The 576,716-nt window shown below is 29.5% G+C and overlaps 3 protein-coding genes across 4 annotated transcripts; 1 reads left to right on the top strand and 2 right to left on the bottom strand.

Annotated features, from left to right (window-relative positions):
• Positions 1-13,179: 13,179 nt before the first annotated feature.
• LOC129984407 (palmitoyltransferase ZDHHC5-like) lies at positions 13,180-29,396 on the bottom strand. The gene is made up of 8 exons (XM_056094286.1): positions 28,873-29,396; positions 24,475-24,596; positions 22,601-22,758; positions 18,463-18,635; positions 17,805-17,907; positions 16,673-16,764; positions 15,538-15,643; positions 13,180-14,319 (listed from the first exon to the last, which is right to left on the bottom strand). Exons 1-8 carry the CDS (start codon positions 28,962-28,964, stop codon positions 13,264-13,266), a joined length of 1,902 nt encoding a protein of 633 aa, XP_055950261.1. The 5' UTR covers positions 28,965-29,396; the 3' UTR covers positions 13,180-13,263.
• A 281-nt stretch (positions 29,397-29,677) lies between these two features.
• LOC129984824 (GPN-loop GTPase 1-like) lies at positions 29,678-39,941 on the top strand. 2 transcript variants are annotated; one of them, XM_056094785.1, is made up of 3 exons: positions 29,678-29,821; positions 34,158-34,249; positions 38,048-39,941. In XM_056094785.1, the coding sequence occupies exons 2-3, from the start codon at positions 34,198-34,200 to the stop codon at positions 39,133-39,135; spliced, it is 1,140 nt and encodes a 379-aa protein (XP_055950760.1). In that variant the 5' UTR covers positions 29,678-29,821; positions 34,158-34,197; the 3' UTR covers positions 39,136-39,941. The 2 variants fall into 2 exon arrangements, with proteins under 2 accessions (XP_055950760.1, XP_055950761.1); XM_056094786.1 differs by lacking the exon at positions 29,678-29,821 and adding an exon at positions 29,946-30,035.
• Positions 39,942-162,499: 122,558 nt separating this feature from the next.
• On the bottom strand, positions 162,500-458,000 carry LOC129984996 (uncharacterized). The gene is made up of 4 exons (XM_056094929.1): positions 457,829-458,000; positions 203,393-203,598; positions 187,496-187,631; positions 162,500-166,798 (listed from the first exon to the last, which is right to left on the bottom strand). The coding sequence occupies exons 1-4, from the start codon at positions 457,998-458,000 to the stop codon at positions 166,695-166,697; spliced, it is 618 nt and encodes a 205-aa protein (XP_055950904.1). The 3' UTR covers positions 162,500-166,694.
• Between the last annotated feature and the right edge of the window lie 118,716 nt (positions 458,001-576,716).

The raw sequence follows: 576,716 nt of genomic DNA, 5'->3' as shown, positions 1-576,716 counted from the left end.
TTGTCCTTCTGATTTTGTAGAGATTATGGCCTTTGACGGTAGATATTGTCCATCAAATAAAACCACAGCCAAAAGCCACAAGTCAGTTATTCGGCGAGCGAGGAGGCCATGCAGTTGAGAAATGACACTTAATAACTCGTGCTTCTGTGAAATGCTGTATTAACAATCTCTTTACACGACGATCAATATGAGGTGGTGCACTATCCTGCATGAAAATGTCTTGAGTGACGCTGTAGAAGAGTTGAGATTACAAAATCCCTCAGCATATCATGATACCGTTGTCCTGTGACGGAACAGGTTTGGATTCCTGAAGTTATCTCTTCAAAGAAATACAGTCCAATGATAGAGGTAGCTGTAAAACCACAACATCTTGTTCACTATTTCAGGATTCAAGGGTTGTTTCTGTATAATGTGAGGATTTTCCTCTGCCTAAATTCGACAGTTATGGGTGTGCCATAAAATCGAGCAAAATCATTGTAAGGTATAAGGTAAAAAGAGAAGCAAGAGGTCCGAGGCGTTCAGCCATATATCAGTAATTTTAATAAAAAAAATTTTTAAAAATGAAACTAGATTTTGACGATTCTCCACCTTACGGCCCTCCTTGAGCTCGAAAAGCAAATTTTTGGAAATTGTCCGTCTATCTGTCTCTGACAAAGATAATTCAAATTGAGTAAGACGGATGGAATTTGGTATACATGCTATAAAGCAAATTCGTAAATTTTTTTCAAATTTTGAGCAAAATCCTCACAGAAGAAGTCTGTCTATCCAGCTGTTCGAATATGTTAGCTTACGGTTAAGTTATAACAACAAAACGGAGAGGTCTAGATAGATAAGATTCGGTACAGATTTAACAGATTTAGCATAGATGCCTTCCGAAGTTTGAGCAAAATCTAACAAGGAATTGATCGTCCATCAATCTGTGCTTTTGGAAACATGTAAACACGATAAATGAAAAACACAATGACTTAAATGTATCATATTTTGTACGTGATTTTGCGACTTTCAGTGCAATTTATGTTAAATTTTTATTTCAGTCGGTTGTTAAGAAAGCATCCGAAATCCAAACTGAATTTTTGGATACTTTTGATCGCGTGCCAGGGATTAATTGCCAAAAAACCTGCCAAGGATCACACGATATATTCATTAAAAGTACTGAATTCACGCCAAAGATTAATAGTTCGCAACTTCTGTATGCCAGTGCCATGCAAGTTGTTCATTGGGATAACATTTTTATCAGAGAGAATGCGAGGAAGTTTTGGGGAGACCTCAATCGCTGGTTATACTTGCTCTTACTGAACTTCTTAATTCTTGCTAATTAGTAAGACAGCATAGGTAAGGATAGTTCCTGCCAAAGCAGCAATACAGTTTCTTTGAAAATAAAAAATACCACATCCCGACAATATAAAATTAGATTTTCCCACCAGTGCATTCTCGAAGCAAATTTCTTCACTTTTTCCATTCGATAACAATCTTTGTCTTGACTTTTTACGAAATTCTTCCTGCAAGATCTCTGCTTCCACAGGTAATCTCCCAGCAATCCACAGACAAGCCAGCAGGCCACCAATTGAGTTAGTTATATTAAAAACCCAATGGAGCACGACAGTGTAATGCAGTTCTGTAAAGAACCGGTGCGCAAATATGGCAATAGCAACAATACAATTAGTGAAATGAGTAACGGATATTATAAAGGATGGAACAGAGAATACTTTCTGCATCAACTGTACGACATCAGCAAGTTTTGACTGATGTTCCAAAATATCCTTTTGACGAATTGCCGTAAACTCCTCAGGAGAATATTTTTGAATCTGCGATGCAAGGCGACTTAACATTGAAGAAATATGATGGCACATCAAGCAATATAAGAATGCTATTATGTTAGTCCATGTAGGACATAAAAGATATCCCATGTAATATTGAAGAAATGTGAATATAATTGTCCAGAAATGATTGAATTTGAAACCATAAAATGAATCAAAACTATTAAATTTATTGATTTCTTCTTCTTTTTTGACTTCTATGATTGCCAGCGCAAAAGAAGAGCCGAAAATAAACATGAAGGAAAAAATCTGTCGCTTGGTCAAACGAGGATATACTTGTGCTAGTAAAATGGACAGAAATTTTTTCCTGCGTCTTACTGAATGCCAGATGAATGAACTTACGATAGCACTACAGGTAGAAAGTAACTGTATTCTGGAAACAAAACTTCCATTCAATTCCAAAGTCTGCACTGGTTTTCCCATGCTCAGTATTGTGTATACAGTGAAGTACAAGCAAACGATAATGTATCGTCTTCCTGAATTTTCCAGAAGTCCAGTCCAATAAAGAATTCTTAGAAGGAAATTTGAACTTCCAGGATATTTCAGATACCATTTAGAATTTGAAAGCGTTAAATTAGATTCATCTTTTTTATTATCGATAACCGTTATTTGGGGTTTCAAGAATTTCATGTCAAACTTTATTATAGAAACTGTATGATGAAAATTTCGACGACAAGTTCAAACAGAAACTGATTATCTTTGTTTTTCTTGTGGTTTGGTTAGTCGGTTTTAATGGTACAAGAGCCAGAGAAGGCTATACTGCACTAGACATATAGTTAATAAAAAATTGTGTAAAAAGAAAAAAAATCTTAAAACCTTCAATAAGAACAAAAGAATCATTAAAAGTCTACTTTAAAACTGTAAAACGAAGCGTTGATGATTTGTCTATCGGAATAACGAATGCCGTTTTCATTTTACCAGAATACTCCGTTTGAATGCTGGAAAATATTGATTCTCCTGTATTGTGCAATCTAATAGTGAACTTAGGCTAATATGAGAAAGATAGATAAATGATAAGATATCGATAAATAGGAGTGGTAAAACAATCGATAATGCTTTTATATTGCGAAAGAGTTCATTATATCTTAACACCATTAGGGAATATTAAAAAAAATTGATCGATTATGTGAAATGTATTGGTATATGAATTTTTTTAAAAAATTGTTAGTCATACAAGTTTATGATATTATTAGTCTCTATTCTTACTAAGCTTTATCACTTAATATATAATAGTTTCTATTATAGTATTTCCCGAATTTTAAGCTTCGGAGAGTTTTGAAAGGATTTTATTCCAATTTCAAAATTTATTTATTTATAAAAATGTTTATAAAGATGTTTACCAAGCAATGAATACATGAACTTTGATGTTTGCTTTATGCTTATTTCCTTGCTTTATCTGGTACTCCATTTTTTAAAATTTAATTTAATTATAAAAAATTTCATGTTATTTAAAAACTCTCTTACATGCATTAACCTGTGATGAAGCAATAAAAAAGATCTGTTTCTATATATCTGATCTAAAAGTTCGTAAACAACCTTTTGGAACATCCTGTATATCAACCTTATTTAAATATTGAACTAATAATTAAATTGAAACTAATAATGTACAGAAAAATATTTAGAGCTGAATTCTAACCAAATTTTTAAATTCTTTCATGAGTTACTTTTTGAGCGTTGGAACAATATTTAACCATATGCAAAAGGTGATAAACAAAGTTTAATGCGATTATAATGTGAAAGTCATATTGATGGATATTTTTTCTTCCTGAAAGTAATCATTTGTATATATTTCACAACCAAATTAAGAAATTGAAACATGAAATCTTCTGCATATTTTTTATGTATTTTATTATGAAAAAAACTGAATCTCTCGCAAGATTAAAAATCACATATTATTTCATCAAGTCTCTATTTGTTTTGACGATTAGAAAGTGAAAAATATCAAAGAAAGGCCAAAAATCAAAGCGAAAATTTTAAATTCCTCTCTTTTACATTAAGTCTTTTTAAGTATTAAATTTGATACTAAACTTTCAATTTAATAAAGGAAGGTGTTTTTTATTTTTCTCTCAAACGTTTTACTTGTGTTTATGAGCTCTATTTTAGTCATTTTATTTGGATAAGCATTTTTACTTTCTCGAGAAAATATAGAAATCGTCAAATAATCATAAAACTTAAGAGTTTTACGAATCTCCACCTTACGGCCCATCCTTAGTTCAAAAAGCAAATTTTTTGGAAATTATCCGTCTATCTGTCTCTGACAAAGATAATTCAAATTGAATAAGATGGATGAAATTTGGTATACATGATATAAAGGAAAATTTGTATATATATTTTTTTTTCAAATTTTGTGCAAAATCCTGTCAGAAGAAGTCTATCTTTCCAGCTGTTCGAATATAAGTTAGCATAACTACAAAGCGGAGAGGGTCAGATACATAAAATTCGGTACAGATTTAACATCTTTAGCAGAGATGCCTTCCAAAGTTTGAGCGAAATCAAACAAGAGGTTGAACGTCCATCAGTCTGTACTGTTAGAAACATGTAAACACGATAATTCAAAAACAGAATGACTTAAATGCATCAAATTTTGTACGCGATTTTGCGACTTTAAGTGCAGTTTATGTTAAATCTTTATTTCCATCGCTTGCGAAGGACGCATCCGAAATCGAAACTCAATTTTTGGATACTTTTGATAGCGTGCCAGGGATGCATCGCCAAAAAAAATTGCCAAGGATCACACGATAGATTCAGTAAAAGTGCTAAATTCACGCCAATAGTTCGTAACTTTTGTACGCCAGTGTCATGAAAGTTGTTCATTAGGATAACATTTTTAATAATGAATGTAAGAGAAAGTTTTGGGAAGACACTCCCACTGGTTATACTTGCTCTTACTGAACTGCCTAATTCTTGCTAATTAGTAAGACAGCATAGCTAAGGATAGTTCCTGCCAAAGCAGCAATACAGTTTCGTTGAAAATAAAAAATACCACATCCCGACAAAGTAAAATTAGATTTTCCCACCAGTGCATTCTCGAAGCAAATTTCTTCACTTTTACCACTCGATAATAATCTCTGTCTTGTTTTTTTACGAAATTCTTCCTGCAAGATCTCTGCTTCCACAGGTAATCTCCCAGCAATCCACAGACAGGCCAGCAGACCCCCAAATGAGTTTGTCATAATAAAAACCCAATGGAGCACGATAGTGTAATGCAGTTCTTTAAAGAACCTGTGCGCAATTATGGCAATAGCAACAATACAGTTAGTGAAATGAGTAACGGATATTAAAAAAGATGGAACAGAGAATACTTTCTGCATCAGCTGTACGACATCAGCAAGTCTTGACTGATGTTCCAAAATATCCTTTTGACAAATTGCCGTAAACTCCTCAGGAGAAAAATTTCGAGTCTGAGATGCGAGGCGACTTAACATTGAAGAAACGTGATGGCACATCAAGCAATATAAGAATGCTATTATGTTAGTCCATGTTGGACATAAAAGATATCCCATGTAATATTGTAGAAATGTGTATATAATTGTCCAGCAATGATTAAATTTAAAACCATAAAATGAATCAAAACTATTAACTGTCTTGATTACTTCTGCTTTTTTGACTTCTATAATTGCCATTGCAAAAGGAGAGCCGAAAATAAAGACGAAGAAAAAAATATGTCGCTTGGTCAAACGAGGATATACTTGTGCTAGTAAAATGGATAGAAATTTTTTCCTTCGTCTTACTGAATGCCAGATAAATGAACTTACGATAGCGCTACCTGTATAAAGTAGCTGTATTCTGGAAACAAAACTTCCATTCAATTCCAAAGTCTGCACTGGTTTTCCCATGCCCAGTATTGTGTATACAATGAAGTACAAGCAAACGATTATGTATCGTCTTCCTGAATTTTCCAGAAGTCCAGTCCAATAAAGAATTTTTAGAAGGAAATTTGAATTTTCAGGATATTTCATGCACCATTTAGAATTTGAAAATTTTAAATTAGATTCGTCTTTTTTATTATCGATAATCGTTATTTGGGGTTTCAAGAATTTCATGTCAGCCTTTATTATGAAGATTGTATGAAGAAAATTTCGATGACAAGTTCAACAAAAACTGATTATCTTTGTTTCTTGGATGGTTTGGTTTGTCGGTTTTAATGGTACAAGAGCCAGAGAAGGCTATTCTGCGCCAAACATACAGTTAATAAAAAATTGTGTAAAAAAAATTATCTTAAAACCTTCAATAAGAACAAACGAATCATTAAAAGTCTAATTTAAAACTGTAAAACGAAACGTTGTGCTATGACTATCAGAATAACGAATATCGTTTTCAATTTAACAGAATATTCCGTTTCAATGCTGGAAAATTCTTTTTTCACTTCTTCTGTACTATGCAATCTAATAGTGAACATAGCGTAATATGAGAAAGGTAGATAATTGATAAGATATCGATAAATAGGAATGGCAAAAAAATCGATAATGCTTTTATATTGCGAAAGAATTAATTATATCTTCACACCATTAAGGAAAATTAAAAAAATTTATCAATTATGTATAATATATTGGTGTATGGATTTTTTTTAAAAATTGTAAGTCATACAAGTTTATGATATTGTTTGTCTCTATTATTACTAAGCTATATCACTTAATAGATAATAGTTTCTATCATAGTAGCTCTCGAATTTTATGCGTCGGAGTGTTTTGAAAGGATTTAATCCCATGTTCAAAATATATTTATTTTATAAAAATGTTTAGAAAGATGTCAATCAAGCAATGAATACATGAACTTTGATATTTTCCTTATTTTTTTATTTTATCAGAAAGGTAAAGGTTTTTTTTAAACATTAAATTTATTAAAAAATATGTTTTGAAAGCTAATTTTTATTAAAAAAATAGAATAATTTTTGGAAAAAATAAAATTTATTGTTTTAATTATAAATTATTTTTTCTTCTTTTATTTATAATTCATTATTATAATCTTGAAATGGGTGTTTTCTCAAGTTCATAACCAAATTATAAAATAATTTTTTTAAAAAAATCACCGGAAAAATAGATAGAAAGGTAATTAAATTCATGGCCGTATTAAACCCTCTGGAGAACACGTCTACCACACCCCCAATCTCATTTTTTTTTCTATCTTATTTCTTACGCCAGATATTTCACATTGATTTTGATTTTCCATATAAGCAGTTTTATGTATGTTCTGAAAAACTAACAAAACATTCAATTAAAGGGTCTTTTTAAAGATTTTTGGTTTCACTATTTCGCATATAAAAAAAGTTTAGTTTCAGATTTAAAAACAATTTTAAACGAAATAATTCTGATTATGCTTTTAATGGAATCATAAAAAAAAATTAATTATAGAGGCAGACATTTTTAAAACAAATTATATTTCGAATTTAAAAGTTTCAAATGTTTGTAAATGTATAAAAACATATTTTTTCAAAACAAACAAGCAAGAGAGAGTTTAGTTATATTAGCGTCCCGTTTTAAATCAAGACTAGGGCTATTTAGAGACAGATCTCGTAATTTTGAATCACAGTCAGATGACTTGCACGACACCTGAGCTGCCCCCCCCCCCCTTTCCACAAAACACCAGTGGGACAATGCTTGGCCTGGACGGATTTAACATGCACCAGGCCCGCTTGTACGACGGTTCTTCGGGTCTCAAACCTTAAACCCTTCGGTTCCGAAGCCAAGACCTTACCGCCAGGCTACCGCGGCCCAAAACAGAGAGAGACAGACAGACAGACAGAGAGACAGAGAGAGAGAGTTCTTCAAATTTTCTGTATTGTTATGTAATTTGACAATTTATTTTACTTCTGCAATCACAAAGTAATAATAACATCCAAAAATGGGATTTGTGTTTTAGATACATTTTTCTCAACTGACTGAAACAAAGATTTGACACGACACTGCACTTGCAGTCACAAAATCCTGTACCAAATTCGATATATTTAAGCAATTGCATTTTTGAATTATCGCATTAACATACTTCTGGAAGTACAGACAGATATATGATCAAACCGAGCTGGTTTTGGCTGAAAATTTGACAGTTATCTACACTATAGATGTTAAATCTTTACACTGCATCGTATCTATCTAGCTCTTTTCCTTTTGTAGTTACTGGGTTAACTTATATTCGAACAACCGGACTGACAGACTTCCTCTGGACGGATTTTGCTCAAAATCAATAATTTCAGAAATAAAACATTTTTTCCCATCCATTTATAATACATTTTTTAAACCCATCAAATAACAGTGGTATTATCAATTCATTTCTAATAAACACATGTACAATTTGTAGAATTAGCAATATGAAAAAAATATTCAAACATTAATTCATAAGGAGGGAAAAAAAAAAAAAAAAGGATTTGACATGAACAGTGACAAATCATTTGGAAATAAATGAATACCAAAATTTTGGTCTATTACTTTATTAGTTTTTTAACATTTAGTGACACATAATGAATAAATTCATTTTGAATTTATCTCAAAAAACTCATAAACTTGTCAACTAAAAATATTTAATAGATACTTCAATAAAAAAAACAAGTATACTAAAAATTTCAATATATGTGGCAAACAAGTATCACATACTAAAAGTTTGTTTTCATTTATTTCATAGTAACAATGTAATTAAATAAAACTAACAAACAAAAAAACTGTCATTCAATAAATATTGTATTATTATTCTAAATACAATAGGGATATCTTTTTCCATTAGACAGACAGCAGCCAAAACACATACCAAGTACTGCAGCCTCATGTCATGACATTTGCAAATTTCTCATTAAGTCCATGGCATAGTATTTTTAGCGAGCACTATGGTAAAGGAAAAATTATATTTTATGCCAAAAGATAAGCTTAGTAAGAACTGCTGTCTAACTAATGGAAAAGTACAAAAATTTATTGTATTTCTAAAAATTCCATATTGAAACATAAAACTCCATTTAAAATATAGTGACTGCACAGCACTCACAATAAGAATCCTCTACAAACTAAAACAAAATGAAAGAACTCTCTAAAAAAAGAATCCATTAAAATTTGAAAACAAACTCCCCTAAAATTATAACAAAACATCACTGTAACAGGGTGCTAAAATGCATCACCCATCATGTCAAAACTATAATCTATTCGTTTTATGTAAAATGCATGTGAGATTCAAATTATTTCTTACATATATGACACATATTTTCAATTCGACTAAGAAATTAAGATTCTAATACAATAGCCAAAGATGTAATGGTGACAGCAAAATAGTTGATAACAAAGGATTTTTTTTGAGCGACTAATATAAAGCATTTGACAGCATGCAAGTAAGAAACTATCCATGGAACATATCACATGTTTTCAACACTTATGCAAGAATTTCATTTACAGATCTAAATTCTCATTAACAAACTGACTTCCAAGTAATATTTGTTTGTTATTCACAATATTAAAACTAAGCCTATGTAACAGGCAATGCCAACTTAACCTGGCAAGGTGGATAAAGTTATAAATACTTGCAGAATTATTTCCAGATTACTATTCCATAGTGTAATACCAATTTATTTAAGATTAATTAATAATTTGAGAAGAATTTATTAATAACACAAACAACTAAAATGTACTAATTTTTAATTTAAAATTAAAAATTATTTGTAATTTCTCAGTTGTTTTCCTACAGCTCTAACATACATTAAGCTATCCAATAGTGATATATTAATTAAACCTTTTTACATATTGATAAACTCAGATGTCATTTATTATAATTCAAAACCATATATTAATATCTACTACATATGCCTCATGGCATTAAACCAGAGAACAGTTGCTATTATGGTAGTCAGCATGCTAATGAGGTCAAAAAGGTGATAATTTTCAAGACAAATAACAAGAATTTCAAAACATCCACACTAAACAAAATCATTTAAAAAAAATTTAATTCCACAGGTAAATGCTAATAAAATAATAAAAAAAAATCTTATATTTAAAAACCAAAGAAATTTTCTAAAATAATAGGAATGAAAGTTCTGGAATGAATAAAATTAAATTCTTGATAACATGATAACCAAACAGTTAATAAATATAAAAACCAAATAACAGAAAAATATGTCACAGAATCCCATGTAATAAAATTCAAACAGATCTCTAGTTTCCTCATTATTTATACTAAAAGAAAAGCAGTCCAAAGTGAGAGCTCTAATCACACTCCAAACAGTTTTGAATTTTCTTTTAATGGAATGCAAATAAAATATCAAAATATAATATGAAACCTAAAACCATGTAAAAAATGCCATTGGAAATATAATTCTTGTATTTAAATGAAATGCCATTATTAATAGATATCAACATTATTAATGGAACATTTAATCAATAGATACATTCAATACCACTCTTAATGATGAAGAATAATCAATGGCAGAACTTTTATAACTCTTCAAACATATTATTATCAGAAAACCAATGAAAACTTATTATTACTATACAAAACAAATTCACAACTTTTATATAAGAAATATAAAAAAGACATAAAATGAGTATTATAATTGTAAAGGAAAATAATATGGATCAAGTTCTCAAAATGAACAAATATCAATTATTAAAAAAAAAAAAAAAAAAAAAAAACCTACACAAAATGGAGTTAGAATTTTTTCTTGGGATAGATAATATACAATAAATAACTCTTGGGAAAAAAAAAAGAAAAAAAAAAAAAAACAGGAATGACTGAAAAAAAAAAATACAACTTTCATTGTTCATATGACTAACATTAAACAAGGCATGACACAAAATGAATCCAAAAGACATTTTAACAGTTAAAGTGATCAAATCTGTTTTCCTCATGTTTAGAAACAAACACAATAATTCATATGCAAATGCATTTCTCTGTCATTGGTTAAAGATTTGACTATAGTTCAAAAATTATTACCTGTCTTCTATGAGATATCTTTTAGAGCAAGAAGTCAATAAATTAAAATAAGTGACCATTTAAAGGATTAAAGTACAAAGGAAAAAAAAAAAAATCTTACAATTGTATGTATTAAAAAGCTACTTTATATATCTGAAAAAAAATCTTGAAATAGATTGACAAAATAATCAAGAAGTGCTGAAAACTTATTAAAATAAAATAGAGTAGCATTTAAATACTAAATAGATTATCTGAATAGGTATATCAAGCTACTTTTCTGATACACACAGCTTTCAGAAAATTGAGAATATTTAATACAGCTGGAAAAATGCTACAAACTACCTATAATTAAAATGATATGACAAAAAAATTTTAGCGCTGTAATATGAATCCCATTAATTACACTTAAAGTAGTTAAACTGACAGCTGCAATTTAATTTCCTGTTGTTGTTTTTTATCTACAATTTTCAAATACTGAATTTTTTTATCTGATCATTATTCACATTTTTAAACTTTTAATTAAAATTCAAATTTTGTTGCATAATGCAGTAATAAACAAATTTCAACTTTATTATGAGACCAAATAGTAACATTCAGCAGAAATAAGGGAAAAAAATCCTAGATCTTTGCAGTCATTTGATAACAGTCACATTAATAGATAAGTATTTTATAGAAACTGGGCAAGCATGATTTTTTTTTAATATTTTGCAACAGTAAATGATTATATAAGCCAGCTGACATACTAATGGGGAAATAAAATGACATTTATGCTTAGCTGTTACTAATTAAACGAATTTTTTTGACATGGTGTTTTGTATACAGCCATTTTATTGCCAATTATATATTAAAGTATTTTGTAATGAATTTATTCAATAAAAATAAATAATAAATATATACATAGAATGCCTTAGCACGATTAATAGTAAACCAGGAAAGTATTGAAAAAAAAAAAATAATATAAATTATTATGTTGAATTAGAATCACAGTGCATTGGAAAATCTGAAATACCAAGAAGATAAAATATTAAATTTATTATAAACTTTACAGATATATATGATAACTCATTTTCAAATATGGCGATGTAAAACTTATTAAGTTAAATTTATCTATCAGTTTAAAATATATCTTTATAATAAACAAAATGACACTTTGATTGAAAACTAAGTACATTCATTTCATTTCAAAAGTTTTTAATATAAAAATAAAACAGGAATGTTGAGTATCATAAAAAAAATCACTCAATTTTGCTAAAATTAAAACTTAGATAAAAAAAAGTTGAAAAAAATTAAATCAATTTAAGCAAAAATCATTTATATATGTAATTAATATTGTATAATATTAGACTAAAAGGATTTCCCATCATATATATATATATATTACTGAACATTACATGCAAATTTTAACAAATATAAATCAGCATAGTCAGCTAAAACACGAAGCAAAATCCATCTAGAAAAATCTTTCAGTTATATATTTTTAAAATTCTTTAAAATTCAATAAAAGAGAAAAAATTAAAATCCCGGTATATAATTATATAGTTACAATATATTTTATCAGAACTTTAACATAATAGAAATGTTAACATTAGGCTTGAACTAAAAAAAAATAAATTTTTTTTTGAAGTTGAATTGAATATTGACAGTTTCTACAATTTACAGAAACTTCGGTAGAAAGGAATAGAATCATATACATGTATGATATTATAAGTAACCATAGAAAGAATCAGAAATAATTTATAATTGTTAAAAGTAAATTTGACAACAATTTCAAGATTAAAAGCTGTAAATATATATGATTAAATGGGGAAGGGAAAAAATATTCTATATGTGCTTTTCTTATTTTTATATTCTATATAAAAAAAAAAAACACATTCATGCAAAATTATTTTCAGAAATTTTCACCTACAAAGCACCTATAACACATTAAATTACATAGTCTGAAAAATCTTTGGAATAATAAAAATGCAAATATATTCATAAAAGTAATTTTCCCCCTTAACTTTGGAAACTTTTCATTAACAATTAAATTGAAGCAGGAAAAAAAAAAAAAAAAATTGATAGTCAGAAACATGTTAATATCATTTTTCATATAATAAAATATATTGATTTAAAAGTTTTAGACTTAAGTACAATTTAAGAACACTGGAAAAACTAATAAGTTTAAGAAATTGATCTTTTAAGAACGTCTCTAGAAGAGTAACGATATCTAGAATGACAATTTCAAAAAGAAAATCACCATATTCCAAGAAAAACAATTAAGATTTTGAAGAAGTATTCTAGTCATTTTTCTTTGAAAAAGGGAAATAAATACATAATTAAAGTATTTAAGATTAGTTAAAAAAAAAACACCAATTGGCAATATATTGGTGGCAATTATGATAAAGTGAACGGAAAATGGCAGTTTGTGGCATAAGACTTAATAAATCCAAGAAATTCAATAATAATATACATAGCATCTTAAATTTCTACAAGAAATAAAAAAATTGTTACAACAAAAGCAATGAAATATTTATAGTACACTAATAAAAAATAATAATAAACTCTAAATTGATATCAATATGACAGATCATACAGAAATTTCATAACTAACTTCATGGTCAGTTTTTTTAGATTTATGTTCAGGTACGACATTAGAAGTTGGGGATAACAGATTATAGTTAGAAGTCGAGTTTGACACCACTTTTGCCGGAGGTGGAGAAGTGGCAGACACTCTGGAATGCTGTAAACTACTATCATGCCAATCCAGTGTCTCAGACATCTCCATTGCCTTCACAAAGGACAAAGGTCTGTTACCTGGAGTACGTGCAAATTCACCAGAAATACTACTTTGGCAAGAATGATTAGATGAAGTCTGCTGGCAATCTACACAATTGTTGACAAACAACTGTTGAGGTGTTTGGGCAATGAGCAACTGGTGACCATCCCGATGTTCTTTACTAGGGCTATTGTGAAAACTGCTACAGCCTTTAGGGAATGCTTCGAGAACAGATACATCGGTGCACTGGCCGCTGATCATAGTCCTGTTGGCAATTTCTTGCAGCTTGTCCACAGTCTGGTTGCCCAAACAGCAGGTGTCTGATGGCACTTTTCCACTATTGGTTAAATCGGGGGAAGTGAAAGACACCCCTTTAGAATCGGCAAAACCATCCTTCTGCTTGTACAGCTGAGAATAGAAATTGGATGCTGGCCCGCAGACATCACCAGTTGATGTACCGTAATCGTATTTGACCATAGATGGATCGTGATAATGGGAGAAATACAAGACTGGATTTGAAGGCTGGCCTGAAGTGCATGCACTCATTTTTGAGGCCTCTTTAGCAAAAGCTGGGACATGAACAGATTGAGCAACTACATAATGAGGAGATGGAGCATGAAGTCTGTTGTGAGGTGGCAAGGATCTTCTTGAGCAATCAAATCTAATTGGCACAGGAGGGGTTAGAGCTCTAGAGCTTTTGTTCCTGACTGATGACTCTGGTCTCGTGTAAATTGACTCACTCAGGCTCAAATGAAGGCGACCTCTGTTCAAATTTGCAGGAGGAGCTTCTTCACAATCTTCGGATAAACTTTGCTTTGGAAACATGCAGTCAGATTTATCATTGTATTTGAAATGCACACCTGCACTCTGAAAGGAGTTTCAAAAATTTAAATTATTTATACTTCTTTTATATGAAAGTTGACAGCTTTATATATCTGGGCTCTGAGATTAACATTAATAACAATATCACACCTGAAGTACAAAGGAGAATTAAAGCTGCAATAGATGCTTTCACAGGTTAAAGAAATATTTAAAATTAAATTTAAATAAAAGAAAAACAAAGTTATTAATTTATAAATGTCTAATCAGACCTATACTCATATACTCTTCAGAAATCTAGACAATGACACAAAAAGATGAAAATGCCGTTGGTATCTTTCAGCAGCAGACACTAAGGGCTATTTTTGGAAGAATACAAGTTGATGGTGTTTGGCACAGACACTCAAATTTAGAACTTTACCATGCCTACAAGGAACCTGACATTGTGAAATGCATAAAAATCCAAAGAATTAAATGGGCTGGCGACATTAGAATGAACAGGGAGCACACAACACAGAAAATATTCCTGGCCAAGCTCATTGGAACAAGAACTAGGGTCTGACCCAATCTCAGATAGGTTGATTGCCTGAAAGGGGACTTCACTACTTTAAGAGTGATTAACTGGAAGATCATAGCAAAGAAAAGAGAAGCCTGGAAAAAAATTCTTCAGAAGGCCAGGGCCTGCCCGGGGCTGTCATGCCACTGAGGAAGGATACTTTTTTATATAAAAGATTTTTTTGAAAATCTCATATGGAATAATATAATAATGAAATTTTATTTATTGAAGACAATTCATTTTATATTCATCAATGTACAATTTATAAAAGAGGAAAAGAAGGGGGAAAAACACCCACATATTATTGAACAGTAAATGTCCTGTAATAATTCTAAAATATGAGAAACACATATATTATTCTAAACTCAGATGACTTTAAATAATACAGTGAAAAATTTAAATAACATTTTAAACTAGAATGAGTTTATTTTCCTTTAAATCTTTAAATACATGAATACAAGTTTTTTTTTTTTTAAATATCAAGTTAGTATTTTTAATGATTGCAATGTTTTTTTTCTTGCAAGTCACATAAACGAAAAAGCAATTAGTATTTTACATGTTAAATTACTTTAATCATTTTACATTTTTGTTATAACTCTAGGCTTTAAAGAACTGAATGACAAATGAATATTTTAGTACAAATGAAAAATAAATATGCAAAAAATAATTCAATAAATATGTTAATACATGAATTAAAATAAAATGAATACCTTTCCAGAGTGGGGCGAGTTATTTTCTTTTAATGATTGCTGATCATTGAAATTTCTTGAATAGTATTGATTTGCAAGGGAATAGAATGATTTGTCAGTTTTATACCTAAAAGAAGCAAATGTTAAATCATATATTTAAATTTAAAGGCAGATACTTTAATTTGCTTCTAATTAAATATAGCCACAGAAGCATATAATAACTCATAATTTTGTAAATAGCAAAACAAGCATTTGACATAAAATTCTCAACAGAAGAATGAAAGAAAAACAAATATATATTTCTTATATAAAATATATTCTAAATTTCATTGGAAAAAAAGTAAAATATATATATCTTTGCAGATATCGAAAAAAAAATGTATATGACATTTCAATTGCAGTAAAATGAGATGGCTATAAAAGCAATGAAGTCCAAAAGAGAAGAGATAAAAATTAAGATACAAACAGTTCATTTGAAATCTAGATTATTATTATTTTTTAAAGATAAAAAAGAATACCAAGTAACATATAATTAATTATTTATCATGTTAAAAATTAATTTAAATGAGTTAAGGAATTTAGATTCTTATATTTATTAGATCATAACATAATATACAGATATAAAATTGGTAAAAATAACTAATTCAATAAAGATATCTTTATACATATATGGTTTGAACTATACAGCTTTTTTAACTGTTTTGAAAGAGAGGTGAAATGTCTTGAGTTTTGTTTTAGAACAGGGCTATTGCACAAACTATACATTATCATTTTACAGTTATCACTAGAGACAGTTTTCTGTATAAAGACAATATTTCCATTCTATTTAAGATACATACTATAAGAATTTTAAATTAAAATATGCAACTTCCCACAACAGAAATAAAAATTATTCTTATCTTGTGATAAATCTGTGCAAAATATACAATAACAAAATAAGAGAAGTTTTTATTAGAAATTATTATAAAAGTGGTAAAATCATTTGTAATGAAAATAAATAAATAAAAAAAAATGCCATTGAAATTTGGCATAATAAAATGCAATGACAAGAAATAGAATTACAAATTTAAAGATTTAAAAAATGCTCAATTCTTTGAAACTCAGTTACAAAAAACTTTTAAACACTAAAAGTGAAGGAAATAATTCAAAGGATTACCTTGGTAGAGGACTATTGCACAAACTATACATTATATTTTTACAGCAACCTCTAGTATAGGGACTTTTTACATCCATAAATTTTCCAGTAACCTAAAAAGTGATATATTGAAATCAATAACTTTTAAGCTATTTTAAACAACCACAGTAAAATAACCATTTTTATTTCATAAAGAATCAATAGAGAGAAAGAAAAAAGTGAAAAAGTGCACTGCTTATAAATTATATATTTTATTTATGAATGCTATCTTAACAAAGAATAGATTGTAAGTACTTTTGAATTATAAATGTTACTGGCAATATGAATAATCGGTTATTATAAATACTAACTGACCATTATTAATAATAACTGCTTATTTTGGTCAAAGTCAGAAATATCACAAATTATTCACTTTAACCAGTTATTATTAATAATTCCCAACAAAGTTTGCTCAATGTAATTAAACGGTTATATAGGATTGGGACATGGGTGTGCCAATCCTATGTATGCCAATATGTTTTTTAAACTTGCTATTAAGTTTTTCTATGATTTTTTTCTAACTTCTTTTTCTTTATTTTATAATTAATTAGTATCATCTTTTTTTTGGGGGGGGGGGATAAGTGATTGAACAATCCCAATAAATATATATTTGTTGAGGGGGGGGGGGAGGATATTTTAAAACATTAAAATTAAAACAGGCGAATTTAATGGTGGATATAGCAGATTATAATTTTTTTTTTGGGGGGGGGGGTCATGAAAAAAATGCGAATTAAAAAAAACCCCATGAAAAACTGACATTGACCACACTTTATATGTTATTATTAATAATAATAATGTGATAAATGCTCATAAATTATTCACTTTCACTGGCTTATTTGGTTATTATTAATAAAGATCGGTTACTATTAATAATAATAATAGCTTATTCACAATGACTATAGCATAAATAAATATAATTGAAGTTAAAAATATAAAAATAAACATTGCATGCAATTTTAAATATTCATACATTTTAGAGAATGTTTTTTTTTTTCCAAAATAAAAAAAGATACTCAACATATCTTTATTTGATTTCCTAATAACAGATACTTTTTATGTAATAATAAAACATGTAATAACAAATTTCTTTTTAAATAATGGATATAAAAGTTACCTGCTCATTTGTTGTTCTTCCTTGCATAATTAACATAATGTGATATGCAGTAAGTCCAAGAATGGGAATAAAAAGAATTACTATGATTCCTATGATTATAATACTATTGTTTGATTAGGAAAAATACATAAAATTAGTTTAATTAAATTAATTATAGTTAAAATTAGTTTATAGCAAAGTATATGAATTATATGAAAAATTACAATATCAAATACTAACACCATCAAGAACAACATAAAAAAAATTAATGAAATCTACTTCAGGTTTTTATATAATGTATACACAAAAGCCTATTTGTATTTTACATTGAAAAGTAAAAAAAAAAAAAAAAAAAAAAAAACTTTATGTACAGTTTTAAGTATTTTAGCACGTTATAATACATTAGAATAGACTATCTGTTTTGCACAGAACTACTTTCATTACATGGATTAGATAATAATAAAAGAACAGGTATTTATTTATAGGTACAGTAAACTAAATATTTATCTATATATAATCAAGTTGAAAGTTTTTTTTGCATGAAATCTACAATTTAATGGAAAAAAAAAGAATATAACATGAAAAAAAAGCATTATCAATACTCAATTTTAAATAATAAATCAAACACAAAAAGTAAACATATACCAAAACGAGATTCAAAATCAATATAAAAGGATACGTCATTATTGTCTGTAATTGTTTTATTTCATCAAGGTGATCCTTCATATAAAAGACACAGAGACATAATATAGAAATCATATGAATGCTTAACCACAGGAGGAACATGAAAAAGTATCGATAATTACGGCGTCCTATGCAATTATTCACCCAAGGGCAATGATGATCAAAGGTCTAGAAAAAAAGAAGTATAAAGATCTTGTAAAACAGAAATTTAATTACTTCAATTCATAGAGTTCTTACGTGATGCTTGCATATTAAAAGTGTTTGAACTTAGGTTTTTGTGTTAAAATTTCTCAGAAGGGATAAAACCGTGACTTTAGTTTTTGCCCTGAAAGACTTGAAATCAAATTTGAAAATAATAAGAAAATAGATTCAAATTAAAAAGAAAATTCTTTAAGTTAAAGTGATCAAGTTTAATTATTTCTGTTAATGCATTTTAACAATTCAATTCTTGCATATTACCTGCATCCCAGCAACTGATCCTCAAAGATAATACATTTATTGCAAATGGAGATTAATTGTCAAAAAAAAAAAAATTGTTAGTCTATTGGCCATGCTTACCAATGACATACAGTTAAGCGTTAAGTTTGCAAATGGAATGAAGTTCAACCAAAAGATTGCTAATTGCAGATGATTAATATTTTAGTAGTTGGAACACTTTTCACATTTTAACAATCTCATTTAGGGTTGCAATTCATAGATTAAGAAGCCTTGATGCAAATAATGTCAATGTTATTCGAATAAAAAAAATATAAAGAGATTTAAATACATTATTTTAATTTCAGATAGAAAGAATTAAAATCTGTCAATAATATAAACTTAAAAAAAATCATGACTTACATTCTGATTTTATTATTTAAATACATTGGACAAGCATATAAAATTTGTGTTTATCATTAATTTCTAGATAAATATAAAAATAATAATGAATCATATGTTAATAGAAATGGCATAGATGTAAAGTGATTTTTATTTGTACACAAAATTGAAATGTGTTGCATATACTACAAATGTCTAACACTGCTGAATATTTGCATACAAAATTATTTCCATGTTGAAAACTATCAACTTGTGTGAGCAGTCATAAACTTTGCATTTCTTCACCTAGCTCACTTAAAGATTTAGAAGGATCAACACTTACTTTAGATCAATTTCGAATGTAATCAAAGTTAATATTTAAAAAAATAAATAAATAGGAGATGAAAAGATTAGGAAAAAAGTCAAATATCAAGATAACATTAATTTTGTAGTTAGCTATTGCAAATTCAAACAAATTAATACTCAATTTTAAATAATTAAGAAATCCAGTATAAAAAAAATCCAAATTTATAAAAATGATTCTCAAAAACAATATAAAAGGATACATTATCTATATTATGCATCTAAGTATTATTATTAATTATTAAATATATTCAAATTACAGATATTAAATTATATATCTATATATTAATTTCTATAATATGTTTTTATTTCCCCCCCCCCTAGACAACATAAGCTGGTGTTGGGCTTTGAGTTGAGTTTGATGTGGTTGATTAATTAAAACATAAAAGCAAAAAGAATGCATCAGCAAAAATAATTTCATCTTATCTCCAAAACTTCAGAATGCACAGCTATTAACACATTACCTAGCATAGTAAATTGCAGGTTTCTGGTACTAGAGGCCAATTTGATTTAATTAGGGTACACTATTGTGTTATTCATGTTACCTTACAAATTATGACAAGTAATGACATGGGAAATGACTGGTAATAATTCTATAAAATAACTTGCAGATGATGATGAATTCGTTAAAAATAGAGGACCATAAACCAGCAAAATATATTATTCAATGAATTAATTTTAAAGTATATATATTTTTTAAAAAGTGGGAGCTATTAACAACAGCAGTGAATATGTTCAAGTCTATGAGCCCTGACCACCCGATATCGTTCTTTTCTATACAGGCCTAATTCAGGCACTTTGGAGTGGTTAAATGAGTTTAAGGTTTGAAAGATATTGATGAGAACTCATTTTGGACCCCCTGTTGAACAGGGCAATATAGGGCAGTCAGGGCTCATAGGGTTAACAACAAAAGATGAAATTTCTTATTATATATAATCAGGTTGAAAAAAGGAATAATAACGCTTTAAAAACATGCAATGCAAAAGTAGTCAGTATTCAGGTTATCATGTACCAAAATAAATAGATGTGTATAAATTGAATATTCAGATGATGCATAAATATGGGTTAAGAAATATTTATTAACTACATCTCATTGCTCATAAAAAATATGAAAAATACTAAGTTCATTAAATTTAAAATAATCTATTATATGTACAGGCAACTTTTTAACACATGAATTAATAATTTTTTTCCTCTCTTGGATCAGAAATCTTACACACATTTAATCTAAATAATTATATTCTTTTTTAAAAATGCTTTTGCCACACAAATCATTTTCTAAGATGAGAATTCAATCAGATGATTTTAAATTTGGACCTTGAAATTATTTCATCAACTTTCAAACAGGACAAAACCATTACCTGCATTGAAATATGCATGATTCTTTGCAAATTTTGTGTTTTTCATTATATTAAAACAAATAAAAGGCATTTTCTCCTTCCCTAAATAATTACAGTTTGTCACCTGAAGGTGACCATCACTGTTTCTGTTCTCCACAAAAATTCTAAAAGCATTAGCTGAACATTTCCAACTATTTAAATAATATTAAGAGAAATGGGGAAAAAATTAAGTGCCAAACTATAATTTTATTAAATGAAATGAAAGCTTATTTTACAGATTTCTTAAAGAAAAAATAATTATATGCTAATCTAACAAATACCTAATGTATGCTAACCTAAAATACTATAATTTTTTCATAGATTTATTATTAGTGTATGAAAAACCCAATTTGCATGAAATTACCATTTGTTTTTCAATGCAATTAACCCTTCAACTGCAAACTGCTTTAAGTTGCAGTTTCATCTGAGCAGCAACTGCAGGGGACTGAATATCTTTTCACATAATATGGATCTTGTCGAGGGGCAAATCAACATATTACAAGTACAAAATATAATCGCTATTACTTTGTCCACACCAAAATGGATTTGAACATTTTTTATTTTCAATATATATTGTTTAGTCAGCAATGGTAAGATTTTAAAATGCAATAATTTGATAATTAAATAATATGCATTTGGGTGTTGAAAATTGGAAAATTGAACAAATAACAAATAAGTAACGTAGATATTCTATGTATAAACAAAAACTTTCCTTTAAGAACAAAGAACAATAAGAAAAATCAGTAATTCCACTATGTACCATAAATCTCAAAAACAAGTATCAACACATAATTGAATGTCACATCTTGTATACTCATGAGGCATATTTCTGCTTTTATGTTTTTTGCAGACAATACATTTTCTTCCTCTGAAGTTGCCTGCTGCATTGATAACTTTTGAAGGGAAATATTTATTCATCAGAAGAAATGATAAGTTTAAACAAATCAAATATCCAAAATGATCAAACAAAAGAAATTTCATTTTTTTCCTCATTGCTAATCAATGAGGTATGAAGTTTCCGTGACATGATAATATAATAGAAATAATTTCTAAACAAACACAAGAGACAGCAGTATACAGATAAAGCTTTTATCCATAGCAATCGAAGGATTAAATAAAACTTTTTAAAAAACTTTATTTTATCCTCTTTCCACTATCTTTACACACCATATTTAAGAGAACACATTAAAAAAAAAAATTAAGGAAAAAGTGTGAAAAAATTAAATCAAATGTGTTTTAAAACACACTTTAACACATTTTTAAAAACACACTTTAATAGCTTATTAAATAGTGAATATTTCTTTTTATTTTAATTATATACCACTATTTAAGTTTTTATAATCATTTAATATAAATATAACCAAAATCACATTTTTACCAATTTGCTACTAAATAACATCTTTTCAACTGAAAGAAAACAGAATAAAATTAATTAACTGATTGAAAATTTCTGAAAATAATAAAAAAGTGCACAAAATTTCAGAACTCCAGCATATCATGTAGAAAGAGGAAAAATTTAACATAAAATTCCATTGTTATAATTATAAAACAAATTAAGCTCAATAAAATTAGGAAAAATTTATTAAAGTAACTTACTTCAATACAGTTATCACAAACTCCACAGTGAACGCAGCGAGGAGGACGGTAAAACTGACAAGTGACACACCATTTCAGACGCACTTTTACTCCATGAATTTCAATGTCTTGATAAGTTGGGGACCCCACCCTATCTCCTTTGGATTCATCTGGCGTGGCTATCAAAATTACCAAGTAATGAACACAACTTGTTGGAAAAAAACTATTAATATCTTAAAAATCAAAATGGTTTTAAAAAATCAGATATAATATAATCAATATGTATAAGGAAATAAATAAATAAGATAATAATACATATAAAGGAATTTTCTTTTTGTCAAAAATAATGAATGACTTCTAAAAGTGCTTCAGTTTTTAATTTTATTTTTAATTTTATCAAAATTTCCTTTTTCTAATAATTAAGATATAAGATGTAGCTCTTATTCATAATTAGTATATTATTATTTAAGTAGAATTGGAGAAAAATCAGTAAACTATCAATGTTCTTTGGTACTTAGAATATATAATCCATTTGTAAAGAGGTCGTTTACTGAATTAAAAATTAATAAGCAATTCTGCATTTTAATCCACTACTAGCAATAACTACTAAGTCATTTTAAACCCTTATATCCAGCATATCAAATAAGTTTGTGTTATAGCAAAATAAACTTTAGAATATTTTATGAATGTTTAGTTATTGATTTTAAAGATACAGTACAGATAATTTTAATTTTTTAATGCATCAGGTAACATATTTCAATATCAGTTTTATATTAGGATATACATACTATAATCTCTAGCAAATGATAATCCATACTAGCTTACATTAATAGTTAATCATAGTTTTGATAAATGATAGACATGATTTTCACTGCGTATTTGATGGTACAATTTATAAGAAAAGATGAAATTTAGCAAAGAAATTAAAAATCAGTTTCAAAATTATTGTATGATTTATAGATGTATTACGTATTAAGAAATAGAAAACAGCAAATATGAATTCATAGAATTTTAATAGGCTGATAATTATTTAAGATTTTGGTTTGGATCATATTCATTTCAATAGATATATTTTGCACATATAATAAATATTGCAAGAAAAAATTACTTTGCTATAATTAAACTGATTCAATATGAAAAAAATATTTCAGCATTAAACAAATATGATATGCACAAGGAAAAAAAATACTTTTTACTATAACATGAATATTTTTCACTTTGTATACATAATTTTGTTTATAATCTCTTTTTATATCTTTGAGCTTGAATGTTGCAACTTTTATGTTATTTCAATAATTATCTGAAAAAATTAGTGATATAGCAAGTAATTTATTTATGTTATTATAAAAGTTATAAAAATATAATCCTTTCAACAACTTTTATTTAATAACACAAACCATAAAATTATAGTTCTACATGCCAAATGTAAAGTAGCAAATTTGTAGTGAAAAATATTCAAATTATACTGCCATCAGGAGTGCAAAGTTTCAAATTTATAATTCATATTATGTGAATCATAATTCTCAGTAACAATCATATACTACTTAAACTAAAGTACATTTACATTTCTTAGTTAAAAATCTATCTTTTCTTTAAATTCCATTTTTAATGAAACTTTTTTACACTTAAAGACTTAATTATTTTCTCTCCCCTCCCCTCTTAAAATTAACTCTTTTCAGTAAATTATTAGGCATAGTGATTAAAATAAACTATCAAGGTTATGTTCTTCTTTCAACAACAAATCTATACAAATTAATATGTCTGTCTATGCTTGTTTAAAAAGTCAAGGTTAATAATGCCCAATGCAATTCTGACAAAAATGGTTATTGTAAGAAATTCATATATAAAAAAAAATCAAGAATAAATAACTTTATTAAAATACTAATAAAGCATACCTTTTGGAATTACTCCAGGATTTACAAATGTTGCCAAAGCAAAGTTCATAATTACAAAAAATGTAATAATACTTTGATATATTGGAATACCAATTGTATACACAGACATCAAATAGCGACAGCTAAAAAAAATCATTTAATATTAATACAAAATTTTAGTGAAAAGAAAAATTAAAATATGGATTAAAAGTTTATCTATGATTTTACAGATATAAATTATCCTATTAAATATGAATATTTAACATTATTAACAATGCATCTATGATTTATTATTAATATAATAGTAAATCATAGAATAATAGTAAACACCTCATTACATTTATAAAATAATAAAATTATTCAAAAATTTCATTCATAAAATAATAAAATCATTCAAAATTAAAGGTTTTATTCACATACTTAGAATTTGTGCATAAGCTCAACAGCTTATTAAGCTTTTAACCAAGTTCAAAGAGAATGAGAAAATATTGACTTTATAATTTTCTTCAATTTTCAACCAGTGTGAATTTCAAAATAATTACTTTTAACATTATAAGAGTAATTAAGAAATAATTTCCAATTTTTTTTATTTAGTTAAAGTAATTTAATGGAATATTTTTAAAGGAATTCTTAAAATTATAAAAATGCATTGTTCACATATAAAAATAATTATAGTTCATTTATTCAGCAATAATATTCTAAAAGTTTTCTAAACGATATATATATACAGTTTGTATTTTCTAACTTATCACAAACAATAACAGAATACTGAGTTTAAACAGACATATATATTGTAACTATAAATAAAACAAACAAGTAAGAAATCTTACAATTGTTAAAAATAAACTTTTTCGCAATAAATAATAATAATAATAATAAAAAAAGAGGCTTGTTCTCCAAAATTTGTTTATTCTTTGAATAAAAAACACTGCTATATACAGCTTTTTTCTTCTTTTTTTTAAATATGTGCAGTATAACCATTTACTTAGTCAAAAACACTAGAGTAAGAAGAAGAAGAAGAAAAAGAAGAAGAAAAAAAAAAAAAAAAAAAAAAGACAGTGAAGGCATAATTCAATCTTTTTTTATCACCCATTATTTATTTTTCAAAAATCTATTCTTTAAAGTTTCCACTGCAATAATTTATAGCATGTAGAAATAATTCAAAAAAGAATAGATGAATAAATTTCCCCTCATTTATGTTTCTGTCCATTGAGAAAACAATTTTCAAAGATTAAGTTAACCATCATAATATACCAGGATTACATAATGTTTCATTTTTCTTAATTTTATTTATTTATTTCATTTTACAATAGCTGGGGCAAATAAAAGAAGAGATTTCATTTATTCAACTTATTTTTTAAATGACATTTATACTCAGTTAGCAATATTTTTTTAATAAAGCAAAAATGTTCCTCATTAATTGTAATTTAGATGAAGAAACCTAATACAATTCAAAGTACAATTCATATTTCAAGGAAAAAATTCTTTTTGATAAAAAAAAAAAAATACTTATCATTATGGGGTGGGGAACCCTGAATGCAAAATATTAAAATAATTGATTAAATTTTCTAGGACATAGAATGAATTTTATGAACACAGAATTTTAATTATATTTTTTCATGTATTTCTTTTCAAAAAACATTTAACTTATTAAAAAAAATCAATGCATCCTTTCCCCTCATAAATTCCTAGAGAATTTCATTAAGCTGTATAAATTGCATGATCATAGAACAAGGGATATAAAACTTGATCTAGGATCAGACTCCCATTTGGATCCTAAATCCTATTTTGATGGCTATCATATTCTGTGACTTCCTATTTATGGGGGGGGGGAGGATATTGAGCCTCTAAATGTACAAGAATAAAAAAACAGAAATATTAATAAACTGTAAGATTTTTGAATAATTTAATTAAAAACATTTAATGGAGTGCCAAATTAAATAAAAATTTCTTTTATTTATTTGAAGCATGCATTCAGAATCAATGCATTTGCAATGCCATTTGAGTTCCCATACTTTAAGAAAACATGTCTTAGATTACTTTTATTGTTATTTTAATAGTTGCATGGAACTCTTTTCTCTAATTATAAATTATATAATATATATGTAATTAATCCTTTTTACGTGCAATCACTTTAATTATCAATGTCAGAGCCTGATCAAAAATCTAGATAAATTTTGTGAGTCTCTTAAAAATACTAAGTCAAAGACTTTCTTTATCAAATGAATTCTTTATTTCGAATATTTCCTTTTTTCAAAGCTATTAAACTCCCAATTCCTTATTTTGACACTATCTTTCCAAGATTAAAATAAATAATGACAATATACAAAACTTCCTGAGCAAAACTTTCAAGATGGTTATGGCTTGGAATAATTTTAACAATAATCTGAATATATTAATGAAATAATTTATCCAAACAATACAATTTTTACAAAATCAATAGTGATATTAGTAATTCATAAAATATTACACACTTTGGTTAGTGAGGGTTATAAATTTAAGGTTATTGAAGCTTCAAATTAATTTTACTTTTTGAAGTATTTTTCCATGTTATAAAAAAATATTAAAAATAAAGGAATTTATTTACCTTTATCAAATTACCATTTTGCAATGTTTAAATTAAATAATTTTACAATCATTTTTAAGGGATTAAATTTTTCATATACCATATATATTTATAAATTATAATATGAAATTGCACATTCTCAAAATATTATAAACCGAATTTTCATAATTTAGTAATTATTCATTTTAGACAAATTGATAGAAATACAGAAATCTTGCAAATTGACCTTATCATATCATCCTTAAAGTATTTTGTAATTAGACATCTTGATGATGCATAGCAGAAATACAGATATTTTGTTATCTTTCATTTAAATACACAATGATTTTCCCAAATTACTTTTGATACATGCATGTAAAATATAGGTAGCTAAGATAACACAATTTATCTTTAAAAATACTTTTAAGAATCAGAGAAAACTATCTTGTTATTCTATCATTTAAAAATTTAGTATAATTGCACATATTAGTGACAAGTTCATACAAATTCAAGAATTTTACTATCATTCATATAAAAATACAATTAATTCTTTCAATATGCATATGTAAAATAAACGAAGTGTAGACTGCAATATTTATCAGCAGAAATACTTTTTTTTTTTCCTTTAAGATCAAGAGAAAATCCAATTATTAATTCTTCAAAGATAAGGAAAACATAGAGAGCACCCCGATTTAAATTTTATTCACATTTCTATTAAAAGTTTATTTTTTCTCTGCATGAAAAATATTTCCTAGAAAAGCATGACTCATTGGTTTTGGCTTATTAAAGATGAAACAAAAAAAGAAGTAATTCCAAAAAAAAGCAAAGAATTTTTAACCGCTTAACTGTTTTGCCCATATGCTATACGTGCATCATTTTATCGAATTTTGATGGTTGTAAGCAAAAAATAAATCATTCATAACGATTATAATTCAGTATTAAAATTACTTCAAATACATAGATAAGTCAAGTATTCAATGGATTTGCATTTGAATCAAAATAAGAAAATATTCCCAAAATAGAAGGTATCATCTTATTAGATAGAAAATAAAACACTTAGGTGGTTAATGAATAATTAACAGAAGGATTTAATCATATATATATATATATTTAATGAGAAAAGCAGCAAACTAATACTTAGAAATAATTTTACCAAGGAAAGGTACACATTTTAGGAAAATATGCATTGCGAAAGTATACCAAGCTGTAAATTTGTAAATGGAAACTATGTGAGGATATTTGTTTCGGGAACAATTGGTAGATAATAAACCATCACCAAATTATCTTCTTTCCAAATTAATTACTAAGTTTCTTTTATTCTTAATTGCTTCATTGAGAGCATAAAAAATATAGTTTACACTATTCAATCCTCTTTTTTGAGATTCATATTTCTTAAGTAGAACAGTTCAACATTGAATTCAAATTACTAGATTAAAAATATTCAAATATGTTAATATTTAAAAAATAAATACAAGCTGATTTTATCATTATTGTTTACTATATTGACAGATGCATACATCTATAATAAAGAAGATAATATATTTCTTTTAAAAAAACTGGTTATTTCTGATGTAGTTTTTTAAAGTCATTATATAATATCATAAACAAAATTTTCCTCCATATTTTGTATAATTAAAATTTTTATAAAACAGAAGATTTAAATGTTCATTTTTTTATTAAATTGTCACCTTGTTAATATATATAACTTTATTAACACACAATTTTATTCCAAAGAAACGCAAAATATAAACTTTATTTATATACAAAGCATGCATGTCAAAGTTAATGCAATAAGAGAAAGTTCCAGAGAATAGGGTTTCATACGCAATTGACGGAAATTTAATAAATCATATCCAGTATATGTAATTACTTACGGAAATGCGAAAAAAATCCCAGTTGCAGCTAATAAAACAATCCAAGCAAATGATGCAGGGATTATTCTTGTCACAGGATTGCACTTGCCCATAGTTGAAATTCCTAAGTTTTCTATGCAAATTTTTTTTATTCGTTGCCAGTCATTTTGATATTATTTTATGTGCGCATGAACTGCACGAGTACGTATAAACAAAAATCAAAACGATACATTGAGTAAATTTTAGGCTTACTATCGAATTATTTATCCCTATAATCGGCATCTATAAGAGGAGTGAGAAAAAACATAATGTCGGAAATAATTAATTAGAATTTGATTTCTAATTTCACGTATTGTAAAGCTATATATTTTTCTGTTGTTCTTAACTGAAATGAACATAAACATCTTGATAAATCCCACCAATTACATTCCTACAGTTTCTCTTCAATAACACAAATATATTTTTCCAGCATCAAATAGTAAAACTCATATTATGCATCAAGCAAGAACATTAACACGTTAAAAAAAACAACAGGCTAGACAACTTTTGACATTTTAGCACATCTTCATAACAACAATTGCACCCAACACAGTTACAGGTAAATATGATATACAGAAAAATATATATATAGCAGGGTTTTTTTAATTTAAATCTTCGATTGTAAATTCATCATGTTCAAATAAATGATTCCACAACAGTTTTAATTTATACTTAATTGTTTATAATAATAAATTATAATTCATTTGTGCTGATTTTTAAGACAGAAAATAATAAATTTATAGTATACTTGGAAAACTATTTTGGCAACTTGGGTATAAAAACAAAATGTGGTGTGTTGCAATTTTGATTTGTTGTGTAATTTGCGGCATTCATTGAATTAATTGTTAATATTTTGACAATTAATATTTTAAAGGTGTTTTTTTTGTCAAGTGTTCTTCTTTAGTTTAGATCATATCATATTTAAAATCAGGTAATGAAACTGGAATTTAAATTCTAAAATATTTATTTTTAAATTTGTGTCTCTTTAAATATGAACGACATTTCAGATTGGAATGATCTGGCTAAGACTTGTGAAATATTATTTTTTCTTCGTAACATAGCAACTAAAATTCATTTTTTTGGCAAATTTCATCTGCCACTGGGTTTCCATATGTCAACCCGTATTTCTGATGCTCTTATTACTGGTAGTAGTATGAACTAATTATGTTTTTTGTTTTATTTAAATACCTTCTATGATTAGACCATTCAATTGATTTTTTCTCTGCATTAAAGCTCGGGGAATCTTACTCGTTAATATTATTAAAATCCGTCAAACTTTTAGATTGTGTTTCTATAATATATAAGAAATGTAATTATTAAATCCTTTTAAATATCAGAGGCCTTCCTGATTCTAATGCAATAACTTGATTTTTATTAAAAGTATAATGTACTTGTTATTTTCTGACTAATAATAGCTTGGTGAATTGTTAGAAATGATCAGTGCTTGGAAACTTCCTTTTTCTCCCCATTATGAAGCATCATGTAAGCTAATTGCATGTTAATGTTGCAGAATGGATTGTCTGTATGTGAATTAAATGTATCTTTCTTCTTCTAGAATATCATGATGAAGTTTATTTGAATTTGATAAAAAAATCCATAATGCTATGCAATTAATAATGTAACACTTCTACTTTATTATTAAAATGTTAAACTTTTAATTAAATTCTAGTTACAAGGACTAGAGATGATTAGGATAAAAATGTATCATTGAACTGGTGTAGATCCCACACCAAATAGATTTCATCACTTGGAATACATGAACAGTGTTATATTTTTATTTCTTATTTTTTGCAGAGCTAAAAAATAAAAAAAATGTTTATAGATTAATTTCAAAATATGAATTTTTCTTGCAGGTATAATTTTTATGAATTATAGAAGGATAATTGTAATATTTTGCTAAGAACAATTGGTCAGATTCCTGTTTCATTATGTTCACATTGTTATGATAATTTTTTAAAAATGCCAAAAATCTGCATAAATATAATTTGTACAGAAGAATCTTGTACCATCAGAATTCAAACGAATAAAGAAAAAAACTTAAATTTTTTACATAGTTATTCAAATAAAAAATTTATTTAAGATAAATTGTTAGTATTTGCTTCATAATATATATTGTCTAAGATTATAAAATATTAAAATCCATCATCGTGCATCCTACATAATGTTTAAAATTTTTTAAAATAGTCATTAAAATAAAAACAATTCTAATTGACATGCTGAGATCATTTTGTAATTCCTTCCAAAAATTTTATTTGCAATACCTAATTGACCCTTATGAAGAAGTAAATTTTATTAGCAATAATGTAAGCAATTGATTAGGTTTGTAACTATTATCTTATTATTTAACTTGAATGTATTTTATGGAACATTACATTCTTTATCTCTTAAATTTGTTTACAATTAAACTATTTCATTTTATTACTTGTCTGAATTCGAAATATACAAAGAGAAGATAATGTAATTATCAAAACATTCAAAGTTGAAATGATATTTTATTTTATTAATTATATGGTATGTGCTAATAGTGGCGTTACACTGAAATAAGCTCATTTATTGATAAATTCAAATTTAGAATTTGAAGATAACAAAACATTCCTTCTCTAAAAGACATAAAGAATGTGCTGATATGATAGACATGAAGATAAGGAAGAGGAAGTAAAAAGAAAAATGAGGAAGAACACAAGTAATATAGGTGTCATCACATGTAATACAAAACTATAAATTTTGAATTAAATAATATGGAAATAAAATTGAATTGAATGAATAATTTTGAATTAAATAATATGGAAATAAAATTCTGACAAAGAAAATACATACATTAAAATATAAACTAAGCAAAAAGTAACACAAAACAAACAAACAAAAAAAAAATCCAGTTCAATTTTAAGTTTGGAAAAATAAGTCTGTTGGACACTCACACCCATAAGCCAGCAGTCTCTAGATTTATTGAATTGAAGATAACAAAACATTCCTTCTCTAAAAGACATAAAGAATGTGCTGATATGATAGACATGAAGATAAGGAAGAGGAAGTAAAAAGAAAAATGAGGAAGAACACAAGTAATATAGGTGTCATCACATGTAATACAAAACTATAAATTTTGAATTAAATAATATGGAAATAAAATTATGACAAAGAAAATACATACATTAAAATATAAACTAAGCAAAAAGTAACACAAAACAAACAAACAAAAAAAAATCCAGTTCAATTTTAAGTTTGGTAAGTCTGTTGGACACTCACACCCATAAGCCAGCAGTCTCTAGATTTGTTTATCAGTTCTTTTTTACTGATAAAGGAAGACATTTTTATTGCTTCCGATATGTTCTAGATGTGCATGATGAACTTGAAAATATGATGAATCTCCATATTTCAGATATAAATGCTTGAATCAAAAAATTACATTTTTGGAATGACGTTTTCTGTGAACATGATGATTAAAAAAGAAAAATTGCCATGAGCCAGATTGATGAAATTTGGTGTATATTCTCAATATGGAATTTGTAGATTTCTTTGAAATTTTCTGTGTCTTTTGCTTGCATATCAGCCAGATAATTAAGAAACTCTTTGATTTAAATAAAGAAAATTTGTTATGTGTTCTTGTGACTAAAATTATGACTCTGTCAAGTTTTAGTTTCAGTTAGTTCTAAAAAAAGGCATACAGAATGTATGCTTGGTTTCTTGTACTTTTATTTGAATCACAAAATAGTGATTATTAGCCAAAAAATGCATGCTAAGTTCAATAAAAATGCTAGAATTGCATCAAAGATTTTTGTTAGTAACTATTTCTTTAGAATTCATGTAATTAATAAACAAATATAGGTTACTTTTATTTTACTACTAGCCGCCTTTGCGACCAGCCGGTTCGCCAATCTTAATGTTCGTTAAAATTTTAATAATTAAATATTTTATGCAATTCCTACTTTAATAACTTCATCATCAAAATATTTTAAAACTTCAAATTTTGATAGTCATATAATTTACTCATAATATTATAAAGCCCTTCAGTCATAGCGTAATATGTATCTCTCTAAGTTTCTGTTAGCTCCCGTAGAATTTATGCTTTAAATTAAAGTGGAAAGGATGAATCTGCAATTAATATAATAATATTTTTTACTGAAATAAAGCATTTTTTTATAATATGATTACTGAAAACAGAGTCACTGAGCATTTAAACTTCATAGGCACTAAAGAATATATATCTTAATTTATGTAATATCTCAAGAATTTGTTAACAAAATTTTCTCAAATTCATCATGAGCAGATCAATTAATTAACAATGTTTAATTTTAAATGCATCAAACACTAAGAAAATAAAATGAATTGTTTTAAATAATCGGTTGAAAACAGGTTTAAAAAAACTACTTAAAAAATGATATACTTAAAATTATAAGCATGTACAAAAAATATATAACTAACATAAATAAAATTTAATTACAAAAGCATAAAACTAACCTAAAAATAATTTAAATCAAGAATCATCCTTTGATAATATTGTCAACAATCAGAACACAATGCGTTTGCGTGAATTTTCAACGCCAGTTACAGCAACGCAAATACGTGAGTTTTTCTACGCCAGTTGGGGTAACGCTATGCAGATTAGAAATTTTTAATTTCCTTTATTCTGTTTTATTTTAATTCAAAAGTACCTCAGAATTAACCGGAAAGACCGATTAATTAACAATGTTTAGTTTTAAATGCATCAAACATTAAGAAAATAAACAGAATCGTTTGAAATAATCAGCCGAAAAATCTTAAGCCTAGCCTTATTGGCGTGGGAAAAAAAAAACTGAAGCCTTACTGATTTGGCGGTGGGAGAAATGAAGATTTTTTTGGCGGGAAAGTTAGTTTTTAATTAATAAATTTGCAATAAAATAATATTGTGGCTATAAATTAAGATGTAAGCTATTCTATCCAAATAAATGTACAAATGAAGTTGATATTTATCTTAGTCTGGAAACTGCTTGATTAACATTATTTTCACTTTTTTTTTATCATTTTACCATTGAAATAAAGATTATTATATTATCTTTTTGGTTTTCAGCAAAAGGGAATAATTTATAAATTAATTACGAATTAAAAAATTGGGAATTTACTGTCATAAATTTTTTTACCTTTGAATATAAACAATATAATATAAAAATTATTAAATGTTATTTTTCAAATATTGCATTTAAAAATCATTCTAATAATATTAAATGAAATTGCTGATATATTTCAATATTCAGCATTGCAGATTTATTAATATCTTTTAAAAATTATTTTAGTGTGAGTGCTGAGAAAGATTCCATAAGTGACACTTTTAATATGGATGCCTCAACTTCCTTCTCGGCAGATTCTGGAGCAAGTTCTTCAACAAGTAATTTTTTGATTTCATAATTTCTTTTTTTTATATTTAAAAAATTTGAATTCAAACTATTTTCATCATAAAAAAATGTATAGATTTTTGAGTTATAAATTTGAGCTGGCAGTAGCCAAGTTCTAATGTTCTTAATTCTATGCTTCTTAAACTGAACTTTAGAAGTTCAAATCAGTGTGTCAGAGAATATGTGCTGTTCTAGACCTGGTTGATTTTAAATCCACTGTCACAGGTTGATATTGGGATGGCATTGAAATTTGGAATATGAAGTCAATCTTAATAAACTAAACTGAAATATTGTTTAAAAACATTGTTTATTTAATTGAAAAATGTGATTTTGTTGATTTTCAAAGCTTCTTATCTTATTCAAATATGTGAGAAAAGTTAAGTCAAAGTATTTCTTATCTTATTCAAATATGTGAGAAAAGTTAAGTCAATAAAAGTTTAAAAATAATAATTAATACTTATACATTATTTTTAATAGTATTTATTACAATTTATTTAAACAAGTATTTATTTAGTGTATATTTTAATATGAATTATCAGTTATCGTGATATATTTCATGGTTTCTGATGAAAAATAATTTTTCAATTATTGTTAGAAGATTAAGTAAATAATATGTGATTAAAAAGCATGTGAAATGTAGCACTGGACTAATGTAGTGATGATGGGAATACTGTTTTACGATATGTACAAAGATACTTGTTAGTATGTAGACACCTATTTTCGTACAATATTAGGAACATACTAAGAAATTTCAAAGAATTGTTTGAATAAAATTTAAAATTTTTATTGTAAAAATGTGTAAATTATGAAATATAAACATGTTAACTTAAAAAATGCAAATAGGCCAAATAAAATAAATTTCTGTATAAAAAATAAAGTTTTCAATTTTCGATTTACTCCATATTAATTAAATGAGATGCAAAATTTAAATGAAAAACTAGAAAAAAATATTGATATATATACTGTCAAGAAATTGTTTATGGAAGATTTATTGCCAAATATAATGATTTGATTTTTTTAAATACAAAAATTTGAATTTTCAGCTATATTCATTTCTAATGGATGATTTCTTTAATTTTCAGCAATTTTCTTGAGATATCATTACTTTGGTAGTACTAGGATATGAAGTACTTTACCTCATATTTGTTATACTTACCTATATTTGTGATACTTACCTATATTTGTGATACTTACCTATATTTGTGATACTTATGTGATAATTTTATGCTTTCATTTAACTTATAAATATCTTTGTATTCAAACTTATTCAAAATGGATATAAAATATTGTCTAAATTTCAGAATACTATTCTTAGGATTTAAAAAAAATATTCTAAAATTTAGTTATTGTGATTAAGTTTTTCAGTAGATTTTTTAAAGAAATACTTTCAATTTCAGTAGTCTTTTTCCAATGCCATCTTAAGAAATTTGAATCCCATAGGCTGGAGTAATATGAAATTTCAGCTCCAACTATGAATTTGAATGCCAGTTATCCAATGAAAACGTCTCCCTCATAAAATAATTGTGGGATCTTATACTGAAATGAAATTTCTTGAGTATTGCAGAGATAGAGAAATTTGCCTCTGATTGCCTATGCCTTGCTTGCAACTAACTCCTTTCCAGCTTCATCCAATTTTTGCATGTAAAAAAAAAATCAAACAAAAAAAAAACTTGTTAATATGATAATTTCCATAATTGTTGAATTCTTTATTTTGTTTTGATTTGGTTGAAATAAAAATTCTGTAGAATGCTTTTCTTACACTTGCCAGAAAAGCTGTTTTCTTGTGAAAGAAACTTTGTTAATAAGATGAATCTGATTGAGTCTCTCCTTTTCATTTTGTCTGAACATGATTTAATAGAAATCTTAAAGAATTTTTGCTGGAAATTTGGATTTTGTATTGCATGTTTCTAATAGCAAAATAATTACACTATTCTTTTTATTATATATATTAATCATCATATATATATCATATATATTAATTAAAATATCATGCAAAGAAAATGCTAAATCTTGCTTGTTTTAATTTTATGTGCTAAAGGGATTATATTGTCTTTAGTATAATACTTCCCAGTCTGCTAAATTCTTTTAAAAAATATGGAAATTAATATTTATTTGAACCCCTTCATTTCATGAAAGTTAGAGCTGACAATTCATAGTTTTATTTGTTATAGATCAAGTTTCTTTAACTGAAATATTATCTCAAGTAGAGCTATTAAAAAAAAAAAAAAAAAAAAAAATTGGGATTCATAAATAATTCAGAAAATCTTGAATTAAAATAATACTAATAAATTTTAATAACTGCTTTTAACTGAAATTCTTTAAATTATAATTAATTAAAACTATATGTAAAAGGATATACATAAGAAAAATATTTTCACGAATAAGATATAATTTAAGAAAATAATTTGATTTATTTTAAAAGATGATATAAGGATAAGTTCAAAAAGAAACTCCCACAATCTTGCTTCAAAGATAAAAATTAAAAAATACCAAAGAACTAATGTGCAAACAGCTTCGGGAATTTTCTGAAACTGATCATTTTCACATAATGTTTTCAAGAAATGTTTCTATTATTTTATCTGTTTGACTAGTTTTCTACAAATTTATTTTGATGTGCATTTAATCATTTTCATAATAAAAAGTAAGCATAGAATTTTTTTAAAAAATGTTGCAGTATATAAGTAATCCTCCTGTAAATTAAGTTAAAATGCTGCATAAAATAGGAAAGAAAGGCTGAAAATAATTTTATTTTTTGTAGGGTTTGGTATGATACTTTTAGATGTTTGAATTTATATATGTAGTTATATTTTTCAGTAGTTATGTGGATAAGTTTCATCTTAAAAAGTCAAAGTTAGCTGAAGTAGATTGTACGAGTAAAACTAAATAGACTGTTACATTCAGATGCATTTAATGGAATAAAAAGAAAATATCTGAGCAGAATTATTTTTTAATTTTAAATAAATATAAAACTGTTTTTAAAACACAGATATTTCTACTAACATCCCTTCCCATTTATGACATAGAAATGCACCAAGGAAACCCTGTTGTTGGTTTATTGCATTCCAAAGCAGAAGGTGATGATGATCATCAGTCACCATTATACATCATGTACGATGTATCAGTCATCATCAAAACTTAATTTTAATTTTGTAATATCATATTATCAGCATAATTGATAGATAGAATCAGTATGGGAAATTTGTTGAGTTTATTGGTTACCATTTTTTTCTGTTAAATGTAGGTTTAATGGAAAAATAATAGTTGAAAGCATTTCATCTTCTAGATCTTTATTTATTAACCTTTTTCTTATGGAAGATAAAGTTGCTTGACTATCAGGTTTTTTACCTTTGTTTATGGGCTGCTACAACTGCTATACCAGAGTGGCATTAGAATTTATAATTTTAAATAAATTTGTTTTTCCTCTTACCCCTCCTCTTTTTCCTTATTTAATTTGTTTCTCCTCTAATCCCTCCTATTCCCACCATTTAATTTGTTTCTTCTCAAATCCCTTCTCTTTGCCTCCATTTAATTTATTTCTTCTCTAATCTTCTGTCGATCATTTTACCATTTTTCCTTTATTTGGATGGTGGATAGATTAATTGCTAGTAAGGAAAAGCAAGAATAGAAACTGCATAGTCAGTCATGCAGAACTACAAACCTTATCTTCTAATTACTTAAAGAAAAGGAGAAAGTGTCTTCCTATTTCCTACTTAAAATCTCTGTATTGTCAGAAAATCTTTCTTAATTCCATTATTTGAAGTTTAATTGTTGTCATAATTTTCTATTTCTAGGCTGTGATATTCCTAGCTGTCATGTTAGTGAAATGGACACTGCAGTTGCTGATGTTGCTGGGTCCTTAGCAGATGTAAAACTTTCTCAAAAACCGGTCTGCTTGATTGTTTTAGGAATGGCAGGATCTGGTAAAACAACTTTTGTTCAAAGGATAACTTCTTATTTGCATGCACAAAAAACTCCTCCATATGTGATAAACCTGGATCCAGCATGCCACAATGTTCCTTTTCCTGCAAATATCGACATCCGTGATACAGTTAAATATAAGGACGTTATGCAGCAATACGTACTTGGACCTAATGGTGGAATTATGACCTCATTGAATCTGTTTGCTACTCGTTTTGACCAAGTCTTAAAATTTGTTGATAAGAACAGTTCTAAGTGTAAATATGTTATCCTGGATACACCTGGACAGATTGAAGTATTTACTTGGTCAGCTTCTGGTATGATAATTACTGAAGCATTGTCATCGTCATATCCAACTGTTGTAGTGTATGTAATGGACATTGTAAGGAGTGCCAAACCTGTTACTTTCATGTCAAATATGTTATATGCTTGTAGTATTTTATATAAGACCAAACTCCCCTTCATTGTAGTCTTAAACAAAACAGATGTCCTAGACTGCAGCTTTGCCATTGAATGGATGAGGGACTTTGAAGTTTTCCAGGAGGCTTTAGAAGCAGACACTTCCTATGTTTCTAACTTAACCCGATCAATGAGCCTGGTTTTAGATGAGTTTTATAACAACCTTCGAGCTGTTGGCGTTTCATCTCTTGTTGGTTTGGGAATTGATGAGTTTTTCAAAAATGTAGATGATGCAGCAAAGGAATATGAGACTGTTTACAAGCCAGAGTATGAAAAAATGGTGCAGAAGAAGCAAGAAATGGAAAAGGCCAAGCAGCAGAAAGAAGTAGAGCGTTTGAGAAAGGACATGGGGAAAGGTTCTGAAGTTGAACTTAATGACGAATCCATGAATTTGACTGATGTGCATAGTGAGCCTAGTTATGTACAGCATGGTATAGAAGATGAAGATACATCTGATGAAGATTGGACCACTGGAAAATTAAATTACTATAGTGAAGATTGAGGATTCAGTGTATGTGTTGTGATTTGTAAAAATTCTTTCTCTATGTGTTGTTTCCAATCCTCTATGTGCGGTGTCCAATTTTGCATGTGCTGTGTCCAATGCATCATATGCTGTATCCAATAATCCATATGCTGTGTATATTTTGGTATATCTCTTATCCTCCTGGTATGATAAGAGATTTATCAAGATATTTTTATATATTTACATTAATAATTGGAAATAACAGCCAATAATATAAACATTTGTACTATTTTCAAATGTATAAAAAGGATTTAAAAAATCTTAAGATTTGATTTGATGTATAGGTCACATTATGATCATGAAGGATTTAACCAGATCATTTATGATGATCTGGATATAGTGGTTACAAACTACATTGGATGTGTTGTGATTTGTTAAAATCTCCATATGTTTAGTATATCTTGGTATATTGCTTATCATGGTATATTAAGATATATATTGACGTATTTTTATATACTTGTTTGCCCTGATCATTTGCAATCATAACCAGGTATAAAAATATTTATACAATTTTTAAATGCATTAAAAATTACTCAAGAATATTATAATTTTATTTAATGTTTTAATTTAAATTTATGGAAATTAAAAATTAAAAGTACAATTTAAAATTAAATTACAATGTAATTACACTTTAAAATTAAAATACTTTTCAACATTTGAATATTAAATTGTTAATTGTATTTTTGTATTGCATATATCAACCTTTTTCATGATTTAATGTATATATATTAAAGCTGTAAGATTGTGTAAATCTTGCATAATAGAATAAAAGTTTGAAAAACTTATGTTATGCATTAAATGTTTTTTCCTCTCCACTTTTCTGTTACTTGACCACTTACACCACTTTTTGTTACTAGACCCCAGCACTTTTTTTATCTTTAGCATGGATGGCTGACATGATTTTATTAGCAGTTTTTCGCCAACTAAATTGTGCCAAACTATGCCAAGCACAATCCTGATACCCAAGTGTTATTTGCAGTATTAGGTATAGGATGGCAGGACTCCCTCCTCCTTACTTGTGGTAACTATTTTTGGAAAATTTCTTCAAGTATATTCAGTGTCAAGATTATATTTACAATAAACTAAAAGAAGAAGATCATAAAAAATTCTTTATACTTTTACAAATTGGAATGGAAGTAAAGTTTTCTAAAAACAACACCAGCCTCTTGTTTTAAAAAGATTTAAACACATTAGCTGAAATGGAATATTAAAATCTATTGTTTAAATTTGCAATTTTCACAGTTTTATTTTTCTTCTATTTTAATTTCTTTCGAGAATATTAACACTTATCAATACACATTCAGTTATATTATTATTAACAAATAAAAAGAACTCAATTTATTTCAAGTTATGTACCATTTGCATACTATTTTATTATTTGAACAATTTTTTTGCTATTAATGATATGTATAGCATTTTTTGAAACAGTTTTTTCTTCCGATAAAAAAATAAAATCAGTTTGATTCTCTCAATTTATTCTTTAATGATATAGATGTGAAAATTATATTTGCTTTTGATCGATCATAGTTTCTTTAATCACATTAATGTATTAAACTTAATGTGCGGGCTAGGACGTCTCATTGCAAGCCATCTAATTGCATGTCACAATGCATTGAATTCCCAAATTGGTGCGGAAACTCATATACTCATCATGTGTATATAAGTTTCCTAATTTATGTGACGATACAATTTCATGATAAACGTAACCAAGCACATTAATTAATGTCACACATTTAAATAATCTAATGTCATATCATTTAATATTTATACGTATTATCTGTTGATATATTGTCCATTCGTGTCATCTAACTCAACTACGCAAAGAAAAAAAATGTAGTTTTTAAAGTTGTACTGAATACTATCAGTTGAGTATGAATGTATTAATTCATGCCATTATGTAATCTCATGATAAATATAACTAAACATGCCATCTAATGTCATTTGTCTAAATAATCTAATACTATGCTATGTAATATCCTACTTCTATTTGTTAATTAACTGTGAAAGAGCCAAACTCCATCAAATGTAGCACCAAAACCAAATTGACATTTCAATTCTATGACTTGACAGAAGAAAACAAGCATCCATTTAGTCTGTTTATATTAAAAGATGTTAACATTTTTGATGTTAAAGATGAAAAAAAGTAAATATGTTAAAGTTATCGCCAACGAATCGTCAACCCTTCATCGTTAATCAGTAAGCACCTATCCTACACATTGTCTTTTGGTTTACTGTGTTAGGTGACAAATTCCACGCATGCTATCTAAATGCACGTCTCAATGCAGGAAATGTAATGAAATCCGAAATTGGTACTCATCAAGTGATCGTGGAAATGTTATTCATGTGATGGCGCAATCGCATAACAAAACGTAACTGGGAATGCTGACTTATGTCTATCTGTACGTTGTCTTTCGGTACGTTGAAATCCATGCGATATGATAAACGCCCCTATTTATATTATTTATTTAACTGTGCATCACTATATAAGAAATGTAATGGATTTTGAAACTGATAATGAATAATCGTAGCGTGAACAATGAATGGGCTATTTCATTCAATTGCACCATTTCATGATAAAAGCAATTGAACATGTCATTTAATGTCACATTTTAAATAATTTTAGTGACATGCTTTCTAATATCTTCACGCTGCCTCATTATATTGAAGTCCTTACAAAGTGGTAAATGGCTGCATGCCATCTAAATGAAAAACATATTGTTAAGATCCCGAAACCAGAAGTGTATATTTCATGTGTACATGAATGTTTTGATTCATATGGCAGCACAATCTCGATAAAGGAACTGACAATGCCATCCAGTGTCTAACTGTATGTTGTCTTTTAGTATTTTAAAATCCGTGTCACGAGGTAAACATCCCCGCTCATGTGTTCGAATTTCGCATCACAATGCAGAAAATGTTGTGATTAAATTAAAATTCTTCTGGTTTTGAACGACAATATCAAAAATTTTATTTTCAAACTTTTTAACTTTCTCCCGTAAGTAATATAGATAAAGCACAGTAATCGTCAAAAAATTCGAATGCGAGAATTTGATGAATTTCCACATTTTGGACCACCTTAAGTTCGAAAAATACATTTTTAGAAAACGTCAATTTGTCTGTTTGTGACAAAGATAACTCTAAAACACATTGAGCTAGACAGTTGAAATTTAGTATATGTTCTGTTGTTGTTTCTTATGGCACTTGCCATGGACAAGCTCGCTGTTACAAAGACAGCGATTTTAAGCCGGTGGGGGAGCGTCTCTTGTTTTTATAGTAACGCCAACTAGGGCCAAGAGTACAACTTTGCTACTCACGCATCACTCATTCGCTTGCACAACCCCTTTTTACAGGAGGGCACATTCACACATCTCACAGATAGAACAGAGGAAGAACAGCCATGCCCGAACCGGGACTCGAACCCAGAACGCCCATATCACGGGGAAGACGCGTTACCCCTATGCTAGGATGCCGGCAAAATTATTATAGATACATATGTGTTTCTTTTTTATAAATTTTAAAAACCTTAGTTGAATTTGTAATTAGACCAATTAGCTTAGCTAATTTCAACGTGTTCTTCCATTTTAGTTTCCAGTTATAAATTGATAGAACGTTGTACCCAATTCAATTGATAATAGAAAACAACAATATTCTAATGATGATGTGTCCGCGTTACCACGGAAAGGGGGGTGCAGTAGCTTCTGAGGGTAAAGACCCCTGAGCACCCGAAGGCAGAAATCTGACTTCTAGCTCATATGAAGATGAAACTCACACATTCGCTTGCACAACCCCTTTTTATAGGGAGGCACATTCACACAACTACAGATAGAACACAGATGAAGAACAACCATGCCCAAACCGGGACTGGAACCCAGGACGGCCAGATCACTGGGAAGACGCGCTACCCCTATGCCAGGACGCTGGGAGTATATGTTCTTCACAACAAATTTGCAGATTTCTATCGAATTTGGAGTAAAATCTGTTCAGAGGATGTCCATCTGTCCAGCTGTTCGAATGTAACTTTACACGATAACTACATAACGGAGAGAGCTAAATAGATAAGATTGGGTACACAGATTCAACAGCTACAATGAAGACACCTATCAAATTTTGAGTCAAATGCAAGAAAGGATTGATTATCTGTCGATCTGTACTTTCAAAAACATGTAAACGCGATCATTAAAAAACGTAAGGATTTAAATAAATGAAATTTGTTATGGGATTTTGTGACTACAGGTACAGTTTGGTGTCCAATCATTGTTCCAAATTTGTTGTGGGATTTTGTGACTACAAGCACAGTTTGGTTCATTGTTCGAAATTTGTTATGGGATTTTGTGACTACAAGTACAGTTTGGTGTCCAATCTTTATTCCAAATTTGTTATGGGATTTTGTGACTACAAGTACAGTTTGGTGTCCAATCTTTGTTCCAAATTTGTTATGGGATTCTGTGACTTCAAGCGCTGTTTGATGTCCAATCTTTGTTTCAAATTTGTTATGGGATTTTGTGTCTACAAGTACAGTTTGGTGTCCAATCTTAAATTGAATACAAATACAGTTTGGTGTCCAATCTTAAATTGACTACAAATACAGTTTGGTGCCCAATCTTAGATTGACTACAAGTACAGTTTGGTGTCCAATCTTTGCTAGAAATTTGTTGTAAACGCAATATGTAAAACATGTAAACGCGATAATTCAAAAACGCAGTGACTTTAATATATCAGAGTAGGTATGGAATTTTGAGCTACAAGCACTGTTTTGTGTCAATTTTGTGTTTCAATCGGTTAAGAAAAATGCTTCTAAAACACAAATTCGGCTATTGTTTTTGGCTGTTATTAACGCTTGCTAGGAATGAATCGCCAAATAACTGGCCAAGGATGACACGAGCAAAAATGTTGAATTTATTCCAAAATCCATTAATATTTCGTAACTATAGTATACTGATGTCATAAAAGACATTCTCTACCATGACATGTTTATTAAAGAGTATGCGAGAAGAGACCACTCCCGCTTTTTTTTCTAGTCTTGATATTATCGAAATCGACTTTGACTAACTATACTGATATGTAGGTTCGAATCCCAGATTGATCTGATTTTGCATATCATTGAAGAAGATAACACACTCCGATCATCGCACATAGAAATAGCGAAGTAAACGATTCTTTTTTTGAGTTGCAGAGGTACATGCCAGTGGGAGAATCCTGATCTCGTCTCGTCTCGTCTCATCTGTGAGTTGATTTTTACTTTTTTCTTTATGTTGTTGTTGTTTCTTATGGCACTTGCCATGGACAAGCCCGCTGTTACGAAGACAGCGATTTGAGCTGGAGGGGGAGCGTCTCTTGTTTTTTTTAGTAGTTCCAACTAGGGCCAAGAGTACGACTTTGCTACTCACGCATCACTCATTCGCTTGCACAACCCCTTTTTACAGGAGGACACATTCACACATCTCGCAGATAAAACAACGGAAGAACAACCATGCCCAAATCGAGACTCGAACCCAGGACGCCCAGATCACGGGGTAGACGCGCTACCCCTATGCCAGGACGCCGGCTCTTTTCTTTATGGTTATGAATAGTTAATCTTTTATGTTAACTCTTTCTAGCGACGTGGGAAGTATGCTTCCCACCAAATTTATCAATCTTTGTATGAAATTATGTAGGTTGGCATTTCTGACAAACTTTTTTAGAAAGACAGAAACTTAGATGCTTCAGTTCTTTATCTCACACAAAATAATGTGTCTTGATTTGTTGCTAAATTATTAATTAACCAAATTAATTAATGAATCAAATTAAATTTATCTAATAAGCTAAATGAATCCCCTTTCTTATTCTAATTTCAAGCCTAAAAATATTTTAACTTAATATGACTAGAAAAAAAAAAGGGTTAAAATAACTTCCTTAAGTTTATTTTAAAAGCGTCTGAATCATCATTCGTATGAATCTTTTTCTTTAAAGAAAAATAAAATTCGTCATTTTAGTTTGATTTTTCAGAAGAGAACGTATTTCGAAATTATATCTTAACATTCATCAAGTAAGCATAAATGCATTAAATCAAATGACAATGCAATCTCATAAAAAGCGTTAAACTGAACATTTCATATAATTGATCAAAATGTATTCGCAATACTTACATTTTGAAATCTATTGTAAGATGGGCAATGGATATCGAAATAAAACTAGCGCAACCGTATTAACACAAGATATTGTACGATATCTACGCTATATAGTTCGGTGTCTGCCAATATCGTGAAAATATCTTAACATTGTTGTTGGATATTTTCTACTAATAGGGAACTCGCTTGACTTGTGTCATGTGATTATAAATCAGTTTTCTGGATCTCATTAAATAGTAGTTAATTATATGAATTTACTAAAAGACGAAATTGTTCTTTGGTGGGCTTTCGTATAACCTTGCTCAATATGGTCTGTTTTGTGCTTGGAGTTAATGAATTCTTATCGATTCATTTGATTGAAATTTGGTACAAATCTGTACTTTGATATCAAAATTGCATTACAACTTTAATTTAGCTAACCTGTGCTTTTTAAATCATCTTGATCTACACGGATCAGAAATATATAAACAATTTTCCTGTTACAAATTTAATGCAAAATTAAATATAAAAGTACAATTTTTGAGAGAAGGTCATATTCTAAAATCCATGCATCTGGCGTGCTCTGCTTTTGAACTGCCGCGCTCTTGTTGACATGGATTGACAGACCAGACAGTCAAAGGATTTGGCCCAATTTCTCGAAGGATTTTGTCCAGAATTCTCAACAGATCTACAATGTAAACAATAAAATCGCAAGGAAATATGATATGTCATTATTGCGTTTTTATTTTCTCGTATATGAAGTATATCGAAAGTATAATAATCATAAAAAAATTCAAATTCGACATAGTCACGAATCTCCACGTTTTAGATTTCTCCAAGTTCGAAACGCACATTTTTGGAAAATGTCCCCCTGTACGTAATAAAGATAACTGAAAAACACTTTGTGCTAGACGGATGAAATTTGGTATACAGATCTGAAACCAGATTTGTAATTTTCTATCAAATTTTAAGCAAAATTCTATCAGATAAAGCCTGTTTGTCCGGCTGTTCGAATAAAAGTTGGCACGATAATTACAAAACTAAGGTAGATAAATAGATCAAATTCTATATAGATTTAATTCCTTCGCCAGCAAAGTCTTAAGCGAAATCTAATAAGGGGTGAACCTCTGTTGGTTTCAAAAAAAAGTATACGGAAAAGTATATTGAAAAACACAATTGACTGAAGTATATCGATATTTATCATCGAATTATCTGACTATTACTATAGTTTTGTGTGAAAATTTTGCTTCAGTAGGTTTAGTTTAGTTATATTAACGTCCCGTTTGAAGCAACACAAGGGCTATTTTGGGTCGGACCTCGTAATTTTGAAACGCTGTCAGATGACGAGGATGACACCTGAGCTGGCACCCCCCTCTCCACACCACACCACACCAGTGGGAGGACGTTTGGTCATGACGGATTTAACGTGCAACAGACCCCCTTACACGACGGTTCTTCGGTGGAATAGGGTCTCGAACCTGAAACCCTCCGGTTCCGAAGCCGAGACCTTACCACCAGGCCACCGCGGCCCTCAGTAGGTTGAGAAGAACGGGCCAGAAAATCAAATTCTATTTTTGGATACGTTCTACCCATGAAAGTGATTAATCGCCAAAATTCTCGCCAAGGATCAAACGATGGATTCAGTAAAAATGCTAAATTTATGTCAAAGGTTAATATTTCGTAACTATTGTACGCCAGAGTCATATAACGCCTTTTCTAGTATGGTAATTTATTCGAAAGTATACGAGAAAGTTTCGAGGAAACCATTCCCGCTGGTTTAATTATTGTATTCGCAATCACATAGGAAGACAGACAAATATAATTTTGAATAATCGCTGAATAGTGAATATACTAATGAATTTTACTGTGGAGAAATATAATTATTTACTGTGGAGAAATAAATATAATAATGAATTTTACTGTGGAGATGATTAAAAAGTGGGATGAATCAAAATCTAGAGATGCAATGTTTTTAATGATTAGTATTTTTCTTCGTGTATTTTGTCACTAAAGAATATATCACATTATCAAGCCGTTATGTATTTTGTCGAGATCAGTTATTAAAACGTCTTCTTAACATAAAACAGAAATCATCAACATGAATTCATCATTCATCTGGGGAAATAATGAATTCATCAAGAGAAAAAAATTATAAATAAAATGTAATTTTTTAAAAAAATTTACCAAATTGTTTAAAAATACCTAGAAGTAGAAAATAATTTTTTTAATGAAAAAAATCTTGATGTCGAAACTATATGATAAAGGAATAAAGTCACAATGAATATAATGAGAAAGAAAAATGCTAACTATTTACAAAAAATTAAAGATATTGTATTTTTGATTAAAATTCCAATTCACTAACATTTTTGTCAGCACCTATTTTGTGGTCTTCATTCCTTTATCTATATTTTTTTTAAGACAATATTTTATACTGTTTGGTATTCTAAAAAATCGGTATTACATTTTGTTTCCTCTTACTATTAATTCTTTTTTTTTTTTTAAATTTTATTTCCCCCTTAAGCATTTTTTTCTCTTTTGCAAATAGAATCTGTAAGAAGGTAAATATTTACTTAACAAAATACTCAATAGAGGGCAGCACAATAAATCACTTAACTGAGGAGCGAGATAATACCAGTCTGTTTCTGACCGTAAAAATATTTAAACTTTTATCTAATCTTTAAATATTTGTCTTATAAGAAAAGCCTTAAGTAATCTAAGTTATTTAAATAAATACCATAACGTGGGATGAAATTTAACACTTTTTTTTTCTGCTGATTCTGATGATAGAATTCGGACAGGGTAGAACATTTTCATTTCAAAATTAATAAATCTGATCTACTTTATTTATTTTCTGTCGCAGAAACATGCTGTTTCTGACAGATAAAGTGGAAAAAAGGGAGGATATTTTATCCATTTCAAAGTGCAACAAAAATACAAATTCTCAGTCTCTTAAAATTTGAAATTATGATATATTTCCATTTACTGTCAAGACAAAACCAACGAAATCTTTCACGGCAATGTGGATCACTAAATTATGGACATTATTAATACAATGATAAGTATGAAAATATAAGAAAAATATATAATAGTAATCTTATGGGTTTTAGTTGTTGGATTGATCATCCAAAATAAGCCACTATTGTAGCTGCCACATATCAAAGATGAGGTGAGAGGGAAAGGGAGGAAAAGGGATATCAATGTTTCGTGTTTAAATAAAATATATATATATATATATAATTAATCTAAAAGAGAAAATTTAAATGGAAAAGTTATAAATATTGAAGTCTATTTAAGTAATCTTCAAATGTCAAATAGCCCTTAAATAAAGAAAAAAATAGAATCTGTAATAGAATTTGAAAATTTTTATCTCCCAATTTCAACGAAATTTTTATAATTCTAACTTCATAGGAATTACAGAGAAAGAAATACCAAATAGAAAATTTTAGATAGATATCTGAAATTTATTGCAATTAAATTCAATTTCGTAAAAAAAAAAAAAAAAGTCTTTTTAGAACATGTTAATTAGTTTTTTTTTCTAACAGTTTGAGTTCATAAAAAGAAACAAAACTTATTCTGAAAGTATTCTTATTCTTTAGCATTAAAATGATCGATTTTCAAGAAAAAAAAAAGTAATGAAAAATCTAAAGATAAAAAAAAATTTCTCAATTTGTGACGACTGATTCTCGAAAAACATTTAAATAGTATTAATTAATATTCGCAAACATAACATTCATCAGAAAATGAATTCAGATTTAGTAAATCAGACAAAGCACTAACTTCAAATTTAATCTGACTATATGTCATTGTATCTTTGTGCATATACTTATGAATCTACATATCATATATACATCACAAAATTTTGTAAATATTTCATTTTGTCGGAAATATGAATAATAATGCATTTACAAAAGTTAGAACTTACTAAAATATGCAAAATCAAAAGAAATTCGACCCTCTCGTCTGATACATCATAGTTGATAATGTCATCATGTTAAAAAGTTTTATTTATTTTATCGTTTGCATTTTTATATTACTATTTCGCTGTCATTTCTAATGCAGTCTTAGAAAGTCCTAAAACTAAATCAAAATATGTGATATGTCCATTAAACTTGAGATAAAACTATGCAGCTGTGTTTCAAAAATGAAATATTTTCGAAATGCAAATTTATTGAATTAAAAGGCTACATTGTCCACTATCAAAAAGATAACTACTACTTAGAATTTGAATAGCGAAGGAATGGTAAAAATATGTTTCGTCAGCCAGTGCATAGTAAATTCTGAATAATTTTTTTAAATTAAAGAATAAAAATAGTTTGGAAATAAGACTGATATCACTGAAACGCTGGGTTTTGAATATTTAAGTGGCCTAAAACTCGTTTTTGTGCTATATTATGTTCCTATGTTATTGAGGGAAAAACATTAAAATTTCGGTTAGTCAAAAATCGGTTAAAAAATTAGAAAAGCCATTTTTTTTCACGAGTATTTATACTAAAGAAGTAACTATGTGCCAAATATTGTATTTCTAAAAGTACTTTTAGCCCCCTCCCCCCACAATATATATATGATGCTTCAAGCTGGTTGTAAGTGACAGAAAATATGATCACTTAAAAACATCAACTTGTTATAAAATTTTTTGTCGTTTTATTTAACGGATATCTATTCTGAACTCATTCGAAACCATTAATCGAAAGATGTTCTTTATAATTATCTCTATCATTAAGTAATTCAATTGTTTGTTCATTTATTTCACTGTTAATTAGATTCGAAAATCAAATTGTTGACTATGTGACAATCTGATGGCTTCTTTATAATTCTGTCTATCATTAAGTTGGCCTATTGTTTGGTGGCCGCTTATTCACTATTTGTTAGACACCAAAATCAAATTGCTAAACATGTGACAACTAATGCTCACACAGTTAGTTCTATTGGAGACTTTTTGACGGCTGAGGTATTCAGTGTAGTTAACTTTTCGTAAATATTTTGAACATTCCTTTAACGAGCTAGAATATCATTCGTGACTTTTCCTATAATTATAGTGAGTGTGTTGCAATTTTCTAATGAACTCCCCGGATTTAAATATAATGTTTTTAATCTACACAAACGCAGCTACACTACAAAATTTACGAAAAAAAACCCTCATAGACAGGTAAGTTAAAGTAAACAGTATGAGGGAGGGATTCCACGGTTTGCGACCGAAAGCATTCGGTGTTAGCGCAAGGGTTGCGCATAGAAAAAAAGTCGACCTCAGGATGCAGGTCTCCCGTTCAACTGCTTGTCTGTAAAGGCCACAAGGGGGGGGGCTCTCTCTGCTCAAGGGAAAAAAGAGGTGCTACATAATTACTTTATTATAACTAAAAGGTAAAGAATTGTTTTGCAATGGAAGACAATCAAATGGTTAGAACAAAATCAGATTGAAAAGAAAATTTGCAGTATAAGTAGCTGTATTATGTAGATAAAACTAGCATACATTACTAGACAATATCATGATTTCTTTTTTCTTTTTTAGAGCTTGAAACATTCCATACAAAGTGGTTTGTTACCAACAAACCACTGACCGACAAACTCAGTGAGTTAATAAACTTCAAGAAGAACAAAAATTGTTATAGAGCATGAGCTGCAAACCATATTTAGAAGTTGAAAATCATGAAAAATTCATGCAGACTGGGTCCAGAAAGCATTGCCGGCACACTAAACGTGAGAATTCCCTCTACCAGTGTGTGTGAAACTCACAAAAGAGATTTAATACTAAAGTATGGGTTGGAATCTTTTATAATTATTTTTTGGAGCCGTATTTTATACCTGAATGCTTGAAAAGTTCAACGTACCTTGCTTTTTTCCCCTTCATGTCCAACAGAAAATGTTGCAGATCATACTGACAGTTGTGCAGTGAGGTTTGTGGTCCATACATGATGTCCCTGCTTATTTTCCTCTCAAGGAGTGTAATCACCAGTAAGGATCGGCCATGGTTCTCTCACTCCACAGGGTGATATTCTGCCAAATTTTGCATTCCGGATTCCAAGGTCGCCCCCAGAGAGCATTGATCGGAGGGAAAAGAGAGGGACGGGTTGTAAAAGAAGTTAGGAGAGAGACAGGAGAGGACGTCATGCCCAGTTGTCTTCTGTTTGTTGATGGTTAAGAAAATATTTCTTCAATTACCAAAGCTGTACATTTCACAACAATTAACCCATGTACATAATGTAAATTTATGTAATTAAAACTATAGCCTAGAATATGGCGCTTGGCTTTTATTTATGCCGCCAGGCAGTTGGCCACATCTACATGAAATGACAAATTAACAGAACGGTCAACCTGGGCCTTCGAAAAACGCGGGAACTCGTCATAGCTGGTAGGGAAAAACCTTACTTCACCTCCATGTTGCCCAAGAAAATAGACTGAACCGACGGGATTGATTACTCACTCTACGTTTGCTGGATTTCAAACCGGCATTTTCCTGTGTAGCAACTTAGAGGTCACTTTACTCGTTTAGGCTAAGCCTATGGACGCAGAGGAAGATCTCAGATTATGGATTGTCATTGCTGCGGCAGACATCCAAAGCACCTGGTATCTTCCAGCGCATTTGAAAAGCTTTTCTATGTCGTTGTAGACTGTGTCATGACGTCAGCAACCGCTCCTTCCAACAAATTTTGTAATAAGGAATCAAATGACTATTTATAGTGCAATAATAGCTATAAATAGTAGTTATTATTGTACTTTTATTTCAACTTACGTCGAAATTTGCATGCATTTTTTGCGATTTCCAAGAACTTAGCATAGTTTGTGACATCCCCCCCCCATGTTCCATTGTAATATTTGTTCTTCTCGATGTCTACTAATAGCCTTCTAAGTTTATCGATTTGTTAACAGAATAAGCTGTATCTTGAATAATATTAAGTTTAAAGAGAAAATTGGAAGTATTCTAGATAAAAAGGACTTTCGTTTTATTTTCTCGTGTACGAAGTATAGAGAAGATTTTGTAATCTTCAAAAATTCGAACTCTAGTATTTTGACGATTTTACCCGCTTCAAACCATTCTGAGTGTGAAAAACAGATTTTTTGTAAAATGTCCATCTGCCTGTCTGTGACAAAGATAGCTCAAAAACGCTTTGATCTAGACAGATGAAATTTGATATTCGGTCTTTACACCAAATCTGCAGATTTCTATCAAATTTTGAGTAAAATCTGTTTAGAGGATGTCCAGCTGTTCGAATGTAAGTTTACACGATAACTACATAACGGAGAGAGCTAAATAGATAAGATTCGGTACACAAATTTAACATCTATAATGAAGACACCTATCAAATTTTGAGTCAAATGCAACAAAGGATTGATTATCTGTCGGTTTGTACTTTCAAAAACATGTAAACGCGATCATTCAAAAACGTAAGGATTTAAATAAATGAAATTTGTTATGGGATTTTGTGTCTACAAGTACAGTTTGGTGTCCAATCATTGTTCCAAATTTGTTATGGGATTTTGTGACTACAAGTACAGTTTGGTTCATTGTTCGAAATTTGTTATGGGATTTTGTGTCTACAAGTACAGTTTGGTGTCCAATCTTAGATTGACTACAAGTACAGTTTGGTGTCCAATTTTTGTTCCAAATTTGTTATGGGATTTTTTGGCTACAAGTACAGTTTGGTGTCCAATGTTTGTTCCAAATTTGTTATGGGATTTTGTGACTACAAGTACATTTTGGCGTCCAATCATTGTTCCAAATTTGTTATGGGATTTTGTGACTACAGGTACAGTTTGATGTCCAATCTTTGTTCCATTCGGTTGAGAAAAACTTGTCTAAAGCACAAATTCGATTTTTGGATGGTATTAACCGAATGTCAGGAATTAATCACCAAATAATTTGTCAAGAGTGACACGACAGATTCAGGAAAAGAATATTATATTCAAGCCAAGTTATTTTAAGCCAGTTTTACGTAAGGCGTACACTGGCCCGACAAATTTATCAGAGAATATACGAGAAAGTTACGGGGCAACTACTTCAGCTGGTGTCTTTCACTGTTACCTGATATCAGTGATTTCTATTTATGTAAGATAACTGAAAATTTACCGTATCAATTTAAAGATAAGCACAATTAGTATTTAATTACACTCATTTTATATGCAGCTATAAAACTAATTGTTAACGAAAAACTTTGTTAAATGGAAGTTCCGTTTACTGTTTTAGATCTGTTATCATTTCCAAAAAATTCAAAACGAAGGTTAGTTATCATAATGATTCAATGCTCAGTTTATTTCGTGTGACTTCATTTGGAACTTATAAAGGCCCGAGACCACACCTACATGGTGAAATCCCTATATTATTTAAAAGAATTGTTTTGCAAAATGCGCGTTGTTTCTGTTTTTAATGCAAAAAAGGGCGTTTACGGCGCTGGCTGTACTGTAAGAGGGGACGAGCACAAAACAAAATGAGGGAAACAATGGAAATTATTTAATCTTTTAACTAATTTTGGCAGCATGGGGAAAAGGTAAAATGGGCAATTTTTGAAATATTTGTACAAGAATTTCAAACTACTTGCAAGTTGGCGACATGCTTTAAATTAAGTGATGAAATTTTTGAAATTATATAACGGATTTTATAGATATTAAAAAAATTTGAGATGAGGGGTGAGGATCAAGTCAGAAAAGTAAATAAAAAAATTTGTATGTTTGGACGCGTTATAATTACCATTGAAATTAAAATGTTCGGTGTTAACATGACATCACTTACCATGGGATAAAAATACAAATACATTTTAATTTAACGCACACTTAATTTTTACAGTAACGATATATTTTTAGCACCGACTTGGGAAGTTATTCATTCGTTTTCAAATGAAAAAAACCTTAGTTATTTAAATATTTTAGCTTTAGTTATGCCATGAGAATGTTTATTTGAGAAAATGAAAGTTTTTCTATGTATCAAAAATCCTTCATATTGCCTTTCCTCATATTCTACAGACACCTTTTTACTCTCATTATTTTGTATTTAAACATGACCCACCCCAACTGAAGGTCGTTTTTTTCCACCCTCGTAATATGATAATGTTTTTAATATTACGAATTTGTATTATTACTTCCTTTCGCTGTAAGTAGCATAGTAAGAAAGATAGTTTTACAGGTATAAAAATGGCTGCTGAACGGATATGAAGTCAGTGACCCCTGGCTATGGTGCAAAATAGAAAGTTCTTAAAACTGCTGAGTTTTGGCGATATATCGATAAAATATGATATCCTACTAAAATTTTTTTTTTTGCCCAGTTGCTGTATAAAATACCGAGAGACCGAGCAGAGTCAGCCGAGTTTAGTTTAAGCAAGTAGTTCAGCGAATTTTCTCTTTGGAGTTCTATCTTAGAAACATTTTTTGAAATTTTGATTAACTAAAATTAAATCACATTTTTTGTTTTTCCACAAAATATTATTGCGCAAAATTAATTTTTACACTATTTTCAAATTTAAAAAATTATATTTTATGATACCAATTTATTTTCCATGCAATTTTATTTTCTAATTCTGATAATTTTAATAAAAAATAGTTTTTAAAAATAATTTTTAACAAGAGATTTCATTGCCGGATTGAAATTTACACTGCTTTCATAGTTTTAACAAATATTCAATTGTGCAATATACTGCCATTGTTTAAAACTTTGCAAAAACGATATTATTTTTTATTTGTCCATTTTATATAAGGAATAGGAAAGGGAAATTGCATCACATCAGAAGACGTGGTGAATTATTTAAAATTAATTACCAAGATACCCAAGTTTTTCAATGGCAATATTCCATGGTTAATCGACAATAGGAAACAAGGGATATTCATGAACGCAGTAAACAGAACAGGTGTAAGGCTATTAAAGTAAAGCGGTTTTGATGTCTGTCAGAATTAGATGTCTAAAAATACTTTGCTTTGGGAGACATGAATACCAAATTCTGCACTAGATATTTAATTGAAATTAAAAACAATCAAAATTCCCAGCGAACTAACTGGTCGTCAAAAGTAACTAGCTATTATCCACTAATACCAGATTTTACATTTTTTCTAGAAGAATCTGAAAGGTGACAAAATTAAATTTTTAGTTAAAAAAACTCATTCCTTAGATTAATCATTTTAAAACAACTTTCTTAATATTATTAAAAATACACTAGATTCATAAGATTAGAAATGTTGCATAGTTTCCAGAAATGATTGTGAAGCAATAAAGCGTATTAATTTGTCAGATCTATATACAACGTATCGATTTCATGTTCCGAAACTTTACATCGATACGAACAACTTTCAAGCAAGAAAAATGATATTTAATTGAATTTTAAATAGATAAATATTTCTATATATTTATATCTATAACTTATTATGTATTATTTCTATTATATAACTTATTATGTATTATTTCTATTATATAACTTATTATGTATTATTTCTATCATATAACTTATGTATTATGATATTCAATATAGCTTATTCAGGCATTTATTATGAAATAATTTCGTAAAATGTTATTGTATATCTGCTTTTCCCTTTAATTAAATTGTCCAAACGTTCTTTACCCTTGTATTCTATAATGTCACGCATTTCACTTTTATTAATACTTACTCATTATTATATTAGCTGCTTTTGGCGACATCTGTTTCGCCAGGAGTACTGATGTATTTATATTTTCTTTTATGCATAACTTGCTTTGATATTCATGTCTCTGGCAACAAAGAATTTTTAAGTATCAGATTCGGTACTTATTTATTTTACTGTTCCAAACGATAAATCGACCCCCCCCCCCAAAAAAAAAGTAATCGTGAACGAAAGGCAAAGTCGAAAACGGTCACCAACGAAAATCGCCAACCGTCTTCTGATTTTATGTATGATGGAGTTTGGCGATCTTGCTTTGATCTGAAAATCACCAAATAAATCCAGTAATGCAAGTATCTTGGTAAAAGTTTGGCATCTCTTGCATAATGGAGCTGGACGATCTTGCATGATCTGAAAAATCGCTAAGTAAATGGAGAGTCATAAATATAAACAGAACAAATATCTGACAGTAAACAGAACAATATCTCAAATTATGGTAAATTTTATATGCTTGTTATTTTAGCAGGCTTATACTCGCTCTATTTATTTTGTAAAAGAACTATTTTAATGGAGTTAGGCCTCATGGTATCAAATTGCTTCAGAAATGCAGTTCCTAGATTGATCTGTTTTTTGACATTTGCGGCATTGCAACCTCAATTTCTAATTTATTAAGTAAATTACACAATATTAAACTCAATCTTCCTTTCTATGATTTTAACCGTCAAAGCAGATTACACACACACACACACACACACACACACACACACACACACACACACACACACACACACACTTTTATTATCAATATGGATAATAGGCAATATTTTGTTTCACTATTCATTCGAGGAAACGTTATAAACATTCTAATCGAAATAAATTAAACTTGACGAAAATATCCATTTAATCATTAGCATGTGCACCAAACGATTTAACGAATAATGATTGTGTTGCCAAAAACAAGGGCCAATTTCAGTAAAAAGTGGTATAAGTGCCATGAAATTGGTGATTTACTTGAAAATGCTCATTATTCGACTAAGATTTTCGTACCTGGAGAATTCAGTCATTGTTTGTTTAAAAACACTTTTTAAAAATGTAAAATAAAGATTTTACTACTTTTATACCTCTAGAGATTTATCCGGTTTTTCAGTTTTTTTCAAAGGGTCTTAAGTTCTTTAGCAGTAATCCTCGATATTAAAAGAAAAAAAAAGTTACTAGACAAAAATGGATGAAAATGAAAGTGATATTATTATTTTTTTTTTTTTTTGCATTCCGAAATGATATTGAAAATACTTCTTTTGTGAAAGGTTAAAATCTGTTTTTAAGTTGCCCAGTATATATTGTGAAGCGTGAATGTAACTCTAGGGACTCTGAAAATACTTGTTATGAAAAATTATTAACGAATAAGATCTGGAAATTTAAAAAAAAACATTCATTGCTTTTGTTGAAATAAATTAATAGCAGAACAAAATGAGATTAGTTATTGCTACATTGCCATTGAAAGTGAAGCAAGTTGGCCTTTTTTTGGCGGGAAAATATTGTGTAGATAAGGTAATGGAGCAATTTTTAAATACAATAGATATTTTTTAAAATATTGTAGATATTTTACTTAAAAAACATTTTACACACAAAATACAAGCATCTAAGATTAATTTATCACGGTCAGTTTTATATCCGCGTAAGCTTCATTTTACGTATATGTTACGGCCAAAGCTCGAAATAGGCCAGTTCACGTTTTGGCCAAGGTTGCTGCAAACTTACCGGACAATGTCCGATCTTTTCTTGATTTCGGGCTTTGGTCGGCCAATTCGCGAAGTGACTTGGGACGATCGACCAAAGTAGGAAGAAAGAAATCAAAAGCAGATTGTTTTACACACTGTTAAAAAGGAATTATTTAAAAAAAGGAGTACTTCTGTGTAATATTTTTTTAAAAGTACAATTGTTTCAGAAACGAGTTCAAATATAAGTGATACTTCTGAGTTAAAAATAAGCTTGTAAAATGTAAAAATATGATCTCGTGTTATTCTGTTCTCATATTAAAGCCACAACAGAAATTATTGAGTGAACGTATATGCTGCAACAACGTGATAGAGTGAAGAAGATTGGATTTGCGCCCATCAAAATGACGTATTATATTGTGAGCAAATGAGTTGCGTATCGTGTATGAATACAAATGTAAACTGAGTACTCAATTTGTCAACTACCTTTACGGGTGATCCTTAGTCTTTTTCTGTTCCATAGACCTAATGTTAAAGATCCCAGATCATATTATCTCCCGAAATATCGCTTCAAAAAATATGAAATTTGCTGCCTACCGGGCAATCTACCATTATCATATCGGGCTTACCAAGGATTCCCAGCCAATCTAAAATTATCACACCGGTCAATCTACCATTATCATATCGGGCTTACCAAGGATTCCCAGTCAATCTACCATTATCATATCGGGCTTACACTTCAATCTACCATTATCACACCGGTCATTCACACCGGTCAATCTACCACTATTATATCGGGCTTACCAAGGATTCCCAGCCACTTCGCGAAATGGCGATTTATATCCCAGCCAAATTTATATCCCAGCCAATCTACCATTATCACACCGGTCAAGTTCACGCACCGGCTAGACCGGCAAATAGAAAAGATGATATGACCGGCTAGATAATATGACCGGCAAATTTATATCCCAGCCAATCTACCATTATCACACCAGTCAAGTTCACGCACCGGCTAGACCGGCAAATAGAAAAGATGATATGACCGGATAGATAATATGACCGGCAAATTTATATCCCAGCCAATCTACCATTATCACACTGGTCAATCTACCATTATCATATCGGGCTTACCAAGGATTCCCAGTCAATCTACAATTATCATATCGGGCTTACACTTCAATCTACCATTATCACACCGATCAATCTGCCACTATCATATCGGGCTTACCAAGGATTCCCAGCCACTTCGCGAAATGGCCATTTATATCCCAGCCAATCTACCATTATCACACCGGTCAAGTTCACGCACCGGCTAGACCGGCAAATAGATGATATGACCGACTAGATAATATGACCGGCAAATTTATATCCCAGCCAATCTACCATTATCACACCGGTCAATCTACCATTATCATATCGGGCTTACCAAGGATTCCCAGCCACTTCGCGAAATGGCCAGCCGAAGTAGAATATAAAGTATTAATTGCAAGTACTTCGGACTTTGGCCAAACCGTGAATTGACCAGCCAATTCGCGAACTGGAAGAACTTCGGGCTTTGGCCGTAACATATATACCGGGTTTACACTCGGTCAGGAATGGTCTGCCCAGAGTCCAGAATTGAATTCTATAGAAAACCTCTGTGGCAAATGGGATCGCCTGATTAAGAGGTGCAGCAACCGCCCCAAATCGGCGAAAGAAATTAAATGTCTTCTCCAAGTCAAGTAAAAGAAAATACCCTTGTCTATCATCCAAACACTTGTGGAAAGCATCCCCGGAAGATTAATGCTGTAACTGCCTCAGCTGGAAGCTCTACCTCACTCTGAATCTGAATAAATTATCTCTTTTATAAAAGATTTCAATTACTTATTGGTAGATAGTGTAATATAGACATATATACAATCGTCAGCCGGCGTCCTTGCATAGGGGTAGCGCATCTTCCCCGTGATCTGGGCGTCCCGGGTTCGAATCCCGGTTCGGGCATGGTTGTTCTTCATCTGTGTTCTATCTGTGAGGTGTGTGAATGTGCTCCCCTGTAAAAAGGGGTTATGCAAACGAATGTGTTCTTCTTCATCTCTCATGAGAGTTTCATCTTCATATGAGATAGAAGTCAGATTTCTGCCCTCGGGTGCTTAGGGGTTTTTACCCTCAGAAGCAACTGCACTCCCTTTCCGTGGTAACGCGGACACGGCATCATCATCATCATACAAATGTCATTGAAGTAAAGTATGAAAAGAAGGCCATGACAAGGTTTCTATTTAAAGACCATGTATTTTATAGAAATACAAATTTTATTTAATAAAAATGATAAAAAAGTACATTCAAAAGCTTTTCGGAAAATGTAAAGGAAAATGAAAACTATATAAAACAAAGTTTATGCTTTTCTTATTAAAAAAAGCAAAATGAAATATAAACTTACTCCCTGTATCAAGAAAAAAAAATTATTTTGAATTTCACTTAATTTTATTCCGTGATTGTCTCTTTGGCGATTCGCTGGTTCACCAGGGATACTGGTTATATTTAATTTTAGTTAAATCTCTTTGGGATATAATTTCCACGGGGTATTCACAGATTTTAAAACTATGTCAATCGCAATTCTTTATACGTTTTGTTCATTCAGTACATAGATCTTTCTTATGGAGATCCATCCATGACATCATAGCGTTATTAAAACAGCGTGCATCATAGCGTGCAGTTTATTTTTCTAAATCTTGCGATATTGTAACTCAGTTTTTTTTTATCTGTCTTATAAACTACTCAAATTTAAACGGAATTTTTCTTAGTTTTCAAAAATGAAATGAAATAAAATCACATGATAAGATAATTTAGTGAACATTTTTATGAAAACGGTTTGAATTTTAGGATAAAAATGTAATATTTTTTTGAAGAATAGACAAAAAATATTTTCAAAAAATTACCAAAATACAGAAAAAATTCGTCAATTATAAAATTAGTGCCACTAAAAGGACAGTTTTTAAATTTTCTAACAGTGTAGATTTTTTTGTACAGTAATATTTTTCGAACTTATTGCAGAAATATGCCAAAATTCAGACTCGTTTTCATTTATTTAAAGTTCTAATTAAAATATGATGGAAAAAAATCGCTCTGGAATGTCCATTTCCATCTTCCAAGGTACATATGTATCAAATTTGGTAACCAAAGGTCATAACCAGAAGGTCAAATAGCATGAATTAATTTCTAATAAAGCAATGAAATTGGTTTTTGAGTTTCGCTGCAACAGTGATTATGTGATTATGTTATTAAAAATGATGCAAAAAAAAAAAACTTTCAAAGAATTGAAAAATTTAGAAACAAATTCACGACAAATAATTTGTTGCCATTAAAAATAATGTTTTAAATTTTAAGAAGATATAAAAAATTTTTGTGTTTTAATATTAGGGAAATAATTGCAAAAAATGACAAAATATAACTTCATTTTTAATTAAGTTAAATCTTAATTAAAATTTGAAAGAAATAGGTGTACATTCGCAACTTCTAAAGCATTTTTGTAACAATTTCAGTAGATTTTAAAAGCAAAAGGTTAAGTTAAAAGCCCCCCCCCCCCACTTTTATTGTTAGTAGAGACTTGAAGCAATGAAAACGATGTATTTCTACATTTTCGATTTTGTCATTTGGTATTTTATAAATGATACTTAAGAAAGTGTAAAATAATAATCATTTCACATTTTACGTAATAATGCCTGAATATTTTAAAGAATACCGCATTTGAAACCTTGCCGGAAACATATATAATATATAAAATTACTGTATAAACATATCTAATTATAAAATTATTATATAAAAATATCATAAACTTCCTAATCAGATATTTGATACAATCAGATTTTTCTTCCTTAAAAGTACAAACAATTATAAAAAAAGCACATCGCAAAATAAATAAATAAAATAAAATAAAACAAAAAAAACTTAAAAAAAACATTTTTTTATCGTTTGTTCATTAAAACAAAGAACCAAATAAAATATAGAACCATACAATATCTCATTCGTAATTGAACCGAACTTTATTATTTTTTCACCCTGCTTATAGCATTTTCTTTATGCAACTATCGTCCTCCACTGCAGTAATGATGCGTTTGAAGGCGAAGACAAAAGTCTTTTTCACTTGGATACCATTTTGTGTTCGATCCCCCTATTAAAGGGGTGGAAAAAACGTTTTATCGAAATTTGTGAGCCGAAGCATTGCAGGGAGATGGGGCTGTTACCCTAATGAACCGATGATTATTTAACAAATTTGGGACTTAATAACCACATCGGCCACAACACGCGATGATCCCACGGGAACATTTTTCCCCCACACACCTGCGCGAATTCTACACGCTGCGGTGTCGGCGGTTCACAGTCAATGGCCACTGAAAGGTGGCTGTCTAGTTTTACATGCTTAGGGGAAAAGAGTAGATTACCCGCTGCTTTGTGTGGGGTAACAAAAAGCTATTTTTTAAATAATTGATGGCAAAAATAGGTCATTATGGAAATGATTTTCTTTTTGAGTTTAGAAATAAAAACAGGAAATTGTTGACACGTGGTGGCTCTTTTTTATATTATAATATGCTTTATTTAAATCTAATCACCTTTGGTGACTAGTTGGCTATCCAGGATAAATGGTTGCTAAAATTTCAGTTAAATATTTTAATTAACTATATCTTAATGGACCCCTCAGCAAAATATTTTTAAGTTTCGAATTTCAATACACATATGAGTCATACTATTTCAAAAGCTTCGTCGGTTTTATATTATTATCATTTCTAATATGTTTGTAAATTCTGAACATATTTATTTTTGTTTTTTCTTCTGTAAATATTCTGGTATTTAATAACATTTCCGTAAGAGTCCCATTAAACTGTTCAGTGATCAGAATGGTTATGGATACGGGGGTATGAAACGGTGTTCTGTTCACTGTGTTATGCATTTCATTAATTTTCAGTCTTACACATCTAATAATATCATGGGAAAGAGCAGAAGTATTAAAAATCAGTGCACCTCAAAATTTTTTTGTCAGTTACTTGATTCTGAAGTTAAACTTAAAATCAAGTACTATAAATATTCAAGGATTTTATGCTGAAATCGTTTCAGCATGGGAAAAATAAGATTAAGCTTCATACCAATAATTATACCAATAAACCAAACTGGAAAGTTAATAACAAAAATGAAAACGATTTGAGTTTCACTTTAATAATGAAATACATTGTTGTTAATTATAATTAATATACTTTTAAAATTAATTGAAAATTGAAGTAAAATTGTATAACAAAGAATTGGTATCAGTGAAAAGATAATTTCTTGCATTTAAAGATAATTATTTTTGTGTTTTTTAAGTTTTTTTTTGTTTTCATTTTTGTAATGTAATATTTTTGCAAATTATGATAAAAAAACACCAAACAATCATTTAATTTTTAATAAAATTTTCAATAAAGATTTAAAAAAAACCCAGCTCCGAGATGCATTTTTTTCCCTTTTCTTTGAAATATTAAACTTTTGGTATATCCAGGCATTTTAAGGAATTCTGGATTTCAAACGTTGCAAGTAACATAAACAAATGGCTGAAAATATTTTACATACATAAGATTATATGTAATATTATATTATATTGATATTATGACATTATGTAATATTTTTTGTTTTTTTAAAATCGAAAAAATATTTGGAAATCAATCGACATTCTTAGAGTCAGAAAATATGCATATTTAATGGGAAGTTTTAATTAATATATCATTTACAATTAAAAATAATATTCGAAATAGTATATTTTATATATTATATTCATACGTTTGTCTTAAATCGATTTCTTTAAATTTTATGTTCCACGTTCTTTTTTAAAGAATTAATACCTTTGTTGTTGTCATTATTTAACCTTCATTGTTTTTACAACAATATAGCACAGCTGCTTATGTTCCAAAATAGTACATTTATAACAATAAATTACAATAATACTGCTCAAAACCCTGTGTTGTAAGACAATAGATTTTCAACAGTATAATGTAATAATGATAATTAATACTAAAACATTGTCAAAAAATCATTATTAGTTGAGATTTGCGAAAGTGCGTTTGATATTTACTTTGCGAATTTTGCGATTTATTTGAAAACTTTATTGAAAGCCATAAGACATGGCGAGGGATGTGTTTTTTGTGTCGGTGGGTGTCTTTCACCTGAGTTACACTGCTGTGAAAGTTTATAAAGCTTTCAATGGAGATTTGCCCTCTGTTTCTTCGATCACTGGATATGTGAGAAATATTTTTCAAACTGAGGGGTCTGATATGCATCAAAAGGATGACCTTCGTCTTGACATTACGTCTTCCATGATTTCTAGTGACAACGAAAATGATTTTGATGAAAAATTGATCGTTGGGAGCTTCACGATTTTATTCGGGCTGATTACAGTCATCGACCTCTTTTTCCTGAAGGATCTCACACGACTGAATTGAGAATCAAAGAAAAATCATTGAAATATAATTGATATCATTCGAACCCAAAGTTATCTTGAATATTTATAGTAATTCCCCAGCAACTGAGTAAATATGCTTAAGGATTTTCACTGTTCTATTTCAAACTAGTTCCACCAAGACAATAAGCACATTTACAACAACCATCTATATTTATTCTTTTGAAGAGACCAGACATGCAACTGTTGACTAAACCTGATTCTGATCCACAACGAACGGATAACTACCATCTTGACATTACGGCTTCCATGATTTCTAGTGACAACGAAAATAATTTTGATGAAAAATTGATCATTGGAAGTTTCACGATTTTATTCGGGCTGATTACAGTCCTCGACCTCTTTTTTCTAAAGAACCTCACACTTCTGCATTGAGAATCATAGAAGAGCTATTAAAATATCATCGAGAGCAACCGAACTAAAAGTCATCTTGAATGTTTAAAGTAATTCCTCAGCAACTGTGTAAACATACGCTTAAAGATTTTAACTGTGCTATTTCAAACTAGACATGTCAAGACGATAAATACATTAATAAATACATTTACAGCAAACCAACTATTCTTTGAAGGGAAAAAGTACTACATAATTGAAATTTGGTTTTGAAAAATAAAAACTCTGACAAAGCAAACCTGGTTTATCTATAACTGATTAATCATATCCCAATACATTTGGAATCAGTTTCAAACCACTCTACCGAAAAACTGATCTCTAAATCGAAACTGTCAAACATCATATCATTGAACTCAGATGATCTGCAATAATATCAGATATATATTTAAAAATACACTCAAGCTGATTGCAGAGAAAAACTCTTATCATTGATAATGAACATGTATATCTATCGTCTAAAATGATTCTTAGATAACACAAATACTGAATTATAGAATGAAAGGAATGAAAAAATATACTAAATGGATATATTTGCAGCAAAAAAAGAACTCAATAACGTTCCTAAATCGATCATTGCAAGCTTCACATAGCTCTTCTAATCTATTTCGGTCTTTAGACTCTGCTTTCTAAAAGGATAATATCCAGAAGTCTACAATATCCAAATCGAAAAAACCCCTCGAGAACAGAGAAAAAAGGCGTGGAATGTTTGCTGTTTTGCTTGACAACTTATTACAGATTTAATCCAAAAATACCAAATTGGCCCATCGGGAAACTGAAGACAAATTACTTTTTGAAAGATTATAGCTGTGATGCTACAAAAAGCTACAATTTGAATAATGTTTAAAGGAATTAACTTGTCATTGTTTGAATAAAGCATTTGAATGATTATTGATATGTTTATACCTATCTAAATATTTTTAAAGATTTTGAAAGTTATTTTTTAATATTCATTTTTATAAGCAGTTTATAATAAAATTGATTTTTCTAAAACTGCAAAGCAAAACTAATTTTGAAACTATTTTCAGTATAGAATTATATTTGGAATTGTATGATTTACAAAATGAAATGATATTACGTACAATAAGTTATTTCTAATAAATCATAAGCCATCAAAAACATAACTTGTAAAAAAAACCAAGTCTCGCAACTCAGTTCTTCTATTGTAAAAAGTTGTGAGATCCATGTAATACCAAGTCGGTCTATTTATTCAGTCCCTACTTAAGGGTCCTTCTGTCTTAAGTTATTACGCAATTAGTTAACCTAACAACATCTTATAGTGACCATATCAATATTAAAAATCTTTTATGGTTTAAATAAATAGATTGACTTGGCCATCGCATGAAAACACAATGTATCTTTACATTAAATTAGATTACATTAACATATTATATTAAATTAGATTGTTTAGTGTCATTGCCAAGTCAATCTATTTATTTAAACCATAAAAGATTTTTTATATTGATATGGTCACCATAAGATGTTGTTAGGTTAGCTAATTACGTAATAACTTAAGACAGAAGGACCCTTAAGTAGGGACTGAATAAATAGACCGACTTGGTATTACATGGATCTCACAACTTTTTACAATAGAAGAACTGAGTTGCGAGACTTGGTTTTTTTTACAAGTTATGTTTTTGATGGCATCTCATTTCTTTTTGTAGATAGTCCTTTTCTTATTTTTGTATGTAGTCTTCCTCTTTTTCTTTTCCGGTACTACTTCTTGAGATTCAGCCACAGTTTTTCTCAAAGCCCAGTCTCTGTCTCTATGGGTTTTTCTCGTAAGCTTTGATGTTACAATTTTTGACAAGTCTGGACGGTAAATGCTTCTTAGTCTGTTGTATTCACAAATTGAGGATTCTTGCGTTTAATACTTGCAAAGTCGACATTTATTAGATGTAAGCCGTCCAGACTTGTAACTCTCGGAAGTGCCACGTAAGCTTGACCGGATGTGAACGCTGCAGAACCAATATCCATCAGTGCATTATTTAGACTCAGGCCGTGACTTTTGTGTATAGTTATAGCATAGGCTATAGATATGGGAAACGGTTCGCGATGAACATAAGCTCTATTAATAATTTCAAATTTAGTTTTGACCGGACTAAGCTCGTAAACATGTTCTTTATTAAATGCAATGTATATTTTCTTAATTGTTTTTTGTATTTTCCTGATCAACCTTTACTCTTTGCACTATACCGATAGAATCATTCACTAAACCAAGACTCACGTCAATATTTCGCCTTAACATGACTTTGCTCCTATTTTTATAATTATGTTCTCTTCCAGGCTTGCAGTCATAGAAGCATTGTCTTCATATTTTTTTATGCATTCACGAGCTCTTTTTGTTAGGTATCTGCGGAAATTTATGCTATCTACAGCTGTAAGTTTTATTTTGGGATGTAGAAGAGATTTAAGCATTGCAGTATTTAATTGTTGACACGTTTTTTGTAGGTAATAAGCAAACGGTATCATCAGGAAGTTTCGAGAGGTGTTCAATTATTTCAATTAATCTGTTTTCATTTGAATTGGATTTGAGAGTTATTAATCTAGTCGAGAGTAAGTCGCGGTCTTTTTGTGTAGTCACACCTAATCTTATTCTATTTAGCATTTCAACAGAGTCAAAATCATTGAGCTGTCGCATGTTAATTGTAAGTTCATCGTATACGAACAGTTCAGTCCACAGATTCGGTACACTGAGGGAACCTAATAACTTGTTAGTTTCAGCAGTTGAGAGTTTTTCAAAAGGTGACTTTTCTCTTACCGGCGGAGGCTGTAAGAGATCTCTGAAAACTACAAGATGTTTTTTTCCAAACTACCCATTCTGATCGTCTCTTGTGTCGAATATTTCAGATAAGCGTAAGTAAATATATGTTAAACATTGGATATCCTCGACACTTCGTCTATTATAAACAACACTACTTCTTTCAAATCTAATCTCAGAAGGAGCACTTCATCAGAAAGTTGTTTGTACTTCGGTATTTGCTTGTGTTCTACAGGCAGTTGTAATAGTCTATGTATAGTCAATCTATTCTATGTATAGTCAGCTATTCCTGTTGAAGTAATAACTGCCACTTTTTTTGTTTAAATAAGTCTTAACCCAAATTTTCAGAGTTTTTATTAAAAAGCTCTTTCCAGTGCCACCAGTTCCACTCAGTAAACAGCGTAAAACGTCAGCGTTATTATCGGTTGTGTCCATTTTATTTGTGATCATATCGAAGACTCTTTTTTGATCGACATTAAGTTTTGCGATCATACTTTGAAGATCAGTTTGCTTTCTTCTACCAGATTGATTTTCTGAAAGTCACCCATTGCGATTGCAGCTTCCACAGCTTCAAATTGAATTATTTCAAATTAGATATTGTTAGAAACCTGTAATTTTGAGATTTAATTAATTTTTCCCAGGGAGAATAGTGTAATCATGTGAAAGACCGTTTTACTGTAATCTGTATTGGATGCTGCCGGATGCCGAGCCAGTGATACGAGAGCTTGGTGACAAACTTGGCGACCATTTGGCGACTTGGCGACGAATTTGCCGACAAAATGGATAATGCTCGAAACTTCGAAAAATTTATCGATCCGTCCATTATTACATGGATATTTTAGTTTTTCCTTGATTTATACACTAAACACTAATTGTATTCTAAATTTGAAGCTTCTATGTCTGCTAGAAGTGCCTTAGAGTTTTGATGATCTATCAGTCAGTCAGTCAGTCAGTCAGTCAATCAATCAGTCAGTCAGTGACAAAATTCACAAACTTTGACTAGTTATAATTCTTAAACTACTGGTTCAAATTTAATGAAATTTGAAATATACCGTGTTTATGTAATGTCTGCGTGGTTACTGAAAATTCAGCCTTCTAGTTTTATCCACAACGAAGTTATAGGGGGTTGAAAATGGCCTGAACTGCTTGGAGAAAAGGATAGTACGGCCGTGCCGCTTGTTTTTACTCGACTTGGCGGGTTTACATCCCCTACCTTGTAACAATTTTTCAATCAAATCCTAGTTTTTAATTCTGTCAAAGAAAATAGTAATTCCATGTTATTTAAAAATTATTAATGTCTAAAAACCCATTCGTTAATAGAAACAGTTCAATCTAAAATTTAAATAATGATATCTGAGAGCTTAGACTTCCTTTTTTAATTTGTAATTTTCGCGAAGGATTTTTAAAATGGATCTTTGATCTGAATGGCTTGACTACTGTTTCTTAAAAGGGATTCACATTTTGGATAAGAACTCTGTAAGAACTAAACCACAATTATTGCAGAAGTTTGCATTGAAAAACTATAATTAAAAATCATAATATGACCGCAATCAGAAAGATTATTTTAGTTTTCAATAAAACATATATGTTGAGCAAAATGCGTTTATAATTTTTAAGACTATTTCTTAGTTTAGAATGTTTGTAACTAAATAATAAACACACTCAGTATATAGATCCAAAAGTTATTTTAGCGGAGCACTGCATTCTGTATGTTATACATTATGTTACATTTTGTTAGTACGGTTATTCCATCATCAATTAACAGACAATACTCCATTTAAAAATATTATCATTTTAAAATTAATGAAAGTTGTTATTTATAAGGAAAAGACCCTTATCAATGAATTTGCTTTGAAAGGAAACATCGTCTTTAACTTTGAAAGGAAATATCTACTTACAAAGCAAATACCCCCCCCCCCAAAAAAAAAAAAGATTTTTTTTAGCAGTTTAAGAATATTTTTAAAAGAACAAAAATAATATTGGAATGGTTTCACAAAAGCTATCCATAATCTGTGTTTAATAATCAAAAAGCTCACTCAAGTAATTGTTAAAACACAAATTTCTATAATTCACCCGAAAAGAATTACTTTTTTATATTTTAAATTTTTTTTAATAACTACTGCGATAATAATTTTTTAAAAGCATTCTTTATTCTGTTCTATAACAAATCAGTTAATCATTAAAAACTTCTCCAAGAATCAGAATTCTTTTGAAATTCTTTCTAATCCAGTAAGATTGTTTAGCAGACTATATGGTATAGAAGTATGTCTTAAATTCTTAAAACAAATAAAATTTAAAGAAAATACTTGAAGGAAGAGAATTCTTGGTAATTTAAGATAAATTCTTTTAATAATCACATTAAAATAAATGTCAGAATTTTCTAGAAATCCAGTTTCCTATAACTAAAATCCAGAATTTCTACTTTGATAAATGACACAAATTAAATTGCTTTAGAGGTCAATTATAAAGAGTAAAAATGCAAACGATTATGAAATATGCATTTGATAATTAATATTGCTTTATCGTCCTTTTATTTTTTTTGTGGAAGAAATGAAAACATTTTTTTATACGATGATATAATTCAATATTTCAGCGGACATTTTTATTATTCTGATTGGTATTTTTTATAAACAATAAATAGCTAGTTTTATAATTTGCGGGGGAAAATTTTTTAAAGCGTTTTTATAGATATGAAAAAATTTTTAAAATATACCCCAGCATTATTTGTCAAAGTACGGCAGAATAAACATAAAAAAAAAAGTTTTTTCTCTCTTTCGTTTAGGCAAAAAAAAAAAAAAAAAAAAAAAAAAAAAAAATCAGTGAAAAAAAAAGTTGGGAGGGGAAAAGCAATTAACTAATGTAAATACTAGATAACTTTAATTCCTTATAAAAATCTGTGGGAGCTAACTTATAATAAATATTTTGGCAAACAACGGAAATATAACATAGTATATATTTTTTCAAACATGTTAGTAATAATAGGAAAAGTATTGTGAAGACAGATCGAATAATCATGGTTTGAAAGTTTATTTATTTATCATAAAATATGCCCCTTGAAAATTATTACCAAAACAAATTTGTGCTATTTTTAGAAAGTCTTGGAACAACTTTTTGAATGGAATGGATGGAAATAGTATAAATTCAATCACGATAATAAAATCTGTTGTTAAAAATTAAGCAAAAAACTGTTTTTAATAAAATTTACAAATTTAGAAAATATCAGAGCAATTAAATTGGAACATTAGAAAGACAATTTATTTTAGATTTTAAAAGGATGTTAAAATCAGTTTTCAACAATAATGTTATGGGAATTTTTGGAATTTTTGCGGAAATACAGAAAATTATATCTATGTCAAATTTAGTAATTCTAGTCAAACAGTGTGCAACATACACACACACACACACACACACACACACACACACACACACACACACACACACACACACACACACACTTTTTCTCTCTAACACACACACTTTTTCTCTCTAACACACACACACACACTTTTTCTCTCTCACACACACACACACTTTTTCTCTCTCACACACACACACTCTCTCTCTCTCTCTCTCTGACACACAACCACACATTCTCTCAGAAAAAGAAAGAAAGAAAGAGAGAGAAAGAGAAAGAGAGAGAGAGAGAGAAAGACACCCACACACAAGTACACCGTTAAAAAATCGATTTTATTTCAGCTTTAATAATCTTTTACTATTTTTATTTTCGGAAAGTTTAAATTTATTTTCTTTTTTAATGTTTTAATGATGTATAGTTTTATATTCCAGGCACCAAATAATAAAATTTTCCCGTAAAGTAATGGATTTTTTTTCATTATTTTCCGAATTACTTTCAACTGACATTCTTTGAATTCGAAAATCAGGGTTTCGGATTTTGTTGTCCATTTTCTTCCTCTGTCATGAATAGTTCTTTCTGAATTTGTGAGCTGCTATTGGCTATAACTAACAACGCGTTAAAATTGAGACATCATCTTGTCCTAATAATATATTTCGACTTCCACTTTGAATCTAAAGATAAAGAGAAGGAAATCCTTACTTTTCCCCCCTTTAACTTCAGTGTCCTTTAGTGTTTTGATGTATGTGTTGTAAATAATTATTTTCATTACTAAACTTCAATATTCATTGCGTTATCCTATACATTCATTATATTTTGTTTCAAATCCGAAAATTATTCTTTTTCTTTGAAAATGAGTTCTACTGTCTCTTAGAATACTTTTATGGTTCTTAGAATAATAAAACATATCCTTTCAAACTTTTTTCGAATTTTTAAATGATTTCTCCGTTTATGAAGCTTGATATTATGGAAGTCTATTTGTTTTTAATATTTCATATTTCCTTAAATTAGGATTCCACTGCAGATTTATATAAAAGATGTATAAAAAATTGGATTTTATAGAATTTTATGACAGAAAAAAAAAAGAACTTTGCGTGAGTGGTTTTCCTATCGTTGTTTTATTTATACAAGTGTTTCTGCTTATTTATAAACAGTTCAGACGATTGGTTATAATATTTTTTTAAAAATAAATTCTCTCATATTTCTGCAATAAAGATGATTTTTTTGTTTAAAATCGGAATTTAGAAAGTACTTTGGGCTTTTCCCAAGGATTGATAATTTCTAAAGCATTTACAAATTTCATTTCAAGAACACTTACAATTTTTTTTATTTATCGATCTAGTTTACTGAAAAAAGAACTATTCGACTCATTTAACTTGAACTTAGATGCGACTATGCTATTTTGATGTCAATATACGTATACTAAAATTCATTCATCTAGCTCATAGAGCTGCTGTACACAGAAAATTTATAACTTTCTCGGTGAATTTCATTCAAAATCTGATATGATCTATGATTGTAGTAGAAAAATAAAGTACTGTTTACGGAAAATCCACCAGGTTTGCAGTACGGTGAAAAATCCAACAGGCTCGACATCAGATAATGCTGCCTTCATTCCACAAGAAAATACGCAAAACAGGTTTTAAATACAGCCGAAGTTCTTAATAGAGATATTGACATATTTAATGTATTTTTGAGACCCTTAATTTTGGTACCAAAGTTGTAAAATTCATCTCCCAAGTCATTAAGAATTGATGTCACTGATCTAACATCCAATCAACATTCGTTAAAATATCCGTAAAAGTTTTTTTCTTATTATAAGATGAATTGCGCCCGGAAACAATACTACAGATTCGTAATAGTACCAAAGTTCATTTATTTTTCTATTGAATATTAGATATTTGATGCTGACAGGTTTGAAAGATTTCATGCTGAGAAGTTTGTTCAAGATGTAATGGAAATCCATTATTTTTATTTATACTATATATATTTCACTTTCTTAGTTCTGGTGGCCTAAAACCTGAAAATTGATAGAGACTTCAAAACTGATATTTTAATGAATATTTTATCATTTCAATCAGTCTATTAACATCCAAATTGGGATAATAGTCGTAGTTAATTTTTTACCTAGCAGATGTACTGGTAGTTGCTAAGACTAAACTATTCCTATTCCTATATTTTTAATGTAAGAATTATTTTTCATTAAATATTATAATATATACACTCCTTTTATTGTCTTAAACGTTTTTCAATTAAAATGAGAACAACAATTGTACCAGACAATTTTTAAAAACCGTTGTTTATTATTTTTCTCCGCATATTATTAAAATTTGTTATATAAGTACTTCAAATTTTTCTCACAAGTAATGAAGTATAAGAAAAGTCTTATTAACTGTTGTGAAACAATAAATTAAATAATAAAACACAATGAACTTTTATTAACGAAAAAATATGCAAATAAACTGAAACAATAATTTTTCCTAAGAAAAAATGGAAATCGTCTGCTTTGAAACGTTTCTTTTTGCGTTCTTCCAGAATTCTATTGATGTATTTTGGCAACAATTTCTTGTATGTATTTTTATTCTTCATAATAATTATTTTTGAAAATTATTCATAAAATTAATTTATAAAAATTCAAAATTGAGAGAAATAAATTTAATTGAAGAAAGTTTTATGACACTGAAAAATTTATTTTTAAAAAATCTTCAATGTGATATAAAAAGAATTTTTTTTGTGGGATAACATTTTGAAAGAGACTGCTGAAAACACCATAAATCTTAAATTAATTCTTGAAATAAAGTTAATATTTAATTAACTAACATTTTAATTAACACTTGGGCTTTCAAAACCTGACTGTGATCTTTCTCTTCTTTCAAACTGCTTCAAGACTGGATGTGTGTGTGTAGATTTTTTCTAAATGTATTGTGTAATGTGTAGATTTGTATAAGAACACAGAGCTTTTTAAAATCAAACTAAACTTTCTTTTCTCTTTCCTTTAAATTCTTTTAAAACCAATAAAAAGCTTTGTAAAAAAAGTAAGAAATGTAACTATAAATTAAAAGCATAGTAGTTCAAGGTCTCACAATTGCATAGTAATGGAATATTCATAAATTTTCTTACATCAAAAATCTTTAGACTTCGATTCAATTACTTATTATATTTTTCAAAATCATAAAAATTGAAGGAAATATTGCAAAAAATAAGATTAGTACTATAGAAAAGACAAAATTTTGAATTCAAAGAGGGAATTAAATGTTTTTTGAGGAATTAATTGCTCGAAATTGTTGAGTAAAAACTACAAAATTTTTATTAATTTCTGTTTAATTGCACATTTAGTTAACTTTTATCCTTTTATTCTTTCTCTTGATTTAAATAATGAATGTACAACATTTATTTAAATTTGGGCTTCGTCGGTATATATGGGATATATATGCATTCATTCATACATACCATCTTCATTTATTTTAAGATTGAGATTCAAAATTAGTTTAATAATTAATGGAAATTATGCAAAGAAATTTTATTTGCGATCAGATTTCATTTAGAAATTATGTTTTCATTGATATTTTTATTAATGATTCCGAAATTAATTTTTGCTGGCAGATAAATCTTTTAAGTAGATTTTAACAAATGAAATCTACTTAAGTTGTTTGATGAATCTAATTTATCGAACAGTCTTTTAATTATGCGAGTGCTTTTTGTTACATTATAAGCGGTATGATCATAAAATTATTCCCCCTTTTTTTGGAAGCATTTATACCTAAAACTAACAAGTAAATTGAAACCAAACTTTATCAATATATTATGGAAGATAAGGGAGGAGAATTTATCACAAAGTTTTACAAGCAATACTCACTGACAAGAAACATTTTGCAGCTGTTGGAACTGAAAACACATCTGTAACTATACTGAAAGTACAGAAAATGGATAATGTAAAATTTCATTAGTATTTAGGTGGAAAAATTCATATATAAAATAAAAAGACATCCTTATTAGCATAAAATGATGAAAAACATTTTCATAATATTTTGCAGAATTCAAAATACCGAACAACATTTTTGAAATATTGTAGAATATCTTATGCTAACCAAAAGCCCAAACCTATACATATGTTATACCCAAACCAATACCTATCTTATGCCCCAAAATTAAAGCAAGATTTGAATTTGCCAGCATTCGTGCAGTAAAGTGTTGGCAATCCTATTAGAAAAACCATTTAACAGCTGATATTTTAGAGATAGTATAACTGGAGCTTTACACGATAGAGCAAAGTGTTGTCCTTGTTGAACAATATTTCAAATGAAAGTTTGTCAACCACAATTCGAAAATTTGAAAATTGGTCCCCTAGATCGTGTGATTTAACACCATTGGATTTCCTTTTATGAGGTTATTTGAAGTCAAAGGCTTATGCTAATAAGCCCCCAAACAAATGTGTATTGAAGTACTAGATTCAACGCTGCATCAACGAAATTCAGCCACATTTATACAAAATGGTCAAGGAAAATTTCGACAAAAAAATGCGTATGTGCTAGCAAAGCAGTGGATGCCATTTGACTTATGTGTTATTCCATACATAATCCTATCCTGTGTACTTTACGATTCAATAAAAAGATAGTAATTTAAAGTAAAAAAAAACTGTGCTTTTTAAATATATATAGGAATTTAATGAAAAATACTGTTTTTATTTAATTCAGATTTTACGTTAACAAGTTGCTTTAGCGTGTAACGCAACATTTTTACTTACCCTAAACTATTAGCCATCAAATGGTTCTTTTAATATGCTTGCCAACACTTTACTTCATGAAGAGTGGAAATTCAAATCTTGCGTTAATTTTGGGACACCCTTTAGAAATACAATATATAACTGACAGAAAATAATCTTTTATTAAACGATATAAGAATCTACTGGTCTATTGTGTGAGAATATGCTTTTCTATTAGCTAATTTTTCAATACAAAATTATTCCGGCGATTGATGGTATTGTTTTTGCGGAATTCATTTTTCCACATTTTCCTCAATCCACATTTAAATTTATATTCACCTCATTTATTAATTTAGCATCATATGCTTCCATACAGAGGAAATTATTTTATATCTATCATAAACAAATTCCGAGAAATTACTCGAAAAAAATTGAAATTTTCTGGAATTTGTCAACTTTTTTATTTAATTCAGCACAAACTTTCAGATTCACTTCCATCTTATTCCCTGCACATTATTTTGAAGTAAAAAAATATTGCACCAGAAATAACTGTTCCACATTGTCCAGGCTGTCTATATACAAAGCAGTCAACATAATAGATCAATGAACCTTCATGTTAGACAACAGCGATCAGCACTGGTGAGGTATAATTACAGCTTTTCAACTTCTAACGATTTCCACCAACTGTGCTAAGTATCTGTTAAATGAGAAATTCCCACGTGTTGCCACTTCCGGTAAGTTGAATAAGTCACATTACCGCCCATTTTAGGTTTCTTTTTTTTTTGGCCTTCGTAAAATGAATGTCATTCAGTAGAAAGCAGAAGAATATCGATAACAATAGGGATTTATTGATTAGAATTTAGGCATGATAGATGCGGAATTTTTTTTGTGGTCGTTCTAATCCAACACCAAATCACTGTAGGTGCGAAATAGAATTTTAAGCCCGCCATCTTCCTTCATAGCAGAATTAAATTTAATTGTATGGGGCTCAAGTTCACTTTAGTTTCGCGTCGTGGAACAGATATATTATCAGTCGTATGATGTGGGAATATGGATGTTATGAGGTACAGGTTTAAGCCTTCGCATTTGAGAACCAGTAAAAATTCCGAACGTCAGAAACAGTTCGTCTCTATATAGCTTAATGGAATATTAAATATAACAAATCCATTGTTCATCAATCAATAAAAGGTTTTGAATCCTAGCAAGATTAAGAATCTGGGGTCAAAAGCATCTCAGTTTCAAGGCATCATTGCACTGCCATTGTTGTCATTATCTATCATATTTTGTTATTGCTGACTGAAATTGTTAATCGTCTGCTTTTAAACTTTTTCTGGTTTTCTGGCAGAATTTGTTATTGTATTCTGGCAATTTCGTTTTCGCTTATATATTCGTATCTAAAGGTCAACTGAATGTTGAAAAAGTGGTTGTGTTTATGAGTATACAAGTTTTAATATCGAACCCGATACAAATATGAAAATTGAGAAACGCATTTTTGCTCATTGGTCAAGAAATGAATGTGGCCACTTACGTCACAAGTGATTATTCTACCAAAGAATTTTAAAAATATACTAAATATAGTTCTTATTTCTACAATATTTAATTTGAGTTTAACAGTTAACTTAGCTAATCAAAAGCGTAAAAAGTTATTTATATGTCTAGTTGACATAGACGTATGAATAAACGAGAATACTTTTGGGGCATTTTTGGTGACTTGGCGACCCAATTTGGCAAAGCTTGTTCTTCTTGTTCTTGACATACGGACAGATTTTCAAAAAATTAGACCCCCTCACTCGCTAGATTATAAATAGTGGACTATTTCTCTGGAATAAAGTTTCAAAGTAGACTGAACTACTGAATGTGGCAAAGCATAATAAGCTCTGTGATATCTGCGATTTGCGTGAAATCCTAATTATATAAAAATATCTATTTTGGTTCGGGTTTGAATTATATAAGTATACTTTTGAGATATCAATTTGTGACTTTTTATTGTAAATTAAGTTATATTAATTCAACAAAATTACGTCATTATCTGAGTCCCCTTTCACGAGAGAAAGACAGTACGCACTATAAGAGCACAGACAAAGACTCAGTTACCAAAACACATTAACACATTCCGTAAGATATCAAAAAAGTTTAAAAGCAGAGGAATCACTGACAATTAATAATCGCGTTCAGGGATATGCAGTACCCCCTTCCCCCTCGCCCGATGGACATTCCAGATAAAAATCAAAAATGGATAAAAGAAACCACTTTGTTGATGATTGTGCACAACGGAGTTTTTGTTGATATTATCTCCATAATTCTAAAGAGTCGAAATATCTTAGCAGTGTAATATGAAGTGCCAAAATCATTCATACTTTATTTACTAGCAGAACTTATAAAACTTGTTAATTTTCTGATAATACTATGATAATGAAAACTTTTTGAGACCCATTGGAATCTATTATGTATTTATGTAATTTTTTTTTATATATTTCGTTTTTCAATTAATGGATGGCAACAAAAGCTTACTTATCCTTGGAAACTTGCTAGAGGCAAGTACATAAAATAGTATAAGGCCAAGATCGATGTCTAGAAAATAGAAAATCTTCCATATGTTTGCATATATAAAATACTTATATATTTTGCATATCAGTAATTAAAATTTTTTTTCCCTATTTTATATTTTTTAAATATAATGCACAGAATTATTTGATAAAATTCTAGCTTAACTTTTTGTATCTCAAATTACCATTCAAGTTTCATTTGTTATCATAAATTAATGCTTTCGTAAAGTGCTGGCGGGACTTCGACGCATTTTATATTGAAGATTGTGCTGTAGGGTGTTTTCTTGCACCCGAAATTAAATATTTAGAAAAAATTAAATTAAAATTAATAAAATGAAATAAAAGTAATTAAAAACTTAAAAAATTAATTATACAAATTAAAAACACTTTTAAGAAATTTATTAATTTATTCAAAATAAAATTGCTGTTTATCTATGCGCAAACTTTTAATATATTTTTATTTGTATATATTTTGACTTGTATTGTTTGTAAAGATACAATTTTGTTAATTGATTTTTTATAAATATCTTGAGGAGTTAAATTATTGGCATTTCGTTTCCTTATGTGTTTTTAATGACATTATATTATTTTATTATTTCTATATTATTTTTTTATTTTATCATTACATTAATTTAACTCCAAGTCATCCTTTAATTAATTAATTAAATTTAATTTTGACAATGATTTATCCTGACGTAGAAGTGAATTTCTGAAAGATTTGTTTAAGATTTTTTTTTGTATTTCAAAAAATTAATCTTATATTAAAGACTAATATTAAGCAACAATTCATACAAATTTTTTTTTCTTTATATACTAATTAAATGTGCGTTTCAAAATTATGCTTATCAAATTAATTAAATTAGAAAAAAAAATCCCGATTTCATTGTATTTCGAAGAATTGTTATCCACAAAGATTTAACAACTGTAAACAAACGAGATTGATAAAATTTCTATAGCTCAATTGAACGATTTCCATGAATTCGGAGAAAATCTTCATCCTGGATTTCTAAGAAGCATATGAATTTTCATAAACAAACAAGATAATTTACTTGGACATTTTTAGTCAAAAAAGATTCTTTCATAGTTTTTTTTTGTAAATGTGTAAACATTAGAATGGGAAATCTAAAGTACAGGCTTATTTTCTTAAGAAAATACAAAGAAAACAAACTTTCAATTCGCAATATTATCCTTGAAATTAAAAAAAAAATTATTATTCAGAGTTTAGCTTTTCTTAAATTCTTAGAAAAATATGAAAAATTTTTGCTACCAAACGATTTTTTCATTTGAAAGGATTTGGCATTTCTTCATTTCTTTGAAACCGTCACAATTATCATAAAATAATCAATAAATTCTGATTTTTAAAATGATCTTTTTTATTGACATCTGTTGAAAAAAATTGTTTCTTCTCTTCCAAAATGTATTGTCTTTCCAATTTATTTTTCCAGCCATTACGATTTGTACAAGTTTCTATGTTCTGTTTGTCGTATATTTTGTTATTTTTTTCCTTTTTGATTTAGCTGTTAGAATGAGATAGAACTGATAGAATGGTTTTAAACAAATAACAACAACAACAGAAACTTTAGAAAAAGGAAAGAAATATTATATAAAAACACAATTAGCCTTTGATATAGATATAATCAAAGCTTATAATTTACAAATATAATAAATTTTATTGGAATGTAGAAAAAACTTTGATCCTTATATTGATACTTGAATGTTTTGAATCTTCAAAGATTAAAAAATCTTAGATAGAGAATCACCTCAAAACGTTGTAAAAATGCAATTAATTATTTTCTGATAAGAAAAAAGGATGCTGTAATAAGTTTTCTTATATTCTCTTTAGTTAGATATAAATTACATATTTCTAAGCATTGTTAAGAAAAAAAAAAAAGAAAGAAAGAAAGAACACGATTAGAAAATCTGTATGGCATGTATGTGTTAAACATTGGAAAAAATGCTTCAAAAATGAAAAGCAAGGCTCAGATAGTCAAATTGACTCTAGTATATATACTTTTATAAAAAAAATCGTCCAATAAGTGTCAGTGGATGATATTTAACTAGCAGAGTAACAGATAACTATATTCTATTTTAAGAATATTCCAGATATCACAGATTACAAGTTACAAAATCACATAAAAGATATTCACTAAGAATGAAATTTGTGGAAACTAATAACTCAAGGCGATATCAAATCACTGATTAGAAAGCAGTAATAGCACTCAGCGTCTATAGCTAGAAAATCCAATCTAGCAATACAACTCTAGAGAGAGATCTCTTCCTTATGTTGGCATATTTTATATAATCTTTCATTAGAGAGTGACGTCATATGGAATTCTTCTGAAGAATCTCTAGATCACGGTTCCTAATAGAGATATCATATTTATTACATTTTCCAGAAACTTAATTTTTTTTTTCGCAAAATAAGTCATCAAGTCGCCAAGTGTACGACAAGATTATCGTCAAGTTCGGGAGGAACAATGAATCATTTAATCAGCATCCATTAAAAATTCTTTTAAATCTTTTTTTACAACTATAAGTCTAACATTGCAGGAAAGCGACTTTACAGATTCGTGATACTATAAATAACTCAATAATCGTAGTAAAATAATTTAATCACAACTGTGATGCGAATTCATTATTAATTATATTTGTTTATCATTGCATTAATATCAAAATAGGAATTGTAATTATAGGATACTTGAGCAGTTTTGAATTTGATGAGTTAAATCCATAAATATCTTTAACTAGTATGTCCCTTTAAACAGTTTAAAATTGCAACCAATAGACAAATTCAATTATCAAAAATTTCAATTTATTAAATTCAGTTCAATCTTTATGTTAAATGTGAATTAAAGAGATTCAACTGAAATAAAAATATTAAAGAAATTTTGTTCCCATATAAAACATAACTTTTGAGATAAGCTAAGGTACTGTATTATTGTAAAAAAAGAAAATCAATTTATACCATTATAGATTTAACGTTTATAATTAAAGATGCCATCTTATCGAATGACTTTAAACTGAAGTTATAATTCTTTCATTCGCAATCATGATTCAGTTTATATTACAGAACCACGCAAAGCTATTAAAAAAGCTCATATTTCGAATAAAGATTCAGCACTAAAACCCAAACTTCATTGAATAATGAACTTATACTTTATACTTAATAAGTAAAATTATAATTGGTTTTTGTTGGAAAACGTATGGGTTCTACTTAATTTAATTACAAATTACATTACGCCTTATTTCTGTTTTATTGCAAAACTCGAATTCCTGAATTTCCTCTATTCCCAGTAGATGGCGCAGCGATCATTTTAATTAGATCCAGTCCAACTACTTCGCTATAGATAGGACGAGTGCTGTACTTGGGGACCTTTTAATTCGAAGTTATTCGAATGCGTACGGGCTTCGCTGGCAACACCATGTATATCATTTTCATGACAGAAAACTGCAAATTATTAAATATTTAGTACTCATTAGGGGCATTTTATGGAAATCGGCTTGGCACGCGATAAGTTAACACGCTACCAGTCAGCGCACAAACAACAAATGGAACTGATGGTACTTCCGATTGCTGCGAAGATTAATTTGTGTGAAACAAAAATATTTTCGGCAGGAATTATTTTTACTGTATTTTTGATATCGTAATATCTTAAAAGTAGAAACATTTAGTAAAAAAAGGAATTCAAGATTAATGATTATGGGGAAAAATATTAATGAATGAATGGTAAATACTATGAAGTCACGGTCATGAGATAAACTTGAGATAAAAATAAAACTTTTTCATATGGAAAGAGAAAGAATTATGACCATAAAAAATCGATCTCCAATTGCTGTGGAGATTTAAATATGAAACAGAAATATTTTCTGCAGAAAACTATTTCAATTGTATTTTTGGTTTTGCAATATCTTAAAAGTAGAATTATTTAATCTAAAAGGAATTCGCGATTAAGAAGATGGGAAGTATATTAGTAAATGGGGGAGGTGGTCTAATACTGTGACGTTACAGTTATGAGGTAAGCATACATGGTATCATGGATATAAATAAAACCTTTTTCATTTGAAACGAGAAAGAATAATAGTAATAAAAAATCGATCTCCGATTTCTACTGATTAATTTTTGCGAATCAGAAATATTCTCTACGGAGATAGTATTTCAATTGCACTTTTGCTGCTTACTGATACTCAAATTTCTCCAAATATTTTAACATTTTGAATTTTGATATTACACCACATTGGCATATTGTCATGTATTCAGTAAGTTTCGTATAATTTGGGTGAAAATTCTGTATGCGGAAATGCAAATTATATGCTGGAAAATGTGGTATTTTTTTTAAAGATAACCATTATAATTTCCTGATTGGATATGTTACTCTTTATGAATGTATAAGCTACCACTGTACACAAAAAATAAAATAAGCATGGATGAAAATTAAAAGTAATGATAATATTTTTATTTTTTCGTATGCGAAGTATACAAAGGGTTGAAAAATTCGAACCCGATATTTTGAAGAATCTCCTCTTTCAGACCTCCCTGTCGGAAAAACAAAATTTTGGAATTATGTCTGATTGTCCCTCTGACCAAAACCCCGAAATGAGGAGGAGATGCTTCCGGCATGGTGGTTGGATCTAGCCACCCTGGAGGGTACAAAAATAGGTGGGGGATCTGACTCCTCCCATCGATGACGGGACGTACTTCCTACGGGAAGGATTGTACCGCAGTCGGTGATGGCCCTTAGGACTCAACCACAGTTCCCACCAATGTTGTTGTTGCGGCGGTCCGGTTAATCAGTATTCTTTATCCGTGTGCCTTTGGGCTGGTCGGAGAGTCAGTAATATGACTTACCCTTTGGCGCGAATTTATCATTTTACTAAATCTATCGTGGCATCCTTGGCGTTCATGTGGAATAAAACATTGTAATCCATTATAAAGCTTGACGACTTTTCCAACAACCCCCGGGGGGCACCTCGAAATGAGGATGAGATGCTTCCAGCATGGTGGTTGGATCTCGCCACCCTGGAGGGTACAAAAATAGTTAGGGGATCTGACTCCTCCCATCGATGACGGGACGTACTTCCTTTGGGGAGGGTTGTACCGTGGCCGGTGGTGGCCTTTAGGACTCAACCACAGTTCCCGACAGTGTTGCTATTGCGGTGATCCGTTCATTCAGTTTTTTTTGGTTTAAATACATGTGCCTTCGTGGCGGGTCGGAGAGTCAGATGGCTGACTGGGGCTGATCTGACCACATCTATCTATGAACCATCTGACCACATGTCTATCTATAAGCACTTTAAACTCTAAAGTGCTTTGAGTTAGGTGAATGAAATTTAATTTCTACATTTTAATCAAATTTCGAGTTATCTATCGAATTATCTCCAATTACACCAGCCTGCAAAAAAAAAAAAAAAGAAAAAATTTTTTGTTTGTAAAATTTTAATTGATTTATATGAGCAATGATGATGTCATTCCAAAATGCAAACTAAATTTTATGTAACACGTAAGGATTTTTTACAAATGACGACGAAAGACTTAACAAAATGCAATATAATGCATACAGTTGCAACTAGAGATTGCAATACCGGACCAAAATTTCAATACCGGTATTCGGCATTTTTTAAATCTTAATACCGGGATACCGGTTTTAATACCGGTATTAGAAATTTTAGAAAAAGAAAGTAAACACAGGCGTTTCTTTTTTCTATTTGCCAGTTTTGTTAGAGAGTATAAATATCACAAAAAATAATTTGTAACTTATAAATTATAACAGTATATAATCACAAAAAAGTAAAGAAACATCTTATTTATTTAAATCACAAAAAAAAGTGTAAATATCACTATTCAGTCTGTGGTACTATTACAAATTTTTGAAATGTGATCTAAAAAAACAATGCATCAATTGTAGTGTCATTAAGCATGAAAAGTAATTTTGTGTAAAAATGACCAGCTGTCGAAAACGCTCTTTCGGCATCTACGCTAAATGGTGGTACTGTTAGCAATGCGTGATATACTTTTTCCAAGTCTTTACCTCTAAATCCCTCATCTTCAAATAAATCGATAGCTCGTCAGATGGTTTTGGATATAGTTGATTTCTGAATTGTATTTTGGTTCGTTGAATTTTTTTTTATTTATAGCTAATTCTATTTTTTGTTCAAGAGACAATTCTTTTTCACTATCGACAGTAGTGACATCATAATCTTCGGTAATTGAACCAAATTTTGAATGTGGATAGGTTTGAGGGAAATTTTTTTAAAGAAACTTTTCTCTAACTTAATCAGATTTGAATTGGTTATTTTCTTTTCTTCTTTTCATTTTCATTTTTAAAATCATTAGAATTATGTAAATACCATAAGACATCTTCTATTTCTTCTGTTCGATTTTTCAATGTAATATATAATTCTTCAGATACTGATGTGTGCTGTGCTTTCAGTGACTGCAACATGAAATTTATTGTTGCATTAGCTGTTAATAAATTAGAATCTCTCCGACATAATGCCTCAGTAATCAGTTTTATTGGAAGTAGAGCTGATATAGTTCTGGATATTTAGTCGAATTCACTATCTGAAAAATTAATTTACAGGTTTAAGTCGATTATTGCTTTTTGGATTGGATTTCTCAGTTTCAAAAATCGTTCCATCATTAGGAGTAAACTGTTCCAACGTGTTTTAGAATCTATTATTAACGTATATTCTGTTTTATTTTCAGTTAGTATATATTTTAGTAATAAATCCTTTTTATAGGGGAACGTTTAAATATTTTAATAATTTTTCGAACTTTATAAATTATAGGAAGCAATTCTTGAGAGGTTAATATTTCACCCTTATTAGCAATATCTTTTTCCACACTTACATTGTCATTATCTTCATTGTCAATATCGCTCTTACTCTTACTCTTTTCAAAGTTGGAATCCGAAGTTTCTATATCCACAATATTTTGATTCTTTTGTTCTTTATATTTTTGGTATAATATATCTATTACTCCTAATTGAATTCCATGTGCATAGCACAATTGCTGATTTGCACCAATCAACTTTCCAACTTTTTTCATAACTGTTGCTCCATCAGTCGTTATGGATGCAATATCTTCCTTTAGGGAAATCCATGTTTCGCTAATTTAGATTTAAGCAATTAATTAAGCCATTAATGAGCTAATTAATTTCGTCCGTTAGGGAGACATAAAAACAAAAACGTATACTATTTTGCTATGTTGGCGATCCCTGAACATATAGTGGAGACACTTTTAAAAATTTCTAGTAAATACCGAAAAACCGGTATTTAAACTTGTGAATACCGGTATTACAAAATTGTACAAATGGCTCAAAATACCGGCATTCGGTATCCCGGTATACCGGTATTGCAATCCCTAGTTGCAACTGTAGTTACTATTAACTAAACACAATAATGCTGTTCATTTACAATATTATGATAACCTTTGTGTTTTTCTTGAAGTCAAGAAGCTTCTTTTTCGTTTTTTTCGTTTATGGTCCACATCACTGCCTCTTTTTAAAGACCAACAGTAATCGGCCATCATGTTAACATCCCACCGTCCTTGATATCTTCGTTCCATATCCTTTATATCCTGGTGGAATCTTTCACTTTGCTGGTCACTCATTTTTCCTAATTTGTCTGGGAAGTATTCCAAATGTGAGTGAAGGAAGTGAATTTTAATGCTCATATTGCACCCCAAAAGATGATAAGTACGTAATAACTCAGTTACAAGTTCTTTGTAATTTTCTTTTCTCTCATTTCCCAAAAAACCTTCTACGAAATCTTTAAATGCAACCCAAGCCTGCTTCTCTCTATTTGCCATACATTGTTCAAAATTGGAATCTTTAACTAATTTCTTTATTTGTGTTCCATCAAATACACCTTCTTTAATTTTAGCGCTAGACAATTTTGGGAACTTCGATATAAGATACTCAAAACATTTTCCACCTTTATCCAAAGCTCTCACAAACTTCTTTATGAGTCCCAATTTTATGTGAAATGGGGACAATAAAATATTTTGTGGATCTATTAAATATTCATTTAAAATATTCTTCTTACCAAGAATCCATTCTTGTCTCTTCGGCCATATCTTTTTTATCCAATAACTTTCTCTGTCCCTGCTATCCCATTCACAAATAAAGCACGGAAATTTAGTAAATCCACTTTGTTGCCCGAGAAGCAGACCTATAACCTTTAAGTCACCACATATTGCCCACTTGTGTTCAGTGTATTTTATTTTAGTGAGAAGCATCTCCATACTTTCATATGTTTCTTTCATGAAAACGGAATGTGCAACTGGAACTGATGCAAGTTTATATTCGTTATGCAATAAAACTGCTTTTAAACTCCTCTTTGAGGAATCTATAAATAGCCGCCAATCATTCGGATTATAAGGAATATTATCTTCTAATTCATATAACAAACCAGGTATGTCAGCACAATAAACCAAGAAGTTATCAGATTTGAAAAATGATAAAAATTGCTTTTCTCGATTCCTGTACCAACTAAACGACGTATGTGTCGTTAATAAATTTTTCTCTTTTAACCGAGAGCCTAATAATTCTGCATTTTCTTTAGTTAAACCTAAATCACGAATTAAGTCATTTAATTCGGCTTTATTAAATTTTTCAGGTACTTCATTTTTTACGGTGAAATCCAACTGCCATCTATGTTTTGAATTTTAAAATAAAAGGTTTTTTAAAAAAAATATAATTATAAGTATTTATTCAATATAAATGTATTATTTAATTTCAATGAAGTAAGAGGTTTTTAGAATTTATTTAAACAAATAAACATACATACTTTATTAATTTATAATAAAGTATGATAAAGTATAATAAAGTTATATTTTTAAATCTGACATATCTACACTATAGATGTTAAATCTGACATATCTACACTATAGATGTTAAATCTGACATATCTACACTATAGATGTTAAATCTGACATATCTACACTATAGATGTTAAATCTGACATATCTACACTATATCTACACTATAGATGTTAAATCTGACATATCTACACTATATCTACACTATAGATGTTAAATCTGACATATCTACACTATATCTACACTATAGATGTTAAATCTGACATATTTACACTATAGATGTTAAATCTACACACTAAATCTTATCTATCTAGCTCTCTTCGTTTTGTAATAATTGTGTTCACTTACATTTGAAAAGCCAGACAGATGGACTTCTTCTGCCCAGATTTTACACAAAATTTGATAGAAATCTCCACATTATAGTGTAAAGACCGTAAACCAAATTTCAATCGTCTAGCTCAAAGCGGATTTGAGTTTTCTTTGTCACAGACAGACAGACGGACATTTTCCAAAACTGGGGGAGAGGGGTCTATTTATATTCTGTCTATTTTCTCTATATTGCGTATATGAGTAAGTAAAAAGGAGTCCAAAAGACATACTCGATTTCCGTATTCCTGGGATTAATCTTAAAAAAATCGCCAAAGATCGCAAGATAGATTCAATAAAAATTCTACATACACGCCAAAAATCTATTTCTGGCAACTATTGCTCGCCAACACCATGCAATTTTCGACAATTTTGGAAAGGATTTGTGCGGGTGAGTGAGAGAACGCCTTTATTAGAGAATATGTGAGTTTTGAAACCACCCCATTGGTTTTTAAATGCGATGAGCAAAATAATTTTCTTTTTCATCATTTTCTGATTAGTTTCCAGGAGGCTCATGTAAAAGAAATTTTATTGAAAAAGCATGTTTTGTACATGATTGAAATTCAAGCAAAATTCATCTAGTCTTTTGAAAGATATTTAATAATAATTGGAAATCGAATTTAAATAAAATGTTGAAATCGTTTTTTCTAATTCGTTAATTTCTTTGTATCTGTGAATTTAGATTTGGACCTATTATTTGCTTATTTTTAATGGGAGAAAACGTATAACTAAAAATTAATTGACCTTCTCAAACATATGTTATAAATATCGAGAAATTGGAATCATTCAAAGATATAAATAAGGCAGAAAATGTGAAGATATGAATTTGGAAGAGTACTATTTGCTTCTATTAAGAAGAAAAATCTTTCGCTGTGTTGTGCTGAAGTCGCAATCGAATTCACGGAAACTTCAAGTTTTCTCTTAAAAATAATTAACTTGAAGGAAAATCAACAATATTTTTAATTTTAAAGAGGCCGACATCTATGAATAGACACAGGTTTTGTATTCCCTTTATTTTTAATTAAATTAATTAAATAATTAAAAATTCTGATTAAATAAGACTCGAATTTTTAATATTTATCTTCAGGAACAAACATTAACACAGCAAACATTTGTATTCAGAAATGATAAATATTTTACATATGGCATGTTTCAATTTACATATTCAAACGAATGTAAATATTGAATTTAAAGAAACATATATTGATTATCCACCTTTCAAAATTAGTTTGTGTGCCAGGAATATTGGCTTTCCTTGTTGTTAAACTTTTAGAATGGAATGCATTTATTTAAAATTTCATTCTTATTGTTTGGTAATACTAGAATATATGAATTTAATAGAATTAAATTTATGCAGAAAGTCAATGATATTTCGCCAAACCATATCGAAATAAACATTTTATTATTGTTACGATTTTGTAATATTTCTTCCCTGCTCAGTTAGATTTATGGTAAGGAAGAGACTTTTATAAATAGTTCTGACGGATGCTGAATGGAAATATACACCTACCTTGGCTTCGAATTTGGCGATAAAAACGTATGTTCCAGAAACTACTGGAATTTCGGTGTATCGCGATTTCAAACTAAGATACGATGCCTTTCTAGAACACTTTTCTCCTATAAAGGGAACTATAAAAATCTGAGGGATCGAGATAATGTCCATTAAATGAAGTTGAGAATGAGTGTAAATGAATTGCCTGTTTGGATTGTTGTATTTCAGGGAGTTCTTTTTGTGCGCTTCTATTTGCAGCGATTTTTTAAAAACAATTTGCTGCTTGTATGTTGTCGATTTTTGCAAATGCTGCTCCATATTCGTCTCCATTTGTATTTAGTTCCCTATGATCCGAGTTTTGTGTAGGACAAAATGCCGTTATGCGTTACCGAGCTTGGCGAGATTTTCAAATTCAAGTTCGTAGGTTTCATTATAAGAAGAAGGAGAAGTTAATCGTTGAGTTAAATCTAATTTTGTACGTTTAACCATAAGCGGGAATTCTAATATTCAGTATTGATGCAGCAAACTATATACATGTCTTGAATGACATATTAGAGAATGTTTTGTATGACATTGGCATATAATAATTACAAAATATTAACTTTGGCATGGATTAGCATTTTGATAGAATCTAAAGTATCATCTTTGTTTTTTTTTTTAGCGTTTAATCCCTGACATGCTGTTAATAATATCAGAAAATCAAATTTGTCTTTAAACATGGTTTTCTCAATCGATTGAAACAAAAATTCAACACAATACTGCAATTGTAGTCACAAAATCCCATATCTAATTTGATATAATTAAGTCATTGAATTTTAGAATTATCGCGTTAACATTGCTTCTAAATTTACAGACCGACATGCGATCAACTCTTTGTTAGTTTTGTTTGAAACTTTGACAGATGTCTACACTATAGATGTTAAATCTGTGTACCGAATCTTATCTATCTAGCTCTCTTCGTTTTGTAGTTATCATTTTAACTTATATTCGAGCAGACGGATTTCCTCAGAATAGATTATATTCAAAATTTGACAGAAATCTGCAAATTTGGTATAAAGATCGTATGCCAAATTTCAAGCAATTCAAATTTTCTAGCCCAAAGCATTTTTGACTTAACTTTGTCACAGATGGGCTTTTTCCAAAAATGTGTTTTTCGAAGTCTGACAAGTCTTAAACTACTCGATTTCGCATTTTTTTTTTTTTTTACATTTATACATTCTCTATATTACGCATAAGAGAAAATAAAGAAAAAGAAAATCAACTGCGCGTTTGTGAGCTGAAACTTACCATAGAAGCATTTGAGCAGTTTATGTAATATAATATGTGTTTCAGCGCAGCAATAATAGACTACAATCGGACAATAAAACAAGAAACCGATTGATCAAACAAAAAGGGATTTGCTTGGAATGGTATATTAGGAATGAATTCTTTAATATAGGCAAAATCATTTTATTATTTCTTACTTTTGAAGTGAAATCTCTACTAAATTTCAATATTTCTTAAATAATTAAAAATAACAAAAAACTCGTAATTAAATATTTTACGAATGGCATTAAATTATAGGGTAATAATTGTTATTAGAAAAAAAATGCTTAAATTGTAGTTACCTCGAAGTTGGGAAAGGAGTCAAATTCTGAATGTTTTGCATTTATTAATATATTAGTATTTTAGTTTCCTTTAAATTTAATGCAAAATCAATTGGGAATGTTTTCTGTTTACATATTTTTATAAAATTTTACTGTTGTTTCCAGTTAAATTTAATCTTTCATCAATAACAGACAATTTTAGCAATGTTTTAGCATCTCTCTCTGTTTTTATTATGTTTTTGTCGAATTCAGTCTTTACAGAATGTCAATTAAAAATGTAATTACTAAAGAAATATAGATTGCAGAGCAAAATGTAGAAAAAAATACATAAAAGATTAAACTTCATTCAACTTACATAGCCGAATTTCAAAGTTCAAAAGCCTAAAAAGAACTGTCCATTTAAAAGAAAAAGAATGATTTTAAAGCTAATCGGTGATAATGCAACACAATGCAATAAATTTTTTAAAAAAATTAAATATAATTTCATCCAATAATCTCGAATTAAAAGAAATGTTAAGAGTATTATGATATGTTGATTGAATCAATTAAAGATTAAAATACGAAGCCATAAATCAAATTTAACCATTCAAATTTAATTAAATCAAATTTAACAATTCAAAGGAAAGAAACTCAAAGAAACTTAAAAAAGCAGTGTCTAAAGAATTAATTATTAAAAAAAATGTTACAATAAGAAAATTATATTGGGCACTTAAAGAACATGGCATTATAATAGACTTTGGAAAATGTATTTATTATACAGATATTTTTTATTAATTTTGTATTTTGAAAAGTTAATAGTATTATATTATATATTTTAAAAATGTGTATGCAGCACACACACACACACACACACACACACACACACACACACACACACACACACACACACACACACACACACACACACACACACACACACACACACACACACACACACACACACACACACACACACACACACACACACACACACACACACACACACACACACACACACAACACGCGCGCACTCACACATATGCTCACACACTTAATATATAAAGATGAATGAATGCTGAGAAATATTTATAATATTTATTTGATGAAGTACATAGAATTATTGTTATTTAACTCTTTAATTTTACTATTATTATAAAACAATGCTCCGCGCTCTGCCATTAATTTCGTTATAAATCACATAGTATACACATTTTAAATTTATTTTGTTAAAATTATAAAGGAAATCCTATAGATAACACAAAAATTAAGCTAAATTAGCAGCATCATACGTTAAAATTGCTACAAAAAAGTCAAAACAAATACTTTTATGAAATAGGAAAAAAAAAAAAATCGTTTTCATTTATACAAATGTAAAATTAAAAAATATTTTTCGGGAACAATGTTAATAATTTTTAAGGAAGAAATATGAATTAGTGAAAGGAGCCTGTCATTGTTCGGTTTACTTCATCTTAAAAGATCATTTCCTTACAATCGGCCCCATTTCTTAATTAATTTAGGAACATTTTTCATTCTAACGCTAAGCAGATAAAAATACCTTTTCAAAGTAATGGCCTCTAAGATAAGTGCAGTAAATGACACTTTTAGCGGTGGATATAACGCTTTTCTTGACAAAATATTCATTTATTTACTTATCGATCAATTTATTTTTAGAATACATTAGATGCATAAAGTAAAGAAAGACAGGTAATTAATTGTGAAAATTTGCATTATCTTCTTGCCTATTGCTTTTATGCAATTTGCCGCTTTAAGCGAAGCTGCACGTGTACTAAGAAGTAAATTCAAATAATGAAAGTTATTAGAAGGACAGATAGCTTTGAAACTGTTGAAACATTATAATTTAATCATGTTTTTGATTTGAATATGTTAAAAATAACTTTCTTGCTTTAATGAAAAAAATAGCATTTCGTTTCCAACCTTTAGTCCAGCATCAGACATCGTGACGTAATGATACAGAAACATGATTATTTTGGCTTGATATGTAAATGTTTGCGTGTTTATTCTAGTTGCTCTGGTGACTAGCTGATTTCTCTGGAAATATTTATGTATTTAATTTCATTTAAATATATATTTATGACCATGGTTTCACCAAATTAATAGATATTAAAGCGATGTTATTTGAATTTTCTTACATATGTTCTATTCACTAATTGCATGTATCTTAATGGAGATTAATTCCATGATATCACGTCGTTATTAAAAATGTAAATGTATGGTTCATCTATCTTATACAATTCCAGGTATTGTAATTTCACTTTTTATCTGTCTCAAAAGCTACACAGATCCTAAACAGGTTTTTTCTTTCTTAATTTTCAGCAATAAAAGAAAAGTAGGCGATTTAATATTTGATGAAACAATGAAAACGGTTTGAATTCCGGACAACAGTGCAAGTTCTATTCCTGTAACTAAGCAAAAAGTTATTTTTTTAAAAAAATGCCAAATTTGAGGGAAAATTTGTACGAATATTAAATCGGCATCATTAAAAAGACAATTTTTTAAATGTTGAAACAGTGTAATTTTTTGTGCAATAATAGTTTTGAAAATTAACGCATTAAAACGCAAAAAATGAGTTTCTTTTTATATTAATTAAAATTAAAAATCGCTCCTAAGTGTACATTTCCACCCACCAAATATATAAGTACAAAGTTCGTCAGTTTTAGGCTGAACAGTCTGGCGTAAAGAGTGCCCCATCTTCCTACACACAGAAACACAGGCATTCATCTTTTATAATGACAAAGATCATTGTAAAACGCCAGAGTATATATCTAGTTAAAACAATGAAAAGTATTTCTGTAAAATATACTTTTCAAAATTTAATAAAATTGTTGAATATTCTGCAGTAGTGCATATGTAACTATACAACTATTTTTTTAAAATTTTAGACCGTTTTTACATTAAACGGTTTTGCATTAAACTATTCAATAAAGTTATAGAGGAAAAACGTCAAAATTTCGTTTAATATTTAATTAGAAATCTAATCGGCAAACATTTCCTTATTTAACACCTACTACCCAAGATGTAATTATTTGCTAAATTTGGAAGCTCTAGGTCTAGTTTGCCCTGTAAATCCTTGAGAAGAATTTTTTTTTTCATCATCATGTCTCGATCACTACATAATTCACAATTTAAACATTTTATGATGATAATGCAGCAGAATTGCATGTTTTAAATGATAAAAACATATGCAGTTTTTAAAACAATTTTATTTTCGTCAACAGAAGCGATTTTTTTATACTAATAATGCTCAAACTGAAACAAATCTATGTATAATTATAGAAAATAGTAGTGAAAAAACTTTTATATCAGTAGTATTAAAATAATTCCAAGAAAATCACCAATCTCCCCAGCTTTCAGAAAATAGCAGACGTCAGCAACTATATTCCTGCATTTTTTGTTCGTTCAAGCAGTGCTAATAAAAAACTAGTATTATATTAGAAGCCTTAAATTGCCTCTAATTTGTTACAATATCTAACAAAAAATATAAAGGCAACCAAACGATTAAAAACGCTTTCATTAAAAGTTTAAACTTCCATTAAAAGTTTATTTTCGCATTAAATGAACAAATAAGCACGAACAAGTGCATAAGAATTCTGGGAAAATATTAAAAGCTCTAAGAAAAAGAATAAAAAAGAAAGTCAAATAAGAATCCTGGAAGTACATTGAAATCATAACGAACAACAATATAAATAGGCAAATAAGAATTTGGGAGATCGAACAAAGTTATTTTTAAATCACTATTAGCGTTGCAGATTATTTTTATTTTTCAATCTCATTTGATAACGGTATTAATATAAAAAGTAATGCAACTTACAGAATAGTAAAATCAAAATTTTATTCTTAATAAAAAGCATTAAGAAATAAACAGTCTGAAGATTTATATTTTATTTATTGACAAGTTAATGATATTAGATATATTACGCTAAGTCGTACAAAAATTATCTGCAGATTTTTAGTTTAACATTGTCGAAACATAAACCAATCAATATTTTATCTTTTCTAATTTAAAATGGCCGCAAATAAACGCATTGAATTAGATTTTTTTATATAACGAACTTTCATCATTATCGTCTGCAGCTACAACTTCAAAAATAAAAAGATAGAAATAATTTCTTTTTCAGCTGAAATATCGTTATTTAATAATTTGAAAATATTCTACAAAGCTATTGATTTTTCATAACGGAGTGCTACATTACTATGAATTATCAGCCCAAATAAATTATTGATCGAATCTTAGTTTCTAAGAAAAGAAATAAAGAAAGAATATGACTTATTATCTCCAGTAATATTTCCAAATAGATGGTCAAATTAGAGCATTTGGCTTTTGATTTAAGACTCAATTGGAGTTCGGATCATTGTTTTCAGAGTCCAATAGATAATTCGACACTTCTTTTTCATGCTGAACTGAGCACAGGAAGTTTGTTGTTATTTCTTCGCTATTTTCAAAAGTATGTTGGTAATAAAATATAATTGGACTGTAAGAAGAAGAGACGGGTAAGTATATCACAAAATTAAAGCAATTTCAAAAGTTTTTTGACTCTAGCTACGGTGTTTATTATTAGTTTCTTAAAATGGCGGACAGAGTTAAAAAGAGAACAGTCACATACAATCAGTTTTTCTGCTCTCTAATTAAATAAGCAAGCAAGAATTAAATAAAAATTTCGATTATTAAATAAGAGTTAACTATGAAATTAAAAAGACTATAAGTATTAAATTAAATAAAAATTATGATGATCAATTTAGAAATATTAAAAATAAAATAAAACACCTTCCATTTGAAAAAAACTGTTTCAATTAGTAATATTAGTCTATTTTTAAATTTACAATGAGAGATTTGAATTTGTAGAAATTATGGCATTGGGCATTTTCTCAATATATTGATTTAAGGTTCTGAGATGGAGAATTAGCAGAGCATGTGTAGGGGAAAATAGATTATTTAAACAAGATTATAAATATTAAAATGTTAAAAATTTCTAAATATTAATTGTAATTAGTAGTATAACATTTAAAATCCGCCGGCGTCCTAGCATAGGGGTAGCGCGTCTTCCCCGTGATTTTGGCGTACTGGGTTCGAGTCCCGGTTCGGGCATGGTTGTTCTTCGTCTGTTCTATCTGTGAGATATGTGAATGTGCCCCCCCCCTGTAAAAAGGAGTTGTGCAAGCGAATGTGATGCGAGAGTAGCTAAGACGTACTCTTGGCCCTAGTTGGCGCTACTAAAACAAGAGACGCTCCCTTGGCTAAAAATCGCTGAATCGCTAAAACAACATTTAATATCCTCTCTACTATTAATAAAAAAACACGTGTTTGTATATAAATCCTCTACAGGACAGATTGCACTTGGGGTTTAAAAACAAGTAGGAGAAGCACTGTCGATTTTGGAGCTGCTTTTTAGAATTTTAATTAGTAAAAAAAAAAATTAAGAGAAAGTTTGACGTTTTCTGAAAACATAGTAGCAGAAAATATAATTTTAAAATTACATTTTCTTATGCCAATGCATAAGAAAGCATTAAGATAAGATGCATTATAATCAAATGCTATCTTAAAATTAAAAAGTATTTTTTTCAACCACACTAATTTAGGTAATACACAATTTTTTCACTAATAATTATTTTTTAAAAAACTTCTTTTTTGTCTTCTACAATTTTTTAATAAAATGTAATATATTTAATATTGATACTTCTTTAATATTTTCTCTTATTTTAGTAATTTTTCTTTTATTGTTGATAACTAAATTATGAAGGTATGACATAATTTATCATACAGAATGAGCTTTTTTAAAGCCAGGATTTAATAAAATTTTTGAATATTTATTGTTGCTTTGTGATAATTATGGTTTAGCTTTCCTCTTAGTAACTAGAAATGATGAGCAGATTTTTATGATTTGTTAATATCTACAGATTAATTGCCTTCTTTTTTTAATATGATTGGATGCTTCAAAATATATTATCACTCTTTAAGCTTGAAATTTTGCTTTCTTATTTATTTCAAAGGATACATTTTTTTATTTATATACCTTTTGCTTTCTATTCTTATTTTGTATATTTTTACTTTTTACTTTCTTGCATACGTAGTATAGAGTAAGTATAGTCATCCTGAAAAAATTCGAACTCGAGATTTTGACGCATCTCCAAGTTTTAACCACCCTGAGTTCGAAAAAAACACTTTTAGAAAATGTCCGTCTGTCCCTCTCTCTGTCTGTCTGTGGAAAAGATTCAAAAACACTGAGTTAGATGTATGAAATTTAGCATACGGCCTTTACACTAATTTGGAGATTTACATCAAATTTTGAGTAAAATCTGATCAGTGGAAGTCCATCTGTCTGTGTGTTTGAATATAAGTTAACACGATAATTACTAAACGAAGAGAGCTAGATAGACAAAATTCGGTACACGGATTTAACATCTATAATATAGACATCGGTCAAATTTTGAGCCAAATACAACTGCCGGTTGACTGTCAGTTGGTCTGTGCTTTCTGAACCAAGTAAGTGCGAAATATTCAAAAATGCAGTGTCTGAAATATATCAAATTTGTTTTGCTATTTTCTGTCTACAAGTGTATATCTGTGTCACATATTTATTTTAGTCGACTGGAAATAATACGTCTAAAACAGAAATTTGATTTTCAGATACTGTTAATCGTATTCCAGGGATAAATCTCCAAAAAACTCGCCAAGTATGACACATTAGATTCAGTAAAAATGTTAAATTCACGACAAAGGTTAATATTTCGTAGCTATTATGCCAATGCCATGTAAGGCGTTCTCTGGTATTACAAGCTTAATAGAAACTGCGAGAAAGTTTGGGGGATATTACTCTCGGTGGTTGGACCAATAAAAAAGTTTTTTTAAGCTATTACAAAAATTCTGAAACATATTCGGCATCACACAAAAAAGTTCAGTTGTTGAATGATTTCATTTATTATACTAATTTAGGGTTCTACATTCTCTACTCGCTTCAGTCCTACATTCCCAAGAATCACCAAGTGATTATTATGTGAGTGATTAAGTGATTTCAACACATTTCGTTAACTCAATATATTGTTAGGCATTTCTGCTAATAATAAAAAAATGTAATTTAATTCATTGCTAAAATTAAATTTAAATTATTTAAGTTTTGAGCGTTGATAAAATAAATTATTCATGAATTTTTAAGTATAAAATCACCAATTTTTAAAATTAAAATTTTTTTTGGAGGCAGGGAAATAAACATATAATATAAAATAGCAATATTTTTTCTTTGTAAATTTTATAAATGAAAAATTAAAATTTGGTCGGATGTTCGATTTGGGATTGTTATGTTTCAAAAAAATAAAATAAAAGGAAGTAAAGGAATATATGATGTTTGTACAAAAGCGCTTTTTGAACCTCCTCTTTAACCAATCCGAGTTCTTTAAATCATAGATTGTACATATTCGAAAAGTAAATTTTCAGCTTATATTAATCAATGTTCGCTGAGTTTAAGGATTCGTAACTGCATATATATATATATATATATATATATATATATATATAAAGTAATAAAATAAACAATTTATTAAAATTAAGTGTAAATTCGAAACGTCCATACACAACCCCAGTTAGATGTGCTCTAATAAATTTATTGTTTATATTTACTGCAGAATGCAAGTATAAAAAATAAACTTGCAGCAGTTGGCTTCTCTTTTGGATAATAGATGGCGATGGCGATGCCTGATTAAGGTACGCATCATATAGTGCATTGCGATTCTAAGTAAGGAGATGAGATGCTGTTCTGTTAAGGTGTGCGCACGTTAATGTCTTGTGTTTCGTATTTTGTGTTTGTTTGTGTGAAGTGTGATCATTAAAGAAATGCTCCAGAAAACATGAATCGTCTTGCTTCCACTGCACGGATCATAATGATCTTCATTCCATCACAAATTACAATAAAAACAATTTAGAATTTATAGAACAAACATGTAATTAAATTAAAAATCTTATATTAGGATTAGAATTATGTAACCGTAGAAAATATAAACCAAAAATAATTTTAAATAAAAAAAAACACATTGAAAGTGATTTCTTCAAAATTTTTATCAAATCCTGTCGACTAAATGCCATATCTTTCCTCCCTTTCACCCTGCATAAAAACTGTGAACAAAGATCAAGGCAGTGAACGTCACGAGTAATCAAATTTGTATTCAATTTCACATTTAAGCGTTTTTTTAAAATTTTGTTGTAATATAGTGAAGAAAAAGCGAGTATGCATATTGGAAGCCTTTTTCCGAATAAGTGACACAAAAATGCAATTTTTTTAACAAGATCATATGGTATATTTAACTTATTTAAGGCAGTTTCATTTTTTAACTATCACGTTTGTATGAATGAAAATAAGCAGAATAAAAAGAATAATGAGCATAAATAGAAATAATAACAGAATAATGAGAATAATAAACAGAATAATGAGAATAATAAACAGAATAATGAGAATAAACAGAAATAATAACAGAATAATGAGAATAATAAACAGAATAATGAGAATAAACAGAAATAATAACAGAATAATGAGAATAATAAACAGAATAATGAGATAACACAGAAATAATAATATAATAATGAGAATAATAAACAGAATAATGAGAATAAACAGAAATAATAACAGAATAATGAGAATAATAAACAGATTAATGAGAATAATAAATAATGAGAATAAACAGAAATCCATTAAAAATATGGATGATGGATTTTGTTCAAAATTTGAGACATATCTACATTAAAGGTGTTTGAACTGCATTCTAAATTTTATTTATCTAGATTTTTATCTTTGTAATCCTTGCATTCATTTATTCTAGACCAAAAGGGATACTCTTTGTGAATTGAATGGATTACATCTATAAATTTGTTTTAAAGGCTACATAACAGATATCATCTGTCTATTTGGAAGTACTTTTGAATACCACACGAAATATTGTTCACAGACGAATCGATGTGATTCCAAAAAATGCGTTATTCGAACTTAAGGAGATCCGAAACGTGAAGATTCTTCAAGACAAAGACAACGAATTTTTTGACAATTACAATACATCTCTCAGTACATTTCATATCCGAGAAAATAAAGTAGTAACATAAAAATAATTTAATTATAATTAATTCATTTTATATCCGAAATTGTAAAACCATCCGTACAGTTCACGTTTTAAATAATGCTGTAAAATAATGAACAGAAATGTATCAAACAGGAAACGGCAATAAATAAAATTTACATATTTTTAGAATATATAAAAAATATTCAAAACAATTAAAAATAAAAATAAAAAATTATATGAAACAACAAACTAATACTACGGGAGTGCTCTTCCGAAACCTTTCTCATATAATCTCTGATAAATTTGGCATGCTAGAGAACGTCTTACATGGCACTGGCGAACAATAGTTAAGAAATATTTAATTTTGGCGTCAAATTAACATTTTTACAGAATCTATCGTGCCATCCTTGGCGAGTTATTTCGTGATGAATTCCTGGCATGCGTCAGTAATATCCAAAAATCAAATTTGTGTTTTAAACACCTTTTTTTTAAATGAGTGAAGTAAATATTGACTTAAAACTATCTTTGTGGTCAAAAAAATTCCATATCAAAATTGATACATTTAAGTCATTTCGTGTTTGAACTATCGCATTTACATGTTTCTGAAAGTACAGATTGACTGACGATCAACTTCCAGTTGAATTTTGCTCAAAATTTGGAGGTGTCTAAACTAGAGATATTAAATCTGTGAACCTAATTTTATCTATCTTACTCTCTTCGTTTTATAATTATGGTATTAACATATATTCGAACAGCCGGACAGACGGATTTCCTCTGAAAGGACTTTGGTCCAAATTTGATAGAAATCTGCAAATTTGGTGCAAAGACCGTATATCAAATTTCACAGTCTAGCTGAAATCGTTTTTGACTTATTTTTGTCACTGTCAGACTGACGGACATTTTCCAAAACGTGTTTTCGAACTCAGGGAGAGGTAAAACGAGAGGATTCGTCAAAATCTCAAGTTTGAATTTTTTGACGATTACTTTACTTTCACTATACTAAGCACATATAAAAGCAAAAATTAAAAATTATATAAAACAGAAAATTAAAAAAACTTTTTATCTATTTTATTAGTTATAATTATATAATGGAATCCCAATTTGCATCGGTAGGCTTACTTACATCATGTGAGATTGCAGATATCATTACAATCCTAAATAACATCTGACACCAATAGACTTTCGAAAGCTTCGAAACACAATCTTTATCCAACAAATTACATTAAAATATTTATTTTTTATTGTTCTTTTTAAACAGAAAGAACTACCCGGGAGGTTAGCAATTATAATACCCTTGCTTTGTTAGCTTCTGAAAAGTAGTAAGTGGTTGAGCAATTATACAAAATGTATGGACACAGTTGGAGCAACAATATCATTTTACTGGCTTCGAATTCACCTTTGAATATACTTAAACTAATTGCATGTAGTTCTTCTAAAACAGAACTTAATTTCATTTTGTTGCAGAATAGATCATTTGAAAAGTAATGATTTTCGTAACAGAATCAAATAATTTGCAAAGTAAGGATTTTAGGAAAGTAATGATTTCGAAAAGAATTAGAACTTTTTAAATTTTGTTTCCAATAGACAGATTTATTTCAAAAATGCAGTTTTGGTATTGATACTAACCAATTTCCTCAGAAGCAGCTTGACTTAAAATGGGGAAAATTTTGAATTTTTTTCATTGAAGAATCAAATTACATTTATTATTTATATTTTAATTATGCCTCGACACTTTTATTGGTAATATAATAATTCAAAGGCAATAACCAAATTATTTTTTTAAAAAAATTAATAAATTTTATTGAAGATAACATTATTTTATCAGGAGAAGATGAGTGACCATATATCATTTTCATCAATAAATTTTACGCAATCGATTATGTAAAAATGACATTACAAAAATAAATATTACATCATACCCATCATACCGTTTGCACTTGCTTAGATTAAATGGAACAGTTTTTATGAGCAATTATTTTAGCATGCTACAGAGTAGAATTTTTTTTAAAAAATTTAAATTAGTTTGACGTATAAGAAGCATGTAAAATAAATAACTATTTTAGTTAATGATTAGCTAATAGTTCAGATTTAAACTGAGATGGTCCGATGTCTGTCAGATATTCAAACTGCATCCGATTCTCAGCTCAGTTCTAAAAGTTTTAAAATGGCGTGTTTTAATTTGGAATACACAAAACATGACATTTTTTATATAATCCGTAAAAAAAGTGAGTAAAGAAACCAATTAAAGAAATTCCATCTTTACAAACAAGAAATATACTAAGTTAAATGCTTGTATTTATAAATCAGTTTTAAGTAGAAATGCTTTTAAATCAGTATAAAATTTTATTAACGTTATATATTTCACAAAACATAAGCAACTGGAATCAACCCTTAGAATTTATCATACATAATGGAATCATAAAAGAAATCAAGTGAATATTTTGAACCGTTTTCTCTTAACCAATTATGAACCCGTCCCCCGGGATAAATAACCAAAAAAATACAAATCGTCGGCAACTATTTTGTCTACATCTTGATATTTTGCATATAATGGAGCTTGACTATCTTGGCGTAATTTGAAAAACGCCAAGCGAACATGGGATGCAACCATCTTGGCATGTTTTGAATCATGGTGAAATCTTACCATCTTAAATATTATGGAGCTTGGCGATCTTTATATAATCTGAAAAGCCCTAAGTCCGCCCAAGGACCTTAAAAACAAACAAGTATCGAATTGTGTTCAAAATTTGAATTAGGTTTACATATCTAATTTAAAAACCACATACTAAATTTTAGTTATCAAGGTCTTTGAATTTATGGATAATAGGTTCCAAATACTTGTGAATACATAGACCGATAGATAATCAGCTAATGAAATTGCCCGGAATCTAATATAAATTTATAATTCTGGTAATGACATCATACTCCAAGTTCCGTCGGCCAGTTCAGTGTATTTTTGGGTTTTTATGTTTTATTACACAAGACAGAATAGGTGGATAGATTACCAGAAAAAGGATTTCATAGAAAAATTTCTTATAAATCCTTAATTTCAATGTGATGAATTGAGACTCAAAAAGGTCTGAAACATAGGATTACGGCACTTTTTCTTCCCATACTTCCTATATGAGTAGATTAAATCTATCATAATATCTTAATATATATAAATTACGTGTCACGTTGTTTGTCCGCGATGGACTCCTAAACTACTTAACCGATTTTAATCAAATTTGCACACCATGTGCAGTTTGATCTAACTTAAAAGATAGGATAGCCCTTTTTTTGAATTTTTAATTAGAATTTTAAATATTAATTAAAAACTTTTCCGCCAAAAAATCTTTTCATTTTCCCCACCTCCAAATGAGTACGGCTTCAGTTTTTTTTCCCAACAGTCATGAGGCTAGGCTTAAGATTTTTCGGCTGATTATTTGAAACGATTCTATTTATTTTCTTAATCTTTGATGCATTTAAAATTAAACATTGTTAATTAATCGATCTTTCAGATTCATTCTGAAGTACTTTTGAATTAAAATAAAACAGAATAAAGGAAATTAAAAATTTCTAATCTGCATAGCGTTACCCCAACTGGCGTAGAAAAACTCACGCTTTTGCGTTACCGTAACTGGCGTTGAAAATTCACGCATGCGCATTGCGTTCTGATTGTTGACATGACAACCATTATCAATGGATGATTTAAATTATTTTTAGGTTAGTTGCATATTTTTGTAATTAAATTGTATTTATGTTAGTTATATATTTTTTGTATACGCTTATAGTTTTAAGTACATCGTTTTTTAAAGTTTTTTTAACCTGTTTTCAACCGATTATTTTAAACGATTCGTTTTATTTTCTTAGTGTTTGATGCATTTAAAATTAAACATTGTTAATTAATTGTCCTGGTCATGATGAATCGGAGAATATTTTGTTGACAAATTCTTGAAATATTACATAAATTAGGAAAGATGTTCTTTAGTACCCATAAAGTTTAAACGCTCAGTGACTGTTTTCAGTAATCATATAACAAAAAAAAAAATACTTTGTTTCAGTAAAAAATATTATTATATTAATTGCAGATTAATCCTTTCCACTTTAATTTATAGTATAAATTCTACGGAGCAGAAAATTAGAGAGATACATATTACGTTATGACTGAAGGCGTTTATAATATTATGAGTGAATTATATGACTATCAAAATTTGAAGTTTTAAAATATTTTGATGAAGAAGCTATTAAAGTAGGAATTGCATAAAATATTTAATTATTAAAATTTTAACGAACATTAAGATTGGCGAACCGGCTGGTCGCCAAAGGCGGCTAGTAAGTTATATTTTCTTTAGTTTCTAGAAAATAAAGCATTGCAAAAGGTGTTAGATTATACGGGGATAAAACTGTTGTAATATTATCATTGGATGTTCTTGAATCGAAATTTAACTTTAATTAAATTTGTACATTAGTTACAAATTTTAAACTCACTTTTTACTTTCTCATATTCATAATACAGAGAAAGTATTCTAATCGTCAAAGGAATTCGAGCTCGAGAGTTAGATGAATCTCCACGTTTTGGACCTCTCTGACCTCTCAAAAAAACACATTAAAAAATGTCTGTCTGTCTCTTCGTCTGCGGTAGGTTTCTCCCATGTGCTGAATGAATAAGACTTCACAGTTGATCGACCCGGGAGAGTGTCCCTATTTTATATGTCTCTCTGTCTGCGGCAAAGATAATTCAGAAACGGCTTGAGCTAGACTGTTGAAATTTGGTACACGGTCATTACACTAAATTTGAAATTTATATCAAATTTTGAGTAAAATCGGTTCAGAGGCAGTCCGTCTGCTTGGCTGTTCAAATATAAGTTAACTCGATGATTATAAAACGAAGAGAGCTAGATAAATGAGATTCGCTACACAGATTTAACATCTATAGTGTAGACACCATCAAATTTTGAACCAAATTCAATGAGGAGTTGACCGTCTGTCCATCTGTACTTTCAGAAACATAGAAACATGCAATTACAATAATTCAAAAATGCTGTGGCGGATTGGAATCAGCGAGGATAGAACCTGGTACCTTGTGGTTCGCACTCCAGTAACATGACCACGATACAAAAGCAATTGCTCGGGTAGCGTACCTGTTAACTGGCTTATAAGCTATTCACCACAATGCAATGACTTAAATATATCAAATTTGATATAGGAGTTTTTAACTACACATGCGTTTTTGTGTGGAATTTTTTTTAACCTGTCTAAAACACTAATTCGATTTTTGGATACTATCAAGGCAGCCAGGAATTAATTACGAAATAACCTACCAAGGATGACACAATAGATTCAGTAAAAATGTTTAATTCAGAACAAGAGTTAATATTTCGTCACTATTGTGCGTCAGTATCATGTAATACATTCTCTGAAATGGCAAGTTTATTAGAGTGTATACTAAAAAGTTTTGAGGGGACCACCCCAGCTGATTTTGTGAAATCACCTTACACCTGTTTATACAAGAAAGAAAAAAAAATCTCGAAAACTATTAAATGGTTCTTAGACCAATGCCTACTTGTAAGGGATTACAATAGAATCCGAACCCTAAATGAATTAAATGCTTCATTATGGCATTTCCCACATTCAAAGTGTGAGTGATGGCTGGAAAAGCTTCTCCCTGATCACGCATTCAATGTGGGTTACCCTTTTCTTTCATCATGTCGCCGCCGACGGCTTAATAAGATGGAGCACATCCGTCACATGACGGGGAATGGGACACGTGCTTTATTGCACTCATATAAATATGAAAGAACGCGCCGAGAAGCAGCCGATGCATCATTCATGCGGATGTTTCTATAGAATCGCTCTTTCGATTCACTTGCAGTGCAAACGATTTTTTTTCAGTCCCCATTATGACAGTTTTAGCTTCCGTCCACAGGGAAAATTAGATGCTTAATGTAAGTTGATACGATGAGGGGAAAAAAATGACAGTTTCGTTTCTAAGTTCCGATGATGGTGTGTTTATTTTCATTCGAAATGAATCACATGTTTATATATCTTAAATTTAAGCTATTTGATTTTTATAATAATGAAAATGAATTATATTAATTGAATAAAAACAAGAAGTATATAATTTAAAGAAAGAAGATTTGGTTGAATTTAACGTTTTTATATAAATTATTTTGTGATGTTGAAGATATTTTTGATAATTTGATTGTTAATATTTTCGTCGGTTTCTGTTGTGGAAAAATGCATCTGAAACTTAATTTCGATTTTCGGATACTACCGCACACCAGGGATTATTCTCCAAGAAACTATACAAGGATCACACGATAGATTCAGTAAAAATGTTTAGCCGGCGTCCTGGCATAGGGGTAGCGCGTCTTCCCCGTGATCTGGACGTCCTGGGTTCGAGTCCCGGTTCGGGCATGGTTGTTCTTCATCTGTTCTATCTGTGAGATGTGTGAATGTGCCCCCCTGTAAAAAGGGATTGTGCAAGCGAATGTGATGCGTGAGTAGCTAAGACGTACTCTTGGCCCTAGTTGGCGCTACTAAAACAAGAGACGCTCCCTTGGCTTAAAATCACTGACTTTGTCAGTGAGCTTGTCTATGGCAAGTGCCATTTTAAACAACAACAAAATGTTTAATAAATTTATCATGCCAGGTAACGCCTTTCATGGCACTGGCGTACAATAGTTACGAGACATTAACTTTTGGCATGAATTGGAGAGTATGCGAGAAAGTTTTGAGAAGACCATTCCAGCTGGTTGATATTTGGTTATGGTCAGTTTGTTGAGACATTTGATCACCAATGAATTTGAGGTGAACCAATTCATTAAGTAGATCATCTAACGTGACCTCTAATATTTTCATATTTATTGACAATTTAATTAGAATATCGGCATTCGAACAATGCAGGAGAACATCAGCATTACAAATATAGTGGCCTTGAATCAGTGGATTTAGTTAGCGAAATGGAGATGGCATGGCTTAAGAACGGTTGAAAAGACGGCAACATATTTAGTAAAATAGGGGAGAATTGCGAAGTGCTTACATGATTAAACAGCTGGACTCCCTCAAGTAAGATCTCAACATTGTTGTTGTTTCTTATAGCACTTGCCATGGACAAGCCCGCTGTTATCGTAGACAGCGATTTAAGCCGGTGGGGAGCATCTCTTTTTTTTTAACAGCGTCAACTAGAGCCAAGAGTACGACTTTGCCACTCACGCATTACTCATTTGCTTGCACAACCCCTTTTTACAGGAGGGCACATTCACATATCTCACAGATAGAGCAACGGAAAAACAACCATGCCCAAACCGGGACTCGAAACCAGGACGCCCAGATCATTGGGAAGACGCGCTACCCCTATGCCAACACGCCGTCAGATCTCACCATTAAATGAGATAGTTCCAACCCAACAATTTCCACTCTCACTATGTACAGAAGACTCCAAAATAGATAAACAACTTGGGACATCTTGTATTTTTGATTATAACCAGATGTATGAACTTCAAGTCAGACTCGATTACCTTTGTTCAGTTTTCCAAGCTGGACTGTTTACGATTCGCCAAACCTTAATTTGGAAACAACATAAGTCGACTTCTCCTTACATTTTTTCGCAGGAAATATGTAATGTATTGTAGGTTCATCAGAAATTCCACCACCGGAATAATATGTTCGTAGAAGTTCGGAATCTGACCGAAGGATCTGTTTAAGTAGTTGGGTCAAGGCCCATATTGGTGTTATGAGGAATGAAGTTTCTGATAGGAAGGCTAAATTTCATTCAATTCTGAAATAAACATCTACCTGAGATAAACTATCCCATAAAGATCCAACAAAACATGGCTTTGAAAACTCCTGCAAGAACAATGATCACTTAGACGGAATTTGGTGAAAAAAGTCGCTTTCCTTATCAGTTGTTCCTCCAATTGAAGAATATTGTGTGTGTCTAACAAATATTTCTTAAAAAATTAATTTCATCCACTACCTAAAATCATTTTTTTCTACGCAACTGTAATTGCCAAAGAGAGTATGATATTATTTAACTGTCTTCACATCATGAAACACATTCGTCCACATATCAGAGTAACACAATTAATCATCAAAATAAAGTATTACTTATGAAACACGAAAGCTTTTCGACTTTGCTTTCCATAAAGAATGCGACATTTTTCAAATGCATTATGGACAATATAGCAATCTGGGGGCAAGGCAGTGCCCCCGCCAAGTCGAGCAAAAACAAGCGGCACTGCCGTACTATCCTTTTCTCGAAGCAGTTCAGGCCATTTTCGACCCCCTATAACTTCGTTGTGGATAAAACTAGAAGCCTGAATTTTCAGTAACCCAGCAGGCATTATATAAACAAGGTATATTTCAAATTTCATTAAATTTGAACCAGTAGTTTAAGAATTATAACTAGTCAAAGTTTGTGAATTTTGTCACTGACTGACTGACTGACTGATTGATTGACTGACTGACTGACTGACTGATTGATTGACTGACTGACTGACTGACAGATCATCAAAACTCTAAGGCACTTCTAGCAGACATAGAAGCTTCAAATTTAGAATACAATTAGTGTTTAGTGTATAAATCAAGGAAAAACTAAAATATCCATGTAATAATGGACGGATCGATAAATTTTTCGAAGTTTCGAGCATTATCCATTTTGTCGGCAAATTCGTCGCCAAGTCGCCAAATGGTCGCCAAGTTTGTCACCAAGCTCTCGTATCACTGGCTCGGCATCCGGCAGCAACCAATACAGATTACTGTAAAACGGTCTTTAATATGATGACACTATTCTCGCTGGGAAAAATTAATTAAATCTCAAAATTACAGGTTTCTAACAATATCTAATTTGAAATAATTCAATTTGAAGCTGTGGAAGCTGTAAACGCAAAGGGTGACTTTCAGCAAATCAATCTGGTAGAAGAAAGCAAACTGATCTTCAAAGTATGATCGCAAAACTTAATGTAGATCAAAAAAGAGTCTTCGATATGATCACAAATAAAATGGACACAACCGATAATAACGCTGACGTTTTACGCTGTTTTGTGAGTGGAACTGGTGGCACTGGAAAGAGCTTTTTAATAAAAACTCTGAAAATTTGGGTTAAGACTTATTTAAACAAAAAAAGTGGCAGTTAGTACTCCAACAGGAATAGCTGACTATACATAGAATAGATTGACTATACATAGACTATTGCAACTGCCTGTAGAACAAAAGCAAATACCGAAGTACAAACAACTTTCTGATGAAGTGCTCCTTCTGAGATCAGATTTGAAAGAAGTAGTGTTATTTATAATAGACGAAGTGTCGATGATATCCAATGTTTAACATATATTTACTTACGCTTATCTGAAATATTCGACACAAGAGACGATCAGAATGGATGCTTTTTTCCAAACTACCTTGTAGTTTTCGGAGATCTCTTACAGCGTCCGCCGGTAAGAGAAAAGTCACCTTTTGAAAAACTCTCAACTGCTGAAACTAACAAGTTATTAGGTTCCCTCAGTGTACCGAATCTGTGGACTGAACTGTTCATATACGATGAACTTACAATTAACATGCGACAGCTCAATGATTTTGACTCTGTTGAAATGCTAAATAGAATAAGATTAGGTGTGCCTACACAAAAAGAACGCGACCTACTCTCGACTAGATTAATAACTCTCAAATCCAATTCAAATGAAAACAGATGAATTGAAATAATTGAACACCTCTCGAAACTTCCTGATGATACCGTTTGCTTATTACCTACAAAAAACATGTGTCAACAATTAAATACTGCAATGCTTAAATCTCTTCTACATCCCAAAATAAAACTTACAGCTGTAGATAGTATAAATTTCCGCAGATACCTAACAAAAAGAGCTCGTGAATGCATAAAAAAATATGAAGACGATGCTTCTATGACTGCAGGCCTGGAAGAGAACATAATTATAAAAATAGGAGCAAAAGTCATGTGAAGGCGAAATATTGACGTGAGTCTTGGTTTAGTTAATGATTCTATCGGTATAGTGCAGAGAGTAAAGGTTGATCAGGAAAATACAAAAAATAATTAAGAAAATATACATTGCATTTAATAAAGAACATGTTTACGAGCTTAGTCCGGTCAAAACTAAATTTGAAATTATTAATAGAGCTTATATTCATCGCGAACCGTTTCCCATATGTATAGCCTATGCTATAACTACACACAAAAATCACGGTCTGAGTCTAAATAATGCACTGATGGATATTGGTTCTGCAGCGTTCACATCCAGTCAAGCTTACGTGGCACTTCCGAGAGTTACAAGTCTGGACGGCTTACATCTAATAAATATCGACTTTGCAAGTATTAAAGGGCAAGAATCCTCAATTTGTGAATACAACAGACTAAGAAGCATTTACCATCCAGACTTGTCAAAAAAACATCAAAGCTTACGAGAAAAACCCATAGAGACAGAGACTGGGCTTTGAGAAAAACTGTGGCTGAATCTCAAGAAGTAGAACCGGAAAAAAAAAGGGGAAGACTACATACAAAAATAAGAAAAGGACTATCTACAAAAAGAAATGAGATGCCATCAAAAACATAACTTGTAAAAAAAACCAAGTCTCGCAACTCAGTTCTTCTATCGTAAAAAGTTGTGAGATCCATGTAATACCAAGTCGGTCCATTTATTCAGTCCCTACTTAATGGTTCCTTCTGTCTTAAGTTATTACGCAATTAGCTAACCTAACAACATCTTATGGTGACCATATCAATATAAAAAATCTTTTATGGTTTAAATAAATAGATTGACTTGGCAATGACACTAAACAATCTAATTTTATATAATATGTTAATGTAATCTAATTTAATGTAAAGATGCATTGTGTTTTCATGCGATGGCCAAGTCAATCTATTTATTTAAACCATAAAAGATTTTTAATATTGATATGGTCACTATAAGATGTTGTTAGGTTAGCTAATTACGTAATAACTTAAGATAGAAGGACCCTTAAGTAGGGACTGAATAAATGGACCGACTTGGTATTACATGGATCTCACAACTTTTTACGATAGAAGAACTGAGTTGCGAGACTTGGTTTTTTTTACAAGTTATGTTTTTGATGGCATTTTCTCTTAAGAAATGAAGATATAAATTTTTTTTTCTATTAATTGGCTGAAAGTAAAGATTAACATTTTTTTTCGGTGGGTGAGGGTTATTGGAAAGAAATCTACCTGCAAAAGGAAAGATCTTTTGTTCAGTTCTTCCAGAAATTTATCGAATGCTGAAATATCAAGAAAATATTTTATGCATTGGAATATATATCTAATTTGTTTTTAATTGAACTTTTAATTCGAGCGCTATTTTTCAGACAAAAAGTTTTTAAAGTTCATTTCATATATTACTAAACATAATTTCAATTAGCGAGAGTAAATTTAATGAATAATTTTATAACCAAAAATTATTAAACGTATAACTGTTAAGCTCTTAGAAAAGCCTTAATATTTAATAACAAAATAAAATAACTTTAATTAACAAATTTATTCGCCTTATTATAAACCACGTTCAAATTAGAATATCACTATTAATGTATGGACTAAAATGATTACATTTTTTAACTTTAACAAATTTATTCGCCTTATTATAAATCACGTTCATATTAGAATATCACTATTAATGTATGGACTAAAATGATTACATTTTTTAACTTTAATTAACAAATTTATTCGCCTTATTATAAATCACGTTCGTATTAGAATATCACTATTAATGTATGGACTAAAATGATTACATTTTTTAACTTTAATTAACAAATTTATTCGCCTTATTATAAATCACGTTCATATTAGAATATCACTATTAATCTATGGACTAAAATAATTACATTTTTTTACTACATAAAAATTAAATCTCAATTAATACAGAAAAAATGTCTAAAAGTAAACTTCGTACAATTTTCTAGTAAATATTCTTCAATTTTTTGGAATAACCAATTTATTGTTACTACAAGAAATTTCAAACCAATTATCTGATGCAAACTAATTCACCGTTGTTTTAATGATATATTTCTCATGATTTCTTCGTTTCATTCCAATTTCTTGTGACACAAAGTATGCAGCAAAATAGAAAAGTATTATTTTGTATAAGATGAGCTTTCATTCAGTTTCTCAATTGTAGTATGATGCCATGAAATGACGAATACTAAAGAAATACAAACTAATATATCAAAATTTACAAAATATTTAATTGATTTTCAATTAAACAATAACTTTTCATTTCTGTTGTTTCCTACATTTTCTCTCTACCTAATTCCTCAAAGTTCTGTGTTCACTTTAATATATACAACATAAGAGAGAATAATTATTATTCTCCACGTATAAAGCAAAATGGAAAAGATATTATCTTATTTTTTGTACATTTTCAATCAGAAGAACTAATTTTAACTACCCATAGAAATATTAATTACAAATTAAATTCATTAACATATTAACACCCCTTTTTTGCCTCTACACCAAATCCATTGGCTTATTATTAGTAAATTGTTAAACAGCTAATAATTACCGTATTTCAATTGTTACTGCACAAAAGTATTTAAACAGTCACTTCAACTATTGTTGTCGAAAAAGAATCATTGTTTAAATGCTCAACAAATTTATAGTATACAAACAATGTTATAGAAGAAATAATCAACATATGCATTGTTGATTTCTGCTAAAATTCATTTATTTTCTTGCAACCGATAGTTGTGTATCTTTATATTTCTGAGCTATGCTTAGTGCTGTTTTTGAACTTTTCGATGAGGCTACGGCCTTCTTTGGAATCATCGCCCTGATGGCGATTTGGGAAGTTATGAAACATTTCCTATTTCCCTTACTACCAACTTTTTTGGACATAGATTCTGATCCGGATTTGGGTCTGAATGCGGAAATGACATCTCCATCGCTTGTACCGGGAGTTGCTGTAGTGCACTCCTACGCTGTTTATAGATTTTGCCAGGCATTGGAGATACCGGCTGAACTGGCTCCAATCAAAGTCCAGAAAGCTGCACCGCCGATTGTAAAATCAAATATGATATATGCAATGTGCTGTGCATTGGATCTGCCTGCACAGTTGGCTCCCATTGGAACACCAGTAGTCGAGTCATACGCGGTCTACCAGTTTTGCCTGGCACTGGACTTGCCTGTAGAATACCAGCAGTTCCAGGATGCAGTTTAATTTCAAAACTGCTTTCAAGCACACTATTGACTGCCTTCTTAATCCAGATGCAGTCAAAAAGAATGTCTTCTTTACCAGATTATACTTCGGATTGCCTTCAACATCTAGATGCAGTTAAAAAGAATGACTCTATTACCAGATGCTACTTTTTACTGCCTTCAACATCCAGATGCAGTCAGAAAAGAATACCTGTATTACCACATGGTACATTTGATTACATTCCACATCCAGACGCAGTTATAAATGAATACCTGTGTTACTAAATGCTACTTTTGACTCCCTTCAACATCTAGAAGCAGTTAGAAAAGAAAATCTGTATTACCAGATGCTACTTTTGACTGCTTTTGGCATCCAGACGCAGACAGAATAGAATACCTGTATTACCATATGTTACTTTGATTTTTTTCGACATCCAGACGCAGTTAGAAAAGAATACCTGTATTATAAGATGCTACTTTTGACTGCCTTCGACATCCAAACGGAGTTAGAAAAGAATACCTGCATTACCAGATGCTACTTTTGACTGCTTTCAACATCCAGGAGCAGTTAGAAAATATTACCTGTATTACCAGATGCTGCTTTTGACTGCCTTTGAGATCCTGACGCAGTTAGAAACGAATACCTGTATTATCAGATGCTACTTAAAATTGCCTTTGTTTTCTACAGGCTATTTGAAATGTTGTTGTCAGTAACCAGAAGGATTTTCAAAGACTATCGTCAACATCTAGAAGCTCTTTTAAAATCTGTCGTCAGCTTGCTTCTAAATGGTTTTATGAAAAAAAAAAAAAAAATTGATGCAGCGACGAAGGGAGGGTTGGCGGGAGGGGAACGAGAGTAGCACACCTCCACGTGGTGTTCCCTGGGCAACGTCGCATTTCTTTTGAATTTCTGCGACGGCTAAGATGCTACTCAAGCGTGAAATATAAATAAAGAATTTTTATTTATCTGGAAAATAGCTTACTTATCTTTTACTTATTTTTCATGTCTTCAAAATATATACATTTTCAAGTCATAAAATTTCGCTATTTGAATTAAAAAAACTAAGCGCACAGTGCATGAATTCATAGATTCAACTGCTGCAGAATTTTAAAGTGCATATAATAACTACTGATTACTTTCATCGCGATTGCTATGAAGATATGTGACTTGCCTCAGTAGAGAGCAGGTGGAAGTTTCTGAATTTCAATCCTTAATATTTAAATCTTGAAGATCTTAAAATCATAATATAGAAAACTGTATATGATTTTTATAAACCATTCAGATGAAACAAATATATATCTTTCTTACCGATACGTAACGAATGCCTGTTTATATGATAAAACTTATTATATAGAAAAACTTAAGATTTTATTACATGTTTTAATAAATATAATTTTTTATATTTTAATAAGACTTAATTTAAACTCATAATTCCTACGTAAAAACCTTTGCGTTACTGGTAAAAAATGAAACCAAATAATGACTTCAAAACATTTATTTGTATAAATTTCTGTCATAAAAACTAATTATATATATATATATATATATATATATATATATATATATATATATATACTTCAATTTCTTTCCCTAAGGTAGGCATATTCTGTACAAGATCTATGATAAAACTGACGTCCATTTATATCGCGATACAAGTATAAAAGAGCCAGAAATGTTCTCTCTTCAGTAACAAAGAGATTTTGATAGGGATTTGTTTGGTACGTTTAGATTTAGAGTATGAAATCTTAGGTATCTTAAAAAGATGCTGCAAGCATTAGGGGTTTTAATATTTTTACTAGGGGCGTGTGAAAATGGTGATGTTAGCTGTTTACTAGAACACGTGAAGAATTAATTAAATAAAAAGAGGGAACTGTTGCAAGAAATAAGAGAACGTTTTAGAATGAAAATATTTAGTAAATTAAGTTAAAAATTAAGAAATAAAATTAGGATTTAAATAAGATATATTTTAATAAATAATTCATTACGTATAAAATTTTGCATTCAAAAATTATATACAAACATTTTTTTTATAAGAAGTTATAAAAATTAAATCAGAAAAAAAAAACTGTTTCACCAGTTTTCATTAGAAAAGAAACTCTAAATGCTGGAGGCCAAAGAAGGGATATAAACTTAACGTCATTTACGATTCTCACTTTCCGTTGCAGATATTCTTTTACTTATTTTTCAGAATTCTAATCCTACTTTAGACTAGTGTCATGACTATATCCCTAAACGAAAAGTGTAGTGCATACATTTCTAAATATTTCTGCACGTCCGGATTATAGTACATTAGATTTAATTAAAAAATTTTACTTATTCCATATGACTTGTATGTTGGATATGTAGAGATTCGATTGTAAAAGAATATTTAGTAATCTATTTCTGCGATTTGAGCAAAGTGTACTAGAACTTTTGCTACATACATCTTTTTTTAGTGAATTAAAAAAAATATTATAATTTTATCTCTAAAATTCCTGTCCTGATTCACAGCTCTAAAATTTCCAGAAAAATGTTGCACTAAACAATAACAGACTGAAAATATCATATGCCATCAAAAACATAACGTGTAAAAAAAACCAAGTCTCGCAACTCAGTTCTTCTATCGTAAAAAGTTGTGAGATTCATGTAATACCAAGTCGGTCAATTTATTTAGTCTCTACTTAAGGTTCTTTCTGTCTTAAGTTATTACGTAATTAGCTAACCTAACAACATCTTATGGTGACCATATCAATATTAAAAATCTTTTATAGTTTAAATAAATAGATTGACTTGGCCATCGCATGAAAACACAATGCATCTTTACATTAAATTAGATTACATTAACATATTATATAAAATTAGATTGTTTAGTGCGATTGCCAAGTTAATCTATTTATTTAAACCATAAAAGATTTTTAATATTGATATGGTCACCATAAGATGTTGTTAGGTTAGCTAATTGCGTAATAACTTAAGACAGAAGGACCCTTAAATAGGGACTGAATAAATGGACCGACTTGGTATTACATGGATCTCACAACTTTTTACTGTAGAAGAACTGAGTTGCGAGACTTGGTTTTTTTTACACGTTATGTTTTTGATGGCATCTCTTTTACAGCCTGTTGTTTATCTGATTCTGAACAGTGCCATTAGCTAAGACACTTTGTGAACGGTCTACATCTCTGTGTTTTTTCTTAAATAGTGTATGCATTGTGTTATATTTCCTATATACTGTTTTCCTTCTTTCCTTTTTCACTTGCATATTTACTTGACTTTTTTCTATTTTTTTTCCATTTTTTTCTTATATTATTTTATTTTTTACGATTTTAATAATTAATAATTTGTTATTTTATAGTTCATTGTTTATTTTTAAAATTTATTTCTGCTTTTGATTTTCTTTTTCTCTATTAATCTGCATGGTCACATAAATTTGTGCTTCAATTATCCCCATTATATCCTAAAATGCAACAAGTTTGGACAGTTAATAATATATTGTTGGAGAAGTTCACTTTAAATAGGCAAAGCGAATCTATTTAGCTCCTTTGAATGTCAGAGTCCGTTGCTGATGTCATATAGCAGATTTTGATTATTTAAATTCGTTGGTTGGGTTATTTGGGATTTTTTTTCAGTTCCACTTTTTTATTGTCTGCAGGCCCCTTCGTACTCAATACGTATTATATATGCGAACTTTTTCTTCATTTTCAGTAAGACTAGTTTTATACAGCCATCAAGATTCAAAAATTTAGTTAATTATTAATGAGCTTTTTACCGGTGTTACACAACTAGATGTACACACTTTATTCTCATCAATAGTAGTAATTGTCTCATCAAAAATAGTTAATTCCTTAAAATAGTAACTTTTAAACTAGTAATGAACGTCCATTTTGAACAAAGTTCATGAAACTGAAATTAAAAAGATATTTGTTACAAAAACATTCAGAGTAATTTTGCATAAATAGTCATTCACAATTTTACAACACTTAATGCTGTTAAACCCATGTATCATTTTATCAACATAAATAAAAGAAATAAGTAAAATAATACAAGAAATAGATAATGAATCATTTCTCAATTAATGAACCAAAGTACCCTTGAGACATTTTTTTTAAATAATCGTATATGATATCGATCATGAAAAGGATGCAAAAATTAAAGTTTTTTTCATTTAAAAACTCATTAATTAATAATAAGAATTAATATTACCACTTTTTAAAATCAGATTTTTATTCAAAAAGAAAAAGTATTTTTTTTTTCTTCGCTAAAAGATTTACCAATCACAAAGCTCAATGAAACTAGCTTTGAAATATCTTTTGCAAATACCAAGGTAGTTTTTAAAGAAATTACCCTCCTATAAATAATAATTTTCTGCGTAGAAAAATTTAGAGCCGTACGTTCTATATCTCTATAGTGTTTATATTCTATAAAGCCCTACCTTTCAATAGAATAAAGAATCTGTAACATAAAATCTTTTATTCTGGTATCTTTTTCGATCTTAATGAAAAGTATTCAAACAAAACTATAGGGGCCTTTTTTTATAAACTGCTTTTAATACAGAAAAAAAAGTGACTTACTTTTTTATTTGGAAAAAAGGCAGTTCCCTTTGAAGAAAAACATAGATTAATTTTTTTTTCTAAACCTCCTATTTTTCTTTCATACGGCTAAATGAAAAAAAGGCGGAAAAAAAATCTGTGAATGGCAGATGCGAGTTAAAAAAAGAATGTATTACGGTTTCTAAGATTTTTTTTTTGAGTTTTAATCTTAACCTAAGTTTCGTTTGGTATTTAGTTTATAAAATTTAACATAGTATACAACTGAAAAGAATATTAAATACAACGATTATGTAAATCCACATTTTTCAGTATTCTATTTAACCGCCTTTACTACTTATAACATTTCAGATATAATTAAATTTTTTAAAAATAAACAATATCCAAAAAATTTCGAAAGGATTAACTGAATTTAAAATTAAATAATAATTTTCAAGAAAAAGAATAATTTTTTAGAATATAAAAGCAGCGTAGTAAATTTAATGCGGTAATTTAACGTAGAATGTATTTTTAAATGCAAACGATTTTATTACAATTTATTCTTTCTTTTTTATTGAATGCGTAGGAAGAACATATCCTAATAACATTATTTGATTTTAAAATCCAGTTTTCGTTCTTGAAAGTAATTGAAATTTATCTTTAAAAATTCTTTTTTATTAAAATTATATAATTAAAATAAAAATTACAATATTCATATTTCTGTTTTTCATGATTTCATAAATCTTACTATTTTAAATTAAAAAAAAATCCTGTTCCTATTATTCCGGCTATTTTAATATAAAAATTCTGACCAGTGAAGTGAGATTATATGTGAATTAATTCATACTATATAATACATGTCAATTTTCAATAAAAAATCAGAATAATTTCCTGGAATAATGAATTTTCTATAGGAGATTGTATTTTCAAATGAAACTTAAGAGCTTCTGTAGTACTGTTCTTTCAGATTCATAGAACTGGTTAGAGTGCAAAGAATATTTCACTGAATTTGATTCCTTCAGATCAAAGATCTATATGAAATTTACATTTCACAATTTTTTTCAAAAGTACATGACTGAAACAAAATAAAATGTTATTATTTACGTTATTTAAATCCTTTCGAAAAAAAATGACAAACTGAATTTTATAATGAATCAGAGCGATTTTTATTGAATAATTCTTTGAGATAATACAAAAATTATAAAAAAAATTTTTTGTAGAGCATATAAAACTTAAATGCGAACCAATTTTGTTTTCTGTAATCATGATTTTTTAAAAACATAAATTATTTCAATAAAAAAGTTTTTGTGTTACTTGAAGTTTGATAACCTGAATTTAAAATTCAAATTTTGCGGGAGCTGTGGATTATAGATACATAATATAATAAATAGAATGGCGTAAAGCTTCTATAATATTAGCATGAGTTATATGAATATCCCAATTTGAAGTTCAAAAATATTTTGCTAAAGAAACTAGCAAGATATCAAGTTATATGAAACATTTAATTGAAAATTTTAGAGAGCATTAATCGAGATGAACCAAATGGTCGCCAAAGAGGGCCAATAATAAAGATGAATGTTTGTGTATGTGTTTGCGAGTATATGTATGTTGCTCTCTACAAGTGAGACCTTTTGACTACAATTTCCAAATTGGGCACATACGTACATACATTAGAGAGGCCCGTTGGGTCGATTTTTTTGATATTTCAATCAGAATTTTAATAAATTAAAAATTAAACTGAATGTTGGCATCACTCTTTCGCAATAACTTCCGATAATAGAATTGCATAAAAATAAATTTCAAATTGTTTCAAAATTCAAAAAATTAACTTTTTAATAATAGCAATTTAATGATTAATTTTAAGCAATTTTTTTAAAAAGAAATATTTTTTGCCTAGTTTCCTACACTAAATTGCAATTGATGCCCTGAAATTCAAATCGTTTTCATTTTTTTGATTCAAATATGATTCGCATGATTTTTTTTCATTGTTGAAACCTAGAGAAAAAGGATTGTACTTAATATTTGCGTAGCTTACGAGGTGTCTAAAAAAGTAAATATTTAAGACCCCGAGATTTAGATGATAGATGCATCAGACACTTATGCGCCTAATATCTATTAGAAAGGTTCATATTCATAACGAACAGAACATATCTAAGACAATTACAATAACCTGTCTTCAATGTCAGACAATTTTTTGGAATTATGGACGAGAAGTTATATCTAAATGATTTTTTTAATTAAATATAACCAAGATTCCTGAGGAACTAACTGGTCGACTGAGGAGATTGGTAAGAAATGAATGAATACATCTCTTTTTAGTTTATATATATATCTATCAAAAAAGGAAATATATATTATATATTGGAAGAAATAAGTAAATAGCTCATAAATCTGATTATTGATTTAAAATGATGGGTTCATTATTTGTCTGTCAATAAGAACATATCTTATAAATAGTTGATTTTACAACATGATTGACTTTTATTTTCTGCTATGTCTACATGTCATGTTTAGAAGATAAACTAGAACTATTTTATGATGGGTCTGGAATGTTCTATTTAGTTCAGTTTAGTTATATTAACATCCCGTTTTAAAACACCAGGGCTATTTTGGGATGGATCTCGCAGTCAGATGACGCTGGAATGTTCGAACGTGATTAGATGATGGACATCCATAGCTTGAAATCATCAGAAGTTACATCATTAAAGACACCATTTTTTAAGATCAGATTTAAAATAGACTAATAGACCAAATTAATAGATGATACATTTCTTATTTGTGTAGCGACCTCAGACTGACCTTTTTCAATCATTTTTTAGTTTGTTTAAAAGACTTTCCTTATACACAACTGATTTTACAATATTGTTAACTTTTTTTTATTTCTTTCTATGTCTACATGTCATGCTTGGAAGCTAAAATAGAGCTATTTTATGAAGAATCTCGAAATTTAGAAGCGTTGTAAGACGATAAACATTCACAGCTTGAAATCCGTCCGAAATTAACATCATCAAGATACTATTTTTAAAAATCAAATTTAAAACAGACTAATAGACCAAACTAATAGATGATACATTTCTTCTTTGTGTGGCGACCTCAGACTGACCTTTTTCACTCATTTTTTTAGTTTGTTTAAAAGACTTTTCTTATACACAACTGATTTTACAATATTGTTTATTTTTTTTTATATATATTTCTTTCTATGTCTACAGGTCATGTTTCGAAGCTAAACTAGAGATATTTTATGAATAATCTCAAAATTTAGAAGCGTTGTAAGACGATAAAAATTCACAGCTTGAAATTCTTCCGAAATTAACATCATCAAGATACTATTTTTAAAAATCAAATTTAAAATAGACTAATAGACTAAATTAACAGATGACATCATTAAAGACTGACTTTTCCTTCTTTTACGTGGCGACCTTAGACTAACCTTTTTCACTCATTTTTTTATTTGTTTTTGTTTTGTTGTTCTTATAGATAACTAATTTTACAACATTAGTGACTTTTTCATTTCCTGCTATGTCTACATGTCATGTTTGGAAGCTAAATTAGGGCTATTTTATGATGGATCTCGAAATTTAAAAGAGTACAAGATGATAAAACTTCATAGCTTGAAATCCGTCCGAAATTAACATCATCAAGATCTATTTTTAAAAATCAAATTTAAAACAGACTAATAGACCAAACTAATAGATGATACATTTCTTCTTTGTGTGGCGACCTCAGACTGACCTTTTTCACTCATTTTTTTAGTTTGTTTAAAAGACTTTTCTTATACACAACTGATTTTACAATATTGTTTATTTTTTTTTTATATATATTTCTTTCTATGTCTACAGGTCATGTTTCGAAGCTAAACTAGAGCTATTTTATGAAGAATCTCAAAATTTAGAAGCGTTGTAAGACGATAAACATTCACAGCTTGAAATCTGTCCGAAATTAACATCATCAAGATACTATTTTTAAAAATCAAATTTAAAACAGACTAATAGACCAAACTAATAGATGATACATTTCTTCTTTGTGTGGCGGCCTCAGACTGACCTTTTTCACTCATTTTTTTAGTTTGTTTAAAAGACTTTTTTTATACACAACTGATTTTACAATATTGTTTATTTTTTATATATATATATTTCTTTCTATGTCTACAGGTCATGTTTCGAAGCTAAACTAGAGCTATTTTATGAAGAATCTCAAAATTTAGAAGCGTTGTAAGACGATAAACATTCACAGCTTGAAATCCGTCCGAAATTAACATCATCAAGATACTATTTTTAAAAATCAAATTTAAAACAGACTAATAGACCAAACTAATAGATGATACATTTCTTCTTTGTATGGCGACCTCAGACTGACCTTTTTCACTCATTTTTTTAGTTTGTTTAAAAGACTTTTCTTATACACAACTGATTTTACAATATTGTTTATTTTTTTTATATATATATTTCTTTCTATGTCTACAGGTCATGTTTCGAAGCTAAACTAGAGCTATTTTATGAAGAATCTCAAAATTTAGAAGCGTTGTAAGACGATAAACATTCACAGCTTGAAATCCGTCCGAAATTAACATCATCAAGATACTATTTTTAAAAATCAAATTTAAAACAGACTAATAGACCAAACTAATAGATGATACATTTCTTCTTTGTATGGCGACCTCAGACTGACCTTTTTCACTCATTTTTTTAGTTTGTTTAAAAGACTTTTCTTATACACAACTGATTTTACAATATTGTTTTTTTTATATATATATTTCTTTCTATGTCTACAGGTCATGTTTCGAAGCTAAACTAGAGCTATTTTATGAAGAATCTCAAAATTTAGAACCGTTGTAAGATGATAAACTTTCACAGCTTGAAATTCTTCCGAAATTAACATCATCAAGATACTATTTTTAAAAATCAAATTTAAAATAGACTAATAGACTAAATTAACAGATGACATCATTAAAGACTGACTTTTCCTTCTTTTACGTGGCGACCTTAGACTAACCTTTTTCACTCATTTTTTTATTTGTTTTTGTTTTGTTGTTCTTATAGATAACTAATTTTACAACATTAGTGACTTTTTCATTTCCTGCTATGTCTACATGTCATGTTTGGAAGCTAAATTAGGGATATTTTATGATGGATCTCGAAATTTAAAAGAGTACAAGATGATAAAACTTCATAGCTTGAAATCCGTCCGAAGTTAACACTATCAAGACACCATTGTTAAAAATCAAATTTAAAATAGACAAATAGACTAAATTAATAGACGACATCACTAAAAGTTGGCTTTTCATTCTTCGTGTTGGAACCTCAGACTGACCTTTTTCACTTTGGAAACGGCCCCTGCGGACCTCCCGCAATATTCATCAGCCGATGGATCCTTCAACAATTAGCCCTTCTTGCAATAATTATAATCCGTGAATTGTTTGCCTACCGTGCCTCTATTAAGATCACTGTGGGTTTCCTCTCCGGCCCTCTTGCACACACGTTCGGGGATATTCCAGGTTCAAGGGTTTCGCAGACGTCCACCCCCTCCCACCCACCCTACTTTCATTTGCGCGCCGGAGATAATATCCTGTTAAGAATTCCCTGTTGATCACTTTGCGCGCCTCCACGGCGATAGAGGGCCGGATTGTTCCTGAAGGCCAATGGTCGCACTTTGTAGTGCCCACGGAATGGCCTTTACAAGTGCCTTTGCGCAGCATTCCAGGCTCCATTTTTTAACGATGTAATTAAAAGGTTTAGTTTGGCTTGTGGAATGGTAATAGAAGCAAGATAAATTTGCAGTAACAAAAAATTCAATGCAGTGTGGTAAATTTTTGCTTAATATTAGCAAGAAACAAGAATTTCATTTCATTATGGGTAGGTAATATGACAAATATAATAAATGAGAACTTTTTTTACCAAATTTACTAATTAATTAATGATTTATAAAATTTTAAAGATGATTTTTTTCTGTATAATAAAATTCTATTTCGGATCATTTTCATTGTAACCAGAAAATTAAGAGAACGATATTTTACGAAGGGAAAAATAGCTTTTAATAGCGATTAAAATGATTAGAACAATTTGCTTTTTCAAATAATAAAATTCTTTTTGGGTTTTTTCCCCATAATGTTTGATAAATGAAATGAAATTTTTTTTATATAAAATTGTTTTATATAGTTTAAATGAAAACATTGTTGCAGTAGATACATGAAAATTTTTTAACCAAGTGATAGGGCATCATGCACTTACTTTTAATTATGCATAAAGAATTATAGAACAACATTTTCTTGAAATTTTACTATTATAAAAACGCAATGATATTGATAAAAGAAATTTTTGTAAGAGACAATATAATTTAAAATTGAAGTAAAATAACTAGAGTTGAACCTCTCAGGATTTTTTTTTGAAAAAAAAATGTCTTTGCAATTTTGAAAAAAAAAAAAAAAAAAATTGAAGAAAGATTTTTCTCTAAGAAATTCTGTTTTGTTTTCCTGCGAAAAATAACTTACTGTTGAAGCATCATAAAAAAGTTATTTATTTTATTTTTACCTTCTCGTATGCGTAGTATAGAGAAAGTATAGTAATCGACAAGAAATTTGAACTCGAGATTTTCGAATCTCCCCGTTTTAGACCTCACTGAGTTGGAAAAACACATTTTTGAGAAATGTCTGCCCATCCGGACAAAGATAACTCAAAAATGCTTGAAATATGCGGCCTTTACATCAAATTTGTAGATTTCTATCAAATTTTGAGCAAAATCCGTTCAGAGGAAGTCTGTCTGTCTGTCTGTTCGAATATATGTTAACAAGATAGCTACGAAACGAAGACGTCACTTTTAACGTCTATAGTGTAGACCCATATCAAATTTTGTGACAAATATAACATGACCGTCTGTCGGTCTGTACTTTCAGAAATATTTAAACGCGATAACTCAAAAAAGCAATGAGTTAAATATATTAAATTTGGCATGGGAATTTGTGTCTATAATTCTCATACCGACTACAATTCCTATACGAAGGCGTTACACCAACTTTGTAACAAATTTTTATTTCAATAGATTGGGAAAAACGAATCTAAAAATCAGATTTGTTTTTCAAATGCTATTAAACGCAAGCCAGGGTTTAATTGCCAAGGATGCCACGATAGATTTAATAAAATGGTAAATTCGCGCCAAAGGGTAAGTCATATTACTGACTCTCCGACCCGCCCGAAGGCAGACGGATAAAGAATACGGAATGACCAGACCGCCGCAATAACAACATTGGTGGGAACTGTGGTTGAGTCTTAAGGGCCATCACCGGTCGCGGTACAACTCTTCCCGAAGGAAGTACGTCCCATCATCGATGGGAGGAACCAGATCCCTCGCCTATTTATGTACTCACCAGGGTGGCGAGATCCAACCATCATACCGGAAAGGTCTCATTCTCCATTCGAGGTGCCCCCATCCGGGAGTTGTGCCAAGGGGTAATACAACTATTCTACGCCAATGCTATACATGCGTTCTCTGGTATAATATCTTTATTAGAGGGTATGAGAGAAAGTTCTGGAGAGAACACTAGTTTCAAGATGGTGGGTGTCGTGTTTGCACCAAAATGCAAGAATTTCGATGATACATACATCTAGAAGAGGAGGATTATTGTAATCACTTTTAACAATATTCTTGTACATCGTTTTATCAATCATCTAGTTATTTTGGCTCTAACTTTCCAGTATGATCCATTTTGTGGCCAAATTCGCCAAATTCATCACCAAGCCGCCAAATGATTGACAAGTTTGTAGCCAAGCTTTGAGGTCTTTGACGCGGCACTCGCTCAGCATGCACAGGACAGATCGTACAACGGTCTTTCTTACGATGACACTATTCGTACTGGGAAGCAAAACTACAGGTTTGTAACAATATTGATGCCTCTATCTATTGAACTGATGCATTATTTGGAATAAAGATGCATATCCACTCGTTCGCAGCAATTAGAATTCTGATCAATGCATTTAAAGAAGGGCTCAGAAATTTTTGGATGGAGATTGACAGTAAAGGGGTGAAAGACGCTGATATTTCAATCTTGGTAGAGATAAATACTAATTGTCGTTGCAGTTTATTTTTCGTTAAAGAGATAGATATATCATTAAGTGATCTTGTTGATAAAGCAGTGTTCTTACGAATAAGTCGAAGATAAGCAGAGTTCGTTCTGAATAATAGAACAAGCATCAACATTCAGTATTTGTATTCGAAAAGAATGTCGGCGTCCTGGCCTAGGAGTAGCGCATCTTCCCCGTGATCTGGGCGTCCAGGGTTCGAATTCCGGTTCGGGCATAGCTGTTCTTCATCTGTGCTCTATCTGTGAGGTGTGTTAATGTGCCCTATAAAAAGGGGTTGTGCAAGCGAATGTGTGAGTGTCATCTTCATATGAGCTAGAAGTCAGACTTCTACCCTCGGGTACTCAGATGTCTTTACCCTCAGAAGCTACTGCACCCCCTCTCCGTGGCAAGGCGGACACGACATCGTCATTATTCGAGTAGAATGAAAACGATAGTACCTTAAATGTGGATTTTTGAAATGCATACGTAAGATAGATTGTAAAGGCCATACTAATAAGTATTTCAATTACGCTCAAAGTCTTATGAAGAGAATTTTTACTTAATAATCCAAAATATTCATTGTTGTTTCTTATATAATGCTGCCATTCATTGTGTTGTTGCTTCTTATGGCACTTGCCACAGACAAGCCCGCTGTTACGAAGACAGCGATTTTAAGCCTGATGGGGAGCGTCTCTTGTTTTTATAGTAGCGCCAACTAGAGCCAAGAGTACGATTTGGCTACTCACACATCATTCATTCGCTTGCACAACCCCTTTTTGCAGGAGGGTACATTCACACATCTCACAGATAGAACAAAGGAAGAACAACCATGCCCAAACCGGGACTCGAACCCAGGACGCCCAGATAACGGGGAAGACTTGCCACCCCTATGCCAGGACGCCGGCATTCTACTCGAATACAACCATTCATTGTAAATGAGCCAAAAGAAATTACAGACACCTAGGACTCGAAAGAAGTAAGATATTGGGATTTACAACATCAATGGCTGTTATCCCACATTTCCAGATGTAGAGAGCAAAAACGTTTTTTCAATAAACACAACTACAGACATCGATCAAGAGGACTGGAAACGGTTCTTTAATATCTAAAGATGCAATATGGATTTGCATATCCCACAGAGTGATATAATTTGTTTTTTCAATATTGACCAATTTGAATTTTACTATCTTGTTTAAAGTGTATTGTTTCGGATTCTCAATCTCTACAGTACGAAACAAAAACTGTGTTCTATTTCTCATTAAAAAAATGCAGATATGTGATCGAATCTCTACCACTCGAAGATCATTTTGTGATACTAGGAAGAATTCTAATCACTATGCTTCGAAGGCGTCTTCACAATCAAGGTTAAGATCGGTAACTTAATGCGTCATTGAGGTAAGATAGGAATGACAGTTTGTATTTATTAAGAACCATTTGTATTAAGCCACTAACTGTCTGCAATTGTTGCTTCACTTTTTATGGTATTCGTCAATTTTGATTATTGTTAACTCGTCGAAAGCTAAGAACAACGATTCTGGAGCATACGCCGGAGAACACACCTTCATTCCTTGTTACCTCGCTGCCATTGTTTTTTTATTGTCCAGATATAAGCATATCGGGAAGCAGTGTCAATGATGTTTTGGATGATGGCAAGCTTATGCTTAGAGGACGGAGCTGTATGCCAATCTTTCGCATATGTCCATAGAATTCGGAGTGAAATCGACATTTGTTTGGTGCAGAAGAAATGAATCTTTATCAATAGATTTATATATATTTCTCTCTCACTGGAGCCAATTGGTTTGTGTGATTTTTCTGTGCTCAACTTTATCGAAGAAACTCTTTCGAAGTAATTTTTTATTTTGTGAATTTAATTATAAAAGAAAGAAAACTATTAAAAGGAAAAAAATAAAAGCCAATGAGTGTCAATACTGTGCTAGTGCGTGCCAGTTAAGACCATACTGTAGTACTTTAGTGAAATTGTCGTAAGCAATTTGATCGGACGCCTGCTATCCTGATAATGTGATTTGATGTTGATGGTACTTACTATTTCATACAGTATTTTTATCAGTTTAAACATTACCTTACAGCGGAAGTGGAGAAATGGTGCGAGTTGAAAACTCTTTGGTGGTCTATAAAAAGTAAAGATTAATTTGATTCTGGTGAATTTACTTTGTTTACAAAGAAAAATGTCCTGACTATTTGTTGAAATTTCAAAAGCCTTAATTTTGAATGAAATTTCTTATGGGATAATCAGATTCATTTATCGAGCTAGTGTAAAAGAACTTACGCCGAACTATCGCCAAAATATCGGAATCAACTCTCTCATTGCTACGTAAGTACTTTACTTTTTTTATACTATTATCAGTATCATTCGAATAGTTCAGGGTTGATGTACTTTTAAGTAATATTACTTTACTCTACAAAATGTTTATTAATTACTCTCAAGAGTACATTAAATATGACCAGTATGGTAATTTAACAAACTAGAAGAGCAATTTATACCAACATTATTGTTTATTTTATTAATGTTTGCATTTTTTAATTATGTATCTTCTGCTTTGGAAAATTGTCATTATTTGCTTCCTTGGCGATATGAAGGGGAACATTTTGGGATTTTTATAAGGTTAAATGATATCCTGCTGTATTTGATTATTACTTTGATGAAGATATTTAGCTCAGTTTAGTCAAAAACGGCATTGACACCAATAATACCTGAAATCTTGATGGAAAAGCTTTTTATATTAAATTCTGTAATGAAGCTTATTTTTAGATTTACTCTTAAATTATTTATTTTTCAGCTGAAATTTTATCTTGTTCATTAATGTCAAATTTTGAAGCTATAAATTGATTTAGAAAATGTTCGATGATTTCAAAGTATGATGAAATATAGTTTAGAGAGAGGAACACCACGTCCACTTAAGCGCTTATATGCGAAATCGCAGTAACATGTGTTTAATCCGTATACACAGTTTATGACATGACATTGCAATTAAATAACGGCCGATTTAGCTATCTTGGGGCTCTAGACAATATGATATTCCTCTTTTAATAAAATTCTCTATATAGTTACATATTTCAGCTCCTTTCTAACATGTTAATGATTTATTTTATAATTTTTTTTTTTCTTTTATTAACTCTTTGAAAATGTATTTGTTTTTGTCTATTATGACTCCAATCTGCATTTTTATACACTATATTATTGTATAAGTTCGATGTTTATAAATATTGTTACAAAAATTTCTTTACAACAAAATACCGCTAATCAATCGCAACACATTTAATCGCTAGTTCAGCAGTTTGCTTGCTGTCTAATCCTCCAGTTCTGTTACTTGTCGACGACTCCGACTCCTCTCACACACAACTTCTGATGATCAATACAACTTCCTCTTCACAGTAGCTTCAGATGGCCCGTCTTTTATAGTTCCGGGAGGCGGGGTTAGAATTTTCAGACCAATCAGGGCGTACCTGGGTGTATCTCGGTTATTACTGGATGGCTCGTGAAACTTCTCGAACTTTCCGGTATTATCCATTTAGTCGCCAAACTCGCCAAATTCATCGCCAAGTCGCCAAATGGTCGCCAAGCTCAGTACGCACAGTACAGATCTTACAAAGGTTTTAACGGTTTTTCCAGGATGACACTATTCGTGCCGGATAGCAAAATTACAGATTTGTAACAATATTCTATTGACAAAGTGAATATCAAGTATATTAGAATCTGACCAATTATACTATATAAAATATTAATATTCTTGTAATTTATAATCAATCAATTTTATATATTTTTTACTTATTTATTTGGAAAAATGGAACATCGACCTATTCGTGACCCTCTCTCATTTTAGGGGCCCCAGGCAGTTGCCTAGTCAGCCTAGTTGGAAATCCGCCTCGTGTAACTAAAATCTGTAACTCTTCGATTATGGATTCAAAACTCAGCTCCATTCTACAACTTTGCAGATTACGAAAGGGACTGCGATAACAGAAGACATTTTCTTTTGGTCTCTAGCTACCTCAGTTTCTTCATGTTAACATTTTAACTGCGTAATTTTTAAAAATCACTTTTTTAGATGTGATGTTTGCAAATAAGTTCAAATATTTTTCAAAGAAAGTGAACTGATACTATATGTTGCAAGATAATGATATAATAAAAATCTGTAATCATAAAAATAAAGATTCTAAACTGCGAAAAACGCGGGATGCAAAAGAAAATGGACTGATTGCCAACCCGCGGAAATAGTTGTATATGCCACTGGAGGGTTACACCTTTCATAAGACATTACGTTTTCATTGAGAATGTTAACCATTAATTTATCATTTATGCATTCTAAAGTAAGATCTTTTTGATGCATCCAATTGAAATATTTTTAAATATACCATTTAACAATACATTCTGACAATTCTTGCCATCTCAAGAAATTGTCGCCTTTGATTTAATATTGAAAAGACGAACATAATCATAGCATCTACTTTGTGATTTTTATGTTATCAAACTCAGCGTACATAGAATTTATTGTTGTGACTGGCTCTCTATATTCATAATTCAAGCAACAGAAACTTACCAATTAAATATTTTTCTTAAATTTATCGTAACAAAGTACAAATTCAAATTTTCTTGAAATATCGTCTAAAAAGAGGAGCATAATTTTTACTCATCTTTAACATTACGCTGGTTGATTTGCTAATTACAACACAAAAAGATTAGACTAATCAATAAATGGCTTGAATTTCATTAAAATTTGCGAATTTCATCAGAATTAAAAGAAATATTACATAATGAGTTCGGGTCTCCTTTCAATGCTTTAACGATAAGAAATCTGACGCAGTTATCATCGGGAAAAAATAGCCATTTCAAACTCGTTAAAGCAAACTTATTATGACGCAAAAATAAGTATTTGTGGTAAAAGAATACTCAAATACAATGCACCACGCAAGATCTCCAACAGTTTAGATCGTCCCGAGAGTTGTTCCAAAAGACTTTTCAATCAAAAAAGAATCACTCCCATCAGACATTTCCCAATGGAATTTTATTATCAATAACAAACACTTTTTCTTCTCTTGCAGGAGGGTGGGTGGGTGGCAGCAGCCACTTTCTCGCTCGAACCATCCCTGCTCCCGAGAGGAAACCTGTTTTATTTGTTTACCGAGGAAGGATCACTTCTTCCTGCAGTGCGTTAATTTCAACGAAATCTGTTTCCTTCTTCACGGAGGAGCCGATTCTTTTCATTTCACGGCTCAAAACGTATTAATTATTCATTCCCCTCGATGGCTAATCCGATTCGAAGAGAAAAGGATTAGCCATCGGAGCGTCTCGGAAGCGGGGAGGTTGCTAATCCTGCTGCATTTCTGGGAAGAAATTTAAAAAGATGCGGGGCAAAAAAGAGCTCCAGGCTGTCGTTTCTCAGCCTGCCCCTGCTGTCCACAGGTTTTACCCATTTTGATCTTATCCCTGGGTTTGAGATTTGCCGTAATTATCAATGACACTGGTTCCTCTCTTTATATATGTGCGCGCGCCATATTTTATTTGCTATGCCTATGAATATTTATGTCTACAAGTTATTTTTAAAAATATGTGAAAATATTCAATTTTCTGCGAAAGCTGGCTTTTTTACGCCATGACTCGTTTGGAAACCCAGTAATTATTAATTTGCGGATTGAGTTGGCTTCGAACTACCTTAGATTGGAGATTCTTATTTTCACTTTCTAGTATTCGTAATATAGAGAAAGTAAGAACCGTCAAAAGAATTCGAAGTTTTGACGAATCTCCACGGTTTAGACTTCACTGAGTTCGAAAACACATTTTTGTAAAATGTTTATCTGTGACACAGAACACAAAAATGCTCTGAGCTAAATGATTAAAATTTGGTAAACGGTCTTCACACTAAAATTGTAGAATTCTATCAAATTTCGAGTAAAATCTCAGAGAAAGTCCGGCTGTTCGATTATAAGTTAACATAACTACAAATCGAAGAGAACTAAATAGATAAAATTCGTTACACAAAATCTAATTTCTATAAAGTTACATACCAGTCAAATTTTTAAGTCATGTCCAATTACAAGTTAATTGTCTGTCTGTCTGTAGTTTCAGAAACATGTAAAGGCGATCATTCAAAAACACAATGACTTAAACATATCAAATTTGATATTGGGTTTTGGACTGCAAGTGCAGTTTTGTGTCAAATTTTTATTTCATTCGGTTGAAAAAAAAATGTCAAAAGCACAAATTCGATTGTCGGATACTATTAACAGCATGCCTAGAATTCATCGTCAAAAAATCGCCAAGAATAGCATGATAGATTCTGTAAAAAAGCTAAATTCACGCCAAAAATTAATATTTCGTAACTATTTTACGCCACTGTCAAGTAAGGCATTGTCTGGCATGACTTCATTAGACTCTATGAGAAAAAGAGGAGACCATTATCGCTGGTTCCGCAATGTAATTTAGGGTCGCGGTGACCTGGTGGTAAGGCCTCGGCTTCGAAACTGGCAGGTTTCAGGTTCGAGACCCGACTCCACCGAAGAAATTCTTCGTGAAATGTAAGCGGTCATGTGCACGTTAAACGTCCGGGCCAAACGTACTCCCGCTGTTGTGGCGTGGAGAGGGGGGAGGGTGCCAGCTCAGGTGTCTTCCTCATCTGACCGCGGTTTAAAATTACGAGGTCCGTCCTAAAATAGCCCTAGTGTTGCTTTAAAACGGAATGTTAATATAACTTAACTAAACAAACTGCAATGTCATTTGATGAATATCCTTTTTCTGTTTGTAGGCAGGCAATGGTCCTGAAAAGATATACAAGAAAATTTCTTAAATAATATATAACTAGCAATTATTAATAGTATAAATAAAACAGTGCAAACTTTGTATTTTTTATATATTTCCAAAATTTTGTGCAGTATTTCATACTTAAATAATTTCCTAGAATTGAATTATCATGTTTTATTCAGATAATTAAAAAATATTTAACTTCCTGAAAATTAAGTCTGATAAAAATAAATGTGTATATGAAAATTAATGAATAATAAACTTTAATATATATTGATACTATTGATAATAGTACTGATACATAATATTGCTTTTAGAAATCCTAATTTGCTCTGAAAAAATCATCCTGAATTTTGAATTCTATAAAATTTAAATTTCATTGCTATAAATACATCCCGTCTTTATTGATCGGATTTAATATTTTCTTCATGCTAGAAATCGAATTGGACCTGGATAGATATGATACAAAATATCACAATAATGCACATTATTTGTAAATGTCAATCCTGTTGAAGAAGATGTCAAAGTTTTATTGAAAACTTGACTGCGTCTTGGCTTAATGAACAATTTATGTACATAGATAGATTTTTAGAAATTGATTACAAATTTTTCGCATTCAAACAAATCTATCAAAGAAAAAACAAGATTGGGTTCTTTCAATGGAAGATTGAAAATTATAATTATGTCGTAATTTGAATTTTTAAATGAGATTTTGAATGATAAATTGAATTCAATTTCTTTTAACATTATTTAAAATCCAACTTATCGAGCTTTTATCACAGGACAATTACATACGTCATTGACATTTCTAGCATTAAAAGCCCGAACGATAAATTGATTTCCAACATTTACATATTTTGCGACTTTATTGTGACAATGAAACTTTTTTTAAAAATTAAGCTTTTCTTTCATATTTTGCAACAAGTATAGAAACTCAAAGGTGAATTTAAGAGTTTATTATGCTAACGGTAAGATAGATAATTAAAGAATTTCTTTATCTTTTACTATAAATGAATTTATAAAGAATAAAGTAACGGTTTTTCTATTCAATTTTTTTTTCGTTCAATAAATAGAATAATCTGAATCGGAAATGACAATATTTCTAATATCAAACAAAATAACTAGTTTTTTATTCGGCTTCCATATTCTACCAGACGATAAAAATTTAAAAAGGAAAAATATTTTTATTCATATAAAATTGTTTCTACTAGAATTAATCTAAGAAAATTATTCTTTGTGTTATGAAATTTAAATTCTGCATTTTTATTCGAAATTAATTTCCCTTTTCAGAATTTTAATGAAACAAGGTTGAAAAATATCGTTTGTATCAAAACATAATTATGTAAGTTCTTGAAAAACCGCGTGATTTATATTGCCAAATGAAATATCACTTTAGGAATATAATAATGTATAAAAAAAGAAAATATTTTAATCTGTTATCAGTAGTATATTTCTATAAATATAATTAAAATAATTGTTTCGATCACTTATAACAAGCAAAAAAAAAAAAGAGTAAATTAATATATTTGAAAATTTTATAGATATGAATATTTACCAATGATAAATAATAAATTGCAAATTCCTTTGGATAATTATACTTAATCATAAGTGAAATTTTTCCAACCGTTTAGTTTTCATTTAACAAGAAATCAACGATTCCAAAACATTCCCACGTGGATGTATAGCGGAAATTTGGTGAATGAAGTGGCGGCTCAAGTGTTTTCCTTGATATCTAGTTACTGTTGAAAATTGTGATTCTAAAATCGTCTTCGTTTAGTTTCAAAAAGTTTGTTGTTAATTTCACTGCTTATATGTAAAACTTTTATCGAACTTGATTTGTTCCATGTTTGTAAAAATTACTTTTTCTAAATATTTTTTGCATTTTTTTTTAATATCCCTAGAATTTTAAAATTTTGTACAATTTTATCATTTTCATAGCAATATATACTATTTTAATATTTTAAAAACTTTTTATCAGTTAATATCGCCTCTCTTATTTCCATACAAACGAAACTAATTTTAAATTTTAGAAAAAAAGTTATTTAAAAGCTTTATAATATTTATAATCATAGATTATAAATTGAAGATTAAAAAAATATTGAAAAACTTTTTTATAATTAATAAAAATACTAATTAATGAAAATAGGTTTTTAAAAGTTTTATTTATTAATTTCCAAAACGGAATTTTAATTTAAATCAATCAGATACTATTTGATATTCATGTGCAAGAAAATTGGAAAAACTTGATAAATTTCTTTGTCATTTTACAAAAACATTTTATCAAATGGAAAAAAAGTTAGTAATTTTTTTTCTTGTTCTCTATTAAATAATAAAATAAGTTTTATTTATAAATTTTGTGTATAAATTTATCATATTATCATTTTCATAGCAATATATACTATTTTATTATAGCAATATATACTATATTAGTAAAGAAATTTATGAAGATAAATGATTTTTGAATTTACGAACCTTGCTCTAAATTTTGCACATTACTAGAAAATTCTTATTTTATGCTTTATATCCAATTCCTGAAATAGGATTCTTAACCCTTTCTCGGAGAACAGTACTTATAGGCGCTCAGGCAGAGTTTCTTTCTCCGAACGAACAGCGCCTTTTCATTGCGACATATTTTACCCTGAAGTAGTTTATAGATAATTATATTATATTATTGTTTGATTGGAATGCCGGCCAGCCGCCTCAGGGAAATGACCAGCAAAATCAAATTTGCACACCACGTTCGGAACGACCCGCGTATCGTGTTGTTCGCGTGGTAAAACTTCCACCGTCACGCCAGCGGTCTAGAGCGCAATTCATTTGTGAGTGGTCCGCCGCGAAAAGGTTAAATACGTAATGTGCCGTGTAAAGTAACTTAGAATTGTTACTATAATATTTTAGTATATACATTCGCAAAAAAGTAAATAAATCTTATGTAAAAAAAGGCATAATTTGTAATATGACGTAAATGGAATAATTTCAATAGTATATAAATTATTACTATACTATCAAATAGAAAATGTTCTTTTAAGTAAATGCTCCTAACTACAAAATTGGAATTTGCGCTTAGTTGGAATGTAATCCAGATTGAAAGAGTTTAATCCTATAATCATCTATAATAATATTAAACATTTTCAAGTATTTTTTAGGAAATCATAATAAACATACATTTTGGTTACAGAAATTTCACCTGTTTGTGTGTCTTAATTTTTTTAAAGCGACGCTATAAATATTTTCCAGAAATTTTTGAATAGATTACATTTGAATAGTTTATGTTGTTCAAATCGCAGAAATATACTATTTACACTTCCTTTAAATAGCTCGAAAAGGATTACTTATTTTTCCTTATTTAGTAGTGAATTTAGTCAGCATATTTGTGATAACAAAGCTCAGAGTGGTATAATACTATTTTTAAAGTGATGAGAAAAGAAATTAATCTTTTTTTCTTAGCACCATATAGGAGAGAAATCGTTATGAATTAATATTTTGACACAAGAATTTCTATTGGAGTCTGTGATGTCATAGTGATAAGATTTGACGTTTGTTACCGTACAATTCAAGACACAAAAGCATTTCTATCAGAATCTTGCTGCATAATGTATGCTTGACGAATATTAAATCTGTCGTCGAAAGTCAAACTTCAATGGTATAGCTAAGAAATGCAGGAACTGGTACAAATATCCTCCTCCTTGTCTATGACTCAAAGTTCTGAGGTCCATACCCCAATAGTTCTTGTTACAATATTAACAGTTCGAAATTGAACTTGAAGATGTAAGGAATCGTAAGCAACTCGTAACGTAATGGAGCAGAGACCTTGTCCATAACCTGTGGGATCCATCATATTGGATAGTCATTCAAGAAAATTCCTTAATTATAAACTATCTAGTATATTAAGGAAATATCTATAATTATTTAGATATAAATAATTATAAATTATAATGGCAGCTATTGGTTTCGTTTAGTTTACTTTGGATATAATTAGAATCACATTAACATAGTGTTCTGCTTAGAAATGAGGACAGCTCTAAGTTTCTTTATCTCTAATAATAATAAAGGTGAATGTGTGTGCGTACGTTTGGCACTCCACGCCAGGCCGTTTAAACTACAGCTACCAAATTTGACTCGTCTACCTAGGAAGATGGGAATGGGCCTTTTGGAACGAGTTTTTCAAAATTTGTAAAATTGAGTTCTTAATGATAACGATTTTATAATCGTACAAATTTCCCACTAAATTTTGGTAAAAAAAAATTGACCTAAATTTTGACAGTGGATTATGTTGCTGCTCTGAAATTCAAAGCGATTTCATTGTTTCGTCAAATATTTTTTTACGTGATTTTTTTTCCCTCTGTTGAAAGCTAAAGGAGGATTTTGCTTAATCTGTGCATTCTACAAAATTTATAAAAAACCCATTCTTATAAAACCACAAAATTTAGAAGATGAACAGTTTATTTTCATTTTTATTAGTGCTGTGATGTCATAGGACTGGTTTGCAAAATAAAATTTTATATACACAATAAATAGAGCTTATGTAAGAAAATTAAAATAAGGCGACATTAATTTGACAATTTGACGAAATCGGAGACATCTACAAAGTTTAATTGAAATTAAATATAAAATATTCACAACAAATCGTCTAGTCTTCAAAATCATCTGGAATGGTAATATAAGTAAGTCAAACAAAATCTGACTCCTGAAAAGAATTACTCCGAGAGTAATTCTTTTTTAGCTTTCTGAGATTTATTGTTCTTTGTTTCATTTAGAAGCCGAAATGATATGTTTTACCTCACTGAATTAAGGAAAATTCTAGTTTTCTGCCATACAAGTCGATATAATTGAATTATATTTTATTTTATTAACTTTAAATATAGTATAGATAAATTATCATGGCCGGTAATAACATGTAAATCGGCTAGTAAAATTTGGATGTGACCGAGATAAGATGGCTAAAGACGAATTTTGTTTGATAGTTCAGCATGTTCTCTAGAAGATATTTCGATTTCCTCTATATCGAACATTATAAAATTAGATACAGGTGCCTAACATGCCACTTGATGTTGATACACTAATCTTTCTCATACAAGCTTGTGCCTTATTTGTGCACATAATTTTAGAATCATTAATTTTTAAATCTGTAGTAAAGCGAAAGCAACAATTAATTTAAAAGAAAAATCACCTGTATATTTTAAATGTTTCAGATGTTCCTTTTTATAATTTATATACATAAAAATATCAATAAATGTCCAAGAAATAATTGTCTAATTAGGATATTAAATAAATTCAAAAATAATAAGAAAGTTAATTGCTGCTAACGATTACATTTGAACTTTTTGCATTAAATATCCTATAATTGCAACAGCATATCATATACATCATTCCAAGAGAATGCAGTATATTTATAGAATCGTTATCAGTTCATTATTATAAGAAAAAAAAATACTGGAACAACGCCTACACTGTCTGGAAGGTAAAAGTTAAATAAGTGGCTCTTTAAATATATCCTACACACTACTTCGTTGAAAATTCTCGTGACATATAAAGTGAAATCGGACTTTCGAGTCGAACTCTGCCTTGACATGTGAGCTGTCTGCATTAGATTGGTCGTAACTGGGAAACCTATTAAAGACAGCGCTAGTTTATGAGACAAGGTCTGCATCGATGAAGAGACATCAGTCATTAAACTATCGTATTCATCCATACATCGCCTTGGGGACACAAGAACTAGGAAGAGTCTTCGCCAAGAGTTATTCTTCAAAGTCTCGCATTTTACGGATCATTAGCGGAACCTTAAATGGGTTGCCTGCCTCCGTGCTTAGTTGGAAAGAACAAATTTGGCGATAGCAGACGCATTATTTTCCGCCAAAGTGAAAATTTATCGTTTCTTCTTCCAACAAGAAGCTTTAAGTAGTTTATTAATAGTTCGAATTATAATGGCGACCATGGGAAAAAATGGTTCTGTGGTTACTTCTACGTTCATTAGACGAAGCATGAAAGATAATCTTATTTTTGGGCTTATAAATTTAATGGTTTAGTGAGAAAAAAAAGTGTAATTATCTTAGATATTGGAGAAGGTGAAGGGAGAGAAGAGGTTTTTGAGATCGTTTTGTGTTTTAAGTGTTATTTTTTATTTGTATGGCAGAACGCACTAATGATTAAATAAGATATTTTATCATTGTAATATTTTGCTGAATTCTTTCTTTTATAGAGCCAATGAGTATATAAAAAGAGTTGTTTTAGTCGTACAATATATTTGAACTTCTGATATTGAGAATGTTAGATAAAATTTTGTTTAAGCACTTTAAGAGAAACTTAATTTCGAAAATGAGTGAACTAAAAAGGAATCGTAAGAATTTAATCGGCATTTTAAAACAGCGACCCATTTCTGAATATTGAATAAAAATCTTATTATTTTCTGTGTTATCTTATAAAAGTTCAAAGATCCATTTCCATATAAGATGGAATTTTTAAAATGGCAGTTATTTAACTGAAATAAACTTTAATTAGAATAAAAAAGATACATTATAAAGGTATCTTGGAAGTAAGATATATTTAATTAAAATTGTAAAAAAGGTTCATTTTTTATGTTGCTTTATTACATATAAAAATTTTCTATGTTAACGCTTCGTCGTCCTTAACGCGTCTAGTGTGTTAAAGTGAAATTTCTGTAGGACAGTAATATAATAGGAAAGTAATATGATTTTCTATGGAGGATAATTTAAGTTATAAAATGATTTGAAGAATTTTCATCATAAATTATAAATAATTTTGTAAAAATCTAATCTATTTAAAAGCTTTTAAAATTTCAGATAGTATTTGGAAGCAAAGAAAAGCACTCGGATTTTTTTTGCAAAATTCAGTTTCGAATCCGTGCACTTTCTAAGACGAATAAAACTCTGTCAAATCTCTCAATTCTAAGTCAATGTGCATAAGACCAGCCTTTATCAAATTATAGTCGGTAAGAGAAATAAAAAATATTCTTGCATACAAGGTGATCAAAATTAAAACACCCCTACTCTCTCTAAATGCGAACTATTAAATGCAGAGACTCCAAAATTGGTGAACATATTATTAAAAACATGGGGCGACGGATTACGTGGAAAAAAATTACCGGAAACACTGATGGATGGCGGTGTAAAACAAATTAGGTTGAAAAGACTCAAAATACACATTTGTTACACATTTTATTTGAACATTCAGACATAAGGATCTTATTGATGTTTACCAGCTTGTTCAACTGCGGATTCTAATTGGTCTATTGAGATGCGTCTCGCCTGCAGAGTGATACTGTTTATCAAATTTGGCAAAGTTACCAAACGTCCTCGATAAACAAGATTTATTTTAAGTATCCCCAAAGCCAAAAATCAGAGATTAAGAAGTGTAGAACGAGATGGTTAGGTTGCCGGCAACGCACGACTAATTACTCTATCATTAGTAAAATATTGCCGAAGAAACTGCTGTACACAAGAGTCCAATGTGAGGAGTTGCTTCATCCTGCAGAAAGGTAATTGAATCAAGACACTGACGCTGTTGCATTTGGGGTACAGCAAAAATTTCAAGCATGTTTTGGTACCTACTGGTCCTTTCCAAAATTTTCAAGTCGACGGAACTCGCGAAGTGCAGCTGCAGCATTTCCTTTGTTTTCATAAAACAACTTCACAAGCAAAGCGTGAAGCCATCGCTGATAAGAATGACATTTTCCCAACTTATCCCTTTTATTCCAAGAACAGTAGGAGCCGTGGTGGCCTGGTGGTAAGGTCTCGGCTGGTGAGCTGTAGGATTTCAGGTTCGAGACTCCATTCCACCGAAGAACCGACGTGTAAGGAGGTCTGTTGCACGATAAATCCGTCAGGGCCAAACGTCCTCCAGTCGGTGTGGTGTGGAGAGGGGGGGTGCCAGCTCTGGTGTCTGGCCTCGCCATCTGACCGAGGTTCAAAATTACGAGGTCCGTCCCAAAATAGCCCTAGTGTTGCTTTAAACGGGACATTAATATAGCTAACTAACTAACTAATCCAAGAACAGTAGCAACCAAACAAGGATTTATGCAAAATTTTTGTGCAAAGTTTGTGCAAAGTTTTATGCAAAGTTTCAGTTTCTTCACTTTTTTGTCGTTTTTTTTCATTTCAGCAATAGAAACTAGAAAGAAAAAAATTCCATACCGCATATGTTTTTTGTGTGATTATTTTTAGCATGTTTTATCTTGTACAGCGATATCTGTCGGTGTTTCTAGAACTAATTTTTTTCCGCCCAAGCCGTCTCCCCATGTCTTGAATTATATTTTCATCAATTTTGGTGCCTTTACACTGAGTAATTCGCTGTATAGAGCGCTCAGAGTAGTAGTATTTTAATTTTGATCACCTTGTATATAGTCGGGACTACCTTTGACTCCCGGTACATCAACATGAATCTTTTTAATACTGTGTATTAAGTCCTGATCTAATAAAATAAAATCAGACTATGCATAACATTACTAACTATTATTTTTTTTTAATTTCCAAATATCACGTCGTCTTGTGTACTTTTTCTCCCATCTTTTCTTCCCGCTGAAAACAAAGTAATCTCTTAATTTGTTACAGGTTTTGGGGGGATTTTCAGGAAATGCAACCTCGAAGCTGAAGTAATCTCTGGTATAATACTTCCTCCGCCTCCTTTCCATCGTGGACTTAACACACCTTCTAATTACGGAGACGTTAAAAAAAATCGCTGTCTGTTCGCAAAACAAGTAATCGAGGACACAATAAAAATAGAGAGCCCAGTTGTACTTATATATTGTAATTTAATTAACTATTTTCAGAAAGATAAGACTGGAAGTGACTGTAATTATTTAGTTCCGGGATGTTCCGTATGAAGAAATCGAAAAGAAGGCAGGTATGCGTGTGAAATAAAAACACAGCTGTCGAAAGGGGACCATGAAATGGAAGAGAAAAACTAATTGTTTGCTTGGTATTTATTTTTAAAAAGGAATTACATTAAGACAGAATGGCATTCTTAAAGTGAACTGACCGTATGAATGCAAAAATAGTATATTTCTGCATTCATATGCAATATACTTTGTTGTAATAGGAGATAAATATATTCAACTTGCAATAACTAGAATGAGATTATAAGAGATATTTAAGTCCATTTCAAAAATATATACATGTCATAAATTCGAGTTATTATCACGGTGAAAATTGATTTCTTTTAAGTTAATTAAAAAAATAAACTTCTACTTTGATTCAAAGATAAAATGTCCTCAATTTTGGAATCAAGCGAACTTTTATTTTTCCTCGAACCATTTAGATGTCAAATTAATGCAACATTAACTATCTGATATTTCAATCGCATTCAATAAAAATGTTAATTAAATAAAATACCCAAGATTTTCCCCTTAAGATAATATAAAAGCTGTTAATACTCTTTCCACATGCTTTTTTCCATTTCTTCGTATACTAGTTATAGGAAAAGTATTGTAATTGTCAAAAAATTTGAACTTGATATTTTGATTCTCTCCTTTTCAGACTTCTCTGAGTTCGGGAAACATATTTTTCGCCTTATGTCTGTCTGTGAGCATAACTAAAAAACCCTGTTAGCTTGAGGAATGAAATTTTCCATTTAGATCTTAAGACCAAATTTGTCATTTTTTATCAAATTTTGAACTAAATCCATTTAAAGGAAACATGGCTGTTCGAGTATGTGAATTCGATAATTGCAAAACTTAAATGGATAGATAAAATAAAATTTGGTACACAGGTTCAGCATTTAAAATGTACATTTATATCAATTTTGGACCAAATCTGTATAAGGGTTCATCGTTTCTCGTCTGTACTTTCTGATGCACCTAAATGTAATAACTTATAAAAGCAACGACTTAAACAAATGAAATTCGTAATGTGATCTTGTGATAGTATCTATAGTTCCGCTTCAAATTTTGGTTTCAGCCAGTCGGAAAAGGGGTCAAAATTACATATTTAAATGTTGTTGTTACTTATGGCACTTGCCACAGACAAGCCCGCTGTTCGAAGACAGTCGATTTAAACCTAAGGGGGAGCGCCTCTTGTTTTTTATCGTAAAGCCAACTAGGGCCAAGAGTACGACTTGACTACACACACGTCACAACCCTTTTTATGGGGCGGACTTCATTCTCACATTTCATTCACTCATCCACAGATCGTAATTCAGACCTGAATCAGAGAACGCTCATCCCTGATCTAGTACCCCCAGTGGTATTACTCTCGACATGGAGGACTTTGAGACCACGACAGATTTATACGCGCGTCAGTCACCACACATACGGAGAGTCTTCGGCCGACGGGGTTCGAACTCGCAACCGAAGACATATTCAATAAAAAGAGAGATTCAATAAAAAGATTTGAGCCAAACTTTTATTGTTCACTACTGCCATGCAAGGCATTAGATGTCTTACCCACTTCCCTCGGTTTTATATGGGATGAAGTTATAAGACCTGGAGATCACTACCACTTGTTTTGTTTTGCGATCCATGCCTTAAAAGCACAGAATTATTCTACCAACTCTAAAAGGATATATAGATATTTCTAATAAGAGTTTTAGATTTCGATTATTGCAATTCCTGAATGCTCTGGATTTTATACTAATACAGCACGCATCAAAATATACCACACTGAATTAGAAAGATAGTATTTTACTTTGTTGACAACTAAAAATTTATATTTTCTGAATGAAACTAGCATATGATCTATTAACATAATTGATTGCATATGCTAATAGATGAATGCCCTTGCCATGAAATATGCCCATAAAGTTTCTGCAGATTATGAAATATGATTGAAGCATGTATGCGGATTATGTATGAATTTGTTGTGGAATAACAATTGATTGGCATTTCAACATCTGGTTATTTCACAACTGTAACCGATTGACAAATTTTAGATTAAATCTGTCAGTGAGTCCAAATTCTGTTCGAATGTGTGCAGGTGATCCCAATAACTCGAAAAAGCTAAAAACTGAGTTAAAAAAAATTCAGTGTGAGGATTAGGTTAGTTGTAGAATGATTGAATCAAGGTTTTTTTTATAGTATTCTGACATCAAAGTTCCAGACATCGTCTAGTGACTTGGTTCGCCATTTAGGAATAGGGCTGTAGCTGCCATTTTTAAATTACCTTTCTACTTTACCACATATGAAGTTTTAGAGGAGGAAATGTAATCCATAAATTCGAAATCGAAAATTGGATGAATCTCCGTGTTTCAGACCTCTCAGAGTGCGAAAAATACATTTTTGTTTATACATTCTATTCATAGGATACATTCTGTTCATACAATACATTTTGTTTGTGAATATAGTAATTCATAAATGCTTTGAGCTAGACGGATGAAATTTGGAATATGGAATAACTATCAAATTTGTAGATGTCTATTTAGTTTGGAATGAAATCCATTTATAGGAAATTTGTCTTTTTAGTTATTTGAGTACAAATGAATTCGTTAGGAACAAAGCATTAAGCGATAGATACAATTAAATACACAGGTTTGGCATGTAAAATATAGATGTCAAATTTTGAACCAGATAGTAAAAACTATTGACTATCTACTTTCGCATGCTTGTATTAATTCATAACGCAATGATTTAATCAATGAAATTCGGTATGTTGTTTAGTGACAACTGCAGTTTTGTGCTTCATTATGGCATCAATCTATTGGCAGACTGTCCAAATTATGTATTCTCACGGAAGAAACGGTAAAAATAATAGAATTAAGTCAAAGATGCCATGTAAGATATTCGTGGCCTTACCCACAATTTTAAATTTTATAAAGAAAAGAGATAAGACCGTTATTGGAAAATATGCGACAAAGTTTTAGAAAATCACTCTTGCTGATAAAAATTTGAATCCCTTGAAGCATCCACTACAACCCACATGTGGGTCTCTTCCAAAATCTAATTGGTGGAAAATAAACTCACAAATGAGTTAGCTGTAGCTGAATCCGCTGATAATACGTTGAGTCATTAATATTATATCTCAATCATAGCTCCTAATTTTTTCTATTGAAGTAAATCATTATCATAATGATGAGGTTTAGTTCCTCTTTTGAGCTGAAGAACATTAGGATCCACGCCACTGATTCTCCAAGGTTTATAGGAGACAGATTTCTGCTAATGTAATCTTACACGGCACAGAAAATCGCACGGTATATCTATCTTTGAAGTCCGGAGAAAGATAGAATTATAGTAGCCGTACGCTTTTTTGTTGTTGTTTATTTTGACATGAACATCCCTAACGGTGTCAAGTCATATATCACATTTGTATGCAAGTTTTGCACATCAACTTTCAATCTGGCTAAAGTTGTTCATATTGCATTTCTTTCCATTCTTAGGGGCTGAGGTGTCCTGGCTGTAAGGTCTTGTCTTTCGAACCCGAGGGTTTCAAGTTCGAGACCCGATTCCATCGAAAAACCGTCGTTTGAGAGGGTTTGGGGCACGTTAAATCCATCGGGGCAAAATGTTGTGGCTTGGAAATGTAGAAAGGGAGTACCAGCTCAGGTGTCGTCCTCGTCATCTGACGGTGGTTCAAAATTGTGAGGTCCGTCCCAAATTAGTCCTAGTGTTGCTTTAAAATGGGACGTTAATATGTCTAAATTAAACTAAACTTCACTTCATTCTTGTGGGATAAGGATAATTATAAATAACGTATAATACCAAAAAAACTTTCAAGTAATTTTTAAGAATTGTAACAAACCTAAATTATTTTTCAGATTTATAAGCATTAAAAGCAATCGTTATATTCACGTATGTATAACAATGCATCTTATTACTTTTCCGAGTACAAAAGTTTAACTGTGGGCGTCATCTAATATTTAACTGCATATTATTTAATACCATAATTTTTCATCTTTTTCATTTAAAATATATAGTAACTCGTATATTAAAATAATATGGTACATTTTATTTGTATTATATGAGTACATTTGCAGGATATTGAAACGAGGTAAAAAGGAAATAAAGAAATGCATTTCATTGAGAATACATTTTAACATACTGGATATATTATTTAATATTTTACGAAACTTTATAAACTTTTATAAAAAAAATTAACATTTCTCAACAGAAAAGTTATAAAATTAAACAAAGAAAAAAAATATTACGACATAATCAAAGAATGCAAATTTCCAGTAATCCCGGGTTTTCATTAAAAATTTTCAAATATTTGCAGAAGAAAGTAAAATAGTTTTAATTCCATTACAGCGATGACAAATATTTTTGTAAATTATGCATAAAAAATATTTTTTAAAAAATCGACAAAATTCAGAAGAAATTGTTCATTAACTTTATGAGTATCTTCAGAAAGATAATTTTTTTAATGCCAAGATGATATAAATATTTTTTGTTCAATGTTTCGAGAAGTTATCAACAAGAACGCAACATTTTTTTTATTGAGGTCTTATTTGAAATTTCGAAACATTTAAAATGCATGTCCCAATTCTTAAAATTCCGTTTTTATTCAAAAGAATTCGTTTTTATTTTTAGTGGAGATTTAATTGCACTATTTTATTGTATACTATTTTATACAAATTTATTTAATTTATAAAGCATCCGTTTACGAATGCTTGGGGCAATATCATATCATATTATGAATCTGTAATTTAGATTGCTTGCAATGTAAGTCTTAGTATAAGATAGAGAGATCTACACGAATTTTTAATAGATATTGAATTGATACCTAGTCCCCTATTTGTTGGCGACAAAGATGAAGATTCTGGAAAATGCAAGACACATGACCGCATCTCTGTAAGGAACAGAATATTGGAGATTCTTTTGGATAATTTTATCTGATGTCATACTATTTTTGGTAGAATATGAAAGCGAGGTGCTCAAAAGAGAAAGGAATTCTAACTTTGGGGAGTTGATCATACAGCGAGTTCTCTAGTTTTCACTGAGAACTATTGCTGTTTACTATTTAGTGAAGATTTTCTACTTGCTTGTGTTGTGATTTTAAGAGTCTTTTTTGTATACATCTTCGTTGCTTTTTTTTTTCATGCACCCCAATATTTCTGGAATATTCGTGAAATTAGCGCCATTTCTCATTATTTAGCTGGTTGGATTTTATTGAAATTATATATAATATGGTCAAATGCATATATCAAAGACTTATGATAAGGAGGAAATTTGGAATCGTATGTTGTTGTATATGATGTTGGTGTACGAGACATCATCTGAGACAATTATTTGGCATTTTCTATAACTAGAATGTATTGTATATTTGGAGAAATAAAGGTTTTTTTCTTTTATGAAGATTTCGACAGCGAAGCCTGACTGAAGTGAATGCCCATGTTTTAAGCAAGCATACGTATACAAATTTGCTGGTTAATACCGGGAACAGAAGACAGATCCATATTTTCTAATTTATATTTCTCAGTCGTATCAGTCCTTATCTCAGTATGAATTAGAATTATCCGATGTGAAACTCAAAAGGAACTTGTGGACCTTTTGTAATTTTTATGGTCACTGAGTTTACTTGGCGATTTTCAGATTACACCAAGGTTGCCAAGTTCCATTATACAGAAGATGACGAGATTTTGTTAAGTTGGTTGACAATGTTAATAATTTTTTTTTTTGTGGATTTATTTCTAGGAGAAATCAAATAAACAAGTATCTCATTGTATGCATGTCTGCAATGTTGAAGCAAATCGGTTGCATTTATAAAAAGAATTTTGAAACATATTTAATAGCAATGGTGACTCGATGTACCAAGATGTCTGAATTTTATAATTTATTGTAAAAGTTTTATATTTAATTCTTTGTATTATTTTTTGGATTTTGCCCGTAAATCAGTTTTAATAATTGTAGAAAAAAAGATAACTGCATCTTTTGAAGACAATTGTTCTAAAGAAATGAGCTTCATTCCTCTAATTTAATTCATTGAATTTTGAGAAATTTTGCTAAATATATCTTGCTAAAAAAAGTTTAAGAATTAATCTGAGATTCTAATTTTGTTATCTTTTTCAAATTTTGAAATTATTAAAATTGTATTTAATTAAAGAAAGGAAAAAAAACCTTTATTAGTTGGTTTTCAACTAATTCTTTTCTCTATGAACTCAATGAGGTTCGCTGAGCTCAAATCAGAGCCAAATTGAAAAGGAATTTTTATAAAATTCGAAGAAAATTTTTTAATTCCATTGTTTCATATTCGTTTTTTAGCGCGTTCTCTTTTCCTATGACTTTTTTCGATTTTAATAACCTGTAGTTTAACAGCGATATTATGGTCAGGAAAAAATAAATATGGAAAATTAACGATTTTTTTATTTCGTTTTTTATGGTTTTTTGTTTAATATTTCTGTAACTTTTTTGCTGATATTCAATATGCCATTTAAAAGTTATACGGGTTCCGCTAGTTAATATAATGTTTAAGAAGTAACAAATTATTGATGAAATAAGAAGGAAATTTTACTGTATGGAATGTGTCTTCATGGGAGCAAGGTGAAAATGACATTTTGAAATAACTTTTAGGATGGTTACAGTTAGTTCTTGAAACTTCAATAGTTACTCTATCCTGACTTATCAAACAAAGAATAAGAATATGAAAGAGACTTTTGAGAAATCCTGATTTAAAAGCAACACTCTTCCATACAATAAAGCAAAAATCATTCTTTTTGTTTTTCATTTGAAATTCGATTCTGTACTTTGTAGATTATCTGTTGATAAGAAATGTGTATGAATTAATTTGGCACGGTTGAAAAGTAGCGAGTTATAAGACAAAAAAATATTCGATATTATTTTTTTTTTTAACTTTTTATTTCACTTTTGTGAAGATGAAATTTTGTAATGGAGTTTTCACTTACTTTAATTTCACTAGAGTAAAAAAAAAATTGTGCATTTCTATTTTTGTTAATTAATATATTCAGAAATTGATTTTTATTTAATTGTTTAGCTGAGTAAAATTTTGTTTCCATGCGAGTGGCGCCATCTGAAAGTGAACTTGGAAAATTAGCTATTCTGTGGTTCAATACTACTTATAACAATGAATAACGAATTAAATTGAAAAATACTATTAATTAAAAATAAATTATCCTTTATAAGACTATTATTTAAGTGTTCTTTTAAAAAAATTAGGTAAAAGAACTATTTTTTAAAAAAATTGTGAATTGAAATGTATAATTAGCTATGAGAAAAGACACAGTAATATTCCGTTGAAGTATTTTTTCAAAATTCAGAAAACATTTTTTTTTATCATACTTTTTATTGACTGAATGCCAATTAAAACTCATAATTAATTCTACAATTTTTTTTAACAGAAATTGGAAAGAATAAGGCCTCCTTTTTGCAAAGAATTTAATGTAGTTTTGGAATTAGACTTTATCATACACTTATTTAGGTATAGACTTTTAGCACATTTTTCCTGAAGCTTAAGCATTTGTTTTAAGAATTTTATTCTTTTTTTTCTTCAATCAGGAAAGCTTAGTTGACAAATATAATTTCTAGAAAACAATAATTAATTAATTAAATTATCTTAAAACCCTTTTTATCCATTATTTCCAAAGTTACATTAAACGATTATACAAATTCTTTTAAACGTCAAATCCATTTTTACATAATCTGTTTATTTGTTTAATCTTATTAACTATATTAAGAACGTTCGATGAGCGTTAATGCTTAAAAATTTGTTTCTTGTCCACCAAAACGTACAAAAGCGAAGAAAATAACGAACCCTTTTGAGAGACAAATTTTGCTTGGTGCTGATTCTTAGAAATGTTCATAAAATGTTAATTTAGAATTCTTGCAAAAGGATCTTGGTTTTGAAATAAAAAAAAAATGATACATCTTTTCTTGGAAGAATTTATGAAGCTTTAAATGTCTCTTGCTTTTATCCAATAGACGCAAAGTAAAAACATATAAAGCAACAAAAAAAAAGGAAAAGTCGTCTGAAATAGTTTTGGAAAAGGAATTAGAGAATCTCAACCATTAAGAAAAGATGAATTAAAAATAGAAAACGGCGATTATTTAATTAGCAATGCGAAAAAATGTAGAGATTGCAATTATAGAAACATTTTAAATATTCATTAAATTTTAAGTTTCATTAAAAGTTTTTATACTTTATTATATTAAATTTTAACTTAAATTCTAACTAAGAATATGATTTTAATAAATTAAAATTTTAAATGTTTTATCACATACAAAGATGTATAGAAATATGAAATGGAACAAAAATCCATAATACTTTTGAAAATGCATTAAAATATAAATTAAACGACGTCTGAAGAGTAGAATTGCATTAAAATTTTGCCCATGCTAAATTTTTTTTTTGCGCAAATTAAAAAAAAAAAAAAGGGTTTGGGGCTGGTGCGGTACCATTCAATAGTGCGATACCTGATAAACAGCATAAAAACTAACATCTTAAAAGCAGTTTCTGAAATTTATTTTGTTGCAAGGCGTTAATAAACATTTTTCTTATAAATTTACTTGTATATTGTCTTTTGTAGAAAGAATCGAATTCAAATTGTTCTTCACTTCAAATCACTTGTTCATCAATATTGATTGCGTAAGAATTTGATGTCAGCACACGATTCCCGTTTAATTCAGAAATCTCGAAAACTGCATATGTATAAATATATGGTGGCTTTATATTTTTTACTGCTTTTGTGATACAGCGCCATCTATGATCGAAACGGTTTAATCATCGCGAAGGAGCATTTCTTATATTTAGAACAATTTTAAGGCAAGTTGCACGCTTCTTTGCCAATTGATTGATTTTATATTTAGTTGCCCTCTCCAATGCCAATTGATTGATTTTATATTTAGTTGCACTCTTCTATGCCAATTGATTGATTTGATATTTAATTGCACACTTCTATGCCAATTGATTGATTTGATATTTAGTTTCACTCTTCTATGCCAATTGATTGATTTTATATTTAGTTCACTCTTCTATGCCAATTGATTGATTTGATATTTAATTGCACACTTCTATGCCAATTGATTGATTTGATATTTAGTTTCACTCTTCTATGCCAATTGATTGATTTTATATTTAGTTTCACTCTTCTATGCCAATTGATTGATTTTATATTTAGTTTCACTCTTCTATGCCAATTGATTGATTTGATATTTAGTTTCACTCTTCTATGCCAATTGATTGATTTTATATTTAGTTCACTCTTCTATGCCAATTGATTGATTTTATATTTAATTTTAAAATGTGTTAAGGTCTTTTGGAACACCTATATTTTTAAAATCTTGCGGTTGGGGGGGGGGGTGCCTCTAAATTAGAAGGTTCCGCTGTACAACAATAACTAAATCATTTATTTACAAAAATAAAAATATAAATTAAAACATAACAATTAATGTTAGAGAAAGAGAAATTAAAGTTGTCGTGCGTTTTTACTGGCTTATGTTATGGTACGAGACTGAGAAGCCGTTTTCCTCATTGTTCTTCACAATTTATACTTCTCCCAGGCGTTCAATGATGTTGCCAACAGAAGGTCCAAAAAAGATCAAAATCATTGATGGAAGCTGACACAATGGTTCAGGATCAACAGGTTCAAAACGCGTATTCAGTATCAAGAACCACTACAATATTCTCCCATCAGTCTCAAAATATTATGGAGCAAAATACAGTCGGAGGAAATCTGTCTGTCCGGCTTTTCAAATATAAAATAACGCTCTAATTACAAAACGAAGACAGAAAGACGGATAATATTCAGTACACAGAATTTAACATCTATAGTGCAGGCACCTAACAAAGTTTGAGCAAAATCCATTATCGGGTCGACTGTCTTTCGGTCTATACTCTCAGAAACATATAAACGCGATAATTCAAAAATGCAGTGACTTAAATATATAAAATTTTGTATGTTATTTTATGATTACGAGTTCAGTTTCGTGTTTCAACCGATTGCGAAAAACGTGTCTAAAGAAAATATTCGATTTTCGGATACTGTGAACCACATGCCAGAATTTAATCGCCAAAAAACTCGCCAAGGATGACACCATAGATTCAATGAAAATTATAAACTCGCAACAAATGTAAATAGTTCCTAACTATTGTAAGCCAATGCCATGTAAGGCATTCTCTGGCATGAGAAGTTTACTAAAGAGTATGCGAGAAAGTTTTGGGGAGAGACCACTCCCGCTGGTTTTGTTAAAATTTAACGAACCTTATGTAGGATCCCCTGTCGATTTGTGGCAAAATGTAATGGGCACTGTGTAGGATGTCTTTTATTATAAGTAAATGAACATTCTTTTTATTATAAGTAAATGAACATTTTTTTTACTATAAGTAAATGAACATTCTTTTTACTATAAGTAAATGATGAACATTCTTTTTACTATAAGTAAATGATGAACATTCTTTTTACTATAAGTAAATGATGAACATTCTTTTTACTATAAGTAAATGATGAACATTCTTTTTACTATAAGTAAATGATGAACATTCTTTTTACTATAAGTAAATGATGAACATTCTTTTTACTATAAGTAAATGATGAACATTCTTTTTACTATAAGTAAATGATGAACATTCTTTTTACTATAAGTAAATGATGAACATTCTTTTTACTATAAGTAAATGATGAACATTCTTTTTACTATAAGTAAATGATGAACATTCTTTTTACTATAAGTAAATGATGAACATTCTTTTTACTATAAGTAAATGATGAACATTCTTTTTACTATAAGTAAATGATGAACATTCTTTTTACTATAAGTAAATGATGAACATTCTTTTTACTATAAGTAAATGATGAACATTCTTTTTACTATAAGTAAATGATGAACATTCTTTTTACTATAAGTAAATGATGAACATTCTTTTTACTATAAGTAAATGATGAACATTCTTTTTACTATAAGTAAATGATGAACATTCTTTTTACTATAAGTAAATGATGAACATTCTTTTTACTATAAGTAAATGATGAACATTCTTTTTACTATAAGTAAATGATGAACATTCTTTTTACTATAAGTAAATGATGAACATTCTTTTTACTATAAGTAAATGATGAACATTCTTTTTACTATAAGTAAATGATGAACATTCTTTTTACTATAAGTAAATGATGAACATTCTTTTTACTATAAGTAAATGATGAACATTCTTTTTACTATAAGTAAATGATGAACATTCTTTTTACTATAAGTAAATGATGAACATTCTTTTTACTATAAGTAAATGATGAACATTCTTTTTACTATAAGTAAATGATGAACATTCTTTTTACTATAAGTAAATGATGAACATTCTTTTTACTATAAGTAAATGATGAACATTCTTTTTACTATAAGTAAATGATGAACATTCTTTTTACTATAAGTAAATGATGAACATTCTTTTTACTATAAGTAAATGATGAACATTCTTTTTACTATAAGTAAATGATGAACATTCTTTTTACTATAAGTAAATGATGAACATTCTTTTTACTATAAGTAAATGATGAACATTCTTTTTACTATAAGTAAATGATGAACATTCTTTTTACTATAAGTAAATGATGAACATTCTTTTTACTATAAGTAAATGATGAACATTCTTTTTACTATAAGTAAATGATGAACATTCTTTTTACTATAAGTAAATGATGAACATTCTTTTTACTATAAGTAAATGATGAACATTCTTTTTACTATAAGTAAATGATGAACATTCTTTTTACTATAAGTAAATGATGAACATTCTTTATATTATAATAGCAGAAACGTAATGTTTATCGCAATTCATGTTTAAATTTATAACATGTCTTAACTAATTCGAAACTCCTTTTTTTTTTTTTGACACCTCTGAAGACACGTACTATTTATCCGTTTATCTTCTCTCGAGTTGTTTCAAGAATATTGGTTATAGAATCGATTTTTTTTCCTTTGGAATTCTATGGAAATTTTAGAATTTTTTATTGATTTGTTGAACCATGTACACTATCGGATTTGTCACTTTTTTCGAAAGTGAAGTTCTTTTTTACTTTATTTTACTTATAAAGAAGAATTTTCTATTTTCTGAATTATATAAATGCATAAGTGTTTTTATTTTAACAGTATGTAACAATGTTTAACAGTACTTTTAATGAGGTAATCAAAGATGAAATGTAATACGATGTAGGAATTCTCAGATTCGCATGCTAAATAAAAGGATTGGTAGATGGGATTAAACACTTCCAGTCGCGAAATTTATACAAATCATTAAAAGATCCCTTCCCCCAAAACTGTTGACCAATAAAGAAAGTGGTAACTCGAAGTACTATTAAATAGGGAGATATATCACTGATAAAAACAATAGTAATTTAAATTACTCTGTCATACCATTCAATGGTTGAGGTTGTTTATGATGTGTTCTTAAGTGGGTTGTTCATCTGATGTTTCATGAGAGATCAATCGTGTTCCTTTTCTCAGATCAATCGGATATCACCATTGAGACATTGTACTTCTTTAATAACATTGTCAAGAATAAGTAAAGAACTAAGTTCCTTACACCGTTAGTTTACACAAACAATTAGGTTTATTAGGACGAAGCAAATCGCAATAGCATGAGACTGAGAATGACCCCTCACTAATGGGACTCAGTTTTTATACACATATAGAATGTTGGAGAACAATTTAATTTGAATAGTAAGAAAATCGGCTAGGATTTCCTCAGTGCATTCAATAATAACTGTTCTCAATTATCTACCCAATGTCGTAATTATGTTTTTCTATTTTATAAATTATTCATTCTTTATGAGCACCTATATATCTTTTAAATATTTGTTTTTGAAGCATTCATCTATTAAGTTGAAATTTAGAGTGCATTTTTCAAACTTTTCTCGGTTTTTCCTAAAATTTTTATGGCTTATAAGAGAGTATAACCTAAATAAAAGGAGGGGGGGGGGTCAAAAAGTGTACAATTTAAGTTATTCATTGAAGTTTTGGAAGTCTCAATACCAGTCTTTCAATATTAAGCAGATATGAAAAATACAGATGTAAAAGAAAGTTTTGGATAATATTGATTTAATAAAGAAACATGGTGGTGTTTTTGTATCAACTTAAATGCAGCGAATGTTTTTGTTATGCAACGATGGAACGTGAATTATTTTTGATTGTATATAAAGTGTACTTAAAAATTCTGTTGTAAGATAAAAGAAAATTAAAAAAAAAAAAAAAATTGGAAACCAAGTTGTAACTTTAGTTGGTGATAAATCGCCAAATGTTACAACCTTCTGCATTATTTTTTAATATTTTCTAATAACTCTAAAAGCGAAAAATAAATGCCTCAAAAGCGATAAATTGCCAATTTGTTGCCTACGCATTTTGAGGCTTCAAAAACCTCAAACCAAAACAACATCATGTTCTCACATGTTAATATTTTTTCGCTAACCAAGTTCTCCATTGGCGCAAATTAATCAGGCAGCATTTCACGATCAATTTAATTATAGACTGGATGAAATTTATTGACTTAGTCTAATATATGCAAGTCGGCTTAATTATTTATTGTAGAGGGGAAACATGATCAAATTTCTAAACTGTCTTATGTTTAGAGGGAAAATTCTCTGAAGAGAGAAGGGAAATGGTTTAAATGTCAAGCAACGTGAAGCAACCTTTTCAGATTCAATAAATTTATACTTAAATGGTGGTATGTAATATTGTTCATGTATTAATTATAGGGTCCACATTATTTGATTCTATATAACTATTGTATAAATTTCTATAAGGAGAAAAGTGTTCTAAAAGGTTCAATATCAGAGTTAATATCCGAAAGCTGGAAATCGTTAATAGATTCTTTTTGTTAGCCGATGTAAGGAACATTTTACTCATCTAAGAGCGGAAGTTATAAGAGTGGAAACAAATGCAACTGACAATAAATTCTTTGCAATGAGCCACAAGTTAAGGTTAAAAACAATCAATGTCAAAAGTAGAAAATTATTCTTAAGTCCCTAATTTGAAAACATTTGTAATTATAGAAATGTGTTCACTGTGTTTTACTATGATGAAGCTATAATTTGCCTAATTTGATTTATATTTCCTTCTTCAATTATAAAGCAGTTACGACTAAAAGAAAATTTGACTTGGCATTTTCATCCATTTTAAGCTGGATATTCCATCTACGAATTTGGTAAGTTTTTAATTTTCTCTAAAAGACATTATAATAGAAAATCCGTCTATGTGGTGAAAGTTCAACAAACGGATAACGACGTTTTATTGTACGTGGAAACACGCAACATAGATTGCGAAATATAGTCGAATAGTATACACGATCAAGAACTATAATAAACATCAGCAAAAAAGCTGCAAATCTTTGTTAAATAACCGCAACAGTACACAGTACAAGAAGATCAGAGAGAATTCTCTAGAAATCTGCCTCCGAAGAAAGACTCATCTCCGCTACTTTTTCTTGACAAGATTGATTCCTATCGTGTCTGCGCTATTGGTTTATAGCTCCTATAGCAGGTTATTGAATGTTCTAGAGTAAATGCTAGAACTCGAGTTCTTATTGCCAAGATGATCAAAAATTCGAAATCTTTCATTTTCGTCGTCTATTGCTCGCCAAGACCGGAGGATCGTTGGTCTGACATCCATTCTGCATCATTTATAACTCTCTGTATAATCCTTTTACTTATCTTGAAGCTAACAGTGATTATAATATCTTTCGACAGTTCAAATCTATTGAAAATTGTCTAATCACCATATTAAAAGATGTAATAAGCAAAGTGTCTTTTTAAAAAATTCAATTTCTGGGGTTCTAACAAGAAATCAGTGTAATTTCCATACATTTTTCATGAACTACTCTGCAGGATGAAGTATAAGCAGCAAAGCAATTTCACTTCATTGAATTACTGGATAGGCGTTAATTATACAATCACGGGACCATTAGATAACCAATGTAATGACCGGCATGATTGGTGAAATTGCTTCGTCTCAATTTCTTTCTTTTTTCTTTTTTTTTTGTGTCACCTGAATACTTTAGTTCTGGACGATCTTGAACTCAATATTGCAGGTTTTATTGTTTGCAATTTTGCAGCCATTGCGATTGTTCAATATTTCAAAACATTTAGGATTCAAGTGATTTAGTAAGTCAGTTATATATATTTATATCACTTCTAATAAAAAGGAGAATGTATGATGTTTCTGCGAGTTAGTTTTCTTCATGGAATGTCGTTTGACATAGGACTACCGAATTCGGTAGTCATGCTATGGAGGGTGGCAGTGTCCACCTTTTTTATCATGTGAGAACATGATATTGTTTATGGTTAGGGAGTTTTGTAGCTCGAAATCGCGTAGGCAATGAATAAAACATAAATGGCAATTTACATCATCATCTTTTAATCGCATATATTTTTTATCTGCTTTTACCAGAATTGCATTATTATGTATGCTTCTTTGAAAGCAGATGCGTTTATAAAAGGGTGGCCTGCTTTTACCAGTATTGCTTTATTATTATTACGTATGCTTCTTTGAAAGTAGATGCGTTTTTAAAATGTTGACCTGCTTTTACCAGTAATGTTTTATTGTTATGTATGCTTCTTTGACAGCAGATGCGTTTTTAAAAGGTTGACGAACTATGACATCATAGCTATTATTTCATCTCAAAATTGGTCGAGCTACAAAACTTTGTTTGCCAGATAGAAAAATTAAAAATGAAAGTTAAAAAAATATTATATATATATAATGAAATTAAGACAAATAATGACTTAAAAATTATAATGTTCTCACATGATAACCTAAAATATGCAATCGTAGATTTCTTAAAAATTTTATAATTTTTTAAAAAATTTTTTTGTTAATTAAAAGTGAAGCTGATTTTTGTGTTTTTTCAAATACTCCCGATAATACTGCGGGAAAAAAAAACCCTGATTTAATGATTTTTATTTAAATACACGGTAATTCTTCCTGATTTTTGAACTTCTTTTAAGTATTCTTTTGAATTATTTTCAGCAATACATTTCATTGACATAATGAAATTCAAATCGTTTTTATTATATCATCAATATTTAATTACCGATTTCTTCTGTCGTTGAAATCCTGCTAATTGTCTGGAATTTACAGAAGGAATCCTCCTGGATATCTTCCTTTTTTCTTCTGCAATTTTTTCTTCAATTCTCTTCTGCATTTTATTGGAAGAAGTTTTAAAAGCGAGGCCCGGGACAGCCTGGTTGTTAGGGCATTGCATTCGCATGCCTTAGGCTGTGAGTTCGAACCCCGCCGGCTGAAGACTCTCCGCTTATATGGTGGCTGGCGCACGTATAAATCTATCGTGGTGACAAAGTCCTCCATATCGAGAGTAATACCATTGGGGTACTAATTCAGAGGTGATCGTTCTCTGTTTCAGGTCTAAATTACGATCAGTGGATGAGTGAATGAAATGTATGAATGAAGACCGTTCCATAAAAGGGATTGTGACGCTTTAGTAGCTAAGTCGTACTCTTGACCCTAGTTGGCACTACTGTAAAAACAAGAGACGCTCACTCGGTTTAAATCGCTGACAGTTATCTGTCAGCGGACTTGTAAAATGCCGCAAGTCACAACACAACAACAAGTTTTAAAAGCATTATATAAACATATTTAGAAGTTTAAATACACAATTAAAGACGTTTTATTCTTAATGGCTTTCCAAACCATATTTGTTAAAAAATTGTGAAGAGTTGGAAATAAAGTTTCGTTTGAAGTCTCGACAAACAGTTGAATAAGAGCTGGTTTAGAACAATGACTTAATTAGAAGAGTTAGAATGGGCTAATATTGGAAGTAAGATCAAATTTATATAGAGGTATACTTAAAATGGGACTACATATTGTATTTAAAAGTAATTGATGCATTTGAGTCGTAGAATTTGTACCAATTCTATATTTTAATTATGGTGAACCTTTCAAATTAATGAGAATCGATTCACTTCAAAGAATTCTTGCTAAAAAACGAGTTCTAGATTATAATTGGAATGAAATTTTGTGTGTAAATGAGAATTATTTTAATTTATAGAATTCTTGCTGAATCCTAAGATTTGTGGAACACTTGTTACTTCATTCGGTAACTCAGTCCCCATATTTAATGCGGGTGGAGTAGGCGATATTAGGCACATAATTATTAATTGCTGCTTTGTCATATTTGGTTTTAAAAATTACCATATTCACGCTACTTTTTTCTACCTACTGATGTTTTTTAAGACTGATACAGGAATTGTTTACATATCTTTGTCTCCACAAACAAGGCTGGTTATTAAATGCAGTTGCCGAATATTCCTTAACATTTACAATGCGCAATGTTTAAGCGAATAGCATTACATTAACAATTTTCACGCTACTTTTTTTGGTTTTCCACACATGTCCCTTAAGACTGATGATATAGGAATTGTTTATATCTCATTGTTTCCACCATTGACTAAAGTAAGGCTGGTTGTTAAATACGCAAAGAAGGCAATTGCCGAATATTCCGCAATTTTACTATGCGCAATGTTTATGCGACGGGTAGTATATTAAAAATTACCATATACACGCTATTTTGTTTTACCCACTGATGTCCTTTAAGACTGATACAGGAATTGTTTACATATCTTTGTCTCCACAAACAAGGCTGATTATTAAATACGCAAAGAAGACAATTGCCGAATGTTCCTCAACTTTGTATATTCCTTGAAGTTTGGCTGTTTTTTAAAAAAATATTTTAATTGTAATTTAATAGTGCTTTGATTTATATAAATGGTGAATTCAAATTGATCCAAATAAAAATTAAGTGTAATTTAAATTATGGAATATTGTCTTCTGTTTTTTTTTTTTCTAGTTTTCGAATTCGGCTTGTATATTAATGTGGTCAAATATTCTTTTTAGTTGAATGGCCAACTTCTATGTAGACAATTTTGTAAATGTGTGTCATTGAATATTTTAAATGTATTAAAAATTATATCCTTTTTATTTTGTCATTCAGTTTAAAATTACTTTTAAATTAAAACTTAGATTTTTTTTGTTCGCAAAATACTGAAATAAATTTATTTAAAAGATTACAAATAATAATTTTTTTTTATTTCGACTTATCAAAATATTTACTTAAATATATTTAAATAGCAATTAAATTAAAAATCCAATTCTTTTAAAGTTACGGATAGAAAGTTTTATGCTTGACGTCAATCACTATAATAGTCTATAAAAATATTAACCCGACTCTGACTAGAAGCGAAAATATGTAATAGTCTTGGAAATTCTACTCCCATCTCATTCCATGTAGAGCCAAATTGGCGACTACTATCCAACCCCAAATTGGCGACCTCCGCCACCGACGATAAACCTCGCCAAACGGAAGTGGAAAGTAATCGCGGCTTCTCCAGAGTATTGTATGACCGGTAATTTGCACTTCCTCTTCACCCTTCCTGCCCGATAACAGACAGCAGCGCTTCTTCTCTTAAAATGGCTACACACAAAATGGATAGGGGGGGCGGGGGAAGGAAATCAATAGCCTCCATCCCCCCTTCCCCTTTATTTTTATATTTTTATTTCTCAGCCCGGTGTAAAATGGAATGAACCGTCGTTTCATTCTTTTTTTTTTTTTACTTTTTTGTTTTTAATAAAGGGGGCGTTTCTGACGGCTCCCGAAATCGATCACTTTTTATTTTGCGTTTTTCCTTCCACCCCTGTCCTCCCCCTCCAAAACTCTACTTCTTTTCCTTTTTTTTCCGTGTTTCTTTTCCTTTTGGTTTTGTTTCATCATTATCGCCTTTCCCTTTCTCGCTCCTGAGAGGGCTATCGTTCCCGAAATCCATCTTCGCGCGAAGATCCCGGAGAAAAACGGGACTTCGTTTCCGCGAGTCTAAGCTTAAGAGGGAGGAGTGCCTTCCTCGCTCAACTCCTTCGTCGACCCCCCTTCTCTTCCTTGTTCTTCTGCAAGATTCTAAGGGTTTGCTGAGATTTCCATTTTCTTCCGTTACACCTAGCTCTCCGGCGATCAGCTTGTACAGCAAAGAGACTTTTAAAAAATTCCTGCGGAAAATAAAAAGGACGTGTGGGAAAAAATGAAGCAATAAAGAAAAACGCCGGTGTTTGTTGAAGGCAAAGAAAAAATAAGACTTTGGTTTTTGAAAATGGGCAAGGAAAAATGTTTAAGAATAATGATCTTGTTCTTGACTGCGTGATACAATTTGAAATTTTAAAGTCCGGATAAAGTCCAGAACTTGGAAGAGACATTTCTTAAAGCTAGTCCCGAATATAATGGTATTTTCTATAAATATCATTACTTCAAATTTACATGAAAATAATCTCATATTTCTCATTTTATTTTTTACACTGTACAAATAGGCAAATGTAAACAAAGAAAGATACTTAAAGATGAAAAAAATTACTTTTGAAATGTGATAATTTATAAAAGAAATATTGCCACAACTACGTTTAAAAGTCAATTTATTGCAAAACTATGAATTTTTTTATTTAATATTCTTAATGTTTAAACAAGTTTCTTTATAAAACTGTTAGAATTTTATTTCTAAGTCTATTTTTTGAGAAATTTGATTTTTTATATTTTAATTTACATACATTTTAAGGTTGTTTTACACCTTAAGATGCTATTTTCTGAAATATAGAATATGATAGAATTTTCTTACGGAAAACTTCATAATTAAAATCTAATGCATATTTTTTTATCCAAATTTGGTATAGTAATTTCTCAATATGTCCAACAGTTCTTAAACTAGGGAATACGTTATCTATTCATTTAGAAATATTTTATAATTGTTTTAGATCTTCACAGTGAAAAAAAATGAAAATTCCAAGTTATTTATCTGTCGAATGCTAATATTTAAAGAATAGAAAGGAATACAGCTTCGTTTTTAGTTCAGGAACTAAATAATATATTTAAACTATCAGCAAAAATAAAAGAAAATCAATTGATATTTGATTTTTTTTAATTCTAAAATAATCAGTGTTAGATTTTCTAAAGAATTAAGGACAATTGAAAGAAAAGTAGTACGAGAATCAAATTGGTATCGTTGAAAAAGCTGAAATTTTCAGTTTACATTCTTTTGAAATTTGGAATAAAATTCGTAATATTGGTTCATTTCTGACAATCTGAAGTCGGTGCTTCCGTACGAACATCTTCAGTTTACTAACAGAACTGTTAATAAATTGAACATAGTTAAATCTCTGTTTTAAAACAAAGAAAACACTGGTAAAATATGCGTATCAAATAAAACAAATTTTTACGAAGAAAATTTTTATTCAATAAATTATTGTGAAATAGAGGTTATTATTTATCGTGGAATTCATCTCTCTGAATTGTACAAAACATTTGTGCAACGCGTTTTTATTAATAGCATTATCTTCTTAAATGGCACTGACGTTTTTCGGTTTGAAAAATCTTCATGAGACTAAAAGTATTCTGAAGGACTTTTAACGTGGTAGTGAAAAAAAAGTGTTTAATGCCCCCCCCCCCCAAAAAAAATTCTATGTTTAACCTGAAAAAAAAATAAACATAATGAAACCAGTGTTAAGGATGAATAAACATAAATATCAACAAACTCGTAAAACGGCAGAAATTTTCCAAACAACCCAACACCTTATGGTATATTCTTTTAATAATCTAATGTATCTATTAACTCCAAATATTGAATTCCTTTATCAGTTGAACCAAACTCTAGATTGATATTTGCTTTCTTGGCAAATATGTATGCCTGAAGAGTATAAATTTTCAATTTTTTTTGTTGCTACTAATACTTAAACTAATTTGTTTTGTTTTTAGATATCGAAAGACTTTTTTTTTTGAATTTCATCTTTGTATGTCATTCTAAAATGGGAAGTATTTGAGACAGAAAGGAAAAAACAATGAATCGTTTAAATTATGCCTTGTTTTGCGAGAAGGATTTAAGTCATCAGTTAATACGTCTGTTGTTTACTGATTACTGCAACTTGAATCTAAATTGTTTGAGGCTGGAATCAATTCGTGATCATGTAAGCCTGTATATAAAAAAGACAGGAAATTAAAAAAAAAAAAAAGAAATATTTCATTACAGCATAAATCAATGTACAATTAAAATCAAATGTTGTTCATTTCAGGTGACTTAATCGAGTAAGTTATGTTTCTTTTCACGTTTTCTTGTTGATTCTATCTTTTATGATACCTCGGCAATTTTCGCATGTTTTTACCTTAAGGTATTCGACTAGGTTATAAACATGAATTTGGATGAAAATTCGCATTTTTGTTTTGCTGTTCAAAAAATATGTACGTTTTTTTCCCCAGTGATATCTTTGTTTTGCCTCTCTGTCAAATGGAAGCCAAGTTATAGCAAATTTATTGACATGAAAGTGATGCTTATTTATAGCATTTAAAATCGTATTTCCTGAAAAACTCATAACAAGACGAGTTTTTTCATATCTCTACTATACGAGTATCGTCATATCTCAAAAAATAATCAAGATATGTTAATGAAATTTATAATTACTGCTCGTCAAGTTATGCAGAATGTAATGAACTATGGATTTGATGTTGAATGCTCTAGAATTGGGTTTATAAATGTTTAATGTAAATATATTTTGGAAAAAAAAATCCAAAATGTCATAGATAATTTTATATATTGCACACAAATTTTATTCTTGAATCTAATTCTTATGATTCAACTCTAAAATAAGTTACAAAAGAAATTTGTTTTATTTTTTTCCCCCTCTAGAACAATCCTAGTTTTTATAAATAAATGCTAAAATTTACATCAAAATAGGCCTTTTCTTTAAAAGCTAAATATATATTTAAGTAATTTCACTTTTATTCATCATATTATTTTTATAATAAAAAAAAAGTCATATAACAATTAAAATTTTTTTTTCAAAAAATTCCCTATAAATCTAATCGAATAAATTAATAACCTAATTTTTTTTTCTCAAATTTACAAGATGGCCAATTCACCTACAAGATTTACTCTGTTCGTAATCTAGCCTTTTTGAGTCTCCTCCCGCTGGTGTGGTGTGGTGTGAAGAGGGGGGTGCCAGCTCAGATGTCGTCCTCGTCATCTGACCGCGGTTCAGAATTACGAGGTCCGTCCCAAAATAGCCCTAGTGTTGCTTCAAACGGGACGTTAATATTACTAAACTAAACTAAACTAAACTAAACTAAACTAAACTAAGCCTTTTTGAGTCAATGAAAAAAAAAAAAACAAATCGTTCAACAAAAACGTAATTTTTATTTTCTTTGCAAAATGCGGTCTGATATTTTATACAGTCTTTATCTCTATTCACACAACAACAGAAATTTACAGATATAAGATTATATACAATAAAGCTAACATTTCGAAAGACTTGCTTCTGCACGTTTGAGAATACCGAGAGAGTTGCAGCGTGCTTTTCATTTTTTTATGAATTCATAGACATAGTAATTCAGAAGATATTGGATTTTTTCTTAAATGAAAATTTCAAAAGATCAAATCCTTGTTTTCAGTTGTCATTACTGTCAGATCGATTAAAATATTTCAGTGAAGATAATCAAATACCAACTCTGTATATATATATGTATATCACTAATGTTTTTAAACACTTAAAGAACTTTAAAAAAACATTTTAAAACATAGAAATAACATACACCAATTCGGAGTTTCGAAGATTATATGTAAATCCTTAAAAAAAAATGTATATTTAATTCCTTAGATTATATTCATTTCATAAGTTATTAAAAGTGCCCTTCCCTATAAATTTAATAAATAATTATTTAAAGTAATTATTTTTATTATTTATGCCTTATTTTGTTCATAAATTGTTTGGGAAGTATTGTAGATATTCAAGATTGTGGCTTCTGTTTTCCAATTATAATTACTTGTATTGTCTGTAGTAAAGAAACTTAACATTTGGTGTTCTATCGATACAAATGCATATAATTTCTTAAATTATTTTTATTTTAATCTTGAAGTCCACTTATCTACCAAAAGCTACTAAAATTACATTTAAAAAATGTAATAATGCTTTTTTTTTAAGTGCGATTTTTTACAAGAACGCGCAAAATAATAACTTCACAGAAAGTGGAATAATTATGTAAATTGGAATTGCTGTTACATATTTGTAACTTACTTCTTTCACATAATTAATAATAATTTTTACAACTAATAATAATTTTCACTACTATTAATAATTTTTGCTACTAATGATTTTTATAATTAATAATAATTTTTGATAATGATAGTTTTTTAATTAATAATAAATTTTAAAATAATAATTTTTACTTTTTAAATAAACCTGTGCTATTTATCAACAAACAAAAAAATTATGTACAATACATCATTTATTCCAATTGTATACTATTAGTATATGTTCATATTCTTTTGCCTTCTTCATATTCGAACATAAATTTTTATTTTTTAATTTGAGTTATTTGACACAAGCTAAAAGGCAGAGTAGCATATTTATTGCAAATTCGTAGCAAAACAATCTGCTTTACGACATTAAAATATTTATGATCTGCAAGAAATGCAGCCCCCCCCTTCCTATTTTCTTAGTTAACATAAAAGAATTTTAAAATGTACATATAATTTGATAAAATGATATAATTTTTTAAAATCCTCATTTTAAATTAAATAATACAACATGAATTTATCACTATTTTAAAATCTATTTATTAAATTTTATTTAAAATTTTTTCATGCAGAGCAAAACTTTAATTACCTCATAAATAAATGGCAACGAAGTAATGCGAGATGATATAATTAAAATAAATTTACAGTACTAAATGTCGAAAAAACCCTGTTTTAGCTGTGTCTGTTTTACAGGAAAGGATTAAATTATTTTACAGCATACAAAAATTGCTTGTAATTTTATACTGTTTGAGAGTTTCTAATGACATTTTTGATAGAATTCGTGAGGCAATTCATTTTTTAATTATAGCAAAGAATTAAAATGAAAAGTGAAAAATCTTTAAGACATATTTTCTTTATGTTGATTCAGTCACTTTATTTTAAAAATTAATTATTCGGACTGAAATAATTTAATAATGTAATTTTTCTAAAGAACTGAAAGAGGTTTGGCATTTGTAAAATTTGGAAATTATTATTTTTGGGGCCTGGTTTCTATTAAGTATTCTCGAGGAAAGGGATACATTTGAAATTGAAATAATTTGAATCATTAATAAAAGTTCTTTGATGTCTTTTTAAAGCAAATAAAAAATATTTTTTATTTCTATCTGTAAGAAGGGAAAACTTCAAGTATTTTATTTCCATGAAAAAATTTTTTAATTTGAAATTCGTGAATATTTATTGTAAATATTTTTAATAATTATTTTAAAATTTAACTTGTAATTAAATTATTTGGAGATGAATGCAACAAAGAGTACCATAATGCCAAAAATAAAGTATATGAACATGGATTTACTATTACTTATCACTTTACAATGAACAAAGTTTGAGTAAACTCATTGTTTAACAAAAATAGAACAACATTTGATAAAATACTCGCGGCATCATAAAAACTCAAATTAAGGTGTATTTCAAGTTAAAACATTTTTTAAAAAATTATTAATAAAAATTATCCTATTTTCTTAGAGCTCAGTAGAACATTGTATTTAAGAGTTACAATTTCCTCCGTATTTAACTTATTTGCTGTATTACGAGACACGACCAGTTCATACCAGGAGTATCTTTTTAGGTGATGTGAGAACAGGCCCTGTCTGATAGCTTAATTCAAAATTTATCGATATATTTTTCTGTAATAATGAAACAGTTCTCTGAATATTGAATGTTTGTATACATTGTATTTGTCGCCATATCATAATCCAAACAAGCTTAAGTGAAAATAATAGTGTATTTTGAAAGGAAATATTTTAAAAAGATTAGAAAAGTTACAATTTATGAATTTCAGCTCTAACTAAATAAATCGATGCATGAGTTTAACCTCCGAAATATTTTCTGATGCGTCAGGTCATAATATCACGATTGCCATAAATTGAATAGTACCTTTAAATATTCATCAGGATGTTTAAAAGTAAAATGTTCATTTAATAAAATATAATACAATACTATTAGGTTTACTTTTATTATTTAAAGAAAAAACAATAAAAAATTAACATTACGATATTCCAGATTTAATTGCGAATTACATTGCTAGTGAAATATAGTTCTAGATTTGAGTTTTATCATACGAAATTCAATAAAAATTTCTACCGAACATAAAAAAAGAATATTCTGTTTAATTATTTTAAAAAATATTATTTGGGTTTTATAGATTTTTTTTTGTTTCTTAATATTGGTATGATGTAAAAATACATCAAAATAAAGAAAAAATATTAAATTAAAAAGAAAACCCTAAAATTTTTATTTTTTTATTTCGAAAAATTGTTATGGTAGAACGTTTATTATTATTTGCTTATGATTTGACCAACCTAATACAGAAAAAGTATTTAAGCAATGCTCAATATATTAATTTTTTACTATTTTCTATGATTTTATCAAATGTATACCTAATATATAAATACCTAAATAAATGTATACCTAATATATAAAAACATATAATACTAGATTGTGTTTTCCTGTTTGAATGCTGTAAATTACATCTTTTTTTATTTGTAAGAAAAGTATAATTTTCTGAATTACATTTGTCTCATATTGTTTTCATTAATTTTAAAAAGTTTAAGCGCATGATTATATTTAAATTTCTTTTTTTTTTTAAATTCAAAGTTTCCAGATGTAACATTTATGGCATTTAACTTCATTTAAGATTGTAAACAAAGTGGCCAAATCTTCCATCTATACTTTCCGATCTGGATTTTAAATGACTGATGTTTTGTTACTGAATTCGGTATTCTTAAACACAGCACTGGCCCACTCGAAAATAAATGTCCAAGGTCTTAAAAATGCTTTAGCATTTTGAGCATTCTACCCATACATGAATAAATATGTGTCACGTCTACCTCTGTACTAATTTCAACTAAGCCATCGCGAGTGAAATGTTACACAACAACAAAGAACAAATTAAATGGTAAGAAAAGTGATAAAGCACAAGAACTTATCAATATATGTCGTTATTCAACAGTTTGGATAATAATCCCAAATGAAAATGCTTCCTTTTTAAAAGTGTTTCACGATAGTTTTGCTGTTATAATTCGTCGGCTTCTTGTTGAAACTGCAACGTTCCATTGTCCACCTCAGATGAGAAAATCCATCGCTGTCTACAAAGCACCCTTAAGAATAATTTCCTAGCCCCCACATCCTTCCCGAAAAGAGGCCCCAGAGACTGCTGGGGCCCTCTTGGAAGAAAGGGCGAGTTGTTGTTTTTCCAACGTCCTTTGCTGGTCCGAAGCCAAAACCTGTTCTCAGGCTTCAGAAAAGCGACTATTGCGTTCTCAGGCACAATGGATAATTAATATTACATGGCAACTTGGTTATTGGCAAAAGACGAGGATGAAGACCATCGTCCACAGAATCTGCCTGCGAGACCACGGACAGAGGAGATGAGCAGCGTTCTCGGGCGTCTCTTCTGGTCTGTCTGCAAAAGAAGGATCAAAAGATGAGTGGGTGTGTTCACTGAATAAGGGGAAAAAAATCAAATTCCATCTATTTTCAAAGAAATAATATTTTCAAGTTTAAATAATATTGATATCAAGTGGAGAATCAAGATTATTTTGTGATTAGGAATGGGTAGTCATTTAATAATGAGAAGGTATGTTCTCAAGTCTTAAAGCAAAAGATTGCAATATAAGGTAACAAATGAGAACTAAATTTTTCAGAATGGTTTGGAGCAGAATAAGGCTTTTTTTTTTGTGCACAGCCGACCACCCCTCAACCACTGAAAGAAACAGTATCGATAGGATTTGTTGTGGCCGACTGCTCTTTTTATCATAACCCTTCCGTAACACCTGCCAATTCGCGGAACTCGCAACTCTTTTGATGCGTTGGCCCCCAGCCACAAAGTGGTCACTTACGCACAGTACTAATGATTCCAGAGAATCTTAAAACACTGAAATACATATTGAAATTTGACAGTTTTTCTCTAAAAATTGAATGCTTAAAAGTGTATGCCTTTCTTCTGTTGTGGGACGCACATTTGGAGGAATACAAAGAATTTTGAGAAGGTTTTCTCAAAATGTTGAATGCTTCTCGTAAAAAAGGATGATAGGCGTACAGGAAGATGAGGAGGAAGGTCAGGGATTGACCACCTGTGGCCTAGGGCCAACCATCTCGAAGAGAATGCCAGTTCGGAGAATCGGTCCAGTAATATGGTTGGATTATATTAAAGACTGTAGTCTGTCACAACAAATCCTGTCGATACTGTCTCGTTCAGTGATGGCGGGGTAGTTCGGTCGCAAACAAGAAGCCATAAAGTGGTCAATCTCTACCTTCCTCTTCATCTTCCAGTACGCCTATCATCCTGTTAAGCGAGAAGTAGGTCAACATTTTAAGAAAAACTCTTTAATATTCCTCCAAATTCTCGTTCCGAAACAAAAGAAAGGAAAAATTATAAAACCTTTAAATAATTGGTAAAAAACTGTCAATTTTTAACATCATGTCTCTTTATGTTTTAAGATTTTCGAGCGCCATCAGTATTGAACTTAAGTCATTATTTTCAATTTTTTAATTCTTTCATTCCGATATTTCTATGCATTCTATTAAATAATCAGGATTAAACATTGTAAAATTCACCTTAACCCTTCGTCATTTTAAAACAAGGCATTTTTTATTGATTTTTTTTATTTAATACCAATATAGGCAGTTTCTTGGTAACAAATATTATGTAAAAGCTGAAGTGATGAGTTTGGTTATGGCCATCTCTTAAAATACTAGATTTAGTATCTCGTATATAAAAAAATTAACTTACAAGTAATTTTAAACAAAGTGGTAAAAAAAAATTAGAACCTTCTAGAACATTGAAAACAGGTAACCGAATGAACAGAAACCGAATGAATTGAACCACAGTGATCTGCATTGAATCAGAAAGCATGAAAAATGATAAGAATAAGGATTTATTAATTCTAATAATATAATAATTTTATGAATTATATATTAATGAGAGAATAATGTCAATAATAACATTCTGACACAGAGAATAATGTTCTAACATAATTTAAACAATGTTAGATTTGAGATTGAATATGTTCAAATACGTGACTCTTATTAATCAAATGAAAACAAAAAAAATCATTTATTTCAAAATACTTCGAGGTTTTTCATTTATTAATATACTCGCATCAGCAATGAAATAAAATCCTGAGGCATTGGATTCTTTTCTAAACAGACATGACATGACCCTAGACATGATATTGGTGATTGCTAAATACCTTGCATTATGTATTTATTTTGAAAAAAAAATAGGGATAAATTTTTTTTTTCTATCGAAGAGAACTCAAATTGAGCTGACATCCAAATTTGATTTAGCATGATTGTAAACGTTAAGTATAAACAAACATTCAGTCCCACCTAATTAAAAGCATTCAGATTAAATTTGAATGACCCGACCGCTGCGAATGCATTGACGGAAATTAAAGTTGAGTCCTAAGGTCCATTACCGGCCACGATACAACCCTTTTCGTTAGCAGCACGTCCCGTCTTTGGTAGGGATTAATCGACCCCTCATCATTTCTGCATCCACCAAGGTGGCGAGAACATATCACCATACCGTAAGCTTCTCATTCTCATTTCTGAGATGCACTCCAGTGAGGGATGGCTACGTGTAAATCTTATGCTATTCGACTTCAAACAGCCGCATGCTGATTTCCACTTTCTAAGTTACTTCGTAAATAATTATTTTGAAATTTTCTAAAAAGAGAAAGCTGTGTCACAGTTTTGTTTGTCAAATAATCCAAATACTAGTTTGCGGTCAAGCCATCTTTAAGACAGAATGCTACTAACTACTAATAAATACACCAGTGTCTCAGATCTATTTGCAAAGGACAATAACTCAGATGAAAACATACGGTTATTAAAATATAAATTTAAAAAATTGAAATCTGCTATCGCAATTTTTTTATTATGTGAGAACATTATTTTTTACGTCATTATTTGTCTTGATTAAGTCGTCAATCAGTTTAAACTGGTTTGAAACAATTCTGTGGCTATCAGTTTACGCATGCGCCGATATTTAGAAAATGTATTTTTTTCATCCCAAAATCGTTTGAGCTCCAAAACTAACTTAAAAGTAATTCCAACTTTAATCGAGACCAGATATTTTTGTTAAACTCTGGTTGAAACAGGTTTGGAATGATCACGTGACTATTGTATTGCGCAATCGTCCACCCCCTCCCCGAAAAAAAACCCCATCGCTTTCCTAAAAGTAAAGCAGCGTTTTTTTTTCTAGCTCAAAATCATTCGAGCTCCAAAACTTTTTATTGCCAGCTAGAAAAAAAAAATGTATACTACTTTCGATATCTCTCCTCACTGTTTCGCGTTCATTCCCATTTTCTTTTCTGAGCTTCTTCGAGCGATAACTTCTTATGACCCTACTGTTTATTGGCCAGACAGGAGAATCCGGTATATTACGGACATTCGCGCCAAGTTGTAACTTTTTGTTGGCCATGCGTCGCCAAATGTGACAACCTACTTTATCATTTCCTAATAACTCTAGAATCGAAAAATGGATGCCTCAAAAGCCATAAATGTCCAATTTTCTGCCCGTGCATTTTGAGGCTTGAAGAACCCCATCCAAAATCAAAACAGTTTCATGTTCTCGCATGATAATTATAAAACAAAACAAAAACAAAAAAATACGATAGCCGATAGAATTAATCTAGATATCAAAGCTTCGCAAATATTTACTTAAAATCTTATAAGCAGTTTTGCCGTTTTTTTTATAATCTATCCAATAATAATGATATAGAGTTTGTGACCGGAGTTATTTATTAAGACAACGAGTTACAAAATACTCCTAATGGCAAAACAGTGTCTCAGGTCTCTCTGAAAGTAACTCTAATGTAAGGCGGAAGAAGGGAAATGTAACAGCCAATATGATAATGATGGCAGTCAAAACTCCCAAAACAGCCATTTATTTAGCAAAAAGCGATATCTCGAGTGTCTCTGAAAATGATCAATAACACCAAGATGAAAGTCGCCTTTGCTTCTAAGGCAAATAAGCAGACAATAAAAATCCATTCATAAAGTCAGAAGCAATGTTTTAGATTCTCATAGAAAGGCATCAAATCAACGCACAATTATTTAGTAAGCCTTGTAGTAAGAAGCAATTTATAAGAGCAAAATGGAATCAATCTCAAGATTTTTTTTCTTTTTTATGCAGATATACCTAAGAGGAATAAATGAAAATTGATTAAAAATATGATAGGTGATATTTGTCTAAGGTTCAAAAAATAGATACGATATTTGCCGACGGTTCTGCATTACTTTTTAAGTTTTCGTATGCGAAATGTTCAAAGAGAAAATATTTTACTATAAAAAAAAATTCAGACTCGAGATTTTGATTAATTTCCATATTTCAAACCTTCTTTATGTTCATAAAAACAAATACATTTATAGAATTATATCTTAAGTCTGCCTGTGAATTCAATTACTTAAAAACGCTTTAAATTAATGAAATTTGAATTTTGATATGTGTTCTTTATGTCGAATTTGTAAATTTGTTCATTAATTAGGAAATTTGTATGTGAATTCGATGCTGTAATGTAACGAAGTTTGTCTGTGAAAGAAAATGAATAACTACAAATCGTAAAATCTATAAATAGAAAATTAAGTGCATACATTAAGCATATTCATTAAGTATTAAGTGCATACATTAAGCATATTCATTAAGTATTAAGTGCATACATTAAGCATATTCATTAAGTATTAAGTGCATGCATTAAGCATATTCATTAAGTATTAAGTGCATGCATTAAGCATATTCATTAAGTATTAAGTGCATGCATTAAGCTTATTCATTAAGTATTAAGTGCATACATTAAGCATATTCATTAAGTATTAAGTGCATACATTAAGCATATTCATTAAATATTAGGTGCATACATTAAGCATATTCATTAAGTATTAAGTGCATGCATTAAGCATATTCATTAAGTATTAAGTGCATATATAAAGCATATACATTAAGCTTTAAGTATATGTATAAGATTCATATGAAATATTTTCTCAAATCTGTCTCCGGAGTTACCATCTATTTGTCTATAAATTCACATGGATATAAATGCATAAGTAAATGCATCGATTTAGATAAATGAAATTTGGTATATAATCGTGTAATGAAATTATAGTTCTGTATAAAATATTGATTTCCATCTGTTAATAAAAGGGAGGTAAAATATGCATATTGGATTTCACTCTCTTTTTGTACAAAACACTCATGTGTGGGACTCTGAAAATAAAAACTGAGTACTTGTACCAATCACTACTTTGGAACAGTTCCACGATTCTTATATGGGGGAGGGAATAATGTTGATAGTTGAGAGCATTCAAGTAGATTTCATAGCGATTCCTCTAACTGGCTGTTAAGGTTAAACTAAAATTTATCTAAAAAATGAAACCAACGAGAAATTGACATAAAACCATCGGAAAATGTCTTAAGAAGTTCTTTGCTAATAAGGGCATTATTCTCCTATTCTTGCACAAAACTGTAGGCCATGGACAAAGCTGTGAACGCCACTAGTGCTCAGTTTATGTTTCAAGCAGGAGAGTTGTGTGCTTAGTAATGTAGGAAATAAAAGCAATACTTGTGCATCAACTGCATTCTATTGATGAATAATATAATAGAACTGATCAATATGGTGAATTTAGGCTTCTACTGAATCTAGTGTTTCGTTTTTGGCGATGAATCACTGACATGGTGTTAAAACACGAGTACCAAAATATCAAATATATATTTCGTATTTTTTTTCAGACCGATTATACTAAAATCTGATATATAACTACAATTTTATGCAAAAGTTCGCATTTCAAATTCAATTATTTAAATCATTACATCTTTGAGTAATCACGCTTATGACACTATGTGAACAGGGCCGCGGTGGGCTGGTGGTAAGGTTTTGGCTCGTGAGCCGTTAGGTTTCAGGTTCGAGACCCGATTCCACCGAAGAACCGTCGTGTAAGGGGGTCTGTTGCACGCTAAATACGTCAGGACAAACGTCCTCCCGCTGGTGTGGTGTGGAGAAGCGGGTGCCAGCTCAGGTGTCGTCCTCGTCATATGACCGCGGTTCAAAATTACGAGGCCCGTCCCAAAATAGCCGAAGTGTTGCTTTAAACGGGATGTTAATATAACTAAACCTAAACCTTAAAGGTCGATGCTCTGTAAAAGGTTTGACTTATTTGATTCAAAATTAAATAAGAGCTTGCACTTTAGATTTAAAAATTGTATACTGAATTTCATTTATCCAAATGTTCCGTTTTCGAGTAATCACGTTCAAATGCATATGAAAGTATAGATAGACAAACGATCAAAATGTAATAAAAATTTACATTTAAATCGTAAATCTATGAACCAAATGTTATTCAACTTGCTCTTCTCATTTTGTAATCATCATGTTAACTTATATTCGGGCAAATTAATTAAAATCTACTAATCTGATGTCAAAACCACATACCAAATTTTACTCGTCTGTCTCAAGGTATTTTTAAACTGCCGATTTAAAAACAGATAAAAATATATTTCTAAATATATGTTTTTCCTATTTAGGGAAATCCAAAACGCTTAGAATCATCGAAATCAGGGGTTCAAATATTTTGATGACTTCTCATTGTATAATATACAGTTTATATACTTTGCATACTTTACACTAAAATATTAATGTGGTGTGGAGAGGGGGAGGGGGTGCCAGCTCAGGTGTCGTCCTCGTCATCTGACCGCGGTTCAAAATTACGAAGTCCGTCCCTAAATAGCCCTAGTGTTGCTTTACAAAGGGGAGGTTAATATAACTAAACTAAACAAGACACTATGTGAACATACAGGTCTATAGCGATCAAACTTTCGACAGATTTAGTTCAAAAATTGATGATAATCTACGCTTTAGATGCCATTAGTCAAAATTCATTTAGCTAACTTGTTCCTTTTTTGAATTATCTTTTATACATACGTAAAAGTATATCACGTGATGGATTTGGCTCTAAATTTGATGAGGATTTACATTATCGATACTAAACCTGTGTGCTTTACTTCATATATCTAGTTCTTTATATTTCTTAGTTATCATGTTCATGTGACTAAGGGCTTCGTTCATGTGTTCGGACTTCTTTTTAATAGATTTTGTTCAATATTTGACAGCAATGAACAAATTTGGTGTGAAGACAATATGCCAAAATTCATTCACTCAGCTCACAGCAGTTTTGAGATACATTCACATATTGACAGACATAAATCCAAAAATGAGTTTTCGGACTCAAGGGGGTCTGGGAAATGGAGATAACCAAAATATAGTGATCCAAATTTTTAGCGATTACAAAATGCGCGGTGACCTAGTTGTAAGTCTCGGCTTCGGAGTCGGAGGTTTCCAAGTTTAAGACCCGATTTTACTAAAAATACGTCGTGTATGCAGCCCTGATACACGTCAAATCTGACTTTGTGAACTAAATGTTCTGCCGTTGGTGTGATACGGAAGTTTCGAGAAGGGGATACCAGCTCAGGTGTCGTCCTTATCATCTGACCTGGGGTTCAAAAATATAAAGTCCGTTTGAAAGCTTGGAAGGTTTCGAATTACTCCCAAATGGGGTCGTTAATATAGCTGAACTAACGATTACTTTCTCTTCATGTATTTCATATACGAGATAGTAAAAATACGATAGCGGTATTAATTATGAGTTTGTCAATAGTTCTGTACTTGTCAAGAATAAAGTAAGAACACATTAAAACCTTTATTACATAGGATATAAAGTATTTACTTGTTACACCAGAGCACCGTTTTCGGATATTCTGAAAAAGATGAATGAATGCAAGATCATTAAATAACAGCAGAATAACAATGTAATGTTTATCTATCAAAATTATTGTATCGTTTATTTATCAAGATAATATACTAACTTTTATTTAAATAAGCCCTAATACAGATGTGATCTTTACGTATTTAACCAAGTGAAGCATCATACTATTGCAAATTCGCCCTGTGGCATATCGTTTAACTTATATATTTGTCTTGTAATCGGAATCGAAAACAATGTTTGATTTTATTCGGTTTCGACATTTATGTCTTTCGAAACCATAAAAAAAAGAACACGTGTATAAAGATTTTTGTTTACTAATGACGATTCAAGGTGGTGCTCGTTTTAATGTTTTCAATGTTTGGCGAGTAAATGGTGAATTTGGCATCACTAAAGTATTGGAGTCGCTTTGGTAATGGTGGGATTTTATTTATAATTTCGTTAATATTGATAAAAGCAGATATTGATTTGTACATGAGGTCGATTACTCGCAGAACTATTTGTTTAAAAATAAATAAATATTTTTGGTGACAACGAAGTGTTTCAGGTTTATCTGCAAACATTTGTAATTTAAATTGATGAATTTTTCGATTGACGCAGATAGTGAATATTTAAAATATTTTCGAGTGGACATTTTCCTAATCGATATGATGCATGCTTGTTCATAATTATTGACAGAATAAGCAGCAATGGTGAATTTATTTTTGTGTATATGTACCTATACAAATTTCCAATGTATTTGTAATGATAATTTTATGGTTTTAATTTCTGAAGCAATATTATTAGCATTATTCACTCAAGTATTTTATGAAATGAAAGAAAACGCAAGTAAAACAATTATAATCAATTGCAAATTAAATGAAAAATGTATAGTTAAGCAAGTACTTAATACGAAATAATATAGTAAAATTTAGATGAAATTTTAAATTTAAGTAATATTAAAAATTTTATCAACAGAAAGAATATTATTATTGCTCAAAAATTATTTTTCACTATTTTAAAACTAAGAATGACAGTATATCAATGATACCAATTTTATTTTTGTACAATTTTTCTTTTTTTTAATGCATTTAAATAGATATATATTTCTGTGAGGGGTGTGAATGTGCCCCCCTGTAAAAAGGGGTTGTGCAAGCGAATGTGTGTGAGTTTCATGTGCTAGAAGTCAGACTTCTGCCCTCGGGTGCTCAGGGTTCTTTACCCTCAGAAGCTACTGCAACCCCTTTCCGTGGCAACGTGGACATGACATAATCATCATCAAATATATATATGCAATTATAATATATGTGCTGCATGGTTTATGTCCGCGATTAAGATAATATACCAAAATAGATGACGCCTTCTTTACTATTTCTTAATTATAGAATACAAGAGAAAATTCTAATTAGATATTGTTTGTGAGCAAATTAGATAATAGATGTGTGTCATAGGCGAATCACGCGTTTACCAATATGTTTAATATATTTTTCAACAATACTTTTAGTCCATTCACTGCCATATCACTCTCACTCGCGTGACTTCAAAAGTCCGCCGTCAATGTAGAATTTGACGCGAGTAGAACACAGGCGCCTCAATCTCAGGAGACACCCGAGCACAAGTCGAATGTGATTGGTTTGTCAGATCAGTGAATTGAAAACCGCCAAATTCGTTTCCCGCCAATTTTACAGTAACCAATTTTTATCTGCGAAGCGGTAAGCATTGTTTCGTATTGCAAGGATAAGGAATAAGCATAGAATTCAAATGTGCGTTACGCGGCGTTGAAATTTATAAATAAACACAGTTATTTTAAACGCATTTTATAAAAAAACAATTCATAATATTTTCTTTGCAAATATAGAAATAAGAGCTTCTCCCTGTGAAGTTATTGCCTTAAGTTCCGAACACATATGTTAAAATGGATCCAGTGAGAGTTTTGTAGATCTGTGCATTTCATTTCTATTGAAAGACAACATTTATAAACCTATATAATAACAGTTCATAATATTTTCTTTCCAAATATAGAAATGAAAGCACACTTAGAAACATGTAGCAGAACCTGATTTCTTATATATCAGCTTTATTATAAAACAGATGTGAGTGTAAAATTTTAATCAACTGAATTACAAAACAAAATACTACGGTAATACTAAGGTATCTATTCCCAAATTAATTTCGCCAAAGTACGCATCTAATTGCCAAAAGGAAAGATAAATAGCCAACAGAAGATTTTACATGACGTATAGTTTGAAGTCATGTGATCTGACAAACCAATCACATTCGACTTGTGCTCGGGTGTCTCCTGAGATTGAGGCGCCTGTGAGTAGAACAAACCTATGTATAGTTTTATCTCCTTGTTTTAACACGGTGTTCAGCATTTGAATCACCCGTGATTCATACGTACTATCATAATGGATATTTTCTTCTCTACTACAATTAAGAGAGCGCAAACAAGTAAGCGTTTTATTAAATAGTGGTCCTTATCACAGGCATCAATCATGGGAGCAAAAGTGTTAATTGTTTCTAAACTGCTTTCATGCAGATGTGCATATTAATGATTTAAAAAAATATTTCTGTGTTCGTGCGGGCATCTTGTCATTGTTGTTTACACAAAAATAAATTTTAAATAAAATAAAGATAGAAAAATGAAGTCCAAAATATTATCATGCTTCAATGTCTCGGCATCGGGGAGGTTTGAATCTCGGTTCTTTTTCCTTCTCCATTTGTACTTCATATCTGAGGTGAATAGCATATAAGCCAGTTAACAGCTCTGCTACCCGTGGAATTGTTTTGGTATCATGGTTATGTTACTGGACTGCAAACCACAAGGTCCCAGGTTCTATCCTCGCTCATCTCATACCGTTAAATTGGTGATCTGGGATGATGAATCTACAACCTTCGTACAGCTGTTGTGGCGCCATCTACCCGCAACCAAAGTCGTCAGATTCACTTGACGCAGCAACACAAAAAGGCCGCAGCAACCCAAAGCTGTCAGATTCACTTGGCGCATCAGCAACCACAAACGCTCGCCATAACGCTTGGCGCTACTCAACTGGGTACAAGCCCATTAGAATCAACAGCCATATCGTTCGTCTCACCTCCGACTCACTGGAGGGAGAGTCTGTGGTGAATAGCATATAAGCCAGTTAATAGCTCTGCTACCCGAACAATTGTTTTGGTATCATGGTTATGTTACTGGACTGCAAACCACAAGGTCCCAGGTTCTATCCTCGCTCATCACATACCGCTAAATATCTTTTCATTGTGTTACTTTTTAAATTATTAATTAAATTGCCCAAACATGCAACACAATTTTCTTTATATGAAGCTTAAACGCTTCTTACAATATGGTACAAGCCAGCTTGTGAATATACATCGATTATATTTTACAGTTTAAACATAATAAACCATCATTTCTCAAACTCGAAGTTTTTATCTTGGAATATAAATTCCAAATATTAGCTAAAATGTAATTATAGTGTTCTTAACATACGAAGAGAAATAAGACTTTTCATGGTCATCTGAATTTCAGAAGCAAAACAAATAAATAAAAATGTATAATATTTAAATACATATTCCCTATAATATTAAAAAAATTTTAATTCTTAATTCTACCGTATCTTAAATTTCTCTAATGACCTTTTCAAAAATACATATTATTTGGAATTAAAAACCAGTTCTTAATTTATTCTACGGCAAGTTACCAAAATTAAGCAATTGGATTATTAAGAACTTAATGCGAAATTCAAAGAAAAACCGGAAAGGAGGCCGGCGAAATCATCACTGTTTTACCACGCGAAGGCATTTTCTTGAGGGAAGATTTTCCTCCATCATCCCAAAGATCTGCCGGCAATCACCACTAAAGCAAGCCATTCAAAAAATGGCCCCATTATGCAAAATGATGCAGAGAAACATAGCCGGGGCTTTGTTTGCGCACCGCATCTTTGCAGCGAGAATAAACTATCTGCCGTATTGACTAACACAAGTCAATGCGGAAGATTCTCCTGCACAGTAATTTGCAACCACTTTCCAATTCCGCGCATTTTTTAAACTTTCGCTTTTATTAAATATAAGTGAAATAATTTTGTAATCTTCAAAAAATTCATTTTCAGAATTGTGTAAAATTGGTATGCTTGTTTTAGTTTCATTTATTTATGTAATCTTGAAACTACATGAGAGTTATTGTCTGCCAAAGGATTCTAAAATACTCCAGGCTTTGGCGCATGCGTTAGGATAGGTTTAATTCGTCAAAATAGGTGTGAGAGGGAAGATGAAATGTTTACATTTAACAATAAAGTAAACTCGGATTGCTCGCGGAAATACAATAAATAAATGTTTAATTAAGATAAAATAATATGGTCAGAAGCGACATGACGCTCTCATACACGTGAGGAAAAAAATTGAACGAAAAAGTATTTAACAGGGCGGCAATCAGTCAAAGAATGAGGAAGAATTTCAGGAAGGCGCTCATCCTTCCGGGTCTCATCCGTTCGTGAGTTAGAATCGTCAAAAAGTGGTAGCCTTAACATACTGAAACAAACAGTATTTTCGGAAGTGGCACGTAATTCTGTGCCATGTCATTTGACAAGAGCAACACTTTAAATGGCATTCCAACGTAAAACTTCCATTCCATAGTACAGCGGACAGACCAAATTGCCCAAACCATGAGCATAGCGGATCTTCCGGGAATAGGGTCAATTTCGTGAAATTGAGACCGTCCGGTCATTAAGTTGAGACCACTTATCCTCCACGTTACTTTCACAACACTAATTTTTACTTGCTCATATATGATTTGTATAGAAAATATGGTAACCATCAAAAAATTCAAACTCGAGATTTTGACGAATCTCCACTTTCAGATCTCCCTGAGTTGCAAAAAACATATTTTTCACATTTTGTCCGTCTGTCCTTGGACACAATACCTCAAAAAATACTTTGGGTGGGAAGAATGAAATTTGGAATATGAACGTAAGAACAAATTTGTAGATTTTTTATCAAATGCTATCTGACTGTTCGAATACAATTGAACTTGGAAACTACAATATGTAAGAACAAAGTGGATAAAATTTAGTTTACAGGTTTATTATTTAAAACATCGATTCGTATCAAATTAGTCAAAATGTTGAACATCTACATATCCATGCACTTTGACATACATTTAAACTCAATACCTCTTAAACGCAGTAACTTATATCAATGAAATTCTATGTTATCTTGTGAATACAACTGTAGCTCCTATCAAATTTTGGTTTCAATTGGTTGAGAAAAAATGCATCTGATACGATATACTCAATAAAATTGCTGGATTCACTTCAAAGATATGTATTTCGTAACTACTGTTCGTCCATGCCGTGCAAGACTTTCGCGGCCACAATTTTAAGAGGAAGGAAAACGGATAAGATCTCTTCTTGGAGAAAGTTTCGGGGAGATACCTCCCGAAAGTTTGAATTATACAGGATTTTATGTTGCAAAACCATTATACCAAAACATACATTTCAGATTTAAAGCATGTTTCCTTTGTGGATTATTTTCATTTCATCAGTAGTTGAAAGAAACTTTTTTAAGAAAACGCTACAAAAATATTTCATATTACAATAGTATTCAGTTAACAGTTATAATTCAGTTATGGTTATTAGTTAACTCCAGTTACGAACATGAATTAATGTCGGTGCGTAATTGTTCATTTTAAATCGTTTCAAACTACAATGGATATCCTTTGGAATGTCTACTTTACAATCAGCTTAGCGAAGAGATGTTATGAGTCATAGATAGCGCGTTTCCAACACTTTTAATCGTACCTGAATCACTGGATTATCTTGAACTTACTAAATTATACCTCTGAACGTTGTGAATGGCTCCATTTAATTCAAATTTATCTCATTCGTCTTATGGTATGTCTACCAGGTTGATCATTATAAAAACGTCTTCTGACTTTCCCCCTTTTTCAGCTCTTTAAAGAATGCTGTCTCTCTTGCAAACTCAGTTTAGCTAATGAAACCTTTTTTATCAACCATTAAATTTCTATAAAAATTAAATTCAATTTTTTTACCAACTAATAAAATGAATTGGTCTCTTTTTGCTGTGCCTTGTAAATAGATATTTCTTCTACATGAAGACATTCAGTAGATTCGATGCAGAATAACTCGCTTTGGGCTCGGAACTACAAAAATGGTAGAATTCGAAGCGATGAAAAGTTATTTGATATCTTAATAATATTTGCTTCATCGATTATCAGTCTTAACAATTCTTAATATTATAAATAAGACAAAATATTTTGAAATTTTCCAATATGATGTTTTTTTTTTTTCTTTCTTGATAGATGATACTAAACTCTGTAGGTGTATTGTCATCACAATCGATGAACTATAAAACCATTGATTTCGTATAAATCCTTATAAATGACACAATTACTTTGATATTATTTATGAAAAAACTACAAAATTCGTTGAAATGAGGGACAATCGGTACCACGTCTATTTTTAAGACATACATCAATCGGAATGTGAACTATGGTTGGATGATGAGGTGAGACTTAACTGATATTCCTTTCTTCAAACTTTCATACCACCCAAGTTAGAAGACCTTCGTCCTCTAAATATTTAAGTTACATGAAACAATTTTACAGATCGGTTTCTCTTTGGAGTTTCTTCTGGACCATGTAAATCTCTGAATCCAAACCCAAGTATTTGCTATTAGGTCATAAGGGAATTTATAATATTTCGTATTTTAATCTGATTTCCCCAATATGCTAATCATAATGAAGATGAAATTAGGTATTTTTATACATATGATAAATTCTTTTCTTTTATCAATATTATTTTAAAACACCATGAATGAGGAATTTTAAAAGAAAATTAATAAGAATGTTTCTAGAATGATCAGCTATATCCATGAGATAAGGACTCATGATAAATACAAAATGTTACTATTGGGCAAGCTATCTAGCTATTTTTGAAGACTTTCTTCCGGACACTTGTAATTACCTAAGTTAGAATTCTGACTTATCTCACATAGATTGCTAGAATCTCGTTTGGAAACCTTGATGATTCTAATGCAATTTGATCTAACAAATGTAATGAAATAATGAATCAAGAATTCGTGATATCATGAGTCGATATAGTTTGTAATGAACAAATTGACGACATCGTAACAATCAGTCTTGATAAAATTTATGATAAATTTTATACTAAATCAGTGACTCATGATAAAGATAAATATGTCACCACCTGTTGAGTCATTTTCGAATAACTTCTAATTTAGCTCCAATATATAATGGCAAAATGTTTTTCTAGAAGATTATTTGGCGAAACAAGCTCATAATTGGAGTTTAATCGGGAGTAAAACCAGAAAACATCTAGCCATGAAAATAGTGGTCTATTAGTTAAAAAAATTAAATAATTATTTTCAAATTTAATTTACGTCATTCTGTAAGCTCCCTAGTTTTTGAATATTACTCGTCCAAAGCATAGCAGAAGTTAGAATTATCTTCTACAATTAAGTTACTTAATTCATATGTCTTCTTCTATACAATAATTAATAAAATAGGCCACTTGTGGATTGGATATGTTTAGCACAGGGGACAATAAAAACGAACTTTACACAAATGTGTAGCTCTTTTATTTATGTTATATATAAAAGACAGAAAAATAATCTCTTCCACTGACAAAGATATTGTTGAAAACTTTTGTCCTCTTGAGTTTACAAATGGACCAAGCTATTAAAAAAATATTGCTTCATTATACTAATAGATATGGATTAACGTGTCTGCGCCATCATCTATCTTCGATTCAAAAGCCCCTTTTTATTTAACTGAGTCAAACTCCGACTTAATTGTATGGGTATCAAATAGAGCACTTCTTGCAGACTCTCGCAAACCAGCTATTAGGTGTTGAAACACAGAAGAATATGGCCGCATCAAATTATCTTCTTGCCTAATAAAGGTTTCCAGAAGCAAAAATCCGATGCCTTAGAACAACACCCGTTAATACTCCGTCGCGATTTTAACATATTTAATTTTCAGGGTGAGGGGGTGGATGGGAATCAAGGGAAGGTGGGTGGAATCTCAATGTGAGAACCGCCGGAATTTTCGTCGACGTCCTGAGATGAAAAGGTGACGCTGTTTATCACGCTTTTCTGGGAAAAATTTAATTAGCCAATAATTGAAGACCCTTCGTATCCGATATCCAAGCAATTACGGGCGACGTCGGATAATGAGGGGCCCAGAAAGAAAATGAACCTCCCCAGCTAATCGACCGACCTACCCACCCAAAAGGCAGGAGGCAAATTCGGATGCCAAAATCTATATTAGACGCGCATTCCGTCGAGGTTGAAAAAAAAACATCCATCCATTTTTTCGCTTTTGTTTAGGTGAGGGTGATGAAGTGTATGAAGTGGATGTTTAACAACCATTGCTTACTACAACATTGCCTATTATGATGAGGTGAGTTGAGGGCTTGCATCATGACGGCCCACCCCTTCTCCCTTCTAACCACTCGATTTACTCATTCCAGGTTTTTTTTTTTGTTTGTTTGATTATTAATCTGGCTTCTTTTTTGTTTTAAGGGAAGGAAGGGAGTTTAATTTGGGATCGCTTGCGCTTTCTGTTGGGGTTGTTCATGTCCTTTTTTTTTCTCTCTCTTTTTGAATGAGAAAGTGCTAAAATAGTTGTTTATTGATTGGTGTATTAAATGCTATTATGTTTCGTATGTTTGAGCTTCGAGGGTGGTGATGAAATTCGAGAATGGATGAAGTGGAAGGCCGGATTGACTGGTGATTCAGTGTGACGCATACATTGAAAGGTTGAAAAATTCAGAATTGCATGCTATTATATTTCGTATTAATTGCTATTATGTTTTAGTGTATTAAATGTTATTATGTTTCGTATGTCTGACTTCGAGGGTTGAAACATTGAAATGTTGTAAAGTTCAGAATTTTTCGGTGACATAAAATCGGGGAATGAAAATTCGATAAGAATAGAGTGCCAATTTAATATTTTGTGAACAAACTGGATAATTAAACAACATATTTAACATATGAACTTCTAGAGAATATGCTTAACCCTTATCGTGGCAAGATTGCTTTTTTGAAGAAAAGCAAAAAAAAAAAAAAAAAAAAAAAAATGTATATAGGTAGCTTTTTTACGCTATAAAAAACATCAAAAAATAAATAAAAAAATCTAGAATGTCATGTGTTTAATAAAGCTAAGTTAAAAATTATTTTATAGTGGTATTATATTTTTATAAAGTTGTATGTATGGTATACTATACAAAATGAACATAAGGGTTAATATGATTGTATAAGTGATTGTTACAGTAAAAATTGAAATTTAATTCAGAATAAAATGATTTAAATTTCTAGTTTAATAGAATTTGAAAATTTTGAGTGGGGTTTCTATAAAATAGTTTCATTTTCTAACCCTTTCGCATTTAATGACATGCCTGACTGTGATGTCAGAACTGAACTAGCTTCCGATTGCCAAACTTTTGATATTTAAATTTGTAATTAAGTCAAATGATCAATTGATATCAATCAATTAAATTTTAAAAGTCCTTGGGTATGCATAAATATATATTTGTTTCTATTGAATTCTTGGATAAATTGAAATAATAAGATGTAAATACATTATAAATAGTATATATAGGGAATCTATTTAGTTTAAATAAATACATTGGTAAAGGTTATTAGAAGACCCAACAATTTTGGACTATTTGGATATTTTGATCTTTAATCGCTAATCTGTTTTTGAAATATATAAGATGAGCCAATAGAATTTTCCTTAGCATGCATTTTTCTGTAATTAACATTGCTAGCAAAAATTTTCGTCATGTGGATAAATCAGATTGTAGAAACAGACGTGATATATCAAATAAAGGTGACAAAAATCTTGTATGGTAAACTTTTTTCCCGATTGGAAAGTAAGAAATTAGTTTGAACGTTGTTGCAATGAAAAAAAATAATCTAATTGATCTTTACTCTTTTAAGTTCAACATTTTTCTTTGACTTATTGTTAAGTCTCGATGATATAATCTCAATTTTAAAAAATGCTAACAAATTGGAACTTTTAGTTCAAAACAATATAACAAAAAAGAATGTTTTAAAATCGTTCATAATCTTTTAATTTTTTATTATAAAGTGAATCTATTACTGAAATTCCTAATTTTTACTTATGAAGCTTTTTTTAAAGGTAAGAGCATATTTGGCAGCTAACATCAGTTCTTTAATTTACTGCTCTGTTAAGCATCGAATATCTTCGCTCGGCAGGGTTTTATTTATTTATTTTGTTTATTTATTTTTTGTAAAATCGCTATTTTTGGAGAAATTATTTAGATATGAAACTCATACTGATTACATATGAATTTTTTCAATCTCGCCTACGTGTGAACTATCATTTAAAGAAAAACGTGAATACGCTTAGTTTAACATGTTATTTGAAACCTTATCTGCACATTAACTGAAACCTTATCTGCATATTAACTGAAACCTTATCTATCAATTTTCATTTCATAATTTATTTATTTTTACTTATATTTTTGAACTTGTACTCAGTTTTACCATGATGAAATCGGATCTGAGACGGCGCTTTATGACATTGTTGGCACGAAAGCAAATAGAAAAACGCTCTAATAGTTAGTTACACTAAATGTTTTTTTTAGAAAAGTCACATTTTTTCTGAAAAGATACCTATATAGATAAACTTATAAAGCAAGACCTTATCTAAGAAGAAAATTTGATTCAAATCGTTAGAGTCGTTTCCGAGATACACAAAATAAATTTATATATCATACACAAGAACTACTCGTTATAAAATTTGACTTATTGAAATCGCAACTATTTGAAATGGGATCCCACGATATATTTCCCTTGGAATCCGGCCATGTCTATCTTCCACTTGATTTATTTTGGTTTGTTTTCTCTTGAACTACAGAGACTAATTATATGTTGATTTTGGCGGTTTTCTAAAAGAAGTTAAATATAAATCGTTTATTTGAATTCGTTCATTTAATTTCCTATAACTTTTGCAAATACTTCGATAAAATGTTTATTTAGTTAAAAGAGCAACAGACTTCTGAGCCAGTAGATTAATTATTGAGGCGTACTTTTTAACAATTTCTAATTTGTAATAATCTTGTTATATTTTGGTATCTTTATTCAATATTTTGCGAGCTGCTTTCAATGTTTGTTCAAGGAAAATTTATCAATAACCAAAGGCAAGATCATTTATATGAAAGCGTTATAAAAGGACATTTATTTCGCAATGAGATTCTTTGTTTAAATTTTAGAATTTCCGTGTTAGTATTTATTTTGACCCTACATATAAAATTCTGTAAACACATTTTTTATGTTTTGGAATCATGATTTAAGTATATCAATTCTTATTCGTTACAGTGCATTACAATTGTTTACTATTTTTATTAACAGAAAAATATTTTTATTTCTATCTCTAGTAAGCAAATCACCCGATGCCATACTTTGTAAGTTATATTGAAGCTATTTCCTTATCAGATTACTAAAATATTTCTTCAAGTTCTCTTCTGTTAACACGATTTGATATTGATAACAAAAATAATATCTTATCCATTTATATCACAGCAAAAATTGCATCATTATGAAAAGAAAAGAACCTTTTGAGATTATAAAAAAAAATCTAAAGAGCGAAATTAAGACAACATATTTTAAACAATTTCATTTGAATAGTTAAAGCAATGTATTTGACTCCGCAAGTATTTGAATGAATTGTTTTAATTATTGAGTAATATTCAGGATTATAACTTATAACTCCGTGCTCTATTTTCTAAAAGTCAAAACTGTTTTAGAACTAGCGGGGGTGCTCTCCAAAACGTTTTTGCATGCTCTTTAATAAATATGTCATGCCAGAGAACGTCTTAAATTGCAATAGTTACAAAAAATTAACTTTTGGCGTGCAGGTAGCATTTTTATTCAATCTAATTTGTCATCCTTGGCGAGTTATTTGGCGATTAATATCTGTCATGTTTTAATAGTATCCGAAAATTGAATTCGTGTTTTAGACACGTTTTTCTAAATCGATTGAAACAAAAATTGAACACAAAACTGCACTTATAGTCACAAATTCTCATATTAAATTTGGTATATTTAAGTCATTGGGTTTTTGAATTGTGTTTACTTATTAGTGAAAATACAGACCGACAGACAGTCAACCCGTCTTCGGATTTGGCTCAAAATTTGTCAGGTGTATAAACTAGAAATGTTAAAAACGTGTACCAAATTTTGCTTATTTCTCTTCATGTTGTGTTAACTTGTGTTCGAACAGACGGACTTCCTTTGAACAAAATTTACTCAACATTTGACAGAAATCTGCAAATTTAATATAAAGACCGTGCACCAAATTTCAACTGTATAGTTTAAATCATTAAGTTATCTTTGTCATAGACAGACAGACAGACGTACATTTGCTTAATGTGTTATCTAACTCAGGGAAGTGTAAAACGTAGAGATTTGTAAAAATTTCGTGTTCGGACTTTTTGACGTTTGCTTTACTTTCTCTATACTGCGAACCCCAGGGGGGCGCCTCGAAATGAGGATGAGATGCTTCCAGTATGGTGCTTGGATCTCGCCACCCTGGTGGGTACATAAATAGGTGGGGGATCTGGCCCCTCCCATCGATGACGATGTACTTCCTTCGGGAAGGGTTGTACTGTGGCCGGTGATGGCCCTTAAGACTCAACCACAGTTCCCGCCAACGTTGCAGTTGCGGCGGTCCGAACATTCAGTATTCTTTATCCATGTGTCTTGGGACGAGTCGGAGAAACAGTGATATGACTTTCTCTATACTACGTATACGGGAAAGTAAAAAGCAATATTCTTCATAGAGCTCAAAGATTATTTCAAAAATGAGGATATTTTTCGGATGAAATAGTTAACCAAGAGCTCTAAATCAAAACATGACTGGTACATTCCTGGAAGGTAATTACAATTATCTGTTTCTCTCCGAAAATCACCTCGGAACTACCGCGCTTTTTCTAGAGAAGACAGCAACTGCTTTCTATGCAACATTATATTGAGAAATAAAAGTTATGCGAAAGGAAAGAAGACTCTTCTGTACAATTTGGAATTCCTGACTTAACACCAAACAAGGAATTTTTTAAATATACAAATTGATATAGCAAAGATTACTATCAGCCAGTTTTATTATTTTAGAATACTTCTACTAAACTTTCTCTTTATGTTTATACAGCTGAAATTTCCTGCAAATTTTATCTTTCTTTTTGTTCCAATTATTTTTGATATTCGTCTAATCGGCTCTAATATAAAGGGTAAAATGTGTTCTTAATTGCAATAAATACGCAGAGAAATTAGCAAAAAAACTCTAGAAAAAGTGGGCACATACCTTCGACGGCCATGAATTTCTCGGAGAATATGGATTGGAAGGAGGGGGCGTCGGCGGACACTTCACAGCGGTACATACCTTCGGCCGACCTGCTCGTGTTCTTCAAGAACACCGTGCCGTTGGAAGAACGACTCATCTGGAATAATAACACAAACTCCATCATAGATCAAGTAAAACATCCGAGTAACATTTTTTAAAATTTTCATAATTAAAATGTTTGATCATTCACACATTTGGTTTTACCAGAGTTTTGAATATATAACTGGTTAAGACAATATACGGTGTATATTTACTCGTTGATGAAGATAGGTTGGATTTTATACCGAAGTTTGATAAATTAAAAGAGAAACCGTTGCTGCCGATAAGTTCTACATCCTTTTTTGTTTGATCGTTAATATAAATTAAATAATTAAAATATAGTTAATAATTAAAATATAGTTGGATTTAACCCTTAACTGGGGAGGTGCGGTCTGTGAGACCGCATTTCATTTACACTCAAATTGAATTTTCTAACGAATATATTACTATGAAAAACTGCCAATATATTTTGAAAGATATTTTTCTTGTTCTATAGATATGTTTTAGAAATTTTTCAAAATATATTATCATTGAAAAAAGTAAATGCGTTGGAACATACATTTTCTTCTCAAATGACATGTTACAATAAATAATATCCTTGAAAAAACATATTAATTTTTACTTTTTAAATCATATTTATTTTTACAGTATATGAAGGTGTATAGAAGGGAATATAATGTAAAATTCAACAATTATATGAAAAATTTAAAAAATTGACAATGGATAAAATTGGCTCTTTTTTTTTATCTGCTTGTGTGACTTTCATAGCACGGTTTTCTAGGGCATTTTAAACATACAGGTAAAGAGCTAGTACAAAAATCAACCTATAAATTCTGTATATATATCTCTTGGTATATTAATATATTTTATACATTTTTCAAAATACATTATCACTAGAAAATTTATTATGTTTGAACATACATATCAGAATCAGCTGAATGCGAAATTTCATCGCAAAACTCTTCTGTACAATTATCCTTATCACTAGAATCACTTTATGCTTCATTTAAAAGTGTCTGGAGCACTGCTTCATAATAGGATCTGTAAATTGGATGTTATTTCGAGGTGCGGTCATAGAGACCGCACTAAAAGAAATAACAGAATTATTTTAAAAAGTATCCGTTGCAATCGGTTGAAAAAGTGCACGTGTATTGAAGGTCACAAAACCGGAAGCTACAGAGTCAATCCATTCAATTGAGCTAAAAATAGAATAGGGGTGACCGAAAATCCATCGCTAGCGGTCTCACAGACCGCACGTCCCCAGTTAAGGGTTAATGATAAATGGCAGTAACAAAAAGTTTTAAAAGATAAAAGCATGTCAGTTTAAATGATAGCAAATTTTGTCAGTTAACAAATTGTGTATAAAATGAGTATTCTTAGCTTATTTTAAGACAATTTGTGTCTGTGTGCATATGGGTGTATGCATGCGTTTATCGGCAATCTATAGGACAGACCATTTGATATAAAGCTATCCTATTAGGCAAACAAAATAATAAGCTATTGAATACTAAGTGATTGTTTCGAAATTTTAATTATTTTAAAATAATGCGATAATTTGACTCTTTTGCTCCATAACTTTCGAAAATTTTCGTTTTAATATTCAAAAATATTTTTTAAGATAAGTAAAAAATATATTAAAACTATATTTTTCACTTTTTGAAAAATATATTCAAAATATATTTTAAGTGATAATAATTTTTTGTTGAGATTTCACTATTTTTAAAACAATTTTCTTTGTAATAGTTTCAGCAAAAAATTTTATTATTACAATGAAAACAATCTATTCTCATTATTTCATGAAAATATTTAATCGCCTTCTTTTCTTTCATCATATAAATCTAAAAAAATATCTATGAATTAACTCAGTTTTCTGTTTATCCTTTAGATAGTTGACATAGGAAATAAAAAAAATAGTTACAATATACCGAGACGACAATAAGACGTTAAACATAAAAATCGTGTTTTATTGGCACTATGACAGCATTAACTTGACTCGATAAAGGAAGGACATTTACGCAATCATATATCTTTAAAAAATTTTGCTTAGGGGTTCAAAAGCAATTTAATTAAAATTAAACAAAATCAATGTCTGAGATGAAGTTGGATACTAATCGCCAACTGGTATTAAAAAAATGATAAAAACAATTGTTTTAGAAAATGAATAATTTTTGATTAGGGATGCTCATACATTCATTCAAAAGCTTTCGAAGACGCATCTATAAAGTTCAAGCGATAAAAATCGCCACACACACACGCACGCACGCACACACACACACACGCACTGCATTGATTTGTTAATTTGTATTTAATTTGAAATAGATTAAATACATAAATGTTCATCATTCCCGTAAAGCCAATTTGACTAGAATTGTTTTGCCTTGTATCTGTTCCGTTTATAGTTAATATGAATGGAATGAAATTCATAAAACATAGTATCAATGAAAGTATAAATGTACTATTAATTTATGTTCTGTCTTCCGTAATAATATCCTTAATATGACTTTCATTATGCTGTAAATTATCTAGTTAATAATCAAAAGTTTTTTTCAAGGCCTTCCGATGTTGAAGGAAATTACGTGATTAAATAGTTGATGAAATAAGAAATACAGCTTGATGTTCATTTCAACAGTTGAAAGTACTGTTAAAAATTATCCAAAGAATATTTGTAATTTTTTTTTAAATTAAATAAATGAGCTTCAAATAAATTCGTATTGTTAAAAAGCCAAAACTTAAAAAGAAAAATTTTAAATGATGTAAAAGACACTTTCCTGCTTCAATATATTTAGGACTTTTAGTCGTAAAACGTCGACATTTTTTTTTTATCAAAATTAAATCTCTAATACTGGGTGGGCAAAATGTCATTAAAAACTTGTAAAATTAAGCAAAATATTAAACGGTGTGCAGATTTAGCATTGGTAAATCACGGGATTTAAGAAGAAATTAGAAAGAAAAAAAATTAATTCAAAAAGCAGCCAATAGGTGGCGCTGGTATGAAGGACTTAGTTGGAAATAAGCAAATGAGACAGGCAGTTATAAATACTTACTCTGTTTATCCAGAATAATTTCTCCGTTGCTTGCTATGTAAGTAAACAAGGATGCTATGTGGAAAACATAAAGCTTTGCTGTTGAATCTGTTTTACTTGAACCAGGAATCAGCGACTGTTGCATTGCGTAAATTCTGTCTTCAGAAAATGTGAAGAATGGGAAAGAACTTTTAACAGTTGCAGGCTTCATAAAGCCTGTTAAGCGATTTGAGGAAACTGGATCGCTGGAAGATCGTGTAAGGTCCGGACGACCAAGTGTAATGCAGACACGTTCGGAGGCGTTGCAGCCGAAATGGAAACATTAGCTTCCGAAACCGCGGCAGGGCTAGCAGTGCACGATAAGCTGGCAGACGCTTGGGATTACCACCATCCTCGATACACAATATTCTACATGGAGTTCTTAATCAGTATCCATACAAATTACAGTCTTGCATGAACTTTTAGCATCGGATACTGTAGAAAGACAAGAATTTATGAAGTGGGTTCTCTCCAAAATTGACCCCCCCTGGGTCTTTAATATCGCGTGGACAGATAAACCTCATGTTTCGCTCCATGGCAACATTAGTACACATAACTTTCGCAACTGGGCGATGTCAAATCCATGAGTGTATGCTGAGAAACCACTGCATTCCTTCAAAGTCGGAGTGTGGTGTGGGTTCACTGGTTCCTTTATCATAGGACACTTCTTCTTTAAAACACAGTGTCCGGTAAATATATGGAAACCGGTGACAGTAAATGCTCAGCGTTATTTAACGCTTCTGAGCGAAAACGTTGTTCCATGTTTGCGTGAAAAAGATGCGCTTTCTGCTGTTACGTTTATGCAAGATGGAGCAACAAGTTAAGCTGCTATTCCAGTCAAGGAATTCCTGATACAGAAGTTCGGGGAAGAGAGAATCACTAGTACACGTTGCAAGTTTTCATGGCCTTCTCGGTCACCAGATATGACACCAGCAGACGTTTGGCTATGGAAAAGTTTAAAATACCAGGTGTATTGATCACGTCCATCCAATCAGTCGGAATTGAAAGATTCAATCCGCCATTGGAGATGCCATGTATACAGCCGGACATGCAGCACTCTGAAGTTGCTGGATTTGTGACACGTCTGCAATGGGTAATCACGTATGGTGGTGGACATGTTGAACACATATTGCAATAATAAAGGATTTGATAACGCTATTTGCGTGTCTATTCTTTCACATAGTAAGAAACGCCACCTATCGGCTGTTTTTTGAATCAATTCTTTTTTCTAACCTAAAAAAAAGTCCGGTGACTTATCGATGTTAAATCTGCAAACAGTTTTTTTTTTATTTTGCTTAATTTTACGGGTTTTGTGAATTTTTAAAATTTTTACGGACTTTTTGCCCACCCGGTACATATTTTTGTTCTTATTCTTGCCCTCAAGAAAGTCGTTTTAAGCATCAAATTGTGACAGACTTTAGAATGACATTATTTTTATAACCTTATACTTTTTCTCTTTATTAGAAAGTTCATGTTCACAAAGTCAAATGGTATCACAATGTCATTAAAATGCAATAGTTTGATCGTCAATTTCTAATTGTATTTCATCCTTAAAAGTATAATTTTGATATATAAACTTGGAAATTTCATAAATATTTCTTTCGAACATTTTGGCAATGGCAGAAAATCGCACCATTAAATAATATATTAAAAAATGTTAAAAAAAATGCTTTAATTTTATTACAATAATGAAAATATTGTTGAAACTTCTAAAAATATCTTTGTTAAAAATGTAAAACAATAACAATTTTCAAAATTCATGAACAAAATTCACGATAATTAAATTGATATCATTAAAAAAAGATCATTTGAACTTTAAAATGATGCGAAAATAATTTTTTGTAACACTATTTTCTGAAATTATCGCGGAAATATTGCAAAATATCCTTTAATTTTTAATTAAAATTCTGATTGATTTTTTAAAAAAAAGTTACTCCAAGATATACAGTTTTATCTCTTAAAATATATGTATGACAATTTAATAGTCTAGATAGAACAGTTTAAATACGATAGCGCCAACAATTATAAAAACAATACTTTTATTATGTGTGGAGATTCTTCTTAATTATTATGTATAAAATATTGTGGATAAAAAAATTAATAAAAGATGACTCATCATTTCGATTAAAGTTGTATCAAGAAAAAAAAAAGTAATTTTATTAGTAAAATAGAAGTCGCAAAGAGAAATTATTTTATTGCAATAAAAAAGCAAGAAAAATTTAATTAATGGTTTTCTTAAGTAAAGAAATGATTAAAAATTAATTTCACATCGATTTGTTAATTTTTAAAAATATAGAGATTTTTTTAAAAAAATATTTATTTTCGACTGTAATCACCTTCAACATCAGATAGGAAATTATGATTCTACAAACTACAGTTTTACAATCAAAGGATATATTTTTTTTCAAAGCTGCGTATTTGTAATAGAAACATCTTTTTTAAAATTGGCACAAAATTCCATCTTCTGTTATAATATTAATGTTAACATATTTTAATAAACACATAAACAATTCTAATAGGTTGTTTTCTGTATTCCAAGAAATGTGTTGTTTGCTATTACGAAATAGGAATTAAAGAACAGAAAGTCGTCTTTTTTTGTGTAAATTTTAAATAATGTGATTTGAAGGTGAAGGAAAAAACACTTTCAATTTTTCAGAAAGGGAGTAAAAAAAAGGCAAATCTAGTATTCACCGAGAATAATTATATTAATAATTGAATTTCTGTAGCAAACTTCGAAATGTGAATAGAATTAAAAAAAAAAAGTCAACAGTAGTAATTATGAAGAAACAAAATATTCATCGGGGAAATTCTACGCTATGAACGAATCTAAAAGCAAATTAATATTTATTTTAGTTTAAATTATCGGAAGTAACTTTCATTTTTTAAGTTTCGAATTTTTAAATAAAGTATTAAATTTCACATTGGTTAAATATTTTCCAACATTCGATCCAAAGTAAATATTAGGCATTCTAATTCTTTAAATAATTAATAGCTTTAAAATAATATTTTTATTAGTATATTAAAAGTAGAAACCAATTTCTTAATCGAAAACCTAGATGTCAAAACAAATGTATTTGTAAAGAATCAGGCGCTGACAACAAATTAGGGTTTTAACCACATTTATAATTATTTTAACTCTTCATGAATATTTAAGAAACTTTTTTTTCTCACAATATTGATTGATGTTTAATTCTTTTATAACATTGTTTGTTGTAGTTATTTTTTTTTTGTTTTGATTTACATATTTTTGACGAAAAAACTTTCTACTTTTCAGAATTACAATAATTTCACAATTTTATTGTTTTAGCTATATATTTTAGCTATTTTTAAAATTTTAGTATTAGATATATTCCAAAATTCCTCATCAGAAATATTATAAAATTTTTTTATACATTTTTTTTATATAGATAATTTGACATGGAGTCCAAATTTGATTATCTCAATCAAAATAATCCAATTTCTTTACCATATAACAAAAGGATGTTCCAAAATTGGAGCAAGTTTTGAATTTGATACCATTCGTGTAACAAAGTGTTGGCAACCTATTAATAAACCATTTGACAGTTGATAGCTTAGGGTCAGTAAAAAGGGAGCGTCATACGATAGAACAATGTATTAAATAAAATAAAATGTATAATTAAATAAAAAGCACAGTTTTTAAAAATTCTTTTATTTTTATTGAATAGTAAAAAAATCATGACTAGGGTTATGTGTGAAATAACACAAGGCAAATGGCCACCGCGGTTTTGCTGTCACATGCGCATTCTTTTGTTGAAATTTCCATGACATTTTGCATAAACGTGGCTGGATTTCGTTCATGCAGTGTTCAATTTCTTTCAATGCATGCGTGCTTTTGGGCTTGTTGGTTTAGATCCTTGACCTCAAATAACCCATAAAATGAAATCCAGTGGTGTTAAATCACATGATCTAGGGAACCAATTCTCAAAGTTTAGAACGGAGGCTAAAAGATTTCCATTATTTTTGAAATATTGTTAAACACGGAAAACACGTTGTTCTATCAAGCAATGTTCCATTTTTGCTAACCCTAAACTATCAGGTGTCAAATAAATGGTTTTATTAATAAGGTTGACAACACTTTACTGCACGAATGGTGGCAAATTCAAATCTTGTGTTAATTTTTGGAAATCCTTTATTTCATATGGCAACATAATTTTCTTAGAACTGAATTCTTAAGTGTTCGATTTTATGTATGTTCTAAAATATTATTTTGCATTTAGAATGCATCAATTTTCAAAACCTCAAAGCTCTAGAACATTAGGGAGCGTTTGAGAAATCGATAGTAATAATATTTACAAACATGGATGATGTCAAGCTAAACAAAAAGGGGGATAGAAATATTAGAAGTAAATTAGCATATTAATTATTGCATAAGTTATAAGGAAAACTTTATGCCATTTCATAGTAATGTAAAAATAAACTAATTCCATAGTAATAACTTACAAAAGAGGAAAAAAAACCCTGACCGGACATATTAATTAAATTGGTTGGTGTTGTGAATTGGCAAACCCTGAAAGCGTTAAAAAAATGAGTTGTGATTAATATTACAGCAAACGATGAAATGTTCCTCTGTGAGGATCAATCACGTGGTCGCGCAAGATTAGCAAAGCATTGGTGAATGATGAAGCTATTTTTTCAATCAATATTCATCCACTAAATGTAATTAGTAGCTTCCTTTGCAACTAACTGTAAATAAAACATAGGATCCAAAATGGTTAAATCTAATGTTGTGTAAAAGAAATATACGGTTGTTTGTAGAAAATGAGTTATGGAGGGATAAAAAAAAGGAACGAACCAAATCTGTATTTTTTTTTAAATAAATGAACTTTTTTTTCAATAATAAGAGCTAGTTTATATATTTGGTTATAGTTTATATTATAAATGAATAATCTTGTAAAAAGAAGCCATATCTTAAGATGTAAGTACACACTTGAAGATTTTTTTTTCTAATTTTAACTTTAAAAATCCAGTTTTTTCACAGTAGGTTATTAATATATGTTTAAACTCATTTCAGTGAGAAAAAACCATTTTACACTAATTATTAATAAATTAAATAATATTTAATGAGTTAATTAGCCTATTTTTGGAAACATGATATCTTAAATTCTAATTTGTACAGACACACAATTCTAGTTGGAAATGATGCCTAATATTAGTCTTCCTGTTGTCTGCCTCAATCAAGTTATAAAAATATATAGTTTTTTTTAACAATTTTTTTCATCAGCGATGAATAGAAAAAAAAAGATTTTTTCTGTCATTTTAATTTTTAAACAGCTATTAAAAATTTATTTTTATAAATATAACTTTGATTGAGGCACAAAACATCCACTATTTCATACAGATTATTTTGATATATAAATAACTGTATTTGGTTCATTTCTTGTTGAGTTATGATTGTTTGAATGAAGCAACATAGTGGAAAATATCATTCTTCATAAAATGAGTTTTAAAAACACCGTAACTAGAGCTTTAAATGAAAGCACCTCAAGAAAAATAATTATAACTCGAAAAATATTTCGAATATTGACAACATCTTGGTATCGTTTGAAAGCTAAAGGATCAGAGAACATTATTAAGCAATAAAAAAATATTCGATATTTTGAACGATTTTCGAAGTCTCAAGTGTGTACATACACCTTAAAAATTTGATCGACTCATTTTCTTAAATCGAGATCTCATTTAACTGATAACATTTTCAATATTGCATTTTTTATTTACAGCCGATATAAGAAATTATAAAACTTTCATTTTTATAAATTAAATTTATTTGTTTAAAAGAATCTTCTGTGGCAACTATGTTTTCTTGATACAGAAAACACGATTGAATTTGTATTTTGGATCTGTTCTCGTCCAGGAATTGGATCCAAAATATGGTAAATATCTACAATTTTGGATTCAATAACAAATGGTGATCAAGTATCAACATAGGTGCAAATTTCATGTAACTAGATAGTTGTATTTTGAGCAATAATCATCACATACAAATGAGTAGACAAAAAAGACAGTCGATATAGCTGTTGAATGAATAACTCCAAAATTGGTATAAGACCTAAATTCTTTGATTTTACACCAGTGTTTACGTTTGATTGTGTATTTTAATTCCCCCAGATAGCTTACGCCGATTTTTAAATATTATTTTATTAGATATGAGATTCCCAATCAAACACATGACATTGTCCAGCATTCAAATATATTGGAGAAATCGTAAATCTTGTGCTAATAGAGCAATTTACACATGGACTGATAGACAGACTGTCAGCCCTGCAATGGATTAGGTAGAAAATGTGTTATTAATCGATTATTTTGATGGTAAAACTATATACCAAATTTCATCTATTTATATAGTTGTTTTTACGGTTTTATTCTAAACCGACTGCGGGTATTGAATACGCTAAATTCGTTGGGGCTATATATCCTTCCTTCCTTCCTTCTGGTATCGTGCGGAAGCATGGAGAAGGAGGCGCCAGCTCAGATATCGTCCTCATCATCTGACAGAAGTTCAAAATTACGAAGTCCATCCCAAAACTGCCCTAGAGTTGCTTTAAAAACCGGAAACGTTAGTAAAACTAAATTTAAACTTGTGACGATTCGAAATGTATTTCAAGGAGTAAATCAGTAACGTGTATATAAGATGGAATTCTTCTTAAAAAGATTATTAAAAATTCCCTTTTTAAATTAGTATTTTAACAACAAAATTTTAAAAGCTTACTGTCTTTTCATCGTCAATAGAAAAAGATTACAAACATAATATTAAACGACGAAATGGAAAGATGCATTAAAAGACGAATTGATTACTTTAAACTTTTTATTAATTAATCTTAAATAAAAATATAATCTATTTGAAAGCTTCAGGTTACTGTGAAAATATTCTTTTAAAATACATAATTCCCTCTAACTCTTGAGAAAAGGTAAAATTTCCATGCAAAAACTGTAATAATTAATGTACCTTCGAGCGATAAAACAAACTCCAAGTGAAACTTTTTTTTCCCGAATCATTTAAGTTTAAAAGAAGAGTTTGAAAAAACAAATGTCTAGCAGTTTTTAGTCTTTATTAAAATGAATTAAATGAAAAACATTTTTCATTCTATAAATGCAAATGCCAATATTATATAAAGATGAACATTTATTTCTTTATACATTTTTAATTCATAGTAATCTTGCAACTTTTTAAGATGCTATTAAAGTGCTATATTAAAAATGCTATTATTTATTTGATATATTTTGAAATATTTCATTACTGCCAGCTGAAGTTCTTTCAAGTTGTATTGTAATTAGAAGAAAATTTTAAATATTTTTCATTAAAGAAAGTAACATGTAAGTAATAATGTTATGGAATGGAATTGCTTATTTGTATTTTTTATAACCATTTTTTGATTTTGATGATAATTATATTTTAAATTTAAATAGATGACTGTTCTAAAATTATAATTAATTACATATTAGCTATTAAAAATTGTAAATATATATAACAATAATAATAATATACAAAGATAATGTTTCGTATTTATGTGTATAATATTTTCCAATATATTTGACAATTGTTAACGGTGTGTTAATTTATGTTTACATGCATTTCGCCAATTTTGACTAGGAAAATATTACATATTTGGAAGGAGAAAGACGAGGTGACGTCACATTACAGCGTGAGATACTGAGCATTTAAGTTGTTTTGATTTGAATTTCATAGCTCAAAAACAGTCAAGTTGATTGATCGTGATGAACAATAAATTGAATTTATATCAAGTAACAAGTTCATATACGATATTGTTACGAATCTGTTATATTGCTTCCCAGCACAGTTAGTTCAATCGTAGAAAAGACATTTTTACGTATCAGTGACATGAGGGCTTGAAAACAAACTTGGCGACATTTGCCGAAAGAATAGATGATACTGGAATATTCAGGAATTTTGGCGATAGAACCAATAGGAGGCGAATTATATTGATTATTAGAGAACCTTCTGTGCCCTGCTCCAGAAACTATAAATGGCCGGCAGGCCGAACTGGAGTCAAGCATATAGAGAGTTTGTGTTGAATAAGAGACGAATTAATTAGAACAGTCCAGTGAAGTACAAGCGTTGAGTGATGGTCAAGCAATAATGGATTGAAATTGTCGAATCTTGGCGTTTAGTATAAAGTAACAACAAGTCTTGTGTTGAGTAGTCAGTCGCATAGGAATGAGTCGGCATCTGAGTACAGCTAATGAGAGGAGACATAATAGCAGGCATTTGGGGAGATCTTAGTGAAAAGTCTTTCTTCTTGCTGAGTTCTGTCTGGCCAGTTTGTGTGCTGTTGTGGTTGTGTACTACCGAATACTACTTGTAGGCTGCTGTTTGTTCTAAGTGTACTGCTGTGTATGTTCTAAGTGTACTGCTGTGTATGTTCTAAGTGTACTGCTGTGTATGTTCTAAGTGTACTGCTGTGTATTGCTTGTGTACTTATTGTCGGTATATTCATGTCTTCGTATTAATAAACGTCGTCATTTCTTATTCAGGCTTGTTGACTGTGTTACCACACATTTACCACAACGAACCATTCGATTTTAGCAGAATCTTGCGAACTGTGGAGAATTTATTTTTGTTATTCGAAAGTATCTAGTCATTTGATTCAGACATTATTGAAAGAGAGTTAGCCTAACACACCACATACCAATTTTTTTTTTTAATACGAGTTCATTTGTTATCGTACTGGGAGAGAATCGTTTGCTCTTGAATTACGGAATATTTGGTTTGGTTTAGTAGGTTAATATCCTTTTTTGGGATCAAAACTAAGTTTTCATTTTGTTTAAAAACGTTTTGTAATTAAAAAGTGTTGTTTATTTTTCTTTTAATAAAACTCTAGAATCGAAAAGACCCATTGATACAGCCTTGGATATGAAACTGAATTCGGTATTTAGGCATAATCTATATTAGTTAATATAGGATGATTGGAATTCCAATTATCCCAACAATTGACTGAAAATCTCAATAAATCAATCCGAATGTTCCGTATCAATTAGTTAAAAACCATAATTTACCTAATTAAAAAAAATTGTAAATAATCGATCTGTGATTTTCACATTATCTCTTTACATCACCTTGGAAGTATAATATATGCAGTTGCTTTTTTAACAAAATCAATTTCAAAAATCTTTACTATTTGAATTTGATAATGTCATTATTTTATGATTTAGCGAATAAAACAACTAATTAACAATGCTTAGTCTTGAATTAAAAATGGCGTATATTATTATAACTGGTTGTCTTTTGGCAATTAATTGTTTGCGATTTTATGAAATCAAATACTGGCTACATTAGATTTTATTTAAATCAATAAAATATGACTTCGGGTGCATGATAGTTTGAATAAAGTGTAGTCTTTTGATATCATAGCATTGTGAAAAACGTAAAGGCACTTCTAAATGTCGCGGTTTTGAAACTTCCTTTTTTTTATTCATTTTGTAAACTAAACAGAATCCTTCTTATTTACCTTTCAACAATGGAAAACAGTCACATGGTTGATGAAAGTTTTTATCAATTAAATATTTGGTGAAATGAAAACGGTTTGAGCAACAGGGCAATAATATAATTTATTGTTAGAAACTAAGCAAAAAGTAAATTACCAAAATTTAGAAAAATTTTGCTCGAATTTGTAACTTAATACAATTAAAATGACGATTTTTTTCTATTTTTTTAAACGCTGCAAAAATTATTTATGAGCAAAAGTAGTTTGGAAAATTATCTCGAATAAACGCCAAATTTCATCTTAATTTTTAATGAATTAAAATTTTAAAAATAAATCGCATAAAATGGATATTTCTATATCCCAAGATATATGTTAAATTTAGCATCTGTAGATGAAACGGTCTGACATGTGGAAAGCAAACACGCACATTTATCTTTATTATAATAGATATTAATGCAGATGGTATCTAATTAAATGCAATCAACTACCATTATCTAATTGAAAACAAAGTTTTAAATATTAATTTGGCGGAATTTTAACCATGCTAGTTTTTTATTTAGGGTTTCGCCTATTGGAATTCTGTCTTTCTGGGATTACTATAGTTTTTTAATCAATTGAGCCGTTTAAATGTTCAATCAGTTGTTGATGAAGTTTGCGAATTTCTGATTCGATCAAAATCATTTAATTGATAAACTGTGTAAGTCAAAAGAATGTTTCGCTTTTCTCGGACGTAAATGACAGGAGAACAGTTTTGCTGCTCATCAGGTTCACTTCAGTTCAGAATGGAATTATGGCTTAATGACATAGTTTAACTTTATTTTATTCATGATTAAAATGTTGTTATGAATATAAATCCTGCATACAAAATTCCATACAATCGATGGGTCTGCTGTATTTTGTGTATGCTGACACAGCCAACAGACCTCAGTAATAAACAACGACGTTTATTAATACGAAGGTACGAATGCATAAATGACTAAACGCAGACAAGACGTACATAAAAAATAAACAGCAGCACTTCCAGCAAACAACAGAACGCAAACAGCACAACAATTATAAGCAACTCGAAGCGCTCAAGGAGAGAGACAGAGAAGAGAAGATTCTCGAAAATTCATTCGCATAAATCGCATCCTAATTGGACCTATCGTCAAAGTTCCTGAAGATAATAAAATCTTCCGTTTTTTTCGCCAATATCGCCAAATTCGTCGTCAAGGTTGGAGGTCATTGATCCGTCATCGGTACAGCAACCGAGATAACTATCTGTCAAACTGCTTTCCTTGCGATGGAACTGTTTGTGCAGGAAAGCAACATTACAAACTCGTTGCAATATTTTTAACTTTGAATTTGATTTGCTGAAACAGAAAGAAAATAACATTCTTTTAAAGTTGCGAGATTACGACTGATCTCTTAATAATAAAAATATGATCTCATGAAAAATATCGTTCTATTCGTCGATCTTACATTACGAACATGAGAATGTTTGATATTAAATGTCACATTTAATACTGATTAGGTCTAGAAGCAAGCTCGATTTTCTGAGGAATCGAATTTGTGACCCTCTATTATCCACCCTGGTTAAAAGAGTCAGCTTAATTTGTGAATAAAGTGAAAGGCTTCACAGGAAAAACAATAAGGAATGGAAGGAAAATATTATAAATTTAAAAAAATCTTTGAATATCTCTGGATAACGATTAAGGTATCTTTGTTTGCATCAAAGGGATATTAAATAAAATTGTAAATTATGTTAGTTCATTAAAAATTTTACATAAATATCAGAAATTGGCTTAAAATTTTTTTAAAACTAAATCGTTTGATTACAATTTGAAAATTTTTAATGTTTTTTATGTGAGAAAAAATATTCGAAATTTAACTATAAATATATGAAATAAAATCAATGATAAATGAAAATCAATAAACCAATTAAGGATGTTAAACAAAATAGTAAATTATATTAGCTCATTAAAAGTTTTATATAAGTCACAGAAATATGCATTTGAATTACTTTGATAAATCATTTAATAACAATTTCAAAATTATTGTTTTTTTTTTTTAATTTGAGGAAAAATATTCTAAGTTTGACTACAAATATTATATTTCTTATAGTTAAATTCATTAAAATGTTCAAACCTTTATGCGTAAATACTTCTGCAAAATTCATCTTTAAATAGACACATTTATACAGGTTTAAGAAAAGGAAGTTAAAAATAATTTATTAATGAATTGAGAAAATCAGAAAATTTGGTTTTTGACAAAATTGAAACTGAGAATTTAAATGAATATAATTAAGTCTTAAATATGGTAAATATGTTATTTTTCTCTATAAACGTGTTGCTCTCGAGTAACTTGCATTATAAATGGTGTTTTTTAAATTTTTAAGAAATGAATCGTACGGGATTAAAAAATATAGAATTGACTAAATTTATTTAATTTTTAGCATAAAAATATTTTTAATAGGAAATTTACATGCTATAACATATAACAACAAAATCTAAAAATAAAAATTAAGCAGTTTTTTTTATATTGCTCTTCACCTTATTTTCTTATATTTAATTATTTATAAATAATCAATTAATAGTTAATGGAATTGAAATAAAGCAAAATCGCGTGATTATAACTGTAAATTCAAAACGCACTTGGTTCTTAGCAGTTTTTTTAAAATTAATTTTTCATTCGAAATACTTTACGAATTCTTCAGAGCTTTATTTCTTATCACAAACTTAGCATAGCTTTTATGCTCGTGTTAGACACCTTATTTTATGTCAGAGGAATTAACATCAAGTGTTATTCAATTATTATCAGAAGATTACATTTTACGTTAAATGACCTATTAAGCATTTAAATGAAAAAAATTCCTACTTCAGAAACTTCAAAAGTTAACACAGATCATATATTAGAATTCTTTCTTTAAAGAATTTATAAGTCACTGCTTTTTTAGCAAAGTTACAAGAGTTTATTGCATTTAATCACTAAAAAATCGTAGCCGTACATGGTCAATGTTGATTTTCGATCTTAGCAAGGAAATGGATTAAGTAGCAACGCTGTGTTAACACCAAAAGTGGTTCAAACATGTCATAAAATTCACCATCCAGAAAGAACCATTCACATCATTCAGATTACAATTACCATTTGTGCCCATAGAAAATAATTCACTGTAACACTAAATAACACTTGCCACACAGCATTACAGTAAGTAACTATTTCTGCTACGTTTCAAGTGATGGCTACATTTATTGTAAGCAATAAAGAAATTTCAATGTGATTTCAAGGTAGATGGAATGCAGCAACTCATTACTCACGTCTACCTCGACGTCTCTAATCTCGAAGAACTGATTGGCTGGCTTGTCTTTTGGAAGAAATCGGAAAAATTCAATGTCGTCTTTGTACCACTTCACCGAGTATAAGTCCTCTTGCTCGGGATCGAAGATGCACACCAGTCGAACCACCTGACCGGCCTCGATGCTCTCCGGGACTTGCAGTGCTTTGATCTGAAGGGCCGAAACACCTGCAATGAAAACCAACAATTCATTAGTTAAACAATTCAAACAACAAAATGGAAACGGGCTAAAAACGAATACCATGGGATTTTTACAATGTGTTAGCATCTTAGTCATTCTCAAATTTTTGTGACCTAAATTTTCAAAGATCGGAAAGTGGTTTGTATATTTTAAGGATAGATCAAGATCACAGAAACAAATAATCTTTCTAACAGAAGATATAGTCAGAAGCGCGAAAACGGAAGGGGGGGGGGGTCATCAGATAAAAGGTACAAAACAGATGTAAAAATGATAATTTACAAAAGTACAGCCAATTCAGTAGTATGAAAAATGTTGTTACAAATTAGATACAGCATATGAGAACGGAAAGTGGACAGAGACAGATTCATGCATATAGTTTTAGAGTACTTGAAAGAAGTGCACAAGGGATTTGTCGTCTGCAGTAATATGCTGCCATGGAAATTAAGTGAAGATATGACGAAAATTTTAACACATTCGATAATGAAAAAGATGTGCCTTCATGCTTGTTTGTAGAATAAAACCGGTAGCAAAACGGAATCAATGAGTAAAAACAGCACTTGCATGATGTTAACGACACACAAGCAACAAATAGTTTTTAAAGAATACAAAAGAGTATGAAGCGTTGAGAGAGAGAACTTGCCAAAGAGGAATTACTTGGGCAAATTCGTTCAATTGCTCATCGTTTCTTTTTTATACGCCTCCGTTTATATATATATATATTTCGTAATAGAGTATGAATGGTTCTAGAAGGAATCTGTATCTTGGCTTCTAATAGAAATGTTGACAAAACTCATTTTCTTTTGAGAAATTTTGTTTTTGTTTTCAAATTCATCGCCAATTTTGTCACCATCTATTAAAATATCTGCAAATCTTTTCCCGCTACTTACAGACTAATTACATTGTGAAACAATATTACAGATTGGCAGTCATGTAGCTTTGTAGTCGGGCTATTGTAAATTTGTATTTAGTAAATCCATGTTATAAATTTTATTTAAATCGTTTATTTTATTTGATAATAAAGAATGTATTTTGGCACCACTCGCCTTTGCTTTTCTGGGCCGTGGTGGCTTGATGGTAAGATTTCGGCCTCGGGATCGGAAGATTCGAGGTTCATCCCGATTCTACTGACGCCTTATAAGCGGGTCTTGTGCAAGCTACATGTGTTGAAGCCAAGCATCCACCCGTCGATGTGGTACAGAATTTCGGATAAGAGTTGTTAACCTATGTGTCGTTCTCGACATCTGACCGCAGTTCAAAATTACGAGGTCAATCTCAAAATGTACCTAATGTTGCTTTAAAACGGGACGTTAGTATAACAAAGACAGCCTTTGCCTTTTGGATTGCAAAAATACTTTTTTTTATATACCATTCTAGTACTCTTAAAGGTTTTGCACGTCTGCAACGCATATTATTATCAAAGCTACATTTGATGTCATTATATATAAAGTTTTATCAGGAAGCAAGTTGATAGTTGCTTTGAAAAACAGTAAATTTTTTTTCGGGTGAAAGATACATTTTTTTTTCAAGAAAGGACTTAGTTTCACTCACTTTTTAAAATTATTTCCAAAATTTTTCATGATATCTAAAAAGAATGCATAATTATGAAATTTCATGCATAACAGTACTTTTGAAAGTTATGCATTTATAAATAGTTCTTTTAGAAGTTTTATTTTTTAAGTCTTTCGAAATATTTTTGCAGCGAAAATTGCATTGCAGAAAAAAGGCATACACTTTTCTCAATTACGTTCGGGAATATAGCAACTCAACAAAAGTTAAAATTTTTATTTAATTAGAAAAAGCTATATCAATAGAAAATCAAATATTGAGTGCTTCCAGATGAAATATATTTCTCAAAAATTTGCAAACTATATCTTCTGTATTTCGAATGAAATAATCCCAATTTTTTACGATCATAGCAGTTATTGTCATTTATAATTTGTTAAATGGTTTTGGTCATGAAATATGTGTAGCTAACCACCTGTTTTATCTAGAATATTGATTTTAAACAATTTCAATTACTTCCCTTAGGCATAACTTGCAGATTTCCTTAACAAAAAATACGAAACATCAAATTTTGACACATGTTAATGTTTTCTTTTTTTATTAGTCTTGTGTCTGTTCCATTTATTATGTAAACGAATTTTTCTAATGGAGTCGCGCCCCATAACGCCATTGTGACAAAAGTAATTATTCATATAATCTAATTGCTCATTGTTTTCTAGATACTAAAATTTCAATTTTTCCCCTATGTAATTATGCAGATCACATAATCTTTCTCAACAATTGAAAAAAAACCCATGCGATTGCGTATTTTTTAACAATTCTATAAATTATGGATAGGAATTGTTTTCAGTTTTTCATCAAATATTCAATCACATGATTTTTTTCAATTGTTGAGATAGAAATTTCCGTTTTTTTTAAACAATTCTATAAATTATGGATTGGATTTGTTTTCAGTTTTTCATCAAATATTCAATCACATAATTTTTTTTAATTGTTGAGAAAGAAATTTGCGTATTTTTTAACAATTCTATAAATTATGGATAGGAATTGTTTTCATATTTTCTTCAAATATTCAATTTTTTTAAATTATTAAAATACAAAAAAAAAAATACTAGAAAGATATCTTGCTAGTACTGAAAAGATAATTTGAATTTTTAAAATGTGTAAAAATCGGTATGTAACAATATTTTAAAATTTTACTGTGAAAAATTCAAATACTTTTAAATTTTTGAAAATTAAAATTTCTAAAAACGGCCTTGTTTCAAAAGTATATATTTATGCAAAGTTTAGTATTTCTGGATTAAAATTGTTTGAACTGCATAATCTCCACAAATCAACATATATATATGCCTTTAATGGTAATAGTTATTTCACTTTATTAGTCGTAGAAATAAAAGCTTAAATTATACTATTGTTTTTACAACATTTTGTGGATATAATAAATTCAATAAATAAGCAATTTGGCATTGCCAAATAAGGTATTAAAAAGAAAAAAACTCCTCGCGGAGATTATTTATTAGATATAAAAGTAGTAAAGAGCAATTTAATATTGGCGTTTCAATGTATTTCAAAAAAAAAAAAATCCTTTATTTCCTTTGTTATGGTAAAAGATTTTTTGGTGAAAAAATGAATAAAAATTTATTTTCCTAAATTTTATTTCCATTTGTTAATATTTCCAAATATAGATTTTAAATACGAATTTTTATTTTATTTTTCTGTACTCATTTTTAGTATCAAATTTCGTAAATGATGATTTTACAAACGATTATTTTCTCATATGAGAATATATTTCTTTTAAAAGTGCAATTTTTCAAAAATGAATATTTTTTTTAAAAAAATTCTATAAAGATCCATTTTTATTAAAAAAATGTGAAGCCTATTACAATAAATAAGAATAAATTAAAATATCATGGAACAATGATAATCGAACATGGGTATATGATGTAACAATGAAAGCAATTTCAATTTCACTATAGCAATGTAATCATTCAATCTGTTGTTGAAAAATATATAAACACATATTTTTTAAACACGAATTTTGTAGGAAAAAAACAATAAAAAATTAATGCAATATAAAAGATGACTTTTAAAATTTTAAAACGTTTCAGAAAACATTATTTTTACAATGGAATATTTATGAAAAAATACGAGCATTTCATAAGATTTTTATGTCACTAAAATGCTAATTAAATGACAAGAAGATAATTGGAAGTACAATTTTTTCCACTTCAAAGCGTATCTTTGCGATATTTAGAAACTTGGTTAAAATGGTCAAACCAGTAAAGTGCTAAAACTTTTTCACCTTTGTTATTTATAGAGATTATACAGATATAATAATTTAATTTATGCATGGCATATTTTAAATTAATGTTATTTCCGTTAGTTTAACACACTTTCACCTTTGTTATTTATAGAGACTATACAGATATAATAACTTAATTTATGATTGGCATATTTTATATTAATGTTATTTCCGTTAGTTTAACACACTTTCACCTTTGTTATTTATAGAGACTATACAAATATAATAACTTAATTTATAAATGGCATATTTTAAATTAATGTTATTTCCGTTAGTTTAACACACTTTCACCTTTGTTATTTATAGAGACTATACAGATATAATAACTTAATTTATGAATGGCATATTTTAAATTAATGTTATTTCCGTTAGTTTAACACACTTTCACCTTTGTTATTTATAGAGACTATACAGATATAATAACTTAATTTATGCATGGCATATTTTAAATTAATGTTATTTCCGTTAGTTTAACACACTTTCACCTTTGTTATTTATAGAGACTATACAGATATAATAACTTAATTTATGAATGGCATATTTTAAATTAATGTTATTTCCGTTAGTTTAACACACTTTCACCTTTGTTATTTATAGAGACTATACAGATATAATAACTTAATTTATGCATGGCATATTTTAAATTAATGTTATTTCCGTTTGTTTAACACACTTTCACCTTTGTTATTTATTTATATTATATAGAGATAACATCTTTATTTATGCATGCTGTATTCTAAATAAATGTTATTTTCATTTATTTTAATTTCTAATCTTTGTTCAGTTTTTTTAATCTATTTTTTGTTATTTATGTTATTAAAAATTAACTCTTATAGCCAACCCCACAGCTTTTATACCCTTGGCTTTATTTTGGATAAGTAGATCCATCTACAATTAAAAGAATTATTAAATAAAGGCCACAATTTGTTTTATTTGTTCATTATTTATTCCCAAATTACTTTTTTACTGCATGCAGAGAACAAATTTTTAAATTTCATTTTACTTGAATTATATAAGCATGAAAATTTCCACCGATTTATTTTCCATTGAAAAATTTTGAAAATTATGTTATACTTATCTTCGCTTGTTCGATAGAACGCCGATGATTTACGTATTTACCTCTTCTTATTGCTAATATGCTAGTTAAACAACGTAGCATTTTTAATCGTATTATCCTAAAAGCACTTATGTATATCATAAATGAATCAGTTATAAAGCAGCATAATCTGATTTATCGTATCAGCAGTAATTCAGTTTACCCATTTTGAATGAAGATGAGATACAAATGGACACAGATTCTTAAATCTAATTATATATTTATTTCTTTTAATCCAATAAATATTCTATTCTTAAAATCGGTGGGGAACGTTGAAATATCAGGAGGCATATAAATGTCCTTGACAGTAATTCTGGATGGAAGGTAATGGCATCATGAGGACAAAATGTTATTGCATTAATTTTACTTTTCAAATGCATCGAAGAAGGAGCGAAACATTATCTTTTGCCTCAAGCGTCATTTATTTTTGTTGCTCCAAATTCGACTTACTCTTTCGTGTTTTTCATTCTGAAGAATTTGACTCGAGAATTTCCAGGGGGTGGATGGCAACACTGTATTGGTGTAGATCAGGGGTGATGACATCACGCCGCAGTTCGTTGACCAGACGGAGATTTTTTTGGGTGGGAGTCAGCGTGGCGTTGTGCGATGTGATGCTGTGTTGTGTTAGGTGGTGTTGAAAGTAAAAGGCCTTGATGCCTTGTGATGGTGTTCTACCTTGTGGATAAAGATACTGGTCGTGGGAATGGATTTACAAATATTGTAATGTATGAATTTCCTGTGGTTTATATGTCGTGAATGTTTTTTATGTTATGTGTTTTATGTTGTGTGTATTGTCCGACTGTGATGTTATAAATAAACAAATTTAAAAGACAAATTTAGCCTATTTATTCGGTTGTATTTTCATGACATCACATCATACTGATTTTGAGTTTTCTAATCAAAAATGTTAAGTAATTGCAAAATGTGAATTTGAATGGTCTTGCTGCGTCATTTTTACTTTCTTATATATTTTAGTATATAGACAAAATATAGTAATCATTGAAAAAAAAATTGAATTCGAAATTTCGACGAATCTCGAGACTTCCCCGGATTCGAGAAATTCATCTTTGGAAAATGTCCGTCAGTCTGTCTATGACAAACATAACTCAAAAATTCTTCGAGCTAGACAGATGAAATTAGGTATACGGCCTAATTTGCAGATTTATCTCAAACTTTGAGTAAAATCTGTTCTGAGGAAGTCCCTCTATCTGCTTGTTCGAATATAAATAAACACGATAACTACGAAATGAAGAGAGCTAGAGAGATAAGATTTGGTACACAGATTTAGCATCTATAATGGAGATACCAGTCGAATTTTGTGTCAAATCCGACGACAGGTTAACAGTTTGTCGGTCTGTAATTTTAGTAATAAGTAAACTCGATCATTCAAAAACACACGGTAATTAAAAAACGCAAACGAATGGGATTTTATGACTGCAATTGCAGTTTTTTTTTTCAAATTTTTATTTCAATCGGTTGAGATAAACATATCTAAAACTCAGATTCGATTTTTGGATTTCTGGTAGAAGGATTTTTGATTATTAGTAGTAGGATTCGATTTCGTACTACTAACGCATTCCAGGGATTAATCGCCAAATAAATCGTCAAGGGTGACACGATAGATCCAGTAAAAATGCTAAATTAATACATTAATATTTCCTAACTATTGTACGTCATTTCCAGGAAAGCGTTTTCTAGGATAATTCTTTTATTAGAGAGCGTGCGAGGAAGTTTTGGGAGACAATTCCAGCTGGTTTGACATTACGTCTGTCTGTATGTCAATCTGTCTCTGAACACGATAACTCAAAAAGGCTTTTAAATAAATGGCTGACAGTCAAAATTTGTTGATTTCTATCAAATTTTGAATGAATTCCGTTCCCAGAATTTCTGTCTGTCTGGCTGCTCGAGTACAAGTGAACTCGATAGCCATAATATTTCAAGAACAAGTTATAGTTAAAGTCGCAAGTAAATAAACTTTGGTACACAGGTTAAACATCTAAAGTATAGATATTTATCAAATTTTGGACCAATCTGTCAAATGGTTGACCATCTGTCGTCTGTACTATTGCCTGTACGTAAACAATGCAATTCATAAACACATATGAGACGACAGATATGATTGAATTCAATGAAATTCGATATGTTATCTTGTGATTACAACTTCAACGTTGTGTCATTGATCCGGAAAAAAAAGATTAAATTACATATTCTTGCGATAGAATTGGTAAAATTTCAAGACAAAGATCTATATTTCGTAAGTATCGTTCACCAGTATTTTGCAAGGTACTCGCGGTGTTACCAAAAGTCCTGAGTTTTAAGCGGATGAAGAAGTTGAGATCTTTATTAGAAAGTACGCGAGAAAATTTCTGGGAAATCATTACATTGGTTTAAAAAAGATTTTTTTATATTAAAATTGTTTTTAAATTTTCTTTTTATGCATTATTCGCAATAATGATATAAATGAAATTCAAGCCGTTTTCGTAATTTAATCAAATATTTAATTTTGTGATTTTCTTCCTTCATTAAAAGTTAAAGATAAAATATATTTTGTTTATTATTAATTTGCATGAGAAATAAAAGAATAAATTATATTGTTTTTTATGTACTTAATTTATATAAAAAAGGAATAAAGCAATAAATAAGGAAAGAATATAAGAAAAAAAAAACTGTAGTATCATAAAAGATAAAGTGGAATTAAAGACTAGATTACTTAGACCATCACTTTAGCACTATAATATCATAGACTTAACTGCATTAAGCACTTGTTTCATTCATTTACTAAATGAATGAAACAAGTGTCATGATATTAAAATAACGTAGCTTTAATTATGTATCCATAAAAATTTGACGATTAACATTTCTTTGTTGTTATAATCGGAAACATCAAGTTATTTTGCAAGTGATTCAATTTAATTAAGCAAAACAAAAATTCCGGGTAAGTCAACTAGTTGCCAAAAATAGATAGTAATGAATTCACATGGCAATATAATTAATAATAACGTAACGTACTGTACGTTTAATAAAAACGTAACGTACGTATACGTTTAATAAAAACGTAAACGTACTGAACACAAACATTCACTTGAAAAACACTTCGAAGCCCTATTAAATTGGAACCATTACAGGACCTAATTTAATGATCAGGTACTTTTTAAAGATGTCATCTCCCCTAGACCCCAAAACATGTTGCCATGTATTAAAAATAAATCTTTAAGAAAATATATTTACATTTGAGGAAAAGATAAACAGAGATGGTAATTTCATAAACTCAATAACATTAGATTTCATTTCATATTAAAAACCAATCGCTTATTATGGTTTAAAAACTTAATTAAGCATAATCATTTAATTCCAGTTTTCAAAAAAAGGTACTTAAAATTACAATTTTCATATTGCCAGTTCCTATTTTAGTATTTCGGTTCCATTATTATTTAGGAAAGCATATTTACTTTCTCTCTTTGTTTCGAACCCAAATAAAATTATTATTATTATTATTATTATTTGTAAGAAATGAAATGGCTAAAAACTTAAAACTTTTCCTTCCTGACTCGAGAATTGAGTTAAAATATTAGCTTCAGCTTCAAGATTCTAATTGGTTATTCAATATACTTATTGCCAAAAGAAATTATTTTTAATTTAATGGTAAATGAACGAAACAAAACAGTGACTTCCTTTTCGTCTTTAATTAAAAAATTTTCCTCCCTCCCCCCAACTTTTTTTTTGTTCCTCCTATAATTCTTGATATGAAAAAGGATCCGAAACAGATAACAGAAAAACAACGTGACAAGGAAAGGATTATTTGGAGCAATGCTTAATAATTACTCTTTTATCGACCGCCATTTTTTTCTTTTTCCTTCTTTTCCAAACAGAGCTGACGGAAAGGCAACAAATATTTTTTTTTCCCTATTCTTTTAATCTCAGTTTTGTTTTCTAAATTTAATTAGGCGTTCATATTGTTTTATCTAGGAAGGAAAAAATTATTAAATAGATATTTTTTTTCTTTCTTTCTTTCGCTTTCTTTCTCGTTTTTCTTCAACGATTCGTATTTAAAGCCTTCGTTTATTTATATGCTAATCTTGAGAAAAATGGCTTTTTAGTGGGATTATTTCTTTAAAAGTAAATGGGCTCCAAATGAACGCTGTAATTCCCTTTTCCAGGGGATGGAAGTTGAATTAAAAAATCGAATTAAAAAAAATGGAAGGAAGGGGAACGGAAGGGAAGTGAAGGTTTAAGGTCAATGGGGAGCTTTCAGATCGTTTGCTGGAATTATCTGTGAAACAGTTAAAAATTTAATTATGTGAATATGATAAGGAATGCCAAATATGAATGGAGTGAGACATTGCATAACCCCCCCCCCTTTTTTGGCACGATTGATTAATCTATTAGATGAATGACATGTTATAAAGGAGGGAATTTTTTTCAGTAAAAATTAATGGAGACATTCATTTCTTTTTGTTTTAAATTTGTGAATATTTCAATTATTCCAAGAAAATTATATTTTTCATGCATTTATGTACTTTATATATATATATATATATATATATATATATATATATATATATATATATATATATATATATATATATATATATATATATATAATATTATATTATATAAATGAATTCACCCTTTGTCAGACGATATTTGGGTTCAAACCCTGTAATTGTCAAGATCAATCGTCTGTAAGGCCCACAGAGTAAAATGTTCAAAGAATAGCAGTGAAAAATGCATGTGACTGGTGCTTGTAAAATGTTGCAGGTCAAGAAGACTTCTTAAAAACACAGGCTTTTATTTCTTGCGACAAACAAACATTTAATACATTATAAAAATATCACATATTACACCGACACAGACTACAAACACAAGTGAAAAAAAAAAAAAAAGAATCTGAATCTAAGTCTAAATATGCGCGCACGAGTGCTTCCGCTCTTATATAGAGTGAAAAAACATTTGCATAAAACCGTCAAATAACATCTTGCATAAATAATTGGAAGCGCCATTTTGTTTCATGTGATAAATCGTTGCGAACGGGGTAATTCAACTCACAGTGTTCGCAATCCGATTACTGACATCGAATCATCAACAGTTTGTGTACACGCATTCGGATGGAAAACCCAATATGAAACGAGCATCCTATTTTCGCTAAAGCCCTTTTTCATTCATTTTTAGTAAAATTCGACATATTTGTTCTCATTAGAAGAGAAAAATAACCAGAAATTTCAAGTCGAAAAGATAATAAAAAAATTCATTAAAAATTCGATTAAGTCAAAAACACGAATCTGGAGAAAAATTCGCATTTTTTTGAAATTTCAACACACAGACACGTTTCTGTTTCCACTGATATATTTATTTTGTTTCCATATCAATTAGAAGCCAAATCATAGCAAACTATTGACATATAAATTATTCTTATTTATAAGCGTCTGAAAACTTTAAATCACTTTCTGAAGAACGAGTTGTTTTATAATTCAACAATACGAATATCGTCATATCTCAAAAAATAATTTAAAAAACCTGAAGAAATTTACAATTAGTGCTTGTTAAGTTATGCAGAATGTAATGAACTATGGCTTTGACTTTGAAGACTCTAGACGAGGATTTATGAGTGTTTAATGTAAATATTGTTGAAAAATATTAAAAAAATTTCATACCTAATTTCAATATATTACGCAGAAAAGTTTTTTTTAAATTTAATTCTGAGATAATTGTTAGTTACACTTTAAAATATGTTACACATTTAAAGTTACAAAGAAAAATGCAAAACTATAACAATTTTTTTTCCTCTAGAACTATCTTAGATTTTGTAAATGAATGCTAAAATTTACAACTTTATGCTTTTTCTAAAAAAGCTACATAATATATAAAATGTCAGATATATAAAATATTTAAAATGTAAGCATATAGTTTTTGAAGCAGAAAGCAGTTTCGAAGACAGTGAAGAGACTTTCAATTTTTTTAACTTCATTTTATTTACGTCTTGGGAGACATGATTTTTTGCACAAGCAGAAGCGATGAGCACAATACAGAACGACACAACACGAAATGAGGAAAAGCTGATGAAAATTTTATCCCTGCGAATATATACTGTGAGATTTCAATAAGGATTTCTAACACGTGTCAATCACAAGTAAGGGAATCATAGGGATCTTTTAAAATAATGTGCTTAGCTGAATAGTATTTTATCCCTTCATTCGGAGTATGGAAACCTCTTACTAAAGCATTTTCACAGAGCTTTTGTTGGATTAATTAACTAAAAAAAAAGTGGAATGGGAAATGGGATCAGGAAATAAGAGAATATTTTAGAATGAAGTTATATTATGGGCTAATTCAAAAAAAAAAAAAAACTTTGAAAATTAATTAAGTTTAAATTAGATTTTAAAATATCAAATAATTTCACTTCTATTCATCATTTTATTCTTATAATAATAAAAAAAACATAATATAATCATTAAAATATTTGTTTTTTAAAATCTCTTCCGAACCTAGTCGGATTATCTAAGTAAAGCTTTGTCGATATATTGCAAACATATTTTACAAAAGACTTTTACATCAATTTAATATTAAAAAGTAGTTTGTTAGTGACATGAAATACATTTATTTTTCACGCAGTTCTTGTCTTATATCAAATTTTTGAAAATTATTATTATATACAATTTTTCACAAAATTTCTAATATTCTGAGAAACTCGAAATTATTTGTTAATGAAATAACTCAATCGCAAAGTTTTGCCGGTGTCACATTTTTAATTAAAAATTTCTGTCTTCAGATATTAAATCAATGTAGAATTTTCACACATATTTCTTAATCTGCAGAAGCTTTACTTTTCAAAACATTGTTCTTAAATAATTATTTGAATTTTTTTTTTGTTATTTGTATTAAATGATTAAGTTTCACGTCTGATTTTCGAATATTTAATAAACCCAGTTGGTCTTTCTTAAAATTGTATTCAATAAATTCGACTTAAGAAAGAAAAAAGTTCCATTTTATTTGATAATTTCTCTAAGTTTTTATTCTTTAATTTTCTTCAAAAAGCTTTAAAGTCATAAATTTTACTATTTATTTTTGAATTTGAATACCCAATACAGAGATTGAGTGTATTTTTTACATACATGTATATGTATTTTAGACACTTTTTTTTTCTTTTTACAAGTACAAATTTACAGTAATATTCTTTTTATACTTTCCTAAGATACAAAAAGGATATTACTTTAGGAAAACATGTTTGTTTGCTTTTAACTAATGTTTTAAAATGTTGCGGATTTTTTAATTTTGAAAAACAATTGTTAGGATTAACTTCAAAAATGCAAAATGAAAAGACTGAATTTTAGTTTAACTATGACTAAACATGCCATCAATTTTATATAATTTGATACATATTGATTTTGATTAAGTCTATGATCAAATCATCCTTACGATAAATAAAATTAAAAACATATCTAATAATCAAACTGTTGCTATGCTTTTATATTCAATTTTTGAAAACCCACAGTTGATTTTTTTTCCCCACGGCTTTTGCATTAAAACTCAAATCTTTGGAGCAGCAAGAGGAATCTAAGTTCAAAGTGAAGAACGAGTGTAATATTTTTAGAGTAGAAGGGAAGTGAACAGGAATCACAAAATTTAAAATTTCCTTTCTTAAGGAACATCTAAGGAGACAGCAAGCTAGGTCGCATCCATGGAATTTAACTAATATTAATAGAGGAGCACTGAATTAAAGAAAATCTCTACCAGACTATGCAAGCATGAATTTAGATCATGTTTGGTAGAATGCGCGTCGATCGCACACCAGTTCTGATAGTTATCGTCTGCGCTTGTTATTGCATATATAAAAGTTGAATTCAACTTTTTAATTAATTTATTATGAAATCTCTCAACCACGAAGCTTTAAAAATTCCAATTGGCAGTTTGCATATTGCATTAACAAACCTTGGGGATATTTTACAAATTTCTCGTAAATTTCATTTTCTAATAAATTTATGCTTTACATAAATATTTTTATATTAATAATTTGGAAGCCGAGAAGGCCAATATTGTGGATGAAAAAATTAATCTAAATAGAAACCTGATGTATAATATTGAGCAGAAATGCAGTGGAAAGTTATTTGATTGATACCAAGTTTTTATTGTTTCATTTTTTTCCAAGAATTCAAAAATGAATTCAGTTAATAGCTACTTGGATATCTTGATTCGTCCTATTTGAATTATCTTTCCATATTTAATCATAAGAGTGTTGTGGAAAAACAAAAATTTGACATTTTCATTTCCCCCCACCCCATTTTCGAGAATCATTTCAAGCCATTTTTAAATGCCCCTCAGCCGAGAATTTCTTCTTCTCCCCAAAAAATTTCTCGCCCGTTCAAATCCAACCAATCAATAAAGTTCAATAGGGTACTAAATATTTGAATTGGGTCGCGGTAGCCTGATAAGGTCTCGATTTCGGAGCTGGAAAAGAGATTCGAGACTCGACTCCACCGAAGAACCGGTAGGTAAGCGAATCTGGTGCATTTTAAATCCTTCATGGTCAGAAGTCCTCCCGCTGGTATGTTGCGGAAGTTTGAAGAGGGAGGGGGGCAGCTCAGGTGTTGACCTCTTCATCTGAATGTGGTTCACAATTACGTGGTCAGTGCCGAATTAGCCATAGTGTTGCTTTAAAATGGGACGTTAATATATAACTGAACTAAAATGACTACTTGAATTATCTTGTTTAAAAAGAAATATAGTCAAGGCATTATATAACTTCTCTTCTAGGCATCCATTGTGCAAAAGTTGTAGTTGCCAGCTTATATTTGTATTTCTTGAAACAATATCGATGAAATTTTGCAGTTACTTTCCCAAAGTTCTGTCATGAGAACTATTATAAAAAGTAGTAATTTTTATAAAGAACCTATCTCATATTTTGATAACATGAGAAATGGATTTACATATTTTTTTTAATGTCTTTATTTATAATTTTCCAATAAATGCTAAACCGGAAACAATAATAAATCCATATAAAAGATGTTTAGATGTTTTAAGACCTATTCATTTCATGTCACATTTTTTCAATTGTTTCCAAAGATAAATGTTTTTTATTCAGAATTCTGCTTGGAGTACCAGATTCAGCTATTTGTCGAAAAACAAAAACATTTTTCTTTGCTTTTAAAGGCTGTAAATCATTATTTATTTATAGTTTAATTTTATTCTATTCCATAATAAATATCTTACCTTCGAAATATACGAGTCAGCTCGAGTCTTTTTCGGATTGATTTTCAGAATTCATTTTTCAAAAGAAATCAGATTTTTATATGAATCTTTTCTGTTATTGCATTATTATTCAACCAATAAATATTCCACTGTTTTGAATATCATAACAGAAATACACTTCTTGGAAAAAAAAAACTTAGTATTCTGTCCAACGTTCATTTACAAACTCTATTTTGTAATTTAAAGAAAATTTCGCAATATCAGATAATGCTCTATAGTCTGAGTAAACATTTACTAAAAAGAAAAACAAATAAGTGTTTACATAGTACATTTTGGAAATTTAATGGAATAACAGCTTTTCTATAATATTACATATAAATGCTAATTCATTCTATTTCACAATAATAATAATAATAATATTAATTTCATTTTTTTCTAAGTATATAAAGATTAAAAATTTCTCGGGCTTATGCAAATAATTAAAAAGAAATAGCTTGAGTGAAAGGTATATAAATCATCTCACAAATTTAATATATGTATAGACATAGTTTAGGTTAATTTTACTTTTCGAAAAATGTAGTATAAACAAGATTAAGTTATTATTAAATACAACCCCACTGATAGTCTAGAAATTTTCAGATCATATATTCAAAGAGATTTTTTGTTTTACTAATTTGTCTTTCTTCACAAATTGTTCTCGAATACGTTTTTAAATCGTTTTTTAGGATTCGTAACTTATAAATTAAACACTTAAAACTTCGAAAATCGTTAAAAATATCGAATATTTTTTTATTGCTTAATAGTGTTCTCTGATCCTATTAGCTTTCAGACGATACCAAGATGTTGTCAATATTAGAAATATTTCTCGAGTTATAATTATTTTTCTTGAGGTGCTTTCATTAAAAACTCTAGTTACGGTGTTTTTAAAACTCATTTTATGAAGAATGATATTTTCCCATTATGTTGCTTCATTCAAACAATCATAACTCAACAAGAAATGAACCAAATACAGTTATTTATATATCAAAATAATCTGTATGAAATAGCGGATGTTTTGTGTCTCAATCAAAGTTATATTTATAGAAATAAATTTTTAAAATGTATTTAAAAGTTAAAATGACAGAAAAATCTCGCTTTTTTTATTCATCGTTGATGAAAAAAATGTTTAAAAAAAACTATATATTTTTATAACTTGACTCAGGTAGACCACATGAAGATTAATATTAGACATAGTTTCCAACTAGAATTGTGTGTCTGTACAAATTAGAATTTAAGATATCATGTTTCCAAAAATAGGCTAATTAACTCATTAAATATTATTTAATTTATTAATAATTAGTGTAATATGGTTTTTTCTCACTGAAATGAGTTTGAACATATATTAATGACCTACTGTGAAAAAACTGGATTTTTAAAGTTAAAATTTAAAAAAAAAATCTTCTAGTGTGGACGTACACCTTAAACATATTTTAACCCTTAATAAAATATCTTTAATAATAGTAATATTTACGTCTCATTTTGAATCAATTCGAGCATTATATCGGAACAAAACCTTGTAGTTTTGAGCAGTATTTCAATGACGTAGACAACACCTGAGCAGGCATCTCCTCTAAAGAATGAGAACGTTTGAACCTTAACGTCATTCTTAAAGTGAACCAGGCCTGTATTCATAACGGAACTAAAACAGAATCGAATTTTAAACTAAAACACTGCTGTCTAGCTTGATCACCAGATGGTGTGTTTGTTAAAACTTTAATTCGAAATCATCAGGATAGCCGTAAATGATTTCTCGTGGAGTTTATATAAACAAGATATGAATTTAACTAAACTAATAAATAATTAAATTATAATTATAGAAAACGTTTTATGGGAACTGGTACGTTTTTACAAAAAAATTCCGAGCAGCAAAATCCAAAATCTTTGAAACCTGATCTGCAAATAAAAGATTATTTTCAAAGTAAATTCTATATCTATTATAAACATTATTATAAGTATATAGAAAAATTGAAAAAAATTTCTTAAAAAGATGGTACGAACATGACTGTTATTTAATGGAAAATTTAAAATAGGTTGCGATTCAATAATCTTCATGTCCACAATTACAGGTTGGTCCGGTCATTAAAAGGTATGAAATCACTCCAAAATTGTTCGTAACATGTGAATATAGAATCAATAATTATAGTGAACTTAGTTTCATTTAAAATTAAGAAAAAATGTAGAATATTATGTAACATGAATACTGAAAATTTCATTAAAAATAGGGTTTTAAAGTCATATTTATGGCCAAAAACAAATAAAAATATATATTCAACAGATGCATAAGGCATAAAAATATTATAAAATTTAATGCAAATCCATTAAAAAGAAATTTGTGTGTTATTATGCATATAAAACGTAATTTTTAATTACTTTAAAACTAATTTAGTTAATTACATTTTTAGAATTCAATTTACAAAACTTTCAGCGTTTCAAATCTATGTATATTATACCCTTAGCAATAGATGTTTTATCCTTTGTTTTATAAAACTAAAATTGAAAATTTGATTTTTTTGATTGATGCAAAATATTCAAACATTTTGAGGATACAAAACATACAAACATTTTGTTGGGCCGGAATAGCCTGACTGGTAGAGTGTTGGATTCGTATCTCTTGGATTGTGAGCTCGAACCCCGCCGGCCGTAGACTTCGTGTGTGTGATGGCTGGCACACGTATAAATCTGTCGTGACCACAAAGTCCTCCAAGTCGAGACAATATCACAGGAAGTATTGGTTCAAAGGTGATCGTTCTCTGATTTAGGTCTAAATTACGATCTGTGGATGAGTGAATGAAATGCATGAATGAAATCCGGCCCGTAAAAAGGATTGCGACGCATGAGTACCTAAGACTTACTGTTGGCCCTATATGGCGCTACTGAAAAACAAGAGACGCTCCCTCGACTTAAAATCGCTGACTTGATATGACAAGTGCCATTAGAAACAACAACAAACAGTTTGTGGATACAAAACGTTTAAAGAGTTTGTGGATACAAAACGTTCAAAGAGTTTGTGGATACAAAACGTTCAAAGAGTTTGTGGATACAAAACGTTCAAAGAGTTTGTGGATACAAAACATACAAATTTGGAAAGAGTATTATTATGAATATGTTATTTCTTCTCACATATTTCAATTTAGGATGATGTTTTCCCCTTAAACCATTCTTTCTAGGAGGAATAATTAAAAACTCCTCTCAAAACACATTCTAATAAGAAACATTGGAATAAAAACATTTAATGTATAATTTCCTCAAGGATTTCGTGTTCCAAAATTACTACTCATTACACCTCTCTTTAATATACATAATCCCTTACCTACCTCAAATTCGCGAGTCATAAAAGCTTAAATTCAAAAATTTAACTTTCGTTCTTTTAAAAGCTGAGCCATGAAATATTTCTTGATAAACACAATTTGAACTCGAGCAAAACTTCTCATTAATTTATGGAAATTAATGTTGTTATAACTTTCCAAAGAAGGAAAGTTAAACCTTTGGACAAACATAGTTAACTTTTGCCGAGAAAAACTCCCCCCCCCTTCCATTAAAACGCGAGATAGAGGGAGGGGGTGCACCGTGTCTGCGGGAATTTTCACATGATATATTGAAAAAGGAGTTATGAAAGGTAAACAATTGGATTAATCAAGTGATTTTCAAAGGGCTGTTCCTTTTAGTTAACGTAAAATTAGCATGAGAGGTTCCGCAACAAAAAATGAAACAAATTTTTCGCTTCGGGAAATTCGGAATCGATTAGGGAGTGAGTAGTTTCTATTTTTCGGGGAATGGAAATAAGTAGATTGACTCAGAGTCATTAGGGTTGGATGGGTTATATTTCATTGGTTTTGATAATTCAATAGGAATCGCTAATTCATCTATCGAAATCAATTGTATTTAGTTATCGTGTTTGTAAGGTTTTGGTTTACGAATTATTGCAATCGAAGAGTATCTTCTGTAAACGTAAGAACCTACCAAATGTGGAATTCGCGACAACATATCAACATTTCAAACAGATAAATCCGTTTCTAGAATTTTATCTAGCTGTATGTATTCACAATAACTGAAGAATAGAAATTGTTAAATGACCGCTAATTATTTTGTGGTGTTTTTTTTTTCACACAAGAATTATATAAGGGTTGACCAAATGAAAAGTGGACAAGTTGAGTGAAAAGAATACCTTTATTGGAAATTATAAGAAATTGCCATGGGCTTTTTAACACAGGCCCCATCGTTTGGTAGCAAGTCTATGCATTTCGGTAGAAAGATGGTCGATTCTTGAGGAAGTCCTGCTAGGTTCTTTCACTTCGCAGTATGATCTCTTAAATGGCCCAAAGATGTGGAAATCACAGGGTGACAAATTCGGACTAACCAAATTAGCGCCTCACTAAGACGAACAACTTTTGTATTTACTGTTTTTCGATAATTGCAATACATTAGAAGATAGAGACTGAAATATGTAAAGGAATCTACTTTTGTCCTCCAGTTTGCCGAGTGGAATTTTGAATTTTGATGAAATCTGTCAACGAAAATTTTTCACGTTATTTGTTCAAGAGTGTGAGGACGTAATGCAAAATGGATTCGATTGTTATTGGAGGGAATCAAGTTGTAAATTTGACTTATGGTTTGTGATTGGAATTCTAAGTCTTTTGTTGAAATTCGGCAACTTACAGATTGCTTGCTTGATTTTCTATTTTTATTGAACGCTGTCATGCCACTGACCTCTATGTATCTATTCCGGCTTCTCGGCTAAAATAGGTGAAGTGAATGGAGAGAGATAATTAATACTAGGGAGTGTATGTTTTGGTAGGAACTTAGAAGCAATTTCAAGATATCAGTTTTGAATTTTAGTTATACACATAAAAAGAATCATCATTTACTCGATATAATATAATATAATTAACTCCTATCGTCATATACATTATAATCGTGCGAATACACGTAACGAAGTGTATTAATTGCATTTGAAGTGATAAGGTTAAATATCAAGAATCTAGGATGAGATGTGATTGTTCTGTATCAATTGCTGAACCAAAATGGTTTAAGTAATAAGTTAAAATATATTGAACTGTTATGGGGACGTGGAAAAACACCATAGTTTCCATAGAATTTTAATCTTTTTTTATTTTGCACGCACGCATGTAGGAATGTACACTCTCTCACAAACACACACACACACACAGTTTCTCTCTCAAACACATATTCTCTCTCTCTCTCTCTCTCTCTCTCTCTCTCACACACACACACACACATTCTCTATCACACACACATTCTCTCTCTCTCACACACACATTCTCTCTCTCCCTCACATAAACACGTTCTCTCTCTCCCTCACATAAACACGTTCTCTCTCTCCCTCACATAAACACATTCTCTCTCTCCCTCACATAAACACATTCTCTCTCTCACACAGATTCTCTCTCTCACACACATTCTCTCTCTCACATACACACATTTTCTCTCTCACACACATTTTCTCTCTCTCTCTCTCACACACACACACACACACACACACATTTTCTCTCTCTCTCTCTCACACACACACACTTTCTCTCTTTCACACACACGCTCTCACTCACTCACGCACTCACTCACACACACACACACACACACACACACACACACACACACACACACACACACACACACACACACACACACACACACACACACATTCTATCTCTCTCTCATACGCGCACTCTTTCTCTCTCTCTCTCACACACACACACACACTTCAAAGATATCAAATAATTAACGCTTCAAATTTAAATAGAATTTCTCAATCTCTATGGAAAGAAACAGTGTTATCAAAAGGTGAATCCGTTTTTTCATTTTGAAATGACGCGTCAGTTCAAATACCATTTAGTTCACTGCATTAGAATTCTTTTCTTCGTCAGCAACAGAAATTTTATTTTGCTTTCTAAAAGGAAATGATTTTTTTTCTTTTCTTTAGAATTGCAGTTTCCGGAATTCATTTACTTTAAAAAAAGTCCTTTTAAAGTCATTTTATAAAAAAAGTCCTTAACATTTTTTATAAATGCTAAAAATTTTGTGTTCTTGTCCCAATTTAATAAACTATGAATATGTAAGCATGTCAGCCACTTTTCTAGGCAAGGTAGAAGAAAAAACACTTTAGAGCTATTCGACTAGTATGGCTTGGTGGTGAGGTATCGGCTTCGAAACAGACGGTTTCAGGCTCGATACCCGATTCCACCGAAGAACCGTTGTGTAAACAGATCTGGTGTACGTTAAATCCGTCGGGGATAAATGTCCTCCCGCTGGCATGGTGTAGAAGTTTGGAGAGGAGGTTCCAGCTCAGGTGTCGTCTTCGTCATCTGACCGCGATTTAAAATTACGTGGTCCGCCCCAAAATAGCCTTAGTGTTGACGTTAAAACGTGACGTTAACATAACTAAACTAAACAAACAAATTATCTTTATCTGTACTAATAATGGAGGAAAATGTAAGTGTTCTGCGCATTTCTGGAAAGACACTTCGATCCAGATTTGCCAAATTTGGGATAGAAATAGTTTTGAGGGTCGGAATGTGTATCGCGGAATGATTTTCGAAATTTCAGTTAATTAAAATTAATTAAACATTTTGTATATGAAAAAATTATGTTAAATTTATGTCAGATATACTTTTGAGGGTGGGAATGTGCATTTCGGAGTGGTTTTTGAAATTTTAATTAATTAGAATTATTTAAACATTTTGTAAACTAGAAATTATACCAAATGTGTCAGATATACTTTTGAGGGTGGGAATGTGCATTTCGGAGTGGTTTTTGAAATTTTAATTAATTAGAATTATTTAAACATTTTGTAAACTAGAAATTATACCAAATGTGTCAGATATACTTTTGAGGGTGGGAATGTGCATTTCGGAGTGGTTTTTGAAATTTTAATTAATTAGAATTATTTAAACATTTTGTAAACTAGAAATTATACCAAATGTGTCAGATATACTTTTGAGGGTGGGAATGTGCATTTCGGAGTGGTTTTTGAAATTTTAATTAATTAGAATTTTTTAAACATTTTGTAAACTAGAAATTATACCAAATGTGTCAGATACACTTTTGAGGGTGGGAATGTGCATTTCGAAGTGGTTTTTGAAATTTTAATTAATTAGAATTTTTTAAACATTTTGTAAACTAGAAATTATACCAAATGTGTCAGATACACTTTTGAGGGTGGGAATGTGCATTTCGGAGTGGTTTTTGAAATTTTAATTAATTAGAATTATTTAAACATTTTGTAAACTAGAAATTATACCAAATGTGTCAGATACACTTTTGAGGGTGCAAATTTGCATCTCGAAGTGTTTTTCGAAATTTTAATTCATTAGAATTAATTGAACGTTTTGTATATGAGAAATTATACCAAATTTGGGAGAGAGATACTTTTGAGAGTGGGGAATGTGCATCTCGGAGTGATTTTCGAAATTTTAATTAATTAAAATTGACTGAACGTTTTGTATACGAGAAATTATACCAAATTTGGTACAGATATACTTTTGAGGATGGGGAATGTCCATCTCGGAGTGATTTTTGAAATTTTAATTAATTAAAATTGATTGAACGTTTTCTATATGAGAAATTATACAAAATTTGGGGGAGATACTTTTGAGGGTGGGATTGTGTATCTCTGAGTGATTTTCAAAATTAATTAAAATTAATTGAATATTTTGTGTATGAGAAATGACACCAATTGAGGGTGGGATTGTCATTTTGGTGTGATTTTCGAAATAAATTAAAATTAATAGAACATTTTGTATACGAGAAATTATACCAAATTTGGGACAGATATACTTTTGAGGATGGGGAATGTCCATCTCGGAGTGATTTTCGAAATTTTAATTAATTAAAATTGATTGAACGTTTTCTATATGAGAAATTATACCAAATTTGGGGGAGATACTTTTGAGGATGGAGAATGTACATCTCGGAGTGATTTTTGAAATCTTTATTAAAATTAATTGAACATTTTTTTTGCGAAAAACGAAAAAAAAAAAAAAAAAAAAAAAAAAAACATAATCCAGTCAATCAGTTAATAATGCGTTGATGTTCTTAGTATTGCTCACCATTTTTGTAGACTATAATTTCTCCGAAGTCGTATGTATCATGAACTCGGTAATCTGGATTAAATTTTTATAAATATCAATTTGTATCAACTTGTGGTGTTTGTTCCTTTTTTGTATACATACAAGGAACAAACACAAGGTCATCCCCACTTCAAATATTTTGAAAATGAAAATGTCTCTTCAAATCGCTGTGAAAAGGCACGTAAAATAAATCCTTCCCATTCTGTCAAACAGAGAGGCGATCTCCCCCGAGATCGGCAACAGTGTCTTCAATCTATTTATCCCTTTAATATTCGAGCTTGTAATCTCCACGGCGAGCAATAATTCCGCTGACGAATAATTAGTCTGATCACTTTGAGGCGTATTGACTCAGATCCCGATCCGGAACAGTAACCTCATTTCAATTTGAGTTAATGAACTCGCACTCTTAATGAAATCTGAGACGACATATGCACTGTCAAAGTCGATGTCCCTCTGTGTTGCCAGTTTCTCCGTCGGAATTGCGACTCGTTTAATTTTGTATCTTCTGAGGAATTGGTGGCATGGGTCTGCTGGAAAATCATTTTTGACTTCCGGTATGGGGTGGTTAAAAGAGATGATATTTCTTCAATTTTTAATTTCTTGAAGTATAAGTAGTGATAGTGAAAATATAGAAATCGTCGAAAAATTCGAACTCGAGATTTCGACGAATTTTCTCGTTTTAGACCTCCCTGAATTCGAAAAATACAATAAAACTCAAATGATTTCAGCTAGACGGATGAAATTTGGTATAAGATTTTTACTCCAGATATGTAGTTTTCTATCAAATTTTGAGCAAATTCGGCTCAGAGGGTGTATTCGGCTATTCATATATCAGTTGACACAACAACTACTAAACGAGAAGAGCTTGATAGATAAAATTTGATGATATACAGAATTAATATCTATAGTCTAGACACCTCTCAAATTTTGAGCCAAATCCAACCAGCGATTGACTGTCTATCGGTCTGAATAAATGTGTAAATGCGATAATTCAAAGATACTATTAACCGCATACCGCAGATTAATCTCCAAATAACTCGCGAAAGATGGCACGATTGATTCAGTGAAAACTCTATATTCACGCCAAAGGTTTATGTTTCGTAACCGTCGTACGTCAATGCCTTCAAGGCGTTCTCCTGCATTGCATCTTTATTAGAAAGTATGAGAGAAAGTTTTAGGGAGAAACTGCTGATTAAAAACTCTTACTCATGCAAAAGAGAGTTAATATAGATTAATAATAAGGGCTCTGATTGATGCAGGAAGTAGCAGAATTTTTGAAATTTGGAGTTAAGTTGAAGTTGATAAAGATTTTCAAGATAAAAATCCCTTTTACGTGGGTAAGGCTAGATTTTCAGCTGTCATTTATCAACAAAAATAGGAAAATAACTTACAGAATATCAAAATCAGAATTTATGAAAAGAAAAAAAAGCAATTTAAGTCTAATTTAAATAATAATTAAAAATAGCTGAAATCTGCTATGCAAGTTTCAGGTTATATTGCATTTTCCGAAAAGATTGAATTACACATATGGTCTATCTATAATCTTAGTTTTATTCAGCATTTTAGAGTTAGCAACAATAACATTATTACAAAATTTTATCAAACGATCAAATGTGACTATCTATCAGTTCTTAATTGCGTCTAATATATATATATATATATATATATATATATATATATATATATGCAAATTGCAGCTAATAATGTGGTAAATGTGCGCGCTAAATAAGTGTTCATAAAGTTCCGGCTATTCATCGAATCAAAATACGGGGTGGCGATTGCCACATACAAATTCACAAAAAATTATGATTTGATAATATTTTTATTTTGTAATATAAATTTTTGTGTTAGAGCGTAGGATTTTTTAAAACTGTCACTTGAAATGTATTGATAAATCGGACCATTCGAAATATTTTGAAAAAAAAAAAGATTGAATTTCATACCACAATTTTTTTGCAGATAGATTTAAAATAGTGTAGTAAAAGCTAAAAGTAGATAGTTGTTATTCGGAATCTAAATGTGACATTTTGAATTTGGATTCTTTTTCTGATATGTAATGTTTCCTAAGGCTCCAATTCCTGTTGTCGATAATTTTCAATGGCAGATGGTCATTATATCTGGCCAATTTTATGTGACATCGCAAATCCCATTTCTAAAGTAGCATCATGTTCACATGATAATGAAAAATCTATTACGAAAAAAATTTCTAGACAAACATTTTTATCTAATAAGCTTCATTTATTAAATGCATTCTCCTTGTGTATGTTTATTACATTCTGCACAAATGTTATATTATTGAAGTGATGGATTTTCAATTCAATAATTGTGCAGTTTTGCAGATTTATATCTGTAGGAAAGAGGTAATTGGGAAATGCTACGGAAATGTATTCTGTCGTGTGGACTTGCCATTGACATTATAGATTTGTATGAAATTTTGAATACACTTCAAGTAAATATAAATACTTAGAATATTTGAAATCGAAGTAATCCAAGTAATATGAAAAAGAAACTAAGATACACTTACACTTTTAGGAATTTGTGCGATATTTTTAAATTCTCAAATCTCTACTGATAGTGAAGGAACATGTGCGTATGTGCCCATATATGAGTCTGCATATGTTTTGGCCTTCTAAAAACCAGACCGTTTAACTTAGCAACCTAATTTGGTGTAGAAATGCTTACCACAAATAGATTTTTCTTTGGAATTTTGTATAATTAAAAATTATGCAAAATTTTGGCTTTTTCCATATAACTCCTAAAAATATTATTACCCGAAACTCGATTTCTACTTCATTTTAAAATGTAAAAAAAAATATTCTTCTCAATGATGCCGTTTTAATTCGTTTTACTTGAATTTTGATATATTTTTCAGCCATTTTTCTCATTATTGGAATGAAATGCGAACTATTTTCATTATTTAATTAATAGTGTAATTTCCCCCCGTTGTTGAAAGCTAAGGAAGAAAAGTTGTATTAATTATACGCACGGAAAATAAAATTGTGTTGCTGCTAAAGACAATGTTCAAATTGCGATAAATTACTGAAACTTTTCATTTCTATTGGCATTAGAATTATAATAGTTCATGCGCACGATAAACATAACATGTGTAAAGTTGTTAAAAAATCAAGGCTTTAACATCTGTCATGATGACTTAAAATTACTTTGCTGACAGAATCACGAGCATTAAATAATACATATTTGATTGGTATTAAACGTAACCAATTTTTCTGACCAACCAACTAGTACTCAAAGGCGGATAGTAGTGAATAACTAACTATTTAGTCATCACCAATAAGTTATAGGAGGAATAGAAGAGGAACAACAAAGACTGTTCGAAAGAATTTCTAAAAACAAGATTCCGAAAGATATTAGCAAACAAAATATGCGGAGAATGTTTTCAAATACACTGACAGACATAAAAATTCGTGAATATCTTGATGAGCAAAAGTATTCAGTTCATTAAGACAAATATTTAATATCCAACTGCTATTATTGATAAGTGAGTTTCTATGGATAAGGGACGTATTATTATTTGTTTAAATCTGAAGATAAATTACTGTTTGCTCGATAAAAAAATTCATTTTGTCTGGTATAGGTAGAAATGCAAAAAGTCAATTCCTGTTGTCAGTAACGGGTTTATTTCATTTCGGTTTATTTCGCATTATGCTATTCTTATAGCAACAGAAATCGATTAATGCGAAATGAATTCGAATAAATATATCAACATTTATTCTTATTACAATAAAAAGGAGACAAAATAAAAATCAACTAATGTATATATATATATATATATATATATATATATATATATATATATATATATATATATATATATTTTGAAATCGCTACATGTATCTTATTTTTCTCAATGAAATATTATCTCTTACTTGTGGTATTAGTCGAAATAAATCAGGTAATGGGCTACAAAATATTGACTGACTTCTCAAGTGTATCCTTTAGAAAGGAACGAACCTACCTATCTGTAACTACATATAAGTAATAACATAATATATCAGATAATTTTTAAGACTGCATACGTAAAATAAAAAAAAAGAAACAAGAAACTGCTATTAGTTTTTTAAGACAAAATAAACCGTTTTGGCTTCTATACTCGATACTTCGATCTATTGTTTATTTGAAGGATTCGGCTCAGCTTCGGGGCCGGAAAGTTCAAGTACAACACCCGATTCCACCGAAGAACCATTGTGTATGCAGGTCTGGTAGACGTTAAATCCATCGCCATCAAACGCCATCCAGCTGGTGTGGTGCGGAAGTGAGAAGAGGGGGTACCAGCCTAAGTGTTGTCCTTGAAATCTGACCGCGGTTCTGAATTACGAGGTCGATTCTAAAATAGCAATAACGTTTCTTTAAAAACGAGACGCTAATATAACTGAACTGAACAGAGCTATAAATTATTTGAATACTTGCTCTGATTAACTTATTGAAATTATTCTCAAAGGAAGCTTCGGCGCTGTTTATATGGTCAAAATATCGTCAAAATAATATTTTTTAAACTTCATATTTTCCATTAGAAAATACTGCTCTTTATTTACAAATAGTTTGGGAATAAAAAAAAAGGTTGCAGGGTGCTAACTCAGGCGAACACGGAGGCAGGCTCAACACACAAACCTTATTTTTTTGCCAGAAAGTTAGTAACAATAAATGACGTGTGACTAAGCCACTTATATAACAAATCTGAACTGTTTCCATCTTGATATTCTGGATGAATGTTGCGCCTCTTGCTACTAAACTCTTCTCAGGATTTGAAAAGTACTCGCTAGTAATTGCAAATGCAGTGGGAACAAGTTATTCGTAGATAATACCATTACTGTCAAATACTATTATAAAATCGTAGCAGTTATAAGCAAAGTTATAAAACCGTGAACCAAATTTCAACTGACTATCTGAAATTATTTATGAGCTATATTTATCATAGACAGACGGACATTTTCCGATAATGTGCTTCTAGAGTTCAGAAAGGTCTAAAACGTCAGGATTTCGAATTCGAATTTTTTGAAGATTGTTATACATTCTCTATACTTCGCATACGAGAAAGTAGAAATGGAAATCTTAAAACTGAACAATATTCTATTTCTTAACATTTTTCTAACATAACCCTCCATTAATTATTGAAAATAGTTTCAAATCTACGTTCTTAAAAAAAAGTAGTTTTAATATTCTTTTTTCATGTTTTGTACGGAAACTGTTTTATAAAAAAAAGTTTGTAGAAAAGAATTCTTTTTTGTATATAATAAAATAATTAGAGATTATTTTTAAATATTTTCGCTTGAGACGTCAGAAAATTCCTCAACAGCACTAAGATATCATAACAATGTTTTACAATATCCTGCAGAACGTAGTGATGTTTTGACTATACAGGGTGGTAATAATTAAAGTTCCACTTTGGAATGGTCATAAAAAGAAAACTATTGGACCAAATATTATCAAATTATCGTGCTTTAACTAATAGTTTAAAGGAGGACATGGGAATTTCTTTTCCGCCAATAATAATAATAATAAATAAATAAATAAAATTCACCACCAGGGGAGAAATGGCGTTGTATGCAATATGGTTCCACAAAATAGGACATGAAGTCATCGTTTTGAAATGTGTTTAATCATTTCTGAGACGTGTTTGTAAAGCATGTTCAATGTGAGTGATCTCAAAAAGCACTGTTTATGGTGATAATCTAAGCAATTTGGCGGAACTAAAAGATGCGACAAGTGCTTAACATTCTTCCTAATTGCTAAGACTACTGTTGAGAAAGCAAGAAGTTAATGCGATTTAACTTGCTTTCGGAAAATGGTGGACGCCACATTGAACATTCTTTGTAACATGCTTTAGAAAATATTAAATATATTTTAAACCAATGTCTTCCTTCATGTCATATTTTGCTTAACAATATTGCATACAACGCCCTTTCTCCCCTGGTGGTTTGGTTTTTTTATGGCGGAAAAGAAATTTTCAAAACCTGCTTTAAACTATTATCAAATTTGATAACATTTGGTCCAATAGTTTTCCTTTTATGACCATTTGAAAGTCGAACTTAAATTATAACAATACTGTACAGGGTGTCCCAAAAATGTATACACATTTTAGCAGCTGATAAGATATTTCTTCTTTCTTTACATACTGAACCCATTGAACCGAGTGATGACAGACAGACTTCAATTTGAAGAAAGGAAATTTATTCTAAAATGCTACTGGAAGTATGAAAATGCAGAAGAAGTGCAAAGACAATTGAAGAGGGAGTTGAACAAAGAACCACCTACACGAGTTACCATCACTCGAATTAGAGATAAGTTTGATGCTGATGGAACTGTTCAGGACATCCATAAACCTGCAACAGTTGTTCAATTGAGGGCAACCATTGAACATGAATGTACGAATATCCCAAGGGAATTGTTCCATCATGTGTGCTATTCCATCGCTTCGCGTTGTCAGCAGTGTCTGGAGCAGAATGGACATCAGTTTGAGAACATGCGATAACAAGACAATAGAATGATATTTGTAGAATCTTTTACATGTTGAAAATTATTCGAATTATAATAAACCCCAAATTTACAATTATTTAAAGTGTGTATACATTTGTTTGGGACACCCTGTATTTTGACATTTTTTAATCATCTGAACAATATTATATTCAACAATGGATATAAGGCAGCAAAAAACTAGAAAGGGTCTATTCTTTTAAAGAGAACGAGGACAAAAATAGAAATAAACAAATGAAAATGACTGAAAAAAATATCCTCTTTCCAAAAACTTCTACAATATACCTTACTTTTCCACGAACACTTCATCATCTGAAAAGCATTGTCATTTAAAAACAAAAAAATGCCAAAGAAAATTCTTTATACTTTTTTTCTCCCAAAAATACTGTTCTTTCGTTTATTTATTGTTTCCATAATGTAAATATCAGCTCGCCTCTTTAAATTGATGACTCGGCTCTTTTATTTTTGAGAAGAAAAAGGATTTCTTTGTTAAAGCATAAAATATCTTTGGTTATCTATTAGGATATGAAAATTTCAACTTAGGGTCACGTTTTTAATTATCAAGACATGTTGAAACACTTCCAATTTACTATCGTAGATAATTTTCATTGTTTTAAGTTTCCTTCGTCGGATAAATATTTTTTTTTTGAAATTTCAAATACCTTTTAAAAAAGCACTTTTTTATATAGAAAATATGTTCTTCCGCATACAATTATTTAAAAAAAAATATAAAAAATTTCAATCAGTTTTTAAAAAATTTCAAATGTTTTTTAAACATTATTCTGGTATTAATAGTAACAATACTTTTTCTACTTAGAAGCATTTTCATTAAATTAGAAATGTGAAGAGCTATTAAAATAATTGCATCGATTATCCGCATAAAGACGTGTATCTTGGGTAAGGCCATAACTATACAGAATGGAATTGGTGTACAATTATTACGAAATATTGACATTTGACGTAAATGTAGAATTTATTTGACGATTGAATGGAGATTAATCTACGACATTTAGCAATCCAAAAAAACAAATTTGTGTTTTAGACACGATTTTTCCAACCGGTTAGAACCAAAATCTTACTCAAAAATGCTATTGTAGTCACAAAATTAGGTACCAAATTTCATTTATTAAATCATTACGTTACTATACGTTTATTTACGTTTATAAGTTTATATACGTTTATTACGTTACTATACGTTTATTTACGTTTATAAGTTTATATACGTTTATTACGTTACTATACGTTTATTTACGTTTATAAGTTTATATACGTTTATTACGTTACTATACGTTATATTACGTTACTATATTGATCGTGTATACATGCTTGTGAAAGTATAGACTAACCGATGTCCAACTCCCTGAAGAATGTGGTGCTAAATTTCAGAGGTATTCAGACTTTTGATTGTTAATCTGTATACCAAATTTTATCTATCTAGCTCTCTTCCTTTTGCATCTTGTTAATTTATATTTGGACAGGCAGACAGTAGACAGAATTTATCTGAATAGATTTCTCTCAATGTTTGACAGAAAACTACAAATTTCCTATAAAGACAGCACAGCAAAATTCATTTGTCTAGCTTAAATCGTTTTTGAGTTATTTTTATCACAGACAAACATAACGCCAAGATTATGCCTTATTCAAACTCATGGGGGTATGAGACGAGAAAATTCATCAAAATGTCAATTTCAATATATTTTTTTTAAATTCCATTTTTTTTAATAAAAAATTTACGATTAGAATATTTTTTTTTGTATTTGATATACGAGAATTAATTACAGTTAAAATGCATTATGAAAGTGATTAAAATTTCAATTCACTCGGAATATTTCTGTATACACTCTTCATGCGTTTTCGACTTTTGTTTTACCTTCAAATTTTTAAAAAATTTTCTAGCTTATCGTACTTTGTTGACAGATGATTTAATTTTTAAAATTTCATTTTATTAATATTTCTTTGCCATTTACAACTATTATAAAAAGTGAAATAATCTTTTTACTTATCGAGTTTCATTTGTAATGAAAAGAAATTCCACTCGTTTAAAATAAATCTTAATACAGTGACGTCAAATTCATGAATAACAACTTTTTTCAGATAAGAAAACGTAACATCATTTTTGCATTTTCCGTAATAAAAAAACCATTATCATAAAATCTCTGGGGAAAAAACATTGTTAAGTTTAGTTCTACATCAATATCTATTTAAGGTACTGAATTCCGAAGAACACAAAATAATATTTAACGACTCTTCAATTTTGCATTTTTCACCAGAAAGCGAGTTGAGCAAGATAAATACTGCGCGATGCGATTCATTTTGTACAATGTTTGTTAGCTGTATGAAAGTTTCTTAAAATTTTAGTTTCTTGGGAAATTCTTAAACAGTTAGGTATTTGTAACTCATTTAGTTACAATCTCGTGGGTTTACAATCCGTAAGTTTTAAAATATAGTAATTTTTTTTTTTTTTTAAAAAAAGCAGTACTTGTTAGTTCTTATCTTTATTATATTTTAATACTCAATTTTATTTGACGAAACTTTTTTCGAATTGCATTTTAACATTTGAATTGGAATATGGCTGTATTTTAATGAAAAGAGTTTAACTGAAAAATCTGAATTAAATATTTATTTGAATTTCAAAAATTTCCTCCATTTTCCCCATTTTCTATATAAATTAATTGAAATTCTTTAAAAAAATGCACAAAATATAAATAGTATAAAAAAAATTATACTTTTTCTTTCATTTGTTTTATATGATTTGTGTTTTAGATTAATGAAATAGTAAATTTGAAACTCATCGTACAATTTTACTCATCATATTATACAATCATTGTTATTAATTTATTAATAACATTTATTAATTAATTGATTGATTTAGATCGATTCACTGAAATTTAAATTATGAAAACTATTTGAAATAATTTGTCATCGAAAATATACAAATGTAGAAATTTGAAAGGTTTTTTTAGTAAAAGTAAATGAAAAATTAATTGAAAAATTCCGTATTTACAAAAAATAAATAACTTAATTCATTGAAAATTAATAAAAAATATTTTGATACATGCTTGCTTGTCCCTGTATATATATACTTTAACGCATTAACACACAATCGTCCCGAACTATATGGATAAAATTTGGAAATGCATTTATTTCGCTGCAATTTATCTAGATTCAATTCAAAAATTTATTAAATTTGTGGCAAAGCGAAAAAGATATACTTCAACTGATATCATTGAGCTGAAATGCTTTTCTTTAAACTTTAACTCAGAGTAAAAAATTTCCTTTTCCATTAAAGTGATTAAAAGAGAAGCAGACGATATTTTTCTTTTCTGGACATTCGACTTGATATAGAAAAATATATTTTATTGCATGTGACATTGTGATGAGAATGAAATATACGATATTAACAGTTTCAGATAACGAAGAGAATTTTATATACAATTATAATTTATTGTTAATCTTTTATGACAATCTGAAAACAAAATTTGGCAAAGGGTTATATAAACGAGTCGAATTGCATTTTAACATGGAAGAAATACATGACTTTTATTAGTTTAAATTTTTGAGCTTGTGATCTAGAAAAACTCACTATTTTTGAATTCGGGTATTGAACTGAAAGGAGGAATATTGGTTATTTTTCAATTTTAAATAAAATTTTAATCTTAAGTGAAGAAAAATTTTGAATTGAATATTTATAGGAATCAAAAAGATATATGCAATGAACAAATCTGAAGTTAAAATAGATGAATTAGATCAGAAGAAAATGTAAAAAAAAAAAATGTTTAGATTTAAAAAATATTTTTTTTTTAAAATTTTTTTATAATTTTAATTAAGTATGTATTATATAGAAGAAAATGTTTGGTAAAAGATTTTGTCCGGTAACTGCAATATTTCTTTAAAAATTCGATATTTAATTGAAAGGCTATAAATCAGAGGAAAATATTAAAAATGATAATTAAAGTTATTAAGTAAATATATTTAATGGGCCATCAAATCTTAAGATAATTTAATAAATCAGGATTAGATTTTAAAAATCGTAAAACTGAAAAATGGTTTTATATATATATATATATATATATATATATATATATATATATATATATATATATATATATATATATATATATATTTGAGAAAAATTTCTGTGACTCTAGTTAGATAAACATTACACAGATATAAATAACTCATGAAAATTTCAGATAAATAGCTGCAAAAGTTTTTGAAAAATTAAATTTTGTCGGAAAAACAGGTTCGTCGAAAAAGCCTTAAGTACTTTTCTATCGGGGAAAATACGAGGTTCAGAAAAAAATACCGATTCTAAAAATGTTATTTTGCAGTTTTTGATGGCTTATAATGACTCGATTTTTTTTAAAAAAAGGGTGCGAAAATAAAATTTAAAGTTAACATTTTATTTTATTTTTTAAAAAATTGAATGCTTCTCTTGATTGTTGGTATGCTGTCAAGACAAAGCAAAATTATTTTTCATTTTCATCATTTTTTTTTTTTTTTTTGGAAAATCGATCTTTGTAATACCCTCCAAATTCATACATTGATATTTATATAGGATTTGAGTTTTGCACTCGAATTCTAGTAAAATACTCAGCCTCTTTTAATGATTGTTTTTTTTTTCGACAAAGTCCCATTTTTCAAAAATATATTGCAGTTATCGATCTGAAATTTTCTACATGTGTTTCTGTTGGTGTAAAGCTTTTTTAGTTGGACTTATAAAAATTTTTGCTAGAATTGAAAAAAGAAATTTTTAATTTTACGCTTTTTAAAATTTACTCCTAATTTATGTAAATTATCATTTCATGGCTCTTAGAATATTTAATATCTTTTATTTTACTCTGATTAATTAATGTGCAAAAACTATGTTATAGTTTTTTTCAGCTATTATCCCTTTATCCGGTTTAAAATCCTGTAGAAGAATAGCAGCCAGTTTAACACGCCAATCAGTATAGCCGGGACAACCCAATAACTTAAAACCTTTGAAGAAAACCATGTCAATTATTAAATGGATGCAAATTTTGGTAAAAATCTACAATTTGGGTAGCAAGAAAAAATATCAAATTAATTTCATTTCAAAATACATTTTATGTTTATTTTAAGGAATTGCTTTCAAATGATTACAGGCAGACAAACAGACAATTTATTTTATAGTAGTTGCAGTAACAGTTTATTTGACATTAATCACCTGTTTTTATGTCAGAATCATATATTCTAATTCATCTGCCTAGCTCACTATAATTATAAGTTTTCAAATTCACATAAGTAGAAATAAAAACGGACTGACAAACAGTCAATCAGCTAATGATTTTGTTTTAAAATTCCACATATATCTATCTGTGCATCAACTTTTTATTTCCGTGATTCAGCAGGATTTTCTTCCATTTCTTCTTCCATTAAAGAAATATCATGTTTATTATCTGCACTGTTTTCATGTGGAATCAATGTGAAAATGCAAAGTCACGCCGCGTAGTTAGAAAAATATTAATGAAGGCACTAATTCTAATCTTCCTGATGGATTCGAGTTGCATGACTCGAGTAGAAAAAATTGGTGCCTACTCAGATATTGACTTGTCCACATGATCAGTGTTTATAGGTATCGGTTCCTTCTCAAAATGGTTATCACGCTGTCCCACAACGGGATGTTAAAAATAAGCTTTTTTTATTAATTTTTCAGCAATCAATGAAAGATTAATTAATATAATTTTTACTTTCTCGCTTATTTTCTCATCATTAATTCATATATCTTTATCTGTGTGGGAAACGCATCTTTGGAATCTGGTCGGCCTGTAAGCAAAATAACCCCAAAACGCTTTGAGCTGTATCGATGAAATTTGGATTGCGGTATTTATAATAAATTTAAAGATTTCTATCAAATTTTCAATCCACCCATTCAAAGGTAATTTCTCTATTTGGCTGTCCAATTACAAATTAAAACAATAACTGCATAACTCAAAAAAGCTACATAAATAATATTGGCACGTAAGTTTAATATATAAAATGAAGATTCTTCTCAGTATTATAATCAAATCCATTAAAGGGTTGGCTGTTTCTCAGTCTGTAATTTCATATGCATTATAATAATTCTAAAGGTAAATGAAACGTGGAATACATTTTTAATTTGTGGTGAAGCTTATAAGCCAGATAACAACTTCCGGACATGAGTGTACACTTTTGTCTAGTGGTCTTGTAGACAGTCGGCTACAATCCCAACGTTTCGAGTTCGAACATACCCAATACAACTTCTTCAAACTCTTAAAGTATAGATTCGTATCAGCCAAATCGAAGGGGTAACCATCTATCGACTTATATTCAACGGAAATGGGATTGTTTAAAAACGCAATTACTTAATATAAATGAAATTTTGTATATGTTCTTGTGATTGCAGTTGTAATTCATAATTGATAATGTCATTACATGCGTATCATTCGATGTAAAACTTTGGTTTTAATCCTTCATAAATGAAGCATCGAAAATTCGTATTCATTTCTTAATAATTTCTTTATTTTACTATGAAACATTCAATTCTCATATGCGGGGCTTAAGAAAATAAAAATTTGTGCCCTTATAGTGTTTACTGCTTTTCCTTAAGTTCACAATTTTATTCTGAGTGAGCGGGGGAGCATGAAAGGAAATTTCGCAGAAACCACTCCTACAGGGTAGTTTGAAAAAAATTAAATATCTCAGTTAATATAAATAAATACTAGTTATAATATGGTGAGTTTAGTCAAGTTGATTCTATAAATTCTCCACCCACATAAAAATGGTGGAACTTGAGCAAATTCTTGAACGCCATTTTTCTCTACCTGAGCACATGAGCCTTTTATTCTTTGTTGTATTGTGTAGAAAACCAAATATGCATTTTAGACATGTTTTTTTACAAATTTAAACCTTAATTATACAGGAACCGACAGTTTCAGTTATAAGATTGCCTACTAAATTTCATTTATCTAAATTATCATGCTTTTAAGAAATTATTTTTATACGCATCCGAATTTGCAGACCAACACACAGTCATGCTATAGATTGCTTTATCAGATTTTATTCACCTATTTTTTAAAGTTTTTAAGTTATAGTGTTCAGCTGATAGAAAAAGTTCATCTGAATGGATTTCGTTTAGATTTAATAGAAATAAATAAATTAAATCTTAAAGAATATATACGAGATTCCACCCATCTATCTTAAAGCGTTTTATAAGTTATCTATTATGTTTAAAGACACTCAAAAGGAGATTCAGTGACAAAAATGTTCTTTTCGGACTCGCAGAGATCTAAAAACGTTAAAATTTGACAAAATCTGGTGGTGGAATTCTTTGATAATTGCAGTATTTTCTCTTTGTATATTTTAGAAAGAGAAAATAAGAATCAAACATTAAGCTAAATTTAGAAATCATGATTGGTAATTTTATTTATACTTATTAATAAATACCTGGGAGGTTGAGCTTCGTCAAAAAGTTTTTTTGTTTTTTTAAGGTCATGTTTTTTTGCAGAACATATTTAGATACAAATTACATACTGATTTCATATGAACATTTTTCAACCTTTTGAACTGGTCATTTAAATAAAAAAAATCATGAATACACTTAGTTTAACATTGTATTCGAATTGGTTAACACAATCATTGCATTATTATTATTTGACGTACGCCGAACGTATACGTATTCAGATAATGTCATACAGCGCCATCTCACAAAGTTTTATGGTATCAGTATGTTATCAAGTATCCTATGGTAACAATGCAAGTACCACAAAAATTTACCAGATGACGCTTTCTGACACTGTCAGCATGAGAGCAGAGAGAGAAAAAGGCTCTAATAGTTAACTATAAAAAAATGTTTTTTTTGTATGTAAAATCCCTTATTTTCAGTAAAACCAACAATATAGATAAACTTAAAAAACAAAAATTTTAAATATAAATACATAAGTAAAAAAAAAAAAATAAGCATAAAGCGCGATTCGAACCAAGGACTCGCAACACACATGTCATTCATGCTGTTTTTCTACCATACTGCACTGCCTACACTTCGAAGGTGAAATTGACTATATCTTTTCTAATAATTGCACAAAAAATGTGTGTATAAAATCACGTATTTTCAGAAAACACACCAATATAGATAAATATAAAAAGCAAAACCTTATCTAAATATAAAATATGATCCAAATCGTTAGTCGTTTTTCAGATACAAGAAATAAATTTGTATAATAAAGTTATAAAATAAATTTATACAAGAATTGCTCTTTTAAATTTATAAGATATTAATAATAACATAATTTAACAATTAAACCAGCAGTGCTGAACATCGTCACGATAAAAAAACAATATTTTCAAAAACACGACTTCACTATAAATATCAAAAATTACATCACTCAATAAAATATCTTCCCTCAAAAAAAGCATACAAAATGATCCAACTTTTCTTTCTTGCTTTTTAATCTCTCCATGATCAGGGAAGTATGAGAAGTCTATTGAAAACAATTCCTTCCTCGTGTCCAAATAGAAATAACACATTGTCCATCATACGCCTGACTAGATCCCGAAATCAAAAAGATTGTGACATATGGCAGGAAGAAGTGCCCGGATGACCCGATACGGGGACTATCTATCTGTGAGCACGGGGCTCTGCACTCTTGGAGAAAGTTCAGATGCACGCTTGAAAAGTTGGACTGTAAAATTTAGGTTGAGGATGCTGGCATCGAGTGTGCTTTAAAATGCTTTCAAATTCATGGTCTGCTTAATGAAAGTAGAATGGGCGAAAGCTTTCTAGTTTTATTAATGATTATGCATGTGTTCTTAATTTATTTAAAATTATATGTCTGAAGTAAAAAAAAGGAAAGGTTTAGATGATTAGTTAAAACAATTTGAAATTAAATATTGTATTATAAATAGAATTCATAATATTAATTACATATTGAATGAAAAAATTGTTATTTGTTATATTTAATTACATAAAATAGTTTAAATCTATACTGTGCATTTACTGTCCAATATAACTTGCTCGCTTTTGATAAAATTATTATGTTTCTTCAATCTTTAAATACTTTTGGAACTTTCACCTGATTCAATTTATTTCGAATTATTTTGGAACTATTAAATTGACACTTTTGAAAAAAAATGTAAAATTAGTTAAGTCAGATTGTCATTTAATATAAATTATTTAACATATAATTATGATGTTATTATTAAATGATGTTAAGAACTCCATTCTGAAGATTTAAAGTCGCAAATATTTGAGTGAATCATAGGTTCAATATCTTCAATTATACGATTCCATAATTGTCAAACACTGCTATAAAAAAGCTACTGTACTAACTATAAATATTTAGTTGTGTTGATATTATCACCTCAAATTTCAAAAGAGATCCCATGCAAGAAAGGGAAAATATTTAAATTTCAATTATGCTATTTAAATATCTTGAACCAAAGGAAAATCAGGCAGCATTTTTATAAGGTCTACCATTTCAAATTCAGGAGGTAATTATTTAATCTGCAATATTATGACTTTGAAATATCGTTCTTTGAATGGATACCAGGATTATGATCTTATTTCTATCAGGAACCTTGACCTGTAGATTTCTTTTCTGCGAAACTTCACATGACATCACGTCCTGTCTGGAGACTATATAAGGTAAAGTGCTCACACGAGGAACCGATTTTTCTTTGGAATTGTGCTTACATCACACGTTCTTTAACTGAGCGTTATTGCTGCTACTTTATTAGCGATATGCTGTTTTCTTGTATTGATTTCTACAAATGTTTGTTCTCTGAGTTAAGAATGGATCTGTTTTCATTGTATTTTCTAAAATAATCGTGTCATAAAACATCGTTCGTAAATTATCCAACGTATGGAATTTCTTTAATGATTTAATTATGCGTGATAATTTCCGTAACATTATGAATCATATGGAATCGCATGAAACAGTAGTTCAAACATCTTTAGCAAAAGTTTGCTAATAAATTGATCAACCCAAAAAAAGAGTAAAACCGGAATATGGCTGCACTTTTTATGAACTATACCTTCAAGATGCAGCTTATAAATGAGATACGAAATCAATTTAATAATTAAAAATTATTTGTGTTGACTTTCGTTTATCATAAGATACTCTAACACTTTTAAAAGGGGACAAGAATTTTTTTATACCGAGAATGAACGGACTTAGAATTTCTGGGAAACAGGATTTCCATTAAAAATTTGAGAACTAGCCAAACTAACAACAATATTGTTGTTGGTTCCAGACAGAATATAAATGCAACCCATCGAATTAATTATATCGTCAATTTTATGTAACTAGCGGGGAGGGTCTCTGTAAAAATTTCTCGCATATTCCCTAAGAAAAGGGTTATCCAGTCTTCCACTGTACTTAAAAATTTTGGATCTTGGTGAAACTAATGAACTTCAAAAGTTCTTAGATTTTTATTTTCTGAGTTTAGTATATTGAGTTTAAAGCTTCGTGGTACAGGGGGAAAGAACTGAGTGCACATATTTTGCAACCGATTTTAAACCAAACTTTGATATAAAAGTGTTTTTATTAGTAATAATATTATATACCAAACTTCATTTTACCTAATTCATTGCGTTTTCCTTTTCTACAATAGCAAATATCCTGATTTTTCATTTAGTTTCTTTTTTTAGATATGGATCCTTTGTTTTCCATGCATTACAGTTCTGTATTTATTGCAATTATTATTATTTTATTATTATGGTGGTATGTAGATTATTATGATCCGTGCAGGAAGCAACAGGACGAATGTTTTTAGGAACATTTCTTTTAATAATCACATTCACACACTAAACAAACACAAACACAAAGACAAGACATTCACGTGCGCGGCTTCACAGTTCAGCATCACATCTCATTCTAATTACAATCGGATTGCACTATGGGATGACATATGGGATGGCCTAATCAGGCATCGCCATCTAGTATCCAAAAGAGAAGATAAGAGTAATGCAACTGCTACATTATTTATTTATTGTTTTTTTTTATTGTAGTTCTGAAATGTTATAAAATTTATTTCTAATGGCAGTATATATATAGTATTTTATATAATTAATATTTTCAGAACTTGATTACTAAATAATAGATTTAATTTAATTAAATTTTTGATTTGACATGAGAAAAATTACGGAAGCCTAACTCGCTGAAATTGATTTAAAAAAAATATGTCAAAACAAAATGTCATAAGAAAAAAAAAATCTGTGCATCCAATAAAAAAAGCGTGAATATAACTAAAATTCTAATTTACATAAAGTATTCATATAAAGTATATTGTTTCTGCGGCTTCCATACTTTTCATTAAAGAATTAAATATTATAATTCACTGATAAAACATATTTCTAAAATGTTATATTTATTATTAAATAAAAATATTTTTTAATATTATCTTGTTTTTTATAGTACGTATATATATACTTTTTTTACGTATTTTATATACTTTTAACTGTATTATTAATTTTAAACGAACTTCAATTAATAACTTAATTAGTACTATTAATTTTACAAACATTACTTAATTATTTTAACTACTATAATCTAACCTATTTGATATATCAAAAATTATCTTCCATTTACATGATATGACATTACAACACTGTACAGTCTGGACATTGAATTATGATGAGTCAAGAAGTTAGTTTATGAATACCGGGGCGCTATTCATGAGAATTAAGGGCACAAAAGCAGCCCCTGCAAAACTCTTTAACACAGGAGCATTGATTATTCCAAAGGAAATCGTTGTTTTTAGCTTACGAGAATCCATTGGCAGGTTGCCCGGATCTCCCGTTTTTTGAATAGCCCCGGCAAAAACGAGCAACTTTCCATTGTAAATAGTTTTCATTGTATGAGTATCTTCAAGGGATCATTCTATTGTAGAGCTGTGGATATCTTTTTCACTCTCGGTATCTTTTCGCTTTCTGTATCCGTAAAGGATTTCACTTAGTGGTTGATAATTTTCGCTAATCCGTTTAATGTTGATGGATTATTTTTAATGTTAAAATATATTTTTTGATTTGAAAATGTATTTGAGAAAAAGTGTTTAATTTGTTCCATAATAGAAGGAATAGCAACTTTTCATTGTATGAGTATCTTCAGGAATCCTTCTATTGTAGAGTTTTGGTTTTCAATCTCGGTATCTTTTCGCTTTTCTTAGCTGTGAAGGATTTCACTTAGTATATGATAATTTTTGCTTGTTTAATGCTAATGGATTATTTCTAATGCCAAAAAATATTTTTGGTTTAAAAATATATTTGAGAATGAAATATTTAATTTACTTTTGATTGTTCATAAAACAACTTGCAAAATTTGATCGATTTTGATATATCGTTATTGCTGCATTCAAATTTTGATTAAACATTTTAATGATACAGGATGCGTGTTTACAGGATGTTTATCGCGTCTACAGTTGATACAGGATGTTTATAGCGTCTACAGTTGGTACAGGATGTTTATTACGTCTACAGTTGATACGGGATGTTTATTACGTCTACAGTTGATACGGGATGTTTATTACGTCTACAGTTGATACGGGATGTTTATTACATCTACAGTTGATACAGGATGTCTATTACGTCTGCAGTTAATACAGAATGTTTATTACGTCTATAGTTGATAAAGAATGCATATTACATCTGCTATCGGATTGTTGTATCTATTATTTGGTTGTTTAAGTTGTGTGGGAACATGAAAAACTCAAAAACACTTTGCGCTAGAAGCATGAAATTTGGTATGTGGTTTTAGTATCAAAAATGTAGATGTCTGTCAAATTTCAAGAAAATCTAGTCAAAACAACTTTGTCCTTCTGTGTGTACAATTGAACGCGATGAATAAAAATAAAGATAGAAAAGTAAAATTTGGCGTACAGTTTAAAAGTTAATTTTTAAATTGTAACTCTATATTAAAATTTGAATATAATATATCAAATGGTTGACAATCTGCTATTTGGTGTATTCACATTGTAATAATTTACTTACTAATGTACTTTTAGCTCACTGCAACATTTTAAGCTTTTGGACTTCCATAACTTTAATTTTTTATTGAAATTTAGGAACAATTAGGAAATTGTAATAAAGTAAAATTATATAATTTTCTTTTTATATCTTTATCTCTTAAGCGTTGTGCTTTTTGATATTACTAGCTCTAAATTCAAGGGATATAATCCATCTAACAACCTCTCCCGTCGGCAGAGAACCTCTGAAAAAGATAAATGAAATTTGTTATTATTTTGGACATTCAATATTCCAGATACTTTATTATTTTTGAATCAAAAGATCGATAAAATGAATTCTGTTTATTTATTAATTTGTTTAAGAATGCAACTGCTTAAAAGGCCAGTTAAAAAGAATTTTAGTTGGAGGTCCACAGTTAGAGATCCGCATTGAATATGTACAAATTGAATGTTCTCCTGTAGTACGTAATTTGTTGTTTAATCACTAATAGCAGAAACCGTATGAGAAATTATAACAATGTGTTGAATGTTTGAAAAAAACTGAGTAGCTTTTAAAATAAATAGTTAATTTTTTTTATCTTGTAAATTTTAAGCATCTACATTGCTTCTATTTTAGCTTATTTCATATAAAATGATTAAAAAAAACCCTTTAGTATGTAAAAATAATAGAAACGGTAAAATCGAAAAACAGGCAAAAACAATAAAAGCGTAGTACATAATTTGTTGTTTAATCACTAAAAGCAGAAACCGTATGAGAAAATTATAACAATGTGTTGAATGCTTAAAAAAAACTGAGTAGCTTTTAAAATAAATCGTTATTTTTTTATCGTTATTATGATTAAAAGCCTCCTTTAGTATGTAAAAGTAATAGAAACGGTAAAATCGAAAAACAGGCAAAAATAATAAAAGCGAGAAAAAATTGACCCATAGTTTCTACAATCAGCAGTTCAGTTGAAGATATGCATTTAATAAGGACATATTGGTTATTCCAGTGCTTCAGTTAGAGGTCCGTAATTAAAAATTTTCGTTGAATAGGTAGAAAATAGGAATTCCATCATTTTAAAGTGAAATCTATAATTAGAGATTTGTCTTTAACATGCACGGCATGTGAAATTAATTCTTTTTGTATATCAGTACACAATTAGCGATCTACATTGAATAGATAAAAAAAATGTGTCATCCATTCCCTTAGTGTGAGATTTATAATTGGATTAATTGCATTTAAAATATACAAAATACAATGACAATTCTTTTCGTACGATATCTATAATTAGTGATCTGCATTGAATAGATATAAAATGATGTTCTGATGTTCCATTCTCTTACTTCTTTTAGTACGATGTCCATAATTAGAGATCTGCATTGAACAACCACAAAATGATGTTCCACTCTCTTAATCCTTTTCGTACGATGTCCATAATTAAATATCTGTGTTGTATAGGCCCAAAATGATGTTCCATTCTCTTAATTCTTTTCGTGCGATGTCCATAATTAGCGATCTGCATTGAACAGCCACAAAATGATGTTCCATTCTCTTAATTCTTTTCGTATGATGTCCATAATTAGCGATCTGCATTGAACACCCACAAAATGATGTTCCATTCTCTTATTTCTTTTCGTACGATGTCCATAATTAAATATATGTGTTGAATAGGCCCAAAATGATGTTCCATCTTCTTACTTCTTTTAGTACGATGTCCATAATTAGAAATTTACATTGTTTAATAAGCATAAAATGATGTTCCCTTCTCTTAATTTTTTTAGTGCGATGCACATAATTTGAAATCTGCATTGAACTAGTAAAAACTGTTTCATTTTCGTGTGATGCTGGTAATTAGAGATCTGCATTGAACTGGCATAAAATGATGTTCCATTCTCTTATTTATTTTAGTACGATGTCCATAATTAGAAATTTACATTGAATAAGCATAAAATGATGTTCCGTCTCTTAATTTTTTTAGTATTATGCTCATAATTAGAAAGCAGCATTTAACTGGTAAAAAATGCTTCATTCTCTTAATTATTTTCGTGTGATGCTCGTAATTAGAGATCTGCATTGAGCTGGCATAAAATGATGTTTCATTCTCTTAAGTCTTTTCGTACGATGCCCATAATTAGAGATCTGCATTGAACAGCCACAAAATGATGTTCTGTTCTCTTAATTCTTTTCGTACGATGTCCATAATTAGAGAACAGTATTGAATTGGCATAAAATGATGTTCCATTATCTTAATTCTTTTCGTATGATGTCCATAATTAAAGATCTATGTTGAATAAGCCCAAAATGATATTCCATTCTTTTAAAATATGTCAAAGTTAGCGTTAAACACGCCACATTATGGAAATGAGTAAAAAATCTAGGATGAACTTTTTCATTGGTCTGCGCCATATCATGCCTTTGTATATATTGTATCCATATTTAAGAACTGTGTTCCAAAAGAACAACCTGAACTCAATGATTTATTCTTCAAGAGAAAAAGAATCACGTTTGATAAGATACCTTCTATTCATCTCTGTCGAGAACTAGATAAATCTGAAAATTGACGCCATTTTTTTTTTCTTTGAAATTCGCTCTTCAGGATTTCGTATCACGTCGCAGGATTCTATAGAAGATGTGATTAATGGAGTGTCTAGTCTATGTCTAGCAATGGAAGAATGTATGAGGGATAAATACGATTACGACAGACAATATTAAATATTCTGGAATAGAAATAAAATTAAGTGATGTTCAGTTTAAACAAACAAAAGACTTCAAAAGATACATTTGAAAAAGTAATGATAAAAAATTGCTTGAAATCGAAATCTTAGTACAAGAAGAGACATTCTTTAGTATTTATTTATTAAATTAAATTAAATCGAATCGAAAATAAAGACGATTCTAAGAATGGGATAAAATGAATGTATAATTTAAGAAAGTGTTGTAGAAATAGAAAGAAATATGTTGCAAAATTCGAAATAATAATTCTTTTTCTAATTCAAGTATCTATTCAAATTTCGTTTAAAAAAGAAACGTAAATTAAATTTGTCAAAAAATTTACGGTTGTTTTGAATATATTCATCAAAATAACATAAAATTAAATAATGAGAAAGTATTGTAAAAAAGAGAATACTTGTAATTCAAATGGTTTAGCACAGAGATATATTCTCTTTATTATATGCCAAGTGTTTTGAAAAGGTTGTTGAAGGAATCTAAAAAATATTCCTGAAGGGAAACCGTAAAGGAAAAATAAATAATTTTTCTCTTGGATGAAGTTAGTAAATTGCATACAGGCTTTAAAATAAAGCAATTAACAGGTACATGACCTTGAGCTTAATTAGAAGCTCCATTTTCCGAAATAATACAAGGGCTATTTTGGGAGATAACTCATCATTTTTAAAAGTGATCATTTGGCATTAGATTCGCCATTTCCTTTGCTCAAACATTTCAGTTGACAAGAGAAAGATAATTTCTACGTACTTCTAGGTCTATGAAAGATAAATCTTCCATGGAATCGCGCATTGAAACCACAATCCTTCAAAACTTCATAAATCAGCTAATTTTAATTTTAGAGGCAAATGATATTTTTTGCTTTTAAATAGTAATATATTAACCCTTAACTATGGAGGTGCAATTTTAGGACTTAACTGGGGAGGTGCGGTCCACGAGACCGCATTTCATTTACACTCAAATTAAATTTTTAATGAATGCATTAGTATGAAAATCTGCAAATATATTTTGCAGATATTTTCCTTGATATATAGATATGTTTTAGAAATTTTTCAAAATATATTATCATTGAAAAAAGTAAATGCGTTGGAACATACATTTTCTCCTCAAATTACATGTTACAATAAATAATATTCTTGAAAAAGTATATTACTTTTTTACTTTTTAAATCATATTTATTTTTACAGTATATGAAGGTACATAGAAAACAATATAATGTAAAAATCGGCAATTATATGAAAAATAAAAAAATTGACAATAGGTAAAATTGGACCTTTTTTATCGGCTTGTGTGACTTTCATAGCGCGGTTTTCTAGGGAATTTTAAACATATAAGTTAAGAACTAGTATAAAAATGAACCTATAAATTCTGTATATATATCTCTTGGTATATTAATATATTTTATAAATTTTTCAAAATACATTATCACTAGAAAAATTAATTATGTTTGAACATACATATCAAAATCAGTTGAATGCGAACTTTCATCGAAAAACTCTTCTGTACAATTATTCTTATCACTAAAACCACTTTCTGCTTCATTTAAAAGTGTCTGGAGCACTGCTTCATAATAGGATCAGTAAACTGGATGATATTTCGGGGCCCAAGAATTAGCGCCATCTGCTAAGCCTTGTTTATCACTGGGACACTAACAGGGAGATGCGGTCTTAGAGACCGCACTCGAAGAAATAACTGAATTATTTTTAAAAGCATCTGCTGAAATCGGTTGAGAAAGTGCACGTGTATTGAAGGTCACAAAACATGAAGCTACAGGGTCAATCCATTCAATTGACCTAAAAATAGAAAAGGGGTGACAGGAAATCCATCGCTAGCGGTCTCACAGACCGCAAGTCCCCAGTTAAGGGTTAACACTATTTTATTGAATATGAACAAAAGTATTAAGGAACGCATAAAAATTTCACCTTTATAAATTTTTCAGCAGTGCATTTATTTGATTTAAACAACATAAAAATTATTCTTTACTCTTTAAAAACAATTTTTTTTAAACAAGAGATAGGTATATTTCTAAAGATTTACAAATGAGCACTTTCTATGTCCTATATTATGTGGCATTATATTAATAATTTCACATTTTTCCAGATAATCCTAAAATTTTTTTTTGTATTCAGTTATTAGTTAGATATTATAAACGAAGCACTAATATTACTTACAATTTTCCTATAATTATACTTTATATCTTCTATATAATATGTAAGATTTAAATTAATGAAAATGTTCAAAGGTTGTAGGGCTTAGATATGTTCTCGGTTTAATATTGGCTTGAGGAGTCAACTTGTAATTTCAACACAGATCCTTCATATGCTTCACGGATATACTAACTAAAATCCCTGTACTTTTCAAACAGTTGTAATTAAAGATTATTTTTGAAATGGAGTGTTTTGATATTTTTTAGATTTTTAAATGAAAACAATATATATATGTAATGATATTTTAAATTCTTAATTTAATCTAAATTAATATCCAAAGCTTTATTTTAATTTAGCCCATAGTAATTTCATTCTCTTATTTCCTGATCCAATTCCACTTTCTGTGTTTAATTAATTCAAGAGAAACTTTGTAAAAATGCTTACATTTGCACTTTCACACGCACCTCGTGACGGGATAGAAAAATGTCCAGTAAGCACATTCTTTTTAAAAGATCCCTGTGTTTCCCTTACTTGTGATTGACATGCGTCGGAAATCCCTAACAGAATTTTAATAATATATTAGTACTATGAAATTTTTTTTCCGTATTAATATCTCAGGTTATATAAGACCAGGGATAAAATGTTCAAGAGCTTTTTCCTCATTTCTTTCTGTGTCGTTCTGTGTTGTGTGTGTTGCTCGTCGCTCCTGCTTGTAAATAATGCGTGCTTCTCCAACATGAAATAAAACGACGTCACGAAATCGAAAGTCTCTTCACTGTCTTCGAAACTGCATTCTGCTTCACATAAAATAATGCTTACATTTATATAATATAATATAGGAATCTGCATTTCCGTTTCCTTGCTATGTCAGCCTTATAGTAAGAGGGCTTAAAGAAGTAAAGAGATAGTTTCTTTTGTACTTAATGAACACTAATTCATTAAGTAATGAATACTAATTCATAAATATTATTTTTTATACCAACTCTGAAATAGGATATACATACTTTATTATACTATACTAAATATATTAACAGTATTATTTTAGTCATATTGGAAATTGGGCTGATAGGACTAGGCATCATTTTATGAATAATATCATATTAACCAAAAGAAACTACTGTTCTAAATTACACTTGCACAATAAATACACTTCATTTTAATTAGTTAGCAAAGAGGAGAAACTAATTGGAGAAATCGGTCAAACAGTAGGAATTAGAACAATATTAAGGTTATGTTTTATTATAACTCTTAACACTATCGGGCAGAGGGAGGAAGACAGTTGATGACATATCTAAATGCTGTAATGTCCTGATTTAAACTGATCAAATAACGAAGCAGAATTTCCAGACAATTCTTTATTTTACAGCCCTATATATACAAAGAACAACTAATATTGGTTAAATAAATAGATAATTACACCTGTAGTAGGAGATACAACAGTCAAAATCGGAGATTTTTCTTGAAACTCAATTCTTTATCTCGTCAACACGACCATTCCAGGGGTAGTTTCTCAGACTAAGAACTCGTGGGCGTAGTCCAACAGTTCCTGCAATTCGTTTCATCTCTCCTCTCTAAAAAAATCTCCGCTCTTTATTTCGGCGACAGTCTCCGCCTCTTAATTTATATTGGTTATTTGAGCTCTCCTTCGCCCAATCGGGGTTCAGCCATATGCTCTCTCAGCGGCGCCAGTGGGTCGTGGGAAGTTCCTTTCACAAAGAGAAACATCTAGCAACCAGATGTTCGGGCACCCCTTTCTCTTTGAAGGTACTGTCAATACCTCTGGGACGAGGAATTCCATATGTGGTCTTTCAATGTAGTCGCTAATGAACAGATGCGAGACCACCCAGGTGAAAAGATCCATGGCTATCTCGAGGAGTTTAGTAAGTAACAGCGACGACACAATGAATCAGTACAACACAATGTCTTATCAGTACTGGGAAATGGGGAATGCTACAATGCTATGAATTTTCAAAATAGATAAAAAAATCTGTTCAGTAATTGGTGTAGAAAGATTCTAGAGTGGTCATTGGGAAATAAACAATGAGACAAATACGATTTTGAGATTCGAAAACACAAGCTGATGGGATGAGGCAGTTATTCATAATGTTTCTAATAATAATTTTTAATAAAAATTAATAATTGTCGAAATCGGGGAAATGTTGGAGCTGAGAATCTCTTCTATTGTTTTTTCACCACAGAAAATCGATAGTGAAATGATATTTTTGAGATATCTCACAAACACGGAGGGTTGAGCCATTATTGACGACAGATCAATCTTGACTTTTATATGAAAAAAATTCGGTGAAACAAGACTATTGCTTGGAGTTTATCCTTCCTTTCGTGAACTAATTTAGGCATATTAAATACATGCATTTAATAAACATTCATGTATAATTAAATCATGATTTTTTAAATTTAAGAATACAGTGTTTTATTATTTACTTTTACTAATTTCAAGAAATTGAATTTGTTTTTTAGTTGATTTTTGAATTTTTATCATCTAAATTTTTGAATATCTGAATGGACCCGATGCCAGTATAATTGGAGTTTCAGTTTCTGTAGTTCTGTCTGTTTCATAGGTCTGTCATGACCTTCGTATGGAATAAAATTTGGTGAAACGAGGTTATTGTATGGTTTTTGAAAACTGATTTCTTGTTTCCGTGAACTATTTTAGATGTATTAATACATGCATTTAAGGAATATTCATAAACCATTAAATTCTTGATTCCATTTTTATATTAAGAATGCAGCATTTACTTTTAATAATTTCAAGAAAGTTTTTTTTAATTTGATTTCTGATTGCCTCAATGCCCTTGTAATTGGAGCAGCAAGTTTCTGTAGTTTTAACTTGATAAAACTGTTTATAATTCAGTGATTCCCATTTATTTAGAATTTAATGATAACCCATACGTTGAAGTTGTTTTTCATTTGTCCAAAGAAAAAAAATTATTGACGAAAACGAAATTTTTAGGAATGAGGTCTTTAAAGTATTGATGAGGTAATCTGTTCTTATGTACAATAATCTTGAATCCAATATATTTTTTAAAAAACAAGTCAGCATTGTTGCCTACTTTCGAAATCAAATTAACCAGCAGACGGGGAAAAACACAACTTCAAATGGGAATTATATTGCAACTTCCAATAGAGTGTTCCGAGAATAGTAAATATAGAGTAGGTGCTCGGTGTCTGAAATAATCCTTTCAGAAATATTCGATACTCTAAGTGCTCATTAAGATATTATAGATTCATCATCGAGTTAGGATGGAATTCGATTAATTTGTTCCGGAGGGAAAATTGAAAATGGATAACTTCTTAATATTTTTATCTATAACAAATATAATTTATATGGTTGGTATTTATGGTTTCTTTAGTCAGATTTTCCTAGTCTGCAATCTTTTACTACACACTTTCGTTTCATTTCGATTTCAGATCGCAACTGTTCATTTTGGTACTTAGCTGCTTTGATATTTCATTTTGTTCATTCATCTCTTTGAAGCGGCTCCAGTAGAAGACAACTCCACAAATGTAAGTAAAAATCATTGTTTTTTTTATTAGATGTGCAAAAGATTTATTAGAACATTCATTCCCGCTGGTGTGATGTAGTAATTTGAAGAGGGAAATGCCAGATCTCAGGTCATCCTCAACATCTGAACGCGGTTCAGAATTAAGAGGTTCGTTCCAAAATAACCCTATTGTTGCCTTAAAGCTAATATAACTAAACTGAACATGCGTTTATTGAGCAAATTTGATAAAGGTCCAATTTAATAAATAAATTTATTATTTATAAAATTATTTATTTATTATATTATAAATAAATTCATTAAGTTTGATAAATAAATTTGATAACGGAGAAAATTTGATAATTTGATAGAGATTTAATAATGTTCACGGTTCGATCTGTCTGTTAAACAATTTCCCTTCAGTACTTAGAAGTTTAAAGTTTATAATATTTTGAAAAAGCGTCGTCAAAAACATGTTTTACGTTGAAATGTTACCAATCCTTGTGTAGTGAGTGATGTAGTATGGAAGAGAGATTTACAGATATATTAGTGGATGTCAGATTCTTCCGACCCCTGTTGGTAACGAACTTGGGGTAAAAATGAAAGTTTTGTAAAATACAAGAACGTATCCCTAGAAGAATTTCTTAAATTCAGTTTCTTACAGATTTAAAATTATAGGAAAAATCATTGGTTATATTTTGTCAATTTTTATTTTATAAGAAAACCCATGACATGAAGCCTTTAGTGATGGTCATTTACTCTCTTCAGCCTTCCGTTTTACTCCTTCAACCTAATCAGGAATTAAAAAAAAAAATCTGCTTCTTGATGTATTTATTCTCTATGTGAAAAAACGGCGACTAAGTTTGTCAGCCATAACCATTGTATAGATTCTGAAAATTTTATTCCCCATTTAAATTCTTGATTTCTAGATACGTCAGAAATTATTATTTGTTTTCCGTCAATTTTTGTTTTGAAGGAAACTTCAAAAACACTATTTCATGGCTTATTCTCATTAAAGAAAATCAAGGCAGAGTCTATCAATTCTAATGTCATTTTTTTCATTTGAAAGTTGTAGCGTTTAGATACATCAACAATGGTTCTTTTCACCTTTTATTTTCTAGAGATGCAACAAAATAAATCCTTGATACAGCACAAACTTTTAACAACTGGATAGATATTGACAATTTATTTGGTTACTTTGTGTGTATAGTGAACAAATCAGTAATGCTCTTATATGTATCATGTATTTGTAATTTAAAAGATTACTTTCGTTTGGTGCGATAAGGTTTAGTTTCATAAAGATAATTGAATTAATAAAGTAATGTAATTAATATAATATTCGAACAGCTGGCAGCTGAATATGGCTAGTTAACAGTTATTTTATTTTAAAAAGTTTTTCCAATAATTCTTCTTATACTTTCAAATTAATGATTTGTTTGTGTTGTGGAAAGTAGGTACATTTAATATTGTCATTGAAAGATTTACTTTATTCACTTTATAGAACTCTTTATATTAGCAAATTCGTGGCCAAAAGAAGAAAATTTTTGAAATTTTAACTTCACTTTATTTTACCACGCCAGTCATATCATGCACAGAAGAAAAAGGATAAGAGATGCGTCAATCTACATTTCGATGCAAGAGCGAAGTAAGACAGAAAAGTTTCCCTTCAGTAATTTTACTATGAGATTATTATAGGGATTTTTTAAGACGTTAGACTTAAGAAAGGGAATATTAGGTATCTTTAAAAGAATGCTGTAAGAATGGGCATTTTTATCCCCTAACTCTGAGCGTGAGAAAATGCATAAGTCATCCGTTTTCTAAAAAGCGTGTTAAAAATGAGTAAAAAAAAAAAAAAAAATAGGAATTAGATCAAGAAATAAGAGAAAATTTTAAAATGAAGTTAATATGGATTAAATTAAATTAAAAATTAAGAAGTTAATTAAGTTTTAAATTATATTTTAAAATATCATTACGTATTTGATACAATATTGTGATACAAAAATAATGGTATTTTGCCATAAAATTTTAAAAGAAATGTAATTTTGATGAAGACCTAATTCAATTTATTTTAGACTTGGAACTTATATTTAAATTTATCCTTAATAGAATTATATCCAAATGTTATTTTTAGTAAGTCAAAATCATGACTACAGGAGATGGAGACATTTTTTAATTATATTTTAAAATATCTTTACATATTTTATGTAATATTGTGATACAAAAATAATTGTATTTTTCAATACAATTTTGAAGAAAATGCAATCTTGACAAAAATTATTATTTTATTTTAAATTTAAAACTTTTTTAAAAAATAAATTTAAATATAATTTCCTAAAGTTATTTTTAGTTAATCCTAACCATGACTATAAGAGAGAATTGTGATAAAGCTTTTGCTGGTAAGAAATTCGAATTAAAATGCGGGTGAGAGAAAAAAAAATGACGACCTTTTAACTGCTCAGAAGTCGGATTCCAGATTTCTAAAATGAAACTTGAATTAAAATTAAAGAATTGCTTGCACAGCAGTTTAGAACAGTTGTGTCTGTCGAAGAATTCTAAAATCATTTATTCCGGCTCTTAGATATCAAGATTCGTGGAAAAATGGCATAACTCTGAAGTTAAAGTGATTTCTGAAGTTGAATTTTAGTAGATTGAAAGCAATTTTAGAACAGATGTAAATTTGAATTTATTATATAAATTTGTACAGAATCGTTTCCCATAAGAAACAACCACATAAATATCTTTCGTAATATTATATTTGTGTCATTAATTTCACTATTTGGATTATATAATCTTTGAAACAATGCATTATGTTTCAGTTATAAAACGATAATACAATAAAAGTTTAGAATTCATAAATATATTGAGGAAGTATACAGTCAAGCGATTGTTTCAGCTATTATATCATAATAAAAAAATATTGGAAAATGTTTTTGAAAATGCTTATAAAAACAATGAAATCGCAGTTTTCAAAAATTCAGAAGCATTTCTCTGTTATAATGTAGTTTTGGAGAAAAGTTTAGTTATTGAACTAGAAACAATTTCGTAACATCTTGGCTTGACTTGCAATTTCTTTGGGTAAAATTTAATACCAAAATTTAGAATTTAGTAACTTGAGTATTATATGAAATAAATAACCCTGAAATTCAAACGTTTGTCGTAAAAGAAAATTTGAAGAAACTTGCCGAAGAAGTCCGAACTTGCGATTGAAAACATTTTGGTGTTATTATTTTTGTTGCTCGATTGCATTAGACTCAGACATGACGATTTCTACCTTCCACAATTTACAGAAAAAATACCAACATAAAATCTTTATCATGCTTTAAATCGTTATCGTTTTCAAACTTCTAGATGTTTAATTAGCAACTAACTGAAAAATTTAATATTTATTTTGCTCTGTCGCACAAGAGCCATTGAAATTTCAGATTGATGATTCAAAATTATTTTGTTGCACGCTATTATATAAAGAAGAAACATTTTACAAAGCTTTATTTTTTTTTAAATCTTAAAAATTAAAGGGAGAATTTATCAGTATCAGAATTATGATTGTCTGACGATCTGAGGTATTTAGATAGCACAGAGAAATTAAATTTTTAAATTTTAAAATGATTGTCAATCGATAATAATTTTAAAATTTTTGTATTTAAAAGTAACGTATAAAAGTGTTTTTAGTGCTATAATATTTTACAAAAGTTTTGAGGAAAAGCATTAAACTTGAATTCCTTTTTAATTTATTTATTGTTTACTAAAATTATTGTCAATAGCGAGATAATTTTTGAATTTAAAAATGACATATAAAAATGCTTTTAGTGCTATACAGTTTTCCAAAAGTTTTGTGGAAGAGCATTAAACTTGAATTAATTTTAAATTTATTTATTGATTACTAAAATTATTGTCGATGTAAGTTAATTTTTGAATTTGAAAGTGACATATAAAAGATGCTTTTAGTGCTATAATATTTTCCAAAAGTTTTGTGGCTAAGCATTAAACTTGAATTCATTTTAAATTTATTTATTGATTACTAAAATTATTGTCAATGGCAAAATAATTTTTGAATTTAAAAGTGACATATAAAAAAATGCTTTTAGTACTATAAAATTTTCCAAAAGCTTTTCCAAAGCTTCATTTTTAATTTATTTATTGTTTACTAAAATTACTGTCAATGGCAAGTTAATTTTTGAATTTAAAAGTGATATATAAAAATTCTTTTAGTGCTAAAATATTTTACAATAGTTTTGAGAAAAAGCATTAAATTTAAATTCATTTTAAATTTATTTGTTGATTACTAAAATTATTGTCAAGGCAAATTAATTTTTGAATTTCAAAATTACATATAAAATTGCTTTTAGTGCTATAATGTTTTACAAAAATTTTGAAGAAAAGCATTAATTTTAAATTCATTTTTAGTTTATTTATTGATTACTAAAATTATTGTCAATGACAATTTAATTTTTGAATTTGAAAGTGATATATAAAATTGCTTTTGTTCGATAATCTTGGATTTATTGAGAAAAGACATTAAAATTTCGATTCACTTTAAATTTATTTAAATATAAAAAAACACAGAGGGTGGGCTCTTTCATGTCACTACCTACTACCAAGAAGTGGCTATGTGCAAAATTTTGTAACTCTTAAATTCAATGGTCTACTTTATAGTGCGCTTTGAATGGTTTTGGTTTAATATTTGATACGTATCCAACACTTAGATGCTAAAACTGTGCATCCATTTATATAATTCTTTACATTTCTTAATTATTATATTCATTTACACCTGGACAAACATGCAAACTTAATCTGAATGGATTTCGTTCAAATTTGATAGAAATGTATCAATTTGGTGTAAAAATTATATACAAATTTCATCTATCTAGCTGAAAGCCTTTTTGAGTCATTGTTTTCACAGACAGAACGACATAACTCCAAAAATGTGATTTCTGGTGGAGGAAGTCGAATGCCAGAAAACCAAATTTTTGACCACTGCAATACTCTTTTTGTACACTTCCTACAAGTAAGAAAGTAAAAATATACTTTTTTTAAAATAATCATTAACAATTATTATAATTTTTTTAATCTCTTCTTACAAGTCAAAGCTTTATAATTTTGTTCATGAGGTGTATGCTTTAATGTTCGTTTCAGTATCTTGAAACGATTACTTTTCGACGATTCTATCTCACCAAGGGGTGAAATGCGAAGAATGCTAAATTAAATTTATTACTAAATGTAAGCATCTCCTTCTTTCAAATTTCCTATCACCCCTATTTTGTGGAATTAAACTCAACCTAACGCATGCGTAAAAGCACGGAGGGTTTTAAAATCTGTTGGCAACAATAAAACCATATTAAGAAGGAAAAAAAATCCAGATATAAAAATTCCATATACATTTTAAAAGAGGTGTTTGCAAGGTATGTTAAAATCATGTAGCCGGTACCATATAAACACTTCTAAAATAAACAAAATATAAAATTAAAATTTGGGAAAAGTATATTTGGATTTATTGTTCATTGCTAAATGATTATATCAAGCAGGAAAGGTAAACTTATATTGAAGGAGTCACACTTTCGCTTTTCTGACTAACTTTTTCTAGATGCCATTACAACAGACCTCGAAAACTACTAAGTGTACGGCACATGTGAGTATTGTCAGATATTTCAAAAAAATACCTTAGCAAGAAAAAAAAATCGGTTTTTATTATGAATAATTGTTTTGGCTAGCCGGTTAATCTGAGCAGAATAATCGTAATTTACAATATTTTTATTTGTCTTTCAAAGAGACAAGTGATGGGGGGGGAGAGGGGAAAATACTTTCACCCTTGTAATAACCTTCTTTACTGCTTCAGCAACGTTTGAAATCAAAAGTTAAGGACAGTAATTAATGTTCCTCTAATTTAAGCCACTGTACTAACGAATTTGAAAATATAATGATTCGAAGATATATATATTTAATATAATGCAAAATAAATGTAATTAATAATCTGCAATATATATATAAACATAGAATGACGTGCTCAATATATGCCTCGAAATAGAAAATTTTTGATATAATTTGAGAAAATTAATTAATAAATACTTAATATTAAATCAATATGTTTATTAGCAAACATTAAAAAAAATCTTTACTTTATATAAAACTAAAGGTTTTTCCCCTCCATACTTTGAAGAAATTATGCACATGCTTTTCAAAAAAAAAAAAAAAAAAAAGTTTATTGTAAACTTTTCAAAGTTTAAAAGTTATTTATAAGTAGAATTAATTATAAGCGAAAAAAACTGACCATTTCAACAAAAATTGCCTTACATTATAGTACAGCTAAAAACAATATCTGTTAAATGATATTAGTTTCATTTCCAAACAATTTCTTTGATTTCAATGAATTGCTTAGTTGGATACACGATCTGTTGAAATGTTGTAACTGTTTTATAAAAATTTAATGTAATTTTATTGCTCCACCAAGCTGTTCAATCACATAAGTTACGGAAAACTTCCGGGGTTCTCTTCCGATTTGTTGGTCGATGAAATAAACACAGTCTTCTAATAACGAACAACGACAACTTTTATTAAACACGAAGACACTAATACAAAGAAGACAAATATACAGCCGAGACGAACACAGGCAACCCACAGCAGCATATTACCACAAACAGTAACTCAAAAGTAGTAATAGGTAGTTTAGTTATAACAACCACGGCACACAAAGCGGCCAGATAGAATTCAGCAGGAGAGAGAATCTTCGTAGTTTCACTCTATGGTCTCTCCAAACGGCTGTAATTCTCCTTTATCTCCTCACTTTAGCCGTATCTAACTGCCGACTCACTACTAAACGACTGGCTACTCCACATACGACTCGATGCTGCTTCCGCAATAAACACCAGGACTCGGCACACATCTCAATTCAGCTCCACACAACGCTTGCTCTTTGCGGGACTGATCCAACTACTCGCCGTTGACATCTTCCACGATTACAACTCGTTTCACGATTCAATACGAGACTGCCGGCCTTTCATATTTCCTGGAAGTGGGCAGAGAAGGTTCTAAACCAATCAGGCGTATCTTGGTTCCTATTGGCTCAATCGGTAAAATTCTAGAAGTTTCCAGTATTATCTGTTTTGACGCCAAAGTCGCCAAATTTAACCCAAATCACCAAATGATCGCCAAGTTTGTCACCACGCTCTGAGATTACCGATTCGGTATTTGATCAGCATCACACAGAACTGATCGTAAAACGGTCTTTCCGGTGATTGAACTAACCATGCAGAGAAGCAACATTACAGATTTGTAACACATACTTTTGGAACGTTTACATTAATTTTAAATCTGAATTTAATTTCCATTTTTTTTTGTTGTTGTTAAATAGATGTTTAATTTACAAGTCTACTCATTTGTAATCGAATGCCTGCATTAATTTCAGTCTTAATAAATAACAAAGATAAGTTGCCATTCTTTAGTCAGAAATACAGTGCAAATACGGATGAAATTACAAGCGATTGTTTGCTTAATAATGTTGTAAGCCGATCGTGCATAATGTTGGTCTTTAATATCACGTAGTTCCATACGATTATCTAGGGCGAGCCCATTCCATAAAAAAAGTTACTTTTCAAATTTCTGGCTGTATATCTACATATGTTCTTATTATATTTATACAAGAATACACCAATTATAACAACCTTTCCGGTTTAATTTGATCCGCCCTGATACAAACTATCAAATGTTTGTAGCGCCGGCGTAATTGTTAGACGATATGCATATTCATATTCATTATTTGAATGTGGCGTCAGATGACTTAGCTTCTTTTTTGCTGTTATTGTTTGTAAATTTAACTTGTATATTTATGATTAAGGGGACGGCGGACATTATTAGTCATTTTGGCATATTATTCACTTAGAGTTATAAAATTTTGTATGCATACATTTTAAATGATAAATACGTCAAATTTCTATTAAAAAAGCTTTTTAAAATGAATTATTATTCTTAAAAGTTTTAAAGATATATAATTTTTTTTAAAATTTTAAAAGATTCAGACAATTTAATTTTTATTTTTTTGTTATTTTTTCCTTATTGCCCAATATTAATTTATTTAGAATAAAATTATGTATGTTTTTGTAAAAGACCTGGGACATTTCAAATATGTTTAAATCTATTTTCAATATCATTTTAAGAAAAATAATTTAAGTGAGCTTTTTCTTTCTAGGTCTTTGAAATATTCATTTTATTGAGCAATATATCTTATAACACTATCTTAGTTTGATATAAACTTATGTTTTAATGAGGAAATGACAAAAATAAAATTTCATGTTTCTGTGCATTTTTGCTTATTTCAAAATCCACTGTGCGCTTTAAGTCAGTGGAAAGATACGATACTTGCTAAATGATCTGATAACTTTTTCCTATAATAATTTTACATCTTTATCAGATATTTAGGGACAACAGTCATGAAAATGTCGGGAGTTTTTGCTTTAGTGGAAGATTAAGCAAACATTATTAGCATTTATTTTCAACGAGAGTTCTTGACGAATTGTAAGTTATACTAGATATAATGAGACATGAATTGCCTGATTAATATTGACTCAGAGATAAATTTGTTACTTATACCATTATGGAAATGAAATAATTTTTATCCTTCACTTTAACCCTTTTAAGGGCCATTTTTTTCAGTCATATTATGTTTAAATATTTTTAGGCTTGTAATTAGAATAAGAAAAGGGATTCATTTAGCTTATTAGATAAATTTAATTTGATTAATTAATTTGGTTAATTAATAATTAAGTAACACATCAAGACACATCATTTTGTCTGAAATAAAGAACTGAAGCATCTAAGTTTCTGACTTATTTAAAAAAAACGTGTCAGAACTTATGCCAACGTCCATAATTTCATACAAAGATAGATAATTTTGAAGGGAAGTATACTTCCCACGGCCCTAGAAAGGGTTAACATATTTAAGTCACATATTGGATAAGGTTAAAAAATATTTGTGTGAAGATCATGATTATGATTTCATCATTCTAATTTATAACATTTATGAGAGAGTGTTTACATAAGCACGGATAGATAATCTATCTATTTACAGTGATGATATTGATAGTAAATAATTGATCGTAATACTGATCTATAAAGAGTAGCGTAAATATTCCATGCTAAATTTTATCTCTATACTTCACAGAGTTCTTGAGTCATTATGTTCTGATATCGACGTGTACATAAAAAGAAATAGGTCAAAGATGCCTGTTAAATGTAATGAATTCTAAAATGTCTTATTTTATTAAAAGTTCGATTTGCAATTTTTGAAGATAATCATCATTTAATGTGCTTTGTAAAAAATAAATGAAAGCCATATTTTGAACAGAAATTTATTTTAAACTAGTCGCCTTTGGCGACCAGCCGGTTCGCCAATCTTAATGTTCGTTAAAATTTTAATAATTAAATATTTTATGCAATTTCTACTTTAATAGCTTCTTCATCAAAATATTTTAAATCTTCAAATTTTGATAGTCATATAATTCACTCATAATATTATAAACGCCTTCAATCATAACGTAATATGTATCTCTCTCATTTTCTGTTAGCTCCCGTAGAATTAATACTTTAAATTAAAGTGGAATCTGCAATTAATATAATAATATTTTTTACTGAAACAAAGTATTTTTTTGTAATATGATTACTGAAAACAGTCACTGAGCATTTAAACTTTATGGGCACTAAAGAATATCTTTCCTAATTATGTAATATATAACTAACATAAATACAATTTAATTACAAAAATATGCATCTAACCTAAAAATAATTTAAATCATCCGTTGATAATGGTTGTCATGTCAACAATCAGAACACAATTCGCATGCGTGAATTTTCAACGCCAGTTACGGTAACGCAGATGCGTGAGTTTTTCTACGCCAGTTGGGGTAAAGCTATGCAGATTAGAAATTTTTAATTTCTTTTATTCTGCTTTATTTTAATTCAAAAGTACTTCAGAATGAATCTGAAAGATCGATTAATTAACAATGTTTAATGTCAAACATTAAGAAAATAAATGGAATCGTTTGAAATAATCAGCCGAAAATTCTTAAGCCTAGCCTCATTACTGTTGGGGAAAAAAACTGAAGCCGTACTCATTTGGCGGTGGGGAAAATGAAAAGAATTTTTGGCGGGAAAGTTAGTTTTTAATTAATAATTAAAATTCTAATTAAAAATTCAAAAAAAGGGACCCCAGGTGCACATTCCCGACCTCCAAGGTATACATGTACCAAATTGGGTAGCTCTAGATCAAACGGTCTGGTCTGTAGAGCGCCAACACACACACACACATTGAGCTTTATATATTAGTATAGATATAGATTATTGTTTGCTTTGAAATTATTGTCGGAGGATATGTATTTCGTTTTTCTATCTAAATAAATTGATTAGTCCATTTAAAGTTTAATTTTTAAAAAAAAAACTCGGTTAACTAACACGGCATTTCTTGTAGCATAAAATAATTTTTTTGAAAAATAAATGTTATTCGAGAAGTGACACAAATTAAAATAAAGTTAGAAAAAATTAAATTTTATACAAAAATTAAATGGTATTGAATCAACACATTTATTATTTTTTTTCAAAATAAAATTTTGGGTGAACGATTGAAAATAAAAAATCGATTCAAATAACTGAAAATATGATTAAGAAAACGGCAGTAGAATTTAGATTAATGCAAATAACGCTATTAGAATTTAAATTGTTTAAAAATATTTTTTTTTCCTGTAAATCAACGTTAATTGACAAGACATGCAATACGTTAAGCTAATAAAAGCCCATCGAGAAAAGATGTTTATAGCCTTTTTCTACTGAGAATCTGAGCACCGTATCTTTAAAATCATTTGCAAAAAGATTAGTTAAAAGACAATAAAAAAGTATTTTGACAACTCAAATTTTAATTTTAACAAATGTGTTAAAATCTAATAATTGCTTCTAATGATTTATAAAGTTAACGAAGTTAAGCTATCATATGTGTAGGACTTATAAATATTTATATATTTTTTAAAAGCTCTTAAAAATTCAATAATTAATTTACGTCTGACATTCAAAATAAAATTCATAAAAATGAATCACTTATTCTATTTTGTACCTCGAGTTTCTTCTATAAAGATCATCAGAAAAGGATCTACGAAAAATAGGTACGAAAAAAATACCTAAAACAGTACAAAATAACCTTTCCTACATGGAATTTTAAAATTTGGGATTCAAAAGGCACCGAATCACTATTTACCCTTTCGGGACTGGATGTCTCTATTCTAGACGTTCGCCGAGGACGGAGCGTGCGCGAAAGGAATTATCCCACAGGAAGAAGATCGCTAAGTCTAACCCTGAAAAAAAAAATTACAAAAAAAAAAAAAAAAAAAAACTACGTCCTAACATCGTAGTTTTTGGTACCTATTTAGATTAGTTCAGATATAAGTTAAAATTATCATTTAGCAATCCTTTACTTTTAATTTACATTAAATTATATTTAAAAAAACTCATTAACGTTGTGAAATAATTTTAAGAAGCTCTGTTCAATTTATTCTAAAATTTTAATGGACAAAATACATTAATAAACTTTAAAATAAATATAAAAAATTAAAATATAATACAAGTAGAATTCAGACAAGCAATGAGCTCAGATTCTGATGAATCACTCAAAATCTTGATTTCTAATTTTTTAGATTATGAATCATCACTCTCATCTGTGAAACTAAATTGCCTTATTCAAAATGCTACTTTTTCCTCTTCTGCTAAATAACATTTTCTTACTAAAACAAATCGAATTCAGATCATTCCGAAATAAGAAAGGAAGTTCGCGTAACTTACCTGAATGATGCCTTGAATGAAACAGAACTGATGGTAAAACTCAATCAGATCTTGCATAGTAGCAAAATAAAATAAATAATAATAATAAATAGAATTCGGAGTGAGACCAAAAACGCGAGAATGTTTATATGATCGTGGAAAGAACCCAGCTCTGTTTATTTATATTACGGTTACATCCTCCCATCAACAGCTGAAGAATAAAATACCGAAGTCAGGCAGAATATGAGCTAACTGAAGGTCAGGAAATTAAAGCTATGTTCGTTTCGAAAGTAATGGACACAGGGAGCCATCTAATGTCCTATAAAAATCGTTCCAGCGTAAAATGCACATATGCATCACCCGTCTCCTGAGCTCAACTTCCAGCGATGCACGGGTGGTATTCCCGGCTGTGGGAGACGTCCACTGGTGATGCATATAAGACATGCCCGTCACGAAAGGGTTTATACTTTTATACCGGAATTTCAGTACTTTAAATGCGATATATTCGTCAATCGTAACAAACACAGTATCTATTATATAAGGTGCGGTAGCAAACAATGCTTTGTATAACTTGATTAAAAATGAATAATTAACAAAATATGACAAATAATAATAAGAGTAGACTTTTACTAATACATACATTTAATTGGTTTCAAAGTGTACGCCTTTTGCAATAATGCAGAGGCGCAAACGTTTACTGAAATTTTCAGAAATGGGCCGTAAGTCATCTACCTTTAATCTATCCCATTCCGGATGAAACAATTGCTTTAGAGAGTTCAGACTTTTGTGGGGTTTAGTGCAAGCCTTAGACACCAAAATGGATCATACACTGTACAGTGGAAATGAGATTTGGGGAGTAGGGGTGCTTTTCTCCAGATGATATCATTTCCGGAAAATGCGCCTCGTACCACTCGTGCCTTTTTGGCCTTGTGAACTGGTGCGGAATCTTGTTGGAAAGTCCAATTTATATTGCCAAAGTGCTTTTTGGACCACGGAAGTACAACAGCTTCTAGAATATCCCTCTGGTAGACTTTTTTGATTTATTTTAATGCCTTCATCCACAAAAACCAGAGTTGTTTTGCCGCTTGCGCAAATACCGCACGAGACCGTGAGCGACTAGATATTGGCGATATTCAACAATTGCCGAGGTACAAACCAGAACCTATTGTTCTGGGAGTTACGGACTTTTTAGACGGTAAAGAGTTTCTCATTAGTGAAAAGAGCTGACTTGCTGCCCGTCTCAAAAGTTTTAGGCATCTTTAGAGCCGCGCGATTTTGTTTCCTTCATTGACGAGCTGAACTTTTTGGATTCAGATTTCATTGAACACGCTTTTTAATGGCCTTAAGGTTTGTGAAAATGCTCACCATACATTTTTGTCCACTTCCTAGACGTCGACCATCATTACCAAGCTATTTTAAGCTGCAGATTGCATCAGACACTGTTTGCCGAGGTACATAAAGCAAATGAACGATTTCACACTGTCGTTTTCCTTGCATAAACCACTCTAAACATCTAAACTCATTGTAAAAAAGTCGGAAAAAATACGAAAACTAAGATATATATTATTAAATATTTTATAAATGAAGTGGCAGACAAAAAGAAATGAATATAAATTAAAAATAAATTTGTTACCCTCTATGATGTAATAACTTAGTCCGAGGTTTTTTGCCGCACCGTGTAAAGAGAAATAAGTTTTTTTTTTTCGTTATTTGATATTCACAAAATTAATTAAAACTTATCATTAATTACATTATTTTAAATTATATAGACATTACCTGTTTCTAAAATAATATTGATTCATATCCAACAACCAAGAAACTGTGCTTTAATATAAACCATTTGGTCCACTGTGGGGATTATAAAAACATCGCGGAAATTCGAACGGAAGAAGATATGATGGCCGAACATAAAACACCCCGAGACTCATACACACATAAGACACTTTTCGAACACGGGCAATTTTGACCGCGCGAAAATCGCATTCTTATTCATGACGCGCCCTCCCTCGTAAACAGGGGTCGAGCAGAAACAAAAAGCCATACAGAAAAAAAAAAAGGAAACAAGAAAAAGCAGAGAAGGAGGGGAGGGGGGAGAGAAAGAAAGGAACTGCTAGAAAAGAGGTCGGATCGCGAACGTCGTAATAACGTTAAAGGTTCGTTTAATCTACCGGAAAACGGCTGTCGCCGACTATAATGACTTCTGTCAGTTCGGTGTAAAAGGAATAAAAAAAAAAGTAAAAGGGTGTGGAAGGTGGGGGGATGAAAGTGAGAGAAAACGAAGACATCGAATAAAGTGGCGCGAAAAGAAGGGGGGAAACTAGGGAGGAAGGAAGGGGGAAGCTTTTCAATAAGAACAGTGACGAAAAGAGCAGCTGGCAAGGCAGCGCGCAACAGAGGTGTCAAGCGGAATTCGGAAGGGACCGTGTACTATCGTCTGATGTAAACTCTTCAGATGGATTGCATGTTTTCAAGCTTGAATGAAAGCTGTTTGATTACGTGGGGGTAAGGCCTAGCTTTCTCCACCCCCCCCTTTTTTTTTCTTTTTCTTTCGTTTGCTGCTATTGTTTTCTAAACAACTGCTAGGAATGCTGACAGGGAATTGTACAAGCGAAAGAGGAAATTTGAAAATTGAAACGGGCGATTAAATAAAAGTCTTCGCCGAAACCAAAATGGAACCTTTAATTTGAAAAGAAATATATTAATGTTAGCATAGTTTTTTTCCCCCTTCTCCATATACCGTTCTAACTAATTATTAAACACAGTCTTTAATAAAATGGTGATTACTATTTCATAATTTAATTATGCATATGAAATTATGTTTATTTAACTATTAATCGTATGGATTTGTTTTAACACCAAATTAGTTGACACATCCTGTTAAGGATATTTATTGTTATTTTAGTTTATAATAAAGAGTTAATTCATTACCCGCTATTGCTCGGGATTAACCCTCCCTTGCTTGAATTTTTTTTCTTTTGGGGGAAAATAAATCAGGGTGATATAATTCATGCTATAGATTAAAGGAAAGACGTTCTTTAAAAAATCCTAGTATAAATATATAATATAAAATAATTAATAAACAGTATGATGGAAATATCCATCAACATGCATATTTATATGTTAAGCTCAGTACAAAATCTTCAATGTCCCACTCTTCTAAATTTCTTCACTCATTATCGCTTTTATTAGAAAAAAAAAACCCCTCAGATTAGTTATAAAAAAAATTCAAGAAATCACTCGTTTCTACCAACCACAACAAATAGCTCAATAATGACTATATATTATAGTTCAAACCCGCTATAATTATTGTGACATTTGATTTTTATTTATTTATTTGGCAGCTTCGTTCCTTATTACGCAATAGGCAAGGAAAAAAAAGTTGCCAGCAACAACCAATTTACAGTACACATGTTTTGAGTACTTTTAAGAATGATTAAATCATTTAACCATCACCACTGATCATCATTTAAAGAGTAGTAAAAATACATATTAAAATTTAAAATTTTTTTAAAAAAAAGTGGCAGAATTGTTCAATTTGGACAAAGGGATAAAATTTTGATCAATTCTAATTTTCTCTATTTAAGTGATTTTCGAACTTTTACAAGCTGATAGTATCTTTTCTTTTGTCTTTTAAAACAAATAATTTTAATTTTAAAAAAATTTAAAAAAAGGTGGTAGAATTGTTCAAAGTGGGCAAAAGGATAAAATTGTGATCAGTTTTAATTAACTCCATATTTAAATGATTTTATCACTTTAAAAAGATGACAGTATCCTTTCTGTTATTTTTTTAAAATAAGTGTGCAAAATTTGATTTAATTCGGCCTAATTATCTATGAGATACTGAACATACATGCATATATATATATATACATATCCACAATGACTTTTATTTTTTCATGTTTTAATTTTCATGATTTAATTAGTCGAATTTGGTGATCAAATTTTTCGACTGGAAAACCGACTTTCTTGCCTGTTAAACCACTAGCAAATTCTATTTAAAAGTTATTAGTTCTTAGTAGAAAGATTTTGTGAATCGTGTCGATAAATGAAGAAGTTTACGGTATCGACTCAATATCGTAGACTCTAGCGTTTACATATCCTCAATACTCATTTGTGCAACGTTTACATATCTTCAATACTCATTTGTGCAAAGCTTATATATCTTCAATACTCATTGTCATTGGTGCAATTTTTACATATCCTCAATATTCATTGTCATTAGTGCAACTTTTATATATTCTAAATACTCATTGTCATTGGTGCAGCATTTACATATCCTCAATATTCATTGTCATTAGTGCAACTTTTATATATTCTAAATACTCATTGTCATTGGTGCAACTTTTATATATCCTCAATATTCATTGTCATTAGTGCAACTTTTATATATTCTAAATACTCATTGCCATTGGTGCAACTTTTACATATCCTCAATATTCATTGTCATTAGTGCAACTTTTATATATTCTAAATACTCATTGATATTGGTGCAACTTTTACATATCCTCAATATTCATTGTCATTAGTGCAACTTTTATATATTCTAAATACTCATTGACATTGGTGCAACTTTTACATATCCTCAATATTCATTGTCATTAGTGCAACTTTTATATATTCTAAATACTCATTGTCATTGGTGCAACTTTTACATATCCTCAATATTCATTGTCATTAGTGCAACTTGTATATATTCTAAATACTCATTGTCATTGGTGCAACTTTTACATATCCTCAATATTCATTGTCATTAGTGCAACTTTTATATATTCTAAATACTCATTGACATTAGTGCAGCATTTCCGCATCCTCTGGAGAGGTTTTGCTTCTGGACATTGCACGGCCACTAGCACACTGAAAAAAAAGTGGTGAAAAGTGTTGTTAAAATATCCACCTTATAATAATGATCTTTTCATCATGTGATTTGGGCAAGTCTATTCCCCTGAAAATGGAACTGAAAGATCGTTCCATGATCATCATTCGAAACTGTTCCAATATCAGTGAAGGTTCCGCGGTGGCTTGGTGGTAAGGTCTCGGCATCGGAACTGGAGGTCTTCGTGTTCGATACCCGATACCACCGAAGAACCGTCGTGTAAGCCGGTCTAGAGCGCGTTAAATTCGTCGAGACCAAACGTGTTCCCGCTGGTGGAGTGTGGAAGTTTGGAGAGGGGTTGCCTGCTCAGGTGTCGTCCTCGTCATCTAATCGCGGTTCAAAATTACGAGGCTCATCCCAAAATAGCAATGGTGTTGCTTTAAAATGGGACATTAATATAGCTAAACTAAACTAAACCACACCAAACTCAGTAAAGCAACTATTGTGCAAAAGGTATCCATCGCCTTGTGAACCAGTGGTATAAGTACACGTGTAATTTCGGTGTAAATTAATTATTTTTAAAAGAATTTAATTATTATTGTAAATTAATTAACTTATTTTCAAAATTAATTTTAAATAATTATTCTAAAATGATTAAGTGAATGTTTGTGTAATAGTTAAGTATTTTTTAAATATCTATACCATTACATTCTGTGGCTTCTGTACCGTTTTTATTTGATCCGTCCTTTGTAGCACTGTGTGGTGAAATTTCAACAAATGAGATTACACCATGAAATATTTATTCACTTGGACGATATTCCGGTTGGTTAAGGTCTTTTTAAAGGGGTTAAATTAAATTTTAAATATTCAGAACAAGCCATACATTCTTTTTTCGGCGTTAATCAAATCCATAATCATTTTTATTGTAATTTGTTCTTTAAATTTTTAAATTAATAATTAATATATTAAATTTTTAATTATTATGTTTCATTAGTGAATATACGCTATGAATAATACGCTTTATTTAATGGAAAAGCATATTATTTTCGAAGTCATAGGCAATCGAGGAACAGAAAATTATACGACTTTGTCACCGTTGATAGAAATACCAAATTTTACAATGCATATTTTTGAATATTTCACCCCGTCCAAATAGGCATGTATAAAATGTGCATTTTAGAAAGATAATGATATATATTAGCATATTTTTGAAATTTTAACATTTTTTTCATATTATATTCATATTTTTATATTTTATTGCAAACAAGTTAATTTAAAAAAAAAATTCTATCATCAAAATATTTTTCTGTTGATGTCAGAAAAACCAACATTCTTTACTTTCATTTTAATATAAATTTTAAAAAAATGTGGCTTTATATAATTTATTTTCAACTTCTTTTAAATAACTAGGCCGAATTTAAACAATTTTTGTACAATTATTATTTAAACCAAGATAATAAATACCGTCAACTTTTCAAAGCGGAAAAATTAAATAAAATATTATGTTAATTAGAAATTTAAAAAACATTGAATTTTTTTTTTCACTGGAACTTCGGATAAAAATACTCCAGAAAAATATTTGTGTAACTCGATAAAATTAAAATTTAAATGTTTTCAACTATGCGAATTTCATTTCCATGGAATGTTTCCATCGGTTATTATAATTCATTTAAAAAATTAACGCAGACGATTTTAAAATAGAGAAAGTGTTCTTTCATAAGGCAACGATAAGGCATTGAACTATTCTATTAATATTTGTTTTTATTTTTCTTTATTTTATGCATATATTTTGATACCATTTTTTTAAATTTATTTTTTACTTTCTCTTATACGTAGTATAGAGAAAGTATAATAATCGTCAAAAAATTCGAACTCAAGAATTTGACGAGTATCCACGTTTTAGATCTCCCTGAGTCGAAAAAATGGAAAATGTTCGTCTGTGACAATGATAACTCTAAAACGCTTTGAGCTAGACGGTTGAAATTTGGTATACAGTCTTTACACCAAATTAGCAGTTATACATCAAATTTTGAATAACATCTGTTTAGAGAAAGTCTGTCCGGCTGCTCGAATATAAGCTAACACAATACCTACAAAACGAAGAAAGCTAGATATATAAAATTCGGTGCACAGATTTAATATCTATAGTGTAAACATTTACCAAATTTTCAGCTAAAATCAACAAAGAGTTGACTGTTTGTCAGTCTGTGCTTTTAGAAACATGTAAACGCCCTAATTCAAACACGGAATGATTTAAATAGATCAAATTTGGCATGGGGTTTTGTGACTATAATTACAGTTTTTTGTCTAATCTATATTTCAATCGATTGAGAAAAACACAACTAAAGCACAAGTTCGGGTTTCGGATAATATTACCCACACGACGGGAATTAATAGCCCAAAAACTCTCCAAGGATGGTATGATAGATTCAATAGCAATTAACGCAAATATTAATATTTTTTATATTAATACCCCAATGTATGCAAGGCGTTCTCTGGCATGGCAAGCTTATTAGAGAGTAGGCGGGAAAGTTTTGGGCCGACGACTCACACTGATTTAAATCAGTTTTAAAGAAACGATTTAACGGTGCTTAAAGGCAAGCGTAAGTCACTCAGATGAAGGCAAGAAGAGTAACAGACCGAGAACAATGGCTTGAAGCTGTAAGAAACTAAACAAAATTTGCTTTTACTTTCACAGTAACTTCAGAAGAAATTATCCCCAAAAATATATTTTTATACTATTTAAAAATTCAAAATATTACCTTTATAATTATACTAATTTCGTTTCTCACTAATATTTTATTTAATTAATATAAATATATTACAAACGATATTGAAGTAAGGAATTTTATAGGTACTTCTGCGAGATATTGTTAAGACTTTTAAAAAACTTTACTACAATATTTAAAGTTTTAATTTTATTTTAATATATATTTTCATACAATGTTCTCATTAGATTTAAAGTAATGATTCAATAATGCCTAAAAGAAAGTGTAAATTCGAACCTCAAAACCAAAAAAGGCGCGGAAAATAGATTTCATAAGCAAATGAAATATTTTTTTAATTATTAAACAACAATACATACTATGATATGTTGCCAGAACACATTAGAAAAATTCTAAAAGAAAACTTTAAAAGCATACGATTAATGATTTATCAGAAATAACTATATCTGGTTTAACTTTATGTTTTTATTAATGAAAACTTAACTGTTTATTTAATTGCCTCAAAATGGTATTTTTAAATCTCTCTTAAACTTCAGTATCTGAGAAAAATATTTCGAGTAGAAATATAACAAAAATAAAGTTAGAAAAAAAGAGCTATTTATAGTTTTTATAAATAGTTTGGTTCATTTAATATTTTTATTTAAAGCATTTCAGTCGATAAAAAGATTTTGAATGGAATAATATTTTATGCAAAAGTATTTTTTATGTTCAAAATATCATTCATGAAAGGATTTCTTTAGAATATACATTTTCTTTCATACATTTTTTTTTTGTTCGGTTTGTATTCATATATGATTCATATTTATTTTTAATTATTTTTGTAGTTATATTTCAGTTTTATAAATTTTATTAAATTATTTATATAATTGGAAGATGTGGATATTATTTTTTTTTACTAAGCAGTACACCTCTAGAGTTCAAGGAGCTATTGGAATTTAAAAAAAAATTCAGTGTCTAATTTCGGTTTTGTGGCTCTCAGAAACCTTCTCATATAGTCACTGATAATGATGGCATCCATTTCTCCCAGCATAAAAATTGAGGATCTTAAACAATGTCACGAACGAAATAAATGCTCAGAATTTTATTTTCATAGTCTTAAACATGAGAGTTGAGTGCTTTTTAGCATATTGAAGAGGGACGATAATGCATTTTGGATTCCTTTTGTGAATTGATTTAGGACAAAATTTCTCAGAATGACTACTTCAGTAAGAAGATGACATATCAAATTTCATCTGCCTATGTCGCTACGCTTTTTAATTGTCACATCAGATTGTATTCAAAAGTATAAACTATCAGATCGTCAACTCTTTGAAAGTTCCAAATTTTCTTTAGGACGAATTTTTTTTGACATTGCATTACTTTACGAATGCATATTTCGCATGCTAAAATAAAAAGCACATTGACAAAACTTGTAAATGTATTTTTTAAAGTTAAGGAATAAAATTTAACCATCCAAGTTATTTTTATCTAATTTCTATTGACCCAATAAGAGACATAACACTTTTTAATGAACATTTTTTGTTTAAACTACCTCCTAAAATGTCTGTTTTTTATTAGATCCGTGTCATACACTCCAAAGTTACGACGGGGGAAAAAAAAAGAAGAAATTTTAAGTATCAGCTAATTGAAGCATTATAAAAGCTCTTCGATTGAATGACTATTAATTTCCTGGCTTGAAACACTACTAGTTCCATTTTTCTTTTGGAAAAATTCTCTCTGAGTATTAGATTTCAGCGTGTGTCAAAATCATTTTTATTTTCACTTCTAATCCTCAGATTTAATAGCTCATGCAGCGTCTCAGTAATGACAATATAATCCTTGTATTATTAATAGTTCGAAATCACTCGTATCATAAAACTTTTAAACATTTTTCCGGCGGGCTTTTTCCGATCGAACTTGTTACGGTTAACAGTTACCGTCGTCTTCAATCTTCGTTCGGGCCTCATCGATGACAGGCGAATAACTCAGCTTTGATTTCTTTTTTTTTCTTTTCGCATTCTTTTTAATTTAATTCCAAAAAAAAAATAATGCATATTATTGATTTTTATTGTGACAAGTTTAAAGAATAAGTTTGAGTGATATTCTTCAGACAGTTGTTACAAGTTAAATTTAAATTTTTAAATTTCATTTATTTATTGTTTAATTACTTTTTGTGGTCAATTAATTGCCCAGGAATAATGGAAATGTTGAGGGAATTATTTATAAATGACACTTGAGAGAGATATATATTTCAATTAAATTTCTTAACAATAATTTGTTCAAGATTCCAGAACAAAACACGACTTCATGTCTAAAATGTTATTTCAATAGTCTTACACTCGTTCTGTTTATTGTGCACATGAACTCCACATATGACGCTAAGTCTATAGTATCATTAAACAATTATGGAAATTTTTTTGGTATTAATGTCTTTTAACTACAATCCAATTACTCCTTGATATTAATTTTCATTTCTTAGGATCTTTCTTACTTTCTGATGTTATTTTATAATGTTATTATATAATAAATTATCCTATTTAAATAAAGTCCCATGACATCATAATGCAATTAGAAACCATCTGTCATTATCATCAGTGTCATTACCATAGTTTCAAGTCCATCTATTTTCTTAATTTTTGTTTCATATAGAAATGGTATGGAAAATAGATAAACTATTCTTCTTTAACTTTCAATACTGGTTGAAGACCCGATGACCTAATAATGGACGAAACATTAGAAACGATCTGAATTCCACTTAAAAAATTTTTTTACATAAATTTTATTAATATTTTTAACAAATTGTTACAATTCCGGAAAAAGTAGGAACGCAAATAAATCAATATACTTATAAAAGTTTTTAAAAAAATTTCTAACAGGATAAAGATTTGAGCACTAATATTTTAGAAAATTGTTAGGGAAAAAAACCCACAAAATCTAAGCTTAATTTTGAACTAATTTGAACTTAAAATTAAAATCTCCAAGTGTGCTTTGCACTCTCTAATGCTCATCTGTGACAAAATTGATGGCTATAGATCAACCAGCTTTCAACCAGATCGATTTGTTGATCGTCAACATATTAACACACACATTTTTTTTTCGGCTAAGAGATTTATTATGAAGAGTTGCAAATTTAACATATGATCCAACTTAATACCATTACGAAAATAGCATCCAAAGAATTAAATGATGAAGATGTCGTATCCACGTTACAACGGAAAGAGATGTGCATTAGCTTCTGAAGGTAAAGACACCTGAGAACCCGAGGGAAGACGTCTGATTTCTAGCTCATATGAAGATGACACTCACACACTCGTTTGCACAACCCCTTTTTACAGGGGGGGGGGCGCTCTTTCAAACACTTCACAGATAGAACACAAGATAAAGAACAACCATGTCCTAACCAGGACTCAAACCCGGGAGGCCTAGATCACGGAGAAGATGCGTTACCCCTAGGCCAGGACGTTGGCAAAGAATGAAATGAAACCTAAGAAGGAGACGATAATGATGTAAGCAAACGAAACCTAAGAAGGAGACGTTAATGATGTAAACAAACGGAACCTAAGAAGGAGACGTTAATGATGTAAATAAAAACCAAAATCAATTATAGGACACGAAAGAAGTGAGTCAGGCCATTCTTATTCAAATTTAATAGAATGTGTAGAGAAACATCGGTGTGAATAACCCCGAAACCAATTTCTTTCTCAAGAGCAGGATTCATAGATGACGAAACAGAAAGAGAAAACCAGGGGTAGTTGTTGTGACTTATGGCACTTTACAAGTCCGCTGACAGTTAGTTATCTGTCAGGTATTTAAGCCGAGTGAGCGTCTCTCTCTCTCTCTCTCTCTTTTTTCAGTAGCGCCAACAAGGGCCAATAGTACTACTTAGCTACTTCATGCGTCACATTCGCTTGCACAACCCCTTTTTACAGTGGTACCCCTTTTCAAATAACATCGCCACACTAATGTGAGAACATTTGGGCCTCGATGGATTTAATAAACATCAAATAAATTTGCACGACAGTTCTTCAGTTGAAATCAGATTTCAAACCTAATAAGTTTCATAAGCGGTATAGAGTCTGAGATATTACCACCGAACATCGCGTAGTTTCTTAGTAGACCAATTCCCAACAATGACACTTCCTGATAGAATATCACTTTTCTTGCTTTGTTCAAGACTTTATGCAGTACACTTTGCAATACCCTGACGTTTAAAGTACTGAAAATGAATATGAATAATACTTAAATAGTGTTTTTTTATAGGATGCCCTGCTATAGGATGGATACTCTTTAAATTTTTCTGATAACTATTATGAAGTATAATAAATGTTTAAGTAAAGATTTTGCAACAATTAATTAAAAAATTTATTTTTTATTAAATATATATTTCCATCGAGCATGCCCAATGCAGTACAAGTAAACATTACAGTAGACTGTAAACATTATATCAGATCTCTTCAATAAATTGAATCTAAAATAACCAAAATGTAGGAAGAAGAGATATTTTAATAAAATAAATTTTACTTTATTGATATTGAAATGTTTCTTCTCCATTGTAATTGTTTTTGAAGAATCATATTACTTAAAAATTGATTCAAACTTGAGTAATTGTTTTTAACGATTAACGGAGATTGACATTTGCTGACGGAAAATGCTGCCTACTATGTTGTAAGCACATACTGAAGTTGCAACGGCGTTAAACTTTATTGAGTTGTATTCTTTAAAAATTATTGATAACTTAGAGAAAAAAAAATTAGCTTCCTGTAATTTTTAAAAATCATTTTGTTATTTTTGAAAAAGTACATATTATATATTTAAAGACTGCCTTCATATAATATATATATATATATATATAAAGAAGTATTTTTTTTGTCTTAGAGTGTCTTGTTTAATTGAAATTGCAGACGAAAGAAAATTTTATGTATAACATATTCTGTTCCATTGATTGCTAATATTCAATATAATTTTTTTCTCACATGCAATGCTTACACCATATAGCAATAAATGACTTCAAATGTAATATTTTTAAAAATTTGATATTTCCATAAGTCTTTCTTGTAAATATTTCAAGTTTTGCTCTTAAATTCTACAATATAAACAAATTTTAATGAATGTTTCGGAACCTTTAACTAGTTAATTTTTCATTGGTAAAAACAGAAAAATAATTACATATCAAGTAATATAAACATCGTACAAGTCAATTTGGGGTCAAAATGATTCCACGCATGTACTTGTGTTCAGAAATAGTGTGTATGTGCTGAAGGGGTGATTATTGATTTATTAAACCATATAATTAAATTTAAAAACTAGTTTTTTAATTTAAAACAATTAAAACAATAATTTTTAATTATTAAAACTAATTTGACTAATTTAAAAACTAATTTTTCACTATTAATAAAATTAAATATAATTAATAGTGAAATATTAGGAAATATTATCTAAAATCTAATTTTTGATTATTAAAACTACTTTGACTCATTTAAAAATTAATTTTTTACTATTAATAATATTTTAACAAATCTAAAATTTAAATTTGGATTATTAAAACTAATTTGATTAATTCAAAAGCTAATTTTTAATTGTTTGAACAAATGCAATTATTACAATAACCATTTGAAACCTGGGATATTTTAATGACAAAACATTGTTATATAAGTCAGATTTATTTTTTCCACCAAAATTTAAGCCTTTTATATATATTATTACCTAACAATGTTAATAGTGAAATTTTTCTTTGCTTGTGCCATTAAGTATTTATGATCATTTATGACATGCGAATTAATTCTTTTTTATATAAATGAATGATTTAGAGGCTTGATATTATTTTTTTTTAAATTTACTAGATAGATTTTCATAGATTTCTAGAAGATCATAATTTTCCTGCTTTTAGGTTTTAGGTAAAAACATCTGTAATAAATAATTTCATTTAGTTCTGTCTGTAGCTTAGATAAGATCTTTATAAGTAGGTAAACGACGAACAATTATTATAAGATAAATATATGCTTAATCAAACTGATAAGCAATATACATTAATTTTAATATATTTAGAAAGCCATTCTCTCCTTGTGTATCTTAACACATAATTTAAGGGTTTACACTTTCAATTCATAAGCTGCAAATTTTTTTAATATGATTATTTTCCTTCTTCTCATGAATCGAAATTTAGTTAAAACAACAGTAATGCAATTATTTTTGCATGATTTCTTTGTTGTATTTTCCTACTCTTCTATTTTTTCAGGATTCGGAGTGGTATTTCTCGTCGATTTTACTCCACAAAGAGGAGATACGCAGCAAGATGAACACATTTCTGGAATTCTTTCTTTCATCGGCCATAAGATTGATTTTCATCCCGTAAGTTGCATTTTATTTCATTTCTCTCTCTCTCTCTCTTTTTTTTTTGAAATAATTCCTAGTGTATGTGGGAAATCACAAAGGGTTTCCGAATCCGAAAATACTGTAGCAATTTATTCTTTCAGAATAGGAAAAACGAAATAAATAACTAAATTAACTTCGTAATGTTGACCAGCTTAAAGGGTAGTATGTAAAATGTTAATCATGTAAATTAAAAAAGTTTTATATATTTTTATTTTGACTTCATTACAATTTCTGTCCTAACACCTATCTAGCATTATGATGAAGGCTGACTATATGTTGGATTCAGATGAAGGCTGACTATATGTTGATTATAAGTTTTAGAATAGAGAGAAAAAGATGTTTTATTTTCATATTTATGTTGACTACCATGTTATGATTTTTTTTATATGAATGCCCTCGGAGAAAGACAAAGCAGTTGCCAACAACAAAAGAGAACATCTCTGTAACTTTGTTATTTGTTAATCTTTATATCTTCACAAATTTTGTATCGATAGGAATAACTCGAGGAGACAGGTGGTTCATTTAGATAAACAAATTGATTAACCGAGTTTATTAACATGGTCAGTTAATTAGCATAGTATTTAATAGAGTCAACAGATGGCAACACTGATTCCCTTTTTTTTTACTTGGATTTATTTGTTAACCCATTAATACCATTTCATAAAAGGAAATAAAAAGTATTTTCTTTTTATATGCGTGGTAGGTTTGCTAAGTTCTTTACTTTTTTCTATCAGCCTCTACATACTTGCACAAAAATTTATTTGGATTCATGGCAAGGCCAACAAGACTTGAATTAAAAAAAATGGCTATATATGATGCAGTTGTATAATTGTGAACACACTGATTGAAAAACGAGTACTTGCAACGGGTAACCGCATAACAATGATTAATCGTTAAAGGTCATTTGTAGCTAGATTTAGTAGGATACAATTTGTAGCTAACAATGTAGTGGGGTCTTTTGTAGCTAGTATTGAGGCTCAATCAACAGTGGTAGGCAGGTAATACATAAGGTTGTACAAAATACTAGTGTACACTTGTACAAGTACAAAATATAAGTTTATGCAGATAAATGCACTTGTAAGCAGAAGTCAACGTCAAGGTTCAAATCTTATGCGCTCTGTTTCAAATTTTCTTTTAATATACTCAGATATTCCACATGATCTAACATGGAATCTATAAAAGTCAATCGACCTACTCCACTTGTTCCATGCACCCCGAAATCATTACGCCACCTTTACCTTGTTTATCTGTAGGTACAAGATTCTGCTTCTTAAAAGCCTTACCTTGTTTTTTTCTCCACACCAGTTTACGCCCTATGACGCCAAAGATACAAATCTTGCTTTCATCAGAGAATATTACTTTTTCCCAAAATTCAGAAGGTTTATTTAGATACTCATTGGCAAAATGTAAACGCTTTTGCTTATTGACGAATGAAATGTGTGGCTTTCTACGATCTACATGGCCATAATAGTCAGCCTTTTTCAATACTTTCTGTATAGTGTCTTCATGAAAAGATTTTTTAAATCTTTCTTTAATATCAATTACTATTTGAGATGCAGTAATCTTTGGATTTAAACGTACTGATTTCAGGATGTATCTTCTTTCTTGTAAAGTCAGCTTAGATGGGCGGCCACTATGTGATTTTGAGATAATAGATTATGATTACTTGTAATTACTGATCACTGTTTAGATAAAAAAAAAATGAGTTCTTCCAATTATCTTGCCGATTGCTCGAAAAGTTTTACCTTCATTCCTTAGTCTTAAGATGGTTTTTCTTTCGTTTGGAGTAATCTCTTTTCCCTTAAAATCACTTTTAAGTCAAACACAGTGCTTACTATCATTCGAAAATCTTCAAAATGCAGTTTTAAATTTACTTAACAAAACTAAATACTTGTTTTTAAGTATCATATCAACAAAACGTGTTTTTTTAATTCTATTTGTTGTATTGCCACTAGAGTTATAACGAATAAATAGTAAAAAATAAATGCTGATATTTCATTTTTATGGAGGCTAAAAAAAATGAAAATTAGTTTGGAAATATCCTTTTAATTTATACCTGTACGCAAAACGTTTTCTGATAATTTTTTGTGTAATTTTAAATTATTATTATTAGATAAAAAAAATGTGTTATATTTTTGAAATTGTTATTGATATTTAATGAATTGTTCAAGAAATATTTTAAATAAAAATTAAATTAATATTGTCACTATATTGTACCTTTATTCTCACTAGAATGTTTACTACGCAGACATTTTCTGGCAAGTGTATATATCATTTTCGAACCAATCGGAATATTGTGTATCTGGTTGTACGAATTTCAAAATGTTGTCTATTTGTAATTAGGTAAAACAATTGTATGTAAACTCGGATAGCTCTAAACCACAAAAAGATAAAGATTTTAATATAAAAACTTTGCACTAAAATCGTAAATAAGTAGAAATTTTGGAACAAATTGGATAATACTGAGAGAATCTTTTCGAAAAGTCTTGCTTATTTATTTATATTTTACCATAATTATTATAAAACAAATCATGTCATATTATGACAATGCCGAGGGGAAAGGGTACTGACGATACTATGACTATATATATATTTGAAACAAGAATAATTCAGGATTCTTAATGAATCACATACGAGTTTTTACATTTTTAATTTCAAAAATGCTTCAATGCTTGCATATTTAATCAATTTTTTATTAAACATTATTATTTACCCTAAAACTAATAACTATTAAATTATATTAATATATCGATCACTATTTACAAATATTTAAATAAAAAAAGTGACAATAAATATCACAATAAATAAAAGTATATGTATTATTTTTATAAAAAAATCGTTTTCAGTTCTAGTTGTTGGTAAGAATCGCCAATTTGCATTTTTAATATTTTTGGTAAGAAATAAAATTATTCAGCGAAAGTTTCCTACTTTTAAAATTAACTTTTCATTAGTTTCATTCTGGGTTCTATTTTTTTTTAATTTTTTACATACTTTTCCTCCAGGCATAATTTTCTGAAATCTTCATATTTCAACACAATTAAAATTCTAAAAGAAATAGATTTTTTTTGTTATGGCAATAATAATATCAGAAGTTTCCGCCAAAATTTATTTTGCAAAATTCAACTTATTATAAAATAATTTTTCTACAACATGTCATTTTCAAAGAAGTTATTTAAGAATTTTTATACATTTGATGTCGAAATACAATTTTGGAGCAATTATGCGCATACATATTAACTGGAATTGCAGTTGCACCAAAGGAACTTTGCATATTTACATAAAGGACATATTTAGAGGAACTGTATTTCGTAGCAGACTATGTCTGGATAGCTTTTATGACCGAAATAGTTTTCTAAATATAATATTAATATATTTATGTTGTTGAACATTATCTACATCGTTTCCATAATGAAAATTGGAAGTATGGAATAAACTTGAAAAATCAATAATTCGTAAATAAAAGGTGATAGGAAAATGCTGTTTGTATAAAAAGAATGGAAAGAAAGCATATGCATGAAATGGAAATTTATTAATTGTTAAGTTCATAATTTAAAAAGTCAGATGATTATGATTTTGCATTTTATGCCTGTCATAGTGCAGTGCCATAAATGGTTATAACGTCAAAAAGTCACAAAATAAATAAAAAAATTTCTAATAATAACAACAAGTTATTTAAGGGTCAATATTGAAATAAGGCCTATAAATATTCTTCGTAGAGAAAATAAAAAATATTTTCACTTTTGAAACCACATTTTACTGAATGAATGGTTTATAGTTTAAATCTTCAGATGATTTTGCAGTAATTGGAATGATAATTTGTCAATTAAATAAGAAAGATAAAATAGTGATACCAATAATGGCTTATAAATATTCAATGCGTCATACATCATTCAGCTGATCAGATATTAGAAATACTCACTCACCAAACATTTCTGCTGCTCATTTTCTGCCATCAGAAAAGAAGCAATAGAAATGAGCAATTAGAAAGGTGGTTGAACGCGGCTGACCTTGAAAACTCTTCAGTTCCTTGTTTGCATCGATGTTTTTGTTTTGAAACACTGAACTGCTAAGCTATCATTTCTCTAGGCAGCAAATTGTTTCATCAACTTTTAAAACTTCTAGCGATTTATATTATAATTTAAATCATCAGATGGTTTTTTAATTAGTGGAATAATAATTTACCAATTAAACATGTAAGATAAAATATTGATGCCAATAATGGTTTATAAATGTTTTATACGTGATATGTCATTTAGCTGCTCAGTAATTAGAAATGCTCACATTTTAAACATTTCTGCTGCTCATTTTCTGCCTTCAGAAAAGAAGCAACAGAAATGAGCAATCAGAAACGTTGTTTAACTATACTGAACTGAACTCCTCCTCCTACTTTTTTTTTTCTTACAACTATAGATCTAATTTGGAGACGACGCACTTAACTGCTCAACCCAGTGTATTTCTCTGGGTAAATAATTGCGCCATCAACTCTAAAATTTCTGATGTTTAAATTACAGTTTAAATCATCAGATAGTATTTCATATAATTCAGAATTTAGAATCATACCTGACGTACAGCTCAGGATGTAGACAGTAAATTCTGATTGTGTGAAAAATAATCCGTTACATTTAAAAAGTTTTTTTTATGCAAATGTCCATTTTACGGATTATTAGCTTTTGAATTTGCGTTGACTTTTGAAGCGCACTATATTTAAAAAATATGAAATTTTCGTAACCTTCAAATATCTATTAGAAGTAATTCAAACATCTGTAATTTAAATTGAAGAAAATATTTTCATTTCTTATTAACAATAAAATTATATATCATCGTTAATAACCAGTGCGCTTCGACATTTATTAACTTTCTAAGTATTTTGATAGCGATTTCATTTGGAGATTTATTGACAATCATCAAGATTGTAAAAGTTCACACATCGCTTTTTTCTATAGATTTTACACTATTCTTTCTCATTTTTGAGCAAGAAAACGATGTTTAATTTAGATATTAACATCTGTAAAATATTTTTATAGATTGAATTTCTTTTCATTTTGAATTAACTTTGTTGTTTAACACTTATATTTTTCAATTTTCTGTTTCGATATTTTGAAAGACATATTTCGACTTCAACATTTTCCAACTAAAAATATATATCAATATGAAAGATATTTAAAAATGGTTTGCCTTATCTGATGTTTTTGCAGCCAAACATCCCTTTATTCTTTCATTCTTTATCTTCTTTCTTTTATTCTTTATTCTTTTTATTTATAATAAACTAATTATGATAATAAAACCTCATATTTAAATATTTTATTTTACATCTCAAAGAAAATATTTATCATATATTAAACTGATGTAATAATATATAATGTCAAATTAAATAATTATTATGTATAAAAAAATTCTTGTAATAACATATATATTGTCAAGATGATATTTATGATACATTTAAAATAGCATAAATAAAATTTATTTAATACATATACATAAATATCTTGAAGATTAAAGCAAAATAAATTTGCAATAAAACATTTAAACATTTATTTGAAAAAAAAAAGCGGTTATAGGTTCAGATTGCTATCTAATGATAAATGCAATTGTATAACGATAATCGCTATAATATAACAAAAGTAATTAACTGTAGAGCTGTTCATGGACACAAACTTTCCTGTTGTAAGTATAAATTAATATTCGGTAAACAGGAAAGATTTTCAAAAACAAAATAAATAAGTAAATAAATAGTTGTAAATCTTGAAGAGGGCGAATTATGCAATCAAAGTAATGATGAAAAATATATATTGATTTCGTATAACAAAAATGTTATATACGTTACCAGTGCAGTTATCAAGGCAGTATTTCCGTTTATATTTATAGAGCTATTTGGACAATTACCGCTTTTTTTTCAAATCAATTTTAGCGTTTTGCTGCATATTTGTTTAGCTACTAAATTAAACAAATATTTGGAATCAACTAAATTTGAACTAAGTTCACCTAATATTACCGCTGTAACAGAAAACTCTGTTTTAAATTACAGTCAAGTTTTAACTTTGAAACCATTTCATGTCTTGCCAAATTTAGAAAAAAAAAGTTTTCTAATTACAGGCTGATGAAAGTAAGTTAAAGAAATTAAATGAAATGTTGAAAACAGGCTGTGTCGATATTTTTTTTTTCATAATCTAAAAAGTTCATAATAAACTTCAAAGTTGTTTAGAATTTATGATGTTCAATTAAAAAGGAAGAAAAACATGAGGAAATTTAATTAGAGAAATAAAAAAGAAGCAAATTAGATCGCTGTACATGAAAAAGAAGATGGTTATTTAATAAAATAAAATAAAAAAAAGATAAGCTTCTTTCGTGGCATCAATTTAATTCTGTTTTATAAATCAATATTTGCTTCTTCTTAATAATTTGAGATGAAATTTAATCCCTTATTAATAAATATCTTTAAAAACGGAAGGAAAAAAAGAAATACATTAAGACACAAAATCTTTTAGCGCAGCTCAATAGATTATAATAATTTAATTTTCTTTCTTTTTCTATGAATACTTCTTTCGAAAGGTCGAGCTTTTCCAAGGGAAAAAAATCGTAATTTTGTTTTCGAAATAGAACACATCTATCTATCTATCTTTTGTTAAATTTTTAATTTTTTTCTTCAGTTTTTTAATGATGAAAAGTATTTTATATATTGTGTTAAGTTATAGAAAAAAAATATTTTTCCTGAAAATGAAATTGCTTACAAAAATTTATTTTTCAAATTTCCTTTAAAATTTTTATCTGTTTCTTTTCAGTATTTTGCTGATTAAAATAAGTACATCTTTATTGTTTTAAGCCAACCAGGATTTTCCATATCTCATTGATTTTTTTTTAAATATTGGATATGTGACGATTTTATTTGAACAAACTCAGAAATAATACCTACTACGATAACTCTCAACAACTGACCAACAATTGCATCAACTAGCACCTTGGTTGTGATATAATGCATTTTTATGAAATTCCAATATTCACTACCGCTTTAGGCAAACTAAAATTTTCCACAAATTGTTGATTTTATATTTGAATCTGTAATGATTTTAACTTAAACGAATTTAATAATATTTCATTCTATAATGACTGATTAACTAATACAATAATTTTGTTTGAAGACAACAATTGACTTTAAATCTTGTATAAAATTTTTCTTTACTGTACACTTAAACGATAACATTATCATTTGTAACATTAGTAAAAGTTACTTCAACTTATTATCTGACAGTAAAATGCGAATATTTTTAGTATTATTCTGTTAATTTTCGAAATGTGGATTAATAGTCCAGCTATAACACATTTGTTTGTCTTTATTTTCGTTCTTGTGTAATAATAGCACGTTACAGCTGAAAGATAAATAAATAACACATGGTAATGTCACGCTTTCTGTCTTCTACCACCTGCTCAACCATCCGGGCATTCTCTTCACTCAGTCGCGAAATTCAGAAGAAATGATTCGCTCGTGTAAAACACGTGATGAACAATGGCAGATGAAAGTCTCATACATTCCCTTTCCCATAAAAAATTTTTAACTTTGGGTAAGATCAAGAATACCTTGCGTGATTATGGCGAATAACAGTTAAAAATTATTGATCATTGGCGTGAATCATTGGCACCTTTCTTCCAATTAATTGAAGCCAAAATTTTTGACACGGAACTACAATTGCAATCATAAGATAACAAATGGAATTTCCTTGATTTAAGTCATAAACAGTTAAAAATTATTGATAACAGAATAAGAATAACAGTTAAAAATTATTGATCATTGCGTGAATCATTGGCGCGAATCATTGGCACCTTTCTTCCAATTAATTGAAGCCAAAATTTTTGACGCGGAACTACAATTGCAATCATAAGATAAGAAACGGAATTTCATTGATTTAAGTCATTTCGTTTATGAGTTATTAAGTTTACATGCTTGTGAAAGTACAGACAGACAGAGTCAACTGTGTGATAGAATCAGATCGAAATTTGATTAAGAAACTACAGTTCGGATGTTGAATCTTTTAATCAAATTTTATTTGTCGATCTTTTTGCAGCTATAGAGTTTAGATGTATTTCAAAAACTAAGATAAACAGATTTCATTTGAATGGAATTCCTTTAAAATTGAATCGAATTCTACAAATTCGGTCTAAAAGTACATGTACCAAATTTTATCAATCTATCCCAAAGCGCAATGGGCCGCTGTGGTCTGGTGGTGAGGTCTAGGCTTTGGAAACGGAAGGTTTCGGGTTCGTGACCTGATTCCACCAAAGACCTGCCGTGTAAGCAGATCTGGTGCACTTTAAATCGGGGATAAATGGCCTTCCGCTTGTGTGGTGTGGAATTTTGGAGAGGGATTTGCCAACTCGGGTGTCGTCCTCGACATCTGATCTCGCTTCAAAACAATGAAGTCTGCCCCAAAATAGCCTTAATGTTGCTTTAAAATGGGATTTTAATAATAATTAAACTAAACTAAACATAGCGCATTTAAGAATCGAATTTTTACAAACAGATAAGCATAGTTTCAAAAAGGGTATTTCAGTTACTAGGAGGTCTGAAACGTAAAGATTCGTCAAAATCTCTAGGCCGAATATTTTGCCTGTTTCAATACTTCGTCTACATTTCATACCCGAGAAATTAATAATAAAAATAATAATATTAACATTCATATGAAGCAGCCTAACCACTCTTAATTTCGAAAATCCGCAACTACAATCTATTCGCTTTTATTGAATTGTCCGGAAATGAATCCTTTTCCCTTAACAGGGGTGTTTGTGGGACCCCAAAAAATCCCCTGAAACTTTTACGGACTTACTACCGACATTTTGGAGTTTCGAGAAGGGGGGGGGGGAGAAATGAAAAATTACAATTATGAAGTATTGAATGACCTAATTATAAAAGTTCAATGAATTACTTTTTTTGCAAAATTAAGACCTTTGAACCCAGGTCACGTGATCGCACATCTGGTCGAACGAAGTCTCTCCCTTTTTTTTCTGCCGCGCCTACTTGCCGAAAAGAATCCAGAAGAGAATGTCCGAGAACCGGGGGAATGAGTCATAACTCGCAATAAGGAAAGAACAAAAAAGAAGTTTTTTCCCCCTTTACACGCATTATCACTGCCTTTGGAGAAAGAAAGGAAAAGTTTTCACCACACACACTGACCTTGCGTTTTCTGCTTTCAAAGCAAACAAAATTACCCAGATCAAAATAAATAATTCATTATTATTCCTACTTCCTTTTGAACGACGATCCCCGGAATTTCCGGGTATCGAAGTTCAAAATCCCCGGAATTCCGGGGTTTCCCCGGAGCACAAACACCCCTGCCTTAATCAAATTTTGATTGGTTTAAAAGATTAAAAAATGATCGAAAAGACAAATTACTATTTAAATCATGTTCAACAAATTTGACAAGTCTTTTGGCATTAAACGTGTTGTGTACATTTAATGTATAACTGAAGATCAAATAATCATTCGACAATATAACAACAGTTCACTTGAACAGATAAGGCAAAACATGAGCTGATTTGTGGAATGCTAAGCTAGAACTTCTTTATCAGAACAACATTGCATGCTACAATTCAGCCTATTTAATACAATTTTTGCGATAAATTTAATATTCTCGGGAATTAATACAGGTTATAATTTAATGTTTTTTTAGCAAGGAATCTTTGGCTAAATCCACTCCTGCACATTAGAGGGTTCAGGCAATTTATTACAAGACACTATTGGCAATTTATTTTTGAATTTCAGCGAATTTATAGTTTAATGACTTAATAACGTATTTTGGCTCAATTTTTTGTTTCAACAATTTTTTTTAAAGATATATCTGTTTATTTCATTTCTTTAAATATGGACGTAAGGGCAAAAAAATTTAAATATCAAAATTCTGGAGATATTAAGTGAGTGAGGTGCCAGCTCAGGTGTCGTCCTCGTCATCTGACAGCGGTTCAAATGTACGAGGCCCCTCCCAAGCGCCCTAGTGTTGCTTTAAAACGGGACGTTAATATAACTAAACTAAACATCTTGAAATATTAATCATAATTCTTAGTAATGATTTTTTGATTTTAAATAAAAAATATTTAATCCATGGAAGAAATTATAATAAAATAATAAAATTCAAATATAATATTAAAAATCTTTTAACAGAACCTGCCGAGTGAAATATAAAAAAAAACTCTATTAAATAAATAATTAATATTTCTTACAATAATATATACAATATAATTTCTTAAGCTAATAGAGAAATGTAGAACAATTGCTATTAGATAATGTTTAATGCTTCTCGGGTCTGCAATTATACAAAATTTATGAAGGATATTTGCATCCTTTTCTTATAAGAAGAAATACAATAAGATTCTGTTTCCTCTAAAAAAACTCTACAAAAGAAAAATAGGATTTTTTATTATCTTTTTATGCTTTAAATTCTGGCGACAGAAACACGCCTTTTTACTTTAAGATAATTCTAACAATTCTCAAGATATATTTATCTCCTATTGTATATAATTCAATATTGTCACTTTTCATCTCGTATTTTATTTTAGAAAATTTAATGCTTCAATTCAATTTTGGAGCGAGAATCTTTTGATTCCTTACTTTATTGACTATTATCCGCCTTTGGCGACCAGATGGTTCAATAAAAATATTGATTTCGTTTGAATTCTATTAAATCTCTAATGAAATAATTAATAATTGATTAATTTAACAAAATACTTTTTAAAAGCAACAGATTTTAATAAACATTTGATACGAGTTGTCTTAGTAACCTTTCTTCTGCTTTTATCACTTTGGTGGAAAAGGTTTCCGATTTCCTCGTCGGAAACCTTTAGCCTCCAAACGTAGCCTCCAATGATGTCAGATGGACTTTAACATTCCTTTGAAGCCTTTCATTCATTTTGAAGCCTCGGCCTTTTAACCCGTTCTTGGACCCAGGCAAGAGATGAAAATCACTCGTCTCTAAGCCACGTTCTCGATAAAAGAGTGAAAGATAATCTGTAGAAATAGCAGATGTTGTTCCACGAGTCGATGGCACGATTCGGAATAAAAAAAAAAAGGAGGATATTGGAAACCCAGTAGATAAAGTAAGCAATCAACGCATCGAAGTTCCGATTTTGGAGGGTGACTGTTTAGATTTATTTCATAATCTTTCCTTAAAAATGAAAAAAAAACACCCAGACTAATGAAAAGCTTCAAAGAACATTAAGATTCATCTCGATATAATTGATGCAACATTTTTCGAAGCCGGAATCAAAAATCTTGATCTATTAATACAACAAATGCCTGAATTTTCGAAGTGATTATTATGAAAAAGTAACAATTTCTGGTCCTAACTTTTGGTTCCGAATTTATTTTGTTCTGTACTTTTCTATGTTCTCATCGGCTCTTAATAAGCGGCCTTTGAGTTAATGTTAATAATTTGAGGCCCCTTAATAAACACTGCATGGAAGTACTAAATTTCTTATTCTTTTTATATATTACAAATTATATAAAGAACATTTGATATCGTCACAAAAATTATGATTCGGTATCAAATATTTTTTTTTAACTGGGGAACCGAAATTTGCCCAAAATGTATGCACGGTTTCCTTCTCTATATTATGAAGCCCAAAGCGCTGACGTGTAAAACTAATAAATAAATTAATTTAAAAAAACATTTAAAAAAATTGAATATTCGCTGCATTCAGGGTATTGACTAAGGTTCGCACACATTTTTTTATATGGGTAGAAAGAGGATAACAACTTTATCAGAGAATATGCAGGAAAGTTTCCGGCCTTGGTAGCCTGGTGGTAAGGTCTCGGCTTCGGAACCGGAGGGTTTCGAATTCGAGGCCAGCTTGTACCGAAGAACCGTCATGTAAGTAGGTCTGGTGCACGTTAAATCCATCGGGGCCAAACGTCTACCCGCTGGTGTGATGTGGAAGTTAGAGAAGGGGTGCCAGCTCAGGTGTTTCCCTCATCATTTGACCGCGGCTTAAAAGTACGAGGTCCGTCTCAAAATAACCACAGTATTGCTTTGAAACGGGACGTTAATACAACTAAACTAAACTAAGCGGTAAAGTTTGAAGGAGACTCCTCCCTCTAGTTCAAAATGACAGAATCTTTACTACCGAAGAAATTTATGAGAGATTTCATTACATTTCCTCTTACTGAATCTTTTTATCCGTATTTAAGCAAGAATAACATTTTAAAATATAGTTTCATGAAGGATTCGATTTAAAATAATTTGCTAAGAGCCAGTTTAAAGAAAAGAAGAACATTCTTAATTCTGCCTAAAAATGAAAAGAAAAAAAGTAATAATAATAACTAAATTTAGTTTAAAAATAATTTTTTGCGCAATTATGAAAAAAAAAGTTTACGAAACTCAAATATAATAATCTGTTTAAGTGGTAAGAGAGCATTAAAAAGCCTCAAGTACAATATCTGATGATGATTAGGTGTGTACCAAAAGGGGCGTTACACCGGTAAAAAGCTCATAATTAAAAATAAAATAAAATTTAAATAGCTATCAAAGGACTAGCTATTCAAAAAAAAAAAATCTATTATATGCATGTGTACTGGATGCAAACGAAACTAAAGGCAACCAAAGAAAATAAAAATAAACCAGAACAAAAAATAAAGGGGGTAGGCATAAAAAGAAAAAGCGAAGGTCTAAACGGCTCAAGCGGAAGAGCCTACGTAATATTCCACAGTAACAGTATCATTGAAACACAATTAGTAAATAATAATATTTACCAAAAATAGGCAGTTTAACTTTGAAAAGAGAAAAATAACAGTAAAATAAAAATAATTAAAGCCAAAAGGAAGAAAAAATATACAAATAAATGAAAAATATGTAAATAAATAAAAAAAAAATAAACAGGAAAAATAAAAAAATATATATATATACATTGGCTCAGGGTAAGGTAGAGTCCATGATCAGGAACAAAAAGCTAGATAAAGAGTTCTTTTTGCACTTTTTTTCTCTTATACTCACAAAATACTATCCACTTTTAACAGTACTTGACTTTCGCTGTGTGTATACTTTGAAGGGTTCAGGCAATTTAAAATTTGCAATTGTTAAAAAAAGCATTAAAACTTGAAGTATTATGAGGAATGCAAAATTGATTTGCTACAAAGTATAACGAATAAAAAGCCCCCCCCCCCTTTTTTTTTTCTCTCTCTCTCTCTATCTGTAGTAAAATAACATATGGCTCCTAATGTCCTTTTTTCCTTTGTAATAAAATAACATATGGCTCCAAATGTCCTTTCTTCTTTGTAATAAAATAACATATGGCTCCGTAAGACCTTTTTTCTCTTTGTAGTAAAATAACACATTGCTCTTAATGTCCTGTATTCCTTTGTAATAAAATAATATATGGCTCCAAATGTCCTTTTTTCTTTGTAATAAAATAACATATGACTCCAAATGTCCTTACTTCTTTGTAGTAAAATAACATACGGCTCCGAAATACCTTCTTTTTTCCTTTGTAATAAAATAACATATGGCTCCAAATGTCCTTTCTTCTTTGTAATAAAATAACATATGGCTCCGTAAGACCTTTTTTCTCTTTGTAGTAAAATAACACATTGCTCCTAATGTCCTGTATTCCTTTGTAATAAAATAATATATGGCTCCAAATGTCCTTTTTTCTTTGTAATAAAATAACATATGACTCCAAATGTCCTTACTTCTTTGTAGTAAAATAACATACGGCTCCGAAATACCTTCTTTTTTTCTTTGTAGTAAAATAACATATGACTCCAAATGTCTTTTTTCCTATATAATAAAATAACATCAGAAGCCAAAAATAAGAAAGCTTAGTCTAGAAAGGATGCAAATTAGGATAGATTATTATTCCATTTGGAAAATCCTTCTTTCATTGCGATAAAGGAAATCCAAAATAGTTTGAGCTTCTCAAGTCAATTTTTTATTTGATGGAATTTGGGAAATATTTTGTTTAAGATATCTGTATATGCTTAAAAGACAATTTTTGGTGAAAATTAACATTTTTTTTATTGTTTTATTTTAAAACCCATTTATTTCAGTCACCAAATCTGTGTTTGTTTTAATTCTATGATAAATAGAAACAGAGATATGTGATGTTTTATGAACCACTATTGCTGAAAACGAAACCAGAAGTAGTTGAATGTTTTTCAACATTTTATCAAATACATGCCTGCCTGAATTATAATTTATTTTATAATATGTTCTATCAGCAAGCTAAGCGTATTAGAATACGTTTTGAGTAATTTTTATGCCGAAAGAATTGGTAATTACATGTTTTGAACATTGTTTATGTTTAAAAAACATTTTCAGTACAAGACAAATGAAAAGTTTAAATAAATGTTTTGAAAAAACTTGGATTTCATAAAGAGTTTTATACGTAAAACAAGATATCTTAAAAACTTATTAATATATTAATTTAAAATTTGGCATATATGTTACCTTTAGTGTGCCAAAGCAATGAACTAGGGATATAACTTTGTTTTACTTTTGTAGTTTTACGTTTAAAACTAGTAATTGTGTCTAATGTAATTTTCAATACAGAAATACTCGATTAGCTATAATTATTTTGTAAATGCCCATATTTCTTAGATTCTAGTTTATTCCCTTCACTTTATCTATAAGTATGTTGTGTACAAAAATAATCTTAATATGTGCAATAGAAATTTTTGTAGTGTTTTGCTTTTTGTTGCAAATTTCCTTATTTTTTTTTAACCAAATTGGCACACTTTACAGAATCTCAATTGGCACAGAATTTCCTGATCAATCTTTTTCAATATTTGCCATCACATTGATCCAGAAAATGAACTAAAATAACTGTTTAGAGGGAGTTTTCAAAAATTTGTCTCCGTAAGTAGATATAGCTTAAGTACAATATGGTTTTTCTAATAGCCATATTAAGTACAATATGATTTTGTAATAGCCATATTAAGTACAATATGGTTTTTCTAATAGCCGTATTAAGTACAATATGGTTTTTCTAATAGCCATATTAAGTACAATATGGTTTTTCTAATAGCCGTATTAAGTACAATATTGTTTTTCTAATAGCCGTATTAAGTACAATATGGTTTTTCTAATAGCCATATTAAATACAATATGGTTTTTCTAATATCCATATTAAGTACAACATGATTTTCTAATATCCATATTAAGTACAATATGGTTGTTCTAATAGCCATATTAAGTACAATATGGTTTTTTAAATAGCCATATTAAGTACAATATGGTTTTTCTAATAGCCATATTAAGTACAATATGGTTTTTCTAATAGCCATATTAAGTACAATATGGTTTTTCTAATAGCCACATTAAGTACAATATGATTTTTTAATAGCCACATTAAGTACAATATGGTTTTTTAATAGCCATATTAAGTACAATATGGTTTTTTTAATAGCCATATTTACAATATGGCTTTTCTTCAAATTCAATAATGATCTTTCTTTCATTTTATCGTGTTTGTTAAACATATATGAATTTTGTACACATAACAATAAACACCTAGTTTTCTAAACCAAGCATGATCTATATGAAGGAAGAAAACTCATAAAACTCATTAAATGTTTTTCCAACACTTTTTTCGTATTTTTTTTCTCAGAAATCGTTGAGCCTATTCACTTTAGCGAAGCAGATCTTTCCGTGATAAAACAGCTGCAGTAACAAAACACCCCGAGACAAGCAACGAATCATCAATAACAGTTCGAGTTACCAAAACCATTGTCTGGATTAGAAGAAATTGATCACTAATCCTACTTCTTGGCAAACGTTCAGTTTTTAAGAACATCATTTTTCTCAGTTGTAACGTTTATCATAAATCAGTTATTTCAAATTCACCTTCTCCTTGTAATAACGGGGTTTTGTTTTTGTGTTACTTTTTTTTGACGTATTTATGTAAAGACTATTTATATAGTAGATGCCGTATATCAAATACTTAATAAACACATTTAAATTTATTTATTGTGAAGTTTTTTGTTCAAATCACGGAGATTTAATTAAGGTATGTGACTTCGTTTGGGGTGAATTGTCTTAAAAAACACTTTAAAATATTTCTATTTTTGAATAAAAAAGATTGAAAAAATATGTATAAAACCAAAATGTACTAGTTTAAGGGCATTTTTTTTTAAAATAGAATAAAAGGGCTTTTGATTAGAAAGAAGTATTAACCGTCCAACTGCTTACCCGCGATTTCCACGGGTTGCCAATCAATCCATTTTCTATTGCATCTCTCATTTTTCGCAGTTTAGTGTGTTTATTCTTACAATTATGTATTTTTATTATATCATATTATTATTGTGTATCATATAGTATCAGTTCACTTTGTTTGAAATATATAGTTGTTGTGTTGTTACTTATTGCACTTGTCATAGACAAGCCAGCTGATAATGTCAACGATTTTAAGCCGAGTTTGTGCAGTAGCTTCTGAGGGTGAAGGGCCCTGAGCACCCGAGGGTAGAAAGCTGACTTCTAATTCATATGAAGATAACACTCACACACTCGCTTGCACAACCCCTTTTTACCGGGGGGGGGAGGTTCTTTCACACACCTCACAGATAGAAAACAGGGTAAATGACAAACAGGACTCGAACCCAGGATGCCCAGATCACGGGGAAGACGTGCCACCCCTAAGCCAAAACACCGGCTGAAAAATATTTGAACTTATTTGGAAATATTGCATCTAAATAGTGATTTTAAAAAATTACGCAGTCAGAGGGTTAATAAAAAATCTTTTGTTTTAAAGTTTTATCAAATGATTTGCTTAAAATTCTGTAGATAGATTAAGACATATTTACATAATTCTAGAATTAGAAAATAAACCATGTTTTTATACGTTCATTAAATTCGATTTGGGGTTCGATTGATAGTATAATATTTTCAATTTTTCTTTTGGTGTTGTGAAGGATTAAACCAACTTTAAAATATTTCTTAATGAATGGATTACTTATTCTATAGTTTAGGAACTGCAGAACATATTGAGAAATTATTATAACTATATTTGAACCAAATTATATGCATTACATTTTAATTTATGAGGTTTTTCGTAAGAAAATTTTACCCAAGTGAATTTGGGAAAATAGTATTAAAACGTAAAGAAATGCAAATATAAAAATCAATGTAACTTCTAAAAAGATGGATTTTGCAGAGAAGCGACATTACCAAATAAAGGCTTTCATCAGTAATATTAGAATTTGTGTTAAAAAATTATTTGATGTTCGAAATAAAATGCTCGAAAATGCATTTATGACAGTTTTTGTTTCTGTTAGCCACAGATATTTTTTAAATAAAATTTATACAAAAGAAAGCAAAAAAAAAAATCTCATTAAAGTGGATTTGGTTGTTTTTCTATTTCACAACTCAAATATAATTTTAATACATTCTTAGATTTTCACATGAAAAATAGCAATCAGTTTTGAAGCACACAGGTAATAAAATTAAATATTATAACTTAATTCCAGGATCTTTGAAACAATATTGAAATGAACAAATAGAATTTTTTAATTGCGTCTGATTTTTAAAAATAAGAACTAATGTTAGAAAAAAATAAGAGAATAATAATATGATGATGGAAAAAAAAGGATTTAATATAACTTAAGAATTTAGCAAGAGATTTAGACACTAGATAAAAGAAAAAGATTTTTTTTCCCGGCAAATATTATAAATTATTCGTCATTAAAGCATTTATTTTTTTGGTGAACATGAATTCAAAATATTTTTTAATTAGATATCATCTATTAAAAATATTTTTTCACTAAAATAATTATATGAAATATAAAAGAAAAAATGTTTTTTAAAAATACTTTTTTTATGTACCCACTAGTACATTTTTTTAATTAAATTAATTTATACTTTTATATCTTAAAATCTGTTATTTTTTTAAACTAACTTCAATGTATCGCTTATAGCATGGTAGCAAAATTTAGTTCAGTTGAAGAAACGGAATGTATGCAACTAATGTATTGTCATCGAGTATGCACAGGTTGACAAAATTTCAAAAATTTTGTTCACCAAGAAGCGAAAAAAAATTATAAAATTATATCTTTAGAAACGTGAAAGAATGAAAGTTAGAAAAGATGATTATCGAACTGATAACTATAGTCAATGCTGATGAAAGAAAGTTAATAATATTGATAAAAGCAAATTTGAGGAAATAACGGAACAATAATATTCTGTTCAATTATAATGATATTAATAATTTAAAACAACCAACCAATTTAAATTGAATAAAAAGGCCTTTAAATTCAACAAAACTGATAATATCTTTTATAATCCTAAAGCATTCGATATTTACTCTCTTGACACCTTACATGTTGTTTGTTTAATTGAAAATATTAGGAAAATAACCATCCAGATTTCTCATATGTTTACAAAATACGGCACAATTTGTGTTTAGCTACGTAGAATTGCATGCACTGTAAATCTTGGAAAAAATTCAATATTTAACATTTTGGAACAAAGATCGAATTCAATAGAGTTTTTCCACTAACTAGTTGGTATTTTAAGTCATATTAGTTACGTGTACATGAACAAATGTATACTTTTAGATATATTTGATCCAAAGTATGAATACAATCTACGGTTCTCGTTATAAAATCAAAATCCAAACTTTATCCAGTTCATCTCATATAAAGTTAGACTAGATTCATACAGATGAATTGATAGCATTAACAATATCATCTAAAATTTAATACTGTGGTGGTATGTAGATTATTATGATCCATGCAGGAAGCCACAGGACAAATGTTTTTAGGAACTTTTCTTTTAATAATCACATTCACACACTAAACAAGCACAAACACAAAGACAAGACATTCAAGCGCGCGGCTTCACAGTTCAGCATCACATCTCATTCTCATTACAATTGCAATGCACTATGGGATGACATATGGGATGGCCTAATCAGGCATCGCCATCTAGTATCCAAAAGAGAAGATAAGAGTAATGCAACTGCTACAATACTTATTATTTTCTTGTAAAAATTGGATATTAAAATCAATTATGCAGATGAGTGTATTTTTGAATCATCTTATTAGCTAGCTGGCAGATGGAATTCTTATTTTTTCGTATATGAAGTATAGAAAGATTATTGTTCAACTGACAAAACTTTCGAAATTTTGTTGATTACTGACGCTTTAGACTTCCATGAGTCTGAGCAAATCAACAAAACACACCGGAATCATTCACAAAAAATGACTTGCAGAAATCAATAACACATTTCCAGACAGTAACCCTCAGTGTTAAGGAATTAAAGTCTGTTTGGTTTCTGTCTGTCTTGTTAAAAGTCTTATTTCTGTCTCTGATATCAACATTCCGAAGACAGAAACAACACTCATGTGTGCGCCTTCACTTTTATAGTCACCGTGACAATTTATGGAATTTTCTAAAAAGGATCTCGGTCCTTAATAAAGAAATGACTAAAATGTTTGTGTTTTATAGAATTTTTATTTATGTCACGAAAGTTGGAAAATTTTTAAGGATTTTCAAGTTTGTTGCCAAGGTTATTTGCCATTGATCTAACGTCCATTTAGCCTCCATTAAATATATCTGCAATGCTCTCTTTCTTATTATAGAGTTCTAACCGTGCTGAGGAACAATATTACAGATTTAATAATGTTGTTGGATTATATATAATTATATATGTAGTAAATAATTATATATGAGCCGGCGTCCTTGCATAGGGGTAGCGCGTCTTCCTCGTGATTTGGGCGTCCTGGGTTCGAATTCCGGTTCGGGCATGGTTGTTCTTCATCTGTGTTCTATCTGTGAGGCGTGTGAATGTGCAAGCGAATGTGTATGAGTGTCATGAGCTAGAAGTCAGACTTCTGCCCTCGGGTGCTCAGGGGTCTTTACCCTCAGAAACTACTGCACCCCCTTTCCGTGGTAACGCGGACACGACATCATCATCATCATCAATTGTATATGAAGTAAAACATTTATAATTTAAGTCATATTTTAAAATATTTTTCAAAGAGCGCAATGTTTATATTGAATGAAAATTTCCCCCATTCCATTATTTTACTAAAATTTAAACGAAATAAAGTTTTTACGCATTATTCGTGTATTTTCCCATATTACATACTACTTTCAAATTGTATCATTTTCAGTAGCTTTACTGGTATGAATCAATTTGTCATCTATAAGCTGTAAATAAATGCTGTGACTTAATAAATACTCATAATGTACAGATAAGTTTGTATTGAATACTTCAGTATTTTTAATACATCATTTATAAGATCATATCTGCTTATTATAAGTTTACGAAAGAAAAATATTGAATAATTATGAGGGTAAACATCATTAAATACTAAACTAATCAATTCTTTATAATTTATAAATAAAAGGATTATGAGTAATATAAAAAAAATGTTTGTTCATAAAAAAAATCATTATTTGAAAATCCTAACTTAATTTTTTCCAGTAGGTAAACGCCAATGGAATTAAAATATTTACTCTAAAAAAGAGTTAATTCAGGAATAAATTAGCTAATTAACCCTTAATTAGTTCATTATGATGTGCTTTTTATTTTGGCTCCAATTTGAGTTTAAAAAAATTGCTTTGCTGTAAACGATTCGTAATGTTATTCCTACCATTTTAGGTTTCTATTAAAAGCAAATAGTTTTTTTTGGCGTTATTTAATCTGGGATATAAATTAAATGATCTCCTTCAAATGTTTGCTTTTAATAGCCCTAAGACAGAGCATTTGTTTTTCTTCTTTTCATAGATAGTTGAAACAGCAAGGTTTTTTCTTTTATTTTGAAGATCTTATGAGGAGGCAAAATGAAGACAAATTCGCTCAGCTGCACTTTCCGGTTATTCGTAGAAAATTAAAGTAAAAATAAAAAAATAAAAAAATTGAAATCTGCTATCGCAAATTTCATGTTATCATGTCAGAACATTCTTAATATTTTCAAGTTATTGTTTGTCTTAATTAATATGTCATTAACCAGTTTAAACCAGTTTGAAACAATCACGTGACTATCAGATTGCGCATGCGTTGCTATTTAGAAAAAACAATTTTTTCCCCATCTCAAAATCGTTCGAACACCAAAACTACCTCGAGGCCAGAATTTTTTTAGCGTGAAAATCCGGTTTAAACTGGTTTCGAATGATTACATAAATGATAACAACTTTTAAAAAAAGGGTTTTATTTCTTCCCCATTTTAAAATAGTTTGAGTTCAAAACATTTTTTGCCAGCTAGAAAAATTGAATATTAAAAACAATTATATATATGTAACTTTCGATACCTCTCCTCGCTTTTTCGCGTTTATTCCCAGTTTTTTCTTTGTGCTTTTTCAGACGATAACTTCTTACGACTCAGCTTTTTATTGGCCAGACAAGAGAATCGGGTACATCACGGATATATTTTGTATCGAATATCAAGTTATACAAAGGCAGATATATACCAAGTTGTAACTTTTTGTTGGCGATAACTCCTTTGGCAACAACTTTTTTTTTTTTATCATTTTCTAATTATTTTGAAAGAGAAAAATTGATGACTCAAAAGCGATAAATCGCCAAATTTTTTGCCCGTGCATTTTGAGGCTTCACAAATCTCAAACCAAAACAACATTATATTCTCGCATGATAATAATAATGCAAAAAAATTATAAATAAAAAATATTTTAAACTATCTTTAAACTTGAAATGTTGCTTGAAGGAATACACTATTCATAGAGGGTTTCTTAATTGAATTCTAGACGTCCTCGACGACAAGTTGTTCGCCTGCTTTATTAATAACATTAACTTAGCAATGACACCATATTTCATAAACTTCATTTTATTCCATCAAATGAAAGAACTATTTTAATTTATACTCACACAACAAGGAGAACATTCTGATTTGTTAGAACTGTCGGCAAAGGGGAGAATTTGATCCAGTTCTAGAGAATGGGGATAGAGTCAAGAACAGCGGAGGTGGTGGGGTGCAAAAAAGCATTTATGACGCACTTAAATGTCCTGTACATTCGAATGAATGATAATTTGCTCAACCGATATTACAGTTTTATCTGGGAGTCTCTGTCATGATATTTATCTTTGAGGAAGTACAGTAAAATCATGTTTCTTTTTAAGATTTCTTTTAAAAATGGGGAATGGTGGAAGAAAAATAATATCTAAATAAATCATTTATGATTAATTTAGATATCGTAAGTATTAATCCAAAATAAGAAGTGTTGGAATTGGGCCCAGTGATTAGTGCTGGAGGATTAACTCTTTTATTTATTTATTTTAAACGCACTGATTTTTAACGTTTTAATCTTTGATTGGATCTTGAACTCGTTTTCCTAAATTTTACGAATCTTAAAATCAATTTTTTTCATGAATTCATCGCCAGGTGACGCCACTGGTTAAAGAATCAAAATTTAATTAAATAAATCGATTAATTACTAATTAAGTTCTGAAGATATTTTAGTAGTAGAATGTCATTAAGAAAAAATAAACATACGAAATTCAAAACTCGGGCTAGTCATGAATGAGGTTAAAAATCCGAAACAAAACACCATCTCCGCAAACATGAGCATAGAAGCAGAAAATTGTACGAAAAACGAGTTAAATAAATGGATCCAGCAAATTAATTTTCTATCTGTATTATGCAGCATTTTGATTTTGATTATTATTTCTATTTTGATTAGTATTTATTTCTTTTAGCGAAAAAGAAACACTGACTACCGTAAATCTTAATACATCTTTTTGTTTATCTTGTGTATAATAAATATTAGTAAATAAATAAACTGATAAAAACATATTTATCGAAAGTCGAAATAGATATGTTTCCACGTTTTGCATTGCGATATATTTTATCATTCGCTTTGATCCTCTGTGAAAGAAAGTCTTTTTTCATTTTTTGTTTTGATAACCTTTCTTCTTTAATTCATTTTAAAACCAACTCTTGTACGTAAGTAAGAAAATTTAACGAGATTTGGCGCTAGATGATTTTCATTAACAAAGGCAGATTATAATTTGATAGCGCCTTCCCTAATTGGTTTTTTTTCTTTGTCTTTTGGCAATTGTTTGTCAAAAGACAAAACAAGCGTTTGCAAGCGTTTTTAGTTTTGCAAGTTTGCAAAGCGTTTTTAGTTTTAAACTGAAAAGTCACAACAAGGGTGTGCAGGTGAATATATTTTGTGGAGTTTCGAAGTAAATTTCCACTTTTCATTCTTTTGAGAATTTGAAATTTATTCTAGAAATTATTATGAATTAAACTGATTAAAATTGAGTTTTGTTGCAACAAATATTTATTAACACCCCCATAAATAGTATGAGAGCTTGTTGTGAGGCTTGCACAGCAGTCCAAGGTGGTCACACCCCATATTAGGCTGACTTTTCCCGAGATGATTATTTTATATCTGATTCGTGATTAACTTTTTTTGATATACATTGTTTCTTAATTCACAATTAAAATCTTTTCCATATTGTTATGCTGCTATTCTTTCTGCCATTGTAATAGCGCCAAATTTCTTGGTATCACAGAAAATGGTTAATCAGTTTTCCCAGATTTTATGTTTTTGACCTTAAATTTGAAAATGAATGTATAATATGATGTATTCTTGTGTGCGATATTTTATTCCTAAAGGGTTTAATATTTAGGGTATGTAGGCAAAGTTGTTATACAAACTTCATCCGATTATAACAAGAATTTATACATACACATTTGCTTTGTACTACAGCTTAGATGTTCGTATGTGATCCAAATAAAGTGTGTGAGATTATTAGTCTGGAATAGTGGAGCTCGTAGTCAATATAATTACCCCCTCCCCCCCCCAAAACCACAACAAAGGCCTTTATTTTGGACATAACTTTTCGCTTTGATTGTTGTCACAATTGATACCATTTTGGATTACTGACTTTTAAATGAAATCAATGATATAATAATTTTTTGATGATATAATCATTTTTGATATAATAGCACGTGATTATATGTCTCATTTGTCAAATGTAAATTTTCGATAAGAACAATAAAAACATTCGAGAAATGGGAGAAAATTAAAATCTGTGAAGTTTCACTAGTTTATCCTTAATAAAACTTTGTCAGTATTTTAGCTAGAAATATAGTCTGGATATTCAGTAAGCGTACACAGAGTGCGAAATATTAGATCCAGGTCGGTAAAATTCAATCGTTTTACTGCTGCTTTCAAGTTCTTTAAAAAAAATTTCAAATTCGCACTTATTGTTTCATCTTAAAGTGTTTCAGACATATCAGAATTCGCGATTTTATTAAATATGAATTTTTCTTGCATATAAGACAGAATTTATTTTTCAAATTAATTTTCACCCACACTCTAACGTACTGGAGTTTTAAGATTCTACACAGTTGTATGTTCCCTAATCGATACAATATTTTAATATTTTCAGGGCCTAACTGACATTTAATCAGTAAATTTTCAAACCATATGTTTGGAATCAATTGGTAATAAATTAAAATATATATATATATGAATTTAAAGAAAAAAAATTTAATTCCCCGATTTTAAAGTCCATATTAATGAGTTTAAAAAAGTACTTTTAATATTCCATTATCTTTATGGAAATGACTTCTAAAATAAAGTAATTTAAAAAGTAGAACATAATGTAATCTATTATAAAAAAAATCTGTTTTTTATTGGTTTGTTAGAAATAAATAATACTTAATCTAGAATTTTAGCTAATATAATAATAAGTTTGGAGAAAATATAAATCAGATAAATTTATAGAAGGCTTAAAACAGTGCTATAAATAAAGAAAAGCTCAATGAATGTAATAAAAGAATTAAATGCTCATTAAGAAGAAAATATTATAAATGGAAAAAAGATTCTACTTTAACAGCTCTTTACTCTTTTCAATTTCTTCCGACGTTGACATTTCTCAAAAAAGTCTATTTTCTTTTTAATTCATTAGTAAAATTTATAATAAAAATAATCTTATTTTTAGTATCATAACATTTTATAATTTAGTTAATGCAAATTTAAAGAGAAGGATTTGAATAATCTTTTACTTATATTAGTTTTAGAATAAGTATTTTATCTAAACATATCAAAACTAATTAACTTCTTCATTCATTCTGGCACGGAATGCTTTAATTTTTTTCTTTTAACAATTTTTTTTTGTTTGGTTGAAAAGCAAAACAATTTCCAAACTTTCTCCAAGCGACTAATTTAATTTTAAATTCAAAGCATTTTTAGGTATTAGAATTTTATACCATAAAGTTTATTTAAATATTTGCACAATTTTTTTATTTTTAATTGATTTGCTCATTATGAAAGACTATGTTTCTATTTATAATCATCCTTAAGTTAGAAATTTAATTTATAACGACATTCTAATTAAAAATAAGATTTCAGTTTTAAAATTAAATGCAAGAAAATTTTCAGTTTTTGTTTTATAAGCCATTAGTAGCCTTTCCATTTCTTTCTAATCGCTTTTTACTACAAGTTGTTGCGCTGTGTTTACTTTCAGTACTGGCTATATATTATTTATATATCTGCTGTATTTCGTTTCAATTAAATCGTTTCGATATAACTTCATGCCCCTGATTTCAACAAATTGTCAGACACTAAAACCGTGATTCTTTAATCGCCATACATATGTTCTGTTTATTGTATCTTAGTAGATCAACGTTTCTAACGAAGACCAGTTCCGTGACATCATAGTGTTATTAAAAATTATAAATGCACTGTTCCTCCATTTTCTAATTTCTATGGTATTGTAACATGATTTTCATGTGAAATGCACAAATATTAAATAAAAAACTTTTCTTTAACTTTTAACAATGGAAACATATTGCGTCATTAAATATTTGCGAAAAAATGAAACCGGTTCGATTTCAGAACAACAATGTAATCTGTTGTTGGAAATTAAGCAAAAAAGTGACTTTAAAAATTGCCGAAGTTTAGTAAACATTTGCCCAATTTTAAAAATCAGTATCATAAAAAAAAGCAAATTTGAATTTTGAAATGGTATAGAATTGATTTTTACGCAGTAATATTTTTGAAAATTATCACGGGAAAATACTAAAATTGAACATGATATTTAAATAATTAAATTTCTGCTTAAAATTTAAAAGATCATTTTGAAGGGGGCACATTCTCACTCCCCTGAGTTATATATGTGCCAAATTTCGTAGCTGTAGATTAAATGCGTGTGGAGCGCCAACGCACAAACACACAGGCTCTAGGACTATTTTTGGTACTGACCTCGTAATTTTGAACCGTGATCGTATGACAAACCTCCCTAACACAATACAAAATTCTTGATTAAATCTATTATTAGAAATATATATTCGCTAATATTTAAATTAATTAAGAATTTAGATAACCGAGGTTTTGACACTATTAAACGTAGAAATAGAATAGCATTACAGAGGTTTTGTTCTCGAATCATATTCCAGTAGCGTATTTCTAAACTTACAGAAACAGTGATAATTTACTATAAAAAAGTGCTTTTAATGATGTCGGTAATTAGTTTTTTCATTGCTAAAGCTAATAAATGCATTTCTAGAAAATTGCAAGATCTAAATTTTACTCACTTTATATTTACTGTAAAATGTAAAAGTTACTCTTTGTATTAAGCATTTGTAACAAAATTTTGCGCAGTTCATATTAAAAACAAAAAAAAAAGGGGGTTCCGTTTAAGTTGATAAAAATTGAATGAATTTTATAGCTTTGAACTTCATTATTTTGAGCCCTTTTAAAAATCCCTTAATAATTTCTAGGGCCATCAGAAATACAGCCTGAGTAAAAACTTTAAGGCCAGTAAAAATTTTTGAGAAAATGGTAACATATAAACTGAGGAATTAAAATACCATTTGATTGATAATTATTGAGCTTAAATAAAAGTAAAAAACGTAGAAAAATTAATTTGCAAATATTTTATTATTAGAAAATATTACAGAACACACAAATGAATATTTGAGCCTGAGTAAAAACTTTAAGACCAACACAGAAAATAACATATAAGAAAAAAATTACAAATTCTTAGAAGGTTGTGTAGGAGCCATTTCTTCGAATTACTTCAAATATTCTTGTTTTCATGGACGAAACGAGTTTTTGACAAAGGGTGGGGTCGGTTTTATACCATTCATCTTCGATAGTAGATTTCAGCTCTGTTGTTGATGTAAAGTGTCTCCCACTTGCATAAACTCTTCTTGCTAAGTCACCCCAAAGGTTCTCGATTGGGTTGAGGTCAGGTGATCTAGCTGGCCATTTCACAGTTTCAACATTGTTGACTTGGAACCAATTTTTTGTGCTGTTACTCGAATGGATCGATGCATTGTCTTGCTGATATTTCCAATTTTCTCCAGCAAGACATTCAGCATTTGGCAAAAGATGATTTGTTAGGACATTTTGGTATCCTTGTGAATTCATTCTACCTGAAACGAATGCAATTGAGCCCACACCATTGTAAGCAAAACAGCCCCAAGTCATGACAGACCCTCCACCTAATTGGCACTTGGAGAATATTTCTTTTTCATTTCTTATATCATGCCAGTATAAATTCCACCCATCTGGTCCATCCAAATTCCATTTTTTTTCGTCAGAAAAAATAATTTCTATCCATTGGTTGTCCCAGGTCATGACTTTCTGGTCAAAGTTCAAACGCTCTATTTTGTGTCTCTGCAGTAACTGAGGCTTAGTCAATTTTGCTGTATAAGTGAACCTTCCAGACCTTCTAATTGTGTTGTAAATCGTTTTTTGACAAACTTTTAAACCTGTCGTCAGAATCAGTTTCCTGGTTGAGTACTTTCCAGTAGATGCAAGTTGGCAAACTCTTCTTTCATCACGCGAGGACAAAGCTTTAGGTCTTCCCCCCAGTATTCTTTTTACCATAATTGTCTTTCAATTTTAAAAAATTGTTTACTACAGTCTTTGATCTTTATCGCAATAGCACGACTACTCATTCCTGTTGAAGACAAAGCTTCGATATGTCCTCTTTCACGATCAGTTAACTTCTTACCCTTCGCCATCTTCACAAAGATCACCAATACTTCGAAGAAACGTATGACAAATATGAAAATTGCAGCGTTGTCACAAGCTAGTAGTTGCAATGGTAATTAGACGATTATATTATATTTATTTTTAAAAAATGACTGGTGGCCTTAAAGTTTTTACTCAGGCAGAAATACTAACTTTTTAAATAACCACATGTTTCTCATAATTATGTATTTACAAATTATGTTTATGGCATTTATTTCTTATCAATGAATTTAATAATTAATATTATTTGAATCCCTTTTATTTCATTTTACATTTTCTCAAAATTTTTTACTGGCCTTAAAGTTTTTACTCAGGCTGTATACTTCCCACCAAATTCATCAATTTTTGTATGGAAGTATGTAAATTGACAAAAGTTCTGATAAATTTTTCAATCAGATAGAAATTTAGAAGCTTTAGTTTCTTATCTCACACAAAATGATTTGTCTTGATTTGTTACTTAATTATTAATTAACACAATTAATTAATTTATAAAATTGAATTTACCTAATAAGCTAAATGAATTACTTTTCTGAAACTAGTTTTAATCCTAAAAATATTTTAATATACCATGACAAGAAAAAAAAGGCCTTTTAATGGGTTAAAAGGCGCTTTGTTGAAGCTATACCAATCAATGAATCTCTTTTTCTTAACGTGGCACTTGATTGGACTAAAAGAATAAGCTACACGAAAATTTCAAATGAAAGTGTTTCATCTTTTCATTTCTGTTTATAATTTTTGTTCCACTGATTCAGATTCTATATTTTCTTTTTATTTCATAGTTTTTAGATTTAAAATAAAGAACAAGGTCCTTTCCACTCTATATCAAATATCTCTTACACCATCTTCGATAAGAAAAGACTACCGCATAAATATATATTTTATTTCGATTAAACTGTTTCGCAACGGAATTCATTCAAAACTTTTTTCCATTGCCACTAAAATGCTTCTTTACAAACAATGTGAAGTTTCCAAATTTTTTCAAGATATTTAGATTTTTGAAAAATTTGAATTTGGATTGTTTCTTAAACCTGGAAGGTAATTTATCATAATTTAAAATTAATTTTTATCAAATAATTACAAATAAACGGCATTTTAGTTAATATTTTTCAGTTAAAAATTATCGCACAGGAGATTCATTAATTACGTCGAATTTAAATTTTTGAAATAAAACTTTTCATCCTTAAAAAAGAAGTACATTCACTCATAAGAACTTTTAAACTACAGTTGACAACTTTCACTTTTGAACATTGAGCTGAAGATTTATGTTAGTTCTGTTTTAACCCATCCATTGTCAACTACAAGATGTCTCGTAGTAAAAATGTGTACCGAAACTTCAGGCTTCGAGATATATCGTAGTGTATGTTGCAAGATTGACCTTGGCATCCGAACAAGTGGCTCTAAATTTCCACGACAGTGAAGGGGTTAAAATTTTTAATACGCAAGTAGAATGAAAAAGACATAACTTTCATTCAAGATAAATCCTATAATTAATTACAATTCCATAAAAAAAACTTCGTGGTAGTAAAATTTCGAGATTTATTTTGTTTAAATTTTCAGTTAATGCCTCCGAACATTTATTCAGTTCGTATCTATTTCAGAAAACAAAATCAGAAATTAGTTTATTAAATAAAGTCACTGATGTAAACAATATAAATAACTTTTAATAGTTTGAAAGATAAAATTTAGAACAAATTAAGAGACATTTTTAGTCATTTGTTTAATCGTATCTTAACTATTTTTAACTAGAGGCAGTGCTATATCTTCGATTTTCTCTCATACATCCACAATATGGCTCATTCTATTTGTATGGAGATCTTATAACAGAAGAGATGAAACGGTACATCCCCCCCCCCCCCCAAGGAGATCGCATGGGGAAAAGAACACGGCGCATTTCGCTTCCTCCGAAGCAGGGTGGTGAAATATGTACATTTCGTTCCAGAAAGGTCGTATGTTTAAAAGATTATGACAAATTTTGTTCCCAGGGATGTTGTACAGCAAAACACACAGGTGGTATAATATAGTACACATGAAATATTTTGATGTCATGGAGTACAGTGAAAGATATATGGAACATTTTGCTTTTAGGAACATCATACAGTTAAAAGTATTGATAATTACTCATAATGCATTATGGAAAAATATTTCTTCTACAGATTGACAGATTTGAGCCAAAATCTGACACAGAATTTTTAATGCCAATACGCATATTTAAATTCTTTCCTGTTACTTATTGTATTTTCGTGTTTTCAGGATTTCATGTACACGCTTGAAAAGACTGTTAAACGTTCATTTGGACGGTATGCTCCAAGGTGTTTAAGAGATAAAATTCCGAGGCTAAATCCATATGCTAAATTTCATATGTTTAGCTCTTGTGTATTTAAATTTCAGTTGCCTCTTGTTAGCGAATGAACACGTACACAAATTTATCTTTGATGCATTTCGTTCTAAATTTGATGCATTTTGCAGTGACGCATAATACTTGAGCCAATTTTTCAGTCTATTAATCTGTCATAATATTGGATAATTCTGGTTACAGACAGACATCATATATAAAACTCCTCCTTTTAGATTATTAGTTTTGAGTTCGATAAAGGATGGTTACATTACAGTGGGCTTTAGTACATCTCTAACATGAGTTCGTCTAATTCAAAAAAAAAAAATGTTCCTAAATCTTATACAGAACGATACAAAGTTTTGTTTTAAGCGTAAGAAAATTAACTCTGCACTCGTAAAAGTAATTTGATGCATGGTTATTTATCTAAAGCAAGAACTTGCTTATCATTCCGAAAAATAATGTATGTATACAATTGTTTTTAGTTGAATTTTCCTTAACCCTTTAAAGGGCCATTTTTTTCTAGTCATACTATCTTAAAATATTTTTAGGCTTGAAATTAGAATAAGAAAAGGGATTCATTTAGCTTATTAGATAAATTTAATTTGATTAATTTATTAATTTGGTTAATTAATAATTAAGTAACAAATCAAGACAAATCATTTTGTGTGAGATAAAGAACTGAAGCATCTAAGTTTCTGACTTACTAAAAAAAATTGTCACAACTTATGCCAACCTACATAATTTCATACAAAGATTGATATCACTTTGTAGGCATTTTTAACAGTCAAAATTGAAAAATAACTAAATAAAATGTCAAAAGGATGCACCATCTGAGTGCAAAGGGTTAACATTTACACATAGCATTTGTATTTGTATTGTTTGAGAATGCAAATCAATATATTTATTCCTTTATACTTCAACAGGGAATATGACCGTTTAAACTAACGCGACTTTCTGTCTATTGGACATTTTCGTATGCTTGGATAATCTGACTCTTTCATTTCGAGTCATCTTGTAATACCCTTTGCATTCCTCGAATTCATCCCATTGAGGGTGGTATATTGGAAGGGAAGCAAACTCTCGAAGGTTATGACTGTCCGCAAGTATGAGTGCTGCTTCTTTAACTTCCGCATATAATAACACAGGGTGGCTTCTTTTGTACTTCGCAACACAATTAATAATTCTGAATTTACATTTTCGATGCTTTTCTTTACGCAGATCATATTCAAAATTTGCCACAGATTTATAAATTTAGAGATTGATTATCAAATTTCATGTGAAAATCGCTACATTTTTGAGTTACCTCTTTCCCATATTCGTAAATATACAAAAAAAAAACATACTGTCATCTCGTTTAACTCATTTGGTCCGAAATTTAATTTTTTGAGCATTTCTATTATCGGGTTCATATGCATTCAAAGAGACATAATATCATATAATGCATGCTGGCGTCCTGGCATAGGGGTAGCGCGTCTTCCCTGTGATCTGGGCGTCCCGGTTTGGGCATGGTTGTTCTTCCATTGTTCTATCTGTGAGATGTGTGAATGAGCCCTCCTGTAAAAAGGGGTTGTGCAAGCGAATGAGTGACGCGTGAGTAGCAAAGTCGTACTCTTGGCTCTAGTTGGCGTTACTATAAAAACAAGAGACGCTCCCCCTCCGGCTTAAAATCGCTGTCTTCGTAACAGTGGGCTTGTCCATGGCAAGTGTCACAAGAAACAACAACCATATAATGCATTATGTCCAAATTCTAATAAAAATTTATAAAGTTGATTTTAAGACTGTGTATTAAATTATAAAAAACAATTTCAAAATATGTTTTTAAGACTAAGAAAGGTCTGAAACATGGAGATTCACCGAAATCTCTGAACCTAATTTTTTGCTACAGTCCTTCGTTCTATACTGCATAACTTATACTTTGTATAGGAGATAATTTAAAAACTTAGGTTCATGAAAAATAATAACTCATAAATACATTTAAAAATATAAATTTTTATTTATTATAATTATATTCAGATAATAATCTTAATATAAATACAACATCTCCTAAACGATGAGGAATTTCAAACAAGAACCACTAATGCAAGAGGAAAATTACAAAAAGCATTTGAAAAATGCAAATGCCAATTAAATATTCAGTTAAATAGAAATAAATTGAAATTTAGCTATCTTTCAACATTCAGTTATGAGCAAACTTTCGTATCAAAAATAGTTTAATACCGTCTTAAAATTCAAATATTTATTTTTTCTGAGGCCAAATTCCTTTCTCCAACATTTACTAATCCTTATAAAATTTAACATACAAAATGTTGAAATTTGCTAATAATAAAACTTTTAACCACTATGTTTCAAAATTTCTGTTTTAAATTTTTGAAAATTTTTATATGTAAATGGTTTTTATGTAAAGTAATGGTTTAAGTAGTTATTTAGCGGTGCCAAATAATAACATAAATAAAAGACTGATAAATCCTTTAATTTCAAATCATTAAAAGTAATTAAGGCCCAAAGGCAGTCAATAAATTAGTGCAATATGGGGGTTGTGCGTATTATATTAATTTTAACAAAATTAGTTTTTAAAATAAAACTTTTAAACTCGAGTTTATTTTAATTCCACACAACACTGGGTATATCAACTAATTTTATATAGAATTAAAAAAATAATAACTAAAATATTTGTTAGCAAATATATTGGGTATATAAACTAATTTTATGTAGAATTAAAAAAATAATAACTAAAATATTTGTTAGCGAATATATTGTAACTAACATTTTACCAACAATGTAAGCTATTTCAGTTGAAAGACATGTTTCAATTTAAAGACATTTCTCCGATATTGCATAACCTGTACAAAGAAATTTTCTAAAAGGCTGAATGTATCCCCCACATTGTACGGTTCTTTTCTAAATTTCATAGACGAAAAAATGTAACCAACAAAAACGTTTCTCTAAAAAATCTAGCTGCTTTGAAAACAGTATCATATTACATTGTTTATCCATTAAGAAACCCATTTTTTCGAATAATTATTTTCGTCTATTAAAAAAGACTTCATTAACAAAATTCTTCTGAAATATTGTTCACAATATCAGAATACCATCTGCATTCTTTTCTCAGGACACCTGACCCACTCAATTTCTAAAAAAATGCTAAAATATAAAACATCCAAGTAAAAAGTGTCAGTGTTCGAAAACAAAACATAAAATCCCCTTTCGGAAACTGAGGCGGCACGTTATTCAGAAAGTTGAACCCACTTCCCCATGCTTCTTTAAAACGACCATCGATTACCGATGGTAATCGCGAGGTAATCAGACTACTTGTTAAGCGGTCCAAGACGGGAAGTTACCTGTCCATTAGCCAGATTAAGGCATCTCGATGTGTTCTAATAAGAGTTAAGTACTCTCTTCAAATCGGATTAAGTATTTCAATTACCAACGCATTCTCTTTTTGCCTTCATTTGGACAGAGTGATCCTTGCCGTGGGGAAAAGGGGAAAAGGGGTAAAGTGCTTCTTGTCCTTGCTCGAGGATTGAATAGTAAGGAATTGTCCTGGAAGAGCCTCTTGGCGTGAGATGACCAACAATGATAATGTGTATGTAAGTGTAGCTAAATATAAAAATTTTTTTCGTACGTGGGATATTGCTGATAGGAAAATTTTTTTACCATGAGTTGTCATTGTCTTTTAATATCTGAATTGAAGATGAATAAATGAATGGGATAAATTCACACAGAAGTTCATGTAAAGCTATATATTTTTGTTTTCTCATATGCGAAATATACAAAAAGAAAGTATTGTAATCACTAAAGCGTCATTTGCGAGATTTGAACAAATCTAAACGATTTAGACCTCCATGAGTTCTATATCGGGAATTATCTCTATTTATAAACATAATAACTGAAGAAAATATTTAGATAGAGAGTTTAGATTTGATCTATTGTCTCAAAACTAAAATTTGTGGACAAAAACTAAGGCAATACTGATTATTTCTATGCATGATATTACAAAAATACGGATAAATGATAAATGAAATTGGTATAGATTTGGTATAGGTATACATTTGAATTATAGACGTGTATTATTAAAAGGAAGCACTTCTATCCCCCGAAGGCATGCATACATTTGTAATTATCAAAATATTGTTTCCCTATAGGTGGGAATTATAGTTGAGTCTTGGCGGTTATCTCCAGTTACGGCACAAACCCTACATTAGAAGATACGTCCCATTATCTGAGTTATTGGCTGGGGTAGGTAGTAGATTGCCAATCCCATCCAATGTCCGTACATACATGTGGAAGCGAGAACTAACCACCATATCGGGAGCTTTACATCCTCAAATCTGAGGACAGAATTGCAGGTGTTCTAACCCGAGGTGTTCAATTTTGACTCAAATCTACAAAGAAGACACCATTTGTTGGTTTATATACGCGCTTGCTTGTGAACACTAAAACGCACCGACTTAGATAAATAAAATTTAGCGCGCTGTCTTGCGGCTAAAGTGTACATCTGCGTCAAATTTTAGATCCGCCTAGAAAAAAGAAAAGTGTCCGAAATGCATATTGAGGCTTTTTTTTTGTATTATGAATGTATCATAATATATCATACTGTATTATATGAGGAATTCAGAGGATGGGGGCATTAATCATTCTTGCTGTCTTTCGCGACTTTCGAGATTTGTTGCCGCCGTTCTACGCTGCACCTAAATTTCTATTCGGAAAAGGAAGGAGAGGAAACCATAAAAGAAGATACTCGAGTATCTAGGTATACAAGAAAGTTGAGGGCAAAACGCCCACCTTTCATTTTAATACAAATCTCCAAGTTATTAGAAACACAGATACTTATGACAATTGTGATATAATCCAGCTATTATACCAGCTCTTCAGAACAAAGTTTTTTTTTTTGCTAATAAAAAATTAGATGTTTAAAAAAATCAATTTACTACAAGTTTAATTTTTTCATTCTTTCCATTTAATTAATCATTGCAAATAATTTATTGATTTTTTTATTTGTATAGAATTAATTTGGCATAATCTAAGATTATCAAATACAGTTAGAATGCGATAATATTAGTTGCAAATTAAAAGCAGGTAACACCTCGCAGCTTCATTGTATCGCTAGCTACGCATTTTAACTATGGTATTCACTAGGACAAAAAAGACGGACTGACAGTCTACTTTTGGTTGCTTTAATTTAAAATAAGAAATTGATTTAACATTTTGAAGATAAACATTAAAATTCATCCATTTAGTATATTATATATTTTAGTTATCGCGATACAGTACGTTATAAAGATGTCGGCGTATATGATAAAATTTCAGAATTCGAATTTACAATCTTGTTTTTAAACTGCAAGCAGCATGCAGATTCACATGTTTATTTTAACCATAACTAAAATTTCCTAATTTTAAATCGTTCCGTTCTTGAGTTAATATTCCTATCTATAGAGAAAACATAACTATTCAATGAATTCAAAACAAAAGCAATAAAAACCTGACCAGATGAAAAAAAAGTTAGAGAAATAAATTAAGCCGTACATAATTGATATTATAAGAACGAAAATATCTTAATTGTCACTGGAGAAGACAAAAGAAATAAATGACATTTATAACGCGTCTAAATTTTAAAGCATTCACGTTGAGCAACAGAGTTGTAGAAATTGTGCAATATCTAATTTAATTATTTTGGCGCTCTCATAAAGGTGAATTAAAAATGAAAAGGGAAAAATCACCCGCATAGCTTTAATCGGTACAATGTATGCTTTGATTAGAAAAAAAAATTAATTTTTTATTTTACTGCATGATTATAATAAAATTAAAAAATGTAAAACTTTTTTTAAAAATTATGAGAGCATTAAACAAAAGAATTTTTTTTTTAAATTTCAGTTATTTTATGTTATTTTTCGTTTATGAAACTTATTACTATTTAGATGTCATCCCTAGTAATGTAACAAAATTTATTTGATGATTAACCGATACTTATATCATGAAAATATTTTTTAAAGATTGATTTAGGATACATAAATATACGAAATTCTAATCTTTTAGTACATTTAAAAATAAGTGAAAAATCATTAAAAAAATTCCGCCTTTTTACATACATGAAAAAAAATCAAGTTAAATAAAAATGTTTGGAACGATCTTATGATCGAATTACTGTGGTTTTTTATTTCACCTCTTTTTACCTTTTTTATCCTTACGCAACATTTTGAAACAACTGACTGAATATAAAATTTATTCTATGTTGAAAATACACTTCTTCAAATGGGGAGAATTGGGATTTTACTTTAATGCGTGTTATAAGATACTTATATGAAATCTTTAAATTGTAAAGAAACTATCGTTCGGAAATGTTTCCACACAGATAACAGCTATTGTTAGAACTACATTTTGAAGTCCATTTTTGAAGAATTCTTTCCGATTCCAGCAATTCTAACAAATGTTAAAGAAAAATGGATCGATTTTGCCTGTTGATAGAATGTTGAATAGGTTTATTCACATACTGAAGCATTGATAGAATAAGCACAATAAAAGGAAGGATAATAAATATCTCTCTTAATATTTTCAGTTTTGCCTTTATCAAATCATTTGTTACGTATTTCAACTAATATATGAGGTACATTATAAAATTTGTCTGAATATACAGGGTGTTCATGAATTATTGTCGGAGTTTCCATACCTCATAACTTTCGAATAAAAAATATTACGCAAAAACCGATTACGTATTCGTAAATTACAACTCAAAGAATTATGTATTCGTAAATTACAACTCAAAGAATTATGTATTCGTAAATTACAACTCAAAGAATTATGAATACGTAAATTACAACTCAAAGAATTATGTATTCGTAAATTACAACTCAAAGAATTATGTATTCGTAAATTACAACTCAAAGAATTATGTATTCGTAAATTACAACTCAAAGAATTATGAATACGTAAATTACAACTCAAAGAATTATGTATTCGTAAATTACAACTCAAAGAATTATGTATTCGGAAAATACAACTCAAAGAATCGCCTTCAGCTGAATACCTACAAAGTGCAAATTGTGCAAGCTTTACACTTTAATATCATTAATAAAATGCTTTGAGTTGTAATTTACGAATACGTAATCGGTTTTTGCGTAATATTTTTTATTCGAAAGTTATGAGGTACGGAAACCCCGACAATAATTAATGAACATCCTGTAAATTAGCCGTTTTCTGTGACCAGCAGTACTCTGTCCATGTTAATAATATTAATTTAGTCATGTTAAGGAAGTTTGATTAACGGCTTCGTTATGAAAAAAAAAGAAAAAGAAAAGAAGGTAATATTTTAAATTTCAACAACGTATTTTAATTAAGATATGAGGTACATTATAAAATTTATCTGAAAGTAAATTAGGCGTGTTCTTTGACCAGTTGTATTCTGTCCATATTATTATTATTATTGATTTAGTCATGTTAATCAAGTTTGATTAAGTAACGTCGTATGACACAAAAAAGAAAGTGATATTTGAAAACAGATTCGTACAATATACATACAATATACTGAATGCTATGCATAGAAATAACTATACATGTAAAGTGGTGATGTCAGTTGGCGAAATCAGATTGGTTGTTGAAGCTGGAGTTTGTGCCCAAGTCTTATTTTGGAATATATACCAGAAAGAGAGGGAAAGTGGCTAGCGGACCATTGATGACATAAATCTCATGAGATAGTAAAATGTAATCTCATAAGTTTTATCATAAAAAAATGAAATGAAAAAAATATTAAATATTTCATATATGTGGAGCTGAAATTTTTTATTGTAAATACTTACATATCCAGAATCAAAAAAGTCTAAAATGAACAGATTCATCAAATTTATGAATTTGAATTTTTTGGCGATAGTAAAATTTTCCGATAGCAGAATTCTTCGTACAGTAGAATGAAAAAAAAAATTACACCGCATTTAGATAGATATACTTAGATTATTAATACATCAATTACCTCCCACATATTTATTTAAAAACTAGCCGCCTTTGGCGACCAGCCGGTTCGCCAATCTTAATGTTCGTTAAAATTTTAATAATTAAATATTTTATGCAATTTCTACTTTAATAGCTTCTTCATCAAAATATTTTAAAACTTCAAATTTTGATTATCATATAATTCATTCATAATATTATAAAGGCCTTCAGTCATAACGTAATATGTATCTCTCTAATTTTCTGTTAGCACCCGTAGAATTTATGCTTTAAATTAAAGTGGAAAGAATGAATCTTCAATTAATATAATAATATTTTTTACTGAAACAAAGCATTTTTTTTTATAATCTGATTACTGAAAATAGAGTCACTCAGCGTTTAAACTTTATGGGCACTAAAGAATATCTTTTTTAATTTATGTAATATCTCAAGAGTTGGTCAACAAAATTTTCTTAGATTCATTATGAGCAGATCGATTTATTAACAATGTTTAAATTTAAATGCATCAAACACTAAGAAAATAAAACGAATCGTTTAAAATAAACGGTTGAAAACAGGTTTTAAAAAAACTACTTAAAAACGATGTACTTAAAACTATAAGCATATACAAAAAATATATAACTAACATAAATACAATTTACTTACAAAAGCATGCAACTAACCCAAAAACAATTTAAATCATGTATTGATAACGGTTGTCATGGCAACAATCAGAACACAATGCGCATGCGTGAATTTTCTTCGCCGGTTACGTAACGCAAATACGTGATTTTTTCTACGCCAGTTGGGGTAACGCTATGCGGATTAGAAATTTTTAATTTCCTTTATTCTGTTTTATTTTAATTCAAAAGTACTTCAGAATGAATCTGAAAGATCGATTCATTAACAAAGTTTCATTTTATATGCATCAAACATTAAGAAAATAAACAGAATCGATTGAAATAATCCGCCGAAAAATTTTAACCCTAGCCTCATTACTGTTGGGAGAAAAAAAAACTGAAGTCTTTCTCGTTTGGCGGTGGTTGAAAATGAAAGATTTTTTTGGCGAAAAAGTTGGCGGTGGGGAAAATGGAAGATTTTTTTGGCGGGAAAGTTAGTTTTTAATTAATAATTAAAATTCTAATTAAAAATTCGAAAAAAGTAACCCCAGGTGCACATTTCCAACCTCCAAGGTATACATGTACCACATTTGGTAGCTGTATGTCAAACGGTCTGGCCTGTAGAGCGCCAACACACACACACACACACACACACACATTGAGTTTTATTATAAGTATAGAGTATAGATAAGGCAAAGTCTATTCCAAGGATTAAAATTTTAACTAAGTTAAATACATATAAATGGGGATTATTAAGTAACTTTTATAAGTTTAGAAGCATCAACAAACTAAAATAAATATTTTAATATTATTTTACAACTTTGTTATTCCCCTGAAAGTAAAAGTTTTAAAAATGATCTATGTTTATGATATCAAATTAAAATCTAACTTACAAAAATGTTGTGTTAGATAGGAATATTTCATTTATCGAAAAAAATCTTCTGAAAAAAAATTATTGATGTTTTTGAAATAGGTGATAAATGTTTGCATAAAATATCGCTTGTTCACGAATTGTTTAAAATTCCTTCTTTAATAAATCAATTTATTCCTGTGGGATTCAAGTTTTATGCGATAAAGTCGTAAACAATGATGGTGCCTTATCTTTTTGCCAGAATTCAAGCGAAATTTTTACTCTTTTCATTTTTTATTCAAAAAGAAAAGGAATGGGATAATAATTTGTTATATATATCGACTAGGAATTCTACTAAAAATTTAACTATATTTTACGATGAATTATGATAAAACAAATGAGCAAAATGTTTAGATTGATAAAGTGAATTTGAATTTAATTTCATAAAATGAAGTAGACAGAAACAAAATTTCCAAAATAGCTTTGACGTGTATACAAAAGAAAATAGAAAATTTGAAGCTGTAATTTGTAAAGTAAATTAGCGTAATTTAATCTAAGAGTGAAATATTTGTTAAGCTATAAAGGTATTAGAGATATTTCCCCCTCACTTTCCTGGACGATTATTTTTGATTTTGTGCTTTGTTATTTTGTTTATTTCAAACTTTATTAGGTACTAATAAACTGTGGAATGATATTTTTATGTAATTGCGACAAAAGTATCGTTTACAGTTAAGCTTTTAAGTTGATTGTAAATTAATTCTCTTATGATTAATACAATTCTAGGCGTTTTATTTCTAGAACTTTGAAGTTGAATGGAAGTTGTAATATTTCAGTGTTCTTATGCGCTTTAACTTGAGATGTGATTAATGGCCTGTTAAATCAATAAAGTGTTGCAGATATCCCTTCGGTGAGCGAAAAAAATTCTAACCAGTTTGGTAACGGCTAAAGATGTTTTATTTCTCGAAAAATACGTGTGACGGGTAGCAAACAAACACAGAAAGAACACAAACACTCGAAGACACTGAAAACACAAACAGGTATCAGATCTCTATTAGAAAAAAAGAAACAATACTATAAACTAGAAAGCTCTCTATGCAATCAACCTTCGAAAGCAATTATTCACTTATCGTTTGAACGATTTTCCTTTTATATCCTTCTGAAAATATATAGAATTTTCTAGAAGGATTTCATATCTTGGTCCCGAATAGATATCACTATAATTTTTGAGTATATCACTATAATTTCATTTTTGTAAACAAAGTACAAAAAAAATTCTGCTATTCGCTAAAGGACGCTAAGTTAGAAGCCGAGACTGGGAATATTGGTCTAGAATCCATTCAGAATATCTACAAATCTCATTTCTCAACATTCATACTAATATTGCAGAAAAGCAATATTACAAATTTGCTACAATAAGAATACCATGCGATTTCAAGAAAATCTTTGCTTAACTCTTCTATGAACACGATAAAGAAAGTTACTGATATTTGATTTGAAATAACAATGTATATTTTATTGAGATGAAAATTGCAGCTGGATTCATAGAAAGTCATTTAGCTCAAAGGGAAAGAATAGGGCAAGCAATTGAATTATTTATTTCCCCATATTTCTCTTGCTATTGATTACAGATAGAGAATTCAATTGAACTGTCTTTACCTCATCACGGCAAAAATTCTTTGTACTGAATGTGTCTCGACAGCTTTAATTCCTTAGAAACGAGTTTTGAAAAGCGATTTTGAAACTTCTAACTTCGACTGATTTTTAACCTGAGTTTGAGCACGTTATCTTGTTCGAAAATTTTTTAAAGTTGCATTTTCGTTCACCCCTTTTACATCTTCATAACTGTGACAATTATGGAATTAAGGATGGGAAAGTGAAAGAGGATGGTATAATTTTCTTTTCCTTATATTTTTTTTGAGGGAAGAAAAATATCTACCTTATCTTCCACCATACCAATAAGAATTCTTTTTATTTGTTTTAAAGTAAAATGTTTTCTCTGATGGCATTTATATTTTGATGCAATTAATTCTTTTTATTCTTTTCAAACAATGAAAAACTTTAAATAGGAATTCTGAAACTATATGACTCACTTTTTTGATTATAGGATTATTCGTTATTTCGAGGTAGATACAAAATGAAATACCTTATATATCCACAAAAAATAGGGCTTATTAGTTAGATATTATCTAAATCTAATAATGAATTTTTTTCAAGAAGATATTATAATAATATTATAGTTTAATGTCAATTCATTTAATATTAATATTATCTGTTTAACTTCAATAGTTTATTTTTCAACTGGAGAAGGAAAGGAAGAAAAATATTTCATTAGGAATACATTTACTTCTTTTCAACTCTTCTAACTTCCTAGAATTCAGTTTTATAACCCCTCAATTAAATTATTTAGTAATTGCAGAATAAACTAAAAAAAGTAAATATAATGAATATATCATCTTACCAGCTCGAAATAAATATTTCTAAAATCACACACGAACAAAACAATCATCATAAAAAAGAAGAAGACCTTGTAAAGACGTTTAGAAAACGAACGACCATTTCTAAGTAAACTGGTTGGACTCAATTTTTTCAATCGTTTCTAAGAGTAATTAATTAAAACCGCTGCTTATTTTTAATAGACGCATGTTCTTAGATTTTAAAAAGTAATTGGTTAGTAAAACTTCGAAATTCAGCTCAGCGTAACAGTATTCCTGGGAAATCGAAAAAAAGATGAAAACGATATGCTTCTCCTAGAATTGGATGTTACTTTGCAAACACTCGGGTGGCTTTTCAAATAAGATTTTAATCTTTATAAATTAAAATAACTGAATTATTAAATATTCAGTATAAAAGGGAAAAGTATTAAATATAAAAGGTAATAAATTATTGAAACAGCAAAATCACACGACAGACAACAAATAGTTGTAGCGCAACAATTAACTAAAGTTGTCTTATGCACCATTTTTTTAAAAATTTCTTCCATACTTGAAGAAACAAGTATGGAAGTTGTCTTATGCACCATTTACAATGTGAAAATATTGTCATCGGGAGAACATTATCTCTTAATATTATGACGAATCTGTTCGTATGGAAGTACATGAGCCTGTAAAATTCATATTCAATATAGTTTCAATTGATGAAAATTATAGCCAAAAAACAAAAATAGAAAAATGAATCAGGTGTATAGCTTCAAAACAGAAATTCTAGATCTCTAAAATTTTTTGATAAAATCTGATAATGAGTTAATTATTTATCAACCTGTTTTTTGTGCGTATATTGACTGCGTGCGATTATTCAAATGTGGAAAGAGAATTATAAATGAAATTTGGTATGAATTCTAAAATTTCTTTTTCTATTTCTTTCTATTTCTTTTCATTTACTTCATAGTAGACTATTTATATCCCCGTTTGTAGAATGTTGTAGTTGTCTTGAGATTTGTATATATGAAACTGAAATTTTACTCTTTAAGAAACAAGGGCATATATATTATAACAGGCCATAAAAAATTGCTGTATTTACAAATAATCGGCAAGGATGTGTGTGCGCATCTGGTTTACAGGTCAGACCATTTGGCCTGGATATACAAAATTTGACACAAAAAAACATTAATGTATGATAAGTACTGAGGAAAGAATTTTTTGGAATTTTATTTCAATACAAATTTAGTGAGATGGTGGCGGTTCACGCAGTAATCTAAAAAAAATATTATTACACAAAAACAATATTTATGTCCTTTTAAAATTCAAAACATCGTATTTTTAGTGATTCGAATTTAGTTCAGCATATTTTCCCTGTATTTCGATATATTATTTAAACAATATTCTGTTGGATAGTGTTCCAAGTGTTATACATTGAAATATAGAAAGTATATTTTCTATATTTCAATGAAATTTGAATCTTTTTTAACTGTTTCATCCATCTTTTTAATTATTTAATCGTATGTTTTTTCCCAGTGTTTAAATCTGAGTAAAATGATTTTTTAATGTCTAGTTTACAAGCGAAATAAGAGAGTGAACTTCCAATGTCGTGAAAAATAACAGACAATTAGATGAGAGATTACACTGTGAGTTTCCTTTTTATTAGCATTATGGTATGAGGAGACTCGACTCCATTTTGATGGCTCATTTATGTTTTAAACTGAATAAGACTATTATTTCTAAGGCCGTGGGAAGTATGCTTTTCACGAAATTTATCAATCTTTGTATGAAATTATGTAGGTTGGCATAGGTTCTGACAATTTTTTTTTAGAAATACAGAAATTTAGATGCTTCAGTTCTTTATCTCAGACAAAATGATGTGTCTTGATTTGTTACTTAATTATTAATTAACCAAATTAATTAATCAAATCAAATTAAATTTATCTAATAAACTAAATGAATCCCTTTTCTTATTCTAATTTCAAGCCTAAAAATATTTTAACATAATATGACTAGAAAAAATGACCCTTTAAAGGGTTAAAGAGACTCTGAGGTCAATTAGTACTTGATTCTTAAAGATAATTTTGTCGAAGACAGTAAAAATATCAAATTGAGATTAAACACCATTAACAAACCCTGAATCAAATAATAATCGTTAATTTCAGTTTAGTAATGAAGTATATAAATATAAATCAATTACAAATATAAAAACTATGCGGAAAATACGGAAAAAAGTTGAAAATCAAAAATATATAAAAATAAAAGGGAAAAGTTTTAAATTGCTGAATTTGTGATTCAATTTTTTTTAAAAAAATCAATGGCCGAAGGCTTTCCTCTATAATAGATTGTTCTTAAAAGTACATGAAGTTCATTAACACATGAGTCGAATTTCGATTCTTCACAATCTATTTATGAAAATATTTTTTAACCATATATATGTTTAAAATAATAAAGTAATTTAATAATCTGATATTTATAATAATTGAAATAAACTTCCAAATAATTAGTCTCACATCCGCAACTAGGACTTCAATTTCGCCAAATCATATTTTAATCGTAATCGGATTTTCAATAAATCGCATTCGTAATTAATTTGAAAGCTCATGAGTTCCAGGTATGTCATCAATGATCTTCTTCATCTATTTTAGAGGGAATCAGACAATAAAACTTTACATCCCTCAGTCTCAATAATTCGACGAATTTTGCCACTTTTCGGGAATTTGCTAATAAAACATAAAAGTTTATTCCCATTGAAGGTTTACTGTGCAAGCATATTTCAATATAGTTCTTTCATTTGATTAGATAAGTTGAAGTTTTTTAAAATTTGTTTACATAATTTATCTATTAACCCGTTAGCCATCATGTCCCTGATACGGCATGAAATCATTGGATCTCTAACAAATAAATCACTCTAAGTACTATAATTTGACACACAGTTATGAATAATCCTTAAACTCTTCAAGTGCTGTATGGCTTCTTAAGTGAATCAGCAGAATAGAATATGTCAGGAAAGAAAAGTGTTATCTAATTATACAATAGCAAATGCAAGACAGTTAAGGGGTTAATATGGTGGGTGAATATTTGATTAGGGAAGATGGCTAGTTGAAATATATTCTGTAAAGAAGCAGCCTGAAAATGCCAAGAAACTCTATACTAAACTATGAAATTTAATACAAAGCTAACCATATTACTTAAATAAAAAAGAAAAAAGTCGCAAGAAGTATATTTGGCTTATTATAAGTCAGTGTACCGAATCTAATTCTTCAAGAAACAAATTGATTACCTTTTAGTATTTGAAAAAAACTAAGTTAAAATACTATGAGTACCAAATAAATGCTGAAAATTTAAATCTAAAACAAGAAAAAAAGAATCAGTTGTTAACTTCCTTTAACCGCAAATAGACCCACTCTAAACAGCATAAACATAAATCTACTTCTTTTATTTTGTTCCATTTCCCTCAGTCCTCGTAACCGTTTCCGTATCTTGACGCTAATCGGAAAAAATCCAGATATATTATAAATATCAATGAACGGAGGGGCGGAGACGTCGGTGCGCCCCAGTTCCGCTCCAGAAAGAAATGGACTTCATCCTGTAGGAGACCGTGAGGGATGGGGCGCTTCCTCCGGGGCTGCGTAAGCAAAAACTCCCGCCCGTAACCTGGGTTATACAACTTCTGTTTCAAACATTTTAAATCTGATTCCAGCAATAACTGTTGAAGGTCTGCAGTTTTTGGGGTATTTTGCTCCAAATAAAGCCGAAAGAGTGAGTTTACATCTTTGGGAGGGGGGAATGTATACAAGATTTGTCATTTTGCGTGTTGTTTTGTTGCCTTAGTTTTTTTGTTCTTGGAATCTTTTTTATGTTTTGTTCTGAAGTTTGTTTTCTTGGAATAAATTCTTTTTTTTTCTTTGAGAGATCAATTCTGAGAATAAAAGCACATTCATGTTATGTTGAGAATTTTCAACTTTTGGAGCATGCTTTAACCGTTTTAAGAGGACATTGGACCTTGAAATACGAAAAAATGGAGAAAAACATGAAATTTCCTTTTTATCGTTTTCTCACCAAAATATATGATTATATTTAACTAAAATAGTGTTGTAAGATATATTGTTCATTATATTTGCCATATTCCCATATTTCGTGTTAAAAACGCATTTTAAGGACTTTCCTCAAAATGATATGGTAATTGAATATCCTTGAGATATTTCAGGTGTATTAATGTTTAAAGAAATTAAATAGAATTGATAATAAAGATTTCGGTGAACATTAAAAGAAAATAGAATATGAATTTTATATTTCGAGTTTCTTTAACAGTTAAAAGACCATTTTAGTTCCATTAAACCATTTTAAAAACATAAAAATCTTATGAAAATTCAGTAAATGGGTATAAAAAAATTAGCATTTAATTGGAATTACAAAATACTACACAGTTTTGTTCTAAATAAATTTATATTGAAAAATAAGATAAAAATAATTTTAAAAAACATCAAGTCGCCTGGAATGTTTTGAAATTCTGAAAAATTATATTTCGTTTTAAAAAGAAATTTGAAGTATATTAATACATATTTATAAAAAATTTCATACTCTAAGTGGATAAATAATTCGCAAAAATGCCTTCTTTTTAATCCGTAATCCCTTCTTTTTAAATCGTAAAAAGCTTCACTTTGAATTGTTTTCAGTTGTTTTAAACTGACAGATATTAGAAGGAAGAGACAGTTAAATTAATTATCGAGCCTAATTAGGCGAAGATAATTAAAACATGCATTTTAACATTAGAAATTATGTTTATTGCAGAAAAACAATGCAGCGCTTATTACCTTTGGCAACCAGCTGGTTATGTTTAATTCCAATTGAATTTCCTATACACTCTTTATTGCTTACGATTCTCGCAATAATTCTTTTCTTCAAATTGCATTAGTAATCGAAGTCTCGATATTTTATTAGTCATATAGCCCTTCCTGTTTGTTATGCACGTAGACTTTTCTAATGACACCTAGACCAATGACAACGTATTGCTATTAAAAATAAAATTATCCAAGTATTTTATCTTTCAATAAGATATTGATTTTAATAATACTGTAACTTCTATCTTATTCCTCATGTAAACTGAGTAGATAATAAAATTTAGCATTTAAAATTTTAAAACTTATTAAAAATAAAACAAATTTCACTGCAACAATTCAAATAACTGCCCGTAATTACACTTAAATTCTTTAAAAATTGTTAGAATTCGGAAAAGCGACAAGATAACTAAATTAATAGCATTAAACAGTGTTTTAAAATTATAATATAGTATAAAAAATTTTTTTTGGTCAATAATATCTTTAAAAATTCATCGCGATTATACTTCAAAGTATTATTTAATTTTAAACTTAAAACTGCATATCATTTGGTCATTAACTAAATAACATTAAAATGCCAATTAAAGTTTCAAGAAAAAAGCAGAGCTCTGTGTGCATATTCTCATCCTTCAAATTACATTTGTGCCAAATTTAATAATCTTACTTCTAAAGTTTGGCATGCAGAACATCAAGAAACGTGCATACATAGACACATTCTTCTTTAATAATATTAAAGATTGCGATAAAACATTAAAATGAGTTAAGATAAATATAAAATTTTAACTTCCTTTTCTTAAATGCACATGAAACAAAATACATTAAGAAAAATAAATTTATATTTTATATTTTTCATAATGACTGCAAAATAATTTTATGGTCTCTTTTCTTTGGTTAGATTAGTATTATAATCCTTTCGTTAGGTTAAATATTCCAACTGAAATTGCTCTAGGTTGTTTGAATATTGATTTAGTAATATAGTCAGAAAACAAAGAAGACCGGCTTCTTGTTCTTGAGTCATCTGCTGATAATTAATATTGGTTTATTGATTAAAATGTTTTGAAACTTAAATCAGGGAAAACACTTCAGATTACCCTTATTTGATTGAACAGCTTTGTAATTTAGAATCGAATCACATGAAGCTGTTTTCGCCAAGCATTACATAAATATTTTTATAGCTTGTTATAAATTTAATTTTTATTTTGCAACTTGAAGAATGAAAATTTAATTTTAAATGGCGAATAAAACTCAAACTTTTCAGAATCAAATTAAATTTTATGAATTTTGATAATTGAGATAAATAGATTTGATAAAAATTTACACATTTTTTTTGATAAATTTATAACCAAATACACTTTTTACAATGTATTTAATAAAATTTATAATATGTGTGATAGTATTTCTGTAATAACATTAATCTGTATTTTATTAAAATATTAATTTTAATAAATAATTAAATAATTTTAATAATTTTGTTTATAAGAAATATCTGAATTCTTTGACATATAACTATACAGTAAAAATATTTCTAACATCTGTTTTGAAATCCAATTCATACATTAACCTTCTTTAAAGACCGGTCTGATTCATAGAAATTTATAGTTGAGCTTGTTTTGTGTTAAATCTCAAATGCAAAATTTGATGTTCATAATTTTTTCTACAAAATAATTAGATTATGAAATTTTAATATCCTGGCACCGCTTTTATTTTTTATAAGTATGAACTTTTTAATGGTGTTCAGCCCCATGATACTCAATCTCTTTCAAATTGCTTGTTGTCTTTCGAATAATGCAACTTCACTTTCAGATTCTTCATGTAAACTGTAAAAGAAACTAAAGAAATCTTCCTTCTTCAAATACAATTAATGGAATAAAATCAATGAAATATTTTAACAAACAAAATGCCTAGAATCTCATTGAAACAATGAAATGTAATTCACTAAATTATGCAAAAAGTGCTTTTACACAAATTGTCAATATTAAGGGAATTTTACATAATTTAATTAGCATCGTTAAGAAGTCATTAAGTTCTAAAAGGATGTAAAAATGAATTACTAATAAATAATTCTAAGAAATATTAAAAATTCTTTAGAATTTCTAATTAATATTCAGTTAATAAATATTTCCATTAAAATTTACAAAAAAAATCTAATAGAGTGCTTATTTCTACCATTTAATGTAATTTCTCCAAATTTGTTAGCTCTCGATAAAAAAAAATTGCTCTTAACACTAAGAAATGCTCTCTCATGCATATATACACAAAAACTCTTAATTCTTTTTTTGTGTACAAAATATAGAGAAAGTATTGTAATTGTGAAAAAAAAAATCAAATTCTAGATTTTGGCAAATTTTTCCGTTCAGATCTTCCTGAGTTTGAAGAACGTATTTTTGACATCATACCTGCCTTTGAGTAAACAAGTTAATGCAAAAACACGTTAAGATAGATGGATGCAATTTGGCGTACAGTCTTTCCACCTAGTCTGTAGATTTTATCAAATTAGAGAGAAATTCATCAGAAAAAAATCTGGCTGTATTCCGAATTGTCTGATCGAATCTATCTGTCCGAATACCATTTTATACGATAACTACAAAATGAGAAGATCTAGATCGAGAAAAAAAATTGGTGCACAGATTTAATATCTAAAGAGTAGATATATCAAATTTGAGAGGAGATACTTCAAGAAGTTTACCGCCCGCCGATATATACTTTCATAAGGCATGCAAAAGCGAAAGAATCGCAATGGTTTAAATATGTGTAATCTTATATATGTGATCATAATTTTAATTTCAATCGTTCATAGAAAGGTGTCTAAAACATAAATATGACTTTGGGGTACTATTAACCGCATGCTAGTTGCCAAGGATGAAACGATAAATTTATTTAAACTGCTAAATTCAAGCCAAAGATCAATATTGCGTAACTTTATGTTGTTGTTTCTTATGACACTTGCTTTGGACAAGCCCGCTGTTACTAAGACAGCGATTTTAAGCCGGTGGGGGAGCGTCTCTTGTTTTTATAGTAGTGCCATCTAGGGCCAAGAGAACGACTTATCTACACACATGTCACAACCCATTTTAAGGGGCGGACTTCATTCACTCATCCACAGATCGTAATTTAGACCTGAATCAGAGAACGATCACCCCTGATCCAGTACCCCCAGTGGTATTACTCTCGACATGGAGGACTTTGTGACCGGTCGGGGGTTCGAACTCGCAACCTAAGGGACGCGAATCCAACGCTCTACCAACCAGGCTATCCCGGCCTTGCGTAACTTTATACCAAATATGGTATAATACATGGTCTTTATACCAAATGTTTCATCAAATATTGAGAGAATTCTGTTCAGAGGAGGTCTGTCTGTCCGGCTATTCGAATATAATTTAATACGATAATTAAGAAACGAAAAAAGCAAAATCGATAAAATTCGATACACAGATTTCTTAACTGTTGTGTAGACGCCTATATAATGCCGAAACACATTCAACAAGGGTTTGACCGTCTACCGGTCTTTACTTTCAGAAACATATAAATATGATAGCACAAAAACGCAATGACTTAAATATATCAAATTTGGTATGGGAGTTTTGTAACTACAAGTGCAGCTTTTTGACTCATTTTTGTTTCAATCCGTTGGAAAACACGCATCTAAAGTGGACATTCAATTCTTAGATACTATTAACCACATGTTAAGGATTAATCGCCAAGGTTTAAACGATAAATTCAGTAAAAATGCAAAATTAAACCGAAGGATCAATGTTACGTAACTTTTGCTCACAATTGCAAGACGTTCGTGTCCCATCCGTGGTTCAGAATTTGATGAGGTGGGAAAAAACATTTGAATGCGAGAAAGTTTTGGGGTGACTATTCCCGTAGGTTAGTAGACATAGACATTAGTAGACATAGATAAAATCAAAATAGCTTTCATCAGTATAATTAGCAACCACTCCTGAAAATAATAATGAAAAATTAACATAATTATATCGTTACGAAGATGCAGAGAATAACAGGTCACAAAGTAACACTATATCAAGTTTATTAGCTTTAAGCAGCTTGTGACATGCAGCGGAAGAATTCACCCCGTTGCTTGTGGAACTCAGAATTTATACCTTCACAGAATAATCTACAATTATAAAAAAATTTATAGAAAGTTCTAGAAGCTTCTAGAACATTAACAAATCAATAACAAGAAATTTAAATTAAAGTTAAACCTTTAATATAATTCGACTTGGCTGGGATTCGAATCCCCGACCTTGAGGTTTGCAAGCGCGCATTTTATCTCTGAACCACACTGACTATGTGCAGATCTTTCTTTTGCGACAATATTATTAATATTAAAAATTATTCTGTAAAATATGAACTAAAAGTTTTTAAAAAATTGAAAGGAACTATTATTTAAACCACAAACTAAATACCTTAACCCTTTAAAGAGCCATTTTTTTCTATTCATATTATGTTAAAATATTTTTAGGCTTGAAATTAGAATAAGAAAAGGGATTCATTTAGCTTATTAGATACATTTAATTTGATTAATTAATTAATTTGGTTAATTAACAATTAAGTAACAAATCAAGACACATCATTTTGTCTGAGAGAAAGAACTGAAGCATCTAAGTTTCTGTCTTTCTAAAAAAATTTGTCAGAACTTATGAAAACTTACATAATTTCATACAAAAATTGATACTTCCCACGGCCCTAGAAAGGGTTAATACAATGGTTCTAAAATCAGTCTAAATATAAATGATTTAATACATTATTTGTTTCTTTAACATGTTCATTCTTTAACATGGTTTTCTCTAAAAGTGATAACTTGAAAACCTTCTGGATGTATGCATTTCACATTAATTCTCAAAGTTTACAATAAAATTCAACGGGAAACATATCTAATAAGAAAAATTTGAAAAGTGAATTCGTAAAATAAAGATTATTATATGTGAGAAATTCCATCTTAAAATTTTCCGACAAATTCATGGAGTTAAAACTAACGCACATCACATGTTAAAAATACAGATTCAACAACAGCAAAAGCTGTGCATTAATCTTAGGAAAGCATGTTTTTATTTTCAAACTTTATTTAAATGCCTTCATTGATTTCTTAGAAAAACATAAACTCTACGTCGAAATATTTAGTCAAAGTGTTAAATCTAATAAGTTACTTATGTTCCTAGGAATCGAATCTAATAAAATCTGTTTGAATTTTATCGAATTAAAGTGAACAAGTCAATGTGATTTCTTTTTCGTCAGCCTCTCCTCCTTCGTAGCTTAAGAGATTCAGTAGAAAAATTATTTTGCTAGGAGTTGACTTATATAGGTTGCAAATATAATTACCGCACAGCTTGGGCCAGACTGCTTTGTTTGATCAAAATTTTGAAAATCTGTCTTTGTTATTCTAACTTGGATGAAAAGTAAAGCTGGAAAAACATAACATTCACTCTTCATTTTTTTTTTTTATTATTCGACTGGCTTTTGCATAATTCGGAAAGTCACTTCTTCAAAATCTGATTTTGCAAAAAAGAAAGATGGCGCGTAAAATAAATATATGCAGCACTAAGGCTTTGTTTTTGCAGATTTAAAAAGTGATTTTTGTCTCAGGAATATTCTGAAACAATGATATATTTTTAGCTGGATAACGGATGAAATATATATTTAACAATGGAAATGCTGATCAGTCCTAATTGTAGTAAATAAAAAAATAAATAAAGCTAACTAAACTAAATAAAAAATAAATAAATTCATTTTGGCATATCTAGAAAAAAATTTTTAAATAATTCTTGCCTCAAAATAAATTTTATTTGTATAATATATTTAAAAATATTGCTACGATATCTTCCAGATAGTTTACAATATTCAGAATTTGGACAAAATCGTTGAGATATCATACAATACCTTGTTCCAACAAAGATGAACATCTCAGGAATGTTTTCCGTTCTCTAAGGTATACGTACACACTAGAAGATTTTTTTAAAAATTTTAACTTGAAAAATCCAATTTTTTTACAGTAGGTCATTAATATATGTTAAAACTCATTTCAGTGAGAAAAAAACTATATTACACTAATTATTAATTAATTAAATTATATTTAATGAGTTAGTTAGCATATTTTTTGGAACATGATATCTTAAATTCTAATTTGTACAGACACACAATTCTAGTTGAAAATGATGCCTAATATTAGTCTTCATGTTGTCTGCCTCAATCAAGTTATAAAAATATATAGTTTTTTTTTTTATTTTTACAATTTTTTCATCAACGATGAATAGAAAAAGCGAGATTTTTTCTGTAATTTTAACTTTTAAATAGCTATTAAAAATTTATTTCTGTAAATATAACTTTGATTGAGGCACAAAGCATCCGCTATTTCATGCAGATTATTTTGATATATAAATAAGTGTATTTGGTTCATTTCTTGTTGAGTTATGATTGTTTGAATGAAGCAACATAGTGGAAAAATATCATTCTTCATAAAATGAGTTTAAAAAAAAACCGTAACTAGAGTTTTTAATCAAAGTACCTCAAGGAAAATAATTATAACTCGAGAAGTATTTCGAATATTGACAAAATCTTGGTATCGTTTGAAAGCTAAAGGATCAGAGAACAATACTAAGCAATAAAAAATATTCAATATTTTGAACGATTTTCGACGTTTCAATTGAGTACATACACCTTTTAAATATATTACCAGTTTTTGCAGGACTAAAAAAATCATAAACACTTTAAGTTACAGGCATCATCCATTAGGACTGCAGAATTGCAGCACTTCTTGAAATTATTTCAAAACCTTCTTTTATCGTTTAAAAACGTCATTATCTTTCTTTATTTACGATTTTCAAGAGTTTTCACATTCTTTTACCTGCTTTGCATTTATTCGCTTTTTTCACTTTCGTAAACGATAAAATTATTGTAATCGACAAAAAGTTTCGAACTCTAGATTTTGACGAATCCCTATGTTTCAGACATCTCTGAATCCGAAAAACACATTTTTGTTTCATGTCTGTTTGTCTCAGAGCACGATAATTTAACAGCTACATAACTGAAATTTGGTTTATGAAATTAAAACCAAATTTATAGATATATATTAAATTTAGCATCTGAAATATAGATACGTATGAAATTTTGAACCAAATTCATCTAACAATTGATCATTTGTCTGTCTCTATTTTCGCACGCATATAAAACATAACACAATGCCTTAAATTTATGAAATTCAGTATATTACCTTGTGATTATATCTACAGTTTGTGTAAAACTTTGATATCAATTGACCTTCTTAAAGACATCCACAAATCACATTCTCGCTATAGAATCAGTAAAAATACTAAATTCAGGACAAATATCTATATTTCAAATTTTGAGCAGGTTTAAACTTCACGGCATGCATTTTGAATTTAGTATTGTATTGTACTGAAAATATTATGTTCGAATATCTTCCTGCCTACAGAGCTTACAGTTTGATGTTCACAGCGCGAAACAAAATTTCATTCCCCCCATTTTTGTATTTTTCTTTTAGTCATCTTTCGTATTTTCCCGTTTCTCATTTTTTATTCATTTATTTTACTTGAAGATAGCAAAAACAACATATTTTGATGAATTTATCCCACAAAATATAGATCAAATTTTTTTGTATAAAGATATATTACGAATATTTGTTTATCTAACTCATTGTTCTCGGGTATAATGGAGCAAAGAGATCGATTATCTATGAAAATATCAATACAGTCAATTCGGGGGCAAATGTAAAACAAATTTTCATACACATCTATAATTCTAGAATTAAAATTTCAGGCCGAATATCATCCACTTAACTGAGTGTTTTAGATTTATTAATTCATAAACAGACTGATGTCATTCGAAAAATAAATTTTGTAAAAGTCTGAAATACGAAAATTCAGAAAAAAAATCTTTAGATCGAAATTTATGATGATCACTGAATATCAAACAGAACTAATAACAACAAAGCAGAAAATGTTTGAGCAATATTTGATTTTCCAAAATACTAAAATATGCACTATTCCACGTCCATATGCAGTATTAATTAGTGTTTTATTCAAATACGATATATGTAATATTTAGTGCAGAAATAAAATCATAGTTGCTGTTGTTAATTATCATCATGATTAGCAATTAGTAACGAATGGAAAAATTAACCTAAAATAAATATACACACTGTAATATTTCAACTTCGAATAATTTTATATACGGTGATTGAAAATTAATTGTGTTGTTCTAATTTTATGCATTTTCTCTCAGTTTTAAAATTTTGATTAGAAGAAAAAAATACGTCATTTCTCTATTCAAATACAATTAAGATTTAATTTTTTTAAGCCTTTCACAAGCATATCACATCAAATAATAAATAAAATCCACACGAGGATTAATTATAAAATATATTTAAGAAAAGAAAATTACAAGTTGAGAGTTATCTTGAATTCAACGCTTTATTTAAAGATCATTAATTTAAAGGAAAATTAATCCACTACTTTAAATGAAAATTTATTTCTCATATGTAATTAAAATATTTAATTAGGTAGATTTTTAACTTTCAAAAAATGAGCTAAAATAAATTACTTTAAAATTAAAAGTATTAATTATTTGAAGGTAATCATTAGATTTCAAGTACTTCTTATTTAGGCTTAGAAATACGATAAGATATATTTCAAAATGGCGAATCCTCATTCAGTTCAAAAATATTCATACGATTTTTTAATGCAAATAAATAACCAAATATAATTTTCTAATCGTCGGGTGAAAATTTTGCAAATCGTTTGCAGACGAAGATGGGAAAATATTATGGTAACAAAACAAAACGAAATCAGAATTTCACTGAATTTGCTTAAATCGTTTTTCATGATAATGCGATTGTTATCGAAAATAAACCCTTTTTTTCCAAAGATAAGAACAAATTTAATAAAGCTGAAATTGTTAATCTTTTTTTTTATTTTTAAGATAAAAAGCAACAACAACAAAGAGAGACGATTCTGCTGGCAATGAAAATCTAAAACAACTATTTTGTTGTTAGATACTAGGCGCATAGAAAAATATTTGTTAGTTAATTTTAAAACACTTTTTTGCAGAACATTTCATAGATTTCTTTCTATAAATATTTTTTTGCCACTTATAGGATTATTGTTTTTAATAAACATACATAACATAATAAATTATTGTTTCATACCTTGAAAAAAACGAAACAATCTACTTTTTTTTAAACCGATAAAAAGATTGAGATAAAACGGTATGTGTTATTTGTAAGTTTTTTTCGAAACTTTGTTCAACAAATCTAATTGTTTACTATATGTTTTCGATTAAAACAGAATTTCTAAATTGTTTCTATTTCCAATTTAATCATTAGAAAGTTTCCGATTAGGTAATTTGGCGAAATTAAGTCAACTTTATTTTAACCAATAGATAAGACAAACGTTTTTATCATATTTGATATTTTTTTTCGTTAACAGAAATGTATTTTTATCATTTTTGATTAGAAAAATAACTGAATTTTATTATTTTCATTTATATGTATTTAAAGAAGAAATGTAATAATTGTTTTAAAAAAATCGAAATCGAGAATTTGACGAATTTCCTTATTGCATTCCTCCTTGACTCCGAAAAACCCATATCAGGATTTATACTTATTTGTCCGCACATACGTCTGTCTATCTGTATGTATGGATATGTACGTGTTAACTCGTGAATGCTTTGAGATAGAAGATGAAATTTGATAAATCTCATGATCCAAATCTGTGCAATATGGCGAGAACACAAACTCAGATAGACAAGAAATTGGATGTCTTTTGATGTCAAAGAACTCTTAAAAATTTCTGTCATTAAGGTGTACGTACACACTTGAAGTTTTTTTTAAAAATTTTAACTTTAAAAGTCCAGTTTTTTCACAGTAGGTTATTAATATATGTTTAAACTCATTTCAGTGAGAAAAGACCATATTACACTAATTATTAATTAATTAAATAATATTTAATGAGCTAATTAGCCTATTTTTTGAAACATGATATCTTAAATTCTAATTTGTACAGACACACAATTCTAGTTGGAAATGATGCCTAATATTAGTCTTCATGTTGTCTGCCTCAAACAAGTTATAAAAATGTATAGTTTTTTTTAAACAATTTTTTCATCAATGATGATTAGAAAAAGCGAGATTTTTCTGTAATTTTAACTTTTAAACAGCTATTAAAAATTTATTTCTATAAATATAACTTTGATTGAGGCACAAAACATCCGCTATTTCACATAGATTATTTCGATATATAAATAACTGTACTTGGTTCATTTCTTGTTGAGTTATGATTGTTTGAATGAAGACACATAGTGGAAAAATATCATTCGTCATAAAATGAGTTTTAAAAACACCGTAACTAGAGTTTTTAATGAAAGCACCTCAAGAAAAATAATTATAACTCGAGAAATATTTCGAATATTGACAAAATCGTAGTATCGTTTGAAAGCTAAAGGTTCAGAGAACATTATTAAGCAATAAAAAAAAATTCGATATTTTGAACGATTTTCGAAGATTCAAGTGTGTACATACACCTTAAATCTTCTATTAGGGACATTTTGCCAAAGCTCTTGTCTTTAATTCTCTCCTAATGCAAAATTTGACGTAAATGATTGAAAATAAATAAAGTGTAAAAAAGTATATTATATTGAATCAGATAAAGCGATCTCTGATAAAAGTGGATTTATGTTTTAGATGCGTTTTCTTCCAAACTCACTGAAAATAAAGTTTGACATAGAACTGCAATTGCATGCACAATATCATAAATCATTACTTTTTTGAGTTATCGTGTGTAAATACTTCTAAAAGAACAAGCGGACAGACATCAAACATCTTGATAGATTAGGTTCAAAATTTGATAGATTTCTACAGTATAAATATGAAATCTGAATACCAAATATTAACCATCTAGTTCTCTGAAGTGTGCATTTATCGTATTAACTTGCATTCAAACAGCCGGACTGAGAGGCTTCCTTTGAAAGGATTTTGCTCAAGGTTTAATGAAAATTTTCAAATTAGTTGTAAAGACCACATAACAAATTCATCCATCCAGGTCAAATTTTTTAAAGTTATATTTGTCACAGACAGACGGGAATTCTTCAAACTCAGGTGGAGGGGGGTTAAAAATTGGAAATCGTCAATATCACGAGTTCGAATTTTTTGGCGATTAGAGTAATTCTTCTATGCTTCTTATACGAGAAAGTAAATAACTTTAAAATGATCCAAATAAGGCAATCAGTCCCTTTACGATAAATTCTAAGGCCAAATCAGCCCACTGAATTTACTTACAATTTCATGTCTAGTGACACTAACGAAGTGCCATTTGTGAACCGGTTGTTATTTGCCGATGACATTAAGACTTTCAACGCTACCCACGTCTTTCAGATACATAGAATTGCAGATTTCTGTGGGCTAAGATTTGTCTCTTATGCCAGTTTAAAAAATAAATGAAAAAAGTAAAAGTATTCTTCAAATATGTATTAGAAATTTCAACCTATCTAAGCTGGCATAAGAGACAAATTTTAGTCCTCAGAAACCTGTAATTGGAAGACGAGATATCTCGTCGATATCGTTGAAAGTGTTAATGTCGTGGTGTCATTGGTAAGCCATTATCAGATGTAACGAATTCTGTAGACATCAAATGAAGAAAAACATAAATTTGATGCGCATATCTTGCAAAGCTACATTTGGGGGACAATTTTGTTAAAACGAAGTTATTTTAAAAAGGTTTAATAAAAACCAGGGGTGGGTAGTCAAATTAAGACTTTGTCGCACACTCTCTAATTGAGATGTTATTCCAGACAATGCCTTGCATGGCACTGGTGTACAATAATTACGAAATACTAACTTTTGGCATGAATTTAGCATTTTTACTAAACTATCGTGTGATCTTTGGCTAGATTTTTTGGCGATTAATTCCTGGAATGCGCTTATTAGTACACGAAAATTGAATTTGTGTTTGAGACACGTTTTACTCAACCGATTGAAACAAAAATTTGACACAGAACTACATTTGTGGCCACAAATTCTCATACCAAATTTGATATTTAAGTCATTGCCATTAAGTTTACCAGTCAGTCAGTCATTAAGTTTACATGTTTTTGAAAGTACAGACTGACTGATGATCAACCCATTGTTGGAATTAGCACAAAATTTGACAGATATCTTCACTATAGATGTTTAACTTATATACCAAATTTGATCTCTCTAGCTCTCTTCGTTTTGTAGTTGTCGTGTTAACTTTAATTCGAACATCCAGGCAGACAGACAGACTTCCACTGAACTGGTTTAGCACAAAATTTGATAGAAATTTGCAAATTTGGTGTAAAAACCCTATATCAAATTTCATCGTTCTAGATCAAGTCGTTTTTGAATTTTTTGTCACAGACAGATAGACAGACGGACATTTCTTTTTCAAAAATGAGCTTTTCCAATTCGGGAAGGTCTAAAACGTGGAGATTCGTCTATATCTAGGAAATCGAATTCTTTGATTTCTATACTTTTTCCATACTTCGTTTACGAATTCTCAAAATCGAATTCTTTGATGATCTCTATACTTTCTCTATACTTCGTTTACGAATTCTCAAAATCGAATTCTTTGATGATCTCTATATTTTTTCTATACTTCGTTTACGAATTCTCAAAATCGAATTCTTTGATGATTTCTATACTTTTTCTATACTTCGTTTACGAATTCTCAAAATCGAATTCTTTGATGATTTCTATACTTTTTCTATACTTCGTTTACGAATTCTCAAAATCGAATTCTTTGATGATCTCTATACTTTCTCTATACTTCGTTTACGAGAAAGTAAAAAATAGTATGATTGAATTAGTTTAGTTTAGTTATATTAAAGTCCCCTTTTAAAGCAACACTAGGTCTATTTTGGGACGGACCACGTAATTTTGAACCTCGGTCAGATGACGAGGACAACACTGAGCTAACACCCCCCTCTCCACACCACGCCACACCAGTGGGAGGACGTTTAACGTTCCCCAGACCCGCTTACATGACGGTTCTTCGGTGGAATCGGGTCTCGAACCTGAAACCCTCCGGTTCCGAAACCGAGACCTTACCACCAGGCCACGGCCCATGATTGAACTAGAATATATTTTAGCATTTTTTCAATAATTTAGATAAATCAAAGTTATTGACAAGTATCTTTTTTACCATATTGTAATGAATTTGTTCCGGATATTTGTACATTTTAATGAATAACTCTGTGAAAAGTTCTGGCGACACGGAACAAAATTTTTATGAACCATGTGGAGATGAAAAATATTAATTCCTTAATGCTTTAAACTATTTTATAATCTTCTCCGTCAAGTGACCAACTGATATTTTAGAATCAACCTTCCATGTCAAAGAGACTAACAATAAACAAACATTCAGAATTCATTAATTTGGAACACCGACTAGCTTCATCTGTCACTATTAACGTCACGATTCTGAACTTCGGGTTTTTTTTTTTCTCGTGAATGTTCTCGCATGAGAGCCCCCATAAAATACCTGCAGAAAAACACCCTTCGACTGCTTTGTTTCCTTTTTTTTACCATCATCCGAACGTATGATATTTTTGCGAAAAGCGCACTTCTTGTGTATTTGTCTCTGAAATATAGTTGAAAAGACTATTGATGGCACGGCGACTGAGTTCAAGATACTTTAGGAGATACATCTGTGGAAAAGTTTGCGATCTCCCCAGGGAGGGGACCAGGACCCTAGACATTATAAATGGTCTCCCATTTTTCATAACAGGACCGAGATCGATTTCTGAGCTGTTTATTCAAGACTTCTCTCGCTCTATAACATGACCTAGTCTAGGGGATGCCTTTTCTGCGTAAGGCCAAGAAAAGATTTTTTTCCCGAGAAGTTTGGCCTCCACGTTTCGCATTGCTCAGAATTTTATTCGATAAGGTGATGAAATTCAAATAGCTGCGTCTTTGAGCGGTGGGATAGGATTGAAATATGGCGGAGTTCGAGGGATTTTTCAAAAACTTCATTTACAATAGAGTTTTTCTTGAACTGGTTATAAGGTGAATGTTTCCAGGAAAATGAGCTTTTTGTTAGGGTGCCCCTTAAGTTTATTTCCTATTTCTAATATGAAATGAATACAGAATATTTAATACTTAAGATATTATTTATTTTGTTATATAAGAACCCTTTTGCTCTATTACCTTCTTCCTTCTCTCAAGAAGCTTCATTATGCCTTCTTTCCAAAACTGTTGTGTTTTGGACAAGAAATAAACCTAAATGTACGCTTTTATTTCGCTGATGGATTTAATGCACTTATGGTGAAGAGAAATTTTTAAGGACATAAAGAAGTAATAATCAGATGGGTCAAGATCTGGTAAGTATGCAGAATGCGATAAAACATCCCAATCAAATTGTAACAGCTTCTCTCTTACGACCAATGCAATATGTGATCTCACGTCGTCATGATGAAAAACAACGCCTCGTCGGTTAATTAATTCTGGCATTTTTCTTACTATGACAGCTTTCAAATGATCCAATATTACGTAGCATTTATTGTTTCACCCTGAGGAAGGAGCTCACAGAAAAGTACACATTTCCAATCTCATCAAATGGACAAAAAAATTTTTTGGGGGGTGTAGCCCCGGCTTTACGACAGTTGAAGGCATATTGTCTTTACACCATCCCCGGACTGGATACAAATCTCGTCGACAGTATTCTTTGCACTGTCACCTTTTTTTTTTTTTGAAACAATGAAGCATAACATGCTGTAATTGTCGCCTTTCGCTACCCATGTTTAATACTGTGGATGAAAGTCTTAAAAGAGACTGAGGCACAAATGAAACGTACTGTAAAAGAATTCCGGTACGACTGAAACCGATGACATAGACGGCTAATAGATAAGCCTGCATGTTTGCACAAGCAGAGCCAGATAAAGGCCCTTCATAGCACGATGAGAAAGAAACTTTTGGGACACCCTAATATACTTCGATACACATAACCATAAACTCTTTATACTATGAATTTAGTACTAGATTTGTAGATTCAATCATCTATAAAAGTTTCTAAATTCATGCTTCTAATTATTAAATTTATATCTTTTGGAAATAAATGCTATTTATTTATCGCTAAAATTAATTTTATCTAATACTAGCCGCCTTTGGCGACCAGCCGGTTCGCTAATCTTAATGCTCGTTAAAATTTTAATAATTAAATATTTTATGTAATTCCTACTTTAATAGCTTCTTCATCAAATATTTTAAAGCTTCAAATTTTGATAGTCATGTAATTCACTCGTAATAATATAAAGTCCTTCAGCCATAACATAATATGTATCTCACTAATTTTCTGTTAGTTCCGGTAGAATTTATGCTTAAAATTAAAATGGAAATGACTAAACTGCAATTAATATAATAATATTTTTTACTGAAACAAAGCATTTTTTTTAATAATATGATTACTGATAATAGAGTCACTGAGCGTTTAAACTTTCTGGGCACTAAAGAATATATTTCTTAAGTTATGTAATATCTCAAGAATTTGTCAACAAAATTTTCTCAGATTCATCATGAACAGATCGATAATGTTAATTTTAAATGCATCAAACTTTAAGAAAATAAAATGAATCGTTTAAAATAATCGGTCGAAAACAGGTTTAAAAAACTACTTAAAAAACGATGTACTTAAAACTATAAGCATATACAAAAAAATATATAACTAACATAAATACTATTTAATTACAAAAGCATGCAACTAACCTAAAAATAATTTAAATAATTGAAAACAGGTTAAAAAGATCTACTTAAAAAAAGATGTACTTAAAACTATAAGCATATACAAAAAATATATAACTAACATAAATACAATTTACTTACAAAAGCATGCAACTAACCTAAAAATAATTTAAATCATCCTTTCATAACGGTTGTCATGGCAACAATCAGAATTCGCATGCGTGAATTTTCTTCGCCAGCTCCGGTAACGCAAATGCGTGAATTTTTCTACGCCAGTTGGGGTAACGCTATGCAGATTATACATTTTTAATTTCCTTTATTCTGTGTTATTTTAATTCAAAAGTACTTCAGAATGAATCTGAAACATGGATTAATAAACAATGTTTAATTTTAAATGCATAAAACATTAAGAAAATAAACAGAATCGTTTGAAATAATCCGCCAAAAAATGTTAACCCTAGCCTCATTACTGTTGGGAGAAAAAAAAATTGAAGCCTTACTCATTTGGCGGTGGGGAAAATGGAAGATTTTTTTGGCGGGAAAGTTAGTTTTTAATTAATAATTAAAATTCGAATTAAAATTTCAAAAAAAGGGACCCCAGGTGCACATTCCCGACCTCTAAGGTATACATGTACCAAATTTGATAGCTGTATGTCAAATGACCTGGCCTGTAGAGCGCCAACACACACACACACACACACACACACACACACACACACACACACATTGAGCTTTATTATAAGTATAGATGATATATACTATATATCATAAGATGGAATCTTATGGTTAAATTTTCATTTCCTTTATAAGAATTCTGAAATTTTGTATATCAATGATGTCAACATTATTATTGTTTATAATTATTTTGGTGTTTCAGAAAATTGATTATCAGTCAGACGATAGGTTTTATTAAATTTTAGATATTATCATAAGTGCCATTAATAGTGAATTTAAATAAAAGATTTTATAACATTTATTCTAATAAAAAAAACTTTCTTCTCTATATTGTGGTGAAAGCGCATAAGCCAGTTAACAACTACACTGCACGAGCAATTGCTTTTGTATCATGGTCATGTTATTGGACTGCAAACCACAAGGTCCCAGGTTCTATCTTCACTCAATCTAATTAGCCACAATATTTAAAAAAAATTGAAGAAAATCACGTAGTCGTATATTTGACGAATTAATGAAAATAGCTAGAATTTCATTATGATAATAAACAAATTGTGTGGAAAATTCTGAAAAACTATTGAGAAAAATGAAATATATATATATATATATAGAAATCAGCTGGAGTGATTTTCTCAAAATGTTTTCGTGTACACTCTATTGAAAGTATTATACCAGAGAGGGCCTTGCATGGTATTAGTGTACAATAATAAAAAATATTAACTTATGGCTTGAATTTAGCATTTTTACTGAATCTATCGTGTTATCCTTGACGAGTTATTTTACTATAAAGATCTGGCATGCGGTTTATAGCATCCGAAAGTCGAAATTGTATTTCAGATGCGTGTTTCCCAATCGATTAAAACAAAAATTTGTTAAAAGGCTACAATTGCAATCACAACACCAAATTTAATATATTTGGCTCCTTGCATTTTTGATTTATCACGCTTAGATGCTTCTGAAATTTCAGAATGACGACGAAAAACCCTGCAATAGATTTGGATTAAAATTTGAGAGATATCTACACTATAGATGTTAAATGTGTGTGCTGAATTTTATCAATCTAGCTCTATTCGTTTTGTTGTAATGTTAATTTATATTCAAACAACTGCACAGACAGATTTCCTCTGATCAGATTTCACTCAAAATGTTATAGAAATCTGCAAATTTGGTATAAAGGTATTGTTACGAAATTTCCGGGGTTCGTTTGGATAGTGGAAGTTATATGGTGTGAAGAACGCTCAATCACCAAGCGGTAGTAGAAAATAAAACAACGACGTTTATTTACACGAAGACACACAGGACAACACAAAGACGATTATCTTCAGCCGATACGTGCAGCAACAACAGCATACACAGCAGCATATAACAAGACTCTACTGCAGACAGTAGCGCACAGCTTAGTTCAGCACTAGCTTCACTCCTTCGCTGCTCCGCTTAGCTCTGGAAGGCAAGTTCTTTACCGTCGATTCCGACTACTCTGCCCTAGCAGCTGCGGCCGCCTCCTTTTATAGGTCTCGGGAGGCGGGGCTAGAGGCCTCTCAACTAATCAGAAACGTTCGAGGCGTATCTCGGTTCCTACTGGAGGGAACGGAAAAATTCCCTATGTTTCGGCTATAATCTATTTTGGCGCCAAAGTCTCCGAATTTGTCGCCAAGCTCTGGAACCTCCGATGCGACACCGGACTCCGTCCAGTATAGATGACTGTAAAACATTCTTTCCGATGGTGAAACCAACTATGCTGGGAAGCAGGATTACAGATTCGTAACAGTATTTTATATAAATTTCAACCATCTTTCTCAAATGGTTTTTGAACTATCTTTACATATAGACAGACAGTAATTTTCCAAAAATGTGTTTTTCGAACTCAACGAAGTCTAAAACGTGGAGATTCATTAACATCTCGAGTCCAAATTTTTTGACTATTACTATACTTTCTTTATACTATGTATAAGAGTGAAAATATATGACATCTAAATTTAAATTATGAAAAAGACAATTCCTTAAAATCTTAAATGTTTTTAAAATGCTTATAATTTAGTACAGTAATATTTTCATTAGCTATTGAGAAAAAACTATTAAACTTTGTTAAAATGTTTGAGTATTTAATATCTGAAAATTCACTGAAGTGTTTATAACTGTTTTAAATTCGGTAATACAAAGTCCAAAAGATTGCCCTACAAAGAGCAAATATATTCTTCTTTGTAATTATACTCTGTTTCACCCTAACTTGACAGTAGTGTATATTCTAAGCATGCCGAATCCCAGTCGCTGTGAGGGGAACTGGGTTACTTTAAACTATAAAGTTACTAGAAATGCAGATCGCTGGCGGAACTTTATCTCGCAAATTTTTCGCCAAATAGTAAATATTTATTAACTTTATTATATCATCATTTTAAATCAGATAATTAATTTTTTCCTTATTTTCATTATTTTGTTCAATATTATTGATACATTATTTTAATAAATCATTAAAGTTATTTCATTTCGTTTCATCGTTTCTCAAAAGAAAACCCTAAATCTTTCAATATTCTGTAAAGCGTAGTTCGGTTAATGTTTTTAGAAAAGATATCTGTATCATCGTTCACATCTTTTAAAACTTTATCTAATGTTGGGATCTGATTTCTACGAATAAATGCATGGATTTTTCGTCAGATACAGGATAATGTAAAATCATCAAATTTTAATGTAAAATAATCATTTTTACATCATCATATTTACTTTTTCATAAGATGACCTGAATGTTTACCTACTGAGCCAGGTTGCTTCTTTCCAGGGGTACTTAAAGGACTGGATGCCTTTACTTCTGTTTTCATGTTGCACTTTTTGTTGATTTCACTCATCTTAAAGATGTGCAAAGCTAACTACTAATGTGATTAATAGTATCAAGAATATCAGCTGGTAAAAAAGCGAGAATAAGAAAGTACGAAAGATGATAATGGTTGGGAACTAAATGAAGCTGAGTTGGCGGAGACGTAAAAGAAAAGCGCGCCAAATATTTGACCTTGAAGACCGGTTCCAGCGAAAGTGGAATTCATTATGTCAATCGTTTCGTTTTATTCGTTCGCTTTACTTACAAAATATTTAACAGATAAACACTTCTAACTTGAGAATAATTTTAAATACATACTGATAAAAAAAGGATTTCTGTAATTTATGATATTATTTGATAAATTTCTGAGCATTTTAACTATTTTAAAGGCGGAATTGATGGGAAACTCTTTTCCAACGCGGAGCGTCACATTTTCTGCCTTTTACAATACTGCCAAGTTAGGGTGAAACAGAGTATAGTAGAATATCAATTAAGTCGGTTAAAATTAAATGCATAAAACAAAAATGCAAAAAATATTTTTAAAATCTTAAATAAAGAATTTAAAAACTGCGGGGATGGTTCTGTGTACCTTATATTTCCTTATACTAAAATAATATGTGCATTCTCTTCACAGTCTAATTCTCAAAACGAATTTCAGAGAAGCGCCAACTCTCTTTAATGACGTGACATGATAACGAGACATAATTAAAATGATTGCGATTCTTAGTATCTCCTTTTGTGATTGATAATTCAATGAAGAAAACAGAGTATGGATTTTGGATACCTTCATTTCGATAAATTGTTTCAATATTAAGGCACGTCAGCAATTTTTATTGTAAGACCCCATACCAAATTTCCTTTATCTGATTCATTATGATTTTCAATTACAGCATTCTCCTACGAGGTTATACATAAGTCGAATAAATAGTCAATCTACGGACGGATATGGTCCAAGTTTCGACGCAGATTGACTTAATTAAAAAAATTATTTTTCTGACTCATTTCATTTTTGAGTTATCGTGTTTATGTACAGGAAGCATTGACAGACAAACAAGCTGCATACAGATTCGGGCCGAAATTTTAGAGATATTTGCTCTTAAGATATAAAACTCACTAAATTGCATACATTTTTATATTAGTGTTTTTGAGTTCTTGTGTTCTCAGATATAATCAAATGTCTGTCGTTGAAGTTGAGAACTTTATCAAATCTTTGGGCAAATTCTTATAGGAAGACTACCTATCATAATAATTCTCATGACACTTTATCAAAATTTCTGCAAATCCTCACCGATCATGGTCCCTAGAACCCAAAACCACCCCTAGTTCAAATGTTTATTTATACAATATGAGTATAACGCTTTGCTCATGTTATTTTGCGAACAAGATAACTGCAGTGATTCCGTTCGGATTTCAACCGGCTTGGAATATGTTGTTACCGTTCGTTTCACTATTCTGAGACGACCACTTTTCAAACGATTCTATCTCATTAAGGGGAAAAACGCGGGAGGACGAGCGCATTTCCAGAATTCTTAGTTATTTTTTTTTTTTACCTTGATTTTCGCCTTATTAGATTCTTTTTTTTTGTTCAATATCATGTCGTTTCTGACCGTATTATTTTAATTCAGTCTGCGAGTAACCCGAGTTTATTTTATCATTAAATGTAAATATCCCCTCCTTTCATCTTTCCTCTCACCCCTATTTTGACGAATTAAACCCATTCTAACGCATGTATAGACGCATGCGGAGGGGTTTTAGAATCCGTTGTCAAACAATAGAAATGTAGAAATCTCTAAGGAGTTCGTAAAGGGGTCATCTAGCTCAAAAAGGGTGGAAGTGGTGGTGGAAAGTAACATTTTAATTTCGCTGTAACTTCCCTAATATTAAAAATTGAAAAATAAATCAAATCAGCGGCTCATTAAGACGAACAACTTTTGCATTTAAAGTTTTTCAATAACTGCAATATCTTAGAAGTTAGAGGCTAAAAAGTGATTTTCAAGTCCTAAAATTGCCTGAAATTAGATTCCTGAAATATTAATTTAGATAAACTATTTTCTTTCCAGCTTGCTGAGAGGAATTTTTTTTATTATTCATTTTGCAATATCTCTTGAAAATAGAGGACGATAGCAAGAATAGATGACCATGAATAGTATATATAAGAGATCAAAAATTTTCACATGTAATAAAAAATGGACTTAATTGGTGCAGTGATTTGAATAGATAGCTATACAATATGCAGACGACAGCGTGCAATTTGGTGAGGGAGGGGAGGGGGTCGAATCTAGGGTTTCTGCAAATAGAAGTTACAGTGAAATAATGTTATTAATATTTCTTCTTCAGAAATGGAAGTTGGTGGAGAGTGATTAGCAATTGATTATATATCTATAGGTTATGAGCTTTCCATACAAAACAAAAATTGGCAAAATAGGGTCAATGGCTGAAAAAGAGGATAGGCTCTTTTGATTTACGTTTTATTTTAAATATATAAATGAAAATAATTGTAGATTGCGATTTTAAAGTATACGTACACACTAGAAGATTTTTTTTTCATATTTTAACTCTAAAAATCCATTTTTTTCACAGTTAGTCGCGAATATATGTTTAAACTTATTTCAGTGAGAAAAAACCATATTACACTAGTTATTAATTAATATTTAATGAGCTAATTAGCCTATTTTTTGAAACATGATATCTTAAATTCTAATTTGTACAGACACACAATTCTAGTTGGAAATGATGCCTAATATTAGTCTTCATATTGTCTGCCTCAATCAAGTTATAAAAATATATAGTTTTTTTTAACAATTTTTTTCATCAACGATAAATAGAAAAAGCGAGATTTTTCTGTCATTTTAACTTTTAAATAGCTCTTAAAAATTTATTTCTATGAATATAACTTTGATTGAGGCACAAAACATCCGCTATTACATACAGATTATTTTAATATATAAATACCTGTATTTGGTTCATTTCTTGTTGAGTTATGATTGTTTGAATGAAGCAACATAGTGGAAAAATATCATTCTTCATAAAATGAGTTTTAAAAACACCGTAACTAGAGCTTTTAATGAAAGCACCTCAAGAAAAATAATTATAACTCGAAAAATATTTCGAATATTGACAACATCTTGGTATCGTTTGAAAGCTAAAGGATCAGAGAACATTATTAAGCAATAAAAAATATTCGATATATTGAACGATTTTCGAAGTTCCAAGTTTGTACATACACTTTAATTTTATATATATCAAACTATATTTTTCTGCTAAGAAATCCATAATTAGAAATAGCCCTTAAGTTGAAGTTGCCAAGTGAAAGACTATCCTTATACAAAAATGAGAAATAAAATAAAGAAAAGTATAAAAAAGGGTTCCTTTTTTAATTCTTACTTTATCAAATTCAACTTCAGTTTTACACATTTAGAAATCCTATGTATTGAAATTTTTGGAACAACCGGGACTCTTATTTTCCGGTAATTCGAAAGCACAATAATATAAACAGAAAAACAACAAAAATGTCTTCAAAAATTTACAAACTCAAAATGTATCTAAACAAATTTGGAGCTTCAAAAGGTTTCGAAAATCTTGTTAAGAGAACAATATCCGAAGCAGACAGAGAAACAAACAGTTGATAAATTTAGTATTCTAATGTCACAGGTAAAACATCAGACGTAAAAGAATTCTACTTGTTACCAAATGTGTTGCTTTCGCTAAAAATGTCTTCCATTCAATACATCTTGACTCCTTGAATTTTTGATATCTTTGATATTGAAAGAAAGTGGGTTAAGAATTTTTCTTCTTTCTCTTAAAGCATTCTTTGCCGGAAATTCGAATTATTAAAGGAAATGCAGATATAAGCACACAAAAAAATGTTCCAGGAAAAAAAAGAACAGAAAAGAATGAATGAAGAAAAATAAAATATTGAAGAATGTCGTTTCTTTCTGTTTTATTTGTCTAACAAACTGCAAAAAAAAAAAAGATTTTTGATTCAAAAACTTCGTCATTATTCTTCTTAAGGAGAAGAAAAAGAAAGGAATTTGATATTTTCTGGAATTTTTATTCTTACTTTTTTTTGGAATAATTGTAGATGTCTGTATTGGCAGCAATACAAATATTACCGCAAAATCTAAATCTTTATTATTGTTCTATTTTGCACTAAATTTAAATTTAAGAGATATTTTCAGTATGTTATACAAATATGGAATAAACTATCTTACAAGTTTAAGATAACAACTTATACTTAATATTCCAGTCCACTTTAAAAATTATCAAATGGAAATATTCTTGTTTGTTCTATTCACCAAATCTTCTAATCTTCTCTTCAATAATTCTTGTAATCAAAGCAATATTTTTATTTAATTTCAATTTCGATAAATTATTCAGGAGGCAATCGTTGCAAATCGTGAAAATTCTTGTATTGTTTTTTTCTCAGTAGCAAGGCGATAATTAGAGAGATTTCCAAAATTTAAGAATTCAGATAGGAAATACGATATTTATAAAACATTAAGTTTGCATAGACCATTAAGAGTTTCAATGTGATAATATATTTAATTGGGATTTTAGAAGTGGTACCTAGAAGTCATGATAAAAAATAGATCATTTATAATTTGGAATAAGCCATACGACATTAAAGAGTTGTGATAATGAGATATGACATTTAAAAATTTTTTCTGTTAGTAAAAGGATTTTACACAACATTTTCAACACAACTGGAAATTTGTAAGACAAACTGCATGCCAGGGACATCGTTTAACCCTTTCTAGGACCGTGGGAAGTATGCTTCCCACCAAATTTATCAATCTTTGTATGAAATTATGTAGGTTGGCATAAGTTCTGAGAAATTTTTTTAGAAAGACAGAAACTTAGATGCTTTAGTTCTTTATTTTACACAAAATGATGTGTCTTGATTTGATACTTAATTATTAATTAATTAATCAAATTAAATTTATATAATAAGCTAAATGAATCCCTTTTCTTATTCTAATTTCAAGCCTAAAAATATCTTAACATAATATGAATAGAAAAAAATGGCCCTTTAAAGGGTTAAAAGAAAAACTGGTATACTAATCTACTAATTGCAATACAATATTTATTCATTAACGTTTAGCAATTTGCTTTTTATCAATTAATAGCTAATACAGCACACTTAAATTACCAGAAAAATATACCTTAGTGTAATAATGAAAAAAATCTAAATAAGGAGCAATGAAAAGAGCATAGTAAAACATGACTTTTGACACAAATTATTTGTCCTCGTCTTCCCTTTATCGAGATATAAAGTCTTAAAGTCTGGCAACATCTTTAAAAAAAGGCGCCAATTTTGGCAACTTTTGGCGATATAAATGGAAGGTTTTGGAAACAATGATCAGAATATCGACATCTGATTGAGATAAAAAATCTTAAGGTTTTCTAATTTATTTATTTACTTTAGGCAATATAAAATAAACGGAAAAAAATATGTTTCTAATTTAGAAATCTTAATAATTAGAATAATATAAAATACAAATCCTATACATAGTAATATAAAAATGAAAGAAGCTTACGAAAAAATTTTACTTCTTACAAATATGATACTGAACAAAAAAAATGATTAGAGAATAGAAAATTGTAGCACCAAGAACATTTCCAAACTCTGATCTAATCAATACGTTTTGAGCTGTGTGAGTCTTGCATAAGTTGAGAAGAAAAGAAACTATCAATAGAAATGATATATAAGGTTACCAAACATCCATTAAACTTAATAAAGAATTAAACTAAATTATAAAATAAAGTAATATTTTGCAATTTTGTTATGAAAGAAAAACGTTTTTCAAATTATCAGGAAATGCAAATACAACAATGAAGATTAAAATAAAGGACTGAGAATAAGCAAAACGGAATTTCATTTCAGTTTTTAGATTCCATGAATTAAGTTAATGACTTCTTTCATTAGGTATATGCTAGAAATGGATGTTATTAAAACAAATTAATGGGAATATCTTAGTAATTAGAAAATTGGAACCTTTTTTTGCAAGAAAATTAAACTGTTAATTTACGAATTAAAATTTTCTATGAAGATTTCGGACATGGATGAATGCTTCGTTGAAGATAAATTGTTAGAATTTCAGCTGTTACATTGTTATAAAATCATTGATTAATTATTTAATTTGAAATCAAACATCATTTTCCAATGTCTTTGAATCAAAACTGGTTTGCATATAACCACAATGAGTTCTCATTATTTTACTTTATAATTATTATTTGATTCGCTCGCCTTATTTTGCATACAAATGATGTTTCTAAAAATAATTATAAACTTTAAAAGATTATTAGATATACAGAAAAGAATCATTTTTAGATGGAATTACAGAAGATGGCATCTACTAGGGATCTTCATGTGTTAACCCTTTCTAGGGCCATGGAAAGTATGCTTCCCATTAAATTTATCAATCTTTGTATGAAATTATGTAATTTGGCATAAGTTCTGATAAAATGTTTTTAGAAAAAAAGAAACTCAGATGCTTCAGTTCTTTATCTCACATAAAATAATGTGTCTTGATTTGTTACTTAACTTTTAATTAACCAAATTAATTAATTATCAAATTAAATTTATCTAATAAGCAAAATGAATTCCTTTTCTTATTCTAATTTCAAGCCTAAAAATATTTTAACATAATATTACTAGGAAGAAATGGCCCTTTAAAGGGTTAAATAAAATAAAAAAAAACATACCCTAGTTGAAGTGTGCAAAACATTTATAAATAGATACAATTTTGCCATAATTCAATTACACAGTTTCGTAAAAGCAATTTAAGAAATTTGCATAGTTTTGATTGGCTAGTCTTTTCAACCATTTTTTAAGTGTTCCGACTTTTTGTTGTTGATACTACATCTTGAAACTACATCAATACAAACACTGTGTATTTCTATGCAACATACAGTTAAACATTAGATTACCTGAACAATTTTTATCTGTGATATTATTTCATATGAATTCACTCCATTTAAATACTTTATTTATATATTTTATTGAATATTTACTACCTAGAGACCAAAATAATTTAACACATGGTCATGCGAAAATATAAAATTACAAACTGTTATTTTCATTTAATCTGAAATAATACATTTCTTTTCTAATCATTTTGCCCCTCTAATGCAACTTGAAACTAATCCAAATACAATGAACGATCGCATCTCTCCCGCATTAACTAATGCGCATATGCTACATCATGTAATCCTCCTACTCGGATCTCCATACCAAATTGTTGGACAATCCTAATGCTCAATGATTGAGTTTCTAATTAAAGAAAGACCTCTTCTCGCAAAATTTACTCGCACCAAACACCTGATCGAATCCTGGGATCGTATGATTTTTAATAAATCGAAGAAACTCCTACTCCCTTTGGAACGCCAACTCTCCCTGACAAGCGTTTTCCTAAAGAATGTAAAACGCCACAACTTATGTCAGAAATTTCAATTCTTAGAATAGCCACCCTCTTCCGATAAATTCTACCGATCACGGGATGGAAGTTAGATAATCCATTTTTGCCGTCGGTATGGCAAATATAGGAAAAGGACCGGAAAATCATTTTATGAAATAGGAAGAAGACCCGGGTGCTTGCTATAGCCCGGGATGGCTTCTCATTTGCATAAAGTACGCCGTTGCCTCCTCATAATCTCTTTAATACGCGCGAACCGCTTATTTGATTTGCAGTCGCACCTGAGACCCGGCGCCATTTTTAAACAAAATTTTATCGTCTGCTGGTTTCGAACATCCGCTAAAATGCTGTGACTATCAATGAGCTTTTATATTGATTCGATTTTGATGATCAAATTCACGCGAGGAATAACATGGGTGTTTACTGCTTTTTTTTATTTATTTTTTGGGCAGCTGTAAAATTCTTTAAATGTTAATGCGATCGTGTTTTTACATTTTATAACATCGTGTTTCTTGATGCATTAGTTTTTAGGAAGTTGTACATGATCTTTTTTTGGAGAAAAGTTTGTTTTACTGAAATAAAAATCGGCAATGAAACCATGAACTGGGAACTGAAATGTAATGAAGTCAAATACGTTTATTACATCTGATGTGTTTGCAACGTCTTTATTTTCCATAGAAGAAATAATTCTATAATATAAAATTTTCAACAGAGTTTTAAATTTATGTAATATGAATTGTCTTAAAACTTTGTAAGCTTCTTCTTGCATCTATTTGACCAGAAAGATTGATTCAGGAGTCTGGAAAAACTTTTAAACCAGTAAAGATGCTCCTTGATCAAAACAAAATTATTATTGACAGAAAATCAAAATTTAATATTCAATTAGAAACTACTGGATGGTTCTGAAATAGGTAGAACTTTATACAATTTAAGAAAGCTTTTAGTCGAGAACAGTTATTAATGCAATTAATTCGCTTTTTGGTGCAGAGCTGGAGCGTTAATGAATGTCTCAACTTGCTTCATAGCTTTTAACCCTTTTTAGGGCCATGGGAAGTATGCTTCCCACCAAATTTATCAATCTTTGTATGAAATTATGTAGATTGGCATCAGTTCTGACATATTTTTTCAGTAATTCAGAAACTTAGATGCTTCAACTCTTTATCTCAGACAAAATGATGTGTCTTGATTAGTTACTTAATTATTAATTAACCGAATTAATTAATTAATTTAATTAAATTTATTATTAATTTTATAATAAAAAAAATCGTTTAAGAGAAAGATATCCAATGGAAATTTTCTTGTTCTTGCTCTGCTATTAAAAACACAATTCAGAAATGATTCTCTTTAAAATGTTTTTTTTTTTCAAAAATTCGGCGTTTCATTTATGTCTGAATAAACTCGAATCCTTGATAATTAAAATGACCCCTTCCCATTTAACTTCAAAAGTCAAATTTTTACATTTGAACTTTTCTTTTATACTTTTTGAAGATACTTTTTTCCCTACTTTCAGATTCTTTTGGTAACTCTTTCAGGTATTTTTTTCACAGGTTCTATGTTTCTTTAAATTAAAAAAAATAGCAAATAAACAAACGTGACAAAAAAAAATTAATGACAGATTGAGGAGCTCAGAACAACTACTAAAGTGACATTTCTTATGCAGGCATCTCTACATCAGACGGCTAGTGGTGCCACTAATATTCCTCGGATAATAGGCCACATTAAATTCAATGCCTTATCGTGTTTTAGGATGACTCATAGTTGACTACGCATTTGCCGACTCTGATCAGCTAGTTACTACTGGCGGCATCTCCTTATTTGGTTGAAACATGGTCTCAGTACCATTAGATCCAATATCCTGCATAGGGATTCGACGATGTTATTTAACCATGTACTGTAAAACCAGTCGCATCGTCCTAGGAGAAGACATGATGGTAGTAACAAGTTGTACAGATTCAATATGTAGTAACCCACTCAGAAGTTTTACCAATCAGACTGAAAAATCATTGATTTTCATACCATGAAGCTAGATTTCTGTTAATTATGTCTCATATGTTTCATAGCATTCAGTTCAGTTATATTAATGTCCCGTTTTAAAGAAATACTAGGCTATTTGAGGAGCGACCTCATAATTTTGAACCACCGTTAGATGACGAGGACGACCCCTAAACCGGCATCCTTCTACATAACTTTTGCACCACGCTAGTGGGAGGAGGACTCCGATGCATTTAACGTACACTATAGCCGCTTACATGACGGGCTTTCGATGGTATTGAGTCTCGAACCTAAAACCCCCGGCTCCGAAACGAGACCTTACCGCCAGGCCACCGTGGCCTCATGTTTGATGGCAGAGATGGTAGCATTATTTTTATGTGCCTTTGCTATTAATAAATGGTTTCGTAACATCTCAGGCCTACGCACTTAATGAGAAATTTCTGTGACTTTCGGATTCATCATTGAAGAAGATCGATTAATAGACCCATACCTTTTATATATATCATTATTATTAAAAAAAAAGCATAGTTCATTTTGAAAAGTGTTCTTTCCTTGTTATCGATGTTCTTAACATATGGCAATGATGCTTTGGCTTAAAAACCTTCATCATTTCAATAAGTCTCAAAAATTTCTGTCTCTCACAGAAGCAGGTATCTAACTAAAGAACAAGCACGAATAGTGTAATGATGTAAAAAGAAAATAATAATAAGTAGCAATCGAAAGGGCATAGTGAAACCTTTTTGACACATAAATCCTTGTTTCCCTATTATCGTAATATAAGGTCTTGAAATTAGGCGGCATTTTAATAAAAGTTGCAAAATTTGGCGACAAGAAAGGGAAGGTCCTGAAAACAATCGTCAGAATGTCGATATCTTAAATATTAACGTAGTTACAACGACTATTCTAGAATATTCCATGCTTGTCTGTGTAGAAAAGTCGCCAATTCTACATAAAACAAGTTTTTATCGCTTTCATTATAATTTATGCCATGCACAGTTCAATTTACATCAAAACACACTGTATTTAAAAATTTAAGCCAAAATAGAAATAAAAACATTATAAATATTGTGTGTTTTAGGAAATAAAGGCGCATCGGAAATGCTATTTAGCTGCGAGGTTTCAGATTAACACTATAACTACCAAGATCTTCATTTTGACGTTTTTCAAATTTTCTGCTTAAAGATTTTGATGCAATTTATGCACTGTTCTAGAACTTTATGGGACTTTTAATGAAATATAAGAATAATTACATATTCACATTCGATTTCAACTCAGCCATTTTAATTTTCATAAACACTATCACCTATATCTATTTATACTAAGACCCTTCAAAATGACGGCTTTAGCAATTTCAAAGTTTATAACATTTTACGGATTATCTATACAATGATGGACATCAATATGTATTTACATTCCTTTATACGTCGCTTTCAGACATTTGATGGAAAAATTGCAATTGCACTCTTCATATGAAATTGATTGATCCAAAGTGTTCGGTAGCCGTTATAATGGGATCTATATTATTCCGATTATGATTCAGTTAAGAAATAAAAGCTCTAACTGGATATCTTATAAATGCAAATACAAACTGTTTTTTTTTTTCATTAATAATTAATGAATTATTATAATAAATGTTGTTTTTTGTTAAATTATATTCTTTTATTTATATAAACTAGACCAAAAGTTAAAATGAAAGCAATGTTGATCAAAAACCTGTCAGTTTGCCTAGTTTTAACACACCCGTCATATATTTAACATCGGTACCTCTAGTGTTAATGACAACCATTTGTTAACACCGTTTCAGTTTTCACATCTGACGAAAGTGTGCGAGTGTAGATTCCCAGCATTCTTTGGTCACAATTAGGTATCATTTTCTTTCTTAGTGTCAGCCTTAATGCCTTTGTATTGTGAAGTAAATATGTTGGAAGAAATTCCAGCGTGATTACGAAATAGAGTCCAGCGTATATGACATACAATAAATATTGGTCTTAAAAAAAGACTCACAGAAGTTACGTATATTAATCCTCAAATATGCAAAGTTTACGGTAGCAATAGATAAGTGACAGTACAATGATAAAATGGTCAACATTTTTGAAGGTCCGAAAATACGTTTTCGAAGAATTGGGCTTTGGTCGACCATCTGTAATCTCTAGTGATTCAGCGCAAGCACCAATTTCAAGCAAAGATTCACAGTTTTCAAGCTGTCGTCAGAATTCCCATTAATTTAAGCATAATTTTTTTAAAATTGTGTTTGGGAACTTAAAGAATGAAGACGAGTTTTTAGACTGCTCATTGAAGAACATAAAAATTAAAATAAAACAGTAAGCACTTTTACAATTTTGTGCCGTAACAACGGCTTAACTCATACCATTAAGGAAGATGAGACATAGGTGTCTCGACTCTGGAGTCAAATCAAATTAATAGAATGGCAGCATCAAACTTCCATTCAAAGTTAAAACAATTCAAAAGCGCAAAATAATGGAAATTATGCTTTGAAATAGTAAAGGTGAATTTTTCATCTCATTTTCTGCCACAGAATACAACATTTAATTCAGTTTCCTCCTGGTAGATCGTAAGAAAACTTCGGAGAGTTATCTAAAGCAAACGACTTGGAATGCCGGTATCCTGGCATAGGTGTAGCTCGGCATCCCCGTGATTTGGGTGTCCCGGGTTCGAGTTCCGCTTCGGCCATGGTTGTTCTTCTTCTGTGTTCTATCTGTGAGGTGTGTGAATGTGCACCCTGTAAAAAGGTGTTGTGCAAGTGAATGTGACGCATGAAGTAGCTAAGTCGTACTCTGGTCCTAGTTGGCGCTACTGAAAAAAACAAGAGACGCTCATTCGGCTTAAATCGATGACAGATAACTGTCAGCGGGCTTATAAAAGTGCCATAAGTAACAACACAACAAAGACGACTTGGAATAATGTCATGAATTGTTGAATTGCTTCCTTCCGATAGAATACTACATGTTTCATCTCATATTCAAAATTATGTATCATGTAATTTTGTTATCGCCTTTATTACACGCTAAATGGACAAGAGAGTCAGATGTATCAGATTCAATATGTGAAAAGTATTTATAGTTATAAGGTATAACAACATGCTAAATATCATTCATATGTATATATGGTATCGTTGGCACGAGCGGACAAATAGAAAGAGTCTTTTAAAGAAACCAAAATAGAATTAGAAATAAATATTAAGTTTACAGTCAAAATTCAAAAAGAAAGATAAAAAGAATCCGGCCCGAAGACTTTTTCAAGGGTCACCCTCAGGCAAGGATTCAAACCAAGAATTTTTTCTGTGAAGGGTCTGACTCTCGTCCAACAAACTGACCCCTCGTGACCCGAAAATCCTAGAAAATTGAGGTTTTGGAGACAAAATTAGTATCACAAGAATAAAATAATTATACCAAAACAAGTAAAATCAATCCATATAAAAACATAGCAAATCAAACCACAAAATACCATGAAAATGGAACCAAAATCATTTAAACAAGAAAGATTATTATATAGATTCCGGAAATTTTATATAGATAATTTTCATATTGTTTATTTCTGGATTGATAGTTGCTCTTTTAAAGAAACATACTTTGTCCAAAATTTGATGAAATCTATGATTTTGTTGAAAAATTCATATGCCATTTTCCATGCGGAAAACAAAGAGATCTAGAAGGAATAGATCCGTCTGAATTTGAATAAGAATTCATTCGTCTTAAAATGTTTTATGGGGATTAAGAAAGTAAAATTATATTTATAATATTGGTGAGATGAGTTTATTACAATCAATAATTTATTGCTTTGAAAACCAAAGAAGACATGGTTTTAAACTGCTTCATGATTAATTTATATTCCACTAGAGATCCAATCAGAATTATTTGTTTTTCTTCAAAGAAATGAAACTGTTCCTTTAAATTCTATGCTTTAAATCCATGCTGTTGTACAAAATAAGGTAATCTCAATCTGTTTGTCAACAACAAAATATTAACATTTTAAAACTAAACGCTAAACATTCGTAATTCGAAAAGAATCCATTTTAATTAATTACCTGATTAAGTAAAATAAAACTCCCTAGAAATTCTAATTAGTAATGCATTAGATAGATTAAGTCATTTACAATCGCAGAAAGTTAAAAGAAATTAATTGTAATGCAGTGAGGAATTAATAAACTTGATTATCTCTTTGTGTCATCGTGATAAAATATTACGAAAACTGGGAGATGAGAGTTATGGCATTAAATGAATTGTTGTTTTATTCAAATTATGGTAAAGGAAATAAAAATTTAATTCCATCATAGGAAACAGATGAGCTATATAAATATGCAACTAAATATAGTTTCATATATATATATGCATTTTCAATACATATAATAATGTAACAGGTTTGAGATGAATACAACATTCCAACATAAAATGCATTTTAAGTAATCAACTCTGTTTACATACGTTTAGACAAGAGTATTTATTTCAAGATATGTAACCGACTCTCATGCTTTTTCATGCAATTTATTAACATATTATTGCACATTTCTTATTGCGCTGTTTAAATATCGTTGCATAATTAAGTTTAAATTACTAAAAAAAGATTAATAATGCGAATTAATTTGAAAAATATATGACAAGATGGTCATATAATATTTTTTGCCATGCATATATCATAATTTGTATGGAAAAGCGGTATAATTATTGTTATGATTTTGTTTTTATCACGCATCAAATGTGCACTATAGCCGGCGTTCTTGCATAGGGGTAGCGCGTCTGGACAGTGTCTGCATCTCCATAGAGTCTGGAGCCATCGGACATGATCCTCATGCCCCTCAGGTGTCCTATTTTGAGTCTTGCAATTGTGGTTGTAATATACCGTGATTGATGATATAGACATATAAAATAAATGAATGAGTGATGACATTTGATCAGAACTACGTACCTAATAGACTTTAATTTTAACTTAATAGAACAACCTGACACCACCTTTAAGTGTAAATAGCGTCATGGGCAGGTAGTAAGCCACAATGCAACAGAACTATATTGAAATCGCCAAAAAATTCGAACTCTCTACATATCAGACCTCTCTAAAATTCAAAAATATATTTTTTTTAAATATCTATCAGTCTGCGGCAAAGATGGATTAATGTTCTGAGTTGGACAGATGAAATTTAGTATAGGCCTTTACACCATATTTGCAGATTTCTGCCAAATTGGGTGAAAAATTCGCTCCGAGGAAGTCAGTTTGTTCGAATATAAGTTAATACGATTTTTGAAAAACGAAGAGAGAGAGAGAGAGAGAGAGATAAAACTCGATGTTCAGATTTACATCTATAGGGCAGACATCTGTCAAATTTTGAGCCAAAACCAACAAGGGGTTGACAGTTTGCCGGTCTGCACTTTTAGAAACGCGTAAACACGATAGTTAAAAAATGCAATGACTTGAACATATCAAGTATGTTATGGTAATTTTATGATTTCAAATGTAGTTTCTTGGCAAAATTTTGTTTCAATCGGTCAGAGAAAATGTGTCTAAAACCCAAATTCGATTTTCATATATTTTTAACAGCAAGTCAGGGACTAATCGCCAAAGTATTGGCAAAGGATCACAAGATAGATTCACTGAAAAATGTTGATTCACTCCAAAGGTTAATATTTCGTAATTATTGTACGCCAATGCTATGCAAGGCTTTTTTCGGAATATCACCTTTTTAGTAATTATGTGAGAAAGTTTCAGGAAGACCACTCTAGAAGGTTATTTTTGTACACTTTCCCCAAGCTACTGTTTGTGGTACTTGAATTTCCATGTTAAACTCTTTAGTGATCTGATATAAGTGTATAATCTTTTTATGGTCAAATATTTTGGAATGTCGAAACTTGGAAAAAAAAATTCTTTAAAAATCTAGAATTATTGATAGATATGCCTATTAGTTTTGTAAGAAATGAAATTCCAATGACTTTAAGGTCAATATTTATTCTCTCTCCTATCTGAAAAAAAAATTCTACTGATAAAATTTTTTACCATTCGTACTCAGGTTTATACAAATACAGAATGTTTAGATTTTTAAAAAAAAAATTAAGAATGATATCATATGTTTGTCAACACAAATAGGCTTTTGAAATGACAAAAAAAATATGCTCGAAATATACTCTACATATTACGAAAATTCTATTAAAAGAAACGTAGCGTAAATTCCAGAGAAAAGCAAACAACCTCGTAAGCTTGCTTTTGTAACAGAAAGATTTGAAATAATATCGATTCCTGTGTAGATCGAAAAGAAAATTAGAGATTACATTTCAGTTTGAGATATACCGTTGAAGCACAAATACTTTCACAATAGGGAGAAAAATCCGACTTGAAAAGGTGATATTTTTTGAAGGGAAATTTTGACAAAAAAAATGAGAACGTAAACAAAATAGGAAAAACAAATCGATGAAAGGTGAAGTATTACTACATAGCATTATGCAGCGAAAAATATCACAGTACTCATGAGCAACTTTTTCATCATCACAAAAGAAATTCCAAACATAATAAGAAACAAATCAAATTCTGTTAAGATGCAAAAGATGCAAAAATAATGATTCAGAGAGAATGTAACATAGATATATTTTAAAATAACACAAAATTTATATTGGAAGGCGAAGATGGAAGGCCCTTTAGTTCTCGGAGAAATAAGGGAAAAAAATATAATGCTCTCCTCAGCCATTTTCAACCCTTATTTCGTAATGGTTTTAGTATTGTAGGAATGAAAGAATAGGTACAGAAGAAAATGCAAATGAAGATAGTTTTTTACCCTTGCGTCTCAAAGTGATGTTAAAAATAAACAGCAAGGTTAGTTATCATTTATCATTATCATTTGTCAATCACTAGCTAGTAAAGCATTGCAATTATCAATAAATTTCTTATTAATGTCAAGCTCAATGATGAAAAAAAGATATAATTTAAATTATTTTTCTACTTGGATCGTAATCTGTAATGGCAAATGAAAAGAAGCTTTCCTGCTTCCTCCGGCAAGCGGAAATTTTCATGAAACTAATTTCAATGAAAATTAGAGCTTGAAAATCGCTTTTTAGTCCCTAACTTTAAGATATTGCAGTTATCGAAAAATGGTAAGTTATAATCAAAGAGTCACAGATGCATTTAAAAATATAAGCATTTTTTCAAAAACTGTTGCAACTAGTCCGACTTTTCCCCTATATCAATTTTGAAGAACAGCGACTATGATTGTGTATATATATCCTCTAATATAACTGTGTCGAACTAAACCAAATTAATAAACAATTAATTTAATTAAACCAAATTAATTTAATTTTAATTAAACCAAATTAATTTAATTTTAATTAAACCAAATTAAAACATAGAAGAAGAATACTGTCATCTTTCCACAGTTCAAAAGTTAATTAAATATTCAATTAATTAGAAACGAACCAAAACTTCCTTTTTCTTTCTTGTAACTTTAAAAGAAATTATTCCAAGAGAACTACATTTTTACTTTATCAATGATAGCAATTTTATTTCTACACACTATTTCTTTCAAATATTATTAATTTCATTTTTATTGAAAATTCGCTTAAAAATAAAATTGTTAGCTGTAAGATTTATTTATTACTGTACATTCATGTGATGACACGGGTTTCAGCGTTCCAATCTCATGTACTTTTCTATTTAAATTTATTCATTTTATTGCTCAATTAATGATGCTTATTTTAATTCTCGGTGTTTATTGTTTGGTACAATACATTATTTTAAGAAGTCTCTCTCTCTCTCTCTCTCTCTCTCTCTCTCTCTCTCCATCACGAACGTTAATCTATGTCTGCATATTTTTTAAAAACTGCCATTTAAGGAAATGATCCACGAATAACCTCAATTATGTTAAATACCTTCCAATAACTTAAAGCTTTCACACCTATAATATTATGATTTCGTGGTCGCAAACATAAAGGTTTCAAAAGCAAAATTCATTTTGAAATCACTGATGTTGTAAAATATTTTAAAACTTTGAGAAACAATATTGTAGATTTGTAAATCTACGATATTATAAAACTTTCTTAATAATGTGTGAATTAATGATTCTCCAATACCGTTTGTAAGTTATATTTACTCTTATAATACAAACGTATTTTAGAATCATTAATTCACGCATTATTAAGAAAGTTATATAATATCGAAAGTTAACATCTCACATTAAAATAACACATTGAACAATGTAATATTTGAAAATAAACAATTTTGTTATCTTAGGAAGCAATTCTCTATATCTTTTCTGAATTATAAAATTCATCTTATCAAGCTGAGAGGCAAAGGTAATTTCCTTTTAATTTAAGTAAATGTATCATGAATCCAGGCAATATTAGGGCTTGAAAATCACTTTTTATCCCCTTAACTTCTAAAATATTAAAGTTATCGAAAAACTTTAAATACAGAAGTTGTCCGTCTAAATGAGTCGCTGCTTTTTCTAGCTTCATTTATTTTCCGTTTTCACTTCTAAGGACGTTATAGCGAAAAGAAAATTCTAACATCCCTCCCACTACTGCCTACCCTTTGAACTAGATGACGCATTCATGAACTGATCCTAGGTTTCTACATTTCTAACAATATATTCGAAGCCTGTTAAAATCCATAAGAAACTACAGTCATAAAATAACATGGGTAAAACCTATACCAAGTCCCATAAATAAGATAGATACATAGAAATATCAGATTTCAAACTTGGTAAACCTCTGATTTTAAAATCGAAGCCTTATCACCAGATTATCCTATTCCAGGTTACCTTACTATCTCAGACTACATGAAAGCTCTGCATATGCCTTCCGTGGAATTGAGTATAAAACCCAGGATAAACGTTTCAAAACTCTGCTTAAAGATAACCCTCACCTCCATTCTTTTACACTTGACTGTCTTCTTTCAAGCCTCATTCAAGACGGTGCATTATTTTGACATCTTATTTTTTATTTTGTTAATGTTAATTATTAAGAAAATCTAAAAAATAGTAAAATGCTGCACATTAATTTTTTCAACTCAATTTAAAACAATTATACGTATTTATCTTTTGGTGTAATAAACAAGTCCATGCATTAAGGGAATAATCGGTATGCATCAAATTTCTTTTGCGAGTGCAAAGAGTTAATACTTCAGGAAAAGGCTTGAAAGAAAAGTAATGTTACGAATCTGTAATATTGCTTCCTAGCATAATTAACTTCATCGTGGGAAAAATAGTTTTATGGACAGCTCTACTGGATGCTGATCGGACGGGGTTCAATGACCCTCGAGCTTGGCAATCATTTACCTACTTGGCAACACTTAGGCAACAAAACGGATGATACTGGCATCTTCAGGAAATTTAGCGATAAGACCAATAGAAGGCAAATTATGTTTATTATTCGAGAACCTTCTGGGCTCCGTTCAGGATACTACAAAAGCTCCGAATGCCCACGCCGAAGTCTGTAGTATATTTAGCCAGCGATGAATTAGTAGTATCAGTCCAGCGAAACGCAAGCGTTGAGAAGGAGCTCAAGCGATTAGTGGATTGAGAATCGAGCTGTGCGCCTGGTCTTGGAGGCAAGTATTGAAGCAGCATCGAGCCGTGTGTTAAGTAGCCAGTCGGTAGGCAGTTGAGTACAACAAATGCGAGGAGACAGTGGAGAATAGCAGACGTTTGGAGAGACCCTAGTGAATAGTTTTGTGGATTCTTTCTTCCTGATGAGTTCATTCTGTCTGGCCGCTTTGTGTGCTATTGTGGTTGTTTACTACCGATTACTACTTGTGGGCTGTTGGTTTGTTATACACACTGTTGTGTATTGCTTGTGTATGTCTCAGATGTGCTTCGTCGTCTGTATATTCGTGCCTACGTGTTAATAAACGTTGTAATTTGTTATTGAGGTCTGTTGACTGTCACCATACACCCACTAAAGAGAACCCTTTTCAATTTACGGAATTTTTCTTAACAGTATAAAATTGTCACTCACATGAACATTCCTTTCACATATATGATATATGAACACATACATGTGAGAATGAATGTTCATTGACAACATTTATATTCACATGAACATTCCTTATCAAAGATTCGAAACCTATAGATTTTTTTAAAACCAAGAACGTCTATAAAAACACCCCGATAATTATTTTTATTTGTATTCAATTATAACTACAACTGATATCGATGTCAATATGAATAATTTTGTTTTTCTTTTTGACTTTTATATTCGCACATCTATCCCACCTACATAACCACCAAATGTATATATGTATAGTATCTTTTTTTTTTACATCGGAAACAAGGAAGTCTCCAATGTGGTTGGAAAAACTCGGCTTTTTCTACATCGTCTTTTTATTTTTGTTGTCTCGGAGAGCTTTTTTCCGCTCTTTTTTTTCATCCCCACGTGAAATCAATAGGAGGTTGGTCACGATTTAACATTTTATCCGGTAAAAACGATTTAGCGTGTTATCTCTTTCTACCAACCACTTCTTCCCTTTTCAAGAAAATGTTTTTTCTCAGTCTGTTTACTCAAAGAAAATCGGTTAAAGCACCCCCTTTTTTTCAACTTCTCGTTTTCCAGGAGGAAATGTTCCTACAGAGTTTTCTTGCCAACACTGAATAACATTGGGGGGAGACGAAAGGCTGCTTTTCAACTCATTTTGTGCCACTTTTTTTTTTTTTTTTTTTTTTACTTTTTTTTTCCTATTGGATTTGCCGATTGTGATATCTTTCCATGCGTACAGATAGACGGATAAGTATGTCGCGCTTGTTGAGGTAGAAAATTCTTGGTACTGTAATATGCAAATTGTTAGATTTGGCGAAGCCTTGAAATTTCCGCTTTAAAAAGCTATTTAACTATTTGCAGGGCTTATTTGAAAGAAATATTTCGAAGTAAAATGTAAAATAACTATTGACATGCCAATTTGAACATAAAGGTAGATTTTATTTTATTACAAAACTTTAATCCATGATTTCTGAATGTTCACTCTTATTCAGGTGACAATTTCTATTTGGAATAATGTTATTCAAGGGCAATATTTAAAGGCAATGAAATACTTAAGTTATTTCAAATGATTTTTATCGCTTAAGTTTTCAGTAAATAGTCGGTTTTGACAATCAACCTATTTGGAAGGATTTTTTGGCTATCAATTAAATATCTTCAATTAAAATACTTCAATTAAATATCTTCAATTAAAATACTTCAATTAAATATCTTCAATTAAAATACTTCAATTAAATATCTTCAATTAAAATACTTCAGTTAAATCTCTGATCAGTAGCTGGTTGTTCATGATATAATCAATAAAGCATTTTTAAGAATAAAATTGTGACAAAAATTAAACTCTTGTTGTTTACCTCTGTTTATTGCGTACATGAACTATTTTAATGGAATCGAGTCCCATGATGTAAGAGTCCTTTTAAATGTCTTGGTAATCTATTTCAAACTGCACATTGTTTTCTGAGGTAATATAACACAACTGTTCCGATTCTTCATGTAATTTTAGATCATAATAAACATAGTTTCATAAGTTTTCATTAAGTCTTTCTTATTTACATTAACCCTCTCATTACTAAGATCATTTGATTTTAGACATCTCAAATTGCTAGAACATTTAAGTTTCTCTTTCAAAGATGAGAACCCCTCCCTTCCCTTAAAAACCGCAATGTTAGTTCATGTTCTTAAGGAACTGATATTCAAAAGTAGAACCCGTTAAGATGTCTATTAAATAGATGTATGTTGGAACATCCTTTGAGTCCTCAGAAAATTTCTCTGTTCCTTCAAACTCATATGACGAGCGCCTCTAACGAACAAAGCATGCACCTCAAGTAATCAGCTTACCAAAATTCAGCTAAATCTTCAAATAAAACATTTCCACTCTCTAAGGTTATATGTGTACACATACACACACACTTTTATTATTAGTAGAGATTGAGCAACAAAGAAAATATAATAAATCAGCTTATATAAGGAAATCTGTTTTTGTCTTATAAAAAGATATATCCAAATAGAAAATATTAGGAAACTCATTATAGCAAGATAATTTTAAAACTCGAAATTTAAGTTTCGAATATTTATGCATCATTCATGTTACGGCTATTGGAATTTATATCTTTTATAACGTATAAAATATAAAACTAAAATAGCACAAGACTTCCTAAAATCCATCTTTTTCATGAGTTATATAGCTTTCTTTAGTTCAGTTCTAAAGATGAGTGAGAAATATCGAACTGATGTTAATCAATAAAAGAAAATGTAAATGGTTAAGAGAAGGCGGAGCCATTTTTTAATAAATTAACTTGCTTAAATTAGTACTAATAATATTCATATAACCATGAAAAGTTTTTCCAAAGTTTCTAAAAGAACGAATTGCATTTTAAGCTTTTTATATCAAACAATTTTTAAGCAAAGTCCTGAAACGATATTATGCACATGAGATCACTTTGCCAGTAATGATCATGAGACATATTTTATTCTTTCAAAAGTCCGTCTAGCCATTCATAGTTTTTTTTCTGGACGGATGGATGGTACATATGTGAATTGAAATTTATCCTAACTATTTTGAATTGATTAGATATTATAAACAAAAAAAATATAATAAAAACTAAAAGCAGTACTAATTTTTGTATTAGATTGAATTCTTTTAAAATTTTCAACCTTTATAAGAATTAAGTGATCAAATGTTCACTGACATCTTGAAAGAAGCAAACATTTTCAAAATATCTCTGAAACGATATAAAATTCATTATAAGAAATGTTGCATAATAATTTTGGGTGCGTCTGATAATCTTATTCTTTAAAAAAAAAAGAACTATAACTAAACAATCTCATTCATTTTTGTATATGTTTTGAGGCCAAATAAAGAAAATCAAAGGAAATAGAGTTGTAATATAATTAAATAAAATGAAATTCACAAAGAAAAATTCTGTAACATACATTTTATTTAATTAAATGAAGTTTGGTCATTGCATCTCAATGCATATTATTTAATATGAAACAGTCCATTTTTATTAATTCTTTTGTATATTTTACAAAAGGAAGATTTAGTTTTAATACTACATTCGATTCTTATTTTTCAGAACAGTTTAAAAAATTCTAAAATCCAAAAATAATTATTTTTACAAATTCAACTAAAAATTGAAGTAATTCGAGAAATTTTTTAAAGAGCTCAAATCAAATTTATTTAAATATTGAAACATGTGAGAAAATACTCGTATCTATATTTATCTTCTCGTTAAAAATGGTCTTGAAATATTTCATTTAACAAAATGATGACATTGAATAAGTGAGAGGATTTATTTCGAATAAATTTATCCAACCTGCAGATTACCAATGTAAACACTGTTGCCAAAAATATTTACTCATATATTCCATTTCAACATAAAAACGACTATAAAATGATTTGGTTTGAAATATGACGACCTGAAAAATATTTTTCAGAATATTTCCTGGAATACAAAATTCCACACGCAATATAATCAATGTACCGTCTTTGAAATTTTATATTTTAAGTAAATTGTTGTGAAAAACAGGAAAATACCTGAGTATACAATTTGAATAATATACAAATTGGTTATGTTATTGTAATGAAACGTCTAATGACACCTTTTCGATTTTTCTTCTATTTAGACAACCCAAAACCTTTTTTTTCCCGTCCTCCTCTGCTTCTCTTAAAGGTAAAGCAAAAATGGGCACAGTAGGGGAAAAGATGACAAACTCTCAAAGGTCATGTCAGTCCGCAAGCGTAAATTCTGCGTGTAGTAATTGATTCGTTTTGTACTTCATGATATAAAAAAAAAGTTGTGAATTGATTCTGGGCGTTTTTTTTCACCGACTGGATTCAAAATTTAACATATTGCTACAAGTATTGATACTAAATTTTATGTATCTAAATCTTTGGATTTTGGTTTTGTCAAGTTTATATTCACTTTAAACAGAACAATAAATAGATAATATTTATAAGAGACTATTTCCAATGACGCAGCTTGAAAATATTTAGCCAGAGAATTTCAAGCTTTTTTTTTTATGTTTTTATACACTGAAATCAATTCTTGTGATTTCACAGTCACATGTCAAAAGTAACCACGCAGGTAATCTAAATGACATCAAACGTTTACTGTTTTTTTCCTCCTTATTCAAGATAATTCCAACATTAATTCTAAAATTAAACCATTTGAAATCTGTTTGATACGCGTTGCGTCAGCGTGAGTACACGACAGCTTTGGAAATTAATACCATGGTTTAATCGAACTTACTTTACAATTTATGATAATACTCCGTTTATAAGCACCATAAAAATAAATGAGGATGTTTTTGTGATTCTGAACCCCGGTATAATGGCGAGGACAATATATGAGCCAACAACCCCTCTCGAAGTCATCACACCATACATTGTGAAAAAGTTTGGTCCTCAACATATTTAATATGCTCTAGGTAGAGCGCGCAGAGTATCTTCATCTTTGGTAGAATTAGGATTTGGATTCGTTGACTTCCAACCACCAATACAAAAACGAAGTAACAATGGGCTGTTAAATTTAAAGTAAAATAATTGAAATGCAAAACCGATAGTAACTCATATTATAATTACTAACAAAATGCTTTCTCTCATAAACCAAATGAAAGCGTTCTAATAAATATATATTTTTCACAAACCATTAATATATATAATTGCCCACCGCCATCTGTACCACTGGAAGAAAAATATCCTCCACCTATTTGGTCTAAGTGATTATTGATAAAGAAAATTTAAATTTTTGGTTTGAACCCACAGCATATTTTAAAGTGTAAATTGACTAATTGATCTATGTTAAAATAGAGTAAAGCATGAGAAAAAAACCACTTATGGGATAGTCACCTTCTCATTCTATTTACATTTTTATGCAGAATTTCAGCAACAGTCAATAAGCTGGGGTCTGCAATTATTGCTGATTCATTATATTTTCAAGTATGGGCCATTTAAACAGTTATTTCTATTTTCCTTCGGCGTTTTTTTATTTCGTACTTCACACTTCTTTTTTTAATCTATCAGGAGATCATTATTTGATTCAATTCAATTTAAGTAATTAGTTTCGGTTTGATTGTTCATGAAAATTATCTATGGAGAAGATGCAACTGCAAGAAAACAAAGTTCAATAAGAGAGAGAATTGTACGACGAAAATCGAGACAAAGAAAGATAATATTTTATCTGATCTGATTTATTACTAATATGATAATACCAAGTTTAGCTCAGCATACCAATTAATCATATTAGAGGAAAGATCCTAAATTTTAAACAAATTTAATATACATCAGGTAAAGTGAGAATAGCATAATCTGGTTTCGAATCTGCTCTTTTCCAATCAGCAAGTCAAAATTATGCTGATAGACTACTAAGGCTTCCTAATCTTATAACTTTAAACGAGCAATTCTGATATATAAATATATTTCGTGTGTCTTGAACTGCTCTAATGATTTGGATTAAATTTTCTATTTAGATAAGGTTTTGCTTTTGAAGTTAATATATATATATATATATATATATATATATATATATAACCAATCTAAAGTAAGAAAAAGTTTGAAAACGAAACTAAAATGAAAACGAAACAAAACAGTTTCGAAATCGCAACTAAAATTTATTACCTATTTAAACTAAAACCAAAAAGGAACTTCATAGTATTTAGAGAGCGCAATTGCAGCTACTTCTAAAACACAGATGAATTGATACAAAAGTATTAGAATCAAGTTAATAGGAAAAACAAAAACCAAATAAAAATTAAACCAAAAAAATTATTAAAAAATATTAAAAAAGAATCCGGCCTGAAGACTTTTTCAAGGGTCACCCTCAGGCAGGGATTCAAATAAAGGGATTTTTTCTGTGAGGACATACAGACATTAAGTCTAATAATGATTCCTCGTGACCCGAAAATCCCCCGAAATTATGCTCAAGAGATATACCATTTTAACAGAAAGGAAATACAAAATAACAAATTAGAAAAAAACCACAAAGTAAAAATACAATAAAAACAATAACAATAAAAACAAAAACAGCATTAAAATTAAAATTAAAATTAAAAACGAAAAGGCCAAGACATACCATCCAACAGTGAACGAAACTTTAAACAATCGATTGTGATTTCCTGTTTTTGAAAGTTAACGGTAAATTATGTAAACAGAGGTAGGCACCCAGCGCCATCTATTGAGTGAACCAATATGCAAGTAAATTTCTATTTTTATTTAAGCCAAAAGATTAATCCCAAACCATACCTTGTTTAATTAAAAAATTGACATTACAGTAATTTCTAGGAAAATCATTTTTAATTAAATTTTTAAGGAGGATATTTGATGCTTCAATATAAGAATTTTTATTATTGCAAACCCTTTTGATCCTATTAACTTGTGAGAAAATAAGATTTTTGAAAATTTTAGAGTTTAGATTGGAATGGTAGTTACATAGTTTTGTTATTTTAAAGTTGAAATCATCCCTTTTATCGTATATACCAACTATTGTTTTATCATTAGCAATTTCGATTTTTAAATCTAGAAAGGTAGCCTCAAGTTGATTTATATTTGTATCTTTTAGAATTAAATCTTTATTATATTTGGATAGCAATTATATAATTGCTATGGGAGAAATCAGATCACCCACCTATTAGTGTACCCTCCAGAGTGGCGAGATCCAACCACCATGCCGGAAGCATCTCATCCTCATTTCGAGGTGCCCCCCCCGGGGGGGTTCACACCTGAATGTAAGCATAACAATATAAGTAATGATAGATAAACTGTAAAATGAATACTGTAATATAACTGATTCTTTATCAAATAACGATAAACTAAGTGCATTCATAATTTTTGAATTTAAATGACCAGTTGATATCTAGGACAGATTGAAAAATATTCATATATAATTAATATGCCATTCGCATCTAAATATTTTCTTCGAAAAAACACGATTTTACAAATAATACTGATAATAATTAGTAAAAAGTAAAATGCCGAGCGAAGCTTGGTATTTCAGATATTGCCAAGGTAATGTAATGAACATGCCGATGGATTGCACTTCATTATGTTGTTGCAAACAAAGTATCTTATTCTTATGGATAAAATATTTAAAAAAAGATTATTATAAGTAGCTAGTTTTACAAGCCTCTTATGTCCATCAACTTGTTCATTGGGAATGCTGATAGAGTTTAATTTATATTAAATTATTTATGCCTAGTTTAGTATATTCATGTTTATTGCAACGATTAGAATGGAAATTTAAAATGTGTACTTGCAATATCTATAAACTGAGTAATTACCTTGGTTTAACTTCAATTTGTTGTTGTTGTTGTTGTTTCTTATGGTACTTGCCACGGACAAGTCCACTGTTCAAAGACAGCCGATTTAAGCCGAAGGGGGAGAGCCTCTTGTTTTTATGGTAGAGCCAACTAGGGTCAAGAGTACGACTCGACTACTCACACATCACTCATTCGCTTGCACAACCCCTTTTTACAGGAGGGCGCATTCACACATCTCACAGATAGAACAGGAAGGTCAACCATGCTCAAACCGAGATTCGAACTCGGGACGCCCAGATCCCGGGGAAGATGCGCTACCCCTATGCATCACGACGCCGGCTACTTCAATTTGTAACTATTAGAATATTATTTTGGAACTGTTCTCATTTTACGCCATGGTAGGATTTTAAACAGAAGTATGAATCAGCACCTAGTTCTCCTGTCACTCGAAGACTGGTATGTGTCAGCACTTGAATCTCCAGACATCCGAAATTCACCGATTAATATCGAGAACAAGGTTTAAAATATACAAAAAATTAAAGATATTTAATTTATTTTGATAAGGATAGGATTTTCTGTCTTAAAAAATTATTTATTATGAATGTATTTTTTAAAGTAGATTAGACAGGGAATAAAATTTAAAACAATCCCTCAATTGAAAAAGATCACCTGCTTTAACCTTTCCAAGAAAAGACTACTTCAAAACAAGCATTTCCAGATACCTTTCCGATTACACTCATAAAAACCTATTTAGAATGCATTTTCACTAACTCAATCCACCCCTTTCGCGAATTCTTGCGAAAACTCTTACACCTCCAGGAACAAAAGGGCAGAGGAGATCGGGCAGAGGACAAAAGGTAAGTCCCAGGCAAATCCCGATCTTCATACCTCATTTCCTCCCTGATGCTTTTTCTTTGTCTGTATCCGTGACTGGGAAATGTTAAAAATCGAGACCCGAGCACACTTGCTTTTTTTTATTTTTTTGCGCAGGGCGAGAAGTTCCTTTAAATTAGAGTTGATGGACGGCAAACAGGGGCAAAAAACTTCAAAAAGTTCTCCCTGACGTTGAATCATGGAGCGATTTAGCGTTCCCCTTACCTCCCCAGATGCTGATCGATTCCTCTTATCTTTAACTTGCAGCTCGTTATGAAACTAGGTAAATAAAGAGGGGGTGGTGGATTATTCGCCAAGAGAAATGAGTTCTACGTGGGGGCTTAAGGATCTGATTTGCTGGGTGGCAGACGGGAACTTTTCGCCTGTGGGACAAAAATTGGGAACTTTTCAATGAATGCCGCTGTGAAATATGGAGCATCTTTTGTTAATAAAACAAGGAAAACTGTTTTAAGGAGTTTTGGATAAGTTATTTTTCCTCGAATTCGGAAACAAACGCTTTTTAATAAAATGCATCAGTGTTTTTTTTTATCGTTTGGACCATGGTTTAATAAATGAACGCTTGTTTTTCTCAATCAACAAAGCAAAAAGGCAGTGTATCTTATGATGACAGTTTTACAACTTAGATAACTTGGTTTTGGAAAAACAAAAACCAGATCGAAAAATAGAGTGACCTATGATGCTTTTCAGTCTTTATTGATGAGTATTATTACTACTGTATCGTTTCATTATTTGATGAAAATAATTTTATGTTATTTAACAAATACGAAGATTATGGAAATTTCTTCGAAGAATTTTTTTTTTGAAAGAAAATTTCCTTTCTTTGTTATTTGAGCACAAATGGTAATTCTATTGGCACATGAAATCATACTTTTTTATAACCCAAACATACGAAATGATTCAGAAATCAACTGAGATACCTAAATTCTTCTTAATTATTCGAAAATACAGAAAGATTCAAAAATTGATTATGGTATACACTAAATAATCGCATTTCTCTATCTGTGTATACAGGGTGATTCTGAAATAAATTTACCACATGAACTATCCTTTCTTTCTTATTTGAATATACAGAGTGATTTGAAATTAATAATCAACATTAAAATTAAATAATTTACAGTTGGATGCAAGAAGAAAAGTACCATTTTCAGAAAATGGGAAGGAAATGGAGGTAGGTATTTTTTTAATGTGTGAAATCAGATTTTGCTGTTATCAAAGTTTTCAATTAAACGCATAAGATGATTTCTACAATTAGTAACGCAGTTCATTAAAATAATATAATAAAGGTCAGATTGCTTTATGCAAATGTTCAATAGCATAATTGTTTTATCAAATGTCATATTTGAAATTTGCGATGTATATTGTTCATAAAATACTTAGTTGTTCTAGTTGCTACAACATATCTATAAAATGTTATGTTATACATAGTTTTGAAATAGCGGTGATATGTTGTAATGAGTTATAAGAATTCAGTTACCAAATGAGGACTCAGATTTACTGAAGTGGGAAAGCAAAACTTTTACTTATAATGTTCTGCCATGGCGATAAGTACGGTGGAAAATAGGGTTCCCCACCTAAAAGGGAAATTTTGAATGGAGATCACAAATTGAACATTCACAAATCGCTACGCAAGTCAATATTTTAGCCACATAATAAATACACTGCTGTACCAAAGGAAAATCACCAAGACGTTTTAATCAAATTTACAGATATTAGATTTAGTTTCACAGAAGAAAATGCTTATCGCATAGTTCATGTCATTGCATACTGGCACAGTTTTTAATTTTCGAAATCACAAAACATTAAGTTTTTCATTTACAGTGAATTATGTGATAACACATTTTACAGAATTGATCAAAAATATATTAAATGAAGTAATAGTATATTTAAAAATTAATTTCTCATATACTATAGCTGAGAATCTTCCCTCCTTTTTCCTCCCTATGAAATAATAACCAGTATAGAGATTGGTCATAATGCATCGGTTTTTTTTTTAGTTTAGTTTAGTTATATTAACATCCCGTTTGAAGCAACACTTGGGCTATTTTGGGAAGGACTTCGTAATTTTGAACAGCGGTCAGATGATGAGGACGACCCCCCCCCCCTCTCCACACCACACCAGCATGAGGACGTTTGGTCAGGACGGATTTAACGTGCAACAGACCCCCTTACACGACGGTTCTTCGGTGGAATCGGGTCTCGAACCTGAAACCCTCTGGTTCCGAACCCGAGACCTTACCACCAGGCCATCGCGACCTCATCATGCATCGGTATAAAGATTGGAACAATCATATTCATCCCCACATCTCGTAGAATATATACCCAGTCAATGGAGTGAAAGTAACTAGGCCCCAGATGAAGGCTACGCCTTTGTAAGAACCTCACAACCACGTTCTCGGAGTGCCCCAAAATAGAAAAATTCTAATACAAAGAGTGGTCTAGAATTTGACTAACAAATTTGTAGGAATAATAGTACAAAACAACCCATTTGGAATAGAATATAAAGTTACAAGCACTAAGGGATGACCACTACATTAGGCTTATTGCTAGTGTATTAAAAAAAAAGGAATTCACAAAATCAAACCTCACAATGTACAATTCAATTTTAATGGAATACAAATTTCAAATAGCACTATAACACATTAACATAATTACCATCATACAAAACGTGTGATCACTTTTAACAGCAATTTCAATTAACACTTATTATTAAGTCCCTCCAAAACTTTGACATTGATATGACTCCATCTTGTTATCGTATCATGTTTTACCTTATCTTATTTAATTGTATACAAGATTTAGTTGCGAGTTTTTATCATCAAACTCATTCTGTCAATTTTATCGGGAGTATAAATTTGTTTTGCTTAATTCACTGCCAATAAAACTATTGTCTTCGCCATCTTTTGCATTTATTATCCCACCTTCATTTGCAAAAGTTGGTTATCTTAGCACATGAGCTCACTTCTAGAATGTGTTACGAGACATCAGGTCAAATAGCATTTTATTTCAAAGGGGGTATCTCAGATATGGAGAATATAAGCCTCCGGTATTGTAGATGGTTCCCGTTTTTTGATGTATACAAAAAGAATTGGGGTGATATTCACTTCCATGAAGTAATGTATATCCTACGGGGTGAGATGTATTATGGCAAATGACAGACCTTAAAAATTCGATTTCTATCTCCTAAATACGTGCTATCTGATAATAAGAGAGTAAGGGATATATTTTACGTCTTATATGGTTATTTTACCTTAACCGGAGGTCACCACAAATACATGCAGGGGAGGTTATTGGATAAACAGCTTGTTTTCTCCATGGATAAAATAATGCTGTGGGATAAAGTTAATTCCACTTCAATGACAGTACACACCTTGTTCGGGAAAGGTTGCAGCCTGTCTGGTGAAGCGAATTAAAATTCAATCTCAATTTTTCGCTTTAATGTTGTTACAGTTGGGCAGGCAGGATAATTGTTTCCTGGTTATTCTTATGTTACTATGAAAACCAAATTTCGAGAATGTCAGCATTCTCAGATGGATATCGACAACATCATTCGGTGAATGTCAAAAAACTACAGAGTCATTGGGTCTTAATAATGCTAAATATTGGTCTTCCACCGGAACAATTATCATCATTTATATAATAGTTCATTATCCAAATACTATAATTTCAAGCTACTACTACTTCGACTCGTAGACATAGCGATATTTTCCACCAGAACCTGCTCTCGAAATGAAAAATACGAAAGGATATAAAACTAATTTCTCCATTAAGTACCCCAACTCTTTCGACTAATCGTTTAAATGGAGTTGTCATTCATTTTCATTTGCATCCGGAATCAAGAGACTCCGGAAATCGAAACAACTGGAGAAGTAAAATTAATTGTGTAAAACACGCTAACAAACCACGAACGGACGAATTACCCTTGATAAATGGGGGAGCTGAAACGAGATTAGGGGAAAGTGTTGCTCTTTCGCGGATTCAAATGCCGTTGCATCGAAAATTTCGAGGGGGCCAGGATTATGCTGCGTTTCAAATGTAATTATTTGTAACAAAAGGCGAGTGGCAGCGGGAATAAAATATTTTAATAATTAGGAGAATATTTGTGAAGTTAATAATTTATTTTCGTAATTCTATGATATTTCAGTAAATTAGCCTTTAATTTTAAAGTATGCGGCTAGGTTGAAAACATGAATTTGGATGAAATTTCGTGTTTTTCCTTTTTAGCAGACACAAAAAAATAGTCACGTTTCTGTTTCCAGTGTTATCATTATTTAGTATCTGTGTCAATTAGAAACAAAGTTATAGTTAATTGTTGGCATGCAAACGATTCTTATTTCTAAGCATTTAAAAACTTTAAATGCATTTTCTGAAGAACGAATTTTTTCATAATAACAACATATCCCCCCCCCAAAAAAAAAAAAATTCAAAATATATTCTTGGAATTTATAATTACTGCTCAATATGTTATGCAGAATGTAATGAACGATGGATTTGATGTTGATTGCTCAAGAAGTGAATTTAATTGTTTAATGTAAATATTGTTGAAAAAAAATCAAATATTTCATATGTTAAACACAAAAGTTTTATTTTTGAATGTAATTCTTATATAATTGTTAGTTACACTCCACGATATGTTACACATATAATGCTACAAAGAAAGATGAAAACCTGTAACGTTCTTTGTTTCTCTAGAACAATCCTAGTTTTTGTAAATAAATGCTAAATTTTACATCAAAATATGTTGTTTCTTCAACTTTCGAGAATTTAAATATATATTTATATAATTTCACTTTTATTCATCATTTTTTCCTTATATTAATAAAAAAAACCCATCATATAAACGTTCAAAATTCCCCTTCGAACCTAGTCGGATACTTAAATAATATTGTGACCAATACAGCGACATTATATTTTTGTGATAAACGTCACATCTTTTTTTTGCTTTATTTTATACCAAGTATAGAAAGAAAACTACTGAAATAGGTGAAGTATTCGACTGAAAGATCTTGAACTTGCATGAAGTCGAAAAAGCATGTTTCGTTTTATGTCTGTTTCTGAACAAAACAGTTCAGAAACGCAGCAAGATAGATAGATGAAAATTCGTACACGGGTTATGAACTCAAATACAGCATATCTATCAAAGTATGGAATTAACGATAAGGTTTTATCAACTGATTTGTATTAAAGAAAGAATTAAAATTTACAAAATTGGTCCATTTGTTTATATATGTTATAAATGTAATTGGATACATAATTGAAATTTCTTATTTTATCTTAATAATTAGATATATAAGAGAGTTTACACCCAATCAAAATGAAAAATCCCAAAATCTAAACTCATTTTTTTTTATTGCATGACGAATCTCATTCTGTTCAACCTTTTGATTTTTACTTTCTCGCATAAAAGATATCTATACTTATAATAAAGCTCAATGTGTGTGTGTGTGTGTGTGTGTGTTGGCTCTCTACAGGCCAGACCGTTTGACATACAGCTACCAAATTTGGTACATGTATACCTTGGAGGTTGGGAATGTGCACCTGGGGTTTCTTTTTTCGAATTTTCAATTAGAATTTTAATTATTAATTAAAAACTAACTTTCCCGCGAAAAAAATCTTCCATTTTCCCCACCGCCAACTTTTCCGCCAAAAAAATCTTCCATTATCACCAGCGCCAAACGAGAAAGGCTTCCGTTTTTTTTTTCTCCCAACAGTAATGAGGCTAGGGTTAAAATTTTTCGGCGGATTATTTCAATCGGTTCTGTTTATTTTCTTAATGTTTTATGCATTTAAAATTGAACATTGTTAATGAATCAATCTTTCAGATTCATTCTGAAGTACTTTTGAATTAAAATAAAACAGAATAAAGGAAATTAAAAATTTCTAATCCGCATAGCGTTACCCCAACTGGCGTAGAAAAAATCACGTATTTGCGTTACGTAACCGGCGAAGAAAATTCACGCATGCGCATTCTGTTCTGATGGTTGCCATGACAACGTTATCAATGGATGATTTAAATTATTTTTGGGTTAGTTGCATGCTTTTGTAAGTAAATTGTATTTATGTTAGTTATGTTAGTTATATTTTAAACGATTCGTTTTATTTTCTTAGTGTTTGATGCATTTAAATTTAAACATTGTTAACGAATCGATCTGTTCATGAGGAATCTAAGAAAATTTTGTTGACCAACTCTTGAGATATTACATAAATTAAAAAAGATATTCTTTAGTGCCCATAAAGTTTAAACGCTGAGTGACTCTATTTTCAGTAATCAGATTATAAAAAAATTCTTTGTTTCAGTAAAAAATATTATTATATTAATTGAAGATAAATTCTTTCCACTTTAATTTAAAGCATAAATTCGACGGGTGCTAACAGAAAATGAGAGAGATACATATTACGTTATGACTGAAGGCCTTTATAATATTATGAATGAATTATATGATAATCAAAATTTGAAGTTTTAAAATATTTTGATGAAGAAGCTATTAAAGTAGAAATTGCATAAAATATTTAATTATTAAAATTTTAACGAACATTAAGATTGGCGAACCGGCTGGTCGCCAAAGGCGGCTAGTATATATATAAATTGAAATCGAAGAAAAAAAAGAACTTGAGATTTTGTTGTTTCAGATCTCTCCGAGTCCGAAAAACATAATTTTTAAACCATGTCTACCTGTTGTCTTTGAACACGATAACTTATACTTTATGTAATAAGCACGTTCTGGCGATTAATTGTCAAAAAAAAAAAAAAAACGCATGCTAATAAATTAATGAGAATAAAATTGTGAATTTTTATACAATTGTATACAACAATAATTTTAATTTTAGAATTTAATTACTTATATTAATTAAATTTATTAATTAAATTCTAAATTAATAATTTTTATTTAGAATTTTTAGAACAATAATTTTAACACTTCTTCTCGCTGTGTGTTGCTTGTCCCGAAATCCAATACATAATATTTAATGTTTTTATGTGACGACATATGATAAATTCCATTGATTTAATGCTATTTCATGGGTCATATAGAGTTTATTCATCTGCCATTTTCGGATTAATGAATATGCATAAAGAATAACATAAGGATAAATATATGTTTGATATTGGGAAAAAATATTCTAGAAAGAATTCATTTAGATTTTATTTAAATATATTAATTAGAAATTACTTAAATATTCTTAAAAAAACAATAAATGATATTTCATTCAAGTTTTTAAATAGATTCGATAAATATCACTTTGAGAGAAATAAGGAAAATACTGATCTCTAAAACCATCCTTAAATTCATGATGACTTTTCCTTAAACATTTGGTCTTAATTTATTAAAAATAACTTAAAAGCTTTCCCTTACTTGTTTCACGTCAATTATTAAATAAAAAAAGCAATTTTCAATATATAATCCGTTATATTTATTCAAAGAAATGCATCTGGAAATAGTTGCGCTAATTATCATTCTTTTTTCTCATATACTTTAGAGTCATCAAACATTTATAAAAATATAATTTGTTGAAAGTATTTATATTATTAATTACGGTATTTAAAGTTTAAAAATTCCATTTCTTTGAATTATAGAATCAATATTCATTAAAATATAACAAATATCAAATTTTATTTTAAAAATATAAAAATATTAACTTGCTTGAAAATAACAGTAATGTAATTAGTAAATATAAAAACGAAAGATAATGTGTCATTTTTCGAATATTTTTACAACCGAAGCAGTTTATCCTAGTTCTTTTTTATACAATTTTGATTTTATTTTCCATTTGCAAGGATTAATTTAAAGTTTTATACTCTTTTAAAACTACCAATTTACTTTCAAATCAATAAAAACTCTAAAAACTGCTAGATGTAATTTTCTTTGTTATATTTCTAAAATCACGTTATATAAAATTACTTAAAAATTATTTAATTAATTAATGCTTTTAATACCATATATTTGAAAATTTAAAAAAATTTAATATTAGCAGAATAGTTTTGTTTCAAGTTGCTGCAGATTTTAATATACATTCTCTCGCTTTAGCATTATAAATGTATTCAGTCATACTATAAATGATGCAAATATCGTAAATTCATTTAAATAGTAGAGAAAATTCATATAATTAAATCTTACATACTATTAAAATGAAATTTAAGATTATTGAATAACGGAGAATTAAACAATAAAATTCTCAAAGTAATAATTTAGCTTACTTTATGTTGAAGATTGGTTTTAATTTTGAGCACATTCACAATTATTTTTTAATCACTTTTAATTTATTTATGCTGCATAAATTAGTGACAAATTGTCTTCATTTTTGAATGCATAAATAAATGGAAAGAATTGGTTAGAATAAATAAATATATTATCTTTCTTCATTTGAAGGACACACACAAAAAAGTGCAAACGATTTATTGAAACAAAATTAATTTAAGAACAGTTTTAATAAAATTCATGTCCATTAAATATTTAGGAATGTAATTTCGAAATAGTTTTATAAAGTACGATGCAATAGTTAGACACAATTTTTAGATCTCCTTTCATCATCTATACTTATAATAAAGCTCAATGTGTGTGTGTGTGTGTGTTGGCGCTCTACAGGCCAGACCGTTTGACATACAGCTACCAAATTTGGTACATGTATACCTTGGAGGTTGGGAATGTGCACCTGGGGTTTCTTTTTTCGAATTTTTAATTAGAATTTTAATTATTAATTAAAAACTAACTTTCCCGCCAAAAAAATCTTCCATTTTCCCCACCGCCAACTTTTCCACCAAAAAAATCTTCCATTATATCCAGCGCCAAACGAGAAAGGCTTCAGTTTTTTTTTTTTTCTCCCAACAGTAATGAGGCTAGGGTTAAAATTTTTCGGCGGATTATTTCAATCGGTTCTGTTTATTTTCTTAATGTTTGATGCATTTAAAATTGAACATTGTTAATGAATCAATCTTTCAGATTCATTCTGAAGTACTTTTGAATTAAAATAAAACAGAATAAAGGAAATTAAAAATTTCTAATCCGCATAGCGTTACCCCAACTGGCGTAGAAAAAATCACGTATTTGCGTTACGTAACCGGCGAAGAAAATTCACGCATGCGCATTCTGTTCTGATGGTTGCCATGACAACGTTATCAATGGATGATTTAAATTATTTTTGGGTTAGTTGCATGCTTTTGTAAGTAAATTGTATTTATGTTAGTTATATATTTTTTGCATATGCTTATAGTTTTAAGTACATCGTTTTTTAAGTAGTTTTTTTTAAAACCTGTTTTCAACCGTTTATTTTAAACGATTCGTTTTATTTTCTTAGTGTTTGATGCATTTAAATTTAAACATTGTTAATGAATCGATCTGCTCATAATGAATGTAAGAAAATTTTGTTGACCAACTCTTGAGATATTACATAAATTAAAAAAGATATTCTTTAGTGCCCATAAAGTTTAAACGCTGAGTGACTCTATTTTCAGTAATCAGATTATAAAAAAAGGCTTTGTTTCAGTAAAAAATATTATTATATTAATTGAAGATAAATTCTTTCCACTTTAATTTAAAGCATAAATTCTACGGGTGCTAACAGAAAATGAGAGAGATACATATTATGTTATGACTGAAGGCCTTTGTAATATTATGAATGAATTATATGATAATGAAAATGTGAAGTTTTAAAATATTTTGATGAAGAAGCTATTAAAGTAGAAATTGCATAAAATATTTAATTATTAAAATTTTAACGAACATTAAGATTGGCGAACCGGCTGGTCGCCAAAGGCGGCTAGTAATCTATATATCTATACTTATAATAAAGCTCAATGTGTGTGTGTGTGTGTGTGTGTTGGCGATCTACAGGCCAGGTCATTTGACATACAGCTATCAAATTTGGTACATGTATACCTTAGAGGCCGGGAATGTGCACCTGGGGTCTCTTTTTTTGAAATTTTAATTAGAATTTTAATTATTAATTAAAAACTAACTTTCCCGCCAAAAAAATCTTCCATTTTAGCCACCGCCAACTTTTCCGAAAAAAAAATCTTCCATTTTCTCCACCGCCAAATGAGTAAGACTTTTCTCCCAACAGTAATGAGGCTAGGGTAAACATTTTTCGGTGGATTATTTCAAACGATTCTGTTTATTTTCTTAATGTTTTATGCATTTAAAATTAAACATTGTTAATTAATCCATGTTTCAGATTCATTCTGAAGTACTTTTGAATTAAAATAACACAGAATAAAGGAAATTAAAAATGTATAATCTGCATAGCGTTACCCCAACTGGAGTAGAAAAATTCACGCAGTTGCGTTACCGTAAAAGACGAAGAAAATTCACGCATGCGCGTTGTGTTCTGATTGTTGTCATGACAACCATTATCAACGGACGATTTAAATTACTTTTAGGCGAGTTGTGTGCTTTTGTAATTAAATTGTATTTATGTTAGTTATATATTTTTTTGTATATGCTTATAGTTTTAAGTACATCGTTTTTTAAGTAGTTTTTTTAAACCTGTTTTCGACCGATTATTTTAAACGATTCGTTTTATTTTCTTATTGTTTGATGCATTTAAAATTAAACATTGTTAACGAATCGATCTGTTCATGAGGAATCTGAGAAAATTTTGTTGACAAATTCTTGAGATATTACATAAATTAAGAAAGATATTCTTTAGTGCCCATAAAGTTTAAACGCTGAGTGACTCTATTTTCATTAATCAGATTATAAAAAAATTCTTTGTTTCAGTAAAAAATATTATTATATTAATTGCAGATTCATTCTTTCCACTTTAATTCAAAGCATAAATTCTACGCGTGCTAACAGAAAATTAGAGAGATACATATTACGTTATGACTGAAGGCCTTTATAATATTATGAGTGAATTATATGACTATCAAAATTTGAAGTTTTAAAATATTTTGATGAAGAAGCTATTAAAGTAGGAATTGCATAAAATATTTAAATATAAAAATTTTAACGAACATTAAGATTGGCGAACCGGCTGGTCGACAAATTCTTGAGATATTACATAAATTAAGAAAGATATTTTTTAGTTCCCATAAGGTTTAAATGCTTAGAGACTCTGTTTTCGTTAATCATGTTATTAAAAAAAATTAACATTTATTGACGAACACGAACACACTGATATTCACCGTTACTCTGATTAGATGTTATAAAATCTGAATAGATAAACATAAACGTGTAAACAGCTGTGCGCCGGTTTCTATTTCAAAACAGCTGGAAAGGGAAAAGAAGTTTCTAAGACAGAACATCTGCTTTACACAATTTTATAGAATAACTTTTCCACTTTTTCGTTTCATTTTTAAAAAAAAAATTAATTATTTAATAAGAACACCTGCTTTACTCAATTTTTTAGAATAGTTTTTTCCCCCTCTTCGCTTGCTTTAAAAAAACATCTATACTTATATATAAAGTTCAATGTGTGTGTGTGTGTTGGCGCTCCACAGAAAAGACCATTTGACCTACAGCTACCAAATTTGGTACATGTATACCTTAGAGGTCGGGAATGTGCACCTGGGGTCCCTTTTTTTGAATTTTTAATTAGAATTTTAATTATTAATTAAAAGCTAACTTTCTCGACAAAAAAATATTTATTTTCCCTACCACCAAATGAGTAACAGTTCAGTTTTTTTTCCCAACAGTAATGAGGCTAGGCTTAAGATTTTTCGGCTGATTATTTCAAAGGATTCTGTTTATTTTCGTAATCTTTGATGCATTTAAAATTAAACATTGTTAATTAATCGATCTTTCAAATTAATTCTGAAATACTTTTGAATTAAAATAAAACAGAATAAAGGAAATAAAAATTTCTAATCTGCATAGCGTTACCCCAACTGGCTTAGAAAAATTCACGCATTTGCGTTACCGTAACTGAGTTAGAAAATTCCCGCATGCGCATTGTGTTCTGACTGTTGACATGACAACCATTATCAACGGATGATTTAAATTACTTTTAGGTGAGTTGTGTGCTTTTGTAATTAAATTGTATTTATGTTAGTTATATATTTTTTTGTATATGCTTATAGTTTTAAGTACATCGTTTTTTAAGTAGTTTTTTTAAACCTGTTTTCGACCGATTATTTTAAACGATTCGTTTTATTTTCTTATTGTTTGATGCATTTAAAATTAAACATTGTTAACGAATCGATCTGTTCATGAGGAATCTGAGAAAATTTTGTTGACAAATTCTTGAGATATTACATAAATTAAGAAAGATATTCTTTAGTGCCCATAAAGTTTAAACGCTGAGTGACTCTATTTTCATTAATCAGATTATAAAAAAATTCTTTGTTTCAGTAAAAAATATTATTATATTAATTGCAGATTCATTCTTTCCACTTTAATTCAAAGCATAAATTCTACGCGTGCTAACAGAAAATTAGAGAGATACATATTACGTTATGACTGAAGGCCTTTATAATATTATGAGTGAATTATATGACTATCAAAATTTGAAGTTTTAAAATATTTTGATGAAGAAGCTATTAAAGTAGGAATTGCATAAAATATTTAAATATAAAAATTTTAACGAACATTAAGATTGGCGAACCGGCTGGTCGACAAATTCTTGAGATATTACATAAATTAAGAAAGATATTTTTTAGTTCCCATAAGGTTTAAATGCTTAGAGACTCTGTTTTCGTTAATCATGTTATTAAAAAAAATTAACATTTATTGACGAACACGAACACACTGATATTCACCGTTACTCTGATTAGATGTTATAAAATCTGAATAGATAAACATAAACGTGTAAACAGCTGTGCGCCGGTTTCTATTTCAAAACAGCTGGAAAGGGAAAAGAAGTTTCTAAGACAGAACATCTGCTTTACACAATTTTATAGAATAACTTTTCCACTTTTTCGTTTCATTTTTAAAAAAAAAATTAATTATTTAATAAGAACACCTGCTTTACTCAATTTTTTAGAATAGTTTTTTCCCCCTCTTCGCTTGCTTTAAAAAAACATCTATACTTATATATAAAGTTCAATGTGTGTGTGTGTGTTGGCGCTCCACAGAAAAGACCATTTGACCTACAGCTACCAAATTTGGTACATGTATACCTTAGAGGTCGGGAATGTGCACCTGGGGTCCCTTTTTTTGAATTTTTAATTAGAATTTTAATTATTAATTAAAAGCTAACTTTCTCGACAAAAAAATATTTATTTTCCCTACCACCAAATGAGTAACAGTTCAGTTTTTTTTCCCAACAGTAATGAGGCTAGGCTTAAGATTTTTCGGCTGATTATTTCAAAGGATTCTGTTTATTTTCGTAATCTTTGATGCATTTAAAATTAAACATTGTTAATTAATCGATCTTTCAAATTAATTCTGAAATACTTTTGAATTAAAATAAAACAGAATAAAGGAAATAAAAATTTCTAATCTGCATAGCGTTACCCCAACTGGCTTAGAAAAATTCACGCATTTGCGTTACCGTAACTGAGTTAGAAAATTCCCGCATGCGCATTGTGTTCTGACTGTTGACATGACAACCATTATCAACGGATGATTTAAATTACTTTTAGGCGAGTTGTGTGCTTTTGTAATTAAATTGTATTTATGTTAGTTATATATTTTTTTGTATATGCTTATAGTTTTAAGTACATCGTTTTTTAAGTAGTTTTTTTAAACCTGTTTTCGACCGATTATTTTAAACGATTCGTTTTATTTTCTTATTGTTTGATGCATTTAAAATTAAACATTGTTAACGAATCGATCTGTTCATGAGGAATCTGAGAAAATTTTGTTGACAAATTCTTGAGATATTACATAAATTAAGAAAGATATTCTTTAGTGCCCATAAAGTTTAAACGCTGAGTGACTCTATTTTCATTAATCAGATTATAAAAAAATTCTTTGTTTCAGTAAAAAATATTATTATTTTAATTGCAGATTAATTCTTTCCACTTTAATTCAAAGCATAAATTCTATGGGAGCCAACAGAAAATGAGAGAGATACATATTACGTGATGACTGAATTCGTTTATAATATTATGAGTCAATTATATGTCTATCAAAATTTGAAGTTTTAAAATATTTTGATGAAGAAGCTATTAAAGTAGGAATTGCATAAAATATTTAATTATGAAAATTTTAACGAACAGTAAGATTGGCGAACCGGCTGGTCGCCAAAGGCGGCTAGTACTTATAATAAAGCTCAATGTGTGTGTGTGTGTGTGTGTGTGTGTTGGCGCTCTACAGGCAAGACCGTTTGACATACAGCTACCAAATTTGGTACATGTATACCTTGGAGGTTGGGAATGTGCACCTGGGGTTTCTTTTTTCGAATTTTTAATTAAAATTTTAATTATTAATTAAAAACTAACTTTCCCGCCAAAAAAATCTTCCATTTTCTCCATTGCCAACTTTTCCGCCAAAAAAATCTTCCATTATCCCCAGCGCCAAACGAGAAAGGCTTCAGTTTTTTTTTCTCCCAACAGTAATAAGGCTAGGGTTAAAATTTTTCGGCGGATTATTTCAATCGGTTCTGTTTATTTTCTTAATGTTTGATGCATTTAAAATTAAACATTGTTAATGAATCAATCTTTCAGATTCATTCTGAAGTACTTTTGAATTAAAATAAAACAGAATAAAGGAAATTAAAAATTTCTAATCCGCATAGCGTTACCCCAACTGGCGTAGAAAAAATCACGTAATTGCGTTACGTAACCGGCGAAGAAAATTCACGCATGCGCATTCTGTTCTGATTGTTGCCATGACAACGTTATCAATGGATGATTTAAATTATTTTTGGGTTAGTTGCATGCTTTTGTAAGTAAATTGTATTTATGTTACTTATATATTTTTTGTATATGCTTATAGTTTTAAGTACATCGTTTTTTAAGTAGTTTATTTAAAACCTGTTTTCAACCGTTTATTTTAAACGATTCGTTTTATTTTCTTAGTGTTTGATGCATTTAAATTTAAACATTGTTAATTAATCGATCTGCTCATAATGAATCTAAGAAAATTTTGTTGACCAACTCTTGAGATATTACATAAATTAAAAAAGATATTCTTTAGTGCCTATAAAGTTTAAACGCTGAGTGACTCTATTTTCAGTAATCAGATTATAAAAAAATGCTTTGTTTCAGTAAAAAATATTATTATATTAATTGAAGATAAATTCTTTCCACTTTAATTTAAAGCATAAATTCTACGGGTGCTAACAGAAAATGTGAGAGATACATATTACGTTATGACTGAAGGCCTTTATAATATTATGAATGAATTATATGATAATCAAAATTTGAAGTTTTAAAATATTTTGATGAAGAAGCTATTCAAGTAGAAATTGCATAAAATATTTAATTATTAAAATTTTAACGAACATTAAGATTGGCGAACCGGCTGGTCGCCAAAGGCGGCTAGTATATAATAAATATCTCACTACGGTACAATTTTTATCCAAAATTAAATTCCGGCAGCGATGTTCACAGAATTTCGATTGCAAATGACACCTGCTTCGGCCCTTTCCTCTTCAAAATTTTATACTATACCAGTAGTTTACATGTCTACACCATCCACTATTCTATTTGATGTCCACCAGTTATACATAGAGTTTCGGAAGATGGAACAGGGTTTCAAATCACCACTCAGATCAAGAAGTGAAGCCACCAAGTCATTTGGAAACAGACCACCGTATTCTAAATCGTGATTATGGTACAACAGGTGATTTAGCATCCTACTGTCCAGCTTTTATAGTGATCCGATGAAATTTCGCGGGCCGTGGTGGCCTGGCGGTAAGATCTCGGCTTCAGAACCGGAAGGTTTCAGATTCGTGACCCGATTCCATCGAAGAGCCGTCGTGTAAGCGGGTCTGGTGCACGTTAAATCCGTCCGGGCCAAAAGTCCTCCCTCTGGTGTGGCGTGGCTAGGAGAGGGGGTTGCCAGCTCAGGTGTTGTCCACATCATCTGACCGCGGTTCAAAATGACGAGGTCCGTCCCAAAATAGCCTTATTGTTGCTTTAAAACGGGACATTGATATAACTAAACTAAACCGATGAAATTTCGCGTAAAATTTTAGATTTAAATACGCTGGGACATTCTGCCAACATAATTTGGGATATTTTGAAGTTAACATTTTAGCCATTGGTGGATTTCCGACTAATCAGTTGCTTAGGGCAGCAACCAAATTTTTAAAAAAATGCTATTAGATTAGTTGCTAAGTAAATAAATTTACATACAGTACAAATTTATTATAAAATTATATAGAATTTTATAAAGTATTATAAAATATATATAAATATTTTATAAAGAAAATGTTATAAAGTATGAAATAATAGAATAATATCAATACTTCATCGATCATCGTTAGTTTGATTCTTATTTATTTCACAATATTCTCAAAGTTATTACAATATTTAAAAGCACCAAACGTCTTTTTAATTAGTGATAAATAAAAAATGGATGTTGCTTAGATCGGTAAATCTATAAAAACATATCATTTTTCATAAAGCTGTAACATTTTAAAAGGTTGACCTAAATAAAATTATTATGCTACGATAATTATTAGGTATTATGCAATTCATAATTAAGATAATTATTAGGTATTATGCAATTCATAATTAAGATAATTATTAGCTATTATGCAAGATCTAAATTAAATATGTGTTGAAATGTGAATCTAAATTGATAAACGTTTTAGACGAGAAGCTTCATATTGCGTACTGTCTTGGGTTTTAAAATCTTTAAATTTAACGTGCGATTTTAACACATAACGTTTTTTTCCATTTGGAAATCTAAAAGAGCAAATTAAATATCAATGAAGATTATAACTGCTATTATTGCTAAATTATTTGTCATTCATGAGAACTTACAATTTAAAATTTGTTTAAATAGCATGTTTCCTATTTTTGAATTCAGTTTTTGAGGCCTTGTGGCATTCCTCCTGAAATAATATACATAAAATAATTCTAACAAATAATGTGCTAGATAATATTGAAGAGATTTATATTTACAATTAGAATAAGACATTTTATTTTTTCCGTATGTACTTATTTCAACTGATAAAGAGTCAAGTACTGATGAAGATTAAATATCACGTACAATTAATAAAAAATTGTCTATATTATCTAAATATTAAACATCTAAAAAAATTCTTCAAAAGTTCAATGGACTTTTCCTTTCACATTAAATTAAATAATATTAAACTAATTGAGCAATAATACAGCCGAAAAGAACAGAAATATTTAATATATTCCATATAGAAAAATAGTATTACTTTTTAATTAGAATAATTTATTTCTAAATTGAATATTATTTAATAAGAAATAATAAAAACCGGCATTCTAAAATCTCTTTAATGAAAGTTTGAATTTTTATTTAACATGTAATTCGAAAATAAGTTTTTAGAATAAACAGTTTCCCTTATCAGACAATTAACACACATTAAAGAATTACTTTGCCTTATTAAAAATCTTAAAACTACGTCCAAAGCTTAGTTTAGCTATTTAAACTGAGTCTGTTAAATTTATAACAGTACTTTCCTCTGCTTTGTGCTTTAACACTACAAGCAGGAAAACATAAAAGAGATATAAAAATTATTTGCCTACGGCCACGATTTTATCTACATTTTTGCTCCTTTCATGATTTTCCAGTCACAAACCGAGGCTGTAAAAGCGTTTTAGCATGCTACGAAGTCTTTTTATACGTTTCTTCACTTCCATTTTCTTAGAAATGTGATGTTACAGAGAATATACTTAGCGATGCTCGGATGTTTTGAAATTAACCAAAGGATGGAGAGGCTGGAAGTATCAAAGACGTTTCCGTTTTCGATGAAAAATATTTAGAATAATCTTTGCCTTCCGAGATGATTTCATCTACTGTGTAAAAATTCCGCAAACTACAGCAATAGAATAGTAGAAATTAGAGCCCAGCAAGAAAAAAAATCATTTACCATATAACCTAATTTTTAAAAATTACTCTCGGTAAGCCGGAAGGCAAAGGTAAATTCCTTTACATCTAAGTTATTGATAATATACATTGTTGATGTTAGTTATAATTAGGGCTTGAAAATTATGTTTCAGCCCCTAACTTCTAAGATATTGCAGGTATCGAACAATTTTTAATACAAAAGTTCTTTGTCTTAATGAGGCGTTAATTCGGTTAATTGGATTTATTTTTCTATCTTCTGTATTAAGGAAGTTAATGAAAATTTTAACCCCCCTCCCCCCATCACCACCATCTCCAACTACTTTGAGGCAGATGGGTTATTTATGAACTCGTCCATATTTTGACATTTCTAACAACGTATTACAAGTTATTTAAAATCCAAAAAAACTACTCTAGCTATCCTGTTCAAAAAATAACATTGATAAAGCGTTATATGTATGTACATAAACTTTTTGGCCGGGATAGCCTGGTTGGTAGAGAGGCGGATTCGCGTCCCTTAGGTTGCGAGTTCGAACCCCGCCGGCCGAAGATTCCCCGAGTGCTTGGTGGCTGACGCGCGTTAAATCTGTCGTAGTCACAAAGTCCTCCATGTCGAGAGTAATACCACTGGGGGTACTGGATCAGGGGTGATCGTTCTCTGATTCAGGTCTAAATTACGATATGTGTTTGAGTGAATGAAAAGCGTGAATGAAGTAAAAAGGGTTGTGACGTGTGTGTAGCTAAGTAGTTTTCTTGGCCCTAGATGGCGCTACTATAGAAACAAGAGGCGCTCCCCCCCAGGCCTAAATCCGCTGTCTTCGAACAGCGGGCTTGTCTATGGCAAGTGCCATAAGAAACAACAACAACATAAACTTTTGGGCGAAGGGTAGTTTTGGATTCTAGAGACCGTGATCGGTGAAGAACTGAAGAAATTTTCCCGAAATATTGTCATGAGAACCATTTCAATAGGTAGTCTTCCTATAGGAATCTACCAAAAAATGAAACCGAATTCCAGAAAAGCAAATAATATTTTGATTAACTGAATTGATTTCCGTTTCCATCTACTGTATATTGTTTCTACAAAGTCCGGCAATAGGAAAGCCGAGATTAATGTTTACAGTTACAGAAAAAATATCCACCGTTGAAATTAGGACGAATATATTTCTAAAAATATAACAGCAGACACAAATTTGCTGAATAACCAAAGAAATGTTCAGAATTTTTTCAAACGTGTCATGCTTTATTGCATTCGTTGCCTCCACTCTCTATTGCGATTTGGAACCAATATTTAGACATATCACCCCCTTTCTTTTAACTCAATTGCAGTAGAGAAAGACTCATCTGAAAAGAAAGTATGCGAATCATAAATATATAATTTGGTAGTCAACACATTAATCTTTTATAAAAGTAATATAACTTTCAGAATTCCTATTATTGGTTTTAAATTGGAATGCACTTTTTAAAATGAATTTCTGACAACAAATGTTAATGTTATCATTTTTACATGGGAAATTTCGTTAATGAAAAGCCAAAAACTATAATATAAACAGGGTATTTTCTAGAATTTCTCACTATCTTTTTAAAAAATATCGGCTGCTTCTGACACATTTGGTTTAAACATATGATTTACACTCATCTAAATATATTACCCGCTTTTTTCACAAAAAGTAATTGAAATCAATACAATACTTGAATCATGGTAGCGAGTATATTAAAGGTTTCTTCAAAATGGTTTCATCACAAACATATTTTCCATTCTTTTAACACCTTGGCTGTATTGATATCATTTGGCTGATCCTTGTAATGATTTTCCCATAATAGTAATACTGGAGAAGTTGACATCGAATTAGATACACTTGTGAATCACAGGCATGATTCATGATAATAAAGTGTTATAAGTTTCAAACACAAACATGTTTCTCAGACTCTTTTTAACACATTGGCTGCACTGACATCATTTACTGACATTTGTGATGGTTTTCCCATTATAGTAATACTCGAGAAGTCGACATCTAATTTCAAATACTTGTGAATCACAGGCATGAATCATGATAAAGTGCTGCAAATTTCCAACCCAAACACGTTTCTCAGCCTCATTTTAACACATTGGCTGCACTGACATCATTTACTTGACATTTGTGATGATTTTCCCATTATAGTAATACTCGAGAAATCGACATCTGATTTCATATACTTGTGAATCACAGGCATGAATCATGATAAAGTGCTGCAAATTTCCAACCCAAACACGTTTCTCAGCCTCATTTTAACACATTGGCTGCACTGGCATCATTTACTTGACATTTGTGATGATTTTCCCATTATAGTAATACTCCGAGAAGTCGACATCTAATTTCATATACTTGTGAATCACAGGCATGAATCATGATAAAGTGCTCTAAATTTCAAACATAAACTTGTTTCTCATCGTCTTTTTAACACATTAGATGCACTAAAACGAATTTAATGCAAGCTTGTAATTTACATCTACTAATTAAATAAATGCTTCTTTTTCCAACATAGTAATAAAATAAAGTCATTTAATTAAATACAAGTTATAAATTATGGGCCCGAGTCATGACAGCAACCATGTCATGACTCGGTTAAAAGTTTCTTTTGAGATTTTTACATAAACATCTTTTACATACAAAAAAATTCTGCATCTATCTTTCATCCAATACAATCCTACAGCCGCCAAATTAGATACGAATGCTCTCAAAACCACTCCATTAAGAAAAAAAAAGGAAGCCTCCCCCCGCATCTAAATTTCTTTTCATTTCCAATTGCGGGGATCCATTATCATAACATTCGGCAGCCACTTGGGCCGACTTCCAATAAAAGGTAGGCAGGAACGTGTTAATCGGCCCTTTGGATCACATGCCGCTTTTATAACCCTTACAATCCGCTATCGGTTTGTCGAGCTCTCTTCGACTTTTTGTTCGAGGAGAGCAAACGATAAATGATCCGGCCCCGTCGCCCCTCGCGGCCCCACCCCCTTTTCAAACATAATAAGAAAATGATTAATCTCCACAGATTACACTTTTCGCTTCGAATCGGGGGTGTGATTAGTGTGCAGCGCGACCCGGGGCATTCGAAACTAATGTTGCAGTTTATACATCGGATTCGATCGTTTTAACTGCCCGATGATGACGGCGACGTTCGATAGATTTGCCTCAAATGATTTTAATTCGGAGAAAAGGAAAGAAATCAGTTTTTCTTTTCTCTTTTTCTCTTCACCTTTTTCCTCATAATCTTTCTTACTCTTTTAAACGGAGAATCAAAATGATCGGGGAAGGTAAAGGATTTTTAAATGATTAATTGTTTGATGTGTGGATTGCAAAAATAATGAAGATTTGATGATTTAGAGGGATTGTTATGCAGAATCAAACCATCGTAACTTTATTTTCTTTTGCAGTATTTTGTTTGTTCTTTCACTTTTGAGAATATGCGAGATGACAGAAGATTTTTATTTTCTCGTGTAAGTATTACTATCACCACAGAATACCATCTCGAGATTTTAACGGATATCCATGTTTCACAAACCCTTAAGTTGGAATGGTATATTTTTGCGGTAATCAGCGCAAACGATAACACAAAAACACTTTGAAGAAGACGAGTGAAATTTGGTATGCAGCCTTTGCACCAAATTTGTAGTTGTTTTTTTAAATCAAATTTTGAAAATAATTCATTTGCAATAAATATATATCTATCTGAATAAAGGTGAAGACCGTAACTACATAATGAAACAACACAAGGGGTCTCTCCAAAGCTTTCTTGCATACTTTCTAATAAAAGTGTTATCCCAGAGAAAGCCTTACTTGCATTGGCGTACAATAATTACAAAATATTGACCTTTGGCGTGAATTTAGCTTTTTTACTGAATCTCTCGTGCCATTCTTGGCGATTAATCCCTGGCATGCGATTAATAGTATTTGAAAATCGAATTTGTACCTTAGATATGTTTTTCTTAATCAAATAAAACAAAATTTTGTCAGAAAAATACACTTGTAGTTACAAAAATCCCATACCAAATTTGATGTATTTAAGTCATTGCATTTTTCGTTTACATGATTCTGAAAACACAGACTGACAGATGATCAACTCCTTATCGAATCTGGCTCAAACTTTGATAAGTGCCTATACTATAGACGTTAAATCTGTGCACTGAATTTTATCAACATAAGTCTTTTTGCTTTTTTTTGTTGTTGTATTAAATTATAATCCTCTGAACGGAATTTCCTCAAAACTTTACAGAAAATCTACAAATTTTCTATAAAAACCGTGTACCAAATCTTATCCACTTAGTGCAAAGCGTGTTTAAGTTATCTTCGATTTAGACGGATAGACAGGCATTTTTCCAAATTGCCTTTTTTGAACAAAGGGAGGTCTAAACCATGGGGATTTGTCCATTGACGATAAAAGTAGGTCTTTTTCTATACTACGTATACATGAAAGTAAAAATATCAGAAAACAAAATTTGGCTCACTGTTTTAGTATCTGAAGCGAAGACTTGTGTCATATTTTGAGCCCCATTCTCCCACGCTTCGATCTGCACATTTGCATATATATAAACGAGTTAACTGAAAACAACAACAATTTAGTAAATCTAGAATAATTTTTGAAGCAAACATTTGAAACACAATTGCACTTTTAGTCACAAGGCCTCATACCAAATTTGATATAATTAAGTCATTGCATTTCTGATTTATCGCTTTTACGTATTTCTGAAAGCAAAGACCAACAAATGGCCACTAGTGTTATAACATTTTTTGGCGGGAGAATTAAGAAAAAAATTGTTGAATATGTAGTGAATAGCTTAGAATCCAGCTAACAGCTACGTTACCCGAGCAATTGCTTTTGTATCGTGGTCATGTTACTGGGCTGCGAACCACAAGGTCCCAGGTTCTATCCTCGCTCATACCAATTCGCTACAAATATACTGATAAAATTGTTGTGTATCGATTAATGTCTAAGTTTGTGGGACAGAATTGTCCTAAAACAGATTATTCTTTAAACATTACTCGCTTAAACTTCATTTGAATTGAGCAGTCAAAAATAAGAGATGTAAAATTTCTGATGAAAAATTTGCTAACTCAAATTTATACTCCTAAATCTTCTGTATGACTTTTATTGCAAGCATCCTGGATTGTTGATCTAAAGGAAAATGCGAGCAAACAGTCAAAAGAACACAGAAAAAAAAGTTGCCGAACAACAACAAAGACAAATAAATAAAATAAACATCAACAAAAAGAGCTACTTGAGCAAAAATAAACCACTTAAAGCATAAAAAGGACCGGAAATAAAAAGTATCAACTTCCAGTTCCTTGCCTTTCTTCAAAGGAACCAGCCCTAGTTATTTAATTAAAAGAGGTGTTCAGGATTTAATTAAGTATATTTCAGAACTGTACTCGCACATAATAATCCACAAAACGGAGGATAAAAATACGGTGGAAAAAATTACATCTAATAAAAGTTTTTCTTCAAGGACAAAAAAAAAAAATGTTTTTGTATGAATACCTTCTAGACCGAATCTTACGTGTAAATGTTATTAAATTTGTTCAGAGCTAAACCTGCATTTTATTCGGAAGACGAGGAACCGAAACATGCATTTAAATTAATAAATGTCATTTAATTTCAACTTTTATTTTTCTTCAAGTAAAAAAATGATATGAAAGAAGTGGAAGGTTGTTTTCAACGAGACGCAAATAACTGACCTTTAATTTAAGGTTCTCTGCATTTTTTATAGATTTTTCATTTAGTTTTGCAATGTAATTTCATTTCTTAACTAGTTGTAGTTTTTGACGAAGTACGGGGTTTCAGTTCTTGAATGAATGGCCGCGGTAGCTTTGCAGACAAATCTCGGCTGTGGTTTATTCGCGACTGGCAAATGGGCCATTCGAAATAGAAGGAATTCATGGATTCTAGCGATAGGATCCTGCCTTGTAGAATCTGACCGCAATGGAACCTCTTTCATTTATTTGTTCTGGTTAACAGTGTATGTTAAAGTATGACCAGAACGAAAATGGCAAAGATTTGCTTCTAGATAGTGAAAAAAAGTCTCCCGGTAAGTTTGAAGGCAAAGATAGATTCCTTTATTAACCCTTTAAAAGGCCATTTTTTTCCAAGTCATATTATGTTAAAATATTTTTAGGCTTGAAATTAGAATAAGAAAAGGGATTCATTTAACTTATTAGATAAATTTAATTTGATTAATTAATTAATTTGGTTAATTAACAAATCAAGACACATCATTTTGTCTCAGATAAAGAAATGAAGCATCTAAGTTTCTGATTTACTAAAAAAATTTGTCAGAACTTATGCCAACTTACATAATTTCATGCAAAGATTGATAAATTTGGTGCGAAGCATACTCCCCACGGCCCTAGAAAGGCTTAACTTATTCTCCTAAGGTAAGGTAATTAAAGGCATATTCCTTTATTATTTCCTTAAAGGTAGTTATTACCTGGCATCATAAATTGTTGATGTTAGAAAGAATCAAAATTGGGGCTTGAAAATCACTTTTCAGCCCCTAACTTCTAAGACATTTCAGTTATCAAATATCTTTAAATGCAAAAGTTGTTCGTCTTAATGAGACACTAGTTTGGGTTCATTTTTCTATCTTCAATATTACGGAAGTTAAAGCAAAATTAAAAATTTCACCACCACTTCCACTCCTTTTGAGCTAGATGGGACATCTACGAATTCGTCCGAGATTTTTACATTTCTAATAACATATACGAAGCCAGTTAAATTCCAAATTACTCTAGTTTTCATATTCAGAAGATAACACGAGCAAAACGTTATATATATATATAATACGTATAAATTTATGAACGATGTTTGGATTTGGGTTCTAGGGACCATAATCGGTGAAGAACTGATGAAAATTTTTCCGAAGTCTTGTCATAAGAATCATTGTAATATGTATCTTCCTATAAAAATCCACCTATAAAAATACTGCAGGAAAACCACGTCATTTGGAACAGTATTAAACTTTTAATACATATTCGAGGATATATTAGATCAATCAATTATTGGAGAAAAACTGTTTATTGGACTTTTTTTTTTAATTTGAAATAACAGACCTAAAATCGAGTCTCCTAGTGGCTCAATTCTACCATACAAAATCTGAAATCCGCCCACCTCAGAGTCATTCCCCTATCTTTATTTAATCCCGTTGACAATATAAAGTATAATAGAGCCCCAATGGCCCTTGCCACCAACATCAAAAGTCATACACTCAAGAAAGAAGGAAAAAAACAACAATACCACAGTTTCTTCATCTTCATATGCATCCATAAATATCTTTTTAATAGAGATTTTTCATATTAACCACTTAACTGTCTCGACCTCTTCGGGAAACGCGTATCTAAATTGTGTCTCAAAACTTGAGCGATGACGAGTATACTGGTCAAACACAGAGTGTGTGAGATATGAAATTATCTTGTGATGAAATGACTTATTTTTTAATTTCAATAATCACATTTATTTATTTACTTAAATTAGCATATATTTTTTGCATATGAACAAAGATAAATATGAAAAATTAATTTATTCTTTTAATTTGTTGTTAAAGAATGGTATTTTACAAAGCATGATACAACGCATAATAATCTTTTATTAGATCTTTTGATTTCGTCTTGGCCTCATAATATTTTAAACATCTTGAAATTATGAATATATATACTAAAATTGTAATTCCAACAGCAAATTGTCACTACTTATTACTCCTGACGAATAAACTCGTCATAACGCAAAATATTGTACCTTTTCCATGACGTATATCCTCGTCAAAGATAGTTAAATGGTTAGCCAAATTATTTTCTATTAGATTTTTTTAATTGCCTCTTCAACTGCAATGTTATGATAACAAGTGCAACAATCACAGAATTCATGTTCCATTCATAATATTATCCTGCATAATATCATTCCAGATAATTTTTCTATCCTATTTAAAAGTAGAAAACATTTTCATATTATTATTTTTCGTATTTTTGTAAATTCTGTATATAATTATTTGTTTTATCTTTTGTAAGTATTCTGGTATTTAATAAAATTCCCATAACATGTCCATCAAACCGTTCGGTGACCAGAATGGTTACGGATATGAGGGTATGAGATGGCATTCTGTTCTGTGAATAGTAACGGTTCCATTTTATCACGTTTTAATATGTTTGTAAATATTGTATTACTTATTTCTGTTTTATCTTTTTTAAATATTCTGGTTTTTAATAATAATCCCGTGACATGCACATGAAACCGTTCAATGACCAGAAATAATAAGGTTGCGTATACCGGAGTATGAGATAATGCATCCCTTTGAAATCGGATTATCACAGGGATTCGATTAATTCAAATCTGGCTCTCGTGGCCACTCACCTTTCTCAGTTTAGCTCCGTAAACAATGCACGTTATAGTAGGAATATGATGTCGTTGTGGTAAGGACTCGCTTCATCAACTTTGTTTATTAAGTGCCATTAATAGTGTATATTACAGTAGGACCATCATAGATAGTGGTAAGGGTTTGCTACCAGGATCTCGGGGATCGATCCTGACATACAAAATTTTCCTCAACCCCTCAAAGTCACCCTCACCTCTTTCTTTATTTATTCCTACTGACAGTATATGTTATAGAAGGGTCGTAATGGCCTTGTGGTAAGTTGCCGCGTCTTGTTGAAAGGATTGCGGGTCCTAGAGACACCATATAAAATTTTTCTGTCATGGTTCAGTCGTTCTTCCATTTAAGTGGTTGAATTGTAGATAGTGGAGGCAAGCTCGAATGCTGTCCTCGTCATCTGATTTCGATTAAAATGATAAGATCCGTTACAAAACTGTTACCTAAAAGCTTTAAAATGAGACTTTAATATAATTAATCGAAACTGGCTTTGAAATGGCAGTAACTGAATAAACAGATATAAATTTAGGAATTGTATCACATTTCATCGGCAAAACCGACTAGCCCTGATTTGGCTGGAAAATCTAGAATTAAAAGAATGACGTGCTAGAAAATCTCCGTCTTTGTCAACTGACAACTGGAATTTTTAATTTTTAATTTAATTAATTAAAAAAATCAAAAATGAAACTACATTTCTATTCATGGTCCAGAGAAAAAGCTAAAATCATGCGGATACCAATTCTTTAAATCGATTGTTGTTTTAATTACAGTCATAATATTTTCAAATTTAAAGGTTTAAAAAAGTGCGATATTCAGCATAGTTTATTTTCGCATCATATTGATTTCAATACCTCACCCTTTTACGATTTTTGCTTTGTCCTCTTAATTACTAATGTTTCATTTTCCTCACATGAGTGATGTTTTCTTTTTCACTCGGATATAAAATGTCGAATCCATAAAATTTTTTAATCAAATATTTTATGCGTATTTGCATTCTAAAAATCAAATAGCAAGCAATAAATGTGGATAGTCATTATAAAAAGGCACTACCCATGTTTATAAAATAATAGTAAGCTCTATTTCAATGTATTAAATCTATTATTTTATAGAAAACTAATACCAATACTGAAATAGCACTTCAGGAAGTGTTAATAAACATATGGTAATTACTTTTCACATCATAATAGCAATTAGTTAAAGAGTCATTTTAATTAAGATGTAGAACATTTTCGACTAAGTCCAGTAATCAATATTACAAATTTGTTAATCAATGCTTCAAAGATTGCCGGACATTTAGTAGAGTCTTTTAGTCAGAAATGCAATTTATCTAATGATTGGTCACATCTGCCATTATAGAATACTGAAATATTCTATCGTTTTTGTTTTAATACTCTATTGATCCAGATCTTTCTAATATATATTTGAATTAATATAAAAGATGAATTAGAATCTTTCTAATCTATAAAAGAGAGATCTTAATTCAGATTTTTTCTTTCTTTCTGCACTTGATTTGAAAAGAATTCTTTTTCTTTTTTTTTCCTTTCTTTATACCACCTGAAATACTACATATCATTGCTCTGGATGGAAATATTTTTATACATATTTTTTTAGAAAAGAAAATAACTTGAAATAAGATTTAATTATTAAAATAAAATGGAAAACGAATTTCTTTTATCGTCTACAACTGTATTTTTAATTGCATCTATAATATTATTTGCACCAAACGATTTTTTTCATCATTTACAACCAACTGTATTTTTATTTGCAACTAGAATATTAAGTGCACCAAACGATTTTAAAATTTTATCCTTCTACGAAAAATAAAACTGTACCAAACGATTTTTAAAAAATTCTAAAATATACCTTTTTATAAGTTATTGGAAAATCTTGAAGATATGAAATCGGATAACAAAAATAGTGTGTAACCCGACATAAAATAGAAGAAACTATTTAAAATATTTTCATTCAAAAGAAGTGGCAACAATAGATATAAAATAATTTTTAAAGCATGAAAAGGGTTTTCAATTAATAAAAAATGAATAATTGAACAGATTAAAATTAAAATACTTTAAGATCACATTTCCTTTGTTTTTCAGAAATTAACGTATCGACAAGGTATTATATTATGCATTAATAAATTCTAAAGTAATCCTTTTAGGGTTTTTTTAAAACAAAATTTGCCTTTTGTTATAATTTTAAATTTTATCTTCCTTTTTTTAAATGATTTATACCATTGTAACTTTTTTTAAATCTATTTGTGAATTGTTTGGAATTATTCTATTCAGATCTTCTTTGTTTCATAGCAATTGTGAAAATTTTTTCAGAAAAATATATCCCCTAATTTAAATTTCTATGCAATTTATAAGTTTAAAATTTTTATTTAGATTACAGAAATATCTTAAAATCTTTTTACGATGTTTTTTAAATATTAGAATTACTAACTGATAAGTTGCAAAATTATTAATAAATAATTTGAGTATAATTGTGAGGAAATACTTTATTTTACAAAAATAAACAAATGAAACTCAATTTCAATTACATTCAAATTCTATTATCAATTAAAAAATATAACATAAAAGCAGAAAAGGTAAATTAAAATGTGTTATATTAAGTTCACTCCCAAAACATTTAACTGCAAAAAAAAACTTTTTTATTTACTATAAACAATGTTTTTATTTATTATTAACAACTTATTCAACAAATGAATAACATGATTATGCCTTTGTTGAAAAAGTTGAAAATTTATCAAATTATAATGCATCTTATTATCTCCAACACATTTTTATCCTTTTTCTGTAGTTCTTTTTATAAAAGATACTATAAATCACCTATGCGAAAGTTCTAAATATTTGTGTAATTATTATCGAATTTTTTAATATTAATATTAAATTCGTTATAAAGTGGTTTATTTACTATATATTTTGTCATTTGTGGAATAAATTCAAGCTTATCCATAGCTATTAACCTATTATAAGGCTTTAAAATTTATGTTTCCAATGTTTGTTAAATTAATCTTTATAGCAGTTTATAAATTCTCAAAGAGGCATGCCAATGTTTAAGCTTACTTTCTCTATCTTAATTTGGCTTAATTTAATCGACAATTGTATATTAAACGGAAGAATATTTGTATCATACATTTTAGTGGAAGAATGTGAGACCAAAAAGAATGATCTACTAAGTTGAATTACTTTAAAATTTTAATTAGCAATATACGAAAAAATTTAAATAAATTTTCAATCGCTAGAGGATATTGAAATATTAAATGCAAAAGCGATTCCGCTAATTTTTAATAGATGCCGTTTGTAGTACTATTTGTCAAGAAAGCAAATTTGGAAAGTTTTTAGCATAGGAAGTGCATCAGATTTGTACCAAATAAACAATATTTGTTGGGATATATGTTACATTATTTCATTGTAAAAAATATGCAGGAAAAAAAACATATTTCTTGTTGTTGGGCAACTATATTGAAAATGCCCGATCGAATACAATTTCCAGTGAGTAGTTTGACTATTTAAAAATGACTTCAATGACAAAAAGCCTATATTATTTTGGAAAGATACCAAAAAATACAAGACGTAGATTTGGAAGTAGTACTTGATAATATCATAAACTGTAAATGGCATAAGAAAAAGTTGATCAGTTTGAACGATCAACTGTTTTTAAAGATAAACGTATAGAATAAATCTAAAAACATAACAAGGCTGTTTTCAAACCCGGCAAGATTTACCCATATATTGGTAGACACATGAAAGAAACTTTATAATCACTTCGCTGAGATCTGTTGATACACCCATTGTATTCACCAGATTTTGCTACTTCAGATTATAATTTGATTCACTCCATACAAAGTGGCAGTTTTGGAGAAAGGTTAAATTTCCTTTGCAAAGATGAAAAATTGGCTTAATAATCGAAATGAAACTAAGCAACGATACTTTTTTCAATGGTGAATTCATTTGTTGATGAAAATGGGGACAAGTGTTGTAGTTCCCGAGAGGAAAGTTTTTGAATAAATCTATCTTTAATTTTTATAACATTCGAATGTCTTATATACACAATATTTGTATTTATTATTTACTATTTTGTTATTTTGATGCATGCGGTTATTTAAAGGGGGGAAAAACAATGTTATTTTTTTTAATTATAGAAAAAATTATTTAAATTATATTGGCATAAACCACCTTCCATGACTAGTTATTGAGCCATTATGTTATATGTAAAAGTTCAGTATTATCAACCGTTTTCTATAAAATACATAATATTTCAACCAATGAGAGGCCAATTTTAATTTTGGTTTGCCCAATCAGCAAATAATATACTGATTGGTCAGTTATGCTTATAAACTAGTAAATTTGTCGAATTCTACAATATGGATCAAAGGAAAGAGAAGAAGGTAAAAACTGGTATTGATGATTTATCTAGTTTTCAATAAAATAATATATTGGCAAAATCTGTACAGCGGTTGTGGTTTAAGTTTCTATAGATGTTCTGTATGCAAACAATTATGCAAGGAAATATTGCCTTTGAGTTTCTGTCATAACCGGAAAGTGATTGAGCCAGGTATATATTGATGACATGAGTATGATAGATTGCATGAATTCTTATATCAACCCAAAACTTAAGAAATCGAATTAGAGATTTTTTAGTTATCCTTATTTTTTACATTCTCCCACACGCAGTATAGAGTTTTTATATTTTCGTACACGCAGTATAGAGAGTTTTTACATTCTGGAACACGCAGTATATTATATATGTAATGATATTTCAATATCTAATTTAATCAAAATTAATTTCCTAAATTTTTGCCCAATTCGACCCATGTTGAGGTCATTCTAAAGTGTTCTTTTGTTTCCTGATCCCATTCCACTTTTTCTGTTTAATTAATTCAACTGAAGCTTTGTAAAAATAATGCGCCATCAGTTCCCCATGCCGAGTGAAAATGATCCCTCCGTTGCCCTTTTCAAGGTCAACACGTGTATTGAATCGCCACGTGGAGGAAATCTCATGTTATATAAGACCAGGTATAAAATGTTAAGTGGGACTTCATTTTTTCTGTTTTCGCTCTGTGTCGTTCTATGGTGGGTGTGTGTATTTGTCGCTCCTGCTTGTACATAATATGTGCCTCACATGGATAAAATAAAACGACGTCAAAAAATCGAAAGTCTCTTCAATGACTTCGAACCTGCCTTCTGTTGTTAAAAATTATATGCTTACACAAACAAATATTATATATATCGTCAAAAAACTCGAAACTTTTATGAATCTCCAGGTGTTAAACCTTTCTAAGTTTGAAAAACGCAGTTTTGGAAAATGTCAGTCTGTCTGTCTGCGACAAAGATTACTCAAAAACGCTTTGAGCAGCTATACGGTTGAAATTTGATAAACAATCTTTACACAAAATGCACAGATATTTTATGAACCTTGAGCAAAATCAGCTCAGAGGAACTTTGTCTGTCCGGCTGTTTGAATATAAATTAATACGATAAAAACAGATCGAAGATATATATATAGATAAGATTAGGTACACAGGTTTAAATTTTGCAGTGCAGAAACTGTAAAATTTTGAACTAAACCTAATAATGGACTGATTGTCTGTCTATCTATACGTTGAGAAAAAAGTAAATGGGATGATTCAAAAATGCAATGACTTATATATATATATATAATATGATATGTGGTTTTGTAACTACAAGTATCGGTTTTGTGTCAAATCTTTGTATCAATCGGTTGGGGGAAACGCTTCTAACACACATATTCTATTTACGCAAACTGTAACCCGCATGCAAAGGAAAATCGCCAAGAATGGCATGATTGATTCAGTGATAATGCCAATTCAAGCCAAAATCCAAACTAAATTCACGCCAAAAGCTAATAATTCGTAACTATTCTATGCATATGCCATGGGAGGGGATGAAAAGGGGGAGTTCCTTCGAAAATTTGAGAGAAAGTTTAGGAGAGACCACTCTCACTGATTTAGATATAGAGATAGTTAAAAAATAATTTTTGAATATTTTAACATTGTTTGAAAATAGCTACAGTGTGATTATCTATAGAAACTGTAAAAATTTTGATTAATTTTCAATTAATAAAAAATAATTAAAATTTAGAAAAAAAAGCCACATTTCTAACGAGCATATACCGCGCAGAAAATAATTACATATGAAATCTGATAAATATAACCAATTGCTGTAGAGCATTTAGAACGATTTTTGTATCATATATACGAATGACATATAAAGAGAATTATGCACAATTTTCAGCTTTTTATTATTATTATTATTAATAATAATAAGTCAATCCTTGTGCACCACAAAGTACAGCACAAGTCTTACAGAAATAAGTAGAAACAATTAGATAAAAATATGTACAGATAAAAATAAGGATAAAAACAACAGGAAAAAATAAACAACAAAACTAATTAAAAATTGAAGCAGCAAAGGCAATAAATTTACAGAATGAGAAAAAAGCCATTTTGTGGTCGACCAAAACATGAAGCGGAGGTGGAAACTTAATATTACAGGCATCGAGATCCACAATAAAATCCCTTCTCCCTTCAGTAAGTTTGGAGCAATCAAAAAGCAAGAGTTCGACATTTTGAACTCCACCCACGCTGCAAGAGCACAGATCAGTGTTCGATAATCCAAATTTAGTCGTCAGACTAGAAGCGCCCTTAAATAATTTTAAAGCAGCAGAAAGCAACAGCAAGAATGTTATTAGAAAAATGAAATTTTCCGCTTTATAATTTTTTAATAAGATTATAGAGCGATTTGTTTTTTTACCTTCTCAAGCAATCTTTTAATATTTTTGAAGTATATGAAAGTATATAAAAAGGAAATATCTCAATTCTCAAAATAATCTGAACTGGTGATTTAAACGAATCATCGTATTTCATATCTCCTGGAGTCCGAAAAAACAAAAATTTTGGAATCATATTTATCTGCCTACTTGTGAAAAAGATAATTTAAAATCTCGGAACTGTATAAATGGACCAAAACTAAACTTGTAATACCAAACCAAATTTGTAATAAAACGTTAACCATTTGTGTCATTGACGGTCTTATCCTTTTATAGAACAGGAAGAAATGAAAATTTTGTCAGAGAATATGCGAGTATGCTTTGGAGAAGTCGCATCTAATTATTTGTAGTGTGTTTTGTATAATATAAAGTAAAATAATCTTAGAATTGGAGCGGAGCATTTAACAAATTCAACAATCTTAATCATAAATTTAGGGCACATAAGATTTAATATAATTATTATTAATAATGTATGAGACAATATACATTATTAATAATAATTATATTAAATCTTACATTATTAATAATAATTATATTAAATCTTAAATTTAGGTGTTGACTGAAAAAGATGCAAATTTTTCAGATTATTTTATATAGAGTATAATGGATCCTAATATGTATGATATTTTTTAGCTCTTTTTTAAAGGGAATACTATATAATTACTTCGAAATTTATGTCTTAAAGCATCGTCCTTGATAATAACAGGAAATAATATGCGCGATTAATGCCTTCATTCAGTCAGTTTTAAAATATAATCCACAAAGAGCTGAGAAATTTCATATTCGGCTTAAAAAGTTTGGGAATTCTTTCTTCTGACCAAAGATATGCGTTGGAATACACGATCACAAGAAATATTTTCGAAAATATGTTCGAAGATATTATCCGGTAAAAAAAAAAGTAAGTTGCATGTCAGAACCGAATGAAAAATGGAGATTTTTCTTCAAAATATTCTGTTTCTTTTATCTATTTTTAGTGAAAATATTTATAAAAAAAGAAGAAGAACTCGCATCTTCTATTGTAAAGAAATGCGTTTTCGTGTACCAAATCTGGTACAGTTACACTTAGGAATTTGTTAGTGGAGTTACACTGAACGGTATTTGATTCAAAAAGTTTTCAATTTTCGTATTTCGGTGGAAGTCAACCATCTCGAACGTGCTGTCTTCTAAGCACCAGGGTATTTGGTATTCCTTAACAGTTTTTGCAGATTCAAAATCAAAAATGTCGGAGAATGTTTGGAAGGAAAAATGCGCCCAGAAGCATCCGAAAAATCTGCAAATCGCCAAAATCTGAAAAATAGTTTTGATATATGTGATTATGAATGATATTTTCTTAAAACGTACTGGAATGTTCGGTACTTTATCTACATGAGAAATCGTTCTCTACACTATATTGCATACTGGTGGGAAATTTCACAAAATATAAAATAAATATTGAGATATTTTATAATCTTTTGAATAATTTTTTTTAATTTCTTGTAAGCAAAACGTATTAATGGAAAGTATTGAATTTATGAAATAATCCAAACACGGTATTTCGACGAATTAGACCTCTTTAAGACGAAAAAATATATTCTTGGTTTTTATTTTTCACTCCGTCTGCTTTTAAACATGGTAATTAAAAATGGCTTTGACCCAGATTAAAGTATGACGTCATTATACTAAAATGTTTTAAATTTTCAGCAAAATACACGCAAAGGAAGACTGTTTGTTTGAATTAAAGGAAACATAACAATTTGAACATATAAAGAGCAAGACCTATAAAATTTTGTACGCAGTTTTAACATATAAAATATAGATTTGTATCAAATTTCGAAAGTGACCCATCTTGTGAGTGACTGTCTGTCGGTCTGTGCTGTTTCATGCATGTAAGCGCAAAAAAAAAAAAACCGCAACGACTTTGGTAAATGAAATTGGGACAAATACTTTTCAGTAAAATCAGTTTTTTTCCCCTCAAATTTTATTTCAGTTGGTCTGAAAAAGGTATCTAAAAAGCATAATTTGTTTTTTCCTCATTATTTTAAGAAACCAAAATACTCGTGAACGGAACTTTTAAAATAAAATTCATTCAGTTCTAAATTCTATATTTTTAGAGGAACTGAAAAGTGGTAATATCTCTATCGGGAAGTTTGGTAAAAAAGTTTATCTTTTTACTTCTTTTCATGCTGGTGTATCCAAAATATTCCAAAACTGACATAAGTATCTAATATCGTTATTTTAATAAATCCCTAGGGTTTTTTCTCGTTTCTTCAGTCTCAAAAGTGTATATTTTCTTAAAAGAATATCTTACAGTCTTAAAAAGAATATCCTTTTCTTATAAAAAATCCTACAGTCTAGTTGGAAGAAATCGGAACACGGTATTTCCACCAATTTTTTAACCAGTTTATCAAATCTATCAATTTGTGATGTAATTTGTCCTCTGCATGTGAAGACGATGAATCAAACAGTTAATGAGCTATATAGTGAGTTGATGAATTTATCAACCAAAGTGTAGATGAAACAAGGAATAATGTGAAAAGGAACAGAGCGATACAATTACAGCAAACCGTTTACTTGTTGATTTTCTGTCTATTGTTGATCTATTATATAAACGATAACTTACAAATACACAAAGCCTGAAAAATAAAATGGCACATTGCTTTACCTTGAGAAATCGATTTCTTAATTGATAGATAATCGATCTGTGTATATATACGGATATGGCAGAAACTTAACCGACACATTTCTAGCCACTACCATATAAGTCAAAACGGATCATTTTTGGAATAGAACATGGGATTAAAAAAGTTAAGCAATACAAAAATTCATTTCCAGTGAATTAAGAAAGGAATATACTAGATAAAATATGTGATTCAGGTTTCATGAAATACAAATCCACAATACCACAAGAAATTACAAGAATAAAAACATATTAAGCTTGAATTGTTTCATACGGGAAGTTTATTGAACATACATTTTATGCTTCTCCGAAGACTGATTTTGTATTTTTCACAAATCTATCATTCGATGTAAAAATTTTATTGGCGATAGGCTGCTTTATTGTTCTTTTATGAATTTGTAAATAGCATTTAACCAGTTTTTACTGTTTAATTTTACTTCATTCGTTTGCCAAAAATCCTTTCAGAATAATCATATTTAAGATTTTTAGTTTTAATTTTATTTATATTTACATTCGTTTTAAAATACGAGACCTATTTAGTGAACAAACCATGATCAGAAGACGAAGATTATATTCCAAGCGACACCTCCTCCTTCAAAATTCTGTACTTTTCAAATGGAAGGTCATTTGGCCCCGACGGATTTAAAGTGCACTAGATCAGCTTGCATTAAAGTTATTTTGATGAATCCGATTTCGAACTTGGGCTCACGAACCCCAAGTTCGAGATCATAAGTTCGAAACCATAGGCTTTCAGGATTTTACTTTGAATTTATGACCCTATATCCTTCTATAAAAGTAATTTGTCTTGATGTGTACAAACATACCTTGAAATTTTTCATTCTTTATTCAGCTTTGGAACAATTAAAAAAAGTTAAGAGATCAAAGACGTAAGATCGAATTCTCATTATTATTAATTTGTAGATGCTAAGCAAAAGACAATCGTATAAACTAAGTGCATGAGAAAGACGAAAGGAGAACAATCCGACGCAACCAAGAAACATCAACTAACTATAAATTGAATTACATTTCATTATCGCAAATCATTAATCTCATTAAAGAAAAAGTATAACGCAAATTAATTCTTCGTAATGAGAAAATCGCCCCTAAAGGCTATAGCGGAACAATCTTTGAACGTAATAATTAGGAGTCCATGCATTCTAACAGAAACGTTGAAGATTTCCTACTTGTAACATGAAATTACAAATTGTTAGTTTACCTTTAGTTTCTCTAAAAATAACGCCCACCTAAAAGCTACGAGATAATCTCCATAAAGAAAAGGAAATCGAATCGTGCATTCCCTTAATTTAAAATTCAGTGTTTCTCGACTCCTCAAGTTTCCTTTGTTTTTTTCCCAGAAACTACAGCTCAATCAGCGATAGAAGTACATTAAATAGATGAGATGAATTTTCACCAGACTTTAACTTGTAGTCGTATATTTATATAATTTAATATTGTACAATAAGATTTACCCATATTTACTTTTTTCTAACATGGTATTGTTTAGAGTTTTGATAATCTATACGAATGATCCAAAAATCACCCAGGGACATTATTAAAAATGAATTTTTAAAAATTGTAATAAAAATTAGACTCAAAGCTACCAAATTTGGTGCACAGCTAATTCTTGTGAAAAAAGGTGCTCATTAAAGAAGAAATTTTTTTAAATTATAATAAAAATAAAATCCAGAGCTACTAAATTTGGTACATAGCTAATTCTTGTGAAAAAGGTGCTCATTAAAGAAGAAATTTTTTTAAATTATAATAAAAATAAAATCCAGAGCTACTAAATTTGGTACATAGCTAATTCTTGTGAAAAAGATGCTCATTAAAGAAGAAATTTTTTTAAATTATAATAAAAATAAAATCCAGAGCTACCAAATTTGGTACATAGCTAATTCTTGTGAAAAAGGTGCTCATTAAAGAAGAAATTTTTTTAAATTATAATAAAAATAAAATCCAGAGCTACTAAATTTGGTACATAGCTAATTCTTGTGAAAAAGGTGCTCATTAAAGAAGAAATTTTTTTAAATTATAATAAAAATAAAATCCAGAGCTACTAAATTTGGTACATAGCTAATTCTTGAGCAAAAGGTGCTCATAAAAGAATTTTTTTTTAAAATTATAATAAAAATTAGACCTAGAGCAACCAGATCATGTAAAAATTATAATAAAAATAATTAATTAATTAAAAAAATATAAGATAAAGCTACAAAAACTATAATAAAAATTAATTCAAATATTTTCTGATAATAACTTCAATTCATATAATTGCATGAAAAATAATTTTTCAATATTTTGGTATTCAAAAAATTTTCGGCGCTTTGTATACTTTATCTCTCTTAGTAACTGAGCTTATATGGACCCGCGACGGAATTTACCTATTGATGCTGACTTTGATATCTGGGGTGGACGACAAATACTTCTTTTTTCAATTCAAGATTTTATACTCATAGAATAATATTATTATACTTTCTAAAATATTGAAAACGTCTGTAACCATCATCTGTTTTCAAAACACTCGATTTCGGTTTATACGATTATAAACATTTTGATAAATGTACATACCACAGCGGTAATTTTTTTTAGAATAATTTAATAAGAAAGAAAGAAAAAGTACTTTTTTATAAACAAAGAATTGAACTGCGCACATTTATTTAATTAATCTGAGAAAGAAAGCTCTCATAATAATCTTCCCACGGTAAACATTTTCCCCCCGTAACGATTCATAATGGAGGGAAAAGAAACCGAAAAAAAAGTAGAATAGCAAATTTTTTAAAAGCTTTCTTGTATGAGTTTCAAGCAAAATTTTTAACTGTTTCCGCAGTCATACTTTAAAACAGACCGAAAAAACCCTAGAATGCATGCTTTTTTTATATTTTTACGAAAAAAAATATATGTATTTAGAATTGTATATAATTTAGGAAAATTATTACAAAGCATTTAGTTTACTTTTCTGATGAAATATTAATTAAACAATTAAAATGTGCTAATTGGATATATTATGAATTAAACAAAATCCAAGTGACATAAATCACATTATAGCAATCCTGAAATAAAAATAAAAATTCCTTTTCACCAATCTATTTTTTACAACGGAAATAAAATATTTTGATATCATTTTTAATTGTAGAATTATTCCTACAACAGCCATATTGGTATTTTTCTAAGCTTCCAGTTTATATTTAATTCTAGTTCCACTTTTGCCTTAAATCAGTGTTTTCTTTTAATGTTTACCAAAAAAACCTTTAGAAAAGGATTTCTAAACACTTATCCGTTGCCCTTTGAAACAGTAATGTGAAACTTATAAATGGAAATAAAAATGTGTAGCCAAATCACTATACAAGGCATTGTAGAGTTAATTTCCAATTTTGTGAAATTCTAATAAAATAACTGTACCAAGTATTCGGAAATATTCCATCATTTATTCTCGAAAGAAATTTGGAAGAATTTAGAAGGAAATAGATTTAACACTAATGTACACGTTTTAATCATTTATTTACTAAGAATATAGTAAGGCATAGAGTTAAGCATAGAGTTAAATACATTTTTTATATGGATAAATAATTAAGAACAAATTTGAACAAATAAACAAAAAGAAATCTACGATCACAAATTTAAAATTATCGTGTGAGAATATTATTATTTTTAAGTCCTTATTTGTCTTAATTAATTTAAGTTATTAACCAGTTTAAACCGGTTTGAAACAATCACAAGACTTCTCTATCGGTCTTTCTCTTTCTTTCTCTCTCTCTCTCTCTCTCTCTCTCTCTCTCTCTCTTTCTATATATATATATATATATATATATATATATAATTTTTTTGAACTTTCATTTTCCATTTTTGTAGATTTCTAGAAGGTTTAAAAACCTCAAACCAAAAGAACATCATGTTCTCACATGATAATAAAGAGATGGACAAATTTTGAATTATTCTTATGTTGCGTTATTTAGGATTAGAAGTTGAAATCTTTTTTTAATGTTTATTTTAAATTCAATAATAGAAAAGGGGTATGTGCAGAAATTGATGAAGCAATGAAATTGAATTGAATTTTTTTTTCACGCTAATGCAAAAACGTGATTAAGTAATTAAAAATATATATATTAAAAAATTTGCTGTAAAAATTTGTTGCATAAATAAATTGGTTCCTTCAAAAAGTTTATTTTAAAATGGGATAAAATTTTGCATGGAAATGTTTTGAAAAATACCTCGGTATACCAAAATCTTAATTTTTAACTATTCGAAATTTTTACTAATGTTTTAAGAAAATTGTTTTACATACTTTCCACACTTTGATTGTCTTTTTAATTAGTTTCAAAATTTTTATAAAAGGTTTTAAGCACTGTGAAAAAAATTGCATTACATTTCAAAATGTAAAATTTTCTGTATGAATAATGCTGTTTTTATTCAAATATTCACAAGTTCAAATATTATGTTATTTTAAATCAAATTTATTTTAAGTTCCAATTTTGGCAAAAAAAAGGAGAATCATTTGAAAATGAATCTGACAATTTTATAATCCAGCATAAAACGATTGTCTGTCTGAAATAGAAGTTAACCAACAATTATTTTTATGCTGTAAATAAAATTTATTTGGAAATATACAGAAATGAGACAAATAACGTAAAATTTCAACAAAAAAAAATGTAAAAATATAAAACCAACATCCAGAAACATCATAAGAAATTTCTTTATAACTAGAGAACTAAGAAATAATAAATAACTGAAAAATGTCTTTATATTTATGAAAAAAGGTGACTATATGCGCCTATGAGAACTCTTTCTTCAAAACAATTCTGATATAGATAAATAATTTTAAACAGAAATCCTCAGTGAAAAATTGAAGTTCTCACAACAGGAGTTCCACAGACTCGAGGGTAAACAAACCGTCGTTTGATCTTCCAATGGTGATTTATAACAACCAAAGATAAAATGTAATTTCTTTCTTGACAGCTCTCTTCAAACAAAAATCGAGCCCTCAAAATTTCTTTTTTTTTTTTTTTCGCACATACAAATCTAAAGCCCCGAGCAGTTCTTATAGGGAAGGCGGGAAACTTCAATTTCAGCAGTAAGGTTCTTTAACAATTTTCTTATGCGTTCCTTAGACGTTTCTTTTGGTGTAGAGAAATTCGTACAAATGCCCATCACTTATCCACTCACGATTCTTATGGAGAAAATTCCTATTCTCTTATCATCTGGTAGATATCAATCCAAATGTAATGGATAAAATGTGGAACATAATTTTTTGGAGACTTTTTCCACTTTGTAGAATTATTTTTAGATTTTTTATTATATTTATTATTTTTTTATTATATAGATATTTAGATTTTTTTTCGATAATGATATAATGTATAATTTTGTTTTACTTATTATTTCAACCAGGGGGTGGTTTTTCCCCTAACCTGAGTCCATTTATCTTTTATAGAAAATCCGTCTAATAACAAATTCCAGATTTAAATTTTTTTAAATGAAAATTAAAGCAAATTATACCCAAATATAATCTAATATCTAAAGCAATCAATAACATCTATCAGTAAATATCTAAATTAAAATTCAAGTTACATTTAAATAAAAACAATAAAGAGCATATTTTAAAGTTTATTACGAGTAAATTCTATAGTTCAGCAAAATCGTTAACGCATCAAGATCTAATGTCAATAACAGTTTGCTAAAAACATTGTATTGTCGCCAATATTTGGTTGTAATCAAATATTGGCGAAGACTGATGCCCTTCTTACTTAGATCCAGCGCCAATGGTCCAAGGTTTTATAGCAATATATCTTTACTATTTATATGTTGCTACCCTACGCCAATATATGGCCACAAAGTAGAGTTTGGCACTAATTGTCGCCAGTAATTTATTTTGGCAACAAATGAATGCTGGAATTTAATTGACTTTCTTCCATAAAAATACTTTTCCAATACTTAAAACTTGAAATGAATATTTCCTGTATTTAGGAAGGTATCTGAAAAGTTAAATATTATCTGCTGTATTTTTCTAAACAGGAAATAAACATCTTATAAGCAATGCAAATTAGCGGTAATAAAGTTAAACATCGAATATTAATTTTGCGCATAGATCAATTTGTTGCAAATAAAATTACAAATATATTTGCTTTGTTTATTTCATTAGGGTGGGTGAGAATGTTAAAAAAATCGAATTTTGGTGAAAATATATTTATTCAATAATCTTAATTGCTTTTTTTGAAATTGTTTGAATTTTATTTTTGCGTACATTCTTTGAAAAGTGTCATTCATTTTACTTTTTCATAACTTGCAGTTGGATGTTATCTTTATAGATTTAAATTTTAACATTTTGTCATCTAAATTTTACTAAAGTTTTCTTGAGAATAACTTCAAATCAAAATTAAATTTCTAATAATAATTTCTCAATATAGTACATTTCCTTTTCATTTCAAAAAAAGATTTTACAGTTGTTTTAATGCCTCTTAATGTGAAAAAAAAAGAACCTGAGAATTTTACATTATTTATCATTCGAACCCGAATGCTTGAATATTGGAAGGAATTATGACCTACTTCTTAATACAGGGATTAAGTCATTTATTTTTGAAAATCATATCTGCAAGACTTCGGGAAAAGATCATTTTATAAACTTTTGATCAAAAAGAGTTTTTCAAAGCTGTTTTAAAGTATTTTTCAACGCTTTAATTTTTTAAATTAATGCTTTTTACTTAATTTTAGCTAAAATGAAAATCTATTTTTTCCAATTTTTAAAAGAAGGAACGATTATGTAATGATTACAAAGATTACTCAAACATAACTATAATCAACAATTCAAAAACAAATATAACTCAACATAACCAAAAACTCAAAAACAGATATCTCAATACAATTACTCAAATATAATCATTATTAAAGCCTTTTCATCTTTTAACAGGTGTATTTTTGGTTCTTACGCGTTTTTAAATCTATTTGATGTAAAAATTCAAAAATATAAATATTTTAAACGATTTTTCAAAACTTTCAATTTTGAACATAATTGTATATCATAATACAGCGATTATAATAAAATTCTTGGCGCTAATTCATGATTTGTAATCATTCTGCTCTGTTATCGTATGAAAGGCAAAACATAATTTTATGCACCTGTATTCCGAAAAACAAAAACAAAATTAACATATCAGGCAAAACAGATCTTGAAAATAATCAAGACTACTCAACTATAATCTTAGAACAGATTCGTCGAATACTTCTGATTAAATCCTACCTTTACCACAGATAAGGTTGCTTTCATTCCCAATAAAACAATTACCTCATTATATTCTTACCTGAAATCTATCCTTAGAAGATTCTAGATCAGAGGCCCTCGTCTAGATGGCCTTTCATTAATTCACAACGGAGACAAGCTCCACCATCTTTGAGCGCCACCCGGAGTGGCACTTCACGGCTTTTACAATTTCGCAGGAGAAAATAATATGCAAAAGAGAATCAAAACGCTCGAGCAGCTCAGAAGCTTGCGGCAAAACCACCCCCAGGGAATCCTCAACCTAACGAAGTTATTTCGTAGCGAAAAGATTTCGAATCTTTGTCGACTTCCTTGGGGACGTCTTCCCAAACACATCTCCTGGTACGTTAAGAGGTTTCGAATGTAGCCAATTTTCAGCCGAGTCTTAGCGAAAGCAGGCGATATCTTATCATATATCCATGGATTTTGAAGATAAGATCTCGCAGAGCTTATTAATGCAAAATCTTTCTTAAAAGGAAGAGGAATTGGAGTTGATTTCTGTTAAAGATCTGGATTTCGCGTCGACAAAAGGCAGAGAACCGGTTTGGGTGTTGAGAGAGTGAGTGTTATCTAGTAAAGTGAATTTTCAGGTGATATTTAAGGAGCTAAAGTTAATAATTACTAAGCAGTGTGGTTAATAATCGATACAGAGAATGATTTACCCAAAGAGAATGAAATTCTAAATGAAAAGTTCTAAATCTTCTACAAATGAAAAACAATTTTCAACTTTTCATTTAAATTTTTAAAAAAAATCACATTATCATCACAAATTTCAATATTAAAAGAAAAAAAATAACTGAAGAAATCTTATCCTTTTGAGTCAGTACTTTTGAACGTTCTTTAGCGATTTTTATCAAATTTCTAATTCCAAACTTTCAACAAATGGAAACCGACCTTCAACTTTTCATTTAAAATTTCATTCTCTTTGGGTAAACCATTCTCTGTATCGATTATTAACGACATTGCTTTAAAATCGTAAACTTTATCTCTTTAAATAAATGAAAAATTGTAGACTGGTTTTCATTTGCAGAAAATTCGAAATTTCATAAAAGTCATTATATGATAGTTAAAAGTACTGACTCGAAAACAGATTTTTTTCAGACATTTTTCTTTTTCTTTTAATATTCAAATTTTTGATGTTAAAGAGAATTTTTGAAATATTAAATGAAAAGTTCTGAATCTTCTACAAATGAAAACAAATCTACAACTTTTCATTTATTTATTACTAAAGGAGCTGAAGTATCGATTATTAACCCTTTAAAGGGCCATATTTTTCTAGTCATTGTACATTAAAATACTTTTTAGGATTGAGATTAACTTAAGAAAACTGTTTCCTTTAGCTTATTAGATACATTTAATTTGATTTATTAATTAATTTGGTTAATTAATAACTAAGCAACAAATCGATACATGCCATTTTTATAAGATAAAGAGCTGAAGTAGTTTATTTCCTGTGTGACTGAAAAATTCGTGAGAACTTATGCCAACACTTTCATACAAAGATTGATGAATTTGGTTTGTAGCGTACTTCACAAGGGCCTTGAAAGGGTTAAGCCATGTGGTTAATAATCATACAGAGAATGGTTTATCCAAAGTGAATGACATTTTAAATGAAAAGTTATAGACTGGTTTTCATTTGTATTTAGAAAATTCGAAATTCGAAATTTAATAAAAGTCATTAAATGATAATTAAAGGTACTGACTCAAAAACAGAAGATTTCTTCAGACTTTTTTCTTTCTTTTATTATTGAAATTTTTAAAGATAATGCGACTTTTTGAGATGTTAAATGAGAAGTTCTAAATTTTCTGCAAAAGGAAACGAATCTTAAAATTTTTCATTTAAAATTTTAAAAATTCGCTTTATTATCACAAATTGCAACAAAAAAAGAAGAAAAAAATACCGAAGGAATCTCCTATTTTTGAGTCAGTACTTTCAAGTATCATTTAATGACATTATTCAAATTTCTAAATACAAATCTTCAACTTTTCATTTCATTTCCTTTGGGTAAATCATTCTTTGTATCGAATATTAACCACATTGCTTAAACCTTTCTAGGGCCATGGGAAGTATGCTTCATACTTAATTGACCAATCTTTGTATGAAATTATATTAATTGGCGTAAGTTTTTTTAATTAGGCAGAAACTTAGCTGCTTCAGCTCTTAATGTCACAAAAATAGAGTGTCTTGATTTATTACTTAATTATTAATTAACCAAATTAATTAAAAAATCAAATTAAATTTATCTAATAAACTAAACGAATCAATTTTCTTAAAGGCAATCTCAATTCCAAAAATATTTTAATATACCATGACTAGAAAAATGACCTTTAATGGGTTAATAATCGACAACTTTAGCTCCTTAAATAATAAATAAATGAAAAGTTGAAGGTGGGATTTCATTTATAGAAAATTCGGGGTTAGAAATTTAATAAAGATTATTAAATGATACTTAAGAATATTGACCAAAAATAGGAGATTTCTTCACAATTTTTTTTTTCTTTTAACCCTTTCTAGGGCTATGGGAAGTATACTTCCCACCAAATTTATCAATCTTTGTATGAAATTATGTAGGTTGGCATAAGTTCTGGCAAATTCTTTTAGAAAGATAGAAACTTAGATGATTTAGTTCTTTATCTCACACAAAATGATGCGCCTTGGTTTGTTATTTAATTATTAATTAAACAAATTAATTAATTAATCAAATTAAATTTAAGCTAAATGAAACCCTTTTCTTATTCTAATTTCAAGCCTAAAAATATTTTAACACAATATGACTAGAAAAAAATGGCCCTTTAAAGGGTTAATGTGCGATTAGCAATTATAATATGAATTTTTGAATTATTAGCCACCTTGTCAACTTGTTGATTCACCGGCATTAAGAGTTGTTGAAAATTTCAATGAAATATTTAATGTAATTTAGTCTAAATGGCTTCTTCAGCAATTTTTTTAAAATTTTCATTGATATATAATGCATATTAGTTGCTTAACAGAGTTCTATTCACTTTTCTATACAGTTCCCTAATTTTCTGTCTATTTCTTTATACATCCTATTATATTATATCAAAGAGCAGCAGAGTTTAAACTGTCCACACTTTAATGATTTTAACCAATGCTAGATTCTGAAATGACACTTCAATTATAAATGCAACAAAATTTCAAAATTTCAAAAATCGCTTTATATCGAAACAAACTAAATGTCAAAATAAACCGAATTTTAATATTTTCAATCGTCAGAAATGAAACACAGTCAGAATTATATAATAACAGTAGCAAGCAAAGAAAAGTGAATTTCACTTCAGTAATGACATGCATAATTGTAAAATTCGTTTAAAGTAAATCAGTTTAAAATAATAAAAAAATGCACTGCAATGAAATTAGCACAATTGGGAAAGATAATTTTGATAAATTAAAAAAAAAAAAACATTGTGGGTTATTTTTAGAATTTATCTCAAAAAAAAAAAAAGAATTCAGAAAATAATTATTCTGAATAATAATAAAAAGATAAATGCTGATCGTTTCAAACATAATTATTGCATCTTATCGTCTGCCAACTTATGGATGTGCTGAGTTTGGAAGTTCTATTTGGAATGGTTTGAATTGTAGATCGCCAGTGTACACTTTCACTTTTATTATTAGTACAGTTTTTCAGAATGAAAATGTTTATAAAAGGTATCGATTCTTGCCATTATAATGAATAACATCAAAATATGCAACTATATAGTAATATCTAAGGCGCAAAAGTGAATGTATCAGTAGATATTTAGCTTGAATATTATAAATTATTTATTGTATTTGCATACTGTCAGTTGAAATTTTAATGCAAAAGATTTATATATCAAGTAGACTGACTGCCTTGAAAAAAATTGCCACTTATTATTTCGCAAGCCATTTAAATTTTTAAAAAAAATTGAAATTGCCAGTATTTCCATATTTGAAAAATTATGCGTTTCTTAAAAGTGTTTTTAAATTACTATAAATAATATGTTATTTTCTAGGCGTTTTTGGAAAAAAGTGCATCAAAAATTCTACTTAAAATGAATGATAACATTTGAATATATTATAAATAAAAGCAAGTATTTATAAAATTTCAGTTTGTAGAATCCATTTCTTTGACGAATGCATTGAAATTTTTTTCATAAATTTCATCACAATTAAAATTAATTCTGTGATCTGCTATAATAGAAGTACTTCTGTATAGGTACATAAAGGATTGAAATTCTATGCTTAATATATATGTTTTTTTAACTTTGATTGACGTATAGACAATAGACATAGGTATATAGATTGACAACACTGTTTTTTATAGTTCCATTTACTTACGTTTTAATACTATTTTACATATTTAGATGTTATTTTCTCAAATTCTAAAGTTTGAATAGAATTTTCTTGCAAAAAACAGAATAAATTAAAATCTAATGCATATTTTTAGTTCAAATTTCGTATAATAATTTCTCAATATGTTCTTCAGTTCCTGAACTAGAGGATAAGAAATCTATTCATTTAGAAATATTTTATAGTTGTTTTAGTGCTTCAGAATGTGAAAAAAGTGAAAATTTCGTGTTATTTATCAGTTGAACAATATTTAAAGAATTTATAGAAATACAGTTTTTTTTTAATTCAGGACCTAAATAATACATTTCTTAAGCTGTCTGCAAAATTTTAAATAAATCATTTGATAAATCTCTAAACTAGGGAATTTTTGTTTTATACCTCTTTTTGGTTTAAAAAAAACGCAATATTTTTTTCAATTTTCAAAAACTTTTCCACTTAATTTTTTCTTCAAAATGTTTTTTAATATTCTTCAAGCAAAAATTTAAAAATAAAACTATTTTCGAACATTTTTCAAAAAATACATCCAGAACCGTAGTTGCATACCATTTAAATAATTTAATATTTAATATATGTTATTTTGTATCGTTGCGGTGTATGATATTAATTAAAAAATTTTCCAACTTCGACAACTATGTCTTTTATGGCGGCGTTATTTTTTACATTAAACCCTTCGGAAAGTTATAATTGATATGATGGCGGATATTAAACCCTTAAAAGTATCATCAGCAAATCTGCTACCATGTATTTTCAAATGACTGAAAAAAATATTCAAATCTATCAAAATCATTTCTATAATCTATCTTAAAAAAGAGAATAATCGTTAAATACTGTAATAATTGAAATTGTACTCTAAATTCACTTTCTCACCTAATGAAAATGAACTTTGTCTCGTTTCCGTAATCTCTGATCTGAAGGATCTCAAAAACAAGACCTCAAACCAGATTATATTCGCCAAATATAAATACCTGATAACAGTAAATATTTTGAGTGTAGTGTGGAGAGAAAATTAAGAGATAGTGTTGTAGACTTACGTGTTTTATTTATCACTAACAGTCCCCGCACAATGTTGCCCGTGGCATAACATCCAAGAGGAAAAATTAGCTTTAAACTTAAGTCTAGCCTCCACCCGATATGACATGAGCATGTCACACAACATCAAAAGATATTTCGAAATCATCAAAAATAACTACTAAACAATTTTTTATAGCACATATTCAGGAATATTTAGACTGTTAAAAAGGTAAAAATATGATATATTCATAGACAAAACAGTTACAATTCACTAAAAATATACAATATTTAAACTGTTGATTTTTGTAAGTGTTGTCTTTGCGTTGTTTCTTTTGTGTTTTATCATGCTTATTTTAGTACGTTCATGTGGAATAAAACATCGTAATCCATTATAAAGCTTGATGACTTTTCCAGCACATACGTAACCCCCGGGGGCACTTCGAAATGAGGATGGGATGCTTCCGGTATGGTGGTTGGATCTAGCCCTCCTGGAGAGTACACAAGTAGGTGGGGCATCTGTCTCCTCCCATCAATGACGGGACCTACTTCCTACGGGGAGGGTTGTACCGTGGCCGGTGAGGGCCCTTAAGACTCAACCACAGTTTCCGCCAGTGTTCCTGTTGGGGTGGTCCGGTGATTCAGTATTTATTATCCGTGGACGGGCCGGAGAGTCAGTGATATGATATGATTTTTCCCCATATACGATCCCCCCGGAAGGCACCTCGAAATGAGGATGAAAAGCTTCCGGCATAGTGATTGGTTCTCGCCAGCCTGGAGGGAACATGAAAAAGTGAGGGTCTTGCTCCTCCCATTGATGACGAGATGTACTTCCTTAGGGAAGGGTTGTACCGTGGCCAGTGATGGATGGCCCTTAGGACTGAACCGCAGTTCCTGCCAGTTTTTCTGTTTCGGAGGTTCGGTCATTCAGCATTTATTATCCGTGTATGTTCGGGCAGGTAGGAGAGTCAGTGATATGACTTTCTATCATATACGTGCTGGATAGATTTTCCGTAATAATGTAACAAATAGAACAAATTGAAAAAGCCTGTAACATATTGAAACAAGGTATCAAAAATCAATTTAATCTGAATAACTTATCCATTTATAACAACAGAAATATAAGAACAGAGAGATAAATTCTTTATCATTTACAGATACATTGTTTTTATATTTTATGTAAATTTTATAGACAAAAGTTTTTAACACATACGATTAATTATCTTTTTTATCACTTAGTAAATTAAATTTAAACGTTAATTTATTTATGCACATGAAATTACTGGAAATTAATTAGAGAACGATTTTGTTTTATTTACAGTAAAATCTTTAGCTGATAATCTTTAGCTGTAAATCTAACATTACTTGTTTAAATAAAGAAAAAAATACGTCCATGTATTATGCAAATCTTAAATGTTAAAGATTCTACTCGTTTTTATGAATTAAATAGTTAATTCTAAATTCTCTTAAACTTTATTTGAGATTACAGGCGGTAAATTTACGATTTAATTTAGAAAAAAATGTTAATGAAATTCGAAATCAAAAGATTTGATTTTTAAGTTATGTTTCCATCTTATGTTTTTAAACTGATAAATTATTATGAAGAATCATAATTTTTATCATTTCGTAAAAGGATTTATTTAACTGTAACCGTTAAGATTGTCAAAGTAGTATAATTTAGTTTAATCTGCTTTCATCAATATTAACTCTTTTATCTTAAAAATCCTTAAACTTTTGTTTATCTCGCTTGAATTTTTTTCGAATTTTAATTCATTGAATTTAAAATCGTCTGCTTCTGTAATAATTTTAGAATGAGTATATTTGCGTCTCTTTTCAAATTAAATCCTTAAAAACAACGAATACTTTCCTTTAGTTCGTCATCTTTGTTATAAAAACGTAATCTTGAGAAAAGAGTTCAGCTTATTAAAGATAAATTCTGTTTAAAGTTAAACCCTCTTAATTTGCAAATAAATGAACATTTTGATTACGGCTTAAATATTTCCAGTATTTGCAGTTATAAAATATGAAATTATTTTGATAATTAAGATAAAAATACCAGTTCTACATTTATAAAAGCAAATCAATTCAATTACTAGTATTAATTATTAATAATGTTCCTACTAATTAAATTTAGAAGAAATTTTTGTTTTAACTAAGGGTTAAAATTGCAAAAGAAATAATGAAACCCATAACCAGTTTATTTTTGTTTCTATTCTAAAATTTGTATGTAGAGATATATAAAAGACTTAACTTAAAAAGATTTCATTAAAATTTGGAATGCAATTTATTTGAATTATAATTATTTTTTATTATTAATAACTAATGCTTACAGATATTTTGTTTTTGAAATTTATTTTTTGAAATTGTTTTTGTTTTTTGAAATTTATTTAAATTTATTTAAAATTTGAAATTTTAGTCATATTTATATTTTTCTAGTAAGGATGACGAAAAATATTGTTCCCTCTAAAGAAAAAAAATTCCGCCTATGAAAAATAATGAAATGTCTAAACTATCTTTCCATCTTAAAGAATGCAATATATATATATATATATATATATATATATATATATATATATATATATATATATATATATATATATATATATATATATATATATATTTCTGTTACAGCAGAATTTATAATGATTATTCAAATCCATGGAAGTAAGCAACTGGAAATTTCTAGCATACTATCAAAGTATAAGTTAACTTCCCTCATCCTGCAGGAAAGAATTGACCTTCAGCAAGTCCTTTGAATGTCAGCCATGAATATTCAAATTTTTATTTTAAGAGTTCCTAACATGAGCGTTTAGTGCTTAGTTGCATAAAATGTCCAGTAATATTATAACAATATTTTACGGAATTCAAAATATCAAGCAACAACCTGTAGATATCGTGCAACCACTTGTTGAAATAGGAACGGCAAAGGAACCTAAATAGGCGTTTTGGACGTTGCTCTCTGACCAAAAGAAACCAAAATTTGGCACAGATCTGCAGTTTCAATGACAAGATTATACGCCAAATTTTACTCGATTCGTCCCATTTTTGTTATCACTTTTACATAATGCAGACAAATAATCCTGTGGCAAATTTCATTCAAAATTTGATATGTATCTGTACTTTAGATGCTATCTTTGTACTATATTTTATCCATTTAATTTTTCACGTTTTGTAGTTGTCATGTTGTACTCGGACAGTCAGTTCAGCAGGTTTAATGTGAATTTATTTTCATACAAATTTGATAGAAATCTAGGTATATTGCATACTAAATTTCATCCATTTGGCCCAAAGTGTTCGCTGTCAGGTAAACATAATTCGAAAAATCAAATTATGAGTGAATTTTATCACGAATTCGAATTTTTCGAACTTATGGGATTATGTACGTAGAAAAGAAAGATAGAAAGTAGAAAAAAAGTAATAGATACATTTACTATTATAGTGCCTTATCGTGTTGAATACTTTTCAGCGAAAATCTTCCTTTTAATTTTATAGAAATAAAAAACAATAGTGTTGAGAACTTCAAAGAATTTATTTGAAACGTCAGAAAAGGACTTGTGGTTTTCGCTCAAAGCTGGATGCAGAATACATGAGGTCGTCTTGTGTGAGCTGCGATTCGATCCTCCTATCTAATTAGTTGATCTATTCATCTAATTAAATAAAGGGTGTGAATCACAAGTTGAGTCAGATGATATCAGCTGTAGTCAATGAGTTTGTGGTTACGAATTTACAAGATTTTATATAAATAGTTCAGTGTTATATTAATTCGCTTTGCATTGAAGTATATGAAGTAACTGCGCAATGTACATTACCAATTTACTTATTCTAAGATTGTAATGTCAGACCGTTTTTATTCCAGTAAAATGAGTAATTGAGTTGTAAAGTTGTGACTTTATCAACGTGCATTATATGAGTCTTAATTGACTTGAATACAAATGAGATTGTAAATGGATATTGTATTTTATAAATTTATGTTAATAGATTTGAGTATTCATGGGATTATATTATTATTATTTTATTATTAAGTATTTAACACCAAACGTACCGGCATTTCACCTACTCATTAAAACGGTTATTCGACCACTTGCGATAGGTTTAGTGTTAAGAAAGACTTTATAATATTAATTATAATGTAAATGGGCATTTATTGGATTATCTTAAATATCGTAACTGAAAAAAGAATACAACTTCCCCAAAAAGATGTTTCAATTTTATCGTTTAAGAAAAAGCAGCGATTTTATTAACGTGCATTATATGTGTTAATTGTCTCGAATACCGACGAAATTATAAGTGGATAATATATTTTATAAATTTATGCTAATGAAATTAAATATTTATTGGATTATCTTATTACTTTTATTAGTATGAATTTAACACTACGCGTGCCTGGATTTCACCGAGAAATTGGGGCCACCATTCGGAAATGATCATTTAAGAGCTCGCGGTAGGTTTAGTATTAAGAAAAACGTTATAAATGTATATTAATGCAATTTAACTTTTATTGGATTATCTTAAATATCGTAACCGAAAAATGAATATCGAATTTCCTAAAAGGACGTTTTAATTTTATCATTTATGAAAGAGCACTGATTTCATTAATGGATATTATATGAACATTAATTACCTTGAATACTGATGGAAATCTAAGTGGATATTGCATTTTATAAATTTATGCTAATGCTTTTGAATAGTTATTGGATTATCTTATTAATTTTATTATTATATTGCCACATTGAAAAGAGGTAATGGATTCTCCGTGGCCGAACGGTCATAGCACTGATCTCATAATCAAGAGGTTCGAATCCCGCTAGAGACAATGCGATTCACAGTCTGCGTAAATATGTAATTCCTTGATTTTATGTTTTCCTTTATTTCATGTTCCAGAAGATTCTGGACATTTCTTTAGTTTACCAGACAAGTGTTCTGGACTTTTCTTATTGTCTCCAGAAAAAGATTCTGGAACTTTCCCTGTTAGAATAAAAGCAGAAGATCTGTCAGTCACCGTGTTCTCAGTTCAGAGTTGAATTAATAAATTGGTTTAGCTTTACTTCTTGTGTGTGTCATTGAGTTCCACACTAAAGAACCTACGTGATAATATATTTAATACTACAGCTGCTGGCAATTCACTTACACATTAGACCTACCTTTAGAAAACGATCATTTTACAGCTCATGGTAGGTTTAGAGGTAGAAAAAGATTTTATAAATTTATGGTAATACAATTGAACATTATTGGATTCTCTTAAATATCATACCAGAAAAACGATTACAACTTCCTAAAAAGACGTTTCAATTTTATCGTTTACGAAAAAGGTGCACTATATAAGCTTTAATTGTCTTGAATATTAATGAAATTCTAAGGCCATATTGTATTTTATAAATTTATGCCAATGCAATTGAATATTTATTGAATAATTTTATTATTTTTATTAGTATTAACACTAATAAGTATTAACACTTTCTTATTATTTTTATTGTATTTAACATTAAACGTACCGGCATTTCAGCTACTCATTGGAATTATTAATAGAAAACGTCATTTGACCGCTCGTGGTAGTTTTAATGTTAAGAAAGACTTTATAAATGTATTCTAATGCAATTTAACTTTTATTGGATTATCTTAAATATCGTAACAGAAAAATGAATACAATTTTCTAAAAAGACGTTTTAATTTCATCGTTTTCTTTTAAGCAAAATGTATCGATCAGCCTTTTTTTTTAAAAAAAAAAATATCCAAGTTTATTCTCTTCACAAGACTGCATATCAAAGCATCTTCCTGCCGAAGGTAATTTTTGCGTATCGGACAGGAAAAAAACAACATGAAAACGATCGAAATAAATAAATAAAGTGAAACGAAACGATGACTGATGACGAAAGAGCTTTAAAAAAATCGGGTTTCCGTCATCACCACAGCGACAATCGAAGTTAAGTGAAATGAAGACAAAAGATATTGGGCGCGAATCGAAATGTCATATACGATCCAAGTGGCAGGAAGCGATGCTAACAATTTATTACGATCAATTTGACAAACCGTTTACGTTTCTTTAAATCTTTTCCTACCCCCCTGCTCTCATCCCCTATGTTCTATACGCAGAACACACCCCCTCACCTTCTCTATAATCTCCAGCAAATTGTATTGCGCATTTTAGAAAATTCTAATGCTTCCTTCTTTCAGATTTTTGGAGATAAGAATTCTCAAGACAATATTTTTTTTCCACTTCCACTGAGGTCTGTATGAAATGTTAACATTATTGATCCTGGCAAATGGGAAAAAGGCTCGGGAAAAGTTTACGGATTTAGTTTTGGTCTCATTCAGGCAATTCTTTGCCCTTTTTTTGTTTTGCTTGGCTTTCGTTTTGAAAGAAAGAGAAGACGTTTATTAGGTTTTATATTTAGTTTAAATATTTATACTTTCTCAGGAGTCTGAGTGGAACGGTTTTATGTGTTGACTCAAGATAGTGGTCATAAATGGGAGTATTACTATCTAAACTTTAATGCTCAGTGCACCCCCTTTTTTTATCATGCGGGTTATGTCGCATGAAAGTATATTAAACAATAAAGATCTTTTAGATTATTTAATGATTTATATGTGGTATAAAACATGTTGCATTTATTTTTCAAAAAAAAAAGAAGTTGGAATTGAAGTATAATACTGCTACCTACACAAATAGAAATAAACAATAATTAAGATGAAATTGAATGGAGTCGGAAACTGCGAACATTTGGACATTCAAACAATTGATTTTTCCGTTTTAGTTTGATTAAAATAAGGGACATATGACTCTTTACAAAAATATATAATTTGTATGCATTTGAAAAGTAAAAAGAATTTTTAACAATAAATCTAACAGAAGCTCCTCTGATAGAAATATAGTGCATTTTGCCCTTTTCTCGAAATAAGCTTTCTTTAAATTTCAGTACGCATAAAACGCACTACTCGATTTTTCAACAAATCATCAGACATTTGTAGACCTTTAATCAAATCAATGTCTTATGTAACACATCAACCGGACAATTTCAATGCAATTTAAATCTAACAGTTTAAATTTCCTATAGAAATTGTGTTATAATAAATTCAGTTTGGTTCTCCTATTTCTGAGTAAAATGCTATTATATGCTATTTATATTCATTCTTTTCGAAATATTGATGCTTAAATGTGTTTCAACTTCTGAATTGCCTTACAGTTGAAAAGACGATAAATCTATATTATAATTAATCAAAAATATTTAATTAATATTCATTCAAAAAATTCTATATATTAAATATAACTTTCGTATTGTATCTCAAAACTCAGATAATCAATCAATGTCGGCCACATTCATAATTTGATCTTGATTTTTATACAAATGTAATATAATGAAATAGTAAAATGTGAGTAACGTAACCTCAAATTAAGCACTCTTCAATTTTAACTCTATCAATATGGAAAAATTACTAGGAATTACTTTCTTCTTGCGTTAAGTGTGATTGACTGAATACCCGAGGTGTGAACTTTGTTCATTAGAGACGTGTCACCCTTCTAAGTTTGGAGGATAGGGATAGTCTAGCACACATGTGCTTAATAGCTATCGGCTGTGCTGGCTCACTTTTGTTTATCAAGCTATAAAGAACATGGGCTGTTATTGCGGGTTTTAAAAAGAGCAGACAATTTTTTTTAGTTTTAGAAGAGAAATTCGGACATTCCAATATTCTGATGCACCTGAACTGAAATGATCTTAGGAATGAGAGGGTTAATTTTTAAGCAATATTCAGTTATGGGTTTTTGTGTAAATATAGCTAATTAACAGCTCATATACATTCATTAAAGTACACAATATATAGAAATTCCCAATGAGTTTTAATGCAGTTAAAATTATCTTTTTATGAAAGGCATGTTTTTATCGTAACGAGGGTGCCTTCAAGAGCTACTAATTGTTCGAATATTCATGTTTGCATTTAAATAAATATTCACGTTACTCTTTAGCAAATCCCCCACTATACCATGAAAGAATAATTCGATTCATACCATTCTATACCATGGAAGAAGAATAATTCAATTCATACCACTCTATACAATGGAAGAATAATTGAATTCATACCACTCTATACAATGGAAGAATAATTCGATTCATACCACTCTATACAATGGAAGAATAATTCGATTCATACCACTCTATACAATGGAAGAATAATTCGATTCATACCACTCTATACAATGGAAGAATAATTCGATTCATACCACTCTATACAATGGAAGAATAATTCGATTCATACCACTCTATACAATGGAAGAATAATTCGATTCATACCACTCTATACAATGGAAGAATAATTAGATTCATACCACTCTATACAATGGAAGAATAATTCGATTCATACCACTCTATACAATGGAAGAATAATTCGATTCATACCACTCTATACAATGGAAGAATAATTCGATTCATACCACTCTATACAATGGAAGAATAATTCGATTCATACCACTCTATACAATGGAAGAATAATTCGATTCATACCACTCTATACAATGGAAGAATAATTCGATTCATACCACTCTATACAATGGAAGAATAATTCGATTCATACCACTCTATACAATGGAAGAAGAATTCGATTCATACCACTCTATACAATGGAAGAATAATTCAATCCATACCACTCTATACAATGGAAGAAAAATTCGATTCATACCACTCTATTCAATGGAAAAATACTTTGATTCATACCACTCTATACCATGGAAAAATAATTCGTTTCATGTTCCATGCATACAATGGCCAACGAATTAAGCATGATTTACTGGATAATAATTACAACAGCTGGATAATAATTACAATTGAAAAGATGAAGTTTTGTAGGTGGCAGCATTTGTAATTTATCATCTCGCCTATATCTAATTTTTATTCTTGTTGTTGCCATTAATCAATATAAAATTATCATATTTATGAATCAGATAGCTTTAAATTGAGCTATTGAATTATTCCAGACTAGCCGCCTTTGGCGACCAGCCGGTTCGCCAATCTTAATGTTTGTTTAAATTTTAATAATTAAATAGGTTGAACCGGAGTTTAACCCCCTTCTTCGCCAAGTTGCGATAACGTTCCAAAGCTGGCAATCTTTATTATGCACTATAATTGAACATCTGCTCCTTTGCTTTTGAACATTTCGCAAGGTTGTTGTTGACGATTTTTAAAAATTGCTCCAAGCAGGAGGTTAAACTCCGGTCGTACCATTAAATATTTTACGCAATTCCAACTTTAATAGATTCTTTGGCAAAATATTTTAAAACTTCAAATTTCGATAGTCATATAATTCACTCATAATATTATAAGGGCCTTCAGTCATAACGTAATATGTATCTCTCTAATTTTCTGTTACCCCTCGTAGAAATTATGCTTTAAATTAAAGTGTAAATGATTAATCTGCAATTAATATAATAATATTTTTTACTGAAAAAAAGCATTTTTTTAATACTATGATTACTGATAATAGAATCACTGAGCGTTTACACTTTATGGGCACTAAATAATATCTTTCTTAATTTATGTAATATCTCAAGAATTTGTCAACAAAAATTTCTCAGATTCATCATGAACAGATCAATTCATTAACAATGTTTAATTTTAAATGCATCAAACACTAAAAAAATAAAATGAATCGTTTAAAATAATCGGTCGAAAACAGGTTTAAAAAAATACTTAAAAAACGATGTACTTAAAACTATAAGCATATACAAAAAAATATATTACTAACTTAAATACAATTTAATTACAAAAGCATACAACTAACCTAAAAATAATTTAAATCATTGCAAACAGGTTAAAAAAAACTACTTAAAAAACGATGTACTTAAAACTATAAGCATATACAAAAAATATATAACTAACATAAATACAATTTACTTAAAAAAGCATGCAACTAACCTAAAAATAATTTAAATCATCCTTTGGTTGCCATGTCAACAGTCAGAAAACAATGCGCATGCGTGAATTTTCTTCGCCAGTTACGTTAACGCAAGTGCGTGAATTTTTCTACGCCAGTTGGGGTAACGCTATGCAGATTATACATTTTTAATTTCCTTTATTCTGTGTTATTTTAATTCAAAAGTACTTCAGAATGAATGTGAAACATGGATTAATTAACAATGTTTAATTTTAAATGCATAAAACATTAAGAAAATAAACAGAATCGTTTGAAATAATCCGCCGAAAAATGTTAACCCTAGCCTCAATTCTGTTGGGAGAAAAAAATAACTGAAAATCGGCGGTGGGGAAAATGGAAGATTTTTTTGGCGGAAAAGTTGGCGGTGGGCAAAATGGAAGATTTTTTTGGCGGGAAAGTAAGTTTTTAACTAATAATTAAAATTCTAATTAAAATTTCAAAAAAAGGGACCCCAGGTGCACATTCCCGACCTCTAAGGTATACATGTACCAAATTTGATAGCTGTATGTCAAATGACCTGACCTTTAGAGCGCAAACACACACACACACACACACACACACATTGAGCTTTATTATAAGTATAGATTAAGAAATGAATTCATATCGAATTTCTCTTGGAGGCATAAGCTGATGGTTTCCATAGACTTTAGCGTGCGTGAAACAACCAGTACCATAGACCAATATTACAAGCTATTGAATATCTCACGTTCTGAGAAGCCAGAGTTAACAAGCAGTGGTCATAAAGTTGCCTAAAGATAACGCAAGACGACATGTTATACGTCTGACAGTTCAGAAGATTGGTCTGGGCAGTGGTGCCATAAATTGTATACTATACTGACCAAGTGTCATCAGAGCTCAATGTTTTGGGATGATTGTAGGTTTAAATGCGTGAGGAACTCTACTAGGTGACAGCGAGCTCAATGCACGCATAGAAAGATGGATAATGATTAATTCACGCAGTTTTAGCTCTAGTATGTTGGGAACAAAGATGGACTCATTGCAATGAAGGAAATGGATGGAATATTGAGTGACATTTCCAAACAATTCTATGCTTCTAACTTCTAAAATTTTTATTTACCTTGTATCTATTTCAGGAACTATATTGAATTGTTCGTTACTTTCAGTTCTTCCCTTTTAACGATTTTGTATTAAAGCTATTCTGGATCGAACTTTACCAATTTGCCGTGCGTTGGGGAAGACGAAACATTAATCAGTACCTGTTTTTTAAAATTTCATATTGTATAGAATCTGGTGAGAGTTAAAACAGATTTAATCTTTATCATACTCATATATACATTGTGAAATTCAGAAAAATAAGAGTAAAAAATCAATACTGTCATATTTTGAATGTGAAATTAGGATTTTATCATCCGATTACCATAAGAAACAATATTTGTAAAATTTACTCCTCAGAAAATTTTATGATATTTAATCGGACTAATTTTTCAAATGTTTTCAGTTTTTTTATTTAGATAATCTAAATGTAGAACAGTTTCCCAAAATAAAGATTTACTTTGAAATCCATAAATTGAAATAATTATCTTCCCTACATTGATATAATTATAAATATCATAGAAACATATCCATTTATTAGAATAACAAAAATTTGATAAATTTTAAAATTTTCTAGTTTTAAAAAACAAAAAAATATATACTTATTTATCATGCCGTTATTTGAAATGTTCCTTATTTCATGCAAATCTGAATTTATTTATATTATTTACAGAAAGACTATTTAAATTTTAGTTAAAGACAAACATCGAATAAAAAAAAACCCCACGAATTATTCGAACCGAATGAAGAAAAATAACCGTGAAGAAGCAGAATCTTATTTAAAAGTGCTTAGTTTTATAACCAAAGTTGACACACAAAAAAATGAATGCATTATTCAAAATTAAATAATTTGAGACGCTCACTTTTTTTTCTTCCTTTTTCTTTTTTCTATTACATAAAAGAAAAATATGAAATTTCATCAGACAGCGTAAGATTGAATTCTTGAACATTTATTTTTTGAATAATTGTGCTGTATATCTGATAAAAGTTTTGGAATTTAACTTCGAATTAAACATCCCAGTAGCATAATTTATGTTAAATGGAAATAATATAGGAATGAATATAAATTTTCTCCAAAAGATTGTAATTATCCGATATAAATGAAATTATAATACGAGAGTAAGCGCTAGAAAACGATTTAAATGTAAGAGAAAGTTTATCTGGTATTAAAAATATTTCACAGATCTAAGTTTAATTAATAATTGAATAAATAACGGCATTAGTGAGTTCTTAGTAAAATTGTGATTATTAGTGAGTTTGTATTTCTTCTTTTTATTAATAATTTATTCAAATGATATAATTAAAAAAACGGCGAGATTTACATTTCCTTTGGAACAGTTTTAAACTTTTAATACATATTCCATGGTGTATTAAACCCTTCAGTGCATCGTGTAATCATCTTGCTGCGTGTTTTTATATCCTTTTATAAACTTCACATGACTATTTCAAAAGCCACCAATAAATATTTGAAAATCCTTTTTTTTAACTTTTTGATAAACATTTGCAAAAAGCTCTAATATAGGACAAAAACTGAACTAGTATTAGACTTAAACGGTAAACTTAGAAAAATACTAAGATGGCTGTTATATGTATAATTCTACCATTAAAAATGGCATCAAAATATTTTATTTCCATTGTAAAAAATTTAATGTAAAAAGGGAGTGTTATTTTTATTGCAGAATTGTTATAATGTAATTTATGTCAAATAGATATTGTTTAATTCATAATGCAACCAACTGGCCCATTTTAATTGTTTTGTTAAAATTTTACCAGAAAAAAATAAACTTATTTTTTAAATAATGTTCTTAAATTATATGTAGATATTTAAAACATGACTTTTTTTTGTAAAAAAAATAAAAAATCATGCATTTTGTGGTTAAATGAATCAAGTATAAAAGAAAAAACTAACTATGCGACTATGTAACTTGTAAACAGAGCAGAACGCATTCCATTAAACAATCTCTTGGTTAATCTTTTACATCATGTCATCAGAAGGGAGACAAAAAATTAAATAACATAAGATGAATATAAAAATAATATATTCTATATTGTTTGATTCATTAAAAGCATTGCTGAAAAAAGCACGAAATCCAATTTACAGTTCTCCAATTTTAAATAAATGATTGATATTTGATGAAGATGGGTTTCGAACTATGAAACCTCAAGGTAAGAAGTCGACAAGAAAAAAGCTCAATATTCAATCAAACTTCAGAGAAAGGCTATTTTCCCTTTTGCCACAGTGGCAACGAATTTATGAATGTTTTTTTAACCAAATTATCCCAAAATCCCGAAAAATTCCCAATGATTTCTAAAATATTAATTACCGTTATAGAGCGTACCACGGGGGTGCCACCTAGTAATTGAGGATTAGAAGAATTCGACCTGGTGGTTGGTTCTCGCCAATCTAGTGGGTACACAAAAAGGTAGGGGTCTGGCTCCTCTCATCGACGAAGGGGCGTACTTCCCAAGGGAAAGGTTGTACCTTGGCCGGTGACGGCCCTTAGAACTCAACCACATTTCCAGCCAGTGTTGCTGTTGCGACGCTCCAGTCATTCAGATTTTTCCGTGCCTTACGGTGGGTCGGAGTAGCTAATTTAAGGTTACCATAATAGAGCAGAATTTTATAACAGAATCTGTTATAAAAGTTAATTATTAAAAAATTCCGATTCACTGTCCTGAACAGCAATTACAGATCTCACTTATTTTCAAGTTCTCACGAAATTTTTTCGAAGGAAACACGAAAAAAAAAACCTGGTTTTGGGTGATTGGCGATTCTAAATATTCCAGCCAAAATGGTTACAGAGCAGATAGTAATACAATGAAAACGACAGAAGGGAAAAGGAAAAGTATATTTGAGATTGGAATTTAATTTCATGTGCCCATCCAAAAGTTATGGAGTGTATTGAAACCATTGATGTGCAGCGGAAGAATTTTTCAGAATTTTTTATAAATTTTCTCTCTTTCTAATTGCTTATTTCCAACACCATAATTATCCTTTCCATTCAAGATTTTCTTATATGGGAAATTTCTACTCCAATTGTTGAATGATAGCTAATTTCCAGACCATTAAATTCAGGAATGTTGTTTCTATTGAGAAAAATGTTCTGAAGGACGTAAATAATTATATTTTATGTTGTTTCAGTCAATAAAAGAACGCTGAAGACATCATGAAATCTAATTTTTTTACATTTCCTCTCGCCTACTTATATAAAATATAATATTTATGACATTCTAACATTTTGAACAAGAAATATTCTACTTCATTTTGCCAACAAACTATTCCAAAAATATTTCATCTGCTTATTTAGTTCCAGTACATGATTTGGTGCATTTATTAGCTTTTATGATTTTTTTTCGTTAGTATAATTGTTCTTTAAATCAATAAAAGAATGCTGAAGACATCATGAAATCTAATTTTTTTACATTTCCTCTCGCCTACTTATGTAAAATATAATATTTATGACATTCTAACATTTTGAACAAGAAATATTCTACTTCATTTTGCCAACAAACTGTTCCAAAAATATTTCATCTGCTTATTCAGTTCCAGTACATGATTTGGTGCATTTATTATCTTTTATGATTTTTTTTCGTTAGTATAACAGTTCTTTAAATCAATAAAAGAATACTGAAGACATCATGAAATCTAATTTTTTTTTACATTTCCTCTCGCCTACTTATATAAAATATAATATTTATGACATTCTAACATTTTTAACAAGAAATATTCTACATTTTGCCAACAAACTATTCCAAAAATATTTCATCTGCTTATTTGGTTCCAGTACATGATTTGGTGCATTTATTAGCTTTTATGATTTTTTTTCGTTAGGATAATTGTTCTTTATTACACATAAATGAGATACAACTTCAAATTTTATCATTTTTAGAACGTTCCATGTATTGCATCAGATAATTATTTTTGTTTATGGATGGCAAAAAACTTAAGATAATTAATTCTATTTTTGCCTTCTATCATTCCAAACTTATATTTTTTTCGCAATATATTTTCCTGAATACATTCCATATTTATATTTGATTAGGTTTGATATTTTTTTCTTTTGTTTTTGGCATTTAGTTAGCTAATGTGAATTATCTCTCACCTCAAGCTATATTATGAATGTTTTCTTTCTGCTAAGAACATCATAAAATACTTTTGTAATAAGTTAAATTTCACTTTCTACAAATTTGGTCTTTTCAAGTATTCTTTTCAAGTATTCTTTTATTCAATTCATTGAACTTGCATATTCATATTAGAAGTTTCCAGTAATACAATATAAAGTATCGTTTCAAAATGATATTGGTCAAATAAGTTTCTCTTAAATCATTAAAGACATTTTATTTTAATTATAAGCTTTTAATTTGTGAAATAATAAATAATTATTCTAAATAAATGTTTAGATGATAGTCTATAAAAAATCATTTATGAGATTTCGTGTATAGTCTGTATATACTTCGGTATGCATGTGAACTTGTTGCAAATATTTTAAATTTAAAACTTAATAAACTATGTTAATAGAATGTGGCGTACGATATTCGCATGTAAATTGTAAATCTGCATCAGGTTCTGGAAAGATGTGGTCAGATTAAAAACTGTTGATCGGTCTGTTTCTTGACTGCAAGAATTTAAATGATTTCTTATTGATTAATTTTATCGATTTGAAGATTAAAATGATAAAAACGATTTTTTATTGGAAACTGAGGCTATACACAAGATTTACAGAGTGAATTAATTTTACTTTTTACAAGATTTATAGGAATATACATAGAAAACTTAATTATAATTGTTTTTCAAAATGCATATTGGATTATAATTCACAAGGAAATGTTTGTAAATTTTAATTTCATTTCTTTAACCAACTTTTAATGTTCTATTTTCGAATGATGAGTGTCTAATATTATTAATAGGAATCAAAATGATTTTTGAATGATTTGACAGATGTTTAAATGCAAGAAACCGAAATCTTCCATGAAAAATATTTGTTATAAAAATCTGAGAGATTGTTGTTGTTTAAACTTACATATACATCTTTATTTAATCCATTTCTTACAATTTATTATTTCGATGATGTAATTAAACGATGAAAAAATATTTGCGCTAAATGGATGCCAATGCTTTTCAAAAAATGCGAAATGAAAAAAGCATTTAAAAAAAAAATCGATGTGAAAAATGTTTGTAATAAAGTTTTTCCGTAATAAATAATCATTTTAAATAAAATTATTGTTTTTAAAGTAATACCTAAAAGGTAGATAATCAACTACCTTCAATCTAATGCTAAAAAAATGATTTCAGTGAAAATCTAAAGACATGTGATCATAAGTATCAAGTCCACATTTAATGGGGTGTTTAATACTTTGAAGTGATATAAAGTGATATTTTTATTCATCTATAAGATTTTTTTAAATTTAACATTCCGTTTGCACAGATACAATCCAATTATTAATTATTTTATCTATTTTTACTTTTTCGTATACCTAGTATAGAGAAAGCACAGTAATCATCAAAAAGTTTAAAATCGAGATTTTGATGAATGTCAACTTTTATTCGAAAAACAAATTTATGGAAAATGTGTCTGTCTCTCTGTCTGAGACAAAGGCAACTAAAAGAAAGACGGATTAAATTTGATATACAGTTTTTGCATAAAATTTGTAGATTTCTGTCAAGTTTTGAACAAAGTCCGTTAGGAAGAAGTCTGTCTGTCCAGCTGTTCGAATATAAGTTGATGTGATAACGACAAAACAAAAAGAACAAGATAAATAAAATTTATTATACAGATTTATCACAGATATATGTCATATTTTCAACAAGAGATTGACAATATGTCGGTCTGTACTTTCAGAAGCAAGTAAACGTGGTAAAACAAAACCGGAATGATAGAAAATTATGAAATTTGGTACGTGATTTTGTGGCTGCATTTGTAGCTCTGTGTCAATTTTTGTTTCAATCGGTTTGGGAAACGTCTAAAATGCACATTCTAGTATCGGATACAATTAACCTCATATCAGGGATTAATCGCCAAAAAATTCGCCAAGGAGGAAACGATAGATTTAATGAAAATGCTCAATTCACGCCAAAGGCTAGCATTTCATATTTATTATACGCCAAATCCATGCAAGGTGTTTTCTAAGATAATACTTTTAACATATAGAGTAATTGAGAAAGTTTTGGGGGACTTCTTCCACTGATTTAAACATCGACCGTTTAGAATAATTTTACTTACGTTCATCATAAAATAATCAATTTTATACAAGATTTACGTCTTTAATTTTAAATATTTCATCCGTAAGCATTTTATTTCAAACCTGAAACAGATTGTTACATATAAAAGGGTCGTTTAAATTTTCCTCTTTATCATCTTAAGCAAACCGAAAAAGCAAATTCATTGAAGAACACACTGGAATAAAAATGGATAATACTAGGCAATGCTATGTGGCGTAAGCGTAACAAAATTCAACTCGGGTCCCTGACCCTTATTTGTTCAACTCTTTAGGTTAGAAATGAAATCGATTCCTCAGACAGACAAAAATACAAATTTCAACTTGTATTCAGTAAAATAGAGACAGATTGTTTAAGCTCTTATGGAATTTTGATATAATTTCAGTAAAGTAATATTGAATAAATTTGTTTTTTAGCACATAATATATATTATTTTATGTCATTAAAAGTTGCATTTAAAGTATTGCGTATAGAGTTACTTTAAAATTCTAAGTTAACGATAAGAGTATGTTTTAACTCTGTTTAAATATCTCAAAAAATAAACTTGAATTACAAAACAGAAATATACATTGTTTTGGATTTATTTACTTCTATTCGAAAAAAAGGTATTAAAAGTGAAAAAAAAAACCCTTCATAAAAGATTTTTTTTTTTTTTTTTGAATTTTAGCAAATTTTTTATCCATTATCTTTGAATGTTATAAGTTGAAAATATAACAAGTTAGAGGAATAAAATATAGAATGAAATTTCAACATTAAAATTATAGAAGCGTGCCAGATTTTTGATAAAATACATTCCTGGATATTCTGTCCTATGTATGTGATCATGGCATCGTAACAACAGAATGAACTATATGGATAAAATTAGGCCTATGACTATTTTCTAGAATTATAGATGTTTATCAAATTATCATTCTAATTCGTTGATTTTTTGTCGGGTTTTTTTTTTATTATTTTTATCAATACTGAAAAGCTTCAAACACCCATACAACGAAACTAAATGGGAACCGAGGCGCATAGATATCACTGCGAAATTTCCTCATTCTCTTTCTTGAACGTGTGATTGACTGACTACCCGAGATGCGTGTTTTGTTCGTTGGAGACGCTCGCTCGGATAGATTTTCTGTGAACGCTTAAAGGATATCCGATTATTTCTTAATAGCCCCATCTAAGCAAGATCGTCTTTCATCTATATTATGTATCCTGCTGTATCGGATTGAGATAAGGTTGCGTGTTCAAATCAAGTCCGGGTCACCAATGTATCTGATTGAGATGCGGGAGGATAGAACCTGGGACCTTAAGGTTCGTAGCCTAGTAACATGACCCCAATACAAAAGCAATTGCTCGTGTAGCGTAGCTGTTAATTGGCTTATAAGCATTCACTACATTGTCATTGGGATTTTTGTTTGATAGGGTTGGGAATATTTTTTTCAACTTTGAAAGTGAAACTAGGGCATTGCATCATTCTGAGGTGAAAGATCTTAAGAATGAGTGTAGGTTAATGTGTAGTGAATGTGATGGACTCAAAAACACTTTAAAAAAGAAAAATGAAATTTGATATGTTGTCTTCATTTAAGAAACGATATATCAAATTTCATTTTTCAAACATTATTTATATAAAATTCGAAAATATAGTATAGACTGTTTCAAACTTTACATCCATTCGGCGGGATCGAAAGGGTCCAAAACATACAGTCGTTTTTGTTTATTATACTACGATGCGAAAGTCAAAACACACCTTACTGGGAGAATATAGTAGAAAATCCAAAAGAGAAATCTGTTATGGTTTTTATTTGATAGAGATCAGGACAGAAGATTGTCTATTCAAAAACTATTATAGAAAGATACTGTATCAGTTTTATTGTATGCAATTTACGGTCTCTTGTATCAATTATTTATAAGCAAATGATATTAATATGCTCCTGAACATATGATGACTCAGCAGTATACACATATATTCAGCTGCGTCTGCTTTTCCAGCACTTGCCTATATTAAGCTCATCAATTTAGTAAATGCACCTAGTTAAAGGTTGTTAAGACATCGACATTAATTTATGTAATGTTAAGGTGTCCAAGTTAATATTGGCACAAGAGAATTTAGGCCTGGTAATGTGCTTTAGCTTTGTATAAAGTAAATTTTGGAACGATTTTCTATAAGAAATTAAAATATATCGAACTAAAAATGAAAGTCTGTCATACATTTTAAAAGAAAAAAATACTAAGAAAATATTAAGTCTTTATATATGTTGTGAATATTTATAGTTTGAATATATTAAAATCTCGTATTAAAGGTACAGCAATGAGAAAAGAGTCCAACAAACTTTCGAGTACACCTTTTAATGAAGCTATTTTGACCCTTCCCAATCTTGCAAAAAATTATGAATTTTCGGCAAAGGCATGAAGACCGTAAGTGCTCAGATTTTTATTTCTAGAGTTCTGAAGATGTGTGTTTTTTAGTAAATGAAAGAAAACCAGTGTTATTGATTACTGATTGCAAACTATTTGCGAAAAATCGTTATTAAAGTGACAACTAACGTGTGACTTTTAGTGAATTTTTTTAATGATTACGAAGATTTTTTTTTGAGATGCGGTTAATACATAAGTACCAGAAATCCGAATTCTTATTTTTACTGTCGATTTTAAATCAAATTCGGTATAAAACAACAAATGAAGTCACAAAATCACTTACAAGCAACTTCACTCATTTAAATTATTGTAGTTTTTAGTAATGTTTGCACGTATGCAATAGTTCAAAAATATACAATTGGTATGCTGATTCTGTATTCTAAATTTTATTCATCTAGATCTTTATATTTTGTAGTTATTGGGGTTCCCCTTACATGAATAGCCAGCCCAACAGCTCTCTTGTGAATGGATTTCTTTCTCAAGACATCTATCTATCATTTGATTGAAATATGCAAACTTGTAGTAAAGATCATGAATCAAAATGTACTAAATTTCATTCGTTTAGCTCAATACCGTTTTCGTATTCACTTAAATATATATATTATATATATATATATATATATATATATATACAGAATGTTTTTTTCGGACTCAGGTAGATATCGTACTCAATGGAGAGTTATGAAATTCTTGATTAAAGTGTACAATTAAAGTGTACTCTCTAAAAGTGTACAATACTTTCTTTATGTATATTTCATATATTTGGAAATAACTAGGCCATATAAAAACGAAACTATTTTGCTATTTGGCCACTTATTTTATCAAATGTCGAAGACGGCACTTAGACTGGCATCATCTTTACAAAATTTTCTTATCATAGCAATTCAACATTTTATTCTCAAAAACAAATTTAATGTGATTAAGTCCATACACATGGCGTACAGATTTACTCTTTAAAATAATGAACAGATTTCAGTAGGGAATTAAATCAGCAATTTTTATTTGAAATTCTTAACGTTCATAGTCCTTTCAATAAAGTAGTTAAAGACTCAGATTGGGATTGACATTCAAATTGTGGCATTTCACTAGTATTAAGCCTGTTTTGTTTATTGCGTACATTACATTTCCAATGGACTCAAATTTTTGTTATAATCTCATAGAAAAATAATCTTCTAGTTACTTGTTGTCGATTCAACATTGTACTTCTTTATTTATCGTACAAACTGCTCAGATGATGCACATAATCAATTTCCCTCTTAACCAATCAATAATAGAAGAAAATAAAAAGATAAAATATTTGATAAAAAATTAAAAAGATTAGAATTTCACTGTAGCAATTAAAAACATTGCTCAAAATCATTCAAAAAATTGCATGGAAAATAAATTGATAACATTAAGATAGCATTTTTTATTTTATTTTATAACTAGCCGCCTTTGGCGACCAGCCGGTTCGCCAATCTTAATCCTCGTTAAAATTTTAATAATTAAATATTTTATGTAATTACTACTTTAATAGCTTCTTCATTAAAATATTTTAAATCTTCAAATTTCAATTCACTCATAATATTATAAAGGCCTTCAGTCATAACGTAATCTGTATCTCTCTCATTTTCTGTTAGCTCCCGTAGAATTTATGCTTTAAATTAAAGTGGAAAGAATTAATCTGCAATTAATATAATAATATTTTTTATTGAAACAAAGAATTTTTTTATAATATGATTACTGAAAACAGAATCACTGAACATTTAAACCTTATGGGCACTAAAGAATATCTGTTCTTAATTTATGTAATATCTCAAGAATTTGTCAACAAAATTTTTTCAGATTCATCATGAGCAGATCTATTAATTAACAAAGTTTAATTTTAAATGCATCAAACACTCAGAAAATAAACAGAATCGTTTAAAATAATCGGCCGAAAACAGATAAAAAATTACTTAAAAAACGATGAACTTAAACTAACATAAATACAATTTAATTACAAAAGCATACAGCTAACCAAAAAATAATTTAAATCTAGGCCGCTTCCGTTGAAAATAGATGTAAACAATCAGAACACAATGCGCATGCGTGAATTTTCAACACCAGTTATGGTAACGCAAATGAGCGAATTTTTTTCCGCCAGTTGGGGTAACGCTATGCAGAGTAGAAATTTTTAATTTCCTTTATTCTGTTTTATATTAATTCAAAAGTACTTCAGAATGAATCTGAAAGATCGATTAATTAACAATGTTTAATTTTAAATGCATCAAACATTAAGAAAATAAACAGAATCGTTTGGAATAATCGGCCGAAAAATGTTAAACCTAAGCCTCATTAGCGTGGGGAAAAAATGCTGAACCCTTACTCATTTGGCGGTGGTGAAATGACGATTTTTTTGGCGGGAAAGTTAGAATTTTAATTAATTAGAAACTAATTAAAATTTCAAAAAAGGGACCCCAGGTGCACATTCCCGACCTCCAAGGTATACACGTACCAAATTTGGTAGCTATAGGTCAAATGGTCTTCTCTGTAGAGCACCAACACACACACACACTGAGCTGTATATAAGTATAGATGGTGTAAATATAATGTTTGTGAAATAATAGATTCTTAATTTATCCAGGGGAAAATGCTCATTAATGGGAAATGTAATTATCTCATTAATAATTTCTAATCAAAATTTGAAATAAACGCATATTTCCTATTTTATAAAGTATATTGGTAATAATTTTGGGAGCACTGGTTCAAACAACATGGTTTGTAGGGTGTCAACAAATAAGTTTTCATAGACATGTATTTTCATTGTTAATGGAGATAAAGTATAAGGCAGTATAGGCAGTATAATGAATTTATATTATAATTCATGAGAAATGGGACACTTTGGCATTTACTTTGTATGACATATATTTGTACGTTGACTAATGCTATGTTTTTAAAGTAGATAATCCTTTATCTTGCATTCAGTGGATTCCAAAAAAAAATTGAAAAGAGTGTTGTCATTTATTAATATAACAAACTGATATTGTTATAGCAGTGTCATTGCATTATTTGTACAAAAAAGTTAAAAATAAAAGAAAACAATCCGACAGCACAAATTCAAATGTTTCTTTTATACATTTCTATAATACAGTTTTAAAAATTTTGAGCAAAATATTCAACCGTTTTTAAAATATTCAGAACAAATTTCAAAAATTCCAAAATGAATTTATATCGACTTACTTATCGTTTGCTTATATTTTTCATTTTCAATTTTATTTCACAAAATTCTGAGAACATATACAATTTGTTATGACACTTTTCAAAGGTTACTCTCAAATACATTTTTATAGAAAGGAATCCAACTGTTAACTTTGTTATCATAGAAAAGCGAGCTCATAATATATTTTATCAAAAATTGATATATTGAAATAAAAAGATTTGAATATACCGGTAAAGAAATTTTATTTATTATTCAAATAAAATCAGAAATATTGTAGTTTTTCTTTCGGTTATTTATTAGAGCAGCTTCCGAAAATTTCCCCAAACCAAGTTCTTGTTGTTTATTTTCGAAACCACCTTCCTTTTCGAAATAGTCTCCTTGGGAATATTTCCACGTATTCGGAAACAAAATCCACAAAAACCTCCTTCTTCGAAATGCCGTCGATTACTAAACGCGATTTCCGTTCGCTTTCAATGGTTACGGTTGCCGTTTCTGGGAAATGAAAAAGACGAAAACGTCTTTATTTCACTTTATGTGGTGGCAATTTCGTCATAGAGAAGAACACTAGAGCAGCAACGATAAGCACTATTAGATTATACTATTCATTAATAAATAATATAAATAGAAGAATTAATTGCTGAAGTATTTAAAAAACATTTTACATAAAAAATAATCCGAAAAGAAAGGGAAAAAAAGGCTGAAAAAATCGTTGCCAAGCGATTTTTTTCTAGAAAAACAAACGAAGATAATTTTTGCTGGAATTGTTTATCGAAGAAACGTATATATTTTTACAATCGGATGAATTCTAATTCGAATTAATTTAGCATAAATATTATCTACTAAATTTCAATATTGAATTTCGAGTGAATAGGATAAAATAACGTAGTACTAAAAATAACTAAATATTTTAACTTCTTATTATCTCATTCTATATTAGTAGATCTTTTTTCTGGAGCGTCACTGAAATACTTAATATTTACACATAATAAGGAGACGATAAATTGTGAATAAATAAAGTTATTCCATTATTTATATTTAAATCAGAGAAAGTGAATACGTTTGGGATGAAGTTTTCGTAAAGACGTTTGAAAATAGTTATATTTTTGAATATTTGCATAAAAAAAGATTGAAAAAACGTCTATTAGACCGAAATATACCAGTTAAGTGGTAAAAGTTTTAAAAAATGGGAAGAAAATGCATTTTTTAGCTAAAAAGACATGTTTAGTTTAGATGTTTATCAAATGATGTGTTTAAAATTTGGACCAATTGCTTAAGTAATATATTATCTGAACTAAAAATTAGACTGTATTATTATCCATTCTTTAAAATACTGAGGTCCGACTGATAAATAACATGAAATTGTCAACCTCTTTTATATTGCTACTGAACTGTCAACTACTTTTCATATTCACTAAAACCCCTTTAAAATAAATCTAAAGGAATAGATTATTTATTCTCTAGTTCCAGAATTGGAAAACATACAGATAAATCATTATGCAAAATTTGAATAAAAAATATGCATTAGATTTTTATTTATAAGGTTTTTCGCAAAAAAAAAAAAAAATTCAGTCAAAAATTAGAATTTGAGAAAATAACCTTCTAAACATGTAAAATAGCATTAAAACGTATGCAAATACATATATAAAAATGTCAATATCACTTAGAAACAAAATTCTAAAGATTTTATTTTTAAAAAAAAAAACCTGCTCAAACATTAAGAATATTTAATTTTAAAAATTTCATAATTTCCCAAAAAAATCGTCTTTTTAACATAGTCACCTACTTTAAAACATATCATGGAAAAAGTAAAGAATGCTACAAATACAATTTAATATGAATGAAAAAAATAACGATGATAAAGTTGGATGCATTGATTCAAACAATTTTATAATGAGGAAATCGCTTTAGGCGTCTCCCCCCCCCATAATAAACTCGATCTTTTTGAAAGGTAATTAATGCGTATGCAATGTAAGAATTTTTTTAGATATTATTTGTAATACTTTTGTAGATTTGTTTTATAAAATTTGCTTAAAATACATTCAGAAGCTATTCAGGTCATTATAAAACTCAATTTTACAACGTCTCAGCACATAAAACTTAATTGTTGATTTATTTCAAATTGCAGGCGATTTTTAAATTAAAAAATACATTTTAATATCATTCATTTTGAAGCTTTCAATATTCAGGAGAATTTCGACTAAAAAAATAATATGCCTCTCATCACAGAAAAAAAAGGTATATAAAAAAAGTATTAATTTCCTTCGCAGTAACAAAACGCATTCTCCAGTTTGCGAATATGAAAAGTACTTTTGTTAATAAAGTACTTCTTTCACTTTCAAAAAAAATGCCAGATCATTATAAACAAATGTAAAAATTAATTTTAAACATTCTACCGTTAAATTTTTTAACATTCCGGCATGTGTAATTATTTTAGCCAGAGAGTTAAACGATTTTTTAATTTTTTTTTCATAAATAGGTCTTTTTATAGATAAATAAATGTTTTTATAAGAAATTCTTTATATAAAATGTATAGAATGCAAGAAAACCATTTTTAAGTTAAATTTTGATTAAAATTAATTAAAAGTTAGTGAACTCATAATTACAACTTCAGTATTTAAAACCTATAACAAAACAAAAATATTTTTATTGACTAATAAAAATGTTTAACTGAATTAAAATACCAAAAATTGAAATTTTGCAGGAAGGTATCATTATTTAATGTAAATTAGATAGCGTTATCTCCATTTCAAGTTTCCAAAACTATGTTTACAAAATAAATGAAAACAATTTAACATGGTGATTATAAAGTCTGTTTTAAGTACAACAGTTCAAGTTGTGCTGGAGTTGATAGTAAATAAGTTTATATAAAAGAAACTAGTTACCTTTGACGACCAGTTCATTCACCCCAATTATTGGTTTTCCTCCTACTTAAACTATTAATATAAAATGCTTTTAATAAAACTTCAACTTTCTAATTTATAAGATTGTTAATTGAATGGAATCAATTTTGTATAAATTGAAAAAGTGTATTTAATATGAAATAAAAGCGATTGGTATTGAAAATAGTCAACTTCTATCAAAAATGGCAATTACTTATATCAATATATTAAACAATTAAACATATAAAAGCAAGCGATTAAATATCTTCATTATGCAGTGAAATTAACTTGCGATTCATCATGGCTATATAAACATTGGTTATTTTACTTTATTATGAATTAAAATTAATAATTTAATTAAAAAAGTTATTATTAATAAAAATAAATTTGTTATTAAAATTAAAAATTATTGAAAAATTACTATCAAAAAATTAAAATTGAGTTAAATTAAAAAAATTTAATTAGAGAAACAACCGTATGGAAGTGTATCAAATATTAAAGTATCTATATATTTTGATATGGCAATATAGTTTTTATAGTTAATATACAAAGTATTTTTATACGGAAGTAGTATCAAAAAGACGGATTTTAGTTTTTAAGATACAGTAAAAATAATTTTTGTAAATAATATTTTTGATGGATATAGCTGAAAAACATCAAACATTTGCTTAATTTTTTATTAACTTATTTTAATTTTTTTTTTTTTTTTTGAAATTTTAAAAATTAGTATTGTTTCTCCTCACAAACCAAATTTCATTATGATTGGAGGAAAAAAAGTTCTGGATTTATATAAAAGAGTACAAAGACAAATAAATATTCGTCTTTTTATATGTGAGTGCCAAAAAATTAATAGGTAAATTTTTTATAACCGCTCTAAATATTAAAAAAGTCCGTAATTAATCATAATAACCGTTCTATTAAATCAAGTTTGTTATAAAAATAACTGACTAATCACATTCATCTTAGTAAAGGTATCAAGGGATATGTTTTCTCTTCTGGAACCTTTAATTTACTTATGAACAGGAAAATTACAAAAAGGTATAATATGTTTCACAAGATGATTTCTAATTTTTGATAAAAAAATTATTTCGACCAAACGATAACTTTAAAAGAGTGTAATGGAAGTAGGTAGATAATATAAGGGGCTTGTTTGGTCCAAATCCCTCAGTTGAAAATGCTTACAATCCATTTAGCTCAAATTGGATCTCATATATCCATAAGATATTACAAGATCCATAAGATATTATTTCGTCAACAATTTCGCATAGAATGCTATTATCCGTTAAGTGAGTTTTTAAACTTTTTTTGCGAAAAATATAATCCTATGTTCACTTGTTAATTATTAATATGTTTAATAACGTTTTGTCCAATAGTTTTTCCCTTTCAAGGACATTTCAAAGTGAAACTTTAATTTGAAAGATATTGTATAACTGTTTGATATCTCACAAAACCACTTTTATTGATATCACTCTTACGCCTTGCTGAAAAAAAAATTATTCTATCAAAACTAACTTTTTTCCCTTGAAGATATAAATAGATATTTAGAAATAAAAAAAAAAGTTTCGCTGTTCTTTCAAGAGATGAGATGACCAGACAATGCTTGTTATGTTGAAAGCAAAGAATATGACAGTGTTTATTTTTCCATTGTTAGAAAGAGTGTTACTGAGCTGAATATTTTATAAACACCACTGTTTGACAATACGTTCCGTTGATAAATTTATGATTTCGATATAAATAATAAAGATGACGTAATAACCTAACCCTCCTTCAGATATTTCTAAAAAGCAAGAAGAGCAAAGGGGGGGTGATAGAAATTTAAACGATAACAGAATGATTCACAGAAATGATAAATATAATCAAATGCCAGCAGGAAATAATATCCCAAAACTTTTCAAGCATAGTGTACTTCATAATTTACAAGGGAATCTTTGATAACAATACTTGTTGATGGTGTAAAATACCTTTCTTCAAAAACAAATCATTTAATTATTTCATTGTGCACTAAGTAACACTTATAATCTGTAACTGTTTAGGCAGATAAAAATATGAATATGAATTGAATAATTTTATTTTCAGCTGTTAAGCGTATAAATATAAGAAAATACTGCAAGGTGGTTAGTCTGCCTTTTAAAAGTTTTGATTTTTTTTAGCACAATGTGCATTGTTGGAAAAGCTATTTCAAACCTAAAATGGATTTTTCAGAAATTTTTCAGCGGGATAAAACATTTTTGCATCAAATAAAAATTTGAGTTGATAAAAATGGAAGTATTTTATACGTCATTTGTGAAAGTATAAAATATTACAATGATAAAGATTAATACTTTATTAAAGAAAAGCAAAGTATTAAGATATATTGCATTCAATATATAACTGCCAGAAAGTGTATTAAATTATGTGAATTTTCTTCAATCAAATTTCCTATGTTTAAAACAAATCCATAGAAGATTATATTCAGTTGGAATTAAAAATGGAGCGCCAGTTAAAATATAAACAACCAAATACAAGTTGAACATATACGGACTTGTTTAGAAAATTATAAATATTTTTGAACGTGCCGCATATGGACAAATAGATTTATTAGTTAAATATATTCACCAATGGTAGATAAAATATATCAAATGGTATATAGATATTCATGGCAGGGTTAGGCACCGTTTTTATTTATATATATTTGCTAGTATTGCATCTTGATCAATTACAATATTGGCAAAATAAATCATGACGTTTTATTTTGCTAAAATTACAGTGAAACGAGATTGGCGACAAAAATTGGCTGTTTAAAATTTCGCCAAGAAAAGCGCCTTTTTTATACTAAGCATACAAATAAAAAGTAATATAATCGTCCATAATTCGACCGTTACATTCAAGCGAATCACTTCGTTTCTGACCTATCTAAATTTAAACAGAGTTTTCGGAATTCTGTCTGTAGATTTCTCTATAAATTCAATAATTCGAGGATGCAATTTTAAATGTAATTTTAACTCTTTATTTATTGAATTATCTTATCAATTGTTCAATTTTATTTTTGAATCATTATTTAAGTTTTGGAGCAGAATAAACGCGGAAAAGGAATAAAAACTTTTTTTAAATTAATAATAATTTAATGTAATTAAGTTAAAGATTTCTAATTTTTTTAGCTCTTTTTTTACTGCTTACTAACGGAACTACGCTCTTCTTTCTTTTGAATACAATCAGAAAAAACAGACATATAACGAAGATATTAGAATGATTTAAAGTATATTTAAGAATTATAAATGATTTGTATTTTTGATTTTTATCTTTGATTTGTAATTTTAACTCATAACTGGACAGAAGTAGCAAAATGACTCCGCGTTGTTCATTTGTTCTGATTATCACGTGGTATTTTGTCCTTGAATACAATCATCTCCTCAGTAATTTCAAGTTGTCCTTTTAAAAGTATGTCGGCAAAAATCTAAGTATGAACACGAGCGTATAACCGAATTATTCTTTTTCAAAGTTTTTTCTTGTTATTTATGGAGTCATTGACTCCACGTCTTTGAAACTGCTTTTAATTTGAATGATGCATAAAGAATAAAAAGAAATATTCGTAAAATAATATCTTAAAATATTGGATCCTTCCTTTTTGTTTGTTAAATTAGTTCAGAGTTATTAACATTAGTGTAATTCTATAATATCAAAACGAAGTAAATACTCATTAAAAGATTGTTTAGGTTTTTCTTATAACAACTTTCCAACATTTAATATTATAACATTCAGCATTTTTAATAATAATATTTTTAATATTTTTAGTAACTACATGATTTCCACAATGGATTGTGCTTCCAAAATAAATACCGATGCTGTTTACAAAAGATAGAAAAATAACAATGGTGCCATGTCTCTGGCCGCGTGAGGAAATTCATGTCTCCAGTTACGGGTAAAGTGTAATCAGATATAAAAGATTAATATCAAACTTGTGGATTTCCTTAAAAATTTCGACGAATTCCATCGAAGAGAAATCTGTATGTCCATATGTATGTGAACACAAAAAATCAGAAGTCCAAAGAATTATACGAATTAAACTTGGTGTACAGATTTACTATCAAAATTATGTTCGTATATTAAATTTTGGATAAATCTATGAAAGAAAAGAGGGGGTGGAACATATCTGTGTATTCAAGTATATGTGAACGCAATGAATCAGAAATGTTACATCGTAGATATATAAAATTTTATTCGCAATGTTGTAGCTAAAATTGTAGATCTATTCCAAGTTTTCAATCCAACTGGAAGAACGAAAAGCATCCAGAATAGATACAAAGTCTTCTTATTTACGTTATGAAGTATAAAAAGTTTTAGTTTTCAGATCAGCAATTCTTCTCGCCTGATTGATTTGAACGTGAGAGTTATATAGACTAGACACTGTAATAAATAGTGTATATTCAGTGTATAGTGTTGAAAATTTATGGCATTTTGAAATAGAGCAGCAATAATAAAATGTATCGTTTTTTCGTAAAATCTTTCCTGTTGTCATAGCCATAAATGCCATAGACAGCATGGTTTCGCCACTCTGGTGCATCTTTTTATCTTTTTTAAATATCTGATATCTTTAAATAGTTTCTTAAATAGCTGACAAATATGGATATAAATATCATGCAGTTTATGAATTCTTTTCAATGATTATTAAATATGACAATATTTTTTGTGTATCAGTTACAAAAAATGACATACAAAAAATCCAAACTAATTGCATTCTGATTTCAAATACTACAATCAAAGAAATATTGAAAATATATTCACATTAATGCTTTAGCTGCCATGAATTATTTATATTATGAAGTATAAAATGTTTTCAGACCATCGACCAACGAAATTCAATGATCAATAAACATAGCAATATTTTTGTATGAGTTACTATAAATGACAAACAGATGATTGCTTTCTAACATCAAATACTGTAAACAAATAAATATTGTAAATATGTTCACATTAACATGCTCGCTGGCATGATTTATGCCTGTGATTTGTTTCAACTATATAATAAGATGATTACTTATTTACTATATCTTAATGGTAGTAAAGAAGAAGATATTTAATTAGATGGTAGTTGTGCATCACAGGCGATTCACATAGTGAATAATGTGTTGAAACAAAGAAATATCATAGGCGTGTTCTACTTGCATCAAATTTCACCCTGAACGAGAATTTTTTGTTAATATGGGTGATACGGCAGTCAATGCGTTAATATAGTGGTTTTTTTTTCTCTTTTGTGTATTTAATTTCTACAAAACAAAGAAAAAAAATTATTAAAGAACTATGTAAAGGGAGGGGGTTAGGTTCAACATGGGAAAGATACGAAGGGGTGGGTTTGATTATCAGTGTATAAATACATATTTGGTATAGAATCCTTCTTTTTAGCAAAGAACCATCTATAAATTCGACGCTCTGTATGAATTTTAGTTTCAAATGCAACTTGTCACAGGAATAATAAAAGAAGGTATTCATTTATATCAAGAAATATTCCTGAAACTGAAATTTGCTTTAAATTTTTAGATTCAAATGAAAACTCCATATTTCTTTTCGCAGGTATTATTTTGAGTAAAAAACTGTTGAGAATTCAAGGCAAAATACAATGAGACATTTCTCTTGCAGATTTAATCACACAAATGCTTTACCGTACAGCACCTGATGAAGAAAGAATTTCATTCCAACATTCCGTAATGAGGGAATGTTTTGTTAGAAATTGTAATACTAAATATTTGTCATTTCCAGAGTCTGTTCTTAATGTTTGTTTTTACTATAGAATATTTGGTGCAGCTATTCTATGCATGCACAAATGAATAAAATTTCAATTATTTAACGAGTTAGATTAGATGGATGTAAAAAAAAACCTATTGCTTTTTGTGATTTCGTGAAATTAAGTCAATCACTTCTGTGAAAGAAGAATTTAAAACTTGTTAAAGATGCTAGCTTCCCCATGTCATAATAATCAAGCATTAGACAACAAATGTTGGGTCTAATTTCATGTAGTTATAACCATTGGCAAGAATCGGAATAGTAATGACATTTTTTTCGGTAAATAAATAGAGAATACACTGAAATTCGCAAAGTTAATTGTTCTAATTACAAATCTAACTAAGAATTTATAATCTAGAATTAGAAATATGTATCTAAGTTTATGAACAATTAATTTTTATAATCAGGGCAAGATTTTATGCTCTGTATGTCAAAATTTATTAGTGGAAAATGGGTACAGAAATATTCGCATTACGTTATTAACAAAAATTATGAATTTTGTTTTGAAATTGCGTTTATTATATAATTACTTTTAAACTTCAGGTTGTGGCAACAGAAAAATTCTTTTTAATAAGTAATGCAGCATTGTAACTAGTTTTATTATATGCAGTTTTCTATGTGTTCCATGAGCAATAAATATCAATTATTGCACAAGAAGCAATATTTTATTGATGTTTGAATACTGAGAAAAATAATTTTTGCATCATAAGAGAATATTTAACAAAAGAATAAATAACAATAATAAAATAATATTAGCAACAGAATATTAATTACATTTAATATCTTCTATTACAAGATTCGAATCGTTCAAGAGTAATAAACATTTTTAGATTTATAATTGTTTACTCCAGCAAGTAACTTTTGTAAAATCACGTGATTGAAGTCTAATATTTGAAGAATTGTTTATGTTGATTTTATTTGCTATAGAAAAATTCCTCTCTTAAAAAATATGAAAAACTTCACATTTAATATTAGAATACATAACTGAAAAATGTTTATGAGGAAACAATGTAGCTACAAAATAAAATTTTAATTAAAAAAATGTTGAGCAAAACTAATTTGGCGTACAAATTAAAGACGCTACATATCTAATAATTTTTATAAATTTGCATGCCATTTTAGAATACTATTTTGTCACAATTAGTTAAATATTAAAGAACTCAGAATTAAATGTAATGCCTCATCTAAATTTTTATTAGATCAAAAGATGCGATTAAAATATTAAATAGATTTAATCTATGATTAAATGAACGAGTTCGTTTTACTTGATAAGATTATGCAAAATTTATACAAAAATATTTCACTGAATATTGCAAATTAATTCTAAATATGTTTCTTGAATTAAACCACGTAACTGGTTTTTCTTAAATACACAGGTTAACATCACACTTTCAAATTGAGTAGTGTTAACGTTTATGAATGCTAATTCTAAAAAAATAGTTTTATAAAATATTTTGCAGAATTACTTGATCTAATGAAAAGTGAAATGTGTTGCATTATTTCTTAAATAAATAAATTTCTCAAAATAACGAATATTAACGAATGTATTTAAATTTTGCTTTTTCCAATAAATTAAAGGAATTCCTCTCTAAATTGAAAATACTATTCACTTTTCAAAGAAGCAATGAATATGCAAATAATTCAACCCATTAACACGCATTATCTTACTAAGCATCCATTAAGTTATAACGCATTTTAATTAAATCAGGAAAAGGCTTGTAATTTTTGGAGTATTAGTGGTTTATTGTTCCCAAAATATCAGGATAGCAACTATTATGTTTGATGATAAAATAAATTTAATATATCACATTAAATATGAATTATAAAAAAAAATTAAAATCTTACAATTAATTTAAAGAATTAAAAAGGTTCGAAGTTTTATTTCCTAATGAATAAATCATTGCTTTTAACAATAAATAAAAACTAAATATCATAGGGTCTATATAAGTAAGTATGTTGCATATCATCCTATAAACGATTGGACCGGTTTGCGCTTTACACTTATTCTTTTAAAATAAGAGAAAGAATACCTTTAATTTTTCATAAATTGATTAAATATACAGTTAACTCAAAATTAAGCTTTGCCGTGTTTTTACAATAATTTTGGAGATAATTATAAAAAATTATTTTAACACTATCTGAAAATTCACAGTATTACCTCTTCTATGATGCTAAATTCCATTCTGTTCTTCTATGATATTAAATTCCATTTTCTTCAAAATTCATTAATACTTTAAAAAATAGTGCAGACGATTTTGAAATAGAGTAACAATTTGACTCTGATCTGTTTAACCATCTTTTTTTGTAATTTTTTTGTTTCATATCGTTTGGAATCTTTTTTTTTTATTATTTGTTCAAAGTAGTTATATATCGATGCCTAAAAGAACTAAAAGACACACTTGATACACTCTTCATATTCAAGCGATGATAAGTAATTAAATTGATTTATTAAAGTGATATTGTATAATAAAAGGATTATGCGTTTTATATTAATTGATACAAAATTAGTTTTACATTAAAAATAATATACATGAAAATATTTAAATTCCAAACGATGTCAAGCATATCAACAAGTATCTATAAATATATTAACAGATTGCTGATTATACGTTCGAAGCCTTAAAATTATTTACCTGCTACTGTTATTATAAGAAGAATGAATTTTATTAACAACATGCACAATTTTTGTTACGATATTTAATCTATCTCACAGCTAGCTACACGAGTAAAATATTGTCTTGTTTAAGATCATTAAGATAATGACTGATTCGACAAATAAAAGAATGAACTACTATTGCTAGTACTTAATTACAAGAAGATTTTAAAATCAATACAGACGATAAAATAGTTGCGACAACTTTAAACTGCTAAATAAAGCGTCTATGTTTCCTTTAATATCTAATATTCTTACAACATTAGCATAATAACGGACCTTAGAAGAAATTAATGTATAAAATATCTAACAAGAAACAGACGATGAAAATTATCTTATATATTATGAACCACCCCACTTATATCTTTCAAAAAATAAATATTTAAAGTTTTACTTGTATACAGAAAACTGGCGATAAAATATATTTCTGAATATAATAAAATCCATTTTTTCTAGAAAGATAAAAAATATTGATTTAACAGTCATTATAATTAAATTCAAAGTGTGACAGTTTGTATTTATCATATCTGGCATTACTTTTAATTTATTTGTTTATACAATAGAATCTTGGGAAAACTTTTTATAACCAAAATCAAATGTAAACAGTAGCGGAAATCTCAAAGATTATCTGTCATTTTAAGAGAGAAAATATTATTGTCCAATAAAGATTAACATCTTGTGAAAAAAAGGAACCATATTCTTTCTGAATAGAGGAAATATATTTTAGATTCTTAAAAATTTCATGTATTAAAACAGCAATACAATTCAAATCCGATTTCACAATCCAACAAAAAGCGGGGAAAAATAAAACGTTAAATTAAACGCCAATATCGCCAATAAAAATAAAACGCCAATTATCGTATGTTAAAATTCACAGTTTATTGGCACTAAAATGATTTATTCAAAGAAAAAAATAAATACCCATAAAAAAGATTTCGATATCGGGTAACAAATTAGAAAATTGCAGCAAGCTAGACAACTGAAATGATTCTAAATAAAAATCATGTTTTAATTAATGAAAGAAAACTCTAAAGGCAATTTCATTTTCAGACAGTAAATTATTACATAAAGCGTTCAGTGGTTTTAAATACGACAAATATTTGTGAAAAGGAGTTACCGTAAAAATAATGCAAATTTGATGAATTGTCGTATAAATAATATATTTTTAGGAAATAATGAATATCCTGACAGTTATGTATGAATATTAAAATATTAGGAGAAATTATGATTTATTTTAACTAATTGAAATTAAAAACACAATAAAGAATGGCTATTATTTAAAGATAAATAGATGATGCTGATTAAAGTAAATAACAACGTTTATCAAAATAATTGACTTCATGTATTGAAAAATGAAGATATATCTTTAAAAAACCAAAATAGTATCAGAAAGTCATGAAAGTAAACAATAAATATTTTAAGCTAAGAACCTGAAAAAATTCCACGGAAGCTTCATTTATAAATATGACTATATGAGATACTCAAAACTAATTCAAATGTAAATGCTGTATAGAAAGTCAATTGTATATAGGTATGAAATGAAAGAATGTAGCCACATCTTTAAAACAAATAAATATGACTATGTGCGATACTCAAAACTAATTGAAAAGTAAATGCTACATAGAAAGTCAATTGTATATAGGTGTGAAATGAAAGAATGTAGCCACGTCTTTAAATCAAAGAAAATAAGATGAAATATCTAGTAAAAATATATTTGCCACGTGATAGACTTCATAATCATAAGACAACTTCAAATACCGATATTAAGACAGAAAGCAAACGGAAGTTGTATTAATCAAAATGCAAAATAAATTTATAAAGATTTCTGACAGCAATGGAAAAAAAATAATGTAATTCTAAGACAGCTGTCTTTGATAGGGACGAAATTTATAGCTTCACGAAAGCTTCACATAATAAAACACAAAATAAAGCTATAGGTTTCTTAAAGGTATATGACGGGAGGGATATCGGAACCAAAATAATGTGTAATACAAACAAATTATTTGCCTAATCATAAGTTTATAAATTTAAGAATTTTAAATGTCGATATTTAGACATAAAGAAAGAAACTGAAGTTGAATTAATCAAAGGGTAAAATAACTTTAGATCGGTTTTTGGCAGCAATCAAAACATGATGTAATTCTATGACAGCTGTATTTGATGAACACAAAATTTAAATTCTCACGAAAGCTTTACATAATAAAATAAAAACGCCAAACAAAGCTGTTGCTGTCTTAATTAAATAACTGTCGAGGTAAAACTGCGTAGAAGGGGGCGAGGGGATCGAAACCAAAATAATGCGAGTATCGTGGGATATTTAACGGAAACACTTCACAAAATACTTTACGATACACATTAAAAAAATTCAGCAACTGCAAACAAAACAAAGTTATGGCGTCTTAACCTATCTAAACAGTAAATAGATCTCTAACATCATATGGGATTCAAGAAATTATATAAAGATATTCATTGTTATAATACCGAAGAAAAAAACATAAATCGTTTGCAAATTACTAAGCTAAGTAATAAGAACGAAAGGAAGGGAGGGAAGAAACATGCAAGGTTAACAGGTGTTCCTACCGTGCCAGAGGCATCCCAGGGCGGCCAGGAGCAACAGACACATGGGTGCTGGCAGAGGAGACATGCGACCTCCCGCTCGCCGGACCTGCTGAAACTGTTCCGCCCGGTGTTGGCAGACGACGGGGCGGTGCCTATCGCTTGCGCGCAACCTCAGCTCTCGCGGAGTGACCATTCACAAGTGAAGCCGAGACGGAAGATATCGTTTGGCAGGGGCGCTTCTTTTTCTCCGTTACTTTGTTCGGTAAATAGTGTTTGGGTGTGAAAAGGAAGGGAGTGGATTCTTTTATGATTCGGGGCTAGTGGAGTGAGTCTACAGACACGATACGTAACTTTTTCTCTTTTCTTGTTTGGTAGGTTTGGATCGTTTGGTGGATTAGTTTACTATGGGTCAGACGATTCATGAGATGTAGTTGGCAAGGGGAGACAGATAAGTGTTGGAAGAAGTGGCGATGGGGTGGTGGAAGTTTACATGCTTTGTTGGTGAATTCTTGATAGTTTCTTTCTTTCTTAGATTATCAGATGTCTGGGATTAACTGGGACAGTCCCACATTTCGGATATCTCGATTTTTTTCTTATTAGTATATTGGTTTTGTTAATAATATATTTACTAGTTTAATGTGTTGTAAAATTCTATTTTTGCCGAACCTTGTTTCGAAATTTTTATTATATACTTATTATAAGTAATTTGAATTAAAATAAGTCAGCTTGAAAAGAATATAGAAAAACTTGCAGCAAAATGTATTCTTTATGTCTTTTGATTTTTAAAACAAATTATAATTAATATTATAATTTGATAATGTGTTAACAATAATATATAGTTGATATCGGTTTATCACATTTCTACACTTTTAAACACTTAAGCATTCAGTAAAAGTATGAAACATTATAAAATTACCATGAAATGCATAAATATCTCAAGTTTTCTATGGACTCCCATTAGAATTAAAACTATAAATTTTTTTTTCTAAAAAGGAGGTAAGCATAATTTGATAAAATAAAAAGAACGAACCAAGTCAATGGTAAAAGTTACAGTAATTAGACCTTGAAAGTGCGATATATATTAAAAACCCTCGTGACTCAGAAGTCTTAAGAAATTTTTTTAAAACATGCGAAAATTCTCTATTATTTTACATTTTTACAAAAAGAATATACTTAGTAAAATTCCATAGTTGGAAAACATTATAAAACACCCGATTTAAAATGATCGAGTGATTTTGAAGATTAATTTAGAAATTCTCATGCGATTCTAAAAGTGTTTCGTAAAGCGAGTGTGAAAATTTCAAATTTTGGATATTATTATTTTGGAGCATTTAGTAATATACTAAAACCCCAGGTTGTTATATAATAGATTTGATATTGCAAATATGATTTCATCACATTTAATTTCTTGTATTTGATATTTTTTTCTATACAAAATTTCGTTGCATATATGCGTTTTAAACTTCTCTTATGGAAATAAAACATTACTGCTATTTAAAAAATATAGTTCTCATTAATTTTTAATATTTTAATTAATGATTGTCTTTTATATCTGGATTTGATTTCAACTCTTCAATGAAACAACAAATCTAAAATGTTTATAAACAACGGATGTATTTACATAAGACTATCCTAATGAAATACACACTTTGCCATATATGGCTTACGAAACACTTTCGCTTTCTAACTGAAATGAATAAACAATTAATTAAAAAAAACGAAATAATGCTAACACAAAAGGTAAGAAATTATTATCATTTGAAAAATTTCTAAAAAGTTTTAAAAATATTGATTCATCAAAAAATCAACTTGTATCAAAATACTGTAACGTTTCTCTGATGTTATTAATTCCATTCAGATTTGATGTCTAGACTTTTGAAGCTGAGAACCTTGAATTTCAAAGTTTTATCTTTGTAATATATATTTAAGATATATGATTAAGCATACAATAATAACATTCTAAAATTGGTGAATTGTAATCTAATAATAAACACGCATATTTCTGTAAATTGAATGCTGCTTTATATGTTATATTTCGAAAATGTTACATCTAGTAAATTGTATCTAATTATTTACTTAACCTTATAAACCGAGTAAAGAAAAAAGGGATTATTTTAGCTGATTTGAGAAATAGCGATTGCGAAATGAACTTATTACTGGGTGCAGATGTAATCGGGAGATTGTTTATGAATGAATCTGTTCAAATAGACTCCGGTTTGCTTATAATTAATACGCGGTTAGGAAATGTTGTAACAAGGAGAAAGAAATTATGTAAAAGATGTAATGTAAACTACAATATGACCTTAAGACCTTTCTTTGTATGTTAAAAATGCGTCGATAAGCGAATCATGAGATCTTGAAACTATTGGAATTAATGACCCGATTGAGAAAATAGATAAAAGTAAAGAGCAGTTGAAAGCCTTAGATTATTTTCAAAACAATATCAAAAATTTATCGGATGGCAGATACGAAGTTCGTTTATCCTTTAGAGAAAACGCGAGTGAATTGCTTTCGAATAATGAGCTGACCTTGAAGAGGCATAAACGAATGTGTGAACGCACTAAACAAATGGATATTCTCGATGATTACCACGCGGTATTTAATGAGTGGGAAGATTTAAAAATGATAGAAAAAGTTGGAAGTAAAACAAAAACTTATTTTTTGTCGCATCGACCAATAGTTAAAAATGATAGTATTACTACAAAACTTAAAATAGTTCTTGACGCGTCCGCTCGAGAAAGCGGGAAAAGTTTGAACCAATCATTGTATACATGTCCAAATTTAATTGAACAAATACCGGATATTATAGGTTTAGTTTGGTTTTGTTTGGTTTGGTTTAGTTATATTAACGTCCCGTTTTGAAGCAACACTGGGGCTATTTTGGGACGGAACTCGTAATTTTGAACCACGGTCAGATGACGAGGACGACACCTAAGCTGGCACCCCCCTCTCCACACCGCACCCCACCAGCGGGAGGACGTTTGGTCATGACGGATTTAACGTGCAACAGGCCCCCGTACACGACGGTTCTTCGGTGGAATCGGGTCTCGAACCTGAAACCCTCCGGTTCCGAGGCCAAGACCTTACCACCAGGCCACCGCGGCCCATTATAGGTTTATAAATTACCCTATTGAAATTTCTGCAGACATTGAAAAGGTTTTCCATCAATTAGGGATTGCTCACGAGCACTTAGATTTTTTTAGATTCTTTTTATCCTAAAGAAGACGAAGAAATTATTTACCGACATTGCAGTGTAGTTTTTGATGTATCATCAAGTTTTCAATATTTATTTCTATTGAATACCGGCCATTTCTATTAATACTTTGGTGACTGCTGGCTAACTGTGAAAATTGTTTGAGTATAATTTCAATTATTTCTTTAAAATGTTGCTTAATATTCAAGATTCCGCGAACAAAACATTTTCAAATATTCATTTGGATTATTAATTCAAATGCAATTAAAGTGTCTTTTAATAGCCTTACGCGTATTCTATTTACTCTGTACATGAACCTTTCTAATAGAGTCAACCTCCATGACATCATTGTATAATTGGTATAACCATAGCATCAGGGTAAACTGTTTTCTAATTGCAGGTTGTTTTTCGTGGTAGTGAAAACTAACTTAGATCACCATGAAAATCACACACATGATTAACAATTCTTCTTCAGCATTAAAAAGGGAATTTTTTATATTTGTTGATTTATATAAGTAATTTTATATTTTTTGAAACAAAGAAAGCAATTTGAATTTCCTTCCACAATGAATAAAACATTGTTGAAAATATTCAAATATATATATTTTTTTAATTTTCACATCTAGAGATAAAATTGTGAGAATACAGCTGAATTAATTTCATAAAGACACATTTTTAATGTTGAAATGACTGTCAAATTCAATAATTTTTTTGGAAAAATATATCTCCATGAAATAAAAGAAAAAAGCCTAAATTTCACTCAGTTTTTAATTAATTAAAATTTCAAAAAAAATCACATCACTAAAATGCACATTTTCAGACTCCAAAGTATATTTGTGCCATATTTGATAGATCAAAAACAAACAGTAATTTATACAGTTCCAAAACACATCAAAAATTGGTTAAGTTGTTAAATGTAACGATCTTTTGCTACATATTTCATTTATTTGAATTTATGAAAAACAGAAAAAAAATGCCAATAATTCTTATAAACTTACAATTTTTTTAAAACTCTCAAATTAGGAAAGGAAATGCATGGCCTGAAAGCAGAATTCAAAATTGATAGATATTCAGAAAGTTATTAACAGAGAAAAACGGATTTCTATACTTTCTGATAAGTAAAATTTGAGAATAATTTTTCAAAGAATATTTAAAACTTAACATTAGTAAAATTAAATTTAAACGATAAATTATCATAAAATTGATTTACATTTGAAATTATTACAAATCCTATTAATACGAAAAAAATATATTGTTTTAGATAACTGTTTCAAACAGAGTTGGATCTAATACTAAATAGGAATAAATATGTTTTTAAAACATTTGTGAAATAAAAATGTTTTGTTATTTAAAAACAAGAAAACATTACAAAGAATTTTTACTGAGTCAAATTCCAAAACATTGCTATCGTCACTCAATTCGATATCGATATTTTGATGAATTCCATGTTTCAGACTCCTCTCCATCTCCGAGTCTTAAAACCACATTTTTAGAATTATGTCTGTCAGGGAACAAAATAATTCAGAAAAGATTAAACTAGGCAGATTAACGTTGATATATAGCTTTCAACTTAATTTGTAGATTTTAAACAAATTTTGAACGAAATCTATTTATAAGAAGTTTATCTGGCTGTTGGAATGCAAGTAAACACGATATCGAGAAATCGAGAACGTTTAACGATTTAGTTAAACCTTCGCGAACACAGTTTCAGCATCTAAAGTGTAAAGTCAAATACATTAACCCTTTAAAGGGCCATTTTTTTTCTAATTATATTATGTTAAAATATTTTTAGGCTTGAAATTAGAATTAGAAAAGGGATTCATTTAGCTTATTAGATAAATTTAATTTGATTCATTAATTAATTTGGTTAATTAATAATTAAGTAACAAATCAAGGCATCATTTTGTGTGAGATAAAGAACTGAAGCATCTAAGTTTCTGACTTACTAAAAAAATGTGTCAGAACTTAGGCCAACCTACATAATTTCATATAAAGATTGATAAATTTGCTGGGAATCATACTTCCCACGGCCCTAGAAGGGGTTAATGTGTTGACTGTTTATGTATTTGTACATTCTCATACACGTGAAAGTAATCATACAAAATCACAGCAAATTAGATGCATGCATTTTGATATCTGACCCTTTTACTAAAATTATAACTTTATGCAAAGTTTTGTTTTTAGTCCACCAAAAAAAGCGTCCAAATTATATACTCAGTTTTGTCCTATATATTATGAAGCAGAAAATGCTCATGTGTGGGTATTTGAAAATAAAAATCTGAACAACTGTAACGATCATGACTTTGATCAAAATCCACAATTTTTATGCATCTGAAAAACCAATAACACCTTCATTTGGGTGTATGCTAGAAAAATTAAGGGACATTCTTCCTACTGGTTATGTATTTTGTGTGTGTGTGCGTGTGCGTGTGTGCGTGCGTGTGCGTGCATAGAAATAATATAAATTAGAATATTATGAAGAAGAATCAATTTTAAAAAGCAATTTGATTTATTCTAAAATATAAATTAAAAGGAAGCAAATACTACAAAGATAAAATAATAAAATATTCATAGATTATTACACACTCATTTAAGTTCATATCTCTCGCAAAAAAATGTTGGAATTTGCTATTAAAGGATTATTTTGAAATTATACTGAATATAATAGATTACAACATTTTAAATAAATCATTAATGATTCAAAGAATACTTATTAAATAAAGAAGCAAATAAACATTTATCTAGGCTCATCGAATTCCGCTATTTCAATGTAAAGGAAGGGAGGAAGTGAAAAAAAAATTATCTCTCTAAACATGTCAACATCTGATATCAAGCACGAATTGTTTCTTAAAAATATATGAAGAAATTGAAACCTCAAATAATAGCATTTTCTGTTGTCCAAAAAAAAAAATGATTTTCCTCAAATCCAGTTTCTTTTTAATATATAGCTCATAAAAAATTTAGATATGTTTTTGTGTTTAAATTCACCGACATAATTGCTATTCCGCACAGAATTTTCTAACTGCTTTCGTTTTTTATGGAGTAAACTTTTATATTGTGTTATGACTTACAAGATTGTATTCCGAAGAAGTTATAGGAGCAATTTATTTGATAAAATGAAAAATATCATTATTTTCTTTACTTCCGGAGAATATGAAAGGAAAAAATAGTGAGTTTCATTTCCTTTTAATCAATTGTGGAGCTGCTGACAGTCAAATCATCAATCATAGCGAAAGGTCCAAAAAATAGCAGTTGTGATTGATAAAGTTATCGACAGTTTCAACAAGAAAGACAACTACTCAAGACAGATATTTAAATGTAAAATAATGTCATGGAGTATATTTAATGTACATTAAAGTCATTATTGAACAGAAGTATGTCTGTTATATGATTTTGAATATGTTACTCAAGGTGTCAAATTCTGGAAAAAACTAAATATAAATCTAAATTTCATATTTGAACATTGAAATTTATCTCGGATAATTAATGGAAAAAAGAATAAGGGAAACGGCAAATTCACCATGATTTTATTTGGAGGCTTAATTTAATCTTATATATTTTTTATTGTTTAGTTAATTACTAACCGCCTTTGGTGACTAGTTGCTCATCAACAGCATTAATAATATTAATTTAGTCATGCTTATAAAATTTGATGGCTTACTTGATTTTATACCAACGAAAGAAATATTTTTAACTATATATATATCATAAGCAGACCATTCTGGTTAGTCAGCACTATCTGCAAATTGGCGAAATCGGTCTATTTATTAAAGTTGTAGCCATTTCCAAAGTTTTATTTTGTTATTTCTCTGTAAACCTTTCGATGCATGGAGGACTGGTAACCATTGATGAGGTATATAAAGCTTTCATAAGAAATAAAATCTTTTTAAATCGGTACATTGGTTATCGTAAAGAACTTTTTATCGGTTTTTCTTTCTATAAATTTTATTCAGTGAAGTAAAATTTTTGAACCTCCCTCAAAAAAGGAGGATATAACACTTTTTGAAAGCGGAGGGGGTGGGGTGGGGTGGGGTAACCATTGATTACGTAATAGGGAGCATGAACTTTCCAATAAAATAAAAAATGGAGGAAGAAAACCAGTTGTTGCGTCCGAGGAATCAACTATTTCATTTTCTTACTTATTTCAAATACATAGTCATTAAAATAATGTTTAGAATTTACTTTAGAGTTATTTTGATACACGTCATGTAACTTTGAAACATGGTTAAGGATACATTAGACGATGCGATTGTAAAAAAAAATCGAACAAAAAATGCGTGTGTGTGTGTTATTTTTATCTTTTAAGAATAATTATATAGCAAATAATCTTTTCCAAAAATAGTTTTTTTGGTAACTCTATATATTTACTGAATATTAGAGTTTTTTTTATATAAGATTGGCATTTCCATTTGCTTACATTTAGACAGCTGCATTATGGCACAGTTTCTTTTTCCTCCAAGTGTAGGAGTTTTAAAACACAACATGCACATGAAATTTTTAGTTAGAACCCTGAAACATTTCTTTTGTATAAACATATAATGATATAATTTTGCATGAATGGATGATTTACGAACCTTGGAATTTTTTATTGAGGACCTCAAGCAATATTGCTACAATGATTTAAAAATTTTAAAATGTCAAATAATTCAAGTGTGAATAAAAATTGTATTTTTAATAAATTTAAACCTGCAAAATATTGTTTAGAATTAAATTATCTATCTGGAAAAATAGATTTATGTTCTATTTTAATAAGCATTGAAGAATTTGAATTTTTATAACTTTTTTTTCCATTTTTTTTTATAAAGCGTTAACGAATTTCGAAGCAATTTTTTATAGCATTAGACTAAAATGATTAAATATACATGAAATTTTCGAAACAATACCTCAGAAAATAAGGAATTTTGGTTTCAACTTACATTGTACCTTTAATGGATAATAACAACATCCAACAAGCAAATATCTACCGATATATATAAACTACGATTACTGAAGAGGATACTATCTTGAGAGATTTTACTTCTCTTATTAAGAAAATATCTAAAACTGCTATTTAAACGCATCGATATGTCTAAATGCATATGAAATTAAACTAGTCATTGTTTAAAATAAGCTCATATAATTCAACGCTATAGATGTAAGAGATAAAGTCATTGTCCCGGAAATCACAAATACTAACTCCAAGTTGCGAAAATGGAGAAAACACGACTGAATAGATAACATGCAAGTTTAGGTTTCGGTGAAATTAACCTCCCTGCCAAATCTGCTGGTCGAAATCTGTGCCCTTGCCACCAACCACCAGCTAACAGTGTCTCAGATCTCGACCTGACGATTTGTGTGGTGGTTTGATCTGGTAAATACATCGCGATAATTATTCAGTAATATTTCATAGAAATCTAAAATCATTATAAAAATTTTATTGCTTGTTTATAATTGGTAAGTCAAAGAAAAAAGATATTATTTTGGTTAAAAGCCAAAATTATTTATTACAAGAAGCTTTTGGTAACCAGCACCTTAGTCGAGATCTGCGCCTGCATAACTAGCCATTTTTTATGCCATGTAAGAATTTGCATTAAGGCTATTAATTGATAAGATTTGGAAAATAATAAAACATGTATATTACAACTGATTTTTAATGAGAATTAAGCATTTCATTGTTATTGGAAAAACTATTTTATTATTCACTTAAAATTATTAAATTTGCGTTTAAATCGTTGAGTTCGACTTTAATTTCACAAGATTCATTAATTACGCTGTTGTTAACATCTTTAAGGATATTGTATTCTATTTAACTAATTGAAAGATTGGATAACCGTTTGTGCCCGATAGTTAACTCTAATTTTTATTTTTCTACTTGCTAAAAACTTCTTTTGCCCAAAGTAATAGAAACAGAAAAAATTGGAAAATTCGTCGCGCTACATTGATATATGTGCAAGACCTAAACCAAAAATCAGGTAGAGCCTGTGGAATATTAAGCAACGGTATCGTATCTATTCATTTTTTTAAGAGCCATTATTTCAAACTGACACTTTCAATTTCATATGTGAACTCGTACTTTTAAAAATCCTTAATATATTTAATATCGAAATCTTTTGCCGATATTTTTTTTTTAAATCAGCAACACTCAAATATTGTAAAAAACAAATCGATAGAGGAAACAAAATCATAACCAGCATTATCAAAAAATGAAAATTATACTGAACATTGAAATTCTGTAATTTAATTCAGCAGATATCAAGTTAGTTACCTCATCTGAATTTTCATCTGTTTCCTTTATTTTATTCCGTCTCTTTTACTCATTAAAACTCTTTTCTAATTCTGTGTTTAATTGAAATTTGTGCTCACCTGCATCTTGAAGCTTTTATAATTTACTATGTAATACAGCAATTTTGCTCTACAGTCCATTGACAAATCTTTATTTATTCTATTTATGTATATTAATTAATATCTATGTTTTAATACTTTATTTGTTCTATCTATGCATATTAATTAATATCTATGTTTTAATGCTTTATTTGTTCTATCTATGCATATTAATTAATATCTATGTTTTAATGCTTTATTTGTTCTATCTATGCATACTAATTAATATCGATGTTTTAATGCTTTATTTGTTCTATCTATGCATATTAATTAATATCTATGTTTTAATGCTTTATTTGTTCTATCTATGCATACTAATTAATATCTATGTTTTAATGCTTTATTTGTTCTATATATGCATACTAATTAATATCTATGTTTTAATGTTTTATTTGTTCTATATATGCATATAATTAATATCTATGTTTTAATACTTTGTTTTATCAATGCAAAATAGATTTTATTCCATATAAAAATCAAATTTTAAAATTTGCAAAATTAAATTATTTACTTTCTATGCAGTTTATGGATTTGAAAAATTGTAGCAGTTCTGTTATTGCTTCAAATAATTGCAAATACAGCGGCTAAATTGTTTGTCTTCGATCACCATTTTACATTAGAAAAATCATGATATTAGGGTGTGTTTTTTTATACGGAAAATTAATAATTTGAGGAACATCGGAAAGTTCGGAGAAAACAATGAAATAGTTTGAATTTCTCAAAAAAAAACTTTCTTTGTCATCTTTAATATTTAGATAAATGGCAAGTAAATATAAATGAAGTAATAGAATAATAGAAGAAGTTTTTCCTCATATAAATATTTTTCTTAAAACAAATTGTATGAAAGTGCAATTTTATTTCTACATTTTCTTTTAACCAACGAAGCTGTTTAAAATAAAATTTACTGAATCGAATGTCCGTACATTTACTGTTCTAAGAGATTCTTTTCTCTTTATGGTCTCCCATGCTTTTTATTTTATTCAAAAGAAATCCGCTTAGAATTGTAATCACGTGTCAATGCAGAGCTACTGCACTTGAATGAATCCTATTTTCTTTCTTTTAAGGAAAAAAACTTATTCCTATAGATAGAAATGGGGATTGACCTATTTCGAGAAAGATCCGATCTATTTTCAAATCTCCCAATAATGCTATTTTTATTTTCTTTCAATTAATGATAGTATGAGCAATATGCAATGAGAAAAATTATTCAAAATGTTTTTTTTCCACTAAGAAAAATATTTGTGCTGTTTCAAAATGAAAATATATCAATTCTAGAATATTAACTAATTGACTTCTAGAATATATCAACAATTGACTTAATACTAGAATATTGACTTATGACTACCTTTTGTTCTTTCATTTTATCAAATTATAAGCAGTGCAAGAACTAAGATAGTGTACGAATGATTGACATATAATTAATATGATTAAAACTAATGACAAATTGTACATTCATGTGATGACACGGGTTTCAGCGTTTTCGGAATCGAATTTTATCATTCTTGAGACGATTTTTCTGTTTATACAATAATTATAGAATATATTTACAATCTCATGTACTTTTCTATTTAAATTTATTCATTTTATTGCTCAATTAATGATGCTTATTTTAATTCTCGGTGTTTATTGTTTGGTACAATACATTATTTTAAGAAGTCTATCTCTCTCTCTCAAATATTATATACTGGCTAAAAAGTTTAATCAATACAATAACATCATAGGCTAATTTCACAACCATGCAGACCAGATTGGCGCCTAGAGGCACAAGCAATGCGATAAAAAAATATTAATTCATTTGCTAAATAAACAAATTTGTAAAAAATAGAATTTCTTTGAATTATAAAATAGTATGAAAATATTAATATTTAATCAAATATCATTAGTTAAATTCCTTTATTATCACGTTAACATAGTTATTATAGTATTTATAAGTAGCGGGTACCTAATTAAATAATAATCTGCACAAACGTGCTTACTGCGAGTTATAATAAATTAACAAAAATGCTAAAATTAAAATTTAACGATAAATAAATGACTAATATGATGTGATGGCACATATTCAAAAAAGAAAAAAAAAAGTGTATGTCTAGAAAGTATAAAGGTAAACCCTAATTAGATTATTAAATAACATTTATTCCATGAAGGGTTTTAGTTAAAGTACCCTTTATTTCCGGGATTAATTCTAAGACGCCTCTCAACTGATGATCAAGAGAATTGACTTTTCCCCCTTACTCTAGAGTAAGATTCTTGGCAAAATAAAAGGGATGGACCACCTGGTGAGGGTATCGAGCGTGAATGACCATGGCAGATCTCCGAAGGTCAAGGCAGAAGAAAGAGGGCATATATGGGATTGAGAGAGGTTAAAAGTTATTTTTTAATAGTTAAAACTATTTTTAATAAACTAGCTTGCTGTCCCCTTTTTGTCTAGGAATCCAAGGCAGCTGTTTAGTCACTATAGTTGAAAATCCGCTTTTGAAAGGGAACAGATCCCACTGGTGTCCGTATTAGAAAGAAACCTGGAGATGAAACATTAATCCATGGTAAAATCTTTTTAAATATGAATGGGTGACAAAATAATATGCTCATGATATTACTTAGGACTGCAAAACCATTGACAGCAACTTATGGAAAAATCTTAAGGTTCAAACGTTGGTTAGCTTCTCTTATTCACTGCTACGTTAATATATCACAGTAACTTCCGAGCTAGTATTGGTGTTAAAGTAATTCTTAAAATATGAATTTACCAGGAGATTGTCAATTTTTTATTTGATAAAATTCTTTTGACGTTTCGGTATCAGACCGATCGAGTCATATTATTCAGAAACTGATTTGCAAATTTAATTTCACCAATAACTCATATCAAATATCAGAAAATCTCAAATAATCTTTGATATACGATATAAGCATACAATATAGACAGAGATGTTTCTTGGTACCGCAGAAATAAATTCTTCGAACCTATTTATATAAGACCAGCATCATCATCACTTTATAAGCCTCCTGGCTGATATGTACGTTAACACAGAATGTCCCAAAAAATCATCTGCAAAATTTGTCACCTGTCAGGCAGGGGGGCACAAATGGAAAGAGTGACTGTTGGTTATTAGGGATTTCAATATTGATTATTTATTTTTTATTTGGAATTTAAGTAAAAGATACACAGTTTAAAATGCATAACATAGATTGAATGGAATGTGAAATTTCAATTGCAAAATACAAAACACCTTTTGCATAGATAAAAATAGGTAAAGCGTGTATGGCTTTGAACGTTAATATCTTTGAGAACTACTATAAGCATTTAAAAGGGTTTTTTTTCTTCTAATACTGTGCCTTACTTGATTTTGCGTCTATGGTGCTGCATATGATTTGTAACCTTATTACTAATGGAGTCGTGCTGCTGCGCTACTAAGAATTATTTTTTAAAGCAAACTGTGTGATACGCGCAATTTGGATATACCTTATTTTCACATAATTTATTGGCTAAGAAATCCTAGTATAAGATCTTCCCAGTGTATGATTTCATGTTCTTTTGTAAAAGTGATTTATTCTGAACCGACATCAACATTTAAAATTTCAAACGAATTTATTTTTGAAGCAAATAGCATATTTTATTTTCCGTTACTGCGTAGTGAAAGAGAAAGCTTCCGTTAGTTAATTGCAATAAAATGTAATTTGATTTGGTTAATATTCGAAAAATATTTGATTTATTCTGCAAATAACTTGCTAGGATGTTGAAGGCGTGGATAGAAATATAAACAACAATATTAATTAAGAACTCTTTGCACTAGGATGTCTCCTCTCAGGCACCATTCAAGACTGAGCATCATTTTGATATTTTATTTATTTATTTAAATTTTGATTGTTAAAAATATCTACAGAGTGGTAAGAAGATGTAGACTCAATTTTTATGAGGAAATTCAATTTAAAACAATCATATATATTTATTTTCCTATGCAATAAAGAAGTTTTTGTACTGGGTGAATAAATATGCATCGAATTACTTTTCCGAGAGCAAAAGTCAGTGCTGAAAATATAACTGTACTAAAGAAAAATTATTTATTTGAGGACCTTTGATTTACTGGAATTTGTAAATGATTTGTCTGCTGTATGTATATATATATAATATAATATAAAAGTATCTGTAACATCCATACCATTTATAAAAATACATTCAATCATCTCTTCTATAAAATATTTTTCGAATCCAAATTTACGAGTAAGTGAAAACATTATAGTAAATATTCAATTACGAGAAAGTTTGTTAAATATGCTGAATTCAGACGATCATTTTGAACGAAACTTTTTTAATAAAGAAGGCTAACTGAATTATTTAGGTTAGAAATATTTGGAATGATTTATCACATCACATAAATTATCAGCAGAATGTAGATGCAAAATTCTTTCTAATAATTCGAATAACAATAAAAGTACTTACCTGATTGATGATTATGATTTCTTCCAACAGCTGCCATATATAATTGTCATGTCCACTTCTACACAAAGGAAATTAAAATCCAATTAAAATATTCACAATAATTCGCACACAACAGAAAATTTGAACGGTTTTGTAAACAATCACAAAAATTACAATTAGATTATGCATAAAATTCTGTTTTACACTTTGATAAACATGGGTCGCAATAAGACGCCACGTGACTTAATCTCGTCACCAGCCGACGATCTAATTTCAAGCACACGCTCATGCGCAGAGTGAGGAAAATAGATTGGCAAGTTGTCGAATCCATATTATGAGTGGTTCTTGTTTCAAAGGTTTTATATGTAATTCTTAATCATACAATAACAGTTATTCATTAGTTTTCATCAATAAATATATCACATTTAAAGTACATGAAATTTTGAAATATGAGATAATAAGGTAGGATAACATCCTACGCTATCCTACCATTTTAGTTAGCTTTGCTAAAACCCGTTCTTTTGTTTCTAATTAAACGTTCCTTCCTTTTACTGTAGACATCGACTACTTAAGGTACTCATTCTCGGATTTTTTTCGTCTGGGTGAATTAATGTTTCATTCAGTCCTTGAGCTGAAAATTCCTTTTCTTCCATCAACAGGCTTTTTATTTTAAGTCCAAATTTTAATTCTTTTTGATGATTTTTAGTATGTATCGAGGATTACATTAAGAATTATTTGCAATTTCATGAAATATGTTGCTCTCTTCAGATTTTAGAGTTTTCTGAATATGTTTCAATTATAGAGTTCATTTTGGGAATTAAAAAAAAAGATTTTTTTGTGGATATTAAATGAAGGCCCATTATTACATCTATTTTATTGAACCATTCATTTAGTCTCTTGACATACCAATTTACTTAACTTCCTAATTAGATGACACATCCTATTTGGGACATTTTTTGTCATTTTAAGTTTTATAATGACAAAATATAATGAGTATTTGAGATATTGAAGCGTTTCTAAGTTATTACTGCATTTTTTAATTCTTTCATACTTGTACTTAATTTCGTATTCAAAACTAAATTTCCAGTAATTTGATGCGCGTTTAAGATCATATGGATGGATGCCCACAATTCAACAATGGTGTAAAAAAAAATAACATTTTTATTTAAAAAACATTAAGAAAAACTTTTTGTTTTCCAGTTAATCGTATATATATATATATATTGTTACGAATCTGTGATGCTGCTTCCCAGCATAGTTGGTTCCATCATCAGAAAGACTGTTTTACAGTCATCTGTATTGGACAGAGTCCGAGTGTCGCGTCGGAGGTCCCAGAGCTTAGCGACAAACTTGGAGACGAATTTGGCGACTTTGGCGAAAAAATAGATTATCCCCGAAATATCGAGAATTTTCCCGATCCGTCCATTAGGAGCCGAGATACGCCTCGAAAGTTCCTGATTGGTTGAGAGGCTTCTAGTCCCGCCTCCTGAGACCTATAAAAGGAGGCAGTCTGCAGTTGCCGTTGTGTCAGTAAACGTGTTGTGTGTTTGTCTACTAAAAGGACTGATCATTGTGTTGTGTTATCTTCATACCATACACAACCCCTAAATGCACACAAGTAAACGAACCCGACGGATATATATATATATAGACAGAGTATATAAATCTCGTGAACACGGAAAAAAAATACAGTTGGCTCATGCATCACATGATTAATCCGCTGGCACGAGCACGCAGCTCTTAAAATGCGACGTCATTTTGACGAAAGCAGGATCAGCACAATCATCATAGTATGTCAAAAATTTAAAGAAAAATACAAGCAGCCAAATAGAAATTTTTATAAAATGCATGCACAATCTGGTGACTCGGAAATTACGAATTTGATCATAAAAATCTAGCTAATTTAAATTGCTAACATTTTTTTTTACTAGCTTGACATATTTTAAGGACTTATTTTATATTGCAACAAGTATAAAATTAAATGAATATTTTATGTGATATTTTTGAATGCTTAGTGAAGAACAGAAGTGATGCGATTTTTTGAGAGCCATTGTTGTATCTGCTATCACTGATCAATCTACCTAATGCTTGTTGTATCTGATATCACTGATCAATGTCCGTTCTTCTAGTGCGGCACGAAAATTATCAAGGTGGCAGGTAATCTTAGATATCGTCTTCGTTATCTGATTATATTATTATCGAAATTTTCAAGGTCAATTGCGAAATAAATTTCTTTTTTTTTTCAAAACGGCCCATTATAACTGGTTTATACAAATAACTAAACAATTGCATTAATTCATTTCAAAATTAATAGATTTTTCTATTCTGTCTGCAGGCCATGATACTATAAAGTTAACCCATAAATGTATTCTGTTGCCAATTGTCTACATTCAGTTCCACTTAATTTTATTCAAAATTCTGAGTGTGTCTGTTTCCGAATGCACGTTGATAATTATAGCCAATAAATCATACGTGAAAAAAAAGTTAACATTAGTTTTAGAGGATAAGTTATATTAATTTTTTTATATTTGAATGTGTTGGGACATGAAGTTCAGTGTATTACTTGAAGGGATAGCTTCTATTGTCGAGTTCCCTATAAAGGAATGATCTATCTAATAATTGTTAAAAAATTACTTCTCATCTGTTGTTAGGTAAGCTATCAATGTTTGATGTTCTATTTGAAAATTATACTAGATACAAGCTAGATTTTTGGGAAATACGGTCAGTTGCCAAAAGTCTATATACGGTTTTTCTAAAAATAAATATGCCGTATTATTTATTACCTGGATTTTTTTTGAGTAACATATGACTATTTTCCTATAATAAAGGATTTGCTTTAATTCAAAACAAATAATCATGCATTTAAGGGTTAAAGTTTTGGTTTCAGAAATTGCTAATTGCTGGTTTCAAATGTATGTTAATGTGTCGATTAAAACAGCTTTGGTAGCTTAAACATACACAGATTGAAATGATGTGTAGATTTCAATAGCTGAATGCCATCTGGATGAAGAATCATATAGTGTTAAATAATACACTCTAAAATAGATTTTCTGTAGCTTCGAAACAAGGCGCAAATATGTTAACTCTTAAAGAAGAACCACTTAATGAGATTTAACTTAAACTACTTTAATGGAGTTGATGAGAGAATAAAAGCCACACTCAATTCAATATCTTGAAGCAGAAGAGGCCTGCTTGAGTTAATTTTTCGAACCAGACTTCCCAAGACTTATAAATGTCGCATAATAAACCCTCAGCTAGACTCGCCTTAACGTGTGAAAAACTTCTGTTGTTTTCTTTTAAGGGAAATATTTTACGTTCTTTTCCAAGCTATATAAAAATGAGAACAATGCGGGTGCTGGTTAAATGAATTTTATTGAAGTCAGTGGTAGCACTAGGCAGGTTCTAGGGCTGTTCGCAGAGTGTCTCAGGACTAATTGGCAGTCGTCCAGAAAAACTTAATGATATTCACGGAAACATTTTAGTATCCGATCCCAGAGGTCGTGGGGTTGCAAAATGGCATCTGAGCTTGCATAGAATCGATAATTAAATAGAAGTTAAGTTATTAATCATTAATTTAGTTACATGGACGAAGTTAAAAGCTCATTGAAGGTGAGAGCTACGATGAGTTGTTTTAAGTCGTGTCGACACTTCAGGAATTGGCATGTTAATATGCTCTACGCGTGCTTCGGGAAGTTTATAGTAAAATGTCATTAACAGGAAAGTGTGGCGTTCTTTAATAAAGCAGAGTGCTTCATGACAACGCAACTAGAGAAATATGATATTCTTTTTATTCTTTTATTAAAGAAATATTAGTTATAATAAAGAACTTGTAAAGCAAAGAACGAGTTAAAAAAATCTATAATCATATTTCATTATTTTTGCTTTTTCAGTCAGGAATTGAGGGGTTTGCTATAAAAAGGAGGTATTTCCAAATATTCATACCTGCAGAAAGTCTAAAAAGCGTTTGAAAATTCTAAATTCCAAATTTTGTGAAGATTTTCCTTTTGATAAATCTTAATTGTTCCTACATGTTATGACAGCACTTTCACTCAAAAATATATTCACTAGATGATTTGGCACATGTTGGAATATTGGAGCTACCTCTATCTTGAAACCAAATTAGATAATCTGTCTACCTCTGTGAAAAATATTTCGCAATGAAAATGCAATTTACTATGATAATATTTTAATTAAATTAAATTAACAAAATGGAAACAAAATTTACATACATCTTGGCTTTAAAAACAAACAAAAATTATATTCCCAGTAATCATCACACTCCCTCTCTATAACGTCGGGCTCATCTACTGCGTCGTCGGGTTGTAGTCCCTCGTAGAACCACATACATTTTGTGGGATGAATTTGCGAGTTATTTCCATTGCTTCTTTATATTTTGCACTCTTAAGTGGTAGAATCTGCAGATGAAAGTGGTGGTAGCTCCAGGAGCTACCTTTATATTGCAACAAATTAATGAGACGGATAGCTCCATTTCTTGAGTAACGCTTGAACTAATGATTGGAAATACATCTTCCTGGCCACAAATTAACAAGTTTTTATTTAATAACATGATAGTACATGTAACTAACTCCAAATTCTCCTAAGTTGGATCTACATCCGTTTTGCAGCAAATCCGTCAATTGTTGTTCTTTTCAATGCGTTATTTATTAAGTTTTTCCCCTTTAAATACATTTTAGATATAACTGTAATTATAATGAACAAAGAACAAGAAATATAAATTGTGATGGTTATAAGTTACGTGCCGAAATAATAAAAGAAGCAGTGCCCAGAATGGGAACTGCATTTTTTCAGGAATGGTTTATTTAACCAATATAATTAGTAGGTTGTTAATATTTTCTTTTTTACCTTTTTCATGTAACTCTTCTCCTTTTGTAGTTATCTAAATCCTTTCGCCATCCTCTCCTGTCCGCGAAAATTCACTCCAGCGGTCCTCTGTTTTTCGCCGCATGTAGTGTTGTTTTCTCTGTATAGAAAAGTATGTATATCTGTATACTAATTATAATATATTAGCATATATTATCAGCATATATACTCTGTATACTATTATATATTTGTACAGAAGATATTTCTGTACAGATTAGTTTCCTCTGTACAGATAAGAACAAACAAAAATAAAAACTCAAACAAGTAAATATTTACAAAGCGTCTTAAATGTTTAAAAGTTTTAAAATATAAAAGAACGCTTGAAGCATGTTACGGCTGCCCTGCAGAAGTTTCATTTGAAAGCGCTAAAACGCGTTACGGACGATGAAGAGGTTAATCATTTTTAATTTAATTTTTCAAATGTAATTAAATTTTTTACAAAATTTAGCGTAATGGTGAATAACTCTATGTTGAACAACATAATGACTTTGATTACTGAACTATTTTTTAAATTGTATATAGATTTTGTACATTGTATCTTTTGACATTTTTTAATGACATTGGCGTAGCGATTCAACTTTGTTTAATTGCAAACCCAGATCAATCGCTCAGATGGTGGGAAAAAATATAAAGCTTTTTGGAGAAAATGAAGCATATACTCAACGCTAGCAACAGTTTAAGGCTATGAGAAATAACCAAATTTAATCTTTGCCTATTTTTTATAGATATTTTGGAAAAAAATTTTCCCAAAAAATATTTTTATACCTTCTTAAAATTAAAATTTTACTTTTTTTAATGGAATCAATTTCATTTCTGTGCAATCTTTTAATCGATATTTATTAAGATTCTAAAAAAAATTGCGTTCACGATTCTGAGATAAAGAAAGCCATAGGTACTAATATCAAAGTAATGTTAAGACTTTGACCTATCCTACCACTATTTTTTGTCCAAATTTCTCTTTTATGGTAATATATATTTGCTAACTCTGAACGATTAGTAAAAGAAGACCTAAGTGTAATACTCAAATTCAAAGAAAGACTTAGAAAGTACATCTTTAGTGAATAATTAGAATATATATATATATATTCATAAACAAAAATACATAAAGAGCTGTTGCCAGAGCACATAAGTAAAAGTTTAAGAGAAAACTTTTGCAGAGAAGCAGAGACGAAACTGAGAAGAGTTTATTTTCAATTAATTTTATTAATAAAAAATTTATGTTTTTAATCGTCTCTCAAAAAGTTTTCAACTTTTTTTACTTCAGCATTTATAAACAAAATTATCTTCACTAATCTCACAAATATTTTAAACTTATTCAGAAAATCGGATATCGAAGGGTTTAATATCTTTTGCTTCAAATGATATTCTATTTTTAATTAAAACAACTCTTGTACTAATACTGTTAAGAATTGTAATACTAGTACTAGCATAACTGTTACAGTAAAAGGACTGTTATACTAGTGCTATAAATAGACAGGATTAGAAATGCAGAATGACAGGATTGCAGACTTTAAAGTACTATAATATTTTTTTTAGAAAAATAGAATTTGCTTTCAACAAATTACACATGAAAGGGTTTTAATTCCTGACAACGCCGGACGTATCATCAAATAAAAAATATATATGCAATTATAAAAGACAATCATTTTAGCTAAATTCTGAAATACTGCTATTATATCGTTTTCAAAAACGCTTTTTTTACATTATCCCAACATCCCATAATAGATTTAACAATGCGATATCGATTAAAATTTATTTCCGTACAAGAAGCTACGCTCTATCCAGCATTCCATCCAACAATTAAATTATGAGAAGAAAGACGCTTCCGTGGGAGGAATTCCAAAATGTACTTGCTTGTAAAAGTGTAGAGAGAAAAGTACACGCTCTTCAGTCTCATTTGTATGCAAAGTCTTTCTCTACACAAATAAATAAGAAAATAAATAGAATTTACATTTGTCTCTACTCACTGCAGGGATGTATGTGAAATATTTATCTGTTTGTTAAGAATTCAGCGTGCATCAAGTACGTTTTCATACAGTAATTCGAATGGTATTAATTTTGCAACATGCAAACTTGTATTAATGACAATAAAAATGTAGAAATACAAAATTTCTGAAAATATATTTTTATATGATACGATAGATGTAAAAAATTGTATTCGGTACAGAAAATAGTTGCTACCATAAAACGGTACTTTGGAAGAATTATATACACCGGATTGATAAAATTTTGACATTTTAGATATTTCCAAAACCAACAATCCATTTTTAAAATTATGTTTATATGTGTATTGCCTGTAATTCCATATGATACTAGAAGATATGAGTGATACGTATGTTATAGATATATAGGGTAATTTCAAATGTACAATGGGCTTATTAAGCATGAATTAGTACATGTTCTTGTGAATTTTCTTTCTGATTACGATAATTCCAAATGTACAACGGGTTTATTAAGCACGAATTGGCACATATTCTTGTGAATTTTCTCTTTGTATACGATAATTCCAAATGTACAACGGGTTTATTAAGCACGAATTGGCACATATTCTTGTGAATTTTCTTTTTGTATACGATAATTCCAAATGTACAACGGGTTTATTAAGCACGAATTGGCACATATTCTTGTGAATTTTCTTTTTGTATACGATAATTCCAAATGTACAACGGGTTTATTAAGCACGAATTGGCACATATTCTTGTGAATTTTCTTTTTGTATACGATAATTCTAAATGTACAACGGGTTTATTAAGCACGAATTGGCACATATTCTTGTGAATTTTCTTTTTGTATACGATAATTCCAAATGTACAACGGGTTTATTAAGCACGAATTGGCACATATTCTTGTGAATTTTCTTTCTGTAAACGATAATTTCAAATGTACAACGTGTTTATTAAGTATGAATTTGTACATATTCTTGTTAATTTTTTTTCTGTATACGATAATTCCAAATGTACGGGTTTATTAAGGAGGAATTAGCACACATTCTTGTGCATTGATGCTCTTTATATAAAATTTTAAAAACAATTACATTATTACAGAAAATTCAAACTCTCTCGGATAAATGTATGGTAAAAATAAACTAACATGCTCAATAACTTATAATGATACTTTATTCAACACGAAGACATGAATTCACAGCCTCCAAAGACAGAAAAAACGTACATAATAGACAATAAATAACATCACGCAAACAACAAATCAGTAATAAACAACAATATCATTTTAAAGTGTGAAATTGCTCAACTCAGGTAGAACTTGCTCAACTACTCACTTGAGCTCATCTCAACTGCCTACAACTTTGTCTCTTGGCTTTTAATAGTTTCCTTCACTAAGCAGATGCGCTTCTAATTATCTATCGCCAAATTCAAGAAGTTTTAAGAAAATTCGTTTTTATCACCAAAGTCACCAAACTATCGCCAAGTCCTGAGATCATTGACCCAACGTCATTTCAGAGTTCTATAGATCTCTTATTTTATTTGAAAAGTATTCCCGCGCAACAGCATGTGATTCCTCGTAGTATCTCTACGAGCACAAAATATCCAATAAAGCTGTTACGATATACGTTATGAATGCTTAGATACTTATTTTCTTACACGAAAGTTGTGTAAGAACCGTAGAAAAGAAAACCGGTACTCGTGCATTTATTATCTGTCATTGGCGAGCAATAGTTATGAAAAATCGTACTTTGGTAAGTATTGCTGACAGGCTAATCGGGCAGAAGTGCCATAAATCAGAATATGTACTTTGAAAGCCTTTCTTTCAGTCTTATTAATATCAAAATTTGCACTTTAATTTGCTCCAGCGTTTCTTATTGTTACGGAATTGTTACTTACGTTTCGGGTTCTTTTAAGATTTGAAAGTCGATGCTGAAATAAACCATCCTTTAGTAGAAAACGTCGACGTTTATTAACACAAAGGACACGAACACACAGACAACAAATATGTACAGACGAGACGAACACACAGCAGCACACTACAACAGCAGGAAGAAATCGACCACAGCACACTAAGCGACCAGACAGAATCAGGCAGGAGAGGGGATCCTCGGAGCGTCTCTCTACGGTCTCTCCGAACGGTTGAACTTCTCCACTGTCTCCTCACTTTAACTATATCCAACTGCCGACTCACTACCACACGACTGACTACTCCACACATAATTTGATGCTGCTTCCACAATAGGCAATAGGACTCGGCACACAGCTCAGATCAGCAATAGCTTGGGCTCCACACAACGCTGGCACTCCGCCGTTGCTTCGCTGTCCTCTTTAAGATTCATTACTTGTCTACGACACCGATTACAATTACGATCTGGTTCTCTGCAGCTTGAGAATGCAGGCCTTTTATTGCTCTTGGGAGACGGACCGAGAATCTTCTAGGCCAATCAGGCGTATCTCGATTCCCAATGGACAGATCGTTAAAATTCTCGAAGTATCCAACATTATCTATTTTGTCATCAAAGTCGTCGCCAAACTTGTCACCAAGTGCTGGAGTTACTGTCTCGGTACCCGAGCAGCATCCACTACAGATGATTGTAAATCGGTCTTTCCCTTGATAGAACTAACCTTGCTTGCAGGCAACATTACAAATTTGTAACAATATTGTAAAGTTATTATTTCGCTTGTGTTCGAATATCCAGGCACGTCTATTAATTGGATTTTGTTTACAAATTGAGAAAACAGAAACAAATTGAAAATCATCCACTACAGATGATTGTAAATCGGTCTTTCCCTTGATAGAACTAACCTTGCTTGCAGGCAACATTACAAATTTGTAACAATATTGTAAAGTTATTATGTTCGCTTCTGTTCGAATATCCAGACACGTCTATTAATTGTATTTTGTTTACAAATTGAGAAAAATTTACAAATGTGGTGTGAAGACCATATAAAAATTTCATTAATATAACTCAAAATGCTCTATAGTTTTCATTAACACAGAAAGACACTATTCCAAAAATTCGTTTTCCGGATTATGGGTAGTTTGAAATATGTAGATTCGTCAAAATTATGAGTTGAAATTTCTAACTGTCACTGTATTTTCTCTTTATATATTTCGAAAGTAATAATGGATACAATAATCAAAGTAATAATCAACAATCATTGTACGGATTTAAAAATATTGACAGATAGATAATGAAAAAAAAAATGAAAATGATGGATTAAAAAAAAGGTGAGACAAAGAGAAATAAGAAAATAATAGAACTAACATTATGTAACAGATGAAAGGTCACTGCTGTTTATTATTTACGAATATTAATATTAATTACGAATTTTAAATGCTGTAAGTGTACGATAGTTACTAGCAGCTGCCATCAACACTTCACTAACAATTTAGATAAATATTTAGACTGAAAGAATTGAAAAGATTGAAGATAAAATACCATCAATTTTATCAGATGTTTTATTCTCCTTAATGCTGTTCTTTTACTTTTTTGTGTTATTATTTTTCCAATATATGCCAATTATATGCCGTTTGGGTTTTTTTTTAACTTTTTCTCATACCAGGTACACTAAGAGGAAATGTTGAAATCGCCAAAATCTTCACCTCCAAATTTTTCTGAATCTTCATATTTTAGATCTCAACAAGTCAAAAAAATCCTTTTTGGAAGTTGTATATGCTTTCTAATATCCATTTACAGGCTGTCTACAGTGATATTGTATATTTATATATTTAATTAAGTACGTGGTTTTAAAATCACCTAATCTCCCTCTCTCTCTCTCTCTCTATATATATATATATGTGTGTGTGTGTGTGTGTGTGTGTGTGTGTGTGTGTGTAATGATATTTTAAACTCTTAATTTCAATTTAATTAATTTCTAAGATTTTATCTTAATTTAACCCATAGTAACTTTATTCTAAAATATTCTCTTATTTCTTGAGCCAATTCCACTGTCTCTACTTAATTCAAGAGAAACTATGTAAAATTGCTGAATCGGCTAAAAGTCTAACTTTCCCACACTCCGCGTGAAGGGACAAAATACTGCTGACGAGACACATTCTTTTTTAAAAGATTCCCGTGTTTCCCCTACCTCTTCGACGCGTGTAACGAAAATCCCTATCGAAATCTCATTATATATTAGCACTACGAAGAAATATTTTCCCTATCAAAATCTTATATAAGACCAGGGATAAAATGTCCAAGAGCTTTTTCCTCATTCTTTTCTGTGTGCTCATCGCTTGTACATATACCTGCTTCTTTAAAATGAAATAAAATAACGTCACGAAATCAAAAGTCTCTTCACTATCTTCAAAGTGCATTCTGCTTCAACTAAAATAATGCATATATATATATATATATATATATATATATATATATATATATGCAACATTATTGTTGTGAAGCAGAATGGACAAGACGTCCGCCACAGCGCAGTACAAAAGCCAAAGTGGGGAAGAAGGACCGAAATAAATTATCCCTCGTCTTATATAACCTTAGATTTTGATAGGGAAAATTTTTCTCCACAGTGCTAATATATTAATAAGATTCTGATAGTGATTTCTGACGCATGTCAATCACATGTAAGGGAAACACAGGGATCTTTTAAGAAAGAATGTGCTTACTGGACATTTTTTACCCCTTCACGCCGAGCGTGTGAAAGTATCGGCGTTTAGCTGATTAAGCAATTTTATGAAGCTTCTCTTGAATTAATTAAGTAGAGAAAGTGGAATTGGATCACGAAATAAGAGAATATTTTAGAATGAAGTTACTATGGGCTAAATGAAGATAAAATCTTGGAAATTAATTAAGTTGAAATTAAAGTTTAAAATATCATTACATATATGTATTTAAAGATGAAGAAATTTTAGTATTTTATCTTCTCATGAGAACTGTAGATTTATATCTAGTTTTAAAGAAATAGAATATTATTTTATTTATCTGTCTGTGATAAGAGTATGAAAACTCAAAAGCACAACAACTAAAATCAATGAAATTTAGAATTTGCTTATAACATTATTTTTTTTTCTTTAGACGATTTATAGATGCTAAACTTACGCCTTGATAGAATCAAAATTTATTAAGCTCTCTAAAATATGTTATGCATACTTAATGATATTAAAAATATAAATTTGGTTAAATCTTTGGATCTAATCACTCAACGGTATTCTTTCATAAAATATATTTGGTCCATATTAACATACTATGTAACATACTATTTACGTAAGAATAGAAGATAAATATCTCTCTGGTTTTCTTTGTTATGCTCTAAATAGAGATGTTTTTATTCTATCCATGAAAATATTTTATCAAAAATTGAACAAACCTAATAAAAACTGCATAAAATGAAAACTTTCATTTTATTCCAATGGAAAAGATAAATGTATTTGGTTATTCAGACTCGTCAATCAAATTTCCAGAACAATATACTTTGTCTGACAAAAATGTACCATTTCATAATACATACTTCAAAAGCATAAAAACACATATTTCGCCAATTTTTTCACGCATCTTTAATTTTTCTGAAGGTGAAAGATATATTTCTAAAAATAGAAAAATAATTATGAAAACACCGATAATTTGTCACTTCCTTTAATATCTAACACTAATTTCACATTTCACGAAGTAATTAAGTTTAACACTCACCTTAATAATTCGACGCCAAACTAGAATTTCAAACGCCGGAAATAGCGCCAATTAGCCAAGAAAAAAGAAACATCTAAGCTAATGATACTTGCGTAAGAAAATAATCGGTAAACAATCCTAACCTGCAACACGTGATTGATTTCGAGCCTTGCCATTGGCTGAAGCCTTATTTTGTTTCTTATCCTGTTATTTTGTATTAAATTAGAGATTAATTGCCCCATTCCTGCCACTCTCGTGTTATTATCACTTTCACCGAATGGCAAAAGATTCGCTCTCTAAACGGAAGGGAAGAGTTAGTTATAAATGATGAGTTAATTACCTACTTAAACAGCCCTCATTAGACGACGAAAGCTGATATAATTCATTTCCTTAACAAAATAATTTACGTCTTTGTAAGTTATTCTAAATCCATTATGTGTTTATGCAGATAAAACGTACACACTCTGAAAAATCGTTATTGTTATAAAAGAGGAAAATTAACGTGAGTTGCTAGGCATGTAGTTGACAAATATGGTGTTATAAGAGGTGTTTGCTTGTATGTGTATTTCTGCGGTGTGAAGAAAGATCTTTAGCAATTAAAGCCATGAAATTTGGCATACATTTAGCTTTAATGATATATCATTGTTTGTCATAAACGTTTTTTACACTTAGGAGATTACTTTTATTCTTAGGAGATATTTGATAATATACTAATTAAGTGAATTAATAAATTCTTAATTGAACACTTCATTAATTCTTAACTAAATATTTAGTATGTATATTCTGGAATAGTACGTAGTGAAAGAGCTATTGTGTTTAATTTCCGCTCTTAATAAATTGATACACTTCAAAATCGTTTTTTTTTTCCATCAAATATTGAAGACAAATTCCATTCCTAAGTTTAAATAAGTATATTATCATGTGGCGTTTTTGCAACATTCTATCTAGTTTTCTAATAGAGGGTCAAAATAGATCTCAGGATGTGCTGCAAATACATTGTTCTTTATTAGGAAGTTTTAGCTGATATCACGAATGGCTATCTGTGAAGTTATTTTGAAGGTATTAAATTTCTTTTTTTGTTGTTGTTGTTGCAATTAATATTTTTTTATCTCTTGCCTAGAGCCTCTAGCTTTTATTACTTTAAATTATGTTTATTGTCTTTGATGCCTTTGGTTTGGAACCAGCATATTTTCCAAACGTGAGTTTGTTAAAATAATATTTGTAGGTCTATGCATTTATGCTTTGAAAAAGTTTATATATCCTATTGACCAAGAAAAACGAAAGTATTAACTCTTAACTGGGGACATGCGGTCTGTGAGAACTCTAGCAATGGATTTTTGGTCACCCCTATTCTATTTTTAGCTCAATTGAATGGATTGACTCTGTAGCTTCCTGTTTTGTGACCTTCAATACGCATGCACTTTTCCAACTGATTTCAACGGATGCTTTTTAAAATAATTCAATTATTTCTTCGAGCGTGGTCTCTATGACCGCACCTCCCTGTTAGTGCCCCAGTGATAAACAAGGCTTAGCAAACACTGCTAAAACTTGGACCCCGAAATATCATCCAATTTACTGATCCTATTATGAAGCAGTGCTCCAGACATTTTTAAATGAAGCAGAAAGTGATTTTAGTGATAAGGATAATTTTACAGAAGAGTTTTTCGATGAAAGTTCACATTCAACTGATTCTCATGTGTATGTTCAAACATAATTAATTTGTCTAGTGATAATGTATTTTGAAAAAATTATAAAATATATTATTATACCAAGAGATATATATACAGAATTTATAGGTTGATTTTTATACTAGTTGTTGAATTTTACATTATATTGTCTTCTATATACCTTCATATACTATAAAAATAAATATGATTTAAAATGTAAAAAGTAATATGCTTTTTCAAGAATATTATTTATTGTAACATGTCATTTGAGAAGAAAATGTATGTACCAACGCATTTACTCTTTTCAATGATAATATATTTTGAAAAATTTCTAAAACATATCTATATATCAAGAAAAATATCTTCAAAATATATTGGCAGTTTTTAATACTAATACATTCATTAGAAAATTTAATTTCAGTGTAAATGAAATGCGGTCTCGTAGACCGCACCTCCCCAGTTAAGTCTTAAAATTTTTTCTCCCCAGCTAAGGGTTAAGTAATAAGTGCATATAAACATCATATAGAACACAATAAAAAACATTTTAGGCAAAATAATGTGATTACTAACCCTCCCCCCCTCCCGGTCTTGCTTCAATCCGGAATCTTTCCTCAACAGGAAAGGGTGAAAGACTGAATTTTTTTTTGGTAAATTAAACATGAATATGACGTAAATAGATATTGATTATAAAAATGTATTGTTTAAGGTAGGTATAAAAAAATAAGCAATTATATTTCCTAATATAACCAGCGAGATCTTACGTTGCAGACCTTGAAAATTGCATGTTAGACAAAATACAAAACATAATCTAACAAATAACGGAATAGTGGCACTGGCTTCAGTGTATTAACTGTTAATGTCTAGCAATATTTGTTAAGTAAAGAAGTTTGAGTAGTATGAATATAAATTTACACATCCTTTATTTTCCCCCTTTTGTCAACTTATCTAGGTTTTATCCAGATTTAAAGAAAAATATTGCTTTTGCTAAGCGGTGATGATTCCTTTTTTCTAAAGATACATGAAAAAGGAAGAAAAATAAATAACCCTCCGCCATTTCATCCACTCATTTTATAAGCGTTATAGTTGAGGTAAAGATAAGAAGGGATGAATGAGGGTGTAAATTGCGAGATCTTACTAACGAAGCATCGTATGAGTGGTCTGAAAAGTAATCGAAATTAATATTAACTTTTTAATCCCTAATTCTAACGGATTTCAGATATGGAAAAACTTTTAGTATAAAGATTTTGTTATAATGAAGAGATAATTAACTTGATTCGAATTATCATTTTTTATCTATACTTATAATAAAGCTCAATGTGTGTGTGTGTGTGTGTGTGTGTGTTGGCGCTCTACAGTCCAGGTCATTTGACATACAGCTATCAAATTTGGTACATGTATACCTTAGAGGTCGGGAATGTGCACCTGGGGTCCCTTTTTTTGAAATTTTAGTTAGTTTTTAATTAATAATTAAAAACTAACTTTCCCGCCAAAAAAAAATCTTCCATTTTCCCCACTGCCAACTTTTCCGCCAAAAAAAAATCTTCCATTTTCCCCACCGCCAAATGAGTAAGGCTTCAGTTTCTTTTTTCTCCCAACAGTAATGAGGCTAGGGTTAATATTTGTCGGCGGATTATTTTATGCATTTAAAATTAAACATTGTTAATTAATCCATGTTTCAGATTCATTCTGAAGTACTTTTGAATTAAAATAACACAGAATAAAGGAAATTAAATTGTATAATCTGCATAGCATTACCCCAACTGGCGTAGAAAAATTCACGCATTTGCGTTACCTAACTGGCGAAGAAAATTCACGCATGCGCATTGTTCTGATTGTTGTCATGACAACCACTTTCAACGGATGATTTAAATTATTTTTAGGTTAGTTGCATACTTTTGTAAGTAAATTGTATTTATGTTAGTTATATATTTTTTGTATATGCTTATAGTTTTAAGTACATCGTTTTTTAAGTAGTTTTTTTTAACCTGTTTTCAATGATTTAAATTATTTTTAGGTTAGTTGCATGCTTTTGTAATTAAATTCTATTTATGTTAGTTATATATATTTTTTGTATATGCTTATAGTTTTAAGTACATCGTTTTTTAAGTAGTTTTTTAAACCTGTTTTAGACCGATTATTTTAAACGATTCATTTTATTTTCTTAGTGTTTAATGCATTTAAAATGAAACATTGTTCATTAATCGATCTGTTCATGATGAATCTGAGAAAATGTTGTCGACAAATTCTTGAGATATTACATAAATTAAGAAAAATATTCTTTAGTGCCCATAAAGTTTAAACGCTCAGTAACTCTATTATCAGTAATCATATTATTAAAAAAATGCTTTGTTTCAGTAAAAAATATTATTATATTAATTGCAGATTAATCCTTTACACTTTAATTTAAAGCATAAATTCTACGAGAGGTAACAGAAAATGAGAGAGATACATATCACGTTATGACTGAAGGCCTTTATAATATTATGAGTGAATTATATGACTATCAAAATTTGAAGTTTTAAAATATTTTGCTGAAGAATCTATTAAAGTTGGAATTGCATAAAATATTTAATTATTAAAATTTTAACGAACATTAAGATTGGTGAACCGGCTGGTCGCCAAAGGCGGCTAGTTAGTAATAAAGGAAATATGGCGAATTGAAAGGTTTAACCCCTCTCTCATCATTTCTACTTTTTTTATATGTCTAAATTATCAAATCTGTATAGATTTATGCGCTTTTTATATTATATCGTTTGCCGGTTTAATTCAATAATAATTATTCCAATATTTGGATCTTTCTATCATCAGTTGCCTTAAGCATACGAGGAACCAATCGAGTAGATTCTTATGCAATAGAAAGACTTTTATCCATTATTATTAACAGAGCATACACCATCATATGAATACTGGAACATACTTACCCAGCGGAAGTGGACTTTGCAAAACTTTCTTTCATACTCTCTAACAAAGATGTTACCCCACAGAGCGACTTACAAAGCACTGGCGTACAATAGTTACGATATATTAATCTTTGGCGTGAATTTAGCATCTTTACTGAATCTATCGTGTCATCCTTGGCGAGTTATTTGGCAAATAATCCCTGGCATGCAGTTAATTGTTACCGAAAATATAATTTGGCGAGTTCGCAAATTGTTCAGACTAAGTCTATGACAAAGGATACCGACGTGCTCTGATTGGTTTAAGCCTTGGCATCTTTTTGGCAATGTTTTGCACTCCTAATAGTGTAGTTTTCGCTTATTTGGCTCAAACCTTGTACCTTTCATTAGTATTATGAAAGATACGAGTGAATATCAACACTATCCAATTTTTATTAATGTAATTGTTTTCTCTAAATATTACTACTAATACTAATTATTATTAATAATAAAAAAGATTACTAGTAATACAAGTAACTAATGTTGTTTATGAACAGAAGTATAAAAACAATATGAAAGTAATTATTCAACATATGATGCAGCAATGAAATAATTCTTATTTTTCTATGATTTTCGTATCTTTATTAGATAATTTATGTAGTCATTGAAATTTGTTGCTGAACGTTTGTTCCTTTCCCATCAACTACACATAGGTAGATGATTACTTAATGACCAAAACGTATAAATATGTAAGCTTTAATGGAATATGTGATTTCGTAGCTATTTTTTTAGTTATATCAAAATAATATTAAGAAGAAACACAAACAAAAATATTTTTAATAAATTGAAATTTTTATATTTCCTTAATTTAGGTATATGTGTTCCAGATTAATATTACATGTAAACTGTAAAAAATAGGGGGGGGTGATAAATTCACATATTTTATTTATTTTTATAAAAATACATTTCGGCCTGGCATCTTTTTGGCAAAACATTGCTAAAAAGATGCCAAGGCTTAAACCAATCAGAACACGTCGGTATCCTTTGTCATAGACTTAGTCTGTACAATTTGCGAACTCGCTATAATTTGTATTTTAGACGCCTATTTCCCAAGCGATAAAAACAAAATTTTGACACAAAACTGCACATGCAAAAATCACATATCAATTTTGATATATTTAAATCATTGAAAATTTGAGGTACGGGTTTTAAAAATATAGATCGACAAAGTGTCAATTCTTTGTTTGATTTGGCACAAAATTTGATAGGTATTTAGATTATAGATATTACATGTATCGAATTGTCTCGATTTAGCTCTCATTATTTTATAGTAATCATATTAAATTATATTCGATCAGCCAAACAGAAGGACTTCTTCTAAGGGCATTTTGCTGAAAATGTGATAGGAATCTACAAATGCGGTGTAAAAACCGTATACCAAATTTAATCTGTCTAGCTCAAAGCGCTTTTGTGAAATCTTTGTCACAGACGGGCATTTTCCAAAAATGTATTTTTCGAACTCGGTGAGTTTTAAAATTGGAGATTCGTCAAAATCTGGAGTTCGAATTTTTTTGACGATTGCCATCTTTATATTACGTAAACGAGAAAGTAAAAATTATGAAATAGTAACTGGTTTCAAAGTGCATGATTGCATCCGAATGAAAAATTTCGACGTCTTTTTCAGCATTGCAAATTTCATTCTCTTTTTTTTACATATATAAATCATATGAGAACATGTTGTTTAGGTTTGGGATTTTTTCAGCCTCAAAATGCAAGGGCAGAAAATAAAGTGCAGGGTCGTGTGGTGAAAAGCTTATAAGCCAGTTAACAGCTACACTTCACGAGCAATTGCTTTTGTATCGTGGTCATGTTACTGGGTTGCAAACCACAAGGTCCCAGGTTCTATCCTCGCTCATAACAATCCTCCACAGTCTTAAGAAGTTGTCCGAAGAAGCGCAAAGAAGAAATAGAAAATTATATATAATATTTAATTTTCTCCTACCTGTCAAAAAAAAAGTTTTGGAAATTCGTGCGATTTTGAGATCTAAAAAAACAAAAACAAAAAAAAACTTACTATTTTTTAATTATGGACTCATGCGTGATCCGATAGTCACGTAATTGTATTAAAACGCTTTAAAATGGTTTTCACGAGAAAGACAATTCTGACCTTGACGAAAAATTATAGATTGATTTTGAGATGGTCAAAAACCATCGCTTTAAAAAATGTTGGTGATTGCGAAATATGAGTCATGTGAGAAGATGATGTTTTTCTGTAGGATTGATACCACGTGACTTAAAAAATTAATGTTCTCACATGATAACTCGAAATTTTTGGAGCAGATTTCACTTTTTTTTTCTGAATCCTGAAACATATAAATGAGTAATTTTTTCATTTTTTTTGGAAAATTGATAAGCGTCTTAATTATCTTATATTATATTGTTGAAAGGAAAAAAAATAAAATTTATATTTTAAAAAAATGTTTGTTTTTTTCATTCTGTGACCAACATGGACAATATTTATTTGACACATATTACCTTTTGACATACTTTATCACTTGTTCAAAATCCGCCATCATTCAAAATTCAGCATGTCTCCTTCTTCTTTTTGTTAACCCAAGCCCGCCAACACCTAATAAACTAACCGCCAACACAATCTTTTGGGCAAGTGTGGATCTTTAAGATGATCAATGCAATAAAGGCAAAGAAGCCAATGTGGTGATGAATGCCATTTGTTTCAGCCACAAAGAGAGAAATAGAGAACCGAGCCACTCTCTCGTGATCTGCATCTTCTCGATCTCTATCTCCGTAATGAAAACGGACAGGCAAAAGCGTCTCGGGTGAGCGAATCTAATTAAAGCCTTCCTTCATTCGCAAGCATTATGGGAGATGAATTTTTGCCGCAAACCAAAGCGTCGGCCCATTTCTCTCCCTCTGAGTGGCAATGATCTTTTCCGCCAAACGATTGCTTCAAATCACGATTATAATTCACTCCCCGGATGCCAACATTAATCAGTTTGAAATTCAACAACCGGCTGTTGCAGCGTTTTTATTTGTGAAAGAGTGCTTTCTTGCTTACCTGTTTAGTGTACGAGGCACTTGAGACTTGAAGATTCTCTTGGTGTGAATTAATTTGGTTTGGGACAGTTCAATTAAAGTATTTCATGGAGATGTGATGAAAAATTTTTTATGTCTGGAGATCTTTATTAATTTCTTAAGTAGTTTTCTACTTGGAGTTAAATTAGCACTGATGGGAAACTCATAATATGTCAGTTCATATATGTGCTAATTATTTGCTTGGTAGATACGTAATTTAGATTTTAAGATTTCTAGGGAAGAAAAAAAATTAAATTTTATGAATTACGGATCATCCATAATAATTAAAGGAATTGAATTTATCTGTGTGTTCGATGTCCGCGTGTATCTTAGACCACAGGAAAAACAAGGAAAATCATCTGAAATTGAATTTCTATAAAAATAGAGCATATTTTTGGAGTGTCCTAATAAGTTGCCAATAATTATTAATTTGCACAACTTTAAATTCGTGTATAAATTAATTTACACTTAGTTTAAGGAAAGCATAGTAAATTGGCGCATTTAATTCCCTCACAGGACTCACGTTTCCTCCAGTTAGAGTGGTATAAAAAGTTCACTAAATAGGATATTCCAAAAAAAAAAAAAAAAGACGAAGAATGCCCAAAATTTGGGTATCTGACTTTGCCTAATCATATGATTAAGATTTAAAATTAACACATTTCTCTAAGATCACGAATTTTTTAGAATACATGTCATATATTACGGATGAATCACAAAGAGACTCATATTACTACGATTCAAAATTAACATTCTGCTAACAAACCACCAATATTTCTTGAATTGCCATTTATTATGGATGAATCACCAATTGACTCTTGTTTTTCTGCAAATTGTAGTTAGATGTTATCTGTTGTGATCTATTGTAACTATTTAGTCTGTTGATGTGTTTGTGTGTTAAACTGAATTTCTTTCAAAGTTCTTTTGATTTCGCACATTTTTTATTTTATTTTAAGGTTTCAAAAATAACTATCTATCTGATAAAGTACACTGTTGCAGCGGTACGTTGGGAGAAAAAATGATCCATCTTTAATTGTTAAAGATGGATCAAAAAACCCTCTTCTATTAGGTTCAAAACAAAATATTAATTCAACGAATCAAAGTCTGTATCAAATTTTACCCAAAAGCAAAAGACGTCTACTTGCACAAAGAAACATGTATTTTTCTATAACGTAAAACCCATATCACTACACAAACAACATCTATATCTCATAGATACAAATCGAGAAACAAGAAGAAAAAAAAAAGGGAGAGGAAGAGAGAACACAATTTTAAAATATTTGCCCTCATATGTCCACTCTAATATTAAATTTCGAGAGTAAGTACCGGCAGGCAACGAAAATACTCCTTATGATAGATAAATATACCTAAAGGATTTTCTTGCTGCTTGAAATAAGCGAAGCAGGTAGTATCTTTGGTGGAAAGTCCCCCGAGTCCTGGAATTCTGATTTCGGACGAGCATGTTTGTTCGCCGTCTTGCCAATATTCCTTCCTGTGTCAATATTTGCTCGGCCGATGCTGTACTTAATATGAATAAACGATTCCGTATTACCTTATTCTGGCCACCGGCCCTATGAATTTCAAAACCAAACGGCCCCCCCTCCTGAAGAAATGTCGCTCAAACACGCCCCCAACAACCCTGTTGTACACGATTAGAACACTGGTTGCTGTTAGTGGGTGGGGTTGTTTACATGTGTGGTTAGTGTGATGTGCTGTTCGTCACTTATTTGTAATTTTTTTTTTGGTCGTCGTTGTTAAATGATAAAAAGCATTCAAAATAATACTATGACTTTGAAGTTGTGTAGCAAAATTTTATCCATAAATTTTTTAAAAACTTCTCTAGTTGAAAAAAAGTTTCTCTAAAAAACTAAGCCTAACATGTTGATAAATGCCTCAGAAGCTGACGATAGATAAATTCTACTATTCAAAGAAAGTTACAATTACTTTAATTCTACATACAGATCCCATTAGTTTCAGAATCTTGTGTCAACAACTTTCGGTTGATTTTTCTGTGCACAGGGTGATTTGTAATCAATGAGAAAAGCATTGTTTCGAAGCTCTTCCTTTTTATTTTTTCCCCGTTGTCTTTTTTTGTTGATTATCGTTTGGTATTCGAATTGCATTACTTTGTTTTGAATTTGAATTTGTGTAATGTTTTTAGATATTACTCAGTAAAAAAAATAAGCATTTTCTCCTTTTATCATTACATCGTTACTTTGTTAGAATTATAAGAGAAAGGGGCATGCGCAAAGGCTCGGAGGGTTTTCGCATTCATAAATAGATAGTATAAAGTGGAAAATGGAACTTTGAAAGGAAGAATAATGCCATTGATACTATTGAAATTTATAAGAATATAACAATAATATTATAATTTTTATTAACAACAATAATATAATTTTTTAACTATTTTAGAGCTGAATTTGACGTTATACACTCCTTTATATAAGAGATGAAAATATGTGTTAATTTTTTAAATTTCATTAAAGTGTACCACTGGTTATTCGCAAGATTTTAGACAAAAATTCAGCCGTTTAAAGGCATAGTCAAAAACACAAGATCCGCTTTAAATATAATTGTATGGGATCAGGAAATGAAAGAAACAAAAATTTACAAGCATATTCATTCTTTTTATTAAATGATTCTTAACCATTTCTTTTATTCTTCCTAATTTGGCATCCAGTTGCTTCAAGCTGATTTATCTATCCCCTACTGTATATCTTTTCCTCTTGGGACTACACAATGCATATTTCTGCGAATAGCGCATTTTATTGTTCAATACACGTTTTACAAATCTCCAAGTATACGCTATCTGCTCATGCTTTATCATCATTCTTTCTGGGTTTATTTTAGGAACAATGTTATAACAAATACATAAAAAAATAAATGTTGTTGCCAAAAAATTAAATTCTGCCAATTTATGGTAGAGAAGACGTTAAGTTTCAGGTTTTGTCTTTAATTTTATTAATACTGAAAGGCCGCAACCGTCTGTGCAATGAAATTACGGCAGGCGTTGTAAACATCAACATATCACTGCGAAATTTCCTCCTCCTTTCGTTACGTGTAATTGAATACCTGAAGCGCGTGCTTTATTCGATAGACAGGTTCGCTTTTATATTGTAGTTTAGTGCGTTTAAATATTGCAGAGACAAAAAAAAAGTAAAAATATGGATTTATTTATACAAAAAAATTCTTACAAAAAATTCAAGAATTACAGAACTTCAATGAAGCTAACCCATACTACCAGAATATATACATTGTTATTTTAAAAAAAACTGGTGGTTATTATTATATTTTAATGCTTATGAAACGCATTCAAAAGTGTCACGTTAATTCACAGATGTTTCCATTATTTTGATAACCACCTTTATATATATATATATATGTAATGATATTTTAAACTTTTAATTTCAATTTAATTAATTTCCAAGATTTTATCTTCATTTAGCCCATAGAAACTTCATTCTAAAATATTCTCTTATTTCGTGATCCAATTCCACATTCTCTACTTAATTAATTCAAGAGAAGCTTCATAAAATTGCTTAATCAGCTAAACGCCGATACTTTCACACGCTCGGCGTGAAGGGGTAAAAACTGTCCAGTAAGCACATTCTTTCTTAAAAGATCCCTGTGTTTCCCTTACATGTGATTGACATGCGTCAGAAATCCCTATCAGAATCTTATTAATATATTAGCACAATGAAGAAATATTTTCCCTATCAAAATCTGAGGTTATATAAGGCGAGGGATAATTTATTTCGGCCCTTCTTCCCCACTTTTGCTTTATTCCGCACTGTGGCGGAAGCGCAATGTCCGTGTCTTTGCTTGTAAATAATTATGCTTTCCAGATGGATTAAAAAGAATTTAAAAAGATAAAAAGTCTCTTCACTGTCTTCAAACTGCATTCTGCTTCACATAAAATAATGCTTATATATATATATATATATATATATATATATATATATATATATATATATATATATATATATATATATATATATATATAAAGTTTAGAGACATTGGAAGGCTAGAGATCTAATGGCGTCGTAGTCAATATTTTGGGCATTTGTAATATTATATACATATATACAAAATTAATAAATTAATTACATTTATATAGGTACATTTATATGAGTTTTTGAGTCATTTTTAGATAGGCAAATGAATATATTTTGAATGATAGTAGATATTCAACACATGAAAAAACTATGATACGGGTCTATAATGCTAGCATCAAAATTTTATTCTTAATTTTATTTATGGTTTGGTAATTTATTTTTCATTCATAAGGTTGTAAATTTATTCTTAAATGGGATTATAAATAATTCATCTAATTATAAAGCAATGCTATTAATATTCTTTAAAATAAAGCCAACTTTTCTTTAAAATTCTTTATTCTTTAAATTAAATTTATTATTTATTATTCTTTTCTTATTATACTTTCTTATTCGTTAAAATAAAGCCAAAAGAACCTTTCCTGTCATTTGTTTCTCTGAGAAACTCAAATTAAAAGCTATCAAAAATATTTAATTAAAAAAATGACTTTCTTACATTATTTTTTATCATAATAAAGAAAATAAGAAGCATGTAATATAAAGTATAGCCTTAGTATTTTCGATAACTACTTGATTTTTACATAAAACGTGACTTGAAACATGGCACATTTTAAATAAATTTAAAAAGGAAACTGCTGTATTTATTATGTATAAATCCTTTATCTTTTCTCCTTTATTTATCAAACGTTTCCTAAATAAATTGATCTGTCTTACTGCATTCGTTTTTCATCAGCTTTTTATAATTTTTTTTCTTTCAATCTCAAAGCATGCAAAAGATATTTTTTTACAATTAGACAAATAGAAATTATATTGTTATTTTCCAGTCAATCTTTTTCGCATGCTGATTTCTTCTAAAATTCATTTCCAAATGCCATTTAATTAAAAATTCGATTCCTTGCAAACTACAATAAAAATTCTACTTGTTTTACATAAAAATTATATAATAAATTCTACTTAACGCAGTTAAGAAACGGCAATAACTAAGAAAAAAGAATCTTAGAGATTCATTTTTTTTTTATGTTCCCTAAAAGAGCATGATTAATAAATACTTAATTTTCGACATCAAAATACACTCAGCAGTCCGTGACAGCCATTTTTCTCCTTAACGTTTTCCTCTAAGTCACGGGCACAGTTGAAGTAGATAAAAATGCATCTACTATTATTGAAATACTCTGGCAACAACTTTGCTGTAAACCGTTTATTTTCATTAAATTTGTAATAAGATTGCTTCGGATTTCTGTATATATCCTCGAAAAATTAATATGTTCGATGCATTTTATATCTGCATAGAATTTGAATTTTTCTTTAAAAAAATGCGAATAAAATCGATTTTTTTTTTGATGTTTTGAAGAGAAATTTCAACAAATTTTGAACAAAATATAATTTATATATAAAATAATTTTTATGTAATAATTTGCGAGGGAATAGTATTAAATATGTTTAAATAGTAGCAAAATAAATTACTACTGTTTAAAAAGCAAATCAAATATATATACTATAAAATAATGTAAAAAATCATGACACACACACACACACACACACACATATATATATATATATATATATATATATATATATATATATATATATATATATATATTAATGTAAGACAATGATTTTTACGCAAGAAAAATGAAAAACTAGAATTTATATTTGTTTTTATCTTGGTTTCTCCATTCGCCCATTATTAAATAATTAATATTTCGTTTATATTAATTAAAATTTTATGTTCCAGATATAGCAACGGCATAGCATGAAAGTAAAGTAAACTGAACGTTGAATAGAAATAAAAATCAAAATATTCTACTAAGATTCGATGGAAAAAGGACTTAAAACAATGCAAGCAATTCTTAGGAACCTTATTTGGAATTATTAATTGGTTCAGTTAGCTCATTCTTCCAGATCTATAAATATCTGTCTAAGCGAGTGGTTAGTCTATTATTGTTTTTATCTATACTATTAATAAATATTAATGTATATACGCTTGTGTGAGGGCACTCTACAGGTCACACACACTTTTTAACCAAAAAAGCTATACGCTAAGAAGAGATTTCTTTTGTTTCTTTTATTCTTCTTTTATTTTCTTTTTACTTCTTTTTATTCTTTTTATGTTCTTTTTATTTCTTATTTCCTTTAATTTTCTTTTTTCCCCGTTTTTATGAAACTTTAACTAGAATATCAATTAAATAAAAATTAAGTGAATCTTTAGTATTTTTCCCAAACAACTTATTACATGACGGAAACTATATTTCCATCGTCTTAAAATCCAAAATAATAATAATCTTCTCAAATATATTAATTTGTGGTATATTTTATTCAATAAATTGTAATTGTATTTGTGAAAAAAATTGATTGTATTTGAGGAAAATATATAATTTAGTAAAGAGAACCTCAAATCATGCCCATTATTGTTATTAATAATTTCATCCTGAATTTTTTATTTCCATTAATTTAAATCATAATATGAATATTCGATTCATATTTTATGTCAAATAGAAGTATTTTGCTGAGACAGTCTTTAATACTAATTTACAAAAAAAGTTTAATCGAAATTTTTAGCAATCAGTAATCTCTGTGAATCAAATAGCCATCACACATGGCTATATAAAAATGAATGTTTGTATGTTCGTATAATATGCGTTGCCGTACTGTTCATCCAATTGCAATAAAATCTTTTCAACTTATTACTTGCACTTATGAGAAAGTTATAGGCATAGTACAAATATTAGAATTTATTTTGAACACAATAAAATTTATAAACAATTCGTTTCGTTAATATATAGTCATCAACACAAGATATTATCATTCAACGTGCACAATACTTTGGCTGTTTCGAACCGCACATATTATTCATAGTTTATCTCATACATATAAAATAGAATTATTATTTTCGATGCCAACATAGGGAAGTTATATATAATGGAAATTTTCCAGTGCAAACAGTAATTTTTCTATTTATTCAGTGAATCGACAAACGATATTTCGTTTACACAAACGTATATCATGTTAATTGTTTCTCTAATAAATATGCTTCCCAAACGTTCGTTACTTAGTAGATCTACTAGCGCAGCACGTAAAAATAAGCGAATTTGAGATTCTCAAACAAACGAAGAAGGACAAGCGAGCGAAGAAGAAGAACTTTTATGAATTGCAAATTCACGTATTTCAGAATCTCAAGATCAACATGCGGCAAGAATCAACTATCATTCTTTCTATCATTTCTAATTAAATAAGATAGCTATTTCACATTTCAGACGATATCAACAAAATTATTTCTTCTGTGGTAGCAATACGCCGGGAAGAAGCTAGTCTAAAATTTAAAAAAAAGAGAAAACTAAGAATAAACCGACCTGAATTTTACATCTGAAATCATTTTCACAGCTAAAAATCAAACAAACATATAAAAACAACATCAGTAATCATTAAAATGCGAAGGAACTAAATCCAACCTTTTTGCTGCCGTTATGCGATGATGCCTTTTATTTGATAACCATATCTTTCAAGAATGAATTTTTCAGTTCTATAAATACACATCTAACAGATAACAGTAACCGAAAACCTTACATTTGGAGATTGCATTCTATATTCTTCTTGCCAAAAAATAAATTTACATGGAAATACTCGCTTACTTTTTCGATTAGAGAGATAAGCTTCTCTTTTTCGATAAAAATTTAAATTTTGTTTTCAGCTATACCGAAACACCCAATATTTATCCAAAACCCAAACTCATCGAAGTAAAAGTAAGAAGAGTTACAGGAACATTTCACCTCAACACGAACGAGCCAGAACGAATTTGCAAACATCTGCTCAAGAACGAGGCAACTGTAAAAACAAATCAAAACGAATGTACGAACGAACATTTGCTGCTGGAACACAAGTTCTCGGAATTGAGAGACGGAAATGCTAAAATTCTAATTAAGGGATTGGGGTCTATTTTTTTGATTGACTAATCCTTTCTACGAAACAAGCTTCCATTTTAATTAGTAAGGATTTTTGAAAAAGAGTTGAAACTCCGTCTAACTTTTTCATTCCATTAGCAGACCAAGTAAATCCCTTTGCGTTTCTAATCGGCTTGTTTAATGAATTTTATAAACGCTTAACGTTCTGTTTTTAATTTTTTTTCCGGTTGGAGCCTCGCTCAGTGGTTTCGCGTGCATCGCTCCATTTAATCCTCCCACCACACCTCCCTATAAAAACATAATCCGTCGAATGATTTTTATTTGCGCGAAAAAGAGTTCTAACATTAATATGTGATCGAGAGGCAGTGTTCGAGAGAATAAACGAATGAAAATGACCATTTTTTTACTGTTTTTATCTTCTTCCATATCAGAGAGATGAGAGCCATTTCAGTGTTTTCTAACTATTGGTTATAATAGCTGAAATGACTTGATAAGCAACATTTAATTTCATGATTATTTGAGTTAATGGTAGGATTTTTTGTATATTAGTGAATTAAAATGTCTTTTTATGTTTCCATTAATTATAAATAATCGAATAATGGCCGATTTAGATTTTTAAAGAAATTTGATGTGCATTTGTTTTGTTCGAGTTCCATTAAGCTTTATTTCATTTTCCCAATGTTTAATGAGAGTACAGGTATTTCTCCATTATTTTTTTTTGTTCCATAAAGATTTTTGATAAAATACAGAAGAATGAAAAAATAGCTTTAAGTTTAAAACAATTACTTTAAACTTAAGTAACAATGTTTCATATTAACAGTACATTAAATTAGATTACATGTCTTGTCGCCTTGAAAGAACAATTGGTTTCGCTAGAGGTATTAATTATATTTAATTTCAGTGAAATCCCTTAGATATAACTTCTTGTCCATGATTCTATAAAACTTTCAGACAATAAAGTCGTTTATTTTAATTGCCTTACACCTGTTCGTTATGTACATGAACATTTCTAATGGAGAGCGGTTCTACATCATGGCATTATTAAAAATGTAAATATATGATTCATCTGTCTTTTAAATTTCTCCTTATTGTAAACTCACTTTTTTATTTATCTACTAATCTACTTAGATAACAAGCAGAATCCTTCGTTTTTAGCTTCTAACCGGCGGGAGAGATGTTGCAAGCATTTTCGGTTACCCTCTAATAAAGGCATTACCCTTATTTCTTCGCATACAGTTTTGGGTCTTGATATGGCTGCGAATTCCTTACATGGTAATCGTGAAAGTTATTTAAGGTGTATGTACACACTTGAAACTTCGAAAATCCTTCAAAATATCGAATATTTTTTTATTGCCTACTAATGTTTTCTGATCCTTTAGCTTTCAAACGATACTAAAATGTTGTCCATATTCAGAATATTTCTCGAGTTATAATTATTTTTCTTGAGGTGCTTTCATTAAAAACCCTAGTTACGGTGTTTATAAAACTCATTTTATGAAGAATGATATTTTCCCACTATGTTGCTTCATTCAAACAATCATAACTCAACAAGAAATGAACCAAATACATCTATTTATATATCAAAATAATCTGTATGAAATAGTGGATGTTTTGTGCCTTAATCAAAGTTATATTTATAGAAATAAATTTTTAATAGCTATTTAAAAGTTAAAATGACAGAAAAAATCTCGCTTTTTCTATTCATTGTTGATGAAAAAATTGTTTTAAAAATATACATTTTTATAACTTGTTTGAGGCAGACAACATCAAAACTAATATTAGGCATCATTTCCAACTAGAATTGTGTGCCTATACAAATTAGAATTTAAGATATCATGTTTCAAAAAATAGGCTAATTAGCTCATTAAATATTATTTAATTAATTAATAATTGGTGCAATAAGGTTTAAGGTTCATTTATTTAAATTATTGCGTTTGAATGCATATTTTAACAAGATCACATACTGAATTTCATTTATTTAAATTATTGCGTTTGAATGCATATTTTTACAAGATCACATACTGAATTTCATGAATTTAAATTATTGCGTTAGAATACATATTTTAACAAGATCACATACTGAATTTCATTTATTTAAATTATTGCGTTAGAATACATATTTTAACAAGATAACATACTGAATTTCATTTATTTAAATTATTGCGTTTGAATGCATATTTTAACAAGATCACATACTGAATTTCATTTATTTAAATTATTGCGTTTGAATGCATATTTTTACAAGATCACATACTGAATTTCATGAATTTAAATTATTGCGTTAGAATACATATTTTAACAAGATCACATACTGAATTTCATTTATTTAAATTATTGCGTTAGAATACATATTTTAACAAGATCACATACTGAATTTCATTTATTTAAATTATTGCGTTTGAATGCATATTTTAACAAGATCACATACTGAATTTCATTTATTTAAATTATTGCGTTTGAATGCATATTTTTACAAGATCACATACTGAATTTCATGAATTTAAATTATTGCGTTAGAATACATATTTTAACAAGATCACATACTGAATTTCATTTATTTAAATTATTGCGTTTGAATGCATATTTTAACAAGATCACATACTGAATTTCATTTATTTAAATTATTGCGTTTGAATGCATATTTTAACAAGATCACATACTGAATTTCATTTCTTTAAATTATTGCGTTTGAATGCATATTTTTACAAGATCACATACTGAATTTCATTAATTTAAATTATTGCGTTTACATGCATATTTTTACAAGATCACATACTGAATTTCATGAATTTAAATTATTGCGTTAGAATACATATTTTAACAAGATCACATACTGAATTTCATTTATTTAAATTATTGCGTTTGAATGCATATTTTAACAAGATCACATACTGAATTTCATTTATTTAAATTATTGCGTTTGAATACATATTTTTACAAGATCACATACTCGATTTCATTAATTTAAATTATTGCTTTTATATGCATATTTTTACAAGATCACATACTGAATTTCATTTATTTAAATTATTGCGTTAGAATACATATTTTAACAAGATCACATACTGAATTTCATTGATTTCAATTATGGCATTTATATGCATTCAAACAGACCAACAAATGGTCAACCATTTGACGAATATGGTTCAAAATTTGATTAGTATTTATATTTTAGATGCTAAATTTGTGTTCTAAATTCATGCACCTAATGTTTTGCCTTTTGGAGGTATCCTAATCTCCTGTATACAAACAGCCAGTCATCCGGAATCCCTGTGAATAGATTTCCTTCAAATGTCGATAGAAATCTGCGTGTTTAAGCGCAATTCTAAATTCCAAACATCAGCATTTCAGCCATCAAGCTTGAAATATTTTTAAGTCATCGTACTCGTAGACAAACAGACAAAAAAAAAATCTGTTTTATAGTCTCAGGTCGGTGTGAAACGGAAGATTCATCAAAATCTCCAGTTCGAATTTTTTGGAGGTTATGATACCTTCTTTACACTTCGTAGAATACTAGGATTTTAGAAAGTATAAAATCCAGAATTATAAAAAAATTTAGAAAATATAATTCATTCAATAAAAATTGCGATTAATAATACATAATGCTTAATTTAATATGAATTATAAAATAATAATAATAAAAGTATAAAATAAATGAAAAAAGAAAACTATGAGTAAACATAAAATGGATCATACAAAAAAAAGTAAAAAAATAAGTTAATATAATTAAAAAGTACTATTATTAACACTAAGAAGAAATAACCTACATAAAATTAATATGTGACGTATTTAGCAGTATATAACACCGCTCAAAATCTCTAATGGTTATTATACGAAAGAGTTTCCAGTGTATTTTGAATAATGTTCTTCATCATCATTTTTTCATTCTTATGCCATACCAGTACAAAAATTCCTTTAGTTCTATAACTGTTTGGGAAGAATTTTTCCCGTATTTATCTGTACTTCAGACATTTAATATATATATTATGTTCGACGTTGCCGTTGTCAGTTACGCATTCGCAATCTGTCTGGCAATTTTCCAAAGAAACAACTTTCATATGTTGAAAAACAAACAAGAATGCCGGCGTCCTGGCCTAGGGGTAGTGCGTCTTCCCCTTCATCTAGGCGTCCTGGTTCGGGCATGGTTGTTCTCTTCCTTGTGTTCTTTCTGTGATGTGTGTTGAATGAGCCCCACTGCAAAAAGGGGTTGTGCAAGCGAGTGTGTCTGTGCTATCTTAATTTGAGCTAGAAGTCAGACTTCTGTCCTCGGGTACTCAGGTGTCTTTACCCTCAGAAGCTACTGCGCAATAAATTGGTTTAAAATAGTCACACGACAAAACAAGAATAATTAAAATTTGATTCTGCAGAAAAGTCTTCTTGACATCTTTTGGAATTACCACCTAGTTTGTCATTTTCGAGTAAAAGATTTTTTTTTTTAAATTTTAAACTTAATCCATGATTTAGGAATTTTTAGATGAAAATCAATTATTTATCTTTCAATTGCCATTTTGCTATAAATGCTGCATATATACATAACCGTAATACTAAACGGACCTTTATGCAATATTATATTACATTTAATAATTAGTTTACAGTTTAATATCCCTTTGATGTTAACAACAATTTGAGAATAGTTTTCAGTTGATTAAAGATCCGTAGTAACTGAGCGAGAGTCGATGTAAGGATAAATTTCCTCGGGAAAAAAAATCTAATTTTCTAAATTGCTTTTTGAAATAACCATCGCTTTTGCGGAAACAATGCTGACCTCTTTCGAAGTCTTGTAATTAATTCTCAAAGTATTTCATCGTTTTCATTAAAGCATACAGCAGACAACACATCCAACTTTATCACGTAATTTTTAATTATCAGTGATCGTAATAGTTTTACCTATAATAAAGTCATTTATTGTCCAAGAAATTATGATATTTTCTCAGAAAAGGAAAATAAATATTTTCAAAAATTTATCAATCACTATAGCCAATTTCTCTGTTATCTATATAAATCGGAACTCTTCTAAAGAAAAGGTCAAATTTTCATATTTCTTTCACAGTGACATCAACTGAAGAATAACACGCCTGTATTACTTCGGTATAAACTTTTCTACGTGTGTCTTTTTAATGTTTTAAAGAGCCTGTTTTTCTGTATGATTAAGTTTTTCTTTGATTGTAATAATGTTTTTCAACCAATTTTCAGGACCATGCAGTATTATTTTCTCTGAAACATTTTTATAAAGTCATTTCAATATCTGGGGCCTAATTCCTCAATTCGCCCTTGAATATCGGATAATTTTAGTATGTAAGTTCAAATATTTTTCTTTAATAATATCTGGTGGGGGGGGGGAGTCAATCGATAATCGAAAGTAATTTCATGGCAGTTTGATATTTTTGAAAATTTAATATTTCTGTAGCTAATCTTTACAGAAGGAATAGGAGAAATTTCTTTTTTATAGGAAAACATAATAGATTGAGATTTGGATTTATTTTTATGTTATGTTTGATATGTCAATTTACTATTCTTCTAATTTAATTCTTAAGTTTTTCCTTAAATATGTTTAAAACTTATTCCGTGTCCAATAAAAAGATGACATCCTCAAAGATGATAACGTAGCAGTTTGATTTGCCCTTGGTAATAACAATTTATTCGCAACGGTTAAACATAAAACAAGCCTCATTATGAGCTCTTTGGAATACTCTTACAATAGTTAAAATCAGTATCATTTGCAATATCAACGATTATTTTTATTCATTGAAAAAAAAACCCTTATTATTGTGCATATTAAATATTGCGAAATTCCATCTTTTTTAAAGCAGCTCTCATACAAAGCCATTGCACGCAAAGCTATTGCGCGCAACAGAAGTTCACGTCTCAATGGAGTCACTTGATGTTCTTGTGACCTTCTGTTGCGCGCATTACTTTGCCTCGTATGAGAGCTGCTTATCGAAATTAATGATATCTTGTTAATGCGTATCAAGTAAAATACGTGTAATTATTTTTTGTGCTTTTGATCTTTCAGTGAGTTTGCAAAAGTAGTCCAATTTTAAATTAATGTTTTTCTTTCATTTTTAATCGAACCGTTTATAATATAAGTTCCCCTGCCTTTGAGTGTCTACTGTCGAGATGTTTCAACCCATATACAAATAGACAGAATGGTCTACAAGAAGAAGGTCTAAGCCCTTGCCTGCAATTGGTATTAAAGCTACACCAGGTCTTTTACAAAAATTCGGAAGAAATGCTCTAATTGAGACATTGATTTAACACACCAGAAAATCAAATAAGATTTGAGACAAAGACTTCTCTTACAATCCCTATTATGATTCTATTTGGACCAGGAGCCATTTTTAGGATTAGCTTCCAAAATTATACGTTCAATTTCTCGTAATATGAGAAGAAAATGAACATTCTAATTGTTAATTTTTAAGATGAGTGAATTGATTTGAATATTATGATATCATTTAATTCTTTTGAGAAATGGAACCTGGATATTCGTTAAAAATAATTCAAAGATCTAACATTTCTCATGACTCGCACATCTCATTTACGATTTCTTAATCTTTTCTTAAATAAATTGTCATGTTATTTGTTTTTATAATCTCCACGGTATTTTTTTTTTGGTAAAATCGTAAATAAAATCTTGTTCTACGTCTTGGTTAAAGCTATAAGCGAAATCTGATTGAATTGCAAACGCAGGATCTGCATGAGAAAATTGCATGGGAGTCCGAAATCCTAATCACTACTCCATCTCCGATAATGTAAAATTGCGTGAAAATTGTGTAAAATCGCTTTTTTTTTTCAAGAAAGACCTCTATATAGATACACTTAAAATACTAAACCTAATCTAAATAATTAAATTTGGTCCCATGCGCTGATGCGCTGTTTCCGAGATACACGAGATAAATATATTTATAGTATGCAAGAATTGCTGATTAAGATTTATTTTCCGATTATATTTTTAACTTTTTAAAATGTATTCTTTGTCTGATATCATCGCTTAAAAACTGTCGTCTGAAAAATAGTATGTTTAACTTATCCAACGTAGTAATATTTTATAAATTAAATAAGTGCAGATAAGTTAATTATAAATAATACTATATTATTTACTGCCATAACAAAAATGAATAACATTGGTGCATTGCAAATAATATTTACGACGAATTAAATAAATTCACATAACATAATATTAAAAAAAAATTCTTTTGCTTTTGAAACGGAGGACTGATAGAAATTTCAAGAATAATTTTATTAATACAAGAAAAAAGAAGAGAGAGAAAAAAAAGGACTATTAAATTATTTTGAGAAACAGTTAATAAGCAATTATAAATTTCTTTTACCCGTCACTAAAATATATAATTAATTGATCATCATTTAAATCTTCAGTTTAAAATCAGCAAGGTAACAGATATTTGAAAGAACGAAAAAAAATTAAACCCATAACTCTCCAAAAATTTAATATGACAATACCTTTCACAAAGAACATATAAAAGCAGACGATAAAAAATAATCCTATTCTGAAGCCTTGTCTAAAAGAACAGTCGAATTCGTTTTCTTTGTTTCCTTTTGAAAAGAAACATATGCAAGAAAGTCCTAAAAAACGGAAGAAAAATCAGATTGCTAAAAGAATTGACTAGAGGGGACTTTGACATCAACGCAAAACTAAAGATTCCGCGTCGATATTGATCAATTGATATTTTCCTATTTCATCCCTTTCCCTATCCCCTACTAGTCTTAAAACGACTACTATTGGATATCAAATAATGTTGAAGTTCCCAGTTTTTGGCTGTCGAAAAAAAGAATAAATGTTTCTACTCTACTGGCAAACGCTTTATTTATCGTTTAATTTATGTCAGCCAAAAGAGAAGAGGTTTAAAAGTCAATGCGTGATGGGGGGAAAAAAGAATGAAAGTAGAAAAATTTGTCTCCGCGGCATGGCAACACGTGTAAGTGTTTGTGAAAAGAATGATTTTTGTGTTTTATCAGACGATATTTAGAATGTGTTGGTTGTTTATTTATGCAGCTTGACACTTCTCTGTTTTACATCGGTTTGGCATGTAAAATGTGAGAAAAGAAGTACAAAAACCTATGAAAGAATAAGATTAATACATTTTAAATTACAGGAAAATTTATTTTTCAATGAATTGGTTAGTCATGTTGAATACATATAAATATTATTGTAATAGGAAACAGTTTGTGTCATATTTTTTGCATTATTTCTAGGTAATTGTTAGCATGTATTTTAATTCAGTTCTTTTATAATAGATTTAATAAAAATATATTTTACTTTTGGCGAAATTTTTTTTAATAAATAACTAAGGAGCTTGAGTTTGTGTTTTGTTTTATTCCATGAAAATCATCTTTGACTAAGCTGGATGAAATTAAAATATTTGGCTCAGTTTATGATAAAATGGAAATATGGAATGCCTACAAAATCCAAATATCTAAAAGTGTAAAAATGTGTCATGAAAATGTGCAGCAAAGATATAAGGTATGAAGCAGTACTAAAAAGCGTGGCTATTATTTATATACAATTATTAAAACCAATATATTTTTTTAAAAAATTAGAAAGGTTAACATGAAATAACTCAGGAAATAAAAATGACAGTAAGTTAGATTTTGAAACGAAATGATATAGTCAGAATTTATAATATTTAAAACGAAAATTAAGTGCGTCTAATTTCTAAGTGTTTGAAAGCATTTATGCAAATATTTGGCATTTTTTATTCGAAATAATCAATGTCAAATAATCCGTTTTTAGTGTTACTAATATTTCGTTTCATATGCATTAAATACATGGTTTAAAGAAATGCTTTATTCTTATATTATTATTTAACTCTTTTAATATTACAAATGCATGGAATTATGCTACTAGGCTTAAAATACTGTTGCATAATTCAAATATAAGTTGCACTTAGTTTAAAAATAGTTTCTAGTAACAATTAGAACAAACTTAGAATTCTGTGTGCTGAACTATTTTAGGCCTCTAATGAATATCGATTCAAAGTCTATGCTTCTCTCTCATTGGTTGAATTTCTTAATCGATTTCATAGCTGCATGAATAATCGATACGCTGAAAGAACTTTTTGAAAATTCTAGAGTTCTCTTTTTTTTTCTGAATAAAATTATTAATAAGATAAATTTGATCTTAAAACTGTGCGATTGCATTTTGTCCTAAAATAACTGAAAAAAATATATATTAACTATCGGTTTTATATTCATTATATAAATTGTCGATCAAATTATTCTTTATTTTTAAATCAATTTTTCCTATTAAGTTTTCTGAGTTTGATTATAAGATAAAAATAAATTCCAATTTGAATTCTTTTAATGTTTTGTTCGTAGAGCAACTCATTTGTTATTTTAAATTTATTTTTTATCATAGACGTGTATACAATATAATTCTAGTACTAGGATTAGAGTTTTATTTTATAAGTTCTAATTTAAATACCATTGACAGATTTTACTGTGCATGTTCAGAGCAAATAACTGTAGTCTTGTAAATGTAACTACAAAATAAACAAGAAAAAAGTCCTCCGAATGTTTACGAATTACTTTTTGAATAAATATGAGTGTAAAATTAAAACATCTAAAATGTTTTTGTGCAACAAATGTTTTTAATCTTTTTTTATTACTACATCCAAACTCTGATAATAAAAGAATTTTTTGTGCTTAAAAATTTTCTACAGAACAGCAATGGCAATATAAGGGTAAGTTTTATAAACACAGCAAATGAGATTATAAAAGAGACGCATGCGCAGTGTGTCTGTATAGTTACTTTGGATTTATAATATCATATGAAAGAATTTTATTTATTCTAAAAAATTATTGAACTTTACACCATGCTTAGTTTGTAATTTATATGCCTTTCTTTAAATTCCTTTTTTTATTTTTCATAATATTCTTTTCACATTTTTATTTCTTTTTAACTCTGATACTTATTTTTACTTATTAACTTATATTATTATACTTATTAACTCTGTACTTATATCTAAATTAATATTTTCTTATACATGCTAAGATATGTAACAAATATATTTAAAAAAATAGATTCGAAGTTTTAATTTTTTTAAATAATTTTATTAATGTAAAGATTGTTTCTGTGATAATTAAATGCACTAATTGAATATTAATAACTGTGAAAAATATAGGAACAATATATATATTTTTTAATTTTATACATCTAGTTTTGTTATGAGTAGGAAAGACATATATTTTGTAAATTATATCATTATTCCTGTTTCATCTATAAAAAAAATTAGAAAACGATTTTTTTCGACGTTTCAGTTTTTATTTTTTTTATCTAGATTGTTCATTTATTTAAAATTGAGAATTACGATATTTTAGTGAATAAGAAATATCGCTAAATATTATTTTTGGAAATCATTTTCCTATCTTTAAACGAAATGAACGATTCTTTCAAAAGAAAATAGTTTTCAAACATGTATTTCGTCCTATTAAAGCTGCTCCACTTATATGCTCCACTTAATTCTTCAATCTCAATAATTATATTATCACTTCAAATATAAATTAATAAACAGGAAATTTATCAGAAACATATAGTATATATATTGTAAAAATTAAATTAAAATTCTGATTATTTTTATTCTATTATTTTCTTTTATTTTATTTCATTATTTTTAACCTCATATTAATTTTAAATTTATTTCAAGGGAAAAGTGTATCTTGTAATTCTTCTGTATAATCACCAGTTCTTCATAAACTTATGTATTCCTCTTCTTAATCTTCAAGATTGATTCTTAAAGAAAATATTGAAGGTCTTACTAAAAAAATACAAAAGGAACAAAATAGCATTCATTTAAAAATAAAAGAGTAGAAAAGAGTTCGGTTTTATTGTCAGTATTTTTTCCTATCGAAACAGTACGATTTTTTTTTAAATTTATATATTATAAAATGTATGTAATTCAAAAATCATATTTTTTTTATCGGAAAAAACATTGGAATACTATATTACCCAAAATAATGAAAGTAAAGACTGAATGAGTTGAATATAGAATTTAACCTCTATCGTCAATGAAACGAAAAGATGGTCACAATCAAATTTTGAGATGTCCAAAATTATATCCAAATACGGCTCTTGTGCCAGTAAATTTGGTTTCGGTTTTGTGACAAAATCGAATCCAAATTTATCAACCAACGAATAAAAAGTAACGTAGAATAAATTTTATATATGAATACAAAAAAGCAACTGAGAATTATATTTCAATGATTTCAATAAGTCTCAATTCAATTACCAATATTATATTATAATTATTTGATTTAAATTTTACTATTATAGCGCTGCACATAAATAGTTAATCATTTATTTGAGATTTTTTTTTTAATTTTATGAATTATATATTGCCATTATAGTATTGCATATAAATAGCGAATCCTTTTGAATGAAATTTTAAAATTTACATGTAACCATCGCAAAATGGCAAGGAAACCCAATTAGAAATATTTAGCAAAAACAAAAACGGAGGAACATGCTTGAATGTGGTTACTCGTTTTTAAGTCAATTTACTTGACTAAATATTGTTTGATTTAAATTACTTATTTTATAATATTATAGTCTGCATATTAATCATGATTTGTCGCAAAAAATATTTTTACTTAACCGCGAGCTAAATAGTTAAATGTTTAAAAAATAGTTAAAATAAATGGAGAAATTCTGGATCTTAATTATCAATAAAAAAAAGTAAGGTACGCTTTATTTCTGTTAATAAAATAATACATTTCACTGAACAGCAATTAATTAATCTGATTCCCATCAAGAAAGTAGCATCTCTCTGCCTGAGGACATTAATATAACATTTCGCATCCACTCTCCATTCGATAGCCAAAAGATAGCCCTCTTCTTAATTGGCTCTTAAAATTTAAATTACTTGTTTCATAATACTATAGTTTGCATATAAATCTTGATTTGCCTAAAAAAAGGATTTTACCGTTACGCAGGCATTATATATCAAAAATAGTTAAATGTTTCACGCGTGAGTTCTGGGTGAATTTTAATCATCAATAAAAAAAAAATGAAGATACGCTCTATTTCTGTTAATAAAATAATACATTTCATCGAAATCAGCAATTAATTAATCTGATTTCCATTAAAAAAGTAGCATCTCTCTGCCTGAGGACATTAATGTAACATTTCGCATCCACTCTCCATTCGGTAGCCAAAAGATAGCCTTCTTCTTAATTGGCCCTAAAATTTGGTTTGCAGCTTCGGAATTCAGTTAATTGGGCAATGGGGTCTGAGTTTCTAATTCGATGAACGGGGTGCGCCCCATTAAGCGGGGCGTACTGAGTGGCGAAGTGACAAAGCTCCGGGCCAGCCTCCAGATGTAGAATGGGGCGAAAAGGACAATCGGCACGAGCGCCCTGAGCATTATCCCTATTGGAAAGAGGGCGCTAGCTTCCTTATTGGGTTATCCCGGGGCGCACCGGCTCTAATCCAAACAAAGCGACGGGAAATTCAATTGGGAAGCGCGCTGTTTTATTTTCTTAAACGTGTTAAGAATGCCTCCGGTGCTAGCCCCGGCAACAACTTCTTTTAAATGTTTATCGTGCGTGTTTTTCTTGTCCTTTTATTTTTTCCCTTCTCCTAGGTGTACCCCCAGCGAACATGGAAAAGAAGTTTTCTTTATTATTATTTTTTATATTACTAGACTTCCAAATCCACTTGTCGATTCGGGGGCTGTTCTACAATTACGATGAAACTTGAGACGGCTTGACATTTTTTTCCATTTATAAAATATAATTAAACGTTTATGGCCAATAGTATTAAATATAGTGTTTAATATAGTTTAGTTTCTAAAATGGGCATCTGACTTATTTTAAGTGAGAAAGAGAATAAAAGTAATTAGTTCAAATATTTCCAGATATTAAAATGAGATAAAAGTTAATTTGTTAAGAATAGCGGGCTTTGTTAACAAATTGAAATATATTAAACAAATTGAAATATATAAATATATAAAATTGAAATATTTTGAAATATATTAAACAAAATTAATATCAAAAAATTTACATCAGCAGATGTCTTGAAATGACTTCTAATCCTTTTAAATTGAAGTATGTTATTACCATTTAATTTTCCAAATAAATATAAACAAAATAAGGCATCAGTAATTCTTATATTGACTGCAAGAGACTGAAAAAAAAGGAGAAATCCTTGTCATGATTGTAAGATAAATTTTAGGCCAAAGTAATTTTCTCTTGATAGTAAAAATCAAATATTTTCGGTTAATCAAAGAAAAAGTCTTTAAAAAACTCTTTACGGAAATGAAATAAAATGTGCCGTTAAGTATGCATTTTGTCATCACCAATAAAAAAGGAGCAAATTTTATTGAATTTTGTATCTCTACCAATAATAAAAGGAAATGTGTGTCTCTATATTTTCGTTGGTGCTCTACAAGCTAGATCGTTTATTCTAGAGCTATCAAATGTGTCTCGTTAATACTTTGGTTTTCGCTCTATAGAGTAAATTGCTTAATCTAGAATTATCAAACTCGGCATATATATGCATTTTGAAAGAAGGGTATGCTTTGAAGGGGGGGGGGGGGGCGCAGAGCAATAACTTAATACTACTGTTTAATATAAAACTACCAAACTTGACATATCTATGTGTATTTAGAATAAAGGTATGCTTTTGAGGGGGTTCATCTGACCGATATTTTGAAATTTTATTTAATTTTAAAATCAAGTGAAATTCTAATTTTTTTCCACTATAACTTCTGAAAATATTTTAGGAAAAAAAGGTTTTACATCATCAGGAAATTATTTTTTTTCACTGATGCTAGATTTCATGCCGTATAATTGTTCCGAATTTTCACCAACTTCTAAAAAATATAATTTTAAGTGAAGTGTATTAATTTAATGTTGAAATGAAATTTAAATCATTGGTGTTATTTAAATTTCATCTTGGAATTTTTGCCTTATTGTTGATGATTAAAGTATGAAGATTCGACGACTTATTTTTCCATCCAGTAAGTTGACCAAACGCTAAAATCAGCTAATAGTGAACAAGGAATAGTTATCAATAATTCAAGATAATGTTTTTACTAACACATTCAAATATTGTATGAAAAAAGAAAATTCTTTGTCCACTACAGAATATTTTAGTTTGCCACTTAATAATGCTTTAACAAGTATAAATTTCTGTGGTGAATTAAATACGTAAAGACGAATCAGAATCGTTATCAAAATAAAATCGGAAATGCCAACATCGGGAAATATCAAACAAAGAAAAGAACTCTCATACAGAAAAATAATGAACACGCATAAATCATCGGTAACACATATTTTATTAAGATAGGAACATTTCCTTCTTAACCCACCGTTTAACCCTCTGTTGTAACACATGCCTAACACCAACGACGCATGAAATCACCAAGCTCCTGAAAATTACCCGACATAATTGGACTAACTTTTGTTGCAGTTAAGAGGCAAGGTGCAATATTCTCAGCATTGTCATCAAGAATCACGTGCATTGAAGCTTCGAGAAGACTTCAGAAGAGAAAAGAAAAATAGAGCAAAATTTGGAATAGTTTGATGTCCATATTGGTAGCATATAAAATATATTGATCCAGTCCGTTGTTCTTCAGAAACTGCTGATCATTATGAATGATAGAAAGAGGGCAGCATGGTGCTGTAAATCTCTGCTGAAAATAAACGAAAATGTATCTGCTTGCTTGTCAGTGTGTACTACTGGACAGAATGTTTAACATATGGGTATCAACAAGTATACTTTAAAGGGTGCGAATGTGCGCATTGAGGGATTCTTTTTGAAATTTTAATTAATTAATATCGAAATTAGATATTTCTGTTTATCGGCAATAACTATCTATATAAAACTCACTTTTTTCACATGGTTTTAAAATATAAAAATTAGTGTGTTGAACATTTAAATTTAGTAGTCCAGGAAGTTTTTTTTTTTAATTGGACAATTTCTTAAAACAAATTTTATAATACTTAGCAATATATTTCATTGATGTAACATAATTAATATCCTCTTCATCGTTTTATCAAAACTTTAATCGCTTTATTTTTTATTTTTTTTTCATTGCTGAAAACTTTAAAACAAACATTCTGCTTATTATCTTAGCAGTTCACATGAAGAACGATAAAATGAAATTATGCTACAACTACAAGGTATCAATATGATATAAATTATTAAGATATTTAACGTCATCATGATATCATGTGTTATCACGGCATCATAATGAAAATATTAGGAAAAAATTTAACTCCATTCAATATTCTTATAAAAGTTTATACACGCAATAAACAGAAGAATGTAAGACTGTCAGAATGTCACGGTTTAAAAGTCTAAACACATTTCATGCTTAAATATTTTGCAAAAAAAAAAATAATAAACCTCAAATTATGCCTAAAATATTTAATTTAAATTAAACACAACCAATATTCTTGGCAAGCCATCTGGTTGACAAAGGTGGTTTTTATATTATAAAATTTAAAAATTGCTTGACATATTCATAAAATAATTTATTAAATTTATTTTATGAATTTCTGCAACTCTCTCCCTTAATATGTTCAATATATGAAGAGTGGAGCTATTAATTTATCCTCAATCTACCAATCCAAATTTGCATTTTATGTAAGTCATGTAATAGGTGAATAACATTTCCAAACCTGCATATCTACATCATTCTTGGTCATTTTTAATATTCCATTTCCTCCATAAATGTGCTCCTCCGCTGGAAGATGAAAGCACCTCAAGTGTTCGCGAAATAATCACAATAAGAATTACGTACTACATTTACTCCCACCGTTTAAATTTAGATTTAGATTTATTGGATCTAGAAAGTTCCTCTCGCATCGTTTGTAGGGCAAACCATTTGGCCTTCCAAATTATTTGACCAGTAAACTTAAGCTATTCCAGGAAATTCGATTCACACAGAATAACTAAGGAGACTTAACAATATTGAGTTTGCCCATTACATTTGATAGGAAATTAAATTAATAATGAAACCTCAATAGAATAATTTATGCTGATAAAAAGAGAAGTATTTTAAAAAAAATATTTTTTGTTTAATTTGGTTTGTCTTGAAAGGCTTAAGGATAGAATTTTGTAATTAAGTTTTCACTTACTTTTTGATATTTTAAAATTTTCTATTTTTGTTTGTTTATGAGATCAACATATTATTTAATTATTTTTAGTGAAATTTATTTCAAGATTATTTATATCAAGATTAAAAAGAGAAAAATATCCAAATAATGCATTATGCAGATAAATACACTTGTAAATATGTTAGTTTCGTTTTCTTTTTTCTTTTCTTTTTTAAACCATATTTTATTAAAATTTCTAAACATTTTTTTATTTGACTGCTAATTGCTCTATATATTCTAATGACAACAACAGCAAAAAACATTTTAAAGAAAGATATCAAAATTTCTACTCGCCATTTAAAAAGCATCTACTCAACGAAATCAGTTGCTATTTACACCGACAGAAAGGAATGGGTAGAAATCTAGGCATGGATTTTATGACAAACTAGTAGAGCTGGCTATTTCTAACCAAAACGGAAATATAGGGAATATCCTGACCCAGGTCATAGTCTGTATATGACGATTTCTAATTATTATTTTTAGTCATTCTTTTTTATTTGAGGGCCAATTTCTCTATAGTTTCTAATGACAGGTAAGAAATCATTTTAAATTGAAAAAATAAAAATTGTACTCGTCATCAACTCAAAGATATCATTCATTATCTACATCGATAAAAAAGACTAGACAGAAGTTTATGCATGGATTTGATGATAAACTAGGAGAAAATTATGATTTATAACAAAGGCAGAGATAGAGGAAATACCAAGTTCTCTAGTCATAGTTTGAATATGACGATTTCTAGTTATTATTAATTAATCATACGTTATTTGTCTGCCAATTTCTCCATAGTTTCTAATCACAGATAACAATCATTTTAAATTAAGAAACAAAACCTCTACTCTCCATTTAATTAATATCAACTCAAAGATATCATTCATTATCTACATCGATAAAAAAGACTAGATAGAAGTTTATGCATGGATTTGATGACAAACTAGGAGAAAATTAATGATTTATAACAAAGGCAGAGATAGAGGAAATACCAAGTTCTCTAGTCGTAGTTTGAATATGACGATTTCTAGTTATTATTAATTAATCATACTTTATTTGTCTGAAAAATTTCCCTATAGTTTCTATTCACAGAAAACAATCATTTTAAATTAAGAAACAAAACTTCTATTCACCATTTAATTAATATCAACTCAAAGATATCATGTCACTATCTACATCGATAGAAAAGACTAGACAGAAATTTATGCATGGATTTGATGACACATTAGCAGAAAACTAGCGATTTCCAACCAAAGCGGCGATAGATGAAATATCCAGTCTCTAGTCATAGTCTGAGTATGACTATTTTTAGTAATATTATTAATTATTATTTATTAAAGTGATTATTAAATTTGGTAGATATTGTTTCGGATAGATAGTAGGTACAATCGACATGAATGTACAACAAATAAATAAAGTCATCATCTTCATTTTATCTACGGATTGCATGGAGTACCAAGTCATCACTTCGTAGACAGTAGAGACTTGCATTATGTATCGCCACTGACGACCAAATGATTTGCTGGAGATATTGGTTATATTGCATTAAATCATTCAGATATATTTTTATATCTGTGATTCAGCTAAATTGTCAAGCATTAAAACAGTATTATTTCAATTTTCGAACATATGCTGTGTTCACTGAGTACATGAGCTTTTCTAATGAAAACCAGTCCAGACGTTATATCATAGCTGTACTAAAAACGTAAATGTCGGACTCAACCGTTTTCAAAATTTCGGTGCATTGTAACTTCACTCTTTTATTAATCTTGTAAGCTGTACTGATAATTAGTAGAATCCATCTTTAACTTTCAATGATGGCAGACAATCATGTGATTCAATATTTGATGAAACAATGAAATCGCTTTGAATTTCAGAACAACAATGTACTCTATCGCTAAAAATTAAGAAAAATTAATCTTTAAAATTGCCCAAATTTCGAAAATGTTTGTACGATTATTAAATTAATATCATTAGAAAGGTCATTTTTTATATTTTAAGATGATGTAAAAAGTATTTTTATGCTATAAAATTCTCAAAATTGATGACTACTTTTAATATATATATGCCAGGTTTGGTAGCTCTAGGTTAAATGGTTATAGAGCGCCAATGCACGCACACACACGCACACACACACACACACACACACACACACACACACACACACACACACACACACACACACACACACACACACACACACATATATATATATATATTATTTATAGAAATTAGATTAATTAAAAATTTACTTACAGATGAGATCGGTATTAGTTTTAGCAATTTTTAGAAAAAAATATATTTAAAATATAATTTTCTATATTTAAATATATAATTTCTAATTTTTAATATTTTAAAATATTATACTTAAAAAAATGCTTGCAATTCCTTTATTATAATTACTTATTTCTAGCTTTGTTATTCTATCATATTTTGCATGAAAAAACATGCAATAATTCTTTTGAATTTAGTACCACAAATACTTTTTCAAAACTTTTCGGATATAACAACTTGTCCATGGAATTGATTTTGATATTTTTGTTGATTAATCAAAAAAGTATTTCAATTAAAAAAATAAAGAAGTTTTTAAAACTTAACACATAGGTAAAATAAATAACTAAACATTTTTTTAAGAGATCGATCAATCGATCTTAAATTAAATTTTATTCATATATATTTTCCATTTGTTAGCTGAAACGAAGCAGATGCTCACACTTCCTCTGTATTCGTTTTGGCAAGGTGCTGCTGACTGTGCTGATAGGACCCATTATTTGAATATATTTAGGGAAAATTCTCATTAAAAGTTTAAAAATAATCTATGTAAAATACGTGTTACAATTTGCTCTCCTGTTACAAATAGTCTCGGGCTCAATATAGAATATTAAAAAATCTAAAGATGTGCTACTTTAAGAAATTATTTTTAATATAATGTATTCAAATATTTTTTTTTTTCCAAATACGAAATATGAATTCAGTGCGATGAAAACCGGTTCACAAATTTTTCTCTCCTGCTCAGTTTTTCTTAAAGAAAACACTTTCAACACTGATTTCCCTTGACAAAACGAGACTGCTTTATAAATTTGTCATTTTTTTCCTTACTACCTTTAACTATTCACAACTTATAAAAAAAAAAAACCACCACTATAATTTCAATTTTTTTTATTATATATATATATATATATATATATATATATATATATATATATATATATATATATATATATATATATATATATGTGCATGTGTGTGTGTTTTTTTTCCAAATCTTTTCCACATAATTTTAAACATTTTCTCTAACCATCTAGTATTTATAAATATTTCTGAAAAATGAAGTAAGCAATTTTAAAAATAGACTTATATAAGTGTACTAAAATGTAGAACAATTTATTATGAGTATTTACAGTTTTCTGATTTTGGAATTTTTTATTCATTATTGTAAACAGTATGAAATTTTGATAATCTACTATTTTCTGAAACTACTTACCAGATGGTGCCCCCGGATGAAGGCAAAATTTAAATAATATAAAATCAAATCTTTTTTCACATACAAATCAGATGACGCCACACAAGTTAAAGCAAAATTTCATTTTATTAAAAAATTAGCATGCCTGGTAATTAAGTTATAAAATATTAACCTTTTCCCCACTGGACAAGCCCAACCGGATATGCAAATTATATACTGGAAGAGCGATTTCTGTTTCAAATAGGGGTGAAGGATGTAAAATGAGAATGTCTTTGGTAATAACTCGTTTTACATCTTACACCTCACGTTTGAAACAAATCCGGCTTCCCAGGATAGAATTTGCAATGCCGGCTTGACCAGACAGTTGTGAAAGTGTTAAAACACCATTATAAAAACACAAGTAAATATATTTTGAAAATTATAGAGAATGAGTAAAAATTAATTACAAAATTGCATTTTTACAAACATTAAAAAAGTCAAAATCTCTATACTATACTAGTCAAAAAAGCATACAAAAACTGATCGATTAATGTTATTCTGCTTTCACTACCATCTTATCAAATTGATCGAAGATGATTTAGGCTTTTCGCAAGCGAATTTAATCTGAATAAAAATAATACCACGATTACGATTGAATCTTTTAAAAAAATTATTATCTGGATTTTTTTCCTTTGAAATTGCTTTGTTAATATTTTGATGCAAATAAACTTAATCCTATTCATTAGGAAGCACTTATGGTTTCAATTACTTATTAAAGCCATAAGGGAAACCATAAGTTTCTATTACTTATTGAAACCATAAGTGCTCACAATAAGTATATTTTATTTTCCATTACTTAGCAGAAATTCTAAAAATAAATAAATTAATTAAATGAAGGGACAATCATTTTGTTATCAATGCTGAAAAAACGAATCCTGATTTACGAGACCAAAAGCATTTTTTTACATTTATTTTCAGCTACATTTCCAAAATTTACACTGAAATTATTTCCATAATTTTGTTTTGTTTTAAAAAAAATTTATATTTAAAAAATCCTAAATATTGATAATTCTAATGCCCTTATTTAATAATATTATGCCCTTTTTCCAATAATTATTGCGAAAAATTACATAAAAAATAAACCATTTTACAACCCAAATGTGTCGTAAATCATCAATATTTATATGACACAAAACAAATTCTAACTTACACTGCTTAAGCTTTTACCATCTACTTTAAATATTCACTGAAATAGAGTGAATGCCTCATCCTTAATTCTAAATTCAAGGAATCCACAAGGAATTAAAAAAAAGAATTTTATTTTTGCAAAGTTTAGCACACCCCATTCTTTTTAACCCATGTGGTATGTGTTTTCATTCTGTTTCCAACAATCGAAAAATTTCGTGAAAAATGCCCTTAACTATGTCTGACGTTCGAAGGATAGTGGCTAAGCCTTGTCTGACGTTTTTAAAAATGAGAAGGCAGAGAGGAATTTTTATTTTTTTCAACAGGAATGAATAGTGTATGGGAAAAGAACGACATAAAAGCGATATAAGATCTGTCATGAGGGGGCAGCTATTAAATTCTGTAAGGGAGACTTCAGGGTTGAACATGGTAGGTGGGGAGCATTTGGAAGTATGTCTGATATGCATACCATGGTAAATTTGATTAATTTGATGATTATGTATAATTATCGGTCATTATTCCTAATCACTACTAAACTTATTGGCGATAATGAATAAGCAGAGGTAATAATGCATATTATATGTAATTATTACATACATAAAAGTAATTATCACCCATTTATTACTTTTTCTATAATAAACCCATATATATATATATATATATATATATATATATATATATATATATATAATGATATTTTAAACTCTTAATTAAATCCATATTAATTTCCAAAACTTTATCTTGATTTAGTCCATCGTAACTTCATTCTAAAACATTCTCTTATTTCTTGATCCAATTCCACTTTCGTTTTAATTAATTTCTTTGTAAAATTAACACGCCATCAGAACTACGTTTCAAATGAAAGTGATACTTCCCACTGCCCTTGAAAGGGTGTCAAAGGTCACACGTGTATTGAACTGGCGCGTGGCCAGAAGTCCTATCTTATATAAATAAGACTAGTGATCATTTGTTCACCCCTTTTCTCACTTCTTTCTTGTTTCTTCTTTTGTGTCGCACTGCGCCTTCTTGTGTAAAAAATCATGCCTGCCACTCGGAATAGAATAAAACGAAATGAAAAATACCAAGTCTCTTCACTGCTTCGAACCTGCATTCTACTTCACCCAAAATCTTTACATATATATATATATATATATATATATATATATATATATATATATATATATATAGAGAGAGAGAGAGAGAGAGAGAGAGAGAGGGAGAGGGAGGGAGGGAGAGAGAAAGAGAGATAGAGGGATAGGTAGATAGATAGATATATAATTATATATTAAATAATTAGACTCTAATATTTCAATATTCAGATTTAGCTTATAAATACAAAAAATAATGTTTGCGAAAAAAAATTTAATTAACTTACAAAACAACTCTAAATAATTATGTTATTATAATGCCATTAACTATCACAATAATTGCAATTATCAGTGTTAAATTGGCGACCATTAGTATAATCATTACTTCGTAATATTAAATTATTTGACTATTAATACGAGAGTTCTATTTCTTTTAAATTTAAAATCGTACTTACTTACGTATTGTATAAAAATGTTGCATATATTTTAATTTTTATGTAATATCTCTATCAGTAACCGATACCTGTTGACTCTGCTGGAAAATTTCTGAGACGTTCAAAAGCGAGAATCTCTTTTTGGGATTTACTTCCCAGAGTTATTTGCAAATTCATTCGCTCACAGTTATTGTTGATATTTAATTAATGACTTGCTGTCTACTTGGGTTGTTACTGTCTGCATGAATTTTTATTTGCTTGCAGCTTTGTTTTTGTTAGCCTCGTCCCGTTTTTCTTTAAAATTCTCTGAATAAAAACTTAGTTTTCCATCATTCAGTTTGTTGGAGTTTATACATCATATTCTACCAGACAAATTCTTGTAATATCTGATTGATACCAGTGAAATCAAAATGTTTTAAAAACATTTCAACTTTGTAGAAATGCAAAGACACCAAAAAAAAAAAAAAACAGATCACGCTGTATCATTCGCATTATTCATTCGACTTAATTAAACTGAAAAATCGACGCAATGTGAAAGATTGAAAATTATTCATATTTAATTTTTTAAGATTTCTTTAAAAATGTTATCGAATCTAACATTTTTTCTTTGAGTTACCAAGGATTCATTGATTAACCCTGTCATACAAATAATGTTCATAGAAAAAATTCAACATGCTTTTGGGAATTATCTTAAAATCTTCGGTACTCTCACGAAGCAATAGTCCACTCAGATGTCCGTCCTTTTCTCTCACTTTGACTAATCTCTCCCTCTGACCCCTATTACATCTCCCCATACTTTCCATATCACTAAAGAAAGTAATAAATTACAAGTTAAGAAAGTAGTTAAATTAGAAGACTTTCCATATCACTAAGGAAAGTCTTATAATTTAACTTTCTAGTTTTAATAAATTTTTAAAAAACTATTTAAATTGTATTGCTCACAATTTATTTCAAATTGTTAAGTTAACTCTTGTGAAAACTAAATCTAGAAAAGAGTAATTTTCAGCACGTATCTTTATGGAATAAAATAAATATAAAATATGATACTTTATTAAAAAAAATAAATACAAGAAACGTATTCTGTGAAATTTTAAAATATCTATATTATTAATTCAATAATTCAATTTTTATTAAAGGTAAACATTGTGTAACATATACAGGATAGTCGCTCTAATCAGGATTGAATAACTCGCAATTCTAAAACTTTAGTAAGAAGCAAATACATTTAATAACAAAAATGGTCTAAATGAACTAAGTAATTATTTTTATGTAGTTTGAATTAATAAAAGTTCTGATGAATTACGAATTTTAAAATTTTATACTGGTCCTCTGTCCTGTGAGTCATATTTAATAAAATGAGAGACTTTTAAATAAAAAAAGATTTTCCCCTCTTGTGATTCAAACTGATTCAGTTAAGAAAATCTGAATATCTCTATTCTATAAGAACGTTCTATTTCAGACTTTAAAATCGACTGTTCATAAGAAAATATACAAATCAGAACTCTATATAATCTCATCAGCTATACAAATCTCATTATTTTAGGACATACAATAATTGCGTTCTGTTAAATCACTCCAAGACTGAGTGATTTAATAGAACGCAATTATTGTATGTCCTAAAATATTGGTATTATGGTATTGAAAGCTTTATAACTCGGTCAAGTTTGATCGCAGATTAATTAGATTGTCAAGAATATTTTATTGAAAATGGTTCATATGATCGAAGGATTGTATAAAATTTCGCCATAATTATTTTCATAAATAATTTTATTAATGGAAATAAGATACAATATTATATACCCTATTTATTCCTTTTAAAAATAAAATTGAAAACTGAATTTTATGATGAATCAGAAATTTTTTTATTCGGTAATTCTTAGACATATTACATAAATTATAAAAAGCATTCTGTAGTACGCAAAAGATTTAAGTGCTGAAGAATTCGAATTTCTGCAGTCAAATTTAAAAAAAAATAAAAATGTTTGGTTTGGTTAAGAAAGTTTTGCGTTTTTTAAAGTTTTATCACTTCCATTTCAAATTTTAATTCAAATTTATGTAGTATATTGAATAGAATATCATAATACTTCTATTATAGTACAAGTTATATGACTGTCGAAATTTGAAGATTAAAGATATTTTTCCAAAGAAACTATAAAGAGAGCAAGTTACATAAAATATTTAATTGAAGATTTTAGCGAGATTTATTCCCGGCAAATCAACTGTTTTTTAAAAGTGGCTAATAAGAAATATAAAAACTAAAAAATTAATTCAGTAAGTCTTTGTAATGCCGGAATATTAGTACATGAAATATCACCTCTATTTTAAAAATATCTATGAAGATATGATTAGATTTCTCTCATTAATACAAAATATTTAAAATGAAATGAAAAATATATATCATACAAATATTTTATATTTTTAAAATAATTTGTTTAATTAAATCACTCGGGCCAAAAATAGTCTTCTTTAATAAGATATTACGCCTTTCGATTTTCTTTAATCACCGTTTTTGAGATTCATTCTCTACAAATTTCGTAATCCACCACATCAGAATTATTTTCTAAAGAATTTAGCCTAAATCGAGGCAAAATTTTCATTGAAACAAACATAATTTTCAGATGAATTTCATTGAAAGAATTTTTCTCATTTTTTAAAAGCAAATTCTTATTAAAATTTATTCTTTAAATAACTCAAATTATTGAAAAACTTAAAATAATGTTCTACTATGAAACATTATTTTAAAGCAGCGTTTATTATTAAACTGCATTTAAAATCGTCTGCTAAATTATATAAGATTAAAAAAAATCTCCAAATATTTTTATCAATATATAAAAAAGAAATTAACTGAATAAAAATAAGCGATATCAATCGCATGAATAACTTAAAGAAACTTTATAGTAGTGAAAAAAAATTTTTAGTGAAATTTTTTCTTCGTCATTAATTTTTTTATTTACTTTTGTTAAAAGAAGCACAAACTGGGTATAATTACCCAAAATTCATTTCGTTAAATATAAATCATACATAACGAAGCTTACTAAATCCTTTGTTTCATTCAAAAATAATCAGTAATCTCCTGCATAAAATATAACGTCATTTATCCAAATATTTTGAAATTATTTCCTGAAATAGAATTAAATATCATTATAAACTTTTTTAGTTATAAAAAAAATCTTAACTGCATTAAATTATACATTATTCTTTCCTAAATCAAAATTCTTCTTATTAAAAATCATTCATTACATAGAAAGCATAACGAAATAAAAATAAAATTTAAATAAAATATTAAAAATAATTATAATTGTTTGCAAAGCAATATTTCTTATCAAAATGGGTTCATTAATTATCTTTCATAGAAAACAGTCTTAGCAAAAGACATGATAGTGAAATTTTTTCAAATAAAACTAAGCTAAATTTTTTTCTAAAAGATGTATATTAGCTCATTACAAGAAAGTATTCTCAACATAAATTTTAATCAAGGTTTTTTAAAATCGTCTGCGAAATTACTGTCTTTAATGATATTTTTTAAAAATAAAAAATATCATCATTAATGTCAAATTCCTTCTTCCAAATAAAACCACTTTTAAAAGAATCTTTTAGCCAGAATCAACTCCTCTTTTACATTTTTTTTTCTTTCAAATAAATGTAATCTAAAATTAGTTTTTTCTAAAAGATTCCTACTAACTCGCTACAAGGAAGAATTCTAATTATCAACATAAATTTTAATCAAGGTATTTTAAAATCGTCTGCGAAAATACTGTCTTTAAAAATATATATATATATATATATATCATCTAATGTCAAATGCCTTCTTCCAAATCAACCCACTTTTAAAAGGAATCTTTTAGCCAGAATCAATCCATCCTTTACCTTTTATTTTTTAATAAAATTAATCTAAAATTAGTTTTTCTATACGATGCATATTAGCTCGCTACAAGAACGAATTCTAATTCTCAACAAAAGGTTTAATCAAGATATTTTAAAATCGTCTGTGAAAATACTGTTTTCTTTTTTTAAAAAAATATCTTCATTAATGTCAAATACCTTCTTCCAAATCAAACCACTTTTAAAATGAAGCTTTTAACTAGAATCAACTACTTTTTTACTTTTTTTCCTTTCAAATAAAATTAATCAAAAATTAGTTTTTCTAAATTTGCATATCAGCTCGCTACAAGGAAGAATTCTTAACATAAGTTTTAATCAAGATATTTTAAAACCCTCTGCGAAAATACTGTCTTTTTTTGTAAAAAAAAATAAAAAAATAAAAAAAAATACCATCATTAATGTCAAATTCCTTCTTCTAAATCAAACCACTTTTTAAAATGAAGCTTTTAGCCAGAATCAACGTCCTCCTTTTCTTTTTTTCACCATTTCCGTAAGTCAGAATTGGGACCAATTCAAACCACGCTCATTCTGCTCAAACATAGTTTCACCTGCAACCTTACTAGATTCCTCCACTTATTTGATTCCAGGGCATTCAGCAATCCATCGCATAATCCAGCCTCTTGTATGACGTCATTCATCCAAATTAGGGAGTATGGGAATTCAGCCCCTTCCTTTCACTGTCAGTCCTCATCTCCCCAAATGACTTGGGAGACAATTATTGAAAGGAAGTCGGAATTTCGCTAGATTGATTTTCCTCCCCCCCCCCTTTCAACTTCTGACAGACAGCAAACCTCGCTTTGATAAGGATCTTCCACGTGTGCTTCGCTTACTGAGATCCTGCACTTATTGTCAGAGCATATTAATAATAAAAACTGTAATAAATTAATAGGTCTAACTGTAATAAACTAAAAACTAAAATTTATTGAGCAAATGATTCATAATTCATCGTCAGAATTTCATTTCCATTGATAAGTAATTTATTGTGACGTGTCATTTATGCACAAATTCATGCAACATGTTATTCGTAATATTAGGAACAATTAATTTACTACTTGAAATAATTGTTTAATATTTTTTTACATATATTTTATATCGAATTGTTCTTTCGATTCTTAGATAAAAAATTTATTTAAAATTCGCATTCCTGACTGGAGTACGTCTATCTCGTTTACTGAGATCCTGCACTTATTGTCAGAGCATATTAATAATAAAAACTGTAATAAACTAATAGGTCTAACTGTAATAAACTAAAAACTAAAATTTATTGAGCAAATGATTCATAATTCATCGTCAGAATTTCATTTCCATTGATAAGTAATTTATTGTGACGTGTCATTTATGCACAAATTCATGCAACATGTTATTCGTAATATTAGGAACAATTAATTTACTACTTGAAATAATTGTTTAATATTTTTTTATATATATTTTATATCGAATTGTTCTTTCGATTCTTAGATAAAAAATTTATTTAAAATTCGCATTCCTGACTGGAATACGTCTATCTCGTTTACTGAGATCCTGCACTTATTGTCAGAGCATATTAATAATAAAAACTGTAATAAACTAATAGGTCTAACTGTAATAAACTACAAATTGAAAATTATTCAGCAAACGATTCTTAATCCATCTTCAGAATTCCATTTCCATTGATTTGATAACAGCATTAAAGTAATGAGTTATTAGCCACATTGTGTGATTTGTGGGAATAGAACAAACTCGTGCAACCTAAATATACATAAATGCTATATGAATCGTAGATTTGTTATTCGTATTGTTAAGAACAATCCTTTTGCTACATAAAATAATTGTCTATTTTTCATATTTTATATCGAATTGATTTTAATTATTAAATTAAAAATTTAATTAGTTTATATTCGTTTTAGATTCTGCATTCCTAACTTGCATAAGTTTGCCTCGCTTACTGAGATCCTGCATTTCTTATTCCATTAATTTAATGACTAATTTATTGTAATGAATTATCAGTACATTGCGAGGTTTGACAGAATAGAACAAATTCAGGCTCTTGAAATATGCATAAATGTCATATGAATCGTATACTTGAACAATTCATATAACATAAAGAGGTTATAATTATATAAAGAACAATTTTTTTACCAATTGAAATAATTATTTATTACATTTTTATATTTTATATCGAAATGTTCTTTCAGTTCTTAAGTTAAAAATTTAATTAATTTGTAATCGTTTTAGAATTCGCATTCATAACTAGAAAAGGTTTAAATTGGGTACTTGTCCGTTCTAACGACGACAAAAAAAGCGCCAAAAACATTTTTCGCCAATTTGGGGTTTCAATGGGCGGTATGTAATTCTCACATGATTTGATCTATATTTATGATATTCATATTTAAGCACTTGAATATATTTTTATAATTTGTAGAAAAAATTTTTTGTCTCCTTTTGCTTACCTTTAAAACCGAAAAGTATCCTAAATTGCAACGGTGTTCCTTTTGGGTTTATTATGCACTTAATTAGCTTATTTGATTTAAAATATACATTAAATTGATTTTCTGGTTTATAAATAATTCAAGAAATATGCACACCAGTATACTGGAAAAACACTTATATCTAAAATAAAACAATATGACACAGGATTGAAACTTTATTTTCGATGTCTTATTCAACGAGTTTTTTTAAATGTTCTGTATTAGTATGAGACCACATGATTCCTTAATAAAATCGAACTATCGATATACAAATTGAATGTTTAAATGATGAGACTTTATTAGTCAAAGATTACTTCTCTTTTACTTCATTTATTTATGTATTGATGCAAAATCTTGCTGGCACATTACTAGTAAAAATATTTTGTTGAGTAAAACTATACATCAAAGTTAAAGAAAAAAACAAAACTTTATACATTATGAATGTATTTATCGTATCGTATCGCACCGTTCTTAGAAAATTGTTGTACTTTGAATGAAGTCGAAAAATCAAAAGTGTTAGGTAAAATAAAAATAATAATAAAAAACCAACAAAAAAAACAGGCTGAATAAAATATTTATTTTAAATATATCCAACACGCAACATATTCTTTATGAAAATTTCTGCATACTCGTTAATTGACCCATAATATATAATTAGCAAAATTAAATTTCGATTATTTACTATGTATCTATCAATAAACAATTATTGTTTTTTAAAACATTATCCATGATTCCTGTAAACTAATATAAAATTGATGTCCAATTTAGTCCAATAGGTTGGTTAATTTTAATTTCAAAACCCAAAATTAGCCATCGAACCATAAATGCAAGTTAAAAGATGAAACATTCTAGTTTAGCACCTTTTAGCATAATTTGAACATACTGAATATTAAATTTAAGCCTGCTGTTCTGTAGAGGAATGGTAATAATTTATCTTTTAAATTAAACTAATACGTGTTCTCCTAACGGTGAAAACTATAGTCATCAAGCAGGGTAATGAAATTTAACTGCAAACTGTAAAATTGTTGGTTCCAGTTAAAAATTGTTCATAATGTGTGTCTTTTAAGAATTAATTTGTATATTCATTATGAACGTGTCTTTTGATTTCGAAAATATATATATCTATATTGTTTTTAAGTGATGTTTTAATAAGAATATTTGCTATCAACAGCCTCCGTTAGTCAAATTTTTGTCAAATTATTCGTTTACTATAATGAAAGCATTGAGCCTTAGCATATTTGTAGTAATATATAATTATTATCAAGCTTAATTAATTTGTGCTTATAATGCATCAACTTAAATCAGAACTAATTAAAATATTTTGGTTCTTGAAAAGGGTATTTTACTCACATTTTGTAAGAATTTAGAAGATGAGCGAAACTAACAAAGAAAATTATGGAAGTGCAAAATAAAAAGAGATAAGAGTTTTCAGATTGCTTAAATGTAACCCTAAACAAAATTGTCTTGATTTAATAGTAAAGAACTTGTAGTGTGACATCAGCACAATTATAAAGAAGCCAATATATAAATAGCCAATGTTGTGAATCATAAATATCATTATGAATTTCTTTTGATATTTTCACCATAATCAATATAGAAAAAATATTTTTGGCCGTAAAAAGGACTTTCAACTGAAAAGATTACTAAGACAAATTCAGCAAATAAATGAAACTATCTAAAAAAATTTCTAGAAAATTGTATAAGAGAAAAATGAAGAGCCGTGTTGCAGATTAACAACAGGCTTCCAGTTACTTAAATAGTAAATGCATTGATGGAACTAAATTTTATCCCACCAGGCGCAACTCAGGTTTGAAAATAAGAAACTCCTGGTATCTCGTCATCCGGGTAGTTACAGAAATGGTGTGAGATCGACTACCCCAACCAATGATGGAACGTACTTCCCGCGTTAGTGGTTGTGCCGTGGCCGGCGATGGCTACTAAGACTCATCCTCAGTTTCCGCTAATGCTGTCCCTGCTGTTACAGTCATTCACATTCAGTCTTGTGGTCAACATGTGTGGGTATCTTAAAATTTACTAAAATAACTGATTGACATTTAAAAAATTAATGCATCATAGATCAAAATATAAAATACATATTGAGATATATCATAAGGATATATGAATGTTCACAATATTTTCTTTAAATACAATTGCATATCTCTTTAGCCAAAAGGACTAAAGAGATATTCAATTATCTCTTTAGCCAATGATTTCTATAAGATATCATTGGCTAATGATTTATATCATTGTACACATCATTAGCCAAATGATATCATTGGCTAATGATTATTGTACAATGATTTCTATAAAAAATCATTGTACACTTTCAAATGACCGTAGATAAACCAGCGTACAGTTGGCCATGTGTAAAAGCAAGCTTTATTGACATTAAACGTATTTGATCAAATTATGATCTTGAGATTTCCTTATATTCAACGAAATTCCTAAGCTCCTGAAAAATGTTTAATTTTAAACCTAAAAGGCATATTTCTCTCTGATGAGATGAGCGGCATTCTAAGAATCCCGATTGCATTCTAATTCCCGAGAATGGCATTCTAATTCTAGAGTATATAACCTGTTAATTACGAGACCCAAATGGATCGCAGTATACTGGCATGACTGCATTTCGTATACTTATTGGAAGTATTCACTTCATTTTTCAAAAAATAAGCTAAAAACGTTTATAAATTTCTGGGTTTTATTTTTTTCATGATAGTTCTCTTCAATATCAACGCTTTTGCACTCCACGTACATGCACGCGTGCTAAACATATTGAAACAATCTACTCCTTCTTTTTCTGTCATCTTTCAAAACATTCTTCGGATGATTTATTTGATTATTAAATTCGACTTCTTTCTTTTTTTAGAGAATATTTTTTTACAACATGGCTGAGATTTTAAAAAAAATAAAGGTGAACGGTCGAAATAACGCAAATATTCACAGCAAGGAATGAATTCAAGGTCATCTTTTAAAACTGAAATTCTTTTAAATGATCAAAATGATCTCCAGATGGAAAGAAAATCGAAAACGGGATAAATAATAACAATAAAGGAGTGAAATAAGATTACTGTCCTATATAAAGTGTGTTTCAAAATAACATGATTTGAATTTGCTATCATTCGTGCAGTGAAGTGATGGAAATTCTATTAAAAAAGCATTTGACAGCTTAGGGTTAGTAAAAATGGAAAGTTGCACGTTAGAACAACGTGTTAACGCAAGATTTGAATGAAATAAAAAATACAGCTTTTTTTCCCTTTATATTGTTATATTTTTTATTGAATCGTAAAGTACACAGAATAGAGATATGTATGGAATAACACATAGGGCAAATGGCGGATGGCAAATGTTCACGGATTTGCTGAGACATACGCAGTCTTTTGTCGAAATTTTCCAAGACCCTTTTGCATAAATGTGACAGAATTTAGTTGATGCAGCGTTGAATTTCCTCCTTCAATGCACGTGTGTTTGTGGGCTTATTGGCATAGACTTTTGACTTCAAATAACCCCATAAAAAGAAATCCAGTGTTGTTAAATCACACGATCTAGGGGGTGAATTCCCAAATTTTCGACCTGTTCATTATTTTTGAAATATTGTTCAACAATGAAAACAAGTTTTTCTATTGTATAATGCTCTATTTTTCGAGCCCTAAACAACTAGATGTCAAATGGTTTTTTTAATAGGGTTACCAACACTTTGCTGAATAAATGTTGCCAAATTTAAACATTGCGTTAAATTTTAGACATCCTTTATATACTGGAGATATGGCAACACCAATTGCAAATTGCAAGAGATTCGCATTGCGTATGAAAGTAGGAACTAATTTCAATCCACATACAAAAGAACACTTGAAGTGGCATCAATGAAATTAATAGGATCAAGCTTCAATTAATTGGCACTGAATCTCCTAATATACCAGTATTCGTTTTAAAAATCATTAGAATCCATTTCTAAAAAACAACTCCAAATTAAAACCCACTCAGGTAACAGCAAATCGTATCGACTTGCTTTCATCGAATAAGAACCAGCCAAAGCTTGTGAGAACGAGACGACGTATTCCACCGCTAAAGAGAAAAGGAGGCGATGAACGAATATTTAAAAAAAAAAGTAAGGGAGGGAAAAAAGGAACAGAAAGGGGCTTATCGGGAAAGCAGGGGCTTTTTAGAAAAAGGGGCGGACAACGTCGTGGCTCATCGAGCATCTTTTGGACCAAAGAGATTAGCTGACGTTTCCTCCGTTAATCCGGAGGGAAAACTCAGGAGGGAAAATTTACGACCATTTGCCTTCATTCCCCTCCGTATTTATTTTTTTCCCTTCCTAACTCGAAACTTAGAGAATTTTCGCATTTTTTAATTTGCTTTACTGAATAAGCCATTCGTGAAATAAAATCAAATATCCATACTTACAGCAGAGGCGGCCATCTCTTTCTCTCTTGGCTTAATGTTCCCGGAAACCGGATTTTTATTGTTGTTGGCGGCCTTTTGTGCTTCATTTATTCCCTGGAAATCATTAAATGGAGAAGATCTGGTTTATAAGCTACGTAATGGGCGGGCTTTGAGTCGGTGAAAGTTCCTTTTTAGCGGGTTAATACCTGATTCTAATCTTGTATCTGTAATTAGTGATTACTTTTGAAGGAAAAAAAAATTACTCTGCTGCTTCGGTGTAGGAATCGGAATGATGTAAATGTTTATGTACGGAATTATCGATGATTCTCAGAGAGAGGTAATTAAGGCAAGAAAAATCAATTTGAAGAATGGTAGTTAAAAACTAAATGTTTAATTCTTCTTTCTAAGTTTTTATTAATTTATTATTGGTATAAAAGTAAGTTTAAGTGTCATTAAACATCGTAATAAAAACTTTTTAGTTGTTCATAATTGCCTATTGATAAGGTTAAAAATCCGATTCAAATGAATCGAATGATTTTTCCATTTGATATGACGAAAAAAAAACATATGCGTAATGACAATAAAAACTAACAATATTAAGGATATTCGGATCAGAATTAAAAAATGTTCATTTCCTTCTAACTCAATGAACAGTAATTTCATAAATGGTCACCATTTAAAAATGTACCTATTTTAAGTTTATTACAAGTAATAATTAATTTGCAAATCAAGACTGATTAATCGATCCCGCACTTATTGATCTGCTAGTTATTCGCTTCAGATAAAAGCATCAGTAATAAGTTTTCGCAGCTTAAGATTTCATCAGTATTTCGAATGTTATGGATTAAATCATATTATAAGTGTACTGCCAACTGATAATTACTTTTCTATGAACAAGACGGTTCAGACAGTTCACATTAAAATAAGATGTAAACGCATAAGTCATTTTTGTATAGAAACATGCAATTGCAAATAAAGGAACGACTGTTGCAGAGGTCACTGGGAAAGTGAGGTTACAGAAAAAGAATATATTATGATAAATATCAGTTAGAATACAGTTCTGGATAAATGTCCCTTAAATACAGCCAACAGAATTTTCTGCCTGACTTGTTTGACTCAGAATACCAATCTAAATGAAAGCTTATCATCAGTAATTCCAATTCAAATCCTCATATCAGGAAACATTTGTACACTTTATTTCTATTGTGTTTTTGAACATCCAAAAGAACCAATTATGCACAACAGCAATACCATCCTTTGTCTAAGAAAAATTACCACTGTGAGAGATCAGCCAGCATAGTGGGTAGAGGTTCACTGGTCGAGCGGTACTTTTAACCCTTAAAGCATGGCATTTACTCTCCCTTAAATAGTATACTTATTTCTCGAATTTTCAATCTGACCCTTCTCACGATGTTTTGTGAACAGTATTGAATAGACTGTCTTATTTTCTTGTATATGAAGTATACAAAGACAAGGCACTCTAATAGTGAAACTAGATATTTTGAAAAGTCTCCGGATTCCAGGAATTGACCATCTTTCTGTCTGTACCTATTTATGCAAAGCCTTTATTCTGAAGTTACGTATAACGGTTACGTTAAGATACTTCTCCAAAATTTCACAAACACATAAATTTTTCCTAACTTAAAAGATTATCCTAAGTCCTAAATTTAGTACTTGCTCAAACAAACCAAATGAAACTAAACCTAAATTTAGTACTTGCGCAAACAAACCAAATGAAACTAAAACTAAATTTAGACACAAACAACTACTTTTAAATTTAATCCACAGGTAATTTTTCTAAACTTAATTACACATGTAGCATCTAAAATTTATATCTTCAGCAAATTCGGACCACATCCGTCAAGGAATTGATCATCTACCAGTTAATACTTTCCCATGGCCTAAACGCGATAACTCGAAAACACAATGAACGTGATTATATAAAATTCAGTAAATGGATGTATGACTACAATGTTAATTGTTTGTAAAGCTTTGATTTAAAGAGGCTTAAAAGCCAGATGTTAAAAATGGGCATTCGAGTTTGATTTTGTGTATTAACCACATCCCAACAAGGAGCTCGCCAAATATCGCATTGGTAGTCTTTTTTGTAACTGTTTTTCACCGCCATGATAGATGAATTGGAAACGGACCTCCTCCCATCTACCCTGTCGATTGTGTAACGGATTAAATTCTTCTTTCTTAACATGTGTTTGAAAGAAGACGTTACGAACCATCTTTTTCACTTCCTATATAGAAGTTAATTAGACACTATCAGCGATAGTAATTAAATATGGAAAAAAGAGACTTGCATCCGGTTCTGCTGGTATTTTTTTTTGTCGTGTGACTATTTTAAGCCAAATTTTGCGCAGTAGCTTCTGAGGGTAAAGACCCCTGAGCACCCGAGGGCAGAAGTCTGATTCTAGCTCAAATGAAAATAGCACACACACACTCGCTTGCACAACCCCTTTTTTTCAGGGGGCTCGCTCATTCACTCACCTTACAGAGAGAACACAAGGAAGAGAACAACCATGCCCGAACCAGGACTTGAACCCAGAACGCCTAGATCACGGGGAGGACGTGCTACCCCTAGGCCAGGACGTCGGCTTTTGCTGGTATATTTATTGCAATATGGCAATTTTCCACAATGTGCTTGTAACTTAATCATGTTTATCGAATATTCAATAACAAAACTTACCATGTGTCTTTTCTAAATCAGAAATTTGATTTATATGGAATTTTACTTCCTATTATCTCCTTTCTTAGGGAAATTGGAACTGAGATGCTAAAATTTTTTATAATAAACAATTAATAAAATTTCTGTATCGTTAAGCCATTAGAATTTCAGTCCCCATCCGTAGCTTATCTATTTAATCACCTAGCAGATAATTCCATTCACATGACCTACACTACCTTATCATTGGTAAATAACTAAATTAACTAATAGTAAGTCAACCAACTGACTCTCCGACCCGCCACGAAGGCACGCGGATTTAAACCATAAGGCTGAATGACTGGACCGCGCAACAGCAACACTAGCGGGAACTGTGGTTGAGTCCTAAGGGCCATCACCGGCCACGGTACAACCCTTCCCGGAGGAAGTACGTCCCGTCATCGATGGGAGGAGTCAGATCCCCCACTTATTTGTGTACTCTCCAGGGTGGCGAGATCAACCACCACACCGGAAACATCTCATTCGCATTTCGAGGCGCCTCCCGAGGGTAGTAATTAATAGAAAGTAAAGAAACCAACGGGAGTGGTCTTCATAAAATTTTCACGTGTACCCTCTAAATATGATGTTATTATAGAGAACCCCTTGCATCGCAATGACATACAATAGATACGAAATTTAAAACTTAAACGTGAATTTAGTATTTTTACTTAATTTATCATGGAATCTCGTATTCTTTTCGAGTTATTTGTCAATGAAGAACTGGCATGCAATTAATAACACCTGAAAATCGAATCTGTTTTTTAGATGCGTTTTTTTCCAATCGTTTGGAACTAAAATTTATTAAAAAGTTACACTTGCAGTCTCAAAATCTCATACCAAATTTAACTCTTTGCATTTTTGAGTTAATCGTGTTTATATGTTTCTGAAATTATAGATCAGTAAACCTCTATTTGGATTTGATTCAACGTTTAATAAGAGTCTATGTTATAGGTAATAAATATGTGTGCCAAATTATATCCATCTAGATCTCTTCGTTTTGTAGTTAAGTTAAATTATTTTCGAACAGCCGGATGCGCACATTTCCTCTGAACATTATTTGCTCAAAATTTGATTGAAATCTGCGCATTTAATGTAAAGACTGTATACCAAATTTCATCTACCTAGCTCAAAGCGCTTTTGAGTTATTTTTGTCACAGACAGACAGACGGACAAACATTTTCCAAATTGAGGAAAGTCTGAAATTTGGAAATTCGCCGAAATCTCGAGTTCAAATTTTTGACGATTGCTATACTTTCTTTATACTACGTACAAGAGAAAGTAAAAAAAAAAAAATTGATAAAATTTTGCACACACAGTCAAATTCTGTATTCACTCAGCAGTCATTTTTTTATTTCAATTCATGTAAATATTATCATATAGTAAATTGATATAAATATGTAAATATTGTAATAAATTAAACTCATGTTTATATTACTGAATAAAACAAATATTTTGAAAACATACCTCATTTTAAAGAAAATCTAAGTTAGAAAAAGACGTTAAAAATTTGCTTTCGAAAATGGAATACATCATTAAAAAAATCCAGCATTTTGAAATCAAATATAGGCTGTTAGAAAATCGTCTGACATCGAATATATTTGAATGAAATAATTTTTCTGAATTTTCAAATCATATCACTCTCTGCAACTTTTGAGATTCGAAACGATATTCAAAAACATGTTTACATCCGAGAGTAAGATTGTTAAAATATATTTCGACAATGAGAAATCTTAAGATAACAAGCGCTGAAAGCAGCGTCAAAGATTTAAAGAGATAATTCTAATCCATATTTCTATTCGGAAATCTACCTTTCTCATTTCCTGTCCCCTAGGAGGTCTTATTCAGTCCTATTTCGAAAACATTCTGACAGGTGTCATGATACATATGTGTTGTCTTTTCAATTACGTTATTCTAAACAATAACGAAAAAAATAATAAAAAAGATGTTGTATTGATTAGCTATAAGAAGATATATTTAAACACTGAACACTGAATAAAAAACGGATATCAAAGAAATAATTGACGACGACAGATTCAAAAATAGTTTTAAAAGTAAACATCGCTTTATATGCATTTTAAAATTCCAAACAAAGTTCTGGTTTTATGTTTCTAAAACATTTTTCTCTTCATGATTTTCGTTAGAAGCAGAATTTTAATTGCAAATTATTTTACTATGATTATAGCTACTCTGTATTCATTCGTTCGTTCTTCCTATATTTAATTTTGAACCCCCTTTTTAAATTTTGATGGATCTATTTTAGAGCAAGGTTTGAAAATTAATATAAATTTACTGTTTTATATACTTATTTCATCTGTTGAATATGCTTGTTAACTTTTGATATATTTCGATTTTTGTAAAAAATTTGTAGAAAAAGTTCATTTAAATTTTGTTTAAATCAATAAAATATTTTTATTGGTACTTTTCCATTTAATGACATAAAATAATTTTCTCATTTATCATTATTATTTAAAAGTGAATTTTTTAGAGAAAGGAAAAACCATCAAATCATTAATTTATGAACAAAGAAAAAACAACTTTAAAAAATCTTCATTTAATGACATTTGTATTAAAACTATATATTTTTTTTTGTTTGAATGAAATTTTTGAAACTATCGTTTGATTATTTTTTTTTTCTTTTTCATTTTTTTTTTTTTCAATTTTCATTTTCATTTCATTTTATTTTTCATTTTAATCTTCTGACAAAAGTAAGAAATGTTCCGTTATCTTTTTATTTTCTCTCGTAGAATATATAAACTTCTGAAAGGTTGAAGCTTTACAAAAATATTGTAAGTAATAAATCTAAATACAACAGATTCAGTCTACTGAATCAAGATTTTTGAAAGATTTTTTTTGTTGTCCCTTTAATATTAAAGCATTTATCTCTAAATCGAGTGTCAGTTTTTTTATGATGGTGAGCTTTAAGGAATTTTATTTCTGTAGCATTATTTACATTTGTGTATATCAAACCAGCGGAAGTGGTTTCCCTAACATTTATCCCCCCGGGGGCGGCACCTCGGAATGAGGATGAGATGCTTCCGGCACGGTGGTTGGATCTCGCCACCCTGGAGGGTACACTAATAGGTGGGGGATCTGACTCCTCCAATCGATGACGGGACGTACTTCCTTCGGGGAGGGTTGTACCGTGGCCGGTGATGGCCCTTAGGACTCAACCACAGTTCCCGCTAATGTTGCTGTTGCGGCGGTCCGGTCATTCAGTTTTTTATGGTTTAAATCCGTGTGCCTTCGTGGCGGGTCGGAGAGTTAGATGGCTGACTTTCCCTAATTTTTTTCTCGTATACTTTCTTAATAAACTTGCCATGCCAGAAAACGCCTTATTAGCATAAGCCTTCAATGGTTAAGAAATATTAACTTTTGGAGTGAATTGAACATTTTTGTTGAATCTATAGTGTCAGTCATTACGTTTTTGAGTGATCTCGTTTACATGTTTCTGAAAGTACAGACCGACAGTCAGTCTACCTTTTGTTGGTTTTGACTCAAACTTTGACAGGTATCTTCATTATAGATATTAAATCTGCGTACCGGATATTTTCTTTCTATCTTTCTTCATTTTGTGTGTTTATTTATTATCTATCTATGTTCATTCGCATCGTGTTCACTTATATTCGAAATGCCGGACTTCCTATGAACAGATTTTGCTCAAAATTGGATTGAAAATCTGTATAATCTGTACCAAATGTCAACCGTCTATCTAAAGTTTTTAGTTACTTTTGTCGCAGACAGACAAACGGAAATTTCACAAAAATGCATTTTTCGAACTCAGAGACTAAGACGTGGTGTCAAAATCCCGAGTTTAAATTTTTTAACGATTATTATACTTTGTGTTATGCTACTTATACGAGAAAGTAAAAATGCTCTTTTTTGCATCATAAGTTGTAAATCATGTATGGTGTAAAAATGAGTTTTTTTATATCATTTTGCATCATATAGGTTAGTTTTTAAAATATAAGTAACCAATCTAAAGTAAGAAAAAATTTTTGAAAACGAAACCAAAATGAAAACGAAACGAAATAGTTCCGGAATCGCAACTAAAAATTATTTCTTATTCAAACTAAAACCAAAAAAGGAACAGGAAAAATTTTATAGTATTTAGAGAGCGCAAATGCAGCTATTTCTAAAACACAGATGAATTGATACAAAAGTATTAAAATCAAGTTAATAGGAAAATCAAATAAACCAAATAAAAAAAGAATCCGGCCTGAGGACTGTTTCAGGGGTCACCCTCAGGTAGGGATTCAAAAAAAGGGATTTTTTCTGTGAGGGAATGCAGACAAAAAGTCTAATAATGATCCCTCGTGACCCGAAAATCCCCTGAAATTAGGCCTAAGAGATATACCATTTTAACAGAAAGGACAATACAAAACAACAAATTAGAAGAAAATAACCACTAATAAGTAAAAATACAATAACAAAATAACAATAAACACTAAAAATACTTAAACCATTAAAGAAAAAACAAAAATGTTTGAAGAGTTATGTTTTTTTTATTTGGTTTATTTGATTTTGATTTTTGATTTGATTTAATACTTTTATAGATATATATGATGTATGCTCTTATTACATCATACATAAAGTGACCTATTTTAATAACAGAGTGCTAGTATGAAATTAAGGCATCTAATTGTTGATTTCTTACATTTCAACCAGTGTAAGAAGATGATTCAATCTTTATTTTACAATTTCTTCAGGAAAAGTACAATTTAAAATCAATCGTTAAAATCTAGTCAAGAATCTGTAAATATAAAACTGAATACCAGTTTATTTCTTTGAATCTTACAGAATTTAGCATACCTTGACAGAACTGAACAAAATATGGCATAGTCTCCTTAGCATGATGAAGGATTAACTGCAGTATTAAAAGTTTGCTACAGCCCCTTTAAGCGAGTGAAATAAGGTTAGAAAGATTGTACGTTTCCCACTACAATTAAGGAACATATCATTGCGCAAAATATATATTTTTTAGCTCTTTAGTGCTATAAATTTATTTCCACATATGTTTCTATTAATTTTCATCAATTTTTCAATATTTATTTAAACACAGCTCGAAAGGACAGACTGATCGTCCTCTTTATCGCTGGACATTTCTATTATCCTCAAAAAAATCCGCTAGAGGTCGCCTCTCACAAGAAGCGTCAAATGCGAGAGATGAACCCGGAACTTACGGCAGAGACAATGTGAACTTTTCAACAGTAAGACTTTCTTTCTTTTCATGAATGTCCTATGAGCAGTAATGCGTAAAGTATTTAGATATGTTTTAAATTGAATATAATCTTTTAATCCAGAAAGTGTTCAGCATTTGTTAATGGAGTCAATTCATAAATGGATTTTTTTTTTCTAACTAACAGCGAAACAAAAGCCCTACTAAAAGGGTAAGACAATCTTGAATTTATATTTCTTAAATAATATGCTTATTGATTCTAATAAAACAAGAATCTAAACAGTTTATAACAATGCCTTTTTTTTCCATGCGTATTTTGAATACAAAATAATTAATTACTATTGAAATTTGGGTTGAGTGTTCTAAAACATCTTAAGAAGTTGAGCATAGGAATTCAAAGACTATATATGTGTGTGTGTGTGTAACATATTTTTGTTTGAAGCAAAATGCTGTTTCGAAGCATGACGAGACTTGGTATTTTTAATTTCGTTTTATTCTATTCCGAGTGGCAGGCATGATAATTTACAAGAAGGCGCAGCTTGACACAAAACCAGAAGTAAAGAAGAGCGCGAAACAAATGATCACTAGTCTTATATAACATAGGATTTCCGGCCACGTGCCGATGGAATACATATGTTGACCTTTGACAAGGGCAACGGAAATATCATTTTTATTTGATACGTAGTACTACTGATGGCGTATTAGTTTTACAGATGAATTAATTAAACCGAAAGTGGAAATGGATCACGAAATAAGAGAATATTTATAAAATGAAGTTACGATGGGCTAAATTAAAATAAAATGTTGGAAATTAATTAAATTCAAATTAGAATTAAAATATCATTTTATATATATATATATATATATATATATATATATATACAGGGTGTTGCCGAATTCCACCGGCAAAAATAAGAGAGGTGATAGTAGGCATCAAGTGGATAAAGAATCACCATATAACCTAAGGTCCCAAATGACGCTTAGTAGGGGAAAATCGCTAAAATATAGGGAGACTAAAAACTGCTGGAAACTAAAATATTAATAAAAAATAACAAAGGATGTTTTTCAACTATAAATTTTTTTTAAGGGGAAGAACATTCTTAAAAGTTTTTTTTTTTTCATGTAGGTAACATGCGGATTTGATGATCTAGGACGTCGTAAATTTCTGAAAACGAAAAAGTAGTTTAGAACCCTTATTTGCAAAAATATTAAAACTTGAAGAAAAATAAAAGATTGAAAATATAAGGAATTTTATATTCTATAATTTGATATAACCATGTAGTGTGAAAACCGACAAGTTAAGATATTCAAGAAAAATTAAAAGAGGCACCAGAAAACATCGCTATAACATCAGTACCGATGTTCGCAGAGAGCGTTGTCAAATTCGAAAGTTAAATTCAGAGCAAGGATAATAGGCATTAAGTAGATGAAAAATTACCAGAAAACATAGGGTTGCAGATAATTTTATTCAGTGAAAATCGCAAAAACAGACGTCGAAAAGATAATGAGTCTGGCGAAGAGAATGGCCCTATGAATACGAGGATTAGGAACAAGGTAATCGAGAAGAAGCCTCCTCTGATGTAAAATTTTCATGCATTCGAGAAAAATGAAAGCAGCGAGCAAGTTTTCTTCAATGAGATTGCAGAATTGATGGTCGTTAAATTTCATTCGCAAACAATAACTCAGCTTTCGAGAATGCAACCAAAATGTGCTGTTGCTCCATCGTGCATTCACCAAATGTTCTGGCGTACAATTGTCGGTGTTCCCTGCAGTAAATCCGGAGGAACGTGCTGGATGAAAACAAGGCACTTTGTGCCACCGAGGCTTTCGAACAGAAGATACGGTTCCAGTAGCCCAATTCCAATTCCCTACCTAGATGTTAATATCAAATTTGTGTTGTACGTTCGACGAGAGGGTGATGTGGGGATTTTCGAATGATCAAATATTCGCATTGGGCATGTTGAAAACACTTTATCTCGTAAAGCAGGCTTCATCTGAGAATAAAACTTTGACAGAAAAGTGCGCATCTTCCTGTGTGGCATCAATCATCCAGGGTGCGAACTCCAGCCGATTTGCGATTTTCGCTGAAATCATTACCTATGACCCTATGTTTTCTGGTAATTTTTCATCTACTTAATGCCTATTATCCTTGCTCTGAATTTATCTTTCGAATTTGACAACGCTCTCTGCGAACATCGGTACTGATGTTGCAGTGATGTTTTCTTGTGCCCCTTTTAGTTTTTTTTTTTTGAATATTTTAAAAACTCTCCGGTTCTCACACAACACGCTTATATCAAATTATAGAATATAAAATTCCTTACATTTTCAAACTTTTATTTTTCTTCAAGTTTTAATATTTTTGCAAATATGGGGGTCTAAACTACTTTTTCGTTTTTAGTAATTTACGACCCCCTAGTTCATCAAATCTGCATGTTACCTACACGAAAAAAAATTTTGAATAATAAACCTTCACTTAAAAAAAATCATAGTTAAAACATCCTTTTTTAATCAATTTTTTACAGTTTCCAATACTTCTCAGACTCCCTATATTTTTACGATTATCTCCTACTAAACGCCATTTGGAAACCCATGCTGTATGGCGATTCTTTATCCTCTTGATGCCTACTATCACCCCTTTGAATTTGTCGGTCGAATTCGGTAACGCCCTGTATATATATATGCAGCTAGAGAGAGAGAGAGAGATAGAAATAACAAATAAACTCAGGTGGAGCGTCAGGTACGGAATCTAATTATTAGATAAAGAATTCTTTGATATGCATTATTTCATTTCAAAATTTTCAAGTTACCAAGAAGAATATAAATCGATTAAAGCTTTTGAAATCATTCGATAATATTGCAGTTGTTTTTAGAATATAATTTCACAAATTATGTTGTCAGGGAATCCATTTAAAGCTAACTTTTGTAACAAATGTTTCCATTATACATTGAGGGACACATGTAACTTTAGTAATATGTTTAATACGGTAGGAAGCATCACAAGGATTTTCATTTCATACACGAGCCAATGAACACTTCCGAAAACCGTGAGACTAAAACTTTATTAGTTATGAACTAATATTCAAAATATTACTTCTTTTAAATATTATATAAAATATCCAATATTAAAACAATGGATTTAATTATTTTAAAAGGAATAGTTAGTTCAATTCTCTTCTCTACATTTAATACGCAAAAATATATAAGTTTTCAATGCTATTTTTTTTTCGCAAGTGTACACAATTTATTATTTTAGGGCGGTTGTAGTCACTTTTCATGCTCGTAGAAAATAACTCTGCCGCAATTAAAATTGCAAACTTCATCTCTCTTTTTAACATGCATATTTATTTTTAAAGTGTTAATTCCTTAGCAACATTTTAAGTCAATGAAACACAAAACATCGTTTAGATTTGAAAATGTTCCATACAATTCAGATTCCCTGAGTATATTTTCTTTTAATCCAATGCCTAGTGTTAAATCTCTGAAAATAACATAACACCACGAAAAGCTGATCACACAAAAATTATATCATTAATTTTATAGATGCCTCTATCAATCTTTCCTACGAATCGAATACATACATAAATAAATAAACAATTTCAAACCTCTCATCTTTCCGAATGGAAAGAGAAAAACTCTGCTTGGAAGACATCCCGTGTTTGTGTAGAATCCAATTCCCAAAACAATTAATTAGCTTTAATTTCTATCCGCTTGTTAAAGAACACATATCCTTTTAATTATCCATGCAGCTTAGAAAATGAAAAATGGACGATGCGCGACAGTTGCTAGGGCAGCAGCGCATACCTCATGTTAACCATTCAATTAATCCGTTGACAGCTGAGAACTGTTTTTAGGAACTCGATCGACTCAAACAAATCCAACAAGGTTTCGTTGGAATGCGCTGTTTCTGCCGTCACATTCCTGCGCGAAGATTCTTTCAAAGAATATTACCGTTTTCATTAAGTCAACTAATGAGTATTTAATTTCTGAGCGCCCGGATGTGCATACCTAACGCTTATTGTTCGCCTGCCTTGGCCTGCCACATGCCATGTCTGGTGCGTATGGGGGGATGTCCTGAGGTTTAGCGGTGGGTTAAATCTAGGTACAGAAGCATCACCATTTTGAACTCAGAATGCTCTGAATGGTTATTTACAAAATGTAAGAACAGTTCAGATAAATAGAAACCAACTCATTAGAACACAGAACTAAACATAGAGAAGAATCAAACTGCTACGCATACCCGCTAGAAGAGAAATAGGAAATTTTGAATGATCAGAACACCTCAACAACATAGGCGAGAACTGTAATTCAGTCTTATTTGCCATCACCAGCCATGGTACAATCACTTCCATAGGAAGCATGTCTCGCCATCAATACGGGGTAGCTGACTCCACACCATTTCTTTATCCACCATGCTGGATAGAACCAGCAGAAATCTTCCCATCCTCAAAACTGAGGGACCCGGAGGAGGGAAGATAAGCACAAAAGAGAATATGGACAAAGGAGTCGGACGCTACCAGAGGTTTTCTTTGTCAATAAATTTAGTGAAAGAAAAAAATACACCATATAAAAAATGTACAGCATAGATATATTGAAATACGTATATAGAAAAGTATAGCAATCCAGCTGCCCTAAATAAAAATAAGTGAAGCTATATCATATCAAACGACAAATCCTTTGAACATTTAATTTAATCCATTCGAAACGGATTCCGCATCGTATATGCAAACAATATCATTACAATTCAGTATCTCCAAAAAATTGCGCCATCTAGAAAGGATAAGTATGCCAAATGTCGTTGCTGAAACAGAAGTGATTTGTAAGTTAAGCTTATAAGTAAGTTTTTCAAGCACATGCAACGGGTTTGTGCAAGCAAATTTTATTTTCAGTTGCATAATTTATGGAAAAGAAGGGAGAAAAAAACTAATGTATGATAGATCTTTGACTTCGACAACACACAAAATTCACCATGGATTTTATAAATTAAATTGCAATATAAAGAAAAGAAAAAGATAAAATTCTGACTCTTTTCTAAATAGCAATATGTTAATAATGCTGTGAAAATTCTATCGTTAAGTTCCTCAGATCCTGCTCTGTGATTCATAAAGTGAGTAATAACCTTTGAACTCGGAGGAGCAAGCACGATTATCCACAGTTAATTCAGTTGTATCGTGTCACACCTCTGACACAAAATGCCATTAAAAAAGCAATTACTAATTGAGATTCAAAAGAACCGAATTAACACTTGAAATTTTAACTTATAAAATGAGCAGAGAGTCATCGCAAGCAGAGATGAGAGAACATCTTGGTAGAGGACAGTTTAGTGGCAGTAAGCCAAAATCTCTTTGCTAATCTTAGTAATTCCTCGGAACTTTGTAAGATATCAAATGAACCGATATAGGAATTATCTCCGCAGTATGTACCAACGTCCATACAATGAGATTTAACTCCAATCATGCAATCACACTACTTCAAGAAGGCAATGGATGTATAAAATAAATTGTTGGAAGTTTAAGTTAACAGTCGCTACATTATTGTTCAATACTTATCATTATTGTATCCATCCTGCTGGGTACTGTTTCAGTTGGAAAATTTGTGATTATCACATTTCTGTATGGCAACAGCTATTTGTATGGCATATATTCATTTTTATTACTGTTCTTAATTTTTATTCTACCTCCGTTTTTCTTTCTTTTCAAATGATGTATATTATAATAGTTATCATTTTTTTTCTTCATTAAATAGAATATTATTTATATTCTTCTAAGCTGTATTGATCCTGCTTAATAAATTCTTAATAAACTTTTAAAGTTGTTATTCATGGATTATTGTGCCAATGTAATAATTGGGCGGTTGTACCATTGCAATAACTGGATTGTTGCGTCGTTGTAAGTTTATTTGCCATTAAGTAGGCTTTACATTCAGCCAGCTACAATACATCTAGTAAGACCACGCATGCGCATAAAATTTACAATAGCAAATACTTGTTCCATCGAGACAAGCACTTGCTAGTGTCCGCTCTTTCAATGCATGTGCCATTTTCCTTCTGCGCATGCGTGATCTTACTAGAATTTTATAACTGGCTGAGTGTAAACCCACCTTTAAATATGTGTTGTCCGTTTTATTTGGTGAATCCTTTTGTGTCATGAAATTCTCTGAGAAAAGATTCGCTGAAACTAAAGTCTTTTGCGTTTGCTACCCGTATATTCCATTGTATAAATGACACATCTTCCTATATTTAACAGAAAAAAAATTTAAGGGTCGTTTAAAAAACTTAAGGAAACCTTAAAATTTTTTAATATACATTGTAGAATTAAAACACCTACCTAAAAAGAAGACTGATGATTGAAATATTCTCTGGATTTGTAACAAAGATTAAATCTACTTCAAATATAGTTCACAATGTTTGTGGTGGAGAAAAATTTTTTGTGAATACAATTTGGGCTTCGAGATATATTCAAATATCGGTATATCGTCCTTTTGAACTAACGGTAATTATATTCACAATTATTCCAAATTCCTCAACTTTGAAAATATAATTCGAATTTAATAATCAATATTTAAAGATTAAAATAACGTATATGAAGCTAAGCAGCCATAATGAAATCATCAACTATTGTCATTAAAAATAAAAGAATTTTTTTTATTTGTTTAAACTTTTTGATGAGTTGAAGTTTAATTTCCAGGAGCATTATGCCATACAAAGCTTTGTTGTCTTATAAAATTGAAAATAATTACAATGCTATTATTTTATATTTAATTTGACTCGAAATTATTATCCATAATAAATTCACAAAATAGATGATATTTTATAAATATAATACTGCAAAATTTAAGAAAGCAAGAGAAAAAAATTGAATTACCAACGATCTCGAATTAACTAATATTATCTCTTTTTCATAAAATTACCTTTTTAATTTCTCTAAAAATAGAATTTGAAATAAGCTAAAGTAATATTTATTCTATAAATAGAGAAAATAAAATCTTTTTATTAAAAATAGAAAACTGATTTAAAGCTGCACTTGTAAAAAAATGCAAACGATTTTTAATTGTTTGTAAATATATTTTTTCTATTGTGCTATTCTTCTAAACAAAAACGCGATAACGATTTTTTTTATTAAACTATTTTTTTCTAAAATTATCATGAGCTAATCACATTAAATTGATGTCTTCAAGCGTTTATGCAAAGAAATCATTTGATGTTTACCTTTCTTAGCAAAATTATCAAAGGGATTTTTTTTTCTAAAAATTGAAGATAACATTTATGCATTATATTTCACAGCTGAAAAGATAAATCTGATGCTGATTTAGTTAAGAGTTCTTCGCAAAAAATATGCTTATTTCGCTTAACTGAGCACGAAAAAAACTTTGAAGCAATCAAAGCTATTTTTCAGCATCAATTAGATTAAATGCATTTGTAAGGTACCTTTGAAAAGCCTTCCGCCTACAGACCTAAATAATTGATTTTAATTACCCCATTTTCATGCTTTCATATGATGAAGGTTCATTAATTTTCTTTAACGTCTAATAAATTAATTCCTTTATAGTTTAAATTATTTCCATAGTAAAATGTGCCACAGTGAATTTGTTAATCTAACAAAATCGGCCTGTATGGTTAATGAAAGACACATGTTATTGCTGTAATTTATTGAAGAATTTAAATTGAAAGTAACGGATGAAATAATTTTTTTAATGACTAGCCGATTTCGGTGACCACTTATTTACCAATATATTATTAACATAATTATATTTATATACATATAATAACTGAGTAACATTAACTAATGTTGAATAACTGCCACACGAATTACAATTTTATTTTGAATAATTATAATTGCATAAAAAGCTAGATCATTCTGATTGATTAAAAATGGCGAATGTATTTAAAATTGAGAAGTTAATTGGTTAAATTGGTCTTATTATTGAGGTTGGGGATAGAGTCAAGGTTTTATTTTGTTATATCAGTTTAAAATAGAGTATAGAATGAATCAAATGAAGTTTGATGATTTATAAAAAAAAATTGAGAGTTTCAAATGAATTACATATTGGCAAAATCAGTGCAGCAGTTGGAAATGTTTTTTCTCCATATAGGCGATACAATGTAGAATTTTTTTGAGATTTATCTCAACCTCTACTGCTTGAAGGAGGGAAAAGTTGACTATTGAGGAAAGGTCAAAAGTTTTAATATGAAATAAAAATTGCCTCAATTTAATGGAAATTAAATAAAATGTTAATTTCCATTAGAACTCCAATTCCGCAGTTTTATCTAGAACATTCGATGCATTCACGGGAACTATAAAAACAGGAGGCATACGGATGAGTGTAAGTAGTACTTAAGTCAAAAAAAGAGTAGTAGTCGAGTGATTTATCTCTATGGAATGTTGATATCTAATGAGTTTATCCTAATCGTTTCGTGCTGTTATTGTTATTTAGTAACGATTTACTGCTTGTGTGTTGTTGTTGATTTCTTCAAAAAGTTTCTTGTGTACACTTCATATGCGTTTTGTGTAGAATAAAGCACCATTATCTGTGATTTAAACCTTTTGAACTTTTAACCGTATACCTACTGGAACGAGTTTTTCTATAACATTACATGCAGTTACCGTTTATGGATTAAATATATTTAAAGATTAAATAAAAAAAATATCTAGCAGCAAAGCATAAGTCAGTGTTACTAAATCATGTTTAATTTGGACTGCTAGTAAAATTCTCTCAGCTTAAAGTCAAAAGTTCATTTCTCTCTACGAGCTTCAATGAAATATTTATCAATTACCACATCTATGAAGATTATTAATAATTCATGACGGATGCAAAAATGAACTGATCTTTAGAAAAGTACTAAAACCTTCTATTCATCCCTCGTTCTCCATACAGAATGCATTGCTATATCCTTGCATTTCACAAGAGTGTAAAAAGATATAGGTCCATATGCATCAGCGAGTAGTGATAACTCAAAACTACAATCAGATTGACATATAAATCTGATATATGATAAGAATCTGATGCATCAAAAAGTTATCAAATGTATGGCAAGTGGTAAATTTTTGGATAAAATTCATCAATAGAAAGTAATAGTTTCTCAAGGTACATTCTCGATTTTCTTCGCTATATAAAACAAGCTAAAAACAAAAATCCGATAGTACAATCTTTACGATTCATTTTTTCATTTCAATTTTTTATCTGTAATTTTTTTTAAAAAATTGAAAATTTCACAGCAATATAAAAAGCAATTGCAAAGACACTATTCAGCTGAAAAATAATTCAAGAATGGGGAAATTTCTCATGCATATTTTTGAGAATTAAAGGAATACACATATTAAATTCTTTAAAATTTCTCATGCATTTTTTGAGAATTAAAGAAATACACATATTAAATTCTTTAAGAGAAAAAAAAATATTATTTTCCAAATTAAGGAAATCCTCGAACACATTACAAAATAATAATAAAACTATGGAACCTGAATTAACTAAACAATAATCTAAGTATGATTATTGAATAGATAATATTTGATTTTTTTTAATAGAGCTCTAAAATCGTGTTCATCAAATAAAATGCTTGGAAAATATCGTCAGAAAATGTCAAATTTACAAAACCAAAAACAATAGCAAAGTACTAGCAGTTGTGAAATTTATTTTCAATATTTACAGAGAAGTTGTTCAAATTCTTTTAAAATTGCTTTACCAAATAAATAAGAATTAAATATGTATTTACCATTAATCTTCCCAGGGGACACCTCAAAAATGGAGATGAATGGGAATGGCTATTCTCTACCGACGACGGGACATGCTGTCTACGGGAGAAGTTGTACCGTAGCTGGTGATGGCCCTTAGGACTCAACTATAGTTCCCACCTTTGAGTTCCGGTAATTCAATAATTTACCAAAAGCCCACAAAGTAGACAATTTGGTTACTATATTTATTATAATATAGGATCATTAAAAAACAAGGAACATAATTTATTTATTTATTTTTAATAACGCACGATGTTTGTTTACTAAAATAAACAGAAACGCACATAATGCATCCTTGGATAAAAGAACTCTCAAAGTTTTATCTTATACATTAGTATAATTCCGAAAAAAGCAGCGTTGTTTGTGTACGAGAAAATGGCAATGCCTCAGGAAAAATTGTTTTAAGTATTACATTATACAAAGGGTGAATTCATTGCTGAAAATTGCGTGCATTTCACTCGAAATTCGAAAAGACGTCGCATTTGTGGCGGGTTAGTATAAGCAAGGATAGAACCTGGAACCTTGTGGTTCGCAGCCCAGTAACATGACCACAATACAAGAGCAATTGTCCGTGCAACGTAGCTGTTAACTAGCTTATAAGCTATTCGCTATAGACTCTCCCTCCAGTGAGTCGGAGGTGAGACGAACGATATGGTTGTTGAGTGGTGATGTATTAGCTGTTGAGTCTAATGTGCCTGTACCCATTTGAGTAGCGCCAAGCGTTATGGCGAGCATGTGTGGGTGAGTGGTTGCTGATGCTGTTGCTGCGTCAAGAGAGTCTGACGACTTTGGATTGCTGCGGACTTTTTTTTGTGTTGCTGCTTCAAGTGAGTCTGACGACTTTGGTTTGCTGCGTCAAGTGAATCTGACGACTTTTGTTGCGGGTAGATGGCGCCACAACAGCTGTACGAAGGTTGAAGGATTACCTCCGAGGTCACCAATGTAGGGATGGGTATGAACGAAGATAGAACCTAGAATCTTGTGGTTCACAGCCCAGTAACATGACCACAATACAAGAGCAATTGCTAATGCAGAGTAGCTGTTAACTGACTTATAAGCTATTCACTACACTTTTTCATAAGCAGCTTTACAATTTGTACAAGAAATTTGTAGAAGGTGGTTGGATGCACAAAGAACTTAAAACTGTACAAATTTCCAAGAACAACAAAGCTATATAAAGTCTATGAAACTACTCGACCTGTCGAAGTCCAATACTAACAATGGATTATCAGTAAGATACGACTTGGAAAGGTCCAGACACATAAAAATGTGATCAGATGAAGTCCCTTCCATAATACATTTGAGGCAGGCTTCAAAGCGCTCAGAACCCTCAGAATATTTCATAGTTCCAAGGGACCTACTGAGAAAGCGAGTTAAGAGTAGTTCGATGCAGCCTACTTGAGTTTTTTAACTTAATGTGCATATACCACTTGGTTTTCCTTGTACTTCGGATGAAAATGTTGAGCCTATACAAACTATTTTTGATCGTAATAGCAGGAGATCAACAAACAAAGAAAGCAGAGATCTTCTAATTTCACACCAAATGGATAAAGTGCTTTTAAAAGATATGCTTATTACTTACGTACAGGATCTACGAAATCGAATTTTTACTTCAATGAGTTAATAACCAGGAGCCAGTTACTTCACATGGGGCAAAAAGTTGGCTTCCAATTGGCGATCAATTGTCGTTACAAATGAAATTCATTTTTAATACCTATAACATATATTAGAACTTTCTTCAATCCATATATATCATGTGTCCATATCTATCTTCTTTTATTGGATATAAATATTTTAAACTTATTTCTTTTGTTTTAATAACCTTATATCTTTTCCATATTTATTATAAAGTTTTGTGATTTTTGCTTGAAAATTGTAATATTAACCATTCGAAGTCTGATTTCCCAAATTAAATTTTAAAAAAATATCAATGCGCTCATTGCAGTTGCCAGATAAAGGGAAAAATAATAAAAAAAAATAACAATACACATTTTAGTAGGTTTTAGCCTGAAATATCAAAATTGATACTCAAAAAAAATAGCCAGATTTTCTTCAGGCAAAATTATTAGCCCTTGCTAAAAATAATCATATAGTAAAAATAAGATACTCACCTATCTCAAAAGTATTTTTATTTTTCGAAAAAAGGAAACGTGTCAAAGATTTATTTCGATAAACTTAATCTAAAAATATATCACTCATTCAATACAGCGGGAAAACAAAATATCATATTATTTGAACAATTTTTAGAGTTGACCATTTATTTTTTAACTTTAGTTCAAAAGAACATTATGCAATGGTAACATACATATAGCCGAATATTAAAAACAAAATAATTGCATACGTACAGTTCGATTTAAAAGTCCGGTATCAAATTTGAAATTTAAGGCATTTAAAAATTAAAAATAATGCAATGCATTCCTTTGAAGCGCCTTTCCTTCTAAAATAATTCTTTGGATGCCATTTAAGAATGTTTTATACATAGATAAAATAATTAAATACATAAGTATTATTGTTATAAGCTGTAACTTCATGTGGAAGTCTACTGGAAGATATTGCTTTTATTACAATTTTTTCTCAAAATGAATATTTTTCTGTGATAAATTCGTTTTATAAGTAATATGCTTATCCCTTTTCTATTTCTTCTTTTTTTCCTCTCGTATCTTATTTATTTGATTTCTTGTCACCATTTGAGTCTGAAATGTATGTTCCAGATAAGAAGTCAAAGCGATAAATACATCCGATGTATTACAAAAACACAAATCCCTACAAAAAAATAAATTAAAAAAAAAGCCACGATCCCTTCTCCTGTCTGAAGCAGTGCGATTTGTGAGAGAAATCAGTCTGGCCACTTCGGTTCGGGCTTCAACGCTGAGTGATTCGGGAGAAGATTTATCGACTCTCCTTAGAACACTGCAACCGTATCCCCCGGGAAACATAAGGCGGGAAAACGTTCAACGCTTCGAACAGTAGAGGAATTTCTCTCCGTTTGCTTCGCTGAGAGGCAGACCGCTTTTACGAAGTGTTCCTTAAATGAGGCTTCCGAATATTCCTTCGATCCATGCAAAACATTTTAACGTTGCCACAGTCAAGGAATAGACCTTTATCTGAATATATTTATTTATTACATATGCAAATTAATTAAGTGCTTATTTTATGGTCATTTTTAAAGAAAGAACAGAATAATTATGTAATGGTTGATACATGAAATATTTAAGAGAAAAATCACTTTAATAAAGAATCAGATAAAATTTAAAATAAATTCTTTAAGTCTTTAATAAACAAAATTCTTCCTTAGGATCTTTTAATTCAAAAGCATCATCAAGAAATTGCATTACATTCGTAATCGCATGGAACATGTCAAGTAATGAAAATTATTTACGTCGCATCATAGTCACGTGACATGTCAAAAATGATAGCTTATGTCAGACAAATATGCAATTAAATGTGTCATCCCATGACACAGTGTCCAAGCATCTGCTTATATTCTGTACTTGATACTTTTTATGAAATTTCCCAATTGAAAGCTCAGTGGTTGATCTTGTCTTAAGAAGCAGATCTCAAAAGAAAAATGATGTAAAATGCTAATTCAGTAACAATCTTGCTGTTGGAATTTTTACTGTTGTAAATCTTGTTGTTGTAAAATACAGTCCTACTATTCTGTATTACTTTTCATATGATTTGAAACACTTCATCCTTTTTACTTTCTTGTACAAGTAGTATAGAGAAAGTATAGTAGTCATCAAATTTAGAGTAAAATTTGTTCAAAGGAAACAATCTGTCCAGCTGTTTGAATATAATTAATACGAAAACTATAAAACGAAGAAGGCTAGATCGATAAAATTCGGTACTCAGATTTAACATACATAGTGTATACACCTGGCAAATTTTGAACCAAACCCGACAATGGGTTAATTGTCTGTCTGTCTGTACATTCAGGAACATATAAACGCGATAATTTAAAAACGCTGTGATATAATAATACTAAATTTAATATGGGACTACAATTGCAGTTTTGTATCAAATTTTTATTTCAATTGATCAAGAAAAACTTGTCTGAAACAGAAATTCGATTTTTGCATACTATTAACGCATGCCAGAAATTAATCGCTAAATAACTCGCCAAGAATCACACGATAAATTCAGTAAAATTGCTAAATTCGCGCCAAAAAATATTTCTTAACTATTGTACGCCGATGCCATGTAAGGTTTTCTCTGATATGACAAGTTTATTGGAGAATATGCGAGAAATGTTTGGGGAGACAATTTCTGCCGGTTTCTAGTCATAATTATTAAGAAAATAAATATCTGCTTCAGACTTCTTCTTTCCTCTCATGTCTATCTCAAACTGGTGATAAGCGATTTACGTTTTAGATGGGAAATCGAATGGCGTAACGAAGTAATAGTAGTTATTTGAAAGCTTCTATTTAGATATGATTTTGTGCAAATTTTTCAAAAAATTGGCCTGGTGTTCATTTTAAGAGTGTTATTGCGCAAAAGTAGAATTCTAGCCCTTGAAAACATTGACAATAATGAGTATTAAAAACAAAATGTGAAAATTTAAACTGAAGTTTTTGTCTACGTTAGACTTTTACTGCGTTCCGTATGCTCCTAAATTAATAACGAATAATTTATTTAAAATAAATAAAACATATAATTAAAAAAGGCAGGCACAAGCCTGAAAAAAAATAGTAATAAATACAATACGAACTAAAATATTATTGTGAATAAAGAGCATGAATTATTCTACTGCAAGTAGCAAACGATATTAAATAAATTAAATGATGCTCTCAAACAAATAAAAAAGGTTTTAACTTTTGATGTAAGAATCATTTCTTATTTATATAGAAAATATTAAGTAAAGTAAAGAAAAAAATCAAATAAAAAATATTTCAAGCAATAAAAGAATTATTCTTTTCACAGAAAAAAAAATGTCTTTCTTTATCGTCTTTTTCCCAGGAAAAATTAGAAAATAGGCCATTAATTTAAAATTTGAATTGACATAAGTAATTTTATATTTATGTTGTGACACTAAAATTACTGGATTTATTTTTGAAATCTGTTATATATACCTGCACCGACAATCGTGCATTTGTTTAAAGCATTTTCGCGGTTCAGTGGAATAAAAAGCGCGGTCAATTTCCAGAAATTATGCATATTTATTTTTGAACGTATAACAATGGCCTCCACAGAATGAACTCTATTTCTCAGTTAACTTGAGAATCGAGTTTATAATTTTGCACAAAGCTTTTGTCGTTTAATTTGAAAAGTAAATCAAGTTTCACAAAAACCGTATTGGTGACGTTTGTAATCAAGTTTTGTGCTCGCTTCTTTGTTGTTTAATAAATTTCACTTAATAAACTTTGTTCGGTTTACTTCAGTTAAATAATTCATTTCATTTCAATAAACATTACTGTTAAAAAAAGAATTGAAGAAAATGAATTATGAGTATTTTATTAAAATGCGTTGCATATATTTACTATTGACTTTCTTCTGTATGGAGCATGTAAAGAGAAAATATATAATCGGCCACAAAATTTGTCTTTGAAATTTTGACGAATCTGCACGTTTGAATTTTTCCTGACCCCATAAAACAGATTATTGGGGTCATAACTATTTGATTTTTGTCAACAATAACTCTAAAACGCAATGAGTTAGAGCAATGAAATTTGGTAAGTAATCACAACTTTGTCAAGAAACTTCAAACTGACCGCCTCAACACAAATCACTTAGCATAAAGGCTCAAAAGCACATATACACATCTCTCAGCTTAAAGTCTTAATATATAGAGAAAAAAAATATATAGTACATATATATACAAAATAATAAGAGAATATATACAAAGTAAGAAATAATATAATAAAATAACAGCATATAAATAACAAAAATAAGAAATTTAAAATAAGAAAAGATAAAATATAAATAAGATTTAATTAAATTAAAAGGAACATATAGAAAATAAATAAATATAAAAATAAATTTAAAAAATAATAGTACTAAGGCAAAAGTTAATAATTTTGGAAAATAAAAAAAAGCCAATAGAAGAAAATAATTTTAAGTTAAGTTATAAAATAAAAAAATTAAAATTAAAATTAATACAAGAGGAATTAGTAATTTAATATGTAAATTAACTAATTAATGTATAATCTTAACGTCATATTTGCAAATTTCTTTCAAAATCTGGATTGAATCCTTTGTAGGCATTCAATCCAGATTCTGTCTGTCTCTCCGAATGCATATGAGTAGAATCACACAAAAACGCCAAGAGTTGTATATATTATATTTAGTACACGGATTTATGATCACAATTCGATATCTGTAGTAAATATTTGGTTAAATGTATCAAAAGGGGAGATAGAATTTACTGTTCTGAATACAAAAACATAAAGAGTTAAATTTCTAAATCTTAGAATGCATTATCCTGGCTAAAATGATTTTTTTGTATATTTCTGATTTACTCGGAAGGTAAAAACACATTGAAAATATATACCATACCTATATCTATATACTTAGTCTTAGAATACATATATTAGAAATTCTTCATCTATAAACATGAAAGTAGAGGGTGAGTAAGAGAGTATTGACGCTTACTAACTACTGTGACGCTTTCTTCCCTTGTTAAACTATTTCCAGAGATGTAATGGGAGGTGGAAGAAGAACCAAAAAAAAAAAAAAAAGGAAGGAGCTGATTGCCAAGGAAAGTGTACTTCCTCTGATTTTATGAAAACAATAAGCAACCATTTCCTGTTTCACTCCAAAAGTAATTTCTTGTTATCATATAAGAACGTGATATTGCTTTGGTTCGAGTTTCCGAGTTTCTGAAGCCACAAAATGAACGGGCTGAAAATTGGCGATTTATCGCTTTTGAAGCATCCATTTTTCTCTTTTAGGGTTATTAGAAAATGATAAAGAAGGTTGTCACATTTGGCTACTTATTGCTAACAATGAGTTACAACTTGGACCGAATCTTCGCCATATACCCGATTCTCCTGTCAGGGCAATAAAGGGAAAGGTCGTAAAAAGTTATCGCCCGAAGAAGAACAGAGTAGAAAACGCGAAAAAAATGAACGGGTGGACGCGAAATAACGAGGCGAGGAATCGAAATTTATATAATTTTAAAGAAAAAATTGAATTATTTTAGCTGGCAAAAAAGTTTTAGAGTTCGAACGATTTTGAGATGAAATCGCGTTTCTTAAAGTTGACAATTGGGTAATACAATAGTCACGAGATCATTCCAAACCAGTTTAAACCGAAATTTTGCAAAGAAAAAAAACTGACATTGAGATAAAAAAAAATCAGAGCTCGAAAGATTTTGAGATGGAATTTTTTAAAAAACCCATCGTTTTGTAAATACCAACGCATGCGTATTTGGAAATTACGTAATTGTTTAAAACCAGTTTTAAACTGGTTTCTCACGAAAAAAATTCTGGTCTAAAGAAAAAAAAATTTAGAACTCGATTGATTTTGAGATGGTCAAAAACCATCAATGTTGGTGATTACGAAACATGAATCATGAGAGAACATTATGTTTTTTTTAACCACGTGACTTTTTTTAACCACGTGTTTTTAATACAACGTGACTTAAAAAAATAATGTTCTCATCAGGAAAACTTGAAATTTGCGATAGAAGATTTCAATTTTTTCCTTAATGTTTTGATCTCCGGGTTAACTGGCGATTTTTTAAATTATATCAAGATCATCATACTTCATTTTACATAAGATGTAAATAATTCGACATTATCAGGTTTATTTGGCGGTTTTCAGATCACACAAACATAATGGGCTTATTTGGAGTATTTCATATTACACCAAGATCGCCAAGTTCTTTTATCAGCAAGATGAAAAGATTTCTCCCAAATGTTGCAATCCCAAATTTACTAAGCGATTTTCAATTTATGCCGTGATCTCCAAAGCCAATTTGCCAAACTGGCGACAGTTTTCAGTTTTTGGCGATTTATCGAGGTTTAGGAAAATAAACAAGAAGCCCCCAAAAATATTCTACGTCCAGCTATTAATAACATTCCAAGACAATTTTTTCGCTTCCTGCGATTTCGGTGGGTTACATGATTAGTATGCCATCAACTTTTGATAAATGAAGAAACGAGAGAGAATTATAGTTTCATGTTTTATGCATGGCATGTGATTTGATTTGCTGATTGATGCTTCAGTTCAGAAATACGGAAACAATACGGAATCTTATCTCCTCTCATCTACCGGTCGTCAAAATATTTCCTTATGCATGAAATAAATTGTGAGAAATTATTTAAATTAGTTTTAAAAATTGTCATATTTTTATGCTATTATTTAATAACAAATAACAATTTAATAACAAAAACTATGAATAATTTTTCACAGCTATTTTTATTTGTATAGCAATTTTTTCCGTCCCCTGGTTGAAGCAGAGAAGACATATTACCATTGTTCACGTAGAATAAATTTATGTATAATAGAATAGAATGCATGAAAAATAGTATATGAATTTATCATAAAGGAATTTAAAATAACTCCTTTAATCTTTGAATTTATTTATCCTCCTAATTTCAAATTAAATTATCGGTGGGGCGTTTAATTTTGTTTCAATTCTGCAAGAAGAATAAAGAATAGGTGAGATAATTAATATTTTTGACAAACTTAATTAAGACATGTTGAATGTAATTAAGACATATTCTCATTGTTCATATAGAAGAGTACTCAAAAATGGCACAATTCAATACTTGTTGGTAATAATAGTTTGATGAATTTGTTACAAATTAATGTTAAAACGTATCCTTTGAATTTATTTAACCTCTTAATTTGATGATAAATTTTGGGTGGGATGTTTAATTTTGTTTCAATTCTGCAAGAAGAATAAAGAATAGGTGAGATAATTAATATTTTTGACAAACTTAATTAAGACATGTTGAATTTAATTAAGACATATTCTCATTGTTCATATAGAAGAGTATTCTCAAAATGGTACAATACAATGCCGGTTGGTATTAAAAATTTCATGTATTTATTACAAATGAATTTTAAAACGTATCCTTTGAATTTATTTAACCTTCTAATTTGATGATAAATTTTGGGTGGGACGTCAAATTTTGTGTCAATTCTGCAAGAAGAATAAAGAATATATGAGTTAATTTTGTTTGCTAAAAGTATTAATTAAGACATGTTGAATGTAATTAAGACATATTCTCATTGTTCTTGTAGAAGAGTATTCTCCAAATGGTACAATACAATGCCTGTTGGTAATAGTAGTTTCAGGAATTTATTACAAAGGAATTTTAAAACGTATTTGAATTTATTTAACCTCCTAATTTGATGATAAATTTTGGGTGGGGCGTCAAATTTTTTTTCCAATTCTGTAAGAAGAATAAAGAATACATAAGATAAGTAATATTTTTGACAAACTTAATTAAGACATGTTGACTTTAATTAAGACATATTCTCATTGTTCATACAGAAGAGTACTCAAAAATGGTACAACGCAATGCTTGTTTTTAATAATACTTTCATGAATTTATTACAAAGGAATTTTAAACCTATCCTTTGAAATTATTTAACCTCCTAATTTGATGGTACATTTTGGGTGGGACGCAAATTTTGATTCAATTCGGCAAAAAGAATAAAGAATGCATGAGATAATTTAGTTTGCTAAAAATATTAATTAAGACATGTTGAATTTAATTAAGACATGTTGAATTTAATTAAGACATATTCTCATTGTTCATGTAGAAGAGTATTCTCAAAATGGTACAATGCAATGCCTGTTGGTAATAGTAGTTTCATGAATTTATTACAAAGGAATTTTAAAACGTATCCTTTAAATTTATTTAATTTCCTAATTTGATGATAAATTATGGGTGGGATGTTTAAATTTGATTCAATTCTGCGGGAAGAATAAAGAATATCTGAAATAATTTAGTTTGTCCATGATACTTTTGTCTTAATCAAATTAATTATCACTATTCCTTAATTATTGATCGAAATATCAATAAACCAGATATTCGATCCTGGACTCAGACACGTCGTTCTAAGAAATGGGTTTAACGTGCACAAGACCCACATATAAAGCGAATCTTTGATGGAATTCTGTCTGGAAATGCGCAATTCGCTATATCCTAAATTCTCACCCAAGGCGGCTATAAAATAATTATAAGCGTTTAAAGATCCGCAGATTTGAGAATTTCTGCAGTGTGATACGAGAACTTTAATAATCTAAGCTTTTTAGACTTATTTTTCATGTTCGTGTTGAGTATTATTTTACCACTATCCAATACAAAGTATTATTTCCTTATGAGAAAAAAATAAGCTAGTGTTGTTTTTAAAATATGTCTGAATAAAAACATCTCTACCTTATTAATAGAACAATCTGTACAAGAAATTTTAAGTTACGAAAACTGCTCAAATAATAATACTAAAAATTCACAGGGAAAAAATAATAATCTTTCTGAATCATGACATGAATTAATCGAAAACATAAATATATATTTTCATTTTTATTTATAATTAAGATATGACTACGTTCGAGAAGAATGTTTTTGAAAACGTTCAAAAATAGTTATATTTTTGAATATTTGCATAAAAAAAAACATTGAAAAACATCGTTAAAGCCAAAATATACCAGTTGAGTGGCAAATAATGCTTGAAAAATGTAAAAAATGACTTTTTTGATGGCTAAAAAGAGTTATAAAGCAAAAATCTTATACTTTAGAGGTTTATGAAAATATTTTAATAAAACTTTGCAGATAGCTTATAAAATATATTATGTAGCTCCTGAATTTAAAAAAAAAAAATAAACTGTATTTCTATCTATTCTTTAAATAATGGTATTACACTGAAAAATAATAAGAAATGCTCAACTTTTTTTCACATTGAGAAGCTCTAAAACAACTATAAAATATTTCTAAATTAACAGATTACTTATTCTTTATTTCAAGAACTGCAGAACATATTGTATAATTATTATTCCAAAATTGAAAAAAATATACGTTAGAATTTAATTTATGAAAGAATTTTGTTTATTCCCAGAAAGTGTCGTAAAAAAATTATATCAATGATTACAATTTGAGAAAATAGCATATAAAGATGTAATTAGCATAATAATATAATAAATCAAATTATCTTTCCAAAAAATAGACTTGGAAACAAAATTCAAACGGTTTTATAAAGAAACCTTTTCAAACATTAAAAATATTAAATAAAAAAAATTCATACTTTCGCAAAAATAAAGAAAAATCGACCTAACCTTACCTTACTTTACCTAATCACCTACCTTAAGTATTTACTTTTTTATTTATATTTAATTACTATTTTATTTATCACTATTATGTTTTAATATTAAGCAAATTATAATAAACAATATTAAAAACAACTCTTGAAAAAATATTTCAATCCATAAGTGTCAATAAAACATTCAGTATTTTTGAAAACCTCGAGTTACCCCCCCCCCAAAAAAAGGCAGGAAACTGATAATTTATCGAATGAATCTGCTAATAGGTAAAATGAAAAGCATCGAAATGATTTCAAATAAACTTTCAGTAAGAGTGTGTGTCGACTGATTTTCAATTTTGTTACCAATTTTGTTTACATGCAAATGAACAACAGTCAAATTTCACTTTAAGCATAAATACAAGATGGAATCCAAATCTAAAAGTTCTAATCGAAAAAAAAAAATCCTTGTAGAAACTTAAACGTGAAAGTGCATAATTTAAAGAATAAAATTTCTCAAAATTTCTAATAATTTTACTTTTCTGTTCTCTTCTTTAAAGAAATGTCTTAATATAAAGTTTATAAAATTCAGCTGGGAACATAGCTGAAAGAAATACTTTTAGAATTTAAATTTTCATTGTATATACTTTTAAGTTTTCATTTTAGTCATAATACGAGATTAATAATATATTAAAAATCATTGAATTTGCCTGCTATAGCACCTGCCTTTCTTCAAACGATTTTATGTCCGGGAACATCTGATTTTCCTATCTATATACTTATAATAAAGCTCAATGTGTGTGTGTGTGTGTGTGTGTGTGTGTTGGCGCTCTACAGGCCAGACCGTTTGACATACAGCTACCAAATTTGGTACATGTATACCTTGGAGGTTGGGAATGTGCACCTGGGGTTTCTTTTTTCGAATTTTTAATTAGAATTTTAATTATTAATTAAAAACTAACTTTCCCGCCAAAAAAATCTTCCATTTTCCCCACCGCCAACTTTTCCGCCAAAAAAATCTTCCATTATCCCCAGCGCCAAACGAGAAAGGCTTCAGTTCTTTTTTCTCCCAACAGTAATGAGGCTAGGGTTAAAATTTTTCGGCGGATTATTTCAATCGGTTCTGTTTATTTTCTTAATGTTTGATGCATTTAAAATTAAACATTGTTAATGAATCGATCTTTCAGATTCATTCTGAAGTACTTTTGAATTAAAATAAAACAGAATAAAGGAAATTAAAAATTTCTAATCCGCATAGCGTTACCCCAACTGGCGTAGAAAAAATCACGTATTTGCGTTACGTAACAGGCGAAGAAAATTCACGCATGCGCATTCTGTTCTGATTGTTGCCATGACAACGTTATCAATGGATGATTTAAATTATTTTTGGGTTAGTTGCATGCTTTTGTAAGTAAATTGTATTTATGTTAGTTATATATTTTTTGTATAGGCTTATAGTTTTAAGTACATCGTTTTTTAAGTAGTTTTTTTAAAACCTGTTTTCAACCGTTTATTTTAAACGATTCGTTTTATTTTCTTAGTGTTTGATGCATTTAAATTTAAACATAGTTAATGAATCGATCTGCTCATAATGAATCTAAGAAAGTTTTGTTGACCAACTCTTGAGATATTACATAAATTAAAAAAGATATTCTTTAGTGCCCATAAAGTTTAAACGCTGAGTGACTCTATTTTCAGTAATCAGATTATAAAAAAATGCTTTGTTTCAGTAAAAAATATTTTATATTAATTGAAGATAAATTCTTTCCACTTTAATTTAAAGCATAAATTCTACCGTTTTCAACCGTTTATTTTAAACGATTCGTTTTATTTTCTTAGTGTTTGATGCATTTAAATTTAAACATTGTTAATGAATCGATCTGCTCATAATGAATCTAAGAAAATTTTGTTGACCAACTCTTGAGATATTACATAAATTTAAAAAGATATTCTTTAGTGCCCATAAAGTTTAAACGCTGAGTGACTCTATTTTCAGTAATCAGATTATAAAAAAATGCTTTGTTTCTGTAAAAAATATTATTATATTATTTGAAGATAAATTCTTTCCACTTTAATTTAAAGCATAAATTCTACGGGTGCTAACAGAAAATGAGAGAGATACATATTACGTTATGACTGAAGGCCTTTATAATATTATGAATGAATTATATGATAATCAAAATTTGAATTTTTAAAATATTTTGATGAAGAAGCTATTAAAGTAGAAAAATTTAATTATTAAAATTTTAACCAACATTAAGATTGGCGAACCGGCTGGTCGCCAAAGGCGGCTAGTTACCAATACGTACAACATGTTGTAAAATGTATTAAACTTCTCTCGTGTGAAAGAAATCTGTGAACATTTTTTATAATGAAGCTATGAGAAATCTATTTTTATTTTCAATTTAAAGCTGCATGCTAAATATACCTTTTCCAAAAAAAAGCGCATTTTGCCGATTTAGGTTTTAATCTGGAAATTTTATAAACTATTTTTATTTAAACTTTATTATTTTATAACATTAATTATTTTAAACAAACAACTTTAAACATGGTAACTTTAATAAATTGGATATTTTCTGTAAATTGCGTTATGCGACGCAATCGATAAAAAAAAGTCGTTCAAAATATAATAAAGAGCAGCCAAAATTTGGTATGCATTTACTTTTAAAATAACAGGTGTTTCTAAAAAAATCCAAATTTTAATGACGTTTTTAATTTTAAAAATTGCTTTTCCTCAGTACATTTAAAGAATATTATGAATATTTATTTTTAACATTTTGAAATATAAACTTGCGGGAGTGGTCATTCGAAACTTTTCTCGTAAAATCTCCGAAAAAGGGTTATCCCCCTTTCTGCCAAACGAGATTGTAGATTTAGGCCATGATTGTCTTCATGATATTGGCGAACAATAATTACGAAATATAGATTTTTTTGCATAAATCTAGCATTTTTACTAAATCAAACGTGTAAAAATATTTTGCAAGTATGTTTTTGTTACAACTGTAGTCGCAAGATCGCATACCGAATTTCATTGATTTAAGCTTCTGTTATTGCGTTTACATGCATGCGATAGTACAGACCGACAGATGGTAAACTTTTCAACAGATCTGGTTCAAAATTTGATAAGAATCTGTGTTTACCTGTACCAAATTTAATCTATCTAGCTCTTCACATTTCGTGGTTATAGAGTTTGATTACACTCAAATAACCAAACAGATTTCCTCATAATGGGTTTAACTCAAAATTTAGTAACAATTTACAAATTTGGTTCAATATTCTTTATATCAAATTTCATCAACTTATCTCAAAGCGATTTTGATTTACTGTTTTCACAGACAGGTAAGCAGAGCTACAATTAGATATAATGCCAAAAATTTAGTTTTAGAACTCGAAAAGGTATGAAAGGTAGAGACTTGTGAAAATTTCGAGTTCATATGTTTTTAACGATTGCAATAATTTCTTTATATTTCACATACGATAAAAATTATCTTTTCACTGATATCCATTTTCCTTCTAATTTTTTTTTTTTTTTTTTTTTTTTGTACTTTCAAACCATTTATTACATTTACATTATATTTCGTCATTTAATATTAAATACTTTTTATGTGCATATTATTGCTGCTTTAATTAAGAAAAAGTGTTTAAAAAATTATATAAAATTTGACAAATCGAATATAAAGCATTGACGTGCATTTATGACTCGGTCTGAAAGTATGAATCTTTTCCAATTTTTTTCCTATTTGTTTTAATTTTCATAAAGAATGCGATTAAAGTTGATTTAAAAGTAAAAGAATTAAAAAAGTTTCAGCAAGTTTTTATGAAATTAAATAACTTTTTTAAAAAATTATATAAAAATAGACAAATAAAGTATGTTGTGCATTTACGATTCGATCCAGAAATTTGAATCTCCTCTAATGTCTTTCTAATTTGGCTTAATTTTCATAAAGAATGTGATTATAGTTAATTTACACAAACAAACAAAAAAAAACTTAAAAGTTTTTAGAAAATTTAACACACAAAAATTTCACTTTCAGTGAAAAAAATACATGCTTATAGCAACAAAACTGAAACATCCACCGTTCGATTGAAACAGTGGGTGTGGAAACCGAGTTGGATTAAGCGAGAGAGAGAGAGAGTTTAGCAGCGAGTGATAAATGTGCAGAGGTATCCGTTGAGAAAATAGAAGGAAACGACGCCATTTATCATGTTTTTCCAGCAGATGCCTGCAAAAGTGATCAGATCAGCAGTTTCTGCGGATGAAACAGAATTGGTATTGTTTCCGAAACTTTTTATTTTGCCCGAAGAAAGACTACTGAGTCGTCACGGAGAAAAATCTGTTCTCCATTAAGAAATGCCAAACGATTATTCTTTTATTGACTCGAACTATCACAAATAACCAAACGATTATTTTATACTGACACCGTAAACTACATTTGTTTCTCAGAAACAAATATAATTTTTTTTAAATATATTTTTCATTAAAAAAAAAGTTTAAGAGATTTTAAATATTTCAACCGTTGCATTTTAAACGAAATGGAATCAAAGAGTGGCTCATTAATTAATTTTTTTGTTTAATGAGGCACTTTCTGACGTACTTCCTGCTTATACTATAAATGTGTAATCGCTATTTTATTCATTTCTCAATTCATTCCAGATATGAAATTTTATCATATAGCTGCACTTATTAGGCATTACTGTAGTTAGGTACATTTTTAATCCATATATGAGTAGGCTATGTTGTGACATTTTATATTCTTTAATACTCTCTAAATTTAAGATCATCTTAAATACGAAATTCAATTTGTAGTTTATTTATGTAAATACGTTTGTCTATCTATGATAACTCAAAAACTATAAGGATGAAATTCAGCATATATGTACATCAATTTTGTATATACCTACAAATTGATGAATGAATTTCATTCCGAGGAAGCTTGCCTGTCTGGATGTTCGTGGGTAAATTTACACAATAAAAACAAAACAAAGAGAATTAGAAATTGAAGAAAATTTGGTAAACAGGTTCAATTTCAACCATGCATATTCTTCTATATAATTTGGCTATATGCATACTATTCTATACAATATGTATATTCTATATAGTATGCATATAGAATAGTATTTTATATGCATAGTTTTCTATTAACATGCATAATATTCTATATAGTATGCTATAGAATAGTATTTTATATGCATAGTTTTCTATTAACATGCATAATATTCTATATAGCATGCATATAAAATAGTATTTTATATGCATAATTTTCTATTACCATGCATAATATTCTATATAGTATGCATATAGAATAGTATTTTATATGCATAGTTTTCTATTAACATGCATAATATTCTATATAATATTTTATATAGTGTGCATTTAGAATAGTATTCTATATGCATATTCTATTACCATGCATAATATTCTATATAGTATGCATATAGAATAGTATTGTATATGCATACTATATAGAATTACAATGCATAATATTCTATATAGTCTATTACAATGCATAATATTCTTTATAGTATGCATATAGAATAGTATTGTATATGCATACTATATAGAATTACAACGCATAATATTCTATATAGTATGCATATAGAATAGTATTCTATATGCATATTTTTCTATTACCATGCATAATATTCTACATAGTATGCATATAGAATAGTATTCTATATGCATAGTTTTCTATCACCATGCATAATATTCTATATAGTATGCATATAGAATAGTATTCTATATGCATATTTTTTATTACCATGCATAACATTCTATATAGTATGCATATAGAATAGTATTCTATATGCATAGTTTTCTATTACCATGCATAATATTCTATATAGTATGCATATAGAATAGTATTCTATATGCATATTTTTTATTACCATGCATAACATTCTATATAGTATGCATATAGAATAGTATTCTATATGCATAGTTTTCTATCACCATGCATAATATTCTATATAGTATGCATATAGAATAGTATTCTTATGCATATTTTTCTATTACCATGCATAATATTCTATATAGTATGCATATAGAATAGTATTCTTATGCATATTTTTCTATTACCATGCATAATATTCTATATAGTATGCATATAGAATAGTATTCTATATGCATATTTTTCTATTACCATGCATAATATTCTATATAGTATGCATATAGAATAGTATTCTATATGCATATTTTTCTATTACCATGCATAATATTCTATATAGTATGCATATAGAATAGTATTCTATATGCATATTTTTCTATTACCATGCATAATATTCTATATAATATACTATATAATTTGGAACAAAATTTGCCAATCTGTTGACTGTCTGTCGGTCTGTACATTAACGACCATGTAAACTCGAAAACTTGCAACTGCAGTTTTGTCAAATTTTTGTTTCAGTAGGTCTGAAAAAAAGACACCCGAAATAGACATTCATGCTCATGTGTTTGTGCATTAACTGCATCCCAACGATTAATCGCCAAATGTCGTACCCTTAGAAGCTCCCTTGTAACTGTCGTTCGCCAAAGGTGTTTTATTTACAATAATGCATAAGTACATTTATTAGAATATATGCGGTAAATCTTCAGGGAGTTTTTGACTGCACCTAATTCTAAAAGAAATCAGTAACGTTGCCATGATAACTTATCTATCTAGGTTGTGTCATTTCTATAGCGGATATGAGACAGAAGCACCATTACACCTGTCTTGGGGGTGAATTTGATACATTTTTTCCAAGAATTTATCTCCCGATCTCTACCACAGATTATATCTGAAACTTAGCTTCATTCCGTTGGTCACCTTTAATTGGTGAGTCATCCAAACAGAGTAAATTGTTTTGTGATTGCCTTGTATTTTAAAATTTTTCTTCGACAACTAATTTTCGAAAAAAGATTGAAACGGACAAAGAAGAAACTTTTACTCATTCAGAGTTTGCTTCTACGTGATTTTGAGATTCCAGACTAGTTCTCACTTCTGTTTCTTGCTCGTTTAAGTTTAATTTAGAATGGCCTTGGATTATTTTCAGGAGAGCTGAAGCCTACTTTCATTTGATGGCTCAGTGAATATTCACAGTTGGGAATTAAGAAACCAGAAATTCCATTTTCAAACTCATAGGTTTGTTGTTGTTGTATTGTTGTTTCTTATGGCACTTGCCATGGACAAGTCCGCTGTTTCTAAGACACCGATTTTAAGCACGTGGGGGAGCGTCTCTTGTTTTTATAGTAGCGCCAACTAAGGCCAAGAGTACGACTTTGCTACTCACGCATCACTCATTCGCTTGCACAACCCCTTTTTACAGGAGGGCACATTCACACATCTCACAGATAGAAACAACGGAAGAACAACCATGCCCAAACCGGGACTCGAACCCGGGACGCCCAGATCACGGGGAAGACGCGCTACCCCTATGCCAGGACGCCGGCAAACCCATAGGTTTCTTTGTAGCTACAGAAAAGAATAGTGTGGTTGAGGTTTATTGTATCATTTATCCTCAGCCGATATTATTTTGAGGAATTCAGAGCTAGACGTTTAGTTAAATGCTCGATTATTGGTCAGTGATCTACATTGTTGTTACAGAATAAAGTTGTTCTGCAGATGCAAGCACTTCCGTGTCAGTTTTTATACAAAATGAAACTCCTCCAAACATTATTCTTTTGTATTAAGAACGTTTCAAGAAATGATTTCACAGATGAACATGCAATCAGTCTCCATTTTCGCGATCTGTGACCTCCCTTATACTCAGACTCATTTCATGTCCTTTTTGGCTTTGGGGAGGGGCATTTGAAACAACTGATAAATCGTGATAATTTAAGAATATTCCTGATCTTAAAGACGATGCCTTACGATAAGTTCTTAACATATCCCAGAATACTCTGCAGTCAATTATGAAACATGCTACCTTATAATTTCCGATGGTAATGAAATAGCTGAAAATGATGGCTGTGATATAGAGCATGTTTTGTTGTGATAAAATTTATAAACCATCGTAAATGTGATTTGTAAATATCTAAGTATGAAACTCATTTAAAAAAAACGCTCTCTTGAGGAGAAATTTTGAACTTTTTTTTTCATTTCCTCAAACAAATTTATTTTCAACCCTTTATATTATTTTTTATACAAAATTTCATCATTTTCTAAATAATTTCGTCAGCAGATAATTTTAAAATAGGATCGTTTAGTAATGGACACTTTATATATACCTTAAAAAGTGAACCCCAAATAGATTTTTTTTTAAACTTTTAATTTAAAATTAAGTGAAATTTCTCAACTACCTGACTATTTTTCCTACCAGATATAATTCTCTTGGTAATTGGTAATTAATTATATTTATATAGGATCAGTAGATGAAGTACAACTGTAAATAAGAAGTCCTTGATTTTCCTTTCAGTTTTCGAGCATCTCGCAAAGACTTCAGTCTTTCGATATCAAAGCAGAGCCAAGGGGTATAAATTTCTTTTGGTTCTGAATAGATCAAAAGATGTTTCTACCATGCGGCAATATTATTCTAATATTTAGCTTATTACAGAAAGAAGCAGATTCAGTTTGATTTAACCGGTAACTGGACACATGAATTACCTCATGCTGCCAGAGACATGGAATCAAAGTGATTCCATTGTGATTTCTCTTTTTTTGTCTTTTGTAAACAGCATTAGATTTTATTTTAGAAACACAATGCATTCTCGAAATCTTGTAGTTACCAAAAATATTAAAGATATTAATATTGCAGCATAGAAAAGAGACAGTCGACTCTCCATGACCAAATGGTGATAGCACTGGTCTCATAATCAAGAGATCGTAAGTCATCAATGCGATCACAGTTTGTGTAAATATTTAATTCCTTGATTTTATGTTTTCCTTTTTTTCATGTTCCAGCAGATTCTGGACCTTTCTTTAGTTTACCAGATAAGTGTTCTGGACTTTTCTTACTGTCTCCAGAAAAGTATTCTGGAACTTTCCCTGTTAGTATAAAAGCAGAAGATCTGTCAGTCAATGTGTTCCGAGTTACCGAGTTGAGTTAATAATTTGGTTTAGCTCTACCTCTTGTGTGTGTCATTACATTCCACACTAAAGTACCTACGTGAAAATGTTAAATGTTATAATATTACATCTTGGAAAAATGTTATAAGAAAAATCTAAACAATCTTTTAACGAGTATTTACTTCGTTCAGATATTACCGAATTACACTAATATTAATAATTGTTAGAATTTAACAAAAAAAAAATGATGAATACATTATTATAAGATATTATTTCAGAATATTCTTTTTGCACTATTCAAATCAAAATCCGTTTCAGAGACGTGGAGTCAATGACTCCATAAATAACAACAAAAAACTTTGAAAAAGAACAACTCGGTAAAATGCACGTGTTCATACTTAGATTTTTGCCTACATACTGCTGAAAGAACAAGTTGAAGCTACTGAGGCGATGACTGTATTCAAGGGTAAAATAGCACCTGATAATCAGAGCTAATGAACAATGCGGAGTCATTTTGACTCCAGTCTCCAGTTACGGATTAAGAAACTGAAATCAAATAGGACATTATCAAAATATCGTACATCTGCCCTGGCAAAATGAATAATCATACATACCTACCGAAAAATCTTTTTTGTACTAGGTTGGGATCTCTACAATAGATAACTGACAAATCATTACTACCCAATATTAACGCCCCATAAGCATCTGTTCCATAGACAAGACCACTCTAAAAAATAAAAGCAAAAACCGTCTAGTTATTTCTCGATTTATGCCGTCGGGTTGAAGTTAAGTTGATAGCAGACGGAAGCTGAAAGATCTTCCTTCTGGGGATTGCAGTTGCAGTGAACCCGCCGATAAGGCTGGACTCGAGGATCGCGGTCGACGGCTCTGATCCCTCCGTCGAGGATAAATAAATAAAACATGGTGGGAGGGGGGAAGAGAAAGATGGCAAGGGGGGTTGTCTGATGGAAAAGAAAAGGACGGCAGGTCTCCCAGGGACTATCCCCGAATAAATCGTTCAATCTTTTTCGGAGAAATGCTCCAGAATGAATTGATGGAGTGAAACGGGCAGGAATAAAAACACGAGCGAAAAAAGAGTGTTGGTATGGAGTGGAACAACATTTATTGTTGGATATAATTCATGTGCTTATACAAGCGTGGTGAGTATATAAAAATTTTTGAAAAATGGCATTTTTTAATTATGGGATTTTGTTGTCGTTTATTTTTCAGAGTATAGATAAGAGTCAAGTGATTTTTTTTTTCGTAACTGAATTGTTGTAGATTTTTTAAAGAGGTATGAAAAGTTGGGGTATTGATAAATGAAATTTCTTCATAATGTCTATTATAGCATATCGAAAATTGAAAGATGATGGTAGGTTCTGCATGTGTGTATGCATGGGTTCCACTTTTTCTTCAAATAAAAGAAGCAATAAATACCTTTAACTAATTTTTGAACTTATTATATAGATTAGTTTTAAAATAGTAAAGAAAATTTATTTTAATACTTCTTCATCAAGTTTCTTCTAATCTAAAGACTGAACATAAACGACATTTACATTTTTAATATTTAGATTATGGTGAAGTTATATCTCTGAAAATCTTTTGAAACGGCATGTATCGAATTTATAGTTTTCACAGATCATTTAACCATTTCTAGGGTCGTGGGAAGTATGCTTCCCACCAAATGTATCAATCTTCGTATGAAATTATGTAGGTTGGCATAAGTTCTGACAAACTTTGTTTAGAAAGACAGAAACTTAGATGCTTCAGTTCTTTATCTCAAACAAAAAGATGTGTCTTGATTTGTTAATTAATTATTTATTAACCAAATTAACTAATGAATCGAATTAAATTTATCTAATAAATTAAATGAATCCCTTCTCTTATTCTAATTTCAAACCTAAAAATATTTTAACATAATATGACTAGAAAAAAATGGCTCTTTAAAGGGTTAAATATACACTATCTGATTCTTTGCAACTTCTAGCTAGGTCAATTATTTCGTGTTTTCTTCCAGTGGTAACTAATGTAGTTAATCAAATATGGATTGCTGCTATAAAAAAGAAAAGAGAGGATAAATTACTCCAAGAATTGGGAATTTAACTGTGAAAACTAAGTTTGCTGCATGCTATAAAATAGAATCAGAATGCTCATTTTGTATCGCTCCTCAGTTTTTATTCTAAACACCTTCCAATAAATGGGTTCGTCTAGCTAAATCTGAAACTTTTAAATTATCAATGTCGTATTAGCTGTAATTTTATAATTACCACTATTAATTTTCTGATTGTTGTATCTTTAAGAAGATCAAAGAACATATATTCTTTAAGGAAAGAAGTAAAACCACAATGATTTAGTTTTATGTCGTGTACACAAACCTGCACATAGATGAGAAATGCTAAGAATGCTTGATAAAAAGACAAATAGACATGCGCGATGAATTGTTGAACTATGAACATACAAGACGAAGTGCATTAGTAAGGGACTCTTGATAAAGTATGACATATTTTGACACCATCAAAGCGATCTTGGAATATCTAGGTGTTACTTGAAGAGATTGTTGACTTGTGAGTTAAACTCACTTGTCAAATTGACTGGTGAGTTGACTCAATTCACTCAAATTGACTTGTGAGTTAAAAACCGTGCTTTTAGCCTCAAATATCTGAGAGCAGGTTGTCTTTAGAAGGATTTGTTCCTGTCTTTTAGAGGACAATTTTAGAGGTTTTTCTTTGAAGAAAAAAATCTTTAACAGCCATTGGATAATCCATTGATACAGAGCAAAATGGCGTGTCAGCTTCAAAAAGTGTTGCATTAGAGCCAAAATGAAGATAACACATAATGTTCTTTCTCGATTCGTGATCATCGTCATACCGTGCTTTAAGCTACTGAAAATATAACGTTGTAGCGATACAATATTTATACCATGTATTCACAGTGAAACAATATTCTTAAATATGAACCACCTATATTACAATGGTTAAATAATGTCACTAATGAGTGAAATATGAAAAGAAAAATGTATACAAGTAACCATCAGGTTTTGAGCTGATATGAATTCTAAATATACATTCTTCAGTAATCATGGTGGGGGAGGGTAAATGAAATAGCTGATAAATTTTTGATTCTATACTTGCTTTTTTTTCCACTTTCATTTCAATTCAGTTTTATTAACCCCCCGTTTTAAAGCAACACGAAGGCTATTTTGGAAGGACCTCAAAATTTTGAGTCGCAGTCAGACGACAAGAGCGACATTTGAGATGGCACTTCCCTCTCCAAACTTCCCCACCACACTAGCGGGAGGATGTTTGGTCCTAACGAATTTTGCGTGCACTAGACCCGCTTGCACGACGGTTCTTCCATGAAATCGGATTGCGAACTTGAAAACCTCCAATACCGCAGCTGAGCCACCTCGGCCATCTGCTTTTTTTTTTTTTCAAAGTCATTCCCTAAATGCAAAGGAAATTAATAAAATGAAAGGAAAGGTTATTTTCCTAGTCACATATCTAAAATTGAAAATAACTATTAGAAAGCTTATTGTGATTCAGATTAGAGAATTCTCCATCGATTGTTTGAACGCAGAGAGAATTCTAAAGAAAAACTGAGCAATTGGTCTAGTTATTCTCGATTGTTTAAGAAAACAAAGACGTTAAAATGATTCTATAATAGAAAAAGACCAAATATTTCCAAAGCATCAACAAATAGCACAAGGCTTCTTTGCAAATAATCCGCAGAATAAACATTTCTACAAATAGATATTTCAAAATTCCCCAAATATATGAACGATTTTACATGGGTGATTGTTTCAAATTATTTATCCTAAATAATTGCTCTAAAACAAACTTGAGCGGTCTCTCTAAAACTTTCTCGCATACTTGCTAATACGCTTGTCATTCCAGAAAACGCCTTACATGGCATTCCTGTACAATTGTTACGAAATGTTGACTTTTGGCTAAAATTTAGCATTTTTACTGAATCGATCGGGCCATCTTTGGCGAGTTATTTGGCGATTGATTCCTGGCATATATTAATAGTATCCAAAAATTGGATTTCTGTTTTAAATGCCTTTTCCTCAACCGCTGAAAACAAGCATTTGACTCAAAACTGCAAGTGCAGTCACAAAATATCATACCAAATTTGATATATTTAAGACACTACGCTTTTGAATTATCGCCCAAATTTGTTTTTTTAAAGTAGAGACTGACAGAAAATCAACCATTGGTTGGATTTGGCACAAAATTAGACAGGCGTCTTCACTATAAATGTTCAATTTATGTACCGAATTTTATCTATCTAGCTCTCTTCGTTTTGTAATTACCGTGTTTACTTATATTCGGACAGATGGTCTTCCTCTGAACAGATTGTAATCAAAATTTGACAAAAATCAGCAAATTGTTTGTAAGACCATTTATCAAATGTTAACCGTCTAGTTCAAGGCGTTTTCGAGTTATCTTTGCCACATAGAGACAGACAGACATTTTCCAGAAATGTGTTTTTCGAACTCGGGAAGTTCTAAAACATGGAGATTCATCAAAATCCCAACTTTGAATTTTTTGACGATGCTATACTTTCTCTGTAGTTCGTATATGAGCAAGTAAAAATCGAATCCCCTATAGAATGATTTGCTGTTTTCATCTATGACAAGAACTGGACCACAAAATAATTGTGAGTCACATAAAAAAAGAAAATTATTAGAGTTGTAATTAATAATTGTGATAGAATTATTCGAAAATAAAACTGAAATAATTCCAATTTTTTATGAGATTGTGGTGAACCTTATGAACCAGTTAACAACTACGAGACATGAGTATTACTTTTGTCTTGCGGCCTTGTTACTCGGCTGCGAACCACAAGGTCCCAGGTTCTATCATCGCGCATCGCAAACCGCTATATTGGTGACCCGGACGTAATTTGAACACGCATATGCTCGTGTATCGTAGTTGTTAATTGGCTTATATATGCTATTCACCACAGACTCTCCCTCTTCGTCCGAGGTTACCAATATAGCGAATTGTTATGAGCGAGGATAGAACCTGAACCTTGTGGTTCGCAGACGTTGTAATACTCATGTCTCGTAGCTGTTGGCTGGCTCATAAGGTTCACCACAAGATATTGTTTTTATAAATATAATATTTTCTGAAGTATAGTGAATTTCTACTTAATGGTTATTTTACAATTATTCAGCATTTAGGGAAAATGTTTCGCATATTCAAAAGGTTTGAAAAATACAAATTACTATTTATTTTTTATTGGAATATGATGATCAATGCAAAATTTAAATGTTCGTTTTATTCATATTTTAAAATAGTCGTGTCAGTTTTTGAACAGGAATTTATTTTTGATTAGGATTTATTTTTAAAGTCATTCGTATTTTAGAATTCTTCTTCTGTTTGTCTTAAATAAAAGCAAAGAATTTAAATGCCAGTTTAAAATCAAAAACTAAGTTCCGTCCCACAGGTATTATAGCTCTTTCCATTTTACTGAAATCTGAAGATTATGGAATTAAATTCCCTTCATAAATGCTTCGTTTAAAAGGATTATAAAAGTTCCTTTACTGTTTTTGCTCCTTTGTCGATTCTTAAAAGATATTCTTAAAAAAAAAGTCAATTTGCAGCATTGAGCTTTTATTTAATATTATAAAAATAAGAAAACAGTCAACTTTAAAAGGCATAAAAATAAAAACAAACTTCTGTCTTTAAGAAATTTTAATGCCCGTTTTAAGCATCAAAACAACATATGGAAAGAAACAGTTTAAGATTTTTTTTTTTTTATGTGTATGATTTGAACACATAATCATTTCTCTCCTGCACTGATGCATTTTTTTCCTTTTTAAAGTCAAGATAATATAAAATAATAAATACCAAAGACAATTTTCTTCAAATCTTGGTTAAATCTTTTGTTTACGTCGCAGAAAATTTCATAATTTAAAAAATAATACCCAGCTTTATGATTAAAGAACTTATAAACTGTGAGAGATGTCGCGCTTCATATTTTTCACAATTAATAATATTAAAAAAACAAAATTAATTTTAAAAATTAATCTTATTTCATTTTATTGACTTTTAAGTCTAATTACATTGATTAATTTGATTTATTAAACCAAATTTGATGATTCATCACTCTTGATCTCCTAAATAGCAAAGTTGATGCATTAGATATT

This window comes from Argiope bruennichi, chromosome 9 (genome assembly GCF_947563725.1).
Source record: "Argiope bruennichi chromosome 9, qqArgBrue1.1, whole genome shotgun sequence".
NCBI lineage: Eukaryota > Metazoa > Arthropoda > Arachnida > Araneae > Araneidae > Argiope > Argiope bruennichi.
Note: the sequence above shows the minus strand (reverse complement) of the source record. Positions and strands in the feature narration are given on the sequence as shown.

Excerpts from the sequence above, each read along its gene's own strand:
- LOC129984824 (XM_056094785.1), top strand. The coding sequence starts at position 34,198 with ATGGATGCCTCAACTTCCTTCTCGGCAGATTCTGGAGCAAGTTCTTCA. Across the intron at positions 34,250-38,047 it reads TGGAGCAAGTTCTTCAACAA|GCTGTGATATTCCTAGCTGT; the intron begins GTAATTTTTTGA and ends TTCTATTTCTAG.
- LOC129984996 (XM_056094929.1), bottom strand. The coding sequence starts at position 458,000 with ATGGTCACTCCGCGAGAGCTGAGGTTGCGCGCAAGCGATAGGCACCGC. Across the intron at positions 203,599-457,828 it reads CCTGGGATGCCTCTGGCACG|GTGTTTCGGCCCTTCAGATC; the intron begins GTAGGAACACCT and ends TTTTCATTGCAG. Across the intron at positions 187,632-203,392 it reads TTAGAGACGTCGAGGTAGAC|ATGAGTCGTTCTTCCAACGG; the intron begins GTGAGTAATGAG and ends TTATTATTCCAG.
- LOC129984407 (XM_056094286.1), bottom strand. The coding sequence starts at position 28,964 with ATGGGCAAGTGCAATCCTGTGACAAGAATAATCCCTGCATCATTTGCT. Across the intron at positions 16,765-17,804 it reads GAAGAACAACAAATGAGCAG|GTTACTGGAAAATTTATGGA; the intron begins GTAACTTTTATA and ends ATCACTTTTTAG. Across the intron at positions 15,644-16,672 it reads TGCAATAGTCCTCTACCAAG|GTATAAAACTGACAAATCAT; the intron begins GTAATCCTTTGA and ends TGCTTCTTTTAG.